The sequence below is a fragment of the Lonchura striata genome, chromosome Z (assembly GCF_046129695.1).
Source record: "Lonchura striata isolate bLonStr1 chromosome Z, bLonStr1.mat, whole genome shotgun sequence".
NCBI classification, from domain to species: domain Eukaryota; kingdom Metazoa; phylum Chordata; class Aves; order Passeriformes; family Estrildidae; genus Lonchura; species Lonchura striata.
This window is the reverse complement of record NC_134642.1, coordinates 70,925,640-71,463,172: the sequence shown is the minus strand read 5'-3', so window position 1 is coordinate 71,463,172 and position 537,533 is coordinate 70,925,640. Positions and strand designations below refer to the sequence as shown.

Below are 537,533 nucleotides of genomic sequence, written 5' to 3'. Positions count from 1 at the left end.
CATATTTATTTACTATGCTGCAGTAGCTGTACCAGGACCACACTGGGGCAAAGAATAGTTCTTCTGAGACTCGCCATAGCAGTCCTGTTTAATGTCTGAAAATTTCTTCAAAAGCTAGTGAAGACTTTACAAGTAATTGTTTTGATCCCAGTTGTGTCAAAATCTGTAAAATGGAAATGAAAAAACCTTGAAAAACAGCTATAATGTCCCAAGCGATAATGGGCTTATATTTAATTGCTGTAAGTGTAGCTTTGTGCTGGAGTGGAACTCAGCTTGTCCTGAGATGAGTGGAGACCCCTTTTATTGTCTTCCTGTTCAATACTGTCCTTACGTTTAATCTTGGATTTTATTCTTTAAATATTGTCCCATTAGTTTTCATTTTATCATTATCCTTACTAATTCCAAAAAGAGGGGCAAATTCAGATCTCATTTACACCAACAGAAATCCAGAATAACAGCTATTATAAAATGTCACTGTTATGCTGCCTTTATAAAGTAAATAAAGAGGTATTCTATGGTGTCGCACCAAAATAAACCTAATATAAACTTGACTTCACAATCATGAGGTTTCATAAGACAGCTGAAGCCAAGTACTAAAAACCTGGCATTTTGTCCACCTGGATGTGAGCAGAGCTTGCCAGTGTGCCTGCCCTCTCAGGAGACCCACCACTCCAAAGCAACAGCTGTGTAAGGGCAAAGCCTGGCGAGAGCACGCTTTCCTTGCAGTGTGACAGACACACTGAGGGCTGTTCTACCTCTCATGTTTTGAAAAAGAGAAAGCCTGCCTCTCATCCCACCTCAAAGAAAAGGCAAGCTGTCTGTGGTCCTCAGTCTGGGCCACCCGGGAATTCTCCTGAGGCCTCAGCCCGGATTCATGGCTCCTGGGCTCACTCTTGTAGCCTGCATCATGGAATCACAGAATTGTTAGGGTTGGAATTGTGATCAATTCCAACCCACACTGCCAAGGCAGAGTCGCCTACAGCAAGTGACACAGGAATGAGTCTAGGTGGGGTTTGAATGCCTCCAGAGAGGGAGACTCCACAACCTCCAGGGTAAGGCTGTCACAGTGCTCTGCCACCCTCCGTGTAAAGAGGTTCTTGTCGTGTTGAGGAAAGCTCTTGAGCTTTACTTTATGGCCACTGCTCCTCATCCTGTCTCAGGACACCACTGAAAAGAGTCTAGCAACCCTCTCTTGGCAACCGCCTTTGAGGCAGTTGTATGCATCAATGAGACTCTCTCCCGGTTTTCTCCGAACTAAACACGCCCAGCCACCGGTGATGCCGCAAACGTAGGCAGGGAGCGTGGCGGTGAGCGGAGCGCCCGAGCAGCGGCACGCGGCGCTCGGCACCCGCCGCGGCCCGGCAACAGCGCCCGGCCCGCCCGCCCCGCAGCCAATGGGCGCCGGCGCGGCGCGCCCCGGCCAATGAGGAGCGGCTTTAGGACGGCTCAGTTCCGCCTTCGGGCAGCCGGCCGAGCGCTCGGCGCGGGCTCGGCCCCGCGGGGAGCGAGGGTGGCCGGGGGGGAGCATGGCGACTGCGCGGGAAAAGGGCAAGGTTGTGAAGCGTGGCGGGTCCAAGCCCACCTTCGTACTGGGTTCCATCGTCAGGATCTTCATGAAGAACTTTCTGTGAGTGAGCGGGAGGCATTTCTCCCGCTTTCAGCGGCCGCGGCCTGCTCCTTCCGCTCCGCCGTAGAGGGGCGGAAGCAGCGGAGCGGGATGGCGGGTACCGAGGGCTGGAGGAGGGAGCGCAGGAAGCGGCGTTCCTTGGGAGATGGGGTCTTGCTGGAAGGCCTGCAGTCTGGGTTACGAGCCCCAGGGGCTGTCAGCGCAGTGTCGTTTACCTGGTGCCGGCCGGCCTTCCCCAGAGGTGGTGGCGGCTGTCGGCCGTGCAGCCTCCGCGTGCTCTTTGTCTCTGGGGTGCGTGGCTGCCAGGCAGCGGAGAAAGGCAGACTTCAGAAGGTGCTCGTGGAACAGTGGGGATAGGCCTTGAGACCCGTTAGGATGAAGTGTTTGTGGTCCTGGCACATGTTTTTTTTAGCTGCTCTATACTGCGAATACCATTATTTTTGGACGTATTTGGACCAGTAGAAGTTACCGGACCATTTTCTTACGGCTCCATTCGAGCCTTGAAAATCTACAGTATTGTAGTGAATGAGTCACGTGTTAGATGTTAATTGAATCCTCAGAGAGAGTTAAATCCTCATTAAGGGTTCATATACCTTCTCTTCCACAAGTACATGGTTTATAATATTGTGTTCCCATTAACTGCTTTGTACTCCTCCTTTGGTGGGAACGTTTCAGCTCTCTGTGTTTGGCACAGTGCAGGAATAAGAACATCAAATTATTCTTTATAAATTTAGGGTGTTAATTTTATACGAATTTGCATGGGTAGGTTTGGTCTCTTCCCATAGTTACTGTTGCCGTAGGCATTCTGGATGCACATGATGAAAGATGTCTAATGCAGTTAGAAAAAAACGAGCACTAGGGATGAGCTGATGCGGTAACTCTAGAAAGCTACTGCATGATCAGCTTTCTTTTTTTGATGCATGAAATAAAATGATACCCTAGTATCATACCATAGTAAGTTCATTTATAAAGTTATCATCATATTGCTGGATTTTATTCTTCATAGTCACTGATTTTAAAGAAAGTGAGTACTCTGGCTGATGGGAATGTATTTCATGGTGTTTCACTGAAATGTTAGTTTTCACTCTTGAGACTTTCTTACAAAAGGGTATTTCGCAATTGAGTCTAAATGAGGAATTGTATCTCCTTAATAAAATAATGAAATGTTTCTAAGCTAGTTCATTTTTCTTTTTCAAGGTAATGTAATGTTTTAAAATTCAAAAACTTGCTGTGCTTTTCAGAACATACAATCTCTGTGAAGTACATCCAGGGCCCAACCTGAACCTGATTGTAGGTGGTAATGGCACAGGCAAGTCAAGCATTGTTTGTGCTATCTGCCTGGGACTGGCTGGAAAACCTTCTTTCCTAGGGCGAGCTGATAAGGTAATTATGAGCTTTTCTGATTTTCATAGTTAATCTGAATTTCATTCAGAGTGCTGTCAAGCAGAGGATAGGGGGAAGGGCTCTCTTCCTTGATTTGCTTTACTTTTATAAAAAGTAAGGCATCTGACTTGAAGAGTAACCTGGTCCAGAGACAAAGGAGGGTTATTTTAATTAACTACTTGCTGTCTTGTCTAAATTTTGAAATGCTACCTAAATTGTAGTGCAGTCTGAGTCGACTAGAGGTTTTATTTGAAGATGGCTAAGCATCCACAGTGGAGTAGAAAAATGCCATAAAAAAAAGGCATAGTGGCACTGATCTTGGAAATAGAATTTGGATTTTCACTTTTTACTGCCAAGATATGCATTGACACTGTAGAAGGAAGTTTTATATCTTGAAATTTTCAAACTTTTGCACTTGCTTTCTTGGGTAGTCTTGTTGGATGCAATTTCTCTGAGTAGATTTGGAGCAATGAATCTGGGTGCCTAAATGGTTACACATACTCTCTTGTAGCTGCTCAGTCATAAGCAAATGTGAATATGGGAATTGATTGCATGGCAGTATTGTGTTTTGGCATTTCTCTTTGCTTCTCATGATGTATTTTCATACTATAAGAACGGCAGTTCTAGTATAGGTACTTGGCAGAGTCTTGTCCTTGTTCCCCGAATTCACAAGAGCTTCTTCCTATCTGTGGATCTGCTGATTATAATTTATTCAGTTTTGGAGGCTGAAGTTAATCAGAAATTGTTAACTTGTGGAGGATAGTGTCTTCCTTTATTTTTAGTTAGTGCTTTATTTTGCTTTTAATTGTAAGTTTTCAATAAAATACCTTGTTAAGTAGCTCCATTATACAAATGTGTATTCTTGTAAGACAGTAAATTTTATTTTGCAATAACAACTTGTAAATTAATTTTGTAGGTCAGTCTGTTTGTGAAGCAGGGGTGCCTGAAAGGCATAGTGGAAATTGAACTGTAAGTAGTAAAACTGTTTCCTCATGCGCTTTTAATTGGATCATTTCCCCCCACAGCCATTCACAAACTTGTGAGAAAAAAATTTGTTGTGCAGAGGTCGGTCTTTAAGCTTAGTTTGTCCTTTTTTAATTCCTGCAGTCTTCAGAATGTAAAGTTATATAATTATCACACAAGAAATAAGCAGTGATGGCTACTGTTGATCTTGCTTTCTGAAGAAAAGTGAAAATAAAGTTTCACCTTGTCTTGATGTACAAAAAAATGCATAGAAAAAGATAATTCTATATGGTGTGTTTAGCTTTTGATTACATTTAAGGTTCTGATGATTTAGTCACTACTGCCGTCACTACGTGGTGGCGGGAATTCTTTTCATTGAAGTAAAAATTACAGAAGTCTTTTAAGTTTTAAAATGGATCAATCTGCCTTCACTTACTTATACTGATACTGTTGGAAGGAGGAGCTTGCCTACATTCTCAAAACATCACATACGGATAGAAAAGAAGTAAAATAAAAGATCTGACTAATTTGACGTAATGCGGTCTTGTAGATAAGCTGTTGTAAAGCAGAGCACCTGGAAATCTTTTGGACTTAAAATTCCATTAGTAGCTTTTGCATAGGGCAATACTACATGCATCCTTTTGTGGATGCTATGGCCTTAGCCTGGTCTGTTGGCCTTAATGAAAGAGAAAATAGAGCTAGTCAGGTGATTCTTAGCCTGTGTTAATTTGTATAGCAATTGGCCACCCTGATCAGATTCTCTGAAAAGAAAATTTTATTGAGGGAAAAAAAATATTGCAGCAAGGCCTTGGAAAAATTTTTGTCAGTCTTCGTTATTGTAGGATTGATCAAGTAAGACCTTCTTTAGAGATTGTGCAGACAATATGTTCAGGGGATAGGATGTCTTTCAGGTAGTTGCTGTGGTTGTTTTAACATAAATGTATTGCAGTGTTACTTGAAATTCTGGAAAGAATCTTGCCATGTGTGAAGATTTAGCATTTCATAGATCATTAGACATAAAATGTTATGGTTGGAGTGTAGTTGAGTCTTTTGTCTGATTGGTAGAAAATATTTAAATACAACATCTAGGATGGAAGGCCAGTGATGCAGAAGATTGCTTTTTTGACAGGAACTAAAAATTGAAGTTCTGTAGGCATGTATTGCCTCTGTTGAATATAGCGCTTAAGTGTAGCTAAACCCAAGTTATGATAGTACAGTTATGTTATTTTAATGAAAGAAAGGAGCATGGCTTTGTAGTATTTGGAAGGAAGTCTCATAAATTAAAATGAGATGACACAGGAAGTAATAGTTCAGTCATCAAGAAATAGGATCATATCCCTATGGCGCTTAGTCCAAACAGCAGCAGCAGATGTGTACTCACTTCTGCATTGAACTCCATTCTTAAATATCCTGAGGTACATGGCCACTTTGCAAGTCTATATTCTCCATCATTAACAATGTGCTTAACAGGCATTAGACAATTTTAAAATCAAAATGGTAAAGTAAAATTCTAAGAGTTTGACTTAGTTGTTATTGCTGCATCTTAATCAGACTAAATTTTTGAAAATAGGTATGGAACTGGAAAACTAAATTAAAACTAACGTATCTTCTGTGGTTTTTAAAAGCACAAAATGAAAATAAATGAGTATTTTTTGTGTTGTATGCTATTTTTTTCTTGAATTGAATATATATACACAGCTTACTGATGTATTTCTGTATACTAATACTTAAAGATGTATTGTACCTCCTTCACACCAATTTTCAAACTTCCTAAATGTCACACAGATTATGCTTTTATAGAAACTGTTCGTATTTGTAACAACTTTTAAGTATTTCATATATTCAGCACGAGCATCTCATTTATATAAGTAACTTCTGAGTTAAGATTTTAAGATATTCTTATGTGAGTTTAGTTTATCACCGAAGAGCTGGATTTTTTCTGACTCATGAAAATGAGAATCTGATGCTACTGTTCAATTAATTTACATTAAATATTTAGCTATCTATAAATTCTAACAATACTTTGACACTGGATAACCTTTGAAAGTGTAACATTTTTCAGGTGTTCACTTCTTTCTATTAATCAGGTTTAAGTCACCAGACAATATTCTTATTACACGTGAGATTCATGTGGTTAACAACACATCAGTGTGGTTTATCAACGGAAAACCAGCAACCCTGAAAATGGTCGAAGAGCAGATTGCAGCCTTAAACATCCAGGTGGACAATTTGTGCCAGTTTCTTCCTCAGGTATGAATTAATTTTGAAAGACAGTGGGTGCAAATGGAGTGTTGTGCTTTGAGAAGATTTTGTTGCTGGTTAGCTTTAGCAGCACTTTACGTAATTCAGTGGGACAGCACAAAGAACAAGACGGGGAGGCAGCCATGCTGGTGTGATGCTGAAAGAAAAGAGCTGTATGACCTTTAAAGCTCACTAATATGACAGTTTGTACCTGTTGATTCTGAAAGGAAAGATGCTGATGTTCCATGTCTTCATGTTCAAGTAGCAGCACTTGCTAATAGAACCTTTCTGGTAATGTCAGCAGTTTCTTGAGCATAGGGCTGAAAGATGTATACGATTGAGTTACCTAAGAGTAAAATCATCCTAATGGAAAATAAGTTCTAAAGGAGAGAGATTAAAACATACTACTCGTAGTGTCTGTATTTGAATGCATGTTTGTGCAGGTCAGAATTTCTGTGTAGAGAGTAGAGTTGCCTCATACTGCAGGTTAAAGTTGTAACAGGTTGCTTCTCAGTTCATGTGGATCATCAGCAAATGATACTAAATGGAAACCTTTTCAGAGCCTAGCCATGGGGTTATTACTGAATTCAAGAAGACATGCAGAAGAGCATTAAAGTTTAGAAAACTAATACTGCAGAAATAAAAATATGCCAGGTGGTGTATGTTCATTTTTACTTAAATACAGTATTTGTTTGGAACTTCCAGCATACGCTGATAAAATTCTTGTGTTTAAAAGAGCTTTTTCTCATTTAGTACGTAAATGTAGTTCAGTTAATATTATAGTGTTGATAGTTCTGGTTTATTTGTTCTCTCCCAGTATATCAACAGCAAGCATGCTTCTTGCTTCAGTCTCAGTTTTGAGCTCTTTTGTCTTTAACAGAAATACTTCCAAATAGCCTCAGCTGCCGGCTTTAATAATAACTTCTACATGGCTTAACTTTTGAGTTAGTCATAGTATTTATACTGCAAACGATTTATACTGCAAGGCTTCTTCAGCAGCCTGAGAACAAATGCTCTGGAAGATTTGGTGGCTACTCCATGAGATGGTCATTAACTATGACAGAGCTATTTAGTCTAGAACTCTTAAGTCAGGTCATGTTCATGACAAATATGTTTCAGCGTATAAATCCAGTATTACTGCATCACACTGTTCTAGCTAATCCTATGTTTTTTATAACTTTCTAAAAATTTCCTAGGACAAAGTTGGAGAATTTACAAAACTGAGTAAGACTGAGTTGCTCGAAGCCACTGAAAAATCCATTGGTTCTCCAGAAATGTACCAGTTTCATTGTGAACTGAAAAATTTCAGAGAAAAGGAAAGAGAACTAGAGGTAAATATGTTCTTCAGACAGCAGTGAATGTAGGAAAAATGAAATAAATTTTACCCTGACATGTAACAGAATTAGATAGTGGTACTTATTTACAAAGTCTGTGGTAAGTTGATTTTAGCAAATAATGCTCATCTTCTCTCAGAACTCATTCACTCGCATGCTTGTAAGTACAAAGATGGGTGCGAATGGTCCAGACCCAACAGACAAGGGATGCCTGTTGTCAAGTACTCCTTTCTTCTCTGGGATTTTTGACTGGCAACAGCTTTCCTAGACAGGAAATTTTTGTCTTTTATGTCTTCTATAAGTCATGCGCTTTTGAACAAGCATGGTCCTTTGCTTTAGTGTTGCTCGCTTCCTCGAAAAATCAAGAGACAGACAAAAAGGGAGGACCAGTGTTCGAGGAACGATGTTTGTGCTTAGCCATACAGGCCATTCTTTTAATCCTTTGTTCTCCTGTTCCTGTCATTTTGGATGGTTCCCCTCTAGTTACTGCTGTACTAAAATGTCTCCTCTGATGTTAAGTTTCTGCTTTAATGTACAGGTGAGATGTAGACTATTTTCTGGGAACTGTTTAGATACTGTAAAACCTGAAAATATGTATTACAGAACTTGTGCAGAGAAAAAACCACCTCATTAGAGAAAATGAAACAGCGGGTTGAACGGTACAAGCAAGATGTTGAAAGATACCATGAATGCAAGCGCCATGTAGACTTAATAGAGATGCTTAAGAAGAAAAGGCCATGGGTGGTAAGTTTAATTTCAAATGTTTTTCTCACTTAACCTGTGTTCTGTAAGACTCTGAAATTAGAAGTAGACCAAAAGTTGTTTTAGAAGAAAAGTGACTGGAGTAATTTGAATATCATTACAATTGCTTAGTGCAAGCAGGCCAGTTCTTGAAGTTCTGTTCTTGGTCTAACGGTGGTGTTTGCTTACATACCTAGTTAGATAGGTTGCTTCAGAAGTAGTTCAGGTAGTTCCTGCACAGTTAGGAAAGCCAGCAGTGCAGGCCAAGAGCAGTACTCCTTTTATTCTGTGCAGAGGCAACTGGTTTAAGCACTAGTCAGTTCTGCTTTTGCTTCTTCAGCTGTAACATTTTTTTTTTTTTTTGTTAGATTTTTTTAGAGGTTACATTCCTCTTAATTTATTGGTTTAAGTTTAGTGAGTGTGTGTGGCAGACGTGTCAGTGAATTTAAGTTGCCAATCTCAAAAACATTAGCATTTGGACAGAAAAATATTAAAACACATTTGTAAGAACCTAGAGTAAAGAGCAGGTCATTTACACAAATCAAAGTCTTTCTGAGGAGCACATTAATACTACCTTAGTTGAGTGTTGAATGATCAGTCATATTAAATTATTCTAAACAGTTAAAACTGATGGAGATTTCAGTTTACTGAAATGATATATTGTTTGCCTTGTGGGTAAGCTTAGTGTTAATTATATTATATATAAATATAGAGTTAATGAAGTACAGATATAGAACTTCCAGAAAACTTGATTTACTACTCATGAAGCATGCAGAAAACTTACTTTTGCAATTTTGCATATAACAAAGCCTCACATGCCTATGTAAATAACGTCATGGCCTTTGCATCTTGAGCAACTGGAAATCCCATCACTTTCTTCAAATCTTTTTGCTAACAGCAGAGGGATTTAGGAGTAGCAATTTAAATAGATGGATGGTGGTAGATGTTAAGGAAGTAGGGTATACCTTCTGTGATGTCAGTACTTGCTGAATGGTGGGATTTTTTCTTACTGCACGTGTTAGCCTGGTGTTGCATAATAAATGTAGACTGATGTTGATGGTTCTCTGCTGTAAAATATTTGCTTATACAGAGCTCTAAAGGCTTGCTGGACACTGGCAGGGGAAGACTAAGCTAATGATTTTATCTGCTGTGAGTTAAGTTGCCTTCCATAAATTAGAGAACATTGCTGTTACATGATACTTAAACAAGTTTAGTCAGACTTTGTCACACCTTACTTCCATTGCTGTCTTCTAGACAGTTTATATTGCTCAGTATGTTAAAGGCTTTTAGTGATTGCGCTTAGTTAACTGTAACTTTTTGGCCACTGACTCCATAGAAACAACAGTGTGGTTTGTCACCTTGGTGGAGTTCTGATCGACCTTACAGAATCACTAGTGTATATTAGATTCAGGGAAACGAGAAGAGAGCTGGAGGTAAATATGCACTTTAGAGATACTGAGAGCAGTGACTATAGGGAAATTCTAAAAAATTTTAACAAGAGATCTCTAACAGGAGATCTTTCTTGTGCTTAATTTACATTTGAAATCGAAGGACATCAACATAATTGTTTTACTAGGTAGAGGATATCTGAATTATGTGCTATAGTAAAAATTCATATTCTGTTGCTGTTTTGTGATTTGTCAAACTGTGACAGAATTTTTGATATTATCTTACACTGCAAAATACCAAGCTCTTTCTAAAAGCAGAATTGTGTTGTTCTACAAGAGCATGAGTTTTTTTGTTGTTTCACGTAGCACTGTTTAATTCTCAGAATAAACGGGTGTTGTTGTGTTTCAAAATGGGGTTTACCAAAGTTGAGAATAGTAGGGGAGTTTATTCTTCCTTCTGTGGATATTTCATTTGCTCCATCCTCCCCAAAATGCAGATTTCAACTTGAAGACTAAGAGCAGCTACCTCTTGAACTTGCCTTTGTAACAAAGCAGAGTAGCTACACTGAGCTTTCTTTCAAGTCAGCTACAAGGCAGATGTATAAACACTGCGTGATGTTGTGAAATAGAGAAACAGACAACCTGGAAATACTATAACTCAAATATGACATTAGACTGTTTTTTAATCATAGAGGAAAAGAGGAAGTCTAGTGATGACCTTGTTCATGTTTTGATCACTGTTGAAGTGCATTTTAATTCTGAAGACTACTGCTTTTCACCTTGGGAGCATTTTTTTGTCAAGCAGTTTTTTTCTAGATAGTGACAACTCTTTCTATATGTGGAGAATTACACACTATTTTCACATATGTCTTTTGTCTAATCAGTTTTTGAAAATATACTTTAAGTTCTGTAGATCTCCATAGTTCCTGGACTCATGTAATTTGGTTTTGAAAATGTGTTTTGGTCAAGCTATGTCCATTCTTCTTTTCCTCTTCTCACATTGACAATTAAGAAAAACATTGTTTTAAGATGTAAATATCTCTTGAAAAAGCTGAAATGCTTTGGAAGTTATGCAGTTCTTTAGTGGAGTGCATAATTACAAGCATCAAGGTTACTTGAATACAGATACACAAGATCTCTGTAATTTGCTTTAGTCAGATTTTCTTAAAGTATTAAAAGAATTTGCTGTGAAAAAATCATGTCATGACAGTTCTGTGGAACTTGCCTGTACTTTGTATCTGTGGAATCTGAAATGTAATTGTATGTGCATGCATTTGCTTTAACCTTGAAATAAAATGCCCTATTTCGAGCAGAGCTAAATTTTAAGCTTAATCTTTCAGATAAGTGAAAATATAATGTCTTTACCTGTCTAACTTTGTAGCAGTGGCTACTGACTGTACTTCGCAGAATTACAGCAGCTTTCTTCAAATACTTTTTGATTTTATGAGAAAGATACTGTGAAGAAAGATCTTGGATTTTGTAGCCTAGGTTGATTTATCTGTGATTCATCAGATTAGCTAAGTAACTATGAAAAAATGGTAGGAGATAAAGCCAATTCACCTGTTAAAAGTAGCTTCCAGATGGTATTTATGTAGCGTTATTATTATTGCTGCTGTTGTTACTATTGTAATAATAACCTCCAGGGCTTGGAATAAACTAGGTATATGTTCTGAATTAGGGGCTTTCTTTAGTGACAAAGTCAACCAACCTTCCCTTCCTCTGTCCCCCTCCATACATGAATCTACTCCTCTCTCTGGACCTCTGAACATCTTATTTTTTTCTCATGAACCCTTCAAAGTCATCAAATGTATTGTTCTCTTATGTTTCTTAGTTTGGGGGGCTGGGGAGAGGTTCTCCTTCTTTTTGTTCCTTTCTTTTAATTTTTTTTTCTCTCCAGAGAGTATAACACACACCAAAAAAAAAATCACTAATAATTACTCCTTTAGCTTAAACTACTTTCTCTACAAATTTCCCATCTTCTTCAAGTAGAGGCTCTTGGTCACCGTACTGCTTACCATCTCTTTTCTCTCATAAATGTATCTTGAGTTAAACTTCCTAGATGACAATGGCTTTGGTGTTTGTGGTGTGTTGTGGAGTTTTTGTTTCCCAAAAGTATGTTCCACTCTGTCCCCTTGGTTTACTTCAGCAGTCGTTGTGTCTGGTACTTCCTCTGACGATCTGTCCAGCTCCTTTCCTTTTTCTCCCAAAATTGTCTGTGGTTATTTGCTCCTTAGCTTTAAGGCTCCTGCATAAGTAGTCTTAAACTATGAACAGAGAGAGGATAAGGAGTTATTTCCATAATCCCAGATCAACTTGGAGACAAGATAATTGCAGACAAATGCATTGTTTCTTCTGCTACTTGATTGTAAGAAGTATTAATAATGCATCCTTGTTCACTGGGGACTGACTGTATGATCTCTACAACTCTGTCATTGGAACTAGTAACAGTATTAGTTACATAGTTGCTCTAATACTAGTTTCTGAAAGGGATTTTTTTCTAAAACTCATATTAAATAAAATGTTTGGACAGTTTAAAACACTGCATTAGAATACAGCAGTTTTTTATTGTTTTACTTTCAACTCCTGCAAGGAATATGAAAATGTTCGTGAACAGCATGAAGAAGTGAAACAGTGCCGAAACCAAGTTAAGAAAGAACTGAAGTGTCTGAAAAAAATGCAGCAACCATGGACAAAAAAAATCCAAGAAGCTGAAGAAAATTTAAAGAATTTGGATATGAAAACCAAAGATAATGTAGGTATTAAAGGTCTTGTTTAACATAGATAATATTTCAGGTGTTCTGTGTTCAGCTTTGTAAAGTTGTAGTGTGTCATAATGATGTCTCAGCAGAAATTTTCCTGAAGCACCTGTGCCCTTGGTTCTCATTGCCTTCTCTGTGTCTGTTCAAGGAATATATTCCGTAGTAAACCTTTAGTAGCAATTCTTTGGTCTGCTCTTGGTTTTGTAAAAGCAAATCTTAACATTTCTCTTCAATGTACGTTAAAAATCTGCTGGGATATAATGTTAATATTTAATATTTATATACTTCCATTGAATTAGATAACTGTTTTCATCTGTTCTGTGGTTTAGGTTTGTGGGGTGCTCGCTCCTCTTATTTTCTTAAAATGTGGTTTATTTAAGGTAAATTACAACTTTACTGGATAAGGGAATTATGCATAAGGGAATTTAATGGGAAACCTGCCTATATGTTACAGTTTATGTAAGTGTTTTGAACAGCTGCTCTTCTTGGGTTTATGGAAAAATATTATTTCCATATGAAAAATAAGAGTACTGTAATTTCCTGCAGGATTTTAAGTAGTATTTACTATTCAGACTGCAGAAGTCATTGTGTGCATAAGCTGCACAAATTTGTAGTGGATAACCAAAGTTAAATGATCACATGAGAATGTTTGTTTGCTGCAGTGAGTTCTGTTTGAAGGTAAGTGACCTGCTTAGAGGAGTTGATGTGGAGGCATATGACTCCTGTAGAGGACAGCTGCTTTGAAACATGAGGGTCTGAAACTTTTTAGTCATGCGTTTCCTAAAAAAAAAAAAAAAAAAAAAAGCCAAAACACACCCCCTTGCCCCAAACAAAAAACAAACCCAAACCAGACCAGAAAAAACAGATAAAAAACTCCTGCAGACTGTTTTTCACACCGTTGTTTTTGTTGTGATAAACACTACACCAACATTAGGAAGTACTCAAATACCTCATAAGAAAATTCTTTGGTAAAAGTATTTAGGTTTTGGGTCCTACAGTATTGCAAGAGTTCATTATGCTGTGCAGCAAAATACCTAACTGCTCCAAAATGCAGCTCCTACTGCAGTTGCCTTCTTTTGGTTGGGCTTTTCGTTTTGAAAGTTTTTGTTGTTTAAAGTTAAGTATACTTTCTTAGAGAAAAGTTAATATCTGGAAACTTTAAGTCAATTTTCATAATGCAACAATGCCTTCATGCTTGTGAATTGCTTAACTTTGTTTTCACTGCTTAGTCTTGGTCTTACCCTGTTAGGTTTTACACATATGTATCAAGCTACTGTGGTTTTTTGAAAGTGGTAACACTTCTACTCAATCATTGGTGCCACTGTTCTTGGAAGTATTGGGCTTTATTTATATAAAAGTAATCCTTTTCTTAAAGGTTCTACTTTGTTTCTATGAGAAACCTAGGACAAACGGTGTTCACTTTAATTTTAACTTGCAGGAAACTTGCTCAGCATAGGCACTTCCTCCAAAACATTTGAACAGAGTGCAATTTTTAGCAATATTTAATAGTGTAAAGCCATCTTTTTTGGTTGTACAATGAAAATCATAAAGACAATTCTAGTTGTTTGTCTGTTCTGTAGGTAGGTCTATCTATAAACATAAAACTGAAAATACAATAATAAATGAAACAGAATTCCAGTTCCTTAGTAGTGTCCTAATTTTGAGAACCTTCAGAAATGTTTTGTGAGCATTTTACATCAGTTTCCTGGAGAGAGCTTACTCTTCAGACTGCCTTCCTGAAGTCTTTGGAAAGAGCATCACAGAATCAGTACTTCATAGCAGTCAACTGCAAGACTGAGATGTATTTCTTCTCTGTTGACTTTATGCAAGCTGTCTGTATGAGTCTTAAAATTTTGGGGGTCTTTTGAGGTTGTGGTAGGGAGAAAATTCTGCATAGTTTTATTTTCTCCATTTTTGATGCATCTTAGTGTTTTCAGTATGACTTTTTGTAGGAAGAGGCTTCTTCTGCTGAGAGTGCTGTGTTGGTTTCCTTGTCTGCACTGGAATTTATTTGCAGTCTTTCAATCTTTCTGCAGTATTCCAGTATTCTCTTCACCATGTTTCAGCCTTGAGGGATCAGAGCAGGAAGAATTCAGTTTTCAGAGAAAGGGTAGTGTACTTCCCCTGTGTTCAGAGCTCAGCTGTGTGAGTACCTGGGCAACTTGACCTAATAAAGCATGCACTGAGAAAGGATGGGACTGGGTGATGTCAAGGAATTCCTTCCAACCTGTATTTGTTCTTCCACTTCATAGAAGCTGAGGATAGAGAAGGAGCAGAGACATGGATGCCTACACATGAGCCGACTAGTTACCAAGCTCAGTTGTGTAGGATCTAGCTCTAGCACAGTGCATTTCAGAGGTAGGATGACTTGGACAAAATCTGGTTTGGCCATCCTGTGTCTAGGAGCTTAAGCCTTGCTTGCTCTTTAGTATCACCTTTCTTTGCAAAGTTGGTTTGGAGAAAGAGGCAAGAACATTTTATAATTGTGGGCATCTGAATATAACATCTGTATTGAAATCAAGAATGGAGGTGTTTTAATTTCAGATTAGGAACTTCCTCTATATGTCATGCCAAAATTTGCAGATTTATAGCTGAGTGGTTGTGAACAATACAGTACGTATGCTGTTATGTAAGTCTTCACATATTGCTGGAATTATACATGCTACAGATACAGTTAAGAATAAGAAATGGGTAAGTATGGCTTTGTCAGGAAGTAAACAGTTATGCATATACAAGATGTTATTTAAAATCTGTTTACTTTTTACAAATACAACTGAATTTATGACTGTAAATTTAAATACCTTGCTGTATGCAGACTGCTGAAACCAGAAATATTTCCAAGAAATGCAAAGATAAACAAGATGCATTGGAGAGGAAAGATAAACTGGTAAGAGTCTTGCTGTCTGACTTTTCTTAGTGTTTGTTTTTGGTTTTTTTGTCTGCTCTTCTCTTAGCAGAGTGTCATATTTCTATGAAGATGCTGCAAGTGCTTGCACTCTTCACTCCCTCCAGTACACAATATATCTTTAGAACTCTTATCAGTCAAACAGGAGTTACTAAGAGAGAGGTGTATATTGCATAAATTATGTTGCCTACTAAAATAGACAATGTGTGTGTATATTTTGATAGACAGAGACATATACACACATGCTGTTTGTGATAGGCTTTCCATGAAAAGCTACAGCCTCTGTACTGTGAGAGGCTGGGGTTATTGCTGTTAAGGATTTGTGTCTTGTAAAAGAAGCATCCTTGCAAGGATGTGAAACAGTTGCATCTAAGCACTTGGTCAAGAAATGTATAGTAAATGACATGCATAAGGATGCAAAGTCAAAACTTCCAGGTTCTGTTTGGGCTTTAGATTTTACTTAATCATAGATTAAGTTTCAGATGTATTAAACAACTGTTATGCAATTTATTAACCTTTAAGGTTCTGCTTTTGTGAAAATGCAGTAACTTCAAAAATTGATATGTAGGCTTGATTTTATTTTTGCTTATGTTCTTCAACTGCCATAGTGCTATTGGAAGTGTGTCATAGTGCTGTTGGAACTGTAACAGATTCCTGGGGTTTTGGGTGCATGGTTATGTCAGCATTTTATAGCAGTTGCACAGGTATCCTATGTATTAGTTGTAAGTTCTGTATACCAAACGCATTTCATGTTGGAAATACTTAACATTTTTAGATTGAAGAAATTAATCAAGCGTTCAGAATGAAAAAAGATGAAGAAGCAAACAGGCAGAAGAAACTATACCAAACCCAAAAAATAATAGAGGAGTGGCAGAATGAGCTGGATACAAACGCAGTCTGTGAGAATCTTCAGCCACAAATTGATGATGTTAATACTGAGCTGAAAAAATTACGAGAAGAGAGGGCAAATACTGATAATGATATCAGTGATCTAAGAGCAGAAAAAAACAACCTAGAGCGGGAAGCGAAAAGTAAGTTACTTAAGGTTTTTCTTTGTCAATTTATTTTACTGTTTTAATGAATCTGCTTGTACAGAATTTTGTTGTCCTGCTGTAGTGAAATAATTCAAAGTGTTTACTTCAGGCCTTGTAGTTGGTTTACATGTATAGCAGTCGTCTTTCATGTTAACAGCTTTATTAAAAGTAACAACCAATTTTAAAAATCACACAAGAAGATTCAAAAGTAACAATTGACCTTAAAACTAACCTTCAAAGAATTAGTATTTCTGATCTCATGATAAGGAGACTCCTTTGGCAGTTTGGATATTTGGGGGAATTTTTGGTTAAAAAGGAAGGTCTGTAGTAAGCAGTTTGCTTTGAAGAAGCAATATTTTAGCTACTTCATATATTATATGTAATATATTAACTGCTGATGCTGCAATTGTCCTTCTTCGATGAACTTCAAGTAACCTTAATTCCAGAGTTCCTTTACATTAGTCTGGGATTTGCAATTAGTCTTTCCTAAGAAATGAAATGAAATTAAAAAATTGAAGCCTGACAGGTAGTTGAGGGTGTTGTATACATATTCCTCAGTGAATGTTGCTCATTTGTACATACCTGTCTGGCGCTTAACTTGCCATAGAATCCAGGAAGAAACTGAGGCAGAGAGTCCAGGTGGCCTGGGGAAGGAGACACTATATTTTATCTTGAATAGCACAAAATTGTCAGGTTTTGATCTATGTCCCTTCTGAATAACAGATGCTTTCATATATAGTCTGTTATCCCACATCTTGGTTTTTGCCAGCACGACATGACACAGATATTTCACATTATTACTCCTGCTGTCTCTTTTTGCTGTGGATTTTTTTTGTTCTTAAGTACAAAGGTAGACAAGTTTTGGAAAAACATGTTCAGGGCAAAATTTCTGTATTTTTACTGTGCTTACCATATTTTGTTTTCATTGGATAAGTTAATTCTGTTTTAGATTTTAAGCTTTTATAGTTTTTAAGACATCTTCAGAAGTAGCAGCATCTCAATTCTGGAAAGAGAAACTTAGTTCTTACCATTTACTAACAACCTTAGTTTTGGACGAGTGTGGTCACTAGATACCAGAAAACCCTGGTTGTAATATGTTCTTGCTGTGGACTCTGTTTAAGAAATTACCTTAAATTACAGGAATAATTGATCGCCTTGGACAACTTAATAACATAATGCATATGAAGGAAGAGAACCTTAAAATGAGATTTCAAGACACACACTCTGCTCTTATGTGGCTAAGAAACAACAAAGACAAGTTTAAAAAAAGAATTTGTGAACCCATGATGCTTGAAGTAAGAAGATTTACTTGCATACCACTCTGTTAACAGTTGGATTATTTATGTCTTGCAAGGCTTTGAGAATGACTGGAGAACTTTTAAGACACATATTGGAATGTACTGCCTAGTACATGCAGGATATTTAGAATTAGAATTCCATAGGCAGTGTAGTAATTGAGTATGGTGAGATGGCTCCTTTCCTCCACAAGAAGATGCCTCTTTCAGGTTTCCTCTATGGTGCAACCAATTATCCAATTTTACTACTTAAGACTTAAGTAGTTCTTAGTTGCTACTTGAAAAAACAGTGGTAGTTGCCATTTGAGTACCTCCCCTTACAGCACAACTATGCTCAACTATGATTACTTCCCTCTGTGATCGCCAAGTGTTTTTTCTTGTTTGCTCTACCCAGCCATCTAGAGACACAGAAATCAATTGCTAGTTTTGTTTTGTGTTTTGGTTTGGTTTGATAGCTGCTGTATGATCTAGGAATAGTGGGGCTAAATTTTCAAAGAAGATACTACTTTATTAGTGCATTGCACCTCTTGCAATATATGCTCCATGTAATATGAAGAGGATGAAGATTTCCAGTTGCACTTCTTTCAGAATTGCAAACTTACTTAATAATATATTGCTACAATTTAAATTAGTATAATATTTATATACAAATTCTTGCACTTGGTACATGTACTAGAGCTCAGAATTACTTCTATTTAGAATTGAATCCCAGCTATTTCTTGTTTTTATGAGAACTCTGAATTCTGCCTGAAAGACCACATCAAGATAATTTTATAACTGCTTCAATAAGGATATCTTTACTTTTACTTAAGGCCTCATTAAGCTCTGTAACATCAGTTGATGTGTGGATTTGTTTTCACTGTATCAAGGTGTAACCCCAGCCATCGGTCAAGCCCCAGGCAGCTGGTCACTCACTGCCCCATCTGCAGAATTGGGTAGAAAATCAGAAGAGTAAAGGCGTAGACAGCTTGTGGCAAAGATAAAGACAATTTAATAGGAAAGCAAACGCCATGCATGTGAGGAAAGCAAAACAAGGAATTAAGTCACTGTTTCGGTGGATGGACAGGTGTTCAGCCATCTCCAGGAGAGCAGGGCTCCATCATGCACGACAGTGACTTGATGTCTTGGTTTTGGCCAAGGACAAGGTTAAACTTTGGTAATGCTTGAGAGGATATGTGGCTGAGAGGGTGTGGCCAGACCCTAATTTGTTCCATATAACCTCACCTCTTTGCAGGGTGAGTGAGGGAAAGGGACTCTTGCTTTTGGGAATGGCATCTCTTTCAGGTTGGGAGAAGTCACATTGGGCAGTCAGCATTTGTTAGGGGTCTTCAGTGTAACTTGTTAGTCTTACACCTTTCATTATTAAAATTACTGCAGTTACTGGTTACTTTCTTACCTTATTGCTGTTTCCAGTAAATTATTCTTTTGTCAACCCATTATTTTCACCTTTTTTGCCTCCAGTTTTCAACTCCATCCTTCTGGAGCAGGAGGTCGAGAGGGGACAAGGGGACCAAGCAGTGGCATGGTTTTAGTGGGCTTTCTAAATTGAAGAATACCATTCCTATACTGTGATATTTGTGAAGCCATCTCTCCAAGTGTACCCCCTTCCTTCTCCTTCTCCTCATGTTACATACTGAGGATGATGATCTGGAATATCCCTTTGGTCAGTTTGGGTCACCTGTTCTGACTGTTTCTTCCCAGTCCCCCACATACCCCTACCCTACCACTGCGGCTGCATGAAGAGTAGAAAGGGCCTTGGCTCTGTGTAACCTGTGCTCAGAAACAACAACCATCTCTGTATAATGAACCCTCTGTTCAGCACAAGCCCAAAATACAGTCCCATACTGGCCACTGTGAAGAAAATTAACCCTACCTTGGCCAAAACCAGTACACTTTGGTGTCATGTAAATTAGTCTCGTGTACTTAAGAATTCCAGCTTTCATATTGCTGTTAACTGTGCTCAGCCTTTCACTAACTAGAGAGTATTAAATTGTGTAGTACTGTGTAATTTTTTCTTTATGTTTCATGTATAGTAACAAAATGTTTAATTACTAGTGAAAGTTAACTGAAACCCACAAACATTAATGTATCATTTAGATTTGGAAAACTTTATCCGTTTTAAGTATGTGGGGCTTTTGTCTTAGGAATTCAAAGGTACTTCAGCTTAAGGAGTGTGGTGTTTTCTGTTGCTAATTGGAAAACCCTTATTAGTGCTGGAGCAGAGCCAATACACATAATTTGGGGGATGGTTGCAATTGTAAGGTCAAGATGGAGCAGAAGAGGGAGAGATGGTATGGTGAGAAGTGGTGATAACTTCAGAAGTGGTGAAAATTATGTGGATGGCTAAAAATTAAGCACAGTGATCTGTGACTTACCATAGGTTTGCTCCCAAGAGAATTGGTTGCAAAAAAGGCAAATCTATTTTTAAATACATAGTCCTTATTTTCATTAAATGTAAGTATGGATATCATCTTGACTATTTAAAGTGTTTTTGGGGGATAGTAAGTTGAATTGTATTAAATAACTTGCTCATTACCTTTCTTTATTAGATCAATGTGAAAGACAGTAGACATGCAAAATATATTGAAAATCACATTTCATCGAATGACATGAGGGCTTTTGTTTTTGAGTGTCAAGAAGATATGGAGACATTTCTGGCGGAGGCAAGTTGGCAGCAATTTTAAAACTTTATTAAGTACTGAAGTAGGAACCCGGAACTTGGAAGACTATAGAGTAAATCTGTATGACAATGATAGATATTTATAGCATAACAAGTAGATAATGTGAGGTGTTCAGAGATTTTCTTCAGAATTAAGATTTCCTTAAACCATAGATTAATTGGAGGGATGTAGAAATATTAAGAAAATGTGGTTTTTTAGATTGTCTTCCTTGGATAGGCAATAATCACTTATGTAGAAAATACAGTGTACAAGAATATGGCTAGAGTGGAAATCTACAAATTTCGTACCAAAATTTTCCACTGCCCTTTTACTAAAGAGGCAGGAAGTAGTTTTTATGACATGAAGTGGTCCAAGCAGCAAATCAAGCTTGCATTTTCATAATTTTACTGTCTCCTGACTCGGTGAGAAGATTGCTCCTTTTGAAAGTCAGGCAGATGATGCAGGAGGAAAAAAACAGAAGATAAGGTATTAAACTGGCACAGTGTTTCCTAATGGTGTATTTAGTGACAAAGTGTCCTGCAATTTTTGAAGACTCATCCACTCTTCATGGAAGCTAACTACTTTTTTATACCTGAACAGAACTGGTGATGTCTTAAGTTCTGAGGGCTTTTCTTGCTTGTGTGGCTCTGGAATTCAGTTCAAGGCTGCTTTAACCAGCTCAACTAATCTTCACTTATATAATTAGCTCTTTAGACTGAGCATTTGGCTCTGGGTTTCTTTGATTGCTTTTATTTTCTCTAGCATATAGTGTTTTCAGAAGTGTTAATAGATTTTGCTTTTAGAGAACTTGGTTATTTCTGAGCCAAAGTGAATTTGTAGGTTCCTCCAGAGGTCATCAGATGAAAATAATTCTAACTCTGTGAATCAATAATTAATAATTTATTTGCATATAGTGGATTTTTCTGGTCTTTACCAAATAATCTAATACAATTTTAATATAGGTGCGTGATCATCAGAAACTAAGAGTGAATGCTGTATGTGCACCTGATGAATCATGTGCTGAAAATTTGCCTTCAAGACCTATTGAAGAATTACAGTATGTATCCGATTTTATCAGGGAAATAGTTTTAAATGGAGTGGGTTTTTTTTGTTGCTATGTATTAGAATTTTTTATGCAAATCAAATTATCACCAGTTCAGTTTTGGGTTAGTGGGACTTCTCTCTGATCCTTCAGTAACTTCAGCTTGCTTACCCGCTGAATTTGATTTGTGATAGTTGCTTTATTTATATCTTCTTCAGCCAATATGGATTTTATTCATATTTACGAGAGTTATTTGATGCTCCTCCTCCTGTGATGAGTTACCTTTGTTACCAGTACCATGTTCATAATGTTCCTGTGGGAACACAGAAGACCAGAGACATGATTGAAAGGGTAAAGTATCTGAAGAGGCATAAATGTATCTGTGGTGTGGAGTTTTATTTTGAAAGTTGTTTGGCAAGTAAACATGGAGAGTGCAAAAAACTGCTTTAGCAATTTTATTTTTCCTTTTTATTTGCCTTGTAGAAGTGGGAACAGGTCATTATGGGCTAACATTTTGCAAGACATCTTAAATTCAATCAACCTAATTATTCAGTAAACCTAATTGACAGAAGATAGCTGATGCTGCTGCATATATAAACTGAACAACATTTTTAGTCAAATGTACCTTATCCTCTGGAGGCTTTTTGCTGTTTCTGATTTACTGGACGTTTTCTCTCTATGCATCTTGAGTTATGGCAAATCTTTAGTTATTTATAGTATCCTTTTTGATATGAATTCTTTAAAACTATCAGCTCTGGTATTTTTATGCCTTCTTTTTTCCTAGGAATGCATTTGCTTGACTAATACATTACAGCTCACTTTATGGTTTCATCTATTAATTCTTGAGTACTTTGTTTCTTTGTTATACTTGTGTAACATGTTGCATATCTAAAGCAAATACAATCCTTGTTCACTATGCAGTACCAATGCTAACAATTTTTAATTGGTGTCTGCAATATCTTAACAATCAGATTTCTTTAATTAGTTATGGTTATATACTCCAACAGTATCTCAGCAATTCTTTGCTTAACAGTCTGAATTACAAGGGTAATGGTGCATTAAATTTAGCATCTTTTTGCAAAGGTTATTAATAAGTAGATCCTTCATAAGCTGAAGTTTTTGTATTGTGTTTATCAACCACATTTATTCCTTGTTCTGAAAAGTATTGCCTTAAGTAATGCTTTTAGCAGATTAATATTTTTGTCAGATTAATATTTTTCTATATTTCTTAGGTCATACAGGAAGCCAATATCAGGCAAATGTATACAATGGAAGAAAAATATGTTATTAAAATATCTGCTTACACAAAACAAAAGATCTCTAGTAACATATGCTTGCAAGAGGCACAGTATCTCACTAGTTCAGTAGATACAGAAGAAAGAGGACAATTGGAAAGCCAGCAACAGGTAGAAATGTATTTCTGTAACTGTATATGTTGTGACCTACTAGCTATTTTATCATGCATTAAGTAGAGCCTGCATATGTTACTATGGTATGCAATAAGAGTGATAGTGGTGCATGTTCTTTTATTTCAGGACATCAGTAGTACTTTAAAGTCACTGGATGCACGTTTGACTGCATTGTTTGACAGACAGAAACTTCTGGATCACAAGGACAATAAGCTCAGGCAAGAAAAGAAGGAGCTTTTAGAGAGAGGAAACCGGAGGAGGCAGTTGGAATCAAAAATTGCTGTGAAATATGATAGGTAGGAAACAAGCTATGTTATCTGTGAAATAATCTATACTATCTATGTTATCAATTTTAAAAGCAGATATATTTTTGTCTTGTCTCACTGCAGTGTGCTTTTACCCTTACAAAGTAGCCAGTAGTTAAGCATCAGATACAGGTGATAACCAAGATAAGGAAAGTGTTTAGAAATCATGACAGTATCTGAGACAACATGTAGCAATGTTCCAGATGATTTTCTGTAGTAAAATCATAGGATTCCAGTTAAATATCACTGCATTTATTTACTCAAATATATTGTTCTGACTTCTAGACTATGTAGCACATAGGTAGATAATGCCATAATGTGCATAAATGGTACTAAGTAAGCATGTCAGGGATTGAGTAAGACCCCAGTTGTCCACAGTATTATTCATTGCATATTTTTTGTTTTTATGGGCCTTTGCAGTTAATTTTTCTGTTAACGTTTGTCATAAGGCAGAGTCAGGGCATGGTTCAACAAGGTTAAGCACACTTAAGCACACTCCTAGTAGGCAGTGTAAGCAGCATTACCACCCAGTCCGGGCCTTTCTTGTTTTAACCTAGGAATACTGTCTTATCAATTCTTTCACTGTGCACTTCATAAGATAACTTTGTTCCATCCTGTCAGTGGTTTCCATGGTGGAGTGAAACAGGGCTGTTGTTATTAGTCTCTTGTCTGTGGTGAGCAGAGTGCCCTCATCCTGCGCTGTAGAGCATATTCTGTAGCCCCTGACCATCTTGATTGCTCTCTGAGTTTGTACCAAGTTGTTCAGGTTTGGCAAAGTGTGCAGTGCTGAACAGAGAGGAAAAATCACTTATCCCACCTGTGTTTCTACTTGTACAGCCTGGTTTGCTGCTAGAGTCCACTGCTCGCTTATGTACAGCTCACTGTCCACCAGTACCTGAGGTTCTTCTTTGCAGAGCTTTGCTGCAGCCTGTCCTGAGCCTGTATTACTGCTAGATGCACTGTCTTCCCAGGACAGGACTCTGCAGTTGTCCTTGCTGAATCTCACGAACCTTCTGTCAGCCGCTTCCCCTGCTTCAGTAGACCTCTGTGAAATGCAGGCCTATGGCCCCCTGCCAGTTCAGTGTCTAAAAACCTGATAACAAGGCCCTCTCTCTGCTCTTCCATGTCACCTGCAGGAGACCTGAACAGAGCATAATCCTCGGTACTGACTTGTGGGCAAGATGAAACAAACCAAGAGTAACCATAGAACTGTATTTTTTGCATATTTAGTCTTCAGTTAATCCAGACTGTGGTGTCCAAATCTGAATGCATGAATGGTGTGGAACACAGCACTCAAAAAGTGAGAGAAATTACTCCAGACCCAGTAGACTGAGAGGAAGATGAAGCTGATGCAGGTTAATTCTCCCTCATGTATCCAGTAGTGAGGCTAAGCCTAACTTCCCACTAGACACACAGAGAACATATCTAAAGAGCATATGTGTATGTAGTTACACATTGCAGTGTGGTCATACAGAGCAACTGGACAGATGCAGCAGTGGTGGTTGCCTCATGTTTGTACTGTGTCTGAGCAGCATGGGATTACCCTGGTGCATTGTCTATGCATATCTGTGGGGAGTGTGGATCCCATTGGTAGCTGGTTCCAGACACTCTGAATCTACACAGTCACTACCTCTGGACCTCAGTCTCCTAAATTGCTTGTACCTGGAAATGCAAACCCTTGAGGCTGTCACCCTGGTTCTGTTGGCCTGTACAGACTACCTCCCTCACCCATGTGTGCCTGCATTCTGAACTGGCTGTGACTCCCTAGTTTTGCAGTAGGTCATTCTGTGGTCCTTGTCTCAGAGATACAGAAGTAATATATATGTACAGAGGTAGCCACAACTCTCCCAGTCTGCACCCCATAGCCAGTACTCCTGTCATTTTACCCTTAAGTACATACATGTGGCAGCAGTCTGTATCAGCCAGGCTGATCACTCCAGTAGTCATTTGTTTCTGTGGTGTCACCCTTAGTGACTCATATACTGTCTTAGCTCCTAGGCCACTTACTGTCTAGTGTGTCATGGTCTTTATTAGGGATCAGGCACTCTCTTGCACACTTGTACCATGGTGCTGGCAGCACAGACGATCACATCATCCCCATGGTACACTCACTCTGGTCTCTCCAGCCAGGTGCAGCCATCACAAACAAGCAGGCTCCCCCCTCTGACAACTGTTTGCACTTAGGCTTCCAAACACATGAGTGCTGAGTAGAAAGCAAGAAAAGAGGGAGGAATAGAGCTGAGTAAAAAGAATATGCTAATTTGGCATGGTTGAACAAGGGTAGCAGTGAGCCCACTATTTACATCTAAGTGTCCCTCTTATCCTTAGATTCCTCTGTCTTCCTATACATGTTATTCTCCAAGTTACCTAGTTTCTCCCTTTCCTTACATTTGTTTTCACCCTTGAATATGTAAGAGTCCTGTGCTTTTCTGCTGCATCCCATCATGTCTATTCTATAATACAATGTCCAGCACTATGCTGTTCTACAGGAAGTGCTGGGGGCTGAATGCCTTGGGAGAGTCTCAGTAACAGCAGCTAATAGTGACTTTTTAACTTCAGAAGTTAAAGGACTCTGTTCAGTCAGGGATGCTAATGTACCCCCCCTTACAGACTGAGGTTTCTTTTGACACTGAATTGATGACTAGTGAAGTTGGAGGACTTGGCCTTTAGGAACAAAGATTCAGGGCAGTCTCCACTGAGATAAGAACAAAATTTTCAGAAACAAGATTTCTTGTTATGTTATATAATTACTTTTTTATTCAGATATCTTCTATATCATATGTAGGAGTACTGTTATGTCTCCTTTCTGAAATTTTTACACTGTGGTGCTTCAAAAAATATCCTTATGTTCATGAGCTACAGTGAGCAATTGGTAGCCCTGGTGAATCTTCACAGGACTTGGCCAGCAGTGAGGCTGCTCAGCCTCACTGAGAAATTCAGATCACTCAAAAGTATTCCACAAATATATTGCAGCATATTTGGTGCATTCACAGTACTGCTAATGCAAACAGAAATGCCCACTAAAATGTGAAGAAGCCATGAAACCACCAGGGTTTCCAGGTGAGCTGCAGTCATTGGAGAATAACTGGTTTGTTAAAGAGGAAGGAAGGTGGAAAGGTGGTGTGACTCTCCCTTTGCCAGGAGAGCTGTCACTAGAGATGTGCTACTACTTAAATTAGAGTAGGGGACTGCTGTTCAGTCTTGCAGATGGAGTGACAGACAGGCGTGTGTTTACTCATCTCCTTGAAGCCCAGTGTGATACCTCTGTAGACTTACTTGACAGTAGTATTTTCAGGTATTCCTTTTGCATTTCAGAGCCTGAAATTATATAAGAGCTGTATCATTACCTGGAAGAGTGGCTTTTTGTTTTATTTCAGTTACTTTTTTGGTTTGTAACATGACATGTAGGTGTGGTTCTTAGGGACATAGTTTAGTGAAGAATCTGGCAGTTTTAGGTTAGTGGTTGGACTCAATGCTCTTAAGGTCTTTTACAACCCAACCAACTCTGTGATTCAATTGTAGTGCAAGAAGGCAACCCCCCTCAGTCCAAAGCATGCCTTGGTGTTGACTATGTTGTTGGGTTACACACCTGACCACTGGTACTGAGGCTGTTCTGGGACAGGGTGTCCCTTTCTCTGAGTTCTGAATTTGCGTTCCCATCTGCTCCCATGGCCCATGCTCCCATGGTGCTCCTCTGGGCTTGTGATGATGGGCATTTCATGTATTCATGGCTGATGTGGTGGGCCTGGGTGTAGCTAAGATGCAGGGTATTATTTGGACTTCTGCCAGCTGCTGTTGTCTCTTTTATATGTGTGGAGGTGAGCTTCTATCAGGTACCCTGACAGAAAGCTAAAATTGACATTTTAGTTGAGATCAAGCAACCACTTGCTCTCTGTCACCTCATTGTTTTACAGTTGGGTTCACGAGGTGTGGCATGCCCTTGGTAAATGCTTGTTGAGTCTCCATGATCACCTTCTCTATTATGCCCCTAGAAGTCCTTCCTGAAGGGACTTGTTTTACAATTTTCTCAGGGATCAAAGCGAGAATGACCAGTTTGTAGTTTCCTGCATCATACTCTTGGCCTGTTGAGGAGTTTTGGAGGATCTCCAAATGCTTTGCTGCTCAGTTAATGTCATGGTTCCCCTTCTGTGTTCTAAAAGTCTAAAACAAGTGAAAGCTTTTTCTGCGCTGAGATGAGGATACAATTTGTTTTTGGCTAGAACATGTAACAAGAATTAAGTAAACTTCCTGAACTCACCTGTGTTGTATTGTTGCAAAGAGCTATCAGAAGAAGAAAAGCTTATTCCTTACACTGATTTTTTTTTCTCTAATTTGAAATTTACAGAAGTAAAGGACTTCTGTAAGCAGCGAGTAATGCTTGCTCAGTGATGCTGTTAGTAGCCAAAAGTGGAGTTTCTTTAACTGATACTTTTTGTCTGTTGTATTTCTTTTGTTTAAAGTGCATAGACTGGGAATACCTCCAATGTCTTTGGAATGTTTAGGAGTACAAGTTCCTATTTTGCTAACTGTTGGTTTGTCATCAAGTTTAAGAATGTTTGTATTTTTAATAAAATTTATTTTTAATCACAATGAATCAAATATTGATTCCTCCCATAGTTTAAGACAGCTGGAACAAGATGCTATTGACCTGGAGAAGGAATTTCAGCTGGCAAATGTAAAGATCAAAGAAATAAATAAACAAAAAGCAGAACTTGTTACTGAACTGATGCATCTCATTGAGGTATGTATTTTTAACTAGGAGTGTGTTCCACTTTTATGAAAAGTCCAGTTCTTGTAATTTAAGTAGGAGGCATGTGACATTTGTTGCTGTCAGTGTTTTCAAGTTTTTAATTTTTGAATGATCTTAACTTTTTCCATTTTTCATCTCCTAATTTTTTTCTAGTCTGTGTTTCTGATAATTTTTTTTTAAATGCTTAAGAGAATTGGAAGCAAATAAACTTTTACCTGTGCCCAACTTCATACTGTAGAAGCTTTGTGTTAAAATGACACATAGAGAAGATCTCAGACTTTGGCTTACCACTGTGGTCAGATGCTAGCACCCTCAAAATTTTATCTTGTAGGTCGCCTAGGTCTGTAGTTGAAGCTGTATCCTCCCTTTCATTAAGGGAGAGAATTCTTTTGTATTTGTATGCTGATCATAAAGGCATGATAAACAGTTGCTTTCAATGGCCCATATTTGTAGCTACCCTTTAGACAGTAAACAATCTAGACAGTAAATAATCTGTTGATAGATTTGAAGTCTCTAGACTGTTCCTGAGGCTGACTTGTTTGGAAAAAAACCCAATAATTTTAATGTCAATGCCATCAAACCAGATTATAGTGATCATTAAAGTCTGATACGTAACTTCCCAATCATAGCTTTGTTTAGTTGTCATGGGCTGTTCCAGTTAAGACATCAGATATAAGAGTTCTGTACATCTTGTCAGTCAACTGTAATGTCATTAAAAGATGTGTATGTCTTTTGTGTTTATTTTTTTATATTTTTCCGTCTCTGTGTGACATACAATGTCCACCAATATTCACCTGTTGGATTCTTCTGAGTAACAGTTGAGATGGCCTTAGCTCTTCTTGTATTTCACATGATGGTATATAGTGAAGGGAAAGAGAATGGGGGAGGGAGGGTTGATGTAAAATTGTGGGTTGAAAGTAGGTGTGCGCATGTAACTACATATGCTTACTTATATGTATTTGGTTGAAATTATATATGTATTTGTAGATACTTTTGAGTACATGTGGACTTCTTGAAGAACTTGGGTCACCACTTTTCATTGAATTTGGCAGCAGTATTGATGACCTGAACACAATGTGAGACTGTGTGCTATGACTAAAAGGATGAGTAGTTTCTAAAGTAGTGATTTTATCAGTTTTGAGTCTGGTGAAAAAAAACCTGCTTTGTTTTCCTGTGTTTAGAGGATTGTACCATTGAACATCGAAAAAGTAAATTTGGCTTTTCAGATGACCAGAGTGACTGCTGAGAAGAACAGACTACAGTCAGAGTACAAAGCAGGAACTGAACAGCTAAGAGCTGCACAGGTAACAATATTTATGAATATGAGCTAGTAATTCAATTTGATCATAAAGATAGAAGTAAAAATTTGAGAGCAGCTTGAAAGGTGGTAGGAGATAGTTATTTTGTATGGATGGGTACTTCCAAAAAGAATGGTCTTAGCATGTAGTAGAAAACTAGTCGAGTTATAGTTACCATCACTTGCAGGAAAATTAGGTAGATGAGAACTTTTTAAGAGGAGCATAGAGTAACTTGAACACAGAGATGAAGTCCAGCATGTTATTCAGAAAATCACTGTTGCATAAGTTATTACACATGATGCATCTTTTACTCAGTTTATCAAAGTTCAGTGAAAATCATTTAGTTGCTGGGGCTAAGTAAGGAGTAAAAGTATTACAAAGCCATGAACCTCATGTCAGTAATGTGCATTGTCACTGGGAAATTCATTTAATGTTTTCTGTATGCATCTTTATAATTCAGGGAGAAGCTTGGGCTGGTACATAGTTAGATGTCTGGTCAGATCAGTAGACAAGATTTGTGATTTGTAACATTCTGATAATTCTTAAAAATTGCCTTCTTCCTAGTAAAAGGTGTGTATGAGTCAAGTGGAGTCCCGTTGAGGCCCCCTCAGGAAACCAGCAGGAATGTTAACATTGCCACATACTTTTATTATATAGAAGAAATAAGGATATGTAAGAACTTGTGTAATTGTATAAATTTTATTTTGCATGTGGGTCTTCACAGTAAACTGGCAAAGTTGAGTGAAAATTGAAACATGACTTGTTGAACTTTCAATGCATTTATTCTAGTACATGCTTCCTAGTAATATCAAGTATCTATTGCTTTCTAGTTTTTCTGTCACATACTGAAGTTTCTCCTGCCAAATATATATTTTCCTCTTCACTGAAGAATTTTACTTACCTTAGCTTGGATCGGGCATATTCAATATTGAATCTGTTTAAGATTTTAAGTGCCTACAGATCAATTTGAGCTCTTGTTACATGCAGCTCTGCAGAGCTCCCTTCCAGTGGGAGCTTTATATTAATTGAGAATTGAAATTCTCCACTTCAGATGATTCAGAATTGATTTGGGCTGTGGAAATGATCAAACACAAAATTTATGCTTCTTGTAGGAAAAAAGTATGAATGCTCTCATGGGATCTTCTGCTGTCATTATCATGTCAGAATATTTCAGATGAAGCCATTTGACTTGGAAGTTTGTGGGATCCAAAATACTATTGCAGGGCATATGTAGATAACCAGTGGAATGTAACTATTGTGCTGTATAGTAGTATTTACGCTAATTCAGTATAGCTTGAGTTCTTGGCTGTAAAGAAAAAGGGTGACATCCTCCTTTACTGTTTTACCTGTACAGCTCTAATGACAGTGCTTGCAACCCATGTGACATTTCCCTCCTCTGCAATAGACTTCATGAAGTAGAAGAGGTGGTCTAAAAAAGGCCTCTTCTAAAAATTTTCCAACCTTTCTGAAAACACCAACTCAGTATAGAAAAATATTTTTATGATTTGTTTGTGGAGATTGTGAAATGCTTATCTGTAATGCAAAGATCTATTTCGTACTGCTTAGTGGAGAGGGAGGGAAGAACAGGTTTTTTGAGTTGATAGCTGCTGAGAACAGGTAACTTTTTTGAGTATGAGATGATCACTAATGATCATACCCATTACTACTGCTTCTGTTGTATTTAGTAAATAAAGATCAGTTCCAGAAAGTAATGAGAGTGACTATCAATGTCTGTGTCCTGTTTATAAAACTGTGGAACAAGCATTTCCTTAACTGTATGATTTGAAATGAAACTGAATTTTTTTCACCACTGGAGGGCTCCTATATTTAGCTGAAGTACACAACAGTAAAACTTGGGAAGATAGCTCTTGAATCTTCATGCACACTTGTTGAGCTGAGAGAAAATAAATTTAGTTACTTCTGAAGAACTTGGTTTTGATCAGTTTACCTTGGCATCTGCTGACTTGATGAACAGACAGGCATAATGAGTTCTGTCAGTTGAAGCAGATTTTTTTGGTATTTTAATATTGGTTTAATCTACTTTTTCTGATTCAGATGTGGTTTGTTGCTAGTATACTAGTGTTACCTCTGAAAATTCACAATAATATTAAAAAAAAAAGGTGCTGATTTTTAAAAATATCTTTTAATATTTCTAACAGCAACGTTTTCATGAACTGGATAATAGGAAGCATCTTCTTTATGAGAAGTGCATGGAATTGATGAAACAAGGTCGACATGTCTGTAGATTGGGTCCAGATCAAGATTTTCCAAAAGAATTTCAAGTTGTATGTACAAAAAGAAATTTTCACGTATCTGTTGAACTTCTAACTTCTGCAAAGAGTGTTATATATTTTTTATTAGAGGCTCTCAGTAAAGGGTTACGTGTACTTTTGCTACTGTTATTATTAAACGACCTTTGAAATAGTGCTGAGATACTTTGACTACTTCTTTTTTGTGCACGGGGAGAGAAAATTAGACCTGTGATTTCAATTGAAATCCACAGTCCTGTGTTCACAGAAGTAAATAGAGGCCACATTTTTCTACCTTCTGCTCTAATGAGGCAACAGAAAAGAACTGAGGTGTGGACCCGGCCTCTTAGAAGTATTCATTTGCATTACTTATCTACCATAGTCCATGTCTTACACTGAATCTCTGAGCATCTGAGCAAAAGAGCAACTAATTATGTATCTTAATTATGTAACAGTACTTTCAACTTTCTTTTGCTGTCCAGAATAGTTAGGGGTGGGATCTTGCTATGTTAAATTTTTAGTATGTGACACCCTGATTAAAAGTAACAAAATAGTTTATGGTTTATCCAGTTTTTTTTTAAAGAAAGCTTGAGTCCTTCGTTAATGTTGCTTTGTAACATGTGCCATCCTTTGTCTTAAAGGCTTTTCAGACTCTTCCAAACACATTGGAGGAAATTGATGCTTTTCTGAATGAAGAGAAAACCAGGGCTTCCTGTTTCACAGGCCTCAGTGCTTCAGTATGTTCATTGCTTTCCCTCCCCCTCATAGTACTTGTTTCCCACTCTTGGTATAATAAGCTAGACAGTAGGAACAATGTGCTGTAAATGCCAGATTCTGCATCTACTCAGATTTAAAGTAGGTTCTTTAAAAAAAAAGATGTTGCAATAGTTTGAGAGAAACAAAGGTTTACAGTTTCCTTGCTTTAAAGTTAGAAATCCATTTTGTTTAGTGCGCAGTGCAGTAATCTGTGTAATTGTGTTTGAACAGTATCGATGCAGTGTGGTATTTTTACAGTCAGGGTTACAGTTAGCAAATGTTTTGCTGACTGCCTGTTTTTTATTTTGGCAGGTTGTTGAAGAATACAATAAGCAAACACAAGAAATACAGCAGTTGACAGAATATCTAGAGGAAAAGAAAAATGAGTTGAATAACTATAAGCAAAACATATCACAGGTAATAGCTGAAGTTACTTCTATATAATTATTATAATTCTATGTCACTGTAGGAATGTATGTACAGAAATAAACAGTAACATTTCAGATTGTTTTGAGTGTAAACTGAGATGCTAACTTCCCAAATTACAGTGTTTTTTCAGTGTGAATGCTATCTCCAGAGGAAAATTCAGTTCTTAAATTGATTTTATGTGTATATGTCTGCTTTTAGGTCAAAGAAAAGTGGCTAAACCTCTTGAAAGTGATGATTGAACAAATTAATGGAAAGTTCAGTAAGTTTTTTAGTTCTATGCAGTGTGTTGGTGAAGTTGATCTTCATATGGAAAATGAGGTATGATTAATTTTTCATATACTATTCATATTTTCTTTCATAATGTTTTGGTCATATAGTGCTAGAGAAAAATAACAAGTTGTCATGTGGTGATGTTTTTTTTAAAACCACTGAACTTTTACTCAACACTTTCAGTATACTAGAACTGACTTATCAGTCTGATTGAAGACAAGTGAGTCTTTATCCCTATGACTAGGGCTTCACCTCCTGACTTTTGGAATAGGCCTACAGCTTACAAACTTTGGTTAGAAACATTGTATTTACTTAGCTGTTACTCAGATTTATTAAGCTCATTATTTAATTCTGATTTTTCAGTTAATTTTTGTCCTCTATTATCATCTAAATCTTGTGTTATTAGGTATTGAATTGATTTGGTTCTACATGTAGTTTCTACTGGAGTCTGGGAGCATTTGATCAGTTCTGAAAGCAGCCATCATTTGGCCCATCTTGCTATCTTCTCAGTAACTTTTATAAGTAGGGCTTTCCTCTGGTGAAGTTTAAAGCATCAGGAGAACTTGGGGAGTGCAATGAACTGGAGAGGGAAAATTGGTGGCTTGTTTTAAATTGATCACTGAAATGATGATGTCAAGACTTGCATATATTAACACATAGACTACACAGTAGTGAAAGTTGACACAATTTTTTCTGGCTTTTGTTTTTTTGTTGTAAATTACTCAAGCAGCTGTTCTTAAAATAACAGTGGCAATTATTACTCAGGGCAGAAGAGTAACTGGTAAGGCTCTTTATATGAGCTGCATAAAATGTTTACCTGGAGACTAGTAATATAAAAAAGTAGAACAACAAAACAAACTTTTCAGGTCTTTTGATAATTACCTCAACAGATCTGTATTACACAAAAACTGTCTTTTAGATATAAATATGCTGAGTGAGAGAACACAGAGAGAACAGTAAGGACTTAAAAGCAAAAGGCATGTGGAGTGCCTTTCTGAATCTCTTCTTTGGAAGGTCTTGCTTTTCGATTGCAAAGATATCACAAATAGTTTTAAGAGATTAGCTAGCAGTACTGTGCCAGTGAGTAAAACTTCTTTCCTCAAGAGATCAATGGCTGCAATATAGAAGGGTGGATAATGTGTTCTCAAGTTTGTACTCCTTGGTGTTCTCTGCAGGAGAATCTTTTGTCTGACCTGTAGATAAGAAGAGAGAGACTCTTGAGGCAGACTTATATTTTATTAGAGATATTTCTGTGACACTGAAGTTCAGGCCTTTGTTAGTCTGCCTTATAGGAATCTTTAGATCTGTGAATGTCCTTGGTGATACTACCTGCTGTCACTATTGGATAATAGGAGGAATTGGACATTAGGAGGAACTTCTTTATAGAAGAGCTGATTAAATGTGGAATGGACTGAGGAGGGAGGTGATGGAGTCACCATCTCTGGAGATGCTTAAGGAATGACTGGACAGAGCACTCAATGGCATGGTCTATTTCCCAGATTGGTGTTCAGTCATAGGTTGGGCTTTGGTCTCAAAGGCTTTTTCCAGCCAAAGCAACTCTGTGATAGTATGTGAAACACTTTGCTGGGTTCTTCCTTAACTTGCTAGCAGAAGCCTCTGGGAACAGTCTGACTTTCCTTGGTAATACTTAGTAGCCAGATTTTGTACTGCTACTCATGATAACCCTCACATTCCTTGACTCACCACAAAGAATTTTGAGCATCATTTTTGTCAGGTTTTGTAACATCTGTCAGTTATACAAACTGGTAATCAAAATAGTGTGGTAGTACTCAAGATCTGGCTGATGCCATCGTGGCTGTGTTTCACAGCAGCTTTTTATTTGGCTTTGCTAGCCTGTATCTTCACTTTCTCAAACCTGCTTTTGCCAATGCATCTGAAATTAGAGTGGGTTTAGAGACCTTAGATTCTGGTGTTTATTTCTCCTTACATGAAATTGTAATCAGAACAAGTCACAGAATCACAGATAAGTTGGAAGGACTCAGAAGGATCATCAAGTCCAGCTCTTAAGTAAATGGCCCATAGAGGGATTGAACACACAACTTTGGTGTTGTTAGCATTGTGCTCTGACTAACCAATTGAACTCTATTGCCACTGAACACAACTTCAGGACTCATAGAAAGTCCTCTGGAGATTTCTTTTTCATCTTAAGCATGAATCCATTTCATTGTATGGTCCTTCTTTTGAGCCACATCTGTTATCTTGATACCTTGCATCATTGGCTGAGGCTGCTGACAAGTTTGACTTTCCTGTTACAGAAAGGCCAGCATTGGAATCCTTGTATGTGGTTTTTTCATTAAAGTATGAAAAGGAAATGGCTGTCCTGATGGATTTTGAGCTGCTTGGACTTGAAGATGTTCAGATTGGTACACAACTACACAAACACCATTACTCCACTGTTCAAATTGATAATATCCTAAGGCAATTTTTTTCTGATTAATGGGATTTATAGGGACATTGCTTTGCTTTCTTCTTATTCTAGCAAAGATTTTTATTTTCCTGTTGATGTTCTTACTGCATATAAAGCCTTTCTCAACAGGAATTAACAAATCATAGTAATGGAAAGGGAATGGTATTGGAAATTCTGTAGCAAAAGTAGACAAGAGTGAAGGAAAACAGATAAAACAGAATTAATATATATATATGAAGCATAGTTAATATATTGATTTTAAGTTGAACCTGAGTAGTTGGTAGATCCATGTACATTTGTATAAATGTCCTTTAGTTTCCATGTCATTGTAAAATAAGCTATAATAAAATAAAAAGAAAATGAGTTTAAAAGGTACTGGCTTTCACAGGAAGAGTATGAGAAGTATGGAATTCGCATTAGAGTCAAATTCCACAGTAGCACTGAACTTCATGAATTGACTCCATATCATCAGAGTGGAGGTGAGAAAACTGTTTCCACTATGTTATACCTGATGGCTCTGCAAGAACTCAACAGATGTCCTTTCAGGGTTGTTGATGAAATAAATCAGGTGAGAATCAATAGTGTGGTATTGCTCTTTCTGTATATAGATGATTATGGCATAGTGGAGAGAACAGACTTTTTTTTTTTCCTTTTCAGGGAATGGATCAAATGAATCAGAGAAGAGTTTTTGAAATGGTTGTGGAAACTGCTTGTAAAAATAGGACATCTCAGTACTTCCTCATTACACCAAAGGTGTGTGGCAGAAAACGAAATAGGATGTTTAAAGTGTAGGAGAACTGGATTTTATGTGATAATACACTGATAAACACTGTATAAATTTTCTCTGTTTTACCTGAGAAATTTTGATTAAAGAGAGTGTTTGCCCATTTTAAGGACAGTCAGGCAAAAATTCAGACGATTTAGACCAAGGCTCATAGGCTTATCTCCTCAGAAACCCGCTCTGGAGTTGTGGTCCCACTGGAACCACATGTGTTAGCCACCAGTGGGCAGGGTTATCATGGAAAAGGCTGTAAGAGGTAATGCCTCTAGCTAACACAGAATTCAGACTGTAACAGAGACCAAGTCAGATGATGATACTGTAGAAGGAGCAGGCTAGTGCTGATGACATCAGAACCAGAAGAGTCCTACATGATTACTTGAATATTTTTCCTGTATTAATCTGAGATTTAGAGGCTCAGAAAAGGTGAGATCTATGCTCTGAGAGTGAGCAGTTTAATTGTACTCTTCGGTCAAAATTTTAAAAAAGGCAATTGACTTACTAGTCATGCAGTGACGCAGTGCCAAGGTTTGAAAGGGATAAATAGGGTGGCTGTCCACCTGCACCATTAACAAAGACTAATACTGTGTTGAGGTTGATCCAAGACAAATTGAAACAAATTACCATGTACAAGTAAATACTACTTGTATACCAGGGAGACAAGCAGTGGTGTGCTGGTTTTCATTAAGATACCACTCCTTTATCCTGTTATACACTGTATTTTAGAAAATCTGGCTGGTATGTCCTGTTTTTCAGTAAATTGCAATTGAAGGGTCTGAATAAAGCCACCTCATAGCATTTACTTTACTGGAAGGAGATGGAAGGTAATGCTTGTTGTTCCTTCTGATCTTGCAGTATGCTTGCCTCCATGCAGGTTGGTCATTTCCTGACCCCATTACTTCTTTTTTGTTGTGTTATCTATTCCCTTTTGTCTTCTTTTGATACCTCTCCTTTTTGAATCAGGTTTTCTGTGTGCTCTCCTACTTAGAGAAAGAACAGAATGATTTGGATGTTGAAAGGTAGACAGCTCAATGAACTCTAATACTTCCCAAATTTAAGGAGTTGTAGAAAATTGCTGTCTGGGATTGAGTCTGTTATCAAATTACCAAGAATAGAGACAGGGGAAAATTGAGTATGCAGAGCTAACTGGAAAGATAAAATTAAAATGAAAAAGTAAAAGTAGAAAAATCTCCGAACTTTAAAAAGCAAAAAAACTCAGCATCGTGGTAAGAGGAAACTCAGGGACTAGGTTGCAGCATTATTAAGCAACAAGAGACAGGGTTATGAAGAGGTGGCTGAAGATATTCTTTGTGCCTCCTTCCCTCTTCCCCCCACAAGCAGGTGGCATAGTAAGTTACAACGGCCTGTCATGAGGAAAATTAGTGAGAGGGCAGGTTGTATAAAGGTTTAGCTGATTGTGGGTTGTTTGTGTGGGCTACATTAGATGATAATTAAAAAGGCTGCGCAGGGTGAGCAGAGAAGGTTAGGCTCTGCTTTCCATGGCTTACCTGCAGTTCCTGAGCCTCTGTTACATGTCACCACTTACTAGGAATCACCTACTAGAAAGTGTGACAATTTGTTCTTCTAAGCCAAGTTCCATGTGTGTACTCAGTGGATATAGGAAAACTGCGACAATTCTTTTCAGTGTGTTGACACCTCCCCTGGTTGTATTTTTAACAAGATGCAGAGGGAAGAGATATAATTAATGTGCAGTAAAGTTGATTAGGAATACTGTATTTTGAGTAGTTGTGATTTGTTGTCATAATGAGTAGATTAACTGAATATGTTCTTAGAAATGAGTTTGAAAATTAGTATTTTTAATACAAATCTGGTGAAACAGGTTACATTTATTCAACATACAGATAATCACCATTTTGGGACTTAATTCTTTTTTCACTATAAAGTGAAATTCTAAATAAGGTTAGGTAAATTTTATTGAAAACAGGATTTGTTTCAGTACAGACAAACATAAAATTTTGTATTTAAGTGGGAAAAATCAACAACAGGTATAATGCCTAAATGACTGGGGAGAGGGAAGTGGCCAGTTGAGCATCAGTTGCAGGTAAATTGTTCAGTGTCATCCTGAGCACTGCTTTTAATATACAGTTTGTGACATTTTTGTCTCCTGGGTTTCTGTCTGGTATGGTTTGGATTATCCTAAGTATCCACCTTTGGCTGTTACACTTCAGAAAAGTAGTCCAAGCACCGGAATTACTCCAGAAGGTAGTGGTGCAACTTCTAAGTAATTTTGATTGTTCTGAGTTTCCACTAATGGAAATTGCTTAGCTCAGAGATGCACAAGGCTAAAGAGAGACATAGATTTACTTGGGTGCAATTGTTGTGTCATGTCCTGCCCTGGAGAAGAAAGGAAAAAACATTTTCTGTGCCCAAAGAGGAGTGGAGTTTCTCTGGATACAGCAAAAAAAGCAACGAGATTGATGGCAGCATGAAGGTAGAGATTGAATTAAAAAAATTCTCTTCTAATAAGAATAGTGACACATGGAAATTGGCTGAAGAATAAGTCCCTTTGAGGTGGTTTCTAGGAACAAATACACTTCATTTATCAGGTCGTAATCCTGGTATAGTGATATTTTTGAGATCTACGGTTTTTCATAGATACTATATTCAGCTTTTTTAGATAATGGAGAATATCTAGCTATTTTGACTTTGGTTTCTGTTTTTCACCAGCTCCTACAGAATCTCACTTATAATGACAAGATGACTGTGCTGTTTGTCTACAATGGACCTTTTATGCTGGACACATACAGTTGGAACATAAAACGCTTCAAGAGACGGCAGCAGTACCTTTCAAGCATGATGGAATCTTAATTCTACAGAAGTATTTTATATATCTTTATTGAAACATCTGACTGTCAAGAATTCAGAAATTGTCAAAGAGGAAAACCCTCCAAAAATTGATAATTGAAAACTTTGGTTCTTAAAACCTACACAAATGTTTGTTAGATTTTAAATGCATGGTTTCTTTTTCAGGTCTTTCATAGTGGTCACTTTCTCCAAGTAACCTACTCTTCTCAATAGTAGGTTTAAATAAAATTTTGCTTTTTTTATTTTCCTATTCTATAGTAAATGCAGCATCAGAAGTGCAGGTAATTTTTCTAGGTTATGCTGGACTTATTCTGTGACTGTTGTTTTTATAGAGGTTGGAGTTTCTTTTTCCAAAAATTGGAATTTGCTTTTGGTAAATAATTTTACTTTACCACAGATGTGGATATTATTCCATTTCCCCTTTTGAAATGCAATTTCTAAAAATTATTTTAGGTGATCTGTAGAAAAAGAATGGTTTGTAATTGTTTGTTTTATAAAAATAAACCTGAAATTAATATAAATAATATGATTTTATGAATATATTATTGTTGAGTAAATACTTTCTCTCAAAATAAATAAATATAGTAGCATTTCATTTTGTAGTGCTTGAATTATAAGGTTTTTCTAGCAAGTCTCTTAGCAAGAAGATTAATAGAGTTCCTGGTCTTCCTGAAACAGTGAGCCTATTGAGCTTGCAGAAGTAAAACTAAGCAATATGTAACTTCCAGTGTGTTTATTTTTCTAAGTAAAACTTCATACGTTTTTGGTGATAGAGAAAATAGTGCTGCAGATTTGACACATAAGTTAAATTTTACAAGGGGTCAGCTGCATTGGAGTGATTATACAGTCAATTGCTTTTCAACAGAAAGCAGTAAAACTTTTTAGTAGAGTGCTGGCTATACCTGTTAAGCATTTGGAAATGCAGGTTACAAAAGAATGTTGAAGACCTAAAATAAAGTCCTGATTATTAAGTTTAACTATTAAATAAGTAAAATTCAACAATTTGATGTCTGCTTTCACTGGGTGTTTTTCTTAACAGCATCCTGGCAATGAACTTTGCTAATGAAACTGGTATTTCAGGCTTTGATATTCATGCATTGAAAATAAAACTCACTACAAAATATGAGCTGGAATGTGGAACATTTTAGGTATTAAAGGGGAAGTATTGTAGTTGCTCTTTTGAATAGATGGATGAGCCTTCAGTGCAGTAGAGAACCACATATTCTTGTTACTGCAGGCCAGTGTTAGTCAGTGGAATTGTCTGACTCTGAATTTCTGGAGTAGTTCCTATGATGTTAGTGTCCCAACACAGTACTGAACAGAAGATGCAAAAGTTTTGAAACTCAGGCTGTGATCCAGAGTTAATTTGGGCAGCAGAAGGTCTTTGACATAATTGAGGCTACAGGCCTATCTGTCTGACTGCTGTATTGAGAGATCTTGGTTTTAGAAGTGTTCTTCAAAATTGTCTGTTATTGGGGAGTTTGTTGCTGTTACTGTTCATTTTCATAATCATTGCTGTTTGCAATAAATAGTTCTTATCTCTCAGCCTGTCGTTTTTGCCTTTTGTGCCTCCACTTCTCCACTCCAGCACACTGCAAGGGGAGGGGAAAATGGAGCAAGAGAGTCTTGTCTGGTTTGGAGAATCTTGAGGAGGCAAAAACTGAGGAGTACCATTCCTAAACCAGGACAGATTGGAACAGTGTCTAATGGGAGGTGTCTGACAGAAGACCTAGAGCCTGGGAAGCAGGGGAGGGGGAGCCTTGGCACTCTAGCTTCTCTGTGAATAACTGAGCCAGAATTACTTTCTTCACTTGTGACTCATTAAAACACAGTGTCCAAAATTACTTTTCCTAGAACTTTTTGTTCTGGAAGCACTTTTCCCCCCATACCTTGCTAATTAAGGATAAAACTACGATTCAGTGCACTGTAATTTGTGAGAGAAAGAATATGTGGAATCCTCCTCTGCTCCAAGAAAAATTCTTCACCTGTTCCTGCCTAATCATCTGAAAATCATGACACTTTCTATGCCATTGCACCCAGAATAGGCTTGGCAAAAGCTGTGCTTCTAGGAGGCTCATTGATACAGTGTCCTTTGCATATTCCAATAGCTTGGGTGAAGGGCAATTTTTTTGTAGCAGGAGCTGATCCAGTAGTTGCTATAGCCTCATCTTACTTTGGTGCTAACTTAAGCCATTGACAAGACTGAACTAGTAGGGAGGGGGGAGCTAAGTGCAGAAAGACGGTATTTTTAGCCACTGAAAGCTTTTCAGGCTTGGCTGTAGCAGTCTGGAAAGCTATCAGGGAAAGCATGGAAAAATAAGGACCAGTAGCAGCAGTAGAGGCCGTAGAAGGAAGAGAGGTGATAAGCAGCACTAGAGCAGCCTATCAACCTCTCCTGTGGCTCAGCTCTTGCCAAGTGGTGTAATCCTCTGACACCAATTCCCATCTTTATGTTTTCCACAAAATTCCTCCAGCTTTTCTCCATTAATATGCTCCTCAGTTACTCTTGGAAGTAATTCCCCCATTGTCCAGTCTTTCTTCTGTTGATCTGTTTCCCCCACTAGGCCAGTGGGGGTTTTTGACAGTTGTAGCAGTTTTGGCAGGGATAATTTTCTTCATAGACACTTGTATGGGGTTATGTTTTGCATTTGCGACCAGAACACTGTTGGTTACATAGGGATCGTTTAGCTACTCCATGCACTGCATGGATGTCTTTCATGTTTCTCACATTGCCCTGCTAGTACAAGAAGTTTTTAAGCTGGAAGGAGACACAGGTGTGACAACTGAGCAAAAGGCTGTCATGGTGTATGACATTGCCCTCAGCAGTAAAAGCTAGGGGAAGAAGGAGGGGTGTTTGTAGTTACGTCTTCTGAAGTAATAGCCATGTGTGGTGGAGCCCTGCTTTTCTGGAGGAATAGCTGAACACCTACCTGTTGATGGGAAGTAGTGGATAACTTCCTTGTTTTGTCTTGCTTTTGCATACAGCTTTTGCTTTCCATATTAAACTGTTTTAATCTCAACCCAGAAGTTTTCTTATCATTCTGATTCTCTGACCCATCCCACAGGGGGGTGCTGGGTGTATGGCCCTGAGCTGCTGCCCAGGATTAACCCACAAGAATAGTGTGTTTAGTGTGTGTTGGTCTCAAAAAGTGATGTTACACCTGTCATTTTTGCACCTGGAGCTGAATGAGATTTTGGGCAATATCTTTCCTTGTTGTGTATTTGTAGAAGAGCAAGACCTCTTTGGAAAGCATGGTGATGAGAACATGATAAGTTAGCTGGAAAGGAGTGACAGACTTATGTGGGGATAAGGAGCCAAGCATAGTAGAGGACAAAGTTGTTTTTGCAGAAAATGAAACGAACGGAAGGGATGATAACTCAGAAGATGATGGCAGAAGACACGAAGGAGGCCTGGAAAAGAATAGCTGAAGAGTATACAGGTAACATGGAACATGGATGGTTCAAAAGAGTGTGGATCACATAATTTAAAGGGGAAAGATGTCCAATTCCCCCTTGCAGTGGTGTGTTTTTCTTTCATTTGATATTTGTTTAATATCTGTTTCCCCCCCCCATCTCCAAGTGGTCAATCCTCCCTTTCCCTGCCCCTTTCCCTAGAACCTTCCCTGTCATTCATTCTAGCCCCCTCCTCAGCTTCCAGATGTTAGTTCTGCCCTAAACTCCTCCCCTGCTATTCCCTCATTGGTTGCTGTTCCTACACCCCTCCTCCTGAGTTCTGTATAAAACCTTTGTCCCCCCGCCCGCCGGGGTCTTGGGGCTCACTGAATAAAACCATCTCGTTCACCCCCAAGTCCCGTGTCGCCTTTGTCTGTCCCCGCGCGCCACGAACTGAACTGTAGAGCTTGCAGGGGGAAACAGCCGCCCGTTCTCTTCCCTCACCGCCCAGCCTGGCACGGCTCGGGGTGCCGCGGCGAGAGGAGCGCATGCTGCGCCACAACATATGGTAGCAGAGGATGATTCCCTCCTTCGTCTTGTAAAAAAAACGGGCAAATTCATGGGGGCGCCCGCCTCACAGAAGAAGAAGGAGGGAAGAGGAAAATCTACGGCCGTAAAAGCTCTGCCGGATGCTAAGAGGAGCTGAGCGCTGAGCGAAAAAGATTGAGGCTCCGGGACCCTCTTTGTTCTCACCATCTTCCCGCCCGGGAGCAGCCGCGCTGCACAGGCAGCCGGGCTGCAGAGCTTTTTGGCGGGCAGACTTACCCGAGGACACAGAGAGAGCGGTTTTGGCAGCGGCTCGGGGGAGCCTGAAGAGGGACTGACCGAGAAGAGGTTCCTCGGTCAGCAGCTGCAGTGAGACCACCGGAGGCTGATAGTGGCCGAAACCAAGGCTTCGGGGACGAGTCTTGGTTTAACGGGAACACCCAGGCTTCCGGAAGGGCCAAACCGAAAGAGAAGGAACATCCCAAGTTTTTAGCGCGACTTTTCCATCGAGGCGAAGAGAAGATTCAAGCCATCTCCGTCCGAGCCTGCAAGGTAAGGTGGGCTATACGGGTGCGGGGTCGCCCCGACGGACGGCTGGGTTTGCCGCTTTTTTTTTTTCTCGCGTTTTAACCCCTGTCTGTGCCCAGACTGGGGCTGTAGCCTTGCATGTCCCTGGCAAGCGGGTGGGTTTTCTTTTTCTGGGGGAAGCTAGCACTGAGTGCTATCCTTTGCCTAGTCTTCTGTGGGGACCTAGATTAGATCGCTTTTTCTTCTCCTCGAAAAAGTTGTCTTCTCTATCGTCCCCTCCCCATTCTGGGCTGGACGGAGGGGGTAGAAAAGACACCAGTAGGGAACAGCGAAGAGGGCGACACGTTAGCTATAGGAGCGTTGTTAAAAGAGACCCTTTACACCCACGCATTGCGCCGACATCCAGCTGCGTCGGGCGGCCCCCCCCCCCCCCTATAAATTTCCCCTTTTTGCTTCTGTGAAGCTCCCTATATTCCCATCCCCTTGGACTTTCCTAAAAGCCTTTCCTATCCTCCCTTGGGGATTGCTGTGGCCAAGCCACCCCAAGTGCCCTGCCGGACACTGCTCAGGCCAAGTGCAGTGTATCTAGCACCCCCTCCCAAGATGGCGCTGGCCACGCCGCTCGGGACCCATTTCCCGCCTTGACCCTTCTTTTCCGCCCCTGGTTTCCCGCCAGTCCCATTTCTCTCCCAATAGCCCTGCACCGTCCCTGCACGAGGCTAGTCCCTATTGTGGGGAGGCGGGGTTGGATATTCCCCCATCCTTCTTCGGGCTCGTCCTCCGGGGGGAGGGTCGGGAGGGATCTTCTCCCGAGGAAATGGAGCCGAAACCCGGGACTGGGGATCCGTCATTTTGTCTTCCCCCTAAAATGGCGACACCCCGGTCCACCCCTTACCGATACCCCCTGTTAATCATGGCAATCACTAATTAAGTGATTGTCTGATTCCCCTATCCTATTCCTTAATGTACCCTACCCAATACTCCTTTTTATTTAACTACGAATTCCTCTTTTTGCTTTTGATTATTTTTGAATAATCTGTTTGTTGAGTTATATTTTATAGATAAAAAGATCATCCCAGTTAATTAATACTCAAGATATTATGCCCACCTCGCAAACAAACATTCAAATTGAACAAACCACATCGCTGTCCGCTGACTCTGCTTTAAGACAAGCGCCGTTATCCGCTAACTCTGCTTTAAGAATTTAAGAAGCTGAACATCGCAAGCGCCGCGACGAAGCAAATTCTAAATCAGATGAAGTCACAAATCCTGCTGTGCTTTGTACCCTTAATTTAGACTTTCATTTAGGACAATTTTATATATTCCAGATGAAGTTTTTATATGTTTCATATGTTGTAATCACAATTAGTTTATCATTTTTTAATGTCTTTCAATTTATGTTTTTTTAATAATATGTAATGTTACAATTTGATTTTATATTAAGTTGTTTTGTTGTAATTATAATTAATTCAGTCTTTTCTGATATTTTTTGACTTAAAGGCTGTGTTTAACCATTATTGCTACAGGAATCACTCAGCTACTATATCGCTTCAGGCTTGCTGCATTGCTGCGAAATTTAAAAATTTATTAGTTATATTTAGTTGATTTTTTATTATATTTAATTCCAATAATTCCATTTAATTATTTTATTTAAATTAAATAATTGTGATTTTAACCATTCTAATTCAATTTTTAAATTTAATTTCTGTTAACTATTTCATTTTATTTCAATCGCCTGACTTTATCTGATTTCAATTCTATTTCAATTATTTACATTATTTACATTATTTTACATTGTTACTCAGAGCAGCAAAACAGCAAGTTTTGTGCAGTCTTGTGTCTAATTTAGGATATTACTACTCTTCCTGCCCTATAAATGCAATAATGTGTCTTTCATGTCCTTTAAGTAATTTACAATGTTATCATATGATTTTATATTATTTACATGTTTTATTAATTTGCTTAAACCACAGAATTCTCCTTCTTTTTGTAAAGGAAAAGAGGGAGATGCGGTGGTGTGTTTTTCTTTCATTTGATATTTGTTTAATATCTGTTTCCCCCCTCCCATCTCCAAGTGGTCAATCCTCCTTTTCCCTGCCCCTTTCCCTAGAACCTTCCCTGTCATTCATTCTAGCCCCCTCCTCAGCTTCCAGATGTTAGTTCTGCCCTAAACTCCTCCCCTGCTATTCCCTCATTGGTTGCTGTTCCTACACCCCTCCTCCTGAGTTCTGTATAAAACCTTTGGCCCCCCGCCCGCCGGGGTCTTGGGGCTCACTGAATAAAACCATCCCGTTCACCCCCAAGTCCCGTGTCGCCTTTGTCTGTCCCCGCGCGCCACGAACTGAACTGCAGAGCTTGCAGGGGAAAGCGGCCGCCCGTTCTCTTCCCTCACTGCCCAGCCCAGCACGGCTCGGAGTGCCGCGGCGAGGAGCGCATACCGCGCCACAACACCCCCTTCCCAATTTGTAACCAAAACTGTAGACTGAACATTACACAGCTTGACCTTAACTGCAATCCATTAATGGTGGTATACCTCAGTTTGGGTCATGTAATAGATTTTCAAGGTAAATAAATGTTTTTTTGGATGGTTGGGTTTTGAGGATTTTTTGTTGACTGGTTGGTTGGTTTGGTGGTTTGGTTCTTTTTACAGGGTTTTTACTTGTTTTGTTGGTTTTGTTCATTTTTCTGAGGAATTACAAACACAATGTAAATCCAAAGCAGATGGTCAGTACAAGGAGTGCACACTTCTCAAATACCACCAAGAGTACCAGCCTCATTTTGTCCTCCTGCAGTAAAGCTTAAAGGATTGTTCATGTGAAAAGCCACTGATACTACAGTTTTCTGTGGGCCCCAGCAGCTGAAGAATCTGATTCTGCTTTGTATTTGCTTCTGAACTGAACTGTACCATCCATGAAGGACTTTCCTGGTCAGAATTTCTGTAGAATTTAAAATACACTTTGCTGTATAAAATATACTGTCCTAATATATTTAAAGTGGTACACAGTTGCCAGTGTACATGCAATTCCCTAAGCATCAGTATGTCAGAAATCACTATGTTAATGAAAAATCCTTGCAGTAGCTTATATTGGGGAAAATCCTTTATTTCAGTTTGAGTAAATTTCCAGTAAGGCTGTCCTCCTTTGTGTTTGTTTAAAAATTATACCCCTAAGAAATATGGCGTATTAGATGTAAGAGTTGAATGTAGTTTACCTTCTAGATAAGGCCTGGCTTATTTCATGCAATGCAGGAAGGCAGAGGCAGTGATTTGCCACCAGCATTGCACAGGCTAGTAATACAACTGTGGTTTTCCCTTTTCTGTATTTTTTGACAGAGCAGTTATGCATGGGTTTTCATAGGTCCTCAAAATATGCTTTCTGCTTAGAAACAATGTTCAAAGCCACCAAACCAGTCATTAACAGCAGAAGAGCCCACATCATGGCATGTGGTGCTTCTGGGAAGCTCTAATATACCGTTACATCTGTGTCCTCTGAAACTTCGCTGCTGTCTTCCTGGTCCCTGCCCATTAGCCAGAACAGAAAGGAAAAGCCGTTGACAAAGTCCAAGACTTTTCTCTGCACCTTTGGTTTATTTCTCCATGCAGTCTGAATTCCAAGATGGCATTGTTGGATCTTGTAATGGTGAACTGCCCTTATGTATTCAGTGATTTTTCTTGTGCTGTCGTTTATACATTTCATTTCCTTTGTACCGTGTGTTTCACTGTGCAGACACATAGGCATTATGTGGCCTAAGAGGCAGTAGACATTATGAAACAGAGACTGATGGGGTTTGATATGAAAAGTGATAGGATGTTTATCAATTATCAATTGAAGTTCACAAGCCAGTAAAAATACAGCAATAGTTGTAGCAATTTCAAAAATACAAGCTGAAAGCAATACGGACTCTAGCTTACCCAAAAGCCATGGATGAGCCAGAAAAATAGTGTCTGTAATCATACAGAAAAAAATGTTAAGGATTATAACTGATAGCAGTCAAAATCTTCTCTTTTTGAAATGGGAAGACTTCCACAATGCCCATGGAAGTGTTTGAGGAGGTGTTTTAGGGGTCAGAAAGTTTTTCAGCTGAGGACAGCATGGCAGTGAAAGCATGGTAGCTGAAAAATTCTTCCCATTTCAAAAAGGGGAAAGTTTCCTCTCTAAGGGAGTCCCATAAACAGTATTTGAATAAATACAGTGTTCTGACAATTGGGCATTTGCATTAAAGTTACTGCTGAAGAAATTTTTCCAGTGTGGTTGAGCAGTGTGAAGAGCTCAACCTGAAAGTTTTGTTTCCAAAGTAAAAAGTCATTGAGAAAGTTACAGAGCTCTGATGCATAAATAAAACCTCACAGACTCTTTAGCCCTGGGAGAGTGAGTGCTGAACAATGTTATTGTAGACTCCTATGGAGATCAAAATTATGCAGGTCACCCAGCAGGCAGATACAGAAAGCCAGCCTTCCTTGTATGCAGCTCTCTGAACCACTCTGCAGGCATTTAACTAGACTGTTAAGACATTTTGGGGCATATTTCCTTTCTTTTGTCCTTGACAGAGAGGAAAAATTAAAATACAGGATACCCTTCCAACCTTGTAGGAACAGTGTGCTCAGCATCAGTAGGTCTGTGTTCAGGGTCACACTTCCCCATGCCAACTGCCAATGCCTATCTGGTGCACCCAAGACTTTTCATGACACACCCATTCCTAGTCAAAATTTATATCACTCCTAGTGAGACCCCTCTGTACAATGTACTACATCTCAGTGGTTGGAAACATCCTTCTAAGGCCTCCTCTACACTAGGCAGATTTTGGTAGCTATTCAAATTACAGCAATAAACCAAATATTAAAAGGTTTAAGGTGAAGAATGTTAAATTTGTGGAAGGTCTTTTACTATGAAATCCCAAGGGAGTGAGGCCAGTGCCACAGCCCTCTGTCCCTTAGTCATAAAATCAATGACAAGCTTAAAAAAGAAAACATTATGCTGAGGTTTTTTTATCTGTCCTTTAGCCATCCAACACAAGAAGGGAAAACTCCAACTCAGCATTGAGTAAAATCTGGAAGCTACTTAGAAGTTTTGTTCCAGCTGCAGATGGCAATATTCCACCCATTCGTCCCTGCCTGCATTGCTAGGTTACATGTTCCCTTGGGTCCAGGGCTCATCTGGTAGTCATATCTGAACCCTGTGCCTATGTACCTGGTTAAGTTCCTGTAAGTGGTTGCTTTCAGTAACTGTGATGCCCATGCCCATGACCGTGCATGTCAGGGAGCTTTTTGGCACAGGGTACCTTGCCTTTCCCTTTCAGAGGCCAAGCAGATGCTTTATATCTCCATACAGCAGTGAACCCTCCAAAGCCATGGAAAGCTCAAGGCAGTAGTGTGGCTGCACAGCCCACAGTGTGGCTGAAGCATCACTTGCTCACTAAGCAGCTGCACAAGGTGAGGGAGAGCACCACTCTGAGCTCAAAAGCCATGGAGTAGTGGGAGATAGACTTCTTGGGAACTGGAGCATATAAGTGATGGGACACTTTTTCCTGCGTACAAGTTTTGTCTCTGTCTCCCTGCTACATTAGAAGGAATGCCTGAGAAAACACCCTAGAAAAGTAGAGAAAGACAACCCAATCTAAATGATGACTAGCAACACTAAGACCTTTGAAGCTGGTTCACACACTGCTCCAACTATGGATTTCATAATGTGCAGTATTTTTTTTTTTTGGTGGCCATTCAGGCTGGTGTACATGACCACTGCGTGACTCCAGTCATTCAAGACCATCTTTGGGTTTTTTATTCCATTTTTCTTTATTTGGACAATATATATATACATATGTACAAAACCACCTATGCCTACTTTTTTTTTCTTTTCCTTTTTTTACAATTTCATGTGATTTACAAAACAGGACAGCAAAATAACTTATAAAGAATACGAATACTGTACAAAAATAAAACTGATTAAACTATTGGGAGTTGGTATTTTACAGTGTTACAGATCACTGGTTTGTAGAACAGCATTTTGAAGCATATGTGTCCAGTCCTGGTGTATGCTGGCCTAAGTCCATCTGCAAGCTGAAAACAGATCTGTAATGTCGGTCATGAAAAAAGTTCAAGAATAAGTATGTTATATAGTTATACCTTTAAATCCATAATTTCTCTACACTAATGGACTTTCTAAATCAAGGAGAGGAGCTGTCCTAACTTCAACGCTATTAAGTACTTCCAAAATAATATAACAAGTACATAACAGTATTAGAGAACCTGATTTTCCTTTTCCAACACTTGCAACACTATTCAAAACTTAATTTCAAGATGCAGGGATCTAACCTGCAGTTTGTTTTAGGTGTTAAAGCTATTGTTTGCTTTTACTGAAAGAAAAAAAAAAATTAACAAAACAGTACAATGATATCCCCAAACCTGGTAATTCCCAATGCGTTCTCTTAGAGATTAATGAATCACATTAATCCTCTCTGTCCAGTGCTGAAATACAGCATACACTACCATTTAGGAAGGGTTTTTTTCAGAAACAGGATCTTGTCACTGGCAGTGGTGACACATGCTTTGCATGCCCCATTGTTCCATGGACTAAAGTACCTCCTGCCTATTTCAGACTTTGCAGGAACATTTCTTTAAGTGTGCATTCTACCCCAAATACACAACATGGATACTATAAAGCTGGCCATTTACTTCTATATATCAGTTAATCCTGGTAGTTAAGTGACCAAAATGTTTACATACTGTTTAGGAGCTGCTTATCAGCTGTGGCTTCTAGTTGTGGTTGATTAGATGTGAGCATCTCTTGTATTTCACAGAATCGGGCTTTCATTTTCCAAGCGCTGCATCTGTCCCACAAAATGGCAACAATCCAGACTGCAGGATGGAGACTTGAAATCTAGCTTGATTTTCAGAGAGAAGAACAAAGATGAACAAAGATGCACCTTTGAATCTTATCAGGCTGCTTATGGCCCTGGCCCTACTCCACAAGGCAGCATTAACAGTTACTGGTAAGCAGAATACTTTCTGTATTTCTTGATTAATAAAAACACCAACACTACCAGGTTTTATTACAAAGAACCTATGTCCCTATGACTCAATCTGAATACGAGAAATTAAAGTTTGGTTTCTAAAATAAATGTTTCAAAAAGCTGAAACGGAGGTAGAAAGTGTGCTTGGTTTCCTGATGTCTTCACTGAAGAAAACACATCCCTTTTTATTCCATAGACTGTTCAATATCCCCAATGCTTTAAAAGAAGTTCTCTTCACATAGACAAAATCTATTATGAACTACACAGGTAAAAACACAGTATGCAAACTGATTTCTAATGCTGAAAGCCATATACAATTGTAGAGAAAAACACTCTACTCTCCCGAGTTCATTTTTTTGTTTCTAGGAAGCAAGCTTTTTATCAGATAAAACAATAAGATACTGTAATTGTAAGTGTGCTAACAAGATCTTTTATGTACAGAATTTTACAAGATGACCTAAATTCATCTGCAGTGGAGACACTTTGGGTTTCAGTGTAAATACTTGCAAAATTAATTTAGCCCTAAGTCTGCAATAGGGCTGCACCTCCCCTTCCTCTTCTGAAGGAAGGGGTAAAAACCAAACAGAAGAACATTTCTGGAAAAAAAATAATGTGTAAACAGAATTCTCCCCCATTATGCAGCTGGGGAGGGGGAAAAAATATCACTGATAACCTCTTAAATTTCAAGCTTTTAACATAAAAAAATTGAAATCTTCACTAATGATCACATCTAAAAATTTTCATTCAGTGGTCTTTCTGCTCCTTTTAAAGATCAAAAAATAGCTTTAAAATAAAAGTTAACATTACTTTTATCAACATTTGACATGCCATGCATGACACAGGTACTAAGTACTAAGAGAAGCTTATGTCATAAAGGAGTATTGCAAGATACCTTCTGTATTTCAAATTAGCTTGTGGTATTCCCCCATACTCCAGAGCAAGAGCAAACAAGAGATTCAGGAGCCCTTCCAAAGTGCTTCTTACAGTAATTTTAGGTGTTTCCATTATCAGAGTGCTCTTAAGAAAAGGTCTACTCTCTCCATAAATACACACAATTCCCATAGGACTCCAAGGGAGTTAGACCATGGTATGAAGAGAATAAATCTTTAAGGCAAGTGTAGGAAGTGAAAAAGCCTTTAAAAAAGCAGCAGTTTGTAAAGATGGTAGCTGCTTTGTGCACCCATTCAAACAAACCACAGCAGAATAAAGCACTGTTAGTGGTATTTCTGTAGTACAGTACTATATTACTGACAAGTATGGGATCATATGAGAGACATATGCTTCAGCTCCCACATGCCCACCATATTATCTAGTCTGAGCTGTATTTTTCCAGGTAAGTGAGTAACAGAGCTAAATACACACAGAGTCATAAAATTACTGAGCTCTTTATGGGAATTTTTTTCCTTTAAGTATCTTCTTCAGTCATACATGTTTTTTCTGGAAAAGTCCAGCTGATATTCAAAAGTATAGTTAATACAAAGAAAAATTTAAAATACCTGTTTACTTTAATGGGCCTTATTGAGTATAAATTCAGCTTATCTCAGTATATCAATCAGATACTATTGGTGACACACATAATGTTTCTCTTAATAGTCTCTTTAAGTGCAGGATCGCAGAAGATACACAGAAGTAAACCTACTTCTACAATGTGCTATGGAGTTTTTATCTGAGTTATTTATGTGACTCGGAAAGTGTTTTTACTCGACAGACTCTAAATACAAGCAGCATTACACTGTTCAACAAAACATGTTCATGACACAGCAATCACAAAGACTCTGGGGTCATGCTACTGTAGTGGCACAGGCCAGACCGCCCAGTCATATGTATGTACACCAGTATCAACGCGTTACACTGGAAGAGGTGGTTGCCTCCTCCCTGGCTGCCCCTTCCCTCTTCTCACCCCACAGTCCACTTGTTCCAGACTGTTGTTTTCAGGGCAGAGCCAGGAAGATGGCAGGAAGAGGGAGGCAGATACTGAGTACCCTTTTATTTTAATGCCGGCTACATGTGCTTTTGGACAGCAAGGGTGACCGGCACTGCAGTCGATGCTCTTGTGCTCTGGCACCACTGCCTGCACCCTCGCCACAGCCTGCCTCTTCTCCTCCCCCAGGGCCAGCCCTGCCTTCACAAGGAGCTGCTGGAGCTGGACTTTTTGGATCTCTTGATCATGCTGGGGTGGAATTCGGTGTGGCGGCGGGCATGCTTGGTCAGGTGGTCGCTCCGCATGAAGCGCTTCTCGCAGAGGGGGCAGCGGAACTGCTTCTCACCAGTGTGGGTTCGGTAGTGCCGCGTCAGCTCGTCCGAGCGGGAGAACTTCTTAAGGCAGTCGGGCCACGTGCAGGGGAATGGTCGCTCACCTGTGGGGAAGAAAGGATTACGAGAGATTTAGGGGGGCAGGGGCAGCTTTGTTGAGGAGCCAGAGAACACACTGCTGAGGGAAAAAAGCTGTTTTTATTTCCTGCCATGGTGCCAACGCCTGTGGAGCTGCTGATAACTCACTTCATCAGGTTTTACTCTCACCCCCAGTAGAAGCCAAAAACCGCTCCAAACACATGAAACTCCCATTCTAGTGTAGAACCTTACATGACCTGAAGACTGTCAAAACAAGAGATGAGCTCTGCCCTTGTTTGTATGGTTTTCATAATGTTCTCACTACAGTAGCTTGGGAAAGGTGTGCCAGAATTATTCTTCTGACACTTCCATTCTACTGAACTATTTTCAGCAGTTAGAACATTATGCAAAAAAAAACATCCTTTAGCTAGGACAAGTCTTTCCAGCCCAGGAAGAACTGAGTGGGGAGGCAGTGGGGAGAACAGTAAAGCCTCAGGGCTGCAAACATGTGGGGCAAAACTGCTGCACCTGCAGAGTGAAGTCCCATGCACCCCTTTCAGCCCTTCCTCTGGAAATCCAAGGTGTTCCAGCAAGCATCAATCTTAGACAGCTGGTTTGAGGACAGGAAAAACACCTCATTATTCACACTCTATCAGAATAAATGTTTGCTATAATGATGAAAAACAAACCCAAACACCTTAACCTAAATGACACTGCAACTTTGCTTTTACAAAACAAGGGTGCATTATCTTCCTGGCACTCCACATCCCTACAGTTCCTGTCAGTTGCACAGGCTTTGCCTTCAGGCACAAACACAGTGCCGCCAAAGCAGCAAGGCTGACCCTATACACAGCACAGATGGAAACTGAAGGTGTTTAAGTTCACACAAAAGCTTTCCACTATGCACTGGTGCAGGTTTGATCCCTTAATTTTCTTTCTTCGGAGCCTCCTGAAGGCAATATAAATGGCAGCTCTGTGACAGCTACTTATAGTCAACCACAAAATACAAAAGCTGTTCCAGGGGTTTTCCAGCTTGGAAGAGTTCCAAAGAAACTCAGGAACTCCAGTATTTCTTAGTACTGTGAGGTTTGGCACAACAGGTGAGCTCACTTTACATTCAAAGATAACAAAAAAGGAGTGATTTACAAAGCTGGTCCTGGAGTTCTCCCCAGATACACCGGCAGAGACAAAGAACTACAGACTTGAATGAACAGCCCTGAATCCAGGAGGACAACAGTCAGTACAAAGTATGATAGAGCTGCAGGGCAGGACTCACTGATGGCATGCAAAAGGCCAAAGAGTATAAGGACAGACCAGATAAGGTGTAGCTACACCAAGGGCCCTGAAAGCCCTAGTAAGCTTCCCTGAATAATGCTTCACTATTTGGGCTCCTAATTATTTGTGCACCTTAACAGGCTGCTGCCCTATTTCAGACCAACCAGCATGCCATGGAGCTGAGCTGGATGAGTAGGACTGTAAGTCACAGAACAGCACTGTGGCTGCTGCCCCTGTGCCACCTCCTTCACCTCATGGCCATGCTGGCTCTTAGTCATGGGGGAAGGATGGAGCAGAGGAAGTCAAGCCAGCTGCCTGCCCAAGCCTGGTAGAGGCACAGCTGCCAGCCATCGTGAACCAGGCTATTTTGTTTGTTAGAAATGCATTTCTTGGCTCCCTGATGTATGCTTTTAGATACGATTGGAAGACCTCCTGAACAACCACCGCCTGTATAAAAGAAATAAATTAAAACTATGTAGGGTCATGTGTGCATGAACACCATGGCTGCAGCTACACTGTGGAGCAGCAGCAGGAGCTGTACAGAGACCCCACAACACCACCCTCGCCCAGTGCCAGCCCTTAGCATCTGAGGCAAGCGTTTCACTTGTGCTGCTCTTTTGCAATCTATCTCATGGTTTCTGTCACAGCTCCTGGAAGCAGGTGGCAGTGGGAGGTGCAGAACAGCTCTCTTGCCCCCCTGGGAGCATGGGAGGAGTGGTATACATCTTGCATATGTGGAGCCGTCTAGTATATGCCTCTGTGTCAGGCACTTACACCCCAGAGCAGTGGGAGCAACTGAGGCATCCTGCCTCATCCCTCAAAACTACATTTCCAACCATCTACGTTAGGACAGCACTTCAGTCTGCAGAAGTGCAGAAGTGCCACTGTAAACAGGGAGATTAGGTGCCTAGGCTGGATAACAAACAGCAGCCTCTGGGGAGCAGCACCTGTATTTTAGGCATGGTAGTATCTAACCTGAGTGTCTAAAAGTAGTGTTTAATATCCGGCCTCAAGCATCCCTTAGGAAACTGAATTCTCTCATGCCCTCCTGGAGTTTCACCTGGGAATATAAAATGAGGCCCTGCTTCTGGAATTCCCTCTAACACGACAGGAGAAGCATGACCTCCACCACTGCTACCCCACACATCCATTGGACAGGCCACCAGGGGACAACACTCTAAGGTTATGGAGCGTAACCACAAAGCTTTAGGGAAAGGCAGGGCTTGCTCAGGACCACATGAGGATTACCTCACCTGCTGTACCTTTTGTACTGTACTCTGCAGAGAATCAACCCTGGGCCCGACTGGGGGAGGACACAAAGGCTGCGGGAGCCGGGCATGGTGCAGAGACACCTTGCTACAAACAGGAAAGCTGCTGTGCATGAGGATGGGGACAAAGCAGGGATCGCAGCCAGAGATGGATGGCCACGCTCCCTTGGAGGTACCTGGATGCCACCAGCACAAGCCCCCCATCCACTGCAGACCGCCCAAGTACAGTAGTAAAGAATGACTTCACCACCTCAGCAATACAAATACAAACCTGCAGAAGCTGTCACAACCACTTTGGAAATGCTATAGGAAAGCAGGTACAATCCCTGACACCTAGATGCATTAAACTCCATGTTTCTCAGAGCAGAGACAAGGGGCAGGGAGGCTTTTCCAGGCTCTCAGGAGTCATCTCCAAGCCTGAGAATTCACTGCTCCCCTTGGTCACAAAGCTATAAACTTTGAGATGGTACCTGAGTGAGAGTATCAATGTGCAAGACAGTCGTGGAGTGTGTCTCCAGGAAGCACTTAAAGCAAGGTGGAGATGGCTGATGGCATGTGATAACTGTCCACTCTACAAAGATAGTGGCTGCATCTGCTATATTTGACATGCTTTCTTTTTGTAGCAGCAGCGATGCCTGTGGAAGAGCCCTCTGAGAAAACAAGTCTTGCAGCTCATATGCTTGCTGGGCAGGCAGTGGCCTAGAGAGCTGCAGTACAAGCTAGTGCTGCCTCCATCTGGAGATACAGATTTCTGTGTCAGCTCAGGTAAGGCAGGTATTTTCCTTATGATTTTTCTCCCTTAGTTTTGGGGTAGTAATGCTAAAGCTTGAAACAGCAGAATGAAACAACACACAGCGCTGTTATACACTGTTTCCCTTAGTGGCTGGCTATTTGTTACTGACTTTTTAAGTTATGCCTCCAATGGGATTTTCTATCAAGAGATGAAGGAAAGGTCAATGGTACATCATGATAATTTGAAACTATGTGTGATTGGATCCTAACATAACAGATGAAAGAGGCAAATAATTTTCTTTAAAAAATAAGATGAATATGTATATGTACATATATCCAGAGCAGCTTACAGAAGGAAAAATTGAATGAAAAATTGATTTCTAGGTAATAGGAACAGGTGCATCTGCAGACTCCCATTCTTTGTGCTGTGTGGCACCAGGAATAGAGTGAGAAACAGTTTATTCTCAGTATAAGTTAATAGTGGTTCTTCACTAGTCTTCTCTACAGTCTGAAGAACTCCTGCAAACCCTGGTTTATTTAAATACCATATGGATGTAAAGGTCTTTGCAGATCCTTTGAATCTTAAGCACTCTTGCTACACCTGCCATTTTTTACTTGTTCCTTTTCCCAACCCTCTACAACAAATGTTTCATTTGTTCTTTCTGAGCAAGTATAAACTCTATATCCAAGCTACTGTATGTGACCTGAGGGAGGTCCACTTTATTTTAGCTTGAATAGATTAAAAAAATATTTTTTTTCCCTAGCCTGGAATATTTCAGATTTTTCCACACTGCAGTCTTACACAGAAAGGGTTTCTGAGAAAAGAATACAGAGTAGGCATTAGTAGGGTCATTAACATAAGTACAGGTAGTAGTGGTATCCTGATTAGTCATCTGCCTCCTCAGCACAAAATGCTGCTTTATGTGTGGATGACTGAGGTTAGGAGCTGCAGTTCACAGTGGCTTTAGTACACAGAATATCTGCTATCTGTCTCGGGTATCTCTCACTTTTCCCCCCAGTTATTTGTCCCACACACTCTGAACAAGCAATTCCCTGTGGGACACTGGACTTTGACTGAGTGTCCACATACCAGATATTTTGGTGAAGATAGATCTTCAGGGCAGACAGACTGGAGGCCTTTCAAGCAGGCTTTTCCTCTTCTGAGATATTCCAACATCAGATCATTAAAACACATGGCAACCAGGTACAAACAGAGAGATCAGCAGTGGTGGATGTTCGGGACCACATGCCTAAACCAACGCTTTCTGGAACACCTGAACCATAGTAATTCAACCAGACAACAGACCAAAAAGATGGGATAGGTGACAGATGGATCGGTTCCTGGCAGGGGTTTATTCTGCCAGGACTTAAGATTAAACACAACAGGTTGGTTCAAGTATTAAAATGCGGCTTTCAGCAAGTATTTAGGGTGTTCTGACACTCTTAAAACTACCACTCAGCAGCTGCTTGGACATACAGGTGTTTTGAGTCTCTTTCGAAAGTCCAGATGCAAAACCACCTGCTACAACCTGCTACTGCTGAGTCTAAACTCCAGGAAAATTGTCTTGCTGTTATCCCACTGTGATACAGTATCAGGTGCAAAGGACGTCCTTTCAGCTTCTCTGCCAGAGCACAAACCTCCCTGATTGTGTTACAGAAGGCTTTCTTTGGGAGGCTGTGCCTCCATACACATAAATGTACACAGAGAGAGAGATCAGTCAGGTAAACTACCTGGGAGAGGAAAGATCTTTCCAAATCTCACCAGAGAGTTAAATACATGCTTCTGTAGCTAAGACAAGAGCCCTCAGTAGTATGTTCATGGTTATGTGAGACAAGTTCCTAGCTCTTCTCCTTTCCTGGCTTATCTTCATATGAATTTCCTCCATTTTGCAGTAATACTTGAATAATAACAACAATGGAAAGAGACCAACTCCTAGCCTGGTGCTTAGTGCACTTACCTGGGAACAAAGGACATTGGGTTTAAGCTCCTGTCCTGTATGAATAATCAAATTTCCTTACTAACATAAAACAGCTTTGACAGGGAAAGGAGGAATGCAATTTCACAAAAATTCAGAAAGATAATGTAGCTTTTGATATTTTACTCTGAGCTTATTAGCCAGTGTTTCAACCGACTTTTCTCTCAAGTTTAAGGTATTTATAGAGTGCTCTCAGGCTGTGTCCATTCATCATAACCTGAATACAGATGATGAACCGTACTACCACAAGTAAACAGTGTCTGAAGTATTCTTTCCCATCAGTTCCTCAGACCCTGTTTTTTAAATCTTAAATTGGCCCTTCCCTGCTCTTCCAGCTGCAGGCTTGGAAGCTGTTCAAGGCCAGAAACACAGGAGCAGCAGCCTGGTGCACAACAACACAGCAGCCAACAAAGAGGAATAAAGGAGTTCCTACAACAATCCTAACAGCTGGCGCTGCAAGAAACACAGGCTAACAAGAGCAGCGACACCCACCACATCGTCTTCAGTGTCACAGCACACTGTGCAGAACTCGATAAAGCTGCAATTTCAATACATCCATCTGGAAGAAGGAGTTGTGCTCTTATGGATAATGCCTGCTCACTGCTTCTGTCCTACATATGAACTTTGTCATGCTGACTCAACTGATAAACTTTTCTGGAGCACTTTCCCGCAAGTGACACATACACTTGCTTAAAATCTTAATTTTTTATCAGAAAACAAGACAACTGGGAATTGTACAACTTTGAACTGAATCTTGAGGAGTTATGCCTACCTTACTCAGTTGGCAAGGCTCCCAGTCAGGATCATCATGTTTCTCCAAGACCTGGAAATATGCTCATTAGAACTCCTGCAATTTGCACATTTTCATTAACCATGGTATTTCACATGGTAATCTGAATTTAACAAAAAATGTGTTGTTGGCTCCACTTTTTGCTCTTGGGTCCTATTTGCAAGGATCTGGGTAAGTGACGTGGCATGAACTGGATAGGGCGGGTCTTAAAACACTAAATTTCAGGTTATGCTCAAACAAAATTACTGAGAAAGATCTCAGAGAGCAGAGAACTGTCAACATACTAGCATCTGTTCAGTCTTTTGAGTGATATAACCTAAAACACAAATAATAAAGCAATACAAGGGCTGGTCCAACACCATCATATCTGGATAGCAGCAATAGGCAGCTGCAGTGCCTGTTCTTATTCTCTACTGGAAATGCTCCTCCACTTTCCTGTACAGACTGTCAACCTATGGGTTCATACCCCTGCTTCCAAGCACTGGTGAGAGCCAAATGCATCAGCTACCTGGTGGAACAAAACTCTTGGCATTGTTTGGATCCAGTTTACATGATGATACAGTTGGTTAAAAAGCCTATCTGAAGAGGGAGAACTTTTCCCACATCTGGGTTTTGAGCATCTAAACTCTTAATTAACGGCCTCTGATGTCTATGTGAAATTCCCACCAATCACCAGCCTCCCCAGGCAAGTAAACACCTATAAGTCCAGTAGGAGGAAGCATCTCACGAGCTCCTTTTATGGTACCTTTCTGGTCAGGAAGGAGGGACAGAGAAGATCTGGTCTCAGTGATCATACGCCCTTTAACTGGATTATATTCACAACATTATTATAAGCTTTTGAGGCTAATAATAACACTACACACCTACACCTGCAACCCTACACCCTCAAATCCTACCTATTCAGAGAATTTGTTTATTCTTCATTTTGAAGGCAACTCTCTGCTTACCTGCTGTTGCTTGTCTTTTTCTTGTTCAGATGGGTCCTTCACCTTTTCCCAACCTCTGTACCACTTCCAGGGCTTGAGTCTCACCTAGGCCTAGCAGCACAAGCAAGGGGACTGTTTGCACAAGCAGGAAGTGCAGTGGCATCTGCTGATCTTTTTCTGTAAGGATTAACTGAAAAGACATTTTCTGATGGACAGCTAATTTGGGCCTTCTGGAAATTGAACTAGCATTAATCATCAAAGGCCCAAACTTCAAGCAAACAGTTATACTGACATTTTTATTATTTGAAATACAGAACCTTTGAAACAATAAGTTTAAAGAATGGTTAGTAAGATACAGACCTCTAACCATCAAGTTTTTGCCTTCTACCCTTCTACCTTGATTTGGTATTTTATTTCTTGCTTTGCATGAAATGGTGAACTGGTGAGTTTTCAGATTCCCAGTCACTACACAGAAAGAGAAGTATCCAGAGTTTCCCAAATTGCTTGGTTAGGATTTATGAATAAAGAGAACTGTGAGTATGCACAAGTGCATGGGTGTGAACAGATCCTTTAAGCCATTCTCCGAGATAGAAATACTGGGATTAAATATAAAAAATTATTTCCACTAAAGGCTACACTGCAGCAAGAAACCTAGTTGGTGGCCTGGTGAAAAATGGCAGATAGATGAGAGAGACATTATTTGAAAGAAAGGAAATAAAATGGTACTAAGGAAGGTCCATTAATGCTCTGCAATATACAGTTATGAATAACTCCAGAGGTCCCATTGAATCCCACTGTTGCTAAGGAATTGTTGTAATCTATAAAAATAATTAACATTATCAGTATCATTTAGCATTTCAGTTAGCTACAATTAACTGCACATTAGGAAGTTCTGAAAGTTCATTACTCCTGGATGTCTGCAGTAATTTTAATCACACAGAACTACCATGACAGTACATCAATGTTTCTGAGTCAAATGCCTCATACTTGGAGCTAAGGCCACCCACTTGGGAGTAGCTCATACCACTTCACCAGTACTTATTATAACACTACTGCTTACAGCAGGCTGTGTGGGTTGTACAGTACATTAATTTACATGTCACCACACAGAATGCTATCTCAACCAACATCTATTCTGGTTCTCTTATCAGGGTGGATATTTGAGCGTGGGGTAGTAAATGGAAATGATACTAACGTTTTCTTTGTCATTTATGAGACAACATTTTGAAGAGCACCTGTTACACTCTGCCTCCTAAAGAGTATCTGAGCTGCAGTCTCTGAGCTGGTAACAACAACCCTTGGCACTAGTATGGTCACCACTGACCATCCTCTTTCCCAGCTCAGAGACAAAGTCTAACTGCAGAGCTCATCACTGAGCCATATCCAGTAATCCTACCCTGTTCTCTCCAGTCTCTCTAGGTAAGCACCCAGCAGATTTGCCAGCAGGGCACTGGCTGGCAACAATCACCTGAGCCTCTTCCTCTGCAATGCACGCACATCTAGGCACATCAGCAACCTGGAGCAATGGAAGCTGAGCTGCAGCTCAGCTGTGGCCCTATCCTACCCAAGCCATATTAAATTCTACATAAATGCCTGATGGTACATTCCTTGGATGATCAACTCATTTTGTATTACAACATTAACCATCACCATCAACACACAAACCCCAAAAGGTACCATCATTGACAGAACTGATGTAAAGCACATGAAATGTCTTGGCAGTGTTTGTCTCCTTTTATTCACTTCTTTCTGTTTCTGAACACAATCCTTTAATTCAGAACATTTTTAAAGCAGCCTTTTGTACTCCACTATGATCCCAAGAGCAATTCAGAGCCATAAACGTTTTTATTCAACACTTGCACCGAAGGTCTAAAACCAAACAAATAAACAAACAGAAACAATCCAGAACTAAAACCAACAAACTGAACAGAGAAGTCTGCAGCGGCTGTCCCCTTGGGGCTAGGCTGCTGCAGATACGTTTTATCTCCAGGTTTCCATGTTGCCACACCCTCCGAGGCGCCCGGGCGAGGGCCGGGAACGGGAGCACACAGCTTGATGAATGAAGCCCTTGTAGAACACGTCAAAGCTGGATCGCGGTAACCGATAGTGAGAGGCGCTGCCGCCGGGAAGAGCGGGGTCGGTCCTCCCTGCACGGCGCCTCAATCCCTTCGGCCGGAGGCGCAGCGCCGGGGCGGCTCGGGGAGCAGCCAGCGGTGCTCACCTGAGCGCCCGAGCCCCGGACACGGCTGTGGATGACGCGCCGGCCGAGCTCCCCACGCAGCCCTTCGGAGGGGGTGTGTCCGCACGGCCCAGCGGCGCACCTCGCCCCGCTTCAGGGAGACGCCGCCGCCGCCCCCTCCCGAGCCGAGCCGAGCCGAGCCGCCAGCCCCCGCTCCGGCGCCGTGGCCCCGCGCATCCCGTCCCCGCAGCCAAGCAGAGCTCTCCGCCAACTCTGCGTCCCAGGCCGTGGGTTCGACGGCAGGGGCCGCGAGAGCGGCACGGACGCGGGCTGCGCTGCCCTCGCCGAGTTCTAGCCCGGTGCAGCCGGGTCCGCCTACAGCGGCAGGAAACCCGAATCTCGCCGCCCTTGTGCTTCCCTCGCCGGCGCCCCGAGCGAGCTCGGTGACTCCTGCCGCCATCCTCCCTCCCAGCCGCGCCGGACACGCCAAGTTCCCTCCGCTCCCCGGCATCTACCCCGGCCCTCGCTGCCCGCCGGGCCGGGCCGGTTCCCGGCCGGCGCAGGTGGGCGGCGGGCAGGGCGCGGCGGGAGGCGCTGCCGCAGCCCCGCCTGGGGCGGCCGGCAGCTCCCGCCGGACAGGGGCCGCCGATGAGAGCCGGGGGAAAGAAATGGGGGCGTGAAGGAGGGAGAGCTGTGAGCCAGCCCCGAAGCCAGAGCGGCGCGGCAGGGAGGGGGGGCGCGCGGGGATGCTGGGCGCGCCGCCGGCCGGGTTCATCCGAGGACAAGCGCTCGCTCCCGCCCCCTTCCCTCCGCCACCGCTGACCTGTGTGCACCCTGTAGTGCGCCTTGAGGTGGGAAGACTTGCCGTAGACCTTGCCGCAGCCGCTGTAGGGGCACTTGTGCCGCTTCTCGGCCGCCAGCTTCCCCTTAGGGGCGGCCCCGGCGGCGCGCAGGCGGGGGGGCGGCCCCGGCGGGGGGCTGCGGGGAGGGCTGGAACCCTGCTCGGTGGCCGCGTCGCTGTCGGAGCCCGCGTCCTCGTCGGGGCTCTCCACGCTGTCACTGCAGACGGAGGGGGCGGGCAGCGGCCGGTACTTGTTCAGCTCCAGCAGGCTCTTGGCGATGGCCAGCAGGGCGCAGTAGTCCTTCCAGGCGTCGCGGGGGTCGCGCAGCTCCCGGGCCGCCTCCCCCTCGCCCTGCACCTTCAGCCGCGCCGCCTCGGGCACGGCGGAGCGGTTGGAGATGGAGACCAGGCACTGCGCCGCTACGAAGTCCACGTACGCGACGGCCGACATGGTGCGGCCGCGCCCCGACGACAAGGGGGGCTCACTGCTCGTCCGCCGGGCCGACCGCACCGCCGCCAGCCATGGCCCGCCCGCGGCGCGGGAAAGAGCGGGGCGGAGGAGGAAGGGGGCGTGGGGGGCGAATAAATAGCGGGGCGCCGGGCAGGTCCTTCACCGCCGCCTCCCGGAGGCGGCGCGCAGTGGGCGAGGGGGGAGCGCCGCCCGCGCGGCCGGCCCGAGTCCGGCGCAGGGGCCGGGGGAGAGGATGGCGCTCGCCCCGCGCCCCGCGTGCTCCTGCCCGGGGGCGGCCGCGCCGGGGCCCATCACGTCAGGCGCGGAGCCCCTCCCGCCCCGGCCGGTCCGCGGGCAGAGCTGGCTGGCTGTGTTTACTTTCTCCCCCCCGCCACTCACGGCGCCCCTTTTCTCGGGGGGGCGTGTCCGCCGGGCGGCCTCCCCGCCAATCGCCGCGCTCCCTCCCCAGGCCGCGTGCTACTCGGGGCGCCCCGCCGCGACCGCTTAAAGCAGCGATGCCGGGGCGCCGCCGAGGGCGCGACGGCGGGGGCGCCGCGGCTCCGCTCCCCGCCGCGGGGTTCGCGCCGCCGGTCCGGCCGCGGCCCGGAGGAGGCGGCGGCGGCCTCGGGCGGGGGCCCGTGGCGGCGGCGGCGCGGGGCGGCGGCGCCGAGCGGGTTAAATGGCTCCGTGGAAGTCCTACGGTCCCAGCAACGGGCCGGCCAATGGGAAGTGAGCCGGCTGATGTCACTGGCAGGACGCCGCCAATCAGCGCCCGGTCCCGAAAGGTGCGCAACGCTTGGAGGCGCGGGGAGCGGCGGGCGCGCGCTCCGGCCGCGGCCCCCCCCCGCCGGGGAAGGGCGGGAGGGCGCCGGGGATGCCCCGCCCGGTGCTTGTCCGTGACCCCGGCGCGACCCGAGCTGGCTGTCCCTTCCCTGCCCGCGGCACCGGCAGCCGCGAGACGGGGCTGCCCGTACTGCCTCGGGACGGGGTTCCCGGTCCACGCGGGCAGGAGACGGGAGGACGGGCGCTGTGGAGGAATCGGGACCCCGCGAAACCCCCCCGGAGAAACCCGGTGGCGGCGCTGCGCGCTCCATCGCTACGGCGTCATGGTTGAGACAGGCGGCTCCGTAAGGCGGGGCAGAGGGGAACCCTCCGTGCCCCCACGGTGAGCGGGGCAGGTACCTCGGCGGGAGTCACCGAGCGGCACCACCAGGGAAGAGTTTTAGAGCCACCTGTTAGTGTCCGCCCATGGCAAAAATAAAGGTCAGGTTGGCGCTTACCCCGTCGCCAACTAAGTGCCATCCAGCCTAATCGAATCCCAAAAATCTGTACGTCTACCCAAATAACACGCCCCCACCTCTGCCTCATCGACCGCGCAAAGCTCATAGAGTGTTGTGAAAGCTAACTGACCTGTGCTCAGCCAAAGGAGAGTGAAAGTTGTTTCTGGATCAAGCATTATTTAAAAAGAGGAAAAGAAGTTACCATTATCCCTAAGCCACCGGTACTGAGGTGTGAAGTGTGTCAGTGTGTTTTGCTGTCTTGCAAGCATCAGGAGAGAGGGTAACGAAAAGACTGCCTTTGAAGTAATGCCCGTGAGCCTCTCTACGGCATTACCCAGAGTAACACGGGTGCCTCTGAAATCACCGTCTAGATGGAGAAGCGCTCCTGTCGGGCAGAGGAGCTTTGGCTGGCTTTTGTGAACTGCATCCCAAGGAGACTGAGTCCTGGCAGGCCAGGGTTCCTAACTGAATCTTGCTGTCCTCAGCCACAGCCCACCCTTCCTGATGAAAACAGACAGGCCTTGAATAGTGAAGAGCTTTATGGATTGCTATTAGTCTCATCAACTGAATGTGGAAATGATGAGGAAGCGGCTACTGAAATGAGGCAGTGTTGTTCTTTTCCTGCAGGAGATAAAAATTAGTGATGTCAGCCATTTTGTATGCTAGCACACTAGATCACTGCATGTAACCTTGAGCAGTAATAATCCTTTGCTATGGATAATTGGCATCAGCCATGGATAATTTTATGTGCCATAACTCAGAAAAAAAAATCAAAATGCACAAACAAAACAAAAAAGCTAGAGGCTAGGTCTGGAAGTGGATGATGTAGGCTGATGAAGACCAAAGAGAGAACATGAATACAGCATGGTCTTCAGGTCTCAGTCAGCAGTCAGCAGGTCACTCTTAATCCTGTTCTCACAGAATTTTTCACAGCTAATCTAGCATCCCTGGCCTCTGGTGCTTAAGAGACACCAGGCATAATAAGAGGTGTGATATCCAGGTCTGATGGGAAGGAGAAACAGAAGGTATTGTTGTTTCTTTACCACTACAGCTGTTAATACATGTCTGGTTTCTGTATAGTACTGGTGCCTACAACCTTCTGTTTCCTTCAGAGGGGCAACAGCATTTTACACAGAAAACTGCATTCCTGGTTTGTTAATCTGAATATCTAGGATGTAACTTCCCAAGCTAGATGCTTTCTGTAATCTTTTTTCACTGCACTGTCAGAGCTTCTTTGGCTGACAGTGTCCAAAAATTCCTGCTAGGAGATGTCTTAATCCACATGTCAGTAACATGCAAATAGCTTTCCAGCAGGTGATTTGCTTATTTCATGTCAGATACTCACATTAGTAAATACCTCTGACATTAATTTGTACAGTTCAGAGAGGAAAGTGTTAATAGCAAATTAAAATAAAAGAGACAAACCTTATATGTTTGCAAGCTTGCTTTGTTTTAAAGTAACTTCTGGCTAATTTAAAGATTAGAGCATAATCTGTACCCAGTTCCATGATGAGGAAGCATACCAAGGTTTTAAAATAATTTCAGTATTCTTCCAAGAATATACTGCCTATTAAAGACAATATATTGCCTTTTCTTTAATGTATCTAGTAGTCCAAAACCCCAAGACTCCAGGTGAATTATGTCCAAACAATACTTAAAAAGCAATGCCAATTTTATTCTTGGAGAGATTATCAAAATGACCATGCCTACTTTCTGAACAGCAACAGACACATGCCTGGAAGTAGGATTGTGCTCACAAACCTATTTATCTCCAGACGATACAGGCCAGCACTCACATTAGACTATGCTGAGGGTAATACTTGGATATGTTTTCAGAGCATGCTTTTAATCCATAGCTTGGTTTATAATTCACACTAATTTTTTGCAATAATTAGGCTAAACAAGGATGATCCATTAGACTGTACAAACAAGGTGTGAAACTTGACAGAGGGGTAGGACCTAGGTAATCTTTAAGATCCTTCTCAAATGAAACCACTCTATGGCTCTGAACCCACAACAGCACTTGGATATAACTCTAACACACCCCTTGTCACCCGAGGGCACTCACTTGTGAAAGCCTGAAGTCCAAATTCAGCCCACTGTTATGGCTTCAAACCAGCTTCTGGTGGCAGATGTTTGCCCTCTGCGCAGTGCCTGGGTACAGGCATGTAGCACATCCAGGTGGAGTCAGGGTGGAAGTTGTCAGTGGCTGCTTTTAAGGCAGCTGCTGTTTCTCTGGTCCAGAGGGATAGTGAATGGACAGGAACTGTGATGGGGAGTTGTAAGCAATGAAAACTGTGACTTCCAGGTGACTGAGAAAGGCATGGGTAGGGGCTCAGGTAACAGCCATGTCAACCATCCTTCGCTCCATGCCCCCAGGTCTTGTGCACCCTGACCCCGTGCCTAAAACATTGCACCTTCCTTTTGGCAGATGACGATGACACACACCTGGCAGGCACTCTTGGAGAGACCCAGACTGTGGGAACCCTCAAGTTTTTGCTCCAAAAGCCAATTTATGTAATGACCTTTAGTGCCACTGTGGCCAAAATCTTCCCTTTTGAGGAGCAAATGGTTTCGTAAAGATAGTTTGAATCAGGTGTTCTGCTTCAAACCTTGTTCTATTGCTTTTTGTGGATTGTCCTATGGAGCACAGAGGTTTCCTCTCTGATGGTGTCTTTCTTCCAAGACAAAATGAAGAAATCTATCTTTTTTCTGTGTTACTATTTTCTAATATTTTGAAGGTCACAGGCTCCAAACATTATTCCAGATTCTCCTTTGACTTTTTTCATTCCCCAAGGCTCATGGCATAAGCTCCAAATGATTTGACAAGATGCTGAGTGATTAATTGTTAGTAATGGCTGAAATTATATATCAAGATAAATGGCCTGTTTGCTGACTTGTGTTCTTAAAGCCTGTGACCACGCTAAAAATTCATGACTGATATTCTAACAGCATGACAGAATCGTAATTCAGCTGTCATATAAATATGCACACGTTATATTTTACTTGTGTGTGGTATCTTTCATACCAGTGCATTGCCCAGATTGTCTGCACGTATTGTCAGGGAAGTACAGCAACCTCTTCCACCAGACAACTGCCACAACTCCCACTCCCATTGTGAAGACTAGTGTGGTAGGAAGTGCTTTAACCTTTTGAAGGAATGACTCTCAGCTGCTGAACACACAGAGCAGACAAAAAGCTGCTTTATGTGATGCAACATAAACCTTCAAATTCAATTTTTATAGATCAGAAGGATTCAGCAGAGTTGCTTGCTATGTAAAGTCTTGCAAAACACATTAAGTATCTGCTAATAAACTGTCCTTCCATTTTAAAAGCAGCTGTACAGCAGAAGGCTGCTGACAGAAGATGCTTCTGGTCTGAAAATCCAGGAGTATGAGGATTATCAGTCTCAAGTTCAACGTCCTTTAGAAGCAAGAACTGTGGATAGAGAGCTGTGTTCTTTTCCTATTTACTACTAAACATACTATTTACTACTTGGAGACTATGTTTCTCTGCTCTTACCTTTAACTTCTTCTGGTCTAATTCTGCCCTTATGCTGCATGACAGGATTGATTGTGGTCTTGGTCTTGAGGTCCTTCTAATACCTTTTGAACTGCAGCTTAACTATGAGCAATTCAGCTGATCTTGAACCTCCGTAATAAGGATGGCTCCTCCTTCCTGCATCTTATCTCTGCAGGTGGTAAGTATGCAGGAGATGTTGTGCCTCAATGACATTACAGCCCACTTGGGCACCAGGGATCTGCATTTCAACTTGGTTTAGGTGCCTGTAGTGGTGTAGCCATGGCAGCATTGAACTCAGCGTGGGCTAGCTGCTTGAGTATGCACTCAGGAACCCAGATGGGTTTTACAACCTGCATCAGACACCATCCTTCAGTGTGCATATGGGTGTGTGAATCTCAAGTTCTCAAGAAAGCTAGACTAGAGTTAATTTGGGAACATCTACCTTTGACTGTAGCGAAGACATCCAGTGAAAAATGAGCTGGCAGCAGAACAGTCATAACATATGTGAGGAATGCGGACTAGAGACCAGCCTCCGTTGGCAGCACTTGGTCAGAAGCTCACCAGGTCAGTTTGTTGAGTGCTGTTGAATGCAAGGCCTTCAAAACTTCCCCATTAACATTAGCACAAGAGTTGGTGGCAGCTCTGCTGTTTCACCCTGTAAGGCTGTCACAGTGATACAGATGATAAGCACCGTCGGGCAGCTCACTCCTTGGATGAGGTATTGCAAAAGAAGAGAAAAAAGGCAGGAAAAGGAGAGGGGTGGAAAAGCAGTGCGCTGAAGTGCTTTGAGGGTAGTGTGAGGTCCTCGAGGGTGGAGAGACGGTCAGTGCAGGCAGGGGCTCATGCCAGGTGCCGTCGCAGCCCCTCGGGCTCCGGGCAGCGCTGCCCGCAGCCCCGCTCCGCACTGCGGGCTGCAGGCGTACGTGCGGCGCCGGCGCGGTGGGGCCCGCCGCGGCCATCGCCGCTTTAAGGCGCCGCGTCGGTGCGAGGCCCGCGGCGGCGGGTTCAGCTGAGGACACGGCCCCAGTTCTCAGAAATCCCCGCGCTGCGGGAACATCGCGCTCCGGCACGGAACGCGCTGCCCTAGATCGGGGGCGCCGCGCCGCCCCCCGCCCGCCGCCCGCCCACGTGAGAGCCGCCCCACGCACACCCCACCCGCGGCCCCCGCCACACCGCGGCTCTGCGGCTGTTTTCCTCGCCGAGATCCGTCGCTGCTTTTAATGTTATTGTTTGTTCGTTGGGTTTTGTTGCATTTTCTTTTTCTGATTTTTTTCTCTTCTAATCAGTATTATTTTATTTTTAATTCACCGTGGGGACGCGCCTGCAAGAAAACGGCGTCATCTTTTTCAACCCTCTGTCTCCAAAAAACCCCCAACCCAAATAAAAAAACATTACGTTATTTTATACATAAGTATACTTTAGATTACATATAGAAAAATGTTTTAAAACATATAGAATAGAACATGTTATATATTATTTACATATATAAAATTGAGATCATAGTATATCTACAACATAATAATACCTACCGATATTTTTGTTTTATATTTAATATCTAATAAATGCATACTTATTGTATATATTATTACATATACGCATGCATACCTACATCATATTCATATATAATAAAAACAGTATGTGCGTATCTAAATAATAAACAAGCAAAATGTATGTTACATTTGAAGTTTTTATTGTTTTCGTTTGTTTGTTAGTCTGTCTCGGTGGGGAGGTGTCCGAGCGAACCATCAGTCAGTCGGCAGGCGGGCTGGGCAATCGAGGAGCCGGAGGCGGACCGGAGCGCCAGGGCCGGCAGTCCGCGGGAGCACACTTTTCCTGGGAGCTCGGGGGGCGGAATTACAGCCACCCGCGGTTTATTAATAGCGCCGCGCCCGCGCCAGTACGTGTGTGGCAGAGATACCCCTGTCCCAGCACCTACCCCCCCACTTTACAGCCACCGCTCATTCTCCTCCTTCTCCTTCCTGGGAAGAGGACGGGCGTCCCCGGCCCTGGCTCCGCCTCGCCTCACCTCGGATGCCCTCCGCCGCCTCTGCCTTCCTGCCTGCCGCTCCGCCTCCTCCGTGCGCGCCGCCCGCGCCCGCGCCCTGCCCCGGCGGGTCCCGCTGCCCGCCCGCCAGTGCCCCCCGCCATCCTCAGGGTCCCCTTTTATCCACTTCCAAAGTCTCCCGGACTTCTGTGGGCTTATGGCTTCCCTTGCTGCGTGCTGTTGATTTATTTTTGAGAAAGGTGGCATTTCTCTGCAGAGGCACCTGAATGGGTTAAATCCAGCCGAGTCGACCCACCACTGAAGGGCCTTCAAGCTGAGACGGTGTCACGTTAACTCCTCAACAGCCCATTGCCAAACTGAGATGTCACATTAACCCGGAAAAAAACAGAGACCGTGCCACATTAACCCACAGCCAAAACTTGAGATGCTGCCAAGAGATGAGGCGTCACCTTCCTGCTGCAGTAAAGCTGCAGCGCCCTTCTACCACAGCACCAACACCTCTCGTGTTACTGTGACCCTGACCTCTGTGTATGCACAGTTCCTGAAATTTTTCATTTTCTGCAAAACCATGATAGCAGGTTATTCTCCTTTAACTTAATCATCCAAGATTTTCTGCACAAAAGACAGAAAGGTTTTAGAGAGGGTGAGAAGCAGGGAAACAGAGAATGTTTGTCTAGTACATCCTGAAAAATCATACGTATTTTTAAAAATGTTTTACAATATAGTATTTAATTTATTTATATAATTTCCGTCCCCTTTACTGCTTTTTTTCATCGAAAACAAAAGCTTCAGGGAGAGGGTGCAAGGGGGCAGAAGAGGGGTAAGGAGGGTTGGTTGTCTGACTTTACATTAGACTTTCCTGAAGTGCTAGTTGGAGTTGAAAATGTCTGTATTTTTCTCCCTGGAGGATTCACCCGACGAAGTGAACATCTTTTGCAACCAATCTCTCACTACTGTGTTGTTGCTGGTACTGCAAATTCTCCAGCAGTGGGAATCCTGAAGCATTAGCACAAACTGGCTTTGGAGCTTTCTCAGCTATAGCACATGCGAGACCGGCTGGATTGCTGTAATTGTAAGAGTACTGGCAACTAAATTTACAGTAATGTGGCAATTGCCACTGCTGGTGGTGTTACACTCGTGAGAGTTTTCCGTAGGAGGTTTGGTTCTTCATCAGAAGAAATTCTTCCCGGACAAAGTGTCTGGAAGCAGCTTTGCAGTAAGAGGCCGGGTGTGCTAGCAGACACCAAGTGGAAGAGGCACCGGCAGTTTGCTTTTGTAAAAAAGAAGGTAAGTGGTGTCCTGAGCTGCATTAGCAGCAGTGCTACCGGCAGGCGGAGGGAGGGGGTTCTGCCCCTCCCCTCAGCATGGATGATGTCTCGCCTGGAGTGCTGGGTCCTGCTGCGGAGTCCCAGGTACAGAAGGGACATGGCCATACTGCAGCAAGTCCAGCAAAGGGCTGCAGAGATGTTTAGGGGACTTTTCCTGTGAGAAAATACAGGGAATTGTGACTTGAGCCTGGAGAAAAGAAGGCTTGGGAGGGGTGGAATCTTAAAAGTGTATTCAAATATCTGAAGGGAGGTCACACAGAACAACTGGTGGTGGGCACAAATTAAAAGCACAGGTGGCTCCCTCTGAACATCAAGAGACACTTTTTCACAAGTAAGGGTGACTGAGCAATGGCACTGGCTGCACAGGGAAGCTCTGAAGACTCCATTCATCAAAAGCAGCTGGAACACGGCCCTGGGCAACAGGCTGTAGGAGGGCCTGCCTGACCAGGGACTACACGACCTCCACTCCAGATGACCTTTCCAACTGCAACCAGCCTGGTTCTGTGACCTGATAGCTGGACAGGTTCAGTCAATGCAGGTTCAGAGTCAATATTTGGGAATATATGACAGAAAAAGCAAAGTGTTCAAACCTATCCCCTGGGTATCTCAAAAGGTCATTGTATTGTCTATCTCTCTCTGCCCAAATTTGCTACTGTCCCTTTCAGACCCTGCAGCCACAAAACGGAAGGGCGGGGCAAGGGCTGGGCGTGCTGTGGTCGCTTTAGAAGTCGAAGTGCTGAGGTGGAGGTTCTCTCCCGCTGTTTCCTTTGCCTCTTGGCTTTTTCCTGGTCTACTTGCAACATTACCAACTGTAGAAGCTGCATTTCTCAATCAAAAACTGATTCAAGTGGGAATTCTGCAACATCTGTCTGCAGCTGCAGCACCGTGCTGGGACAAACGGAGCAGCCCCACTCCATGTGGTCACTGCAGCCACCCGCTTTTGCTTGTTAATAAACTGTTGTTTTTTTCAGTTGTATTAACTCATATTTGCTTCTCCTTAATGGTGGAAAGGGATGGGTTAAAACTAAGAAGTGGTAACTCATTTGAAAGTGTCCCTCTCAAATGTGTGAAACCAAGACAATATATTAACTTCCTTTCATAATTTCAGGCACTGTGGAGCAAGTAATATGCTCATGTTAATTCTTCTGTGCTTATGGGTGCTGGTGAAGGGGTCTTGTGAATTCTACAGCTCATTCCCTCATGCTATTTCACCTTTTAGGGTTTGCTTACTACACAGCCTTTGCACATGTAGTACAACATGAATTGAATGGTTCTTGACTATGTGTGTGCTTGTATATTTGCACCATATTATCATAAATCATCTCTAGCGACAATAGTGAGACTAGAAAGATGTGTCCGGTCTTAACGCATTCTCCTAGTTGCATTATATTTTCTAAAATAAGATATCCCTGTTAAAGAAAGTTTTATCTTGGAGAGCTGTACTTAAGTTTTATGATAGTAGGTCCTATCTTGAGGTTTGTCTGTACCAGCACAAGCTTTGTTTAGGAATCAGTTAAGAATGGTAACTTGCTCTTTAACATTATCTTAACTGTTACATTCACCCTGGACATGAAAAATGTTGTTATAGCCCTAGACTGAAGAAAATTAGAAAATACTGTATTGTTTTCTTACAAAATGCTTTTCTGTATAAAAATCAACCATTGATTTTCACTGCCACTCCTTTTCTGTACTCCTGTTATAACGTTTTTATCCTGTACTGGGTTTAGGTAAAATCTCTTCTTGTCAGCCTTGCACTGAAATCAGCTTAAGCTAAAGTCTGTGGCAAAGGAGCTTTAGTTAACTTGATTTTGCCTGTTTTGTGAAAGAGAAAGAGGACGTTTTAGATAGATTGAACACCATATGGGCACAATAAATACTGCACAAATTCAAAATCATAAAGACCTGCTGTGGGAGGCAGCCCTGGGGAGGATTCTCCAGGAATGCCATGGGAAACCACAGTGGTATAAGGAAAAGTGTTGCCCCTGGATTCCTGCCTTCCCCATGCAGATGAATGTATGTCTGTCATACACTGTACATTCCCCAGTTCATGTCTGTCATGGGTTGTACTACCCTGTTCTAGCAAGTTCTCTGTTCTCGTTATTCTCAATGGTTCTTTATGTAAATCACTCCTTCCCTTTTTCCCTCATTGGTCCACTCCATCCCTGCTCCCGCCTTACACCCCTTCCATTGGACTGTTGGTACCCCAGCCCCCCTTGCCTTTCCCAGTTATAAACTCTGGCCCCTCCTGCCCCGCTCACTCCTGCAGCCTGCTCCCCCTGCGTGCAGGTGTGTCCCTGCTCCCACTCCCATTGCCTTCGTCCTCATTCTATCCTCAACAAACCCACGTGGATTGCAGCTGCTGGAGTCCTCCTGTCTTTGGTGGAAACTTTATTGTTACGCTATCCAGGCACCTGTGGTCTAGCCAGCAGTGGGCTGCCCTGCCGGACTCGGTCCGGGGTTCGCCTGTAACATGCTTCATACCTGATTCTTAATGCTAAAAGAGCATAAACTCTGTCTTTAATTTCTCTGAGCTCCTGCATGCTCCCTTGAACAGTTAGGTCTTCATATCAATAAACATTTGGTTTGCAAGTTTGCATAGATTTCAGCCCATGCTAAGAACAAAGCAGTAAATCTGTAGCAAATCTGCCAGGCCCATTTTGCCATCTGTAGTAGTAGCCTAGGGAAGAGTTTAAGAAACTCCTTTAAACAAGCTTCAAAGCAGCTCAGAGGTTTTGCGACATCTTTATGTTTGATTGGAGAACACTAAGGAGCCCTTAGAGTGAAGCCTAGGGTTCAGAACTTACCCTGTTCCACCTAATCATCCTAAGAAAGAGGTTAATTCTCTCATTCAGAGTTAATGGTTTTAAAAAGAAGGATGGATAGCATCTTCTTCAGAATAGCCCATCAGCCTGTGTCTCTGGTTTCAAGGGAAGGGCTGTGGGTGTCAGTGTCCTCAGGAAACAGAAAATTACAGTTTTCTCTAAGGACCTATGTTCTAGAAAGAACCACATCTTCAGAACACACCAAGGCTGTGGTACAGGTGGCAGACTGGGAGCTGGGCAAAGCCTTTCACTGACTTGACTAAGACTTCTAATTTCCAGAGAGGAGTGTGGCTAAAGGTAATTGTGTAATCCCTAGTATTTTCTTGAGTGCTTAAAATGTCATGCTGCTTAGTATGCTTGCTCTGAAAGCCGGTCCAAGGCTGCTGTTGTAGGGCAGACAGAAACAGGCTCTGCTCTGTCTTCCAAGATAGTCAATTAGAAGTGAGCTCCAGTGTGGGTAGTTAACATAGTGCTAAATTAAAAACAATCAGTACTGCTGGTGTGAAGAGGATATTAGGTTGTGCTTGCTGTGCAGATTTGCTTGCATAACCTTTAGTTTGGAGCACAAGCAGGACTGGACATGGTTGTGCAGCATAGGCTAATTTACCAAGTCCTTCTCTCCACTGAGTATGGAAGCTCAAGTGCACCTTAGAGCTCTGCCCTGCCACAGGTCTGTGAGAAGCACATAAATCTTGTTGCACATAGCATGAGATGCCTTGCTGTTGTCTCAGTAACTGGCAGAACAGGTTCCTGTCAATATGAAAGAATTGAGACACTTGTCACTGCAGTTGCATCACTGTTTGCATCAGAGTTCCCTTTCCTTTCCCCCTTTCCCTTTTTCCTTTCCAGTTTCCCTTTTTCCTTCCTTTTCCCCTTTTCCTGTCCCTTTCCTTTCTTAAAGCCACCAAATAATTTCAATCTATTCTTCCCAAATAGTAGTGCCTGTAACTGTGGAGGATCTCTGCCATCATAAATGCAATGCAGGCTTCAGGTCCAAATGATAGTTTTGTGTGCATGTGACTTCCCCATGGTGGATCATTGTGCACATAGGCATTGCAGACTTGCCTGGTTCTGTAAGCAGAGGAAAAGAAGTGTGCAGAGAATGACAAAAATGTTAACTGAGATGTCAGTCAAAAATGTGCAGAGAATGACAAAAATGTTAACCAAGATGTCAGTTAGCTGAATTTAATTATGTGTTCAAGGGCTTGGGCAACCAGATGGCATAAAAGACAATTGATTTCCACAGCATGACCTCTGAAAGGGCATGATTTCCTTATGGATGTGTGTTCTTTCTTTCTAATGGATCTATTACATATCTGTGCAAATAGGTTTATATATTTCACTTGTATGAAACTTAGGAAGAACAGTATTTGGTACTCATAGCATTTATTTTAGTGCTAACTATTCTTGTGTTACAAGTTCAACACTGAATCAGACAAATGGCACATCTTGCTCTGGGTTCAGAGCTCTGTGACAAGGTCAGAATGTTGGACTTGATGATTAGCAATGTGCTGTTCAGTATTTCAGGTAAGCCTTATTGTTCAGATCAGTAGCCAGGCCTTGGCTGGGTAGGTCTAGCTGACTGTGAGACAATTTGTTTACTTAAGCATATGCAGAGAACAAATCTTTTAAAGACAGAATCAGTGAAAACACTGAGTTACTGATGGCCTTATACTGTACAAATAACGGTGCTGATATTCGAAACCAAGTAATTTAACTCTGTGTAACAGCTGTAGAGGTTCAGTTTTTGAGTGAAGCCACGAGACAGCTACGAGGGAGCTTTGCAGGATAAGTCAAGCAGTCTTTCTAATACTATGTCTAGCTTTGTCTTCTACACCAACTTTGTTAAAAAGTTAGTTTTGTCTCCCTAATACTGTTCAAGGAGCAACTAATGCTGTTAGAAGCACAAAACTAGTATGAAATATTTATTCTTATTCTTTGAAGGGGTTGGGAAGAGAGAAAAAATAAGTTTATTATTTAGTCTTTCTTAATTTTGTCTACTGCCATGAAGCTCCCTTTTCTTAATGTGTCAGAACATGGAAAATTCTCCTTGTATGTTCCAGGTTTACTCTGGCTGAGAACCTCTCCTCACAAATGCATGTGTATCAGAAGTCCAGTTATGTGTAGCATGTTTCTGGTCAAGTTACACCAGCCAGAAGCAGAATTGAAAATATAAAATGTTTTCTAACGGCCTGTTATGCAAACATATATTTTGCCTGTCTGGTTTGGATTTAGCGTTGTAAAGTCCAAAGACATTTAAGTATCCTTCTACTGGTTGCAATAAAATTAGCAATTGCTTGCTGCCAGTATTGCACTTGAAGTCCCTTATAAATATTCATTTAAATTACCTAGCTTGCTAGTCAAGTAATTATCTGTATACAGCACGTAGTACTTCACATCTGCAGTGGTTGTTTAGCCCCACCTAGTATTTACACCTGCAAGGGGCTTATTGCCCATGATACTGAATCTGCCAAGAGCTGTTCAGATACATAATTTGTCCCACTTAAAAATCAGCAAAAGATCACATAATAAAAGTCTATTTTAGCAAACATCTGCCCAAAGAGAAAACATTAAATGACTGTGCTGTCCCCCTTAATATCCATAGTGCTTTATTTTGTGTGAGATTGTGAATGGAAATTCAATTTACCTGTTGATTTGTACTCCAGCAGATGTGTTGAGGATTTCAGTATTCATTGCATCAAGTAAGTAAATATTTGTTATTCTATTTTTCCTAAAGCAGCATTGGCTGATATTGAATGATAGCAAAATAAGTTTTACTATTTCTGCAGAAATTAATGCATATTTCCTCCCAGGAGGCCTCCCCTGACTATGAAAGGCAGGAACAATGTTTAAATGTGCACTTAGGTATATTTACATGTACATAAGACTTTGAGAAGCCTATTTCAACATCAGCACATTGGGTTGGACTCAATGATCTTGAAGGTCTCTTCCAATGTAGTCACTCTGTGAATTCTGTGAACACAAATAGTATTCTTTCCATTTTATACATAAGCATTTGCTGACTTTCAGTCTGCCATACCAGAGGAGGTCTACAGAGAACAATACTACTCAGCAGGTGCCAATGAGGACACAATCTGGGGGCTAATTTTACCTTCTTGGGCTTCTGAAGGTATGAGTAGGAATTACCCTAATTATCTTCTTCCCCTGTTAGCTTATAAAATAAATGCGCTGTATGGAATACATATTGATTCTGGAGTGAATACAGAGTTTGTTCTTTGCAACAGATGCAAAATTCATTTTATTTTGATCAGTTGTTACAGACCTTGCAAATGCTCACAGATGCCATTGGGAAGTTTGTGTATAGAAGATCATTTAGTATCTTTACATTCTTACTCTGTTGAGATACAAACATTGGGCTTTTTGGGATTGCAATCCACTGTTCCTATAAAGCTGGTCTAAAATCCTGACTTTTAGTTGTCATTGCAACCTTTGTACTCAAACAAACAGCTTCAAAGTGATTGCTGCCTATCTTAGATAACATTACTTCATTGTGGAGTAGCCTGCCTCCAAGAATGTAAAAGTTGTGGAAGCACTCTGATAAAGCATCATACCAGTTCAGAAGAATTCTTCTCTTCAAATTAGATTAATATACTGGAACACTACCTGCCTTATGTGGATTATGGTAGTGGAGCTCTAAATTACATGTACAGTGCTCTCCAGCTTTTCCTGGCATGCAGGGATGCACAGCCTTAGCAGTGGTTAATGTCCCCCCTTTGGGAACAACTCACTCAAGAATTCTCTTAAAAGCTGGCATATCACATCCCTAAGCAGCTTTTTTGTAGTCACAATGTCTGTTGATTACTTGATATCTTTCCATGAATTTTAGTTGTTATTTCTATTAAGTACTGTGTGTTGCTGATGTTGTCACTGATGTTTAGAGTGATTTGTACTTTTGCACAAACACAGTACTGTACTTAGAATAAACAGCATTTAAATTTTTTCAGTGTTGCACAAGAAGTATGGAATAGGATTTATTTTTAGGTGATACAAACAATAAATATTGCTCTTGAGTTTGGTGTTGTTGTTTTTCACAAACAGCATATAGTGAAAAATTCTTCCAGGACAAATGTAAACCAGGTTCTGATTCTCTAAATTAATCTCTTGAGCTACTCAGTTACTCACTAGGGCAAAATGACTGCTATCAGTAAGAAAGATATAACTTTACACTTTTTGAAAGAGACTGGATAGATACACAATGACCATAAATCACTGTATTTTTAAACAACATTTTGTTTCAGTGAATATTGCTTGATAACTGACTTATCAAAATAAGCAATTAATGTAACCTTAAAATTTATTAGGACATTTTATTATGAACTATCCTTTTTTTTTGCTTTTTGAAAAGATGCAGTATCTCAGAATGCCAGTAGTCAGTGAAGTTCTTTGGTTTTTAAAGCATTACTTGCTCTAGAAGTAAACTTACTCTTTGAAAGTGAAGTAAACCTCTAGATGGACTTTTACTTCCACAATATTGTTTCTGGTAAGTGGATTTTTAATGGAATTATTGACAGAGTTTGTCTTCTGCATGTTGCTTCATGCAGTCTTTTTTTTTTTTTTTTTTTTACAAAATGTAATAAAGGAAAGAACTATGAGAAATCATGAGGAATAGGGCATGAGTATACACTGCCAATTTATATTTTACAGATAATATAAAAAAATCCTGCAAATGTGTGTTGCATCCCTGACTCAAACATATTTGCAATTGGCATTTGGAAAATAAAGATCCTTACAGACCAGCACCCCTTGGATCTCTGACAGCCAGCTTTGGTGAATTGAGAGTTAGCAGAGATCATGATACTCATTCTGTATTGTGCCTTCCAGAGGAATCTCCAAAAGCTTGAAGAGAAGGCTTGGGAATTGTCATTTCATCCTGTGCTGAAAGGAACTACTTGTCCACAGGAATGAAGTCAATTCTCAAACAGCATAGAAGAGTAGAGGAAGAACTGAGGAATGCTTTTAATTCAGCTGCAGAAATATATCCAGAGTGTAAGTATTTATGTTGGAATTTGATCAGGAGGTTTCTGTAGCTATCATGCTGGCATGGTAGTGTGGAGGAAGGTTTTAGAAAGGCCTTGGGAATGGTAAACTGAGGAAAAGGATACATTCATGTATGCCCCATTGTTTTAGAAAGGCTTTGGGAATGAGAAACTGAGGGAAAACATACATTTATGTATGCTCCACGTCTTGGGAAAGTCCCACTTCAGCATTCCTCTGTAGACCCCCTTCTCCCCACCCCTGAGCAGTTCCCATTGGACCTGGCCCCTGGGGCGGTTCTGATGTGCCTTAGCTAAACACTGTCTCTATTGTTTAAGACCTTATCTCTTAATTTTGCTGTATAAAACTGTATCTGGGCAGTAGGCCGGGGCCTTTGGTCCCTGCAACCATTCAGGCAATACAACCTCTCTGGACAAGCATACCATTGGTCTCTCTTGGTCTCTTTATCTCGAATCCTAGCGGCGACTGAGGCAGCGCTGCCGCTCGGACCGTGCTAACCCAGCCCTGCCTGGTGAGCCCAGGGCAGCGGGACCGCGGAAAACCCCGGCCCCGAGAGGGGACAGCTAGCCGGAGGGTCCCGGGGGGCCGGGGAGGGACGGGGGACAGCAGCGAGAACCCCCAAAAGCAACAAGTAGCGGCCAAAGTGGCGCAACAGTTTCAACTTCCAATCTTTCATGCTGAGAACTACAATGGCAGCTTTCTAGCTACCTCATATGGACATGGGTTTCTCTGCACTGACAGCATGAAGAGCATTTCCCAACTCTGTGATTTCTAGCTCCTCGTAATTTCTAATTCTAATTTTAATTGTACTTTCATTCTGATCAATGTGGAACAATTCTACCTTTTGAATTATTGAAAGTTTTTTTTTTAAACTATCTCCTTTACTCTCTAGAATTTTTGGTCCAGCCATTGCCTAGAGCCATCATTACTCAGCTGATGAGATGTTGTCAAACAAGCGTTGCAAGACAGGGCTTTTCATTAAAAACACCTATGTGCTTTTGATGCTCAAGTAGGTAGAGCACTTCTCTTTTGTGATTTGTATGTAGAGGTGGTTCTGCAGCACTGCAGGGCTCTCTTTGGGTAGTTTTAACCCTCAAATTTCTTATGCTCCCCTCCACCACATTTTCTGTGCCTATTATGTGTACATCCATCCCTCTTCATTCTACCATCCACTCCATTCTAAGCTAGTAAGCTACTAATAAAGCTCTTGATGAGACAGTGAAACCAGTACCAACAGTGCATCTTCCTTCCCACTGGAGAAGGAAGGAGTGCTTATCAAACTGGGTGTTTGATAAGCACGAGGCTTTATGCAGGCAGCTACAACTATAAACTGCAATTGATAACTGTGGAACAAATAAGTGTTACAACTGTTTAAATGCTTTGCTCTTCTATAGCAAAAGATTTATATTTCAAAAAGAAAGTAAACCTTAGTAAGTACTTTGTTTCACCCACACTTATGTGTGGATGCTGGCTGATTAATAGATAGGCTTGATTATAATACAAATAAGTATTTTTTTATATTTATAATATAAATATAAAATGGTTGCAACCTAACCCACTAAGTGTTTGGGCTATTCTATATGAATACTGTGTCTGTAAAATACATAAACTTCTCACATAAATATATGTTTGTAGAGTTTGCTTTTAATATGTAACAGAGTCCTTTAAAATCACACATACTCTTAACCAGTTTTGCTTGTGGCTGTGCAGGGAGTGCTGTGCCTGACATACATGTTGTGGAAATATAAGAAAGAAAAAAAAAAACAAACAGAAAAGCCCCAAACCAAAACAACAACAACAACAAAAAAAAAACCCAAACCCCCCCAAAAAAACCAAAAACCACCCCAAAACTTACTTGTAAAATACTCCATAGCAAGGGTAGTTTGTAGCTGTTGTGGCAGCATTCATATGCTCATTTTTATTCCTGCGGCTACAAATAAATATTCATGCTGAGTGAATTTCCCTAAAACAGAAGAAAATAAATGGAAGCTTTTAGTATTTGGCTGAACAAACTCCTACAGCTTTTAATAATCAAGGCAATTGCTGAGCAAGAGTATTTACTAGGCCAGGGTACCTCACTCTGCACAAAAATACATAAACGTGGAGGAGAAGGGAAACAGAAATGTGTCTCTGAGCATTCATTATTATCTATGTAATGTTTCTTAGGGATAACCGTCTGTTTGTAATTTCTTATTGAGTTATAAGAAATGCAAATTGCAGTGAATATAATTTTATGTGGGTGGCTAAACTATGGTCTAAATATGAATTGACACTAAGATGGACCTTTTATTTCCCCATGCTTTCCTATTAGGAGTTTTAATTCTTGGTTCTGGGAGAATAAAGCCTACTAACCCCATTCTAATTTAGAACAAAAATATAGATCAGTTGAGACTGTTCAGCCCCTCACAGAAAAATCCAGACAAACTTTCCTTTGTAATTCAGTACCATCAAGAGCTTTGCTGAGAGGCAGTAGTCTCACCCTTGTGATAGGTTGTTGCCCTTGACAGTGTCAGAGTGGATTAGTATTTGGATATGCTTACAGACACTAGAGTGGGAGGCTTGTAAAATATTTGTTTCCTGTCTGTAGCTTGAACATTAAAGTAAAAAAAAATTACAGTTCTATTAACTTACATAAACTTCCTCAGTATTTGTATACCAAGAGGAAGGAGAGTGTCCTCAGAATGCGAAAACAAGAGGCAGATAAGTAGTTGACCTGACAGAGCATTAGTTAATAGCAGGGAAAAAACTGAATAGTGGATGGGAGGGCAGATTTACTGATAGTGCTACAGGATCACAGCCAACTGCTTGTTAAGACCTTACAGCTCAGCACAGATGTCATGAGATAAATAATCAGCCAAGCTATGGTTTTAAGGGGACTTCAAACCTAACTCTACCCCCCTTATTAGCACTGAGTAGTATAGTGCATGTTCTTGTACTACCAGACAGTACTTGTTCATCTTTTGACTCCTTCCCCCCATTTAGATCAACAGATATCCACCTTAAAAGGCTCTACCTGTGCACAACCTCCCACTTCAATGCTGTGGCTGCATCTAGTCCCATGAGAAAATGCAGATTGATAAAATATGTTCTTGTTTTGGAGTACCTGCTATAACCATGTACATATATCTCCACTGGGAAGAGCAACAGCTCTATCTTTCCTTTGTTCTGCTGTTGCCACCAGGTGTTCTCTAGTACTGTGACATGGTGAATTTATATATTTCTTACATTGTCTCTATAGTAACAGACTGCCAAAAGAAGTCTGGGAGCTCAGCCATAGGAAAAATGGAGAAGTATACCCCACCATCAGGAAAGCAAGCTCTTTATATAGTGTTATGAATGGAAGACTGAAAATGGCACTTAAGTTTAGATGATCTTAAAAGCTATTCTTCCCATTCTATTTTGTTGCTTGAAAGGCAATTTAAATGTTTGGCCTCGCCTCTTGGAGGAAAAGAATGGTCATTCCAGTTTCAATGTTTGCTTTTATTCTTAATGCTTTCCCACAACTTGTAGTGTTGCTTTGTGGGTGACCATCATATGTTTTTCCTTTTCTTCACCCTTCATCTCCATCCCCAATCTACTTGGTGCAATTACAGTTTTGAAGAATTCAGTTAATTCCTCAAATTTCTCAACCAGTCTGCTGATTTAAGCCACACATGTTCAAACACCCTTGCTTTACTTTCACCATTCTCTGTGATCAAACCTCTTACATTCACTTTCATTTACTATAAGGTGCTATCATCACCTCCCCACATATCATCAGATCCAGCTTAATCCAGCATCACCATGTTTACTAAACCCTATCCCCAACTGCTGCATCCACACATCTTCTAAATACCTCCAAGAATGGTCATCAACCACTTCCCTGGGAAGCCTGCTATAATGACTGACCACCCACTCAGTGAAAAAATATTTCCTAATATCCAGTCTAAACCTCTCCTTGCACAACATGAGGCTATTTCCTCCTGTCCTGTCACTTTTTTAACTGGGAGGAAAGACCAACCCAAGACCTTGCTACAGCCTATTCTCAGAATAGGCTACAGCCTGTTTCTCTGTAGAGCTGAACGTCTCCAGCATCATCAATTGCTTCTCACAGTATCTGTGCTCCAGATCCTTCACCAGCTCTGTTGCTATTCTAGTCTCTCTAGTCCTCAATGTCTTTCTTGTAATGAAGGGCCCAGAACTAAAGACAGGATTTGAGGTACGGCTTCACCAGTGCCCAGTACAGGGGAACTGTGCTTTGTATTAGCATTTTTTAGATACACAGATGTGTTACCATTGTGGTTTCTGGGCTTGCAAAGTGTTTCTGCCACATTTCAGAATGAGAGCCAAGTATGTTAGTGCTTTGTCTTGCCTTCAAAGTTCAGCATTAGGATTTAAGTAAATAACAAGAGTATGTAGCATATAAAATGTTTTGGTAGCTATTGAAACTAAAGCAAGAATTAGAAAATTAAAGTGATGAAATGCAAAGAATCCAAAGACTCACCAAATCCTCGCTGAGAGGTAAAAGCTGCTTCCACTTGAGTTTTAGATAGTTGTATGCTTGGCTGAAAAATGGATGTGAATAATGAGACCTTGTTTATCTTCTGTAGGCCATAGGGGTCTTTCCTGTTAGCAGCAGTGCAGAAGTTGTTCCAGCTACTGTGAAGGTTCATGGAAAGTGTGTGCACCCATACATGTTGATGTAGGTTTGCTGTAGTATGGTAGGTATTGGTCTTTGAATTTATATTATGTGAAGGCAACAATTGTCTTTTGTGTTCACTGCAATTTTTTGCCAGTATAAAAAATTTAGAAAACCCTTGCATTTCACCACTGTCTGTAGAATTGGGGCAGCATATTAGCTATGAAAAAATAAAAGACACAGAAAAAATCTTGTGAAATCAGTCCTTTGAAGCTGAAATAAAAACATTGTTATGCCCAAAGATTAATTATGAATAATCGGATTCTGACTTTAATCTGTTCAGTTAAGGGGGGAAGCATAGATGAGTTGAGGAGGAATATTTTTCCATCTTAAAATGATCAAAGTATTTTTGTATATTTGCAGTTATTGGTGGAGACATGACAGTCAGAGATAGGAGAAAATAATACCAGTTCAGAATAATTAATGGCATCAGATGAAACATGGAACAAATAGGGAAAGCAATAGAAGGAAATAACTGGAAGTTATGCAAACTCCTGTATGGTTTTGTAGAAAATGCTAAACTCTCAGTTCCCCATAGTGACTCAGCTAAGTCTGTAGGAAGCCAGTTGTTTTCAGTTTTCATCTCTGCAGATATACAAATATCAATGTAAAAATAATATATGTGCAAAAAAATTGTAACAATGGCCAAGGGCTGTTTGCTCAATGTGAAAGCAGTTAGACTTTGTATATTTTCTTTTGGTCGTAGATTTCATTATGAATTTCAAAGTTTCTCCCTATTCTTTTTGAAACTCATTCACCAATGAAGCAGAAGTTCAGTCTAGAGGAAAGAAATGAAGAAACAATGTGTTCAGGCCAGAGATATATTTTTGTTAGAGAAGGCAATACTGGGAATGAGTAATGTTTGTTGTTTTTTTAACATGCTGATGGATCCCGTAAATTTAAGGCAAAACTGCAGATAACTTTGTCTCCAGCATGCTTCATTTACTAGCCAACAAAGAAACTGCTTACATGCAGGCACTGTAAGATTGAAAAGAGAACATGTACCACAAACCTTTCAATACACACTTTGAAAAGTGTCCCTGTGTATAGAGCTGTCATCCTGCAGCCCAGAACCAGAGGCTAAGCCTCTTCCTTATAGTAATCCACATGGCACGTTGGCCTGACCTGCATCTCTCCACAGCCTTGTGATTCCTGCTGGCCTTCCCTATCAGGCACCTTTAGCCTGCAATTATTACTTACATTGTTATTCCTTCTTCATGGCTTTTTCTCCCTCTCAGCCTTCACTGTGGTGACCTCTGGTTTAATATTTTTGGTGTAACCTTGCACTAGGAACAAACTGCCAGAAAAGCATAGATGAGTTTTAGAGTCAGTTTGGGTTTTTTTTGTGTTTGTAAAAATTCATACTTTTTTCATACACAGGTTTCAATTAGAAGTTATCATGCAACAACAAGCCTCAGTGCTCTTATGTATATGGAATACTTGTGGCTTTTTCAGTTCTCTGCATTTCTTCAGATACAGGGGGAAAAAAGCCAGATTAAATTATGAGAGTGCAGTACAAATCTCACTTTCCTACACTTAAAATGTAACAAGACCCAGTGACTGCTGAAGCAATGAATCACCAAAATTTCCATATAGAGGTCAGCAGGGAATATTCTCTCACAGCTGAAAGCATTCCTGCAATCAACACTTTGCTACTCCCATGGCAGCCACATCTTGGCAAATCCAGCCCAATTCATATGCATTCCTATTAGTGGTCCCTTGACCAGCACACAGGCAGTGTGATGAGGAGGCCACACTTTCCATTGCTGGGAGGACACCTGACACCTGCAGGGACCCTTCCCTCTCGAGAGATGTACCAGGGCTTGGCTGACTGCAGCCCTGCAGAGGAAAGAGGTGCTGTCGGTTCTCTTGGAGGCCAGTCAGAAGTCAGCCGTGGACCCAGGGTGCGGTCCTGGAGTTCAGACGCTGGTGCCAAGCAAGGACAATTTCAGGTGCTGGCGACAAGCAAGGACACCGTATCTAGTCCTTGTAGGAGTGGTGTTTGCAGAAAGGGGGAGGTGTTCCCACCATCCATCCCCAGGTCACGAACCTTTCCGTGGACGGGCTTTCTCGCTCAACCTAAAATCGGTGGAGGGCGAGTTGGGAAGGAAAGGACCTTCTGCACCCTCCTGCGAGGGAGGAGAAGCTCCGCGCTCGCTCTGCAGCTGTGGGAAGAGGGCGGTAGAGGCGGCGGAGCTGGGCTGGCCGCGGGCGGGCGGGGAGCCGGGCGCCGCTGCCCAGGGTGTGCCGCAGCCCGAGCGCCGAGCGCCGTGCGGGAACACAGCGCTCCATCCGCCCCGAGCTGCGACCGACCTCCCCGGCCCGCTGCGCGCTGCGGAGACCCTCCGCGGGCGGGAGGGAGGCAGGCAGGAAGAAAAGCAAGAGGGGTGGAGGATAGGAAGTTCCAAAAGGGTTTATTTCATCCTAAGTACTTAAGGTGGGGTGTTGATTTGGTTTTCTTTTTGGTTTTGCTTTTGTTTGTTTTGGTGTGGTTTTTGTTGTTGTTTTTTATTTCTCTATATGTGTTTTATTTTTAAGTTAAAAAATAAAGCAAACAAAAAAATTCAAGGCAATCAGCATCCCTAAGCAAACATACCTTCAGAAAAGAGGTAGATGAGAAAAAGACATTGCTTTTACAGAAATAGATTTATGGCATTTTGGTTTCTTGCCTTCCTGCCATTGTTAAACAAGTACTTTTCCTTTACTCTTCTCCCTGACCCGAACATTATAATTATGTTTCCTTCCCGAAGGAAACCAAAAGTGCTGTGACCCCACACAAGAAAGAAAAGACCAAAGGTTTGACAAAGACCTCATCCCCACAAGTTGCTTTATTTTTATAAGGGTGAAGTTCTCACAGAGGTTTTGTGCCATTGTGGTGCCAGTCTTGGGCAAAGCTGTGTGCCTGTGAGAGGTGCAGAGGAGCAAATCAGTTTCAGCCTGCAGTAGGTCAGTGTGGCTCATCAGACTCAGTAGGTCATCAGGCTCAGAAGCATGGACATTTTCCTTGGGACTGCATTACTAGGGCTGTCTCTGAAAGCTTTGTTAGAAAGGATTAGCAGCACACTTGGGTGTTTTCCTTGTTTAGTGAAATCAGGTTTATGCCAATCTTGGATCAAAATGAATAATAAATCTTGAGAGATTTTGGTAGCTATTTTGTATAAGTGCCTATATTTCATGGAAGTATGACCACATTTGGAAGTCTCTTTGCGTTTCTCTGATTTTGTTTCATTATGGAGAACATAGAGCTAACCCATTTGTTACAGTTGTGCAGTATTTTTCACAGTAGCTAAAGTCACCATCTCATCCAGTTTAGTTCTACTCAGAGCTGTCTGGACACCATCTGCAGATTTTGGGTTTGTTGTTTTGGTGGCTTTTTGTAGTAAATTTGTATTCATATTATGATCTGTTATGTCCTTAGTGTGTTCCTGTCTGTTAACCACCTCATAAAATCCTTTACAAATATTGGTTTTAGCCTGTTCAATAGCTAAATGATGCAGCCTCTTGCAGTCCACAGCTCAACCTGACTTTGCAAGAGCCTTTTTTCTCTTGTTTTACTATTGAACTGAATATAAAATAAGCCTCTCACCTGTCAAATGCAAAAACCTGCAAAAAACCCTACTTTGGAGTTATTTGGAATTTTTTCTCTTGCTTTGGAATTCTTTCCCTGTGAGATGGGTTATGCCCTTTAAAGGCTGTGCATCCTGGAAGATGCCTTCAGCAAGTGCAAAGGCAACTTCTCAGGTTGCAATTCCTCCAAGCCTTGGTCCAGTAGGGGATGGACACATAGAAGAATCTTTTGGACCTAATCTGCACGCTTTGAGAGCTGATCCCAAACAGTGCACTGGAGCTGAAGTGACCAATGCAACCTCGTTGCAGGCTGTAAGGCCATGCATGGGTGTGGCCTGCGTGCTGGCCCTGCCTGATGAATTCTTTGCCTGCCAGAGAAGGAGACTCCCACTCTGGTTCCTTGTTGGAACACATCCGTCTTCCTCATTCTCTTTCAAAAACAGGAACTGCTTGCCTGTGTCCTTGTCCCACAGATATTCTTCTGCCTCTGCTTTTTATTCTTTATGTTCCAGCTCCAATGCTTTTTGGCTTTTCTCAGATATTAGTGCCTAGCACTACGCTGGAAGTCACTTATCAATTCATGTTTCGGTTTCATCAATCTTGTGATTTTATATTATCCACAGCCTTTGAAAACTGCTTTGGACCTCTTTCCTCACATTTGCAAGGCTGCTGTGCATAACTAGGCCAAAAGCACTATCAGGCTCCTTCCTTTATGAGAAGCAGCAATATTTTATGTGCTGTGGCCCAGGACATATGATCAGAAAAGATCAGGGTGGGGAAACAAATCTGCCCAACACAGCTGGAGTATTGCAGGGATTAGCAATAGACCTTTCAGGAAATAGACGGAAGGAGACATGGTGGGGCCACGCTCCGCGCTGAGCGCTCTGCCGCACCCGAGCCGCTCCGCGCTGCCCGCACGCTCCGGCTGTCCCCGCACATCCTCACACCGCTCTGCTGACACGGGTTTGCCATTTTTAGCAAAGGGAGTGGCCGCTGGATGTCACTGTTTGGTCTGCGAGAGACAGACACGCGGACATTTTTGTCTGTCCCGAAATACAGGAGCTGGCGCCCTTATGGACACAACCGGAGAAACAAGCCCAGTCGAGCCAGCAGAAAGCCCGAGCTCACCGGCGCACCCCGGGACAGCCGTCCGCGGCGTTCCCTCCTTCTCGGAGGCGCAGGGGATCCCGGAGCGCCGGGGACAAGCGGGGCGCCTGCTAAAGGAGAGGGGACGCTGCAAGGCTGGGATTGCCGGCTGAACCGCGGGGAACCTCCCTCGGCCGAGGTGCTCGATCGGTTTCACATCTGTGAACTCTGTACGCTTCGCACACTTCGAGAAGCAAAGAGGACTTTTTCACATATGCAGCGCTGGGAGATGGGAGGTCATTCTGGCACCGGCCGTGCAAGGTAGAAGCACGACACTGCTCCCTTCCAGTCCTTTCTCAATTATCTCCTCTAACAGAAGTCTGTGCAGCAGATACTCAGGTTTCCAATTTGCTGGTCATTCTGCTGCTTGAAAGCTGCAGTTGCAGAGCGCTCAAAGTCTGCAAGTGCTGGATTGAAGCAGGTCCTGCAACCTGGATTTGTTGCTCTGGCCTGTGAGGTGTAAACATTTCACACAACCCTACACGACTCAAGCCACAGCACCTTCCTTCCCTTGCAAAGGCCTGCCCTGGCTTTAAACCAGGCCTGGACACAGAAAGGCTGACTAGTGAAAGCTTGTCTCTATGAACACTTTTTTTCCCTCAAGGGACTTCCAGACATCTGTTGAGACAGGGAGCCACAGAAAAGGCTGTACTGACCATGTGCTGAGCACCTGGTATCTCTCCTGCACTGGGGACTGCTGAGGAACCCTGTCCCTGGGAGTCGTTATTCAGAAGAAAACATCCTTGAAAGACAGGGAGATACGATACCTGCGTCCTTCTCGCTTTCGGAACTTCTGACACCATTTTCTTGTGTGCCGTAAGGCTGAGCACTTGACATGGATGGAAGTCAATGGGAGTTGCCTTCTGAGCCACTCAGCAGGACTACAAAGATCTCATGAGCTCGTGCAAAGAGAACATTAGAAGAGACAAATCCCAACTAGAACTGGATGCGCGGGGAAAAGTGGGGACAAAGGATGAGGGAAAGGCTGAAGTATGTAATTCCTCCTTTGCCTCAGTCTTGAAACATGACCAAGTTGTTCTTTGGGTAGCAAGGACCCAGTGCTGGAAGACAGGGACAGGGAGCAGAACAAAGGTCCCAAACTCCAAGGTGAAATGATCAGAGCCACACCACTTAGACCCACACAAGCCTGTGGGGCCAGAGGACATTCACACAAAGGTGCTGTGGCAAATGGCAGAAGCGTTCACCAAGTCACCTGCTGTCATTCCCCAGCAGTCCTGGCTAACTGCAGAGATGCCAGGCGAGTGGACCTTGGCAAAAGCAATGCCCATGCCTAAGGCTGACCTGGGCACTGGGGAGGTCAGGGAGCAGATTCTTTTCAGGGCCATGGCATGGCACATGCAGAACAAGCAGGGGATCAGGGCCAGCCTGCACGGCTTCCTGAAGGGCAGGGTGCTGCTTGACCAGCCTGATCTTTTAGGAGCAGGTGACCTCATCCAGTGGATGAGGAGCAGACTGTGCGTGCTGACCACCCAGACTTTAGTAAAGTTTCTGACACTGTTTCTTACAGGATATTCTGGGAGAAAGTGGCTTGGAGGGGTGCACTGCTCACCGAGTTAAAAACTGGTTGGTTGGCCAGGAGCTCCATCCAGCTGGCAGCCAGTGTCCAGTGGTGTTCCCAGGGCTCAGGCCTGGGGCCAGTCCTGCCTAACAGCTGTGTCGATGGTCTGGACAAGGGGATGGAGTGGCCCTCGGTGAGTTTTCAGTGACACCAAGCTGGGCAGGAGTGCTGATCTGCTGGATGGCAGAAAGGATCTACAGAAATCCCTGGACAAGCTGGATATATGGGAGGAGGTCGGTGGTGTGAGGTTCAGCAAGGCCAGGTGCTGTGTCCTGCCCTTGGGTCACAACAGTCTGCTGCAGCATTCCATGGGCTGGGGCAGAGTGGCTGGAAAGCTGCCCGGTAGGAAAGGGCCTGGGGGTGCTGGCCCACAAGTGGCTGGATGTGAGCCAGTGTGTGTCCAGGAGGGCAAAAAGGCTACTGGCATCCTGCCTTGGATCAGCAGTGGTGTGGCCAGCAGGTCCACGACAGGGACTTGTCCTCCTGTACCCGGCACTGGTGAGGCAGTGCCAGGAATCCTGCCTTTAGCTTTTGGGGCCCTCAGCACAAGACATTGGGGGTGGGAGCAAGTCCAGAGAGGGGCCACAAAGCTGGGGAAGGGTCTGGAGCACAGGATTTATGAGGAATGGCTGAGGGAGCTGTGGGTATTTAGCCTGGAGCAAAGGAGGCTCAGAGGGGCCTTATCACTCTCTAGAGCTGCCTTAGGGGAGGTTGTAGTGAGGTGGGGGCTGGTCTCTTCCTCCAGGGAAGAGGTGACAGGACAAGAGCAAAAGGCCTCAGATTGTGCTGGGGGAGCTTCATTTTGTCTGTGAAGAAAGGGTTTCCACTGAGTGGTTTGTCAAGCCTTGGAACAGGCTGTGCATGGAACACCAGAGTCACCATGCCTGGAAGCCCAGTACACAAAAGCTGTTTGGATGTGGCATTTGGGGACATGTTTACTGATGCACTTGGGAGAGTTAGTTCATGGTTGGACTCCATGGTCTTTGTGGTTATTTCCAACCAAAACAATTCCATGATTCTAAAGCAGTGTTCAGAAGCACACTACTTCAGGAAACTACTTGGGCTTTTGTGCCTCTTGTCCCTTGAACCTGGCCAGCATCTTGGGCATCCTGAGTAAGCAAGAGCTTTGTTCTCCATCCTCTGAACCTGCAGCCAGTTCAGATCAAGCATCCGTGCAGCTGATTTGGACGAGGGAGTTGATCTTCCCAAAAATGGTGTTTTCTGGGCTGCTGTTCTACTGGATGGGGCAGTGATGTGACTGAGCTCAGAGACCACAGTGTGTGGGGTAGTGAGGAACAGGATGTAAGGTGAACAGAGGTCTGGTATTAATCAGTGGGCTGGATAAGGGTCTCTGATTAGGCACCTTGGTCTCCAGGATTTGGATTTGGGTTACTTGTGCCCGCTAATATTGAACTTAAGCCATGGTCAAAAAGTCAGGCTTTAAGGCATAGCTGTCTTTCTGGTATATAATATATGTATTTGGTATATATTTATGGATTTATATATTTTGTGTGCTTCTTGACAGTTTGTAAAAACAGGCTTATGTCCTCATGGAACTCTTGTTTTGTTATGTTTTGTTGTTATCCTGCTAATTGCAACAAGGGCATTTTCTGATGGTTGTTTGTTTTTTTATCAAATAGATTGTTTTTACATCTGCAGTAGGAGTTGGCACATTTAATTGCAACTCTGTTTTGCCTTCATGTCCTTCTCTGTACACATTATTGCCTGGGCTCAGTTTTCCAACACTTACTAATGTTTCACCCTTACATTCCCAATTTCCACAAATGCTGCAGAGATCTTGTATTCTTCAGATGGATAAGACTATTTGTCATAATAATTTTGCTTGTCCTGACTACTGGCTATGACACAAATTAATTTAATCCCTAATTACTCCACTTGATAGCTCTTTAAATTCAGAGGGCTTTGTCTTATTCATTAGGGTGTTGTGGCACCTGAATCTTATAAGGAAATTATTTCTTCTCCAAGGGAATTCTTTCAAAAGGGCAGCAAGTCTCAAATTTTGCATCCATGGAAATAGACATAAGTCTCCAACCGATCAGGGCTTGCTGTATGTAGCAGTGTGGAAGTTCTCCCTATTAATTATCTTCCTTCAGTTTCACCTTATTTGGAGTAATGGAAGGGTTGCAACCATTTATCACAATCTTGTCAAGTTTCCTCCCACTTGGGAGGTTGCAGGCAAAAAAATATATTTTCCCCATTTCCAGTTGTGTTTGCATTATTAATTTGGCACAAAACTAGAATGGTCCCACTATCTGACATGAAGTAAGACTGTTCAAGGTGGAGGGAGTTATTACCTCAGTCGATTGCTTACATCAAGCTTTTATTTTTCCCGATGTCAGGACCTCCAGCTGGGTGGGCCAACTACCTCCTCTGTGCTGTGTTGCTTTCTGCCTTGTTGGAGGTAGAGCTAGCAGGGTAGACAGCCACTTGGGGTTAGTAATCTCTATTGTGATGACAACTGATGAGCTCCACATTGATGAGAGAGAGAGGACAACAGTGCCTTCCATGTATTACAGCATCAGTAAAAACAAAACAGACAGAAGTGAGAAGTGCAGAAAGGGATAGATAATCAATGCTTGCTCATGCCCCTTGTTTCTCTTTGCAGGTCCACAGATGTAAAAGAATGTAAACATCATAATTCTTTTCTTTTTCTGAAGTGAGGCTATAGTCTGTGTCTGTGAAGGAAGGAGCTGTATGCTATCAGCATGAAGCATTGTGGTCAGGGTAAGCTCAGATGCGTAGAATCCTGGGGGAGTACACAGTGCAGTCTCTTTTGATGCCTCTTGAAAATGGGGGTGCTGTGTCCTTCCCCTAGCTCCACTCTGTTGTCTGGCTGCCGTCTTGTAAGGGTCCAGTTGTTCATCAGTAGTCGCATTCTCTACCCTTTTCGTAGGCTTTATGTTGAATCCTTATCTGCTGTAGGAGCAAGTGAACTGATAGCTATCTACAGCTCTTTTCCCTCCACCTTGTGTTTTGTTGTAAGGAACCAAATGAGCAATGAGACCTGACGTAAGATATTTGATTTTTGTAATAGGGATTGTTTGCATTGGAACACCAAAAATTTAATTTAGATGTTAAATATGTATGAATATGCATGTTAAATGTATATGTGCACACACATATATGTGTACATACATATTTCATATATGGCTGTAGCACAGCTTTGTCTTTCTCTCTAAATGCTTTTTGAGAGACAATAGTTGATAATTTTGTGAAAGTTTCTGATGTAATTAGCCCATCAGAATGGCTCACTAATCCACATTTCTATTCCTTATTCAGAACAGTTCCAGTTCTTGCATCCATTCCCTATAGAAATCTCTAGGCTTTAGCTTTAGCATGAAATCTTTAGCCTTAATGACAGCATGTAGGTCTGGCTGAACTCTTCTTCATCTTCCAGAAGACAGACAAACTTATTTTGTGATCAGTCATTGGAAAATCATGCAAACTTGCATCAGAAGGCTGAGTAGTGTTAAAGCAGGCCATATTTTTTTAGACTCCTAAATATGGATATAGGGATGCTTTTCATCTCTGCCAAGTTTTTTGAATATATAATGTACATTCCATGGAATCTATGTGAAACCAGACTTAACAGGTCTGGCAAGGCAGAATTTTCTTGCAAAGTGTTCCTTGTCCTGAGAAGAAGCTGCAAAAGAACCCATAGGAATTGCTTACAGTGTGCAGCAAGTGTTGAAAATCAGGGAACATACTCAAATGTTTGAATGTGAATATAGATGCCTAGGTCTGAAATCTTTAGCCATGGCAGAGTGATCTCAGGAACTTTTACAAGCAGCGCTCTACATCTGTATCATGTTGTGAGCTTTGAACTAAAGACATTTGGCTGTGGTGATTATAATCTTTGACTTGCTTAGCTAAACCATATATGTAAGAAGTCATGTTCCAATTATCTGGAACTACTTCCTCCCCCACCAAATAATTAATCTTTCAGCTAAAGATAAGACAGAAGAAGTTTTAATATTTTTAGAATTAGTTTGGCCAAGCAGAAGTTAAAGTTGTATTAGTTTACAAGTCTAGCTATGAGATTTGTATCACACTTTACAGTGAGAGTAGGTGGAAGGTGCCTTCCACTTAGAGTCATTGTAAAGAACTTTTTTGAGAACATTTTTATGGCAGCCATATGGAAGTTGTGGATAAAAGGCAGAAGAGTAACTCTGGCCATTTGCCTTCTTTCTCCTGCTATGTAGTACAGTCCAATAACTTTTAAATAATTTGCAGCTGCAGATAAAAGGCTGATTTTTTCTGAAAATTAAAGTAATTTTGTATTTTTTTCCAAGAACAAAAAGGAGTCATTAGGATCTCTATAACTGTCGCACTCTACAATAGACAAAGCTCTTTTATGGATCAGATACAGCCTGTATATAGAGCAGGTGTGCTCACAGAATGTGCTTGAAAGAGAACAGGATGCTTAATAGATTTATGCCTAGCTTTGTTACATTTGGATATTCTCTCTTTGTGTTGCCACCAAAGATGCTATTTCAGGCTCCCAGGTTTCTCTAGTACCACTTGAACTGAACACCTTGTGCTTAAACCCCTCTGAGAGCTGACAAACAGGAGAATAGGACCCCCTGTCTATTTCAAATGCTACGTGCAGACAAAAACAAGATACCAGGTCATTTACCCAAACCATGGGTTATACCACTGCCCCACTGCTGGGGCAGGATCCTCTCAGGGAGAGACACAGCTGTGTCCCAAGCTGCTGCTGCTCGAGTCACCTCTCTGGGTGAAGCAGAGCCACTGTTCTTGCTCTGTGCTTGTGTTTTCACAGAGGTGAGCAGCCCAGGCTGGGGAGGAGGATCTCTCTGTGCAGCATCTGTGTGTGTATTGGCTAAGAAAACAGACAAGGATGTAACAGGACAATGTGATAAGGGAGTGTAGGAAACAGACAAGTAGAAGGAAGTAATTTGACAGCACCACGCCACTCCATCAACAGCCTGGATAGATGAGTTTTCTGTAGGCATTGAGACTTGCATATAACCTTGAAAGACTACTGGTAGAGTAATGAGATCCCTCAGAAGTCCTTCCCAGACATGGAAAGCAGCCTATGAGGGAGGCTGGAATCATGACTGACTGGAGAAATAGAGAGCAGGCAGGAGCATGAAATGGGCAATAAATACAAGATCTAGAGGTGAGAATGGCAGTTATGTTTGTGCAGTCATAGCCACAACACATGTTTCTCTCCTGTGATTGTTGGTCACTATTGAGAGTCTGCAATGGCATTGAGACAAATGTGCTTCAGACCTGAAGGAAACTGTCTACTGCAGCAGTTTGGATGTTGGAATTTATAAGGTTATGGTTTCATTAACAAGTTTGGAGTTAAACTCTCTCCCTAGCTTCTCTGGAGTTTCCTATTTTAGTTTATAATTTTGTACAGCAGTAAACAGAGGAGAAGACAGCCCCCAGTTCTGTTGATGGATAAGATCAGATGCTTGCAGTATGGGCAATATTAAAAACAGGGTATAAATTCAAGAGCTCACAATCAATTTGAAAATGCTTTTTTCTTTCTGACATAATTTTAGATATTGCTGCTGATAAAAGACAAGATTATTTCAGTTGCAGCACCAGCTGTACTGTTTAGTTAACATTTCCATATTAGGTGTATCTCCTAGATTAAATTATCTTTTATTTTTTCCTCAGGATATTGTGTTGGCTTTTATATAGGTCTCTCATAACAGTGCAGGAGTTAAAGGCACTCAGAATCTTGTGAAATCCTTTAAAGCTAATTTCAGTTGTTGAAAAAGTAAATTTTGAGTTGTCTGTCTCCTTTTAGAGTTTGTATATCACACAAAGTCAAACTGACCTACATTTTTTTCTCTATTTATCTGAAGGTAAGCCAGGATTATCAGTGCTGAAGAGGAATATAATTGATGTGAACTTAAAAGAAAGGAGTCCTTTCATGCATATTCCCTCTCAGAATTTTAGCAACATAGAGAGTCTTCACTTTCTAGCAATTCAATTTCTTGCAATTGAAGTCATCTGCTTGAGGCTCAGAAACAGAACTATTGCTCATAGAACCATTTTTTCATCTCCTCAGCCTTCTTTGATGTTTGAGAGCAGGACGCAGGGACAAGGATGGACAGATGGATGGAGGAGACAGGTGGGGCTGGGAGCTGGGCAGGGGCAACTGTGGGGGAACTGGTGGTGGGGAGCTGTTAGGCTGAGTGTTAATTGTGAAAGGAGAAGGCCTGCCAACCCACCCTGACTGCTGACCTGAAGGTGACACCAGTTTCTAGCAGTTACTGCATCAGGTCAGGCATAAAGCTCCAATACTGCAAGCTCCATCTATGCTGTAATTCTATATCCTACATATGAATTGGCTACACTTTTAGGTGCCCATATAGCCTCAGTTACAACCCTGAGGTTTGTGTTCAGCAAATTTAATTTTATGATTATTTACCATTTTGTCCACAGGATTTGGCCTCAGACTGTGCACAAGATGGAATTGCTCTGGGGATGAATAAGAGGTGTACAGCAATAGAAGCGTTTGTCTGCCGGAGTCAGATTTCATTTATTTCTGGAGTCTGAAAAAGCTGATTGGTATCTAACAACACTTTATGTGGGGAAAAATGCAGTTGAGTTTTCATCTGGCTTTTAAAAATTTTCATCATGAATTGGTATTAGAATTATGGAGTTTGTTTTGCTTCCATGATGCCTGATGCATAAGCGAATTATGACAAGACCCTACCAATCCTGTGCTGTTAAGGGAAGCCTCCCTTCCCTGGCCTGGCTCACAAGGAGATGGAGAAGGTGTCCTGGGTTGTAAGATAAGCTTGTATTCTATTTGCCATCTGTTGAAGGCAAACCTGTTGGGCAGGTTTTGTTATCTTTTCCAAGAACCGGTTTTGCTCCTAAGAGGTAATGGTTTGTTAGTGGGCCATTGACTGATTCAATGCAGGGCTGGTAACATAACACCATCCTATTGTGAGATGTTCCACCCAGAGGGGGAAGCCAAGCACTCTTTTATTGGATATAAGGGGGTACCTTTTTGGGGACAGGGCAGCCCTTTACTTTGGGGGATTGCCAGAGAAGCAGCTCTCTTCGGCGGCACTCGCAGCGAAGCAGCCGGAGCGCGCTGAGGCGGCGGCAGTGGAGCTCGGAGGCAACCCCAGCGCAGAGGAAGACCGGCCCCAGATCTTCAGAGGAAAACTATACCCTTCTAAAGATCACCACTTCAGCTGCAACTCATCAACCACTGCAAGGGGAGCAATCGTCCCAGCAGGACTGCTACTGGCACCCCGAATCCTCAGGTTCTGGACTTTTTTCACTGGTTTTGTTTGTACCAATTGCATTTGCCTTTTTAAATTGTTATCTAGTTTTCTCCTAGTAAAGAATTGTTACTCCCATTCCCATATCTTTGCCTGAGAGCCTTTTAATTTAAAGATCCTGGTAATTCAGAGGGAGGGGGGGGGTTTGCCTTCTCCATTGCACAGGAGGCTTTGCCCTCTTTCACAGACTCCTGTCTTGTCGAACCAAGACAGAAGGCTAGAGGGGAGGCAGATGGTGGCATGCACAGACAGGAAGGAAAATGGTCTGATTTGGGGTCAGCTGTTGAAGAAGGACTGTTTATGCTTCTGCAGTTTTTCTACATCCTAAATAGTTTTCCTAAAGGGACATTTTCTGTCACAAAATACTTCCCCTGGAAAGCTTCCAGTCAGGGATTCTGATTGACACAGGAGATTCCAAGGCGAAAATGAAATCTGATGGAGAAGATGTAGGTCAGTCCATGTTTCTGTCACAAACCTGTGTTCTTTTTTGTTAAGTCGTTGTACATTAACTTTTCACAGTCATCAAATTGTTATAAATTGTGACACGGCAATTTGAAGTGTCTTAATCCAATAAAGCAATTTTATTGAAAACAGCAAGCGAGTAAGGCAGGCAAAGCACAGCGCTGGGCGGCCGGGGAGTCTCCTGCTCCACCAATGGCACGCAAAAATGTTCTGTCCCAACCTTCCTTTTATCCCCCCCCCTTCTCCTTGCAGGCGTGACTCTCCAGATGTAGTCTGAGTCTGGTCGTTGTGATAGCTTCTAAGTCTCTTCTTTTGAGATACAGCAAGCAGACCAGATATACACACCCAGGACTCTAATCTCAACCTCCTTATCACCTTGTAAGCAAATAAGCATTTCAAAGACACACTAGTACATTCTTATGCAAACCAAGGTAAGCGAGTATATCACAGTGAACAAATTATTTTCCACTTATCTTAATTCCCCCCTTTTTCTTGTTCATCTTTATTTTGTTCACTGAATCTTTGTAACTCTTGGTGACTTAGTATTAGGGTCTCATCTACATTGTGTATGGGTTCATATTTTGCCCTAATGAGCATTAAATGTGCTGCCTCTAATCGTCCCTTTACTATTTTTATTGCCTTATTGAAGATGCATGGCCCAAAGGTCAGTCCCAATATTATCAGTATCAGAGGTCCTGCAAGGGTGGATAACAAGGTAGTTAACCAAGGAGATTGATTGAACCATGATTCATACCAACTTTGCTGTGTCTCTCTTTCCCTCTTTCTCTGCTCTAATCTTCTCCTTAATTCTGCCATGGTGTCTGTAACAACTCCAGTATGATCAGCGTATGCACAGCATTCCTCCTTCAGGGCTACACACAATCCCCCTTGTTGTAATAATAGCAAGTCTAAACCCCTTCTGTTCTGCAACACTACCTCAGATAGGGACCTTAATGATTTTACCAATCCATCGATGGCCTGCTCAATTTTACTCAGATCTTCATCTACTGAAATTCTTAATGCTTTAAATTCCTTTTGTTGATTTACTAGGGATGCCACCCCAGTTCCAGCTCCTATTCCCCCGATGGTAAGGAGAGTTGCAATAGTTAAGGCAGTGAGGGGTTCCCTTTTCATTAGATGGTGTTCTGGCACAGTTTGTTGTTCATATATGTAGTCACTTGTATGGTAGGTAATTCTGGGCATAATCGTTACCTGGATGCAGTAGTCTTGGCTTGGATTAAACAGTTTCAGTGAGATGCACGGTGTGACACCCAGAGTGTTACATACCCACTTAGTGTTAGCTGCTGGCAATAGCCAGTCAGCCGGTTTCTTTCCACCTGTTTCTATTACTCCACAAAGGTATTCTCTTTGTGTTGGGATTTTTCCTATGCATCTCCCTTTCCCTGTTACCTGAGCCAAGGTAAGCCCCGGTGTTGTCTCTTTACCCTTTTTCCACAAACACTGATTTGGATTAGTTCCATTCACTCTTCTGGGCTTTGCAGTGACCCCTATGGCTTCATAAAATGGGGGTCTTAAATTATAGCACAGCCAACAGTCTTCCGTCAGTTTTGGGTTGGTTCTATTTAGGACACCATAACTCGCTTTCATAACCTTCCAGAGTATATTACCCTCCTGGGTTTTTTCCTGTTTGTCTCCTGAAGTGTTTTCATTCTGAATTTTATTCTGGGTCTGATCCCTTTCTTTTGTTTGGTTGGCTAAAACAACCTCCTTTTCTAATAACACTGGGTTTGGCCCTACAGGTTCAGGATCAGGGGGCACAATTTCCTTCTTTATAAATATTAAGCTACCAAAATTGCCAAAATCAGCCGAATATAAACGAACGCCCCAAGTTTTTCCAATTAACCATATACTATCCTCTGGCCTTAATGCAGTAATTTGTATATTCCTGCAAATATTTTCTGGGGGTATATGACCTGTCCAGTAGCCGGGAGGAATACAACTATCTGGCTTCCAGACCACCTTAATGTATGGATCAGGAGTGGGGGGGTCCCATGTACCAGCTATTGTTTCACAACCCCAATATGCACAGTAATATTGTCCAGGACTATTGCAATACCCTTTACCAGGATTCGAAGCAGGACACATATAAAACGATGAAACCCAATGGGAACCCCAACGAGTACCTAAGGATGCCACAGGTAACTGGAAAGTGGGAGCTCCAGCTGTAGTATTGCTCCTTATAACTCGTGAATCCTCCCATGTTCCTAAAGTCCACTTGAAAGGTTCATGAGTTGTTACTTACGCAGTATTACAAGATATACAAAGGAAAATCACAAGCAGTAAGCAAATGGCATGTGGGGTCTGGTTTCTCACACTGCAACAATTATACCCTTGTGACTTCTTTCCCTCTATTAGCTGGTTATCACCAAAATACCCTTGAGCCCAAAAACTATTTCTGCCTTTGTTACTCCCAGTCCCGGGGTAGTTCTGCAAATATTGCTTGCGTATTCCATCCTGAGGGCTCCTTCCTCCACAGCTGTTTATTCCTCTGCCTCACCCGTCGACTCGGGTGCTTCGAGCCACAGGGTGTACCATCTTCTCGGCAGCAAGAGTATTCTTCAGGAGGGGATTTATGCCCTCTGGTGCCTTGCCGCATGCAATAAGAACGCCAATTCTGATCTTTTACCTCTGGTGCGGTACAACTGACCCCTTTTAGGTCTTTCTTACAAAGGCCTTCTATGATCTCTGCCACAAATGGGCTCAGCTCGTTTGTATGGTAGCAGTAATAGTCTGGGTGAATGCCCTTTGAGAAAATTTCCCACCACTCTTTAGATTCCAATCGGATTTCCCCTCTAGTCACTTTACAGGTCAGTACCCAAGCTGTAATCTCTCTTTGTATGTTCCAACAGGAATTGCAAGTTCCTCGTGGAGGATACCCTCTGTTGCAATGTGACCACCACCGTTCCCCACACACCTTACAGATATAGCATACAAAAGGATAGCAATTACAATTTTGATTTTTACACTTTACTCTAACACTTGAATTACTAATTAGTCCACTATCTAAGTAATATAAGTCTGATGTGTATTCAATCTGATAAGAGTCCATTAGTTTCTCTGTAACTTCAATTTCAGGTTCCCGGGAGGACTGGTTACTTGCCACACAGTGTTGTTAACTGGTCCTTTTACTCGACTGGCATGTGTCCATCCTCTTTCTGCAGTCTGAATTGCAGTTTCTGTAGTGTGTAACACAAGATAAGGACCTTCCCATTGTGGGGTTAGTGTAGATTCTTTCCAGGATTTTATTAACACATAGTCTCCTGGGTATATTTTATGTATTTTTAAATCTAAAGGGGGTCTTTGCGTAATGATTCCTTTTTCCCAAAGTTCATTGCGGCGTTTCATTAAGGCAATAATATATGAGGTTATTTTATAGTCCTTCAACTGGGGGTGGTCTCGGGGTTCCTCCAAATCATATGGCATGTGGGGTCCCCTATCAGAATCTATTGTTTTTACTATCCCATATCTAGGGATTATTTCTTCTAATAATATTCTGACCACTGTCTGAGCAGTAGTCCGAGTAGTGGGGTAAGCTTCTACAAAATGGGTGAGATGATCTACTATTACTAACAAATATTTATATCTACCCACTTTAGGCAATTCAGTGAAGTCTATTTTTATTTTGGCAAAAGGCCTGTGAGCTAATTCCCTTCCTCCCATGGGCCTTTCCCTAAGATGTTTTCTGTTTACTTTTTGACAGATCAGACAATCTCCCACTACTCTTTTAACCAAATCATAGATTCCAATACTCATATATTTAGTGGCAAATTGATCTACTAATGCCTGAGTTCCCCAATGAGTCTGGTCATGCAATCTTTGCAAAATTTCTGAGGCCTTGCTTTTAGGTAAAACAGTTCTCCCATCTGGGAGCTTCCATTGCCCTTCAGACCCCTCCTCAATTCCCATCTTTTGTAATTTTTCCTTTTCTTGAGTGGTAAAACTATATATTTGCCATTTTTCTTTGGGGGAGTCCACAGATACAGTGTCGCTCTGCCCCATGTCTCCCCGAGTTCGTAGGGCTGCTTTCTTGGCTTCTTGGTCAGCTAAATTATTTCCCCTGTTTCTAAAGTCCAATCCTCTCTGGTGTCCCCTTAAGTGGACCACAGCAATTTGAGCCGGGCCCCTTAAGGCATTTAAAACTTGGACAATTAGCTCTTGATGAATTAGATCTTTTCCCTGTGAGTTTATAAGTCCCCTTTCTTCCCAAATTTTCCAAATGTGTGCACTATCCCATATGCATATTTAGAGTCTGTGTATATTGTTCCAATTTTTCCTTTTAATAACCTTAAAGCCCTGAGTACTGCATATAATTCACAAGCTTGTGCAGACCAGGAGTTACTTAGTGGTCCGGATTCAATTACCTTTAAATCTTTTTATGGATTTGCAACTACTGGAAACCGGGCCAAAGTCCTCTTATTTATTTCTCTTAAATCGTGCACCAATCTGTAGGACCCATCTGACTTCTTTACAGGCAGGATGGGAGTATTGAAGGGAGACATACAGGGCTCTAAAAGCCCTTTTTCCAATAACCTATCTATTTCAGGTTTTAGTCCTAATTTTCCCTCCCTAGGGATAGGGTATTGTTTTATTCTTACGGGTTTGCCAGAATCACTCATTTCCACTGAGAAAGGCTTAATCTGCAATTTCCCCACCGTTTCTGGGGTATACCACACCTCAGGATTAATTTTCTTTTCATCCTCCACCCTTAAAGGGCAGAGCTTTATCTGTAATTCTTTATTTACAACTTCTAAATTAATACCCAATTCTATTATCAGATCTCTCCCTAATAAATTGTAATCTGCTTCAGGTACCAGTAGTAAAGAACCTATACCACATTTGGAATCAGTTTCTACCATCACATCCTTGATAACAGATACCTCAAAGGGCTCTCCTTTTGCCCCAATTACATGTACAGTGTCAGATGACTTTTTACATCCAAGCGGCAAGGCTTGCACCGTGGATCTTTCAGCCCCGGTATCCACTAAAAATTCCATCTCTTGTTGTTGGGGTCCCACTTTAAGCTTTACCAAGGGCTCCTTATGATGTTTCTTCCCCAACAAATAGAGCCCTTGACACCCCTAATCTTCCTTAAAGGCCTTCTCATCCGCTATCCGTTGTCTGCATCCCCTCTTCATATGTCCCTTCTTTCCATAGTAGAAGCAGACAATTTCACAACCTCTTCCTTTTCCTTCCCTAGAAATATAACTCTGCTCCCGATTCTCCCTTTGTTCTACATTCCTTGCATGGGAATTAGGGTTAGGCCCTTCCCGCACACTTCCATACAATAATGTATCATTTTAACTTTGTCTTTCCCTTTTCTAGATGGGAAAGCATCCCAATTAATTATCATTAAACCCAAGGGGCTATCCCTGGGAATCTGGGGAAGCTTAGCATGGGTCCCCTCTCCCATGGGACCAGAGGGCTTGCTTTTCCTCTGTCCCATCTTCCGGAGTGCACTCAATTTCTCACACACGTGCTCCCCTGGTTCGTGGCCCAGCCCCTCGCGGGGAATGGAAAACACACTAATACAGAGTCCGCACTCACTTGGTCTCCACGAGACCTCTCACACACAGCACTCCGGGAAAACCACCCCAAACCGAGCGGGAAACCGGCCTATACTCATGCGTCCTGCGTCTTCGCTGGTTCTTCGTGCACAAAGATTACAGGGGTAACCGGTTCTCCTTTGCCCGTTACTCAATTTAGGTTCGTCGGTGGAGAGTGATCAGAAAGCCTGGGGCAGCCGGGCCGCCATAAGGGCGGGGCGCCTCCCGATCGTCCCGTAGCGACTGATCTACTTCTCCATCCGAGTCACGGCACCAAATTGTTATAAATTGTGACACGGCAATTTGAAGTGTCTTAATCCAATAAAGCAATTTTATTGAAAACAGCAAGCGAGTAAGGCAGGCAAAGCACAGTGCTGGGCGGCCGGGGAGTCTCCTGCTCCACCAACGGCGCGCAAAAATGTTCTGTCCCAACCTTCCTTTTATCCCCCCTCTTCTCCTTGCAGGCGTGACTCTCCAGATGTAGTCTGAGTCTGGTCGTTGTGATAGCTTCTAAGTCTCTTCTTTTGAGATGCAGCAAGCAGACCAGATATACACACCCAGGACTCTAATCTCAACCTCCTTATCACCTTGTAAGCAAATAAGCATTTCAAAGACACACTAGTACATTCTTATGCAAACCAAGGTAAGCGAGTATATCACAGTGAACAAATTATTTTCCACTTATCTTAATATCTTCCCTCTTTTCCAGACAGCTGCATTGAGGCCATTTGTAAAGGCAACATGTGTTTAAAGATGTAGAAAACACCACCTAAATTCAGTTTAAAACACACTAGAGATCTAGAAGTCTTGATGACAAGTTTTTCAAATTGGGTTTTTACAAAAACAAGCCCTTTGTTAATCTGAGATTATCAATATTTATTCATATGAAAGCTGTTGTGGAAATAAATTCATTAATAAACTTGATAATTTAAAATTACTATCACAGAAAAAGTCATAATGGCTAATAACAAGTAGAACTTTGAGAACAGACTGAGAAAGCTGTGCAGGCATTGATGAAAAAACAGCATAACTACTCATACTTTAAATCAGCGCTATGGGTAGATTGGGGCAAGGGAGGAAAAGTGTTTGTTCTATTGTGCAGAAAGGGAATGCATGGAGGACCTTTTCAGGGCTTTGCAACTTTAATAATGCTTTTTAATGTGGGACATAGGAAAATTATAGTTGGTAATTAGATCTCCCCTACTACAATAAAAGACAGTCTAGTGTTTATTTTAGATGTTACAATTTTGAAGGACCTGCAAACCTGTAGGACCACTCAACTGCTTGTATTAAAATATATATTGTATCTCTCTCATACTGTCTAATTAACCTACTATGGCTGAGTCTGTGACCCTTTTGAATACCCTTATCAATAACTCAGTTGTAAAAGGTCTATTTGGCTGAAGGAGAAAAAATCAGCTTTTTGGGTATTTGCATTTTGAACTACCCAGGAAGGATTAGGTACTAAACACTTTCAAATATACAATCCCAACTCATCATTTAATTACATTATGATAGAAGTTTTAGCTTCTGATTTCCTCAGCCTGGCTGGGGATTTTGTAAGGCATGGATTTTCCTTGAAGTCTTAACTGAAAAAGAAGTTTCAATTGCTAGTTGCATAATCTTTTAAAAAACACACCTCAGATTCATATGTACAAAAATTAATTTCCCAGAGAAGGATTTGGATATACTCCAGTTTGTCAAACAATTTAAAATGTGCTGTTCTCTTATTATCTGGTCAGAGAGAATGAGCTGCTTGCAACTAGTCAAAAGCTAAGAAAGCATTTTTCAGGTATTTCACAGATCATCCAAGCAGAGAATGATTCTTAAAAGATTCTCAATATCTGCCCCAAAAGTCCATGTACTGTATGCTAAGAGAGGTGAACTTAATGAACTACTGTATCAATAAAAAAATTGGTCAAAACATTACCTTAAAAATTGTAACAATTCAAAGCTTACCCTAGAACTTCTATTTAGTTGTATGATATTTCTTTCTGGCTTTTATCTATCTGTATATTTTCCAGTGCTTTTTTACAAAAATAAAGTTAATATTTTCAAGCAGTAGGACAAATGCTATAATTTTATCCTGCTATTTTTTGTGGTTTTTTTGGTGGCAGTTGCTGCATGTTGAACAAATGCAGGTAAGAAGCCCATAGAGATGCATGAGCATGTCTATGGTTTTAGAGGACGGGAAGAAGTCTGAATTAAGAACTCTGGAGAATGTTTTTCTAATATGTAAATTGCAAGATCTGATTGTGGTATGACCCTTTCAGCTGGTGTTTGTAATCCACCATCTCAACAGAAACAGGTTCAAAACTCAAGAAACATAAATGACCACGCCAGTATCAGATACCAGTGCAGGTGACAACTATTATAACATTCATAGTGTTCTGTAAAGTGCTCAACAAAATGGTGCTGCATCAAAATCCAAGCAGATCTGTGCCAATAATGGTTATCAACAGTCTTCTTACTAAGGTCCTGTGATGGTTCACTGTAGTGTCAGTGGAGCAAATGAATGCACTTGAGGCAACAGCATGTAAAGATCACTTGTGACCCAGAGACTGGCAATGAAAGACGTGTGACTCTAATCACAGTTTAACCCTCTAACCTCACTCTGTACCTACGAGCTACAAGCTCATAAAAGCACCCTCCTTAACTATGCTCAACATTTCTGTTGCAGCTGTCCATCTCTACCTCTGGCCCTTGGCAGCTCCTCTTTTTTCCTTGGAGACACTTCCTCACTGGAAGGGGTTGGTGGTTTATCTTACGCCTCCATTTAGGACAGAGGTGACCATGCAACTTACAGCAAGCAACCTGTGATCTCCCCAGAGCCTCAACTGTTGAATGAAGCCTCTTAGTTTGCTTAATTGCACATGTTATGAATGCAAGGCAGTGCAGATTCCTCAGGGGTGAGGCAGAGCACTCAGCAAGTGAAAACTCTGGCTTTATGGGAGCATAGCATTACCACCATGGAGCTCGGGGACACTGGTGCTAATCAGATGGGGACCTGGCAGCAGGGAGCCCTGCTTGGAGTGAGGCTCAAGGGAAGGCAGCAAAGGGGTGGGTGATGAGACTCATGCTGATGAATGAGCCTCACACATGCAGTGTTCTGCTCTGCTTGTTGGTGATTCTGCAGATGAAAATCGGTGCCATGGTCTGAACTCTGTGCCCTGCAGCTGGCCACCCCACAGGGTAATGTGAAGATGGAGTGGGAAATGGGAAGTGAGGTATCCCAGGTTGCTGTGATAAGAAGACAGGTGTGCCTGGGACTCTACATACTCAGGAGGCCAACAGTCCCAGGGGATTGTTGTGAAATCTTCTGGTCTCCATAGCACCTTACAGTCAATTTGTGCCATGCACTGCTCCAATTACTCTGGGATGATCTCATTTTTTCTTGAGGGGAGGTGAATGGCTGGGATATGTTATACAGTGCTTCGATACAGGTGCAATTTTTGCCTAAATGCTGCCTAATCAGACACTCTCTGCCCCCCATCTCCCATGTCAACTAATTTTGCCAGGAGGAAAGGTGGCAGCTGGCTAGCAGAACTCACCTTGTGCATCCATGTTGGCCTCATGAGTTTCTTTTGGGCTCAATGTACCATGTGTGTATGTGTGCCAACAGGTAAATGCTCTGTTTCTTTTCTTTCCAAGATTATGCTCAGGAAATTTCTCAAAAATGCTCAAAGTTTGCTTCTCTTAAAGGAGAATCAAAAGAGATTTTTACCCTTACCTTTTCATGCATTACAACCCTGGCTAATCATCTGCTATGAATTATAATATTTGTGGGCATAAGCAGGCTCTAGGAGTCTGATGTTAAATTTAGAAATGTGGCCATCAATAATAGCAGTAATAGAAGTACATGCCTGCAGTTTGCTACTATGCCTAAAGTAGAAGATAATTATCACTCCTCTTCTTTCAGCCCTGATTACTGCAACTCTTGTACTGGTAGCTGGAGCAATGATTTTCCTTGATATTCTTAACAATAGCTTTCACAGAGCAGATCAAGGATATTAAGCTAGGTTGCCTGTTGACAGGAGATGAAACTTTGCATACACCTAATATGTAAATTCTGATGAATCATTGTGGCCCACATTGTTTATTTTTCACTAGTTTCACTAGTTTATAGCAGAAGTAGGCTGTAGTGTTTATTTTTTTTTTTGTTTTGTTTTGTATTTTCCGGTAGAAAGCTGTAAGAAAAGTAAGATGGATACATCCTTTTAAGAGAAATCTGAGGTAGCTCTTAGTCATGTGAGTTTAGATGGTTGTCTCTTCAGAACAAATAGCCACATCACTGATCCCACTGCATTGCCATTTCATTTTTTGTACCAAGATTTACTATTAGTTATTTAAATGCCCAATTTAAGAAACTTTGTTACATCAGTTGAGCAATATGGGCTTGAACAAGGTGAGACTTTGGTCTTCAAATTACCTTTCTCCTTCTATTTGCATTTTTGATACACTGTTCAGAAACTGTAAATATTGTTGTTTCTTTCTCTAGGGGAAGACAGTTTTTAGTGTAGAGTTTGGTTTTGAAAGTTTTGTTTTATTTAGATAATAAAATATTGATTTTCATCTCTCTGTTCCTATCAGGTGTTCTCTTTCATCAAGATTTACTTGATCTTTGTATATCCACACTGCTATTTGGCTCCTAGCCTGGACATGTACCTTTGGATCCCATTTCAATTAATCTGTGCCTATTCTTGTAGTCATAGTGGAAACATAAACTGGTACACAGGAGCATAAGAGGTGTAGCTTACTTAATATTTCTGAATGTTAATTTAGTACTATTTTTGATATTTTGATAGCAAAAGGAGGAAGACATGAGGTGTGAAGAGTATTCAGTGATAGAGTTTTGTCACTTGGCTTCCTGCTTCAGCTAATTTATATTTGAGAACAGCTGGAAGTGCAAAGCAGAGAAACTTATAACTTTGAGACTACCCAACTTCCTATTGTAAAATTAGATGAAGTTTGCTTAGACCTGAGTATTGGGATTTCAGACTAACAACCAGGGATTCTCTGCATTCCTTTACAATCCTGGATAGTCTCCCTTTATATTATTATTTTCATTTATTATTTATATACAGAAGTGGATATATTACAGTTGGTCCTATGTGGCTCAGAGAGAGAAATAAATCTGTGAATCTTGTCATTACTCAACTGCTTGGGTGGATGCAGTAGTCAAGTTCCCTTGAAGTCAAGCTTTTGACCTGCATTAAACAGCTAGTAGTAATAACCCACCCAAATTCCAGACTGTTAGACTGACTGAAGAGATGCTGTTGACACCAGCTTTGACCATCATCAGTCCTTTTTCTTTTACAGTGGTTCATGTGGCAAACATGAAACTGAAGGAGAGTGTGATTTAGCGCTGGACCTCCATAAGAACTTATCATAATGGCTGTCTGAAACAACTATGTTACAAAAGTTAGGTTGGTAAATCTGCCTAGTAGTTGCCTAATGCATTAGTTCATAAGTGACTTTGTATTCCCAAAATTTTTTGGGCAAGACATACCCATTAACTTTTACACATTATTTTGTCAGGTAACCAGGAGCTTGGCTAATATATATAGAGTCCTTTAAGGAATCATTAAACAGCTTTTTTCCCCCTCTATTTTTTCTTTTGAATTCCAAGATGAGGAGGCTCAAAAAATATGCCATAAAACAGGGAGCAGGAAAAGCAGCTGGTATATCACTGGTGTTCCTTTTTTATGCATCATATAAAATACACTCTGAACTTAGAAAGATTTCCAACGTATTGCACTATCGTCTCTGCTTGAGACCCTTCAAACTACACTCTGAGAAAGCCTTAAGGTAACTTTCGACTCTGCCTCAAGGAATAGCTTCTAATAGTTTCCTGACTGAGAATGCTTAGCCCGAGAACACTCACAGATGGGAAACTGAAGAGATGAATTCTGGGGAGATGTGAGAGGGGGATGTTCTTAGACAAATCTAAGATGTAGAGGGGGGGATCACACTACACTTTTCTATGTCCTGGATAAATGTTGTGAAAAGATCCTTAGCTCTTGTATATGGGAGCAGGAGGACAAATGGAGTTTTAGCATTATGGCAGTGCATGCAAAGTCATAGTGTTGCTTCAGTTGTAAAAGATATTTAAAATCCTTACGCTGAAATATAAACCAATATCAACACTAAATCCTGTTCCTAAAAATCACAGCATCATGTCGCCTAAATACCTCCAGGGTTACTTATTTTAAGCCAGCCTACTTATGTGGGCAGCCGCTTCCAAGTTGAAATGACTGCAAAAGATAGTAAATAAAAGTTTTATTATTAAAAGTCTGTTCACCATACATCCTGTTCCTCACTACCCCACACCCTGTGTTCTCTGAGCTCAGTCACATCACTGCCCCATCCAGTAGAACAGCAGCCCAGAAAACACCATTTTTGGGAAGATCAACTCCCTTGTCCAAATCAGCTGCACGGATGCTTGATCTGAACTGGCTGCAGGTTCAGAGGATGGAGAACAAAGCTCTTGCTTACTCAGGATGCCCAAGATGCTGGCCAGGTTCAAGGGACAAGAGGCACAAAAGCCCAAGTAGTTTCCTGAAGTAGTGTGCTTCTGAACACTGCTTTAGAATCATGGAATTGTTTTGGTTGGAAATAACCACAAAGACCATGGAGTCCAACCATGAACTAACTCTCCCATGTGCATCAGTAAACATGTCCCCAAATGCCACATCCAAACAGCTTTTGTGTACTGGGCTTCCAGGCATGGTGACTCTGGTGTTCCATGCACAGCCTGTTCCAAGGCTTGACAAACCACTCAGTGAAAACCCTTTCTTCACAGACAAAATGAAGCTCCCCCAGCACAATCTGAGGCCTTTTGCTCTTGTCCTGTCACCTCTTCCCTGGAGGAAGAGACCAGCCCCCACCTCACTACAACCTCCCCTAAGGCAGCTCCAGAGAGTGATAAGGCCCCTCTGAGCCTCCTTTGCTCCAGGCTAAATACCCACAGCTCCCTCAGCCATTCCTCATAAATCCTGTGCTCCAGACCCTTCCCTAGCTTTGTGGCCCCTCTCTGGACTTGCTCCCACCCCCAATGTCTTGTGCTGAGGGCCCCAAAAGCTAAAGGCAGGATTCCTGGCACTGCCTCACCAGTGCCGGGTACAGGAGGACAAGTCCCTGTCGTGGACCTGCTGGCCACACCACTGCTGATCCAAGGCAGGATGCCAGTAGCCTTTTTGCCCTCCTGGACACACACTGGCTCACATCCAGCCACTTGTGGGCCAGCACCCCCAGGCCCTTTCCTACCGGGCAGCTTTCCAGCCACTCTGCCCCAGCCCATGGAATGCTGCAGCAGACTGTTGTGACCCAAGGGCAGGACACAGCACCTGGCCTTGCTGAACCTCACACCACCGACCTCCTCCCATATATCCAGCTTGTCCAGGGATTTCTGTAGATCCTTTCTGCCATCCAGCAGATCAGCACTCCTGCCCAGCTTGGTGTCACTGAAAACTCACCGAGGGCCACTCCATCCCCTTGTCCAGACCATCGACACAGCTGTTAGGCAGGACTGGCCCCAGGCCTGAGCCCTGGGAACACCACTGGACACTGGCTGCCAGCTGGATGGAGCTCCTGGCCAACCAACCAGTTTTTAACTCGGTGAGCAGTGCACCCCTCCAAGCCACTTTCTCCCAGAATATCCTGTAAGAAACAGTGTCAGAAACTTTACTAAAGTCTGGGTGGTCAGCACGCACAGTCTGCTCCTCATCCACTGGATGAGGTCACCTGCTCCTAAAAGATCAGGCTGGTCAAGCAGCACCCTGCCCTTCAGGAAGCCGTGCAGGCTGGCCCTGATCCCCTGCTTGTTCTGCATGTGCCATGCCATGGCCCTGAAAAGAATCTGCTCCCTGACCTCCCCAGTGCCCAGGTCAGCCTTAGGCATGGGCATTGCTTTTGCCAAGGTCCACTCGCCTGGCATCTCTGCAGTTAGCCAGGACTGCTGGGGAATGACAGCAGGTGACTTGGTGAACGCTTCTGCCATTTGCCACAGCACCTTTGTGTGAATGTCCTCTGGCCCCACAGGCTTGTGTGGGTCTAAGTGGTGTGGCTCTGATCATTTCACCTTGGAGTTTGGGACCTTTGTTCTGCTCCCTGTTCCTGTCTTCCAGCACTGGGTCCTTGCTACCCAAAGAACAACTTGGTCATGTTTCAAGACTGAGGCAAAGGAGGAATTACATACTTCAGCCTTTCCCTCATCCTTTGTCCCCACTTTTCCCCGCGCATCCAGTTCTAGTTGGGATTTGTCTCTTCTAATGTTCTCTTTGCACGAGCTCATGAGATCTTTGTAGTCCTGCTGAGTGGCTCAGAAGGCAACTCCCACTGACTTCCATCCATGTCGAGTGCTCAGCCTTACGGCACACAAGAAAATGGTGTCAGAAGTTCCGAAAGCGAGAAGGACGCAGGTATCGTATCTCCCTGTCTTTCAAGGATGTTTTCTTCTGAATAACGACTCCCAGGGACAGGGTTCCTCAGCAGTCCCCAGTGCAGGAGAGATACCAGGTGCTCAGCACATGGTCAGTACAGCCTTTTCTGTGGCTCCCTGTCTCAACAGATGTCTGGAAGTCCCTTGAGGGAAAAAAAGTGTTCATAGAGACAAGCTTTCACTAGTCAGCCTTTCTGTGTCCAGGCCTGGTTTAAAGCCAGGGCAGGCCTTTGCAAGGGAAGGAAGGTGCTGTGGCTTGAGTCGTGTAGGGTTGTGTGAAATGTTTACACCTCACAGGCCAGAGCAACAAATCCAGGTTGCAGGACCTGCTTCAATCCAGCACTTGCAGACTTTGAGCGCTCTGCAACTGCAGCTTTCAAGCAGCAGAATGACCAGCAAATTGGAAACCTGAGTATCTGCTGCACAGACTTCTGTTAGAGGAGATAATTGAGAAAGGACTGGAAGGGAGCAGTGTCGTGCTTCTACCTTGCACGGCCGGTGCCAGAATGACCTCCCATCTCCCAGCGCTGCATATGTGAAAAAGTCCTCTTTGCTTCTCGAAGTGTGCGAAGCGTACAGAGTTCACAGATGTGAAACCGATCGAGCACCTCGGCCGAGGGAGGTTCCCCGCGGTTCAGCCGGCAATCCCAGCCTTGCAGCGTCCCCTCTCCTTTAGCAGGCGCCCCGCTTGTCCCCGGCGCTCCGGGATCCCCTGCGCCTCCGAGAAGGAGGGAACGCCGCGGACGGCTGTCCCGGGGTGCGCCGGTGAGCTCGGGCTTTCTGCTGGCTCGACTGGGCTTGTTTCTCCGGTTGTGTCCATAAGGGCGCCAGCTCCTGTATTTCGGGACAGACAAAAATGTCCGCGTGTCTGTCTCTCGCAGACCAAACAGTGACATCCAGCGGCCACTCCCTTTGCTAAAAATGGCAAACCCGTGTCAGCAGAGCGGTGTGAGGATGTGCGGGGACAGCCGGAGCGTGCGGGCAGCGCGGAGCGGCTCGGGTGCGGCAGAGCGCTCAGCGCGGAGCGTGGCCCCTGCACTACTGCCGGAGGGGCTGAGCCTCTCACTTGCCTCTGAGGGAGGTCAGATAACTGTGGAAAAATGTTTGAAACCAAGTGTTTCTTTACCTATGTAGACACATTTTCCAGTATCAGTCCAACCAGCTTTCGACAGGCTCTGTCTTTCTTCTTAAATATCTTTGAGTTTGGCTACGGCTCACTGACACACCCCTGTCAAGTCTGTCTGGCAGGTACTGAAATTCAGAGATGGAAGTATTTAATGTGCCGCACTACAAAAATGGAACTGGGACCCTATGATCTAGTCAGTATGATAGAAACATTCTGGTTCCTGTGCACTATTCTTTCAGGTTTGGAGGCACAGCAATCAGCTCTGAATATTCCCTTTGGGGAGGGGAGCCCCAAAGACATAGAGGTGTGTGAACCAGAGTGTATATGGCACCACATTTGGCCAAACTTCCCTGGATCAAGTACGTTGCTTACTTCCTGTACTGAGCATCCAGGGCAAAAAATGAGTGGTTTCTCCCACATACCTTGGATCATAACTTCTATTAAAACATGTTATCATTTTACAACAATTTCTTGTATTAAAACATTTTAAAATATTAAAATATTTTACATCTGATCTGTTCAGAACAGAACAGAACAATTTTTAAATGCTTCTCTCTTAGTAGAGGCAAGATGAAATTCTTGACCCTTTCTTGTACATTTCAGAGCAGTTTTAAGAAATAATGCATACTGTGCATTATTTTGTATTTCATTGTAGTATACAATTTGGAAAATGCTGAATTGAATTCCAGTGTTAAACTTCCACAGAATAGCAACTTGTGTTAGGATTCATACTGTCTTGATTAACATATTTTAATATATATTTATTTTGTGCACCTTCTTCTGAGGCTAAAAAATTCTTGATCTGCTGTGACATTTTCTCCTGGCAACACCATGCTGAAGCTAATAGACCTGGTGGATCGACCCATACCCCAGGGGGATGGCTTGCACCCATCCCTGATGCTGGTGCAGGGAAACAGAAGCATACATGATACAGTTGCATAAGACAGCTTAATTTATGCTATGACTAGGACTGCACTCTGAGACTTTGAGTTGCTGTAAGATGAGTAGGATCAGCTACTGTTAAGGGAACTTGTTTTCCTATAAATATCTATGGTGCTGTATTGTCTGAAAATAGTCAGACCTTTTAGAAGAGATGAACTATGACTCACCTAACATAATCCTAAGGTAGGGCTAGTTTATTTTATAGACTTAAAAATCTAAATAAGTACACAAAATTTCAGATAAATATTTAAATTACTGCAGTAATGTAGTCCCTAGGTGTTACTGCACAGGGATGAGAGGGAATGTCCCTGCATTGCTGTGTACTTCCCCCTGTGGCTGCAGTTCCTCTCTGACTTAGCTGAACTGGGGTGGGAATGCAGGCAATCTGCTCTGGTTAGAAAGCTAAAATGTTTCAGGGAGAAAACAATCCATGGAGAGCTGAGGACCAGGCTATGTTTTCTGAAACTTTGGTCCTTGCTTGTAACAGGGCACCCCTCAGATAAGACTGGAGCAAAGACACAGAATGTTCTTTTAGACATTCACCAAAAACTACTCATCAGAACCTTTGAGATGTGGACTATTTATTCTACATGAAGCACAGATTAGCCTTTGCTGCTGCAAGTTGTTTGTCTAAATTATGATTCTCTGAGAGAATGCTACAGTCTTAGCAAAATAAATAGCACGGTTAAAATGGATTAATTGTAAACTTACACTATCCAAATTGACAAGTTTGCTACACAAATGTCCACTCAGGGAAAGAAAGGTGGGACTTGGACATATAGTATGAGAGTGATGTGAATTTTAAAGTTCATTTTCTGTATATTCCTTTGAGACGAACTTTTTTCCCTGTTCATCTTGTGCACACATTCCTCATCTGCTCCCCTCCTCCACAAATTACAGTGCAGTTACTGTGGTTCAGCACTTGTGGGTTATAATTCAGATTTGTGACTAATATTTCTAAAGAGCTTTTCAGAATATAATTCTTCAATCAGATTTAGTGTTTTTACTGTTACTTTCAGAAGATTTATTAATTGCTAAAGATGTGGTTTTAGTTTCAAGATTTTAAATAGTGAGTAGCAAAATGCTACATTGATAGTTGATTTTTTTGTTGTCTTTCAAATAAATAAAAAGATTGTGTGTTAACATTTTCTATAATGTCCTTAAAACTTTGATATGTTATTTTCCCAAGCTTCTTAAGAAAATTCTGATCTTGCATGCTATGAACAAAAAAAATCACTGGAGTGTTTTGTGAGGGCAACTATCACCCCCAGAGACTGATTCTGTGGCGTCCATGTGGCTGTTGAACCTTTGGCTATATGTTTGATTGGGGAAAGCTTTTAAGTTTTAGAAGGTAGTAGAAGCAGAGCAGTCTTGTCAGAGCTGTCAAACTTCTTGGTTTGGAATCCATACTAGCAAAGGTGAAGGCAGTTTCACCCACAGTTCTCTACAACAGCAGCTTGTATCATCTGAGTTGTGATGTCTCTAACTGTCCATGAACTGCTATTGTTATTTCACATAAACAACTCTCTCTGAGATAATGCTTGTCATTACTGCCTCTCAAAAGCATAATCCAAATATACTGTATTTATGACTGCAATCAGTTATTTGAAAATTTCAAAATGGAATCACATGAGCTTACTTTTTTTGTTGTTCCAGAAGTGTAACAGGGTAAATTTGAGCTCTCTATGCAAAACCAGTGAGGGCTAGTGTAAGTTTGTGCTGCACAATGGTGTAAGTTAATGTAGTTCTTTTCCATGGTGTATTAATGACATTAAGAGACTAGATCTCTGTCCTAAAGTCTATAAGATAACAGCTCATGGGAATGTTACTTTTTATTGTTGTTGTTGTTGTTTCTTACTAATTAGCTGACTTTAGGTGAAGTGTGTTAGTGTGAAAAATGCCAGGGAGACTAGAGATGTAGTATTACCTGGAGAGAAGCATAATGACAACTCTTTGGCATAGGTTTAGTTTTTGTTTTGGAAAACTTCAAAGCTCCCAGTCTTCATTGAAAGGCAGTCCCTGAGAAAGGATGAAATTAAATCTGATTAAAAAGTTTAGCATCTCTGTTGGGAAGGATGGACAAATATGATTATTCATAAATAATATATCCAGGATGAGAACAGTTCTCCCAGCTAGCCGGATGACACCCCTGCCTTTGGATGAGTCCTGAGGTGAAATGGACTGTTTCATCCCACCCCCCAAAAGATGTGTGGTTCACCCAGCACCTCTATCCCTCCCCTAAAACATCAGTGTCTGTAACCCCATTGGCCATGCCTTGTTCCAACCCACCTTGAAGCCCCTTTATAAGGAGGCTTCGAGGGGCCATGCGGTCTCTTGGAACTTCCTCCCCTCTTGGAACTTCCTCCCTCCTATTGCAGCTTCCTCTCTCTTAAGAGCATCCCTTTGTCTCTCCCCTGCCCCACCCTCTCATGCCCGGCCACGTGTGCGCCTGGGAGCACGAGGCAGAACCTTCTGCACCCCCAATAAACCTCTTTCCTCAAGAGCAAACTTCAGAGATCTCCGCCTCCATTCATCGTGCTGGAGCCTGCTATTTTCTACACATCTCCTTCTTAGATACCTGAAATAAAGAGCAGTTCTCCAAACCATTCCTCTCCTGAAGTGCAACTGATATATGCAGAACTGTTTTGAGTATCTGATATCTTTCTGATTCAATTGAATGATCTTTTTCCTGTGCTTCTTCTTCCTTTGGCTAAAACATGTTATTATCTCAGTGAAGGTTTATTTGTGAAGATTTTGTGCCAGTAGAGTTTTTCAGCAGTTTTGTGAGGATGTATCAGAGCTGGCTGTAGCTGCATGAAGAGGGAAACAGTGATTTCTTTTGTGAGCAAGGTGAGATGCCAGTTCAGAGTCATCCATAGGTGCTAATGGATTACTTGGTGTACTTTGTTTTTCATGGAGCTTCTCTGGCTACAAAAGCAATACCACCAAGTTGCCATACAAAGGAGCATGCTCCCACCAGGCTATGTGGATGCAATGTAGAGAGGCTCTGCAATTTGCTCCCCCTTTGCTGGAATGGTAGCGACAAAGCAAAGAAATTATTCCCTCCTTTTAAATAAACCCACTGAGAGATACTTCTTTCCTGGTTCTGATATTGGGCAGAATAAGGGACCCCGAATGAAATCTGATCTCAGAGGCAGAAATAAATTGCAACATTCAAAAGGTCTGTGTGCAACATAGTAAATGTTTTGGTTACCTTTAAATCTGTAAAGTTAGAACAGTGAGAGATCTCGGAGAAAGGCAGCTACAATTGCATCACTGCTTTACTTCCTTGAAAGTGAATGAACATGAATAAATGCTCCAGCAAAAACAGATGTTTTGATCTACATCTCTTTTTTTTTCTTTTTTTTTTTATTGCAAAACAATTGTTACAGAAATTTCAGAAAGTTCTACTGTATTAATTGCCAACTTCTGCTTTTTATTATGCATCTAAACACAGTCTAAAAGTGCATTGTGAATCCAGTAGACCTTTGGAAAGGACCATTTTCCCTAGTTATGTACATTTAGACAAATCATATTTGAAAAGCTTTGTATTAGTAGGAATTTGTTTAAAATAACATTTTAGTAATTTTTATCCCTTTATAAATGATTGTTATACACTTACAAATGATAGCCCAAATAATAAATGATTAAATAGCTATTAGTACAGAATATTGCAAACACTGTTCCAGACAGCAGTAGCAGCAAATAGACTCTCATCATGTACAACAACTGCAGTGGTGGAAAAAAGATATAACTTTAATACCATTTACTCTTGTGCAGGCATAGAACTATATTTCACCTCCAATTCCCTCTTCTGTCCCTTCCCCCTCCCTCCCAGATATTAAAATAAACAAGAGTTATCACTTCCCTGCAGCAGAAACAGCAGCTATTTAATAATCAAATGTTTTTCCCTAACAGTCTTTTGAAATAAATGTCGTGTGGCTCTGTGAATGATCTGAAAGCATACTGCAAAATTAAAAAGTCAGAGACTGTTTCACAACCAGACTGTCTCAATGGCTCCATCATTTGACCTCCAACTTGAAGATGATATAGTGTAATCCATGCCATGACTCAAACTAATATTGATTTAGAAATGTAGAATAAATTAATTTCCTGACAGAAATCAGAGTATGCCACTGAAATCAGTGGATTTTCTGCAGATTTGCACCAGCATCGGTAAGACTGTAATTGTAGTCAGTCATGGAGAAGAAAAGCCTGTGTGACCTGTAGTGTTCTGTGTGAGCTGTATGACTGGCTATAAAGCAGGGTGCAGAAACAAAGTCCCTTTGCATCCAGTACTACTGCTCATATGCCAGTGTGTGGCAAGGACAATGAATTCCATCTAGAGTAGTGAAGGGTTTCACTAGGTAAGCAGACACCCCCACTGTTTCACTTCTTATCCCAGTTTGGACTGTGATTTTATCTAAGATGGTTGAAGGGAAAATTCATGCTAGGAATCTTACCTATTTTTTTTTTTTAAGAAGATGATCTATACCTAGTGTCTCTCAACAGAACTGAAAATGTGGCCTTTATTGAACCAAATATGCATATTTGTGCAAAAAATGCAAATATATTCTCATTTTAAAGCAGGGGAAGACATCACAACTACTTCCAAGGGAAAGGGTTCCAAGGGAAGTCCAGGAAAAAACATCTCACACCTTCCCTTTGGGTGATTATCAGTGTTTAACCTGAGCAATATAATAAGACATTTATGCTTGTTTTAAAACCCGCACCACACATTTTCTGAGAATTTTGTTTCACTGGCTCGCTCTAATACCTTTGATGACTTCTGCTCTCAGGACAGACACTGGCTTGCACGCACTGCAGTCATTGGACTAAGGCCGTGTGCTGCTACCAGCACTTTTTTTTGAGCAGTTATTCATGTAGTTGCATTTTCCATGCATTGACAGTTCCTAAGAAACAAATCGTTTTCTTCTCATACAAAAAATATACCTAACTAAGATATTTATCCCCTGACAAAAGGCTATCCCTTCCACAAAAGGTACAAATCAGTTTGGTTGTTTTTTTGTTTTTTTTTTTTACCAAGAAATCTATAAATGGAAAATTAAAAAAAAAAAAAAAAAGTAATCTATGTCTGGAACCCAGAGGGATTTCCATGTGTAGATGAATGGATGTTTTGGTTTTACATTATATTTTCAAATTATCCCCTCACTGCCATTTGTTAACTGGCACTTGTGCTAAGAAAATAGTGTAGCACCTGATCTCTTCCAAAAAAAAGAGAGAGCCAAATGTCTGAGCACTGCTGTAGGTTCGCATTTTGTGTTGAGTATTCAAATTTCATAAAATACAATTGTCTTTTAAAAATAATAAAAAAATCACTTACTTTGCTAAAGATCAAAAATAATGGAAATAATGTAAACATCCAAAAGTTTGAATTAATTCCTAACTGGATTCATCTTTACAGACAGGCAATAGCAAAATGTTAGGTCTCCTAACAGTCCAAAGAAACTCATGGAACAATGCATGCATTTTCTTTGACACAAAAAAAGACTGGACTTTAAGGAAGAGAAACTACTTCAGTCATATCACACTGTTATTGTGAAAGAATAATGTGCTATAATACAATACCTAGGACAAGTGTATACCCCAACTGTAGAATAGAATCACTTAAACTGGAAACAACAGAATGGATTACTATAGGAAAATATTTATAAAATACTGCACACTGCTTCTTCCAGCATATGTAAACAAACAGCTAAGTTCAGTTGAGTTTTAAAATATTACTAAAGTTCATATGTCTTATAATCTTTTGCATAACATGCCAGTTTGTCTTTCACACCATCACAACTCATCTGTCACAGCCCACAGTGGCTCATTAGAGGTTTATACATCAGCTCATACAGACGTTTAAGTGGAGCTATACAAAGAATTGTGCGAAACATACCAAACTTACACACTGTGACCAGAAATGCATATTCCATACATAAGCTAATAATTGGATAGTGGAACTTAATGTTTGATGCAACATGTGCTATTTTATTGAATGTTACAGATTTACAAACAAGACCATGTAATGAGATATTAAACCTGCCCTGTAACGTTCACTAATATTATCACATGTCACAACTATATATGTGTCTATTTCATAAACTATTCTTTGATACAGAATACATCATATGGCACATGCTATAGCTACATGATGATGGATGATGAGACTTCTATCTCACTAAATGGTCATAATATCAAGAGTGGGAAGTCTCGTCCCATTGCAAGAAATGGGAATGTTTTATCATTCAAAAAGGAGCTGTTTGATGCAATGTGTAAAAACCAGGTGAAAATCAAATAATCTAACATCCATCATAATATTTTCTATAGACACCACATTGTAGAATAAATGGGAAACATTCAGGAAAAGTAGTGTTCTGACCTCCTGCAATCACACTTTTAACATCTGAATTTACATTTTATATATAATGGCAAATTTTAAGAGGTAAATAAAGTGTTCTGTTTCATTTTACCTGGAACCTGTGCTCCAGATCAGTAAGGTGCTGTATCCTAAATATTTATACAGCTTCTAGGCTTGGCAAACTTCTTTACACTAACAAACTAACCAATGGAATCTACCCCAGAGGAGAGCCCTGTGCCTAATTCACTAAGCACTGTTGAGGAATTTCTAATGAATCTGAAAGTCCTCTTGAGTAGACCAATAATGCAATGACGATGAAAGAGTCCACAACAGTTTTAGCAGACATTCATAAAAGTAACAAAGAAAACAAAGTAAGAATATCCCCCTCTACTCTCCATAGATAGATAGGTTTGGAGAAGCCTTAGGAAAAGGCTGCTAACAGAAGGTTGGCACATTTGAAGCATATTGTTAAACACAAGTTCCTTTGCCCCTCGGCATTTTGCTGTTGTTCAACAATCAGCCTGCCACAAGCATGCTTCATAATGCACAGAAAGGTTTCCGACCTTTCTTGGTATCGCCATGTGACTGTAATGCTGCACGTGGCCTGCAAGGCAATTGCATAAGCATGGTGTCTTGGTGGAGTTTAGTTCACTGAAAGCCTGATCAAACAGAAGAAAGCAAAGAACACGTTGGTGCAGGAAGTGTGAAACACATTGTTCTTAACATCCCCTTGCTGCATTTCCTTGTTTCCTGAACTTCCAACGCAGTGACTTGTTACCTAAATGTTTTTATCTTCTTGGCCCCCTTTCTTGAGGATGATGATTATTTTTCTGTCTGGATTAGTTGCCTTTAGGACTTAACTCTCAGATGGTGCTCAGAGTCTCCCAGGGTGAGGACTCAGTGAGAAAATATCAACTTGTATTCTCAAAGCTGCCTTTGAAAGATAATTCAATTTAAATAATGTGAAATATGTACCCCACTCACAAATGTTCATTTTTAATAACAAAAAAGAGCTGGTTCTACATAGGTATTGGTAACTGTTGAGATATTTTAACATCTGATAATACTAATGTCAACTTTTTAAAAGCTTAAAAGTTGTGCCATCATAAAGGAATGTGATTTGTTTTTCCAGTTGCAGCTTATGCTTCTCCACCCTTCTTTAGTCTTCTGTATACCCTTCCACCTGTGACCACTGGACATTGTCTCATGAGAAGTTTGAAACTCTGGTTGACAATGTGGCCCTTGGAATGTGGGTGGAGGCAATGGAGTTACACCCATCTTCAACCAAACCTGAAACAGCACTACCGTTCAGACACACTTTCTCCTACTAAAAGTTCTCACTGTGTGATATGCTGATGAACGGTGGATGCCTACTCAGAACTAAGGCTTTTGCTGTTTACAGACACTTGCAGTTTCACTTTGGTTCTTTTACTTACCTTAGAAGCATATAGAAATTCTAGTGTTTTTCAGTCCTCTGCCAAAAATGCTTTCCTTTAAGCAGCTTCAGTCTAATTACATGAATCTGGATTCACACTTCATGATAGATCCTGTATAATTTAAAAAGTCTAAATAGGGCTATGTTCACATTAAAAAAAAGAAAAAAAATGTGTATATTTTTAGGTGGGGGAATGATATGAAGAATAAGCAGCTGAAATGAAACCGCAAGAAGAACCTGGTAGCAGCATGGTGGATAAATCTCCCCAATTTATATATAATTAAACTGAGCAGTGAGAACTGGACACTATTACTATGCTCTGCTCTGCTCATCCTATTCTTACTGTTTCATCATATCCTTTGACTTAGTGAGACAACATACTGATGACAAATGTGGTAAAAAAATAAATATATACTATTCCACTTAATTACATTCATCCTGAGCTTGCTCACCTGTGCTAGAATCTAGAATGCCTGTTGTACACAGGAAATCACCTGACATTTTAACATAAATTCTTCTTCCATTTAAGTTGCAGTAAAAAAGGCATTTCATTTCCCTTTCTGCTCTTGAAAATATAAACTTTCTGTGGCACTAGAAGTTGATACAAAAGGAGACAAATGAACATTTATAGTTGTTGTTATGTTCATCTTTCTTCATTTCCATAAGTGTGGGATGCAAGGGACTTGGGAGACTTTAGGTGTTTTTGCTGCCAGTTCCTACAGAAGTAACAAATGCTTTTCACCAGTCATCATAATGGTGACATAGATGAAAAAGAAGTTGTAATGAAGTTTGTAACATATAATTTGTATATTTCTTTTTTGCCAGTTAATTCCTGCATCTTAAAAACTTGAATAATGATAAAAGGTCTTAGGATACCCTGTAATGAAATGCAGATATCTGGAGCTATTAATCTATGTCTTCTGACTTCATTAAGGGGGCTTAGTATTCCTCTTGTTTACAGAAGGTTTTGTAAAGCTTTCATTCCTCCCTTTTTTCTTCAATGCAAATGTAAAGTGGGTCAAGGTTGAGTATGTCAGTGGTGATGCTGAGGTTGAAAATGTGCTCCCTTGATCCATGGCTAATGCCAATTGTACTCAACATGGGGTGATGTGAGAGCTTTTTAAAAGTCTGCTAAGAAAAACAGACTGAAGAGCAGATGACCCTTAGACTGCTGGTGAGCTTTGTATAAGCCTAAGTGTGCTTGCTTTCAAAGCTGCAGAAGGCTCCAGTTCTTGACAGTCTCCTCATGGACAGGTTGTCTCCTCTGCTGTCTGGCCTCGAGGACTTACTCCTCTCTAAGGGGCTCCTCAGGCTTGCTGTGTTTCGCTGCCTGTCAAGTTTGTCACTGATGGAATAGCTCTTTCGTGTGTGCTGTGCATACAACACGTTGGACTCCTCAGCAGAGTAGCTGTTGGCTCGCTCTATTTTTGGAAGTGGGATGCTGTTGGGTAGAGTTGTTGTAGCACTGCTGTCTTGAGGAGATAAGGGGATTCCCTTCTTGTCTTTGACCTCAATATCCTCATGATCGGAGCTTGGGTGGGTTAGTTCAGCTTCTCTCTCTGGGTGGCAGCATCCCAAGTCTTCCACTTTGCCCCTGAGACTTCCAGGGAAACTGGCCCTCTCTGCAATGGCCTGGGGAGCACTCACACACCTTGTGTCTATGCAATCTGTAATACTTGTGTACTCTGCTGTTTTAACTGGGATGCCAAGGCTGCTGAAGTAGCTTCGAGAAGGAGAGAACATGAAGCTGTGAGATTTCACAATTGGTGTTTCCTCCAGAATAAATGGAGTAGTAGCCAGGTAACGACTGCTTTTAGATCGCTCTAAAGTATGATACAAGGGAGGGTCTGAATCCCATGGGATTTGGCATTCTGTGATTTGTGAATAGTCTGAAGAAAATGCTCTTGCTTCTATTCCAGAAGTTTCCTCATAATCAAGACTCCTGCCAGAGATCTTTTCACCAGCTGTACTGCTGATGTATGCACTATTAGTTAAAAGTGAAGAGGCTATGTGAACCGGGAGAGCTGCATCTTCAGGACCAAGAATATTTATGGAGCTCTCAAGAGGTTCTGTGTCAGAATGCATCTCATCCATGGCAGAAACATAGATGTCTATACAAGACGAAGGTCTTCTGGAGTCTGGGGCAATTGACAAAGTGCTGGTAGGGGGTAAAGGAGCCTTTCCTTCTTTTGCTATTGAGTGGGAACTGATTGCCCGATGCAGGCTTGGAGATCTTTCTTTAAAAATGCTTTCCAACTTTTCCAACCCACACTTGTCCTTAATATTTGTTGCATAGAAGGAGTGGCTTCGCAAGCGGGATGTGATCGTAGGTGACGTTGGGGACATGGACTCCTCTCCCGTGGGATCAATGCTCTCTTGAAGCTTGTAGGCATTTCCTTCCTGGCTGTTGAAGCTACTCTGCCGTACAATGTAGGCTGCATCAGTACAGTCAGATGAGGTCCTGGATCGGATCTTAGCTGTCTCGCCTCTCTCAATGCCAGCCATCTTTTCTAAGGCAGTCACCATTCGCCCCATCATGTCTTCCAGCTGAGCAAGCCTGATGTCAACTGTCTGCAGAGAGGCCTTCATGCAGTGCTCTCTCTCATTTACTTCTTCCAGTCGCATGGCCATGTTCTCCACCCTTTAGAAAGGGAAGAATTAAACAGGTAAATTTCTACAAAGCAGTAATGTTCAGCTAATAAGTCACCAAACCAGTTGGAAATAACCAGTCTCAAACCCCAAAGGCAATGTACACCACCTCATCTGCTTCAAAATCCTGCTAAAAGAGGTAGGTTTAAAAAAAAAAAAAAAATACTACACCCTCAGGGAACTGCTCCAGTGGATTAAACCAAGGACATCAGCTGTGTAGTGCAGAGGGGGTTTGAGTGTGCCTCATTCCAGGGACTGGAGACTTATTTCATAAATGTTAGTATGAATTACTGCCTCTTTGCTTTCAAAGCTTCTAATTAGGTTATTATGAATGAGTAACACTTAAAGTAGATGCCGCATTATGTTGTCCCCAGTTGTGCCACAGTCAGGACCATCACAGGTAGCTAAATGAAGTAAAGAAAAAAAGCAATGTACCACAGAAGAGAGGCACTGCTGTATTTTTAACTTATGTTTGCCCCAGATTTACACTGCCTAGCTCTATGTCGATCTAAGGAGATAGTTTCTTTGTTATCTGATTAATATTTAGCTCAGATTTGTAGAAAAAAGAAATATCAGCTATTTTGTTGAATATATATAATATTGAGTTAAATATTCAAGAATACTGCAAGGAGGAGAAACACTGATCAAGACAAATACAGCCTGTAACAGGATACATGCACTAAGATTGCTCCATTACTGTGATTGTGCCTTGGGTAGTCTGTATTCCTAGTTTAAGGATTGAAATGATGGATTTTAAATTTAGTTTTCAGCTGGTATCATAATATATAAATAAAAAGTTAGATTATAAAATGGGTAATAATTAAATGTAAGAGTCATTATTTTTAATTTAATTTAAACTTTAGTATGTCTTTACTAGACCATTGATCTGTCACATTTGAAAATATTTTCAATTTTTAGGGAATTGTGTACAGATTTATGGCAGTGGCTTCTAACCATTTCAATTTTCTGACTTCCAAAATGTGTCTTCTGAAGGATTTATTGAGTCTGAAAATTTTACATTATGAAATTGCCTGTAGCACATAAGAAACTTCTATAATTATTTTCTCTGTTTGTAATCCCTATGACAGGCTGGGACTTCCAATTTCTATTAAAGAAGTACTAAAAGCAATGAGTTTATGTAGTCCTCTGTGTCTGATAGATTCTGTTTTTCCCCACTGCTGTAGACATTGAAAAATTATCAGAGAGGCAAAAGATAACAAATGGCAATATTTCCACACTATTTTTCATCACAGGTCTCTTACTCTCTTCTAGTTAGTGGAATTCATGCTCAAATATTACTAGTCACACTGCCATAGTTAATAGGCACATAAGCCATTGCCAGGATTTCTGATGAGGTAAATATCATCTTCTACTACTGCTAGTTATTTTTTCAATAGGACAAGTGATTTGGAACTGACAACACCATAACTACTCTTATTTGCACAGAGGGGAAGATTGTAGCAAAGAATAGAATATGCATTAATGCCCTGTTGCCTAATGCTCAGAACTTTTTCTGGTAAAACACTCAAGTCTGACTACCTTGTGGTGATGAGCAACAGAACCTGCCCACCGAGGAGAGGAGAGGACAGGGAGTATGACTAAGCTCCCTACAGCAAGTCTAACATTCCTGGGAAATACATGCTTTTTCTGTGAAGTCTCTGAGTTTTGAAGGCACAAGCACAACAAATTAAACGTGCAGCAGCAGCTGTATTGCTATTATCAGTCTTCAGTAGACAAATGATCGAGTAATCACTGTTGAGGAATGAACTGGAGGAAGCTTGAAGGAACCTAATTCTACTCATTATCAGTTGGGAACCAGTCTGTTTTACAGTTCTACCACCTTCTCCAACAAAACAGATTAATGTTATTAAATATAGGATACAATTCCACAGTGAAGGCAGTTTACATGGGAAGCAGTTGAATTTTCAGTCATGTTATTACTTATATGAACTGCTATTTTATAAAAGCAATTATAATTTTGAAATATTTATTAGCCAATAATTGAGTCCTTCACCCCACATTCAGATCCTATAAGAAATGCTTCAAGATGATGAACAGATAAAACATTGTAATTGTAGGGCTGTCAGACATAAGGAAAAATTTTACTGGATTTTACTGGACAATTACAGCTCAGATTACATCCCACAAAAAAACCTTTCAACCCAGCAACAGTTGCCAAGAATTAGGGTGAATTTATAACATTATTTAAAGCTAACTGGATAATCTGGTTTTGCTGTTTTGTTGTTGTTGCCATTGTTTAGGTTTGATTTACTTTTTCTTTCCTGCTTTGAGAGTTGTACACAAGTGAAATACTTTTTAATACAAACATAGCCAGTTGGTCTATCAGTGCAACTGTCCATAGCGAGGTAAGTTTTGTGTCTTGCATTCATGTGTGGGCTGTGCGATGCTACTAAACACAAGTAATGAGCCCAAGAAGAACATGGAATAATACCTTGCTGGAAGGTGTTCATGTATTTGTTCTGCCTTCCCTGAATGTGCTCTAGCAGCTATGGTCAGTGGCACAGAACATCAGACAAGGCAAAGACAGACTTTTGAATTGCGTGGTCTGTTGGTTGCCATGGATCTGGTGACAAATGTGTTTGCATTGATAGTGTGGAAAATTTATAGAGAAATGTAACAAGATGAGAACAGAGCAGTGTGGGTTTGGAAACCATGGGTAACTAGAGATGTGCACAGGTAACTGAAAAATTAATAGATGTGTTTACACCTCATGAGCCCTGATTATAGAATTTTATTCATAAAAAGAAAGCTTGGAAGATGATGGTCACCTCCAACCCCCAAAGACATTAACTTAGTCATCCTTAGTTATACATGATATATAATATATATATATAATATATGTATATAATATTGTTATATATAATATATATATAAATATAAAAATGGCTACTCCAGAATGTTTAAAAAATAATTATTCTATTAGTGATATTCTCTTGTATTAATTTGATGTTCATTTCTGTAATCATTCATCCTACAAAACAGCAATATGTTCTGGGCATGAACCTATGAGAAACATGATAAAATCACATCACCCAAACACTGTGGACATAGGAAGATGTGGTCTGGAGAAATACATCCTAAATCTGGTCCTTAAAATGTTTTAATAAGTGAATTTTTCTATTTTCCTATATTCTTAGGAAAATATTCTTGCATTCAGTGAATAGACAGCCTGACCTGTATTTCCTTTAGGAATAGTTTTGAATTAAAACAGTTTCAAAATAAGAATGCCCAAGTTTTGCCTTTTTTTTTTGTTTTGTTTTGTTTTGTTTTGTTTGTTTGTTTGTTTGTTTGTTTTCTCCATGCCTATTCAGGAGCAAGTAAGAACCTTTTGGCAAATATCTCAATATCCATCCATGATGCCTCCTTCACACCTGTATTTTTCCTTGCAGCAAGATTCAATGTCTTAGAAAGTGTATTATTCAATGTATTAGAAAGTGCCAAGCCATACTACCAGAATGAGAAGAGAAACAGAGGATGCTACATGTAAAACATGCATCAAGGTGTGCTGCTGAAGTGCAAAATTTTCTAATAGTGAAACAAACATGTACTTTACCAGGACAATATTAAAAAATGAGGTGAGAACTCAGAACCTGACCAAGATTTTATATTACTTGCAGTAAGACTTTTTAATTATGGTTTGGGAGATGATGACTTTTGATGGCATTCATTTTGGTTTCTTTAGTTTTAAACTTTGCACATTAGTTCATCAATAATTTATTTAAAAATAATTCTTTAATGGGAGTAAGGCACTCTTTTCAGAGGTAGACCTCTTAATTCAATGCTAGAATTAGATTCACAAGTCTCTTTGTTGACCTAGGTCCATTTCTAAGACATCAGTCATATTTCAAAACCTTTTTTAAATGCCACAGAGACCTTTGACATGAAAGTCACTTACAGAGATACCACTGAGCTTGATATAGGTGATTGTAGAATGGTTGTATTTAAATAAAACATAGACAGCAGTTCTCAAGCCTGTAACAGGGTACTTTGCCTGACATCTTTTGGTAAAGCAGTGCTGATGTAAGCAGCCAGCCAGTTTTCTTGGGTGCAGTGGTTTTTTGTGACTAAGGAAGTTGGGTTGTCATGGCTGCATTCCCACTGGTGCCTAAGGCCACTTAACTATGACTGCAGAGAAATGCCACCAGAGTCACAGACCTTCCCTGCTGTCATTTTTCATGTCTGGGTGGGCCTGGTAGGGTCAGTCCTTTTTACCAACACAAAGCTATTTCTGTGCACTTTAGCCTGCCAGCTCTGAAATCAAGATAATAGCTATGTCATCAGTGCACAGATGCTGTATGTGTAATTGCACTGCAAATTATAAAGTGCTGTACTAATGGATATCACAAAGTACCAAAAATGATGTAATAATATCTGCTGTAACCAGCTTATCTGCTTTTTAAATACTGTTATAATGTGACCCTGCTCCTTTTGAAAGCAACATGAGGTTTTGCACAGGTATGAAAGAGTTGAGACCTGTTCACATGGAACAAATGCTTACTGAAGTGATTGTTTCAATGACTTATGCCAGATCAAGAAAAACACTGCAGTCTTTTTTGATAATATTACATATGTCTTTGTTCTGGTCAAGATGTGTTACAGTGATTAGAAAAGAAGATTCTCCACAAAAGGTCATGATTCTTCCACTGCAATGAGGTGAATTTGTCCAGCTAAGCTTTCCTCATAGGTCTTCAGGAGATTCACCATGCATGCTTTGATAAATGCATTCAAGGAAAACACCTTGCAGCCTTGTACTGCTTTATATTTTTCCACTTAGTCCATAACTTCATCTGATATGTATCAGTAACCTGATGCTACTCCCATGTGCTTGAGTAAAATCCCAGATAGTGGGCTTCTGTAGCAGAGCATCTTACCCTTCACATCTGTTGTTTTCTAGCCAATTAGATAACTCAAACAGGACAAGCTGTCTTGTCTTTCAGGGGGTGTAATCTTGAATAATCACTGAGTGATTCTGGTGCCATGATCACTGCTCTAGCATTTCCCAAATGTCAATAAAAATCTTAGTGTTGAAGTGAGATCTGGCAAGACAGACTGCATTTCTGGGTGACAACCACTCTACAACTATTAAAACTACACAAAACCTTCACAGAGCAGAAATCTTGTATACGTGTTCCTGGAAATGTGTGAAGTTTCTCCTGTTAATATTAACCTACTTTGTGGTTATTCCTCAGGGGTTAAGTAAAGGCATTTGTGTCCATTATGATCATTTCAGTGATAAATTGCATTTGACTCCTAATCAATATTCTTTCTTTTACTAGCTTTAATATAGGTACCTTGTCATAGTGCATTGTTTCATGCTGTAATCTACTAGTAGTTATTTTAGTTATATACTGTGGAGTAACTAATTCTGATTAAGGTTTTTAATCTGGTATCTTTAGTCTGTTTAATAAATAATTAATTTAAAAATAAATATATTTGATTTGCCGTCACTAGAGCTTGCCAGACAAAGTGATTCCTTAAATTTAAACTGTTTCCCAAAATCTGAGGCTAAGGAAGGACTGATCTTCATTTAGACCCCTATCTGAAAAGGAGTTTAAATACACAGTGGAATTCTTTCTTCCCATCAGAGTTAGAAGACAGAAGAAGCAGGGCTTCTTTAATAAATTTTCTCTGTAGTTCCCACTCTCCCAGAAACAGCTGCTCCTCTCAGTTGCTTAGTACTGAGGTCAAAGACAGACAAACATCATGTTGTTCTATGCTTTTAATTTCTGAATGTGAAGTGATCAGGTAAAGGGGGGATTCTTTCTGGTGACATCACATATGGAGACTTCTGTGGTGTCTGTTGTTACAAGAGAAGTAAGGAGATTCCTGAACTGAGGCAGGCCTACAGGATGCCAGGGTGGACTATTCCAAGGTAAGAGTATGAATGGAAGCTTGTTGCAGGTCAGGCAAGACACTGTGGTCCTGCCCCACCACAGCTCCTGACTGCATAGCTAAAATCATTAATTGACACCCAGGTCAATGCGTCAATACATTGATCTCTTTGTGTTTTGATTTCCTGAGCCCCTAACCTGTATGTGACCCATTAAGGCGTGAAGCAAGACTCTGTTCCCATCTTACAGTTTAATTCCAGTGCTAGCCTCCTACTCCCGCTTCCACGTACACTGGGCTTTGTATGCTGGGTGTGCAGCCATTCCTCTTCCTAGCAGGACCTGGAGCACTTGGATGAAGCAGCTGCAAGTAGGAGCTGCTCAAGCAAAGGGGGGCATTATCACATATGCACAGAGGGGAGGGAAGGCAGGTCCAGGTCCAGGTCCAGGTGCAGTTATGTCACACAGGGCCTGTCCCAGCCCTTCCCTTCTTAAGCCTAACAGCATGCTCAGCTTCTTGTAAATGAAAGGTCTTTGGGAAGAACTTCACTCACATTTCCAGGGTTATCTGGTTCAATGTTGCACCATATAAAGCTGACTTAATTGGACATATGACTAAACTGGTATCTCATGGCTCTAACATGGGTATTATACTTGGTCTACTACTACAGGCTAGTGACTGGGTGTTGGAAGAGTTTTGCATAGTTTTGTATCTTCTTTGCTTTCCTTGCTCTGCATCTTGTTACTTGTGCAATGATAACTCTATAAAGAAACTTTAAAGTGCAAATCTGAATGTTCCACAGGTTACAAAAAATAATTCTAGTGCTGCCATGGTTTAGGAATGGTATTCTCCAATTTAGAAACCATGCTGCCACTTCCCCTCCCCTGCTCCAATTGGAGGCACAAAAGGTGAAATTTGAGATAAGGACAACTTACTGGAAACAGCAATAAGGAAGAAAATAAACAGTAACAGCAATAGAATTACAAAAAAAAAAAAGGTGGAAGAAGGAGAAGGAGAAAGAGAAGGTGAAGAAGGAGAAATTATTTACAGTGAAAAGGCCCTGATAATAAATAATACCAGACTGTTCCATCCATCATGTTTTCTTGACTAGAAGGAATCCCTCCTCCTAAGAAGCCAGAGTCCCTTTCCCCTGCCCCTGGCAATGACATAAGGTGGTATCAAAAACCTCAGGGTCCTCCTACTCCCTCCTGGCTACTGCAAAAATTAACCCTGCCTGGTCTAGAACCAAAACAAGCATTTTAGATTTAAGAGGACCTGGTCATGACTGCAGGCAAAATAAAAGACCAAGGCATCCTGTTTCTAAACTGTGTTATGTATGATACTCAGATAGCCCTGATTCCTCAAGCATCTTTTAAATATTCCTCAGATCTATTATGAAATAAGAACTGCATTCATCTGGGATGTCATTGATTTGGCCTGGGAATGACCTCTGCATCCCAGAGGGTCACTGCCTGGATCTCTCTTACAGAGCTGGAGCACACACTAAACTGGGCCAAATTAAACTATTGGCTAAGGTAAATGGATTTTTAAAGAGCTATTTCCCTGTGACACTCAGGTGTTTGTCTTAATTTAGGATTCATATTAATGAACTTGATTCTGGAACAAGGTGCTTTAAGCTTTTCATTTAAATTAGCAATAAGGGCTCTTTTCCTATAAAATAGAGCCAGCACAGAATGAAAAGGCAGATTATTATGTTTTCATTGTCAAGAACTTATAGCATTCGCATGATGTAGAGAGGACCTAGCTAGATTACTTCTTATTTACAGGTCTTCACACATACCTCTTCCTTCCTTGGCTACTAAAAGAAAAGCTATACTCAGAGATTTGAGCCTCCTATCTATGATTTTTCATAGTAAGATTTACCTACTATCTTACTTTGAAGTTTATATAGTTATTCCTCCTGTATATTCTTCAGTCTTTAATATTTTTTTGAATATTAGGAACTTTCAGGTTCAACATGATCCCTATGTATTTAGAAGTCCTTACTGGATTTCTCCTTCATAAACTTGTCCAGTCTTGTTTGAATGCATGTAGCCTTTTAGCTGACATCATCAGCTTCCTTTAGACCTCACCATCTTTCAAAAATTTCTTCTGTTGCACTACTTACTGCAAGGAAAAAAAAAAAAAAAAAGACAACCTATTTTCTGTTTATCTTGAACCCAGAATCCTGCTAAATTATTCTGTTACCCCCCTGTATCTTGTTCTGAGTGTGACAGCAAGCAATTGATTTCTGCTCAGGTCAGAAATCACACTTTCCTTACACTCACACTTATATAGACCTTTATAATTTCATCCCTCATTTGTCTTTTCCAGGCTCAGGAATGCTGGATTACTTGGCCATCCTTTACAAGGTAGCCATTCCATGCCTTACCAACTTCCCTTTTAATATCCTTTTCTAAAATATATGTTTTAGGACTGCTTTCATTTTCAGTAATGCAGATGATTAAATTATATCTTCTACTCCTGCTCTAGGATATATTTATTTCAAAACTAAATTAACAGCATGTTTCCTTGCCTACAGAAAACATAGTTTAGGCATAGCTGAATTGGGGGCAGTGCTGGAAGATTATGTAGAAGGAGAAGAGTGCAACTGACAAAAATGACAACTCACCTGTTCTCTGTTATTCAAATTAAAATGGAGTTTTCCAGGAGTGGAGTGTTCACTGGTTTGTAAGCTTTATGAATATCTAACAGGATATTACCCTAAAATATATTGGCAAAAGTGCTATGACAAATGCAGGACAAAGTCTTGTCCTCTAAAGCTGAGCTCAGCAGTGTTCCATGAAAGCATAAGAGCACCACAGCAGATCAACAGACCTAGAAATTTTTAGGACTGGTGAATTTGAAGACTAGCAACTTCTACTAAATTATTGTATTGCTTTTTTCCTCTGTGCATTGCTGTAGTTGAAATGTCTTGTTGCATTTAAAATCCATGTTGTTATTGTTTCCAATGAGACTAGCTTAGTAGACAGACTGTCCTGAAACAAGGCTTATTTCTTATCTGAATCAATCATAGATAAACTCTAAAGTCATGTTTTTCATTGAGGAACTCTAATTTTCTCTCCCAGTTTTTTTTGTGACTACTTCTGCCCTGAAATTCTGCTTTAAGAACTGAAATGCAAGCATGATTGGTGCCTCTCACTGCATCAGTTCTACTTTAATACAACTGGATAAAAGATCCCTTATACAAATTTTTCATACAATCCTGTGGGTTGCAAGGGACCTTAAAGATCATTCAGTTACAACCCTCCTGCTATGGCAAGGACACCTACCCCTGGACCAGGTTCCTCAGAGCCACATCTAGCCTGGCCTTGAACGCATTTGCTTTAGCAAAAAAAAAAACCAAACCAAAAAACAAAACCAAACCAACCAACCAACCAAAAAAATCCCCAAAAAACAACAACAACAAAAAAAGAACAACAAAAAAAACCCCACAAAAAAACCCAAAAAAAACCCCAAAAAACCCCCCAAAAATCCAAAAAAACCCAAAAACAAACCAACCAACCAAACAAAAAAACAAAACAAAACAAAACAAAACAAAAAACAAACCAGAAAAAGAGAAAATAAACTCATCACATTTTATCACTTTATTTTTTAGTTAAGACTTAGCAAAATTACTTCATTTCCTTTTAAAAGAAAAAAAAAGAAAGAGTGAGACTGGTGACAGAAACACATTTTCAGACCAATTTATGAGAACAAAAAAGTGCACCTTTCTGAAGTGACACGGATTCTTTCATCATTGGAGGAGTTGAATCTGTCATCCTTTTCTCTGAAATACTCTTCTATGCACTGCTCTTCAAAATCATGAACCTTTTTCAATTCATCTTCAGTTATGAAAAGTTCTGTGGAAAAAAATTGAGAAATAAGAATTTGGCAAATATTAACATGTGAAACTAACCACATTCTTATTTGTGAAACTCTGAAACTCATTGACTAAACTTTCATAAGCCAGTATGTAGCATTTTGATATGAAAGCAGATGGATTAATTACTACCTATTACTAATTAATTGCTGTTAATTACTGAATTAGTAGCTTTAGTTATATATGATTCCGTAGACAGAAGCACTTAAGCAGGCAAATGCTGAGCAAATGTGAATGTGTTTTGATTGCATGAGATCTAAACACAGCTGCTGGTCAGGTCCTGGACAGATGGTGAAAGCCAAAGACCACCTGTAACCTAACAGATATATAATGAGATTATCAGACTACTAGGAAAGAGTCTGAGAATACAAGGGTCTGTCTGACGTGGCAAGAACTGACATCTGCAGGCAGCAGTGTGGTGGGAGTGGGAGGAGAGCCATCTGGTTGCATCTCCAGTGCCACATGTGACTCCTGCTCCCTCCTCACAGAGAAATGGGCTGTGGCATGGGCTAATGCTGGGAAGAGATACACACCCTTAGCTCCCTGCCTCTGGCATGTATACTGGGCAAGGTGGAGATATTCTGCCTTGAAGAATTAGATAGAGAAGAGGAAAGAATTATCAAAATAATCAAACGTTTTCCATCACGGTTATGACCATTTAAAGCCTGTTGAGGAACCACTCCTCCAGTCTGAGTCAGAGTCAAGGAGAGACTATGTAAACAAAATTACTTGTTACCATCTCTAAGCTTATCTAGGCAAAAAGTGCACTTAGGGGAAGTATGTATTGTTTGCTCTGTATTTTCAAAAATAAGCTGGAACTGTGATGAAGTGGGAAGAATTCCAGCAATAACAGACCTCTAACAGCAAAAGTATACAGCAAAAGAAACCTCTTTGCTTTGAAGGAACAAATAGGCAACAACCCCAGATAGTTACAGAAAAGCCTCCTCAACATTGCAAAGAAAATGAAGAGTTGGGCAAATCAGGTAAAACTAACTTATTCAGGTAAGGTTTTTGCAGGTGAGAGCTGTTACTATATTGGGAAGGCTATCAAGGTGCTGGGCTTTGACTTCATGCATATCAAACACTAGACATTACAAAAGGCATTTGAAAGTCCCCTTTGTCCATTATCTGAGTCTTACTTAGTCCATAGTCTCTCTCATCCGGGTCACTTTCATGCTTCCTCCATCTGCAGCAGAGGTGTTGAAATATCATTGTCATGTGGCTGAAAATGATCAGAGGTGGTGGGAGAACAGGCCTTTCATGGAATGTCATGATGAGCTGGTACCTTTGAAACTTCCAAACTTGGTTTGATATAGATTTGACTTCAAAAAAGGTGTTGCTAGAAGGCAAGGAGGGGAAAATTACATCAGACTGAAAATGGTTTTGGGGGATTTGCCAAAGATGATATGACAGCGTCATAACTAGATATATTGCAATAACACTGGCAAAGGTTTTCTTGTCACAAAAGCAGGAAGCAGGACGAAATAGAAAGTTTTTGCCTAGGCAAAGCATGGTGACAATCAGCCTTTTTGAAGTACCTTACAACTGTAAGGCACTTCAAATGTCTGCACTGTACAATCCCTGAGTCTTATAACATCCCATTGCGATGGGGAAGTATTTTTATTCTTGTTTTCCCTATTGGAAATGAACTGAACCTTATTTGGCTTCTTTGCCCTGGTTCCCACTAGGTGTCTGTCCTTGGAAATGAGCACAATGTGAAAAACTTGGCATTTCCCTTGTTTCCTGGAGACAAGCCTCTTTCCCTCTCCCCCTTACATGTTTGGAAAATGTCTCTCAGCCAAAGCCAAAATTCAGCAGTCTTTTTAGGCGGTGAACAATATACATTCTCCCAAGTCTATACTTTGCAATGAGTCACTCACTTGAAAACCGCAATGAGAAGATTCACCAAAAGGATGTTTGCTACCAAGAGGTAGCAGGCCATGATGGCAGGAACGATCCATGCTCCTGTCTTGCAGGGAGGTAGCTGGATTATTTTGCCATCTTCTCTGGTTTCATTCTGACCACAAGGTGCTGGTAACAAAATTTAGAAACAACAACAAAAAAAAATGCAAAATGGGAATGAATCTTAAGTTTTCTGTAGTTTTTGCAGAAATATTTACATATTTATCATGGTCTGCTTGCCACGGCAACATCTTCCAAATAACAATGGCATTGACATTCTCCCTCAGAAGTTTATGCTTGGTATCACAGATTTTAGAGTTTGCAGTTCTTATTGTGTTATGTGACATGGGTATCAAGATATTTCTCTCAGGACACATGCCTGGTGTGAGTAAGCTGCCTGTTTGCATATATAATGCAAAATAATATGGTAGTCTGGTGGTAATTAGTGGCTATGAAAATGAAATTATTGAATTGTTTAATCCTAAAAAAAAGCTTGCATATGATTTCTTTAACAGTGAAAACCTTGTCTTTTTTTATTGATTGAGAGAGATGTGATAAATGAGGAAAAGGAAGTCCATAAAAGTAAATGAAAATTTAAAATTAAAATTTATTGCTGTGCACTGCACTGTCGCAATCCCCACTAGGACATACTCATAATGACTTTCTGCTATTAAGGACTCTTGACTGCATGCCTAGAAACAGTGGGGAGATTATCAAGTCTTTACTGTACCAGGTACAGGGACATGTATGCAGCAGAGATGCCACCTGCTTCTTCTGCAAATACATTGGAATCAAAATATTCTCAGTATTAATGCTGTAGAACTGAAGCAAGGGGAGAGAAAACATGACTAAATAGTTTTCCCTGCTTGTGTTTTAATACGCCTTCATGTGCAGTGATGGTTAATCTACATTTGCAAGCATGGGTTCAGTTTATGTCTCTGTAGCTTCATTCCTGATGGTTCTATGTATGTCCAGAATCAGCTTTTCAAGAAAATAATGGACGCAGCAGCTTACATATTCAAGCCATCTTAGTAAATTTTGCACAACACTACAGCAAGCTTCCCCTCATCTCCACCAAAAAAAAAGTTTAAGTGAGGAATTTCCAAACTGCTCAGCACTGGCTCACTTCCTAGTCATATCAGTGGGGGTTTTGTACTCGTTTAATGAAAAATGTTAGATGATGCCATATGTAGAATTTCTTTGTATGGCAACAAATCCACATTCCCAGTACCAACCTTCTTTGCATCTTCCCAAAAACATTCTTCTGAACTTGGTGCACTGAGCTTGGCATTCACTTGTGGATGTCTGTACTGGCAATCATATTATGTTATGTGTGATTTTAGGTACTTTGTTTTGGGCACTACACATAGACACTAGCTATTACACACAGAACGATTGTAGCCATATGTGACACAAGAAAGACTACATGACCTCTCCAAAAATACTCAACTCACTGAAAAAGAAATCAGAGAGTCAAATACAAGCAACATTGCTTTTTACCAGCAGCTCCATTGTGTTTGTTATGTTACCAGTCCTTCCTGTTTGCAAAAACACATTTTATTACTGGAGCAAGCTGAGACTATGCAATTCTTCATTTCTCCGTAAACATCACTTTGCAGATCATTTGCAGGCCTATTTCCACACTGCTCCAAGCAGTGGTTTCATTTAGACATTCAAAATACTGTCTGTGAGGTGCTGGGAGTGTGGGCCTCTCTGCTCTTGGCCTTCACCCAGCAGAAAATGCACCATTCAATATCTCTTACTAGCAGCACTCAATGTGAAACTTACGTCTCTGTGTGGAAACATTACTTGCTCATATATTGAGTCAGATGTACAAAGTCCAATACAACAAAGTACCAAAACCCATCATGATTTCACCAGTGATGGAACACTCACAGTATTTGAAACCTGTTGTTCTTTTTTTGTACTGAAAACAGAACAAATAATATCTTTCCAAGTAATGAGAAAAATTCTGAAAAGCATTTTTCAAACTACAGATAACTAAGATCAAAAGCTCAACTCCAACTCTGGTTCTAAAGTTATTATCCCTTTTTTTCCCCTAGAAAACATAGAATTTAGTCTAGGAAAAAAAACCAAAACAGTTAAGAAGGCAAAAAAAATATTTCTCCAGCTCTACTTGCATACAAGTGGGAAATCTCTGTTGGTTTTTGACACTCAGTGATGCCAAATTAGATTTCCTATGCAGATGCTTTCCCACAGTCTATTCTCTTACCTGTTGTGGTTCAGCTTGTCCTGAAGCTTTGTAGAAGTTTTTCTCTTTTACATGTTTTGTTGTGGGTGCAGTTTTTAAATAACACAGGAATACTAATTCCTTGCCTTACTAATGGAGAGCTATGCCACCTCTTAATTGTCACATTTTCAGCTGCAGGAGAAAACGCATGACGTGTGTCCAAAAATGCAGAAATCTGTGTTCCATGGCAAGTCATTGAACATCTTCTTTCATATTTAAACTATGACATTTATTTTAAAAGATTTTCTTCCCGCCACTATTAACTAAAGATGTGCACTCAGCCTCACCCCTGAGGGATCTGTGCCACCCTTCATTTGTAACATCATTCAAAAATTTTAATTATTTTTGGAGAAATTAAGTAATTTTGGTAATATGTGCATTAATATATTGAAATATATTTCAAAGCACAATATTTACATGTATGCAAACTTGACTCATCTGTTTGACTTATAGCCTTGCTCTAACACAAACCACAGAATACCTAATTCTAGCTAAATGCTTTACTGAAGAAGCAAATTCTGGTAGCATAATGATATGCTAATCTTAGGTAACTGAAAAAGCCAACAGTTCAGATACCTACAGGCGATTGGATAAAGTTCAGACACTATGTCCTGAACTTAGGCTTTATGAAACAGTAAATGCTTGGAGTTTTAATTTCAATTCTATAAATTCACAAAGCTTTCAAACATTGCATCTTGACACCTGTAGATGTACATACTTTTCACATCCCTAGTTTCCTTTTTTACAATCTTTTTCCGTGCTTATTTTTCCTTCCTGACTTCCACTTACAGTTTCCTGCTAGGCCTTTCTTGCTACGTACCTAATCCTTCCTCTTTTCTGTTCAGAAAATAGTTGCAAAAAACCCAAAAGTAATTCAAGCTGTTGTGGATTTCAGACCTAATGTGGAGGCAGAGCTCAGGAAAAATTAGTTTCCCTGCTGTAATTACTGTCATGACAAGGGCACTGTTCACTTTTACTGTATGTTGGGTGGAGGGCTTGGCAAAGGATGCTTGTGAGTTTCTGCATCATGACTCTTCCCCCAGCTGCACCTTTCAAAAGCATGTGTGGGAAATAATGAAGAGACAAAAGTGTACAACTGAACAGCCCTGCCACTGAATAGCCATTTTCCTTTGATGAAAACTTCTTCTATAAAAATGGATACTGCTTTTACAATACAAACTGATTTGTTTGAAATCACAATAAACTCAGGGATGCTTTCCTATGTTCACAATTCTAAATAAAGCGGAAATAAATAAGTGCAACCAAATAACAAAAAACAATTAAAAAATCAAGTCTGATTATTTTTAATGCACTTTCATAATCCTATTTATGAGTATGTAGGCACCTTCAAATTTTGACCCACAATGAACCCAAAAGATGTGAAAGTGTTTTATAATTTCTGAATCAAATATCTAAGCAGCTTCACCAGTTTACCAGTCAGGTAAATATTGAAATCTGCTGCCCTCCCACCAACCCCAAAAATATTAAGTGGCCTTCCTAAAGTTGTTCTCCAGTGACGGATAAAATACTAAAATCTGCAAACTCCAAATTTCACAGAATTACTGTTTATCAGTAGAAATATCCTAAGTTTAAATAATTTTTAAAAAGTTTTTTGTAGTAATTATAGTTTCCTCTGAAGATTGTTGAATAGTTAAAATCTGTGTATAAGGATCTCTCATCTTCTGAAACGATTGCATTCTGGTTATTTAATAAAATTGAAAGAGAAAGAGGTCCCATCTTTTTCCCTTAAACTAGGTAGGTTTTTCAAAACAGATATAGACACAAGAAACAAACACAATTCAGACTGATCTTCAGATTCTAGATGGCTCGTGAAGTACTGTCATCTGTTAAGAAAGTCCAGATGGAAATCCAACCTGTGAGACACCAGGAAAATCTGAAAAACTTCCCAGAAACCATGTTGACTAACAGCAGGTTCAGCTTAGCCTTTGGAATACAGGAAGATGTGAGCTCTGATGTTTATTTTTAACAGATGACTGCCATTTCCCAAGCTGGCACTTATTTCCTCTATCTACAAACTCACATTTCCATCTTCAGTATTTCTTGTATCCTTCTGTAGCTATAGTATTCTGGAGGGGAGGATCATTTTGTAAGGTGAAAACAAAGTTCTTCACAAGTGAGAACTGTCTTATCAATGTTCCTGGCTAAAACTGCCAACACAAGTGTGGTGAACTGAGGGAGATATTTTACAGGTGTTTGTGGGAAATCCACTTCTGGACAGGCATTCACTGAAGTAACTACATGGGTGAAGTAACTACATGGATCCCATGGGGCAGCACAAGGCACAGATGGATTAGGAAAAACAGCCTCAAAGTGAGACAGTTGCACATGCCATCACCAGCTCTCAGATTGAGATTCTCCTTCCTCCCCCAGCTATCAGTGGATAATATCTTTACTCAACTACATAATTGAGATCAGTCTATTTTTTTTTCAACTTATCAAGCTCTTCTTATTATTCCTTTCCTGAAATATATTAATTTTTCATTTCCTGACATTTAAATAATTCACAGATTTGATTAGCTTACTGCCTGCTTTCAATTCTAAGGTCTAAGCCTTTATCTGAATCCCAATAGCTGGTAATTGAGGTTTTCTAGGCCCAAGTCAAAACTCAATAGATCAAGGTGGTTTCAGTCATTATTGATGTTTCACTTGAACTGGTTGGACTTTTCCATGAAATAGCTTTACTATTATAGTATACTATAGTAGCTTGACTATTCCTTGATCTTTACATGCTTCCAAAGACTGTTTCATGTAATTGCTAAAACTTCCTGAGTAGACAACATGGTATGCGTAACCTTCTGTCTGTGCCAGGTCAGCTACACAGAATGAGTTGAACATCTGGATATAGTTGTGGGAAAAGTATAGTCTAATTAATTGGAATTGAACCTCCATTTATAGATCATATTCTACTCATTTCCTGCTCGAAGACTTAGAGGAAGACCATTATGATTACACTGTGATAGTAAAGTCTGTCTTTTCTAGTTCCCCATTACCCATGCCCATATGGAGCTGGGCTGTGGACTTAATGGGTAGCTGGAACTGAAAGAGCACCAGGAACCCAGGATGCTCCCACTGCTAGCAGTGGCCACATTTCCACATGTGTTGCTGTCTGTTGTTCCTTCCTCAGCATGTTTTTGGCATATTCAGGTGTTCTCACTCCTCACACTCTCTTCATACAAGAATTACTGAAGCTGGCCATTCTAGTTCAACAGATATTTATATGGATCTGTTTAATATGACAAGGTTTTAGATTTTTTAGTGGTCATATTATGATGAACTGTCAATCCAAGAGGAATTACTTAGATAGTGATTTTGCTGGTTTTGTCGACTTAACCTGAAAATTTGAACACAGAGCTAAAAGATTTACTTTCCTTCTGCCTCGCATTACAACTGATTTTTAGTAATAAATTTGTAGCTTTTTAGCAGTTTTGGACATTGCTGATAATAAACACCACCACTGAATAATGTGTTCATAATCCCAGAAGTGAGGATATAATCTGTCCTCACTTTTGAGTTGAAGATGAGATCACATACCAAGAGGACACTGACACATACTCCAGCTTATATGTTTTTCCTTAAAAAATTATATGAATACAGAAACAATGGGTAAAAAATGTAAATGTGTACTGTTTTAGAGCAAGGAATTTAGCAGTGTGTTGAAATAAAAGTCAGAGTAGACCCACTGGATGAAAAGGCTGCCAGCTGATGAGGTGGATCCAAACATTGTATCTGGTCAGTCTTAATGGCATTCTTCACAAATCAAATAAAAATAATTAATTAAATAGATAAAATATTTTTTCTTAAAAAAAGCAAATTAGAAATGTTAGAGTAGCCTACTTTTTTGTACATTTCTCAGATACCAGGATGATTTCCAGGAGAGTGGCTTAAATGAAATGCTTTTCCATGATCAATACTTTTACTAAAACTCAAGTTTGCTAATAAAGTAGCAATATTAAATGACAAAATTTAAGCAAAATCACAAAGAAATCCTTTTTTTTTTTTTGTTAAAACAATACTGATTAAAAAAATAATGTGCTCTAAACCATGAAGTTAAATTGGAGTTTAGATGTAGCATAACAATTTTTGAACATGCTTATTTCAGAAAGTACAAACACTGTAGCACTTTAACATGAGTACAGTGGCTGATTTAGCTTAGAACAATGTGGAAAATATAAATAACAGCAAATGTTTAAATAGTGATGATTATACTAGTAAAACCTTATGTGTGTCCATTGGGCCATTTTGATTGTATAACATCATCACCAACTATTGCTCATGCTGCCAGTCTATTCCACAGATAACATTTTTGAGACAACTGAGCATCATACAGACATGACATACTGTACATAATTTGTGCTGGAAGAGTGTCAGATTCTAATTCCCTGCATCATCTGCCTCTCAGGGAGGAAATAGGTGCTGCTTTTCATTTTGACATCATCACTTTTGCTGCAACTCCAAGTTTCCTTGACACAGGCAGAAAAACAGTATGTCTACATCTAAAGCTGGAGTTTAGGCCACCAGAAATTTTGCTTTCCTTAAGCTTCAGAAATAATTACTCTGCATCTTTTTGCATTATTTAAATGTTGTGCATCTGAATAACACAAATCCTCATGCAAGGGTGTTCAGCCTGCCACCCTGTTTTCATACTTAAAACACCCTTTAGTTTCTTACATTTACATGTTCTAAACTGTAATCAGCCTTTTATTAAAAAAAAAAAAACAAACAACAAGAACATTTTATTCAGCCAATTGCCACATTTGTTGCACTATGGTAGCTACTTAGTACAATATCAATAAATGGCCACTTGTAGAGGGACAAACATTATTATGCTTGTAGAAGGAAGTATTATTTTAATGATACAAACCTTTATCACTCTAAAATATGCTTTCAGAGCAAGACAAAGTTTTATATCCCCAACTATTAAACCTTTGGAATGAATGAATTTTTAAAAGAAAAGAAAAGGGAAAAGGATAAAAATGAAGGAATTGGGTAAAAGGTGAAACATAGTGAGAAATTTAGTGATTATAGGTATATGCTTACTTCCTTGCATGCCATGCTGCCTCTGAAAACCAAGTAGGGAAGAAATTATAAAAAGGAGGTTTCATCTGTATCTAGAATAATGATTCTGTGCTAGCCAGGAAGAGGAAGTTAACATGAAACTGCTGAAATATCTGCCATGGGATACGAATACTGAAACTATATTCAACTGGGGGCATTATTTGTGTTATAGATACAATTACTAGTTTTAACCAGCTCAGGAGAAATAATTTCTTTTCATTCAAACTTAGTCAATACTGAACAAACAGCAAATAAATTTTGAAAATACTGTCATTTCCTAAGATGGTACATAGAATAAAATGAAATATCCTAAACAGAGCTTTAATGGAAGCCATCTGACACTGGAAAAGGTACTGATTTCCAAATGCTGCCAAGACTTACACATAGTTAAATAGGAATGATGAACATCAGTTACATGACAGTGGTTGCACAATATGACATTGTTTGTGATTCTTAGTTTGTTCATCTACTATATAATTTCTCATGACCAGCTCTCTCATTTGGTGGTAATGCAATGAGTGGGACCACAAGATTTAATCTAAACAGAAAATCAGCGTTTTCCTGATCACCTATCTGATGAATCTTGAGGAGATAATATATTTAATACTGGCTCTTTTCCTGTTTGCATTGGTGTGAACACAGTCTTGCCTTCTAAAAATAAATGCAGCAGTATTCTAAAAATGGATCTAATTATTAGACCCAAAGAATTGCATCACAGGGTTTAGATTAAATGTGGCACTGAAATGATAACAGAGAAAAGAAAACTCATTGTATTAGATCCCCATGAAATACAGGAGCAGAAATGTCTAACCCCTAATTATTAGACATGATAATCAATATGAAGTTAGATAAAATGTATTCATATCTAAAAATAAACCAAGGGATGAAAAAAAAATGACCTTTGGTGTCCCAAGTATACCACCAAATTCATCTTGGATATCTGGAAGGGAATTTTTGTCACCAAGCTGGTAAAAAGGACATATTTATGACCTTCTCTACATGTATGACAATTCAACATTACAGATTTCCAGTTAAATAATTGCAAACTGATGCCAGAAGCATATTCTGAAACTGACAGCCCAATACTAGATGAAAAAAACTTTTGTGACCATTCTCTGTGTTGAAGAAGTTCCTCTATCCAGAGCCATTTATTGAGCAAACACACATGGTCTAATAGGACATCATCTGATCAAAGCTGGATACCTGACTTTGGAGTATGAGAATCATAAACTTGCTTACGGTCTATCTGGTCTGCGAACACTTCCCCATAGATCATCCAGTAAGGCATGTAGAAAATGTTTTTCGCCAGCTTCCATGAAGGCTCCTCATTGGGGAAGAGAATTGCCTGTCTTGCCACACCAAAGCTCATCAGAACCACCAACATGATGATGACAAAATACATCATGTCTATCATCTGAATGTAATGACAGAGAAAAGGAGAAAAAAAAAGAAAAAGGACAAGAATTAGAGGAACTTATTTGTCCATATTCCTATTATTATGAGCTGCAAAAAAAGAAAAAGTCTGTGAATCTTAGAAGCAGAATTGTCAGAAAAAAATTTTGAAAAGTTGTTCTCATTTACACATTAAATTTTTTTTTGTTTTTCAAAGAAGTGAAGTGGTATTATTGTATCCTTGGTTTTACCTAGTATTACTTCCAAGAACAATTCAAATGTTATGAATAGGCTTGAAAATACAAAGTACCATCTGGTCACACCAGTTGCCTCAACAAGAATATGTGGGTCATTGGAATCAGCAGTTTGGTCTGGGTAAGGGTTGTGCGATGATGTTTATAGGCACCAAGTGGCAACTGCACCTAAGCAAAAGGACTAACATGGATAATTTCATTCATTGGTAGTCATTATTTTGGAGCAAAGGGAGCTGCAGTTAACATACGGAGGAACGGGTGGCAGAACAGCCTGTTACTGCAACATAAGGGATATCACGGTGGTAACCAGTGAGAAAGGAAAGCTGTGATACTGGCTGGGCTAAAAATCCACTTGGTGGGGGAGCCTGACAAATGCTGTATTAAAAAAACCTAATCAGATAACAGACAGTGAACTCCCTTCTTCTCCACTGTTGAGGACCTCATTCGCATATGCCCAAGATTAACTAGTGTTTGCAAACAGTGCCCACCCATTCGAAATAATGTTCCTGAAAAACATGGGACAGCAATCCTACAAGATGCTGAAAAGATCTGAAGATTAGAAAAAGCACTGTTCTAGAAAACGCCCTCAAGGGAGCAAAACAATGGGCATCAGGCAGGTACTAGAGACACTACCCAAAGTGATTGTGAAAAAAAATGGGAGTCCTGTAAAGTCCCTGGTAAGATTCCTTTAAAACTTACAGACTTGCCAGGTCCTTAGAATTGTTTCAACTGAGCTTTTTTTCACAGTTCTGGACGTAACTTTTGTCTCTAGCCAAAACTCAAGTTATGAATTCTCTAAACTTTATGAGTTTTATTCCCTCCAGTGTCTACATTTTCTGGCTCAGCTGAATTCAGCCCTTCTGGCAAGAGAGGCATGAAACCAACCTGCACCTCAGCTGGTGGCCTCATGGCTCCAGGGAGCACCTGCTGCAGCCCAAGGGCAGGGATGCTCACGACAGGAGCTGCTGGAAGAGGCACCTGCTTGCAGCAGATGGATCTGATACTGCTGCATGGGTTCCTCAATTTTAAAGCAACCTGAGGTCAAAGCAACACTGGGAAAGTATACTAGAGAAAAGAGGGTTACAGGGCAGCAAAGAGAAAAAGATATGCTCATGTTTAGAGAGAGACCCTCTAGGAGAAAGGCACCAGTGGAGCAGGGGTCAGATGAGAGAGAATCAGGAAGATGGAAAGAAGGAACCAAGGACCGTGAAAAAAAAAACAGGGAAAAACAAAAGTCTTTAAGTTCATAAAAAAAGAAGGAAAGAAAGAAAGAAAGAAACCTTGGGGACATGAGAGAGGAAAATAAATGCTTTAAATAATTAAACGCCAGAGAAGTAAACCATCAACATTCCTATTTAACTCAGGGCATTAATCTCTCTCTCAAAAAAAAAATTCCTTTAAGAAGAGAAATTCCAGATCATTGAATGTCAGAAAGCATCCTAAAATGGGAAAGCTGAATAATGATATTTAGTTCTCACTACTTTTAGGGAACAAACCTAGAGGTGAAACCTGATTCCTCCTTTCTTGTCTGATCAAACTTTGTTTCAGATGGCAATATATAATTTGATATGATGTAATGTAATAACTATTTAAAAATGTCATGAAACAAGTAAACAAAATCAGTATTTTGAGGCAATTTAAGACATTATCTTAAATGTTTAAAGTGATTTTGATCAGGAGTATGTGTGACATTATGTTGCAAGAAATAAATTTTTTAGTGCTGTTGTCTATTCAAGATGCACATTACTTTTCTCCTCCTTCAGTTGGGTACCTTCTAAACTCTCAGTAACTTGTCTGAAATACAATAAAATATATGGACAAATTTCCACTTTAGACTTTAAATAGCATTGTATCAGGTCCTTTGGCCTGTGGTGTCAAATTACAATTGCTGTTTTAGCAAGGCAATGGCTCTTTCAATCATTCTAAAGAACTCATCAGTTACCTGTTTAAAAAAGTGTTAAAACACATTTTTTTAGTGTACAATTTCATAAAGAAGTTGGCTGTATTTCAAATTCTGTATTTGCAGAAATGCTAGAAAAATGCAGATATTTCCACACATTAGAGGAACTGATATACCTCTGACTCTCTTGACATTCCACAGTCATTTAATTTCATTCCTGAAATTTCCTAAAGGAAATTAGATCTACCACTGTGCAGAAATCAGAAAAGCAGAAGCATATTCTGTTACTGAAATCAGTACATAGTAATAAGCTTGGCCATTCTTCATCTTTGCTTTAACCTATCGCTTTTAAACCACTCAAGCCCATTCCTGCTTCTTGCTCAATTTCCCTTGCATGTTTGTTCAGAGTGGCCAGAGGTAAAATTTATTACAGCTATTTCGTTGACTGCAGTGTAGAGGCAGGTGAAGAGAAAGCTCCTCAATACTGGAAAGGTAGAAAAAGCCATCCTTTTCCTCCTGAGTCTAAAACTTAGAATATAAGCTCAAGAAAAAGTCTCAGACACTAAATATGGTCTGTTGAGGACCTCAGTATTTGTGATGTGCTTACTCTGTAAAAATATATATAACCAACTTGATGTTCTTCATAGTGCTGAACTGAACTTTCAACACCGTTTGGAAGACAGAATGCAAGGAGGCAGAGAAACACACAATTTAAACAAAAATACACAAGAGAGCCCATGGAGCAGCTGAGAGTCAGTAGGAGCAGCTCCCAGGGAGTGTGTGAGTTGGACATGAGTTGCACAAGAGAGTAAACTGGTCAGAAAATAGATGTGAGAGGCTGATTCAAACTGGTTGTGTATTGTATGTGTGGGCAAAGGGGATGTGTCAGCATGGCTGAAGATGAAAGGAAAGTTGGACAAAAGACGAAAACCAAGCAACAGGAAGGCACAAAAAAGAAGAATTTACCTCCTTTAGCAGCTGCTCAGAGCTTACTAACAATTTGGCTGCTAAATTTAACACCCGCTAATGTAGATACTGAACACACAGAAGCTAGAGATTTTCCTGCATTTGTTTTCCACAGAAAGTGGAGTGAGGTTTGATTTGTGTACACATGTGAAAGTGACAAAAGAATGAAAATGCTATTAATTTCAATCACTTCCTTTCTGTGTGACCTAGAAGGAAAAAAAACACTCTTTATACTGCTGGTGGATTTGGGCTCCTATCAGCCACCTATAACACTGACTACTAGAAGTTTGTTACACATGGCCCCTCTATTATTGAACTGTTGCTCACACTGTCAGCATCACTGTTCTGAAACTTTAAGCTGTAAAACATAAAGCAGAGCAGAGGTGTAGCTGTTTTTTCAGAAGTTTTATACACTGTGTATTGTGTAAGCTCCAGTGACCACCAGATCCACTAGCAGAAAGATAGCCCAAATGTGGCAGGAAAGAAACTTGCTAAGGTAGTGTTTTCTCTTTGATCTGTATTCCTTTCTCTGGTCCTGCTGTCTTTTTACATAACCTCTAACAAGAACTGGTGAGTATTTTCACTCTGGAGCTCTGCAAAACCTCATGTCAACCTCCTATAGGCTTTCTTGAAGGAAGGACACTTCAAAATCCATTTTCCAAGACATAACAACTATCACTTTCATGTTTGCCCTCAATCTCCCTCCCTGGCTTTTTTCCCCACTAAGCTCTTCTTTCTTTGTCAAACCCAGCACTGGGGGCTTGCAGTAAAAAGCTGGTAAATTGAGGGGATAAGACAATGGTTCCCTGCTGGGCAGGGCATGGATGTGTATTTTGCATTTCAGTTTTATACCTGCTTACTGAGCCTGTTGTGACTAATGTAATATCAAGGAGATGTGTAGTCCATGCACTCATACATGTCCCCTTTTCTTATGATGGTGAGGACAGATGAAGCTTTTCTTTAAGGACCATTGTAAGATAAATACAACAGACAGCCTGGTTGGGCTTGCTGATTATTGTCACATACCAAACAGACAGCAGTATTTCATATAGAGGGGTTAATATTCAGTTTGCTCTTTTTACTTAAAGTGAGCTTTAATCTATTTAGAAAATCCCAAATCTTAAATCTCAAAATGCATGAAACAGACATAATTTACACAAGAAAAACTGGATACTGTATGTGAAACTTAAACGTGTATCAGCTATGTGTGCAGGTATCCAAATATCAGGGATATGTGCATGTGCATCTGTAAATCTAGCCATTTTCTTTAACTGAAACAAGCAAAATTCTGCTTAATTGCAAGACTTCAATTGAAACATGAAAATTAAAAATTGAAAAGTCAAAAGTCAAGCACGTGGAAGCAAATTCCTCTTGATTCCTTGTGCATACATTTACTATTACACAAGCTGTTAATATTCCTGCTATGGTGTGTACAATTGATGTGGCCAAGGCACAGAGGTTGCACTTATGCAAATGGATTTCTCATGTCACAAGAACACACCTGAACTTCAATGATGGAAGAGCATGTGGATATGGATCAAACTGTAGAGGGGTCAGTCTTAACTGTAACCATTATAGTTTTTGAACACGCCATGACTATTACAACACATTGAGAGTCTCAAGGTACTATACAACTGAACAATTTTTTCTTTACCTTAACAAAACACCTTCCTTTATAATCACCAAATCTCCTTTGCAATTTCTGCAAATGAGGCACAGAGAGGTGTGGGGTGGCATTGCTGTTGAAGAGTAATGTCAGAGAAAGAAAAATGATACATCATCTAACAGAACAGGAAATATCTAATCCTCGATTCTGGTGGTTTTGAGTAAATTTTTTTAGAAAATTTTAGAAAATTTGATTTCTAGTCTGCATGAAAACATTAATTTAAAAAACATGTAGGTAGGCCTGCAGCAATGCCATTGGCCAAGACACCGAGCCATGAACATGCTGCCAAACAGAAGAGGTTTGCCAACTGCTCTTACCATTTTCCCGATCATCATGACATAGGGCCCCAGGTACTTGTTCACGCCGAAGATGTCCAGCAGCCGGATGTACCAGTAGATGATGTTGACGCAGTAGATGACGCGTCCATCGCTCCGGAGAGGCAGGTCTTGCAGACGGAGAACCATCCCAACAGAGAACAGGAGGATGGCTATGAGGTCGGTAACATTCCAGTACTCCTGGAGCCAAACTTTGACTTTTTGCAGCAGTTTCCCAGGCTCTGACATTAGGATCTGAAGGACAGAGGAAATGCAGAGGAGAGGAGCTGAGCTGTTTTAACATAAAGATGAAGAAATCTGTAGTAAGCAGATAGATATATGCCACACAGCCCAAAAGCAAAGCTGATAGATGCTTACCATCCAAATATCTCTGTTATTTTTTCCCCCGAAATCTTCAACCATTCTTAACATGTATCTCTGTGCAAGATACTTTGAAGGACAAAGTGGACAAAGGACTCAGTCTAAAATCCTCACCAAAAAAGTAGAAATACGTGTTTGTATTTCTGTTTTTCAAATGTATTAACCGTGCTTAAGGTCTTGGAACAGAGGATAAAATACAGAAAGATTTTTCAATCAGAAAATTCACATTTAAAGAAGCTATAGATTTACAGGAAGTTATATTAAAGTACGTATCAATTGACCAAGAAATAATTAATAACCATAAAGCCCTGCATCAGAAATTGAATGCAGAGAGATACTAGATACTACTTGGGCCTGGTTTTGGAAATTAAGTTCTACAGCCAAGAATAAACATCACAAAATAAACAATATTACCTTATGAATTTATTGTCATTCTCCTTGCAAGATCATTTGTGTAACTTGATTGTTTTCCCAAACTACTCTTAAAACTATTATTCAATTGATCTCCATGAATGTCCTACCTTTTAGTGAGTTAACAAGCTGTTGGTGTTAATTTTCTATATTTAGCCCAAGAACATTTGCTCAAATTCATACAGTTCCTCAAAAAAGATGAAAGTCATTCTTATAATTTGTTTTTGGAATGAATTTTAGGCTCATCTGTGAACAATTCCAACATCTGCTTAGAAATCAATTGTGACAAATGTTCTTGGTAAACTTTTGTGGCAATGTTAGTTTGGGGTGAATGATTAGAGAAAAACCTGCTCATACAACTCCTGAGTGCAGCCTCCCACCTGCAGAGCCAGCAGTGCCTTGGCTCCATCAGTGTTGCAGAGTCCTTGTGTGGTTACTGCCACTGCTTTCCTTTCTCTTCTGCTTAATGACATGTACTCATGGGCCACTCAAGTAGTGTCTTTTCCGCTGTTCTTTTTATTTATAATGTAGCATTTACCATACAGTGTAAGAAGCCCATCTTTGAAACCCAAGTGTTGCAAGCCCATTTTTAGTCTAGTCCTCCAGAGCACTGGATTCAGAATGTACAAACATAACAGGTAACAGATTAGCCCAGGAGTACAAATGTGCTATTTCAGCTCAGGTCAATGGGACTTGCATTCACTCACATTAGGGCTAAATTGGGCCTCTGGTGTCACTGTGGAATAAATGGACCTTTGACTCAGTGAAAGTGGGGAGAGACCACAAGGGGCAGGGTTAACGGAGCCACTTCACTCACTATATATACTAAGTACTACTTTAAATGGTCTGTCTTCTTCTGCATCCTTAGGGAGACACACACTATTGCTTGACATATCAACAAAATTTTCAATAGTCATATTTTAAGGAATTTAGCTGACCTTTAAGACTTGTCACAAGATCACCCCATACTTGTAAATGTATTATTAAATGAGCATCACACTGAAATTTGAATGCAAAAATTTTGTGGGAGAAGAAGAATGAAAGAGAGAAAGATAGAGAGAAAGAGAAGGAGAGAAAGAGAGAAAAAGAAAAAGAAAGAAAGAAAGAAAGAAAGAAAGAAAGAAAGAAAGAAAGAAAGAAAGAAGGAAAGAAAGAAAGAAAGAAGGAAAGAAAGAAAGAAAGAAAGAAAGAAAGAAAGAAAGAAAGAAAGAAAGAAAGAAAGAGAGAAAGAAAGAAAGAAAGAAAGAAAGAAAGAAAGAAAGAAAGAAAGAAAGAGAAGAAGAAGAAAAATAAACTACTTTAATTTAAAAATTAAAGGAGATAGATTTTTTTCCTGCTTGTCTTTTAGCAATCCATCTGCCTTTCTGAAAAAAAGAGATAATTTTATGATAAGCTCATTTATAAAAACATACCCTGAGAAAAATAAGAAAAAAATATATTAAAATGAAAAAAAACCCTCAAAACCCATGCTTATTCCTTTTTTATTATTTCTTAATTGGGGAGACTTTACCTCTCTCATTTTCTCTATTCCTAGAGTGAAAATGTATGAGATGACAATCCACTCCTGAATAGATGGCCAGCGATCCATCTTCACCAACACAATGTAGTTGAACAACATCAAGTAGCCTATGTATGCCAGCTGTAAAGAAAAAAAATAGATCAATTTTTTTTAATCAATTGTCACTATCTATACAACTGACCTAGTCTCTTGGATATGGGTTAATATTCCTGATTCTCCTGTAACCAGGATTTCACAGACGAAAGAATAATAAGACTGTCCTGAGCTGTCTGAGAAAGCTCACATTAAGTCACATACTGTATGGAATATGCACATATGTCCCTCCTCAAAAAGACTTCCTTAATGCAGTTCCCTTGGATCATCCCACAGAGATGGCAAACCTAATACCACTACCCAATTAAGTGTCAACTACCCAATTAAGTGTCAACTACCCAATTAAGTAAACTATGTAAAGATTTTTCCCTCATCTGCTTCAAAGAGTCTTTAGTCCTCTAACAACCCTTCTTTGTGTTTTTCCTCCCTATCACATGATCTGGGCTGAGTCTGGCATTTTGAATCCAGATTTTAGGCATTATTAGAGGTCTTCTTACCCACTGTAGTACTGACCTAGCCTATAGAATGGGTTAGGTCAGTACTACAAAACACTGCTACTCCTACTCACACTGCTGCAGCAAGGAGCTGGGCATAGCCATTCATTCATTTGCCTTATTTTTTTGCAAATTTTTAAGTGTGAATGTTTTTCTTTTCCTTCCTAATACATTTACATTCTACATTAATTTTTGATCCAGAGGAAAGTTTTTAGTTTCTTTTTCTTTGTTTTTCAGCATGTTGAATGTAATTAAATGATCTGTCAAAACAAAAAAAGACATGTTTGGCAAACTGCTTCATCAAGCTCATAAAGTTCAGAGAAATCCAAGTGTCATTCTGGAGCATGGGCTGTGGCAAGGATTCCACGCTGGTTCATGGAGGCAAGAGTCCAACCACCTGTCTACTTTTCCTTTCAAACAACAGCCCTATAAAAAATGCATCTTAAGGCTAAATATAAGTTACAGAAAAGATGACTCAGTTCTGTGCATGAACATCAAATCATTGTGACAGAAAGCTGCAATACATACATGTATATTTGAATTCAGTTTTTATCTCTCAACTGTTTGTTACTCACTATTGCATACATGGACTCACATGCAAGATGAAACAGCCACAGAAAGTCTTGAGACTTTTGGGTAGGATTATTTCAATGTTCTGCATATCACAGAATATAATTTATAGCTCTATCGTACTTGTTAGAGAATGTGACTTCCACTCTTTGTAAAAGCTACAGGATTCTGGCTTTTGTTCCAGTTGCTGGCTGAGGACACTCAAGAGAATTCATTCTATTGGTCATAACTATCAGTATAAAGGAAGCAGACAGCTGAAGCACTACTTCTTGTCTGCATAAAACAGAGGGGGAAATTATCTCATTTGTCTTTCAGTTTGTGAGGGATCATGTATTGCAATGCTGATGTCTGGAGGGTAATGTTGATGCAGACATTACTGTGGGTTAAACTGGAGTCAGGAGAACCTCTATCTGGGCAGGCAGAACTGGATATACACCACCCTAGTGGAAATAGAGCCTTCTAATATGGGGCAAAAAGCCAGGTGATACTGTTACTTAACACTCCTCTTAGACCTTATTGATTACTAATTGTTAGGAAATCTGCTTTGATCTGCTTCAGTACCCTTTGGTGAGCACTTGCAGTCAGTATGACCAAAGAATGAGGACACTGAAGTTACAAAAGTGACAGAAACTGCAAGAATCTAACTGTAACTAGGAGGTTTTGCTTCTTTCTGGTTTTCTTTTGAAATGATGGGTTTTTTTGGTTTTGGTTTTGTCAGGTTTCTTTGTGTCAATTCAAACTTAGTCAAAATTGCAAAATGTTTTTACTTGACAAAAGAGGAAAAAATTTTGATTTGTGAGTAAACTTACACTGAAATGTCTTCATTTTGACCCAAGAAATTAGCCCTTTAGTGACAGGGTGAATGAGAGTCTCCTCTCTCCCTCCACTTCTAACTTGCTCTCACCTTCCAGGAGGTGACACTGATAACAGCACCGTGGTCAAACTCCAGTGTAGCTGTTTGTGCTAGTACTCAAGATTCTTTAAAAGTGCTACTACAGAAGTAGCTGAACCCTATTTTTTCTTGCTTTTGCCTAGCTTGACAAAGAGCTAGGAGCTGCCATTGTCACCATTGAGGGCTGAAGAAACCAGGAAAGAAGTGCCTACTAAGAAGTTTCAAGGGTGGATTTCACCCAGCCCTTTTGTGGATGCAGTCCCATTCCATAGAAAATACTGCAATACTTGTTGTGGTAGAGGACACACCTGGAAATTGTACCAACAGGTTAATGTTTCAAGAAGGAGATCATCCTCCTAATTTCTGATTGATCGCAATAATTAAATGTTTATAAATTGAAGTGGTCCCAAAATTCAAAACTTATGGCAAAACTCTTTTGATGTTTAGAAGGTGACTTTTACTTGGGGCTCAATTCCTCTGCAGCTTTCCTCTTCAGAAGAGGTAGAAACATGACCTCCTATTTCCTGCTAGTATCTCAGGTAATGCTAGTAGTAGTGATGTCTAAAGACTTTGCTTTTTATGTATTTTTCATACCTTTTTAGCTTTTTAGACTACTATGAAATAGTTACATAGTTCCTAGTTACATAGTTCCCTTTCTCTTAGAGTAGAGTAAGTTAACCTTATGACACATTCCTGAAATACTGTTTTAGTCTTATTCTTAAGAATAAGAAATCTGACAAGGAGCAGGCTTCTGTTTTCCAATCAGAATTTGAGGAGACACAATATGAAATGGGGCAAAGAAGGCCTAGACTGACTCCAGTGGGGCAGTACCCAGAGAAAATAACCTAACGACCTACTCTTCTAATTGGACAATATTTGTTCATTATGCTAATTTGTTAAACTAATAAAAATTGTAGAAATCCAATGCACATCACCACCAGGATACTTGGAAGCTTCCAATAAAGCTCTACTTTTTGTTTTAGTACTTTAACACTGCCGTAAGAGTTTTTTGATATTAGGACAATGGGAGTAGTCAGTAGGAGTAGGAGAAGATCATGCTCTTCTGCTCAAGCAATATGTGGATGAACATTTGCATCATGGTTTCCAATGCAACAGCCACAAAACAGAACAAAGTAGTTGAATTTAGAAATTGCTGTGTGTCTAGAGAGAAAGATGGGTGGGGAGCTGTTTGTTAATTTGTTTCTGTTTTTTGGGATTTTTTTTTGAGAAAAAGTTGTCTAGTGTTTGCTGAGCAGACACTAGTTAAATGAGATATTTATTTAAATATCTAATTTAACTCACTCTTGTGTATTTGAAGAATGAAGGTGAATACAGCTATATAGTAATAGAGATAGTTAATTGCAGAATATTCAAATTGTTTTAAGTGGTATACAATAGCCACAGGACCTTTTGCATGCATTTTGGACTGTGGAATGTAAAATTTGAACAATTTATATTGAAATCCATGAATAATATTTGTGCCTGTGTATTTACAAAACGTGAAAGGCTGTGCAATTTTAGTCCTTCTCTGGAACTTGTTTTGCTTTGAGTCTCCAGCAGTTCTCAATATACACAACAGGTCAAGCATGGCAGCCAGAATCCACCTTAACTTGCTCTCTTGGGTTCAGTGTACCCAAGATCCAGTTTTAATAAATGACCTTGAATGAGACCAGCCTCAGGACATAAAACTGCAGGAACAAGCCTAAATAGAAATCCAGTATTGATTTCTCTCTCCCATTTAAAAATTGAACTAACAGGAAAAGCCAAGATGCTTCTTTCCATTTGTAGTGTAAAGGCTTTTCTGTTTGTGCATAATACACACTGCTGTTGATAATGATACTCGGCTACAGATGAGTAGTTTCTGGACTTGTGGGCTTTATTAATGCTCAGTGACCTCTGAGTTGAACAATAAATTACTACAATATGTTAAACTCTGCTAGTCAACAGGGTCCACCACAGTTAAGACTTGATTGATGTGAGTTGTTCCCAACATCTGCAAGACAATTTTTCCTTAAAGAAATCACTTGCAGAGGGATCAATTCTTTGTGATTTGCTGTGCTTTCAGCAGAATATTGGAAAATATGACTGAGGAAAACCACCTGAAACCATCTAGACAATTCCATTGGTCTGTGGCAGGATTAATTCCAGGGTACCATAGTGAACATATGTCTTGATAAGATAGTTTAAAAATCACTAATAATGGAAAATCTAGCATGTTCTCACACAGTTCATGACAGTACTTCTTGGAGCAGTTAGAAACTATTTCCTAACTTACTTAGAACTATCTGGGTGTTATTTTTCATCCTATTCAGCAAGGATTTTGAAGTGCTTACACATATTTGGAAACTGTTACATTCCTTCTGCAGATCTTTTTTTTTTTTTAACAGAGAAAACATTCTCACTTCCTCAATCTCTCCCCTTAAGTTAAACTTTACAAACTTCTTGAAACATTCTTCTTTTTTAGGGTCTTTCAAACCAGTCCACACTTGTCATATGATGCAGAAGATGAACTGGGATGGAATATTTCAGCTAAGAAGACTGAAAGGATTCCCTTCTGTGATCTTTTTAGTCTTATCTTTCTACATTCTAGTGTAATTTGCAAAATAACTAATAATAACTAAATAATAGCTAAAATAATAACCAATCTCTACTCCATCATCAAAGTTTTGAACAAAAATATCACATAGCACCTGATAGAGAAGAGAACTTGAATCCCTGCTTCCAGCTTGAATAATTAATATGAATAATGAATAATTAATATCTACTCTTGAGGACTAATTGTCAAAAAGCTTTTTATCCACATAGTAACATTAATATAACTTTATTAATTTAGCTGTGAGAAAACCCTGTGAAGTTTTTGGTATTGTTTTTCTGTAATTGATATACAAAACATCAATTTTCTACTCCTTCTGGAAGCTTCATTTCTTTCTAACACAGGGAATATACTGACTTAAACTAATTTGTCCCTGAAAAATGTACATTGGCTGTCAATAACGTCTTTGACATTTTTTCTGAGAGGTACTTCACAGGCTGGTCAAAACCGAAAAAAACTGTTCCAAGGAAAGATGTGCTCTACCTCTTTTTTTCATCAATTATTAGATAATTCATGTTCTGACTCAGACCAACCACCCACTGGGCTTACTATTGGAAGGAATCCTATTTTGAATTTTCCCATAGGGAATTCCTTAGGAACACTGCAGCAAACTGCCCCTTGCCATTTCTTTAAAGAAAAACATATACAACCATTCAAATTTTAGCCATTAACGTCCTGAACAAAATGGTAATCTTTAAAAGTCATGGAAAGGTTTGCAATGCTAGTGGGTATTGCTATTGGACACAAAATGAGTACACAGAAGTTTGCTATATTCAAAAGAGAAAAAGACTTAGTTTTTTTCAAACATCTGGTATTTATAGAATTCTAAAGGTGACCATAGATTGGAGGATGGAATTACTACTTCTCCAACCACACTGGTCTAAAGATTAATTAATAGTTTTTCTTTACCTACAGAAAAATATATAAACTATTTTATTTATACATGAAATTGTGTGGGAACTCTGACTCTCAAACATGTAAACATTATTAGAAGGCTAAAGAAGTTTTATGAGAACTTTAAAACTTTCAAAAGATCTATAAAAGAAAACTTAACACTTTTAAAAATCAGGGCAACAAGCGGGCTTCCACCAAATATTTTTATTAAACTATTTATGTGTAAACCCTCCAATACATATAAATGTAGACATCAATGAAACACAAAAGATGACCTTAGTCCAATTTCAGTATTTGTACAAACATTATTAATATAACAGGAAAGATTTCTTACGGTATAAAACCAAAACTTCACGATAGGAGCATTGTAGAACTCATAAATCTTTCTTCCAATGGGGATCATTCTGTGCCTGCTCTGAACTTCCTCATCCTCTTTCTTTCTTGAGGACTCTCCATTCCCCCGTCCAAGCATTGCCTACAAGAAATGACATATTTATGTTTCTTTCTTGTGAAAGAAAAATTACACAATGTTTTGAACTATCAATAGGAAGGTGTTCTTGATCTCTAGATAAAACCAGTTGACTACAGCTAGGCTTAAAATGCTTTGTTTTCAAATTATCTTTTTGCAGGGAGGCTTCTGTTTAATATTTGAAAATGGAAAGCTATAGGTTTAGCCCTTAGCTTGAGAGGGTAATTCCTGACAAAAAACAAATGTGGACGATATTTTTCCTTTCGTGTATGGACAGAAAGATTTTTACCTGACAACAGCTTTATGTAGTATACTTCTATACAATAAAGAGATGCAGACAGAAAACAGATAAATTTTGATTTTAAATAAAGAGAAGTTCATAAAGCTGAGGCTGAGGGAGAACAAGGGAAAAGATGAGTTGATAGTCACTGAACTAGAAGCAAAGAAGACAGTGGCACTTTATAATTTAATCACTGGACCTGTTCCAGGCCATGATCCCACAGTGAAGCTTACATGGATGCAAGAGGACTTACTAGTAGCTCACTGCAGCAGAAAGGCCTTGAATTTAAATATTCATGTACATGATTGTAGCTTCTTCCACAGTGAAGTTCCAGACTGCTCATGCTTGGCTTGATCTCATAGTTATTGCAATTCAGACCCACAGAGAATCTACACTGAGCTCAGTCCTCAGCTGTGAGTGCAAACCTAACAGTCAAAAGAAGGTAATATTTTGTTTGCTTACCCTTAATTTTCATTATCAGCTGCAGATAAATGGAAGGACTAAACTACAACCACTGCAGTTAGTGATTAAAAGAAGTTCCTTTGTATTTGAAGCATAATGTAACCAATTGACTGTTCATTCTGAAGCAATTATTTAGTGAACAGTAGACTAAGACTGGATTTTAGCTCATTGTGTCCTTTGCATGTTCTTACTATTTAGTTTGTGGATGCACCTCTGGAATGCAGCACCTTGCACAGGAAATATTTTCAAGAATTGAGACAAATCTAAGTATGCAGGGACTGCATAATGATGCATTTGTTTCAATGCTTCTATAAGGCTTTTCTACAAGTAGATGAAGGTATCCTTGTGCTTTTGTGTTAACGGAAGCAAACTTTCACCATCCGTGAAGATAGCATTATCCTCATCAGCAACTTAAATGGTGGAAAACTAAGGGAACAATTAGATGCCAGACATAGGGTCTTTCTATAAAAAGGTCCTTCTTGTCTCCGTATCTGTGCTCTCGGATTCAACCAGATGCATAGCACATACTTTACTATTTGGCGTCAGGTGAGCTATCTGATCAGTTTCTAGAGGCCTACAGGAACTGGTGATACACTTCTCATATATTTAAAACTAAGAATCACAATCTAACCTTTTTCTTCCTTTTTCCAGCCTCATGTGGAGCTATTCATGTAGGTCTTTTCCCTGTGAAATAGTAATTTGTAATGGTAACTTTTTTCCATCAGTGTAGATATTTGTAACATTATTAGGACTGTGCTTGGTCCCATATGGCTCCTTCTCTTTAATTTCATCTATGCAATTAGTTTTTCCTCTAGTATTATTACTTTCCTTGTGGACTCTTATATTCTTGAATCTGACAACATACAGATTTTGCCATGCACATTTTCATTAAAATATAACAAAGATTCAGAACAGAAATATACTGCACTGAAAATAACCTGCTGGGACTGTCTCAAAAACTAAAGCCTGCTTTGACCAAGTTAACCTATTTCCTTTAGCTTTAATGGCTGAAGACTGTTAATTTAATTTCCATAAATACAGATAAAACATTACCTATTAAAATATTAAATGTACCTCCTGTTGTCTCTCACAGAGCCCATAAAACACCTTGAAAGTCCATCAAGTCTTTTGTAAAAAGGGAAAAAGATAAAGTGGCAATTAAGCAGAGGAGAAGGGCTTTTACGGTTATGAGACTTACTGAATATAACCACAGTAGCAGAAATTACACACAACCTCCACAGAAGATATCATTACCTGAACTCCACAAAATCAAACTGATCCTTTGATCTGTATCATTGTTTGGGTTTGTTTTGTGAGAAAAAAAAATTAATATTATCTGAATTCTTTGCAAACACTATAGCCCAAGAAGGTAGTAATTTATTTGCTTCTCTCTACTTACTGACACTGTTCAGGGAAAACTATCATCTGGAGTTACAGTTTTCTCTAGGTTTTCCCAAGGCTTTGTCTCTGCTGTCCCCTGGTGCTCAGGAATTTTGCAGCAGAATGAAAATTAATGCTGCCTACTTTAACAAATGAGCAATGACATGCTTTAATGAAAAGGATTATTTTACAGAGTTCAAATCCTTCACAATTTTACAAAATTACAAATTCTGAGACAATGAAATCAGTGAGTTTGGATGTTTATATAATAATGCTCTTCCAGTATCTGGATTTATGCTTTAGCTTAAGAATATGATTTCCTGTTTGCTACTGTTTTGTTCTTCATAGATGCTGTATTTTTCTCTTATAATTATTTTTAATTAATTCTATCATATAATACTACCTTCTCCCATCCCCCACACTACAGATGGGGAATTTCTCTGAGATGACTAGGGATTAGGTTTGACCTCATGTTCCTGACTGTCAATTATACCTCAGTATTAACAAATTGAAAATCCTCCCCATTGGAAACATTCAGAAATAACCTATGTAACTGTGTTAACAGAATAATTGCAGTGCCAAATGTGAACGAATGTTTTCCTTGGAATGGGGATGCAGTAGGGTGGGAAAAATTCAACACACGGCTCTGTGTGGGCGGCATCTCTTTCTCTAATACATGCTTTTGTCCATGATTCACCATGAGTCATGCAAGGTAAGCTCAACAGCAGCTCAACCTCATTGTGAAGTACAGTACAACTGCATCATCTTAGCCTGAAGGGATTGATGTTTTCATAGTTTTTACATGGAGATTTTATTAATCTGTTTTTTTTTTGTTATTCTTAGGCCAGATTTTGTTTTATGTGATGAGAACTGTTTGCTGATAATGAACTATCAGGGGAGAGTTTTGGGTTGTACATTTTTGCATTAATATATGTTAACAATCCTATACTCTGTTTATATGTTTCATAATTAAGTAACAGGAATTTCAGTTTTTCAGTAATGAATACAGGCTCTTACAATTTCATCCTGAGTGAAATATACATGCTGTATAGAGACTCACAGCAGTTCATAGAGAACTGGTGTGGAAATGATACATAGCTGTGCAGAAACACCTCCCTCAGCACACCCCACTGTATCCTACACTGTGTGAAAATGCTGCCCCCATGATAGTTGTTCTAGGATTACTGTTCTCTTCCCTGAAACACTGGTAGAAAAATGTTTTAAAGTCTTTTATTTACAGACATGTAAAATTAGATTTTACACATGCTTGCTGTTTACAGTGAGCACAGAAGAACAGGACTAAAGTGCCAAGAGCTCAGAATCCCTGCTGAGCAGGGCAAAGAACACAGACCATGCCAGAGCACATGTGTGGTAGTGGTGGTGGTGGTGGTATGGAGGGTTTCCAAACTCCTTGGAGGAAGAGAGAACCTCTTCTTATGGAGAAATGAATTAATGTGATCCCAGAGGCCAACAGAACTAGCTTTGCTGCTGCTGGAAAGTTGTCAGACTAACTCAGTAATGCTCATGGAAGTCCAAACTTCCTATTAATGGAAAATCAGAGCAAAATGAAAAAAACAACAACAGAAATACCTTCTAAAGGACTTAGATGAGTTATTCTGTGTTCTGAAATAAAACCATTTACTTGGGAGCTGTAATACACAAACAATAATGTACTGAATAGGGTTAAGGATGCTTCTGGTTATGGCTTCCAGAATTAGGGTTATTCTGGGAGGAGGGGAGACTTCTGAGGTTTCTGACTGATCTGAATTTCAGCAATTAAGGCCTTGATTAGGATCCTGTATAAATAGAAAATATCCCTGGCCTTTAGAATTTAATGCCCTTCTACTGCTCTCTGTTTAATATTCAGGATTAATGACTGTCAGCTCCATACAGAAATTGTGGTAAATTTCTTGCTGCTAAGGAGCACTGATTCAAATGTGTATTCAAATGTGTTTTTGTGAGTAGTTGCTATAAGCCTGTTTCTTAGCATCTAGGTGTTAAAGAAATGTGGGCCTATCACTATCATGTATCTATTATAAAGTTAAAAGCAGGTGTGAATAACAAGTAGTTTAAAGTAAATAAATGTATCTTCATAGTATATATCCATATGTTCAGTTACCCACCAGGCACTTTAAGAGGAGCATAAAGCAGATACATACTTGCATGCAGATGCACCCATGTGTAGACTTAACTTCACTGTTGCTGTAGTCTGATGATCACATTATTCTGTGCAAATGAGGTGTAAAATAGGGAAAAGATCACTGTGGCCCTGTAGCTCATGCACTCTGCAGAAGTGCAGTACAAAAGAAGAAACTAAGTCCTTGGCCTGTCTTTAGTCATTTGGGCTTAGTGCAAGATGCACAGGAAATCAAATAACAGATCTTGCCTAGATGAGACCTCTTTACCTTCGTTTTAGCAGAGACAATATGGGTGTAATATGATGAATACAGAGACTTGAGAAGTATTCATAGGGAATGGTTAAAAGGAGAATCAGGACGATTATTTCTATTATATATTATTTGCTAGAAAAGAAACATTGAGAGAAAAATGATTTTTTTTAACATCACTTTTTTTTGTTAATCTTTATGCTGAACAAAGCTCAGGTTAGGTGAGTGACTGATCTATTGATTCAAAGTTCAGCAGTGAATTAAACATTTATGATATCCCAGCACAATAAATTATTAATCTTATTGAAGTATTTATAAGGTATCCTTAATATACTAAAGGATACCATGGTTAAGGGGAAGCTTCACAAAAGGACTTCCAAAAACATCTTTCAGGCATCCTCTGATCAGTGGAAAAGAAACCTGACCATTATGCCAGATTATTTGACTAGAGCTGGAACAATACGAAACTTCAGTCTAAAGTATTTTCTTATATTTAAAATATGTCAGATGACTTAATGTAATTGCCTGTGGCATCTAACCATAGACATGCAAAGATCACTCTACTACCAATTTGTCTCTCCTCACCACTGAGGGGCACCTGAGGGAAACAGCTGTGTTAGAAATTCTACAGTATGGTATAGATTATATGCAGAAATACTAAGTGAGCAGCGCTGACCAAAGATATTGTTTCTAAACTTGCTGGACTCCACAGGAAGAAATATTATTTTATAGAAAAGGTTTCAAGTGCCTTAAACTTCACTAGAGTGATACACTGAGTTTGAAGGGATTAAGGGAAGAGTCAATGACAGAACAGAGCAATAGGACTGTCAGCACATGGAAGGGAGAAGAGGGGGAACATCTAAGGTTCATCTGGAATAGCAGATTCACTGCACATATCATTTATTTGCAGGAGGATTGAGAAGGGAAAATAAAAACAGTATTGTAGACAAGAAAGCAGGAGCTAGGATAACTACCTTGGGACAGAAAACACATCTTCCCCAAATTTCTCCCCATTGCCAGGTAAAAGGCAGCTTGCACAGTGCTTATTTGATTTGAATAGGCACTTCATAAAGGGATCAGAAGCCAAGGGTTAGTAAATTGTAATCAATAGCTAATGAGCAGAGAATGCCCCATTGCTGCTATTCTGGCTTCTGGCCCTTCCCAACAGCCAGGTTCTTGCCTGCAAACGGGTCCTGTAGGTGGGTCTTGTGGGCTGGTCCTTCGGCTTGCCTGCATATTGGGTCCTGTAGGCAGGTCCTTCTGCCTGCCTGCAGTCGGGGTCCTGTGGGCAGCTCCTGCTGTTTGCCTGTGGGAAACAGTCTGGGTTTTTTTGTTTTTTGTTTTTTTAACTTAATCAGGCAAATCCCTTTTATGTCTATGCCTCTATCCTGACCACCTTGGGCTGAGTTTTAAGCCTTTTAAAGACACCACAATCAAACCCAAACAAATCCAAATCAAGACTAAGGCAGATGTAATAGCCTGGATGATAACTGCTCTAATGAAAAACTGTCAGAACAAGAGACAGAAAGTAGATGACTTTTGTAGTTTTTAGAACATTAGTTATCTGATTCTTCATGATGTAAATTATTCCTCAAAGGCTATGGTACTAATACTGACAAGTCCCTCCTTACAGAATTCTGTTGAGTTTTAGAAGTGGAGCTGTCTTGCTGCTCGCTAGTGTTTTCAGTGGACTAAAGACTGGATGTGTGTTTGTGTGAAAGGCAATGACCACAAATACAAAAATAATTTTAGAATAATTTTTCATATTTTTTCTGGCCTGTTTGCACACTTGCTTACTTTCTAGTGAAGTCAACTAAAAGAAAAAAAAATTCTCTGGCTTCCATGAATCTTTGGGCATTTCCAACTAGAAGTAAGCCCTTTTCACACCAGAGAGGTCATGTATCATGACTGAGTTCTTCTAAAATCTAATTATCTTAGTTCAGACAATGTGGCATCAAACTGAGTCAAAATATGAGGATATTACAACACAGCATCTCCATACACTGCTGCAGCACGGGGACCAAATAATGAAAAATTGTGCAGCTTGAGTCCCATTGAGGACTGTGCCAAGAGTGGTATCCTATTATGTGCTATATTTAGCCATCAGATGTTCTGCAATGCCTACAGAGATAGAAACTACAAATTGACAGCACTGAGTCTGATCATTTATTGTGAGCACTTACAGTGAGTTCCATGTCTTCCTCATCTTTTTCTTTCACTGGCTTCTCTGGTTCCTCTGGATCCTTTTCTTGAAGATGGATCTCGTTGGCCTGGGTCATGTAGGGCATATCATCTTTGTTCTTGAACTCCAAGCTGAGGATTGAAGGAGGAAGTAGAATTCCTAGAATTACCTAAAGCAATAATAATGATAACAATAATCATCACAGAAAACAGATTATGGTAATAATGATTACTTTGCATCAAACGGAACAACTGCCTCAGGAGATTTACGAAAAGAAAGATACCATATGCATGTGAGTTTCTATGAAAATAAAGTATTTGTCATTGGGAGTAATATTACCAGAACACTGAATCAAAGCATATAACTTCTACTAGTGCTGCTGTGAATGCTCTTGAATGTTCTATCTACTTGCTCATCACCAGATGCATAGTGCTACATACTAGAATATATTTACAAACTATTATATAAGGTCAAGAGTAGGTGGGACCATGTGGGTGTACAGACCTGCAAATATCTGCATTTTACATAAGACAAAATAACAGTATAAATGACACACAGAGAGTATTTATTTCTACAGAGAGGGTTAATAGCTCTTTGTGTCCATGCTTAATGTACACTGGCAGTCAAAGATGTGCAACTGTGTTGATCTGAGGAGATAAGGTAAAGCAAACAAAAGCAAATTCTGATGTGCATAGATATGCAGTCTCCCTAGATTTTGTATCAGTAACCAGGCAGCTGTGTAATGTCATGTTAATGCCAGTTCTTTCTTTTCTGCTTTCCCTCTCTTAGATGCTGGAGTGTAGAAACCACTAAAATTTCCTTGTTGGGATTTATAAGTAATGAACAATGCTTGAGTTAAAACATTTGTACAACTGAATAGACATTACAGTAATAAAAAGGAAAGTCTGTATTCACTAGCACAATAACTTTTCCTGGTTATTTGATGGAGGATGATTTTCTGATAAATGTCACTTTGAATGAGAGTGAAACCAGATAGTTAACTTCTTGGCAGGTTAGGGAGGCTGCTTGTGCTCATCATATCAGCAGACAATTTGTGTGCTGTTGAAACCATTCAAAGTACACAATGAGGACCAGGTAGTGTATGCAAATGCTGTACCCAGCCTTGGAAAATCTTCCTTCACTGGTGCTGTGGTTAAAAAATGATGGGTCCAGGGAGATTGGGTTACAGGCAGACCTGGCTTCACAGAAAGGCTATTTTTAAGAGCAGGTAGGAGTAACAGCTGTCCCTAGTCGTTCCATTGGTGCCATACATCCCCAGCAAGAATCTAAAGAATTATATTCAATCTTCCTACTGTTTGTCAGTTTCAAAGGGAAAAAACTATTCTTGGGAAATAAACCATGACTCATGCTTGCAAATTTATTTCTTTGTCATGCTGCCTCATGTAGCTTGTAGCCTGCTCTAGCTTTAAACAAGTTCTGCTAATGAGCTTCAATGAAATAAAATACAGACTAGAAACTGAGTAAAATAGGATCTTTGTGAAGCCCTGGTGTTAGAAGGAAACAGAGCCTGTTACCTTCAGTTATGCATTATGAAAGAAACATCTATTTTAGGGCTTAAGAAATGTGCTGAAAGGTGGAATGCATGTAGTAGGAAATTAGTTGCTGCACTGTCCTGCATATTCCTAGACTGAATTACTACAGAGCTAAGCAGTGAACAAAGCAGCTGTCCCTCTGAAGGATAACAGGCCTGTGAATTCAGGAAATAGGTAGTAGGAATGTCTCCAAAAGTGAGTAAGATTTTTGTTGTAGCATGTATGCACAGGTATGCACAGGTCCTGCATAGAAATGCTATCAGCCACTTGTTTTCATTCATCACTATCACTGGATTAAGAGCCATTTTGGAAGCAATGCATGTACTCTTAAGCATTTTTGCCATTACTGAACATCTTTTCACATGGCAACACAGATGAGTAATTACCAATTTTCACACAGGCAATTAATGCAGAAGATAGAATCCCTTCACCAAAAATATTTGTCAGTGATCTGGGAGGAAGGAGCAATTCCTGGGTATGTTCTGACTGGGGACTACTTTGGTGAAAAATGCCAGAGACTCAAATTCATCTCAGAATTCACTTTGCACTGTTAGCAGTTTTGTCAACTGTAGAAGTAAAGCTGTAACAGCTTTGAAAATGGAATTATCCTTTAAACCCTCTAAAGGAGTCCCTTCAGGTGCCACCAGGAAGATTTGCAAAGGCTTGCAAGGAAATTTGTGCTGTTTATTTTGCCTATTCTGGGAAAGGTTGTCAGATCAGCACCTTTCACTAATGGTTAATTCACTTACACTTCCTTTTCCTTTCTTTATCTTTAAAACTCTTGACTAACTCCTCAAGTATACAGGCAGGGTGACACAATAACCTCCTAGCTCTGTTCTTATTCTGATAAAATATGCCAAAGGGGACTTTAAGAAAGGGAAAGAAAAAATTTAACTGTGTGCTTTGAACTTAGGCTTATGATAAGCCTCATCTGAAAAACTGAACACAGGAAGAATATACCTGCTTAATGCCATTGCAATAAATATCTGAAATACAGTTACTTTAGACAGTTATTACTGATTTTTTGTGAACTGTGTCACCATCTATTATAATCCTCTGAATGTTACTTTTATTTTAAAACAGGAATGACCTTTAAGCCAGAATTTTTTCGCATCCGGAGACGACCCATCCACATGTCAGTGAGCAGCATCTGGCTGCAAGTGTGAGCAATGAAGTCCCTGTGCTTGGCTGCCACTGCAAGCTGCAGGCACGTGGCATTGCTCCAGTTCTTCAGCTCGTAAGTCAGCAGTTTCATTGCCAGCTGCTCGTCCTGTTTGTATGACTGGTCCAACAGCTCGACCGCCAGCTGGCCGAAGTCCCTGCAACAGAGGGACATCCGTTCACTCCTGTGATCATGCACAGCCTTGTACTCAGAATCTATGCAGCTGCCAGCCTCTGCAAGGGGCACATCACCTTCCAGCATGCAAATTGTGATGTTGACTCTACACATGGAAACTCACATTTTCAAATGTGAGTGGCTAAAGTTAGGCATATAAATAAGTGCCCTAACTTAGCAGTGATGACCACCCACACCTACCAGCTGTCTGCTCCCACCTCCCTGCCCACCTCCCTGACATTTTCTAACTGAAATCCTCTGGTTATATGTAGCTTAAGGGATTGCTTCTCTGCTGTTTGCCCATGGCTTCATGGTCAAGCCTCCTGGAAGAAGGAGTATCCAATATGCTTTCTAAAATGCTACATTTCTGAAATTTTAACATTTTATGGAATCTAGTATCTTGCCTTGCTCATCTAAGCATGACTGAGTTCATTAACACTTCTGCCTGAATACTGTGCTCATAAGGATTTCAGTAAGTGTTCTGCTGGGTATGTACAGAGTATCCTGAAAAAGCACAGAGAAATGTTGCACTCTGACTCTCGAGGCCTCAGGGAGAGCACATAAACAATATAGATATTTCACTGTCTTCTTGACATGTTCTCATTTCAGAAGTTATATTGCTAACAACTTTGCTACTCTGGCAGACATTATTTAAAGGCCATTTGGATTTTCTCTAAAGGGATTGCATTTCCCCTACAAGTTAGAAGTGAAAGCAAGGTGAAAGTAAGAAAATTTAGGCAGGTTCAGAAATATTTTTTTATTTTTTCAGTCCTTTCTTTCCTTTTCTCTTTTTTTCCTTTTCCCCCTCAGGAAAGTGAACATGAAAGGAAATTCACCTGGAATTGTGGTTCAGCTCTTGGGATATGTCATCCACCATATCATTTTCTGATGCTTCATGGGCCATGGCTTTGCAGAGTTTGCAGGCCACCAGTGCTTTAGCCATAGCCTCTTCCCCATGTTGCCAAAAGAAAAGGGCCATCTTCTGACGTTTCATCAGCACAGCCCACACCATCAACTCATGGAATGGGAAGGGAAAATGATTGATCTCAGGGTCATCCATATCAATGTCAACTTCTTCTTCTTTTTTCTTTGTTGGTTTTCTCCCTCGACGCAAAGGGACATCATCCTGTGGGAATTGTAGAGAAATTTTTTCATCAGTGAAGGAACTAAATAAATTAATACAATTAATTTAAATCAGTGCCTAACATGTATTCTGCAAGCCAGCCCATTCATCATTTTTGGACAAAATATTTAACATAGGTAAACAGTAAAAAAGGTATTGGTGCATACACTATAATTAAGAAGACAGGGGAATAGAGGGAACAGAGCCTTGGAATATCACTCTGAATTAATAACACTATCACTCTGAAAATAATAACAGAGAGTACAAGCACACAATATCCAGAACCATTTTGGGAAAGTCACCACTAAAATAAAGCTAAGAGCTCACTGTAAATGTAACATCTGCTGTAATGCATCTGTCTCTTTCCACCTCCATAAAGTACATAGCCAGGGGATTTTCTAATCTGCTGAAGATTCCTTCTGTGCTTATTTTTGTGTTTTCTCCCTTTATCTCTTTATAAAAGTAGTGACCTTCCTTCTTTATTCCTATTCTGTGTGTTTATTCCTTCTTTCTCCATCCATCCTTTGTTTCAGTTGCCTTTAGTTACTTTCCCATTTTAGCCTTTTGCTTTTATCAGGTGAACTGACCTATTCTGTCCTGTGTGTCTACGGGTGGAAAAATGAAAGTGGTTGTATAAAATAAAAAACCATGAAAATAGTACTATCCCCTTGAAGCATCTGGGTAGCCAAAAGCGTCAATAAAAATGAGATAATTTTGAATATCTTTGTACAAAGATTTCTGCATCATTCTCTGCTGCAAGTGTTTCATTTCTCTGATCATGTTTTGATGATAGATGTTGCTATCTGACAGAAATTCTGCTTGCCTGGCCAGACTGAAACATTTTGTTTAATTCATATTAACAAAAAAGCCAAGAAAATCCATAGTTGGGGCAGAGCCCTCTTTTTCCTTATCTATCTCCTGGAATTTTACTAGGAAGCTTTCTTAATGTGCCCCCATATAAACAAGCTATCTGGATGAAAAATACCATTCATGCTTTCATTACAGTGAATTTGAACATTATCTGGATATAGTTTATATTTATCAAATAAGGAAAAGACATTAAGATTTGTCACAGGTTGCCTACCTCCATTCCCAACAGCTTCAGGGCTTTTGGCTGTATGAAATGAAAGTTAGAAAAATGTTATTTCTCACAGAATAGTGATGAAAAACTACAGCTATTTGTGTATATACGCATATATGCATCTGTACATGTGCATGTAGAATGATGTAGAATATACAATAGAAAATTAATATAATAAATGTAATGTAATGTAATGTAATGTAATGTAATGTAATGTAATGTAATGTAATATAATGTAATATAATGTAATATAATATAATATAATATAATATAATATAATATAATATAATATAATATAATATAATATAATATAATATAATATAATGTGGTGCAATAGCATATATATACACATACACACCAATCAAATTTTTACATATATGTAGTTATTTAAAACTTGAGTTTGACATTATGTCACCAAAACTACATCAGAAGACATATATTTGGATTCAGGTACAAATTACAGCTGTTTAGGGCTGTTCTAGCAAGAAAGTGATAGGGACCACTGATAAGGCATTAATGGATTTCTCTGGAGTACATCAGCATTTTGGCCACTGCCCTAGAAAACATTATTGACTGTTGTTGAGCTGCTCTGTGTGTTGGTTCAGTATGCAACTGAAATCACTGCTTAAATGCTTTTCTCAATGGAGTGATTTTGGGTAGGAATTCTCTCCCACCAGCTACAATCACTGTCTTTCCTTTCAAATGTGAAGAATCATAAGGAAAAGCATATGAAAAAAAATAAACCCATTTTAGGTAGTTGTCTCCAAGCGTTTCACAGAGCTGTGGCTATTGATAACCACTTATTAATACTTTCAGTGCTATGTATTGCTAAAATCTGAAATGTGAGGCAAAAATGGACAAAGAAGGAACTGCAGCTTGTACTGGGAGTGGCTGAACAGACTCCTGTTCATGTTGGATTGGGTCAATGGCAATACAGATGACAATAAAAAACTTTTGTGTTTTAGAAATATTTTACTTTTTATTCACAGTGGCATAACTTATCAAACATGGAACCCAAAAAAATACTTAACAGTGGTGCTGCCATGAATCCAATGACTGCTGGAGCCACATCCAAAAAATAAAACAACTTTTGAGTTATGGGTTTTTTCGCCCTGAAACCTTCAGATCACATTCAGAAGATGAATCATGAGATAGGAAATGCATCTAACAATGCAGAAGTTTTCAAATTTAACTCAGGAGTTAGAATTACAGTATTATTGGTGCAGGTCAAAAGACTTTTCTTTTAAAAGCTGTGAATACTCATAATTACAGGTTTTAGAGTCAGAGGAGACTGTTTTATGTGCTGGTTTCAGGAGGGCAGCAGAATGCAATAATTTTTTCATTAATTTAATAAAAACCATAGCTTGTATCTGTGTCTGGCTTGTCATGCATTATGGTGAGATAACTGCAATGCACATAATGGAAATGAATCTGGACCCCACCAATCTGGAACCATGTAAGAAGATATGGTAATAATCCCTGCCAGCTGGTGCAGTCATGAGGATGGCAAACAACTTGTTTCTTACCCTCTTGGGCCCGAACAAATTGTGGTACAGTGTTCTGAACCGCTTTCGGGTGTAATTGCAGCGATACGCTCCTCCCATCAGGTACTCTATCACCAATCCAATATCAATCAGACTTATTCGATAATCAGGAGGTAAGTTTCCCTGCAGTGACAAAAAGGATGGTGGGAGAAGAAATGCTTATTACTGACATTGTTAAATGTACTTTAAAATTATGTTAGAATAAAACAAATTAAATAGGTAAAAGCAAGAATGTATTAATATGCTGGTTAATTAATTCACCTTAAAATAGATCCAACCGAAACCTGGATATTCTCGCTTGGAAAGAAGACATAAGTTAAATAAGAAGGTGAAGAACTTGTTGGAAGTAACAGAAGATAATGTCAATAAACAGTACTCATATTCTTCAGCTGGGAAACAAGGAACATGACTGCAGAAACAAAAGCATGAGGATCGATACACTTGAAAAGTCAGGCACAGTTTCTGGACTCTTGTTCTGCAAGATGGCACTTTTTCTGCACCAGCTCTCACCCACAACTCGTCCTGGCATCTCACATCTCTGCTGGCATCTCTCTGGACTGCCTCATCTGAACTGTCAAGGTGTGGTAGGGGACTTAAGAGAAGTTCCCCTGGACACGCCATGGGAGGGGGCTGTGGTATAGATGCCCACCTCCCAGGATGTCCATCAAACCTACCACTCACCCCAAATTATGTAATTATCAATTATTCCCACCTTTTGGTTATGTCAATCACCCCTTTGTATTTACCCCATGTTCTGGAAGGTTCTTAAGTTCTCTGACTGTAATTGGTTCTTCCCCAGTTACCACCCCCTTCCCTCATCCTCATTTGTTGTATCCCTATCACCCCATCCTAACTCCTCCCCCTAATCCTGTTCCTATTGGATCTCTTGTATCCTGCCCCTCCTACTCTGCACCTGGTTATAAACCCTACCCCGCCCCTTGCTGGGGGCTCTCTTCAAGCCTGCTCCCTTGCTGTGTGGTCGGGTCGCAGATCCCAGCTGACACCCAGCCCTCAGCGAAATAAAGCAGCTTGAAGGAGTCATCCCGCCTGGTACGAGCCTCATTTATCCACCATCGCAGAAGAGCTGCTACCCGAATTCTCTGCTACTAAGAGATCTCGCGAGGCAGAATTCTACATCAAGGCATGGTGAAGCAAAATCACACAAAATCTTTTGCTTGCATGGGGTCATCTCCTTCCCATCCTGCAGTGTTTCCTTCCCATGTTTCAGGAAAGGATGAGCAGGAGGTAAGATTGGTGTTTCAATTCTAGAGGACTTACATAGTATATGAGTTATCATTATTACTAGTTGTCAGGGGCAAGAAGAGTCTAGCAGCATTCAGTCTTGGAGTTATGTTCAAGGAATACACACCCTTACTTAAGTTTCATTCCAAGAATGAGGAAAGCATTTGCATGTATAAGAGCTGTAATAAACAAAGTATTTTTGACTAATTATTTTGGGTTTTTTTTTTTTGAAGAAAACTACAGGCCTAGCAATTTTTTACCTATTTCCTACCTGCATTCTTTACATATTTTACTAGAAGACCCTTTAAACACATTATCTAGTTATGTAATTTCCAGCAGAGCCATGAAGATTGTCTCACAAGAAATGAACTGAGTTTGTTGCAAGGGTCATTAGCAGGATCCTGGAAAAGATGCCTACATGCTTCTCCTTCCATTTCTTTTCCTTTCTTACCCTCTGTTAGATATTTCTATATATCTGTATTTAAACAGATACAATACATATACATATATGTATGGATATGTATATGCCTATGTATATGCCTATTTGTATATGCATATGTATATGATGTCTTCAGTATGTACCTTTTAACTGGAAAGGAAACAGAATGAAAAATACGTCCACATCCTACTGTCCTTTTTATGGGAATTCCCTTGCACATGTCTTCCTTCCCTTCACTTTCAAATCCAAAAATGGCATCACTAAGGTTATGAGTTTTCCAATAGTTCTGGGTTGCAAAACTATGAAGAAAGATTTCAGTAACAGATTGTCTCTCACTGCATATGAATTTGCTTCAAGTTAATGGGGCATTTTGCTTCTCCAGCTGCAGTAAACCCAATGGGACATCTTGTGTGCTGAACAATTTTAGGCTGAGCTGCGTTCACAGATGTGCCAGTCAAGTCTCTTGGGGGTGTCTGGCAATGAAGGAACAAAACCCCAGTGTGGGCACACCTGCTCTTCTATTCCCTCCAGAAAAACTACACAAGGTAAACTCTGATCCCTTTACAGGAGGAAAGGACTAATGGGAAGGGAATGAACCCAAATGAAAGTTTGCTTCCTTCTCTAACTCTTTGCTTCTGAGTTGACTGGATGACAGTTCACGTTTCAGTAAGCATTCCCTACCAGAAAAGAAGACATGATTCTGCAAAGATCACCTAGCTCTAGAGACCTCATGACATGGAAAAAGAATTTTCTCGGAAGGCAGAGGTCAATTTGGATATTGACCAATTGAAGGTGGACACGCCTCTGAGAACACAGAGGGGTTAAAATCAGAATTCCCAGGAGAACTGGCTCTCTTTGGTTCTGGTCAGCGTGCAGTGCAGGACTCTCCCCTGCCCGGCTGTGGCTGGGTGGGGAGGGGGAGGCCCATGGCCTGACTGAGGTGGGCCCAGGGGTGGAGGGACTGGTACTGGGCTGGCCCCTGCAGGTAGAAGGGTGGAGAAATCTGGGATGTCTCTGTTTTCCCCCCAGAGTTTCTCTCCTGAGAGGGAGAGAGAGAGAGAGAGAGAAAAAAAGAGACAGCAGCAACAGTTTCATCAGCAGTTCAATGCGGGGAGGGAGGAGTGGGGGGAGTTGCAAGGTGCCCAGTCGCGTGGAGCCGCCAGAGTCTGGGCATCGAGCTATCCTGGGAGGCTGGACTTTTAACCCTTCCTTGAGAAATGAAAGCTTTGTGAATTTTTCTTTCCCCTCCTCGGTTTGAAAGAGAGGAAGAGGGACACCTTGGACCCTGGGATGTTAGAAGGAGGAATTCTAGATGGGAGGGGGACAAAGAGTGGCTTTTGGCTGGACTTTTCCATGTTAGCCACAAACTGAACCAATCTTCTCCTTCAAGAGAGACTGTATTTTAGGAGGATGCCAGAGCAAAGTCAAGAGACCTGCTTCAGCTGGGAAAAGACAGAAGTGGAGTGAACAGAGAAAAAGTTAGGGGGTTTGTGGTGGTGCCCCCTGTCCTCAAAAAAAGGAGAAGAGAAGAAGATCTCTGTTCTTGGACCCTCGGCCCCAGGGGAAATGGGAAAATAGGGGGGACTGTGGTCCCAAAAAATGAAAAACTGAACTGTTGCTTTCTCCCCTCTTGGCAGGACATCCTTGAAAAGAAAAATTCTAAAAGCAGTCGGTTCATCCAGGCATTGGTGGTGAGAGCACTGTGCATGGAAAGAAGGGTCACTATGGCAAACTTTTTTCTCCGGGCGGTTCCATGTGTGACATGGAAACGCAGGATGTGGAGCTGTGTTTTCTTGGGGGGTCTGTGGCACAGGAGAGACTCTGTTCCCTCGATGGGCTGAGTATCGATTGTCTGGAGGGTGGAAATCTGATTGGGGTCCAGATTGTGTCTCACTCTGGTTTGTTGGAGTTAGGTGGTGGGAGGAGGAATGCTTTGCAAGGTTTTCATTTTGATCTTTGTGTGCTTTTTTTTTCCTTTTTCCTTTGTTTCTTTCTTTTGTAGTAGTAGCTTAATAAAGTTTTTTTCTGTTATTAAGCTTGGGCCTGCTTTGCTCTGTTCTCGATTCCATTTCACAGCATTCAATTGAGAGATTACATTTTCATGGGGGCACTGGCATTGTGCCAGTGTCAAACCATGACACCTCACTAAGAAACTCTTCAGATTTAGAGAATCTTCTCTGTTCTATGTGTCACTGCACAAAAGAAAAGACTACAAAATAAAGGTGGAGAGACAAAATATCCTTCTGTGTACTGTGAAGAGTATCCTTGAAAAAAAGGAATATTACTCGAATAAAAAATTGTCTCATATAGTCAATATTGCAGAAGGACCAGAAAATGTAACTCTTAGCTTCAAAATTTTTCAGTGCACTATAATAATTTAATGTACTGTAATGATATACAAGTACAGATTACAGTGAGCCTGTAGCTTTTTTTTAATGTGTTCATTAGAAGAAGGTTAGTAATTCACATGGAGCAAAGACTATCATGTCTTGCTTGAAAAATCTACATGTCTGGAGATATCTGCCTGGCTTCTCTGGAGATGTCCTTAATAGATCAGAGCAGAGAATCACTAACGGAGAGCAGATGGCAACTGGTTCTGCAGAAGAGAAAAAATGGATGCAAAGATCCTCCTTCCTTTTATACTTCAGCTATGAAGAACAAGGCTTATTTCCTGCCTTGCTACCATGGTACAAACAGCATGCTGAAAAGGCTGAGGAAGGAGAGAGGGAGGTTGTACTTTCTTAGAATACCATGTCCAGTAATTGGCTGGCATTCAAAGGGACAAAAAATCAACCGAATTTAGTGGAAGAAAATTGAGCTGCCAACAATTTTTAAGTAATGTCCTCTAGCATATCCTTTTGCAAGCTTCCTAATCTTGTCTAATTTGATGGGTGGGGGAATTACTATGGTTTGCAGGAATGTGTATTAGTTTAGATAATTTGGACATAGTAACATTTATGCTGAACAGTTTAAAGAAAAATAATGCCTAAAAATTTAATTAAAAATAAACCTAAAAAATTAAATTTAAAAAGTAAATTCTGCTAGGTTTGTTTGGTTTTTCCCCTAAGATGTTCTTATCTCTCCAGAATGTGTAAAATGATAATTCTACCAGAACAAGGATGAAAGCACTAGCAGAAATGGGAGTTGCAGCGCCAAGGTAGGACTCCTTCTAACTTAAGGTCTTCACTCAAACAGAATGCTTTAATATTATTAAGTAGCAAAAACATTCGAGCAGTTAAGAAAGAAAAACAGGCATCAGGGTGCTACACGTGTTAAAAAGCGTGAGTTTTTTAATATAGTTCTGATTTCTAAAGTTTAATAAAAGATTTAGATAAAAATATCCAGTAAAATAACTTTGAAAAAAGACACATCTAAACCACCCAGATAATACTGAAACACTTCACTAAAGAAAACTCCCAAATCCACAGGAAAAATACACATTTCATAAACATTACTTTTTCAAAGTGAGAAGCCCTAGTAAAGAAAACTGGACCATCCTTGTGAAAGGAGTTATGTACCAAATACATACATATATACATGCAGACATACTAAAGCATTTGCTCTGTCAGCAGACAGCTTGAACAACCCTGGTAGTGCTAAGAATGCTTGTACAGGAAGCACAGTGGTGCAAGCAGGACAGAACGGCCCCAAGAACAAGAAAAATTTGGATGAACTAATTCTAGTGCAGTCTAGGTTGTCAAGAATGACTAAGGAGAAAGTTTGATTTTTAGGTAGGATAGTTGTCCTGGTCAATAATCAACAAATCTTTTAACGCTAGGACAAACTATTCAGTGTTAATGCACTATTCTCCTGAAGAAATTTCAGGCTTAAAATGTAGCTAGCCAGTTATAGCACTTTTTTCACCTGGAGTGCATTTTTGTGTCACTATGTATCAAACCTCTGAGTTTGCATGCTGGGGAAATAATAATACTGCCAAAATTTGATATATTGCTAGTTTGTTGTTTGGAAATGCAGATATACTGTAGCACTCCAAAAAACCGTCAACTTTGGAAATGAAAATAATCCTGAAGTGGAATTGAGATCTGTTAATTATACACAATATTTTGGATAAATGAAAAAAAAAATCCATCTGTTAATTTCTATTGATCTTCATCATCTAGTTGAGGCAGGGAAATAATTTTTTTTTTAATTTGTAGAGGGCAACCTCCACTTGCAGACAGGGTGTCCAGCACAGCCACTGTCTGATTCTTTCTGCTTAGCTTGAGTACACTGATACATGGTCTATGGAAGGAAGCCAAACTTGAATGTGAAATCCTGGACCCTTGACAGGAGATGTCAAAATGGCCATGAGGCCAAAAATGCAGGCAAGGCAGGTTGGCCCTGCTATGTAGCTATGGAATTGAGAGGACTGAAAGGTGATCTGAGGCACAGTCATTATGACATAATTTGTCTTGTTAATACATGCAAAATTTATGCACATTTAGATTATTGTAAATTCCTTAAGATTGTGTCTCCAGGCCTTTACAGTATGCTGCCTAGGCTATTAGTCTTCACAGCAGTATTTGGAAATCCAAAGGGAAAATATATTGTTGTATTATATGTTTGTGTGCCTGTGTGTGTATGCACACATGTGTGTCTATAGGCTGCCACAAACAGAATCGAATAATGTGACTTCTGTTGTTCTCATTATTTGCTTTATAAGAAGGCAAGATTGTCTTTAAAATAAAACAAAACAAAACAAAGCAAAACAAAACAAAAAACACTCTCCTACTGATTTATACAGCTATATGGTACAACAGTAGTAAATTACTGCTTCTATCATTTTTAAATACCCATTTTCTATCTGAGAATCCACAATGATCAAGATGCAATTTTTTTAGCATGCACCCTTTTAAAGAATGCAATAGTGCAGGTTTTAAAATTGAGGGGTACATGTAAATGCTCAGTGTATTTCATATCAATTAGGTATTGTCTCAAGGTGGTGTGTTACATACTTTGGTATTTATATTCTGTGATGCTGTAATTAAATCTGACAGGCTAGGTGTATGGCATCAAAATATACTTGAACTCAAAAAACTAACATCAGCAGTGTGGTCTGTCTTGCATGCATGATGGGTCATTGAACTGTCAAATGGTGATTTGTCTATTAAGAAGTTTTTTCCAAGGAGGTGTTTTCATTTAAACTGTTGTCAGATCTGCAGACTGATTTATGGTTTGGTTGACTGCTAAGAGATCTGCTCAGTTGTTTGGGCTACAGTGAGCTGTCACTTCTCCTTATGAAGCCTGACTTTTCTCATCCTGGACAAAATGAGAAATACAGCCCCAGAGGTCCAGTTTTCCTCAGGAAGGTGCTAAAGAGCTGCTTCAGGCAGTCTGTTTTCAAAGCCCTCACCTATTCTCATAAGACTGATTCAAAGTAGTTGGAATTACTGAAGATTTTAGATACTAACAGAGGAAAGAAAGATAAATTTGTGGAAAGATAACTATCACCTATAGTTAGAAGTCACTGTGAAACAAATAATGTAATCAAATATAGTGTAAGTTTATTTAGTGTGTATCCACATACATCCATGAGTACAGATCATCTTTGACTACACTGATGCCTTTGCTTTCAAGAGTTGCTTTAAAAATACATATTTAATAGGACCTTAATAAAAAGAGATACATACTATTTAGTTACTCAACATACAATTTACTATGCCTTTGAAGAAGGACTTGGAAAGGTCATTCTGGGGGAGAGAAGGGGTTTGGAAAAAAGTAGAAGAGATTCTTTGAAATTCTTAAAGGCCATAAATAACTGCATATTGAATAATAAAATATTCTGGGAACTTCAGCTTCAAGAGCAGTATCCATTCTAAATAAATTCTAGCTTCACTCTGCTCAGTCCAAGGGGATTTGTGCATAGTTTCTTTTTGTAATAATTTCACACTTTTTAACAGTCACTTAATACACTATACATAATTGGACAATGATGATGCCATTTAACATGCTAACCAAAGAATACCACCAGAACCTTTCTAACATGCTACTGATTATTCTGTAGAATTACTTAATAAAAAGGTGCTCTATGACACAACACTACTCTCCTTAGTGACTTCGATTGTGTCACTGTCAGAAGAAACCACTAAAACCTGTGCTCATAGAAAAAATATCCTCTCCTTTTAATTTTTTCTATCTAGTCCCATGTACAGAAATATCCTTTCTCAAGTATGCTACCCTAGAGGTTTGACTTACATAACATACAAGGTTGTAATCCTTACATACTTTGGGAGAATACTCAAGCTGATGAGGTCATTTGTAGACTCAATCTCCTTACTTGATCCATATATCTAAAGGATAAGGGATTTTCATTCCTTGCAGTCGCTGTAACTCATTTAATCCTGAGTACATTGGTAAAGGTATTTGGAATCTCCTTCCTGCCACTCTACCTCTCAGTATTTCTGTCCAGCTCTTCTAATAGATTTTTATAATTCAAGATTCTTGAAATGCACATGATAAGGGTCAGGGGAAAGTTGCACTACTCATTTTTATTTTTCTGCTGAGGAAGATGTCTATAATGTACTACACAATGCAGAATGAGGAACTGTTTCAAAAAGCCAAGATCTAGCACAAGGGTTACAGCTATTTTATAGGCTTGGAAGTAAACTAGCAACACAGAAAGTAACTTAGACAACAGTTGCAGGTATGGAAAAATACAAGTAATAGCATAAATCCACAGAGTATGTAAGAGCCTACAATTATGGCAGCAGACACACTATTATTACTCAAGCGTCTCGAAACCACAGAGAAAGCAAGCCAAATAACTTGCTAATTGTGCTTTGTATGCAAAAAGTTCATATTTGGAGCACACAAACAGGACATTTTGTACTGGCAGGAAGGAGAAAGCTCTGACTGGAAGCTCATGCAAAACAGAGATTGTATCTAGCTACAAAAAAAATAACATTATTTTCAACCTACCGTCTATTGGACTCTTACCTTTTTCACATCCCTCACTAGATGATGCAGAGTGTTGGATGGTCCATGTCTCTGCAAAGGACAAATTAAGAAGAAGAACAAAATAGTTTGCACAAAATATAAATGTTGAGATAACTTCCTTACCTTGGTAGTTTAGAAATCAGGCAGCTGAGGACACTTGTACAACTGTTACAACCAATTAAAAATCCCTAATCAATCACAAGAGCATTATTTCACCTGTTTTCCTCTTTTGTATAAACCCCTTCCATAGGAAAACCCTATGAACTGCTACATTGGATGAAAATGGAAATCTTGTGTATCAGTTTAGCCTCCTGGCTCAGAAAAGCCAGAAGCACAGCACAGCCTCTGGGAAAGAGTGGAAGCAAAACCAGCTGCTTTAATTTTAGCCTTCCTGCACTCAGGAATTCCAATTCCACTGCTGGTGAGTCAGAGACACTCTGAGCCTGGCATTGCTTTGAGGTTGTCTCTGAAAGTCACTGTCTGTGAATGCATATGCATGTGAATGCAGAATGCAGAGTCTGTGAATTTTTCCAATCTTTTGACTCCAGCTGTCATTTCAAAAATATGCTGCAGAGAAGTTCTGCAATTTTGATTATACTACTACTACTACTACTATTATTATTATTATTATTATTATTATTATATCTTACTTTATTTTCTGCTTAGTTTTTGACTGTTGCTGATATTTTAAGAGACTTTTATGAGAGGTCTCCTTAGTTGTAGCTGTTGATGGATGAGACCACTACACGTGTGTAGAGTCAATGTTTCCTTGTATGCATTGCTCTGCACTTCCCAACACTTAATTTTACGTAACCCCATCTCTGAGCATGATGAGACTTACCTGTGATTCTTCATATGCTGCTTCAGATTTTCTAAAACACCTGCAATTATTATTGTCTCTTCTGTAGGTACCACATTTTTCACATCTTACATAAACAAGCTGAACAGCTGTGGTCCTTGCACAAGGTCTTCCATGACCCTGGTCCTTTTGTGGTAAATATGGACCATGTATTCCTTCTCCTTGTTTTTTAACATTCAAGTAGGTTTTAAACCAAAATTGTCCCTGATATTCTAAGCCATTCTAAGCTACATTTCTTTAATAACCTTTGAAATTTTAAAATACTTTTGATGTTCCACAAAAAAAAAAAAAAAAAAAAAAAAAAAAAAAAAAAAAAAAAAAAAGTGGGGGGACCAAGTTCAACATCCTTATTCTCCTGCATGCTGATTGCAGAAATAGAAATAGATTTCTAAGGCTTAACATTTTCCTACAGAAGCTTGGTAAAGTTGTTGTTGACATAAAATTGATTCCCTTGTCTATAGTTCTATACTTTCTTATATTTTTACAAATTTGCCATAGCAGAGGCAGGATTCACTGGTTTGTATCTTCACAGGTAATTTTTAAGTCTTATGCTGAAATATGGTAATTTTTTTGGTGCTAAGGATACTATGGATGCATTTAGTCATATAGTATAATTGGTAATTCAGGCATTTCAGAGCCTGGGTCTTTTGGAACTTGTGCATGAAAAAATGTACACTGATTTCTATAGCAATAAATTTGTTCAAAAAGCCCTTCTTTTAGCTGTTGAACTGAAGACTTCTGTCAAACTTATTCCCTATAAAAAGTGGCTTTGGTACAAGAACTACCATGCTTATCCCTGCTATGAGGGAGCTCACCGGAATTCTTAATATACAGATGCCAGTCAATAGGCAAAATGTAAACTGACCAAAGATCAGATGGGATTTTGTCTCTAGGGTGGCATATATGTACCCAATATATACATACATACATATATATATACACATACATATATATATATATACATGCATATACACGTACACACACACACACACACACACACACACACACATATATATATATATACACCTGTTCCTCCATATTTTGATGAAGTTTAATGAATCCTATTCATATTTGATATTTTGCAAGACTGACTACTGGTCAGCATCAGTGTGAAATACCTCCAGATAACAGCTCAGTGTGACAGCAAAGGCTTTGAAAAGTACTGGCAGAAAAAATAACTTATTGAAAGTTTTTTATGCCCATATCACAGCCCTTCTGCAATACACAACACTGGGAATTCTAAGAACTAGACAGTGTTTTAAGATTTTATTTTCATTACACATAAGAAGTTTGAACTTTCTGAACTACTACCTAAGTAGGCAATAATATTGTGAATGCTGGAATGTATTTTGCATTTGAGAATTCAGAAGCAGACTTATTTGTCCAGTTTTATATTCACTTTAATGGTGAGGATTAAAAACTTGCAAACAGTTTTTTAAAAGTCAAAGGTCTAATTTTTGGAACTCAGTGGGGGCATGGGGAAGCCCTTCATTGTAACAGAGGCTGATTAAGAGTTAGAAGATTTTTCTGAAGCCATATTATCAGGAGTCATACAACACCACTATATGGGTCCTAACTTGCCAGTTACTGTCTTCCAGACAGAGGCACCTGCCTAAATCTTAGGTTTGTCATATTGGAATTACAGTGACAAGAAAATGTCTGCCATTGTGTGAGGCTTATTTTGTGTCTTTACAAAATCCATACAACAGATTACGTGGGCAAGGCACAGCATGTTACATTATATGAGACACAAGCAAGAGAGACAATATGGGCTAATGAAAAATTTCTGCAGCAGGTGTTGACTGCCTGGTGCATCATCATCATGCCATTACTATACAAGTGGGAGCTAGAACAGTGAATATAGAGACAGAAAATTTGCCTTAGGCTGGCCCTACCGTATTGTACAATTCCTCTAGCCGGGAGATGGTGAGAAAACGATGCATGCTTACTCCATTTTCTATGAGTAATTTCACAAAATCCACTCTGTCCAACACCAGTGCATCCAGCATTGCTTGCTCAAGGGAGCCCACCTGCAAAGTAAGTGATTAATTGAATCTGTTCCTTGGCGTGGCAGGCTACATCCAGCTGGTTCAGTCATTCCAGCACAAGCAGAGGGACTGACAAAATCCTAAGCATTGCTCTTCTAAGCTTAAAATGGGATAATCATGATTTTAATCTGTAACAATTTTTCTAATTCAGGGTTGCATTTCAAAAAGGAACATTGGAGTGCTAGTTAAAATGATCTAGAAAAAACAGTTTAGGACAAAGAACTGCAATCCAGTAAACTGGAGACCACATCTCTACCTTATTCAGGATTTATTATTATCATTATTTTTTTCCTGTCAATAATTTTATTTATATTGGATATATTTGTTTTGTGCACATCAAATAACTTTAATTCTGACTTTTCTGAAGTTTTCTTCTGTTTGTGGTGTGGAACCTCAGGGAAATTTGAACACTGAGGAAACAGAAACTGCTTCATAATTTGCATTCCTTTGAAGGCCCAAATGCAAGAGGTCTTCTTACACAAAACCTCTTCTTCTTAACTCTTGGAGGTCAGGCAGAATTAGAAGGATGAGAAATTATCTCATCCTTCCAGCTTTTAGCTTCCAAAATTATTGCAGATTGCAGAATTTATCAAATTTTTGCTGTGATGTGTGACGAAGAGATAACAATGAAGACAGTTCAATGCCATTAAAATACCTATGTTTTAACACATACTTATGCCCAATATCAAAGACAAAATAATTGAAAAGGCAAGGATTTTTGTACTAGCTTTTAGAGGTAGCAAGCTGTAGAAAGCTACATTTAAATCGAGGATACTTAAACAAAACCTTTTCCCATTGTTATAGTTTTTCCATGGGGAATTGTAAATGCTCATGTAATAACAGCATGAGAAATTTTAATGACAGTGATGAAACAAGTGTCACAGTAGTGACTAATACTGTCCAGTTCAAACTCCTGAGTGAATAAGTTGAGCTTTAAGGAGATACAGGTAGACCAGGTAGACATGGAGACCTTACTTTTTTTTTTTTTTTCTGTCTTTGTGACTTCTGCACCTGGAGCATGAGATGGTGCAGATGTAGAGCAGGCAGATTGATGCACAGCAGCAATGGGAACAGAATTAACATCACCTGAGATCTGGAGCCATAGCCCATTTGTGGTGACACTGCTGATCAACTTCTGCAGTCTACATGATCTCCAGCATTTGTATGGTGTATTTTTCATGTAAAATCATCACCTCAAATTCAGGATTTGCATATAAAAGCATGCTGCTTTAAGAGAAAAAAGAAATGTTGAATTTCCTTGAATTTATAGCGGGTATACACTTGTTTTCGTCAGCTTGCAGAATCATGCTTAGTAGGATAAATCTGGTACTTCCCGTTTTTTCAGAGGTGTAGTTTCCTACTCTTAAGGCATCGCTAGATGTCACCATTTCCTTGGACAATAGAACACATTAGCCTGTCTGCAATTGTGCCTGCCTTCAGCAAGTGTGATTGGGAACCATGTGTTTGGCAGGACCCAGTGTATTTTAAACCACACTAAAACCACCATTGCAAACAGAATGTATTTATACTCTGTAGGGTTCAAGGTGTTTCTGATAGAAGATGTTGTGTATATATACATTATATATATACTGTACCGGCCACTGCTGCCCATAAATAAAGATCTGACTGCGGGCGATGTCTACTCTGTTCCAGGCTAGTGCTAGGCTCAGCTGGTCGGGAGCAGATGCATTAGCTCCTGTGTATACAGACAGGGGTGCAGGGAGGACAGCAGGAAAAGAAGAAACAAGACATTAGGCTCAGTATATCCTGGTAACTCCTCTTTGTGAAGTCTCACTGACATCTATGTCATTTCTGCAACTGATCTCATATCAAAACAAAACCAAACCTTCCACTGCAACTGTCAAAAAAAAAATCCATTCTCAAATCTGCATCTCTAGTTCTCAGATTGTATTACAAGCATTAATTATTTCCTCATATTTCCCTTCAAATTACAGCAGATACAGGTGATATCAGAAGGCATTTTTTGGTGGACTTAAGTGGTTTCTCTCCTACTGGATGGGAAGCAAGAGAACAAGCCAGGATACAGATGGAGCTGCAAGAATATACACACACCCACACGTATCCCATGAGCACACACACACACACACACACACACACACACACACACACACACAGAGAGAGAGAGAGAGAGAGACATGTGCCTCTAGCAATTACAAGTAGATTCAACTCACAGACACCACTGATTTCCGTAGTTCTGCAATTTTTGGCATCTTACACATTCCAGCTTGATAAGAAGCATAGGAATTTCTCCCCTCTTTGTACTGAGGTGACTTGGTGGGACAGATTTCCCTTCACATATGAAATAACTATGTAAGAAAGCATTCTATAAAGCTTGTGTCAAGGTATAATATATCTAAATTAAATGAGAAACTATGCAGATGATAAGATGGATTTGGAGCTGTTTGTTTTTGGAAGGGAGGGTATGATTTTCCCTGCAGTTTTAATGGACACTGTGGGACATTCCTGTCCTGCTGTGCTTTTTTAATATTTCATGGTTCTCAGCTGATTTGTAATAATAAAGCAGCACTTGTGCTTCAGTGTCAAAGGGAGAACTGGCCTGAATGAACTGATGAACCAAATAAATAAAGAGCCCTTTGACTTTTAACTACATATCTGCTTGCAGTGGTTAGGTGATTGTATAAGGGCTTATTTTTTAAGACCTCATACCTCTACTCTTATTTTGTCTTTATTAATTCTCATACTGATATCATGGAGTGAGGATAAATAAAAGCTTTTCATTACTTCAAAGCATTTGTGTCCCCATTTAAGTATTATTCAAACACACACACTGCTCCAGTTGAAAGTGGACTCTGAAATTTGAGGCAAGGAAAACATAAAACTGGCTGTTGAAATTCTCTGTGAAGACCTTAATAAAAAACTTCGTGGAGCTTAGCCTATAGTTTAATTTCATAACTCTCAATGTGAAGTCAGTTTACTGCTGATATTGCCAAATAATTGTCAATATCTGCAGGACTTGTTTGGGAGATGGTGAATTGTGTATCATCCAAATCACATTCATACATGAGCTCTGATAAAAAGGTAGACAATGCAGGAACAGAACAGAATTGAAACAAATGAAGAAGAAGAAAAAAAAAAGTGAAAATACTTTTGTGACTTCTGTGGCTAAGAAGTATCAGGAATGCCCCTTTGCATAAGACACAACTTCTCACTGCAACACAAGAGATCTCAGGGGGGATGACAACAACATCTGAAACTTTTGGAGTTTCTTACACAAGCAATATACAGCATCCAAGAACATAAAATATTTACCTTTTGGAAAGGCAAAAATGTCTCTACATTTAAATATCCCAAGATTTATTTATAAAAACAGGAAAAAAATACCTGCGGTGAGTATGATAGTGTAAGTTAAACACAGAGTGCAAATAATGTTCTCCCCCATTTTGAAGCAAACAAGAGATGCTCTCATCAGATCTCCTCCTTCCCAATCATGTGCCTGAAGGAGAAGTGAGAGCTTTAGCAGTGCTTAGTCAAGGTTTCTGGTGAGGCATGGAGGAGGCATATAGGTGAACTCTAAAACCTGGGGGCAGTGATGGTGATCCCACAGCTTGACAACAATTCACACGTGTGATGAGGGAGATCCAATTCTTGATTTTCCTACTACAGCCAGGGTAGCCAGGGGTGCCATCTAGTTAGAACTTGGGGAGGGAAGTGGTCTGTTTACACAGCCCCCACTTCAGGAAGAAGTTAAGCTAAATCACTAAGGCTCCCGATAAATAATTTTTGAGCCCTAGCAGGGAGTGTTCTCCAGTTTGTATCAACTGACCCTAGCAGTCCTGGGCCTTTACATGCTTTAGAAAAGACTCAGCTTGCAGATGAATAGAGGATCTTCTGGTACATTTGATCACAGGAAGGAACTGCTGGCATGGGGCATGAGGTGGTGCCTGTTCATCCATTCACCAAAATTGTTTTCTTTGAGCATGCTCATTGCTCCAAATACTGAGCAAAAGAGAAAGCAAGTCATGGCCCAGCCATATCCTTCCCATCTCCCTTCATTATGCTTAAGGCTGCAAGCAGTGGCCAAGTTTTCCAGCTGATACATGTGTAGTCCCAGAGTTGATGCTCTTCTCAGTGCTTGTGGTCATAATGTTTGATTTCACAGAGCACTGCAGGTATCTGGCAGTCGAAGGAAATGTGTGGCTTCTCAAGGGGATATTGTACTCCAGGTCTGAAGCAGTCTATCAGCTAGGGTGTAGATTATGGATGTGTATCCTGGGGCTCTGCTGCATTTGGTTGGATGGGTGCTTCCACAGTACAGTTTCTTGATGGAAAGCCCTTGCTTCCTTCTCCTCCTTGCTGTCATCCCTGAGGGGTTTTCAGATGAACGTGAATGGCAATGATGTTACTTAAGAGGAGAAGGAAAATCAAAGCTATAAATGTTTGTACGGAGTAGCATATGAGCTGTGGATGTCTTTTAATTGATTTTATTCTAGGATAGAACTGATGACCTTTGTCTCAAATGAAAAAGGAAGTATTCAGGCTATTTTAGGTGGAATTCTACCTAAGATCAAGAAACATGACTGATTCCACTCATATAAGAAAAGCTCCCCAGAAAAAACATGAGATGGCCTTCTTAAGATACAGTCTCCTTTCAGTCATTTCCTTGACTGCATTCAGTGCCACAGGGCATGGAATGAGTCAGTAGGAAGAATTCAAAAAGTGATCTTTCTGGGGATGCCTGTCACTCATGAGTGTCACTGGTGCTCAAATCAAAGCCAAAGGATATTTGGAAAATAAATAAGGTAGAGTTAATAACCTCTTGTATTGTATTATTTTATTTACCATATCATACTTATTGCATTAAATAATGTTTTGGGTAATATGACTAATTTCTCTGTAATATTTACTCAGTATTCTGGTGTCTGACTGATTGTAAGATATGCTCCTCAAAAGAATGTTTTGAGACTACGACAGCCTCTGCAGCGTGACCCTTCCTTTCATCTTCTTCTAGAAGAAAATTTGCAGTTGGGATGCAATACATTGTTTTGGCAGTATTTTATCTTGATATACATACCACTGGATATAGACAGACTGCTGGGACAACTGTTAGTTCCTGCAGATGTTAATTTTATGTTCTTAGGCTGCCATCCAGCAGTGCTTGCATAGACTCTTTTGGTAAAAAGTCACGTTGTCTACTCAATATTTTGGACTGGAAATGTAATACTCCTTGATGATACAGCCTGGGACTATAAACTCAATGCTGTCTCCTCAGGGAGCCAGGGTACACATCAAACAATGAGTGTTGTACACTTGCAGGATTACTGAAGGGCTTTTATATACTTATTACTACAGGCTTTTATGAACTGGCTAAAGCTTACTGTGACCAACATAAACCCCTAAAGGATTCTCCTGGAATAGCTATGATCTTGGTGCTCAGGTCTCTGGAAAGATGAAATTATATGAAACATCTACCTAGACAGAAATTGTTGTGGGATATCCATTTCCACAGTGCACCTAAGCATGTCAGTGTCCACTTTGAATCAACATCTAAAGAAAACAACTAGATTAGGGAAAAAAAAAAACCAAATTAACTTTTTGCGGGTCCAATGCTGTCTCCTGTTTCAGAAGCTCTTTAGTGCAAAGGCTGCATTTCCACAGCATTTACTACAGAATCATCCTGGCAATTAGGAAACCAATTGACAATATAAAAGCAGACAGCAAAACCAGCTACAAGTGCAGTAACTCTGAAACCTTTTTGTTTCTGTGATTTCATGGCTGGCAGACTATCCTTGACCATCTGATACTACATGATGGCTATTCAGCGAGCATGAATCATGACTTACTCACAGGCTGGAAAGTATGCAGAACTTCAGTTCTGCTTCAGCCTAACATGGTTTACCCCAGCAGGTACATGGCAGCAATATCACCATATGCACGTACCACAGAGCACCTCTTTCCCAGTGCTGACAATTGCACTGGGAAGGCTTCTGGAGTACCATCTGAAACATGGCTGGCACTAGTCTGCTCCAGACATTGCAACAGCTTGGTGAACTAGGATCTCTGAAGCCACTTCAAAACAAGCATTTTTTTAGACCATTTCCATATGCTGTCTTTAACTTCCCTGTCACATGCCTTCTGCTTTGCTAGCATCTGCAAAAGGACAAAATCCATTATGGTGTGAGTTCCAAGTATTCAAGTTAAGAGAGCACAAACAGTTAAACTGTATTGATAAACCTGACTTCTATAAACTCATGCCTTTGGAAACTTACTTCCCACATTCGTGTTGCTCAACATTAAAAAAAAAAAAAAGAATTTGTGAACCATATGCTGTTATGACATCCATGTAATGTAAATTGATAACCAGTTTGGATGCCACTCTGTAGTTTATTGAAGATCACTTCCAAGAAAGATAGATCTTGCTGACAAGATTAAACAAGCAGTTTGTGAAAACAAACAAAGAATTTGTGATGCTGGGTTTGGGGCTTGTGGATTATGCTGTCCAGGACAGCTCCTGAATTAGCAGCATGTCTGGTGTGGGTTCAAAAGGGAGATTTTACATAGCAAATTGGAAATGATACTTTGTGTTTCCAAACCCTTTTCCCACTCCCCCATGACAAAATCACTCACACAAAGGTGGGATGGGTCATTAGCTGATATGCTAATATGCACTACCAAAAGCTGCAAATTCCTCATTAAGAAGACTGAAAAAAGTTACTGTAATCACTCATCAGTTTCAGACATTACTCTTCATTTTTTACACAGTACTGGAAAGTAGGAAGAGATGAATTTTTAAATTTAAATTTATGAATGTCAAGATAACTCAGACCCAGTCTTCAAATATCTTATTTTACTTATTACAATTATTATTTTTCTTTAATTTTAGAAACAATGAGAAGTAAGTTTCCAATGCCATGAAAACTCCAACAGCATGAAAAAACAATTTACCAATTAATTTTACCTATTGCAAATAAATTACTTAAAAATCAATAGACAAGTGGTTCAGCATTGCTGCCTTAAGACTTTGATGAAAAACCCAAGTGTCCATCAAGATAGTCAGGTATATTTACAGAAAGTCAGTATTTCTTTTCAGGTGGGCCAGAAAACTTGTACAAAGATATGATGTAAATAAGGACAACTGACTTGGCTGAGACAAGAGATCTCATTTTTGCATATATTGATTAAATACCTTGTGATCAGGAGGCTAATATGAACCAGAGGCACCTGATGAATCTGATCTTCATTGAATATCTGCATAATCACAAAGTCCTGAGGAGCAGGGAAGATGAGGAGCAGGGAAGATGAGGTGACCCAGTTCCTCTGGGTCTTTAGAGCAAGAAACAAATGTTGCTGCCATCAGCAGATTTTCAAATCAAGACTCTCAGACAAGCATGAAAGGAGATGTTGAAAGTACTTACACAGATCCAAGCACCTCCTGAGCTAATAAAAGTTTCTTATGATGACTTGTACCCTTAACATGAAGAGGAAAGGAAATTTTATTTCACCAAGGGACCAACAGCACCAATTAAGTACTTGTAAAATAGATATTCCAGAGCAGGGAGGAATTCTCATATACTGAGACTGCAACCTCTAAAACAGTTTCTTCTGTAAATACTGAAAAAGAACATTTCAAATAGAAAACAATTCCTCACAGGCATGTGACTTATTTTCTTCAGCTTCCAAGAGTCAGTTTTCACAAGACTCCAGGGATCTATGTTGGGATACGGACCTTGAAAACACATTTACAAAAAGTGGAATCATGACTCTTAAGACATTCTTTGCCTTATTAATAGAAAACAAGAGCAGTACTTTCAGGGACTGTCTTAAGAACAAATGTGAAGAGAATACCTTCATACTGAAGATAATGAAGGATTCGGTTACATTTAAGACAAAAATGAAACCTGCAATTATATTATTTCCAAGGGAAAAAAAGGAGAAATATGGCAATGGATGAAATTCTTGATTCTCGTTTTGAATTAATTTATTAATTAATATAGATGAGGGTCTGTTGTGAACTGTAGCAACAGCAAATTTATTGCAAGTCAATGTTTTAAGAGCAGAAGTGTAACATGTAATGGCTCAGAAAGATGTAACACCCAGCCAAGTTTAAGATTAAAAGCCCAACCATCCCAATAGCTACGTTCTTATCTGTACAAATGGAGGCTGAAGGGAACCTCGCACTCCTTCCAGACTTTCCTAGGGATGACTACACATAACATCTAACTTTGAAAATGGAGCCAGCTTTATCTAAATGGATGTTCTAGCTACCAAGGCAATCTATGTTGGAAGAGTTCTTTGGCTGTCTTCTCTTGATTACTAAGCTTCTCAAGTAACTGGCATGGGGGTCACCATGATATTTCTTGTGACACATCAGTGATTGTGGCGAACAAAAATTCAGAAAGGAAAAACAGTAGCTATTTAAACATTAAAAAAAGATCTGTATTTGTAGAAAGCAGTTAGAGCAAGAAGCATACTTCAGTTTCACAGTATAGATTTATCATCTTGATAGATATGTCAATAAATGCGGGTTTCAGCACATAAGAGACACTAAATGGATTGATATAGACTCACTCAGCTCTTTACCTTTTAGTAGTGCTGTCAGGATAGCTAAATCAATATCCTGGTGTCCTTCTGATCCCATTCGAAAAACTGTGATCTGCAATATTAATAGACAATACCATTATTAAAAGGAGGGTAATTAAAAAATACCAAACAACTTAAATCAGGGCAGTGTGACTTGAATCTTAAAATTTACTGATGTCTATGAGATAATCCTCCATAATTTGCTTTATGAGAAGCTTATTAAATAGGATTAACATAAAGTATATTTTGTCACATAAAATTTGGTAATATAGAAATTGTATTAATCTTCATATGGAAAATAGGTGTTCAGTGACACAGGGTGAAACTAGAGATGAAGACACATTCCTGTATTGGAGTGACATTAGACTTAATGTTCTCAACCGATTACGAGAAAGATTTAGGTGTATTATGAGTGTGGACCTAATTGATGCCATATAGCATAGAATAAATATTTTTAAGTGATAGTAGAAATCTATTCAACCTTGAGATTCTATATAGGAGTGACTTTGATAAATAATCTAAGAATTATGGTTCTAACAGGTCCAGGAACATCTTCAACCATGTATGGTCAATGATCTATCACTCTAGGTTATAGGTCTGAGGCAGTGAGGTGAGATACACAATTCATAAATTATAAGAATTAATATGCAGCTGCTCTTTCTAGCCAGAGTCACTCTTGGTTAAGACTGCACTGATACATACAGAAGTGTAAATCCCCTTGCTCCTTTTGTTGCCATAGCAATAGCTTTATTTGAACCTCTGCTTCTTATCAAGCAACATAGATTGCAGATTTTTACTTGTGCCTTTCCTTTACTCATGAAAATTATGCCATCATTTTGATCTGAGCACTTGTTGTCCGTTTTTTCTTTTGTCAGTATGGACTGCCTCAATTCCTTTGTTTTTAGAATAAGTGACATCTTAATTAGAAATTACATAAGCATTTTTTGTATTCATATTGAGCAACATCTGTTGTTTCCATGTTCCTAGATTCCTACTCATACAGCACTGAACTGCAGCAGCATCTGATATTGAACAAACATCAGGGCACCAAAAACTGTCTACCATCACCGAAGAAGGAGACATACAAGGTCTGAAGGACAAGGCAAAACTTCAGGGATACGCTTCAATCTGAGAGCTGAAAAGTGCTGTAGAGAGTATCCCAGAAAATCCAGTGCAGCCCTCCTTTATCTCCTATTCTACCTTCATTTGATCATAGAGCTCCAGGAGTTTTAGGCTTTGGTATCAATGACAGTAGAACAGCGTCTTAGAGGCTAAAAAGCAAACTTGGTAAAGTAATACTGGCTTAGCTCAATTAGTCAGTTGAGTTAGGTGATGTAAGACATTACTTATGTTAGGCAACCTCCCCAGCTAAAGTACACTATTTCCAAGTTACACTTGATTTGATCCTTTACAGTGTTCTTGATACAAAGCATAAATGATACTTTATTGAAGTGTTCTCTCTCTCTCCCTGGAATATACAGATGTTTCCAGTAAACTACTTCATGTCTATCTCCATACCACAACTTCAGAACAGAATAGAACAGGATAGAATTAGAATAGGAACAGAATAGTAACAGAATAGATTATTTCAGTTGGAAGGGAGGACCCTCAACAATGATCTAGTCCAACTGCCTGATGAAGGCTGGCCAAAAGTTAAAGCACCATACTAAAGGCATTGTCCAAATGCCTCTTAAACACTGACAAGCATGGAACATCAACCATCTCTCTAGAAGCCTGTTCCAGGATTTGATCACATTCTCAAAAAGAAATGTTTCATTATAATTTTCCATTTTTTTTCTATTTTCTTGATGACTGGCAATGAAGGTTTCCTTGCAATGCAGGCAGTCTGCCCACAGATAATGTGAATAAAAACACACATTTCTATGTATGTTTCTGTGGGAACTCAAAATGTCTCTCAGACATTTTTGGAGGTTCCAGGCCGTGGTCAGATGCAGTCTGGACCCCAGCAGGCAGCTGGATTTAGCTGTGATTTAGAGTTTGAACCATGGAATGAATTTCCAACTTTGAAGGTGGAACAAGCAGTCACAAAGTGCTAGATAGTATAGTAAATGTAGTCACAAAGTAGAGGGAAATATTTTTTGGTAGTGTACAGGGGGGTTTTAGTGCATGTACAGGGGGGTTTTTACTTTGTACATGGGGGTCAGAAGTTCTAAGATGGAGGAAAGTGGGCTGAACCCATCCTTCTTCCTTCTTCTTCCTTACCTCCATGTTCTTGGTGATGTTGGCACTCACAGATTGGTTTAGAATAGAAAAACACTTGGTAATATTGGTAGTAGGTATTGGGGAATAATTGTAAACATGTTATACGTAATATATCTTATAAAAGATAGCAGCAGCCCTGGGTGGGGGAGAGAGAAGAAGAAGACACTGGACAGTGAGGGTGTCAGGAGTGTGTGTGTCTCTGCCTGGGCCACTGACCAAAGGGCTGCAGCCCGAGAACCTAATCTGTTAGATAACTAGCAATAAATTGTCTTGAGACCGAACAAGAAGAGGCTGCGGAGTTTTTCTTTGGGAACACGGGTTGGAGGAGAAGCTTTACCACCACACGAGAACCCAGACCAAACCCGGGGTTCTCACATGTTTCATCTCAAAACACAATCAGTATGTGAGCTAATGAGATCAGACCCTCTGCTGTACATGGTCATGATGTGCTCCCCATGCCAAAGATGACACACTTAGAGGTAGCACAAAATGGCAAGATGTCCTTCTCTGTCTTTAGGTGTCAGGAGAGGCAGTCTGCACATTGGGGACTGAGTATGATGGACAACAGAGTTTGGAGGAGGAATAAACAGCCTGGTCCAGTGCTTGACAAGTCTTTCAGTGAAGAATTGTTTCCTAATATCCAATCCAACCCTTCATCTGGTGCAATCTCAGGCTGTTTCCTCCTGTCCTGTCACCCCTTACCTGGGAGAAGAAAGCGACCCCTGGTCACCACAACCACCTTTCAGGCAGTTCTTCAGAGTGATAAGGCTCCTTTGCACCAGGCTAAACACCTCCAGCTCCGCCAGATGATCCTGATCAGATTTGTGCTCTAGATCTTTCCCCAGCTCTGCTGCCTTTTTCTGGACATGACTCAGCACCTCACATTATCACAGAATCACAGAATATCCTGAGTTTGAAGGGACCCACAAAGATCATCGTGTACAACTCCTGGCACTGCACAGCATATCCCAAGAGTTACAGCATGTACCTGAGGGTATTGTCCAAACATTGCTTGAACTCCTTCAGGTTTAGTGCTGGGACCACTTCCCTGGGGAGCCTGTTCCAATGCCCAAACACCCACTCAGTGAAGAACCTTCTTCTCATACTCAGTCTGAACCTCCCCTAACACAACTTCTGATCTAAAACCAAACACAGTACTCAAGGTGAGGCCTCAGGGAGTGACTCTCACCTCAGGCTGAGCACAGGGGGACAGTCACTGCCCTGGTCCTGCTGGCCACACTGTTGCTATAAGCCAGGATGTCATTGGCCTTATTGGCCACCTGGACAAACTGCTGGCTCATGTTCCGCTGGCTCTCAACCAAATACTAACTTAATTTCAAAATTCTCTGAGTTTAGGACCTCAAAGACTCAGCTGGCACTGTGGACTTCTATATTTTCTGCATTCACAGAGGCAGTAAACAAATATGTCCACCCTCTTCTTATGATTTAGATTTACTGCTACTATCCATAGCTGCTTGCTTGCTGTGGCAGAGGCACTCCTCCTGCTTAAGGCAACTGAACTTTTGGCCAGGCAGATATTCAGTAAGTAGGGAGTAACTGAGAGTAATCCTATTGTGTGAGGATATCAGTGAAAACACAGAACCAACCCCAAATAAACATTCTGGCTGGAGCCTGGGCAGAATAGCAGAACACAGCAGAAAATCTGAGAACATATCAACCACTTTACACTATAGATATCTGCAGACACAGGGGCTGTTTGAGCTATCCATCCATCCATAGCAGCTGGCTGGGTGGCATCCACCTCTCCATCAGCCTAGATGCCTTTCACTGTTATTCCTTGACACTGAGAGATTTTTTACCTGGTACCAAATATTGATGGATTGATAAAAGACATTTTTCTGCAAACATGGAGGGTTTAAAATACATATAGCAATCTTTAATTTCTGTAGTCAGAGGCAAGAGGAAATGCAGACATGTCCTAAAGTACTTATGCAGAATTTACACTTAGAAATGTCCAATACCTTTAGGTCTTAAAAAACCTGCTTCACTGGAGACCTCTTGTTCTGGTGTTTTCTTTCCCCTGAGTTAACAGGAAAGAATTTTCTGTTTCCAGTGTAGTCACCTAACTCCAAGAGTCATTACTGTATCTCACAACCTGCCAGTGCAACTTACAAGTACATTGGTGGGTGAATCTCTGCAAAGAACTGATAAGGAACACACTGAGGACATTGACTGGACCCTGTTAAAATGGGATACAGATGCTACTGCACTAAAAACATGCTAAAGAAAAATATCTGGGTCAGTAAACTCTATTCCCAGCTACCTCTTTCTGGATGAGTGACTTCCATCTTGGTAGATGCAAAAATAACAGAAAATTAAGGACTTAGAAACTCATTTAATAACTCATTGCTAAGCAAAAGAAAAATACTTTCTTCTTTCAGTGAAGAGAAAGTGCCTAAGAGCTTTTCAGCTGCCTACTGCAGACCCTTTAAGCCTGTTGTTGAGTTGTACCCTCTGGACAACTTTAGAAGAAAAAAATACAGAAGAAAGAACATAGCAAGGTGTGCATATGGAATCCAGGATAATTTCATTACAAAGTAATAAATCCGAAGAAGCCTGTATTTAAAAGTAATACATGCTAAGGACTTGCTTATGTACCAAAAGGAAATAAGCAGGTAAGAGTTGCAGTTTTAATCAAGCTATCACTAGACATTCTTCTGTATTGCTGTGAAAAAGAGAAGATTAGTTTAAAAAGAAATTTTTTCTGTTCTGCTCTGTTTCACATTGTATCTATGAAAATATCTCCTATTTTTCATAGGAGCATAATGAACGTGTGTGTTAGAGAGTAGAACTACCATTTACCCTACCCTGCTATTTCTTTTGAGCCAAAAAACAATTTATATCCAAAGGAAAAAAGAAACATCAAAATCAAGTACTCTTATTTTTTTCCATAGGGATTTGGGCCCACAATATTACCTCTGTGTAGCTGATATTTTCAATTGTTGGTGTTAAACTCACTTATTTTAAAATAACAGGGTTTTTTTTCTGTTTCTCTGCCACTGTATTGGTATTGGGTATTTTGGGATGGTCTTTTTCCTGTTTCCTCCTTTATTTCCTCAGTGTTCACTATTTATATATTTGAAACAGCTTTTTCAGGTAATTTTCTGAGTCACCTCAGTGAGCAACCATGATTTACAACAGAAAACACTTTAAAAAAAGCATTTTTCTTTTCTTCTTTGCAAATACAATAGAAACTGGGGTTACCATTCATGACAAACACAAAATTGTATTGCACTGCTCTGAAGAGACAGATCTTCAGAAAGGCATACCTGAAACAGGCAAATGACTCATCAGTGGAGGTTTCCCAAAAGGCTGCAAAGCAATTTATAGGCAACAGGATTCTTGCTAAATGTCTTGAATTTTGGTGTGTCCATAGTGATCTTCTTGCAAAATACAGTAGCAGGTACTTTCAAAACTGGGGCAGCTGGACTCCATCCAGGTGGAGGTGCTTGGAACCTGACAGTCAAACTTTTGCTATAACAAACTACCTCTCATTTCCCTCCACACAACCTGCCTAATTAAAATGCATGAGGTTTGCCCTTAAAAGAAGGAAGAGACAATGCTCTCCTGCCCCCCACTAAGTCTCCCACCACAAAACACAAATCAACAAACAAACAAACCACAAAAAAAAAACCCAAAAAAAACCCAAAAAACAAAAAAACAAAAAAAAAAAAAAAAAAAAAAAAAAAACAAAAAAAACCCAAAAAAAACCACCAAAAAACCCCAAAAACTAACCCAGCAACAAAATATTGGGAAGGTTCCACCTCACTGCAGATTTTACTGAAGTATCTTAATGTGAATAGGATTAATTTCCAGGAAAATAAACTAACTGCATCCTCATTCTGCCTAGGAAAATGTGGTAGGAAATCACTGAGCTGAAACAGAGCCTTTGTAAGCAGGATTATAGCACACTGTGATAGTTGCCAGCAATCACTATAATCCAGCAGGGCAGAACCCAAATTTTCAGGCAGGGCAGGTAGAAAGCAAGTAAAAACCAAGAAGATGGAGTAAAGAAGAGCAGCAGGATAGAAAGCAAGGTGGGAGGAGGCTGGAGAGGTGCTGGGGGAAAGCAAAAGGAAAGTATTATCTGACCTTGGACTCTAACAAAAGTGCCTATTTTAAAACTGCTTTGGTCTCTGTTTATAATCTGTTCCATCCTTGTTTGACAGATTATTTTTTCTTTCCTTTTCTTGTACACAGTTTCTCGCTCAGCAGGGTCAGTTTAGCCTTTTGTGTTTCATTAATTCTTTTATTTTTTTCTGGCTTCATGCTGCTATTGTATTGAGCTCCTAAAGGCAAAGTCAGGTGACAGTATTTTACTTGAGAGCAGTGAATATCAAACAGATTTTCCAGACTGTGTCTGGAAAACCGGTGTCCAGATTAGCAAGATGCTTTAAAGAATGCTCCCTTAGCCATCATAACTGTATCACAGCTTGCCATATTCAAGCCTAGGTGGATATATAAATGATTAACTTTCATCAGTATGAGCTGCTATGCATTGGACAGTATGTACAAGTTTGTATTCCACATGGGCAAAGTTGATTTTACCCCTAGAATGAGAAGCAAGAGCAACAGATAATAATTAACAACTGTAAATTTCCCAGGCCATAGGATGGTGATGAATCTAAAAACTGTTCTGAAATAGTCTAAAGCTAACGTTTGGTAAAATGAATGACAGATAATAAGTATTCTTTTGAACTACCAGCATATTCAGTTCCTCTTTTCATGACTTTACTGGCCAAAAAGTGAGTCTTTCTGACCTAGCACAGCACTTTTTTCCCCCTGAGGATTTATTCTGAAAACTCCACAGAGATGGAATTAAATTTGAATAGCTATGTAGCACAAGGCTGTACTTGTATTTATTCTGTAATATGTGAAAATTTATTTTTTTATATTATGGTAAACTTTGACCACTTCAGAGTACAAACAGATAGAGCTGAAATATGGGCAGATTTTTAGCATGTATTTGTTTGGCGAGGGAGACTGACATGTACGATTGTACTGAAAGATGTTTTGCCCTGTGTCATGAAAGAGACAAGAGAGGGAGAAAAATAATTCTTTAAATCACAAATTTCAAATTCACTGTAACTGCTGACTAGACAATGGATAGCTGAAGATAAAGGAAAAAACAGGACAGCAGTGATGAGAGCAAAGAAAGCACTGTTATGCATAGTAGACATAATTCATGCCATTTCTAGTATGATATATGTGATATTGAATATTTGTTAGAGTATACACGTTTGTATTAGGAGTCCCCCCCACCCTCACAGGTGAAACCTAGTTTATGTTGAAACCAGATTTACAAGTAAAAGGATGTAGATATCTAGAGATGGGCCATATCTGAAGCTATACAGGAAGCCCAGGCGTTGATCATCGTGTGAACGACCTGAGATGGATATCATGGAAATCCTCTGAAGATACATGTGAATGCAGCGTTCCAGTAAACTTCATCAAGAGATTCACCAACTCCAGACATCAAATTGTTCTATCTCTCACCAAGAAAAGAAATCTCATCAAACTATGGGACTCTGAGTAGAAGAAAGGACTGACTGCTGAAATCCCGGGCCTTAGGCAGAATTTTCTTGTACCAGAATGGTGGGGTGGGCATAGAGGAAAACCTCCCCTGAGGCTGTCTTCTCTGTTGCACACCCAGCACCTACCCCAGGCTCGGTGCTGTCTTCCTTGTGGTTGGCTAGATAGAATCTGATTGCAAAATAAAATTCTTTTATTTTTATTTTTAATTTGGCTGGGTCAATTTTCATTTATAACAGCACCAAGTGTGCTCACTTTACGAATTTAGCATTCTAAGAATGCTGCAAATTATTCATGCTTTTAGAGATGTAATTTTTTCTCATCATCATTTCATTATGACATCAGGAGAAATTATTAGGTGATTAAAATATATTTTAAGAGATTTCTTTTTAGTTACCTCCAGAAAATCTTTTAGTGCCTTTAAATTTCACCTCTGAAATAATAATGTCACCTTTGACATATACACTTTTCTTATGCATCTCAGTTACACAAGTAAGAATAAAATCTCTCCCTTTTCTAAAAAAAACCCACAGATGCAATTGTGAGTGCAACCTTAAAATCTCCTGTTTAAGAACACAGTTTGGTTTGGCTAAATAGGCAATTGCTTCCAGAGTACATTCATAATTTAGCTAGGCCTACTTAAATATTTCAGTGGAAAATTACTCTGAAAATAAAAATGATAGTTTGATAAAGCAAAACATTAAGGGAGCTTAGTTATGCAAATTGTCAAAATGGTTCAGATAAGAGAGGAAAGCATTTCCCTTTTTCTTGGAAGGAATAATACTATTTAGCACAGAGGAAAAACTGATTGAAATGGAGACGTAACAAAGATCAAAGTGAGTGCGTGAGTCAGTGGGTCATACTGCAGAAGAAGAGGGATGGCTAAGAGAAAATTCAGGAAAGATTAGAAGGAATTGTGTTTAGGGAAAACATAAATTAAGTAGTTTGCTATTTTGAGGAGTACAAAAGAGAATTCCAAATGAGGAAATATGAGGGCAGAAATTTAAATGTTGGTTGCAAAATTTCAAAAATTTTACCTCTCCTTCATTGTGCCAGCACTTCAATAGTTCATGTTTTAATTTGATTTTTCATAGACTCAATGTCTAGTAAAAAGCAGGAAACAAGCAAAACAATCAGTGCTTATAAGAAAGGCAGAAATTCTGCAATTGAACCATCAATTGATGTAAGTACTGTAAATGTTTGGCTTTCCCTGTACTTGGTACCTTTCCTTCCAGACTGGACATCTGAGATAGCCTTAATGACTGAGACAACAGGTTATGTTAATCTCACTACTCTGTTTCCTTTAAAAAAGAAAAAGAAAATGTGCATGTACTGTTTAAATCTTACAGTACTATGAAGATTTTGGAATATAATATGTATATTTTCCAGTGGAATGAATAACCAAAATTTTTTTGGTAGTAAACCCATTTCTATTCCCCTACACAACAGGTTTCATACTGGCACATTAGGACATTTCACTGCCTGAATTAACAGTCCCTGTGGTTAAAGTTGTAGATTGATGAGTATATATAAATCATAGGTTTGCAAAGCATATAAGCAGGGTAATACAAGGCAGATACTATCCTTTAAAACTCTGGGCTGTGCACATCACAGACTGTGAACTTAAGCAGGGATGTGATTTCATGTAGACTTAGCAGAAACATGTTAAGATCAGCCAAAAGAGAGTAATTTGAGATAGACATTTTCATTCACACATTGGTATAATCCAAGGTCTTTCATCAGGGATCCAGACCAGAAATGTAGAGGAAGTCTAATGTAATTTAGTTTCTGCAACTCTTCTACTACAGAGAGAGTTCTTGGAGGTATTGGCAAGGCACTGACATAATAGATATTCTTCTGAAACATAAAAGTCACAAGTTATGGAGATAGATAGTTCATCACTGAGATGGATTTTGTGTTACTCTAAGAAAACAAGAATTCAGTTTGGTCATTCCCATTGCTGTATATCATGAAGAATTGTGTCATGCAAGTCATGGCCATAAAAATATTGTCTGCAAGTCTTAACATGCACACATATTCTGAACTGAAAATTATGACCTTAGAAGGAAGTTTTGTGAGTTGATTGGGTGGCAACAGTATTGATGCTGGGGACTGTTGCTCCATGTTAAACTTAAATTTCTAGTTTTCCTTTGCAACAGTTTTCAAACAGTCTGGTGAGGCAGGGATGCCCAGATTGCTTTGCTATAGATGATGCAGACAATATGGTTGCTCTGTATTGAGGCTGACAGTGTCATGACAACATGCAGAGACCAAGCAACAAAAATAGCCACAAGCCATTAGTTTCTTAGCTGGTTTGCTGATGAGACTAAATAGGCAATACTTGGAAAAGGCAGTTTACATAGTGTGAGATATTCCTGTAGGACGGTAATATTGCAGTTCCTGCTTTATCTACAAGAAACCCTGCATCTCATACAGTGATCTCATCTCTGGCTGAGATATTACAGCACTAATGAATGGGTCTCTGTGCCCCATGTGAAGCCACAGAAAGGATAATTTTATTTTCTAAGAAAGATAAAAGAAACTATGATTTCCCAGACACAACAGAGCCTGACAGTAATAAAGGTTTCTGAACATTATCATGGAGTATATAAACTGCATTGACCCTTCCAATTCCCTGATTGCAAAAATTATATTATCTAATGTGGAATTTTGCTTTGCCACTAAGTGCTGTTTTGCCTTCAATTTCCTTATCTAGAAAATTTACAGAGCTGTATAACAATTCAGTGTGTATTTCCCAATATGGCAATTAATAGTGTAAATGGGGTAATGGATATTTTCACAAACTAACATTTTTAGAGGGAAAAGAAACATTCTAAATTTTATTTCTGTAGCTGCAATTGTAACCACAAAATATGTAGGAAGATAGGAAGTAAAAAGATTGGTAGTAAGTTGCTTTGGTATCTATCAGATGACTTCACTGTATGCACCGGATAAAACAGAAAATGTTTGTTTACTGAATATAAGCTATAAAAGGAATATTGTCTTTGCAGATATATTCCAGATGTGAGGATGGCACAGCAGAAGTTCAGGATGGACCCAATAACTAAATTGTACACTTCTGCTTCTGTGGTATGTCTGACATTTTTTTACTTTCTATTAGCAGATGCCTTCCCTCATCTGACAGTAGCTGAAAAGCAGATGGTATGATCAAAAGCTTATCCAGGGTTCAGTTGAGTAATATAACAGCTGTCTTTGTGGTGGGGTTTTTTTTTGTCTGTTTGGTTGATGGGGTTTTTTGTTTGTTTGTTTGTTTGTTTTATTTTTCTTGTGAAAGTTGTTCTCTGAATTACTGAAATGAAAAAAACTACTTGCATTAGATTTTTGTTCTCTGTGGAGTCACTGACTAACTTCAGGTAACTTTATCTGGCTTCTTGGCAGATGAAAACACAAAATATGGTCTTAGTTCTTTACCAGAAAAGAAATTGGGTGGGGTTTGCAGAATTAAAACCCACTACTCATTATCTTAACACTTACAGAGGTAGAACCTAAGTACTAGGTTAATCCTATTGATTTGTATGGGCTGGATAGGAGGTTTAACCTTTTCCAAAATTACTAGAGTTTCATAGTCATTCCTGAAGTGGATTGGCACATCAGTTTGGACACAAGAGGACAAATTGTATTCCACTTTATGTTGTAAATCTCACAGAGCGTTTCCGTGGGAGAAATCAAAGCTTTTTAGCAACCAGCAGGCCAGCAGTTACATTATGCTTTCCAGCTCCAAATGCCTGTTGCTAAATTATATGTTCACAGCAGCTATGCTACAAGAGCTACAGTTGACTCTTTTACTGTTTGAGAAGACACCAAGCCCTCTTCAGGTTCCTCTCTAAGAGAAAAAATGGCATCAGCACTAAAAAACATTAGCTGAGATGATTTTATTGTTTCTGAAGAAAAATTTCTTGAAGAAACCATACCTAAATGAACTTCTAACGTCTGGGAAGGGCCAGAGAAATCAAGTGACAATATACTGGTAAATTCTTAAAAGTCCATCTGATTTAGCTAATATTTAATTCAGGTCAAAGTGTATGCTAACAAACAGTTGCAGCCAATATTTAATTAACATATGGATTCACTGAGCCTGCATATCCAGCTGAAAAGCACAACATTTTTTGCACTAGTATATATATAGTCAAGCTCTTGTAAAAACTCTTCCAGAAACATGGACAGGTTTGCTACAGTAGCCTTTTCTGTAACACAGATAGGATCCCATCAAGGATCAGTCAGTCCATCAAGGACTACTATATGTAGTCCATATAGACAAGAAACTGCTAAATCACTGTGAGATGCTGGAATGCTGATGACTCAAACAACTGGCCATTTGCAAAACCTGAGGATTTTTATCTAATGATGCTCCAAGTAACTGCAAAGCGGGTACACACCCATCTCTGTCCACTACAGAGACATCTCTGGACACTACAGCTGGGTGGTGAACAAGATAAGGGAAGAAGCTGAAAGGAGGCAAATCCTGCAAGGTGGGATAGTGCTTTTTATCATGCCAATGTCCTTACATGAGTGGCTCAGCTTCCCACATAGCCTGAGGGTACTCATCCTTTCTGATAATTGACTCATAAGAGGCAGCTGTAACGTTGTGCCCCATGACCCACGGTATTACATTTTCTGTATAAAACTCCCTGCTCCAGCAGAGGTAACTATGCATTCCCACTGAGCCTGAGTGTAGTATTAACTCACTGCACTTTGTGCTGCATGGGTTTTCCCCAGCCCCAATGGATCAAGACTGCAATCATCACTTCAACCAACAGATAGAGAAATTGCAATAATTAGGTCTCATCTCTGGATTCACAGGCAGTGAATATGCACTTTTCTAATCTTATCCTCTCTTTCTTTCTTTTCCTTTATACATTTTTAAGTGTTCAAAGCCCTAGATAAGTGTGGCAATATTGGCATTTGAATACTAGCCTTGCAAGGCAGCCTTCTCACGCACTGTATATTTTGGGGAAAAGGGGATCCACCTCTGACATAAAAGCAGGATAAATAGCAAGCACCTGCATGACACAGGTTGTCTTGCTCTCAGTGCAATGCACTCAGTTACTATAGCATGACACCTCCTTTGTTTCAATCTGACAGCACCAGAACTGCAAGTCATTTGTTAAGTCATCTGGAACTCCCTACTGCCATACCCATCCGCAGCACAAAGCTGAAGTGAGGTTTGCACTGTCTCTGAGCAGCCATCATGACTGCCACAGTAACCATACACTGTGGTACAGGAGCAACAGGGAACAGTAGAGGCAAGAGGAAAATATATATTACTTGCTTCCACGAGCTAGAGATTTTCTGTCTTTTAGTGGGAAACAAATCAAATTGTATCTCTTGCCTCATTGTGGAAATATGTTCCATGAATTAATGGATGCACACAAACCTATGCCCACTGACCACACTCTCCTCGTTGTGCAATTCCTTCTTGTAATGCAGTAGCAGGCAGTGACGCTATCAGTTTGCTTAATGTAGTCACTGAAACATCAACTATCCAAGGAAGCAAATTAAGTGGAAAATGGCCATGGTAGTTATAAGAAAACAAACTTGACCAGCAGGTGGCATGCAGTTTACTGCTGAAGTTAATGTGCCATTTCTAAGGTGCTTACTAGGGTGATTAGACTGGACCTATCCTGATTCACAATTTCCATTTTCTATTCAATGAATAAAAGATTAGGTGTATTCACTCTTAAAACTCTATTTTGGCATTAAAAAAAATAGTTTTATGACAAACATCTCTCACTGCCATAGGTGAGAGGACACAGACCTTTCTGACTTGCCAAAGTGGCCTTTCCCAGTGGTTGTACAATGAAGCTCCGCAGACAGACCCATGCAGCTTGCTGAAAAACACATTCTGGCTTCTGAGCAATTCACATCATGATTTGTGAAAAAATCAATCCAGCAACATGCCAGTCCAAGCTTCAAAATGAAGTGCTCCCAAAAGAGTAGAGCAGCCTGTATTTGCCAGAAAACTCAGATACCAGATTTACTGTCTTTAAGGGAAAATACTAAGACTAATTTGTTTATTGAGACAGAAGTAAATACTCCTTTAAAAGCTGAAAACAGACTTCTGAGCTATTACCCAACATAATGTGCTCTTCAGGGATGGTCTGAAGTGAAGTCTCCTAGCCTGCTTCCTGACTGCTTAGCTCTGGTGAGCCCTCATGCTCCTATTTTAGCATAAAATAGGTCTTGGCATAAACTTTTTAAAAGAAGTCTATGTAAATGTGTCAGTAGAGAATCTCCATAAATAAGCTATAAAATACTATCCTGCCCTTGTAATCTACAGCTTGTTATGTGTGATATGGATAATTCGTGCCTATAAAGATATATATATAGATATAATATGTCATACTGCCACGAAATATTTGCATAAAGTTTTAAGCAAGCGAATCAAAGCCAGGGGATTGTCTCACACATGTCGAAACCACCGCTGACAAGAGGGAGGAGGACTTCATTGGCAAACAAATAAACGTGGCTCATTGGGTCATTCCCCAAGGTGATCCAAGGAACTCCCAAGTGATGATTGTCTTGATAACTATCTAAAATTGAGATAGCTGGAGCTACTGGAAAGATACATTTCAATGCCAAGTTCCAATAACTCAATCGTGAACATATACATTGCTCTCTGGACATGGTTTTGTTCAACTCAACGTAGAGAAAAGAATCTCCATGAATATGTGGGTCGATGAAAGGAAAGAAAAGCCTAATTGCCGGGAACTCTGCCTCAGGTGGAATAAACTGTATAAAAACTGCTTGAATAGGACCCTGGGCTTGGCACTGTCCTTTTTATTGTGGCTGTCTTAGACTGAATTTTGATACCTGAATAAAAACTATTTTTAATAATTATCAATTTGGCTCAATCACTTTTACCTATAACAAGCTATATGTACACTGACATGTGTAGTCTACTTCATTTTAAATAGATTTTTATACCCTAGCCCGCATTAAGCTCCTTGGTCCAAATACATTTCTGAACAAAACTCTGATGCTTGCAATGTCAACTCAGATAAGTATGTAATTTCATAAAAATTATCCATTGAATTGAGAAGCAAAAATTCCTCTGTCTTGCACAACTAAGGCCCTTCTAGGCCCTCACCTTATCATTCATTATGTGTAATTCAGCTTTTATTCAACAAAAAATTGAAACTTAATCAAGTAATGGAACATCACACATATTAATATCAATATTAATATTAATAATAAAAATAATTTATATGTATGTTGGTTATAATTTGCACCAATGTAATATTGTTATATTTGGTTAAAGGAAATATGATTTGACATGTATAATATTTTGTTATTGCAAAGCACACTTACCAGCATTGTGAGCTGCCCCCTCCACATATTGGTTGCACCAAAACTGGTTTTCTTTGACAAAGCCTCATTTGCAATTTAATACATGTGGCTTGCCGGGAGATGGGCTATTCCAAAAGGTGATGATATTGGAATGCCTGGGAGCTAATCATCCTGTTAATGATGATTTGGGTTTGCTGGAGTCCTCCGGGCTGATACATCTGAATGCCACAGTTCCTGGTTCCCATAACTCCGTCAGGGAGGATTGTCCATGCCTGGACTTGGATTTTTCAACCTCAGCTCCAAGGAAAGAACTTTACGAATTTGTGGGATTTTGAATGGAAAGAAAATGTGAATGGCTGAAATCCTGTCCTCGGACAGAAAATTTCCTATAAGAACGGCAGGGTCCAGGAGGGTGGTGTGGGTGTCCAGGGGAACCTCTGCCGAGAGGCGTCCTTCCCATCCACACACAATGCCGATTCTGGGCTCAGCACTGTCCTTTTCCCTTGTGGCTGGCTAGATAGAATTAGATACTAAATAAAATTTTTATTTTTCATTTTTATTTAGCTGGACTAATTTTTATCTATGATGATGATGATGATGATGATGATGATGATGATGATGATACTTCCTGGGCATACAATTAATTATTTAAGAGTGAAGTCCAAAATGTCAGAACTTGAAAAATCTCATGATCTGGGAAAAGGGGTAATTTTTTGCTATGATTATGCTTTTTCACTGGCTACAACACTTACATCAGATGTATATAATTGATGCCAGACTTTTCACACATTTTAAGCAGGTAGAGAAGGAACAATTATTTCCAAGAAAGCTTTTTGTTCCTTGCATTTGTTGCTTGCATTTTATTTTTTTTCTCCTCATCTGTGATTCAGCTATATTGATGTACTTTATGAGCATCTTCCTGGCTGTACCCAGTTTGCACTCAATTATTTAGTGGCACACAGAAATAAGACAAGCCTCTCCTGCACTGTCTACTTTGTTGTCTATCAATCCAGCAGCTGCAAAATTAGATAGGCAGGCACACTGACCACAAACACAGAGAAAATAGCCATGATTAATTTAGCTGCTGCTGAGCTCTCTGAGACAATCTGTTGCATCTTCCTTCTGTTTTTTGAGGGGTTGATCAGACTAATGATGGTCAGTTAATCAAGCAATGTTTTTCCTTAAGTCAGTAACCAAATCAGAGGGTCGAGCTCGAGGAAGGATAAAAGCTGGGACAGATGTGGCAATGCGAAGCATCTGGCTTTGTAGGAACAGTGAAGTCACCACTCACCCCTGGGAGTACTTCACAACCCCAAGGTCATCCATTTCCTCTGGTTATGCTGCCTTCAGCACCACGTGCACCACCTTTCTTTTACATACATATAAGAGGCTGTGAGTTTTACAGGACACCATTAGCCTAGCAACCATACCTCAGACATAAAATCTTTCTAGCATAACAATGCTACAATTAGCCCAGTATAACTTAGGTACTAGACAGAAACAACAGTTCTAAGGTATTATCTTTATATATAGTTAAGCTAGTGTTACAAATTCAAATTCAGAATACTTAATTTTGGGCACACCATCTCCTAATAGCTCTTCACAGGATTAGTAAGTGGAGAATGTCAGTGGTTACATATGCTGCATATCTGCAAAGAAACCTGTAACAAATACGCAACCTTGAGTGGACTAAAAGTCTTAATGTGAATACTGCAGACAGAATCTTCACAGTTATTTCTCAGTAGCAGGGTTTGTTCAAAGCCTGACAACCTGTTCTGGATTTTGATGTCAGGAATAATCAAGAATTATATTTTTCTAGTCTAGATAATTCAACATCTGCCTCTGTTTTCTATCTGTCATTTCCTTTTTTGTTCCTGCCCTTGTGCTCCTCTCTTTCTTCCTCCCTCTCTTCCTTATTCTTTTCTTTTATCTTCTATCTGTAAGTATGCTTTTTATGTCTATAAGCAGAAAACTGGTATACAAGGAAGTGCTATTATTATCATAATTATTATTATTGCTACAACTACTACTACTACTACTACTACTACTACTACTACTACTACTACTACTACTATTACTACTACTACTATTATTACTACCACTGAAATGGCCACCAAAAAATTAATGCTGTAAGCCAAAAAAATTCACTCTGCTAGTCACTGATCAGAACTGTTATAGCAATTCACTTTAGGGCACTATCATCTACCTGGAGTTCCTAGAAAAGGTGATGTGAACCAACTCCAATCGTTTATAAGAAAGATTAAGTTATAAAATTGAAGCATGTCTGCCCAGTCAATTTGTGACAAAATCCTCCAGAAATTAATCACAGTTTTTTTCAATTTGCTTTTGGAACAGAGATTTTTGGAATTCACTTAAATTAGCAAAATGAATTAAGCATTTATTTTCTAGCTTGTAGAGTTATGTGTTGAATTTTAACCTTTTACTTAAGAAACCTCTGCCAAAGTACAAAAGGGCATAAGAAAATGCAAATTACTAAAGCTTCTTGCATAAAGAACAATACCAAAAAAGGATGGAAAATACAAAGAACCCAGATAAAGAAGCTCCTCTGTCTCCAGGCCTACCAAGACTGACAGACGGTACTCAGATAAGCGCCAAAGGACCAAAAGCACACACACAGAGAGGAAGAGTTCAAAAGTTCAACCATGAGGAAGACCATGATCTTCAACCTAAGAGACCACCAGAGACCCCTGCAGGACCACCACAGAAAACCACGCGTGCCTAGAAGGGCGTGGACCTCTTTAGCATGAGAGGACAAGACAGACAGGGCCAGGGGTTGAATATGCATGGAGAAGTTGTGCAATGTACTGCACATGGAACACCTTTGGGAATAAAAGTTTGGGTTAGACTAAGGCTCAGGGCACAAGTCTTGGAGAGCAATCTCACTTGTGTCGGGTGCTGGCAATACATACTCACTTCATAACTACCTCAAACTGTGGAGTCTATTTATTCTGCATATCGCTTCACTTTTTCTTCAAAAATGCTTCTGCAAAAGCAGCCTCATTGATCTCCAAGAAACTGTTGTGCTCTTCAAGAGAATACAAACATATGTTCAAGGGATAGCCTTGCTACTGCAGAACATGAGCCTCAGAGACAAGCTGCTTTCCTTTCATGTCATGTATCTCCACAGTAAGACAATAGCCCTCATGATACTTTTGCAACTCTACAGCGTCTTTAAAACACAATCCCAGGGATAGTTGCATAATTATGCCTTCTTCTCCTTTCTGTAGTTGCATGAAGAAGAATTGCTGTCATGATATGCCTAATGATGATTGAAAAATAGTAATATCCATATCCTACTAGCTGGATTCTATGCTGTCAGAGGAAATGTAGAGGAATTTACAAATGGGAACAACATTAATCACTTAAATTAATTAACACTTTCATTAATCACTTTAAATGCAAAAATATTGAGTAAAGCAAAAAAAAAGTCAGAATGATATCACTTTTGAGTCTGGATAACAGAGATCAGATTTATTACACCTTTCAACAGGCACATAAAAGACTTGATCAAAACAGTGTATTGAACTCAACATACCAGCTCCTTCTTTTTCATGCACTCCATGAGGATAATGAAGAGGTGCTGTGCCTGGGTTCGGGTGTATGTGAAAGTCTTCTGGATGGTAACTAGCAACTGGTCCCTCAAAGACTCGTTGATCAGTCTGAAATCCAAAATGAAAAGATTATGTAAAAAAATAGACATGAGTGAACACTTTAACTTCATTTCAAATGTTTTTGGTGACAAAGATAAAAAAATAAGAGTCAACAGATCACTGAAGGTTGTTTTGGGCAGGTTTCAAGATCAAGAATTGCTGAAACCATAACCACTAAATTGTAAAATACTGTTCTAGGAGAAAATGTTGATTGTGCTGAGGTTCCTCATCCATAAAGTTTTCATATCAGTTCCCACATATTGCATGACAGAAGGTCATTCAAACTATCAGCTCAGTGGGATTTCCTAACAAGAACCACACTAACAGTCTGAATTTGAGGGAGACCAACACTTTTAAGTGAACTGAAGACTTCTTCCTATCAGTGAATTAGAAAACTTTAACTCATAGTTACTTTTATGAAACTGGGAACGTTTATGTTGTCAGTGAATTTGGTTTTAGTTTGAATATGTCAACTCACCCTACTGATGCTATACAGGACTTCACAAGCAAACAAACAAATTTCTCTGTTCCTCACTCCACTCAAAGAAAACATTTTGATTTTGGCTATGTTGATCTTCCTGAAGCTCAAGAGAACCCATTTAATATTCCTTCTCAGTGCTAAGGTCAGCACTTGCAAAAAGTGGCCCAACAGCAGAAACAAATAGTAATAGTATATGAAATACAACTGCTACCTACATCTTCATAACAAAACCCCTATTTCTCAGGACTTTTCTGGGGGAAACATTTCAGTTCTCAATGTCAAAATTACAAAATAGTGGGCTTTAAATTAGAACATGTATCCTTTGATGCTTCTATACTAGACTAGTTTTCTCACCTAAAAATTATATCTCAGTGTTTCAAATTAGCTAAGTTGGAATATTTTATGGGATAAGTCATCCAGTGGAGTGAAAATCAGAGAATCTTCATGTCTCATACTTTAGGCCAGAAGATTAAAAAAAAATTTAGCCCTGTAGCAACTGCAGAGAAATATCAGGAGCAGCAGGTATCTAAAAGCTATTGTTAGCTTAAGGGCAGCTGCTCTGGGAGAAACACTTGACTGAATCCTTCATTTTTGCATACTATTGGCTAAAGGCGCCTGCACTACTCCACAGTGAAGAGGCACAAATGAGACTGCAGGATACTTGCTACACCACTGAATTTCAAATCTGATTTCATTATTTAGTCTTTATACCTGCAGCAAATATGTTAGAAGAGACAACAAATAGGAATGGGAAAGAGGTGCATGGAAGTATGTAGAAGATCTGGTATACGGAATGCATGTCTTCTCTTCCACGTTAATTTGATTTTGGCAGTAAATATTCCTGTTGAATAGAACTTTGACTTCAAAAAGAAGCCTGGAAGACATATGTCAATGTGTTCTGATTAAAATGAGTTTACATGGGATTTTCAACCATGCTGTGTGGATGGATTGCTGCTCTTTATATTCCTGGCTTCTTCTGTTGTCTTCTACTTTATCACAAACTCCCTCTAAGTGGTAAGTCTACCTCTGCACTTCTGGTTTTTATCTAGGAGAAGTTTGGCCCCTGGATGTGCTATTTCCTGGGATACTGGAGAGGCAGCAACCCTGCATCTACTAGTCATACATTAGGTAGCATGTAAGCATACTCCTTCCCTGCAGCATGACCCACCTCCTTCACAAAAAGGCAATACATGATGGGCTAAAACTTCCAGCCCTCTTGGACAACACTGGAGCTGGCAGCAGAGGACTCGCTGTATGGGAATTATAAGAGAGATAATCTGACCTCCTGTAGAGGAGCAAAGATGTTGCAAGCACATGGGGACGTGAAACAAGATGTCAAGGATACAGGTAGAAATGTAGGACTAAAGAGAAACAGCTTGAAAAGACTGATACCCGGACAAGCACTAATATACTTTGAGTTGCAGGCTAGTAGGTAATATAAATATAAATTCTGATTATTCTGATTTTAGGCTCTTGGAAAAAGGTGTTGGAAATTTGCTTTAATCAAATTTAAACAAAATGGACCTATCAATTTATTTATAAGTGGATCAGAACTATGCAATTTTCCATCCTTTAAATGAAGAAAGAAAAAAGATGTTATTCACAATGAACAAGTTTCCTAAAAACATAACCTGGAGAAGCTAAAGAGATTAATATAAATATCTAATTTCTTTGGAAACTATAATGAAAGTGAAATATAGGAAAGAGCAGGAAAATTATATGAAAAAATACATGGACTAGGAAGATTCTCAAATTTAAAATCTCAGAAAACATTTCCAAAGTTTCTGGGATATAAACCATCCCATTTTCTTGTAATAATTTAATTTTCCTTAAAAAAATATGTAGAATCCAAATCTGAAATTTCATTTCAAAAATTACCTTTCTTTCAGGCCAACACACACAGAAAGTAAGAGAAAGTTGCATTGAGTGAAAGCAGAATTGTGTCCTGAGCAATCATTACTTTTCTTTCTTGAATTAAAGTTCTCAAAGACTCTGTAATAGCATTAGTTCAAGCAGCAGGAAAAGCAAATTTCAGGTGAAAGATACAGAATTTTAAAAACCCAAAAAATCAAGAAGTGCTTCCTCAACTACTGGGTAAAACATCTTTTGAAGTACTGCTGCTCAGAAACTTCCTGTAGTCATAATTTGATTTTTGCAGTTTTCTACCCTCACTAGATGTTTTTCTTTAACATCTCCTTGGTCTGCAAATCTACATCAAGCCTATTCAATGTCTTTGTGAGATCAAAAACTTGAAGAGATTATAATCAGCAACATAAACAAAACAGCAATCTTTCCAGTAAAGTAATCATAGATTTGTGTGCACTGAAATCAGTTCTATCAAGAATGTGTCACTTTTATTCCTTAGGAGTCTAAAAATGTTAGATCTGAAATCAAATTTCCCAATTTTGTAGCCCAGCTGGGACAAACAGAAACTGTTCCGTGCTATTAAAGGCTAAATCTACAAGGCAGACACCAAATCTAAATTGTGTTAAACAAGTAATTTCACAGAGTAGTGTGAGCAAAACAACTGAGACTTGCAAGTGGGGGGATGACTTATCTCCTTTACAAACAGCACTATATTTCTTACACACATGCCTTAAATCCATGCTTTTAAAAATCATGGATGCTTAGTTTTAGATTCAGGAAAAGAGATGGGCCCACTTTACAAGACTGAAACACTACACTTACAACTTCCATCAAAGTCAGCACAGACTGAATATTGTCAGAAGAAGACAGTATTTTTGTCATCTTTCTAGTAGGTTTCAATCCTAAAAATATTTTGCAACATGGTAAAAAAATCCTTTTTGGGGCATTTTGATAGCATAATTCTCTCAATTCCACTTCCTTGACATGGAAAGAATACTGCTCCTTCCTAAACAAAGTGTACCACAGAACAATTGTGTAACCTGTTTTTTTTTCTTCCTCATATAGTTTGAAACTGTTCTTTCATTCTCTAAATATTTAAGACATGCTTATAATTCACCAGTCCAGGTCTATTCAGTTTTTTTTCTTTCCCAGAGATTCTGGTTTGCTGATGGAATTTAGGTAGCTAATGTCAAAAATCTGTCATCTAAAGTAGAGTTATTTACATTTATTTTCAGAAAAAAATTTACTCATAATTGTTGCCTAAGAGTGTTTGCGTATATTTTATTTGTTTGCTTGTTTGTTTTCAACTTTAGTTTTGACGTATCAGATTATCAGAACTGAACTGTATGACTTTCCAGAAAAGTCAAGATCTTAAATTTTAAGAAAAAACCTTTGAATAGGCTCAAGGAGTTAGTCAATAGGACCACTTAGGAAGTGGCTCTCTGGGCAGCAGAGCTGCCCTGGAAAATTGCCCTCAAAGAGTGGAACAGAGCTGCAGATCTCTAAGGACACTTTCTGTACAGCACAAATGAGGTGAAAGAAAGGCAAGGAAGTCCTTTCAGCCGCAGGTGAAAGAAACAGGGCAAGGACGGCAAAAGACCACCACACAGGAGTGGATGCCTGCTGGTTAAACAAAACAAAACAAAACAAAACAAAACAAAACAAAGCGCCAGAAAATGTATCATCAATGCAAAAGGTTAACCTGGGCAGAGTTTAGGAACACAGCCCAATTATGCAGGATGTGGCGAGGAAAGCCAAGACAAAGGAAGCTGAACTTGGCAAGGGATACATGGAATAACAGGATGGGTTTCTACAGGTATGCCAGTGAGAAAAGGAAGGTTGAAGAAATAATTTGCCCCATCTGGTAAGCAAGGCTTGGAAACTCACAATTGTGGTGGTGTGTCTTTAATTTGATATTTGTTCAATATCTGTTTCCCCCCCCCCCCCCCCATCCCTAATCTCCTCCTCTCCCCAGTGTCAGTCTTCCCTAGCTCTCCCCTAACCCCCTCATCTCCAAGTTGTCAATCCTCCCTTTCCCTGCCCCTTTCCCTGGAACCTTCCCTGTCATTCCTCCTAGCCCCCTCCTCTGCTTCCAGAGCATTCCCTGTCTATTTCGTGAGACTCAAAACCCTATTGCTTATTTTGTGTTATTTCACTTCCCTGATTCCCCGATAGGTTTGTGATGTGTTAATTCTGCCCTAAACTCCTCCCCTGCTGTTCCCTCATTGGTTGCTGTTCCTACACCCATCTCCCTGAATTCTTGTATAAATCCTCTGCTCCCCCTCCCGAGGGGGTCTTGGGGCTCACTGAATAAAACCATCCTGTTCACCCCCAAGTCCCGTGTCGCCTCCGTCTGTTCCCGCGCCACCGACTGGGACAGAAGAGCTTCGCAGGGGGAGCGGCCGCCCGTTCTCTTCCCTCTCGCCGCCCAGCACGCCACCGCTCGGGGTATCGCGGCGAGGGGAGCGCATGCCGCACTACTACACACAGTGATGTACAAAGAAAAGGCTGAGGTATTCGACAACTCACCAAGGACAAGTGCAAAGGCCTGCACTTGGTCTGGAGCAACCCCCAAGAGCAGACAGGCTGGAGGATGAACAGATCAGAAACAGCCCTCTGGAGAAGGACTTGGGGGTCTGCTGTGCGAAGGGCTGGACAAGAGCCAGCAGTGTGCACTCACAGCCCAGAAAACCAACTGTGTCCTGAGCTGCATCCAAAGTCCCATGGGCAGCAGGGCAGGGAAGAGGATTCTGTCCCTCTGCTCTGGTGAGACCCCACGGCAATGCTGCATTCAGCTCTGGGGTCCCCAGCAGAGGAAGGACACGGACCTGCTCGAGCAGGTCCAGAGGAGGCCTTGTTGTTGATCAGAGGACTGGAGGACCTCTCCTGTGAGGAAAGGCTGAAAGAGTTGGGGATGTTCAGTGTGGAGAAAAGAAGCATCTAAGGAAACCTACAAGCCTTTGAGCGCTTGTAGGGTGCCTGTAAGAAAGATGGGGACAGACATAGGAGCAGGGCCTGTTGTAAGAGAACAAGAACAATGTTTTTAAAACTAAAAGAGTGTTGATTTAGATGAGGTATAAATATAAAGATGTTTACAATGTGGATGATAAAATGGTGAAAAAGGTGTCCCAGAGAGCTGGTAGGTGCCCCATCACTGGCAACATTTGGGGTCAGATCAGAGAGGGCTCTGAACAACCTAATCTATTTGAAAATTAATATGCCCAGGGCAGGGGAATCAGATTTGATGACCTCTAAAGATGACTACCAGTCAAAACTTCTCTATGTTACTATGGTTCACTGTTTAGGATCAATCAGGAGAGGCCACTTCAAAAACCTGAACTGACAAAGAAAAAAGGCAATCCCAGTTTCTGTCCAAGATATACTGGACGATTAAAGAGTAAAGCAAAACTTTCTTCATTGCTTTGGCTGATGCAGAAGATAGATGGCAACATTTTGGCCTACTCTCTCCTCAGAAAGAATTTTTTAAAGCTATGCTTAATATTTGAGGAGATAAGAGACATTTCACTTAATCTTTCAAACTCATGGCATATAAATTTGTAGTGATCATTGGAGAAAGACCTGGCATATAACCCACCACCTAATTTGTTTAACTTTCTTTTTCTTCAAAGATTTTTACTACAGAAATCATACAATGTACTAGAAAGTTAAAAAGATCATGCACTAGCCCACTTTCAAAATGCAGTTCCATCATAGAGTTCTAAAAATGTATTGTTCTAAAAATGCTTTGAAATGTTTTTGAAAAATATACTTCACTAAATGAATTGCACATAATCTAACTTTTCATTTTTGAAGTATTTTTTCCAAGGTAAGCTGAATATATCCATAAAATATCAGTGGGATATGAAAACTATTCCCTGCCCTTCTTTATAGGAAGCTTAGGGGATTTTTTGTTCTAATTATGATTTGCACTCTAGACTCTCACACCTTATGTAAGAAACATGACCAAAGGCTCTGCTTATATTTTTTATCACTGGATTACAAATAAGATACAGTTGTGTAACTTTGCAAGACTGGCTGAATGTCTTACACATTTTCAAATCCACACATTTTGTATTTCATTGTTTTGTGAAAAGACACAAAAGAAATAATTTGTAATATATAAATAATAATTATTATTATTTGTAATAAAATAAATTATATGTAACTATGCCTTCATGTTATTCAAACAGGGATGATTTCTGTGTGCTTTTATGAGGAATCAGCTTCACTGGTACTTTTTGTACATAATTCTTCCCTGACCACAGTTTATTGAATGGTTGTTTCTTCACCAAAAGAGAGATGAATATATTGACCCTCCCAAAGTCAACAAATTAACCTTCTTGTGTCCTGGTTTTGATCTGCAAAGTACTTTGTTACAAGAGAAAAGTAATGTTATAAAAATATGAAATGTGAAAATAATTTTATAAATTAATTCAGACTTGATTTGGACCCATGATTCCCTGTGATGTGGTACAGACCATGGGGGATACTGAAGAATCATATCATACTATGTTCCCTTTTGCTCCAATTGAAAAATTCCTGTATTTTCCCTATTAGGAAAAAGGGATTTAAATAATATTCTTCAGGTTTGAAGCCTAAAACCTATGACACAGTGGATCCAGAGAAGGATCAGTCCAAAGACAATCTTTAATGATTGTCATATGAGGATGCTCATTTAAAGTGCAGAGAAGTAAAGTGAACATTCGGCAAGAAGTACATTTTTATGGCATTAAATTGAACTCTTAAGAGTCTCATGCTTGCAGGAGTTGAAATGATAGAGTACCTATAAATTCAGCTTGGAGATTGCATACAAATACTGCAAGTGATTTCTCATTCAGTAAGGAAGTATTTTTCTAAGAAGTGACATAATTGTAACCTAGTATTTAGTTTCTCTGATTTTAAAGTCAGTATCTAATAAAGAAAAAATATCTCTGAGAATTAAAAGCTTCAAAACATTCCTATACAGTTGCACTTTGCATTTGTTTTACTTTCAGCTTTTGCTTTTATGCAAATAAATAAAATGAAAAGGCATCCATCCTAGACTATACAATCCAAAATACTCCAGGTGTTCATGAAGGAAATTTATTACCAACAAAGATATTCAATTAGGACTTAGTAGAGACTAAATTTACATTTTTATGACTGATCTTATGTTCTCACCCCTCAATGTTTTTCATCATATTTTCAAGTAAAAGGAAAAATAAGTGCTTCAGGGCCTGAAAAACCTGACCTTTAAATCAAGGCCAATAGTGAAAAGCAGCCAAATAATTCTTCCAATTTACCACATAGGGAATGTTGCATTTAAGATGCCTTCTTATTTAAGTTGTCTTGTAGACATAGATTATTTGTCATTAAAATGTAAAAGGTACCAGGAATTTACTCAGCTCTACTAAATTACTTCTGAGAATTTTATTTACTTCTACTGAAATGTAGCCACCTTCTGAATTCTTAAAACTCTGTTACAGACTTTTTCCAGACCAAGGAACCAAAATTTAGTTTCTGACATTAAAGTGCTAATAAAGTTAAATCCTCCCCCTGTGTTAGTTCTATATATCTGACACTCGTAATGCTAAAACCTCAGCTCAGTGGTCTACTGCACATGTGTCTTACCTCCCCCTGAAACTTCAATGAGAGAGATGAGACAATGAGACTGCCAAAATGATTTTTCCCCAGAGACACCTTTCCTTCAGGGTGTGCTACACCGTTCCTTCTGCCGTGGTCAGGGTGCCCTGCAGAGCGGCAGGCGACACCTCCTGCAAGGCAGTGTGGCGCAGTTCTGGGTCGTGCTGGCAGCCTCCTGCACTGAGTCTGCACTCACAGTGAAAATTCCTACTCCAAGACTCTTCTGTGGGAGTGAAATGTCTGCCTTATCATGAGAAAAGCCTACAATTAGGCCTTAAAAAAACAGATTGAAACTTGTCTCAATCTTTGTACTTTCAAAGATGCACGAACATTGGCATTATACTGCACCTTCATTAATATAAGAAATCATTATATTTTTTGCTATGTGGAATGTTCTAGGAAGAATAAATAACAAGAAGACAAGGCTGGCACAACACAATTCTTTGAAACCCAGTGCAAAAGGACCTGTTGGGCACATAGGTAATTGCTTTACACACTAAAGGATTTATTTAAATGGATGGATTGTCACAATACTAATCAAAACTCAAGCAGAGAGATGTATTTGTTCTCTGTCATTTCCAGACATAATTATTCTCCTCACAGAAACAAACTTTCAAACTAGCTTAAAAGCTCACAGAATTCACAGCAGTGCTTAGAAGACACACGCACACATTTTTATGTGTAGAAAATTAATCCCTGTTGGGCTGCTGTAATTTAGAATTTAAGATTGTGCAAAATCAGCATAATATATAAACCTGCAAGTGAGTTTGTTTCTGCCATTAAAAATCTAAGTATTGAATTATTTAAATCAGGTACCCAGTCCTTAGTGGCTGAAAGATATGCTGTGTCTCAGAGAACACCTTGCTTCTGACAGGCAGCCAGAATTAAAATAGGTTTTTGACTTGATCATCTGATTGCATGGTGACTGCAGAATTAAACATTGCATGCAACTTAGATGCATTACCTTGATTTAGAGTTTAATAAATACAGTTTTTTATAACCTACCTAGATTATTTCCAAAAGAAAAAGCTACTATCTGAATTCAGTTAACATGGCAATTATTTGGTATTTGTCTCATAGTACTAAGCACTAGTCAAACATAGCTTAGAGAGAGGAAAAAAGAATCCAATTTGTAGCTGAAGTCTAATGTATTTAGACAAAATATTTTTATAAATATAATGATATTGGTGTTTTACTTCTGGTATTAAAAATATCATGGAATGCCAGACTGATGTTTTCTGAACTAGTATGAACACACAGAAATTTCCACTAGCTAGTTTAGCAAATTTCATAGTTCGTGCATTCTCTTTAGTGAAAAGTGAAGAGAATAAAAGAGTAATTTTGTTGGTTGGTAAGGTTGCAGGAAACAATATGGAATGGGACCCTCACATTAAGATAGACTAATACCTTTCACAAAGCCAGATATGAGAGTCTCAGGTAAGAAATGACTTGGTCTGCTTCTATTGATACTATAACTTGCTTTTTCTACAGGCAGGAGTTTGTGATGATGAAATAGCACAGCATCATAAATTCACAGAATCATAGAATAGTCTGGGTTGGAGGGGATCCTTAAGGATCATCCAATTTCAACGTCCCTGCCATGGACAGGGACACATTTCACTGAAACAAGTCCCTCAGTGCTCCATCCAACACAGCCAGGAACAATTCCAGGGATGGGGCATCTACAGCTTCTCTGGGCAGCCTGCGCCAGTAAGTCAACGCACATAAAGAATATCTTACTTACACCCAGTCTTAAGTCTTTCAGTTTAAAATCATTGCCCTTTGTCCTGTCACTACAGGTCCTTGTAAAAAGCCTTTCATACAAGCCCTATTTATATATTCAAATAAATTAATTAAGTCTCCTCCTTTTTTTTTTTTTTTTTATGGTGACATCAGAACACAGACAAGGTAGATGTACACAGCAAATACAAGGATAAAGCATATTTGAGTAAGGTTATGTGAAGCGCTATCAGCAAGTTCACTGAAAACAAAGAAACAACTTCTCAAACAAATACCAAACCTGGCACATTCATATATATCACAGATGCAATTCTGTACTAAGCATGAACCTGAATATAAAATGGATTTAAGTATTTGCAGGAAACTATCTGTTTTTCAGTAGGAGTTTTAGGTTGAGTGAGTTCATGATCACATTTACTTCTAAAACATATAATACTGCTTGGTCTAGAGCTCAGTGTTACAGATTTATATTTTTAAGTTGTTAAATCTTCTCTTTATTTGTTATTTTCTACTCTGGGCATCAGACTGAGTTCTGCTTTGGGAACTTCTGAGAGGACGAAGTCCATGATCGTTGCTGAACACCTGGAAAACCTCTGAGAGTGCTTGTGGCAATCAGGTAAGGAACAAGGCTGTGGACCAAGAAAACGTCAGCATTTTCTAATGGATATGCTGTAAGTCTTGATCTGGGATGCCTGTAGCCTTACTTGCATCTGATCTCTTACAAGGCAGGGCCAGGTCCTTTTTAACTGGTGCCTGAGAAAGACCTATGCAAGAAACAGACCAAAAGTACAGCCGAACTTCCGCAAGAGGATGCAAAGAAGAGATCTTCAGATTAATTTTTTCCATCATAAACAATCTCACATATGGTGGTGACACACTACAGAGTAATTTTCTCCAGGGCAAGAGTAGCTGCCCCTATCAGAGCAGGGCAACTAAGATGATGAAGGGACTGGATCACCTCATTTGTGAGGAAAGATTGAGGGAGCTGGGACTCTCCAGCCTGTAGCAGAGCAGGTTCAGAGATGGCACTTGTTTTAAGGCTTGTTTTGTTATGTTCTGAACACCTTCAATATTTCATCCATATCAAAGATGGAAATGGCTATGTGAGGTAGGTGTTGCTTCTGTACAATATTGTTAATAATTTCCTGTGCTCTGCTTTACCACTGAATTGAACCTGTGGATAGAGAAAGAACATATGCTATGAAATGACTTACCCTCCTTCTTCAGAATATTTGTGACCAAAGGCTAGGATGTCAGATGCTCGGCCACTGCCATCGCATATCACAACAGGAACAGGAGGAGTGTCTCGCAGGTACTCCAGGACAATGGAGATGACATTGGGACCTCCTTCCACAATAAGGGCCACAACTGGAACCCCTTGGCCAATTCCTGGAATAAAAAAAAGAAAGAAACAAACCAAACAAAACAAAAACAACACAAAAAAGCCAATCAACCAATTAAAAAAACCACAAAACCAAACCAAATAAATAAATAAATAAATGCCACAAAAAAGAAACAAAATAAAAGCAAAGTCAGCAAGGCAAACAAGACATAACAGAAGACAGAAGAAAAAAGAAATCAGACTGAAATAACTGCATTATGACTGCACAGTATTATGTGAGAAAACGCATTTAGTAAATGAGGTGTTTTAAGGACAGATGGAACCAGTGTAGCCATCTCCTCAGTTCCACTGCAAAAACTGGTATATTCTGGCATTTTCTTCTATTTCAAATACAATATTTAGGTTTAAATAAATGACAATTTCTCTTCAAAAATATCAAAATTGTTTTGAAATCATAAAGAAACCTACTACATGTTTTCCTCACGTATTCATAATCAAGACTGGAATCTTGCTTGTAGTCTAGCTTTTGCATGATGTAATCTTCCCATCATTGATCTTCCAATAATTTTGCTTGGTGTTTCAAAATTACCTCCATGATATTTTTCCTGGTGTGAGGGATCCACTTTGAGGTTGCAACTGGGCAGCCCTTTAACCTTCTCTTCAACAAACTAAAGATATTCTCTTGCAAGTCAGTTCTATACTTGTTTTTCAACTCTAGTCAGTCTCATAGTTTTTCTCTGAATTCTGTCCAATTTTGCAGCATATTCCTTTATTTGTAGACCCCACACCAGGTACATTGCTCCAAAGAGAGCTGAACTAGTGCTTAACCAAAGGAGTGGCATCTTTATTTTATGCACCTTTGGTGTAATTACACGGGAGTCCTCTGCAAAAGTTGCAACACAGACTGCCAGGAAAGTTGTGTGACTTAGAGAAAGGCAATTTGATGCCAGGCTGGTGTTAACATAGCTGAAAAAGCTTTTATGGTAGTCACTTCTTGACCAGCTTAGATTGGGACATTCAAAAGGACTCAGGCAACAGAAGAAGTTGAACATTTTCTATTTGTAATTTTTTCCTGACAGAAGTTTATTTTCTTTTTCAAGTAGCTTTTCCTAAGAAAACCTATATGCATTCTGCACAAAATTCTGACATTTCACTGGAAGAAAAAAAAAAACCAAAAAAGAATGTCCTGCACTATTAATATATGTGTTTGAAAATGTTGCACAAAACCATGTGACAACTGTTAATATGTCTGATGAAGTTTTCATTTAGAGAGAGTACAATTCTCCAAAGCCTGTGAGGGTGGAGCATTAAATCTGATTAGACCATCTAGAAATACTCACAGGTCAAATGATTTTCAATAATTTTAAGGACTTGAATTACTGTCAAAAATTAGATAAAAGAATGGAAAAAACCTAATTTGTATATATAACAGGAAAATATTCTCAGTATTTCTTGAACCATTTTGAGGGAAATGGTATGTTTCCTGAAGTGATTCTCAGCATGCCTTGTTATGTTCATCTCTACTGTTTGTCTGTGTCTTTTTTATCATATAACTTAAGTAAAGTGTGTGGTGCTTTTTTATGTTGAGAAAACTACATGCTGAATTATAAAATGTAGGCTAATAAATGAGCATACAAAGGATGGAGTATAACAAGGTGATTAACAGAATGATTTGCACAGAGATCAAGGGTTAATTTCTTCTAATAATATTAAGGACTTCCCTGAACTGATGTTCTACCCAATCTAGAAACCTGCTAATAAGGTAATATTAAGAAATATTCTTAGTAATGTGACATATTGGGTCTGGATGACATTGAGGATTAATAGAAATTGAGAAAGTTCACAATTTAAGATGCAAAGCCATTTATGTGGTGTTTAAAAAATTCTTCTGTAAACTGGGAACTCATTAGGAGGAAATACTAGAAAAGCTAATGAAAAGAGAACTGTCTTTGGTATAGCAAGACTACTAGGAAAAGTAATGATCCTGGAATACACACAGCAAAACATTTTCAGGAGGAAATGGGCAATTCAGTGCCATTGTGCAAGCCACTCTGGAAATTCCATCCACAAACTATCTGTACCTGTGCTCAGGCTTGTTCAGAAAGAACAAACTGGAATGAATAGAGGAAAAAGCCAAAAGGAGTGTGTGGGGAATAAAGATATAATCTTATAAGACAAGATTCAATGAGTTTGACTCATCTTCTTTAGCAAATTAGAGGTGGAAAGACTGAATGCTGCCATAACGTACAGCACATTAGAAATGAGCAGTTTTAGATGGAGATCAGAAGATTTCTGGTTATTAGACGAATGAAGTCTTTACAGTCTTTTTGTAAGACTAAAAGGGAAAACTTTTTGTATTGAAATGATGGTCTGCTGCTCACCAATCATCATCATTGCAATTGTGTTGTGTATCTCAAACTGTTCCTGAGGCAGATTCTGTTCTTCTGCTGGAAGTCTGTTCATTCCCAGTGCTTTCTAACAGATAAATAATTCCCATAATATAAATAATTATGGTTAATCTAAGTAGCTGAACTATTTTTGCCTTTTGCCTTATTATTATCTTGAGCCATTTGAAAACATGTTTAAAATTTCTCCTGCAACCTTTGATTTTCCTTTTAAATATTTTTTAACATATATATATATATATATATATATATATATATATATATATATATATATATGTATGTGTATATATATATATATATATAAAATTTAAGCCTTCATAGTCACAAGAGTTGCCTGGCATATAAAAGCTGTCTGCTGTTGTTCCAGTTGTGTTTCATTGTAGTTAATCAGATGGCAGTTTTTCTGCACTCTAGTTCTTTAGAAATACATTTAGCATGAAAACTAGCCTCAAGTTTTAGTCTAGTAAAATAAAACAACTTTTCTCCAATTTAGACTTCAATGAAACTTTGGAGCTTGAAGTTTAAAAACTACCCAAAGTCATGGTTTATCATATACAATTAAGTTTCAGTTTGAACTGTAACTCTTTTATCATTCTGGTACATTTCTTTGTGAGACAAAAAAAAAAAGTAAACACAAACTTGATTTCTATATCTCATTTTCATTTGGGAAATTCTCTCTAATTTCATCAGAAATTCTTCTCTAAAATCATCAGAAAGATGATTTTTTATTTCAAATTTCATTGTTCTCCATAAATAATTTTGGTTTGGAAAAATCTACTCCTTCTTTATTTTGGTGGGTAAATTATTCTAGTTAATTTTTGGAATTAGAAATAATATTTTTAATCAGTTAATAATACTATGTTGATATTTCTTCAAAGTATAACAACTTCTGGCTTTCAGGAAAGTTCTTTTGACTAGCAGTGTCTGAAGCCTAAGGTTATGAACCTCCATGGATTTCTGATAATTAATTTCTGAGCAGTAATGGTATCCACGGCATGAAAGAAAGTCAATAGACATGGTGAAATAACAAAAGATCATGCCTGCTTGAGTACCTCAGAATTTCAAAAAATGAGTAAATGCGAATTACCACATCCTCAGCTTTCCATGATGCTCCCAATCATATTTAAATTAGTAATGACATTATAGTCATTTCAGAATAAAAACATAGCCACTTATACCAAGATGTCTGCAGCTCAATAACTTTCAGCCCAAATGCAGAGTATATTTGAATTAAAATTTCAGATATCCTGACACTAAAAATTTCTCGATGCTTCCCTGCTGCTAAATATTAGGAATTTGGAAACGAATGCAAAGGGTCCACAGAAAAATGTCAGTGCATCTGAAGATGCTGACTGACTATACTAACACTGCATTTATAAGTATGATGATATGAAATTGGGACCTGACTGTGCTTGCCTTAATGTAGCACTTGGGGAATTTGGAGAATGTTGGCATGTGATACCAGCAAGAACCTCTGACTTTGTGAAACGGGTAGCTGATAGACCTCTCTTTAACTGCTAAATCAAATTCTGCTTCCTTCTAAATCACCTCAGAAATAAAATAATTAGAAATTCTTTGTAATAGCTCTACTTCAGGTTGTGCATGCACAGTATACAATAGTCTGCAAAGGGGCTGGCAGTGCCTCACAGATCCGCAGGGAGCCTTTGGTTTCAGACACTTCATTTGGAAAGACAATGGCAGGCTGTGAGGTGCAATGCTAAATGCAGAGGTTATACATTCCTTACAATGTCAAGGACACCTTTACAAGAAGAGTTTCTTGCATGAGTTGAGATTCTCAGAAAGGAGGCAGTGCCAAAATGAAACCTTGCTAACATAAAACTGGACTACACTACTGGAGCTGCTGCCTCCTAGCGCACATCCAGAAGGTGGGAACTTTATGCCAAGCACTATAATGGACAGTCCAATGAATCAACAAGGAAGTTTTCCCTTCATGTGTTTTTGTGGAATTTACCAAAAAATTGCCCAGGTGAGTGTAGCATTAATGAAATATACACTGAAATATCACACAATCTGAAACTGCAGAGAACCTTTATTGGTACAGGGGAATGCATTATTATCAGGAAAGACTTGGTGTTGTCATCCAAACACAGAAGAAAGTACAATTCATTTTTACATATCTGAGTACTTTTTTCTGTTTTCTAGAAGGCACTAAATTATATGTTAATCAGGTTTTTATTTAAAGAGAAACCTTTTAGGTTTGGGTGAATTATTTTTAAATATCTGAAAAATTTTGGTCATCTGATAATTACCTGGAGGATTTACTTTTAAATTTAATTAGTTCACTTTTTAAAGCATTTCTAGGATGAGCTTTGGTTTCAAAAAGTCTTTTTTCCTTCTCCTTTCAGAAGGAGGAAACTTCTTGTCTAGCAGAAGTGGACTTGAAATTGGCTGTGAATGCTGACTAATGTGTTATCACAGTGATGCTTATGACTTAGTTAAATAATAGTTCAAAATGAAAAATATCTGGTTGCAAAATCAAAAGTTTTCCAACTTAAGAATGGTCTCTGCATTTTTATTCTGTGTTATTAAAAGTTGTTTGTTAGACAGACAGTAGATTTTTTTTCTCTCAAATTTTCAAAAGAAATACTAAGTTTGTATGCAATAGCAGGTATGTGGGAAACATCTTGTACTAACTGGCATATTACTGTTTAATAAGCTCTTCAATTCACACATTAAAACCTTAATATTTTTTGCTATAAATCCAAAAGTACAGGTAGCCTCTCATGACTTCATTAATAGAATACAGAAAAAGAAGTCATTATTTTCATGCAAAAAGAAGAAAGTATCAAAGACCTGAGGCTCATCATTATACTGATTTCTAAAACAATAACTCTCACTTTGAGAATTTCAGTAAGTATGGATTTTTGCAGGGTAGACTAAACTGCTTAGTGTTTCACAGTGTCAGGTATGGTGGATACTGCTGGTGAAATTAGACCTGCAATATTTTGCAAAAAATTTATGTAGTCAACTTAAAGGTTTGTTACTGTGCTATTGACTTTGTGGTCAGCAGCAGAGCCAGTGAGATTTTCTGACAATTGGGATTCCAGGAAAGTATATACACATCAGAACATTTTTTCCCAATGTGAACCAAATAGGTCTTCCTGTTAATATACAAAAACCCTCATAATTTTCCCCTTGACACAGGTGTAATGCTGTAATATGTAAATTAAAATAATAAACTATAAAAAATGAATGTATTTGGAAATAGAAGGAAGGAAAAGCTGCATAAATGTCTTTGTTGTGTGAAAAGGGACTAAAAAATATCTACTATGCTTTGCAGAAGCCCTATTTTGTTTTCCCAGTTCTTGGAAAAACATGAATATTTTATATTGTGAGTATATTTATAAATAATGTATAACTGTCTTATAAATTATTAGTACTTCTTTTAGTGAAGAGCTAAGCATGAGTTACCCACATTTTTATAGACCAACAAGTGAATAAAATGCTTCATTTACTACAAAATGCATTTACTACTCATATTTTAAAGCATGGTTTTAAGAGTAACTGGGATATATCACTATGTTGTATATTATCCCTAAGTTCAGCCCTGAGTCCAGTCAAATAAAAAAAAAAGATTCTCTAATAGACTATCCTGGTGGAAATGTGTCTAATTGCAGTATCATAACACTGTGTGGTGGAAGACACATCTGAGTTGATTTCCTACTGGCCACCTTTGCGCCTTCATCAGGTCAGACAATTTGGTGTAAGTTGTCCTAAGCTAATTTCCTTTTCCTGCCTGGAAATTTTGACTGCAGAGCTTGGCAGTTATTTGGATTTGTTTGGGAAGTTGGGGCCTGTGTCTGTCCTGCTGGAGAAGTTACTGCACACCAGCCAGCATAGCAGTGATGAACAGCTGGAAATGTGTGTCACACCTTATGCACAATGTGCAGCTGGAGAGCAAGATCTCCAGAGGCTGGATGCCATGGAAGAACATCAGGTTTAAGGTTACACATAAAACTGTGGACATACTGAGAGAGCCCATACTGTCCCAGAGGAGGGGCAGAGTAAACCTGTACAAACCTTCACACAGTGCTTGAGCAGTCAACCTGACAGCAAAACGTCTTTTCCTAACAAGGCACACACTGCTCATCAGTGCAGTGTAGAAACAGGACTCAGCCTTCCAAGAAAACCTGAGCCTACTCTAGACATGCACAGGGTTGTGGGAGGCATCACTGAACTGGAAGAGTTTGACAGGTCTTCAGGACAGCAGGCATATTTGTATGATCAAGGAGCCTCTACAGTTTTGCACAGGCCTACCCTCCAGGTCCACAGATTGCTAAATCTCCTGGACCCAGACGTACTGCAGATGGTGGGGTACATAAATTAGCAGGTTTCTCCACTGGCCATCACACTCCAGTTTGGCTTGTGCCTATCTCAGATAATGAGACAATAGACTCTTAGCAGCAGACGATTCCTATGACAGGCTTTAGAACTGATTTGCACCACTACCTTGTGTACATCCTGCAAAGGATCTGCTGCCTGTGGGCAAGAGTTACCGTTCTAACTGCAAAATTCTCCTAGGATAATGGCTTCTGTGAGTGGTAAACTCAATGCTGTCTTACTGACTGACAAACAAATTTAAAAATACAAATCAACAGGTTTAGCCATGTTAGAGTTCCTACAAGTGTTTGTCAGTGCACCGTGCATAGAAAGGCACACAGGCCATTTTGCACAAATGTTCCATATAGTGTAAAAAAAGCTTTAATTGCATCAAACAGGTGACATGTTGCCAGATACAGGCTATTAATTTAACAGATGAGGTTATATACTCCAGGGCCTTTTAATCTAAGGATTGTTTACTTGAGGTTATTTAGTAGAAAATCTCATTTAATTGTCAGTGGATGATTGATAAAACAATTGTGAAGTTCAATAACAATACTGATGCACTCACAAGAACTTTGACAGTTTTAAACTATATTTTGATAAAATCTGACCTTAGTTTTAACCTAAATATATATGATGAACTATGATTTTTAAGGGTAAGTTGACAAATCAGCCTTATTTGTTTGTATTTGAAACTGCAAAATAGCATTTTCTTACAATTTTTTTGAGAGTCTTAACAGGTCTGGCAAATCATATTAGAGTTTAGAGGTTCTAGTAAGTTAAAGAAAAATAAAGTAAGTCCTTATCTCAGTAATCTGACTTAGAAGTTCACTTTCTAGGCTATTGCTATGCTTCATGGGACAAGCAGAGTATGCAGCAGTGTGATGTATTAACAACAGCTGAAAGAAACTCTACATAAAACCTATAGCTTCCAGAAACATTTTAGTCCAAGTGTTTACATATAACTTGGATATCCTAGTGCAAGCTACCTATACAGAATGGGTAAACAATTAAACATGACCTGGAATCTTAATAAGCAGAAGACCTGGTGCAACCTTAAAAGATTGAGGAAAATAATTTTTAATTTCTTAACCAATATTTGCCTTACAGTAATGCAGAGTCAACTAAAATTGCTCTTTGGCTGTTAATACAGCATGTGTAACTGCAGGGTAAGTGATGTTTAAATATATTTAAAATTATATTGAATTCACAACAGTCGTCAAAAGTTTGACCACACAAATGTGTCTGCTTCACCTCTGTGGTGACATCTATCTAGTACTCCCTATGGTCCCAACTACCTCAGATAGGCTAAGTGATAACAGAACATCCTAAAATAATCCAGAACCTTCATATTAGGTTACACTGAAATAACATTGTAACTTGGGTCTTTTTCTAAGTATTTGTCTTCAGGAAACTTTTTGGAAACACCTTCTGGTGTGTATGACACCTTTTTGGCTAAAATATCAATAACAAAAGGCAAAGATATAAGATCACCGGCACATACAATGTATTTGCAAGCTCCAGCTCTCTAAATCACAGCTGCAAAATGTTTGCCACTAGAACAATTACATTACTAAGTGATCATAACTGGAAGAAAAGGAATGGATCTTGCTTTAGCAGGATGATGGAAAAGAATGCTGGGTTTTATTGCCCAGAAGTACAGGAACACTCCCCAAATGTCACATCTAGTTCAAACCTAATTTCACATAGCTGCACTTTTTACAGTCAGCTTTTCCTTTTCCACATCCCTTGTCTCAAGCATCTTCACTAGAGCAGAACTGCTTATCCCAGGTATGGCAAAGATAAGATGAGTATTTCTTTTAATCCTTCAAGAACTATTCCATAACAAAAGGAGAGAAGCCTAGAGATTAAAAAAAAAAACCCCAAAAAACCAACAAAACAAAAAAGAAAGAGAGAATAAAGAGATCAAACTCATTCTACTCTTTTCTGAGCATCTTTAATAGTTTTCTATATTCAGAAATTAAGGGGAATGTCCATTTGTTTGGAGACTCATGGTGATCCATGCCTAAGGAAATCAAACTAATCTGGTAAGCCAATACAAAAAAAAAACCAATTAATAATACTTGCTGTGTTCCTGAAATTCACCGAACTAGAAGATTATGTGTGATTGAATGATACACAACCACTAATAAAAGGAATACCAGTAATAAAGGGAAGCTCACAACAATTTGACTAGTTTTTTCTTTTCAGCTTATTTTTTGACATTTCTAGTGTAGGCTTGTTGAATATAATTTCCTACAATTTCCATTTTCTTTTCCTGTTTCCCAAACAGAATTTAAAATCACTACTATGAATTTTATTTTGTTAATCTTTGCTTTTTGCCTTTGTAGTTTTCATTCATTCTGCTTATTCTCCTTTTTAAGCTAACATACATTCTGCATTCTTATCTTTATTATTTCCCTTTTGGTAGCCCAATCATATTTTCACTTAATTTCTGTCTCCTTCTGCTTAATCCATAATCCTCTTTTATCTCATCTTTTCTAGGAGTATGATTGTATTATATTTGTCCCAGTCTGTCTTTCTCTTCTGCTCTACCTTGATACTTTAATTCTAATTTCTATTTTTTTTCAGTGCTCCTTCCTCACCTCTCTAAATCTATCTACTGATGTATCTGCCATCCTGGCCGACATGACATTGACAGACAAATCTCTGGACTTGACACCTGGAACCATATCTTCATTTATTTATTTACTGATCCTAAAAACTTCTCAGAAGGAAATCCAGCATAGTAGAAAAGATTTGTGGTATCTTCTTTTGATTTTTTTTACTCATATTTGCTGAAGCATAAAGTTTAGAGAGTCCTCAGAAGAAACGTGACATGGGAAGGGCCTGTGTAAGACTAAATCCTGGGATTTGTGAGCCTCACAAGCTTCCAAGCAACCACTTGGTTGCCTTCTATAAAATGGCAATACATAGTTCAAAGGTGGCACTTCAAGATCAAAGACACACAAACACACACAAGAGCCTTTGTGGATTTCAGTCAAAACTTACCCTATCTGTCCTTGCAGTCAACTGCTCATTAGGGCAGCACCAGAGGACCTAACTGGTTTCACTCTTCTTGGAGCTCATCACCCATAGGCAATGGCCTAAGACACACAGGAGCAACTACAGTTTCAGAAATTCTCACATTCTATTTATTTTCCCTGGTGCCTTCCCTGGCTCCCTTTGGATGTAAGCACTACCACAATATTGTATGCAGCACTTTAGAAAGTTATTGCATTGTAATGTAACAAAATTCTACACTACTTCATATTACATATTGAGGTGTTTTTCCTTGTCATATTTTACTTAGTTTTCAACATATTTGAATCTATGTAATCTCAGAAAATTATCACGTATTCTTACCTGTTTTAGAAAACTACAACAAGTGAGATACAGAACAGCAGAAATTTGGCTGAAGTGGATTCATCCTAAAATAATATTTATTAGTTTTGCAGCTTTATATATTCAATAAATCTAAACCATTCAAAAATTAGGGAGCTGAAATCCACTGTACTCTTTTTCTTTTATATGAATCATATGAAAACATGTGCTTAAAACAAACTCATCTGCTTAAAATCAAGTTCATTAAAACAATTTATAAATCCACTTTCATGGGTCTATTGTGTGCTTCAAGAATGATTTTTAACCTGGTGCTTTCTCAGATCTTTCTGAGGTATGTTTGCCTTCAGTTTGTTGATTCAGCCTGATCAACATCATGATGCTTTTCATGAAAAAAACCTCAAGTTTCTGATCTCTAGCAAAATCTGAAATGAGTCAAAACTTCAAGCAGTTCTGGGTTTTACTGAAATTTCACAGGAGTCAAGTTTTCAATCTTGCAGCAGACTTCCTCTCCTAGAAAGTAGTCTGTACCTAGATCTTCCTAGCTATGTAGTTATGAAAATACATCTAGGACTGCACAGAACATGAAGGAAAAATCTGAATCAAATGAGAATTCCAATGCATTTGATGATGATGTAATGGTCAGAGAAGGTGCCAGTGATGACAGTTGAACGTCCCTTTGCCTCCCCAGCCCCCTTCATATATTCTCAGGCATAGGATGACAAAGGGAAGTCCACGGGTCACATGAACAGATACTGTTGACATATGATACTGTCTAAACTGCTTTCTCTACCTAATCAAATCACTCAGCTTTATCTATCAATTCCTTACTCAGAGGTAATTTTTCTCAAAGGCCTACCAAAACTCAACTATATAAACCAACTCTATAAAGAAGAAAGATTAAATACAAGGTTGCAGGTTCCAATGCCTATGTGTGTCTGTTTTTCCAACAGCATATAGTGGAGGTAGAGCAAATCTTGGCATGTTTAAAATTAATGACACCAAATGTCATGTTTAAAATTAGAATAACTGCAGCATGATAATGAACAGTAAAATTCTGCATTTAGTCCTCTGTGGTCTGGGTGATAATTCCTCCAAAAATGCACTGTTCAAAAGAAGAGTGTTAGTTTCACAAGGTATATCTACACACCCTAAGGATTTGGTGTGGTCATCTTCTTCAGAAGCATCAATATGCTTCAATGTGTAGGAATGGACATAGCAGTATAAAGTGACTCTTGTAAGCTTCAAAATAGCTATAGAGTATATAGGTTAAAAGATTTATAAAAAGTCAAAAAGTTTATGAAAGATACAAAATAAAGCAAACTTCAAACTACTTCAAACTACTTCAAACAACCTGATTTTTTTTTGAAGGGGTCTATTTCCAATTAAACATACTCTGCCATTACACCCTCTGGCTCAACATTCTTGTTTAAAATATATTTTTTGTACCATATCTATATTTTTACATTATTTCTGGCTCTCCTGGAAATGAAATTGTTAAAAATCTAAGAAAAGAGCCTTTTTTTCTTTGACTTTTTTTTTTTTTTTTCAGATAACTCTTTCTGAAGAAGAAGGTGGTAGTTAATTTTATGAAGAGAAAAGAGTTTTCAATGGCAGAAAAAAGTCTTCCCTCCTCATCAGCACAGGCTGGACTTCTGCTGGCTAGATGACATTACTTATGCTTGTTATACTCAGTCCTCATTTTAGTGAAGTCCTTTTGCCTCATTTTGTTCTTTTCACCTGCCTCTTTCCTTCTCTGAGGCTGTGTCTAACACTATAAAATGTCAGAAATCTAATAACTATGAGATAATGTTTTAAATCATTAGAGGAAACATGAGATCTTTTTTACAGTTTAATCTATGATGGTAGCTGTTAACTCCAATTTGAACATCACTGCTTCACTGACTGGACTCCATCTGTTTCCAAACCAAATTTTAAGAATGTAAAACCTCTGTGAGACAGTTACAGAGAACAGAAAATTCTAGCAGTCTTCTGATGAAGATTTTAATATTTTGATGTATGAAGACTTCAATATAAGTAAAATATCTGAATCTAAAAACCAAATGCCATTAGCATGTGGTGACTATATTTTCAAGACCACTTGTCAGGTATACAAATATCACACAGAGCTTATTTACTCTGCTCTTTGACCCACTACATTACCATTTCCTGACACATTCCTTCCTAACACACTAAACACAAATTTTATTACTTACATATACGTGGTATAAGACATGAAATGTACATGAAGGACAGAAAATTATTGTATGTTTTGCCAAATGGTTATGTATACACAAGAACATGCTATGAGTACATGCTATGCTGTGCTGTGCTATCCTGTGTTATGTCAAATTCTGATTCTGGTGACAAAATTATACATACAACGTACAACAATCTTATTAATTCGCAACACCTTTCATTCAAATTAAAAGAGTGCAACGTGCAATGTGCAATGATCATTATATATATAAATAATCTACGTCCTTGTTTTGCTCCTCTCCCCCAGTAAGAGCACTCATGTGAAGGAAAGTAAGCTTTTGTGATGCAACTGCTTGGCAACCATGTTCTTTAGGGGCTTGAGAATATTTCAGTCAATAAAAAATCAGTTAATAGCAACAATCTCATGTGAAAGGAAGGCCTTAGTCCAAACAGAAGGAATGAACTGCATATCATAAAAATGTAAACATGAGTGCGGAGCCAAAAGGGAGAAGCTTCAGGTAGGATTTTTTTCTGGAAGTGCTGGTAAAGGCCCTTTATATGTAACATGTAGTAGTTCTAGACCATACTTGTTAATGAGAAGGCATTGTTCTGTGTAATCACAAAATGAGTGAGACCCATTGCATGTCAACTTATTGGAGTGACTTTGTCTGAAAATTATTAACAGTCCTCAAATCAAACGTATTAGCCAAGTTGCTAAAATTTAATCTAACCATGTGGAGTAGCATGAATTAATATTTTATGATTTGTAACTCCCAACACACATTTTGTCGACAGATTTCTTCTATATTTCTGGTTCAAACCATGACCAATTGCATTACTCAGCAACGTTCTGCAGAAATGGTAATGAAGTTCATCTTAGCAAATGACCAGGCCATTCTACAGCACTTTGGAAAAATAGTTTGCTAGTGTCCAGAAATGTTATAATTGCAGAATTTGCAATAGGTAATCTCTAGTAATTAGATGCTTCATTTACTTCCTTTCTCTGTTTATAGATTACATCATCTGTTCAGTGACACATCAAGTTCTTGTTCTGTATTGACCACTAGTATTCCTACAAGAAGGGGAAAAAATAGAGTAGCTACACTTTCACATCTTGAGTGATCACAAAATATCCATTGATTTTGAAACCAGTGGCAATACTGGTGAAAATTTTTCCGCCTTTTTTTTTTTTTTTTTTTTTTTCCAAAACAGCTTCTTTGGAAACATTTCTTTGCACCATTTTGACCCATTGGAAAGAAGGTCTAAGTATACAACATTTTGGAAAAAGCAGTTGTAAAGGGCACAAAAAATTTATAATATACTGAAGACTTCCCAGGCATCAGGGAAAGGAGAAAAAGAAAAAAAGAAATTCTATTCCTTCCAAATAAAATTTAGTATTGAAACATAGCATTTTAGAATGACTCAAAGCAAAGAATATTCTATATGAGATGAGACTGAGGGACGCACACAAACTTTAGAAAAAGAATAATTAAATCTTAGGCCTACAATATCACAGCAGACTATGTTCTGAGGACGGATGCCTAATGACTGCTAGTTATTGTTATAATTAATTAGACTATATTGCTTTAAATGGATTTTAGGTCTCAAAGACAGTAAGGACTTGTATGATATTTACAAAAATTAAGTCTAAACTTGAAAAATGCCGTATAAATTGCAATTTTTCTGTGTTCATTCTTAAAAAATAATTTCAATGTAAATTTTGGCTGTTCAGAATAAACCAGATTTTTTTGTTCTAATCAGATAACCATATCCTTAGTCATGGACTCAGGGTTACAGTGGTTGCCCACATGAGTGTGAGGCACCAGCATGCTCTTGGTGCACATGAAGCATGCCAGGTACTTGGGCTATATTACACCAGTGTGTCAAGTGTGGGGTTTTGTCCCATGCTCACTCTGTTCATCACTAGCAGGGCTGTAGCTGAAGCACTGGATGCAGGTTTGGGTTGTCCGTGAAAGATAAGGAGAAACTGGCAAACATCCAGAGGAAAGATGCCTAGAGCATATGCCTAAGGAAGAGAATTTGAGACACCAGGGATTGTTTAAGCTGATGGTTTAAGCTTTTGAAAAGGAGTTTAAGGCATTATCCTATACCTGTTGTACAACCTGCAGTGATAGTAAAAAGGTGTCAGAGGCATATTTTTCTTGATAGGGTGAAGTTTTCTGAAGGGAAAATGTCTAAACATAGCAGTTTGTGGGCTTCAGATAACACACTGTGATGGGGGTGGAGAAAGTTTGTAAACCTTTTGCTGGAGTCCTTATAGATGGTTGAATAGTCCTTATAGATGGTTGAATATTAATTATTGGGGGTTATTGGCTAGATGAAGCTATAGATAAACTTATTCAGCATTGCAAATACTCCTCTTTGAGAGGAGATTCACAATGGGGACCTTCAGAGGTTCCAGTCTATGGGTAATGTTATTCTACAGGCAGCTGTGAACTGTCTTGTGTCCAAGGCAATGACACAGAGTTTAATCCCTTGAGCAGTTCCAGAAGGAGTGAATCAGAAATCAGTAAACTGAGAGTGGTGGATTACATCAGCCTGACATGCCATAGGTTCCTTCCTGCCATGGAACAATGTAAGGAAAGCATCAGAGATGGAAACATGATTGCCCTCCAATTTTTCAATCTCCCTTTCAAGCTGGGGCATTTTATTACATTAAAAATATCTATACCCTTATCCTGAGAATCTTCTGCTCATTAATGCAATATTTTTGAATAGTATGGACTCCATATTTCAATGTAAAAACTTTTACATGAACCATTGAGTTAACCATGTAATGCTATACAAATAAACTCTATGGCAGAGATAGTTACAAAGATATCTTTCCTTCCTTCCAGTGTGTGTCTTCAAGTGATCTCTGTGCCTTGAAAATTCTGCAAAAGATCCAGGACCCAAATATTTGTTTGAATAGGAAACCAGAAACATTTATGATCAAATTACTTTGAATATTTCCTTTTGATCTTGAAACACTTTCAGAAAAGTTTTTACTTTCAACATGTCATGCTACAAAATGATGCACTTTGAAACTCCAGGACTTTGAGACAACTTGAGGCTCACTTCAAGAGATGGTTGTTGGGCTGTGTTAAAATTGTCTTCCTTTGTGAAAATAAGAGAAACCTGTGCTGAGCACAGTATCAAATTAACCTCTAGGTAATTGCACAACAGAGTGACTCTGTGCTGAACCTGCAAGTTCAGGGCCTCAAATGTCACCCTCTGCTTTTCTGAAAAGCATTTCTTAGTTCCGGAGTATTTGCTGAGAACAAAATAAGAGCAATACAAGTGGTAAAACCTAAAAAGGTAATGGAAAACAGAATAATTGATAAAATATTTTCCCTAGTGTTCTTAAGGGACATAATTGGAGATTCTTCTTCTTTTTGTTCTTCCTATTATTATTCCTGTTTTTATTCTTATTTTATAGTACACCGATTCAAGAAATTGGTTACTGCTGAATGACTGATAATGATGCCATATTAGGAATAAAAAAAGCTGAGACTTTCAGAATTATCTGACATATTTAAGGACCCAACTAAGTCTTAAATTTTATAAAAGAGACTGCCACTGTTCTAGCCTATTTGAAGGGGATACGATTTTCTGTGTCTTTAATATGTGAGAACAAGTTTAAAGCTTCCCTTTATGAACTGTATGTGACCCTAAATATCCAGTAGAGCTATCACTGCACTGGATAAAAACAAAATTAAAGCAAAGGAAATTAGATAAGAAGAACTGACAAGGCTAGCATGTAAAACTCAGGAAGGCTTAAAAATAAGAATAAAATCTACTTTCAGCACTATTGTTGAGGGGCAGTCTATGAAAGAAAAAGTTATCAATTGTTTACAAGTTCCTAAATCTTTCTGTTTGCTAGAGCAGACTCTTTTTTTTTAGTGATTAATAAAAAATTGCACCTTTTCCTGGTTCTCTTACAAAGAAAATGGTGATGCTGTCAGTGTTTTCCCCCACTCCATATGCTTGCAAGCAGTATGGTAAATAAAGACATACATGCAAGGCTGCACAGACTCCCATTTGGATAAAAATCCCTTGGCAGCAGTGCCCTGTCATGCACAGGATGAAGGATCTACATTGCTCTGCTATAAATAAGGGTAAAGAAAAGCATCAGAAATTGGCCATCTGTTTGGCTGACCCAACAAAGCAGGTGGTCTTTCTCATCCATATGGTCAACTTCCTAATAACTAGAGTGTGGGCAAGACTCAGTCACCCTCTTTTAAAGCAAAGAAAAACAAAATATTGGAGAAACATTCTGGATGCCACCGAACCAAGATGTACAAATCTTATTGGCAGACTTCTTTTTGAACAATTTTTTCACATTTCTATTTTGAGGAAATGTTGTGATATCCAAGTATCTTTGTGTTTATAAGAGAGAGAGGGAGCAAGTGGTTAAATGGTGAAGAGTCTTTGTCATAGAGGAAAGTGAAAAGGGGGATACTTATTTTTGTGTGTGGGGTGTACTGCAGAAAGAAACCAGAGAAGAAATATTCTTCATTTTTTTATATGTTTGAAGAAGTCAGGTAAGTATTTGACTTGAACCACCTAAGTCTGTAATTTCATCCATCAGTCACTTTTTAAAAGATAAGCCTCTTGACCAAATCTGAATTTAGTTAAATCTCTCTCAAGAGATTTCTTTTTTAAGATAAGATTTTCCCACCAAAATGTTGTGCTGTAAGCTGTAAAAGCTCCCACTTTTCTTTTAAAGGCCTTCAAAATTATTGTTTATGCCACAATTTTATGTATTTTCACATGCCATTTTCAAATGTGCCTTTTTGCTGCTGGTCAAACTAGGATTAGATTACACTATCTACATCTGCTAAGGAAGGTCCCAGGCATACAGCCACTGCTTATGATGCACACATTTAGTGCATGTCTACATAATGCTCTCTGAGACAAAACAATGTAACTGTGATGTCCTTAAAGCAATAAACCTGTAGTGACTGGAGTTCACGCGGTGCTGTTGAAGGCTGCAAGTGACACAACATTTTAATTTAAGCACAGATTATATTCATCATACAGAAAACTATATCAAGCATGAGGAACGTGCTAGTGTATGTTGATCCAACTAGGCCTGCCTGTAATTCCTTGTTATCTGATGTCTGAGAGCTAAATGCTTTTCCTAGTCTCATTCCAGTTTCACATGCCTATGTCATCAAAATTTTCACCTTTCCTCAAAATTGCATGTTTAAAGAGAGTTATTAGCAGAAAGGCTGCGTATGATCACTTTTGAAAAACTAAATCTGTTTTCATTCCTAAAGAAATCTTATGGAGGTACAGCATTGACGTTTGTTTGTGAGACCAAAAATAGAACTGAAATTGAGTCCCCATCTCAAAGCATCTGTACACTACATCAAGCATCAAGGGGGGTATATTACAAAAATATTAATACTAGTATTGAGATATCATATTTTATTTTATTCATGCAGAAATGCTTACTTAGGCAACTATTTTTTTCTTTTAGGTAAGAAAGTGGTACATGAAAAGAAAAATATAACTTTGAGGGAAAAACTGGAGTTTCAGTCTGGTGATGTGATATCATCAGGGTTGCAAAAGATGAAGTGGAAGGAGCACCTAAGTTCATATCTCAGCTTCTGGCTTTGGCTAATTACAGCTGCTTAGGAGAAACTAATAAACACAGTATAAAGGTATAGCAGCATTTTTATTGAACCCTCTCACTGCCTATAAATATCAGTGTCTCTTCAACCTGCAAAACCTTTTTAATAAAAAACTCTTCCTTATGTAGTGTCACCCTTTTCTTTAACTGTACTAATTTCACCTTATTCTTTACTAAATGATGGAGAACCTAATTGTACAAAGTTCAAAGGAAGACAGGCTACCAAAGACCTGAGTGGAATCTGAAACTTAGCAAATACTGCATGAAACTTAGCAGAAAGAAATCCAGTTATTTGTGTTGTGCACTCTAAAACCCATTGCACTCTAAAATAAAATTTTGTCTTTTTTCGTTATTTGCTTTCCTTAGACCATGGTCACCATAGACAGTATAAACAATCCGCTAAATGTGCAGAATTATTGCTTCTTTATACTAAGTGGTTTTGCAATTATAAAGCAGTACAAGCAACGTTACTCACTTGTATTTATCTTCTGAAGTGAAATGTGCTTTTCCAGGTGTCTACGAAGCTTTACCTCTGCTCCATATTTGCCAGTAGTACCATTGTCAGCCAAAATAAAATGAGAATGCATGCTGTTGAGCACAGTCAGCTTGCTCATGGGATTAGACATTGTCTGGTATGGTCGAACCACCTGCATTTTAGACACAGAGGAAAAAGAAGGCACACTTAACAGAAAAAGCCTCTGAACTAAATCAATTACAAGATTATGAGCTGACAAGATGAAACAAAATAAAAAAATCAAAATTAAATACTGCACTTGAGTATTATTGTCTATTATGTTTAAAGTAGAAAATTACCTTAATACTGCCTTTTCAGATGCAGACATGGCTTGAAGGGTTTTCCATGTTAATCTGTTTCAATAGTATCAATGTTCACTGGCTCAACAGTGACAGTTCACTGCTTCTTTTAAAATCTGGCTAATGGTCAGTGCTCCAAAGATCTGGGTGACCACACACACACACAACTGTATACCCTGCCTGGAGCTGACTATCTAGATGGTTGGTATAAAATCTCAACTTCATCTGACCAAACTCTTTGGTTTGATTTAATTTGATGCTGGGTGGGCTCTTTTCAGACCCACCCAGCATCATGCCTCCAGTGTTGGCTCACGCAGAAACACCAGCACTGGAGATACACAAGTACAGGTGAGTTCCACTCTTGGAGAGGTGTACACATGATATTACACCACATTTTCAATTTTCTTGGAAAAACAATTGGCCCACTCCTCGGATCAGTAAAAGGGCAGCTATGTTCACAACTTTAGAAATTTTTTGTACAATGGGGAGTTTTCTTCACTTCCTTTGATTTTATTTCATCAGGAGAAATTGTGCAGCAGACTGTAAAATGCCACAGAATTACCCCACTCACAACAACCAGACAGACCAAATAATAGCATGAGGCCATGCTGTCAGCTGCTTTGGTGGGTGTCTACTGACATAAGTAAGACTGTACTAACACAGCAAAAGAATTGTTGTTGTGTCAAGGCATCCTGACTGATACTTCAAAGGTTTTCTAGCAATACTATTCCTTGCTTTTCTTACATACGTCTTGTCTTTTTGGAGACAAAAACCAGAAAATCTGTAAAATTAAGTCCTAGCTGAAGAAATGCTGCAATGACTTGTTTGAAAACTCAGCTGGGCTATCCTTCATTTGCAAAGAATTTTCTTCGGTGTTTTGACATCATTAATTTTTCAGGTCTTGTACTTTTGATGCACAAATATGTATACTCAAAATTTGACATAGATGCTTGCAGACAGAAATATAATAATTTATTGATTTATTCCTAAGCTTTTCTCCCTCTGTAATTCTAAAGAGGTCTCTAATTGAGACATAATTCTTTAGAGATAATATGTGTTATCAATTTTTTAGCCAGAGATGTCTCTATATACATTATTTTCACTTGTGCGTGTCTGCCTAACTTTGGTCAATTCTTAGCCAGCAAAGAGAAATACACAAACTTCTTTTGCTGTTGTAAACTGCCATGCAAAGGGTACTCTGTAAGCTCTTTATCCTGTAAAAGAAGGGAATAGGTCTGAGAAGACCTAGAGGGCAGCTGGCCAACAGCAAGGGAAGTGCACTACACTCTGTGAGAACAGGTGATAGCTCTGGCTTAGATTTTTTCAATGCTGTTTCTTTTAGTGCCTCATTCATAGCAATTTATTCTACAGCTGCATATGACTTAACAAATATCAGTACACTGCTGGAATGTATTTAATAGCTATCTTCTACAGATACAGAAACCATGTAGCCCATGGCACCGGCAAGGCCTTACAGAAGAGGAATTCCTTGAGTTACCCGTTGATTGTGTGAGTACAGGCCACTGTGCAGACAATTCTACTGACAGATTGTGGTTTGTTCCTGAGAGCCACAGCTCAAAACCTTCTAACTGCGACAGCTTGATCTGCAGCTCTAATGAGTTGCAGTACTGAAGCCTTCATATTTTGACTCAGTAATGCTGCTGCAGGACAGATTAAAAAACTATGCTTCTGTTCTGTGTTTAGCTACAGAATTACAGTATTAAGAAATTTAATGGATGTGAAAATGAGACTACAATTATTTTCAATTGAAATGTTCACAGCATGCACAATTCAATGTCTGAATTCTTTTTTTTGACAATAAAATTTCTCAAACCACACTGTGAAGACTCTTCCTGAGAAAAGGATAACCAAAATCTTCAGGAAGGTAAGAACATACTAGGCTTTGAGGCTACTTCCTTGAGGTTACCTGCTCTTTGACAACACTCAGCAGATTTGTCCTTTCTGACTCTTGTAGTTTCCATTCCTCTGTTCTTTTCAACACCTTGCATTTTACAAGCAAGTTAAATGGTTGGAAAAATACAATGACTTTAAACTGTCTTCTCATCCTCCTTTTACAGATATACAATCACATGACAGTTTGGGCTGGAAGTGACCTTAAAGATTACTCAGATGACCTTAAAGACTGCTCACCATGGACAGGGACACTTTCCCTAGACTAGATTGCTTAAAGTCCCATCCAACCTTGCAATGAGAACAGGGAGAATAGAGAGACTAGGGAATAATGTCCCTTGACATCTTCCTCTGCAGAGCTGAAAGGAATAATCTGTGCTCAAGACAGTCCCTCCAAATACAGTTTAATGAATGCAACAGCAACTATGCTGTGAAGCAGTACTCATGCTGCATGAGCTGAAGGAATTCTGTCAATAGGTGAGTGGCTGGGCTGACCCCAGCCCTTGCCTTTGCACCCTGAGGTGGCAGTGAGCTTGAATGAGAAGCATTGTTGCTCTCCTTAGATTTGCTGTAGGCACATGACACTCAACATAGAGACCTGAAAAATCTCTCAGGATAACTCACCATGACAACAAGCCTGCAAGTGCCATGTGAACCAGTGCGTGAATCTGAGCAGTCTATGCGGAGGCAAAGAGTTTGTGATAAACAGTGAGCTCAAAGTAGTGATGGAAAAAGAAAGAGATGCATGCTTTGCTTCTCAAGGAGTAGCAGCTGTTGTTCAAGCCATTTCTGCAGCCTTGTTTCTCTGGAGCATACCAGGGAACAGAGTAGATCCTGATTTAATTCAGAGGCTCCTGGACCTTTTGGTTCATGGTCCAAATTATCCACATATGCTACAAATATGTCAGTCCATATCTTTGCCCCAGTCTCCTATTGAGGTGACTTGGAATTAAACCAAAATGAGGACTGAACAGACCCTGAAAGTAAAGACATGCATGCTACAATGACTTACAAAGTGTGCTCTTTTAGAAGAGAGAATGGTTCTGTCTGTAGGAAGAAACTTGTTTATAATCACAGTTTTCTACAAGACTGAGCAAGCCACTTTACTTTCTCAGTTCTATCAGAAAATATGGGGAAATAAGGCAACTAACTCCCTTGTGTCCTTTATTTCTAAATTAGAATCTGAGAGTGTTAGGAATTGCACTATTTTCTGCTATATTGCTTTTACAGAACTGGAGTAAGTCTTTAGGGATCTTTAATCGTCACAATATAACAAATAGCAAAGAGTAGTAATATTTCCTTTAACTTGGTCAGTTTTCTTTATGGCTCTGATGAAGTCCCACAGGATTCCCAAAGGCTGACTGAATTGGAAGGTCTGGTAAATAAAAAAGCCCTTAGCTATGGCTTCTGGATCCATAAGGCTGAGGCATTAGCAGAAAAACACCTCTGCTGAGCATGCCTCCCTTGCCATGAGGCACAGGGAGGCCACATGCACTGGGGCACATGCAATGACCACAGCTCCCTCTCTACACCCCCTGCCCCTCCGACACCCATGACTACAACAGTCTTCTGCCTCTCTCTGATGCTGAAAGGGTATGTTTTTATAACTTTTCAGTTCTGATAATAATTTAACTAGACATAGTGCATATAGGCATAAACCCACATAGATGCTAGAGTTTACCAAATCTTTTACTACTGGTTGACTTTTTCCTCCCCTTGTATAATTCTTTGTGGCCTTTGTTTCTTGCTTAATGATGATTCCTTTTACATGCTTATGGTACTATTTACATTTCCCCTTCTCGGTTCATTTCACAGCATTCACCTCTAATAAGTCAGTCAATATAGAACACTTTGATTTTTAAAAAGCTTCCAAAACAGCTTCCTCACCAAATGCTTCTAAAGAAACTGCATGCATTGAATAAGAGAGAAAGTCCTTTGAGGCATGAGTAACTGAGGAAAGCTGGGGGGAAGTGTGGGAAAATAGTGAGAAGGAAAAAGTAATTTTGTGAAGGCTCTTACTAAGAAGATTTAATGACATAAGTGGCCTACCTCAAGCTGTGTTACACTCCGTTCAACATAGGTGTAAAGGATTTGTGATTAATTAGAGGGTAAAAATCTTCCAAATATTTTAGTGGACTAAAGTTTCATAAAACAGCCTGATGAGGTAGTTAAATGGAAGATGAAATTTGATATAAGTAAGCATAAAGCAGTATCATTAGATGTACATCAGAGATGGATAAAACCAGAAGTGCTTCAGCATTACATCATGCCATTGATCAATAATTTTATAAAATTATTTGGGGCCAGGAGGTTGAGAGGATAAATTTTATGTTGACTATCAAAGGTGTATTTTTAAATATTTTTGTCCTTAGTGATGACTCTGTAATTGTAACCCTACTGACATAATTGTGTCTGCCTTAATAAAAGACCCTACCCAAGTTAGTTGCAACTTTATATTAAATGTTTTTCATTTTGTATCTGATGATCAGAGTAAGTATTAAGTCTTTTATGATTTAATCAGAAAGGTGTTTTTTTCCTAATAGTTTATTTTAAAATAAAATTATTGTAAACTTCTTGGTTTCCTGTTAAATTGTAAGGATATTTAGAGGAAAGTATTGCTAAAAGAAATCAGAAGTCAGGGGAGAAACTCCACTTGGTTGGAACACCTGGGAAATCAAGAAATTTTTTAGCTTTTTCTTAAAAAGAAGGCTTCAGATCCCCTTAAACAGGCAGTGACTCAGAACTGAGGTAGCTTTGCAACAGGAGGAAAAAAGTAATAAAGGAATAGGAATGTTTCAAAATTCATGGCTAATTTTATGGTTTTCTTAACTTTGTTCCTTCTATGTTTCCAGAACCCCATGACTAATCACTACAGACTATATATTTAAAAATGATGTGTACATTACACTTTAAGAACATGCAACACATCCTTGTGCTTAGCTTTTTCTGCTAATTACCTTCTTCACAGCACCTCAGAAGACTTCATTGGTGTCTCAGAATTACTGTGGCTAAGTCTGATCATGCTTGTTTGTGTGGTATGAGTACAAGACTCCATGTTAATACAGTTCCCCCTAACAGCTGTACTTTCATAGTGAATTGCAATAAACTCCAGTCAGATAATTTTCTTTATAATCATTGTAACTTCTCTGACATAAGAAATACTTGAATCCTTTTCCCCTTCACAAATTGATTATGGATACAGAACATACAGAGAAGAATGGGTTAGGCTAATGATGATAAGGAAGGAAGAAGTTCTTTATGCAGATTGAAAACTGTATTCTTCCACTCATAATTAGTCACTGCTTCTCAGACAGATTTCTTAGGAATGAACCAGAAGTGAGGAAAAAAGGGTTCAAAAAACCTTAAGGTAAAAAATAACCAGTGCAGACAAACTATTCATGTGTTTAAAATTAAGGAATTAATCTTACTGTATTAGAGTTGTAAAAGAGAGGTATGGTGTGAAAGAATATGAGAAACACCAGCCCTATCCTTCAGAAGGTGACTGAAGGTGAATTACTTGAGCTCACTCTTATCTACAGTACCCAATAAGACCTTTCAAAATGGCATCAATAAAAATTTATGGGAGGGAATATATTCTAAGGAAGATAGCCTGAAATTTAGAATTTAACCAAGGCATTATAGTCTCGCTTGAAAATAAATCAGATTTCAAGTTTTGCAATCAGTATTTTATTAAGCACCTTTCTGGGTTCATAGAGTTCTAAGGATGAAGCTTTGATATATTTTCAAGAATAGCTTTTAATGAATTGCCATTATAATTTATTTTGAAATAATATACAGTGCAGGAATTTTTATTACTGATGTGTCAAAACCTGCTATCAACCCTAATGGAAAACCTGTGTATATATTGAGTTTAGCTGCAGACAATTCTAAGAGGAATTGCTAAGTGGATGGAGACAACAGGAAAAATAACTGGAATATTTATAGACACTGAAGGTAATCTATGTCTATATAGGTCTTACATCTTTGCCAATCAGGTCCTCTTGATTTTCCACAATCCCCCAGGGCGCTATACCAATGGTGCAGATCTTCCCTCGAGATTTTGAGGCATGATCTTTCAGGGCATCTCCAACATGCTGAATGACCCCTAGCAAAGAAAGAGCATAAAACAGAAATTCATAATTGTGTCTTTTTTGTTCATTATCATATGGATTTAGTATAGACTTGTCTTTTTAGAGAATACCTGTTCCTATTCTTACAATTAATAAAGCTATGAATACGTTCTTATTTCCTATTATTAATTTCTGTGAATCCATTTTATTGAATCCAAAAATTACTAAATGAAGTAATAAGGAAAAAATACACAGCTTTAGAAAGAATGGAAATGCTGACAGCTGACTGTCGCTTATTTATCTGCACTTGTGCTCACATGTGCATGCAAGAATTTGTGTATTTCCAAGCACAGAAAGAAGCATAGGAATTAATTTTGCTCCCCGCCCCCCACCTCCCAGCTTGCTCAGAAATGCAGCTCGTACACAAATGCTCCCAATCAAGGATGGAAATGTGAAAACATCATTATGCTACTCTTTGATGAAGCTATTTTGCCACTCTTTCCAAGCAAACTCAGTCACCTGAGATAGCTTCTTGCAGAGTATTAGTACCTGCTCTGGGAATCAGTGAGAGAACAGAAACTAGTACAGAAAAGATGGCTGCTTCCCAGCATTCTTCCAATGGCTGCTTGCTTGCCCTAGACCAGCTTAGGCAGTGTTTCAGTGGTAACTCTGTGCAAAGGAAAAGTGTAATTTCTCCTTCTTTTAATAAAATAATCTTTTAAAATCTGTCTATTAATAACTACTTTTAAGATGTGGCTGCACTGGAACAGACTGGTTTTCTGCAGATGTTATCTGATTCTAAATTTCCATATTGTTCAAATTTCACGATTTCAAGATGACTGGATAGAAATCACAGTCATGCAATTGTTAGGATTTTGATTTTAGCTTTCTGAACTGTAAATGACGCAGGGTAAGAAAACTCCCCGCAAGCTAACAGATCCTCTATGTCCTTGAGTCTAGTATTCTTCCTGTGGTGGAAGGTAAAAAACCCCAACCCTGTACCTACCACCAGCTATGAAATAAACTGTTGGGCCTAGTTTTAGGCTGTTGGAACAGCCTAAAGGATTTAAAGCAGAAAATCTGTCCAGACTGCAAAAAAATTTCTTGTTTAGAATAATCAGCTTTCAGCATGAAAGAATATTCAGAAAAACAGTCATGTTAATAGTCAGGTATGCTCTGTCTCTCCCACATCACTGATTCTCAGTCCAACAGCAATATTTCAGGACATTTCAGTTATAATTTTCCTTAAGAAAAACCCAATTTTAAAATTTATTTTCAACAAAAGAGACTGTACTAAGAAATTCTCAACTTTTATGATACACGAATAATTTTCAACTATGAAGTTTGAGAACCTAGTCCTTGAGCAATCAACTGCTTTTCTCCAGAAATTAAAGATTGAAATGAGAGATTACTGATATTGCAAAATTGCTTTTCAAATTGTTTGTATTTAAAAGAGCAGAAAGCCACTTGAACTACACTGCACTGTCTAGGAAAAACAGTCCATTTCAATAGCATTTATGATGACTTTCTGGGTTTGTTTGTATTGTTTTGGCATTTGCAAAAATGAGGATTTGAAAAATGGTAGGAAACAGTTGTGCATTTGCCAAGTACAAGTGTTATCTTCTGTCCTTTTTTAAAAAAAATGTGTATTTTGATTTCTATAGTTGCTCTGGTAATCCACTGCATTAAGTGTACAATATGTTCATTGTTCTGATCTAATTTTAACTTAAAACTTATATCTGTCTTTGCCATCATCATGACAAGAGTATCTGACAACTAATATTATTACCACCATAGTGCACAGATCAACATTAACCTGATTTTATTCCTTATTTTGAAGAGATGTGAGTCATATTACATTTGTGTCTATTATCTAACACTCCAAAAGCTATGCCTCTTTGCTTTCTTCAGGCACCAATGCTGCCAGAGTTCAAAAAGTCTTTGGACAACCCTCACAGACACGTATTGTGATTCCTGGGGCTATCCTGTGCAGGGCCAGGAGCTGGACTCCTTGATCCCTTTGAGTTGCTTCCAACTCAACATATCCTATGATTCTGTGCTACTTGTATCACTGTTGTGATAAAACTGAGTACTGTTTTAAATTTGATGTGCTTTGAAAACGAAGTCCAAGACTCCTATTAAGCATTTCTATTCAAACATGTAGGAGTTGATCCACCATGCACTAAAATTAACACATGATAGAATGATTACATTGTTTTCCAGAGACAGTAAGGTAAAAAATTATAGCTTTGTTACTTCAGCAAATGAGAATGACATAAGAATTTACAAGTTCATGGCCTAGATCAAAACTTTTGCAATTCTCTGTAGAAGAACTTTTTTGATTTTCCCCTGAATCTCTCCCCCTTTCTGCCTCCTTCAGAGATGGTAACTGAGATGTCAATGTCAAAATTTTCTATCTAGGGACCTACATTTTGCAGCTTATTCCTGAAGTGTATATGCTGTCTGCTAGCAGAGCTGGGCCAGATGCTGTCTTGGGTCCCTAGGACACCTTTTGGTGTATCACAGATGCCCTTTGACTAGAAATGGCAGAAGTTGCTCTAGATGAAAATGTAATAGCAAAAAATTAGGTTGAGCTGTCTATAAGCAAGGAAGAAGTTTGCCACCACATCCAAAACTGAGAACTTTTTCCCTTTAATACTTTGCGTGACTTAATTAAATAAATGTCCTTGCTGGATGAAAGGGTTTTCAGTTTTGTGTAATAAAAGTTGGACTTCTTTGACTAGTAGACCATCCCTGCAGCTTACAGCTGATCTTGTAAAGTTTTCCTTAGTGATATAGTAATACAATTGCCTTGCAGGAGGTTTTATTTTCAGCTCCAAAGTGTGCTTTTCATACTTCAGCAAACCTTTTATTCCATTTTATACCAGCGGCCAGGTTGGTGTGAACTTCACATTTTCTTGCTTTCACATAGTACAGAAATGACTAATAAAACAAAACATGGAATAGCTTTCTAATCTCATAATTCCTACTTTTTCCCCCTTTTTTTGTGATGAAGTCTCCTAGATGCTACTGGATTTTATTTCAATGTTGCTCTTACCTGTGTTTACTCCTCCAGTGAATATCCATGCTCCAGTTGTCATTGCAGCCTTAATAAGTCCTTTTCCAAAGACTTGTTTGAGTTTTGGCTGAAGTTCAAAATTCTGGAGGCCCCCGTGCACAGAGATGAGAAGTTTGGGGAGCTCAAGTTGCCACTCTTTGGTCATCAGATGCAGAAGAAGGTCAGGCTTTGTGTCAAAAGACACACGTACATACTGCAGAAACAAGGGCAATAGGAGAGAGTAGAGAAAAAAACATTGTTTATGCCTACTGGTTTCTAATGTATATTATCTGTGCCCAATAGATCACTTTTTTAATGACAAAACCAGTAACTATTTGCTAACCAGATGATTAGTTTCCTAGTTGAGAAACTAGGAATAATGGAACTCTTGCACTTCACAGGCTGGACAGTTTTCTTTATTTAGGAAATTAAGAAATGAATTGTTTCAAAATCATAAGCAATGCTTAAGAGATTAATGTCTACAATTTATAAATGCAAAAACTGGACCAAAAATGTAAGAGGTCTGCCAAAGTTGACCTAGGTAGTCAGGGTCACAACTGTGTATTTACTTGTACCTCATTTTCAAATTATCTAAGTCAAACTCTCAAAATGTAAGAAATAGCAGATAAAAACTCAGTTCTTCAAGCATACATAGGTTTAAACTGAGCAAAACAACTAAACAGATACTTTCCAGATGAAAGAGTACTAAAGAATTTGTACAGGTTGATGATCTCGCCTTAGAAAACTCTAGATTCTAAAAGGGCTGTGAAACAAATTCATGCATTTCCAGTTGCTGGCCATTCTGTGCTACACATGCAGCAATTTGTGCCAGGGGAGATCATAGACATCTGTGTGTGCTCAAAGATAATCACTGTATTCAAAATTTTTACAGCATTACCATGTCACAAGAATACCTCTCTCTCTCCGTTACAAGTCTTTCTCCTGCTCTTTCTGTTGCTGTTTGAAAAAACCTGTGACAGTGCATGTAATAATTTTTATATTTCATGGCAGAAACAGGAAAAAATTATTTTTATTGCTGCTAAGATCTGGAAGGATCCTCTTAATAAAATAAAATAGGTTGCAGAAAGCACTTGTCCGTCAAACTTCTGATTGAATCAGTATCTGTAGAGCTGCTCCAGCAGCCTTTCTCTTGATGGGTTGTCAGCACAGACATCAGGTGTATACCTTTGCCTTCAACCTGAGGAATAACTAGTCCTAATGTGTTTACTGTAACATGCCAAGTAGTATAATATCCATACATATTATGTAATCCTTTTGCCACTTTTTGACATGCCTAACCAGTATTTCTTGCCAAAAGTTTGCTATTTTTTACCAATACCATATGATAATAAAGTGGATTAATTTCTAGTTGAATAAAAAATAAGGACATGACATTTTCCAGAGGAAACTGCTAATAAACAGAATTTTTTGTGCAAGAATGGGTTGTTGCAGTAAACATCTACTGTTAACATTTCTGGAAGCAGAAGACTGTTTGCACAATCAGTTGAGTGGGGCACAACCAAACCAAAAGCTGAGCAAGAACTTGGGAATGCATGTTCACCCCAGTGCATCAGTAATTCTCTCTGAAGCAACCAGGCAAATTCACAACAGCTACTGGACATAAATAACACAGTTTTCATGCCTGTCAAGCTTATTAATATAGATGAATTGTCTCCTCAGTAGCTACTCAGTCAATTTTCAGTGTGAGTTAAAGTCTTGTATAGCACCTGATCCCACTGACTAGATTGAGACATTAAAAGTTTTTAAATTGGGATTTGAGGGTTGTCAAATTTTTAGGACATCAGAGGGATATAAAAAGAATGATAATTTTTCCCTTTCTCATGTCTTAAGGGAGATCTGAGGCTGCAAAGAGCACCTGGAGGCATTCACAGACAACATTCTTCATAGGGCCTACATGAAAACTCTGCTGTGAAACTATGGAGTCTTTGGTTTGGAATCACTGGTACCTTACTTTGCTTTTTGGTGAAGACAGACTGCAAGTCTTCAGAAGATAATTAAGATGAATTCATACTGAATTCATACTGATAATTAAGGTGAATTCATACTGAAATAATTATTTCATAATTAAGGTGAATTCATACTGACAATGATGTGGTAGATAGGGACAGGTGAACAGAAGATTTCAGGATGTGACAGAAAGCAAGACCCTTCCCCCTCATCCTGTGATATGTGATCCATTACCCCCAAGACATGTAACCCCTCCTAACCCAGTAGTTTTCCACTCCTTACTAACCTAGAAACCCTACCTTCTTCCTTTGATGTAGCAAAGTCCCCCTTGACTATTTAACCTCACGAGATAAGGTAATAAATGCCATTTGACCATCCACCACGTTGATGTCCGTGTACGTCTGTGGTCCGAGTGGCCCGGACGAGGCCAGGCTGCCGTGCTGTCCCTTGAAACCAGGTTGCCTTGCCTTCTCATCTGAAGGCAACATAATGACCATACAAATATGTTGAAAACATGCCATTGCATCATCTGGGATGATCCTAAGATGAAGGCACAAATGGCATCAGATGTGTATTACCTAATCTGGACAGTGACTTCTTTTTTCTTTATTTTCTATTCTTTAGATTTTTAAAAAAATATCTCAGAATGTGTGATTCCACTGTCCCTACCTTCTTAAGTCTATGTATTTCTCTTCTTATACACATGGACCTCTGAATTCCAATAAATATAAAACTATTAAGTGATTAAGAGAGAAGTATTCTCTTGCGTTTATTTAAAATATAGACAATTTTATTGGAAATAATTGCTTCTTTTTTATACTGCAGGAAAACCACCTTTATACTTAGTATAATTCTATTTTACAAAATGGAAATTTAAGGAAAAATAAATATCAAAGTTTCTTTCATGTAAATTAAAATTTAAATCAAGTAAGATAAGATTAAGTGGTTTAGAAATTTTTGGCAAGGATGCCAAACATGAATTTTCTTTTGTGCATACCATTCAATTTTTATGATTATTTCCATAATTTTTGCTCTTACAGAAGCAATTTTTAGTTTGCCATACTTGAATTTACTCTTTTGCCATTACTTAATATGTTAGCTAATAACTAAAAGAGAATTATTTTGTCCCATTTTAAAAAGTATACATTAAGTTATAAATAACACCTTTAAGGCTACTTTAGCCTGTAACAAAAATTTATGTCTTCCAATCTTGTAATAGTATATTTAGCCCTATCAGTTTTTGCTTAAAATGTTAATGAGTATTTCTTTTGCTTCTGAATTCTCTCGCTATAGCCTCTGGAGGCAGATAGAAAATTTGAATCAAAGCCAACCCACTCTGTTGCTGTTCTATGAAATTCCATGCCTGGTGTATCTGTCAGCTGTAGAAATTATCAGTTCTAATGGGAAATTATTTAGCCCTTCTTGTATGAGAGAAGTATATGGATAGGATGCAAGAATTCAGCTTTTATGTATCATCAAAGCAGGGCAAGTTAGGAAGCAAAAGTACAGTTCTGAATCACAAAACTTACAGACTGACCTGACTGGCACCAACACAGAAAGGACAAAGCATCAAGCGCAAGCTGCAATGCCCATTTCATCCCTAGACCAGCACAGTGGTACACAGCAAAAGTGCATTTGTTACCAACAGTTGTTTTACTTTTTTCGTCAAATGTTCTCTAAAACAATCCTATTCCCACCATCAGTCAAACAGCCAGATACTTCCAAGTCTGACTACAGTACCCTAGGGCAAAAGTCAAAATTGCTGAGAAATATAATTACTACTCTGTTACTTAAGCACAGCTGCCTCATTAAAGAACTTGGTGAAAGATTGCAGATGAGAGTGTCAGTGCATAAATTAAAGAGACTCAGAAATTTGTTGTATTTCTGAAAATAAATCTATTCAGACAATGTTTTGTGATCTGCATTCTAACATTGCTCCTCTGTTTCTTTTTGGTAACTTATTTAAGTATCTATCACTACAGGACTGGTTGCCCCTAAGTGTGATCCTCAATTAAAACAAAATTAAATTACATTTAATTATCACAGAATTAAAAAAAAAAAACAACAACAAAAAACCAAAAAAACCCCCCACAAAAAAACTGCTACTTAGACTAAAACCAGATTGGTTCTGTATAAGTTATTTCTTCTTAGCCCCTTAAGACCTAACTCAAGTTCCACTGAACAATCAGTGAAAGGACCCTCATTGATTTAAATGGGCTTTGGATAAAGGTTTTTCTATGTTATTTCCACGTTTCCTCCATGTAGAACACCATCTTTTAACTTCTGTAAATATTTTTTAATAATTAATTTACTATAACAGAAAAATATTTGCTGCCTTTTCATGGTTTATGCAAGTTATCTGGTTATCTTTTTTTTCCTCTCAAAAGCCTTGATGGCTTTTGGTATCTTTTTTACACAATTTTGTTAAAACTCAATATATTTTAATCCAATAAAAATACTTTTTTCTGACTGACTTCCAAATAATAAAGTTGTAAGGACCTGAATATTAGCAACTTTGTCTAAGTAACGGTTAATGTTCATTGGAATTCTACTGATGTTCTTTCATGTTTCCATGCACCAAGAAAATTTAAGCAGATAACACTGAAGTAAACTTCCTTTCTCTTGCAGCTGCAAACTTATTTTAGAATTTTACTCTGCATATGAAATGTATCATTGAAATGCATTCAGCGAGGAGGAATCTATTTAACTCACCAAAGGCTTTTCAAACAGCCATCTTCCATTTAACCCTGAAAAACCATGATGAAAGAAATTTTAGTTCTGCAAAGAGCAATTATTTTAAAAAGTTTATAGGCAATCCTGGCCCACCAGATAATGAGAAAATATTAAGTGTGTATGTGTGTGTAGTTGGGTGGGTGTGTGGGTGTCTAAAGGTAGAAAGTGTATTAAAAAATACAGGCTTAGATTGCTCAAAAATACAGTGCACAATGTATCTCAGCGAGATAGTCTTAACTGGTACACTGATGAACAAAATACATTTACAAATTTTTCAGAATATTTCTCTTAATTGGAATGGAATCGCTCACATGATAATTACATTGTGATTTAATAAAATGCTAGTTTAAAGTTAGATAAATGTGTTACTTAAACTGCAAAAAGTCAACTAGTGTAAGTAGATCGCGTTTTATTAGTTTTCCGGTAATTTTATCAATTTTATTTGCAAAACGTATTAATAAATTTGATGTACATCCACAGACCTCTCACATCTTTTTACAGTTGTTAAATTTGAAAATCTGCTATAAAACCAAAATAAATGCAGACAAGCAAAATAGTTAATTGCATTTCTTACATATTAATGGGATGATTCACTTGTAAAGAAAATATTAGATTGACAGAGATCTAAATACAGTCTTGTTGCAGGATCATCTGTAGTTGCATGAAATTGATGAAAGGGCCTTTTTAGTAACTGGTCTTGTAAACCAGTGTTACCTAATCTCAGCTATGTGTTTCTATGTAATTTCCTACACAAATAATTGAACTATTTGCATGATTGTTTTAAGGAGGATAGTGCAATTGCATTGAAGATACTTTAACAATTCTATGGCATTAGCAAAAGTCATGCCATTTGGGAATTTTTCTTCCATGTGGCTGTGGAAATGAAATTAATGGCCCAGTCAATTCTATTTACAATATGTAAACCTATGTCTTTGCTGTTTTGTTCCAAATCCATGTGTTCTGTTAGAATTTCAGCATAATTTTCATTTCCATGGCTAAAGATCTATTTGTTGTTGTCTGGTGGCAATTGATATAATACTGTATCATGGAAAGTGTAATTACACTTACTATATATTTTTTTACTAAAATCTAATTCTGTTAATTCAAATTGAGAAAATAATTATCTGTTAGTGTTACATGAATTAGTCTGTTCCATTAACTGACTCCTGGTTTCCCAATTATAAACCTAAGGTTATGGTTCCTATTAACAAACCCCACCTAATTCTTTGAAGTCCAATTCAGAAAAATTTAACAGTTTTGCTGTTAACAGAGATCAAGAAAATACTGCTCAGTTCAGTGTTTCCCTTGCTTAATAATTTTCATGTGTGGGCATCCATTTCAGGAAATAAAATAGGGGCTAGGTGGAAAATTTAATGCCAATATTTTTCCCTGAGTTTTCCTTGATTTGGTCAGCTTGCCAAATCTTGCTGCTTTGTAAGGTTATTTTACAATAGGTACAATATAAGCCTACCATGGCTGCCAGCAAAAACCAGCTTGCATGCTATAGCATTATCTGGTAGCCAGTACTGCAAAAATTACTAACACATTTTTAGAAAGGAATATATTTATCACATTTTCTCCCTTTTATCCTTCTTCCCTTTTCCACACTGATCAGATTATCTGCATCTCTGAAAATGTACAGTTCCAGAACAAAAAAATTTCCAAGAGCTGCTGTGTACTTGCTCCTTTTTTTTTCAAGACTTATTTTATCAATAAATTTCCTTTTTCCTTCCTCTGCTGAACTTTTTGCGTTCCTTTGATTGAGCAAATTCGTGGCTTGCACAGAAACCTTTGGAGTTGTTAAATTTTGTTTATTATGGGAAAATCCCAGTACCCAGTAAATGCAAAGATAGGAGTTAATTTTCTATTAATAAAACTGCAAGAACTATTTAGACAACTTTTTGACCATAGTCTACCCTAAAAAATGTTTGGGTATGGAAATATGAACACAATGACATCTTCATGCTGTTTCTGTGGCAAACACCTAAAAAAAATATTTTATCTGTTTCCATTCAAATTGTTATGCAAGCCTCCTTATTTGTGTTTTGGTCTTATGAAAGGTATTTTTCTCACTGGTGGTAAACAACCACAAAACCCATTTGAGAGATATTTACTGGATTTTTTAATTTGAAGCACTTTTCCCACCAGTGAAATAATCCAATTTCTGGAGATTTTATAGTTTGTTTTTTTTTTAGTGAATGATTTGTTTTATTCTCGTTTTGGGTGGGGTTTAATGGTTACAAATAGATGGCACGTGCAACTTCTTGATTCTTGATTCTGAGTCTGACAGAACAAATCTGGAGAGTTTCCAGCAATAAATGCATTGTCTTTATTTATCCCTAAGCTTTAACTTGTTATTTAGTTTTCTGAGAGTTTAAGTCGCTTTTCCCATTCTCTTTTTTAGTTTTTTCTAAATTGTTCATGGTTTCACTCCTACTGCACTTTGTGAAAATATTTTTCTTTCCTTTATACTGACTTTCACTTTTATGTCTACAGTTGCACTTCAGTTGTACTTCTTTGAGCACACAGCATGAATCTTAGAGTGTGTCCTGTCTCTTCCAGCACTATGCAGAACATCAGAATTTCAGCAAAGATGAGAAATCCTCTAAGAGAATTGGTGTCAACTGCTTCCCTAAAACCTTAATAATTTCTTGGCTCCCCAAGACTACTTTTGTCTGGGCAGGGCTGTTTATTGCTTTATAGCTATCTTTAAGGACATAACTGAAAAAGCTCTTATCCCTTCTCATAAAACTGATCCCTCTTATCCCTTCTCATAAAATTGATCCAATGCAAAGAATCCATATATGGTTAATAACATTCATTACTGTATCTTTGGACCTCTGGCCTTGCAGATTTTTAGGTGATCGGTTATCAACTGAGCATATGATGTCTGTGATACTCTCAGAGAAACTTCCTAATCTTCTGTTTCTTGGTGCAGCAGTGCTTTCTAGTTTCTATAAAAAGAAGCCATCTATCTGCACAAGGAGAACCATCCACTTGAGTAGTCACTTCAACTCCAGTTTCACTGTCTCTAATCTGTTTTTTATGACAGATCTGAGTCACCTGTTGGGAAGAATTCATACACATAAAACATTACTGGATTGCTGGGCAGGTTATTCTGCAGAGTGCCCAGCAGTTCAGCTTCTGCTCTCACTGCCAAGGCAGTGTATTGGACATGAAGTACTAGGCACATACTGCTCTGCCATTCCCAAAGATCCACGTTCTGCACTTTAGATAGAGTCAGAGAGATTGTTCCTTTCATGTAATATTACCCAGAAGAAATGCAGGCATGGGTTAACATTTCTCCAAGTTAGTGGAGCAAACCTTCAGATCAATGCACTTTGGTAGCACTCCACAGGGAAGGAGTAACTCGTTGATGAAGGGATTTTGTAGTTTCTAGATTAGACACTTCCTGGGGCCTCTTATTTCATTGAAATATGAACCATAAGTCTAACTGGTCTACATTCCTATAAATGTCTGGATGAATATTAATGGGAATTTGGTCTGTGTAAAATCTGTCAGCTTTGCAGACGCATCCAGCAATGGGAAATCATAGTTAAATTCTAAAATTAATCAGAAAAAGACCAATGAGTAGCCATTGGAATAAAATTAAGACAGCAGCACATTAATGTGCCTTCAGCCTTCATAAAGGTAGCTCCTCTTACACTGTGCTCCAGCTTTTACAATTACTTTGTTCAGACATTCTTTGGCATGTGATACATAAAAACATACATCCTGGTTGTATACTCAATAATACTTTAACATGAAGTTAAGAAAGAACATTGTCCATTCTTTGTGAACGCTTACTTTTAGCTAGCAGCATTATTTAAGATAAAAACATGGTTACCATGGCTTTATTGGAATGGCCTCCTCCTTGGAACTCAATGGTTCCAAAAGCGTCCGTCGGGCTGAGCTGTGTGTGCTTGCTGATGGACCACTTCTCTGACTGGATGTCATTGCGAGCAAGCCTGGTTTCATTTTTCTCATTCTGAGTAATGGAGGTGCTTGGAGGCTGTCCAATGTGTTGACCTGTCAGACGCCCACAGCAACACCTATGACATTAAACAAACACAAAACCTGAGTCACGTGCATGTATAAGCTGGACAAGGAAACAAGCTACAAAAAGAACCCAACCCATTTTCAACTCTGCTGATTCCTTTCCTGAAGCCTTTATGTATGGAAACAACAAAGTATATATATTACCTTTTTTCCTTGTGTCTTGTTTACTTTCATTTCTCCTGTATTTCAAAAAATCATGCTTCTAAATATGTACAAAATGAAGTCAAAGAACATCTCTTTTCTTCAAGTAACATCAAGACAAGTATTTAGCTTTTGCATGGATTAGCACAAATTTTAAATTGCTAGTTTAATGCATCTATTTGCTTTTGACAGTGTTGTGTGTCATGCATCCAATTTAGGTAAATATTCAGTGTGCTGAACATTGAGCTAAGAAGATAAGGAAATTAAACATGGATGGTGACCCATCTTTTTTCTTCTGAAATAAGTTTTGAAATGTAAACAAATAGTTCCAATAGGAATCCATCACTCCAGATGTAATTCAACCACCTTCCAAACAAATAAGTTTACAAAATATTTATATTTGGATCCATTCTAAGTATACATATATTGAGACTTCTTTTTTAGCCAACCTTCATTTTTCATATACATAACATGCAATTACCTATGAGGGTCTTTGGTGCTGGGTATGATATGAACACATTCTCTCTTGTAAAATGCTCTTTCTATCCATGATTTCTGTGCCTGAAAAAGAGAAAGGAAATGCCTTGAGTTCTGTTTTCTTATTATATACAACTTATAATACAACTGTAGAGAAGCTTTAAACAGAAGAGGGAATTTCACTTACTCATCAGATACGCAGTGCATATTTTACAGAGGGCAAATATTCCATTAGAACTATGGTTCTGTTCTAGAGTTAAGCACCCAATACAAGATTTTAATATTTTTTTCTTATTCACTAGCCAGATGACCTTGATGCTGTTACCATATTCTCACAACAGAGGTAGAACTCTGGAGAATTATTAACTCAAACTCCAAACCTTTCTGCATGGTAGAAAAGCCCCTACACTTATTCACTAAAAACACCTCTGTTTCCACATCAGTGCTACAAATAAGCCAGCTCTAACTAAAAAAAACCTATAACCAAACAACAAAATTACTGAAACATTTTTACACAAACACTGAGAGTCGTGTTTAACACAGAGGCAGAAACTACAGTTTCTATGTGGTCACATTGATTAAAGAGAAAAAAAGAAAGGAAATAAATAAAAAAAAGGAAGATCTGTTTCTGAAACAAGACACAAAAAAATTTAATACATTGAGTCAGATGATTGGCAAGTAGCCTCTAAAATAGTAGCTATGGTTGTTCCTAACACTCAAGATCATCTATCACATATTCACATAAAAGCAGGAAATTTCCTGCAACATAGTCTTAATTGTCAGATACACAAAAAGTCTTTTCAAACATAGGGATGAGTAGGAAAGAAAACGTGAAAATAGAAGAACAAACACAAAACAGGAAAGGAGAGAATTTCAGAGTTATTAAGTATTTTAAATTATTTATTAATTTATAATTAACTAGGGAATAAAATTTAAATAAAATGTAATAATTTTTAATTATCTAGGGAATCCTCACTCCATATAATATGAGTTCTGGCAAGCTCTCTAAAGCTTGAGCTCTATTATTTCACTTAATAAGGAGAGGAGTTGAAGATTTCCTTTGAACATTCATTTAAAACAGATCAACTTAAGACGTTTAAATAATAAAATTACCAACTTAACTGCACAGCATAAACAGAACTATAAACTATGAACTATGACAAAATTGTCTGAGAATTAAGTAAGCATTAAGTAAACGAACAATTTAAAGGAAATATGAGTATTTTGCGTCTGTGAAAGGAGAGCTTTTGAAATTGCCTTTGTAGCTAACTGATGTTACTTTTTACTATGCAAAGATATAAAAGTAATACCTACGTATTACTTTCACTAACTAACGTTACATCACTAATGTTACCTTCTTGTCAACTCTATCTGTATCCTGTTTTCTATGTTTAAAACCAGAGTCCTCTGCTTCTGAAATATGTGAAAATTACTGCGAACTAAAGAAATTTCTTGGAGTCTGTAAATGTCACTAGCACAAACTATAAAACAACATCACAAGAATTTCTAGCTACATCTACAATTTACCAGTACCAGTATATAGAATTCAGTCCTTTGCTTTTTATAGAGAACATAATTCCTTGCTGGATCTAGTAGCTACTGGTGCTATTTAGCAGTATTTTATCTTAGGTGTCCTTGCATTTTTATTTGAAAAATCTGCTACAATTCATATTTTGTAGGAATAGCAGATACCTAGCATCATTTTTGCACTTTTACATTAAAAAAAAACCAAAAAAACAACAAAACAAAACAACCAAAACAAAAACAGAAAACCCTATTTAAACTATTAAATAAAACTGTATTTGACTGCTTTTTCTCATGGTAGCAAACAGAAGGTTAATGTATCATAGAAGGATGGGCAAGATATGTTTTGTTTAAACAAAGTATAGTTAAACAGAAATTCTGAATGCTAAAATATTTATATTTCACCTAAGAAAGATTTCCTTGAGATTTAATTTATATAACTTCGAAATATCCTTTATTAAATATATTGCTATTTCCATCCTTTTCTGCAAACAATTAAGTTAAATTTATCTTAAGTTCCAGTACAAAAAGGTGCCATAACAGGTACTTCGCTGAAATTTTTTCACTAGATATAAAAACAAGCTTTAAAACCCACAAAACTGGCATTTAAAATTTGTTTTCCTACTCTTTCCCATATCGTTTTTGCAAGTGGAAAAGTAAAAGAGCTATATTAAAGAAAAATTAATAACAAAAATCATAGTTTATATTTTAATTTTCATCACACTTCTTCAAAGGTAATATTGTATAAATAGTAGTCAGGTTTAAAATCTATATTCATATTAGGAGAAGATACTTTCCAGCTTTTAGACTGCAAACAATGTACTCTCCTACCCGGCAGAGTTGTGATGGCAAAATATGTGATTTACTAATGTCGTAATTCCTTGTCCTTCCAAATTTAAAAGAAAGCATCTGGTTGCACTGCCCCATGCCAATTATCTTTCTGCATCAGATACAATTTGCAATGAACGAAAAAGCTAGAATATCATAAGATATTATATTAATATACAATAAATAAATATATAATAAATTATGCTACTTCCTGTAGAGTTTTCATAACAGAATACCTTCAGGAAATCAACAAATTCATAACTAAGCTGTCTGCATTAAAGTCTAACTTATAAGGCAAATTAGTGAAGTAATAAAAAGTTTAGAAGACTATCAAAGTATTTTTAAGACTAGTAGAGCAGGAAGCTTATCTTCTCTTTCGTTTAAAATACTCCTTCAGTAATGGCTAATCAGACAATTTAAGTCAACAGTGAATTCATAAAGTACGTGTCATACTTGAATTCAGTTTATTGATAGTTTAACAATCTGGGTAAGCCTCTCTCTTTATGAACCTCACTGCAAAATCCCACCAAGAAAGTTTTCTTTCTCTCTTTCCCTTACCTGAGCATGGGATTTGGCGTTTAAGGCTGTCCCGGAGCCAGCCCTGCTGCCCGCGTTTCGCTGCGGCTCGCCTTTGCTAGCGGCACGTTCGTGCCCGGGCCCTGCGCAAGGCGCTCTCGCCGCCCGAGGCGCTCAGACGTGGGAGACAGCAGAGCCCTTGCACCCATTAGCTGCTTGGAATGTGCTGCTGTGGGATTAGCCTTGTTAAGGGTTCAGTGGGCACTCACCCATGGCCCCACAGCACCGCTTGGTTTGAACATCTAATCTGACGCCAAAAGAAAAACAAATCCCTTGAGAGCTTGGATTTAACTGGCACAAGCCTTGATGGGCTTTTTGTCTCCTCTCTTTTTTGCCCCTGAGAAAGTGAGCTCGTTAAAGTGTGATAAGATGCTCTGAGTTCTTAAGTTTGACTCAGGAAAACCAATCCATCAAAAGAAACACTGTAATAAGCTGGAAAGAGCTTGAGAACACAGCAGAAACTGTTAAGCTCCAAAGAATGAACGCAGTGTGTTTATTGGGCAACTGTGAGAAACCTATACACAGCTGAAATATATTGCAAATAATCAACAATAGCATTTTTCCAAAGTAACTGGGGTTTTGTCACTGTTTCCCACCAAAATTGCTGTACTGTAGTGCATATAACTTTTCATAAATGAAAACCTTTGTGCTTCAGAAACAAGCAGCTGCATTGTTTTCATCATAATTAAAAGTTGGTAATTTTGAACAAAAGCAGAATATTTACAAATTTGGGGACTACTTCTATACTCGGCCTTCTCGATAATAACATAGATGAAGAATGTTTTCATATGAACAACACCTCAATTTTTATTTTAGTACCTAGGAATAAAATAGCTTTAGTTACTTACTTCAAAAGTTTTCAACACATAAATTATTTTGACTCAGTCCCCACCACCATGTTTGCATTAGCCCCTATCTACTCCTACATAGGCCTATATCCCTTCCTTTCCTTAAGAGTGTACCTATTGCATAAACAATATTCTGTCCACCCTTGGTACTGATGAATATACAAGCACTAAACTGTTTTGTATGTGCATTAGCTCTGATGGGCCAGACTGGGCAAGACTGAAAATTGCAACTTTTAAACCGTCACACAAGTGGAGAAGCTTCTGCTAGGCTGGCTAATCCATGAGATTGCTTTTGTCTCTTGGTTCCCTAAGTTTTTGTGTAAAATACATACATGTATTTTGTGAATATTAATGTATATATTAAGAATGTACATACACATACTCTCTGTGTGTACACACACACACAAACACACACACACACACACACAAACAAACACACATTCTTTTCCAGCAAACTGGAAAAGATCTGTGAGGTTTCTGAACCAGAGATTGTATGCTTATCTTGTCAGATCTCTTAAACACAGGATCAGACCAAAGATGGTCTGTGGGGAATGACAAAGGCGAAGCTGGAGCCAGGAAAGCAGCTAGTAAACATTTCAGTGAGGTAAAGAATATGGTGGGGAGTCAGCAAGTAAAGACAGCTTGCTTTTTATCACTAGGGAATTTGGTTTGGTTGAGAGGGTGGATAAAAAGTGAGGCACAGAAAGGAAAGACCTCATGACTGAGATAACTGGTTAAAAACCTCAAGTGACTTTGAAGTGGAAAAAGCTGTATCTTCTGTCTTAAGACATCAATAAAAGAAACAATGGTTATATTAATTCCCATATGGCACCTAGTGGCACTAGGACATTTTATAGATGGGGACTTCAGAGTTGGCATATATAACTCATGCTAAGGTAATTACAACTGTTTTTGCTCATTTAAAGTTGTCTTAACTTAGGACTGTGTGGCAATGAAACTACCAGCGCCATACATATTTATATTTTTTGAGGAGTAATAAAGAAAGAGCCAGTATATAGAGACAGGTATGTGTTTCAATATGGTACAATTGCAAAATAGAGCTTTTGGAGGTGGACGCTGTCCATTTAATGACAAAACCATACATATTCTTTAAATCTTCCACCCACCTCACTGTTTATGAAACAAAGTATTAAAAGTTAGCAATGAACTTAGTACTGATTGCTCATGGGGCATTAGGAGAAATAGTTAAAGACAGATTTCATTGGGGAAAGAGAGGTGTTTGAAGCCTTTCTCTACCTTGCAGGGGGACAGAGAAGCTAGACAAGAAACAGAGTATTACTGAAGCAAATTACAAAGAGGATTAGAGGATGGTGATGGTGCGGCATCAATGCTATTGCAAACTGATGTGATTAGCATTCCTTAACCAAATGGGAAAAATCCACTGTCTTTGAATAACAACCCTGTACCTGTAAATTTCTATGGCTATACTAGTGCAAAGGAGGGCAATGTTTCAGTTTAACCTTATTACAAGGTGTGCTCGGGACAAATTTCTAAGCCTCATTTCACTGTGTGATTATAAGCACTATAAGCACTTTTATGTTATTCTTGAATCATTAGGAATTTACCTGTCTGAACATTAACTCAGGAATCATTGTCTTGTCCCAAACTATTTCATTTTCTCACTGAAATGTATTCCTAGTATCCTCTTAGAGGCTGGCAATCTAAACTTTACCCACTAGAGCTGTTCTTATGTATGCTTTGTTCTTTTTCTAACAGGCTTCTCAAGTACTTTATCATCAGATTTATTACAAAAACAATGCTGAATTGTCTTGAAAATCAAGTTGAATGCAGAAAAGAATAGAAATGCACAGAATACAGTCATATATTGTTACACTATATTGCAGAAATTATCTCCTAGCATTGTTTACCACATGTAATTTTTATACTTACTTAGAAGAAATAGAGTAATTTTAAAATAATTAGGTGTTTTTCATTCAATGGTGAATTATTTTAGTAATTATATCTCATATTTTTATTACTACAAGACACAGAAATGAAAATGTTACATTTCTGCTAATGCTACAGTGGAAATGTGCATTTATGCTATATATAGACATTATATGGACGAGCATATGTCATTATTATCCATGCTACTGATGAATTGACTGAAAGCTTAACAGATATTAAAAAAAAACTCAAAAAAACAAACAACTAGGGAGAACTATTAGATCCAAAATTGGTATAGAGTTTCAGGTTCCTAGAGGCTTTCTTAAGATCCGTAGATGTATAAGGGGAAAATTTTAAAGAAAATGTCATTAAAATGAAGGATATAGTCTAAAGAACACTTTCAAAAGGTCTTTTCCTCATGAGTTTTAGCATATGAAAGGAAGAATGAAGCCTATCTACTTCATTCATGAGGTTTCTTCAGATGTGTATTTATAATTTCACCAAAATTGTTGTGATTTTGAAGTTATTTAAATAAGTAAATAAACCCTTTCTAATATGAAAGCCTTACTTGATCAGATGATAGGTTTATCTGGACCTCTGTTTGATCTTTACCAGTGTCATAAATAGGGACTATAAAAAAGGGAAAACATATGAAATGTGTATAATGCTTTCCTCTAGGCATTTCTCAGCTAATAATTATTTTCTGCTCATGGACTTCCTGCATAGTCGTGATTTCTACACACTCTGTAACCCTTCATGGGATTTCTCCTACCAACCTGCCTGCTGATTTCTTACCAGCTTTCAGCATCTTCACAGTCTTTCTCCTTGCTGCAGAGGGAAACCATTCTGTTTGTTTTGAATGTGACTCCTCATACTTTCCCATTGCTGGGAGAGGTAGTGAACACTCAGTTCCCATCCATCCTCTTCATAACAATTATATAACATCATGATTTTCAAGATACCTTCTGAAGTATTTTTTCCCCAGACTAATTATTTTTCAAGTATCTCCTCACACAGAAACAATTTATTACCTATTATCATCTTGCTGCCCCTCTCCAAACCTTTATCAACTTGATTCTTCTTCTGGCAGGAATCAGAAGTATGCACCAATGTTGGACTGACTACAGATCGGTATTGTGACAAGTGGATATTTAGTAGTTTGGTATCTATCTCTTGCCTAGTAACTCCCATAAAAATGCATCACAACTGAGCACTGTGGTATACTTTCACAGAAGTATCCATCTAAACTCCAATACTTCCCTTAAGTGTAGTATTTATAATATTAATGGTGAAGAACAGATATAAAAATCAAGCTGTTTTAAACAAATATTTATTACAGAGCAGTAATAAAACTATATGAAGTTTTAATTTATGTCAAATGCATCTTAAAAATCAGAATAAAAAATTATATCATACAAGTCTGTAGCTGCAAATACATGGCTAGAAAGCAAAATACATAGGAAATATTGTTCTGCCACTCAGTGCTGGTAGAGTATTTATGTTTTAATTACTAATCTTGTTTCTGGCTTCTAAAAGAGTACATTATTCCTAACTCTTCAAACTAAGGAAAGAATACCTTTTACATTAAGCAAAGTCTCATGCTGTCTAATAAAAATCACGAGGTTAAAATGCACATGTAGGAGTTATGCACTGAATCTAATTCTGTACTGAACTAGGCATTCTACCTCATAAATGTATGACAGCTATAACAGTGTCTGCTTCTTCATTAGATTGAGGTGGTTTTGTTAGCCGCTGTGTGGGTGGTGAGCTGATGAGGGAATTAGAACTAAATTATACGTAGCTGCATGAAAGGGCCTGAACAAATGAGGATTCCAGATGTTCCCCAAGCCTAAACATTCAGCTGGAACAATTTTATGTCCCCGTTCAGATTTCATTTTAACTAACATGCCTGTGTTTACTCCCAAGTCCCTCTTGAGCCTCCTGAATAATGCAGTCTCACAGGCATCCTCTGTGATAAAGCTTTGGTTAAGACATGGTTTCACCATCTCCAGCCTTCCTAGGCACATCATGTTAGGTGTCCCCTGACTGTGGTAAAATTTCAACCATATATGTAAGCTATTCCTGTAAGAGATGGTGGACATATTCTGAATTAAGTTACAACATTTCTCCCTCATTTGCAATTCAAATTAGATTTTAAATTACAGCTTCAAAATTTGCTTCAGATGTCATTTTTGTTATATGATCCATTGTGGCCTTTGATTTCAGGGACATTTGAACTGAAATTAAATGCACTACTTTATCTAACTCTTAAATATTATAGGGCAAAAGATGCCAGTAATTTATCACTTGAAACAAAACTAAGTAAAACCTTAGCAAATCTTGATACCATCATCAGATCTAAGGAAAACATTTCTAGCACATTAACAAAATGGATATTTTGACTGACTCAAACAACTGTCTTTCACCAAAGAGGATGTTGAATGGAAGGAGTATAGACAAGTTTTTAGGTTTGAGATTTTATATTCCAGTCACATCTGACATTAGTACAAAGCATGAATAGAAAAGCATTCAGAAATATGATATTTAACAAGAAGTAAATGGTTTACTTTCAGTTTGTTGTCTGTACCTGTTCACATATATGGTCAGAACAAAAAGAGCAGATGCACCTCAGGAAGAAGGCAAAAGCATCACTGAACAGGGAATGAGGGAACAGCCCTCCAGCATCTGCAATAGCTCCTGCAGCCAGGCACACAACAGCTTTTTCCCCCAAACCTCCTTCTGGAAGGTATGGATCCATCTACACAGCTGCTTGAACAGCTGTTCCTCTCCTTCCACTGCAGACCTGCCTTCTCTGCTTTGTCTGACACAATGTGGAGGAAAATATCAGAGAATTTCTGGAGCTGCTAGATAGAACTGCTGCCATGCAACCCTTAGTGACCTTTGATTTTGGGCAGGGATAAGGCAGAAACCAAAAGAAAATACGTATTCATTAAAAATACCTTGTTGCCAGTTGCATTAGCAAACACATAGCAAATATATCATAAATCTGTTTTTGAGAAAGGACCCTTTTTCTCTGCAGTATGTTAATTTTATTTTAGAAAAACTCCCATGAAGTTTGGCATTATTGTATTTTATTTCCTAGTGATTTTGGCATTGTAATATTTCAGAATTATTATAATCTAGGCTTAGCTGTATAGTTAGCATTTTTTCTCCTGTTAAATCCCAGACACTGTTAATATTTGATTTTACTGAAAAATATCATACAAGTTTCAATGGTTTGCCTAATGCAATGTTTTAGTTCAGGAGTAAACAAGTAAATAAGAAAAACACAGCTAAATTATTATCCAATGATTAAATTCCTGAATTAATCAGGAGTATAGTAATAACATATAGATACCTCTTTCTTACAAAAAGATGGTTGCATTGTATTGTCTACTGCAAATTTACATAGCTGTGAATATGAAGTTCAAAATACCTAGAGAATACAAGCATTTCTGAAGCAACGGGACTGAACAATCAGTTTGAAACACTATCAGATAAAGCCCGGTTCAGCTGTTGTGAACAGTATGATAAATTGTTTTTATGCATTTTGTTTCTGCTTTAAACCTACAATGCTGTTGTGAGGGAAGAGTGTGCAATTGTGTGATAATGCAAGCAGCATATTTAAAATGTCATAATTCAGCATATCTGAAACACTTAGGCAGACCATTTTAGAACTAGAAAGATTCTATACTTCTGACCAAATGTTTATAGCATTAAGTCAGTAGTTTTTTCAAAAAAGGTCTTAGTTTAGATATTATTTTGTAACCTATGTCCATGTAAAAATGAATCATGCAAAAACTAGTGACATATTTATTGTTTGTTGATTATATTCAGCCCATAAGAATTCTATATCATGCACACACCTCTCAGGGTCAAGAGACAAAGAATTTTTTTTTCATGTCAAGAAATTTTCCCGGTCTTTCTAGTATTTCTCAGTTAGAATTACTACATGAGATAACTCACAGGCCTTTGTCTACTACAGTACAATATTTTTCATCCAGGTTAGGTTGATGCTCTAGTGCTGATCATTGCTCCTTCACTCCCCTTGGCAATGCAACTTTGTTTTCTCTTTCTCTTCATCATCAGTCTGATTCAACTTCAAATTAAAACAAAGACTGCTGTGACTACCACTGACAACTCTTCTCCTTCTCAGATGAAAGCCTGACTACCTGATCCAAGAGCCCTATAATATTCTGTAAACAGAAATATTGCTGAGAGATAAAATTAAAAAGTACCTAAATCTATCACATTTTGAGCCCAATTTTACATAAGCACAAGAGGCAAGGTATATTTTTGCCATATACATCCATGTGTACAATAATAATTTGTGGTTTTCCCTGTGGACTGTGCAATTTCAAAGTGTTTCCTCAGCATGCACTTCCTTAATTGGAAAAAGAAATAAAATCATATAAGTTGCATTCAATGCACATTATTCCAATGTTCTATGACTCAAGTATGACTGTAAAAGCACACCCATTTTTCTAAGATGCATAAGTCTTACCATATTTTTTCTTTCTGCACACATAAATCCATTATTCCTGTTTTCTTCTGATGTTTATTCCTAGCCATGTAGCTTAAGCAAAAGTAAACATATAGTATTTTTTAATAATAAACTGGCAACCACCAAATAAGAATTTATAAGGTTTCATGACTTTTCTCCAGGGTCAAATTATAAGAAAAATAATAGCCTTGAGACATAAATTCTTATTAAATCACAGACCAAGAAAAGAGGAAAGTCATTGGAAATATAAATTATATAGGTACATTTCATGTTTCTTGTTTGATCTGAACAGAGGGTCTTACCTTAAAAGGAATGTTGCAAAAAGGATCAGCTAATATTTCTGTTTCAGTAAGTTTGAAACTTGGTTAAATCTGCAGAATTTTATATAGAAAAGACATGATATAAAATCTCAAGCAGGATTTGAATTTTAAATTCTTGTGTAAGAAATTACTTTGAAGGTCATCGATATCAAAATTTAATCATATTAACCATGCTGTGTATCAGCACATAATTATGACCTATGTTATAGATAACAGAAAATATTTCAGTAGATTTTACATTCTGTTTTAATTTATAGAATGAGCCTTGTTTGATGTTTGAAAGGTTTACTGAAAGTCCTTCTTTCAGCCTGTTCTCACTTAGATTTAAAAAGACTATTAAGACAGTCCTATTGTCTTAAAAATTTCATTTTTAATCCTTGAATTAATATTAGGATTAGAATTTTATAGTGAACATGGGTGGGCATCATTAAATCTCAAATTCTGCAAATTCTTCCTTTTGGGCAACCCACACTTTCATGACTTTGGAAAATTTGAAGGACTGGAGTCTAACAATGAGGAAAACAAGCCCCAAGCTGTCACATTGCTACAAGAATTTCCTGCGCTTTTAGCCACAACAGGTAATATTTTGTCCTAGTTTTGTTAACTAGATGCCAGAAATGATATCAACAACAACAACAACAAAAAAATTATTCTTTGGCATTTAATATTCCGACATGCAATAACTCTTGCAATTGTATCTACATATGCATAAGCACAAAACACAATTGGATTGGAGGATCCCCACTACACCAATATAGAAGTAAAGAGCAAGCATGAATAATCATGCTGAAGGCTTGGAAAAGGACTCAGATTCAAAGGCAGAAAAGTTGTGAACATTCATCCTCTAATATCCCCATTCTTTGAGACTGAGCATCATTTTATATTTTGACATAAAATTTTGAAATTAATAGTCATGATAAAGGCTATTGATTGATGATACAAACTACAGAGAATTAAGATTACTTTTGTACCATCACAGAAGACATCTTGGAAAACCACTGTGAAAGCATTTGAGCATGAAGACAGGAAGAAGACAACTGTCTCTACTTTTTGGTAGATCGTTGTTTTTTCCTCCAAAATGCAGTAAAATATTTTTATGTGAACAGACACATTTTGTGGAACAACTTTTTATGAAGTATTGAAATATTTTCTGCAGGCTAGTCAGTCCATCTTCCATCTCTCTCAGAAAAGCCAAATTACTTCCTTAAACCATTTTTGACCTCACTGCAAGCTATAGCCCTAAGTAAACATGCATTGGTGTGGCTTCTAATTAAGCTGTTCAGTCTAGGTTGTCAGAGTTGACCTTTCCTACATGGAAAGGTATACAAGAGAAAAAGAGCTTAGATGATCTAGGATGGTTTAGATGATGTAGTGTTAAATGTTACCACTGGCATGGCAGTGCAACTTCCACCCTGTCACCCCATTAAAGTTGGTAGGGGCTGCTGAAGGGTTAGACAAGATTGCCAAAATTGCCATTATGCTCATCCACTGGTAACAGAATTAGAACTGAAATTCCTAGACACAAAGTGACTGATATGAAATCTTATAATAGGTGATTTATTTGGGTATTATTTAGGAGTTATTTCACTGGGTTTTTTTTTGTTTGTTTGTTTGTTTGTTTTTTGGGGGATTGGTTCGGTTTTAGTTTGTGGGGTTTTTTTTTGTTTTTTTTTTTTTTTACTTTTCCATTCTGTGAGACTTACTCTGAGATTTGCAGGGACAGAAATCAGAACACAAGCATGTCTGAAGAATCATATTCCTTGAGATCATATTCCACTTAGGAAAGGAAGGTGGTATGGGCCTTTCTTTAAATTAATACCAATCAAATATTTTCTGTTAAAGACAGTGCAGTGCTTATAGTAATTGACTTGAACTCTACAAGGTTATTCAATGCTATACACTCAAATTCAGGTAACTGAGGGGACAAAAAATCCCCGTTGCTCTCCAATGCCCTATGTTGCATGCAGCTTGCAGTGTTCTAGAGAATTCTGGAAGGAACAAAACATGAAATTTGTGATTAATTAGAGTTTCTGATTTTAATGAATTCTCATAGTACAGATAAGGAGAAAAAACAGTTAAGAAGCAGGTCTTATTATTTGCAAAGTTTTATGATGGGTGGTCATTCACAAGGAGGGCATATAAGTAGTTTTTAATTAGTTTCTTGTTTTGACTTGACTGAAATAAAGACTTTAATGAAATACTTTTTGTTTTTACTATGCTGAATATTAAAATCTAGCAACTAGGAAGAAAATAATGCAACACCTTTTTACTTTAAAAAGGCTTAAGAAATTTCTCCTTTTTTGTTGAATTTTGTTTTTTAAATCTTCTAGCATTTGATTACACAGCACATTCCAGTTACCTGCCCCAGCAGGCCCCAGTATCAGGACTTTCTTATTACTGCATATGCATTGTTTCAAAGTGAACCCTTGAAGGATTTAATTTAATAGAGATTAGTACTTTTATTAAACAGTGGTTAATTGAAGCCTCCTAGTTCTGCTAAATGTTGTTCAGTGAAGTGGATTAGCTGCTTTAATTTTTGTTCTCTCACACAAGAAAATAACATTAAGTTAAATAAATACCTTTTCCATGGGCCTACTAAGGGTGACATTATTCTAGTGCTTTTATCTTATGTATTTTAAGCTGGAAGTTTTCTAATTTACAGAGGTAACCTCAGGTTCAGTAAACTTACAAACTATATTGATCCTAAAAACCCTATCTTGGATTGCTTTAATTTTTAGAAAAAATAAATTAAGACCATCATCAAGAGTACCGTACTAAATATATGACCAAAATCCATCACTGTTTCCTCTTTCTGATACAAAAAGGAAAAAAAAAACAGGGAAAAAAAAGTTATGGAACATTTGGAACTTTTATTTCAAGTTCAATTGTTTCTTTAGGTTTTCTTGTGAGGAGCTTTTTAATGTGACAATATTATTTTCAGTTGAGCAGAAATATTAAGAGGAATTGTAAAAACTTATAGACTGTCAGTAGCTCATTAAAGAATATTGGTGGCTCACTCAAGACCAATTTATTTAAAGATTAGAAAATTCTAGATTCTAAATGAAGATATCTGATTCATTAATTTTACCTGTTGACTTCTCAATTAATGATAACTTAAAATTTAATTAAATGTAATAGATCATATTAATTTTACTGCACTGTCTGTACACTGGAAATTCTTTGCTTAAAGAAAAAAAACCTAATTTTTATTAAGATTTGGAAAAGAGGACAAAATAAAAGAAAATAACTCACCAAAAGCAACTGTATCAAAACACCTGGAAAAACATCTGCTTCTATGAGAGGAGAGATAATAAATCAGCTCCTATTTTTCTGCCAAGCAGAATAATTCCTGCTGAGCTCCAAGGCTCAGTTCAGAGTTACGCAGGGATTCCTCTGATTGCTGTTTAGCACAGAGCCATGGCCAGGAGTGCAGGGAGGTAAGAGGCTGCTGTGGTGTCTCTGTTCCACAGGTAGAGTTTGCAACACGACCCTGGCTGCAGCACCCCGAGGAGCTGCTAAGTGTGAAAGATGCTCAGTACCAGCTTCAAAGAAAAAAAAATTAAATGTGCTTAACTAGCTATTATCGCTGTTGTCAACCTCTGCTATGCTTACCATCTTCAAAATAATTACAAAAAATAAGGTTGTTATGGCAAGATAGGTTTCCAAGTTTAGAAGTTCATATTCTAAGAACAGTTTATAATTTAATAAACAAGATGCTCCACACAAAAAGTAACCCTGGAAGTGGTAACAAAAGGGTTGCAGCAATATTTAGTGATCGTTTACACCATTTTTAGACAGATATGGGAAAAAATAATGTAGTAGAGATGACTTAAGTGGATTTCACAAGGAGATGCAGGAGGACCCAAATTTTAGTTTCATCTTTTGAAAAGAATTACATGAGGATTGCATTTGGCCAAACTTTACTATTGCTTCTGATAAGTAAAGCCATGGTAATCAGTGGTATAGCCTCACTGAAATGCAGAGTTTGGCCCTGAACTTCTCTGCTTTTATGTCAATGCTGGAAATAAATTATATATCAGACTTCATTTATTGCATTTAATGCTTTCTAGTGTCACTCCCTTGGACCTTGCCAGGAAACATTTGTTGATTAAATTGGAATTGATAGCATTAATCTGTCTCTACTTCATCTCCAAAAGAGGGTCTGCAACAGGAGATATGACCACTAAAAATGAGTTCATCCTATTCAGCCTGCAGCATTTACAGATTCATAGCAGGAATGAGGCCCAAATCAGTCACATCTTGAAAAGTCTGCAGCCAGATGTGACAGGTCAAGTCAGAGAGGCTACTGATGTGTAGGGAAGACTGAATTTTTAGCAATCCAAAGAACTACACTGTAACACTACCAGGAATATTATTCTCTTTTTCTCTTTTATATTTCTGCAGCAATTTTACACCTTTTCAAAAGAAAAAAAAATACAAATCCTTCATTTCTGAGGATTTAAAGTGCACTTGTATAATGCACTTGCATAATTATTCAAAGAGAAAACACAAGAACTCATTGATGGTTCGGGAACGTTGCAGCTCCAAGGGCATAGATCTCTGCATTAGAACAGGTAAATCAGGTCAGCAACCCCAAATCAACAGTGACTGTGAAGGAAAGAGATCTGAGGAAAGAGCATAACTGGTCTGGGTTTTCTCTGCTCCTCTTGGAGACATTCAAAGCTGGTTGTGGGGATGATGCTTGTGAAGGTGGCCAATTTCCGTTTCCATGAATTGGAAATTTCTCATTACAACTACAAATCTGACAGAGATCTGATATAGATCTCCTATTCTCTGTGTTAACTAGATGTTACTAGAATATTACTAGAGGGAAAATCACTCATCTGCAGTAAGCATCTGCACTATGCAACATCTTGCAAGCCTCCCATTCTTTAATTACTGATCTGCATGTTGTAATTTTCAAAGATTTCATAGCAAAGGAAATGTGCAAGATTAAACTCAGTAATTTACTATCAGTGAACCAGTAATTCATCATTATGGCTCTAGGTGTAGCATGTTTTGAAGCAGACATTTAAAGTCACCCTCTGAAAGTTGGATCCTTCATCAGAAGGAAGAAATCTAAATGGTTCCCCATGAAAGTTTCCCATGGATTCTCCCAGGTGTCAGTATTTTGTGGTTGTCCATACTTGCAAAATGCTCAAGTAAAGGAAGGAAAATCACACTGCAAGCCTCAGAAGCACAAGGTCTGCTTGTGAAAAGTGCTCATCTTTGTGTTATTTTCTCATGAAATTGCTTAGTCAACACAGGAATTTGATGTGTCTGTTTGCACTAAAATGCAGGTTTTTAAGAGTCTGAATGCTGCTGGACAATTTGCTTGTCCAAATAAACTATATTTAAAATTCCAGATATGATACTAAAAAGTACTTCACAGTATTCTTTGGCTTAGGCTTTCTTTTCAGCACAGATAGCTGCATTCTACAACAGAAGTTGTACTTCTTTTGTCTCTATCAAACAAAATAAAAAGTTAAGATACCTCTAAAAACTTCATGGCCAAAGGAAATGTCTAAAACCTGGAAGCTAAAACCTCAGAGCTGAGCTTCCCTTTGCTTTAAATGTCTCTTTTTCACAACTTAATGAAGAATAAGACTATTGCCTTATTCTATAAGGCAATGCTAATGGGATCTAGATCACCTGGCTTGCTATATTACATTCATTTTAGACAGCTAGCTAGCTAAAACATGTGATTTTTTTTTTTTCAATGGGGAAAAAACTCACAAGAGGTAACAATACAGAATAAAAAATGAAAGGATGTCACAGGAGTTGAAAACTAACACAATATATCTCAAGTTTTTGAATATTTTATTCAGACTGTTATTACTTCATTTCCCCTAGAGCTTCCTCATAAATGTATTAGGCCTCAAATATTGCGGGAAAATATAGAGAACAAAGACAAGAGGATATTTTACAAAGATATATGCCCAACAGACTTGCTATTTTATAATGTACATTGGCAATGAAAACAATTTGTTCTCAATTTAGATTTTTGATGGTATCTTGACATTTTTTCCACAAAGCACATATTGTAATATTAACACTTTAGATAACAGAGCTGAAGACACCAAACCAAGCATTTTTGGAGACCACCATCAAGCAGACTTTCCCTCTAACAACAGAGGGATCTTCCAGGGTAAATATTTTTTGGCTCAAAAGCACCAAAGCAGACCATTGCCTGGAATACTTTTATGCAATGATTAAATGATTAAATGAATGATTAAATGGAGCCCATTGATGGAAAGCAAAGCAAAATAATTCTATACTTTCTTTCAAAATAACCAAAATACTGGGTTACCATTTCCCATGCAGTCCATAGCTGCTTTTTCAGAGGTCTAATTCTATTCCGCAGAACACAGTGAACACAGTGATAAAACCTACTTCTACCCTTCCCTTTAACAACTGCATTTAGAAGTGATTCTCTTTCCTAAATACTTCCTGAAGTCTCTTCTCAGCTGCAACCAAAAGGCTGCCTAATACTGGCAGTGTCTTGCCAATGTTATGAGCTTTCCAAACTGAGTCAGAGTAGATTTTTGAGTGGCAATTTGGAAATTTCACTTATGTTTTTTCTTCAATATTTTTCCTCTGTCAGTATCATAGAAAAATAAGATTGTCTATAAGTCTTTTAAAAGCAAACTCTGTCCCATGGTATACTTTCAAGCAAGTTTATGCAGAGTTCTCTCTTACTACTACCCATGAATTAAACTTCTTTTTTATAGCAACAATGGAGAAAGAACAATTCCCCGAACAGTGTGATGGATTTTTGTTTAATTTTTAATTGGAACTTTTTCATAGACAAGAAATGATTAAATGTACTTATCCTCCCTCCATAATTATAAGTCTACTCTGCTATCATTAATTTAACATTTACCACTTCTATCTGTAGTTACACTTAAATCCAGTAACTTGCAGATTTTTAAATGGTTTATGTAACTTAACCCTTCTCTGTACAGATATGAACATCTACCAATGCCTGAGTCTTAAAATTAAGCACAGACCACTTATTATCCTTAGATAAATGAATGCAAAAAGCAAACCATGAAAAAAAGCAAATATGACAGATTTTAAAAAGAATGTCCCTACTTATACATATTTAGCTTTGTTATAACTTAGTATGATTTTATCAGTGTTTGGACACCTATAGGTTTATTCTGTTAGGAAAAAAGCCCTGTTAAATGCTATTAAAAAGTAAAGAGAGAACACCCCTCCACTCCCTATCATTCCCTCACTAAACGCTGTCCAAAATGAAGAACCTTGAATCTGATGTAAGTTGAAAAATGTTGATTAGCAGGACTTGACAATACAAAGTACATTGTTTCATCCTGAAATATTTTGTCAGTATTCCGAAGGCCCATTTTCCATTCCTGTGTAAGGGCTGCTGCTGTTTCGTGTAATTGTTTGTGTTACCAGGAAGACCATCTTGTTATGGACATCACCAGGCTCAGAATCTGTGATTAAATTTTATATGGGGTGTTCATGGAACAAAGAGGAGGAAGACCAAGGCTGTGATTACTATCTGTGGATGCTACACACAATCCTATGCTACACAGTTGAGTTGCTGTCAGAAATTAAAGGTAGCTATCAATTCCATATCTATCTCAGGCATTTGCAGGCAATCATGTAGATTTTTATAATTTCATTTGAAGGAGCTCAACTACTGTTAGCAATTAGTCAACGTAAAAAAAATTTTTAGAGGGCTTTTTTTAAGACTTAAACTGACATGACCTTCACAGAAGTCTCCAGTGACTATAACCCAGCTTGAAAATTACTATTTCAAGTAAGTATCTATGGTTGTGACATTCTGAAGGACTGTAAAATGCAACAGTACAGGTACAAGTGCCATGGAAAGCAGTGAGGTGACTATCTTTAGTATAAATTCTTCAAGGCATGTAGCATCTCCAAACATAGAAAAATCTATCACTGACTCATCCCCACACACAAATGTTTACTTAAAAGACTGAGAAGGAATTTCCTAGTAGCAAATAATTGCCAGAGTACTACCAAATGGCAACACATAGAGTGTAAATGAACATAATAGAATTTGAGGGTTTTTACATACTTATGTATGCATTGATATTTAACCATAGATGATCCAACTGTGTATTCCAAAAACATTAGGTGTCATAGATTTCAATGCACAAGGCAGCCAAGATTATACTACTTCTTGATGTCTGACATATTTCAGTTTTTTTAAAACATTAACTTCATACTTAACCATTAATCAGGATAGCTTCAGACTATAGGTTTCAGCCATATTCTATAGCTATTTGTTCTGCAATGCTAGTTATCCATTTCACTGCATGTTAAAATGTTCCATAGAATGATTTGAATCTAAGCACAACATGAAAAGTTTAAAAACCTTAGATAATTCACTAAGAATTAGAAAACACGTAGAAACTGGTACTACTCTAGTTTTCAATGCAAACACATCTTTGTAATTAATATTAAATCAAAAGACTGAAAAGTTATCCTAAGTGTTCAATCACAGGTTTTCTTTTGTGATTAAATATCTAAATGATTGGCACGTGGATCTAAACATAGTAAATCAAAATCAGTTTCAATCTCTCTTGACTGAAGTGAGATTTGTGTGCTTACATGAAAAGTGAATTTGATCCATAATATACAAAACACAACTATTTATCTAGACAAGCTTAATATCTTGAAAAATTAATTTTTCTGCAACCAAATATACAATGTTCTTCCTGCTGTATTAAATCTTCCAGGCCTGAGCTACAAAATGAATGATTTACACAGCCTTTGTGCAGGGCCTTTCAGGTAATCTGCTTGGGAAAAAAAAAAAAAGAAAGAAAAAAGAGGCTGTATGCATTTATTCTAACTGCAGCCAGAAATAAACTTTTATATTTGTGTCAAGGGGAAAAACTGAAGGTTATTTTTACACCTTCAGTGCTTATTTAATGATGGGATAAATGTCTTTTTCCCCATGGACTCTACATGTGTCAGGGCTGTCCCTGTATTCCATGATTTCTGGGCTCTCACTTCCAGGATGAGCAGTAAACACATCATCACACTTTCAACATACTGCCAGAAACATCCAAAGGGAAAAGTGACGAACCTTGCAAGAGGACAACTTGAACTCCATGTGTCTGTAACTATTTTTGGAACAGAAATCAACTCTTTTAGCTTAGAATTATGAAAAATAAACACAAATCCTTTATCAAACCTGCTTCAATATTTAAAGCAGCAACACATTTGGGATGCTTTAGTTTAGAAGTTTTAGTTCAGCTTATTATTAACACCTATGTTACTAATAAAATCAAAATGTTCCAAATTAGCTATCAAGAAGTTTTCCAGAAATCATAGAAACATTCTTAAAATTAGGTTTCGCTCCCTTAACATTTTAAAAGCAACATATAATAAGCAGACAACACCAAGAGAAGCAAACATACAAACAAACAAGTCCAAAGCTATCTTTCTAAGGTGGCCCTTTAGAAAGCTACAGAATTAACACGGAATATTTGTGGAAATACAGTATACTGCAGTAGGTATTTTAGAGCTGTTACAGCTAACTCACAACATTGCCAGTGAAGAAAAATTTTTTCCAGTTGTATGGGATGGTTTCTACTCAATTTCATGTTGTGTACAGCTGCATGACAGACCCTTGTGCTCTTGCAGCTGCCGGTCAGAGAAGCCAAGCTGAAGGAGGCTGCCTCACATGCTGAAAAGGAACGTATCTGATGCTTTTGTGGAAATGAAGTAATCTAATCAGACCTCATACAGTCTATCTCTACCCAGCAAATTTGGTGAAATCACAATGCTTAGCCCCTGTCTGATATTCTACCCAGCTATGCATATTTAAATAAACGGGTTCTATTGTCTTACACTGTGCATTAATGTTAACTCAACAGCACGTGAGACTTTAATGGATACCAAGTCCTTCCCATTTCCCTTTATTTTCCTCCACCAGCATCCTCCAACCTACAGCAGTATAACAAGCTAAAGGACACATCAATTTGTTTTGCTGCAAATGAACTCTACTTCAAATAACTTTCTGAAAAACTGACACTAATGCAGTAACAGGTACGTGATCAGCTGCTTTAAGATCTGAAATCATAAAAAAGGCATTTCTTTCATAACAAAGGCATCATATTTTAGTGGTGCCTTTAAAGAGTTATGTATAGAAAAATTTCAGCAATTTATTGCAATTTACCAATCTCTAGTTTATCATAAGTGCCTCATGACCTTACTGCTGCTCATATACACAGTCCTATTTTTTTAACAATCTCACACATTGAAAAAAAGTCATGTCCTTCTCTTCAGACTACTCTGCTGACAGCTCAGATTTTCACCATAAAATGTAGTCTATTATAGGTGGGAGTGCTGGCCTCAAGTGAAGAAGCTAAGAAATAATATTAGCAATTTTGCTTCCAATGCAGAGTCAGCAGGATATGTATCTGAACCATCCAGTACCAGCTTCAGGCTTGTAAAATAAATTGTCACAAGCAAAAACTCATGTTTGCTGCTTTTCTGGCTTTGATGGAGATCTGAGCTACAGTTTACCACTGACAAAATAACTAATGTGAATGTCCAGACTGTGAACAGGAGCCTCCACCCTGAGTTACATAAGTTAGTAAAAAGAAGTGATGATGTGCTGTAAGCACTTTTATCTTTCACATTCACTTTTCTCTCTATGTGTCACAAGACTATTTAAAATAAACTCCATTATAAAGGAAGTATGTTATTGTGAGAGATGGACATTATGTTAGAATTGAAGAAAAATTAAGACTAAATGGAAGAAAAATAGTCCAGCAACTGAATAAAACCTAGATGAAAATATTAGATTTTTAAAACCCAACTGGGCTTTTAAAAGCTTTAAAATACAATAATTAATGGAGACTATTGAGTGTACTTCTAGAAAACCTAATTCCATGATCAAAGATTGGTAATGGTCAAACAGATTTATAACTAGCCTTGCATAATGCACACATAGAAATAGGGTGCCTGTGTCCTTTTTTAAAAAAATTTGAACAGTGACAGCTAAAAAGGAACATGCAAAATCTGAGCATGGGTCTATTGCAAATGCTTAAGCATCTTAGTGAATCAGCAAACTCTTCCCTTTTTTTTTGTTTGTTTAATTAAAAAAATACCTTCAAAACTACAGCTAATCAAAGGATCAGGTCTTAAGCAGCAAAATATAAATTAACAATCATTGAAGAAGACCAGTTTTAGACTTGAAAATAAAAACCATTAAGTCAAATTCAAATCAAGACCACTGGAAGTCAGTGATTTTATTTTTACTGCTGATTTCTTTTTCAGCATCTTAAATTTTCTCTTCAATTTGGTTACATAAAGCAGTTCATGAAAATTGCTTCTTTTTCTATGTCTTAAGTCCATAGCTTATCCTTCTCATTCATATCTTCACAGGCACTTTCCATATGAAACAGAGATATTAAATGCCTCCACATAATATCATATGGCTTTTTGCAAAGCAACTGTAAGTGAAGGAGTGATGCCAATAATTATGCAATCAGGGGTTGCAAAACATGAATATCTCAATTGGACTACTGGACCAGAAAGATGAACCCACTTTTAGTAGTGTCACTTCTAATAAATTATGTCAGTAAAGAAAAACTGAGAGGCTTATTTTCCAGATACTTCCAAGGCCTTAGAATCTTATCTTTGAACCATTCTTTAATTATCTCTGGCACAGACTTCAGAAAGCTCTATGTAGTCAAAAGTGAGAGTTTTAAATGAATTTTGCTCTGGTTCAATAACAGTAATTATGATTCTTATACAACGTAAGAGTCAACTTTGTGCATTATGTACTGTTGATGTGAGCACTAAATAATACTGGATATTAGTTGGAAGGTCACTGCTTTTGTTATCCTAGAGTTTCTGGTCCGGAAAATCCTGAATGATCTCAATACCCATTGAAATGTATGGGTGGTAGCCACTCCATGCCCTATGGAACTGGTATTTCAGCTCTGACTTCTCCCACTGTAACACATCATGCAAACATTGGGTTGGAATCTCCTCACTGAGACAAGTTCCCACCTCCAGTGAAAATTCCAAGGACATGTGGAAGGGTGCTATTCTACACATCAGACACACAGTTTAATCTCTCATCACATCATTGGCACAACACATGGGCTTGCAGCTTTTCCTTAAGAGCAAAAGAAATAAAATTCTGTTGAGTCAAAAACAACTCTCCAAGAGAGTTTGTTGGGTTTTTGATTTGACAGTGCTTGATGCATACTCAAATTCAATAGTGCTGTCTTCTAAAATCTTGGCCTCAAAATAGCATTAATTTTCTCTAAATACTTTTCCTAATAGACGTGCTTTCCTGAAGTCCTCAGTCTGCTAGAGTGATTAAGCAATATCATAAATACAATCTTGGATTTCACAATTTCTTTCAATTTTTAAAACATACCAATAAATATTAGCAGGTGACAAATGCATCATTTGAAAGGAGGGAAACAAGTACTTTCCCTAAGCAGCATGCATTTATTGCCATGGATTATTATTTGTTATTTAATTATCCATTAAATTGTAATGAAACATATAAGGCACACATGGAAACAATAAGAGCTCTTACTTGGAGTATTCAAGCTTTTTCAGAACAAACCTGTCAAAGAATTGCTACAAGTCTTAATCTGCACCAAAACCAGCTTGCCTCACAAATTTGAAAAAACTTGTTTGAATATAAATAGCTTTAATTTGATGATTTATTTTCCATTGACTATGTTTCTGCAGCTTAAATTAAGTTTAATTGGATACTACTTCATACACTCTATAGCAAAGCAACTGTATCAAGTTAGACTTCTTTTTAATGCACTTTTTGTTAGCATTTCCCCCTCATCCTGGTTTTCATTCATTCCTTTCCCTGTAACAGATTATGCCTCATCTTTCCCTAGAACATTTTCAGCATCTCCTGCTTTCCCCTTACTGGTTTTACTAGTTAAGCCATCTACCTCCTTTTCTCAGTTATCTCGCACTGTATTTGTTCTGTTCTTTTCTAGCTTATTCTATCAGCCTCTGAGCTGGCAACATGGGCAGCCCACAGCTGGCTAAACACTGCCTCTACTCAGCAGTCCCTCTTCACACCTTGCATCATTTCCTGATGGCTTAGCAGCCTCCACTGAATACCTAATAGTCCACAAAGCAAAGCTTTTGCTAATGAGTGCCACCGAGGATGGCAGACTACAATGTGAGCAGAATGCCAGCACTGTATTCTCCCTAACACGCATGGAGGTTGTTCTGTCTCTGAGCTTCTTTTCAGGATTGTCAACTTTCATTTTAAGCTCTTTCATTTTAAGCTATTTCATGTTGAAGCCATTAAGCCAGAGGCATGTAAATTTGCTGTGATTCTATCATGTGTGAAAGGCTATAAGGAATAAATGTTTTCTGCCAGAGATGCTGCCTCAGCTATCAGCAGCTTCCAACATACTCCATGGAAAACAAGCACACACACAGGTGCAGCTGTGCAGGCCTGGGTTGGTAGCTCACACAACAGCAAACCAAAGTTGGTAATATGAAATGACAGGACAGCCAAACCAAAGAGAACAGTGTTTGTGCATGACAGTGAAAGCTGGGTGTTTACCTGTGTATATCTGTGTAGAGGACAACGTAGCTTGCCTGAGGCAGATTGGTGGTTATGGTGTGATGTTAATAACTTCTAGTTTTGAACAGTAGTTATATCCTATGGTAATAAATCTAGATCTTGGTAACTGTAACCTTCAGTCATGACAGAGGCAAGACTATCACTGTGAGTCTGTGCAGTTAAATATGAACCAGGGATTGGTGACTGGGCAGCAAATAGAATCAACTACTTAAAGCATATTGCAGGAATCACAATGTTACTTCTACAAAACATCAAAGAAAAATTTTAAGTATGCTGCATTATCAATGCTTCTTCAGAGAATGGGCTCCTAAATGCCTTTCCTGGCCTCCCTAGGTCATATTACATGTTTTAACTTTTCATACTGAAAAGAAAGAGCAAACCAATGGTCTGTTTTATTCTGCAAAAAGTTAACGGACTGAATGCAACTTGTGGTTTGGTTGTTTTTCTTTTACATTCTGTTGGTAAGAGAGTTGTATGTCAAATAAATTTAAAATCCATGGCTTGAGTAGCTTGGCACATAAGAGCTTTTGCTTAGCATATCAGTCAGAAGCCAAGATTTATAAACAATCTTTTGATACTCTTATTAGGTCAATATAATTCTCCTGCATCAAAGAAAAGTCTCTCTAGGTGAGGGCATTTCTAAATCAGGCAAATAATTTTCTCATGCTCTTCATGACTAAAATATTAGTTACTTTTAAAACTATTTTGTAGCTTATCTTTAAGCAGAGAAAGGACATATTTAAAAGCATTCTTAAAGAAAATTTATGTTTAATGGTATTTAGCTGATTTTTTTCCTCAAGTTTTACATAAAATTTGCCCTGTCTTTTTTCCTCTTTCTGTTCCATAAAACTTAAATAATTTAAGGTGCTGTCTGTTCCATTAAGATTTATAACATAAATGTTCGTTTGTAATTAGAAATGTCCACTGGATATTTACATTCAACCTTTTCTATTTCTGATAATTTGTCTGCTTTATAATAAAACAAAATGCTCTGATTATATTTACTGAATCACTATTTCAGTCTCCGTGTTTATTTGGTAACAGGAGGAGCTTCCATTTTGTTAGTTTTATTTGATGAAATAATGTAATATTCCTTATGTATCCCATTTTTTCTTTAATTTCTAACTTGCTTACAGTCACTCAAACCATAGGCTTGCCCTGCTTTTGCTGGCAAGGTAATCTTTTCAGTCTGCTGTATTTGACTGTTCCACTGTGCAGATAGAAATTGAACAGTGTATTTTCATGGGAAAATTACAGTGATGCAGATTTTTCACCAGCTTTCACCAGCTTAGGTAGAGTTGGAGGAGCTCAGCTAAATTAATCCCCTTTAGAAAAACAGTTTAGTCTTCAACCCAATTAACTGATTAGAATGCAAAATAAAAAAAATCTCCAAACAAATCTGGGATTTTAAGTGTTGTTATGGTTAGGTTCACAGACAAAGATGAGGTGAGCACACGGGAGGGATTAAGTAAAAATTAAATAACTTTTATATGAACAACAATCACAATGGATTGTCATAGCTGTGCTGCTCTGCTTTGTGGATTGTGATATATTCTACCACTAAGTGAACACAGCAGGCACAGTTATGGCAATACACAGTTGATGTTCACTTAGATGCAAAAATAATGCTTTTTGCTGTGCAGAGGATAGTGGATAATCCACTTCTGATGACTTTTTTCTCCAGCCTTTCTGTGATGGTGCAGATACACCTTCTTGTCTGCCAAATAACAGCTGGGCAGGCAGACTCTCATTTAGGCCCAGGGCAGAGCAATATGAGTGAGAGTTTCCATAACACTAAAGGAGAGGAGTACTGTGTTAACAAAGATTACCAGCTGCAAAGAAAAGTCTTCAAATTCCAGAGGCAGCTGTCACTTGTGTTTTAAGCAGGATTTCCATGGACAAGTAGTCCTTGGTCTCTGAAGAGCTGTGTACAAAGGGAGCTCTTCTTTTTGATGCAATGCAGCAGACACACGCCAACATTAAGTACATATATACAGAGTAAAAAGGAGAGACACTTGTAAGCCATTTTACTTTTGAGAGTATCTTGTAGAACACATTACCTGAAGAAATAAGATTACAATAAGAGAGTGTAACTTTAAAGTTCTCTGTAATTTATATTTCATTCTTTTAATTTTTAACTAGAAGACACCTTAGTTAACAAAAACTGTGGCATCACCATCTTTATATTGCTTTGTTGAATCACTAGCATACTCTATTAGACTGCATCTATCACTCAAAATTAAGAATAGGCTCTGATATAATTAGGTTGCTATCCTGCTGTGCTTGTGGCAAGTTAGTTCCATTTGGCAAATACAGGTGATTAAAACAACCCTCAGGTAGATCTTGTCCCACTGCTACTGTATCCTAGCTGGGAAACTAAGTTATCTTGGCTCAGCAGCAGCTTCCCATCCTAACTTGGATGGTCTCTACAGATCTTTACTTTCTTCTTCCAGGTTAGGAACATCTTGTCTTTAGCTCTGACCTGGTCAATATTGGTCTGCCAGAACTGCATCCAGAAGTTTCACCGGTAGTTTCATCTACAGTCAGGAATCTCAGTAGTAAAGCCTTTGGCCACTCTTTACACTGACTAAAGGATGTTTCTTATTACATTCTTCTTTGCTGTGAGTTTCTGATCCAAAGCATATAAAAGATTTTTCATGCTCCTTTAACTGCAAAATTAGTTTCTTACTTACTTGGAACCACTTAAGACACTTTTGCTCATCCTTAGCAAGGACAAAAATCTTTGCAATTCTAGCAGTCTGAGTGACTGAAATGGCCAGAGGTTTGAGTCTTCTAGGAGTTAAACAGCTACTGCCATATGCTTTAAAATTTCTCACTTGAAACACAGGATTTAATGGCTACAACAACAGAAACACATTCTGAATGGGGTGGGTCTTTTTCAAGTCCCACTTCACACACACTTCTGTGGTTAACTGAGGTTTCGAATTCTTCTGTTTACCATGACCTACTTTTCATCCTTAGATAAATATATGCAATAATATAGATGTCACCTTTTACAAATAATAATTATCAATTAAAGCAAACTCTTTCTCTAACCTCAGTTAATTCCCAGAAGCTATCAAAATATAACTGGTTTGGAGGACTGCTTTCAGACACAAGCATTGCCTCAGGATTTCTTTTGGCAAAGAGATATAGGACCTAGAATTTATGATACTGAAGCAATACTTAAGCTTTCTTTAAAAAAAATTCCAGTAACTTCCTCCAATAATTTTCAGGTAACAATTTCTGCATCTGCTTCCAGATTTTTCCATTCACAGGAAGCTCTCCAAGAGCAGAGTATCACTGAGACTTTTTACGAACACTGGCAGGTCTGCAAATGTTTTCACCCTCACCTGTAACCTCCCTTATTTTCACCATCTGAGTGCCCTCCTGCCCTCTTCTATCTGCCAGAAGTATGCAAGAATAGAGAAGGAAGTGGAAACCACAGAAGGATTTCCCCTACCTAGTCTTTCTGTTTTCTGTACCATTCTGGTACAGAAAAGGAGACCAGAACCCCAGACAAAACAAATCATTTTCTGAAAAAATGCCACATAAGAGTAATTATATAAAATGTAGACAGAGTAATCAAGTTTTAAGCTGAAGTTGCCTTTATGAGATTTTCACTATCTGAAGTCAGGGTGTGTAATACAAACACATTGCACATGTTTTTCTATATCTACTTTGTGGTATTAAGTCCTTTATCATCTTTCTCTGGAAAAATAATTAAATTGTTCACTTTAACTATTTATTCTTTCTAATCAAAAAAGTTTATCATTAGTTGCTATTGAATCAATGGAATTCCTATGCCAAGCAAATACAAAACTTTTTGGTTTATTAGCTGAAAATTGCGAGAAATTAAATCTCACTAATTAACAGCATTCTGAAGACTATGGCCAAAGCACTGGAGAAAAGTAGCATCCTGTCCTTCTCATTGCCTATAAAATAGTACTACTTTTGTTGCCTAATCAATATAATACTTTATCAAAAAACCCAAAAAAGCACTGAAAATATCAAAAAACCCAAAAAAGCACTGAAAATTGTATATTAAAATCTGAATACTTTATTCTTATGCCTTCTCCCCTGTCAATGTGCTTGTTGAGCTGAGAATGATTTGCCTTTCTTTCTTTGCATTTTCCATTTGCAGGTTTAATTTATATACCCATCAACTGATGACAGGAAAACATGCATGCATTATAGAAAATAATTTAGGAAACCATCAAGCAAACCCTAGTAGCTTGAAATTATTCAGGGTCTTATTTAATTGTTCTCTCCAATGATAAGCACCAAATAGATATAAGAGTTTACAAATAGAATTTGGAATTTGGGGTGATAAAAATAATAACAATTACAGCCTATACCATCTACAGTACTTTCCCTTTTCTCCTGAAAGTGATATCCAAATACGAGTGTTTCTGAAAGAAAGAAACCCATGAAAGCTGTTTTATTTTCCTGAACCTTATAATATCAATTTTCTCAGGTGATTTAAAAATCCTACAAGCATTTCCTTATCCAAAAATATGTAAAAATACATAATTCTCTAGTCATTGTGATCATCTGCAACATGGTAGTAAAAGCGGAAGATGGTTGGCAATATTTAGTCCAACACGTACTATTTCCATTACTTGAAGAATGGAATAAGGTAGAAACTTACTAGATCTTTTTAGACTGTATCAAAACTAAAGCAGTCTTGTCTAGGAAGGAACATACAAGAAGCAGTATCATCTGAAAAGCACATCTGTGCCTCTTGCCACTCAAAAAACAATGCTGGGAGCCAGTTTCTCTGGTTGATTTCTTATGCTACACTTAGCAAACCAGCTTGTACCACATTTGCTCCTCAGTGAGCTGGTGATACTATTTCTTGAAAGCCTTATAGACAGGAAGCATTGTGTCTAAAGTATATTAATTTAGTTATGCAATATTAATTAGATTATTAATAATTTAGATTGCACTAACTCAGAGGACCACTGTCTGAAAACAGAATCTAGTTGTTGCAGGTACTTTACCCATAAGTACAGGGACTCAGAGCTCAGCCTAGTCTAGGCAGTAAATAGAAAGACAAGCAGATGTAGAGAGTAGGAACAGAAGACTGCACTGACATCACCAAAACAAAGGTCTGAACTTGATTTTCATCTCTTTCCACTGATGAAATATCATAAAATGTTGTCTTGAAATCTGATATCTTTGTTAACAGCCACAGCCAGTTTTGAGCCACAAATCTGTCTCCCAAAAGCTCTCTTGGATATATCTGTTTCACTCAATTACTTTTGGTTACACCTTGCTTTCTTCTTGCTGGTCCCTGTATATACAACAGTTGTTTGTTGTTACAGGCATGCCTTGCCTTAACAAACACACAGTCACATCCATCCACATAGTTTATTGCTAATTGGGCCACATTTATCCTGTTCTCTGACCTTGAATTTCTATTAGCTCAGCTCTTTCATGCTATAGAAGTATTCCTATTATCTCAGCACTCTTATGCTGTAGAAGATCGTAAGTTAGACAAAGGCCTGGAGTTACAGCCAGTTTTCAGGGACTTCTAGTTTGATACTTGTGTATTTTTAATGTTTATGCCATGGGCATGCATAAAAAATTATAATAATATCTTTTTTATTTTAACAAGTCACAAGTCACAAAGTAAGAGCTTGGCCAACAATAGGAATCCCATAGGAAGAAGCAAATGTTTCACAGGGATACATCTATGACACTGCCAGGTTCTACATCATGGAAGACACGTCATGAAACATACTTACATCAAACATCATAAATATGCACAATATGGATTTTGAAAAAAGTTTCTTCAATACTAGGCAACTTGGTCATGTAGAAATCTGTTCATCTGCCACTCTAGGAGTGGATATGTCATAAGAAAGAGGCAAATATAATATATTATGTATTATGCATATGTATATAGTGTACATGTACTCCAAGAAAGAGATATTAAAACTCATAGAAATCTAGACACATCATTGGTTCCATTTGAATAAAGAGATTAAAATATGTAGTCTTTTGAATTGCTCCAGATGAAAGTAACCTAATGACCTACCCACGTTCTGAGTTTATTTGTCATATTATCCTGAAAAGAACATGGAATCCAGATCATGACTGGATCTCATATACCTTGCACTCATTAGCCAAGGGCAGTTTCTGTGACAAAAGATATCTTCCTATACAAGCATTATATGGATCCCATATGCCATTGTAGCAACAAATAAAACCTAGCATGAGTCCAAGAAAGAGGACTGTACATAGCTTACTGACTATTTTAAGCATCTAGTTATTTTTCTGTGCTTCTAGCTAAAAGAAACTCCCCTTTTCACCTATTACATGTATGTCCTGATAAGTAGAATTGTGATTGAATGGTGTAGTCTGAAAAAGTTGTTTTCTGGATACTTCAATCAAATGTTTTCTTCAGCCTTCCTTCTTTCAAGGACAAATGCAGAGTATTTTTTCTCAATGGCCAAAAATTCATCTACATTCATATACCATTATAATGTAATACTGAAACAAGACACTCAATTCAATCAGAATATGTTTACAAACATCATATAGCACAGAGCCATCAGGTACTCTGTACTGTTTATTTTAAGTTAACATGGATGTATTATATTGCCCTCAGACACCTTCTTTCCCCATTTGGCAAAAAGAGTCTTTGCTTAAGGAAGCTGAATTGTATCTCACATTTGCAATGCAAAGTAAAATTCATCACTCTTCAACAATGAAGGGGCAGTGTTGCCAGCAGCGGGAGGGAGGTAATCCTGTCTCTGTCCTCTGCACTTCTGATGCCACACTTGGAGTGCAAAGTTCAGTTCTGGTCTGTCCAGTTTGAGAAAGACATGGACATATTGGAGAGAGTATATTCAAAGGCAAAAATAAAAAAAAATGAAAGGACTGAAGCATCCCTCCTACAAGAAAAGTGTAAGAGAGCTGTGACTATTTGCTTCTAGAAGAGAAGACCCAGAGTGTCCTGTCAATGTATATAAATATTCAAAGGGAGGGTGACAAGAAGATGGAGCCAGGCTCTTTTCAGTGGTGCTTATAGACAGAGACAGAGGCAATGAGCCCTCACTGACATATATATGCTACTTAAACATAGCAAAAAATATTGGAGCATTTGAACAATGGAACAGCTTGTTCAGAAAGGCTGTATCACATCCATCCTTGGAGATACTCAGCTCCTGATTAGAACCAGAGCTAAGAAACCTGCTTTCTCACCATGCTTGAGCAGGAGAAATCAACTGGATGATCTCCAAACATCCTTTTGAATATGTCCTGTAATTCAATAAAAAAGATAGTATCTTCCCTTGACTTCTGTTCATTGATTTTTACTTTGCAAAGTATCAACATTTCAGCATCCTGGCTCAGTTGCACAGGATGTGTGGAGGCTTTGGAGTGACTGTCACTGATCTGCAGAGATGTAAATCATGATGTGATAAGAGTGTGATATAATTTGCAGGGTGATAGCAGCTCATCTGCGCTATCACAGGAAGTGGTTTGTCTAGTAAACAGAACTTCTCATCTGTTGATATGAAGAAAACTGTGTAGCACAGTGAGAACAGCTATAATTTAAAGACTTCAGGCCAAGTAACTGCTTTGGTTTTTTTTTTTTTTTTCTTTGATTTCACAAATACTTTTGGGGATGTGCTGAGTATGCACAACATGCCTCACTGTATCCTTTTCCAGAAGTTACTGGGTGTATGCTATCACCTCTTTGGATAAATCAAGAAAGCATCCTGATATAACAGAGAAAGCTTTGCAAAATTAAGTGTCTCAGAATAAAGAGTAGCCTGAGACTGTGGCATTAATTGTATAGTAAATTTATCCATGGAGGATCTTCACAAGGAAGAAATGTTTGCTGGAGGATTGTGGTGGAAGAAGCAATACAGGGCCAAGTCTGACTGACACACAGGCAGTGGCTGTCAGGAGTGTAATGTTACTCCACCATGAATCCGTTCAGGTGTATGTTGTTAGTACAGCCAAAAGTCTGACAGCAGGCAGAAGTACAAGGCATCATTTAAGTCTGTGAACTCAGGTATTGACAGTCATGTAATCACTGAAATCAAAGTATGGGTTGTAATACTGATCTTGACCAAACACTCAAGCAGTGAGCCATGCCAATCTTTGGGCTGGTTTAACCTTAGCACTCATATTAGCTAGCAGAATGTTTGCTTGAATGCATCAGCATGAGTTGAATCAACCTTTTTATTAGAGTATACATGCATGTAGTGTCAAGATATCTGAATCACAGGTCAGTAATTTATTCATAATCTTTCTCTTCTAATGCTTACCAGGAATAAAGGCCAGCTGTAAGTCTGGGGTTTGGAAACATGTAAATACATATCATTACATAAGAAACTTCAAAACTGCCTATTTGAACTGCCTAAAAGAAGTTTTTAATACCTTCTCTCAGTTTTCCCTATGGAAAAAAAAAAAAGAAAAAAGAAGCAATATGTAAGCATCAAGCTATATGCAAAAAGCTCCATGTTATGACTTTGATGCATTCTCTATATTGAAACTCCTGACATTTCAAGTCCTTCTGTTAGCACTGGAGCTCTTGTTTCTTGGTCACTGACCCTGGATGATGTGGAGGACTTGCATATAGTCTGCAGTGTAGCAGAGCTCTGCACATGAAACAATTATCAGATAATTGTCAGATAATTTAATAATATCTGAAAATTATCAGATAATTTAATAATGAATGGGATCCTACTCCTCACTAGATTTTTAAAAACCTCAGCAGATTATTATGTTGGAGGATGACTGACAAGTTTGGTTGTGGGAATTACAGTTGCTATATGTAGGCGACAAATTAAGACCACTCATAAGAAAGGAAAAAAGAGAGGCTGGAGAAGGATAGCCTAGATCCTAAATGAGAACTTGGTTCTGATGACTACTCTACTCACTGATAGTCTCTGTAGGATCTCATTTTACTCTTGGTTATTGAAAATCATGGTTCCTGAATTTTCACAATATATTGGGGCTTGAACCAAATTATTTGTACTCACTTTTCAAAAGTAAAATTAGAATTTAGAGACTGCATCAGGCAAAAAAGAACCCCATCAAATGTTCTGCAAAAATCATGAAGGTGTTAATCTGTAGCCTTTATTTTGCTAATAGGTATAACTTTTATCTCACTGCCAAAAAGATGTACTAGAAATTTGTAAAATTCAGTTTTGAAGAAATGTAGGTCATTAATAATTATATGCATTTAAGCAAAAAGGGAAAAACTGTGATAAAGCTTAATTTAGATTCTGAATTTCTTCCTATTATTTCTCAGCACCTTACACACTACTGAATGGTTGCATTACTATTTTTATAAAAAAATATTTGTGACTGGGCAGTGGAGATGCACTGTGCTAAGTACCACACATTTTTGCATAAGTTTACATTGATGCATTTAAGCATGGATCAATTCCAAGTCATACCAACCCTGTTGTTCCTTTGTCCACCTACTAAAAAAGCCATATCTCCCAGGGCAGACAAGAGAAGTGCAATTTTTCCTTCACAATAGCTCTCTTCTACTTCCTTTTTGAGATTGCAAAACAGTGTCCTTCTGGAGATGAAAAGCAAACTACAAACATTAAATAACATGCTTTCAGTACATTGCTGATGGATGAATAACAATATTGTATTTTTGAGTACTTAAGCAAGAAAATAACTTTACTGCCATGCTGTTAGCAATTTCAACAGAAACAGCCTTTGGGGCCTCATGATACCAATTGAACAGTACCCTCTTCAATTCATTTGAAATCCTACCAATGTCATATTTTATTTTAGCTTTCTCTGAGAAACAGCAAGCTTCCATGCCCTTTTAGTGTGGACAATAGCTTTAATACCTGTCTGATTGTTAAACTTTAAAACACACTGTTGATTTTTTCTAGAAATTTGCATTATTCAAGGTTAGCTTCACAAACAAAACCCTCAGAAAACACTGTTTTCTCAAAAGGCACTAACTAAAAGATAGAAAATGTTTCTCTATTTTGCCACTATTATGTAACAACATTAGCACTTAGACCTGCAGTGAGTTTCTGAAGTGAATGCCCATATTAATTCCCTTACTAATCTGGGATATAAACCAGTTTCAGTGGGTATGAATTATATTCCTTTTGAAAACCAGTGGAAATGGAAAGGCCTGTTTTTTGTGGTTTCCAAATATGTGCAAGCCCCCAGTGGGACACAAGGCTGGTGAGTGGAGTGTATGAGTGCGAAGTTCTCTGGGACACAAAGCACATTATGTGTGCTAGCACACATCTTCAAAACTTCCACTGCCACAATAAACACATGACTGTGCTTAGCATATGCAAAACAAGCCAAACTGCACTGGTAATTTCATGTTCTTATACACTCATCTATAGCATCCCATGTCCCTCATAAGGCCCAAATCTCATTAATACACAAATATGGCAATTCTCCTGCTTTGTGTACACACTCTGCTTTCTCTTGCCATCTCAATTGAAAACCCATTGTTTTTCTTCTTTCTTTTTTCTGATAGTTTTCTAATGGCAAAGTCAATCAAACTGGACTCCTAAAAGATACAGATTGATGCAGTCTGTGGCCCCAGGCAAACAGAAAAGTTCATAAACTGTTGTGAAGGGGAGGTCAAAGTCTTCTCTGATACTAGGTAATTTGATACTTGGCAATGTATGAAAAAAAGGTTGATAAATTAACAATTAACCTGAACAAGAAAAGATCTAACAAAATTCAATAAGACATCTAACAAACATTGAGAAAAGATTTAAAAAATGTCAAGAACATAAAAGCACAGAACATGTGATCTGTGCCAATAGACACACTCTTTAGATGTGCCCCTGCAGTGGCTGTGTTGGACAGACCTCTTGGCAAAACCTCACCACAGATCCTGCTGATGACAGGTACCTGCCTGTGTACCCAGAACTGCAGATTCAGGCTTATTGCACTGGAGAGTCTAGAGGAGATCTCATCTTGAAAAGAAACTAGAAGCCAAAATTAAAATACATCCGTGAAATTGAAGTTAACACTTGTTTCCCTTTATTTTGAAGTTGTCCTCACTCATAGCAGGACCCTTCCTGACCACATAGGACAGTTTGGGTTTTAAAGTCAGAAGTATATTGTGTCTGAGAAGTAAGGATGACAACTGAAAAAATACAGAAAGAGTAACTCTGTAGATGGCTTGCTTCTAAAAAGAGATCATATAATTTACCAGTTATGAGCAAGAACTTTTCTCATTAAGAAAATCTGATAATAGAAAACTCTCCAGTAGCTGAAGGATCAGAAAATAGACTCAGTAAGTTTACTCAGCAAAGTATACATATATGCACATAAAGTAAACAAGAATGAAAAATAAGTAGCATATCTAGTTAGGTTTCTTAATATATTTTACCAAAACTGATCAAGTGACATTTTTATACAAATAATCATTTTGACCCATCAAGTACCACAACACTCACCAAAGCCTTTTTCCACTGCTATTAAAATGACAGCTTTTGAAAACTGGAGGACATTTTGTAAACTTAGTTGGCCACTCTAGTATTAAGACCTGAAGTTAAAATAGACAGTCTTCTCAGTGAAACATTTTTTCCTCTTATTAATTGGATAGTAAATTAATTAGAATAAGTTGTTTACTTTATTGACTCCAGCTGTATGGGATATAGAGCATATCAAGTTTGGATTGTTCTTTTTCTTACTTGTTTATGAAGATACTTCTGATAAAGTTTCTAAGCTAGGCTTAGCACTAGCCTGAGAAGGCTGAGTTAGAAAAACTTTGGGAGTTTAGATAAGAAGTCAATTGATGTGACACTCATTTTTCCAAGTGATCCATTTTTATGGATCTTTGAGCAGCCAAACGAAGTAGTATTTAAATGCAAACAACTGAACAAACAATTTTAACCAGCACCACAAAAATACAAGGCTCTGAAAACAAAATGACAGTGACCATCTGCTGACACAGCCATTAAAACTAACCATCTCCTTCCAGCAAAATATTTATGATAATGCCATAATAGTTCATGGATATATTTTGCTAACTTTTGCTGGCAAAGAGTGAGACGAAATCTATGGTTTTACGGGTAATGGTACAAAAAGGTGACATGGAATCTGGCTGACCTAATGTTAAAGCATGAAGGGAAGGATTAGGAAGTGAAACAGCTTCCTTTGCCTTCATTACCTCATGTTTCTCAAATGAGAGGGCGAAGGAGGTGAACCTGTATTGCTTACCACAGAAAACAGGACCTTTGTGAGTAGGGTTGATGCAAGCACATGCTTATTATCTTTATGGAAAGAAAATATATTTCTTTCCATAAGGAAAAGATTAAAATCAACATCTGAAACTTGTAAACTACTATGAAATCAGAACATGAGTCTCTGGTCACGTTAAGCCATAAAGACATCTTTAACAAAGAGGCTGAGTTTATTTCATGTGAAATATGCCCTTCCAAAGGTATCAGCATGATCAGAAGCTACCCAAGGGATCAATTTCCACTATGGTTATCGATCTACCTCTATAAATATTTTCTGCTGTTTGTGACTTTCTACACCCCTATGTCTCTAGTTATCATTCAGACCCTTAAAAGACACTGGTATATTTTAACAATGTAGTGCTCTTTGCCTATATATTGAAAGAAAATTTTACATCAGTATTATTATTACAACAAAACACATAGAACATTTTTTCCTTGTCTTAGGATATGTGTATTTGGCTACAAGACTGCTAATGTTGCCTGTCCTTTTGAATGCCTTTTATATTATATTACTTTCTATGCCATTGTTGTCATTACAATTTATCCTCTGATTTGGAAATATTACACTTAAACAAAAATGTTTATGGATGCATAAGTCTTGAAAATGACTGATTTCTGCTACCAAACTGGCACAAATATATTTTTTCGAATAAATTGAGCCTTACAGTCTTGTGTTTCTATTTGACAGAGACTTGAAAAGTATTCCTTGCATATTTCCATTTGAAATTATACAGGCAGAAATAAATCATTATTACTAACTGGGGATTAATATTGTCAGATCATGAATAGCAAAAGCACTGTCCTTCATATTTTTAAGACCACCAATTTCCCTTATAAACATTTAAATATATCACCCAGCAATTTGTTATAAGCCCATACTTCTCTCCACTCTGTTTCCTTGTAGCATCTAAAAAGTCTATTCATCAATCTAAAGCCCTCTGTCAGCTCTTTTCTAGCTACTGATTAAGAGGAGGTTATCTTCTTGATAATTAAAAATATTTTGACAGGTGTCATGGTAGGTGAGAGCAATGCCGGGGAATCCCTTTGCTATAACATCTTTTGAAAGTCTGAGTAAAAGAGACCCTGAGCTGCTCTCACAGGACTGACATTGTCATTGTCCTTAGGTTTAGAGAGTCATCACTAAAAATCATGCCTTAGAGACACCTTTAGAACTGTGCCACACACCATGCACTGGTAGTGGTTGTCGTCTCATTCCTGACAGAGGCTGTTATATAGGGAGGGTTCAGCCCCTGCTGTGTCAGGAGGCCAGTGCCCACACCCAGACTTACTCCCCCACCCCTGGCATTGCACTGTGGGGTTCCATGCTGGACTGTAGCTATGCTTTTTGGGGGCAAGGTACCTGTGGCCCGCTGAAAAATAAAAAAGTGGCAAGAACTGAGTGCAAAGATTATAACAAAATTATAGTGCTTACATGGAGCACAGAACAAACCACCCCTCAAAATATAAGCATACCATCTCAGACAAAAAATCCACAGTGGTGGTAACTACAAAAACTACAAAACCAAGTTTTCTGTTGAAAACAGAAACCACTCTTAATTTACATTGCCTGTTTTCTTCTAAATCTGTGTTTGGTATCTCAGAGCACAATGAAGTAACAAAAGAAGCTTTTCTGACAGATTAACATGAAACATTTTCAGCCTGTGTCCTGTCTTTCCTGAGTTTGCCGCTTAAACACCATTGAACACCACAGCAGAAATGGTTTGATGATTGAGATCCCTGATGAGATTCAGTATATGAAGAAAAGAAAGATGATAAGTCAGTAAGAGAGGGGTAACTGTTGACAAGCAGAGAAGCATAAGTGAGAATTTGAAAAAAAGAAAAGGCTATTTGGAAACTTCTGCTTAGGTACCAGTGGGTCCACACTACTTTTCAGCAGATGGCACTACAGTGCTAGTGTTGGACTTTATATGTGCAAGTCACTCGGACTCCCAGAACAGGACTGCCTCCCCGTTTACACATGTGGCTTCAAAAAGGGACTTCACAGTTTGTAATTGTTTGAGAAACATTGGCCAAGCAGAGCTAATTCCCCCTATGAATGCAAATTGTTCTTAAATTGTAAAAGTCAGCAAATATTTACAGCCATAAACAAATTACCAATTATTTTGCAAATGTAATCTATGTTCTATTTTAGAAACACATTGTGAAAATATCAGTGTCAGATAACATTAGTTATTTACTAGAATATTATTTGTGAGCTGTCAAACAATGTAAAAGCTCTGGAGAAAATAAAATCTTTTTTGGTGTGTACACCTATTAAGACCAAAAAGCAAATGCAAATTGCATAGATTCTATTAGGGTCTTACAAGGGAAAGACACTTTAAAAAGAAAATAACATAGTCTACTGAGCAAAGAGCAAATGCAAAGAAGCATTTTTCCTGCGGAGAACAATAGGCATTACAATGGAAGAAAAAAATCACCCTTATTTAGAGCAAGAACATGATACATCTTTCAATGATTATGACAGGAAATTTCAAGCAATTCCTTTTGATTACATGAGGCAGGCTCTCCATGCATATTATAAACACATTTTCATTTTTTTTAAAAACCTTGCTTCTTGAGATAGATGCTACTATTCAAAGAAAATTAGTTCAGCTGAATAAAAACCCAATTTCAAAAACTTCAAACCTCTAGGGGGTTCAGCAATGATTAAAATAATAGTCTAGAATGCCACATAACCAAGACCATTTGATACTACACAGAAAATGTGCACAGTGGTTCATTTTAGATCATTCTTCTCACTCCCAGTTTAGTTCTTCAGCTGCTTGGGATTGCACTGGATGCCTAAACTCCAATACATACTCTAGGTGCATCGACATTCCTTTCTAGAAAACACAAAATCCTTATTTGAATCGCCTACAAGGAAGTAAGAATGTGACAGTCAAAAAAACCTACAATTGGTTCAGTTTATTTTTATTTCACATGAATCTAAACGAAACTTTTTTCACCTTCTTTTTCTCCTGAGACTTTCATGGTTTTCTTGTTTCTATAGAGACCAGACTCTCTAAAATGTTGAAGCAGTAAAGATTTCAGAAAATGAAAATTCCAAATTTTTCCCCAGCTCCAGCCATGATGTCAAGCAGAAAAAGTTACACTAGATGAGAGAAGGAAAATCTCTAGCAAAAAAGTTTTCTTTAAAAAAGGGAAAAAAATGGTACACTGGGGCAGTTTCCAAAATACCATAGATGATCAAAGAAAATATATAAAAATGTGTATGTCAGAATCAGTTGAAAGTCCTAATAATAGCAGCATAGAATATGCCCTACATTTACACTCTGATAAAAGATGCCTTAGTATTTTAACATGACTGAAGCACAGCAAATGCATTTCATAAAAGTCTGCTAATCAAGTTAAACCAGAGATGCTTCTGTTTACACAGAAAGCAGGACAGGTAAATTTTTCTCCAGCATTCATTTAAATTTTAATCTGGTTTTCAGATTTTACCAAGCAGTTTGTATGAGGCCATGGCTGAACCACATGAAATGCTTAGCACCAGATCATGTTAAGATACCTCCTTATATTCCAAAGCTGTTTACTGCATTTCATGGTCCAGCACCCTCTGATGTGTTATTTGTTACTAAAACTCTCTTCTCAGCAGGATTTCTTTGATTAGCTTTCTACAGGGAGACTACTCAGAATCCAGGCTAAGTGCTGTTGATTTTCTGTATATACCAGATCATAATCTGCAGAGAGTACTCAACAAACTACAGGGCTGGACAATCAACAACTATATGAAATTTCACAAGGGAAAGTTCTGGATTTTGCACCTGGGCTGGGTCAATCCTGGATGCATGGACACACTGGGGAATGAGAGGCTGAAGAGCAGTGCCATGGAAAGGACCTTGGGATCGTGGCTGATGGTGAGTTGAGCATGAGCCAGCAGTGCCCTGGCAGCCAGAAGAGCCAAGCATATCCTGGGGGCATCGGGCACAGCATTGCTATAGGAAAAGAGAGGGGATTGTCCTGATCTGCTCTGCACTGGGGCAGCCTCGCCTCCAGTGCTGGGGGCAGTTTTGGGTGCCACAATGCAAGAAGGATATAAACTATTAGAGAGTGTCTGTCCAAATGAGGGCCATGAGGATAAGCCTTACAAGCAGTAGTTGAGGGCACTTGGTTTGTTCAGCCTGGAGAAGACCTCACTGCAGTTACAACTTTCTCATGAGGGTAAGAGAACGAGCAGAAACTCTTCTCTGTTATCGCTTCTCTGTTGTTATTGGACACAAAATGAGTACACAGAAGCTTGGTAAGTTCAAAAGAGAAAAAGACCTAGTTTTATTAAAATATCTGGTATTTATAGAATTCTAAAGGTGACTGTGGATTGGAGGATGGAATTACTACCTCTCTAACTACACTGGTCTAAAGCTCAATCAATCATTTCTTTCTGCTCACAGAGATATATGTAAACTATTCTATTTATACATAAAATGGTGTGGGAACTCTGGCTCACAAATATGTAAGCATTATTAGAAGGCTAAAGAAGTTTTATGAGAACTTTAAAACTTTTAGAAGAACTATAAAAGATAAGATAGCCCTTTAAAAATCAGGGAGGGCAACAGTGACCAGTAACAGGGCCCATGGGAATGGAATGAAGTTTTGTTAGGGGAGGGTTAGAGTGGTTATTAGAAAAAGACTCTCTACCCAAAGGGTGCTTGGGCATTGGTGCAAGCTCCCCAGGGAAGCAGTCACAGCACCAAGCCTGTCTGGGTTCAAGAAACATTTGGACAATACTCTCAGGCACATGGTGTGACTGTTGGGAATGGTGCTGTGTAGGGCCAGGAACTTGACTTGATGATCCTTGTGACTCCCTTCCAACTTAGCTTATTTGTGATTCTGTGTTCTGAACAATAAAAGCAGGAACTAAAGCAATGCAAGACAATGTGATTATTTTTTGGATTTCAACAGACTTCAACTAAAGAATGAGAAGTGAAAGCATTTAATTTCCTTTGCTCAGATGAATTCCTCAGAGCACATCAAATTTGAATAGTAGTGGGTATTTCTTAAGATTCAACTTGGGCATTGTTTTTCCTTACTAAGGAAGCACGGCAGAAGATAAAGCTCAATAGGAAAAATTCTCTTCTCTGTCATGAAGAGCTGCCTTACCTTGGATTAGCTTAAGGCTGTATTTTAGTTCCAGGTAATCAAACTTTTTTTCCACATTCTATCACCCAGCTAGATAAATACAAATTTTCTTAGCTCAAAACTAGCTAAAAATAAAGCTGAGACCATTTGATACTATGATTTGCCTAGTGAGCTCTCATTCTGAAATATGCAATTCATATTACCTAATATATTTCCTTCATATCCATTCTCATACTGCAAAATACTTACAATTTTTTATCTTTAGTGCTTTTTGCCTATTGCCCTGGAAATAACAACATTTATTGATTCATGTCTGTTTATATGACAGCTCAGGCAATATTTTATTACATGTTGCCTGAGAAAACTTTGTTGGCTTTTTACTAACTGATTCACTACCTATATTAGAGGGCAAGCAATAGAAGGATCTGGTAAGGCGTTTACTGCATTGAGCTCTCACTTCAGTCACATATGTGGAGCTGACCCAGTACCAAGCCTAGAAGATGTAACTTTTTGGCATTCTGCCACACATTCAAAAATGTCCCAGTACATATTGATGACATTTAGTAGATTTTCTGTGGGCACATTTTGATAAACATATTCCAGTTTAGGCTGTATTTGACCTGAAAGGAAATTCACCTTTTACAGAGAACAGCTATTCCAAAAAACACACTCCCAAAAACTACATTAAGGGCCTAAAAATAGGAAATGGTCTTGCCATGAAATAGTGTAAAAAGGAAAATAGTGGTTTACATGTTGATATATATTAAATTATTTTATGACTTTTTGCTAACAGAGTTGGCTTTGAGTTACATAAGCTTGGCTGTGTCTGTGTTCAGAGGTACCTGAAGAATTATGTAAGTTTTTTATGAGCTGAATATATTCAGCATCTGCCCTGCTCCCAGTACATTCTCCTAAATAATCAAAAGAATGTTTACAGTTATGGCAGCACAGATTTCAGCACAAATATTAATCCTCCAAAAACATGAATACTTTGTTGAAGGGTGAGTGATCACTGATTAAGGTATTAATATTCTAGTACTTACTGCTAAAATATCTGTAGGTCAGGTGGTCCATGTATTCATGGTTATAATATTCCTTAAAAAACTTGCTTATTTTTTAAGTTAGAAATATTTTTATGCAAATGATTAGAGAGATAATTTATAAATCAACTATTTGGTACAAGACATAGAAAGCCATTGAAACTGCATGACACATACAAGAGCTCCTTTATATATTTATATGGTATGTATACTTGTATTTAAATATTTATACCTTTATGGTTGTTATCTGGTAATTAAAGCAGTTAGTATGCCCAAAACCTCTGAGTGAAATAAAACAATTATAGGCTCATAGGCTCATAGGATCATCAAGTTTGGAAGAGATGTTTAAGATCATCCAGACCAATCACCAACCCATCACTGCCCTAAACTCCTAAATGACATCACCCAATGACAGACCCAGTTGCCTCTTGAACACCTCCAGGGACGGTGACTCCACTACTTCCCTGGGCAGCCAATTCCAAAGTATGACCACCCTAACAGTGACAATTCTTTTATACTATCCACGATCACTGCCCTCGTCCTGCTGGCCATGCTGTTCTACACACAGGCCACCTGGGCACGTTACGTGTATACTGAACCAGGAAAACAAAACACAACAAAACAAAATGAAAATAAAAAGAAAACCAAGAAATAAAGCAATACACTTGACAAGTAGAAATTAGTTTGTGCCACACCCTTACTTCTGGACAAAACCCTGGACTTTGGCCAAGCTAAACAGGGCTATGGTAAAACTACTTACACTAATTTAAAGATAGTCTGTAACCAGTAAATATTTCTGCATACTCAGAACAGAAAGACTTTAATTTTTTTACCTAATCACAGTCTGCTCTTTTCAAAGCTTTTGAGAAGAGGCAACCATCATTTTGCAAGTCCTACACTTCAAAAATAATATTCACCTTGTCACATATGAGAGATAAGTAAGAGCAATTGCCCAGGTCTTATTTCTTTGTGATCTCTCCTTTGATGCTTCATTTCAGACAACAAACTGAATTTTTCTCAGAAAGCATCAAAACTGTTACACTCTGCAAGTATGACAGTAGGATGGACAAAATTTTATAGCATTGTGGGATATTGCATGGACCTGCTTATGATAGCTGCAGTAGAGACTTGCTTCCTGAACTTGTAGGAATAGAATAAGTTTGTTTCTAGGACAATTCTATGGTACAAGTTAGTGTATGATACATCTGATACATCTCTCTCGGGCTATGTCCACTGTTGTCTCAGATTTAACATCTTGTGTAGTTGGTCTGTTACTGTGGCAGACTCAGCACTTGAGAAGTGTTGGAGGAAAAGAAAAAGATTCTGTTATCTACTCATACAAACCAATACAACTCTTCCTTTCATTCAGTGTTCTCTCCCTAACAGAAAGGCTGAGACCATCAGTGACAATGACGTGATAATATATTTAAGGAGGAAAAAAATGGCTGCACTACAGCAGCCATAAAAGTGAGAATATGTGACAGAAAGAACTCTGCAGACACCAAGGTCAGTGGAAAAAGAGAGCCAGGAAGTGATCCATGCTGCAGTAGAGAATCCTGTGAAGCCCATGGTGAGGCAGTTGTGTCCCTGCAGCCCCAACAGGACCTGAGATCCACCTGCAGACTGTGCAGGACTCCATACCAGACTGGGAGGATGCTCAAAGCAGACTGTGATCCCATGGGAAGCCTGCACTAGAGCAGGGTCCTGGAAGGACCTGTGGAGAATGGAGCGGACGCAGGAGTAGGCTGGTGGGACTTATGACCCCACAAGTTCCCCACACTGGGGCAGCCTATTCCTGAGGGACTGACCCCATGGGAGGGACCCACAATGGTGTAGCTTGTGTAGAACTGCACTCAGTGGGAAAGACCTGAGTTGTTGCAGTTTGTGGAGGACTGTTTCCCTTGGGAAGGCCGCACACTGCGGTAGGCAAAGAGGGTGAGGAGTCTTCCTTGGGTAGGAAGGAGTGGCAGAGATAAGGTGTTATGAGTTGACTTCAGATCCTGTTCCCCATTTACCTGCGCTGCCCAGGGGAAGGAGACAGAGAATTTAGAAATTACATTGAGTCCAGGAATAAGGGAGGGGTTAATGGAATCTAATCTCTTTGACTGGCAAGAAATTAAATAATGTCCATAAGCTGAGCCTCTTTTGCCTGTAAGTAATTACTGAGTGATGTCTCCTTGTCCTTATCTCAACTGTAATGAGCCATTGGTTAATTTTTTCTCCTCCACTCAGCTGAGGAGGGGAGCAATAGAACAGCTTGCAAGGGCACCTTACATCCAGCCAGGGTCAAGCCAGCACAAATGCACAAGCAAATATGTGTGTGTGTGTGTGTGTGTACATGTGTGTACACACACACACACACACACACACACACACACACATATATATACATAGTACATATTTATTTTTATTTATATATATTTAATAGGAAAAGGTATTTCAGAATTTACTTAGATTCTTATGGAATTATAATGATATATGAAAATACTATTATAGCAACAAATATCTTTGTCCAAAAAGAGGAAAAAAGATTTCCTCTATCAGAGAAAAAACTCTTCTTTACCAGAATGCACTCACAGTGGCTGAGAGATAAAGGCCCACAGTACTTCATTCAACCAGCCCATCAAGAATCAAAGATGATCCTCCACACTGCTGTCCAAATGTAAGGTTTTAAATTTTAAGAAGCTCAAGCCTAGTTTAAGAAAGGGAACCACCAGTTTTGCCAGAAGTATCACAAAATATGCCAAGATGGATGAGACCAACAAGGATCAAGTCCATCTTCCGGCCCCGTACAGGATCATCCCCAAGAATCACACCAATTGGAAGATGACTCCATTAAAATAGTAACTATAGCAGTTGCTCCTTTGCACACTCCATGTCACTGCTTCCACTGAACATGGTAAAGAATTACACAGAAAAAGTAAAATGCATATGAAATTCCTTAGAGAAATGAACATGTATGTGAAAGCTGTACCATGGAACCTTTCCCACCTGAAGGAATAGTGCAGAAGAAATAAGAAGAGCTGTATTTCTGGAAAAAAGCATAGACTGTTGTAATAATGATTTGTCAAAAGTGTGTGGAGTCTGTGAAAACCTTAAATAAATTGAGAGGAAATGTTTGTGGCTTTTTTTTTCCTAGACAAAAAAGATTACAGAAATAAAATTATCTAAAGGATTCACATTATTAACGATATTTTTCAGATAATTTTAGAACAAGACTAACTTCAATAAAACTTCTACAAGACAAAGTGGAAATTCTCCTGACAAGACAGAATAATCCTATAAAGACATATTTTGTGACAAAAAGAATTGCTAGTGAGTTAACATTACCAACTGCTCTTGCACTTTGTAGATATATGCAACTTATATCATTGTGATTGTGGCTGGAAAGAAGAAATACAGACTTTGGAATCTAAAACCCTGCTAAGCTGCTAACGAGCCTTAGGCAAGATTGCAAAACCAATTGCAGTAGACAGGTTTCTATATTTCTTTATATTATAGTACCAAGAGTTTCTATTTAAAAAGAAATACAAATAGAATACTTCTATTAAAATATTTAAAATACAGGATCTGAAGAATGATAAATTTCAGGTTTGAGTTTTCCTTCTTTGAATTTTTACTAAAGTGAAGTCTCATCAAGCAGTATATTTTGGTGTAAGACATTTAAATCACCTTACTCTTTTGGTGTGAGGGGGAACCTCACATAGCATTACATTGTATGGATCTCTAGTAATCTGTGATTTTCAGTGTAAATTAATAATTTATTAACAATTTAACTATTTGCCTGCCTAAATTAGTGCTACAATAATTTTGAATTAACCTATTATAAACTAGTTCAGTAATTAAGAAAATTTTCAATTCACTGTATATATGTCCCTGTGGTGATTTTTGTATATTTCAAGAAAATATATACTAACATAGACTTAAAACCCTGATACAATACAAATGATGCTTAAAATAATTAATGATTGTCACATTCTTAACGGAACAAAGGGATGAAATGCTTAAAAAAAGCCTTCCCAAAACCAAAAAAAACATAAAGTGTTGATAGAAATAGAAAAAAAAGAGATATTGAGGAATTACTAACAGTCTTCTACAGTAAAAGTGTTTTTTTCCCAAACTTTTGAGACTGAGTGGAAATATAGTTTGGTGGTGTGTGTAGTGAATTTCATTTTTCATATGCTGTTGTCCAAAGATCACTTTTATCAGCAGTCTAGTAGTCTTCTCTTATCCTCAGTATCTTTTCTTTGCCAGCTATTGATGTAAGGTGGGCCTAAAAATCTGGGAAAAAAGTTCCCTCACCTCTAGCCCTTGAATCAACTATGTTGAGGAGCATGTATTTCTCCAGTAAAAAAAGTGATTTGATGAAACTGATAATAGCAACAACAACAACCACACCATCATTATCATAATCGTCATCAGAATTGATTTACTGAGACTTTGGACAGTTTGCAAGGGGGATGATAATGGAACATTTTCTATTGTCAGCAACAGCAAGTCTAACAGAATAAAAAGGAAGCAATTTTAAAAAATTCTGCTCCGAAAGACATCTAAAAAATATATATTTTCCAAAATATTTTTAATTAAATTGACTATGTTTCATTTCATGCTAATTAAATCTCACCAATGTCATGCAATATACTATGCACAATGCAGTATGCTTTTAAATGTCAGCTTTTTTAATACTTGCTTATTCTGTGAAAGATCTTACACTAGGAAGTGTTTGTTATGAAAAAAAATTAAACATTTAATTACTGAAGAACTGTTAGACAAGCACTTCTAAATTTCAGAGAAAACAGTAATTTTGCAAAGAAATCACTGAAAGAGGGTCTATAAGTATCTGCAGAAAGGCTTCCAAGTAGGCTCTTCTTGGTCGTGTAATAAGACAAGAGGCAATGAACAGCAACTGATGCACAGTATGTTCCACCTAGATATAAGGAAGAACTTCAAGCTGCAGGTGACTGTGCACTGGAACAGATTGCCCAGAGAGGCTGTGGAGTGTCCCTCACTGGAGATACTCAAGAACCATCTGGACAAAATCGTGTACAACATGCTCTGGGATCATGCTGCTTGAGCAGAGGAGTCAGACTAGATGATTCACTGTGGCCCCACCTTGACCCATTCTCTGATCCTGTGAAACTCCTATTTCTGCTAAAGATCTTCATTGAACTGATCTTTTTCCTTTGCTTCTATTTATCACTACATTTTTTTATGTTCGTACATTTCCTATTTTGCTTTTATAGAAAGTAATCTATTTTAATGAAATATGCCACTTCCCCCAGTTTTTCTAAGAAGTATGTTTATCATCAGGAAATGTAAATCTTAAATGCTCCTTTTTATGTATATTGTACATACCATATTCTTTCCACAGTGTTTGGGGATGCGAAAAATTGTTTTTAATTTCTACGCACAAAAGACTTCATTTAAAATTTCATATTAAATTTTCTTCATTACCAGCTGTCACAAATAATCTAAATAAAAGATCTTTGGATTAAGATTAGAGCCCTGCTGTAAAAGCAGTAAAAACTTCTTATATTCAGTGTGGTATGGTCTATTCCATTTGTTTCTGAGTACGTTCCACTTACAGACATACTAATTCAATAAATGACTGTAAAAGCAGCTCTCTTTAAACTCTGATGCATTGATTTTTCCTGGATATGAGTTACATAGGTATTGTTAAATATGTTCATGAATAATAAAGACATTCTAAATGACTGTAAGTACTTGTTCATATTGGCTTATTTGGCAGTTGTCTGGAGGTTTGATAATCTTTAAAAATTTATAGTTCACACACCCTTAAAAAATAATAATTTGAACTATTTTGTATACCACAGATTACAGTTTTCTGAAGTGTTGTTTTGCTAAAACTGCCCTGGAAAATTAATCAAAAAATCCATACTTAGATTCATATCCATCCCTTTAGAGTATTTGTGGTAGTTATTTCCCATGAAAAAAATCAAAATTTCCTTACTTTTGATATCAGCATTAGTTAAGAATACACTTCAATTTTTTCTGGTGATGTGTCATACCTGTAACAGCTGAAAATAATAAAAAATATTGTAGATATGCTCTTTGAGAGAAAATGTAACTCGAAAGACAAATGGGTCTATAATATGCTAACCTGAGCGGGTTGAGGGGAAGGACACAAACTTATACCCACCCCAAGCACAAGAACATTCTGGGTAAGAAATGGACTGAGAGCAGCCCTGTGGAAAAGGACTTGGATGTGCTGGTGCACCAGAAGGCAGACATGACCTAGAACTGGCAGCTCAGAAAGCCAACCATGCCCTGGGCTGCTCCAAAACCAGTGTGGCCAGCAGGGCAAGGGAAGAGGTTCTGCTCATCTCCTTTGCTCTGCTGAGCCCCCATCTGCAGTGCTGCACCCAGCTCTGGGACACCCAACATAAGAAGCACGTGGAGCGGGTGGAACTAGTGCACAGGAGGGCAACAGTGATGATCAGATTGTTGAAACACCAGTCCTAGTCATCCTAAGGGACTTGGGGTTCTACTGAGCCTGGAAAAGAGAAGGCTTCAGGGAGGTCAAGGAGCACCTTCTTCTCTCTAAAGGGGCCCCAAAAGTGAGGTGAAGAGGGACTTTTTTTGATTAATACGAGAAGGGGGAGCAGATTTAAACTGAAAGAAAGCATGTTTAGATTAGATATTAGGAAGAAATTCTTTACTCTGAGAGTGGTGAGACACTGAAACAGGTTACCCAGAGAAGCTGTGGATACCCCATCCCTGGAAATGTTTTAAGCCCATCTGGATATGGCTGTGAGCACCCTGGTCTTGTGGAACATGTCCCTGAAAATGGCAGGGGGGCTGGAACTAGGAGATCTCTAAGGCCCCTCACAATCCAAACTGTTCTAGAGTTCTGTGATCTCTTACTAGACCATGAAAAGGAGATACCTACTTACTCAAAGTAATGGTGATCTCAATACACCATGAGAAATTCAAACTCTGATAAAGAACAGAACACTTTCCTGTTTGCTTCTTTTCTCAAATAACTGTTGGGTTTGGCTCTGTGAGCTTCTTCTATTTCCCTCTCTGAAACGTCTTTAGCTTTATGATTTCACTTCTATGTACCCAAGCATCTCAGAGACATTAAGTTGGATTAATACCATTGATTAACTCCAAACAGGGATTTCTATTCTTTCACATTCGTTTAAAATTTGTCAGTGTGCCTGCCCTCTTATTTTCTACCTCATGCTCCCTCTCAGTTAACACAGTAAGGAAAAGCCACAACACCTTTGTTTGTTTATGCTGGGTTGGACACATTAATTAGAGCCCAAAGACTCAAACTTACAGCTAAATTTGACATCTCATCAAAATGTCATGGAAAATTCATTATCCTGATGCATATTAGAGCTGCCACATTTATCTGGAATTCAAAATTAATAAAGAATACAAGAGAAATGCAAAAGACCAATTTTCAACATAATACATAACACAAATAGAGAAATGTTACCAAGTACTCAAGAATAGACACCAAGAGATACATCATGACTATGCTATGTTAATCAAAAATCCTGGAAGAAAAAAACCCAAAACTACAAGCAGGATTCTCTAAGTAAATGGTGTACAAAGTCTGTAAAATATTCACCACCATTTTATTCTTTGCATTTAAAAGCTTTATACTGCTTAAGGCTGACAAGAAAAACAGCATTTGTAAAATATAGAAATTTGATGATTCTTGACAGAAATACTTCTGGGAGTAGTTCACAGCTGTATGCTTTGTCTTGCACATAATCATTCCTCATCTTAAACAAGAAGTGCTGGCCTGATTTTTAGGATGAGCATTCAATGCAGCTGCCAGGACAGAAGCAGGGGACCACTCTGCACCCTCTGACACACAGATGCTCTCTAGAACCTCTACATTCAGCTCTTACACGATCCAGAGATGTTCTGGCAACATGTACTTTCCCCTGTTAACAACAGGACCAGCCAGAAGAAAGCAGAAGCTGCTGCAGCAGTTGCTACCCAGATAAGGATGTGCTCACAGGGCCGGTGGCCTCATGGCAGCTGCCTGCAGGCACAGCAGCTCCCAGGCTTACAGTCGGGGTGCCACTGCTGGGCAACATCTGCTATCTCCTGCAGGCCTCCTGTGGGGTCATGCCCCCTCAAACTTCGCTGCCTCCTCAAAAGCCTCATGCAAAATGCACATACAGGTCTCCAGCTATGTGTCTGCTTCCAGCAAGCTGGTGCATAGTAAGGGCTCCTGCTTCAGCAAGGCCAAAGTGCCATTCAAACATTGTAAGCTTCCTGAGATCACTGCATCTCACCCTGGCATTAAGCTACAAGAAATATGCAGTGGCTGGGATGGGAAAGACAGGTCTGCTAGCAGATACCAGATAGATTTTAAAAAAGTGAAAGGAATTTTCCTTCTTTCCTAATATTTGCCAACTCTATACATTGCTATTTTTTTCATAAACTAACAGAACAGAACAGAACAGACATCCTGACACAAGAATGTCTGGTTAAAAATGTAATAGCTTGAACAAGAAACAATTTGTCACAAATCCCTTAAGGCCTTGGTCAAAGTATCCAATGCGATGAACTCTTCAAATTACATTTAATTGCAATGCTATTAGCTCAGTAATAGCACAATTGAAAAAGAAACTGCATAAACTCTTAATTTCTTGCCTATCAGATTTTCAATTATATCTAAATAATAATCAATATTGCCCTAGAAATACAGTGTAGAAACAGAGGGTGAAACAAATTCTTATTGGGTACAGCCTTTTATGAAAATGAATTCAAACAAAATTAAGATTTTGGATTCTAGCTTCAACACAGTGGAAATCTGGCCTTCAAAATAATCTAAAATGCAAACTTTTCTCCTACCTCTGATACAAGAATTATTAGGAGGCAATGGATAATTTCATTAAATAAGACCAGAAAGTAGCTAATTGTCCAATATTTAAATAAGTCCTCCCTACAGAGGAATGTCTTATAGTGCATGTAAATAATTTAGTTGCTTTTAATGGCTCAGAGGTAAAACAAGGACAACCTGTGAGACCTACAGCTAAAGTAAAGATTTTTGAATATTGGACCTCAAACTGAGGCTGCAAAAAATGAAATGCAAAGGCAAGTATGCATTAGAAAGGGGATCACCTGAAGCCACTTCTCAGGGAATACATGAAAGTGCCTAATATGGAATTTTATAAGGATAGATAGATAGATTGATAGATGGATTCCAAGTGAAAATGTTATGTTCATGTTAGGAGGAATAAGTGTGTATTACACAAGGTCAACCAAAGATTAATATTTTACAAAGGTATCTAATTTGTCTACTGGATGCTTGCATATAAATTATTTAGATAAAAGACTTGGAAAAATGTGTGAGGAAGTTTGACAGAATTTTCACTGCCTACTTTAAATTTTTTGCTTAAGGACAGCAGAGTTATGGGAATGGAGAGATCTGAATGTGACTAGAAGGTTATTCATAGATGCAAGCTCAGATTAAGTCAAGTAAGTTGTCACCTTTTGGGCTGGTCTTCAAAAGACGACATTTTGCTTAAGGAAAGAAATAAAAGAATCACATATTATGGAGTAAGAGAGAGGAACAAGATTATCTGTAGATCATAACTAGCAGGACAAAAAAATTAAAATATTCCATAAATAGACAAAACTTACGTTGTTTAACCACAGCTGACAAAAAAGTGCCATGGAGTCACTCACTAACTACCCTTGCTCTTCCCTGTCTGCAGTGAGATGGGGAGGAGAGGAAGAAAAAGATAAAACACTTGAGTTAAGGGAAGAATAGTTTAATAATTGAAATAAATAATAATGTAAAAAAATAAAATACAATGACCAAAGTAATATTAACAGTAATAAAAGAGAGAGAGGGGAAGAAACCCCCAAACCCCACAGGCGATGCACACTACACCCCATCACCATTTGGTGATTGATGTCTGGCCCAGCCCCCAGCAGTGACCTGCAGCTCCCAGCCTAATCCTCCAGTTTATAAACTGGGCATGACTTTCTATGGCATAGAACACCTCTTTGGTCTGCACAGGTCAGTTGTGCTGGACCTACTTTCTCCCCATTTTTTGTTCACGTACTCACTGTCAGAGCACGGAAAACTGAAACTCCTTGATTGAGGGTAGGCACTGCTTAGCAGCAACCAGAACATCAGTGTGTTGTCAACAGTATTCTCACAGTAAATCCAAAACACAGAACTAAACCAGCTACTAGGAAGAAAATTAACTCTATCTGAGCCAAAATCAGAACAGTGAGATAGGACACATCCTTTAAAACGTCCTGGCTAGACTGCATTAGATACAAGCACAGGTTACTGCCACTCTGTTTTGATCAATTTAGATTAAATTTTAGGATCCATATAGCTGATAATTTCTTTGAATTTATTCAAAGAATGACCTTTAGTGTATAGTTATGAATTTCTGTAAATGAGCCTTTTTAAGATGTACATTTATTCATGCAAAGCCCTAGAATATTCCTTTAGGGATTATATCCTTTAGGGATAATAGGATAATGTTATCTTTGTTAAATAGGTAAAGTGGAATAAAAGCAGAATTTACTGTCAGAAAAAGAAGTTTAATTGGTTCTTCCTGAAATTATTTTTCATATTTACTCCAGCAAATTTTTATTATAGCTAGATGTTGAACTATGTAAAGTTTACATAGCATCAGCGAAACACAAGAAGCCTTATGAATAAGGAAGATGTATTCTCACTGCACTCTGAGAATACAAATAGCACATGCACACATATAAGAATTAGGAGAGGACAGGAATGAAAAGTAACAACAGAATAGGATTGTATAATATACTAGTAATGTCACAGATTATTTAGATCCGTGACTAGTCTGATGACATTTGCTACATGAAGAATGGTATGTCAGGGAAAGCCTCAAAAATGGCAAGAAAAGCCTCAGGAAATGTGCACCTTCAAGAAAAAGATGTTAAAAAAAACCATACATGAGTACTCTTTGCTGGTTTATGAAAGACTTGAAGTATCTCTTATTACAGTATAATTGGAAAGCCTGGATCACAAAGAATCAATGAAAGGGGTAGTTCTTCTAGATCATTTTCCCAACCATTTTTCCAGAGTGTGCTTTGTCAGATGGGGTGGTTTTTATGTCCAGGTTCTTAAAAAAAAAAAAAAAAGAGAGAGAGAGAAGACACATGACTGCAATACAAAATTTTTACAGATACATATGGAAAACTTACCGGACTTACTGTTTTCAGTCCAAATTTATGCAGTTTGCAATGACAAATACTTACTCCTTAAGGGGGTGGGGGGGTTGAAAAAGAATGTAATTAACCATAACTGAGAACATTAAAATTCGTAGCCAGCAGCTGGAATCAAGCCAAGACCCAAAACCTTCAAGCCAAGAAAAGTTAGTACTTATAGTACTTATCAGGCTTCTATTAGTCCTTTCATCAGACCCTGCAGTGGGAGATAGTCTGTTGGTAGTATAAGTACAACCCTCATGGCTGAAGATATCTTGGTTTTAAGAATGAAACTTGATTAAACAATCCACCTTAGTTTGTACAGCTAAAATGGTGACCTTCCATGAAAACACACAAATGAACTGAAGAAAATGAACTATGAAATAAATGGATTTTGCAAGAGAAAACAGATTTGCAAAAGCAACTCCAAGCAGAAGCTCTTGGAAAAAAAACCCAAACCAACATAAATAAGGAGAGGCAAATATGTGGTGAGATGGAAAAGAATTAATGTCAAATGAACCTAAAAGCATGTAATTGAGTAATAAGGACTCTTGACTACAGCATGAAAGAAGCTGTAGACATTTGGTGTCGACTTCAATTAAAATAAACAAATTGTTCCCAAGGGATTGAAGAACACCAATCTAAAGTCATTCAGAAAAAACTATTTAGAAATTCTGAATTCCTGCTATTTCTGTATAAACTCATTGATCACAAAGTAGGAACAAATAAAATCTGTCTTGTCCCTAACTCCCATAAAAAGATCTAACAACAGCTACTCCAAAACTAACCTTTTGTGACTACCTTGGGAAATAGTGATTTAGAAAACTGATGGCTGACTTCACAGACCATCTGGTGGTTGAAGAAGTCAGAGTGTAGTTAGCAGATTCCTTTCAAATCTGCACATCTGGTTAGCTCTGATTTTCTCTAGGATTAATGCTGACATGAGAGGGAACAGGGCTTGGTAAGGGCAGCCATCAGGTTGTTCCCAGGCCCTGTGTACCTATCACAGACATTGCATCCCATAACCCCCTGACTGAATAATGGGATGCCTCCTTAGAGAAGCATAGCCTTCTCATCTACAGCTCTCATTGTAAGGCCATTTCATGATATTACTGTTGATAAAGAAACAGTGCTTTTTCCATGCTCCTAACATACATAATATTCTGCATTTAATAATGCTCTGCTTTTTTACCATCTGTTTCTTCATCAGTTGCCATAAATATATTTTAAAAACATCCTTTAACTGTCACAGATCATCAAACTTCCTTCTCCTAAATGCCTTCCAACTTTGGCAACTCAACCTACTATACTGATTTGTAAAATAAAACAAACCAACAAAAACTAAACCAGGCTCCCCCATTAAAAAAGCCTCAAAAACAAAGCAAACAATCCACCATCAACTATTCTAACTGTCATTTTTCTAAAAGTTACACTCAGTAAGCACAGGCTGGAGTTTTGCCCCTACCACCATACCCATTTCTCCCTTATAGTATTGCATTCTTTATAAAGAAAAATTAAGTGTAGATTGATTAAAAGAATTTTCAGATGTTTAAGAAAGAAAAACAGAAGTTTACCTGGAAACATTCATTAAAAATTGCTCATACTTACCTCAGGGATTTTGCATTCTGGGATATTCTGATCTCTCACTAAATTGCTTCTGACTCATACAAAAGAAAAAAAAAAAAGACACAACAGAACCCATGAACTTCTTTTAGATATTAGTCACTTTGTCCCAACTTTTTTTGTTGATTAAGAAGGATCTTATAAAGATTTGCAATTCAGTAGCTTTACGTCCACATTTACGCCCATGTGAGACATAGGTTGGGGGAGTTGGAAAGTAAGGGCCACTGGGAACTTAAAATAGAAAACAGCAAAACAAGCAGAGAAGTATTGTAGAAGCTGTGGCATACACTCTAGAGCTAGTTCTACTATCTCATCCAATGCTGGAAAAACAAGATAATCCACCATTAGGAGTAAATTCACCATGTAGATTTTTCTTTTCTTGACTAGTGCTTCCTGGGACTTGAAATATGTAATATGCAAATAAGACAAACAGCACAGTGCCAATGAGTGTAGCAGGTCACATACATGCTGAGCATGGCAGAAAAGGAAGATTTTTTTCATATACTTCCTCTAAAATCACTCCTATAATTTGGTATAGTTACAGATAACTACACAAGCAGGACAGAAAAAAGAGTCATTGCTCTGTGTACCCAAAGGCTAATGATTTTTCAACAACTTGTAAGGAAATAAAGCAAGCAGACCTCAAATCTAGTTGTTGTTTAAGATCAAGCATTCAGTGCATCACAAAGCTAGGATGGAAAGTTCAAAATGGTCTGAGACTGATAATCTCAATTGCAACAGTGAGAAGAGAGCTATCTCCAGTAACCTGAGTGAAAATTATAAAAGATAAAGTATGTCCCCAATCTTTCTGAGGAGGCAAATTACCATAGATGAGATTTCAGGAAGTTAATTTGGTCCTTTTGATCTAGAAATTGGTAGTAGGGTAATGGTGGAGTCTCTCTCATCTTCCCCAAAAGAGCAGGGGGAGATACCACCACAGGTGAAACAGTACCTCAGTGAGAGTTATGTTTGCTACAGGGCAACTAAAGAAGCAGGAAGCAGCATGCTCCAGCACTGAAAAAAGATGCAAACATACAGACATCTGAGAGCTTGGAATTACCCATTTACTGCCAGCTTGATAATTTGTAAAAAGTCAATAATCGGCTTATTGTTTATAAATAGTTTTTTCTGGTCAGACCTGCAGACAAAAGCACATATGGACACACTTAATTTCAGAGCATCATAGTTCTTCAGCAGCAGGTAGAGCTGTCCACATATGTCCTTGATACATTTCCCTGATAGAGCCTGAAATCTGCAGTCTGAACTACTGACAAAGACAAGATATTTTTAATTTTTGATGTATGCTTCTCCTTTTCCAGATACCAGACTGCCACAAATGAATATTTAATATCAGCATTTCTTGTTCACACCCAACAATATACATATTCACATTACTGCTGCCTCCATGAAGATGACACTGACTTACCTCAGGTAAGACAGTGGCATAGGGCAGGTAACTGCAGGCTGAGCACTAGAATTCAGAGCAACAGGAAAACTTCAATCTTATTGTACCACACCTATCTTTAAATTTTTGATTCTTTATTGAAAACTGAATTAGAAAATTATAAATAAAGTATAATATTAATGAAGGCAACCAGGACAAGAGACAATAGGTTCAGTGGTGGAACATGAACCAGCAAGCAGCTGAACCTAAGGTCTTATTTAAGGTCTGGCTACAAGATCAGAAAAGTCCTAGTTATCCTCTTAGAAATTGATGAAAAACACTCCCACTCCCAAGCCTCTCAAAATACACATCTCTAATAACATTTTCTTTCTGCAGCTTCCATCCTAGTGAAGGCCAGCCAATAAAGAGTCTTGAAGAAAAATGCCTGTTGCAGGCCACAAGTTTTTCTTAATAAGTGAGCCAGAAAGAGCTGCACATGGGGAGAGTCATTAGAGAGGCTGCCTGAAATTTTTGAGTAAATGGAGATCACATTTCAGGATGAGGAAATCAGACCTCATCTAAACACAATCAGTCCTCTGCTATGACTACACCTGGACATAACAGGAACTCCTGTAAAGCTGTAAATGACTCTCCAGAACTGTGTAAAGACAGTGTGTGATATACATGCATTTAAGTTTTAGTGGAACCTGATTGTTAATAGCCTAGAATTGCTTCTGGCTTTCTGTAAAAAATTTCCCATGTAACTATGACCAGATGCCTGAACTGATGCACATGGTCCAAGCACATATTTTTTTAAATTAAAGGTACCTTCTGCTTCTAGACCTGTTCGGATATTAAATTGAGCACAACTACTGTGATAGTTATGACCTTCCTTATAAAAATTGCTTTATAAAAACTGTGCAATACCTTTCACCTGTGTGAAAGTTCAAATAAGCTCAAATACCTACCAAAATCACAGTTTGCTTCCTTGGAAATCTATACAAAATGTCCAAAATAAGGAAATTAAAAGGAACCAGTTAACCACTTTTTAAATATGTTTTACATATTCTTGCAGAATACATTATTCTGCAAGAATATGTAAATATATTGAATTGTAACAGAAAATTTACAACACAAAGAAGGGAATCTTCCACTCACTACTGAATCAGCATTCATGGCACAGAGAGACTGTGCCTTTGTCATGTTTGCTCTTGAATAGGCATTTGAAGTATATGGAGAGAGTCCATGAGGAAAGCAGAAACATTATTTGAGCATCTGGAGATGAGGTTAGAAAAGGCAAAGCCCAGATGTAACTGAATACAGCATGGGATGTCAGAGGCAATAAGTAAAGCTTCTCTATGCAAATCAGTGAGTAGGAAAGCTAGAGAGGCTGGTGCCACTGCTGAGCTTAGAAAATACTTTTCAGAGGAAATCACAATTTACTATTTCTTTACAAAGTGATTTATAAACTTTAAAAAAGTTTTTAGGGTGTTGTGTTATCTCAAATAGATGTCACTTGGGTTTTGATTTATTTGATTGGTTTTGGTTTTTTTTTTTTTTGTTGATTTAGTTTGGTTTGGGTTTTTTTGTTTTGTTTTGTTTTTGCTTAGATTTTTTTTGTTCAAATTTGGATAGCTAAGAGTTCAAGACACTAGTGGCTTTTGTATGCTCCACAACAAGCAAATTAATATGGATAGGAAAAATTAAAAATTACACATAGTGAGCTTATGTCATATCAGTAATTACCAAAATTTACTGTACCTTTCTTATAAAGAGTAATTTGATATTTTCCAATTTTAACAAAATTTTTAAAATTTTTACAGCATTATAGATTTAAAAAAAAAATCACTGGGCTTACACTGCAGCATTTATGAAAAGCAGAAGTCTTGAATTCAACATTTTATCATTTCCTTTGTATGTGTATATGTAACATAAGTCTGGCAAATCTTCCTTCTGCCATCTAATTAAGTAGATAAATCTCTTATAGCAAAATTGAAATCAAATCTCCAAAGGGAAACATAGAAAGTCAATTTTCAGAATGAATAATAAACACCTGATGTCCTTTTAGTTGATCAGCTACAGAAAACTTTAGAGTCTGCATCCATCCTCCCTGGTTTTCTGTTTTTCCAAGATATACTTTCTGAAGAGCATTATAAAGATAAGCATGTAGACAGATCTTGCTCTCATTCCTACCCACAGCATCCTTAAATAAAGAGAACCTCTTGTCCTGCTGGCAAGGCAGGGCAGTTCTGGGAAAATGTGGCACAGAAATGTGACAGCACATCACACTGTGTTCCCTTCTCTGTAAGAAACTGCAGTTTTTCTTACTAGCTTTTAAAAAATACACTGCTAGTAATACAGTTGCTTCCCACACAGGAAGAGGAGCAAAGGACTTTTTTCAGTGTTAAGGAACAAATGCCACAATGTTCCTGCCACTTGCCAAACTTGGAAAAGTCATCCCACTGATATTTTTTTCCCCTCTAGCCCACTGCAAAAGGCTTCATCAAAATAAAAGGAATACTCCAAAGATAAGAATGGTGAATTACTTCTTTTCCAGATTCTGCATTTAAGTAGAACATGGGCATGCCTTTAGGAAGGGATCCTTGTCCAAAACAAACAATTCCCTCTTCTCCTCATTCTCCTGGCCAGACCAACAATATGTTCTTTCAAAAACTAAGAGAGAATTCTTCAGTTGTCTCACTTTTAATGTAGTTACTTTGCAAGTGGAAGCTAGCTAAACATGCTAGTGATCTGATTTAGTTAAGTTTTTGTTGCCACTTTTGTACCCAAAAGAAGAGACCCAGGTACAAGACAATAGCAAATAAAATTCCATTACTATTGCCTCACAGCACTGTTACAAAAGACACAAACAGAAAAGTGAGGGATACTATCCAAACCACACATTTCTCCTGATGACCCTCCTACACAGATTCTTCATCATAATGATTCCTTCCTATCACAAATATTTAGCTAAATAGTATGCACTTATTTTATATTTGTAGTTAATGTTTGTGAAGTTTTATAGATTTATCTTTAGGATACCTAAAACATCAGTAGTAATCCCTGCTTATGTTTTAAAACTCAAGATTTACTCCCTGTAAATCTGTATTCCCCAAATACTTTGAACTTACTTCTTATGAATAATCATTATTCAATTGGAGTCTTCTTTTAATCATGTCTGTGAAATTCAGTGTATTTCAATCAAGTCATTATTAATTTAAACTCTTGTCAGGGAAAGGAAACTGAGACTTATGAACACAACCATAGCTATGAATTTAATATAACATTTACTTAAAACATTTTTTTCTGTTGAAATGCTTTTTGCCTAGAACTAAATTAATTACTTTCTTGTAGTGAAATTGTTCAATCCATTTTATTTTTATTGTTCATTTTCTAAAATTAAAAGTATAAGCACAGAACACCAACTTTTCAAAGCAGGAGTGTGCATAAGTGTCTCTCTTAGATGTTTCAACTAAATTGCAAATATTTGTAAAACTTCCAGTACAGGACACAAGGGTCTTGTATGGCAACGTGAAGATCTGTTGATATTTTACTGAGTTTTGAACACTGATCCTTTATCTTAGACACATCATGGATTATCCTAGTTCTGTTTCATAGAGAAAATCCTTAGTAGTAGAACTGATCTGGCCCATCTACCACCCAAGCACATTTTTCATAAAAGAATTAAAAGCCTCTGAAAAAAAAATAATCCTGCCACAGCCATGCCTTTATAACACCACACTTGATGCACTGGAAGGAAAAAAAATCTGCTATTGCCTCAAGTACCCACCTAGAGATAAATTCTTTAGAAATCAATTTTAAATGGGTTCAGAGAAGATGATTTAGAAGAGCTTTTGTGATTGTAATATCATCTGTGGGGCTTGAAACTCTGTAATTAACAGCTCCACTACAGGCAGAACAGATTTGGTTTCAATTTAACCAGCAGTATCTCACACCATCAATTTTATCATAAGCATTACTTCAAGAAATTAACACCAAATATTACAGAAGGAATTCCAGGAAATTATAGTCATTTAACAACTGTATCATGTGAACCAAGTACAATGTAGCCCTTCACAAGGTGTTGTACCATGAAATACTTCACTAGATTATGTTCACCAAATTAATAGTAAAAGACTGCAGTCTTTTACTGGGGGGAAGTAAGAATTTTTCTCTTAGAGTACAGATAGACTAAAATGTTGTACATTTAAGGACTGTAAGTAAAATGTTAATCTAATCAAGCAACAATTAAAGCCTCTTTTCGTATCTGTGTAAGCAGAACTGACAGATTTAATTTAATTCCTTCTGCAAGATATTACGGGGCTGAAAACGTCTGAAGATTGCTCCCAGTGCAATTTCTAGAGCAGTACATACAGTTTCCATCCTCATTAAACTTGATTCAGCACAATGAACATCCAGCTGCTGCTCCACATGCAATAGCTCTTAGGAGCATCCATGGAGCTAGCTAGGAAATGTCTAAATTTTACTGTCTTACTCTGTTTTATCAAAGTCTACACTGAGTCTTTTATTCAAATAGTAGAGGAGGAGGTGATAGATGTAAAAGTAAGCAGTTGAATCATCTGGTGATAATGAATCATAGGATAAAATGATTTTTTTAATATCTTCTAAAAAGTATAAAGAAAAATCTGGAACCACAGTGTCTTAAAAATTAAAACTAACCAAATAAACAAAAAGCTATCTGAAAAAAATTGCTTTTACCTTTTGTGTTTTTCTTTAATTTTTTTCATGATCACTTGTACATGACCACACAATCCTTTCCTTGAGTTATTCCAACTTGAGAGAAGTAGTGAATAGGCTAGAGAGTCATTATGATGACCACTGCTTTGTCACATCATTGTTTCTCTTTTCACTTATATGTCACTCAACTTCTCAATTAGAAAAAGAAAAAAAAATTGAGAAATTTTTCTGCAGGTTTTCTTTTTTATGTCTCTTATTAATACCTCTCTGTAGAATCTCCTGTCATAACATTGGTTTTCCCATCTAGCTTTTCATTTTACTACTTCCTTTGCTCAGTTGTCTCATTTCTTTCCTGTTCCAAGTTTATGCTTTAAATTTGCCTTTCGAGACATAGGATATTTGTAGATGTCAATATGAAGTAGCCAAATTTTACAAGCCTTTGACTATATCTGCACAAATTTTCACAATCTGTCTGTGGAATTCAGCAGAAACTTTCTTCAATGCTTTGATTATGGTACAAAATATCTGGAAAGAGGAAGATGCTCAACCTTTGAGATCAACCACATTAAGAGATTTTTATTTGCAAATCAAAAATACATATGGGCTTTCAAGGAAGCTAGTCTGTTAATCTAGGTATTGGGAAGACTGAAATATATCAATCATTAACAGCCAGTCTTAAAAAAGAGTAATAAATTTAGCTATTAAAGCAAACAAACAAAACCCTGCATTAAAGAAACAACAGAACAACCCCCTCTTCCCCACCCCCACTCCCCCACCCTAAGTTGTTCAAAAGAGTGTAAAGGTGATTTTGGGCCAGACTTTGTCAAATTCAATCAGATGAAAAAATATTCATAAAGAGTTATGGCAATACAGCCACTTCTCTAAATGAATAATTCAACTTCAATACCCACCTCAGCCTTAGGGAATTTGAATCTAAATTTATTGGTTCCAGGAAGCTATGGAATCAGGTACTCTAGGTTCTTTTTAACTTTGTACTCTCAGACACAGGTGTTCACTGCAGTCTGACACTTATCTCCTAGGTGTCTGCACTGCAAGCACTGAGGTTGTTCACTTATACTCACTTTTGGGTCAAATACATACAAGAACAAGTACAAACAGGATAATTGCTGGCCCAGTTGATGAAGGAAGAAAAGAGAACCCCTGAATGCATTACTGTCACCTGAACAAACATTTTAGACCCAAGATTGTAGGAAACACCATTCACATGCGTTGCCAAACACAAATATAATTCAGCGTCTGCCATTCTTCCACTCTGCAAACTCCAATATCTCTGTTTCAGGAGGCTCACAAGTAACTCAGTCAAGTACTTTATTTTAAGTTATTATTTCAGTTGCTAGGGTGTTGTCTGGACTTCAACTATTCACCCCAAATATCAGTACTACTGATTTCCCTATTCCAGGAGCTTATAAACTCCCTTAATTATCAATTTTCTTTTTCTATTCCCTAAAGACAATAAAGCTGTGTAAGTATTTGTTTGAGACAACAATTTCAGTTGGTTGTGTGACTGTCTGTTGACTTGATCTAACTCAATTTCACAGGAACTCTTCGTCCAAGAATCTGTCATCAGAGTGACTTTCCCTTATACTTATCTATTTATTGTCAAATCCTCAGATCCTGTTGACTCTGAAACCAGTTTCTAAGCTCAGCATGAGGTATAGGATTCACTATCATAAGATAAGTAAAATTCAGGCTCACAAAATGTGAAGTCAATAAATGTGAATTTTACAATGGTCTCCAGTGTGGATATGGACCTAAATTAATTTTGTCTAAACCAATTCACATGTAAGATGTTTTGCATTCCTTCTGGGAAATTTACTATTTCTCTGTTTCCTTCTTGTCTCCAAGACCACAAATACAAAAAAAAATTATAAAGTTCTTAACGAAAATGTAGGACAAAGTGTCTGAATAGATCTGGAGCTGGTATATGACATTGCTAGATATTCTAGAAAACTCTTGAACTGTCTTATTATAAAATTTCCATTTATTTCAGAACCAGGCCTTCCAGAGACTGGAAAGTAAAACAAGTCAGGTGAGCATTCTTCCTAGTTTTAGCTTGGTTCCTTAGACTTATGTAGTCAGGTTTTCTGTTCCCTATATCCAAGACTTCTGAGCCAAGTGGCTGAATTTACCTACACTGGTCAACTTTAAAGAAGCCACAGAGAACTGAGGTCCCAAAATAGCCTGAAGAGGAGGAGGAAGTGACCCCCTAGGTTTTGGCAATGGTAGGAAGAATGCAGAACCGGCATATGCTCTACTTGACATGAAGAAGAAGAAGAAGAAGAAAAAAGGACAGGGAAACACCCTCAAATGAGAAAAAGTTTGAATTAAAATTTTCTTTATCTTTAAGACTAAAGTCAGCAACCACTGAAAGGTAAATCTGGGAAACTCACTTAAAGGTTTACAGAAACACTTTTTGAAATTACGCTGTTAGAAAAACAGAACAAATGTCCGTAACAAGGGAAAAAATATAGAAACAAAATAGTTGCCACAAAATTCAGATATCCCTATTTCAAAGCAATTCAGAGTTATCTAACATCGACAAAGCATATAAAAACCACTCCTTATAGGCTAAAGAAAAAAGTATAGAATATTTTGAAGTGCTATAATTTTGTGCCAAAACACTTTGTATCTTCATTACATATACAATGTTAGATCCCCTCTATCAAAATGACAGCTCTTTTAACAGTAGTCCATTTCCCACCCTCAAGAAATACACTGTGGTGGGAAGTGTTACAGAGGGGATCCCAGTAATCTTCAAAGTATTAAAGATTTGAAAATCAATGACTGAGTGGCAAAATGATCCATGTACTGTTTATCAAAAGGAGTTATTCTCCCATTGCTGTTTTCTTTTCAGTCAGATATCTCAAAGGACAAAGTTAAACAGGTAATTCTAAAAATAGACTGACACCATGTATTGCAACAAAGAGAGGAAAAAGGAAGACAGACCTTGAGTAAGTTTTTGTTTTCCCTGGAAGGAAAGAGAATGACAACTTTTAAGAGTGATCTCTAACCCCAGCTGCCAGGAGTGAAATACATGCAACAGAAGCATAAGCATCTCTACTGCACTGCTGGAGACTGGAGGGTGATTTATTGAAGCTCTTGTCAAGACAGCTCTTGATTTCTTCCAGAATAGGAGTAATATAAGATGACTGGGCAGGATTGTTGCTGTTGGATATACACTTTAAACTTTTACCCTTTTCATGGAGAGTAATTACAGAGCATGCCATATTTCATCATAAAATAAATAAGGACATTAAATTCTGTAATCATTAGAATATCAAAAAGTTACTAGTCTTATGTTTGCTGGGTCAGAATCTTCAGGTTTTAATTGTAGATGGGCACAATGAATTGTTGTGACAGAGCTGAAAATGTCCCATTCTTCTTTGTAATCTCAATGCGTCCAGAAATCTACATTGCTCTTCTGCATAGTCTGAAAGCTGATAATCTCTATCCTGGAAGAACCTACAGAGACCTATGAATGAGCAAAATCAGAAGGAAGAATAGGATGGAATCAACTTTTCTTTAAACAGCATTTGTAAACAATGTTTATTTTTAGTCTAAGTTTTTATTATTTCCAGTGACACCACATTTCTATAAGAAAAGGCACCAAAAGCAGGATGGGCAGCAGGGTGAGGGAAGGGATTCTGTCTCTCTGCTCTGTTCTCATGAGAACTTACCTGGCAGTACCGTGTCCAGCTCTGGGTCACCAGTAGAAGAAGGTGTAAGGACTTAAGGAGCACAGATACCTGTTTCAAACACTGTTAAGGCCACAGAATGACTTTGCCATAAGCACAGAACAGAATGACAAGATGGCACTAACTCCAGGCCTGATGGAGGCAAGATTTGATTAGTGGCTAATGCAGCCAGACAAAAATTCCCCTCCTGACAAACAGTAAAAAAAGCAGCTGCTTACATGAATATTACTGGTCAAACAAAGAGCACCTGAAGTTATGGGACAGAACCCCAAATGTGCCCACCCCCAAGTATGCCTCCAAAGATACCTGAAACGTGGACTGCAAGTTAAGCTGGCATTACAGGAACTTGAGACACAATAAAGGTGGTACTGTTGTTTGGGTGTTATCTTAGACCCAGGGAACGACTAACACAGTTGGGCGAGAAGAATATGTCACTGGTAACAGACACAAAAAATGCAGAATCTATGGGTCAGAAGGAAAGCAAACTCACTAACTGTTGAACCAGCCCCAACTGAGTAACAGATTGTGTATTACATTAGATATAAGGAAGAATGATTTTTCAAGGAAGCTGATAAAACACTGGAACAGGTTGTGTAGAGTGGTGGTAGGTCCATCCCTGGAAACATTCAAGGTCAAGTTGGATGGGGCTCTAAGCACCTGATATAGTTTAAGATGTTCCTGCTCATTGCAGGAGGCTTGCAGTAGGAGGCTTTTCAAGGACCTTTCCAACAGAAACTATTCTAATATTCTATGCTTCTATGATCAGCAGCTTCCTTCAAGAGATTCAAGTCTATTTCTGGGGAGGCATAATTAGGGGTCACAAAGGAAATCAGAATTTTTTTTTCTTTCTCTTTGTTTTCCTGAGAAATATGAAAGGGGGAAAAAAATAGTTAACTAAAGATATATCAAGTTTTTAGGAATGCTTTCCAGATGTCACTCTAAGAAAGAAGCAATGACAAACATATTGCTTTCAGAGTATTTTTGCATTTGTAGCTTGATATTATTTATTTTCTGAACATAAAAAAATTAAATTCCCCTCTTTTGTTTACTCAAAGTGGCAGTCATTTTGTTTCCAAGTTTATCCAAGTAAAACATACTCAATTCTGTCTCAGAAGCAAACATGGAAAATAAAATACAATCTAAAATTTTTCATTGTTATCAAAACACATATGTTTTTTTCTTATCAAAAGTCAAACCATTCCTATTTTCATAGTAAAAAAGTATTTTGGCATGACCACTACCTGAAAACATCAAACAAGTGATAGTCTGACAGCTTGGAGGGAATCAGAGTACATGCAAACAATGCCAACATGGCAGAGAAAGCTCAAAGCAAAGGGCTTTCTTCCACACCAGTCAAAATAAGGTCAAACTTAGCAACAAAAAACAAGATTTTTAGAGAACACCCTAAAAACTGCACAGGGAAGCATACAAGAGTGCTCAGTGCAGACATTTAGCTCCACACTTGGATAAACACTGCCCTGGGAATGATCCTCCATGGAGGGGAGTTTAGTTCGAGCGGCTGGAAAAGAAATCTGTGGATCTAGCTTTTTAAAGTATCACAGAATCTATATGAATTTTAATTCTATACATAATAAGGAATATTTTATAGGGCAATCTCTCTTCATAATAGTCTTATATTTATATTTTTTTATATTTTTTAAAATTTGGAATAACCAGAATTTACAGATATAATTACAGATACCTTAGTATGGGCAGAGAAAAAGAGTTATTCCTCATATTTTTGATCTATTTGTCCATAGCAAGGGAGTTAGACTGGGTGATCTTTAAAGGTTCTTTCCAATCCAAGCCATTCAGTGCTTCTCTGGACACTACACAAGTAACATATATCCTCTTTGCAACTTCTATTAGCTCAATATGAACACCTTGCAGGCAGTCTTTCTGAGAACAGTAACTTCTAGAAGACAACACTTCAGTTTGCAAGACAACCAATCTACCTAAAAATTTGATCTGCAAAGGTCCTTTAGTCATGACTGGTGGTAGGCAGGAAAGTTATAAATAATGTAAAGAAGCCTGACTTCTCAATTTCTCAGTCCTACTCTGTTCAGATAGATCACCACCAAAATCTGTCTCCTGAACTACAGGTCTTACAAGGCCAGCAAGCTCTACCTACAATGTGTGAAATTTGTTTGGAGGTGTATATTCAGTTGTCAGACATGACAGTTTTACAGGGGAAATAAGAGAGACTGATGCTGGAATTCACTCCAAGTGAAGAAAAAAATAAAACTTGCAAGTGAAGAGAAAGGGCAGACCCTTAGCTAAAAGAATATGAGCATGTCCAAGGCAGAATTAAAGAGCTACTGTGCTCTTCCAGGCCAACTCTTAACTATATAAAATTTAGATACAAAGATTGAAATTCTACTCTACTCTCTATCCTTAAAAATAAATGTGACAGGTAGATTACAACTGGAAGAGTAAATAACCAGAATTTCTGGCCATATAAGTATCCACAATAGCTATTGACCCCCTGAGCCTGTCTGAATGTGACATATAATCCGTCATCTCAGTATCTGTCTCTAACTGACAGAGCCTTTTATTTTTTGATTGATACTTGACGTTTACCATACTCTTTGGACAGATTCTAGTGACAATTTGGAAAGGTATTTGCTGGGCTTTCAGTATTTCATATGCACACAGCAGACCTCATTAACACAGAATCAGAAAAGAAATCCCTTGAATGCAAAAGAGAAACAAAATGAGTGCCTTTCAATTAACTCTGTCAATTTTTCAGAAGATTTTTAACTCAATTCATGGGATATGGAAATCTAAGGCAATGGTTTATATGCTATTTATCAATGCTGACTTCAGGAGAAACTTGAACAAATCACATTATGTTATTCAGGGGCAGAAATGTACTTCCAAGAGCTCTGATCTTGATTTTCAATTTCATTTGGACAGCAGGGAAATCACATAAGTAAATTACAGTTAGCATAGGACAAATACTGTGTAGATGGCATACTGTAAGAAAAGTCAGCAAATTTAGTAAGATTGGAAGGTAGGATAGAGAATAAGATCTAAAAAACAATATTCCAGGCTTTCTTCCACAATGTATTTTGGATTAAAAATACTTTGTTCACATGACTTTATATAATATCTGAACACTGCTTGTATCATCCAGAAAATTTAAACTTCTAGTATACCTTAAAACAGAACTCCAGATCTGAATTAATTGTAAAGGTAATGCCTGTCTAACTTCATATCAGAATTATTTCAGTTCTAGGTAAAAAGAAGAGAGAAACTTTAGTATATTTAGTGGATTCAAACAGAGACATGGAGAAACTAAGAAAATATCATGTTTTACAAAAATTTAAATATTACCTATTTTAAGAAGGTAAGTTATTTTCTGGAAGCTGTCAATTTTCATTACTGAGGGAAAGATCTGTTGTGATTAGTATGGAAGTCTTCTTGGTGAATGCAGGAGAGATGACATTTTTACTTAGAAAGTGGTTAGAAGTGCTAGTTTAAAGCTTCCATCATATCAATACTCTTTGTTTCCAATTTAGAAATATGTGTACATAAGTACTGTTATTTATGCAATTAAGTCTCATTTAGTTCAGTGAATATGCATTCACTTGAATGATTATATGATTAAATAATCATATTTACCTTTGTTTGACAAATAGGTTGTCACAATACTTGTTCACACCACCAGATTTTAGGAATCTTCTGGCATAGGTCAATGTTGCAGTATTAAATGTTGATCTATATAGCTTTTAGTCCTCAGAAAATGTAAGGAAAAGAGGTTCTGGTTTACCCAGAAAGTATCTCACTCATGATGTGCACTGTGTTTAAATGTCTACAGAATACTCATCCTACATTTACATTTGTGCAAATTCTTTAAAGAAACCCAATTGAGTTCTCCACTCTTTCTCCCCAGGGAAGTAATCCAAGTGCTTTAAAGGCATGCAAGAACTAATAAAGAAAAATAGCATTTACTGTCTTACAGCTACACAAGGAAAACCTAATAGGGTTTGGGCTGAAATTCCTGGTTGTCTTTAAATATTCTATGGCTTTTAAACTTAGTAATTTTCAGAACTCTTCAATGTTTTATTTCCTGATATCTTCTGGTTTTACCTATACATACCAAATGAACTTCAAAAAAAAGTAATTCTAGAGTATTCTTTTCTGTCAAGGTCATTGAAGACAGTAAAACAAAAAAAAGTCAGATGAAATTTTTGGAAACTGGCAATAGACAGTTTGTAAAGTTTTAAGTATTGTAAACTAGGACAGTGAGTCCGCATACTATATCAAAGGTCAAAATACAATTAATTTATTTACAGCTCAAAGTATAGTATTTGGCAGCAGTGTCATGTAAGCAGCCAGCCTACTTGCCATAGTATGGATATCTGGGAATATATTCCTATTTTCTTTGGGTTTACCACCTTTCAAATTCATTGGTTGATAGCAGTTTCACTGTCTCTGACAGTAAAATGCATCTTTTCTGTTCATTTGTCTTCAGACTTTTCATCAGCAAGATCAGTTCATTATCAGTATTTCTGTAAACGAACATATTAAAAATAAAAGAGGACTAATAATGATGAGGAAATGCTCATATGTGAATTGTATTTAGTGAATGTCTGTCACAGCTGGAGATTAAACAATAAAACCTCACGAACTTTTATGATAAAGCAAATGTGTTGTCTCTGTCAACAGAGAAAAATGTAAAATAACACTTATATAAGGTGTTAATATATGCTGAACAGTAAAGACAAAAATAATGAAATATGGCTATGTTAGTTTCTGTACCAAACATGAATTTCAAAATCTTCATCCTAGGTCTGGAGAAAATTTGAACAAAATAATAATTGCAAAAATAATTTAGGCAGAGACAAGTAAAAAATAAAAGGTTTAGCAGATGAGACAGGTTCCAAAAAACTAACGTTTGGCACAGCTCTGCACTTCAATAAGCTCTATTAAAAACAGAGATGTATGAGGTGTGTTGTTCCAATTGTAGTTGTTTTTTGTTTCTTTCTCTTTTTTTTTTTTTTTTTTGTAACAACACAGATTATACCCCTGATTATTTCAGTCCTTATTCACATAAGGTGAATAAGAGTGCATAAAACCATTAGAACTCTAGAATTTATTTGGGCAGAAATCTGAAATTCACATGTTTTCTCTAAAAGAGTTCATGCATTGTTCATGTAAGTGAGAGAAAAGTCAATGATTTCAGAAATGAAAAGCAGTACAAATGGATGCCATATAAGTTTACAAAAGGTTGCCAGTTCACATGTATTGCAATTTCTGGTACCAATCTAAATTTGTTTTTCAGGAAATGTTGTTAGAACTCAGATTTATTTACTGCTCTCTATTGGTTTTGTGACATAAGTGAGTATTGAAAGGGCACAACCGTTCTTATTACATCCTCAGTCCTTCAAAGAAGTGAGTGAATGATCTAAATAACTAAACCTGCACTGAGTACCTCTTCAAATACTATCAAACACTCAAACCTTGCAATTAACTAAAAATAATGGAATACTCTCTACATTAATTTTGTTCAACAGTCTGGATTAGAAATCAATCTTAGATGAAATATGGAAACACAAACACCTTGTGTAACTACAAGCTGTGCTTCTATTAAATACCAATCTCTTAAAATGTAAGGGAAAAGTCCAGAAAACTATAATTGTTCAACCACATGTCTTTTGCTGGGAAGCATTCTGTGAACTGTAGGATTGAATGTGTGAATTTTGCAGTGTGGATGTTAACATGTCATTGTGAAACGCCTAAATGAATTTCCTAGGTGTATACAATGAGTTATTTGCACACTTCAAGGGAAAGTCTTGTGTCTCAATAGGCTGGAAGATCTGGGGACTCTTCAGCAGAGCTTAAGGTCTACAGTTTGATCAGAGGAAAAAGAATAAACAGGAATTACTCCACTGCTCTAAAGGCCTACCCTCCACACCTCAAGAGGAAGACTTAAATGAATGAGCTGTATTTGCATGTGGGGTCAGGGTCAAGGAGGCAGATTACTTTGTTTGCAAAGGAAAGAGAGAGAGAAAGGTGAATTTATACACTCAGTGAACAGAGATATAGTGAGCAAAATGTATCAGGATGAAGATGCCATGGCGTTACGGGTGGGGTAGGGAAGGGAAAAAAAAGGGAAATAGAACACAAAATTCAAGGCACTACACCTATATGTGTGTGAGTGTATTTGTGTGTGTGTTTTGCAATTCTGAGGTGTTAAAGTGTTTTTTTCGGGCTTTAATACTGAATTAGCATGTTATTTTCTGAAGACCAAAGTTTAAAACTTAAAAATTAGTTTTTGAAAAATGTACTTTCAAAGAGTTAGTCAGTATGTGTTACAAACATGTATTGACTCAGAAAATCAGATATGGTACTCCATAATTTTAAAGAAATCCTGAACATTTACTGATATTGTTTTGCTGTGTCCCCCCAGTTACTCTCCCCCAAAAGAGCACAAAAAAAGCTCAAGAAACCACCACCAGTAGAAAACAAACCAAACAAAAAAGCAAACAAACAAAAAAAACCCACCCAACCAAAAACATGAAAAAAAAAACCAAAACAAAACAAAAAGATCCTATAAACACCAAAAACGGCAGCTTTCTAGATGTAAGCTCCATCTCCCAGTTCTGTCTTATCTAACACAGTTTAGACCCTTCATGCCCAAATTGACCAGCCTTCGAGCCAGAGCACAAAATCCACCTTCCCTATCTGTGAACTGTAGATGATGTGGCCTGAGTGATCTGAGTTAGCCTTGTAAGGGCTTGAGCTAAGAAGAGGATAAAATGATACCAATTAATCATCAGACTCAACTGAACCACCTCAAATTACTCTTGCACCAGTAAGGGAGAAAGGATAATTTTTGCTCAACTGCTTCCACCATTTTTGTATCTGAAATCCCCTTGAAGTTCAGAGATCTCAGAGGCACTGATCTTCTATTCTTTTCTCTAAAATAAAAGTGGAATTGTCAGTCTCTATACTGACTGAAAATGCACTCGTGTCCCATGCAGAGAGACCTTTGTTTTATGACTCAGGGTTTGAAAACAGTTAGGTGTTTCTACATTATCTATTATTAAAGCATTTAGAAGCCAGCACAGAAGAAACACCACCATATTCCAGTGACTGCATAAGCTGTAACAGTGCTACACATATTTAATTTTGTATTTATGGATAAAAACGATTTGTGTAAAGTATACTACAGTAGGTGATTCTTGAGAGGAAGAGTGCAAAGAAACAAAGGAGTACTGTATCTTAAATGGGCAGAGATGTAAGGACAAGATTGCTTAAAGATCATTACAAAAATGTAAAACAAGATATTACAAAATAAATTTGAAATTAGAAAGTTTAGCAAGTGTGCCTTAAAATAAAGGTAACTAGATAAATAATTGGCTTCTATATTTATAGTTATTGTGGATCTTTGTAAAATTCTATTTTGTATGTAGAAATTTATGCTAATTCTGCAAGATGTCATAACAGGAGTTATATACAAAGATCAGGACAACCACTGAACAGTCCTCTCCTATGACATGTAAATTCCTCCTCTGCAAGTCCTCTTCCCATTTAAAGAAAAAGATTCTCCAGAATTAACTGTCAAACTTCATGGAAACAATTCAAATTCCCCTGTTAACCAACCAAATTAAGCGGGCCACAGTGTAATTTATAAATATTGACCTCAGCAGGTTGAAAGTTCATAGTTTTTTCTGAGAAAAACCTGAGTCCTAATACTAAGAAGATTATAATCTTTTGGCAAGAATTCTTGAGAGTCTTGTGACCACAACCATAAGGAATAAAACTTTCAAGTTTTACCTAGAATCAGAGATGCTACCTTGCAATTTCAGAACCTGGCTTTACTCCTGATAAAATTAGCTGTAGCAGATGCAGTCACTCAATTTGTACTATTAGCTATGAGTATGTGCCAAATACACAAATGTAGAAAAAAAATCCATTAAAATAAAATATTAATCAGAGTTTTGAAGAAATGTACTTGACAACTTTCCTAAATGTAATTAAAATCTGCAGTATCTACAGCTGAAAAAATGATTGTGTGTTTACAGTGAGCATTTGACATGCCATAGGTGTTATCAAACACCTAGAGTTGCAAAGTTATTTAAGAAAGATTAATTGAATCTCTGCAAGGCCTTTGAACTTTGTTATGGCAATATTTAAATACAGTCTCACGTAACATGAATACTGCTGCTTCTTTCATTAACAAGTTGCATACCAGCCTTCTGGAAATACTCTTATCTTTATCTCCTGTCTGTTTATAAATCAAAGTTTTTGATGCACAACACTGCTGATACCAAATAAACAGAGAAATTATAATTTTCGTTTATTATTCTCACTTTTTTTAATATCAAACATCCATTTTGAGAGGGAGGTGTAGATTGTGAGTTGTTGGCTACTATGGCATTTGATATAACAATATCATGAAACAACACTGAAACTAAGACAGACAAAGGAAATAAATCACCAAGTACTACTCTAGTAAAAAAACCACCTTGCATATATCATATCTGATTGTATTTGTACATATTATGAACTGGTACCCTCAGCCTCTCTGACAGAGTGATCAGAGAAGAAAATCCTGGCCCAGTGCTAACAGAAGATTACGAAATCATGCCTGGCAATTACATGAAAAGTCAAGACTGGTGCATTTGTGATCTATACCAAGGCAACTTGTGTGAAGTATAATGATGAAATAGACAAAGTAAAAGGATGAAGACACTCTGTTGAGAATAATCAATACAGCTCTGCAGATAAAAATAACTAAAAAATATAGTAGAGTTCTGTGACAGATTCAATGAGCATGTGGGTAAGCAGATAGTGTCTAGGAATATAGTGGGAAGTCTGCTGTGAAGCCATCACCTAGCAGTAGGGAGTCTCCACATCCTGTGCTGAGGTATTAAGCAGACTCCACAATGTGGGAAAGGTTACAGGTGCTGTGAAACCTACTGTGAAATGACCTGGAAATGGGATACTACAAAACACAGAATTTCTTTGAACACACAGAGTTCCTAAAAGGCATTTTGGGAATACAGACTTCCTGCAACGCTGAATAAATCCGTAGTAAGATGGAAAGAACAAGTATGGCCTCTGACTCAGTCTTTCCAGAAAACAAGTATCATCAACAAGTCAAATGGAATTTTACATGTCACTGGGAAAGAATCTGAGTGCAAAACATAAAAAGTTATATAGCGATAGTTAGTAAATTTCTAGAAATATATAGTATAATAATAAAAGTAAAGATTACAACAATAAATGACAACAAAGATGACTACAGGTATGAAATATTTTCATAGTACTACCTAGTAGAAGAGACAAGACAGTTCCCCCAAATGAAGGGGGAGAGGGAAGAAAATATAAACCCTCAAACATTATTGTGAACATTGCTGAGAAGGCCCTGAGATGGTAATTCCCTATTTCTCATAAAAGAAATTAAGAATTAATAATTTCATTGCAAGTGTAAAAACAAAAAACCTCCTCCAGAAAATATTATTTAAACTGTAAACCACTTTGATACTGTTCCTTAAAGGAAATAATTAAAGATGGATGAGTTAAAAGATTAATAAAATTATAATTTAATGAATGAGACCATGAATGTCTCTAAGCAAAATAATCTAAATCACACTGCTCCAGAAGATGCTCATGACTGACCCATTAAACTGTTGTCTATCACAAGCTTGAGGGACCCATAAGGAAAAATAATTTTATAGTTGTCCTACTTTAAATATAATTTCCTTTTGTAACTGCTGCTGCTTATCATTCTCACACAGAATATTCTTCTTGTAGACATTCAAAGGTTTTATACCTCAACCAATTAGCACAGTGCTGTAGAAATCAAGAAATCTTGATGCTGGTTCTGACTCTGCCCAAGGGGTCTCTATACAAAGATCTCATTTTCTTCTTCAATTTACTGTGATTGCTGATCTGTGATTTTTTTAGCTCTAATGTAGTTTTTTCATATAAGCTTATTGCTTGGAGTTTTTCCCTATTTCATCTGAGCAGTTGTCACAACATCTTGTAAACTCTGGGACTGACCACAGTGATTGGACCTTTAACAGGAATGCATTCATAGCAAAATACTTAATGGAAATGTAAGAGAGGCTTGGACTTGTATTACTCCTAAAAGACTTATCATCTAACAATAATTAATTCTGAGCTCTAAAATAGGGAGGGAGGGAGGGAGGGAGGGAGGGAGGGAGGGAGGGAGGGAGGGAGGGAGGAAGAAAGGAGAAAAAAGAGGGAGGGGGAGAGAGAGAAAGATGGAAAGAAAGGAAGGAAAGAAGAAGGGAGGGAGGGTGGAAGGAACGAAGGGAGAGAGGGAGGAAGGGAGGGAAGAAAATATGAAGAAAATAGGATGAAGGAAATATGAAATAATTCCCTTATTAAAACCTGATCACTATCTGCAAGCTTGAGTGAATTTTTTTTTTAATAATAGATACAAAATCCCAACTTACTTTTCTCAAATTTGCTCTACAAATATCTTAATAACTATTTAAAAAGAAAGACAAAATCTGTCTTTGATATGCAATGTGTATTTCTCCATGATCAAAATAATCTATTTAATTTCACTGTGTATTCTCTACTTTTGTTTTCAGTATTTTGTTTTTGCTCTGGCTCCAACAGACATCTCATTACTCATTTGCATTTAGCTTCAGTAGTTGCACATTTGTGCACTGATGGACAACAAATATGGTAAGAGATACATTAAAGATGTCTTGTGTTTTCATAAAGAAATGAGGTGAGCCTGACCACAAAGGTGTAAAGCAGCAGCCAGCAGTGGTGTAATCACTACAGGGTGTGTTCTCACTTTTACAGTGTCGTATCACAGAGTTCACCAGGTTACCGGGAGCTCCCAAGGCTGCCTACGCATGGTCATAAAGAAGGGTAAAACTGATTCTGAAAATTCTAAAGCAGGATCAGATCTACTTCCAAGAACTCACACCTGTATCAACTGTTGAGATATCTATGTCCAGAGAAAGCATTTTCTATGCTAATGCCCATTACTTCCTCCAGAGCCAAAATAAAACTGGTAAATAATAATAATTGTGATGAAATCAGTGTAATAACACCAAAAAAAATAACATGCTGTTATTTCAGAGGGATCTAAAATTATTAAACCAAAAGGACAAGGGGTAATTTTTTATCTGTATATGCATTGCAATACTTCAAACATATGCAATATCACCAGAGAAATCTTCTTTCAGTACAAATAATTTCTCTAAATTTTCATTTTTACTCAGCACTGCTTAGCCTCTTGATGTTACTCAGAGATTTTCAGCAAAAATACTATTGATGAGAAGAAAAAATTTTACAGCAAAAGTGCTGGAAGTATTTTGACAATTATGGTAAGACTCCCCTTGAAATTTGGTAAGTTTTTAAAATGTGGCTGCACACTCCCCACATTGAATAACTCATTTTAGCTGTAAGATGCTATTGTAGTGATTTCTTTTTTAATTTGTAGTAACTGATAACATTAAATCAATGAGTGGAACAAAAGCTATGCCCTGTCTCTCATCCATTCTCTAGGTCACAAGAATTACAGTCTTTGATCATGCCTCTTTGCCTTCATTGTTACTCTGACATAAGATTACTAGAATAAAATGTAAGGTTTCTTGTCACTAGCATAAGAATATTTGAGAGATGGGGTAATTAAGAGGACTCTAGACCACACTTCTGATTTTTTGAAAGCTAATATTAACCCTGATTAACTATTTCAGAATTGAACTATCTCTGTGTATTTAACTATCTCTGTTAATTTAACTATTAATATTTAATTATTCTTTATTTGTATGAAGGAAATAGTTAGCAAATGCAGTGATTTGCTTTCTTTTCTTCAGCTGTCTAATATAAGCTCAGACATAAACGACTCCTCCTTGGGAGAAGAGTAGGCATCTAACCAGGGCCTTCAGCAATATTATACAAAGAATGTGTCAGAAACAGATGCTCTGTTTTCTTTTTTTTTTTTGCTAATATGATGGTTTGGCCCTGGCTGGAAGCCAAGTGTCCACCAAAGCCACTCTATCACTCCCCTCCTCAGCTGGACAGGAAAGGAAACACGTAACAAAAAACTCATGGGGCAAGACAAGGACCAGGAGAGATCAGTCACCAATTACTGCTGGTGACTCAGCATGGGGAAATTAATCTATATTTTCTCAAACCAGAGTAGGATAATTAGAATTAAAAATAAAACTTCAAAAACCTTCCCTTCACCCTTCCTTTTGTCCCAGGCTAAATGTCACTCCCAGTTTTTTTCCACCTCCTGCCCCCAATGCCACAAATAGACACCAAAAGGACTGTGGTCACCTCATCACATTGTGTCTGCTGCTCCTTCCTCCTCAGGGGGAGGACTCCTCACACAGCTCCCCCTCCTCCCCTGCTCCAGCATGGGACTTCTCCCACAGGAGACAGTCCTCCATGAACTGCTCAAATGGTGTCCTTCCCACAGGCTGCAGTTTTTCCCAAGCTGCCCCAGTATGGGTCAACTCCCATGGGGTCAGTCCTTCAGGCGCAGCCTGCTCCAGCATGGGCCCCCCATGGGGACACAAGTCCTACCAGGGAACCTGCTCCAGCATGGGCTCCTCTGTAGGACCACAGGTCCTGACAGTAGCCTGCTCCAGCATGGGCCTCCCACAGGATCACAGCCTTCTTGAGGCACCCTGCTGCTCCAGTGTGAGATCTTCCATGGCTGCAGTTGGATATGGACTTCAACATGGACCTCCATGGCTGCAGAGGCACAGCTGCCTCGCCATGGTCTGCAGGGGAATCTCTGCCTGTCCTTCTCCACTGACCTGGGTGTCTGCAGAGTTCTTTCCCTCCCATATCCTCAATCCTCGCCTCTGGCTGCTGTTGCACTGCCATGTTTTTCTTCTTAAATGCATTACCCCAGAGGTGTTGCTGCTGTCACTGATGGGCTCTGCCTTGGTGTCCTAGGTTGTAAGATAAGCTTGTATTCTATTTGCCATCTGTCAAAAGGTTGGGCAGGTTTTGTTATCTCTCCGAAAGACAATGTTTTGCCCCGTAGAGGCAATGGTTTGTTTATACACTATTGACTGACTCACTGCCGGGCTGGTAAATGTAACACCTCCCATTGTGAGGGGTTCCACCCAGAGGGGGAAGCCAAGCACTCTATTATGGTTTAAAGGGGTAGCTTTTGGGGAAAGAGGCAGCTGGCTCTCTCTCTCTTCGCGGGATTCCCAGGGAAGCAGCTCTCTTCGGCGGCTCTCGCAGCGAAGCAGCCGGCGCGCGCTGAGGCGGCAGCGGCGGAGCTCAGAGGCAACCCCGGCGCAGAGGAAGACCGGCCCCACTGCCACCAGATCTTCAGAGGAAAACTATACCCTTCTAAAGATCACCACTGCAGCTGCAATTCATCAACCACTGCAAGGGGATCAATCGTCCCAGCAGGACTGCTACTGGCACCCCGAATCCTCAGGTTGTGGACTTTTTCACTGGTTTTGTTTGTACCAATTGCATTTGCCTTTTTAAATTGTTGTCTAGTTTTCTCCTAGTAAAGAATTGTTACTCCCATTCCCATATCTTTGCCTGAGAGCCTTTTAATTTAAAGATCCTGGTAATTCAGAGGGAGGGGGGTTTGCCGTTCTCCATTGCACAGGAGGCTTTGCCCTCTTCCACAGACTCCTGTCTTGTCGAACCAAGACACTTGGCCAGCGATGGGTCTGTCTTGGAGCCAGATGGCACTCACTCTAGAGCACATGGGGAAAGCTTCTAGCCTCCTCTCACAGCAGCCACCCTACTGGCTGCCCTGCTACCAAAAATCTTGCCATGCAAACCTAATATAGGTAGATGATAACACTATTTCATTATGGTCCTAATAATTGAGTGAATACTTTATCTCTCCATCTTAAATCCCTACTGCACCATTCAATGCATGCAAATATGAATGTATAGAACAGACTCCCAGTTACCATAGAGTCCACTGAAGGATCCCACCCTGACAGTTCCTATATATTAGCAGGAGACTACTGGCTGTACAATTAAAGCTTACCCAAGACACAATTGTCCCTTTACTAGTCCTCAAATTTTATATAAGCTCATGACTTAAACGATTTGAGCCTTAAGAAACCAGCAGCTCCATACTCTACACTCACAAAAACACAACCCAAACCACTTCAGACGAATAATGAAGAACAGGAAACAGTATCACAGCTATCTCTGTGAAGCCACTGGAGTGTGGCTATGGAAGCTGAAGCGAGATTAGAAAATCACTGGAGAAGTACTACCAACTATAAAGTTAACTGTACTAGAAATGTACTGGAGGAGACTGTTACATGAGGACTTCAGGCAAGCAAAGACTGACCTAAAGAGGGAGAGAATAAGCTAAAATGGAGGGGGCTGTTTTATGCTTTTGAGGTTTAAAGGAAAAACAGGCATGTTGAACCTGAAAAATTTCAGCTCAAAGAAGGGAAACATTGCATGTCCATGCAGTTACACTTTGCCTTCTCCACTTGACTTTGCACATACCAAGTGAAGTAAGGGATTCAAGCTTTGCCTGAATTGCTATTTTTGGCATTGGAAACAACGCCAAAACAGCTTGCTCACCAAGGAGTGCAATTATTTACCTGTGTTTCAGTTGGAAATTTTAAGCCTCTTTAATTGATGGTGAAGGACATCCTTTTATAAAGGAAGGCTTTGAATATACCTCAGTGATTTTCAGTGCATAACATTCAGCCCAAAAAATCCTGAGTTCACATTGTGCATAACTAATATCTTCACTTACATTAGTAATACAATTATGAATCTCACCATTAAATCCTATGTCTACTCATGCTAAGCATTAAAAATGTTCAATTATATTTTTATTTATTCACATTTTATTTAATTAGCACTCCTAAATCAAACATCACTTCCTCGGCTATGCAACATGCCATACAAGGTAATTTTGTGTCATCACCCTCAGTGGTAAGACCCTGCGTGTTTTGCACAACTGTAGTGAGTTGACTTTTGATTTGTGCTAGTAATGACAGATGATGGGTATTTTCCCCTTCCAGTGATAAATATAGCCTTAGTACAAACTTAGTTCAAAAAACGCACTGACATTTTTCAGGATAAAAGATTCTCTGTGAACTCAGAGTATCGCATGCAGCACTACATTTATGTCATGGCAATTATTAGGCTTACATTATTACTGCCTTAAATGAAACATGACTATTTTGCCACAAAATGCAATGAGAAAAAATTTTAGTCTGGAAGATTAGATTTGGCTTGCAGTCAGAAATAATAATCAGTGCTTACCATGTGATGTGTTTCAATTTTTTGTATAACAAAAACAGCAGACTAAAATTGTTCTTTATACTTTCCTGAGGGCATTATTTTTCTAGGCATACATGTAATAGGAAATAATTGGTAAAGCATGCCCAGAAGTATGGATCTATTATTTTAGTGCACCATACACAAGACAATAATTTTTGTTATAACCATTGTAGACCATTTTACCAGTCCAAAACATAACAAAACAACAGACACACAAATTTAATATTAAAAATTAATTTGCAATAGTCACTTATTGCCCTGCCAAAAAGGCAGCTTACCCAAAACAGGAAAAGAAAATTGACCCTCCAACTGTTCTGAAGATAATCAAAAATAAGTTCCTTTAAACTGAGGTGGAAAAAAAAGGCGTGACAATCTCCATAGAACTATAAGAAACAAAACCAAAATAAACAAATACCTTAACTGCATACTCTGAATAGGAATGTAGTTACATTAGTAACATGGGTGTCCAAGATTAGAATTCTGTTTATATGAACTTTGATTTCACCACTACAGTAAAAATTACATTTATTATATTTATCTGCTAGTCTTGCCTAGAAGAATGCTTTTCTATATACCTACTTAAACCAGTACTTTTTTAGGAAAGTAATATCTCAAACAGATATATCCCTTGTTTTTCAATTAATTTGTCACATCTCTAAAATGTAATTTCATTTCAGAGCAGTTGCTAAAATCAAATAGCTTATTTAAATAATTTGGCTCAGTTATCTTTTAGTCGAGACCTACTTAATTGAATGACCCCATATTAATTGACTAGACATAAAATGAGTTATAAAATTGACAATTTTTTTTTTAACAGGAATATATATCAGGTGAGTTTGTAGCATCAGCCTGGTGCCAGACAGTAATTTATATATTAATTAGCAGCTGTGAGAAAAAGAATACAAAGGCATGAAATGTAACTGTCATATTGCGAATACACAGGTTGATGATGTTTCTTTGAGAGAGATAGCATCAGCTTTTCTCTTGTTTTAAATACACCAGAGTTCCTACTTTTTATTTCTATAACAGTTTCCTCTCTTACCATGTACATTTTCATTCATCAGTTTACTCCTAAGAGATACAAGATTATTATCCATGTATAACACAGCATTTATTATAATCTTGTCTCCCCTGTATTCCCCTGTTGTCACCACTTTGCCCGACTTTAACATTAACTGATAAGCAGGTTTTGCTATGTATGTGATCTGTGAAGACTAGCTTCTTTTGATACAGGTAAAACCACTGTGATATTAGGAGATACACATGGCAATGACTAGATCTGATTAGAAGAAAGTAGTATTTAATGACATTTAAAGGAATAAATGGCCTGTTTGACAGAACTGTGTTTCTACTCTATGGATTACCATTCCATGAGACACTCCTCACAGAATTTAGACATTATACTCACAGCAGAGTGGATTTTTTGTGGACAGATGTGGTCACATGTTTCAGTATCCCTTAGGGGAATTTCTCTCCTAAGGTGTGTAATAAAATGGAAAGAACAAAGCATCAAAGACCACTACTAGAATATGCACATAAAGATGTGCACAGACACAGTTACAGATCTCATTCTGCAAGCTTTCAGGAGGTCTGAATCAGCCAGTAAAGGAATCTTAGTCCTCTGAGGCTTTGGTCATCAATCCAAAATACAATCTGTAAATTATAATCAGCAGAGACATAAAGCAAGAATTGGAACCAAGGAATTTCAAAGCAATCCTGATGCCAAAATGGTTTCATAGACACTGAACAGTTTTTGAGCAACTGGCATTTTTCAAGACCTGTTTTTCCACAGAAGATGCTGAGGGGAAAAAAAAAAGGGTTAAATTAATCTAGTCCACATTTGGATTACTGCTTCTTGCCCAGAGGATTGAAAAGTCAGAAATAAAATGGGTCTGACCACTGGATGTCACTCTGGACTTAATTCTTGTTACATTAACTCTGTTTCTGGCAAAAGAAAATTCTCGATTTTTATGTCATTGTGTCTAAATTGCATTGTGTCTAATTGCGTGGCTGAACCCTCAGAGGATGACTAAAGGTTGAAACTGCTGCTCTGCCAACAAATTCCTGAGTAATCTTACCTAGATCTTCCTGCATTTTGCCTCAGTTTTACAATCTTCAAATCATTAGTAAAATTAAACCACATTTTTTTTATCTCTAAGAGATAAAGGATTAAGATTAAGAACTAATAAAACATAAGAACTGTCTCTGAGAAGCACTGTGAAAATACTGTCACCAATACATACATAATCTAGGAAGTGTAATTTTTACAATGCTATGGTAGCATATTGTTTTATAGTATAGAATTACAGAAGACTTTGGGTTGTAAGGAACCTTGGAGATCCTCTAGTTCTACCTCCCTGTCAAGTGCAGACATACCTTCCTCTAAGATCAGGCTTCTCAAAGCCCCATCCAACCTGGCTTTTAACACTTCTTCAGGGATGGGCATCCACAACTTCCATGAGAAACCTGTGCCAATGCCTCCACATCCACACAATAATGCCCTGCTTATATCTAACCTAAAACTACACTATTCTATTACTGCAGAAATACTTTACAGAACTCTTTATGTACTCTTGTTGGTATTATGACTACTACAATACTTTCCTATAAGTAACACACATTTTTGGGCAGCATAGAGTCCCACTTTCAGTCAGGGTAAATATATAAAACTAGAAATATAATGTTTTACAAAAAAATGCTAATAGAGTTTTTTTTTTTTAAGATCTGATGGTTATCAAACAAAATATTAATTTGACAATTGAAAATCAATATCTCTGTCATGTTCAATTCAGTCATTTCACAAAATTGCACTGAAAACATAATGGTCCCAATGCCAGTGTAGAATTTTTGTGAGATTTGCCAATACTTACTGGACCTGGCGAACTACTCTGAAAAAGTTTCTCAGAATGATTTCCCATTAGACTGGGGCCCTCTTGGAGGGCCCTCAAGGAGAGTCTTGGATGGCAAATCAGCTGCAGGTTGTCCCTAAGCAGGAGTCAGACCTTACAGTATCAAAAAGTACATCCCATTCTGCCTCAAGTCCTAGTTCTCACATATTTTTAGAGCTTCTCCCATGCTAGTAGTCAATTATTTACCTGGGTTTTCAATGAAATGGATTTTTTCTAAAGAATCCAGGCTTTGTTTCTGTAAGTGTTCTCCACAAACAAAGAAGACAAAGGAAAATCAAGTGGGGATCCATGGTGACCCCTCCTGACTGGGCTCCTCAAGTGAGAGCAGCAGAACAGCCTGCCCTACCAACAGTCCTGAGATCCATTTTCACTGCACCCTCACAGTGGGAGGCTGTGGGGCTGTGGTCAACAGAGCCATGGGACTTCATGTTGGGAATAATGTTTTGGGCTTGTAGAAGATTTATTATGGGATGTTCAGCAGAAGAACCTGGAGACACCTGGTTGGATGAGGGGAAATAAGCATGGAGGAGAGCCAAAAGAGCATGCTGTACCATCGAAAAAAAGCTGGCAGTGAAAGGGACCATTCAAGTGCCAACAGGCATGGTCAGGACACTTATCTGATGTGGACTGTGCCTTATCATTGTGGTGTGCTTTGTCTTTTCATTTCTAACTCTTCCCTTGGTCACAGGACCCTATTCTGCATGTGTCTGGGCATGGCAAATCTACATAACAAGCAGCTGACATGGAAACTACTGATCAGGGGGCCTGATGTGTCTTTGGAAAATGTACATGAAGACAACACTTTCCTCTTGCTTTCCCCCAGTATTTTAAAATGGAAGAGGCTTTTGAGAGTACTGCAGCCATTTACAGGAAAACTGACTTCAACAGTGTTAGTCTGTTAGAATTACATACTGCTTCCTGCATGCAAGAACAAACTTATCATCAATGAGCAAAACAAAGGCATTTGAACCCACAACTCCATAGTATTTTTGTATTCAAAAGCTCATAGTTAATTTAGGACTATTAGGAGAGGTACCACATATAAAGGCAAAACTCTAATGATGGTCCCAAATAGCCAGCTTTGTCCTTCAGCTGGTGTCTTCTCCTACTTCCTGCTTACAGCAAAAACACTGAACAGCATGTTTGCCTTAAGCAGTTAACCGTGGCTTAAAATATGATCAAGCCTTTCCTAGCAAGCAGGTATTATTCAGTGGTAGTGATGACAACAGGGTTAAACACCCCAGTTACTGAGAAATATTGTGCAGGGTAATTGACCAAACTCATTGGAACTAGAACCAAGAAAAATGGGCAGGAAGCCAGAGGTTAAGAAAAACAGGTAGAACTGGCTATTCTTTTTGTTATGGAACTAACATACTGAAATAACAAACACATAAGCCTGTTTCTCATTTCCACAAAAAATTCTATTTAAATGTCTTTCTAAAATACTACCAATGCTATTTTTTCTGACAGCAACTTCTCAAAGTCGGCTCTGAAATGAAAGTATTAATATATCCTATTCACACTAGTCTTCTGTGAATGAAAGACTCCATAGTTTAAACTTCTCCATTTCCTGTTCATTCACTTTCTCTTCTTTCAAAGTACAGAAATCCTGTTATGCATCTAAAATTATAATTTCCTATGCAGCATTAATAAGCAGTCTTGTGGCTGATATTATCTGCCCTGGTACAGCCATTGCACTTCATACATACAAATAATTACCTTACCTATACAACCATATATACACAAAATTCCAACTTGGTTGAATGATCTGTTTATTGCTATCTGTTTGACCAGCTTGTTTTTCCCAAAACCAGCCAAAGCATTGCTTTTCTTTCTCATGGAACAGCAGAGATTTCCTATAATGGCAAGTTTCCATGGAAAACATATGTAAATTTTGTGAGTTTGAATTTTCAAGCTCCTGGGCAAAGAGATTTGCTTGCTAAATCAACACCAGAAGCAACAACAACAACAACAACAACAACAACAACAAACAACAACAACACCCCAAACCAAAACCAAAACAGACAAAAAAAAGAAACCTCAAAAAAAAAAAAAAAAAAACAAAAAAAAACCAAAACAAAACAAAAATGACCAACCAAAAAAAAAAGTTAACCAAAGAAAAAGTAGGATAAATCCCATATCATCTATAAAGAAGAAACAGTAGAAGCTGAATAGTACTGCTATATATAGTGTGGTTACTGCCTTCTTCTCTGTTTCCTAGCTTCTACACGATTCCAACAAGTGGACAACATGAAAAGCCACTACCACCAGTCAAATCAAGCATTCCAAGGCATGCACACCATTTCTGTGTCCTTACAGATCTATGCAAGAGATATCTTGACACAAATGTACCTACAGAAAAGATTAGAATTATTTCAATCTGGCTGTAAAACTGTTTGTTTATGTATGTGTTGTGGTGTCAAGCAATCTGCTCACACAAGGGTGGTGTACTGAAGTATCAGCCCCAAACTTTATGTTCACTGTGTGCTGGTTTACACCTTTTATGTTAAACTTATGTGTCAGCTTGAAGACATCTCATCTTCTTCACGTAAAAACACTACTTCATTGAAATAAAGGGAATCTCAGTGCTAAATACCCCTTGTGTGACTCTAAATGAAATCTAATTTTCCGTTTGATAACTGTCTATCATAAAAAAAATTACCTGCATATGTGCTATCTGCTATTTGCTAACAGTCTTATGCCCCATCTCCTGGCTGAACACAAGATTGTGTTTCACTTTGAGCACTTAAAGTTCATGGCTGGTACCATGAAGTTTAATTTAATAAAAATATTATACATCTACCAACTGAGGAAAGGAGAAAGTCTTAAGCAGATCATCAGAAAGCTCCTCAGTGTGCTAAAAATCTAAGCAAGAAACTGAGATATGACATGAACTAAACTGCTACATTGAATTCAGAAATGAATGCATAGGCTATGGAAGGAGATATAAATATATTTTCTGTTTCTAAACATGAATGCCCTTGTATTTAGTAAGTAATATTTCACTGCCAGCCTCTAAATAGGCTATATTGATTTGGAGCTTCTTTATTTGATACTAGAAGGAGGCATGAAAACAGAACTGGAAAAGAAGCAGGATCAGAGCGTGAATAAAGATTTTGATTCACAAACACTAGCTTAACATTGTGCTTAAATAAAGTTTAATTAAATTACTGTTGCTTATAGCTGGTTTTAATCCTACCAAGAATGTAATAAAGAATGGCTTTACATAAAGCAAAGTACTTTTAACTCCTTTTGAGCTGACTACATAATGTTTAAGCTCAATATATTTCCCATTCAAGAAGTAAGTTTAAGAAGATTTTTTTTTTTTATTTCTGAAGGCTAGTATCTTATATTTTCAGGAAGGAAAAAAAAAAATCATGTATTGTTTTCTATAACTACTTCTCTTGATTAAAAATACCAAATAATCAGCCCCAAAAAGTGGAATTTTCTCAAAGGAAAAACTGATAAGCAACATCACCTTCATCATATGATGATGAAGGTGCCACAAAAAGAAAAAAATAACAAAATAAGAAAAGCAGAAAAGGAGTATACATCATTAGCATATTCAGTGTTTTACCCTTTCCCACACTGAGAAGGCAAGTATTCTGCCATGGCCTAAGGAAACTATATTTCCACTACTTAAACTAAAGAATTTATTTGTCCTGTAGGGAATTCCTGTATTATATTAAAAATCCACTGGCGAATACCAGATCTATCAAGTCTCGTGCATTAAGAACAAGCCTTATGCATGTGTTTGTCATCCCCTTCAATGCTAGTCACTCCTGATGTGCTGCCACAGTGCTGCTGCTTTCATGCTGAATGAATTAAACCTTTCCCACTATCGCAGCAGTTTCACTGTGGCATGAATCCTGACTAGGAGAGCAAGGTGAGAATACAGAAGATCACTCACATATATATGAAAAAATATTTTCTTAGTCTTGTTGGGGTGGATACAACTCAATCCAACTTCCTGGTACTACTGGGCTTTTTTTGTTGATTTTGTTTTGTTGTTTTGTTTTGTTTTTTTCTTGTTTGTTTGGTGGGGTTTTTTTTTGGGGGGGGGTGGTTTATTTTGGTGTTTTTAAAAATAATTTAATTTTTTAAAAGCATGGAAGCATGGGGAAGCTGCACTGACAGTATCTCCCTAATGCATGAAGAGAGTCTGCCCCATCTCTGCCATCAACCACTTGCTGTTAGTTTTCAGTATCCATTTGAAGCTAGTTCTCCTACTCCTAATCCTTGAAGTTCTAAAATTTTTCAAGAGAAAAATCAGAAGACAGTTCTACACCTGCAGCCAAGGATAGTTTTTCATACATGAATAGGAAAATACAATGGAAAACTTTTCATCATGAAATTGTAATGAAACTTTAAAAATAACTATTGGCAAATTCCAGTTACATGAAAATTCAGCCCTTTTGCACACAGCTATTTCTCAGTTATATGTACAAGAACTGTTTATGGAAAGAAGTAGATACCCATTTTCTTCTCCCTTGCATAAGAATATAAATGAGAAATAGTCTATGCTAATGATGTTTTGCAACTATCTTTGCTGGTGTCTGAGAGCTTCACAGATAATCAATTTTCACAAGACTTGTGAAATCAGCAGTTGCATGATCTGTCTTCCAGAGACAGATTCATGCCAACATACATTTTATTTTGGGCATCCAAAAGAGCAAACACTATCGGGTTTGTTTTTTATTTTGTTTTTAGAGCACTTGACGTCACAGAGAGTGCTTTGCTATTTAAAATGCATCTTTCCCTTGACAGCAGTTGCAAGGGTTTTACATCTCTGTCTAACAAATCCTATACTTTCAAGGCAGTTAGATGGATTCTGTTTTGGATTAGTATCCCAAACATCTGTACCTACAGGAAGCCAACAGATAGTCTTCTTGACTTCAAATAGTATTCTTAGTCCTATACAGTGCAGATATGAAAGAAAAAATCATAGCAAGAAGGGACTGTTGAAATTTATAATACATAATAACATTCCCTCTTCATGTACAATAAATTATCTAGTATCTTCAGTAATGTAATTTCAAAGTAGTTCAGTCACTCATTAATCTGATGATGCCAGATGAAACCCTACTAAACACTCCTCATATTAAGTATATTTTCATACAGCGTAGTAAATGGACTCTTGTCTCAGTGAGTATTCAGTCAAGACCTTTTCAACTCAGCTCAGAAACAGAAAATAAATTATATTAATTAGAAATTTCATTAAAAATACCAATTATCTACTGCTGGGGACTCTGGTATGTTTTGCCTACTCAACATCTGTGTTGTTAGATTAAAATGTTCTTTGAGGCACAGACTGCTTTTATGCCTTATGAAACATTCTTCATGCTTAACAAATAAACAATATATGTTTTGCAGGTCCACTATTGTAAAAAAGCTATCATCTATTAAAAGAATATTTTTTTCACTCTGGTTTTAAATGGCATAATAGAAGGAAGCCGTATTTAGCTGTAATGTTTATTAGAAGAAAAACTTTCATTTCTTTATTGCGATATTTTCAGTTCATATTTAAGCTCTTGCTTAGAACATTTTCAGCTGCATTCAGTCTGCTGAGCTAGACCAACTTAAAAGCTCAAAACTCATCAACTTAGGCACAGCTCAACCCTTTCTGCTCCACCATTTCTTTGTCATAAAACCACTGTCTCTAAGAATGAAAAAAAATCAGATTAATTCCAACTGGCCAGCCAATGTGAAAAAAATCTTCCTTTCTTTTTCTTGTATGTTTTACAAACACAAGAAGGAATAGGATCACTATTAGGTACAGACATGGAATTTAATTTCTGTTGTCATGAATTTTGTATAAGCACTTAAATCACCCTTGAGAATTTAATCTAGTGGGAGAAATCATCAAACTCCAAAAGCTTGGGATTTTCCTTTATGGGTATAATAATAAATTCAACAGTTCTTGCTGGGACTCTGATTATGACCAAAGTGATCTGTGTACGCACAAACGTGAGAGAGCTACTGAATTTGGCTTGGGGGTGAAAGCATTTTATTCAATGCTGGTTAAGGACAAATTAGACAAACAGCCAAACCATGATGTCTTGTGATGGTACACACTGTCATAAGTGATTTCTCTAGTTCTGTTGGTAATGGGAGGTAAGGAATGATAAGGAAAACAATAAACTTGTGTTTAGTACTTTGCTATGTTCTACTCTGGCAACTAATGCAAGTCAGCTTGTTACAATTTTATATATATATATATTTAATACATACATAGACAGAAATATCATATTTTCTATATCATACAACTTACATACACCCACACCACATTTAAATACTATTAACTTGTTTTTAAACTAATCTAGAAATACTATAAAAGAGGAAACCAAATAGGAAGTAGCTGACAAGAACCTGTATATTGATGATAGTTCTGTAATTTGAGACAAATTACTGATTTTGAGACTAATTACTACTGTTGGCATTTCTGTTTTTGTTCTTCTCACTGCTAAAAATTACAATCTAACAATAAAATGTTTTATTGGTGGCTACCTTATAAGAGTGCCTGTGACCTAGGAAAATGATGAAATCCACAGAGGAAAGATGATTTTTCCTACCATATATTTTACAAACTGATGCAAATTTAAAACTCAGGATGGTACTTTTGGCCTGATTTCCTCTGTACAAATTCAATTTTAATTCAATAAAATTGCATATAAGGTCTTGTAGAATTCTGCATGGTACACTTAGGATCTGCTCTAATTACACTTCCCTGAGAGACTGCATGTGTAATTCCAAGGTTATTGTTTTAGGCAGATTGGCCACTGCTCATTATGAAAACCACACGGAATGTTGTGACCTAATGGCAGTTGTACAAATAAAGTGATACAGAATACTCTGCCAACACCCAAACTTCTGTGCTCAAAAGAAGTAGCCTTAGGGGATGCTGGTCCTCAAAATCTACTCAAGTCCTTTGCCTAGTTCAGCCACTCAGCCTGTCTCTGGGGGGAATTTAGGTGACACAGGTATCATAGGCAGAACAAGACTGAATGGTATGGTCATAGACTTGACGAAGCTGGGTGGTCAGACATGGCAATTACCTCTATGTATAATAAAGAGGAAACAAGTTGAAAATCATAAGGAAAATTAAGAAAACAGAAGGGCCAGTTTGTTTTCATTTTAGAACCTGAATTGTAATTACTAAATATTACATAAATGTTATTTCTTTGTGACAATTTGGTTTTGTTAGCTATATCAGTAGTAAAAAGGGATCCAGATTTGCAATAGTCACATTAATCTGCTCTGTGGAAGTTAACTTCAGTATTAGGAAGAACATGAAAAGCTTAGTACAAGAGCATATGACATATGAGGAGCAGATAAGGGGATTGGTTTATGCAGACTAAAGAAGGTTAAAGGTGGGAGGTAATTGATGTGCTCCAAAAAAACCCCCAAAAACCCAAAAACCACAAAACCAAAAACAAACAAACAAACAAACAAACAAAACAACCAAAAAACCTCCCAAACAAAACTGTCAGAGTTTGCTCAGAAGCACAGTGAAAGGACAAGAAACAGTGGTTGCAAGTAGCAATAAGCACAATTCCTAATGTACAAAGGTAAAATATCCTGTTGGGGTCGTCAACATGAGGAAAGACTGCCTAAGATGTACCTCCTTGAAGGTTCTCACAGCTCAGTGGAGCAATCTGACCTCATTTTGAAATTTGTTTTGCTTACCAAGGGGCTGGACCAGATGAGCCCCAGATGTCTACAACAGTGAAGAACTTCTTTCTCTTAGTGTCTTAGTCAAGACACTAAGTTCTTCATACACATGCATCCAGACAGAGGAAAAGAAAAATGTCTGTGGCCCTGGAAGAAGGCAGCAATTGAAATATCAGTTCACTTCTCCAAATACCACTGGTAACTGATAAGGGAAAAGACATTCTACATGTCTGACATTCAGGATTTTTTATCACTAGATAGTTTGAAATCCACGCATGGCACAAGCCAGCATGGACACAGTAACACCAGTAGGGCTGGGGTAGTGCATAGTTAATCTTCTATGAGTCTGGCTCAGCCTACCAGATGGTTTCAGACTAACACTAGCCATAAGAAATATGAGTTTTTACTTCCTGGGGGTAAAACCGAAATCGTGAAAGGCAAAAATCTGTAGAGATAACTAATACAATTGGCTAGATCAGCACATGAAAGCAATAAATGTGGAGACTGTTGTGCAAAAAATACATTAGACTCTGAGGGTTCAGTAGTTTCCTTTGTCTTTAAGGGGAAAGACTTGATTCACATTTTAGAATAAGCATAACCTGTAACTGCAAAATCAGTTCGTTTCCTTGTGTAAGGTATGTCGCCAATATGAGTTTGGTTTGAATTGTTAACTGTATTTCCTAATTGTACTTAATTGCATTTTTAGAGTTGTAGCTGTATTTATCTGAGTATATGTTTTCTTTTACATATTTCTAAGGACTAACAAATACATTCCTTGTCTTGATAACAACACTAAGTGTTGTAAAGAATCAGGAAGCAGCCAAGAACACTATATTGTAGCCTGTCTAGAGGGAGAACATCATGCTTTGAAGTAATCACAAGGGAAGTGCAAGATGAATCCAACATAATTTCCAGGTTTGCCATGACAGAAATAGCCCCCTATATATAAACATAAGGAAATATATTGTAGTAAAAAAAACCCAAAAAACCTAACCAAACAAAGAAACCAAACACAAAGATAAGCACAGAAACCAAATCAAACAAGAAAGCAAAAACAAAAAACCCCAAACCCAGAAGTGTATGTGGACAGAGAAAGAGTGATTTTTTTCCTCCTCTTTGTCCATAGTCTGTGGTAGGATTAAAGAGTAATATTCAAAGAACATCCACTTTTCCAGTCCCTAGTGTACTATTTAACAGAGCAATATTTCAGATAGATTACACGAACTACTGCTTAGTTAGTAAAGACAGAGAATCTGAATAATCTCTTAGGGGAATCATCAGCTTTGATTTTCTTTCTACTTCTAGAGATCATTGCTTCCTACCTCCTGCAATGCAGCACAGCAGTTTTGTAAGGGGCCATTACAGCAAATTATAAAAGAAATCCGGATCCTCCAAATTCATTATCTCCATTTCTCCTGTCACAAAAATGAGTAATCCAAGGAGGCACCAGATCTGCTCTCTGCCCTGGTACAGATGTGAAACAAGATATTAAATATGTGCTCTATCTTGACATAAAAATAGATTACCAGACATAGCAAACAAAACATATATCTAAGTTAGGGGTAAGACACTATTCCTTTATTCATATAGGAAATATAATTTAACTAATCCCAAGTATTCAAATATAATTGAGAACCACTTAAGTTTTGTAAGCTTTTCCATTGCATATGACACTTCTTTCAGACATAAGACCTCTTTAATTTACTTCTGGTGAAAGAAGAAAATTAGTTCTTGCTTTTCCCCTAATGCTATCTGTTACTAATTGCAATCATTCCTTCCAGTGCAATAACATTAAAAAGATGCAGGAGGCCCAATTCCTAAAGCATTTTTAATGCAACTTCCATTCTAGGCAGTATAATGACATTAAAACTCTCTGATGTACTGTGCAAATGGGTAGAGATGTACTATGCCTACTCTGGCTTTTCAGGGAGAGTGAAAGCAATACAATATTGATGAGGTGGGATTTCGCAATGAGGAAAATTCCCTTTTTCTGAAGCAGCCAACAGTTACAAACTAATTCACAGAGCTAGCTCTATTCTGACAAGTCCCTTCAGTGCAGCTTCCACTGACACAGAAAGTGACAGGCTTAGGAGTTGTGTCTCCAGCACCGTCTCTGCTAATGTCCTCATGGGCTACCCTGGCAGAAGATAAACAAAACAGAAACACTGACGTTATCTGAACATCAAGCCCAAACAACAACATCTGCAGTGTTGCACATGCACAGTTGGATTTTTTTGGGTTTCTTTAAAGCAGGGGAGAGAGAAGGTTATGAAAAAGTTGGGTCCTGATTAATAGTGTAGGCAATACATTCACTGGGGAGTCCCAGAATAAGGGGGTCTCCTGGGAGCAGAGAGCAGCTGTGCTGGCAGCTTCTAGCTGCCTGTTGCTCTGGCAGCCAGCAGTGGGGCTCCCAGGGCCGCAGAGACATGGGCACATCTCTTCTGAGCAGCCTCCACTGCCAGGGCTACACTCCCTGAGGAGCAGGGACTGTTGACTGCAATATGAAATTAGACTATGAGCTGCTGGTAGGGAGCTCAGGGAAATCATGCAGATGCTGCTGCCCTGGTAGGAAGAGGAAACAGGAAAACACTTGCTTCCAAGACAGAAAATCCCTCACCACTACTTCTGATGATGACTCAAGCTAGGGGAAAGAAAAGACGAGCTCCCATTTTACAATTAAATATGAAGAAATAATTTATATGTAACAAATTTCAATCATGTAAGTCTATGTGCAAGAAGAAGCAATGATATATCCTATTTTTTTTCCACTGCTTTTCCTAACACTGTTGCAAAAACTTTGCGATCTGACTCAAAAACCTCCCATGCAGAAGTGATAATGTATAGAGAAAACTTTTATATACAACATATATTCAAACTTAACCTGTTCACCTTAGCAAGGAATGACTTGAGTCCTACCTTCAGTTAGACAGTAAAATAATTTAACTATGTTTGAAACAAATTTGCATTATAACCAAAACATAGCTGCAACTAAAGAAAAAAGCTCCCCCCTTTCAAAAAAAAAAAAAAAAAAAAAACAGTGAAAACACAGCTAACTACTTTTATAAGAAATCCTAATTACTCAGACAAACATGCATGAGAAGAATAGTCAAATCTATAAAGAAAATAAGTTATGTTGGATGGATAGTGAAGGCCTAGTTTAAGGAGGCAGATTAAACATAGGTGGCTCACTCAGTTTCATTTAAAGTTTTTACTGTATGCCAAAACCCCTAGTTGTGATACAGCCAAAGGAAGTATGGAAAAGACATATTGTGTATGAGAGTGAACACCTGAACTACTTGGTTTGAAGAAGAGATTAAGTTAGTACATCACAAATCATAAGTGAAAACTGAAAAAAACCACTGATATTAAATGAAACTTAAATCCAGCAAAAAGTAACTGTAATTAACCAAGAGGATTTTTTTACTTATAATATGGAAAGAATTAGGATTAGATACAATTCACAATAATTTTAACATTCACTCTTCTGTTAGACATGATGGCTATATTTGCATATGATTATGCCTTTGCAATATGCCAGATATTTACCATGCAGGGTAAAGCTGAAACTTTTCCATTTATATCTTCTGAAAGATATTTTCAAGAGTTGTACAAAGGTAGAAGCATTAATCAGAGACAGGATGTTATTTGGAACATGTCTTTGCTTTCTGACACTTACATACCTTAACACATAATAATTAGCACCTCACTTTCTGTATTCAGACTTACATTTCAATATTTAGGAAAAAATTCATAAACAAAAGCTGTACTCACAAGCAGACAAGCTATACATTAGCTTTACCAAACATGTAGGATTAACATCATCAGGTTAAGAGGTCTCAAGCCTCTTTATGCTCAAGTCTGTTTACGACATCTATACTACATATTCACTGTCTGCTCCAAACCTGTAGCATGACTCACTTCACAAAGAGCTGTGCCACAATGTTTAGATAATTAAAGAAAGGAAAATGTAGGACTTTTATGAACAACCCTTTACACACTGAACAGTCATTCCTAGAAATGTGTGGAAGTGCTGTTGATGAGCAGCTACCTGCAGCTTTAGCAATCCTCTGGATACTCTACACCCGGAGATGTTGTAATCCACCTGAGCCTAGCTCTTGTGGATGCACAAAAGGAGTTTATATGCACAGTACTTTCACTCTCCTCAAATCCTGTGCAAGGGATATTCAGCCTGTACTCCTGTGTGAATAAACACTGTGCTATAACCTACACCGGTGTTTCACTGGATAAAGTACCAAAAAAATGTCTTCAAAAATTAAAAAGTTTCTTCAAATATGAAAAAAGAGAGTTTAAAACTAGGATGATGTTCTTTACCTGCCCAAACAACTTAAGAAGGAGATGCATGTGCATTTGGTGAGAGGGAAAGAATACTACTTCTAAGTCCTCTAAGGACACCGGTCAGCAATAAGGTATCAAGCCATCTCACATACATTTACATCCAAAATCTGCAGCCTTCCAGATATGGTCTGGCCCATAGGTTAATCAGTGTTTAGGACTCCATTTATTAAATGAAAACTGGTATTTCAAACAATATTTCAAATGCCTAAGCACTTATGAGAATGTCTTTCAAGACGTTGTGAAAGGCTCTATAAGAAAGACCTTTACAGAGAGAGAAAAGGAAAAATTTTATAAGATGCCCAGTATCTTTCTTTATGTTATTAAAAATGCTATGAAAGAATGAGAGTGAAACATGTAAATATATATGTAGCACAACTTTTCTTGCCAAAAAATCCCAAAAACCTCAAAACTGAACAAAACACAGAAAGCCCCAAGATATGATTAAGATCAGCAGAAACCAGGTGGGCTGACTGAGGGATGTATTCCAGTATTGCTGGCTAGTATATTCTTTACATGCTATGAGAGGCCATAAAAAATGCATACACTTTTCTCTCACATGAAGATCACTTTAGCAGCTCACTTCTAATTCCATCTGGTTTTGCATTTAATTTTCACCCATGAAATAAACAGTTAAAGTAGTTTTCCTGTTTCTATGTGTCTTTAAAATATCTGTTTGGGTTCTTTTTCATTAGGAACAAAATCATTAAGAATTCTGTGATTTTTTTTTTTTTAAGTGACATAATCTTCTCTAAAACAGTTTATGGATTTAGATGTAAGAATTTCTGTGGAAAATTAAATCATTACTGGGTTTTGGGTAAAAGAAAAGGGACAGTGGAGGAAGCAAGAATTCCAGAATAAAGGACAAATGAATCTCAGCAAAAAGGCTTGAAAAGCATCTAATAGCCTTTTTTTCCTTGGAACTTCTTTTAGAGATGAAAGAGAGCTAATGCTCAATAGACTCTACTCACACTAATGATTTGCACATCTAATTTTTCTTCTTGGTACTCATGATAGAGACAAAAAGGCTCCTTAGAGCTTTCATTTGGCTTCCAAAATTTTGTCTGTCCCAAACCTTCCCTCAATTCCTTTTTGAAATTATTTTGCCCTTTTTTTTCCTTGTCAATGGCATGTTGCCTTATTTTTATGAACCCAGATTTCATAGCTAATTCATTTTTCTATACACCTAAGAATCTTTCAGAAGAACAAAGATACTTCCCACTTAAGTCACAAAGAGAGGTCAGGTATAACATTTTAAAATCCTGACTGAAACACTTTTCCTGCTACTCTAATATAGCACAGCAAATGAATAACTGTACAAATTGGAACAGTTCCAGTAAGGAATTTGATTATTTATGGTCTTAACAGCTGTAGTCTTTCTGGTTCCACTAAATCTCAAGATCTCCTGGATTCAATACAGCTGCTCATAGTACTGCACACTGTTTCTGGCTTGCTTGCAAAATCCTATCCTCCTTCCCACTTTCATGGAAGATGTGAACACACATTGAGCAGAGCAGAAATGGAAAGACTAGATATTTTGAAAATGAAGTTTTTAGCCTGAATAACATTGAGAGAATGTTTTACAATTTTTTAGTGTTGCAAAAATATCATTATTCTGTCTGGTTGACATTAGTTGGGGTAACACTAGTTATAAGTTTGTATAAATTAACTAAATGGTGAGGATTATTAATAGGTATTACTGTAATAATGTCCACTGTAATTCTGCCTGAGTTCAATGAACAGAGAGGTGTTTAATACAGGATACAAGTGAATAAAATACAGTTTCTTCAGACAGATGGAAACAGAAAGATTTGTGCATATAGAAGGAATCATTCGTGGCATATAATGAATGGATGTTTTCCTTTTATCCTATTCAAACAACTTCAGCAATCAGCATTCTTCCCTACTATAGTGTCAGTGGTTTATACATGGGTAAGAAAATATATGGTGGTTTATACATGAGTTAGAGAAAATAAGACCCAGTAGGGAAGCAGGAATTTACAGTTGATGCAAAATTGTCATTGCCACAGTATGAGATTGTACATGGCTTTTATGAAAACCGTCTGCCTTTCTCTCTGCTATCAGCTCTGCTTCTGACATATCCACAGATGGCTATGGCAGTAATTCACATTTACAAGTAGGAGGTCTAAGTCCTGGTTCAATAATGACTTATTCTATGCAATGTGGAACCTTTGAATAATCTGTTCAACCATTTGCTTTGAACCAAAACACCTTCCTCTTCCTGTTAGCTTAATACCATGTAAAGTTTTTGTTCAGCTATGTAATATAGTATAAATTACTTCTTTTTATTCTTTCTCCCTTCTGATACACTAATTTAAAAAATAATCTGAAGGCTTGTGATTTATCTTAAAAATGTATTCTTCTTGCAGTAGAAAATGAAAAACAATCCCTTGTATCCCGAAGTCTAGTTGTGTGCTTTAAATTATTTTTTAATTATTTTTTCATTTCCACAAAAATAAATAATCTGGTAGACAGTCAGTATTGAAGTTCATACACTTAAATTGAAATTTATCTTTTAAACTAACTAAAGTAGCTCAAAACATAGCTATTCACATCTGTTACCTGAAAACAAATAATCAGCTTCATCATTTGTTGAAATTAAGAAATAAAGCAATGTGGATAATAGAACCTGTATTCTCAGGAAGCCCTTTTGCTCTCAGGAAGACATTTTGCTTTGTCTTCAAGCCAAAGTATTACCAAACAGACTGTTTGAAAATTTGAATGAAACCCAAATTTAATATTGCTGAAAACTCAGCACTGCTCAAAATGAGAGGGCATATATTAAAAGGGCTCTTCTTCATGGACCTGCGTGTATATGAACAGTAAAATATTTAGCTGACTTCTAGAATAAAAATCATACAATCATAGACTCGCCTCTTGTATTTGCAGAAAATTTGCCTCAAATTCTTGACATTGCATTATTGTTGTCAGAGATTTAATAAACTTTCATAGGTGAGCTGTAGGTGTCAAAAATATGTAATAATATGCTAGTTTTTAACAAAAGCAGTGTATTTCTATCCATTTCATCACTTTCTAAATTTAATGTAGTTCTGAGAAACCTTCATTTTGTACCATGAAACTAGAAAGCAAGGACATCCTTCACGATGATATCTCCCTAGAGGAAGTCACAGTTCACTTCTAAGAAGGCCTATGTTAAAAAGGAGGCTGCTTCACAAAACCTGTAAACAGAGCTCCAGGTATGTGCAGCAGTGATAAAACCTCCCCACATACAGGTATGATGTGAAGGGCAGTAAACAGTTGTAGTAGCAGAAATGTGTCTCAATGACCCAGACTTTTCCACTCTGAGAATAGAGTTTTTTATTGTTTTATTATTTAACTAGAGCAATGACAAAAGAGAAAAAAACCATCAGAAGGATGAAAGTGCTTTCAGTTTGTTTTATCTTGCTTCATGTATCTGGTGAAGTCAGCAGCCTTCCAGTGTAGGCAAGCAAAAATTAGGGTTCTAACAAATCGGAAGAACCTCTACAGTCTGCAGCAGAGATTCCCAGTGATTTTAACTCACAATGTCTTTTGGGGACAATGCAGATATTCTGAGGGCTTTGGCACTTGGTGTATTTGAAGCCATGCTTGAAGCATAATTACTTGCTGTGTTTGAATTTGATATGGGCACATTATGATATTTTTATGCTCCTTTGTTTCTGCATAGTGCACACACGTGAAGGATAACTATTTCCTGTCTTGTTTATTATAAATGTAAATGAGATCTAAGCAACTCAATCGATGTAAAGAAGTACTGGCAAATTTTGTGGGGAGCAACAGATGATTTTTGGTTAAGGACTACTGTAAATTCAGAAAGACACTGATGAATTTTTAAGGAGATATTGGTTCTACAAGTATAGATGTTTTGCAGAGTTTTCCTTATCTGAGAGATAGGAAAACTGTTCTAGCCTATATTTGATCTCAAATGGAGCCATTAACTACCTACTGAGTGAAAAAAATCAATCATAATTTCAGTACACTTTAAGTATCCCTCAATTATTTTATTGTATTTTAAATCCTGTTCTACACATTCTGCACACATAAAACAAGTAATCTTGAAATCTTAATTTCTAGTTATCTGATGATATTCAAATATTTTATATATATATATATATATATATATATATGTATGTATGTATGTATGTATATATGTGTGTGTGTGTGTGTGTGTATGAATGTTCTCATGAAGTAACACAATGAAACTCAGGAATTACACCTCTCCACTCTATCACCGTAGTTATTTTTCAAAGTCATTGCTACAAATTCATAAAGACTTGAAGATATTGCAAAATAAATCTTTTTTTCCTCCTCAGAAAAGACACATAATAATATCCTATCTTTCAGCAGGTGAAAACCACCACTATTTTACTTCCAGATGATATCTCTCTGAGACATGAGTCTTTCTTCTGGCAACCAGCATTTCTGTAACTTCTTCATTCACTTACAAGAGTAGCTACTTTTGAAAGATGACAATAGAAAAGACCTTACACTTTCATTTAAGAAAGAATATTCACATGATGCCTAACTCCCATAAGCACTAATATGAATGGAAGTTTGACAGGATTCAAAGAAGCTTTCACCAGGCAAGACTGGAGGGGCAGAGACCAAACAAGTTAAAACAGCAGACTGTTCTGAAAACATTTGTCTTTTTTTTCTACAATCCTTATATACACCATAGTTACAACAAAGCTTGTAAAATCTATTTAAAAATCTATATTCTGAAAAGAAGTCAGTCAAATCATGTGGCAAAGATCCTTAAATTGTTATTATGAGGATGAGGACAAATTCACTTCCACACCACCATGATTAAGAGCTTCTTTGTAAGTTCATACTTGGAGGATTTGAAATACAGAAGGATAGCATCACTGGACAGATGAGATAATAAACAATATGTTTTAATTAATATTTTAATAAATATTTAAAGAAAATGTAGCAGCATAATAACAGCAACAACTGTTAAAGTTGGACCAGTAAAATACAGTGAGCATGAAATATAGTTTAAGTATTGTATTATATTAAAATGAATGCGCAATGTCATTATTTTGAGATCAACCCCTGCAATGGTACTTTCAAGTGAATAATTTCTGTAGAGAGTACCAAGTTTCACAGTAACTACGCACAGTTTAAAGCTCCCCTGGAGAACCAGAAATCACCAGCTCTTTAAATAAGTAAGGAAAGCAGCCGGGTTTCAGCTATGATGCTCTGTGTGTTACAGCTTGGAGTATGGGTTATACAAACACCCAATTTCTGCATCTCTTTCTTTCTTGGCACTCTCACTGCAATAATTTTGGACTCATTCATATATTATGTTTATACAATGCCCATCATAACATCCTGCTGAGTTTAGTTTTCATGCATTTTTACAATGTCAATGTTTGTAAAAATCACCTAGCATGCCAAAATGCATTTGGATGCCTGCCTACAAACCTCAGCCTTCAAAACTTACAGAATTCCCAAAGTATTCAGGTTTCTGGAACCCCTGGGTATGCGCTTCAAGAGTGCCCTTAGTCACTCCTTCTCTTCCCAGCACTTCCTGGGTTTTTAGACGGATGCCTCCCCTCACTCTTCAAGGACAGAAATGAAGGAAGGAAGGCTCCAAATGCTCCTTTCTAGGGATGGTGGGGGGAGACTGGGGGCAAATAAAAGAAAGATGCAGCATTTACCAGTGGCCAGTATATTCCCTACCAGGTAATCAAGATTTCCAGAAATCTTCCTAGGCAGAAAACTGTGCCTGCATTCTCATACTTCCTTACCAGTTATGTAGTTCACTCATGGACATAGGAGAGGAACTGATCTCCTTGTCCATATTTCCTAGCACTGAGCTATGGTGTAATTTCTCCACCCTGTGAGGATAAAAACAACACTTTGATCATCTTCCTGTTTCTTTAGGAGGTCTAAGGCCTTTAGGCTACATTTTTTCAAAAGGGGCACAGGAAGATAAAAAGCCATGTATTACACCAACACAGTGAAGAAACATTGATCTGTATACGTAAATGGCTCGTGCAAATTCACATGGATTTAATGAACAGTCTTTTCAGGTTTTTTTAAACAAAAATATTTACCGAGAATAGAAGAGAAAGAAGGGAACAGTTTCAAAAGCAAAAACTCCTATCCAAAAGAAAACAATCATCACTGCAAGCCGTATGGAAATAAAGGAATTGTTGTAGATATACCCGTCATTCTACTCCTCTCCCTTTGAAACAATTATTTGTGTCCATGAGGTTTTAAGACATTGATGTCTTAACATCTTAATTTCTGCCATATGCTGGCTTGTCTATATGAGCACTGCTGTTTAGCCTTCTGCTGGCCACAATTTAGGATGATTTAAAGAGAGAGAGAAGCATCTGGACTTGATTGCTTATCCAGTCTTTGTAATGACACTATCACTACTGATAAACATGTAGAAGATGAACTGCATTTAAATATTGAACTTACATATAGGTAAAATGCACAATTGATTTGTATACAGAGGTGTGTGTCCACCTTTTGTATGCAAAATTAATAAAAACAGATGAAGGAAGAAAAGTTCCCTGGTTTTAAGTTGATTACACATATTTATTATGAAGCTGCACTGTATACAAACAGCAACATCAAGTGGTTTTGACTTGCTAGCTGTGTAAAACTGATGTGGGACATTGAACAGCATGGCCTTTCCAGGGTTTGTGTTTTCAGATCAAAACTTAAGCAAAGACTGATGAGTTGTACTGACACAATGAAATAATAAATGTAATAATAGAAATGTGTTTACTGACTCCATCAAAATAATTTTTGACTACTTCTGCACAGGGAGAAAGCTAAGGAGTGCAAAAGCCCCAGATCAAAATACATCATTAAAACACAGACATTTTCAGGCAAGGATCACAAAATATTTTCTTAGTCAATTATGTACACAGACATTGGAATATACTTCATTTACATAACCAGACATGTAAAGAATGTATCTGGCTGAATATTATTGCTGCTGCTGGTAATCTAATGGGTATTGTGTACAACCAGAAGAATTTAAAGGCTCAAGAAATGCAGTAATTCCTAGAGTATTTCAGTGCTGAGTATTGGATTTGGAGGGAGGTCCAAAGCCCAGCTCAAAGCATTGGGCTTTGAACTAAATCCTGCCACTTTCCAAAATCTACTCCTGTTATTTCCCCTTTTATTCTTGCAGAAAACATCCTGTTGAACTGTTCCAGAGACATGCAAATAAAATTATTTTTCCTTTGAAGAGGCTGAAACTGCTGGCTTAGTACTATTAAAGAAAGTGTCACACACTCCTTTCTCAGACACCAGTTTCAAAACAGAAGAGCAGGTAGGACTAGCTGTAAAGCACTCCTTTAAATAACTTAAAAGAAAAAAATAACATTAAACAATCTCTAATTTAAAAGATGCTTCTCAGTGGATGCAGAGAAATACAGTTCTCTGGTCTGAATGAATAGACTAAAGCCATTTTAGGGACTATTAACTCTCTGGTTCCTTTGCTCTTTATTGAACAGGAAAAAGTGATGAGTCTCAAGATGAGACTGAGCAGAGAATTTGAGTGGCAGAAAAAGAAGCAGGCTACATCATGTACAAGGTTTGTGTGATACAACCACAAACTCCTGTGACCTGCTCTGTCTAAGCTGAACTGGTCCTAAAGTACTGATTTACCATCATTCACCAGTTCTTAATTCCCATTTAATAAACTAAAATTTAATTTAGTTTTTTGGAAATGTTAAAGATACACTACAAGGGAAGTAGTTCTTGAAATATTCATCTCAAATGGAAAAAAAAACCCCAAAAACTACATTCAGAATATTTAATAATTTATGGTGAGATTTTTTCCCTGATTGAGGATTCAATTACTCAGTGATACATAAAAGAATCATTTTTTAATGAAAAAGAAAATGTATCCTATAAACTCATTATATTTTAATTGTTTTAAAAAGTAATCAAATGTCAAGAAAATATACTAAGATCTCACCTGAATAACCTGCAGGAATTTACCATCATGTACGTATTGGAACACATAAGGAAAGTTGATATAATAATTTAAAATTGACTAGAGGAGCCTTTGAACTGAGGTTTCTTAGGTGCCATCATGTGAAGAGATGAACGCAGGTGTGTTCTGAAGTAGAAACATCAGGATAAGGAAAAGACTTTCTGTTCAGGCCTACTAGGACTCTAACAACAAAAAAAAATTAAATATTATTTTTTAGAAAAATATTAACACAAAAGAAAAGCCATAAAATATAAACAGAACATAAACTGTATGTGTAGAAGAAGAAAACAAATATTTTCTATTTAAATATGGAGGCTCATCATACAATGTATGTCCATAAAACAGCCTAATGTTGGCTTCATAATCAAATGTGAATATATGAAAATCAAAGTAAAAAACAGTAAGTTTCAGAGAAAAAAAAATATGATCCGAAGCAATAACTTTCTACATTTATATTGTAAATAAAGCATGATGTCATGGCAAAGACAAAAATCAGCTTTATAAATCTCATGTTGCAAAGTAGACAAGCAGGAATGCTTAATTTACAGGGCTTACAGGAAAAAAATGCAAACTAGGAATGTGCAACAAAGTGCATGTAAGCTGAAGAGACAAACCACTCAGCTGGAAAAGATGCTCTATAAGAGTAAACCATTCCACACAAAAGCAAATGTTCTATATAAAGGAAATTTATGTATTTGCAGAGACTTGCATTCTAATAATGAAGGCAGAAGTCAACTGTCAATGGATGTTATAAATCCTCATATTGTAGGGTTTTAGGTAAGATAATCAAACAAAAATGCGTTTTTTCAGAAAATGTCTCATGATACTCCATAAGGTGGTAACAAAGAAGTCAACTGTATCTTCATTAGTTGTATGCAACCCAATGAACTGGAATAATTGTCAGCCTCCAGAACAGCAATCAGCCAGCTGATCTGAGCAGAAGCACGGATCCCCACAATAAAGTGCAAGAGTAACCAAAGGCCTATAAACCATGCCAGTTGAGGTCAGTAATAGATGTTTTCAAATATTCTCCAGGTTGGTGTTTCCCAGGGCTCAGGATCAGGGCTAGCTTTATTTAACATCCTTGTTGACAAGGTTCCTGGGGAAGGGCACCAAGTGCACCCTTGTGAGGCAAGCTTGCAGATGACAGAAAATTGAGTCCTCGTGTTCATCTGCTAGAGGGCTGAAAGGCTCTACAGAGGTATCTGGGCAGGCTGGATCAATGGGCTGAGGCCAATTGTATGAGTTTCAATAAGGTGAAGTGCTGAGTCCTGTCCTCGGGACACAACAACCCCATGCAGTGCTACAGAACTGGGGCAGAGTGGCTGGAAATGTGCCCAGTGGGAAAGGACCTGGGGGTGCTGGTCAACAGCAGCTGAACATGAGCCAGCTGTGTCCAGGTGACCAGAAAGGCAGTGGCTTTATCCTGGCCTATATCAGCAATAGTGTGACCAACAGGACCAGGACAGTGATCAGCCCCCTGTGCCCAGCACTGGTGAGGCCACACCTCGAGTCCAGTGCTCAGTTTTGGGTCCCTCACAGCAAGAAAGACACCGAGGTGCAGGACCAAGTCCAGACAAGGGCAACAGAGCTGGTGAAGGGTCTGGAGCACAAGTCCTGTGAGAAGTGGCTGAGGGAAATTGGGGTATTTAGCCTGGAGAAAAGAGGAGGGATGGAAGGAAGGGACTTGTCACTCTCTACAACTACCTGAAAGGACTTTGCTGTGAGTTTAGGTCTCTTCTCCCAGGCTCAAGTGACAGGACAAGAAGAAATTGCCTCAACTTCTCAAACCAGGTGAGGTTTATGTTATATATTTGGGGGTGAAAAAAAAAAAATCACCCAAAGGAATATAAAACATTAGAATGGGCTGCCAGGGAAGTGATGGAGTCATCATCCTGGAAGTGTTCAAAAACTTTGGGGATATGGCACTTGAGGACATGATCTAGTGTTGAACATTGTGATGGTGCTGGGTTGGTAGTCAGACTTGATGATCTTAAAGGTCTTTTCCAACCTTAACAATTCTATGATTCTATGAAAAGGGATGTGAAAAGATTGCATTACTCTCAAAACCAGAGTCTCTTGTCATAAAAAAAAAAATGGAAGCTGCCTTATCTTCACTAGTTTCACCCAAGTAACAATCACAACTGAAGTGAACTCGTTGTTAAATATACTTTAAAGCAACAAAAGGATAAGAATGTTTGTAAGTCCACTACAATATCACATTTCTATCACAGTTTCCTGTAAAATAACACATAGCAGACTTGTGAGAGAAAATATTTTCATTAGCGTCTCAAACTATTTTTTTTTGTTGGTCATAAATTATTTGCAGATAAGTACACAAAAAATAGATCAAATAAATTCTACAAAATAAGACTACAGCTAATTATCCCTGTCTAATCCAGACATAGAGACTGAAATACTAGCACTATTTGAGTGTGATCTCAGTGTAGTCTATATAAGAACCTTCTCTGATCATGTCTGTAGGATTTGGAGTAGAATTCCACAGAATCTGAAATATTTCCAGATCCATCCACATCTAAAGATACCACACAAATGCATCAGACTAGAAATACCATTCTGAAAAAAGACAGTTTTATCTCCACAACAATATATTAAGAACAAATTAAAGGAAAAAAACACATTTGCATTACTTTACCTTACAAAAATCCAGACAACTGAGTATTTTACAACTTCTGTTATGTGCAAGGCCCAAAGAAAAGCAATCAATATATCAAGTTATGGAGTACATAATCTATTAAAGAAAAAAAAAAAAAAAAAAAAAAAAGCCCTACAAGCCAAAAACCCTAACTTTTTATGGTGTTAGCCCTGAAACTGCCCAGGGGCTTTATTTTTAAATAACCATTCATTTTTCTACAACCTAATTCATTTTATGTGTTCATATCCAAGCACAACAGCAAAAGTTTTTGCCATAGGTAGAGGTAATCAAAATTCTATGAAAGGATAGAGGCAGAATTATGGGCCTAATTTCTCCTAATTTCTTTTTTGCCATTATATGGTTCCAGTCAGGAAAACGCTAAAGACTGTAAATTACAATAACATGACATTGTACCAGAAGCATCAAAATCAGCCAAGACTGCAACTGCAAACAATGCTTGTTTTCAAATGAACTAGGCCTCTCTGCTGGCTGTACATATACCTCAGTGAGATCAGGACTCAGGACTCAGGAGCTGGAGGACGGTTGAAGGGGCAAATTTTCAATAGCAGGTTATTATCACATTTCTTGGTAAGATACAACCATTTCCTAATAAAAAGTCATTCTGGAGAGGGTGACAATGTTTTTTCTTAATTGTTTTTCCTTTATTAGGCATCTGATTGCAACAACTACATGATTAAAACAAAATTAGTGTTTATCTTAAACTCACTTTATGTTTACTTCTGCACAGATACTGAGTGTGATAAACATGGCATGTTTTTTTATTAATCTCAGATATATGTATTCTTATGTGATTGCTGCAAGGATTAAGAAGAGGCAGATTATTATTTGTGGTCATATAGCTCTTGCATTCTGGTAAAAATTTTAGTTTAATCAAGAAGTCATAATTATGTAGGTAATTTTCATTAAAAAAAATCTAAAGTAGCTGTATCCAAAAATTATTTTTTTTAGCTAGAGACTAATATTATTAGTATTAATATACTAATACTTAGATATACTTATGTAATGTTTTATTTATATCTTCAGTCTGCATGGCCTTGGAAAGAATAACTTATATTTATCACCCTTCCGTATTAACATTCAAAAAAATTAATAACAATCTGAAAAAAGAAAAATTATTTGTATTTGTGTGAACCATGTATTTTGTCACAACAAAGCATTAGGTCTGGGCTAGAGGACTCTGAAATATGCAGATGATTAGGTAAACTTTCTTATCAATGAAAAACAGATACTTCAAAGCCGAGAAATATTTACTCACTCCAAATTAGATAGGTAATATGCCTAAGTGTATTTGCCTGAGACACAACTGTGGGATCTTAGTGATTACATGAATCAGCTGAACCTTATATTTTTATGTTCCATCAGGAAAACCTACACAGTCCATCTAACTCTATATTGAAGACATGGGAGTACTTCTGTATTGAAGTACTGGTTCAGCTCACTGGCTCACAACTTTTAGAATTACATTTGAATCCTTAATGCTACCTACCTTCCTCCCCTGAATTCTGTCTCAGTCAATTGATCAGTCTCAAATTTGGTGGCTCTCAGCATCACAAACTGAGAAGACACTCCCCTAGGTTCCCACCAGTTTTCCTGAGTACAAATCTAAACATGAGTTTATAAAATATTGAGATGAGTATGGTATTTCGTAAGCAACAATTGGAAATTGGAATACTGACAGAGTACATAATATTTATCCATGATGAATGATCCAAACATTAAATTAATTAATAATCCAAGACCCTTTTTTAGTTTGAATTCTATCAGAACTGCTATATTTTATCAATGACAGACCATATATTTACTAAGAAAGACAATATTTGTTTCTCTTTTCATCCAAATACAGAGTAAAACTAATTCAATGCAATGAGTTTTTGTTTTCAGCTCCTGTTGAGAAAATATTTTAAAAAGAAAAATGAGATCTCTTTCTATTATATTTAAATATAAAAATACTATAATAGTAGTAAAATATAATACTATATAATAATTCAAAGCCATTCCAAAATCACATGATCTGACCTTCAGTAGATTGTAGATATCCATGTTTTGCTCAATTACTTTTGATTAAAACATTTCCAATCTTGTTGTTGCTTGACATTGGCTAAAAGCCAGGCACCGACAATAAACCTTTCACTCATTCTCCTCTGCTACAGTGAAGCAGAAGAAGGGAAAAGAAAATCCAAATTGTTCATGAGTTGAGACATTTGAAAATCCAAATGGCTCATGAGGATTGGGAAGAAACACTCTAAGGGCAACTTGAGTTGATACTTTGCTTTCACTTAGGCACTAGTACATCTTTCAAGGAGAGAAGAAGAAAGAGAAAGCAGTCTTTGACCAGTTGGTGGGAAAATGGAAGGAAGATAATACTTCCAGAGTATTTAACACCACCTCGGGTGAGGAGTTCTGAGTTTCAGTATCTCAGTACAGAGCTATTAGCAAGTTGGAGATTTATGAAGACTTTTTGTTCCCTGCACTGAACAAAGAGACCTTTGGTGGACACAGATTGTACTTCACATATTCTTATAGGACAGGATTGATAACTACACTTGTGATCTCCTACACTGTATGCCTTCTTTCAGATTGTACCCATAATCATGCCATGAGGCACAATCTACAAGGAGATGTATAATGGGCATACATTCAACTCAGTTGGAGCTGAGTGAATCTTCCACAGCACTGGTTTACTAATTCATAGTAAGCTTAAAATAAAGATGATGAATGTGTAACACTGGGAAATAAAAAATAAAGCCTGCACTACAAACAGCAATTAATGGGTATGATTCTCAGTGCCAATGATGAAGAAATAATTCCTGAGCTTTTCAGAGAGGTATCATTCATGTTTTCCTTTGAAAAAGCAATAGTGAGGTTGAAAGTGAAGAATAATACTGAATTCCTAATTTCACACCTAATTTCACTAGAAACACTTTTGCTTCTATTTTCCATATTAATACGTTGATTAATGCTTCAAACACTGTGCAGATTTTTAAGAAGGAAAGAGTCTATTGACTGCTTAGTAGTTTACCCTGAAAATTTGGTCATACAGTGCACTCTGCAAGGGGGACTATTTAGCCATAAAAATATTTCTCCTATTTATTTTTCTTCATTAAAGATTAAGGAAAATAGAGCTCAGGTTTTAAAATTGTTTTATTCCCCAAAGTATACTTTAACTGAGTGTAAATGTACAATATGTACAAACATGTAGAAATAAACGTGATTAATTTGTCTATCTAAAGAAATGGAAAAGATTGCAGGGAACTAACGTATCATTTACATTCCTCAACTGCTTACAGTTCTTTTACCACCCAGAATGATTTAAGTGAGACTAGAAGGTCTTCCACAGCTCCATTTGGTGCTCTGTTCCTCCCTCCTCCAAATAAAGAATAAATATATCAGATCACTTTTGCATTGTCATGCAAGGATTTATCCAAGCCTTTAAGCTCTGATTGCCCCAATCAGATCATGAAGTTGACTGTGTAAACAGTGGGGTAGCAAGCCCACCACAGCTTAGAGCTGGAATGAGACCATTTATATTGAGATGACTGGGGACAATCTGGCTCAGAGCCTTAGGCCTCTGCCAGGGCTGCCTCTCAGCTTTGCAGCCTTTCAGTTTCCACCCAGTTGTGTTCCACATCAACCAACATCAACCACTGCCTCTGCACCAGGCAGAAGAAACATTCAAAGGAGATCTGAAACACATGAAGTCCCAGAGCCTTTGATCTTTGTCATCCGCATACCATTTTCCTAGCACCCTTGCAGCCACAATTGCAGCAGCAAAAGCTTGTGGTTAACTGACAATAAGGATCCTCGTGTTTCTCTCTGGGAAGGAGATAGATGGAGCCTGAAGACAAAACCATGCCTCAGGATCCTCAGGGATGCTTCTTCTACCATAGCTGTGTCTAGTACTCACTCATAAAGAATCTAAAGAAGTCCTGCCAAAGAAATGATGGATAGCCTCACTGTGCATTGCTGTGCAAAATTAGTAAATATTCAAATTTAAATTAAGTAGGTCACAGAAAACAAACAGCTTGACAGCATGAAGCTGATAAAGATTGCTAGCTCAACTGCTAGCATGTGTAAGATTCACAGACACAGCAGCTGTCTGAACTTTGTGAAAGCTGCTGGTTGCTGCAAATCAGTTTCTTCAATGGTGATACAATCAGCCATCCAAAAAATCTGTGAAATTCAGTTGCAAAGCCATTTCTGTAAAAACAATTCTAGAACATAACTGCAATGTAATGTGTACCTAGAAACTACTCTGCTTCACATCTACAGAATACATACAAAGTTTGTCACCTTTACCCCTTGATGTATCTGCTGCCACCAAGCACTGAGGGTAACTTCAGAAGATTCTTCTGGCACCTCCTGAATTCAAGAAGCTTCTATGATAACAGCCTCAGAGTTGCAGTACTGTTCTGCACTACTTAAGTATTTAAAAATATATCTTTGTGCACATTTTAAGACTGAACAGACACCAGGACATTTTCTTTGAAGATTAACAGCCTTTGCTCCATTTTGAAAGCTCAAAAAAAGTTTGAGTGAAAAATCAAATCAGGAAGGCAAAAATCAGAAGATTTCTCCAGTTAGATCAGACTGCTCAGTTCCAGAAAACCTGTTTTAGTGCTTACCCATGCTTTTGATAGCAACTCGTTTCTGTTACTCTTGTCCTGACCCTCAGCATCCCAGTAGAAAATTTGGCTTCATGTCCTCTGGTCCCTTATTCTAGTTATATGAAGGCAGAAATATAATTTCCCCTCTACCTTCCTTTCATATAGCTGAACAAACCAAATGCTTTTTTGCATGTCTTGTATGAAACTCCCTGACAAGTTTAGTGGTCTTCATCAGACTCAACTTCGCAAAGTCCATATCCTCGTGTTCTGGGGCCCCCAGAATTGGACACAGCACTTCAGCTACGTTGTCACAAACAGAGAGATGGGATTGCTTTATATATCCTAGAGTAATAGAATCTTTTATATTCCATCACTTCCCTTGATCCTGCTGCCCACAGCCCTAACAGAGTGCAGGATACAACTGGTCCTCTTTGCTGAAACAGGCTGCTGTTGCCTGCTCTTCAATTTTGCTGTTCACCATGAACTCCTTTTCACCACTATTTCAAATATTGAAAGTCAAATAGCAAATGGGAAGTCAAGTAATGTTTTAATGTTTGTATAAAGGATCTAGATGCAGCAGCCGAATGTAAATTCAGTCATTTTGCCTACCATACTAAAGTAGGAGGAACTACAAACTCCTTTGTGTTGCTGTTGAGTCAGGAACAGGAACAAAGACTCCAGTCTTCAGAAGATGAACAGAAGGCACTTAATAGAAATTAGTGCATCTTTTATAACCCAACTTGCTAAGCTGAGACTTGATTGGTCCTAAAGCAAAAACCTCTCACACTATTGATGAACTAAGAATAGGACACTCTGGAAAATCATATCTATAAACAACCTGTGCAAAAAGAGAGGTAATAATTGTTTAAATTCTTTCTCTGAGCTTCCTCTCAGCTTCTCACAGCTTCTGGACAGACCAGAGAGCTGGGCAATTGTTAAATTGAACAAGAGCAAGTGCTGGATTCTGCATCTGAGAAATGATTATCCAAGTTGTATGAACAAATTGGGGATGAGAAGGTGGAGAGCACCCCCACAGCAAGAGATCTGCCAAGATCCCTCAAAACAAGGCTGAGATAGAATAGTTAAGGTTACTTGTTTTGTTCAGTTTGAAGAAAAGGGGCTGAGGAGTGACCCCGTTACAGCCTACAGATACCTCAAAGAGGGCAACAGAGGAAGATGGTTGATCTCTTCTCTCTGGTAAACAGTGACAGGACACAAGGAAAGGGACTGAAGCTTCCACAGAGGAAGTACAGATTGGACATCAGGAAAAGGTTCTTCAGCCAGAGGGTGGCTGCTCACTGGATCATGCTCCACAGGGAAGTGATCAGGCCACCAAGCCTGTCAAAGTTCAATTGATTAAGTCGTACCATTTAAAGTTCTGTGAGGACCAAGAGTTTTGGAGTTGGTCCTATGATCTATATACATCCCTTCCAATCCCAGATATTCTGTAATTTTATGATTTATGGATGAGCTAACTAATTTTAGCTCAAATCAGGAAGTATTAATCTGCTCTCCCCAGAATGAGATCAGGAAGCAGGCAGCAAACAGCAACTAGTGAAAGGATTAACTTGATTAGATAAACTTTCTGCAACAAACTGATATTAGTAATACAGCATTCTAAAATGTATTTGGATTTTATTTTTTACATGAAATCCAAAGAAATTTCTTTAATTTTAACTTTTCTATTTTCATCTGCTTTATTTTATTTATAAAGTCTTGTCAATATTTCTTGTCAACCTACTTAATTTTTATTTTTAAATAACCCACTTCTATGAATGGAATTCAAAAAACCTAGGTAGTATTAACAGAGATCTCTTAATATGTATGTTATCCAAAGAGGTGGGATATATTAATTATCCCTGCTTTAAGCATAATGTGTTTTAGCATTTATGTATTTACAGAGTATTCAGATCACATATCAGCTACACAAATGAGTTCTCCATAACTCATCCCTTCTTGAAAAACTTACTTGGGTTTTCTTGTTTGGTTTTTTTTCTAATTAACACTGAAACAAGTGTGTTATATTTTGTTGCCTGTGGTCTCCCAGTGAAAAGCTGAAAGTCGTCACAGCAGGAAACAAGTGTTTTAATGACAGTTCGTTTGAGTTTCTGAGAAATATATCAAAGGAAAAATTCAGATGCACAGCCTATTGCATCGTGGAAGCACACAACAGGAAACCCAGAAAGAGCTGAAAATTTAGTGGAACAGTTTTGATACAGACCCTTTGTAAATTCCTCATTTTATCAATTTCAATTTCTTCAGCTTAGGAAACAAAGTAACAGGGTGTCATTGCACATTGGAACTGTTACTTCCAGAGTAGGTTGACTGAGCAGTTTTTGTAAAAATCAGTCTACATTCAAGGGATATTAATTCCAAGCACACAAAAATAAGGCACTATAAGGCACACAAAAATAAGGCAACTTTGAGAATATTAATAGTAGCCTTACTCATGATGATACAAAATACATACTTCCAAACTGGGATTTTTTCATTGGCATCTTTTCTAGACTATTCATACACATTCATTGTGTTCAACAACATGATGGTAGAAATGCTAGAGAAGAAGAGACACATACCATCTGAGTTCAGATTGTGTTGCAGTATTAACCCTGTTTCATCCAAGGCCAAGGAAGAAAGTATCTAGGGCCACCACATCAGCCAAGTGTAAACCACCACTGGAGAGAAATCCTTCCTGACATGAAATGATCTCTGAGTTTCAAAAGAGCATTTAATGTCATGTGCTAAGAGAATTAGGCTTGGGATGATTGTCACAAGAATCTACTTATCAATGCTTGAAGCAACATCACATAAAATGATCCCACTGATAAATTGCATTCCACAAAACAAGCTAAAGGAGTATGCTCCCCTATGCATTTCCAGAGCACCAGGAGCCAACATTCCACCATTAATGTGGTTTTAATATGATAAAATCTCATTTTCTGATTGCACCAATGCAACCAAGGGCTGGAATTGTCATGGATTGTGAACATCTACTTTTTGCTCAAAGAAAATTTAAAAGCAATTTTTTTCTATGTTTTGCTTCTAATCAATTTAGTTATTAATTCCCACACACTTCTTTGCAGATACTCATACTTAGTTAATAATATTAAGTAGTTTGGTTCAGCTGTTTGCCCTCCTTATTTATTCTTAGAGAAGTGTGTGTGAGATTTGATATGGAAAAAAATTGCAGCATTGGTTGTCCACACAAGGATTTGCAGCAGAGAAAACCTGCCACAAACTCAGTCATGAACCAAAATAACAAAATGTGCTTCATACATATCCTGGACTATTGAACTGTTTCCCCTTTTAGCTTCAAGCTCTGCTATCTAGCAAGTTCAGGTCACACCACCAAAAAATGGGTGTGTCTCCATTGATACAACTGGATTTCAGATGAGTTGGAAATAAATTAATGGAAATTAACTGTGTTAACATATCTCATAGTGCCAAGACACTAAATTTTTCAGGTAATTTAGTTGAACTATTTTCTTATTTCAGTACTTGCTTAAAGACTTCCTATTGCATTCACATCTGTGGCAGACTAAAATATTGAGTGAAAAATAGTTCTTGCCACTTGCTCTAGCTCCACAGACATCAATTTTATCATGGTATGTCTTAGTAAAGAATTTTTGAATGTTAAATAAGACAGAAAATTTGCACTACTTGGGAAATAAAAGTTACAAAAAGAAAAAACCTCATCATCAGATTATGTTAGTAATAGCAGTTATCAGATTCTAAAAGGAAAAAGCCCCTTTGAGCAATTTACTATTCCCATCCTGAATAAGCTAAAGCTCCCGCAGTTACCATTAATAAGGGCTTGCACAGGGTATTTTTGTCTTGATAGATCAGATTTTTATCTTTAAATTATTTTTAAGTGACAGCACATATCAAGATTAAAAAAGCTGATCACATTTAATTTCCCAGTAGGATAGCTCTGTAAACATTTTTTTTATTCTGCTCCCACTCCCCTCCAATTATGTTAGAAGGCTCAAAATCACCTTTTTATTCCAGAGAAATGCACACAAAAGTTAAATTTCCTCATTTGTATATAATAAAGATTGCACACATGCTTGAAATTCAGTGTCTTAATAAGTATTGTGCTGCTGATTGTCCTCCACATTGAGTTTTAAAATTTCTTTGCTAATGTGGGCATTAGGAAGCATTGGTTTTATTGCTACACAAAGTATCAGGAGTATTTCTGCCATGCAAATAGAAAGGGACTGAGCTTTCGCAAAAATCTCCCTGAAGTCATAGATACTAGTCAACTCACATTCTTGTAAAGTCAATTAAATTAGAAAAATGTTGAAGACAATTCAACACAAGTATTATTCAGTCTCCTCAGGACACTGAAATGAAGGAGTTTTGTGATACCTTATGTTTCCTTATTAACCCTTCCCTAGTTTATAGAACTAGGATTACAATGGAAGGCTGAGCAGGAGTCTCACATACCCATGCTGGTCTTTTCAGTAAGATACTTGACATCTAGAGGAAGAGAGAAAAAGATGAGCAGCAAGGGACTCTCAGTCTAACTTCTGTGGAGGATGTAGTGGAATAAATAATCTAATAATCTCTATTGGAAGATAACAAAAAACCATATATCATGGATCTATTAAACTAGCCAACTTCCAAACACTGCAGAAGAATTTTTCAGCAGGAAAAGCTGCCACATCTGTCCCTTCTGCTCATAGTGGACAAACTAAGAAATCATAGATTTTAAGTGCAGCAAGAAAGATCCAGGCAGATGCCTCAGAAACATAGATATGGTCACTGAAAAGATTGCCTGTGGGGGTAATGGCTTTAGGAATTTAGAAAATCACCTGTAAGAAATCATTGTTGTGTGTTGAAGTAGTTCTAGTGGCAGAGTAGAATAATCATGTCTCTTTTCACGGCATATCTCAATTTATCCTGGTCTCACAGAAGAAATTAAGTGTAGAATCTCTAAAAAATTGGCACCATATTCTTATTTAAGACAAGTTTGTATTTGAACTGAGTAATTTTATAAAGTACATGGCTTCCAAGAAGTATCACTTTTCAGGCAACAGTATCAAGAACAGTACAAAATTAAAGCTGTCACATCCAAACACAAAGGGATATCTTTAACTACTGCTCTGTTTGTCTAACAAGCATTTTGGACAATATTGATATCTGATTTATCCATCCTTCAGCCAGAGAGAGCTGACCTCTTCCTTGGCTGGCTCAGTCAAGCTGTATTGCATGTAGCAATTTTGTTGTCATAATTATTGGCATCATAACCTGGCACCACTACTGCTTCTGTGAGCACAGGCTAAGAAGATAAATATCTGAAAACTTCTTTGAGTAATGCAGTTCAGGAAAAGGGCCAGCAGAGAGGTGGGCAGAAATGTAGGGAGAAAAAACTGAGAAAAGATGTAGTATTATGTCTGGGTTGTGCAGATAGTGACAGTTTTATAGTAAGAATGCACAATTTTCAACCAGAAAAAACACTGTTCATCAAACCTGTTAATCTCCTGAATAAGACACTACCTAATAATTTGAAGTACTAAGCACAAAAGTTGAATAGGGAGGTAGGGAAGGTATTTGGAAAATCCCTTCTGCTATTCAGAACACTAAGAAAACACTACATACAATCATGGGAAAGTCAGTTTGAATGGTCCTCAATTTATCCTGCAATACATTTATTCAGTTGTTTGGGTCTCTTTTTTAGCTATATGCAACGATGAACATCCAGCCATTGCACTACAAAATAGCTGTGATATTTCATTACAACAGACCCAGTGGCAACATGCCACACCAATTCAATACACCAGGAAGTTAAAAATAGGGCATCCTTCGGAAACAAAATAATGGATCCTCTCTAAATTCTTAATTATGATGGCTCAGTAATTTGCTGTCTCTCCTGTCTGTGTTTACAAGCAACAGGTGAAGAAAAAGTTAAATGAAAAAAAGTGTTTCACTCAGTCACCTTCTCACTAATGAAAAGTCAGCCTGGTGATTATTCTAATTACATAATAGAGTCTTGATATTTTCTTAGTAACTTCCTTGACACTATTAAAAGCACTTTGTCAAACTGTTTTATGTCATTATATTATTTGGGAGATCAAAGATATTTTTGATGAAGTGATTTTATTTCATACTTGTTACCAGCTTTGACATAAATTTTCAGTGAGACCCAAGGGCATTTCTTTTTACACTGTAGCATAGTCTTGTTAGCAGCTCAGGTGGAATAAAACCACTCAGCTCCACTTTATGGTCTTGTGCCCTGAATTTTTCACATGGCAACCTCCCAAATATAAGGGGCAGTATAGCAGAACAACATTAAAGTCTTATGATCTTAGAACAAGATTTTTCCAACACATTGTACCTCTAATCCCTCAACTGCATGATTTCTACACTTAGAATCATTTTCAAATTATTTAAAAACAATAGTCTGCTCAGAAACAAGGTCTCTTTTTTCTTCTATTCTATTAATATACATAAAAAAATACTTATTTTATTTTTTTTAATTTCTCTGGAAATTATTTTAAATAATCTCTTACACAGTCAAAAATTAGGAATCTTGCATCTACATTCTGATAAGCAAGTTAAATGTAATGTTTCACATATTATCAATTAAAGGCCAGTGGGAAGCAGTGCCATTTGCCACCTCTTGTAAGTACCCAAATCTGAAAAGTCTGAACCTCATGAGAAGCAGAGATCAAACCAAAACCTTCTGTACGCAGGGGAAAAAAAGGTAATATCCTAGAGTACCTCTCTGATATCCTATCTTTGTCACTGTAACCCATTGGCCATGTGCACAGAGGAAGGCAAAACCTCACTGTGGTATTTAAGATGAAGGTAGAGACATTCATGAAATTGAGGTGCAAGAGAATAAAAACCTGTAACAGTTCAGATTCCTTATTTTAAATAGCTAAGTATTTTTCTACCACAGCTGCTTTATCAAGACTGAAAATTTAACATTGTCTTTTCTATCACTTCTTTAAAAAAAAAAAAAAAATAAGCACTCACATGGTAGTGACATACCTAGAAATAAAAATATTTTTGTTTTAGCTCCTAAATTTTTTTTGTTTGAAACAAGAAACTTTGCATTTTCAGAGCTCTTTCCAACTTGAAAATCAAAGCTATTTTTTCCCTTTACAGGACATTAGTAGACCACAGTCTCTGCTATCAAAATGGTACTGATGAGTCTACCTCTTACATGTAGGTTTTTCCATGGAAACATAACTTCCACCACTACACTCTTTGTTTTTATCCCTCACTCTATTTTTTCTTAATTTGGAATATATCCCTTGTTGTGGAAAGTAATTTAATGCTACATCTCTTCCAAGTCAGTGGCCATCAACCCAAGTCACGCTCAAGGAAAAGATTCAGTCAACAAGGCAAACAGTGAACAAGCTCTGATTCGCCCCACGTCATATAGAAAATGTACTCTGCACCAAAGAATTAACCACAGAGTACTTGGTATAAAATGGAAAAAAATTTATCAACTTTCACATTTTATTTCCTTTCAAAAGAAATGAACTGGCATAATCTGTCAGAAAATCCTTACACATGAACATGCCCAGTTACCACACTAAAGGAATCAGCTCAACTTACTGCTGATGAGAAGCACAACTTCAAGAAATAAGCAGTTTTTGAGAATGTGCAACTTCCAAAGGCGTATTATCTTCAACATCAGCTGTGAAATGTCAACCAGCATTCTGCCATTACTTGGTTATAGAATGAGAAGTAGTAGAGGCACAGCTGACAGCTGAGCAGAGTAATGCACGCACACCTGTGCAAAGGCCTTGTGAAGCTACATTGCAACAACCATTGCTCCCCTGATTTGGGGTGTAAAATTAATCTTTTACATTAAAGAGTGAGACTGCACAGATCAGCAATGCCCTCGGTCTTTTTCCTGCCATCCTTAAATGGTGGAACTGATGGCATAGGGAGCAGAACACAGAACAAAATGCTGAAGCTTTCTCTTTGCTGGAAACATGGCTTTTGTGATTCTAAAGACAAATAATACACCCCAGAAAACCTGTGAATCAGAATCAGAAACATGCAACATGTATTACAAAGGTGATAAATACAACTATTTTCTTTCTGACAGTCAAACAGAAATTTATAAAATAATTTATTTCTGAATAAAACCTACATACATGCATGAAACTCATCTGTATTTCACACCATAATACACAGATTTGCTATTAGTGAATTTATCCTGGTAATTACAGGCCAGTTAGCCTGACCTCAGTACCAGGTAAGATAATGGAACAATTCATACTGAGTGCTATCACACAGGACTTACAGGATGCCAGCAGGGGTTTACGAAGGGTAGGTCATGTCTGACCAAGCTGGTCTCCTTCTATGACCAGGTGGCCCATCTGGAGGATGCAGGAAAGGCTGTGGATGTTGTCTATTTAGACTTCAGCAAGGCCTTTGATACTGTCTCCCACAGCACACTCCTGGAGAAGCTGCAGCCCACGGCTTGGAAGGAGCACTCTGTGCTGGGCTAGGAACTGGCTGGGCCCAGAGAGTGATGGTGAACACTGCTGCATCCAGCTGGGACCAGTCACCAGTGGTGTCCCTCAGGGGTCTGTGCTGGGACCAGTTCTATTTAATATTTTTATAGAAGACAAGGATGAGTGCATCGAGTCCTTCAATAGTAAATTTGCAGACCACACTAAGCTGGGAGCTTGTGCTGATCTATTGGAAGGAAGGAGGGCTCTGCAGAGAGACTTAGATTGGTTGGATGGATGGGCAGAGTCCAACAGCATGAAGTTTAATAAATCTAAGTGCCAAGTTCTGCATTTTGGACACAAAAATCCCCTACAGCATTACAGGCTGGGGACAGTATGGCTGGACAGTGTTCAGGTGGAAAGGGACCTGGGGGTGCTGGTTGACAGCCAGTTGGATATGAGCCAGCAGTGTGCCCTGGTGGCCAAGAAGGCCAATGGCTCCTGGCCTGCATCAGGAATTGTGTGACCAGCAGGAGCAGGGAGCTCATTCTTTCCCTGTACTCAGCACTGGTGAGACCACATCTCGAGTGCTGTGTCCCGTTCTGGCCCCTCAGTTCAGGAAGGACATTGAGATGCTTGAGCACACCCAGAGGAGGGCAACAAGGCTGGTGAGGGGCTTGGAACACAAACCCTGTGAGGAATGTTTCAGGGAGTTGGGGTTGTTTAGCCTGGAGAAGAGGAGGCTTAGAGGTGACATTATTGCTCTCTACAGCTTCCTGAAGGGAGGTTGCAGACAGGTGGGGGTCGGTCTCTTCCACTGGGCAGCAACTGACAGAACAAGAGGACACAGTCTCAAGCTACATCAGGGAAGGTACAGGTTGGATATTAGGAAAATATTTTCACCAAAAGAATAATAAAGTATTGGAATTTCCTTCCCAGAGAGGTGGTAGAGTCACCATCTCTGGATGTATTTAAAAAAGACTGGATGTGGCACTTGGTGCTAGAGTCTACTTGAAGTGTTAGGGCACAGGCTGGACTTGATGATCTTAAAGGTCTCTTTCAACCTCATTATTCTGTGATTCTGTAATTCTGTGATAAAAAGATTGTCACACTGACTGATACTTTCTCCACGCCTGTGTGTCAGTCTGATTTTATGGGCTTCCCCAAATGCATCAAATCCTCCTGAGGCATCGATGCATAGTGTTGGCTCATTCATTATTACAATTTAACTCAGTAAGCTGAGTGCAGACACAGGTAAACTACTACCCTAATTTTACTGGTGGTATTGCACATACTACTTTCAAAATCGTTTGGTATACTACCTCTGTTTCAATAATTTCAGTTTTTCAATAAAGACTTAGTAAACCTGTCCTATCTTTTTTTTTTTTTTTTTTTTTTTGCATTTTGAAGGGTGGATATTGTAAATTAAATAAAATAATAATCAGAATTCTTATTTATTAAGCATGAGGTAGAAGACGTCACTGCAAACTGGACATCAAAAGAGTAGCAAAGAGCAAAAACATTTTAGCATTTTGAATGCCTTTGTGTTTAAATGTTTGCCTATTTTCTCACTGATAGTCAGTAAAGTAACATAAAAAACGTATGATTCTGCTTTTGAAGACCACACAATCTAACATTACCCTCTCATGATTATGGCACAAAAATCCACCTTTCAAGAATTTTTAAAAATCTTTATCAAAGTTTCCTCTCTTGTAATACAGGACTGTTCTATCAGTCCAATAACTTTTCTTTAATTTCCTCAATCCATTTTGGAAATAAAATTACCTCCATAAGGTGCAACTTTAAGAACAAACTTCATTCTTCCACCATTCTGGAAAAGCAATATTCTTCACCCAATTTGCCAAATCTGTTTTTTTTTAAATTATCCTGAAATAAAATTATTTTTGGTAATCAAATATCAGTGTAATCTTAGTTGATGGAAGCCATTGAACAGTGGTATTTCACCATGTACCTTCATAAAGTCTGCCTCGTATTTCCCAGTCTTTATTCTTGTAGACACTTTCTTTATGGACATAACCAAACTAGCAGTAGCAGAAGAAATATTGTCCATCCTTTTTATTCACATCTGTCTGTTCAGTCAAGAATTCATAATTTCATATGTACTCTCACAATCAAAAGACACTATGTCTCATTCCAATGAGCTATTTTTCATCGTTTTAATTTTCTCTTGGGTTAACTTGTGCATTCTTGGTAGGGCAATTAAATAAAACAATTAACAAAAAGAAGACCTAGTTTTTCATTTGGTAAGAAATTTAGTGTCTGATCTCTTTAATCTTCCACCAGTTCAGGAGCTAGGATAGACTACTGCCCAGGTCAGGTAAATCATCTTATTTATTTGTAGGCTAAGGTGCCATTTTTGCCAACCTGTATGTTGGAGAAGAATAACCAAAACATTTCCCCCAGTGTTTCTTCTGATTGACTCTGTTTCCTTTCTTCTGGTCCTTCCGAAGTTCCTGCCTTACAAGCCTAGTTATTGACATGCAAGCCAGATACATTATGAAAAATGTACTGTTCTTATTAAGAAAAAAAAGGTGGGTAATCTGTTGTTTTAAAATATTTCATACAGTATTTCTACTCTTGCACATCTAAAAATCTATGCTGTTAAAGCTTATTGCACATTGCTGATGTTTTTTCATTCAGACCTCTTCTACTCTCAGCTTATTTATTTATTTATTTTTCTTGAGCATATTGCCCATTTCTTAATCTCATGGCAGGCATATCTGTTTCAAGCAGAAGTACATCTGCAGCCTCTCCTAGGGCATAGTGCCCTCTGAGTGAAGTCTTTAGCATTATGCTATTAATTAATTATTTAATTCATTAATTCATTTTTAAGAACCCAAAACATTATTCTAAAATGTCCAGATTTTAAAAAACTAATCTGATCATCTAAAGAGAATGACAGTTTCACACAAGGCCACCCTCTCTGCTATGTGCTCAAAGCACTTCTTAGTCCCTACTTCAGACAGGAAAGCATTAGGCAGTGTGTTAGCATGTTTTAAGCATATCGAAACAACTACAAAAAAATACCAGCATGGAATGTGCTACAGGAAGTAACTCATTAGAGGAAAAAAAATGGGAGCAGTGAAGAACGAGCTGATAACACAAGCAGTAAAAAACTCAATAAATTGTTTCAATCCCACCAATTGGAAACAATAAATTGTTTCAATCCCAAGATCCTCGTGCTGTATTGCAAGTACACATCCTAGAACTCTATATGCCTGCCAGAAAACCTGAGAAAACAGAATTACACAACTACACCTAAAAATGAGGGTATTAGTGAAGTGGGTTATAACAGAATACATGCCTGGAAGAAAAGCAAAGGGAGCTAAACTGGATGCATCTACAAATCTAGTTTATCTAAATTAAATGAGACCACTGTGGCCAGAGTTCTATGCAATATCAGTTGATGCAACTAAGCACTGCTCATCTATTTCAACAGGGTGGAACAGGAGCTTAACCTACCTGCTGAATAACTCCTTTCAGTACCTATTTAAAAAAAAACAGCAATTGCAAAACAACACAAAAAACCTTGCCTCCATGAAGTTCTAGATTTCAGCGTTTATTTAAATCCACCACTATGAAAGCAGTGATGCTACATTTAAAATTGTATCCACAGGATAAGAACTTTAAACTGTTCATTGAAAAAACATGGAAATAATTGAAAAGTTCATTCTCTTTATTAAGAAAGTCCAGGTAATGTCACAGTGAATTTTTGTGTGTGCAAGAGGAAATCTCTGCTATCTCTCATTCTTACAAGTTTAGGAAAAGCTTATCTTGGAATTTAATGGTCATTTAGTTTTGTTCTGGTAGACTAAAATAAATATAGAAATTAAAAAGACAAAATAGTATTTTACATTTTCTTTTACTCTAACCAAATTTGCAGTATTCATTGAAGTAGTTTGACAATGATGGACAAGGCAATAATAAAATAATAATAAAATAATAAAAATGTGTCATAACATATGAGGCTTTGCAAAATTTATTTTGTTATTGAGAATATTGTCTGCAGAGAAAAGCTGTATAGGAAAGGGTCTACTGAATGTCTACTTAGTAAAAATATTGCATTAGCCCTTAACACCATTTAATCCAATTGGAAACTGAGCAATTAAAAAAATGAGCTTAGATTATTGCACTTGCCTTTCCGATGTTTTTGGATTTAGAGGAGCACCTTTCATTTAGAAAAAGGTGTCTTCTTTAAAGTTTCTTCTTTATTTTGGGAAGAAAAACATGCAATAGGAAAGAATATTTTGTATGCAGAAAAATATTTATACTACTCCTCTGGTAATTTAATGCTGCTGTTATTACACTCTTTCCTTGATGACAGAAGAATTTCCTCAGATTGGCTGTTGGAATTCAGACAATGAGCCCCTGATATGTCAGTCATTTTCTTTAAACACATTAAATAATAAAAGACAAAGCGAAGGAGCAAAAATTAAAGCTTTTTTGGGGGGAGCCTTGAAGATGCTGATGCATGCATTTCCCTCTCCAGTCAACAAGCACTGCTTATGAGCTGAGAGAGGAGCCGGAGTTCCACCGTCTTTGCTGTGGTCTATCCCACACCTTGCACACCCTCTGTGCAGAGCTTGCTTATCTCTGGTTATTTTCCCTGCTCTTTTTAACTCTGCAGAGTCCAGTCACTATCTTTCCCTAAAGGGTTATAGCTGTAGCTTCAGAAAATCCTTTTTAGTCAGCTCTTTTAATAATGAATCACAATGTTCATCTTTAATAAGCAATGAAGAGAAACAATTCACATGGGGCAACATTCATCTACTGAAGAAGAAATACTGCAGACTACGCCCCATCAGCCCCTGATCCACTGGTATTAAGAATGACAGTAAAACTCCTCACATCTGAGTCCTCACACCTCACAAAAATTATGTTGTTCTAAAAGCATGGGACTTGTGGAGTTTGCATAATCTCACGAGTGCTTCTGGGGCTGGGGGGGAAGCCTTTACAAAACAATCAACACCACTTTCTGATTTGTTCAATTTTATTTTTTTTTTTTGTTTTTTTTAGAAATCTAACTTCTATCTTTCTTTTGTTCTTTGGAGATGCTCACAATTTATTCCCCCAGCAGCCATACATCTGGTTTGGAAATATAAATATTTTTCAACCGTAGCCCCTTCCTGTGAGCATGTGAAAAACAACTGCTAGGATACACAGCATGGTCACTTGAATCATATATACAAGAATTATACATACAACATATGTCTGCTAAGTGCAATGTCATACACTACACTACTGCTCAAGCATGTTGCAGTAGTAAGAACTGACCTAATTTCCAAGCTACTCACACAAAATCAAATGGTTATATCAAGCCATTACCATCTAATGCACTGCCATACTAGCCATGCTTTACCTGGCTACATGTTAATTTCAAAGCCAAACTATCAAACACTATGATGAAATGAGATAAATATTATAATGAATAAAACATTTTATAAAACGAAGTCTACAGGGAAAATAGTATATTGTTTAAAATTTCATTGTACAATCGAGTTAAGATGTTCCAAGAACAAAGAAGACTTTTCAGGTTAATGTAACCTGTTTTTTTTAATTTAATGTAACCTATTTTTCACCAAAAAGTTTATTCAAGGGATTTTGTTTTCCATCTACAAATACCTCTAAAACAGCTCCAGTGGGGCATATGACAGTAATGGTACTTCGCCTGCTGAGAATAAAAGCCCTCCACATTATATAATCCCAAATAATTTTTTCAAACAGAAAATAATTATTTCTTAGGAAAGCACATTTTAAAACACTTTTAAAAGCACCTTCAAAACCGTGAGACTTAGTTTGAACAAATTATTTTTAAAAATCTGAAAGTTCCACTGATGCTGTCTGCACTGCCAGTCTTTTAACTGATCCTATTGCCCTGTACAGCTTTTAGCAAAGCAAGATAATTTTTGTCCACCCACATATTGTTCCAGTTGCAAGTTGGTCAGAGTAGTATTGGATCTTCAGGTACTGCCTAGGGCTAGGTAACCCAAAGAACAGATAGCAGAGGGCTGCTCACAAAGGAACACGCCTTAGAAACAGACACCTTCTTCATCCCTGGAAGTTCAAAGCTTGGTAGACAAAGCAAATTGAAGCACAGATAATATCCACCTTCTCTTCCTTTTTTACCTCTTTCACAGACCTTTATGGGCAAACACACACCCTGAATAGAATACAGATGCACAATATTGGTACCCTCAGGTACTCACAGGGATTTTAAAGGCAGCATGCAAGGTAATTAATAGTAAAGTTGGGACTATTTCTAAATCAACTTTCCAACAACAGCGACCGCAGCCCTCCAGGCAGGTGCTCAGCGGCAGGCACCGGTTCTCGAACGCAAAGCGGGCTCTCAGCGTACCTTAAGGAGTCTGACAGAGGGGAGGAAGGCGGCATGGCACAGCTTCCGGATGGTCCAGTTGAGTGGCCGGGGTGCCTCGGTCTGGTTCATGACTGTCCACAAATCCCAGCGGGAGATCAGCCGCAGACCTGACAGCGCCTACCGCGGAAGCCGCCCTCCGGGGCGCGGGCATCCCCCGCTCGGTGCCGCAGGGCAGAGGCTGGGCTGGGCTGGGCTGGGCTGGGCTGGGCTGGGCTGCAGCCTCCCGCGCGGGGCCGGCAGTGCCCGCGCAGCCCAACGCGGCCCGAGCGAGGGAGGCGATCCGCCCGCGCGGGGCAGGCGGCTCCGGGCGGAGGGGCGCGCTCGGCAGGAGTACCGGGATGCAGCGCGAGCGGCCGCTCCCGCCCGCCGCCGGGAGCAGCAGGGCTGGCCGCGCTCGCCGCTGAGCCACCTGCCTCACTCGTGCGCCGCCCTGGGCCAGAAGCAGGGCAGAAGGAAGCGAATTTAAATAAAGCAAGGGAGGGGTACCTGCACTTTCTTTCCCAGAGCATTGCGAGGAGAGGGAAACCGACATGAGGGGAGGTGGGGCCAAGGCTCAGACAAGAGAGCGACTCAGACGGGGGTGAAATAAATTCGCTCTTCATTTACTGATACAATGGCCCTGGGAAGCGTTTAATTGATCTGGCACAGTATCGGTGTGCTAGTGGCAAGTGGCAGTGGTTAGAAGCAGTACTATAAAGTCACGAGTGCTAACATACGCATCCAGACAAAGCCAAACCAGTTCAGCCCTTTGAATATTAAATATGCGCACTAAATAATTCTATCAAAGACATGAAAACACATACATGAAGTAATATTGCTCGGTTAATTCAAATACGGCAAAATATGTTATGATGGAGATGTTCTTAACGGCAGGCAGCTCTCCAACCAACGTAGGAATACCTTTTCCCTTCCCCCCCGCCTCCCCCCCCCCCCCATTTCTTCTTTCCTCTCTCTCTCTCTCTCTCTCTTTTTTTTTTTTTTATTTTTTTTTGGAAGGCCATGAAGATTACATGAAGGAAGAGTTAGGAACTGTAAAAGAAACAATCTATAAAGCAATGGTAATTTTTCATGTTGCCAGTAATAACCAGTTTTTACTCAGATTATGGATGAAAACACCTTCTTAAAGTTTACTTCTTCTCAGTAAAGTTCAAATTTCTCATAACTGAGTTTAGGAAATGCACATTCAATTTACTTAGCTAGGATTCATCAATCTGCCATTTTCACACATCTTTTTAATCCCCATAAAGCACATATATTTCACCTGTATTTATAATTTATTCTTAATATTGCATCTACATTCATCAGTAAAGCTGAATAATTGTCCAATGAGGTGCAAAGAGATGAAGACTACTGTTTCTTTTGAACATTGGCATACCAATCAGCTCCTCTTCGCTGTAGCCTCTCAGGAATTGTATAAAGGATCTTATTCAATGTTGGATTCAAAATTATTCTGTCCAGAATATAGTCCAAGAACAAAGTGCAAGACCAACTATGCACCAGAAGAGGTCACACTTGTTCCACCCCTCTTACATGGCAAAGTTCTAGACCCTCAAATGTACAGGGACTAGACCATGAGTTGTCTGTAGAATGGAGTGCGTAGGACACCAGGAGACATGACTTAGTGACAAAACTTGTGCAGATGTATTTCTAGTTGTGACTGAGCAGCTAGTTAAAATTATGTCTATTTAAATGCCTCTTGCTTGAGTTCTGAATGCATTTCTTTTAGGAAAGAAGGAAAAAAAACCCTTTCACTGTTAGTGAAATTAAACTTGAGTAAGTAAATATGAGTATCTGCAACTTCTTTTCCAAGGCTATATAAAGGAGATAAAATTAAACCGGTAGAAAAAAATTAATCCTGACTTAAAATAACATGCACCATGGAAGATGTATAGCATGGTAACTTTGTTCAGCTATAAAGGTAATCATATCCAATGATTAAGCTTTAGGGTTTCATAGTTCAAAGAAAGAAAAGAACTCAAATCAGAAACAAGAACTCAAGACCATGGCTTCCCCCTATCCCATACCCCCTCAAGTAATGCTGAGAATTTTTTCTACCTTTGAAGTCCAGGAAACAGTTTCCTGGGAAGGTACCATACTCATCATTAGCTTTTCCCTTTCACATCCACTTTGCATTAGGCATCTGTGATTAAAGAAAATGTTCAACCTGTGTGCTTGGCATAAAGAAGACAAAGGAGTCATAGCATACTGCTCTTCTTTTCAATGAGTAGAGTAATAACTCTCTGAAGATGCTAGAGAACTAAGCACAATGAAGAAACATAACAGATTGCTTTAATAAACTAATAATAGTGATCCCAATGTATCTTCTAGCTTCCAAAGAGCTTCCTGTCTTTGAGATGAATTCTATCATTGCCTTCTTCTGCAAACAGTACTTTAGGGATGATAGCTGTTATATGCTGCAGTGTTTAATATACACCAACCCTTATTCACTGTCTGGCTTTGTACCTTGCCTAATCATTTGTACTTGCACAGAGTGCAGGAATATGAACTTCTGTCAGTGGCAGTGAGGAAGCTCTGATGTACAGGATATTATCATGAGATAGGAGCTTGCCTTCCATCACAAAATCCTTGGTTGTCTTTGGGCAGACCATTTAAACTGCTTGTCCTTAAGGCCAAGCATTAATTAGTTTTATTTTTAATGTATGTCTCTTGCCTATAAGCAATACTGGAATGATTTTGAGGCTATTAAGTGTAAATACAAGGAAACGGAAGCAAGGAGATTTCTTTGCATTCCTAACATGCCCCACTTCTCTACCCCCATTTTTGGTAAGTATAGACGGTGAAGATTTGTAAAGTACAGAATGAAATTTTTAAAAGGTTCACTTTCTCCCCCCAGATTCTTACAACAATTATTAAAAATAGTAGTGAAACATTAGGAATATGATTGGTGGGGAGGCTATGTAGTTTGGGGACATTTTATCACTACAGTAAAAAAGTCAGAGTTTGAATCTCATATTTTGTTTGATAAAGCAAGTTCTCAGATCAGATCAGCTCCTACAATCTGAGGTCTATTAGAAGATGCAAAGATGTAGCAATCCCACTAGCATTTAAGACCTGTTAGATATAAGAGACAGAGCTGCCATTGTCATATTAAAACATTTTTTCCTTGAAGCATGTTCCCTACACCATCAGTATTCACATCTAGTTCTTTGTCTCTTGTGAAGGAGCACCTTTGGTACCACAGGAGACACAAGCAAATAGAAGACAGATTCCATTGCTTCCTGCAACACAAAAAGACTTCTTCTTAAACCTATTGTTCATGGAAAGCATTTTATGACCTGCTCTTTTTGGATTCTTGCAATCTAACAAGACAACAATTCTACACGTAGATACTGTAAAATTTAATATCTCTGGAAATGCTACAAAATGAAGTTTCTGAGAAACACATCAGCATCCAGACCACTCTTAGAACATCAGCAATGTCCAGCACTTTCAACCTGAGAGCAAAATTAAACAAAAAGGTATTAAACAAAAGCAAACCCCAACACTAATCTCCTATCCAGCCCAAGTAACAATTCCTTTATGAAATAAGAGATGCTGTGCAAATGAAAGGGCAGGACCAGTAAATGAGAGAGATGTATTGGTCAGCATGGTAGAAAATCTCTTCTATGTGGCCACTGCCTACCTGTGGAGAAACATCAGGCAGAAGAGTTTTCCCATGATATCACACCTGATTTCCCATGTAAGTCATGGAGCAGAATCATAAAATCATAGAATAGTTTGGTTTGAAAGGGACTTTTAAAAGTCATCTAGTGTAACATCCCTGCAATAAGAGGGACAACTTAAAGTATATTTGGTCAGAGTCCTGATCAACCTGACTTTGAGTGTTTCCTAAGCTTAGAATTAAACCATCTCTCTGGCAACCTCTGCCAGTATTTTACATCCCCTCATTCTAAAAAACTTCTTCCTTATATCTTGTATAGATCAATCTCCTTCAGCTTAAAAACCACTGCCCCTTTTCCCATCACAAGAGGTCATGACAAAATGTCTGTCCCCATCTTTCCTATAGGCACTGTCAGCTATGGGAGACTGTTGAGGGTCTCTCCAGAGCTTTCTCTTTTTCAGGCTGAATAACAGCAACTCTTCCCACCTTTTTTCACAGGAGAGGTGCTCCAGCCTAGTGATCATCTTTGTGGCCCTCCTCTGTCCTGGTGACCCCCAGAGCTGGACGTAAGACTTCAGGTGTGGTCTCAAGAGAGCAGAGCAGATGGGCAGAATCCCCTCCCCAGCTCTCCTGGCCATGCTGCTTAGGATGCAGCCCAGGACACCACTGTTTTTCTGGGCTGTGACTGCCCAGGGCAGCCTCTCATCCACCAGCACTACCAAGTCCTTTTTTTGCAGGGCTGCTCTTGATTTGCTCATCACCCAGCCTGCTTTGATTCTGAGGCTTTCTCTGACCCCTGTGTAAGGCCTTGTGCTTAGCCTTGCTAAACCTCCTGAGATTCCCATGGCCCTACTTCTCAAACTTGGCCAGGTCCCTCTGGATGGAACCCTGTCCTTCAAGTGTGTCCACTGCACCATTCAGCTCGGTGTCATTTGCAAACTCACTGAGAGTGCACTTGATCCTGCTGTCCATGTCATTGATGAAGACATAAAACAATCCTGCTGCCACCACAGACCCCTGGAGAACAATTCTTGTACAGATGTTGGTCAAAAAATTGACTATGACCCTCTAAATGTGACCATCCAGCCAACTCCCCAACCACTGAACAGTTCACCTATCAAATCCATATCTCTCAAATTTAGAGAGAAGGATTATGTGGGGATTTTGTCAAAGCCCTTAATACAATTTATGTAAGAAGAAAAACATCTTCAGAGTGTAGCTAGAGAGCCACTTTGCCAAGGCTTCCTTGCTCTTGGACCAAAGGGCTTGCACTTCCCAGTGGGATAGCAAATACCAGAAAAAAATAGAGCTATAATTGCATTTAGAAATAGAGCTACCTTTGCTTGCAGTGGCCACCATGGGTCCACTGCACAAACATGCTGATGTGGAGGTGCTAGTTCTTCATTTTGGCTACCTCCTAGGTTTGTGGAGGTAATGGTAGAATGGCAATAGAAATAGAAATAATTCAGAAGCTCTTGTTCCAAAGTTAATGTTATCAAATCCTTCCATTGGTATAATAAAGAATCAAAATTCACCTTGGTATTCAGGCGCTTTGCAGGGCTGTAAGTTAAAAAATTGTAAAGTACATCAATTAACATAAAGCATTCTATTCAACAATAAGGTATTTTTCACCATAGTCATATTCCAATTTATCTGTGTCTATTTCATGTGATTTCTCACAAAAATCAGAGGGTAGAAAGGTAAGTTTATGTTATAAGGTTTGGGTAAAATATACTTAATTTTGTGTCTGCCATAACTTCTTAGGGGACATGAATTTTATTGATTCATAACTTGACTGATAATTAAATTATAAAATTAATCCACTGCTCCCACATCTTTTGTCATTGCATGCCTGAGATATTTTTTCTGCTTTTGTCTCTGCCAAGATATTTCACAGGTCTTTTGCCACATGCTCATAATTCCCTCTTCCCCACATGGAAATACACATACCAATGTGTTGTCTGTCTACTTATTAAATATTAATTAAATAACTTGCTGTAGATGAAGACAATTCCATAGATAGTTTCAAGCATATATATGAACATTATTGTATGTAGCTATAAATCTTGTCTTCTGGCAACTCACTGAAAAGCCAAATTAAAGGGTATTATTTTCTTTCTTTTATCCCAAGTTTTATAGGGATGTGATGAATATTGAATATGATTATTTTATATGCCTACCACCTTGAGATTTTCTCTAACTGATCTGCATCTGGCTTTTGCCTGGAAAAACACCTAGCTGGGCTACAACAAGAGATCTCAGAGGTATCACAGCACACAGTACTGCAGAGAACCAGGGGAAGCAGACTTGTGAGAGTGCAGATGAACTGGGCAGCGCAGCACACCCACTGTGCCCCTGTCAGAAGTATTTTTCTAGACACCCTGTTTGATTGTTCCTAGTTCCAAAATACACAAGTGGAGGAGCCTCCAAGTCACACTATGGACTGAAAATGTAATTATGTACAGATAGGTCACAAGGAGCCTTCACCATTTTTTGTGGTTTGTGGTTTCTACAGCTACTGATAATTTGCACCAGTTTATCTTCAGCTGCTCTCTAAGTATCTGTAAATCTACCTACCGTTAAATATTAATGCCGTACCTTTGAATGGTGTATTAAACCAGAAATTCTGCTTTAGCTACAGGCTGAAGCCTTTTAGAGTTCATCTTTGAAGGAGAGTAATACACATAGGCATGTAACACTTATATTTTGGGACTAGAAATGTCAATGGTCGATTGTTATTTAGGTACAAATGCCACATTTTAAAATGCAAAATTGCAATCTATCTTAGTTCAAATAGAATTTAAATGTAGAAAAGTTTTTCTTTAACCTCTGCAGCATATGACAGAAATAAGGATGCTCAAACACTTAGATTTAGCTTATGCTAAAAGCTTCTTTCCATCTTAACCATCATGTTCTTATTTGCGTTGTTTAACTTTGTGTAAATACTTTCTCAATTTTGATCTATAACATAATCTTTATAATTTCCCCTTCAGATATCAAATTTACTAAGTTATTTTTGGTGTTGTGTTTTTTTCTCTTGATTATTTTGGTACAGAAAATGCAGAAAAAATATGATACTTCATGAGAGCAATTCACCCTGTTATGCCTTTCAATGAAGACCCTACAGAACAACTCATTTGTACTTCTGTACTTCTCTTCATTTGTCTCAGACAGATGCAGTATGCAGCAAGGGCAATTTCCTCACTTCAGCACAGGGTACGGCTGAACTGGCAAACAGTTTACTACCCTTTGAAAGAGGCAATTAATTACAAAAAAATCTCTAATGCCTTCTGCTATGGGGTTATAAAAAACCCCAAGATAACCAAATTATATTTTCCACAGGTACTGCATTTCTGCCTACCTCAACCCCACAACTTCTGTCTTCCTCCCAAAGGTGAAGAATCCTAGTGCAGACACCACATCCAATGATCAAACCTCCTGCAGCTACCTGGTTTAGATGCTTTGAGCACATTTAGTATTTCATAACTGACCCATCTTCTTTCCTGAACATTCCCTTTCACTATATTTTTATGATTTTCAACATGCATCAGTGCAGACAGCTAATCCTACATTGCCTTCAGTACTTTCCCCATCTATTCATTTAGCTGTGTACCACTACTCATACTGGTTTGAGAAACTGGCCACCAAGCCCTTATGGTGAAGGGTCTCTCTCTGTAAGCTGTTCAGTCACCAAAACTGAAAATACCACAGAGGGGCACCCTCACACTTGTGAGGAAGCACACCAGTGGCTGGTAGCCCAGAAAAGACACAGCAAGCAGCACCACAGAAGCAGCTTCAAGGAGGATTGCCAAAGCAGTGTAACACAAACATGTATAGCCCTACAACAGCAAAAGGACTTGCTAAAGAGCTAAAATTCTGCTTATTACACAGGTACTATGAATTAACTGACTGTATACTTGAACTTTCACTAGGAAATCCTTCACAGAAACTTAAGCCTCAATGGAAAAATAAAACTTGACTAGAGTTTTAAATAATTTTTCCATACACATTTTGAGCAGCAATGTCTTCTACTAGGCAATGGGAGGACAATTTATAGAGCTAGTGATCCTTTGCATCTCCTGAGAAATTTGTGATTTTCTTGCACAGAATAACACAAGGAATTGTGTAACACTGAGCTCCTAATGAAATTAAACAAATGAGGAATGACAAAATCTGGACAAAAATACTACAACAAGCACTATTATTCAAAACCACACTTATCTTCTCAAATAGATACAAATTACTCCAGTGGTCTACTTTAAAATACACTTTCAAGCTGATAACTTTAATTTGGTCTATTGTCAGCACTTTGTAGATTTTGTTTTGATTTATTTCTAAAGTGACATACCAAGTCTACATATATTCTTTCTATATCTTGGACTCACGAACACCTGCAATTTGACACTTACATTTCCCCTGGAACAATTATAGGCACATCTGGACAGCAACAGACTTTGGATGGTGTTTTCCATGTAGTCTGTTGCAATTATTATATATTTGTATACAGTGTCAATGTTGGGAAGAAACCAAAGCTTGGGGGCTTTTGGACTGGTCACTGATCAAAGCTGTAGGAAGAGTAGTCAATGCCTCTAGAGACAGTAATCTAGTTAACTAGTCAGAAGCAATAGATGGGTGACACAAAGAGTGCCAGATGAGAGCAACAGTAAAAAACACATCAGTTGTATCAAATAAGCTGTAGTCTCAGCTTGCATTCGTCTAACAATTTCCTGAGGCTGATTTTAGTTTTAAATCCCTTTTGTTGTTATAGGATTTGGACCCTTTTCCTGCTTAGATGTAATGTATAGGTAGTTCCATCCTCAAAAGAAACAACAGACACTTAAAACACCAGAAACTAGATCTTCATTGCTACCTTTACACTGAATAACACTTGTTTCACAGTTTATAGCAAAATTAAATTAGTCTATATGAAAAGCCATCACTCATAGACCAAAAATCTGCCCAAAATTTGTTAATTTTAATGTCAATTTTTAGGTTGGTTGTGAAACCCCATACTAACCGAATAGCAACAACAATCCTTTTTTCATGCACTTCTAAACTCTTAAACCACACAGCAGCATCAAAGTGGAACATAAAACTGCTCTGCAGAAGAATCTTTTTTTTGGGGTTGGGGTTTTTTTGGGGTTTTTTTTGGTACAGCACAACTATAGTACTACTCATGACAGACTACCTATCAGTTTATGTAAGGAGACAAGTTGCCCATACTTCTTCACTTCTCCAAAGAAAATATATGTAACTATTAGGACAGACAAGCAGATTCCATGGAAACAGGAAAAAAAGCAAAAGAAAATGGAAGATGATTATTTTTTATAAGTGTCACTCAGTTATGCAACTGGTCTTTGCAATAGCCTTTAAATGAGCATTGTCTAACACTGCATTGTGTTCATGGCTCCCCTATCACTACTATAACATTCTAGACACTTACACCAATACTTAATGGACAGATTCCACTGGCGATATAAAGCTGCTGAAGGCTTTTCTGGAGGAGTTTTTTGGCTTACCTAGCAAGACTTTGTCAAGTCAATGTCCCCCTTGTAGACTGTTATGTAATATTCAATAGGCACAACGTGTTTATTATTTTTAAAGCGCCCTGTTGCTTGAGTCCCATAATTTGTACTTCACTAATTCTACTGATACTTACACATCCTTATTAATAACATTTTCAAATCACATGCCAAGATAACACATGCATATTGTATTTTAGGCTCTTCAGTACTAGAAGCTAAAAAATATATGTTGAGAAACAGCAATTTCCTAATGTAGTAATGCCATAGTCTGTTTTATCAAACAATGGTTATCCTGACAACCTTAACTCATAACAGATTCTCTTCAGTACTGTGGGATTTCACCTGCTCTTTCATGTTTTTAGCACTTTCTTAATATACTAGGTAAGAAATTTCAGCTGTGTGATTTATGGTTTAGTCCCAGAAGGCAAACAGATTCTTCCTGTGCTGTTGGCACTAAGCTTGATGCCTCTACTATGTTACATATAAAGTATCTGTTATACTGAGGACATAAGTAATTTTTCAGAATTATAACAAAGACTTTCTGATTCATCTGTGGCTATGATTTAAATATCATTTCAATACAGTAGTTAAGGTGGTTTAGAAGAGAAGAATCTGAACACTGTTGAAACTGGACAGACATACACAAGTTCTTAGGAGAAAAACTACCTGGAAAATAATAATAAACACATGTTTTTAATGTCTTTGATAACCATTTTTCAAAATTACTTGATGTCTAGTATAATCTTCCAAGAAGTCAGCACTTGGGATTATATTTTCATATGTGGAATTTTTAGGAAATTTTTAGTTAAGGGTATTTCTGTGAAAAGTACTGCACAAATGCTAAATACAATCTGGTTTTCTACCAAAATTCATGCAACAAGCCAGAGATATGAACATTTATGCACTCTTGGAAAAAAATGTGATACTTTAGATAATTCATAAGATTTTCTGTTTATTCTATGGAAATCCTCAATTTATCCCCTTTAATGGCTTGTGGTCTTTTTGGGATTGGTGGTTTTTTAGTATTGTTTTGTTTTGGTTTTTTTGGCTTTTTATTTCAGTGGGAGTGTTTTACTTTATATTAATACACATAAAGTTTCAGACCTCTGAACTAGCATTACCTCTATTTTCTATTTATCAAACTCTAGACAAAATGTGTTAAAATAATAATTTGTTTAGTACACTTTTATGACTATGAATTGCTATGCTATGAATATCAATCTATTTTTCCTTATAAATTATTGTTTTCTTTTCTCATTTTTTTTTATCACAGGCTTATACATTTGTCTTTTAAAATTACCAGTAACAGAAAATTATTTATGAGTGCATTGCCCCTTGCACTAGTGATGCAGCAGAGAAGAGGAAGCAAAATGGAAAATGTAATACCAGAAGGTATCTCCTGACTTGAAAGTTCCATTCATTATTTAGGTTATCCAGCCATATGTCATAATTATTGTATGTATTTTAACTAATACGAGAGAAAAATGGCAGCTGAATGTTGTTCAGTCTTGAAAGTGCTACTTAACGTTGTGCTAGATTAAAAACTCAAATTTTCTAACTGCTGGTAAGCAATATATGAATTCCATTTCAGGCATACTAGGTACAGAGCAGGGGTAACACAGGTGAGAAAAAGCCCTTTATCAGCCATTTTGACATCCACAAAAACCTTCTTATTAAAAGGTATTTTGAGATAATGAAGAGGAAGAAACAGAAATGTATTCAAGAGCAATCAGAATAACCAATAATGGCCCTGGTTATATACTATGTCTTTTTTTCTTTTTTGAAAATTATACTAAAAATAAATTGTCAGACTTGTAACATATTTATAAAGAAAGTCTTCTTATGAGTGTATCCATGACAACCTAGATTTATATTTTGAGCTCTAGAAAGTTGTTACAGCACAGCTCACATAAATTACTTTGAAGAATGCAGCAAGATAAGATGGTTTGCTACCTGAGGTGTTTTATATGGCATAATATATAATATTTTGACTATACTGAAGCATAAAGGAAAACAAAATTATTACGTAGTGGTTTAAAGCCAGTCTTGCCATAAAGTAAACCTATTTTTAATACAAGGAAAAGGTATAAGCACTTTATGAAAAAAAACACTGAAAACAGAAAAAAAGTCACTGAAAACTTAGTAATTTAATATTAGGGTGTCATAATTAGCAAAGTAAAGAAAGATAACAGAATTGTGAAGCGTACATTGCCTGAAATAAACAAAACTTGTATTTACACTAGTATGCCTCCTACTGTGGTTCCATCTGGCTGCTTTGGGCATACAAAGCCTTTTTTCTCTCTCTCTTTTACCTTGGGAAAGGAGCCTGCTTTCACTAGACTAAGCACTACTAAAATTGCATTTCTGCTACACATTTTTTTTTGCATTTGACTTGAGAGTCATAGTATATTATTTATATAATAGATTACCACAGTAGAAAATTCCAAAGTACAGAATGGAAACAATAGGAATATATTTCATGAATTTTTTCCAAAACATCAGTGACTTACCTAGCATTTTGCTGTCAAATAAATGCATTACCTACTTTGGAAAGAGACTTTGAGGAAGAGAGATACAGTCACTTCAACAACTGCTCAGTACATTGCAAAGAATTCAAGTGGTGTTAACAACTACAGCCTCTATAACCTTTTTTTCTGTGCAGAGCCTACTGCTTTAGATGTCAAGCCAAAAAAAAGCAGTCAAGTTTGTAATAGAGCCCTTCCATGATCTATCTGCTAAGGAAAGAATTTATTGACCTCAGAGACGTAATCGTTGGGTGACACACCACCAGGCAGCATGGCACTGTGTGAATTCCTTATTTCTATACCCAAACCAGCACCTTGGGAGCTCTGGTTATGGGGGAACTCCAGTAGGGAGGTATCTAGCTGAGGGCTACCCAACAAGATTAAAGTGAAATTCAACACCTCCATAAAATGCAGCAGCTCAAGTTTCTTCTGAAAGCCCATGACTGCAATCCAGCCATTATTTGCATCTTGTGAATTTTTATGGTGATACACCCTGAGATTAGCTCTGTTGGTTAAAGCGTGATGCTAAAACTACCAAGGTTAATCCCTCTACAGGCCATTCATAAGAGGTAGACTTGAGGAACCTTGTGGGTGCCTTCCAACTCGGAATATTCTGCAATTCTGTGACAGAAAAATAACAGAAATTAAGTTGATATGGACATGGCACGAGTTTTGCAGCAGATGTTCCTGAAGGAGAGCCAGCAAGTGAGAAGGATGTTTACAGTGCATTTATCCCAGCTGGTCAGTTGTGGTCTTCTCTGGCCTGTTGTCTCCCCCTAATTTCCTGAAAGATGGGAATGATTATGACTCCATTTTCTTGCCTGGAACAATGGCCTGTATGTGCAACATAATAGTCCTGACGGTCAGAACTTTTGCTCTTTTTTCTTAACTGTTTTAGGGCAACTTTAGGGCTAATTTTCTGCATAAGCCAAATCTAGTTTTAGTCATTTGTATAAATATTTTTGGCCAGAGTTCATGCAATTTAGAAATACCACGAGAGACTTAGGTAGTCAAAGATAATAATTTTATGGGAAGGATTTCATAACAAAACATCATAGTAAACATATAAACATTTCATTCAAATTCCTTTTCTTTCATATTACAAAACATTGTTCTCTAGAGTGTAGTATTATGTTTTATGTACTGAAATACTTATACCAAAAACCTTCCAACCAAAACCTTTCAACCTAACTAATACAGTAATAATTTGAGTCTGCCTTCAGTTTGTTTTAGTTCTCCATGAAAAGCAGAAAATGTGCAGTAAAATGAATGCCTTAATCAAGAACCACCAACATGAATAATATCTTTGGAAATTTTTTTACAATAATGTGCCAATAAGTAAGATCCCATGATACATAACAGAAGGTACTTGAGTGATTGATTTACCAGAAAGTGACATTGTATTTTGACTAGAAATCTTGGGAATGCAGCTACATTATATATGTACAAGATGACCTCAAGTCTGATGTCCAGTTCTGCCCCACCACGACTGAAGCAGACACCTGTGCTTATAAAGAAGTTCATCCTTTCTAAAAAGACTGTAAAAAAATATATTCAGAGGCATCACAAAGGCCATATTTGAACATGAATGTATTTGAATTTGTTATTAGTCAGCTACAGTCAAGTAGTAAATAAATTTACAGTGGTAAAAAGGTTACATATTGCTGTATGTATGGCAGTTTTAGAACACTGTAATTCAACTTCCTTTCTTCCTATTCTTAATGGTAGGTTTATCATAACTGATTAAACAATCTATTTCTCTGATAGCCAGTAGTTTTCCATGGAAATTAATTTGTGGCCCATTAAATGTATTAACACATGCACATCAACTAGCACAATCGATGTATAAGGTTTTTATGCAAACAGCAATGACTCAAGGGCCATCATGTAAAAATACTTATGAGAGTTAAAAGCAAGAACAGATGCCATGTATACAAGTGTGATGCTACATAAAATTCTGTGCAATTTAAATGCATTAACTGAAATTCTCAAGCTAGATCATTTAATGTGCTTCCTCTGGTGTTGATTAAAAGAGTGTCAAGCAATTATACATTAAGAACTGGAAAATCAGTATTTTGTACCAATATCAAAATACTAAGAAGTTACAGCTATATCTTTTTTCTATAGTTGTCCTTTACACTTTGCACTGTTTCAATGATAACAAAAAATTACTTTGATAGTTACAGTTTTTCAAAGACCACTTTGAAATATTATCCCTGTCTAATGGTTTTTATAAAGCAGCCTTGAACAATGCCACATGATAAGAGTTGGTCACAATGAAATGTAAAATAGAAGTGCTATTAGTACAAATTTCAGAGCCCAATTTTCTGCTTTGGTGCTGCTTTTCCCAGTTCATCTCAGTCAGAAAGACAACTTAGTAAAGTTACATCTGGCTGTACTTGAAATAATTACCACTAATCAACTCCAATTAAAGAAGGAAGAATACCTTATTCAAACAACACTGTGGGAAAATGATTGGGGATTTGGAAGTTATGGGAGAAAATACAGTTGCTACTCCCAGGTGGAATGCAATCAGCATACCTGACCTTTCAGACACACCACAATCTCTGGGTCTAAATGCAAGGTGGAGTGCCATGTTGGGCTCTGTCAACTTGAGAAGTGGGAAGTCAGTGTCCTGCCCAGCTGATAACCCTCCCAGCAGCTTAAAACCAGGAGAGAGAAGGGGAGCTGTCCTGCCCCCGTGTCAGCAGCTGTGGGGAAAGTCACTGACACAGGTGCCCAGCCCCAGGTTATCTCAGGGGCTGCCCTGGCCGCCCGCCTCAGGGTACAGCCGCCCTCACTCAGCTTCTGCCAGCCAGCAGCGGGTGAGGATGCGCGGCTGCAGGAGCAGGAGCGACCCTGAGCCACGTCCTGAGCCCCCGAATGCCCAGGGCAGGGTCCCTGCAGCAGGATGCTGACAGACTGGCCAGGCACCAGGGCTGAGGCTTTCCTGGGGCCCTGACAGCTGATCACATCCTGAGGGCTTGGGCAAATCTCTCCTTTACATGTGACAGTAGCACTGCATATATTAACTTTTACTTTTTAGCATCAAGGATGACTTTCAAGAAATAACATAGAATATTGCTAAAACATAGAACTAATTTTGAAGGATCAATAAGCATGTATTTCAATATATGGGGAATAATATAAAACTAATACATATAGACAGGCTTGACAAACATAAAACCTTAAATGCGATAGCTTAAATTCTTAAAGAAAAATTCATATGTCTGATCAACAGGTCAAGTTTTTTGACAATTTTCCCAGTCAATAATAATAAAGAAGGACTTCAATTTTTTTTGCCTTTTTATAGAGGGCATGTTGTGATAGGATAAGGGCAAATGGTTTTAAACTAAATGAAGGTAGATTTAGATAAGACTAAATACTTGAAGATATTCTGGCTCACAGAAATAGTATCTGTGTCCTGGAGTAATTTGCCTCCTACCTCCTGCCTCTTGCCATTGCAGCACCATAAGCTCTGAGATAGAGTCAGGTGCATTCACACAAATGAAGGCCTGGTTGTTCTTTGGCAAACTAAACCCAAGTTTTGCAACTGGTAGACATTACAAAAAGTCAATTTCAACTCTTGAAGTGTTTTGCATAGGAAAATTTTTGGGTTTGGCTTGATTTTGTTTGGATTTCAGCAACTCTAGGCATTTAAAGAGTGTTTTTAGAAAAAGAAGAATGGTCAATTTTTTAACAGTGGCACTTTACTGACTGTAAACTTATATTCATACAAGCTTTTCATCCTGAAAATTAACAAAGTTAAGAAATTTCAAATTTAAAATTTTTAAATGCCCTAATGACCTAATGTCCTCCCTCTTTAAACTATGGACTTGTACTTAGGATATGAATGACTGCCTCACATATCTGTGCATGCCACAGATAGGAAAAGGAAATTAATCCACTAAATAAATTCTTTTCCATAATCCTTATACTTGGAAGGTAAACAGCATGCAAAGATTCACTCAAGACAGGAATGGTGACAGTAGAAACACAAGAGATTGCTGTGAAATGTACAAGTAACCATAGGGCAGAACTTCTACTTAGGCCTCACACCTGAGGTCCATAAACCTTCTTCTGGAATACCTTGATTAAAAAAAGATCATTGCAGCCATGCTAAGAGCTTCCATAGGTTTCAATATCAGAGACTGCTGTTGTTTATTAAATAGCAATCATATAATAAAGGCCAGGAGGATTATATGGGCTTTGACTTTTTTGAGGAGAGGAATCAGGAAAATAAATCTAAGTGGAAGCCTGTAAGATTACCAATAAAATTAAGCACTAGTTTAATAAATATGTGGTGAAAAATAATATTGACAATTTTATTCTCATCAGGGCACTAGCTAAGTTTTTATAATTGTAGAACTTCTTCAGTTTGTAATTGTCAAGTAGTCACTAAGGGTGCTTTCAAAAAAGTGGTGGTTTGCCTTATATATTATATATATATATATATATATATCTGTATTTAATGTTTTCAAAGAAGTAAAAGTTATTCATACTGAAAGAGCTACCTAAGAACTAACCAGTTATGGAATTATCATTGGGCTCTGCAGCTTCTTGGGAGTTACAGACTGGTTCTGGTGTATAAACTGTGCCTCTAATCTGTAAATGTCATTCCCACACCATTGCCTGTGCCAGTACAGCCTGTCTGGCACAGCTGCCAGACCATGTACTTTCAAGGAACAAAGTGAGCACTCTGCCTGCTCACAAGATGCTTCACCCACTATAATCTTGCAGGCTTGATTCAAAACTCCATTTTAGGTCTGGATTTTATTTTACAAGTAAGGACTTAATCGCTGAAACTCATAGGTGTGAGGAAGAGTATGAGGCTTACATTAATGAGAAGTGATCACCAGTAGCAGCACACAGGTTGGAAAATCAGTGTCCATGGATGAGCTAGCTTTGCTTCATTGCAGTGCACAAGGATGGGAACACATGGAGCAAAGTCAGATTCCAGTGTCAGCCTGCTGTTCAGAAAAAAATCACAGAACCAACAGAAACATGTATTTCATGTTTTTTGAATAAGGAAATTAGGCATGTGCTAAAAGCAGAATTCTGAGTTAACTTAAATTTCCCCAAATACTACCTATTTGGCTTAGTGGGTTGATGGTATCTAGATAGATGAAATTGTCTCCTGAAATATATTTTTTTAAAATTTAGAATTTAAATTATTAGGAGTGAGAAAAAATATAGTTGTAACATTAATTCCTTCTCTAAAGTTAAGCAAAGTAACAATTTTTTAAAAAAATCTACAATCTTATTGTTAACTTACCAAGATAGGAAAAGTGATTGTGACTTTTTTTTGGGCAATCACTGTGTTTAGGAGGTCAAGAAATGTGATAACAGAAGATGAGTGGGTCTACCTCCAATTAGATCCAGTCCTTATGAAAACAAAGTCTATGACTGAAGCAGAATGATACAGGAAACTTAAGAGACAAAGAGCTATCCTCAGTAGAACACAAGACATTATTTAAAACAGTTGATACTGTAAAGCTTTCAAAGGGCAGCAAAGTGTACTTTGATTTCCTTGATGAGGAAAAAAAAAGCAAAAAACTTCATTAGAGTAAAGCTGAGAGAAGGCTGTATGGCACCGAGGGATGAAAGTGGATATAAGAAATAAGACGGTATAAAAAGCCAAAAAAAAAGAAGGCTTTGAAAAGCCAAACTCATGTTTGAGGAAGGCTAATAGGTAAGATTATAAACTCTGACAGATTAAAAACATGAGGCAGCAAAAAGAGAATCTGAGAAGCACTTGCAGAGAGTATAAATAAAATAAATAAACAAACAAACTTATTTAAACACTTTAAAAAGAAATGTTTTTTAAAATTTTTTCTCCCAGTTTTTCTGAAATAAAATATTTTTCCAATAACTCCAATCACCTGCCATATATCTAAGACAAACTGTCCAATTAATTAATGTTGCACTATATTCATTGACACAAGCTATTTAAATGATCAAAATAATATGTTTCTGCTGAATAATCAGCTTGACTCTGCACTCTTTTCCAGCTCTGTATCTTAAACAGACATCTTTGAGTAATACCAGTGTGAACACTTACTCTACAAGCTCTACAACACTGAGATTACTGTGACAGAGAACACATCAAATTTAAAGGACAACAACTGACAATGGGAATTTTCTATGAAATCACAGATGGGCGTTACAGACTGCGTGGGCGCCACTTTGATGTGCACACAGATATGAGTAGCATAAGAACAGAAAGACAGTCAGACCAAAGTATCCTACATGTGCTAAAGGAAGTTCCTATTGAAGAGTGTAATAGGGCAAATACACTTACAATGGTGAAGGGTGATGGTGTCCCAGAACCCTTACATTTACAGCTTCTTGGATTTGAGATAGCGCCTAAGTTCTTAGCAACCCTGAAGCTGGCTTCTGTTCTGTGAACATTATCCAGTCTACAACTAAACTCATTTAGCCTTTCTGTATCAGCAGCACCCTTCAGAACAGATTCCTGAAAATACATATACAATCCCAAAGGGCCAGGGATCAGTTATGTGAAGGTATTTAAAAACCCTTTTTGTGATGCTTAATAAGTTTCAATGAATAACTTAGAATTTTGTGAAAAATGGGAAAACTGGCAAAGAAGGGGAAATGATAATTTTTTTTTTTTTATACTTATAGACAGATAGACCTCTACATTAAATACTGTACAGCATATATATATTAACTTCCAGTAGCACTAACATTTTTAAAGTTTATTTTAAACTAAACCTGGAATAAAACACTTCAAAATACTAAGTATGAAATTCTAGGGAAAAGGAAATTCTTCAAAAGAAACTTCATTCTTTCTTTAAATACAAATAAGAAGAGTTTACAGCAGCTTACCCTTCATCCTGCTGCTGATTACATGATTTCAGAACAACAACAAAAAGATGATAACCAAAGGCCAACACTAAAGCTTATTGGAACTGGATGATTACTCCCTTCAATTTCAATAGGCATTAGAAAATACTTAGGAGGAGCAACACAGCTCAGAGCATCTGTAATTACATATCCCTCTATAGTTGCAGTTTGGATGTAAACCAAATTTTCAGTTTGGCCAGGTCCCCTTCAGCAACTTATTTTGATGAGTGAACAGGATAATAATTAGCTTTCTAATGTTTGTGCCCCATTTATTTTGGGAGTTACGATTTACAGATATCATATCCAACAACATAACACCATTTCTATGTGTAAGGCTTTACTCTCCTAGGTCAAACACTTAGAAAATTATCATAGCACTGACTTGTTCAAAATATACTAAAAAATCTCTCATTATTAACAGATCATAAATGAGAATTTGTATGGAAGTGTCTGAAAGAAGCCTGCTAACATGTGAATATTCATATCCAATCTTAATAGTAAAATAATGGCTTTTAAAGCCTCTTAAGATCAGGGGGTGGAATTCAGATTGCATCATGAAGAAATTTTTAAAAGTGCAGAAAACGGGAATACTTCTCATACAGGAAAAGGATGCAGAAGTGTTCTGGTGCTGTCTGGGTGGATTTTAAGAGGGTGATGCATAAAACAGAATTGCTGTATACATCATTACTTAGGAGACTGCTTCCTCCTCCATGACATTCAGTTTGCAGGACCTTTTGTATTTCTCTTTGTATTTTTCTCCCACTTCATGAAGAGAGCTGCTGGCATTGTACAATACAAAGCACTCTTTGCCTAGAAAACAGGAACATACTTCACCAAAACAGACTGGAACTTTTGGCTCACTGAGTCTCTTCCTGAGCTATAAGAGGCTCATTTAGTTTATGGAGTATTTCGCCTTCCTGAGTATCTCTGTCATTGGCCATCCAAATGTTCTGAAGTTGCATTAATGCTCAGATGAATAAAGCACTTGAAGATGCCTTGTAAACCTGAATTAAAGGACTTGAAACATTAAGTCTCCAGGTTATTCATTACCTGACCTGTGGTAACGTAACAAGCAAACTACTTCAGGAAGAAAATTTTTTTGGTAAAAACTTCATGGTGCCGAGACCGATGTTGATGGTATTTACTTGTATGCTTGTGTGCACGTGTGTGTGTGTGTATGTGTGTGCACAGATTGACTAAGCTACATGACAATAAATACATTATACAGCACTGAGTGAAAGGGATACCATAGGACAACCCCAAACTGTTGCACTAGTCTACAGTTTCTCTTCATCTCCTTTCTCCTAGCTCAGCATGGATGGGGTGAAAAGAAAGGGCAGTCACCTTTGGTCTATAACAAACATGAGTGAACCCAGAAAAATATTCTCCTGCATAATTCTTTACCTCACACTGGTGTTTCTACAGAATTACAGAGCCACAGAATATCTCAAGTTGGAAAGGACTTGTAAGATTCATTAAGTAAAACTCTCCATTACTTATAGGACTACTTAAATCTAAACCGTATGAGTAACATAATGCAGGAGATTCCTAATTCACTGTTTCTATTAGATTGGTATTTATTACAGAAAAAATGGATTTGCACTAGCACAAAACTAGCTTTATTCACATAAGTATAACCCTCCACGATGGAAGAAACTTCTTGTGTATATGTCATACAAGTTTTACAAGAGCAAAAACTAGAAAGATTGAGAGCGAGTTTATTGACTCTGTATGTATTTTGAGATAAATGGTACTATATGTATATATGTATATATGCATTATATCCATTAAAACAAAACAAATGACATTAGGAAATTTGATTTTTTGAAACATGCATGTGTGCCAATCATGTTTCACTGATTCATGCTAATCAGTGTTATGGACAAGTACAAGAACTGCAGAAATACTTGTCAGTTTTAAACATTTCACTGTTCAAGAGTAGTATTTTCAACATTCTGTACACTCACATAAAAGACTGTATTTTTTCTGTAGCAATTGTTTCAAGGAGGCATGCAAATAAAATTAATGGAAGATATTTTAAAGTGCACTAACACTTTTGAAAAGAGAGCATAGTCTTAATTTTCTAGGCTGGCTTTTAAAATAGAAAAAAGAAAAAATAGTGCACAGATTTTATGGCAGTTAACACCTCCATAAGAAGACCATAGAAACTGATCCCTTTGATCCTTGAAGGAGCAGTTGGACACTGTGTCTGCAACCTTGCTAATAGGATTACCCCCATTACAATACTCTGCTCCCAAACACGGAAGCAGGAGAGTTGAGCAGCAGTGAGTGGCAGAATTTTCTAACCCACTGGAGAGACTAGCATACACCAGATATGACTTATAAAGTATTAATTAGCATTTTCATATGCAAAAATGATAAAAGCTTCATTGTATTCTTCTATTTACATGCATTATTTTTATAGAAAAATATTCTTGTTTACCAAAAATGCACAGGAAAGTTATGAATATAAATACAGTACAGGTAAGAGGGAAACTAAGCAGATTATACTAGACTAACGTCTGAAAGGTTTCAGACAATGAAAATGTATACAAGAGAAATTGTATTCGAGAAAATCATATTACTGAGAATCTACCACTTTGGATCTACATTATCTTGAATCCATACTGTATCATATTTCTGCTCTAAATCTGTAATTAGCAAGCCACTTTTGCTCTCTTCTGTGCATTTATAGCCTTGCTCACAAGAAGACTTATCAAAGTAAGTGGATCACAAGAATATTTTTAAAAAAGGAAAGCAGTAAGTTGCATGTAAGCCTCACCACTCCATCATTTCCTTTATGCTGGTCATCTGAAACCAATAACAAAAATTTTTTCTTATTCTTTGTTAAAAACCTATCCTACTTCAGGCATATTACACAAAAATGAAGCATAAAAAGCATAAACAAATGCTTGTAGATTCATCCCTTTTTAATTTTAATTTCTGATTATTAACGAAAATATATTTGCATTTTAATGCAATAAAATTCTTTTGGAGTTTGTTTTTTGTTGTTTTTGTTGTTGTTTTTGTTGTTGTTGTTGTTGTTGTTGTTCAGTGGCTTTTTTTTTTTCCTCTCCACAGCAGCTAACATATGTATCTGTGTTTGAGATTTGTGCTGGAGACAGTATTGATAAGAGAAGGATGTTTTAGTTACAGCTGAACAGTGCTTGCACAGAGCCAAGGCCTTTTATGCCCTTCACTTCCACACTTGTGGTGGACTGGCTGTGCACAGGAAGTTTGTAGGGGACACTTCTGGGACAGCTGACCTGCACTGACCACAGGGATCTTCCAGAACATATGGCATCATGCACAGTGTATAAAAGTGAGGGAAGAAGGAGGAGATGTTTACAAAGTTGGCATTTGTCTTCCCAGGCCACTGCTATGCATGATGGAACTGCCTTCCTAGGGATGGCTGAACACGTGTTTGCCCATGGAAGGTGGTTAATGAATTCCTTATTTTGCTTTGCTTGCATGCGCAGCTTCATCTTTGCCTATTAAACTGCCTTTTATCTCAAGACATGAGTTTTCCCACTTTCACAATTCTGACTGTCTTCCACGTCCCACTGGGGAAGACTGAGTGAGGGGCTGGCCTGTGTTGAACCATGACAGGTGCCTAAATTGAAGGGAACAAAATAACTTAGGAACACCAAAGTTGAACTGAAATTTCAGAGTACTCGTCTTGGCTTTCTCTCTTAATCACTGGACCTTAGATGGCAAACAGTATATATAATAACACAGACAAGGAAATGTACAGAAAACTCAGAATTAGAAGGAAAAACCACTTGATTTTTATTATCTCAATTTTTATAATAAACAAGTCTGAGAGAATTTCTGAAGATAATATAAAATACCATTTTATTCTAAAATATTGGTTTACTTAATTTGTCTAACAGATGTCTTTGACAGACATCTATTGTAGACTTTGTCCCTGTGGATTATCTGCAGCTATACAGAAACACAATTTGTTCCAGAGAGGTGTGAAGAAAGCAACTCTGAACTTCCTCCCTGTAAGGAAAATATTCTTTCTATCTCTAATCTGTTTCTAGTTCAGCTAGCATTTTGTTTGGAGGCCATTTCTTCTTTTGTCAGGTCTAGATGGTCTATATTTCCTTTAAATTTTTAAAGAAGAAGCTAGCTGAAAGCAGTTAGTAATTAATATGTTTAACTTCCTTTCCTTTGGAGATGGATTTCCACACTGCCACTCTTATGGCTCTTGAAACACCCAAACTACTGTGAAAAATAAAAGATATGTAAAAACTTATTGCAAATACCCATACACAAGAGCATTCAGTTCTCAGGGTATAGCCAGGTATTTACTTAGGGTCTTTCAGTTGCTGAGTCCTATGGAACAATATCTGTGCCCTAATTACAAAAACTGTTCATGAGCTTCTAGAATATATGGATGACTAAAATGATTGATAGAAGACTTTTTTTTGGCACAAAGTCTGTTATAAAAAGGGTTATTTTATTTTCTGAAGAAAAAAATCCTCAAGATACACATTAATCACCTTTTAATTCCTTAATGAAAAGGAGAATCTGACAAAAAAGCAAGAGTCCCACTGTAATAACTTCTGGCTTTTGCCCCCACAGCAAGGTAGGACCTCATTAGTTTTATTGTTTAAAATAAAATCAGTACAAAGTAGCTTATTGCTGCCTTTGTTCCCAGATAATATGTGGGAAGGCATATTCCTAAAAGGAGTAAGAACTTTCATTAGACATAAGCAGGTTACATAAGAGAAATAAGCCTGAACCAGAAATCATGATTTTTCTCTACAGTCTTTGAGAAGTTTAACTTTTTACTTTAATTAGTGACACATCACCGATGCTGGCTCAAACTAGAACCCAAATATTAACTTGAGAAGTTAGGGAGCACTGCACTGCCCACACATTCTGTGGATGAAGTCTACATAAAAGAAAAAGAGATTTCCTTATGCAACAAAAGATTTACCAGTTGACATCAGTGAACAAAAAGGCGGTCACTGAAGGATTTTTTCAGCCATCCTGGAAAGACACTCGGTGTTTTGTCAAGACTGTGCTTACCTCTAAGTACAAGTAACTGTTTCAGCTTTTAATGGTACAGTGGGCAGAAATCAGGGTTACCATATTATGTATGTGCATGTGTCCCACATAAGCACAACAAAAATACCCCACTGCAATTTTCATGCATTGGACACTGTCTGCATCAGAGTGGTGGGGTAGAAATATGACCAGAGTCTGTGTACAAGTGCTTTCCCTCAGGGCACTGTGCAGCATTTTGCCAGCTCTCTACCGACCTCAGCAAGGCAGCTCCAATGCATCTCAAGCATTGCATGTATTCCCTGAAGGTTAGGGAAGAGTGCTGTAGTGGAGCCTGGAATAATAGTAAGTGTTCTAGAGAAATCCATGCCTCTGTTTATAAGGACAAGTGCATTTAGCTGTTTTGTGGTTTTCCTTTATGCGTTGTGAATATAACTTTTACAATAAGCTGCTTACACTTAAACATTATACATAGATTGCCTTGTAATAATATGAGAAGATTGTAATTTCTACAATTAGATTTTTAAAGATGTCTTCTTCTCTGTCTTCTCTTATAAATTACATCTGAATTTGCAAGAGGAAAAAATGAACGATAGGCCAATAACCCAAAATGAGTTTACTTCTGCAACTGTGAGCATTTCTGTTTCATTCCAGCTAGAAATAACATTTTCCTCTCTGTTCGGAAAATCATTATAATGTGGTTTTCAAACTCTTTTCAGTGAAAGATGTAGGTACTACTTATTACTATGTACTACTTACAAAATAGTAAGTAAAAGGCATACAAAGCTCTCTGACCATCTCCAGAGTTCTTTGCAGTTATACTTTCTATTCCTTCTGTACACTTACTCTGCTTTATATGCGTTTTATGAAGTTATAAGACTTAATGTTCAAATTATTGTGGAATATCTGATATGAAGTTGGCTGCAAAGAAGGCTCTACTCTCTACTTTCCCCACCAAAAACAGAACTCAAAGCCCAGCATTTCATCACCACTACTAGACAAGCAAAAAGTATTGGACAGCCCATTGTACAAAAGTAAGAAAAAGAGTAAATGAGGAAGTAACGTAAGTAAGCTTCACTGAATTATAGTACAATTCCAAAATGAAAAGCTGTAGTGTACAGCAACTCAAGATACAGAATTTTCTTCCACCAAAAGCAGCCATGTAACTTATACTGGTGGTTGACAGCAAATGGCAGTGAGGAATACAATTTACTCCTTTAGGCTAAAGTTGGAGCTTGAGCTTTATTTTCCTTTTTTTTTTTCTTTTTTGGTGGATAGATTTTTTTAAGCTTCATGGAAAATTGCAGTATTTCAGTTATATGTGGAGGATAAATTATTTGACTGGTTCATATTCTATAGCTGACATTCTTCTTCTCAAAAAAACCTACTTCTATCAATATTTACAAAAAAAATTCCACTCATGTTGTAACAATTGGTTTACATTTTGAACCGATCTGGATGCAGGATGAGAATACATTTTATACAACTTTTAGAAGGTCTCTCTCCATTCCTTTAAGAAGGGGAATTAATTTCTCCCCTCTGGTCTTTTTATGAAATCATAGAGTTTCTGTGAGTTACTATGTCCCACATTTTCTTGAAACATATGTCTATATACACTATATATCAGCATACACTGAAGAAATTCTACTAGAAATAACATAAAAAAAATTGCTAATGCTCTGCTATAAACAAAATGTGATGCATTCATTTTTAAAGCATGAAGAGTAATAATGCAGTAGTTTTTTCTGCAGGGGAAAATAGTCTTTAAAGCTACATAACATACTGTGTTAGAAAAAAAAAATTACTTCAAGCAGTTCAGGATCAACCTATCTGCAGTAATTTCATCTGCTGGAGCTAGAAGTAAATGCACGTCCACGTTTTTTATTTAGAGGAAAAACTATTAACTCTGATGTCACTGAAATCTTTCCACAGCTGAATTTATTTAGCACATTCATCCATCCATAATGAATCCTTACCCATACCATCTGATTTTCTTGCCTCCTCTAAGCCTCTTTCTGCTTCCCTGTGTTAGTTCCTAACTTATAGGCCTGAGGTTGTCCTACTCTTCTTTCTGTGGAGATACATTGGAATCGACATCAGGAAATATTCAGTGGTATTTTCATGGTTTGCAACATGCACGACACATTGCAGATTATGCTGGATTTACAAAGGATAAACACAGGTTTCTGTTATAATTTCCTAATGAAGATCATCAGTGATATTTTGAAGTGTTAATAAAACATTTTGATATTGTTTGTATTCCTGTAATAATGCCCTAATCTCTGGGAAGTTTTCTTACTTTGCTCCTCCACACAGATATCTACAAAAAGCCCCTCCTGATTTGAAAGGAGAAAGCTGGAATCTCTGCAGAAGGAAACACTGAAAATTCTGAGTCAGTAAATAAGCAGCTTTGCATACAATTTTTAAGAATATAAACCATTTGCTATCATTTCCTGATAGTGTTAGAATTCAGTATTTATTGAAATTATTATTCTGACATCTTTTATTTATGAACAGAAGATGATATTGGATGTGGGGATTTAAACATTATCTTCTACCCTTTTTTTTGGAGATTACAGTATGGTTCTGATGCTAAATATAATTTGTCAGATGCCCTCAGTTTTCCATGCATAATTAGACGTGAATCTATTGTTATCCCTATTTACTAACAGCTCTGATGTAGCGGTATTTTCTCTCTGAACACTGAAATTAAGGAGTATTATTGTCAATGCTTCAACAGTTTTATATAACCTCACTGAATTCCCATGACTAACAGTATGAGACAGTCTGACTGCCTAGTTAAGAAATGGCCACTGAGCAGTGAAACTTAATATTCATCAGGGACACCGTTCTTCATTGAATGACAAGCATCAAATGTATCTCAAATACTAAGTCACTACCTTTTGCTTTGCAAATGCTTCTGAACAGTTATGGCTACACCTATTAAACAGTATTTCATTACTAAACTAAAATTAAAAATGTGATATTCCTAAGCCATCTCCTCAGTAATATATTGAAATCGCCCTTTAGGCAGAGACTTTTAGTCAGAATTATCATAAATCAAACAAAAAAATGCTTTGGACTGTACATCATGTGACCAGTCCTCTGTTCAGTTTTTTGTTAAAATCAGATGTGTAACTATCTAGGTTTTCATACTTATTTTTAGAGTAGACACTCAACATGAGGTATTATTACACTGACTGACAATCAATGCAGATTGACAATCTGCATTACCCCCCTAAAACCTGCCCCCAGAATATTGTCATTTTGCCTTTTGCTAAAAACCAGTTATTGATCTTTAAATGAATGAATTCTGAATTTTCTAAATAATTAACTCTAAATTAACTCTGTGTGGTAGCTATAGATCAAAATAGATTGGCAAATGAGAAGAACACAAACAAAAGAAAAACTGAGGAAGGATATAGAAAAGATGCTATCTTCACTCAAGTGTACACTGCTTGAGAAAAGTGAGATAAAAAAATCTTCATATGTAGAATCCTTTCATTTCATCAGAGAACTCTATTCCTTCAGAGAAAAAAACACCCTAGTGATCTAATGAAATCCATTGGGGTTATTTTTGTACAGAGCTTAATTTCTTAGACCATTTAGACTACAGCATCTCTAGCACATGGAAAATTGAACCAAAATAATTTTCTTAGCATTTTTAATAGCATGTAATTGCAAACACATCATATTGCTCTTTCTTTATAAATATGTTTCAGTTTAACCAAAAATACATGTAAGATGAAGGGCTTTGAATCACATGTGGTTTGAATTCTACCCAGAATTTTATTCTGGCCAGGAACTGAAGAAAGTAATGGACAGATACCTATTCCCATCTGCCACTGTGTTAGTCTATTAGAGGCGCTGTTAAACTGGATTACACACAAAGCTGAATTTAGTGTTGTACATGACAAAGCAAATAGCTACAAGTGCAAATAGCTGCTTCAGAAGATTTATTTCAAGAAAGTGCTAGCAAAAATGAATACCTCACTGATGTTAAATGTTTCAAGAAGGCAAGACCACCCAACAACCAAACATGTCAGAGTTTTATTATAGAAATGCTCACCCAAGATATTAAAAGAACAAATTCTAAAATTAAATTTTATATCTAAAGCAGATTGAAGAAGGATGCAGAAAAAATACAGTGACATTTGAAAACAGATATTTTTGTCATCCCATGACTTCATTAGGTAATTTTAGCTGCTATTTGTCTTAATATAATTTGCATTAATGACACAATACAAACAAACACCAAGGAACTTCTGCAAATTATTTTTTTTCCTAATAAAATCTCTTTAGTATTCTAAGGGTAAATCTTCACAGGGAGCTTCCATAGGAGACCTTTTCTGCTACTGCCATTCTCTGGGCTTGAAAGAAATCCCTTCTCTCTGGTCCTGCCTCTCAAGTTCCTAGTAAACAGCATCTTGTGACCAACCATGACCAAAAGAGATTTACCCAATATTCACAATAGCTTTACTCATGTGCCAGCATTTCTCTATCTTTCTTTCTTTCTTCCCCACCATCAGTTCTTTCAGAGTCATGCCTTTACATGTAAGATGAGGTAGGAAAGGAAGAAAACATATCATGCAAATGCTAAAAATCTTTATCTATGGTTTTTGTTTTTTGCATTTTATTAGCAGGTTTAGAAAATGGCAGAAGCTGGAGCAGTAGACAGGAGGCATAAGAGGGCAGAGGAAAGCAACAAATTTTATGGGGATATTGAAATACTGGCTTAATGTAGCAAGGGACAGACTCAGGGAGGTCATATCTGAACTTCCACTCCTGTTAGCCACGTCAACAATGTCTGTTCTGCAAGCCTCATCACTCTCACGTTCTGAAATTTCTCATTACAGAGACTGCATCCCCTCTAGCTCCCCTCAAAATCCTGCGTTTCTTTCTGTTCTTCATTAACGAAGGGAAAATAGAAGTAAATGTGCTCCCGTTAACTTCTAACCACTGTGCTTTAATAGTTACCCACTCTTGCAAGGCACTTCAGAGCACACTTGCAGCACTCAAAAGCAGAATGTCCTGCCTATTGCTTCTGGCATCAGCTGCATTACACTCAACGTATCTGTCATCACTGTGGTTCTTTGATCCTTCCCAGGATCAACCTTCCCAGTGTGATGTCCTTCTATACAAAAACCTTAGTTAATCAAAACTTATATTATGAGAGCTCATGCTGCACAAACACCAATATTATTTCATAGTGAAGCAGATGTTTTAAGACTGCACTTAGCAGCTTTAGGGAGGGCTGCTCTATAGCTTTACTTCATCTAAAAAATACACCAAGAAATCCTAAAATATAAATAGCAAAAAAAATGTACTACTAAGCATACTAAAGCTTATGCTATATTAGTAACATAAACTGCTTCACAACAAACAAAAAATGGCAGAAAGGGAAACCTAGACACCAATTTAATAACTGCCTCTTTGGGGAAGCATGACACTTTTATACAAACTGCAGACCCTTTATACTTTGAAAACCTTTCTCTTTTTTGGTAGTATGCATTATAAACCCATCACAGAATTTAAATTCAAAAATCAACCTTTGTCTCCCCTTAACATATTTTTTCCTGTGTTGCATTATTTAATGCACAATCTCCTGAAAAAAAAAAATTAAAAGTGGAAATATTTTTACTTTCACTGGTGTACTGTCAAACTAAAATAAAATAATCAAAAATTAGAACAACTAAAATATGAATATAAAAACAATTATTAAATTGGAAATTAAATCAATAATGAATCAATAATAATGATTTCTGAAAGAATATAGGTTTTGTTATTTCTTTTTCAAGGAAAATAAAAGAAAACATATCTTTTTTCCAATTCTGAAGAATAAATTACTATTTCAGTCCTATGGTTTGGGAATTCAGTTTCTGCTACAATCAAGCCATACTGTCATCCCATGCAGAACCTCATTCCCTGAGAAGGATTTAGGTCTAATAAGAGGTCTTACTGATCTATTTCATGAATATCTTATTTGGCAGTTTCTTGAACACTGTAGAAGGATTACATTAGCTTTGAATGTCCTAGGGAAAGGATATGCAGAAATGCCCATGAATATTGAACTTCAGGGTATTGTTGAATTTTTTACATTTCAAAGATCACTTTTTGACAAACTGGTGAATGATATGGAAACGGACAGTGAAGACAGCATGAGAGGACCTTAAAAACAGAATTATGATAATACTTAAAACAATAAAAAACATTTTGTGATCGCTTATTGTTAAAACAAACAAAAAATAAACGAATCAACCCTCAACATTTCCTCCCTGAGGGACAGTGACTTGGCTACAGCATTCATGTCTCAACAAGAGAAATAACTTTATCTTCATAGATTTCTCTTCAGTACTTAAGGTGAATGTTAATTAAATTAATTAAATTTAAATTATAATGATCTGAATGCTGAAGTATGTTGAGGTGCAGATAAAAACTCCCTCTCCACTGTTGTACACAAGCTGTGCAAGAAGGGTAGTAATCCCACTGGATTGTTCGGTGGGAAGCTCAGTAGTGTCCAGTCACTGAACCCTGTGTCAGTATGGTTTGAATAGCAAAAGCCTGAGTCCCTGACCATGCTCAACTGGCTTTCCAGATAGAGCAATTCACAGAGCTGTGAAACAGATTAACAATTAACACTGCACAGTATCATGACATAAGGTGTTAATACAAATGGGTTTTTCTCCCATTTCATGAAATATTTTAGCATGCTGTTGAAATACTCTTGCAAGAATTACCTAACAATATGTCCAGCTGTTCTGCCAACCCTGTATCTGTGTTCATTATTACTTAAAAAAAAAATAAACAAAACTAACCCACTGAGGTAGCAGAATTCAAGTCTGAAGTATTTGTCTATAAATTATGCAAATTTAAGCAACAGTAGATCCCCCAAGCCTTTTTAATTAGAACTCTTCTTGCTCTATATAATACACCCACATTTTTTCCATACACAACTCTAGAATAAACAGTGATTTTGTTTATATTCCCTCTAACTTTACAGGCAGCTGAACTCCTATGATATTCTGAAATTCTCCATCATCTAAGGTAACCCTTTTAAATGCAGTACCAGAACGACCAAGACTACAGTTACAGCTTTATATCATGAACTAGCACTTCAACTTCCTGAGCTTAGAAGTCCATTTATCCAATTTCTTGCAAGTGTTCTTTCAAAAAGTTTTGACAGGCAGCTAAAGTAACAGCCAAACATGAAAACACTAATGGCCCTGTTCCTTCTGGTGCAGCAACAGAAGCTTCACCAGGAGCACATACCAGAGGACATGTTTATGGCTGGGTGGAGTGTGTAATACAATTTGATATACCAACCCTGAGAACAGAGACTAGCAATGTTGCCACTCTAGCAGAACTGTCTGTACTAAGCTCTGCAATTGTTTTGTGCTCCAGAAGAGGATAACTGACAGTACAGTAAGTGTACTGGTACACATGGCCCTCTGATCAGAGGATTTCCATCTATCTTAAAGCAATTTCCTTTAGAAGATTTCTTAGACCAGTTGCATGTCAAAAAGGATACAGGTGACCATGGTATACAAAAATGTACCCAAAGGACTTGTCATTTTTTCACGTCGATGTTGCCATACTCATTAGAGGTTGTTACTTCTCACAAAAGCTTTTGTTTTGAAAACTGCACAGAGATAGGCTTCTGGGGTGAGGTATTTTTTCCCGAATTAACATTTCACCAGAACATGTACCCACAGGGCTGTTCTTTAAATCTGCCATTCAGTGTTTGTGTTCTGTTTCCTGGAATGTCTAGAGTGTTTTTCAGAAAATAATGAGATCTAAGCTGACAATTTTAGAGGAGAGGAAAAGGCCAATCCTATAGCCAAGGTGAGATGCAGCTTAGTTCATGACTTAAATGAACTTATAAAAGGAGAGCGACCTTCTTATGCAGAAGACAGTGATGGGATAAGGGGAATATTTTAAATTAGAAGAAGAGAAATTTATATCAAATTTTGGAAAGAAATTATTTTCTGTGTGGGTAGTAAGGCACTGGTACAGATTGCCCAGAGAAGCTCCATCCCTGGAAGTGTTTAAGGACAGGTTGGATGGGGCTCTGGTCCAGTGTGTTGCATTCCTGTTCATGATGTGGGGATTTGAAAGAACTAATCTTTGAGGTCCCTTCCAATTTAAACCCTTCTATGTTTCTATGATTTGCATCAAAATTATTCAGACTGTGTACCTAGGTAGCAAAAACAAGGAAATTATTTTTTAAAAATATCAGAAAAGGGCATAAACACCTCAATGTTTCCGAGACACTGAAAACTAATATTTGCTGTCACAGTTAAAACCAAATATACTTACCACAAAATCAAAATAAATATTTGGGAAAGCTACCAAGCTCCCTTTCTCATAAACAAATTACAATCAATATGGCTCATTTAGGAGTGGAAAATTTATGTCTGGTTAGGAAATGTGATATGGAATGGGTAGGAGGTTCAGCTGGGATCATTAAAAGCAGTGAATCAGCACTGGCTCTCTACAACTTACATGCTTTTCTCTCCTGCTTGACTCAGCCTAGTCTAGTTAGCCATTGGAAAATCTGTAGGATAAGATTTTTACAAAAACAGTAATATCAGCTACAAGTTGTAGTTGGTTAAAGCTGGTTATTCGAAAATCTTAGTTCCTCTGATTATATGCAGACAGAAATTGTAGATGTTTGTGAGTTTTTGGTTCTTTACTGATTAATTACACTTGCTATACTTAAAAATGTTTTGCTGTCAGTTTTTCTTTATTGCTGTAAAAATCAGCCCAGTAAGAAGTAAATTAATACAGAAGACAATGAATTTGATAATGTCCTGCCAAGTACAAAAATCAAACCAAACAAACAAAAAAACCCAACAAGTTAAAACTGAGGTATATCTTCTAAAGATCTTAAGAGAGATGCAGAAAGATCCTTAATACTGGTTACATACATTGACAGAGATAAATAATATCTCAGAACATCGCAAAGTCAAATGTGAAACTTTACAATCATAACAATGTTATTGTTGAATAAATACGTATTTCCCTAACCCAGATAGAGAAATAATCTGAAAAGTTTTGAAAATATTTGAGAAAATGAAGGCCATGTAGTTAAAAAACCTCCTTGCAACTATTTTGCTAGGAAGTTTTGCTAAAACATATAAACGTTGCATATAACAGTCATGGTGGCACTGGCTAAACACTCCAAGGGACTATAGCAAAGTGCTTACACCAAAAGCAATCTAAATTACAACTATAAATTGAAGGAAAAATAATGATGTCAGAAAATATACCACTAACAAAGATTCATTTTCTCATCAAGGTTGCTCCGCATAAATAATTAATGACTGCCAAATATATTTAAGTGTTTGAAAATTCATCTATGGTAGCTATTTAAAAACTAGATGAGTACAGAATTCCCAGTTCAAAAAAAAAAAAAAAACCAAACAAAAGCTGGAAAATGCCAAATGTTAAAAATTATACAGAAAGCAAATTCAGTAGGCAAGGTCATTTTTTGGTGATGGTCTATAGCAGTTCTTGTATTGTTTCATGTGAATATTTCTGTTAACAGCACAACTAGCAGCAATGGGAGCAGCAACAGAACAAAAGTACACTTTATTTATCCCTAATGCTGCCCTCTGGAACATGTTCTTTAAAGGGATAGATAGCAAAGCAACAAAGCAGCAGCTTATGTTAAATTAAGAAAGGAAGAGTGGTACATTAGCAATATCATGAGCCACATCCCAGCAGATCACCTTGGCTCTCTGCAGTCAGTAAGAAAAGAGGTGTGTTTTCTAGCACAAAGGAAAAATAAGATTTTGGAGGATTACCCCACATGTGCATTAGATACTTTCCAATTATTCAACAGTAGTCTAGTTGTGTAAACTCTTAGTCTATACAGTATTGATAATGTGTCTGCAATTTTTGAAAATCTGCAACACTATGTATCTACCTGTCATATTGTAATAAAATGCTTTCAGAAGTCAGCTCTTCTGGGTATAAAGATCATTAGAAACAAAAAAGACCTGAGACTCAAGTTTTTCAGAGATTGTGGTAAAATGTGTCGTATCTTTTTTTAATGATGCATCCTGGACTATTGAGGCTATTGGCTGATGTTAAGACATCCCTCAAAATATAACAGCAATTGCTAACAACATTCTGATTTTCAGCTTGCTGTATATAAATGCCTTATGGTCATTTTATTCTAAATACTAAGCCTGTATTTAAATATTAAAAAAAAAAAAAAAAACGCCCACAAAACCTTATTATCTGAGATAGTATTTTAACAACAACAACAAAAAAATTAATCCCTTTTGACATAGTTTGCCTAATGATTTTTTTTTCCAATTCTCAAACCCCATCCATCAGGATCACCCACCACTGTAATTTTTTTATGAGCAGCAGCCTGAGATGATGGTTGATTTCAGCACAAGTCTCCTTGCATATATCATCATTCTCTTCCTATACCAGAAAGATGGAAGAGATGATGATGATGATGATGATGATGATGATGATGATGATGATGATGGTAGTGGTGTCTTTAACCATACTGTGCTCCTTTTACACTATGCAGAGGTAAACAGCCTGTGCTTTGAAGCCTGTCAAAGGACCTGCTTGGTGAAATGCTGTGGTTTTTATTTTTTCCCCAAAAGGCTCCTCTCACTGCATGTTTTATCCCAGCATTTGAACCAGAATTATACTTTCATGGGACATTCATCTTTGTCTTGATAAATCTTTAACTTCCCTCTTAGACATAAGTACTTTGATACACTCTGTCTCCATTTTTTAACCTCAGTTAAATTCAAAAGCTTATTGCTTATATTTTTATACCAATATGCTTTTTAGGGAAAATCCCTCAAGTATTCATAATGTTGTTTAACTTTTTCTTCTTAGTTTGAACTGAACACCCATGTAGTACCAATAGCATTGGAACTATTACTGCTAATTTATTTTCTTGCAGACTAAAGGACTGCAACTTCCAGTGCCATGGCATTCCAGGGACATTTCAAATTAGATTAAATTCTTAAATTGCACTCATCTTTCACTGAACATTTTTCCATTTCATTTTGGTCTTTGCAGCTTATATTATTCAGACCTTTGAAAACCAGACAGATGGATTTCTAAATCTAACAGGTAGACCAGTAAAAAGGATGAACATGGAACTATGCTAAACAGGTGCTGAAGTAGCCTCAGTGCCTCAGTGAATAAAGAATCAAGCATATTTCCATTCCACAATCCAGAGATGTGTGGCTCTCACACAGAAATCTTCTCTGTACTTCCCTACTCTATGCCTGCACTTGTTACCCGTACTTTCTCTGGAAGAGTAGAGGAAAGGATACTTCCTAAATTCACCTTGAAAATACAATAATCACAAATTAGAACCTGAAAACAGGAATTAAGGTTATAAAGTAGCCTTCACACCACCAGTTCTGCTTCTCATATAACTTAGAGTGTTTTCTATATTTTAAAAATGATTACGCATACTGTTTCTATGACAACTAACCCAGATTCCTAATTAGCTTCCCTTGGTACTACTACTACTACTACTCCTACTACTCTATGGAAGAATAGTAATTTCCTGTGGGTAGTTTTCCCATGTGTGTGCTCTAATTCAAAGCCTGACCAGTCTGTCCTGGATTATATACAATATGCAAAGAGCCTCCAGCTTTTGAGAGTTTTTTTCTGCCCCCTCTCTGGTTTGGAAAGAGATTGGCAGCTGAGAGATGCTTCAGCAGCATGGAAAGCAGCTAGATGACAGCCATAAGCTAATGTTATTTGGGTTCGACAGGAAAATTAATTCTAATCATATGATCAAACATGTGTGGATCCTAAGAGAAAATCAGTATTTCCACTAGACAAAGTTTCTGTGTGTCTGCATAATTACTGCCTTCAAGGTGTTGTGTATTCCAGGACAGCTATCACTGTTTTATTTTGGTCTTGTATTTCACATAACATTCAGCAACTCTAAGAGGTTGAGCTCCAATGTGGTTAACACAAGTCCACACACTGTTCTGTATAAAGTCCTTCAATCTCTTCTGGTAAACTTTTTAAATATCTCCTTATTCAATGATAACATTAACATTTCAGTATGTATGTGTAGCTAGAAAAGACTATTTTGTTCTTGGATTATGGTGTTGTTTATGTTGGGGTATTTTTTTGAAAATGGCATAAAACATAAGCAAGACTTTCCACTTAGAAATAAAATCAAATTATGAGAAATGTGATAAGGTTTTAAAATATGAAAACTCAGTAATCATCAAGTGAACACTACCAGACTGTGAATTACCAAAGTATGAGTGGTCTCATTAGAAAGTTTATAGAAACATGGTTAGCCTGGATGACCTCGTGCTGTATCTTTTCTTCTGCTTCTAAAGCCTGCAATGATAGGCTGAACTCTTTTCCTTTGAGAGACCTAGGAAACATCATCCATTTCTTGTATTCTTTTTTAAGTGCTTGATACAACACCACCACTGAAATGGTGATGCAAAAAATGAATTCTGAGCAGCTCTCAAAAAACTCCAGATATTTCCCTCATGATTTCTTGTTGATCCCAAATGATTGTTTTTGCATGTGATACATCTATGAACACATCTTTTTCCTTTAGGGATTTCACAGCAAATGGAGGTGAATTTTGAAATCTTCAGTTAGCAAGTTCCACTTTCCTAATTCAATCATCAACTTTGCATCAATTTATATTCATTCCTAAATCCTGAATTGTTTCAGAGATTATAAGATGTTAATTATGACTGGCATAAAAATCAAGATACTCATTGAAAATTTAGAAACAGAATCCTTTAAATTAATTCACTTTTCTATACTTTAAAATGGTCATAAGCATTGCTGCTGCTTAAAACCAATCTATGCTGTTCACAAGGCTTAGACTATACTTTCCCCAGGCTCCTCTAGAAACACTTTGACATATTGTTTATGTTTCACTTCATAGTGCAGCTTGGATTTTCTGTATTTCAGGGTGCTTCATAACGTGTGCCGTTCTCCCATCACCGCTACTGCCATAGTGTCATGGTTTTGGCCAAGGACAGGGTCATTTTCTTGCAAAAGCCATGAGTGGGCAGAGCCTGAAGCAAGCGTGGGGGATGAAGCAGTCAGGGTGGGTTGCTGCTGGCTGCAAGCTGAGCCAGGCTGGGCTCAGTGACATTTTCCATGTCAATTGCCCTCTTTTTTGAACACTTTAGTTACTAATATCAATGGTGTTATTGTTCACTTCCTTATCTCATTGGTGTTACCAGTGAATTGTTCCTATCTCAATTCTGTGATCGTCCCCTTTTGTGCCTCCAGCTACCCATGGGAGGTGGGCAAAGAGAAGGGGAAGGGGAAGCAGGCAGTGTGGTTTGGAATCTCATGATCACAATTTTTTCTAACCCTCATCCACCTTACAAATTGGTTGAGATCTTCCTTCCACCATCACAAAACTCTAGTGAGAACTCAGAAAGGGAATCCTCTGAAAAATGGTGGTTTTGGCAATCTTTAGGAAAACAGGACTAATCACATGACCTACCAATGTCACAGAAAACTAGAATTTTTCAGTTACCTGCAGAGCACTGTGTACCTGTAATTTCTTGATAAATCATAAACCTGGATTACTATTCAAATTTCATTGTAATTTACCATGAAATTAAATCATTTATTTAATACTAGCAAGGATAATTTGGAGAGTTTTCTGCTGCTTCATTTTATGCACTGAAAATTTGAAATTATTCTCTCTACCATATAAATCAAAAAGGAATTTCCTTCTAAATGTTGGCAGTGCTTTCCACTTTCAAAAGACCATCCAGTGCAAGATTGCTCTGTTGTAATTTATCTATCAATGAATTTGTCTGGCTTGGGTCATACTGTATTATTTGATCAATTCTATCACTACTCTAAATTAAGCAAGTCTCATAATTCTCATCAACTTTGGTGACATTTGCATGCACAATTTCAAAAGCATGACACCAACTTCATTGCATTCAAGAAATGCACATAGACACCCATTAGTGCCCTCAGTTGTTCAATGACTTTTATGCAAGTGTAAATTAATAAATTAAACTAGCATCATCCTAAAGAAACCTTAACCTTAAAAGCTAACTTCTTTTGCAACAGCACTCTGAATAATAAATTATTGTTAGGTGAGGGAGAAGTTATTTATCCTATATAGTGTAAACCAATTCCAAATAGGTTTACATATGGGATGCTCCATGTAATTAGGATTTGGTTTGTCATACTAAAAAATATTAGTGTATCTTAATTGGAAATAATTAGTTATTTTTGTAAAACCATCTTTACATCTTAGCTGGGATCTTATAAAATGAAACATAATTCCTTCTGATGGTGGTTTTATCCAAGCATTTTGAAAACACTTTGAATCTAACTTATGTCAATATAGCATCAGATCAGATGTGTTTTTTGGAAAATAGGTAATTTATATTTATTTAACATGTCCACTTAACCTGCATGCATCAGTGACATCTCCAAGGTTTGCTATGAGCTCAAAATGATACAGTTTGTAATTACTGAAAGCTTCCATCTGACTTCACATCTACTAGAAGTGCATTATTTTCCACAGTGCCCTGGTTCACCAATAAATGAGTGATGTGCTTAGTCTGAGCTGTTAAAACCAAACATCTTTCACACATTCCTAGCACTTGGGGGTTTGGTTTTGACACTTGAGAAAGTAATTTGCTGCCTTTGCACAGTAGTCTTTTCAAATTCATCTTGAGAAAAATATTACCTTCTGTCTATGTAAAAGCATCAAAAAATAAGTACTTGAACAGGAGGCTTCAAGAAATAGTGTTAATTAAAGCAGTATGTTAAAAAAATTAGTGGCACAATATCAACGCCTACTAAAAGAGAAAACAAGAGTTTGTGAACACCATTTCCCCTTTTTTTTCTGGAGCTCATTTACAGCCTGATTATCAGCTGCGACCTCATGTGCAGCTCACAAGCGTTGAGAGCTGCAGCTCTGCATTCAGCATACTTGAAAGTAAGGCTGCCAGCACCTTCCTGGTGCTCTGTTTATTTACTCTCAAATCTGGGCCTGCTGCTCTTTTTACTTATTTGAATGAGTGCATTTTAAAGACAAATCTCTAGAAATCCATTAAAAATGTATTTCTTGGATGAGTTTAATAATTGAGCTTAAGAGCAATTTTGACATTAAATTCCTGGAAAGGTCCCTCAGAATTCCTAACCAGTGCATGTTTAACTGCTGTTTTCCTGTTTGAGGGTCTTGTTTTAGGCTGAAATACCTCATAGGTTTTGTTTTTGTTTTTTTGGTTGGTTTTTTTTTTTTATTTTTATTTTTTGTGAGTTATATTATTCAAAATATTACATAGTTAAAAAATGGTTTGAGGCAAAACAACAACTATTATTACATTTTTGCTATATTATCTGATTATCTGTTTTTTGTCAAGACCAAAAATCACCAGCTAAACTTTTCATATGCAGAAAATATTTTCTAGTATTTACCTCCTCTAGGGGTGAGAGGTTGTGGGCTGTCACTAATAGGTGCAGGCGCAAACATAATTAAAATCTCATGTCAGAGAAGTAACAAGAGGAGAGGGGAGAGATGTACTTTAAAAAGTAAAACCAAAACATGCTCAATTCTGAAACATCTGTTGACTAGTAGTTTCTCAGTAGTGAAAACTACTTACAAATATCAATGCATTTTATTTTAGTATCATTTGAAAAAAATCAGGTTATTGAAGTGCAACATGTTAAACAAAATGGTTTTGCATATTAAGACATTAATTATTTCCACCTTTTTTTAATCCATACCTTTGACATAGAAAGATATTAAGGAACTTATGTATGGCATGTCAAAATATTAATTCCAAATCCTGCATTTATAATTTAGCTACTTACTACTCATTATCACTCTACTTCTAATTCAACATAAGAGTCACAAGACAAGGCATTTACTATTCAAAATGTTATAGCTCTCTAAGAGGGCCACTACAATCTAATAAACTTGTATAACAGCACTGAGATTTATTTTAAGAAGCTGAAAGTAGCAGTAACAATCATCACCATAAAAGCATAATTCATTCAGCATGGACACTGTGGAATATCTTAGGTCTGTACCCCACTAATTATACCCATTAACATTGTATTTCAATGTTTACCAAAACTAAAACTTGTACTAGAGGTTACCAGGAGCAAGATTAAAAAAAGAAATTCCACCAACACTGCAACTCAAAATCTGTATCAAGAAAGGCTCAACATTTTCCTGAACCTCCTGACAGGAAAACAAATATCAAACTTGGTTTAAATTTACTGAAAATATCAGTCTAACTAAAAGATATTTCATCAAAAAATTCTTAACCTACTTTATTGCTGCACAGGCATCTAAAGAAATAATAATGATAGGGAGTAAATAGTTCTACGGTTTTAATTCTTGTTGAAATTAGTATCTGATTAGATGAGAAGGATTATCATGTCTTAGACTTTAAACTGCAATTTGGATTTGTAAACACAGCTGTCTCATACGTCTGCCATGAGGTAAAATGAAAACAAGAATACTCAAATATTACCTTATATTTTTCAAACCTTAAAATTAGGAAACTTCATAAACTATCCCAGGAAGACTGTAAATGCGGGATAACTTTGTTGTAATGCAGTGACTATTACTACTCAAGAATCAGAAAGAAGTGAGCTATAATGGCCAGAAATACAGGAGAAGATTAAAACATAGAGCTTTCATTAGAAAAAAAAATCTTTTAGTGTACAAAATACTTGTCAAGACAGTAAAAATACCTATTGCTTACTGCACTATCAATAACACACTAATATGGAGAACTGCCAAATTTGAATCTCTATCAAACAGGTATTTTACAAAGTGCCTCCCCTATAACAGAATCACTGGTAATCAGATAATCCTCCATTAAGTCAATTTTCCCCTTCTGTTTCTTGGAGAAGTTGAGCATGTATGAGAAAATGAAACATACAAATAAGAAAAAGCTACCTAAGGAATTTCACATTTTACAGTAGTGAAGGGCTGGCACCCTTGATAATTACTGTCAGAAGGGTCTTGCCTGAAGGACTTCCTTGAATTAAAAAAAAAAAAAAATTGCAGAACACTACCACAAACAAGAATAATAAAGTGAACAGTCAAATTCATATTTTCAACACCTTTATTCCCTGTTACTCTCTTCTTCTTTTTAACCAATTTTAATTTTTTACCATTTTCATTTGGAATGTCTAACCAATTTGTAGGTTTTTCTGGCAAATTTGTAGAGTCCTAATAGAACAGCAATAGGCAAACAATTTCAAGATGTGTCAGTATTTTTTCCTGGCTTCCTTACTGTTTCCAGTGCAGTGAGCACTTAAGTCCCTATCACTTTCTCCCCGTCCTTTGCACCAAAAGACTCAAGTACCTTCAGACACTGCACTGCAATCCAGGTAGCAGATTTTAAAGTAGGAAACATGGAATGCAACAAGTCTTAGCATGGAGCAAAAGAAACATGGAAGCCTTCACAGCATCATGGGGAAGCTTTAAATAACAGACAGCAATAATCAGAAGTGTAGCATTGCATATGATCTTTAAAAAAGGATAAAGAATTTGGGACTGGGATGTCTTTTGCATATAAGACAAACTTATAGAGCAAAGAGGGTGAGAGTTTCAGACTTCTACCTCCCTCAACTTTTACACCCCTCCCTAAACAGAGCAACGCTGACCTGCACTACTTAACCCAACATCCTTTCTTGCCAGGAGATATGAAGACCTTAGGAAGTGTTGGCATTTACAGGTTTCCCCTAAAGATCTTTCAATCCTCTATCTACTGTAAAGTTCAACAGTGTTCTGAGCTGGAGATAACTTAAAATGTTCTCTTCAAATGTTCAATTCCACTCTGCTCTTAGGGAAAGACATCACCACACCCACTGTCCATCATTCCTGAAACCTATGAGCTTGCAGTTTGGTTTTCACTATTTCATGCGATCCATTTGCTTCCAGCTCAAGACAAACTGACTTTCTCACACTAATAAACCTTTCAGATCCTGGCAGTCTCCCATCACAGCATAACATTGCTGTGCTCATGATTGGACCAACTTTTTCATATTTAGGGTGGTCAAACACTTTCATCCATGCTCCAAGCCTTAAGGCTCAAAAGTCCGAATCTGCTCATTTCATTCAGAATGATTTTTTAAGAAAATAGTCTGCAATATTTAACTTATTATCTTTATTTTTTTCTTACTTTTCCTTTTTTAAAAAACCACTTATTTGGTCTGTTTAAAGTAGTAAATTTTTCTCCATTTCTATACTCAAAATATCACTTCTCAGCTCTTCAGAAACTGAAATTTTATACAATAATGAGTGGAGCAGAAGAAATCAATACTATTCATTTACTTGTTAGCAGTGCCAGGCCTGAAAACTTAGAATATGAATGGAGCACTCTATACTCAGTAGTTTAAAGATATTTTACTTGACATAAAAATATAGACTACATAATACACATTATTGTCAGTATCCACAGCAAAACTTATTTAGTAAAAATGGGATTCAATGTTATGATTAACCTCTTCAGACAAACACTCAGTCTTGAAAAACAACAAAGTGCCTGGATTTCTGCATCTTGTAAGAAACTGAAGAGGAGGTACTCGTACTTTGTATGCCTAGGGAGAAGCTAGTAGATTATCTCTACCACATTAAACACTTGTGCTTCTGGTGTGCTGGTCCATTCACAGGCATTCACTGCCTACTGCATAAACTTAACAGACTTTGGTCTCTTGATCTGCCTCGCAGTGATAGACTTCTCTCTCCACAGAATAACTCTTCAGACAATTTTCCATTTTTTGTGGCTTTGCAAACATAGATGTACCTTCTCCCTAAAAAAATCAAACCTGCTCCCTACTCTAAAGCTTCTTTATTGGATTATTTAAATAAGTCCTTCCATGTCTCCTGAGCCTAACCTAACTGCATTTATTCCATTAATATTCTAGGAGTCCCTTTTTAATTTTTTAAATAATAAATTTAGTTATTTTCATTTTACTATTTCACTCATTCACTCATTATAGTTTTAATAACTTTCACTTCAGTTTTGTGGGGTTTGGGCTGGGTATGGGGATAAAACAATGTGCTGGCATTTATTTGAATAGCTAATACCAAGATCTGTGAATGGAGATTTTAAGCAACAACTCAATAAAAAATGCAACCAAGTAAGAGCTGGAAAATGGGAAGGACAGTATTGATACAAATCAGCAAAAAAAGAAATAGGACAAAAATCAAAGAAACTGGGGAAGAAATTCAGCATATGCTAGAAAGAAACAAGACATAATATCAAAGCTCCTTCTCCCATATATTGTTAACTTTCCTCTGAAGAAATTAACAGAGAAACAAACTGTATTTTTCTTTCAGCATAAAAGCCAATGAGATTTAATATTGCTTCCTTTAAGACAAAAGGATGAACAAAAGCAGCTCTAATGGCACAACTGCAGCTTACAGATCTCTATTTTCTTATTTACTCTCAAGTACATGGATGGAAAGGATAACAAAGTACATCCTAAGTTTACAATGAGGACATTTATCCACTAAATAACTCCTCCTCCTCATCTTTAATGAGCTGAAGAAGGAATCTGGCCACATCATGACTTTTTTTATTTCTGCCTATTATTGATAGTATCTTTAACATATTTACTAGCTCCAAGTATTATTTTACTTCAGGAAAAAAATGGATGAAGAGTCGAATTGTACAGTCCAAATCACAGGGAGACAAGAACATTATTCTAATTCTTGCCTAGGAAGTTCTCAGCTCCTCTGCACTAACATAGACTTACTCTATTAAACTTGTAGTATTTATTTCAACTTTTATTTACATTTCAAACAGCATGTAAAAGTGAAATTTTCTTGTTATCTTGATAATAGATATACCTGTGCAATAGATACAGACACATCATATGCATGCCATGCTCCAGCTTTCCCTGAAACAATGCATCACTTTTTTGGAGACTACCATGTTTCGTAACTTGGTGGTTCATCATTCAAAATTTATCTGTAGAGTGCAGCAGGCATTCTGCTGGCATAAAATCTATTTTATCAAGTTCATGCTTGGCTATGAAAACAAAATTTGTTTCCAGTAATTCACTTAAAAGGAGAAACAAATTATTTCATAGGTTGGTTGCAAAATAGGGTACTTATGTCATTCAGCTGAAAATATGCTAAAGGATGTACCCACACACTGAGATCCAAACAGTGTTTCTTGATTCACAAGAGAAATTCTGTAGAGCAAAGTTCAGAGTCTAGGTTTCTGCAACAGCTGCGGAAGGGATCCATCTCTGCACTGTATCACTTACCCCCTTCCACTGAGAAAGATGTACATTTCATGTAACATCATTTTAATCTGCAAAGTACCATTAAATCAGAACCTTAATAGCTGCAAATATGTTCTGTGGACAGGGACACGGAACACACTAGACCTATACTGTTTTGGGAATTGAGAAAGAAACATGATTAAGCATCAGAAATCATGCTGGGGAAATTAGGCTTTATTGTCATATGCCACCTAAAGACTGGGATGAAATTATTTCAATTATACAAGAGCTTACTATAGTAAGTATGTTGCGTACTATAGTTTCTCAATTTCTCTTAGACATATAACAGTGCCCTGGTGCTGTAGCCATAGAATAAAAGTGATTTTATAATGACCAGCAGAAATATACAAAAAGATTAATTTAATTTATGTGATATAAAGAGAATGCTTTGGGTTTTTCTTTTCCATTTTTAATTTCACAGAATTTTTATCACTTACTCTATTTCACTAGTTCAGTGTAAAACTGTCCAGTAAAAGCAAAAAACAAAATGCCATGAGAGGGATGTGGAGTACTGAAAAAGCATGACTATTACATTTTTAACAGTAATTTTTAAACCATTAATATCCTGCTCAGTGTCATCCCACAATAAATGCAAGCATCAAATATGCTAATGCAATAAGAAGGAGAAAAAAAAAGGACAAATTTTATCATGCACAGTCACTGTTAATGAAGAGCTCAAACTACTTTCCTTACCTGGCCCCAACAACATACATAGTAACAAATGCCCATTTTTTTCATATGTAAGCCACATGTTAATAAAATTTTTCTGTTTCTTTAACAAAGTGTTTTATAGCAGTTGATGCTGGTAAGAAGTATATCAATAACAAAGACATGAAATTCTGTATTTCATAGAACATAATGAATGTTCCAATCTGTTTCTGCTTTCCTGATCCTCACCAACAGATGAATCCTGGTATCATATTGTACTTGAAGTAGCCTTGGCAATAATTTGCTACTAGAAACACTCTAAACCCCAGGTCATTAAAAATTGTCAAACTGAGAACAATAAGTACTTATTAAACATACATCCTACACAGAAACAGCATTCACTCAGCATTTCAGCTACCAGTTGTTTGCATCAGTAAGTTTAAGATCTCACACTGTGTCAGTTTATTACAGTTGACTCATCCTTGTATTCCAAAAATAAAATCTTAGTGGCAACTGAAATGCAATTAAAACATTTCAGTATCTAGGGAAACATGGCTGACATGTAGATGCCTAGATAAATCCACCTCATTGCAAGGGGTTTGAGGTATACATTGAGTTCAGCTTTTCAGAAAATTTAGGTAAATCCTCCTTAGCTCAGGACAACACATTATCCATGAGAAGACAAATTTAAAAATGCAGACTACTTGGGAACAGATGGAATATGTTTTGTTTAGTTTGGTTTTTTTTTGTTCTTTCTTTTTCCTTTTAAAATAAATAGTTTCTCATATCTTCAGAGTAAAAATTGCAGTAAACATTCTTTAAAAAATGAAAAGTGAAAGCCATAAGCCAAAACAGATAATGAGTTCATTAAACTAGCCACAACCCTTAAGTATTTATGAAACTTCAGGAAAAGACTCAGTTTGTTTTTCAAAAAAAACTTTTCCTGTAGCTTGTAATTGCTAATGGGATGATTCTGCCATCCTTGTGCATAAATAAATAATGCAAATATATTACTTTAGCCCCTGAAAAGGGCCAGGAAAATACAATTATCTCAACAAATGTCATAGTATATTTAACAAATAGTTACATGCAACTTGGGAACATCCACTATAATTTTAGATTTCCCATAAGTTATCTATTGTAGCTTTATTCAGCCTTGATATTATTTAAGGTTCAGAAAATAGAATTTTAAATAAATTCAGAACCTTCCTGAAAATAAAATCAGGACCAAAAGTGTCATTAATCAAATATTAAAATGTACACTTAAAATCTTTCAGAAATTGAGCCGTCTCCCAAAATTTGACACCTGCAAATTTGAACAGTTTTGGATCTACACTGCAACAAAAAGTTGTTCACAAATATTTACAAACAATGTGACAGCGGTGCACAATATATTCATTATTAAAATAAATGTCCTGTGCAGTCCTAATGCTATAGATACTAACAAAAAGGGAATTTCTGAGCAGTTGAAAGTATCTTGCATTAAGTTACATCCACTCCAACTGAAATTCTTACACTAACCATATAGTTTCTTTTAAACAAATGGTGCTGACTTTTCTAAGGATTATCCTTTTCTTTAGTTTAGCATTTCCCTCCATCTCATGTTTTAAAAATGCATTTAAGCTGCCTTTCAAAAAAAACTGAGTATTTTTACTGCCTCATAAAATCACATTTTCTATCCATGAAAGCAAAATGTCTGTTGAATAACAAAATAATAATAGCTCTGTAGAAGGTAATTGTTCCATCTAAAAGTGTAAACATACTTTTAGATTGCATATTTTAGTTTACATTTGCTTCACTTTTGCTCTACAAACTGTTCCACCACTCCTCTGCCCTGTGGATTGATGCAAGGACAGATACAACTTGGACACCTGACTACAATTTATCATCTCAGCACTGACTGTGAATGTGCTACTCCTAGCAGAGGAAGGAAAAGTGGGTCATGACAGTAATTTTATGTGCAATTATTGAAATCAACCAGAATTGCACCAGTGCTTTGCTTTTCAGATAGATTCATGCTGCACTTAGAAATGTCCGAAAAGGATATTGAGTTCAATTTCCTCTATGTATATGAATGGCAGCCCTTTCTTGAATGAATCACTGCTTCTTGGAAATGCATATATGACACTATCTATTTCTGATTTTAAAATCATCAGCAGAGTAGCTTCTGGAAACTCATATTTTGCAATGGGCAGTGCTCTGATCTCTGATTGTTCCAAAGATGTGTTTTTATTAGTTGTATATAGCATTGGAGTCCCTGAGTGGACAAGGATAGGTTGGATTTAAACCTACACAGGGACTTCAGCTCACACATCCCATCCTGGGCTGCAGACGTCTCACTGGTCAGGAGCTGGGCTGTGCGAGGGCAGACCAATGAGCTGTCTAGAGCCAGGAGTTTTGAATTCCCTAGGTAAGAAGGCTCTCAACAATAAAACATGCTGTTTGTCACATGGACCTTTGAGCTGTGTGTGTTGTCCCTGTCTCTGACCACCGACCCCACAGAAGATGTGGTCTCTAAACGCAATAGATGCAAACTGGCCGTCTTTCAACCACAACTCCTGGTGTACTTGCCTGTTAGAACATAACATCTTACCAAGCCTTTCCTGATGCTTGTCAAATCATCTCCTAACTTTTCTCTTTGAGGAGCTGATGGATTGAGCTTTGTGAAATGCCTGCATAACATAGTGTATTCACAGTCTTTAATGTCACTCTACATTCTGGAAAAATCCTCTACAAGAAAAAATAGCTATTTTTGACAAGGTATTTTAGATCTTGGTTGGGTTGGTACAGTGTTTGCTTGTGTATATCACTCTTACAACATTAGATTTTGCTCCTCTATTTTTAACTGCACCATAAGTGCATAAAACCTGCACTGCAGTTAAATTATGGAACCAGAAAGCTAAGTCTCAATCAAAACAGACACTTCCCAAACCTCATGAGAGCAGCTACTCAAAACAGTCTGTACAAAGTAAATTTTGTCACTGGTTTTGAAAGCATTTACCCACAAATCCTGACAGCTGCCAATACTGAAGCTAAGCTTCACCACACATACTTGAATCATCACACAAACACTGCCATTTCAGAATTGCAACAAAATGCATTTATATGGGAAAAAAGTCTATAATGTCAGGAATGCATTGAATATATGAAATTCCTAAAAAGTAAGCAGGCAATACTTGCAAAATAACCACATAGAAAACCAAGCAGCCCTAGGCACCTTAAGATTTACTACAGAAATGTAAAGTGCATTAAAGTCAAGCCTCACATATGAAAAGAAAAGATCTTTGGGACAGGGTTTATCCTCTTCTTACTCTAAGCACAGTCACACAAAGCCCTTCAATAAGTCCCAGTTACTTTATAGTAACAATGCTATCTCAGGCTGCCCCAAAAGCATTCAGACAATGTATATGTATACAGTGTCATAAGAAAGAAGGCTTTCTTGCATACATAAGAAAGCCTTTTAATTTCAGAAAGGAAACAGCCTTCTGCAAATAGACAATTTTGGTGGCCAGCAAATTTAAGTCTCCTACAGTGTTACTTATGCAGATTTTGTAAAAAGGTGTGTTCAGTCACTTTAAAATGGAGTAAGACACTGAACAAAGAAAAAATTACAAATGTAGCTTACTAATCTGCTACTAATGTAACAGATAGCAACCTAGTAAGATATTCATCTGAGGATAGTGTTTCAATGTCCTCTGTAATAACACCTTCTGATATTTGGAATAGAGCCTACTTGAATAAATAAACTGCAATCCATTTCTGACTGTGTCTTGGTTTGGTTCTTTATTATCATATTATCACTTACTATATAAGTCATATGAAACATGAAAGACTAATGCAAAAGACACATTTTCTTCTCTGCATATTTTAAAGAAATTTTTAATTCCCTTGTTTCTCAATTATTAGCTAGCAGATAAGGATCATGGGTTTCTTCCTTGAAAAGGCACCAGAAAACAGTAAGTAATAATTCTCACACAAATTACATTACAGCAATTGTTGGATCTCTTTAAATCACAAATTGTGTCAAAAAATACGATAAAACTGGTTTTGTGTTTTATTTGTGTGTTTGTTTAGCAAAAGCATTTTTTATTCTGTTTTTAAATGATGGCACTTGCAGTTACAACACCCAAAAGGGACTTTACAAGGAACATGAAGAAATGTTTCAAGGTTATAACAGCAAGCATGTTTGCACATGACAAAATCAAATTTGATGGAATATATTCAGGGCATCTTGCTATGAATTAATGTATGAAAACATGGCAGAATAGTAAAAGCTGCCTGAAAGCTCCTTAGTTCTGCTGCTTTCCAGAGTATAATTCAGTATGGCAACACACTGGGGTCATGCAGACACTGAAGTGCTGCAGTCCTGTATGGGGTACATCAAACAGCATGATAATAAATGAAACCATTGACTAAGCATAAGGCAGTTGCTAGAGTAAAGATATTTTTCTGACTTTTAAACATCATGCCTTACACAATGGGTTGATCCAGATTTCTATGTCCCTTTTTCACAGGGAGTTCTCAACTGATTCCTCTTAAAGAAAACTGAGATGTTTATTTTTATTTATAAACTCTCTATGATTCATACTTTTGCATTGAAAGATTGCATTTTAAATACTTATTATGCTTTTTAGCTGTGCACAGTGGATGGGAATTCAGTATACATAAAAGTTTCTTAAGACATTAGAATATGGTTTAAATCCTTGAGCTTTCCTTAAAAAATCTTATGAAGTAGGAGAGTTCAGAAAGGCTAAGACCGTCTTATAAAAATCTCAGATTTTTAAATAAAGCTCTTTTACTCTCAAATATTACTTTTGTGTTTCTCTTTATGGCAAAACAGTAAAGCAGTTGCAGAACAACTGCAAGAATACAAAAAGCTGCAAAAAAGCATGGAATAGACATAGAGTAGACTATAGACTTTCACAGAGAATTGAGTTATTAAGTTCAATTCACTGACTGATATCTCTGCTTCAACAGAAATGTTATTTTTCTATTGTATTAACTGCTTATTACCTAGTAAAAATAAAGCAAAACAAATGAAATTCTGGTCTTTTCTGAATTTACTTGGAAAGTCAGCATTTATCCTTGTAATCTTTATTCAATTTCCAGAAAAAGAAAACTACCATATAAAAGTGGCAGTGAAAAAAAAATACATAGAATTTTATTTGGCACAAAAAAATTTTAGAAATATGGGGGGGGTGGGGGAAAGACTAATAGCAGATTTCATTTACCTGTGCTGAAGAGCCAGCAGCAGTACAAAAAGTTTGTCACAGAGAGCTCACACCACTCCCAAGACACCTCAGGAATGTCACAGGAAGACTCTGGCCTTCAGTCCAAAAAGCTGCCACAAAGGAAATGGTGCCCTTGAGTGCTGCAGCAATCCAGCCAGAAGGAGCAGAAGGAGGACTGAAAGCTCCAGCAGTGTAATTCCTGGAGACTGCCCAGTGCAACACCAGTTCTGCCTGCTACTGCGTGGAGCCATAGCTGGGGCTGGGGTGGCAGGTAGTGGGCATGGAAAAGCTGAACACAGAAAAAGAAGTTAAGGAGTCTTTCTTGTCACAAAGGAAATTGCCAGGTTATGGCACAAAGTGTTCCACAATGGAGAAAGTAACCAGCCTAAAATAAAGTAAATCACTTAAGATTTAACAAAAGACTGGATTAACCAAATCTTGCTCAATTGTTTGAAAACTACAGATACTACACTACAATCCATATATTAATGGATTAAATTACTCCAATCTTATGAATAAAATGATCAGTGACTGAACTGCTGGTTCAGTCTGCTTGTTTAACTTTTCATTAATTAATGCACTCAATTTATTAAAACTTTTTGCTTGAAAGTATTCCACTGAGGCTTCATGTTCCCCTGATTTCTTCAGGTATTCTCAATTATGTTGTCTGTTCAGACACAAAGAGATGCACTTGACAGGTTTATGCCTCTCCCATTAAGCAGGCTGATGTACTCTTGTTAATAATTAAGGTTAACTGCATTCCTCTGCTTCTAGGTGTAACACACAAATCATTGCAGAATAGACCATACTTTAACTCTTAGGGAAAGGAAGTCATAGACCTGAATATTCTATTAAGAAAAAAAAAATCTAATTTCCAGAAAGAGGGGTGTGCTTGTAGGTTAAAGCTTTATTTAGTGGCTGAAAGGAGTTCCTCTGCTCTGTTTTTTAAAGGCAGGCAATCAGACTAGACTTACAAATTACATTAACCTTACAGACCACGAAAGCATAGAGGGTTTTTTTTACCAATTATTTTTGTATTCTAAACCCCTGGCTAGCTAAATATACTTTACATACAGGTGGACCTGGAGACACTTGACACAACAGTGTGAGCTAGAAAACATCAAGTGTTTTGGCTTTGTTCAAATGTAACGAAGTCAACAGACTACAGACCTATGCCAATTTACAGCAAGCTGTAAGTCTTAATTCTGCTTCAATTATTATTATTTTTTTTTTGTGAAAGGAGAAGTCCCCAAAAGCAAATTGCATATGATATTTTTAACACATTCATTTACTTAGAATACCTATCCTGAGTAGTTATCAACATGATATTTTTAAGATTAATTTCACACTGGAAATTTTAGAGACATTTTAGAAGTACACATAAAGCAATACATATGTGAAGGCAAGTGATAAGTGGAATTTTATCTTTGGAGGAAGGTGGTTTTACATTCCCTGCAGGTAAATGAAGGAAATACTGATGTGTAACTAATAGATTCTATGACTTTTAATTTTAAAAAGCCAAGCTGAATTTATCACTGTAGTCCATGGGCCTTGTTAAAATCTGTGTGAAGACCTAAGCATCATCTTCCCTTATCTCAATGTGCTTTAAAGTTGCTCTGATATAATATTATACAATGAATAAAATTATTATTTTACATTAGAGTATTACAGAAATAACTCCATAAGCAGAGCTGGACTTGGAGATAAAAGCAGTGCACACCCCTCTTGTGCACCTTTGCCTGTCAGTGTAAATAGCTTGTGCTCACAGGTGTGCAAGAAGAGCCACAGTGTCCTCCGGCCTCCAGTTTTAGGGAAGCAGAGGTACTTGCAAAGCTGCTGCTGTAGAGCAATATGCCCAAGAAAGATACTGTGTGCAATGTGGCAAAACTTCACTCAGTTATCCATAGGGTTAACCTACAGTCAAACATAGTAAGTGAGCAGTATAGATTAACAGGGAAGCCAAGGCAAGGGAAGAGAATTCCTTGCTACCTCTCAAGAGAGGAAGGAGACAACATAACCTCTCTCTAATATCAGTACAGATGGGCTTTGGGCACCAATCATCTCTCAAGTGTAGGTGACTGTCATTAGCTCACCTGCCCACACAGCTAGAGCAAGGTGTTCCACCCAGAGCTGCAGGCAGGAGATCTCATCACTTTGTGCTGCAGCAGGGAGGTTTTGGGGTCTTACTGCACTGGTCTGCTTGTTAGTACCACATGAGCTTGCAGGAAATCAGGAAAGTGAGGACAGTGAGAAGTGAAGGAAATAAATGTGAAGGGATGCTTGAAAAACCCTTGAAAAGGGACCTTTGAAAAATGTTAGATCCTTCAACAAAACCATACCTAAATGCTTTTTCAAATATTTCTGTTGCTGGAAGGCTACACCTGTAAAAGAGCCTTTGCCTTCTTATCTGTCCTAGTACTAAAATAGTCTGTTCAAGGTAGATGACAAATAAGCAAGTACACAGGTGCTTTTCACACCACAGTAAGCATAGTACACTGCATGCTCTTTACATAAGCATGAAATTTCTCAGCTAGGCCCTGAGAATTCTTCAGACACAATGTCCCTGACCCTCGCAGAAACTGCAATAAAAGAAACAGAAGAAACCTCATCTCAAGCAAGACTACTCTATAGATACTGAAATGTACATCTTCTCTGCTCTTTTCTGAACATTAACTTTCCTGACCTCATTAAAAATCTCAAATTCAAACATTCTTATTTGTTTTTGCTGTCTGCAAACAGAACACAGGCTTTTAAAGACACTGTGGCCTTAAATGGAGTATTAAAATAATCGGCTTTGTGTGAATCTGCTCTTTAAAATCCTTTCACCTGAGATCAATGGTAAGATGCCATCCAGTGGCTGAAGGCAACACAGAACTAGCACAAAACCGGCGGGAGCGTTCAACTACAAGGACATCTAGTGGTAAGATATCAAACTGGTTGAATAAGTTTCAAAAACGGAAGTCAAAAAAATGATGTTTCAATAATACTTACTTTTAAATTCAAGTAGAGGTCATTCTACTGTATGACTGAAGATGATACACTCTTCTAATTCTGTTGTATCTTGTTTTTTTTTCATTAAAAAACATGGCATAGCAGGTCATCCAGAATTATTAGCAATTCTGACTATTACTTAAAAATAAAGCAATAATTATATAAAAAATATACCCATATTAGAATTAGAATTGCTTGTAAAGCTATGTATCATGTAAGCCAGTTAAAGCTAAATTACTTTGCTCATGAATGCCCTGGAGTCTCACCCAGAAGCTTCCTTTGTAGAACGCAAGTTATAGGAGGCTTTAGAATCCCTTTAAAAATACTCTGAAGGATTGGTATATTCATAAATTACGTTCCTACAGGTTCATATTTCTTGAATTTTTATATTGTTTCTTTGATATTATTTCTTCCATTGTGTAACTTTTATTCTGGTTTCTAATAAAAGCCTTAGAAGAGAAGACGCTGAGTTTATGCCATGCAAGTATTCCAGATTCTGAGAATATCATGCTCAATTAAAGTTCATAATTTGTGCAAGAGGGAAAGAATGAAAAAAAAACCTTTACAAAGCTTCATTATGACACAAGGCTTAGATCCTACTTCCTTCAAGTATGAAATATCAATACTGATTATATTTTACAGCAGCACAAAAGAAACCTGATAGATACTGATCCTAGAGGAACAAAATGAATAAGGGCTTGTATTTTGAAAAACCTATTAGACAAGTTGCAAAGCACACTGAAAATCATTTTTAGAGATAAATATTAACTGAAGAAGACAGTGCTAGGCTTTCTCTTTGCTTATAGACTTTACATTTTGTACAAATTACATCTACATTTTATTAAGCACTATGTGTCTCTGAACTGAAGATCTGGTTTGTTATCAATAAAAATTCCAGTTCAACACATTACACAGCTGAAATCCTGTGTAAAGAAAGAAACTGTGATGATGAAGTCTATACTTTCTTGCCAGAGATCTGGCATCACTGTCCCCAAAGACAGACCAATTCCAGAGGTGCAGTGGAATGCAGATTTTCACTTTGTATTACAGAAGATGGAAGTAACAGCAAACAATTTATGAACCAAGTCCTGTAGGAGTCCTACAGTTTCAGCCTTAAGTGTCAAGTTTGTAAAAGCATAGGAGTAAGAACTTAACCTTGTTAAAAAAAAAAGAAGTAAGCCATCTGAAGAATAATAGATAGCCAGTCACTTGATGTCCACTCTGAAAGAATAATATTCATATACATGCATAGGTTTTTCCCCCTTTGGATTCAGTTTAGAACAAACTATATATATAATAAATGCAGGAAAATACCCAACAAACCATCAAAAACACACAAAAAAAATGGGGGAAAAGATCAACATAAGAACAATGGAGTACCATGGGTGTCAAACAACAGTTCCATTATAGTAAACAGGAGTTTGTTTAGCTAAGCTTTTTCTAGCTTGTTTACCTAAGCTTTTTCTAGCTCACACACACAGAGCTCTACACAGCTAATATTTTAGGAACTTTGAAGCTGTCTTATTCAAATGAATGAATCACCATTGTAGAAAAACAATCCATAAAAATGTGGTCCTTTTGTAAGGGGCTTACTTTTAATACAAATGCCTAATTATAGAACTTGAGACTCTGTACATCTAACTGAAGTGCTCTCCACAGCATGATTTAACAGGTAAAGAAAGCTTAGCTGTAATAAAGAGGTTAAAAGGATAAAAGGCTGCCAAAGGAACTTGATGCTAGACTCTTTCCATCATCTAAAAGCATTTCTATGGACCAGTCTTTGATTGTTGCAGATGTTCCCACCTGTCAGAGAAACATTTCTTAATGAAAGGTCAAAGTATATAATAAGATGGCTACCTGAACATTAGCTGTGTCAACTTTCTTGAAAGAAAAGACAGCAGAGGGTCTTTATAATAAACTATTAATCTTACTTATTTAAATAAATGTTTGAGACTAATTAGTATTCATTTAAAGAAACAAAGAGAAGATAATACAAGAGCAATTGCTGGCCTTGTGCAAAGCATTCGACACTGTCCTGCATGATACCCTTACCCCAAAACTGGAGAGGCATGGGTTTATGGATGGACCACCCAGTGAATAAGGACTGGGTTGGATAGTTGTGCTTAGAGAGTTGTAGTAATTGCTCAGTATCTGGATGGAGGGTCGCCATGAGCAGTGTTCCTCAGGGGGTGGAACTGCTGTTTAATATCTTTTTTGGCAGCATGGACAGAACACACTCTGCAGTGTGATCCACACAATAGGGAAGGAGAGAAGGGATGCCATTCAGAGGGACCTGGACAGGCTTGAGAGGCAGGTCTGTGTGAACCTCACGATGCTTAACAAGACCAAGCACAAGGTCCTGCACCTAGGTCAAGGCAATTCCAAGAGCAAGAATAGGTGAGGTAGAGAATGGATGTAAAGTAGTCCTAAGGAGAAGAATTTTGATAGTTTTATGGCCAAAAGGCCTGACAAGTCTCAGCAATGCACACTTACAGCTCATAATGCCAACTGTACCTGGGGCTGCAGTATGAGCAGGGCGTCCAGCAGGGTAAGGGAGGATGACTCTGCCTCCCTAGTCTGCCCTTGTGAGACCCTGCTGGAGTTCATGTCCAGTTTGGGGGACCCCAACATCAGAAGGATGTGGACCTGCTTGAGTGAGTCCAGAGTAGGGTAAGAAAGATGCTAACAGGGCTGCAGCACCTCTCCTACCAAGTCAGGCTGACAGCTGGAGTTCTTCAACCTGGAGAAGGCTCTGAGAGACCTTAGAGCACCTGCCAGTACCTAACGGGGCTACAACAGAGCTGGAGGGGGACTTTTTAAAGGGCAGATAGAGCTAGGACAAGGGGAGAATGGCTTTAAACTGAAGCAGGGTAGATTGGTATTAAATACTAGGAAGAAACTTTACTGTGAGGGTGGACACACACAGCTCTTTACTGATGGGGCACTGGCACATCCACAGAGAAGCTGTATACACAGCTTCTGTACATGGGGTGTGTATATGGGGTCATCCCTGGGAGTGTTCAAGGCCAGTCTGCAGGTTTGGGCAGGTCCCTGCTCATTGCAACTAGCAACCTACTTCCAAATTTATTCACACTAACTCATGAACTGGAGTTCAGGAATGGAGCCAAAGAACATTACACATCTTTCCCTGACAGAAAAGCTTAATTTCATTCCTGTAGTTGTGAATTTGGAAATTAAAATACTGAGAAAATTTATATAGTAAGAATAATTTAGCACTACTAATAGTTCTAGATATATTTCAGTATATTAAATTGTCATAGCTGTATAATTTTCCATAATCAAATATTAGGTGTGTCCTAAAATCTTTCCCTACAAAATGTTATCAAGTGATCTACAATTCATTACCATACAAAGATATTTTTGCCACAAAGTGCAACACACAGACAATATGAGGGGGCAAATATCATAAAAATCTTTGGAAAAGTATAGCAGAGAGTGGGTGTATTATTTTCTGACAGAAGCTTAGAATAGGAAGATAAAATCTGGTTGTGAAGCATTTTGTCAAAAACCAAAAATCTATTTGCATGACAATGGAAAAATTTGTTCCTTCTGCCTAATATTTTAACACCTACCCAAGTCTCTCATAGGGAAATTGATTTCATATTTTACTTCAGTATTTATTCAGAAAAAGCTGACTTTGAATTTTCTTTATGTAGAAGCTGGAAACAGCTATGTCCCAATTTCACTGGTTTTTTTTTTTCATTCAGTATGACTGATTTTTTTCTGCAAAATACTAGTCACACCAATTACTTACTTTAAGGTTTCTTTGGGAAAAAAGCCTTGAGTGTTCAAAAGAGTTGGTAGTTGGTAATTATGTTGCCAAAATGTCCTAAAAGTAACAATAGAACTAAAAACCTCTAGGACAAAAGCCCAAAAAAAATCCTATGAGTGAGTAACATGGGAAAGGAGCTTCATAGACATCTTCTGAGAAGAACTTCAGCTTTTTAAACTAGCAGAACCAGATGCTGCTGAATTTTGCTTAAATTTTTATATGGGGGCCAAAACAAAAAAAAAAAAAAAGTAATTAACTTGCACCAGATATTTGTATATTCATAACAATGAATGCTATTTTATCAGTGTATTAGGAGAAAGTGTTTAAAAAGTTTAGGCATCAAAACAAACACATTTGCAGTACACAGAAGAAAAGGATTTTGAAAGATCACATTTAGATACATTTTTCAGAATCCACTGAAGCATGACTTCTATCATATGAACATAAGATCTCATACAGAGATGCAAATTCATTGAAGATCTAAATGTTTAATTTTATAAGTAGGAGCAACTGTTTAACAAAACTGATTTCCATGGAATACAGTAATGTGCCTGTGTTGCATTCAATACAGTAATCCATGAAACTGTGACCAGTGAATTCCAGTTTTAAAGGAAGAATCAGTATTTTTAATAGCCTTAGTCGCATTTTCTTCTACATTTCTCAAGATAGAGTGCATTGTTGTTAAATAGCTACTTCTCTGGTAATACTGTTTTAAATGCTGCTGAAGGGATCCTTGTACAGTTTTTGTTTTATAAAAAATTCAATTGCTAATGTCAGTATTCTGAAATTATCAAATAAAAATTTGAATATTTCAAATTTGAATCTGTAGCAAAGTTAATAGATGTCAACAGAACTAGCACTTAAAAGATTTTCCAGTGAGAAAAATGCTAAACCCATATATTTAATGCAAAATTGGTTTCTGAACCAAGACCATGCTGTGTTGAGTCAGTCACGATTTCTTCGATGACTTGGGTATTCCTGTTTTCCTTTTCTGTACTTTCAGCACTCCTTTGTCCTATTTATTCAGAAATTTTTTAAAATTTTCTATATTCAGTTATCTCATCTCAATAGGTCTATTTCCTTGATCATGGCCTCTGCCAATTGTAAAAATGAGCTAGTGATCCCTAAGCAGTCTGAAGCATCTGCCAACCTCAGTCCAAGAACAACAGAGTCACATGCGACAGAAGCATGGAAAAAAGATCAACATTAGAAACACCACCTTAAAAGATGGTGGTGCATTAAAAAATTGTATTGTACACAGAGAAATATTATTTTTGGAATAGTCATACTATTCGGAGTCCAGGGTTTCAGAGCTTGCCAAATTTTGAGGAAACCAATATCTGTTTTCCAGTACTAATTCTTCCAGATAAGCAAAAATTCAACCTCACTGTAAATATTTAGGACAACAGAAATTAAATATGTCATCTCCTCCCTTCCACAGAACGAGATACAAAAAGGAAAAAGGTAAGGAAATAAAATAGAATAGCAGACAAATAATGCACTTTGCCAACAATATACAGCTTTTTTACCAGCCAAAATAAAATGGAAAATCATCAGGGACCATAGCTTGAATTGGGTGGAGAAACAGGAGGAAAAGAGGGATTGAGAAGCAAAACCTCACACAATCTCTCCCTAATTTCCACTTCTCCAAAAGCCCACTACCAATCAGACAGAAATTCAGTATGACCAGCAGCAAGTGTTTTTTGGTTGTTTGGATTTATCATATGTTTTCCACAATAACTTTGCTGGTTTCTTACCATAAGATTTGCAAAATCTACAGAGGAAATTGCACAAATGAAAATATCTTTGTGGAAGATTGTGAGAAGTACTAGAAAGGAGGAAAAAAGAATATAGCAAATTATTGAATTAGTTGGACTAAATTAGGGATGAAAAAAATCAATGTTTAAAGCAGAAGTGTCCATTTTCAAAAATTTCTGTGATTCTCAGATATGTAGAAATATCCCAAGAAATACAGTTACTGGATTTAACAGAGAATGAAAGGACTTAATCTAATTCTAAAAATAAAATTCTTCATCTGTAACAGCATATGGTTTTGTGATTCAGTTATTACTGTTTGGATGGATAGTACTAAAACTAATAAACAGTGCAGATGACAAAAAGAAAATAGTAACTTTTTCTCTTCAGAATAAAGTATTGCTGGTTCTTGCATTTCCACCCCTGGAAAATTCTTCAAAAAATTCTTCCTGCTATAAAGAAAGAAATCTGTACAGAAGCAGTTGAGAAACTTTTCCTTCTTTTAATTTCAATCCAGTGGTTATTCTGTTTTCAGTGTTTTTTGTGTAACATAAAAAGAATAAGACAGAGGGGAAACAATCCAAGCATTGTGTGAGAAGACTGATTCAACAATGTCTTTTTTAAAATTTTGAGTATAGTAGCACTATCATTTCAGAAAATGTTCAACACCTAAAACTGTAACAGCAAGCAAATGAGATCTTTGGTACAGCCATTTAGTAACATACACTTCATTCTTAGGCCCTAATTATATTTCTTGCTATTCACAAGTGAGAATTTTTAATAATGTTCAGAATACCTATTAAAAGTAAAGTTCTGATTTATGCCTCTGAAACATTTACTAAACCTAATGAGAGTCTTCTGGAAAATAAGGGGAGGAAGAAAAGCTTTGAAGCCTTTGCTTGTTCTTAGAACACACCTTAAAATGAGTTTGCCTCACATGGTTTGAGCAGGTAGTTGGACTAGAAGACCTCCTGAAGTCACTGCCAATGTTAATTACCCTATGATCTTACCCTACAATCACATAGATTTGTTGCATGATTATCAGTGAAGACTCTGTGTATGTCCTTTCATATATCTCTTCAAATAACTTCTGATAGAAATAATAATAAAAACCAAAAACTTAAAATAACAGGTCTGAGATCATAAAACCTCATAATAAAGATGTTTAGGCCTCCTTGATAAGATAGATGTGCAACTCATTTTTAGCAATAGGTAAGGTAATATTTTCAATTTCTGCTTCTCTTGGCATAAAGGCTTTTTATTCAGTGATTAAAAAGTAGTGCTGGCCAGAAATAAAGATTATGCTCTGTAGCTAGTCTTCCCAGACATAAAATATATTTTCCCTAGGTATTTGGGTGACTACTTCTATCACTGATATTTTAAATGAGTGAAAACAGTTGCTGCTGTTTTCATCCTATGACTTAGCAAAGTAGGTGTGTGGAAAGATATTGACATTCTCAGTAGAAACATATGACCTTATATTTTTATGAATGGTACTCTGCATTAGATCTACATATTTTGTGTGATTTGTCTGATACTGTTTGTCTGCTATTAACTGCTCTGCACAGTGCAAAAAATTAAATGGCTCTGTTCATTATTTCAGTGGCATTATGTAGAGTTCATAATGGTAAATTATCTTACACTTTCAAAAAGTCAAATATCATTAATTACTTGATTGAAAAAATAATTTTAAAATTAAATAACTTAAAATTATGTTGCAAAAATGTCAAGAATTGCACCCTAAAAATTCCACTTTAATTACTGGTGATCTATATTCGAACATGGTTAAATTTTTAACATTCTTGGAAGTTTTTGTTGTATTACTGTTGTGTTTTTATATCAAAAGTTTTGGTTTCATCTTTACAGCAAAGCTAGATATATTCGCTACAACATTCAGTTCACTTCATAGATTTTGAGTGTGTTGATACCTGAATTGTCCAATACCTTGTTGGTTATTGTTAGTTCCACATTTTAAGTAATCATATGCACCCTTAAAATTAATTTAGGTTCACTTTGCAGAAGCTAATGAAACTAAAATATGTTGGTATGAAACATTAGATTTTGTTTATTTGTTGAAACAACATGTTACATGTTCCTTTGTAGATTTGTATATCTAATATTTGTGGTTAAAAGCAGTTATTAATTTTACATCTTTTTATTCTGACAATTTATTCCATTCAGAAACACTTTAAAAACATTTCAGTGCTTTGTTTTATTTCAAATGGCTCCTCCTCTCACCTGCTTTACACTCTGTTAGAAATGTAACAGGAAATAAATGCAGCATTTGAAAGTTTTTAACTTTTCATTTAACATTTGATGCTAACAGATGTTCCCAAGGATAGTCTATCAATCTTACACTAGATTGTTTTTTGTTATAAGCACAATTCTCAATTTAAAATGTATTCCTTCTGGAGAAAATCAGAAAATTACTGGATTTAAAATGAACACAGGCCATCAAATACATGTGCATTGAGAAACAGAAATAGCAATGCTGTGATGGGGACTTTAGTTCTTTGATGTCAGGTTGCAGGGTTGCCTCATCCATGGATGGGCACATTTGTGATGGATTCAACTGCACTGCCTGTTCAACATCTCTATAAACTCAGTGACAAATACCTAAAGCCTCTAGGAAATAGATCACTTCCATCACTCTTTTGTTGGCAGTCACATGGGAAAAGCTCCTTCTCTTTTTTTTTAAGCAGCCTATCTGTATAAACTACTTTTTCAACAAGTTCTTCCTGAAGGTAGTTGTTGATTTGGGCATTATGTGGAATTTTACATATTACTAATATATAGTAACTGTGATGAGTATACTGACCTATGACCAGTGGGAATGATGCAGAGAAAGGAGAAAAGATCAGGGTTAGTTACTGTAAGAATAAGAATTGGGAACCAGCATCTTCAGTGTACCAATGAGAGGGGTTTTACTTTGTCTTTCTTAGCCACAGCTCTGAAAATGTTTTAGAACAGGCTGAACATATCACTGTCATAAGGTTTTCTTTTGTATCCTTACTTGCAACAGCACTGCAAGTGGGGAGAATGGATATCATCTAAATGGGATAAGGAGGGGAGAGAGTAGCAGGAGAGGCCAGCAGGACAACCCTGATATTCTCTGCTGATGCAAACGTCATTAAGTGTTTTGACAATTAGTTCATCGAAGTATCCTCAGAGCCACCACTGCAAACACACCAGGAAGAAACCTCAGCCAAAAGACTTAGTGGCTGACAAGAAATTCTCCACGAGATTTTTCACTTCCAAGGAATCTTCTAGGGATTTAGGGTTTTACTCTGCTGCTGAGACAGGTCCTAAGTCAATAAAATGAAAATGACACAGGCACTGATGCCAGAACATTCAGTGAAGTGTGACTATGTTAAGACTGTTTCTGAAATACTGTTTCCAAGTCAACCAGACACACACATACTGCGAGTGGGTTTCTATTAGAAAAGAGATTTTTCAATATCAGCTTATCAAAACTAATGTTTCCAAAAATGCTTCACTCAAGAAATCGGCACAAAACACAGGTGAGAAGATTTCTGAATATTTATCTCCTTTATCAATAAAAATGGAAGAAAAAATAGAAAGCAAAATTTTTAAAAATCCAGCTTGCATGTCATTAAACTAGCCATAGTACAGATTTTAAAAAGTATATCTGCTTGTAAAAGTTAGTGTTGACTGAAAGCTATATATGTAAGATCTACTTTAAATATGTTCTGAAGAAAATGAAAAATTATAGCCATGTCTTTTAGCACAAGAAACTTCTAAGAATACCATTCTCTTCCCTAAACATGGACATCTAATTTCTGGAAATAGGTTGTATGATATTACATGAGGAAGTTACAGAAAAGTTTATCTGCCATTTGAAAAGGACAATGCACTGCAATTTCTAATACTGCAGGTTTTTAAGGAGAGATAACTAAAGGTGTTGTAGTATGTCACAGAAATACTGAAATAGTATGGTAAATTAAAAGTTTCATTTTAAAATCCAGAAACATTTTAAGCCATTTCTGGGGAGGAAAAATATAATTTCTGGAGGAGCCTTTCTAGGAACTATTCCAGGAGTCTCCTACTATATCACATCTCCTGACTACAGGGAGGGAAAGCATCATTTACACAGCTTCAAAAGGAGTTCTCCTGCTGACAGACAGATCCTCTCTCAAGAGCACCTGAATTTAACTTTGAATATAGCTTCCTGCATATTTACGAGAAAAAATACAAATACTGGGCTCATGCACATTGTAAGATGAAAAGTTCAATTTATTGACTAATTGTGGGCTCCCTAACTCAGCAGTGAAGAGATGAGTATGTTGCAAGCATCTCCTCTAGAAAGTGCTCCTAGTTTTCTTTTTTTCCACCTTTTAATTTATACATCTTTTAAAAATGTCTCAACCTTTCTCTTACGGCCCAGATTTAGCAAGGTTGTTAGAGACCTGAAAATCATATCTCTCTGTCTTGTCCTTTAGTCAATCATCCTGCCTGATATTCTAAGAGGAAAGCTTAGGCACAGGTAGGAGCATGGCAGAACACCAAGAAATAAAATCATGCACTGTGAGTTTTTTGGCTTGAAACTAATTTGCAAGTATACACAGTTTTCAAAAGACTTAACAGGCAGATGGTAAGTATTCTTCAAGAAAAATTATATTTACTAATACCTGCACTTAGAATGTAACCAGGCAGCAATGTGAAGATCACAAATATACTTTAAAATACTAAGAACAAATTATGTGCCCAGGTGGCAGCATCCCAAACCCAACTAGAATTCATGGTTTTCACATATGTCTATATCCAGGTAGATAGATGGATCTCATAGAGCAGCTTGGCATTTGGGTAGCATCTCTGGTACAAAATGCTCTTAGTTTGATGTTAACAAGAAGGTATAGTAGTCCAGGCATTATTACCTTTTTAAAGAATGAAAATGACTCTGTATAGAGACAGATAGATATTTTTTCAAAACAAATTTTCCAAAAACAGCTGTACAGACAAGTAGTATACATATCACCATAGCCTATGAAAGTACTCAATTTACTTCAATAATTTTTAATGGAAAAATGTGAAGAAATAAATTCTTTCAGTACATAATATAATGCCAATGCAGGACAGAATTCATTCTTTGCAACACAAACAGCTTTCTCTGACAAGTTAAGATTTTTAAATTGTAATTTATTTTTTCTTTAGCATAACATTACAGCTTTTGTCTACATAACTTCAAATCTGAACTAACAAAGAGAAACAAAAATTAGTTTTCCAGCTAGAAATCTAGGTGTATGAATGCTTGCACACAACACTTAAAAGTCTAAAGCCGTTAGGCCAATGCATTTCTCAGCTATTCTAGTCATAGTTGCATACAGCTTCATATGCAAACTTGTGCCAACATCTGAAACATATACACATTTCTGTAGTTACAAATAAGTTTATTCTCTTCAAATGAGATTACTTACTTTTCAAAACTTAATACAACTGCAACATTTCCAAAGCATTATGTTGGAGACAACACTGGGAAAAGAAAAGAAATTAAACCAAAACAAAAAACAACATCCAAAAAATCCCTCAACAAAACAAAACACATGAAAACAAACACAAAAACCAAACAAAAGAAAAAAAATAAAGAAAAAAGAAAAGGGAAAAATCAGAAAAATAATTTAATCTCTATTTTTTGAAAATGTTCTTCTTTATCAATACGTAAGGGCAAGGAGTGATACAAAGTCTAAAGATATAATCTAAGTGAAAAATACTTTTATTAACATTTCATACTTTGGAGTTCCTTACTTGAGCGTAATAAAAAGAAAACTGTTGTCCTCTGCACAGTTCTGGTTTATTGTGTAGTCAAGTCAGAAATGATCTGTTAATAATGAAAATTTCCATAGGTTTTACACATCTGTGTAAGAAGGCCTAACAAGTAACATTGGACAATTTACCAAAGCTTCAGCAAGAGAAGAAAACAGATTTACTTCATGGCTGGCTTGTTGGCTTCTTAATGTTTGAAATACAGGGTTTTTTTTCTTTTGTTTGTTTGTGATTTTTTTAACCATTAGCTTTCACCCTATGACTACTCTCTCTGTTCCCATTTGCTACAGGCTTATGTCCATTTTCAGTCATTCACCACAAATTCCTTCACAACTGTGTTCTTTGTACTGTAATCTCTCATGATTCCCATCAATATTTTCTCATAAAGTATCAAAGAAGGACCCTTGTACCCAACCAGTGATGTTCTCACAGGATTCTGAGACCTTCTGCACATTTTTCTGTACACCTAGTTGTTGAGTTTGCTCTACATATAGAGAGTAAATTCTACAGTGAAGAGTCACACTCTGGCAATAACAATCTAACAAAATACAAAAATGAAACTAAAAGAAAAAATGGATTAGCAAAAAAAAAAAAAAGAAAAAAGCGCTAGTTCTGAACTTACACAAATACATAAATACAAACACTTTAAGTGTCTAAGCAATCTTCAAGTTCAGTGGTGCAACCTCTGTTTTGGCAAGGTGAACAGTTGTAATTTTAATTCAGTGAAGAATTTTTTAAATGCATGTATTTGTGCATATGGTTTGGAGACTGTGGCAGGGTCAGTCTGGGCCGGGGGGGCCGGGCATAGACAGCAGATGGGTCTCTACTGGATTGCTGATGGGTGCTACTTCCCCCAGCACAGAGAATACATGTGGGAAGTCCTACCTGCCAACACAGGTACCATAACGCCTACAGTGAACCACCCTGGTCTACTAAATAAGTTTTATGCAAACTACAAGATGTGGAGAATTGAACTATATTTAGCTGAATTAGTCATTTATGAAAGAGAACAAACTGAAACATATTTGGAATTTTGGACTCTAGTCTGAACTCTTATCATCATATCAGGTGGAAAAATCACATTGTGGGAAACCTGTTCAGTGAATCGAAAACAGTCTGCTTTACCAGTCTCTGAAGAAGAGAAAGCTTTGACAGATTGTTTTTAAAGTGTTCCTGGAATATTTAATCCTCCACTGATGTTTTAGGCAAGCTGTCTCTATTTCTGCTAAGTTAGTCAGTAAGATGTAAAGTAGCAGCAAAAATAATTTATAAACATAAAGCAACTTTCACCTTGCCTGTATAGATCAGTGTCTTTCCCCCAAACAAGTTGTGCCAAAGAAACAAAAACAAAAAAAAAAAACAACACAAAAGTGCTTCCATATTTATCTACATATGTAGAAAACTTCAAAGCAGAATTACAAACAGAAATTAGAAGCTATTGGCAGGATTGGCAGGAGACATCTGTTGTACCATCTGGACAAAAATTGAAGCTATAAATCCACCTTTCTGAGGCAGAGCATTTATCTTTCCTTTTAGGCCTTGTAAATCACTTAAATCTTAGTCAGTGATAATTACAGCTCAACATAAAATAATATAATTTTAATCCTATTGTTAAAAGAACATTTTAATGGGCGAAGAAGCAGTTGGAATAGACTGTAGTAGCATTGATGTGAGAACACTTTCTGACTATAGATTCTACTAAAGTTAACCACAATATAATAGCTAGAAGCAGAAACAAAATAAGAAATAAAAAAGTAGATTGCAGCAGTTTCCTAAAACATGATTTTTCTTTCTGTATTGTCATCTGCAGCCTCCCTGTGGAAATCCTTGGAGTATCAGGAAGGAACTAAAGTTCTCAGAAAACAACAACCAGAAAGGTGAGCAAAATCAAAATAGCAAAAGCTGGAATTAAAATTAATGTTTGTTGTGCTGAAACAAATCAGATATTTTACAAAAAATACTGAAAACAAGAAGAATCTATAAAATCAATGGCTTGAGGAAAGGCTGTATCATCAGCTATGGACAAGCTAAATGAAGGAAATACATTGAGTTCATCAATAGCTTGTCCACTCAAGCTAATTCCACTCAAGCAGCTATTCATTACAGTTGCAAGACAAAAACTGTTTCACTCTTCTAGGCACAGGGAAGCTTTCCAAGGAAAGGAGGAAACAGAATAACCCAAGAGAATTCATTAAAGAGTCAACTAAAACTCATCATTAAATGCTAGTAAACATCTTTTAAGTTTGTATGGCATTGGTGCAACTGATGTGCAAGGAAACAGATAAAGCTTTGGTTACCAAAGTGAACATCAGACAAAATCCTATTTATAAGTTCCTGGCAGCTCCCACATCCAGTTTATAATTGGATAGAACAAAACTGTTCAGCTAGAAAACACAGCAGACAACAACAGATCATTTAGAGTGTGCAGACCACTGTGTTGCCATAGACACCACCAAACTGCAGATAAACCCACACCTTTTTTGGTCTCATAAAAACCTAAACCAAACAAAAAAGCTCCAACCATACCCAACCAAACCAACAAAGTTTTATGTATTGTTGCCCATCAAAAATCATACCAAATCAGATAAAGAAATGTGCCTGCCGATGCAGAGCTACCAAGCAGGTTTTTTTTAATTCCTGGTGGCTTCTCTGTGTTGTTATAAAAGCAAAGGTATTAGATCCAGCTTCAGCACCTGGTCTTGTCAGCAGTCTTCATGACAGACCTGCTTTTGAGCTGGCAAGCAATGATCTATGAGTCACCAGTTCCTAAAAAAAAAATTACAAAAGACTGTTGATAGTGATGAAGTTGATGAAGTTTCAAGAATCTTCAGTAATACAATAAGATTGTTAATGAAGGACCGTTACTGAACAGAACTGATTAAGGTTATGATCAAGAAATTAATGCAAGCATAAAATTGCTATTCATCTCTGAAATATTTCCTTTAGTGGAAGGAAGTCTTACATTTCCTGTTAGTGGAAAGTTGTGATGTAACAAGCATGTGAGTTGCAAAAGAGAAATTGTATCTCTTACATTTCATTTTGCTTGCACAAGTAGTAGATACAGGTAAAGAAGCTGACAGTACCTCTGAATTCACAAAGGGGGCCCTAATTTTGCTGGGTTTGTTTGTTAGGGCTTTTTTTCCAAAATAGACTGGTAAGGAATTTAAGAGTATTTTAGTATTTAAGTATAATTTTAGTATTAATATTTAGTATTATTTATCTATGAAGGGTAAGTTTAGTATTATTTTGGACCAAAAAGTGGGAAGAGAAAAATAAGAAGGGCAGTATTTAACTGACCATTTTTCATCCTAGCAAAACAAAGAAGTATACTCTGTTTCTCTGCATCAACACCAGAGAGTTATCTCAGCTCTCCTCAGGAAGCCAAATATTTTGTACTGGTGTAAAACTGAAACAATTTCCAGATGACAGTTAAAGTTAACCACACTCACAAAATTAGATGCCAGCACCTGAAGGCTGTCATTCATATTTTACTGCAATATTTGAATAAAGATCTATCATCAACCTCACAAATTAGCCTTTAATGTGATAAGATTCTTAGGAATGAAGCAGTACTGTGCCAAAGGTATGCAAAAAATCAGAACTAATCTATGAACAAATTTACAATTCTAGTTACTTTGAAAGGTGAGTCAAAAAATTTGTAACTTTTCAATATTTTCAAAATAAATAAGCAATTGGACTAAATCCATTCATTCAAAACAAAAGTGAAAAGTTCTAATTATATATCAGTGTTAATTTTGTTATTATGACATTTTGCATATGCTCCTTGTAGTGCTACTTTGATAATAGCTAATGTGAGTTTCAGCATGCTATAATTATCCATTCGCTGAGTGTTTTTTTTTTTTTTTCTTTTTAACCACTAGATGTCTCTAGCTGTATTCATGATTAAGGCAAATTATCATGTAAATCTGCTTGAAAACACTCGAGCTGTCAAAGCAGAATCCCACAAGTTTCTTGCTCTGACTCCACTAGAAAGTCAATGTTCTCTGTGAAAGGTACTATCCTGTTGTTTCAAAATAAGAAAAGGAAATTTAAAATACTCTGACTGCAGAATAATTCTTAGCCACTAGTAAAAAGTTAGAACAAGTATGTCCTGCAAACTGAGCAAAAACTCTGGGCCCATGAGTAATTCCATTCAGCTTTCAAATCTAGTCATGATATGAATGGGAGTCTAGATCACATCATTTCCAAACCAAATTATTGTGTGCTTCCAAAATATATGAAACATGAACATTGCCATTTAGGTTTTCATCAGCTACCATAGTCACCCTCCTATCTAAAACGTGAAGCATTAAACATTGGAGGAGCTCAGAATTATATTTAAGTTACAAATAGCGTGATAGTTCCCCTATATAGAATATTTATTCCAAACAGGACATTCAACTTAATTGTTAGATATACACACAAAACTCCATGTCATTAATCTGATAAACCTGAAAGGAGGACTTTCTCAAGAGAAAAAAGAAATTTGGAGGCAACAGATAAAAATCTTACTTAACTGTTAGTACAAGACAATCAAAAATAAAATATAAGCTGAGTAAAGGGATCATGTAGTAGTAGACAAAAAGTATTACAAAACCTTCATTAAAAAATAAAAATTTAAGCCAAAGCCCCCCTAAAAAATCCCAAACTTAAAACCAAACTAAAAAATCCCAAATTAAAAAAAATAAACCAAAGTTTGACTCTCAAAATTGTCTTGTCCTTCCCTTTATTCAGTCGGCAGTTGAGGTAGGAACTTTCAGTGCATTTGCATACAACTCTCTCTATAATTTTAATACTTCGGAGAAGAATTAAGACAACACCAAAGTGAACAGACTAGATACTCAGAAAATTCCCCTTAACCACCTCAAAATATTTCATTCTCTATCCTTGGTTTGGAACAGAACTTGTCTCACTTAATGGTGCTACTTTATAACACAGCATGAGGATGGAGAAAAGCATATTATTAATCCTGGATCCAATAGCTGCAGGTTTGTCATATCATTAAGTGTGTTTTGGTTTTGAACTTTTTCAGTTCCAAAATAAATTATTTCCCTTCTGCAGTGACATTTTGATCTACAAGTGTGTGCAAAGGTAATTAAAACAAAAATTTTTTGTACATTTTGCACATTTTTGTAATAATTATGAAGAAACAATAATCAATTATACACAGTACTGAAGTTATGCTATAAAGAGAAAAACAACACAAAATTTATAAAGACTTTGGGAAACATCTTCATGCTTCCTACAGTTCAACCCAGGTTTGCACTTTCTAGAAACAATGGTGTTCTACCAATGGACTGAATTTTACTATAACATATTCAGACGTCATTTTAAAGACCAGAGAATAAAATTAGCTCATGCATCTCTAGTAGGTAATATTATGCAGAAGAAAATGGATAATTTCTTTTGGAATTAAAAGTTTTGCTTTAACAATAAATAGAACAATATTTCTCAAATTAATCACTTAATGCTAATGCCTCATCAGCTAAATGAAGGGAATTATTCTAGTGCACTAGTGAATAATTCATACTATTAGCTTGCTAAAAATTTATCTTACCATCATCAGTACTACCTTATCATCAGTACTTAATCAAAGTACTTAATCTCTGTTTTTAATTTGTCCATCACTAATGTTTACTTACTTTTAGTACCAAAATACTAAATATTAATTTGGATAACTATACAAAAAAAAAAAAAAAAAAAAAACAAACTAATTCAAGGAAAAACAAAAGAAATCAAATTCAGTTCATGATTATCTTTATGTAAGATTGCACAAACCCCCAAACCACCCAAAAACCTTCACAACAGGAAAAGTCTTTCCAATCTTAAACCTTTTATTTAATTACGGTGCTACTGAATGATCATGTCAGAGAGCAATGTACAATAAAATGCAGTGCATCGCAAATAACATTTTAAAGCACATCAGTGTTGTTAACATAATAACACCCCATCCCACAAGACTTCTGCAAATATTTTCTTATATAAAATTAGTTGCTGAGCATTCAGCTTGAGGATGATTCACTTCTGGCAGGCATGACACTGCAGAACAAATAAGATGTCCTCAAAGGCAGTAAATTCCCTCTGTGTGTTACATATCATGGCCATTTAAAAGCAGCATTAAAATGTAAAAGTACGGACTGCTCACAGATCACAGTGGGGTGAAGACCACTATTGCAGAAGCAAGTTTCACAGATCCAATGTATATTTACATGCTTGTAGAAAAGATGAAGAACCAGAAAAAATATCTAAAGCATTTAACAATGTCATCTGCTAATGAAAGGAAAGTCTGTCCTGAAGGCATATCTGAGAATTCCTTCAACACAGAGCATGAGTATTCTCTTGCTGTGTTTTGAAACATAGCTATCACTCTGAAACTGTCAGAAAACGTCTTGCCCAGCAATTTTTAAGAGTAACAGCATGCAAAGCTACCCCTACTTGATGGATGTCTTCACAGACATCTATGACAAGTCACAGCAGTCGGACAAAGTCCCAAATATTTGGAGAAATGGGAAAGTTGTGTGCATTTTTAAAAGAGTAAAAAGAGGACCCTAGGGACTACTGGCAACCTCAGAGACCAATTAAATCATGGAACAGATCTTCCTGGAAGATATTTGAAACATAGGGAAGACAGGAAGGTGACTAAAGAAAGCCTACGTGGCTTCACCACTGGCGAATGACATCTGACTAAGTGACTGCACTCAACACTGGTTTGACTGCATCAATGGACAATGAAAGGGAATCTATCATCTACCTGGACTTCTGAAAGTCCTTCTGGCATGGCCCCACACAACTTTCTTGCTGATAAATTAGAAAGTTATGGACTTGATGGGTGAATTATTAGACGCATAAGGAACTGGCTGAATGGCCACATCCAACGAGTTGCAGTAAATGGTTCATTGTCCAAATGGAAACTGGTAACAAGTGGTGCTCCTCAAGGGTCCATACTGACACCAATGCTTTTTAAAATCTTCTTTATTGACATGGACAGCGGGACTGAGCTGCAGCCTCAGCAAGGATGCAGATGACACAAAGCTTGAATTTGAGGTTTTGAGTTTCAGTTTTATCACAGTTAATAAGTTTGAGCAGAGGGACAACATTAGATGGATCTTGGCAGGCCTGAAAAGAGAAATCATGTGACCCTTGAGAAGTTAATCAAGGCCAAGTGCAATGCCTGGTACCTGGGTCAGAGTAATCACCAGTTTTAATAAAAACTAGGGAATGAACAGATTGACAGCAGCCTGGCAGAGAAGAACTCAGAAATACTGGCAGATGAAAAGTTAGATACAAGCAAGCAGTGTGCTCTTGCAGCCTGGAAAACAAATCTTATCCTGGGCTGCATGAAAAGGGAAATGTGGCTAACAGGTTGAGAAAGGTGAATCTGCTCCTCTACTGTGCAGTCATGATACCTCATGTGGAGTACTGAATCCACCTCTGGACTTCTCAATACAAAAAAAACCCATCTGTTAGTTAGGATCTGACTCTTGGAATAAAAGATTTCTGCCATTCCCCCACAAAGAAAGAGTAGGGGTAATTCAGCCTGGGAAGAGAAGGCTCCAGGGAGACCTTAATGTGGCCTTTAAGCATGTAAGATGGAGCATAAAAGAAGGACAGAGAAAGACATTTACCAAGTCCTGCAGTGACAGGATAATGGGGAATGGCTTCAAACTGAAAAAGGACAGGTTTGGATTAGATATGAGGAAGACCTTTTTTTACAAGGGTGGTGAGGCACTGGCACAGGTTGCCCAGAACAGCTGCAGAATGCCCCATCCTTGCAAATGTTCAAGACCAGATTGGAAGAGGCTCTGAACATCCTGGTCTAGTAGAAAGCTCCCCTGCCTGTCATGGGGGTGAGACTCCATGGTCTTCAAGGCTCCCTTCCAATTCAAAGCATTTAATGGTTCTAATTACAACACAGAGCTTACATGAATCATCAGCAGCCCTTTAACTCCACATGCAGGAGAATAAATCAAATAAATGTCAGTGACTATGCAATATTCTACTGTCTATCTAGAAATCAGTATTACCTTTAGATCTGAAATACAGAAAACTCTTATGTCCCTACTCTAACAGAAAGTTCTAGTTAGATAGAAGCAACAGTTACAGTGACAGAAAATTTGTTGATAGATACCTAATACTTGGAGAATACTCTTGAGAAAAGTATACTGCAATTAAACATTCATAATGCAAATGAGCCTGAAGAGCTTGAAAAATCAAGTACTCTATGTTATTTCTCTTCTAGTCATGTAAGAGCTCAGATCACTGACTAGATTTAACCTGAAATTTTAATATCTTTTCTTATACTCTAGATATTTACTTCAAAACACATAATTGTGTTTTCATCAGGAAAGAAACAGAAGCACAGGAAATGCCTGCACATAAGCTATAATAACAGATAACAAATTCAGTTGATTATATAAATATTATATAAATATAGATGACTGACAAGCTTCTAGTCAGTGAGTACCTCTTACATATCTTTGAACAAATCTCACAGCACATAAAAACTCTATTGTGTCATTAAAAACAAAATCTCCCATGTGATGGCTGTATATTAAATAGACTTTGCACCACATATATATTTTAATCTAAAGATTTAAATAAAATTTCTCTTCATTTCAGCTAAGATTTTAAGTGAGATTGGGTGTCATGCTCTAGCTTTAACTCTAACTAATTTACTTCAGCAACCAAAGGAACAAGAGTTCTTTGACAATAATAGAATTGTTGTACACTGTAAATTGAACTAGCAAATGACAAGTGAGGAATAAAAAAGCTAAAAACAGTGTAAGGAAAGTTTCAGTTCTAAATATCCAGTGAGATTAAGTAAGAAGGGGCAACAGGGTTCCACACTGTGGTGAGATAATTAATTCCTTGGGATTTGAAGTCCAGCTAACTGTTTCTGTTTATCTTGAGATATCCCCAGAACAAAGTTTTTCCTTATTTCCATTACAACAAGACTTCATGAAATGGCTGAAGATAAATTCTTTGCACTAATATCCACAATTAAATTCTAAGGCTTATTTGGTCTGTGCTATAAACACAGACCAAGCCACTCAACCCACATTTAAAGTCAATCATGTTGACTTCAATCAACTTCAATCATGCTTCTCTGCTCTAACATATTAACACACACAGACCCCAGTCTCTTCAAAGGTGCCACTTTCAAAACTGCTGTCTTAGACTGTATTTCCAATTAATTGCTTATGGATAAGGACAAAGGGTAAGGCTAATGTTGGACACATTCACGATGCTTTGGTTATCCCTTACTAGCTACAAGGGCTTTAGTAGAGGAATGCAACTTAAACCAATTGCATAATACTTTTTGCCCTTACCTTCCTTTCAGTACACATCGATTCCTGCAGTGTCTTGGTTTTATTTCTGCTTTGTTTTTACATCTGCTTTTCAGAGTAGATGCTCTTGGACAAGTGAAAAGTAAGAAATGTGGCTGTTATACTATGCTGTTCTGTGAAATGCGTGAAGAAATAAAATGAAAAAAAATAAGAAAATAAATGTCTTTCAGTCACAGTGACAGTAAATACTTATGCAAGTTTTCAAAGTAATACTTAAGCAAAGAAATTAAAGGCAAATACATTCATATACTTCTAGGCATCTGGCCTAGTCCACACATTATGGTACATTTTCTCCCTCACTGTAATATACATCACTACAGTTTTTCCCACTTGGAGGAAACAATCCCATTAAAAATAGTGCTACTTCATTGAGACCTTCCCAAACAATTAACATCCTTTATGACAAAATCAGTACACCTACAACATGATGAATTTAATTTTACCAAGTCATGCATGTCTAAAGCACATCTGCATATGGAGTCAAAAAACAACAGATTTCGGACTTGCTCTGCTTTAATACTTGAAGATGTAAAATTTGAATTACATAGGCTGCCAAATTTCCAAATCCAGGCAACAAGACAAATTGTCAACACCCCCAGTACCAACAGGTAGAATAACATTCAAATCATTGTGCATTCACCACTCTCTAGGCCACCTAGAGGGTCACCTGTATGACCCACATAGCTGTGCAAGTACAGAGCTGACTTTTCCCATTTTTTAATTACATTTTCCCGTAAAAAGCAGCAGAGCCAGAAGTCTGAGTACCTGTGAGACTTGCTGGAGCACAGTGAAAGATTCGCACATCCCACCAAATTTTCAGTCCTAAATTACATGCCCAGGTTCCTTATGCTTGAATATGAAATAGAACCACCACACTAAGCCACTGTTCTTAGCCTTCAAGATGGGCTGTATTAGCTGTATTAAGTCTGTGTGCAAAGCTCTGGCAGCAGAACTAGTAACTCCAAGGCAGACTCACCACTGGCCATGGCTAAGACGACCAGTGATGAATGCAGCACCTATGTGGTAATATATTTAAGAAGTGGGTAATGCTGCTATGTACAAACAGTGAGAAAATGAGAGAATAACTCTGCAGGTTGGTGCAGAGGTAGGGGAAGGAGGTGCTTGAGATGCCAGAGCTGAAATTCCCCCACAGTCCATAATGAAGACCATGGTGGTGCTTCTGCAGCCCATGGAGGACCACAGGACAACAGATGTGGACTGGACTGAGTCCTGCAGGAGAAAGTGGATGCCCAAAGGAAGCTGTGACCCCATGGGAAGCACATGCTGGAGCAGGATTCTGGTGACCTCATGGGAACGAACAAGAGCTCACCCTGGACTAGCTTTGTTGGCAGGACATGTGACCTTGCAGGGGACCCACACTAGAGTAGCCCATTCCAGAGAGATTGTCTCATGGGAGGGCCCCACACTGGAGCAGTTTTTGAAGAACTGCAGTTTGTGGGAAGGACTAATACTGGAGAAATTAATTATGGACTGTCTGCTGTGGGAGGGCTCCTGCTCTGGAGTAGGGGAAAGTGTGAGGAGTCCCCCCCACCCCAAGGAGGAATGAACTGGCCACAACCCCCATTCCATGTCCCCCAGTAGATAGGAGATAGAGGAGATCAGGAGTAAAGTTCAGCCCAAGAAGGAACAGGTGAGGGAAAGGTATTTTTAAGATTTTTTTTTTTTATTTCTCATTATCCTACTCTGATTTGATTGGTAATAAATTAAAGTAATTTCTCCAATTCTAATCTGTTTTGCCCATGACAGTAACTGGTGACAGATCTCTCCTGGTTCTTGTCTTTCCCCTTGAACCTTTCATTATATTTTGCTTCCCCTGCCCAGCTGAGAAGCAAGAGCAATAGAGCAGCTTTGGTGGGCACCTGGGATCCAGATATTCCAGAAATAAAGTCTTTTCAGTCGAAGTGAAATATTCTTTTGCTGTTTTCTACTACTGTAGTTACTGAGGGCATTGATAGCCTATTAGGATTTAAGGCAAATCAGCATCTTTCAGAGAAGCAAGTTGAATCTGTTGCATAGCAATTAAATAAAACTGCAAGATGTTTATAGTTTTTGACTACATGTATTTTGGATTAAATTTGCTACAGACACTTTTTTTGAGATAAAATTCAGCTTTAAAATGCAAGCTTCTCCAGATATTTTAATCGGAGAGTTTTTATTTTCCTAATTTAGTTTATCAGCAGCTTTTACAACAATCTAGAATGGAAGGGAAAGGTACAATGTAGACAAAATAAGAATCATATTCATTAACTTGTCTGTTGAAGACAGAACTGTTACTAAAAGATTTGGATCAATTCCTAACCAAGACAGCAACCTAATCTCCATTAAATCATAGAATCTTTGAGTCATAAAATACTCTGAGTTGGAAGCGACCCTTTCCACCAATGTCTGACTCCTGGCCCTGCACAGGACTACCCCCAAGTCACACCATGTGCCTGACAGTGTTGTCCAAACACTTGAGCTCTCTCAGGCTTGATGCTGTGACCACTTCCCCGGGGAGACTGTTTGATTGAAGAACCTTTTTCTAATGTCCAACCTAACCCCACAGACACAGCTTCAGCCATTCCCACTACTCCTATCACTGATCACCACAGAGAAGAGATCAGTGTCTATCTTTCCTCTTCCCCTCTTGATGCAGCTATAGACTGTGATGGGACCTCTCCTCAGCCTCCTCTTCTCCAAGTTGAGCAAGTGACCTCAGCTACTCCTCATAAGGATTCCCCTCTACACTTTTTACTTGCGTTAAAAAGTCTCGGATTGCTCTTCCATGAATTGCTCACATTTACTGAGGCACATTTCTCTCTTAGGTAAGACCTATCAGTTCCCCATACAGTTTCTCTGAATCTGTCATACTCCAGTTTTGAAAGAACCAGACAACTGCAGAAGTCCAGGGCTCTAAACTTAAACCCATCTCAGTGAAATTTATGTTATTCTGGGGTGTTCATCTGATATTGGTAGCAGGAAATGCAAATGATTTGGTTGTATAACCAGTTAAACTAATTTGTCTAACAACCAATAGGCTCTAATTTGACTACTTTTGTCAATCCTTTTTCTTCTCTGTGCAAATTCAGCCAGGCCACTCAATCCCACAGTTGCTCTGTAGATGTTTAAACTCACCTTTGCATAGTTTCAATGTATGGTTTTCAGTGGAAACTGTTAATGTAATTTAACTCTCGTTTTCATATCTGGTTAGAACTATGATAGACAGTACTAACACCAGGCTAGGACTATGTTGTTTGAAATCCAGAAAGGAAGGAAACACATTTGGGTCACAGGAATACAAAGTAACACCATTTACAAGTCAGAAATAACAGGGAATAAATACTTTTAAGGTATACAAGTATCCAGGTCTCAGAGAGCTTGAGACAGGTATTAGGCATATTTAGACTGCTGTGCCTTCTGGTTGCTTAAAGACAGTCATTGCACTGAAACACGAAAAATCTTACTTTCCTGTGAAATTTCCTGCAGCCCAGGGAGTGCCAGATGCCTCACCAAATCAGAGATGGTGCATGTGACTGTGTAAATGACTTAGGTTAATGCAAATAGCTGTGAGTCACACTTAAGGCTAGCACATTGCCAAGACAATGTAAACATAGTAAAAAACATAGTAAAGCAGCACCTTCAACTTATTTGTTTGATGTTTGGTAATTTTAACAAAAAAAAAAGCTCTTTGAGATACAGCAACATCTCTGTTTTCTCTTCAAATAGTAACTTTTTTTTGTAAAATTTCTTTCTTTTTTATTACCTCTTTTAATGCTACCTCAAAAAACCCCCCAAAAAAAACCCCAAAAAAACACCCCCCCCAAAAAAAACCAAAAAACCCCAACTAAATCCCCCCCAAACCAAAAAGAAAAGCATGAAAAATGCCACAAAAGTACACAAAACCAAAACCAACACAAAACTAGAACTAACATTATGATCTAGACTGGAATGTTGAAAATTCTTTTAAAAAATTAAAGTGTTTGTGGAATGCTATTCCTGGAGGAGGAGAAGCTCTGTTTTTATATAATTTTTCACCTGTGCACATTTTCCTGTTAATTAGTTCTCATAATTTTAATTAATATATAGAACACTGCAGATGTAGCTCTCAAGATCCAATTTTAATTAAATATACTAGATGCAGCCATATTATGAAAGCTGCTGAATTGTGGTTAGTTCAAATGTATTAGCTTAAACAAATTAATTTGCTAAATGATTACCTAAATTTATCTAAATCTGCCAAAAATCTTTGAAGTGGATTACATTGTCCACACTGCAGAATTTGTCATAAGGAAAGCAAAAATACAGAGAAAATAAGAATGATAACGGAATTAACTTCAAGAAATATGAACAGGTAAGTTGTTTTGATCCGCAGACTCTTACTTTTGCTTATATACAAAGAATGGCTTTATTTGAAGACAGCAAGCATGAGCACAGTTCTCTAAACTCCTGATTGGGCAGCAGGGTACTGGTATTTCTACCAAAATATATTTGCATGAACTTGACTATTTTGTCCAAAAAATTCTTAACTCTTTTATGTAATGGTGGAAAGCTGCATCTGCTTAAATGGTGATCACATAATAATTACTCAAAGACTTGCTATTTAATATTTAACAAGCTTAATTTGTGCACTAAAATGTTCTCTCTAGCTGTAAAAGAAACTTTTCCTTAAATAGTGATATCCGTGTCTCAAAAGCTAAATGAAATAATTTCTCTGTTATCTCTCATTCTCTGAGCTATTCTGTTAGGCTCTCTGTAAGCTCAGAAATATATTTTGTCTATTTATATTTATAACATGGTTTTAATACTATAAATACTGTAAAGTTTTTGATGTTTGTTTCTACATAGCCTTTTCCTCCCTATTAATTATTAGCCCATATGAAACTAATGAATTCTCTGCCTCAAATAGGGCTTCATTATTTATATGCTTTGAAGGTCCCAAATGAAAACATCCCTACATTGAGGATAACTCTTGCTATACTAATATATCACAAGAATCTACCATATATTTACAGAAATCTACATTAAATACATAAAATTATTCTGATTTTACAAACTATTTCCAGGCTTTATTTCCTTCAGCTATTCAATATGAGACAGAAATCAGCTCAAACTCTTTTTTCATGTTTCATAAAGGGTTTCTACAGACTTCATAACGTATGGAGAAAGAAAAAATTACACCCCAGCATACACTCCACAATGTTTATTTCTATTACATTTTGGTAAGAGTGTTTGGATTTGCTTTTCATTTAGTACTTGTGCACTTTCAATATCCCCATAATTCCTCTGCTCCACCAGCTTAAGATTTTATGGATGATACATAAAACAACAGAACCCATCCAGGAAGCTGAACAAACTTTTTGAAACAAGATGCTTTTCTGCTCCTTCAATGTCTCTCCTGCATTTTTATAACCTGCCTTCCCTAATTCCTCTTCAGTTAATAATACCCAGCTGTCATCAAAATGGAACTTCATCTGACAACTCAAGAACCAAAACACACCATTCCATCCTCACCAAAAAGCCTTAAATTTGCTAGCTGAAGAGGCAAGAAGGAAGAGTGTTACACTCCTTAAAGCCATAGCTGGATGTTTCCAGAGCAACAACAGCAATTACTGGCCGAGGCATAGATACAGATGAGCCTCAGTCCTAGGAGAACCCACAGAAGCATGAAATTAATGAAAAATAATTGCACTATATCAGCAAAGAAATATCCTTCCTTAGACTGGAAGTGCAATATAAGAGGATTCTTTTCTTTTAATCATGGTAAAAAAAAAAAACAACAATAAAAACAAAACCCAAACAAAAAACTTATATTTCCTTAGTAAAATCTATTTAGGGAACAAATATATTTTACATTACAAAAAAAGCATTTGTTTTTTAGAATCTAAATCCCCTGTTCTGGTCTGAAAATCTTTATAAGTTCTCAAAGATGCTGAGCGATTCTAGACAGAATTTATTTAAATCCTTCATTTTCATGCCAATATGTATGTGAGCTATTAAATGTTTATTGCACAGGATAAAGAGAGAGCAAATCTACATCATTAGGATATGGTTTTGCTCTTAAATACCTAACTTCAACACAACATAGTTATTTCATGGGTTATTGCACTCTCTGTGCAACTGGCGGCAGGGGAACTATTGTGTGGCTAATTCTGATTGACTCAGCAGGGATGAGGTACCCAAAGAAAGAGGCAGGATTTCAACTCACTGCAAAATTTAACAACTGTGTGCCATACAAATCCAGCTCCCTCAGTTAAAACACTTAGCAGGCAGCTAAAATCCTGTTGGGAGCCTAAGAGCATGATCTACAAACCTACCCTGAGTGTCAAAATCATAAAGAAAAGTAATAATGAAAATTGATACTGAAGGACACTTCTTTTTGATGGTCACGAAGCAGCACACACAAAAAAATATACCCTCAACACCAGCCTGGTGCTGGCTATGGCTTGAGTCCACTTATGAAGGGGCAGACTGCCTGCCAGGAAAGGCTGTTCTGATGGTAGGAGGGTTGGGGTGTTTTTTCACTGTCGTGGTTTGACGCTGGCCCAATGCCAGGCACCAAAGAAAGCTGCTCACTCACCCTTCTCCTACCACAGCTGGGCAGAGGAGAGGAAAAAAAAAAAATCCAAAAAACAAATAAAGGTTCATGAGTTGAGATAAGGACTGGGAGAAAAGATTCCAGGGGCAAAACTAGCTCATCTTAGAAGTACAAAGTGAATTGCTAACAAAGTCAGATGAGGATTATGATAAGAAAATTAAGGCCTAAAACCACCCTTTTTCCCCCAACCCCTCTCTCTTTTTCCTACCAACACTGCAGAGGGACAAGGGAGAGGGAGTTTGGTCAGTATCACCTGAGGTTTTCTTCTGCTGCTCCGGGAGAGCAGTCCTTCCCCGTGAGGCCGTGTGGTCCCTCCCATGGGATACAGCTCTCCATGAACTGCTCCAGCATGGATCTGCTCTCATGAGCAGCAGTCCTACCAAAACAGCTGTGACCTGGTTACTCTTCCACAGGGTGCAGTCCTCCAAGGACAGGCTGCTCCAGCATAGAACAAGGGGCCCCTCCCTCCACCAGGTCTCCCACTGGATCACAGCCTCCTCCAGGCATCCACTTGTTCTGGCTTGGGCACCATCCCACAAGCTGCAGGTGAATCTCTGGATCCCCCGTGGATCACCACGAGCTGTGGGTGGATCTCTGGATCCCCCATGGATCCCCAGGAGCTGCAGGGGCACAGCTGCTTCACCATGGTCTCACCACAGCCTGCAGAGGAATCTCAGCTCTGGAGCATCTGCTGCCCCTCCTTCTACACTGACCTTGGTGTCTCCATGTTGTTTCCCTCACATGTTCTCACTCCTCCTCTTCTCTGACTAGGAGGAAAACTGTGCACAATTTGTTTTGATTTTCTTCTTAAATATTTTATCACAGAGGAGTTACCAACCTCTCTCATTGGCCCAGTTTTGGCCAGCAGCATTGTCAGAGGCGTCCGGGATTGACACTGCTCTGTGGATATTCTCAGTTCAGCCAGAGAGAAAAGGAGAGATTTCTACCAGGCTAAGCCTGGGAAAGAGTCCAAAATTAATGTAAACAATCTATTATCTCTGTTGTTGTTCAAATTGTTTATAGATATGTTCTACCACCATGTGCTATTCATAGTGCACCAATGGTTGAGATGTTTTTACTTTAAGACCAGTGAAATTGGTCCTTACAATGTGCTCTATAAAAGAGTGATGTATTTGAAATAAATCATTCTCTTCTTGCCCTCTGAACTGGAGTTTTTTCATTCCCATCCTGCCTCAAAAATGACACTGCTGGACATGGTGAAAGCTTCCAGCAGCTTCTCACAGAAGCCACTTCTGTGGACCCCCTGTGCTACTAAAAACCAGGCCATGCAAAACCAACACATTCACCCATGCCATGTGTCACTTATTTATGGATTATAGGAGTCTACAACTCTACAGGCAGGCAGACATCCATGGAATATATGTATGAAGTCAAAGTGTTCTATGAGAGGCTAAGTAAGGAATATATCACCAAAAAGATTAAGAGGGAGAATGTTTTATCTAAAAGATGCTTTATAGCAAAACTATTTGATCTAAAGGAACTCCTGCTGAAAGTTTTCAGATAAGTCAATTTAAAAATGTTCCTGTAAAAAGTACTATCACATCAGCACTTTCTGATTCAAAGCCTAATTATTTGGTATGTCACTCCACAAGAATGGCAGTGAAAGTAATGAAGGCACATCTCAGTTGTATTTGTAGAAATTAAAATTCTGCAAATCAAAATTTTATAGCTATTTACCAAAAAGACACACACATTTGCACATTTCACAATGTAATACTAAGTTTGGAATCTGTATCAATGAATTATTCAAATATGAGAAATTCATATTTAGAGGAAGAATTTTTCTTTTTTTCTGGAATTATATGAATTGTGCAATTTGGAGTCAAGGGTGACCTTAAAAATATAAAATACTACGAGAATCACTTTCTTCCTCTGAAAATACTGAATTCCCTAAAAAAACTATGAGAAAAAAGCCATCAGAGTAAACACTAAGAAAGAAAAACTTTGAAGCCAATTCAAAACAGAGTGAAAAGACTTGGTACCTGAATCAATGTTATATTAAATCAGAAATTTTATCAAATTAATGGAGTTCTACAATTAAAATTTTCTAAGTTCTAGAAAAATAATTTGAAACACATACTCCAAAATTTTGCTTTCATACAATCCATGTATAGAATTAATATTGAAGCTGTTGCTCTTTTGTCTAACTTGATGACATGAATCTGATCATGATATCATGTCTTTGCTGCAGTGCAAGGAAAACACAAAACCAAAAGCTGAAAAGGGAAAAAAAACTGGACTATTATTCCAGGTAGAACAGAAGAACTGTATTTAACACTATATGAAATACAGGAAAAATATGTAAATATTTATTTTAAACTTTAGAAGCTACCTCATCAGAAAACACTATTCTCAGTTTAGGACTAACTCACCAGTTACAATTAAATAAAGGTAAAACAGGCTGGTGCCCTGGTTTTGGCTGGGATAGAGCTAGTTTTTTCTCAATAGCTGGTACAGTGCTGTGCTTTGGATTCAGTATGAGAATAATATTGAAAACATGATGTTTTGGTTGTTGCTAAGATGTGTTTATTCTAAAACAAGAAGTTTTTCAAGTTTCATATTCTACTAATGAGGAGCTTCACAAAAGTTGGAAGGGAGCATTGCCAGGGAAGGTGATCTAAAGTGGCCAAAGAGTTACCCCACACCAAACAATATCATACCCAGTATATGTACTGGAGGAGTTAACCAGAAGGGCTATAATTATAGTTGGGACTGACCTGTCATCACTCAGAGAGTAGCAGCTATGCATCACTTCTTTGCATTATTATTTTCATCAGAGAGTTTCTCTCTCTTTTCCTCTCTCTCTGTCCCTATTTTTATTATCATTTTCAGCAGCATTACTAATAAAATCACACTCCAGCATAGTAATTTACTTTATTTAAATTATTAAACTGTTCTTATGTCAATCCACAAGTTCTGCAATTTTTTTTTTAATTCCCTTCCCCATCCCTTTGGCATGAGGGGAAAGTGAATGAGTGGCTGTGTGATACTGAGTTGCTGTAGTTAATCCACAACAGTGGGGTCAGTCATCTTTCCAGTCTATGACCCTGGTCAATAATACATTGGATGAGGATAATTTAATTTTCAGACCCTGGTTTATCCTTAGCATTGCAACAAGTGCAGCAAGGGTCACATTTTTTGCAGCTCTAAGATGGAGCATGCAGTGTGTCATGGCACCATGGCCTCATGACTCTTACTTCACTTTACCAGCCTTGCAGAACATAGCAATGTAGTGGCATCTGCTTGAGACTTGACATAAATTAAAGCTAGAAAGAGCACTTAACAGTTTTGTTGCACACTCACCACAAAACAGAAGTTCTCTAAAGTTCTTAAGACCCTAATCATACTGGCATGTGTACACCAGGCAACAAACACACCATCTGTGATACAACACCAAGCGTTTAAGTATGAGATTAAAAACATAATTTTCCAGCTGCTCTTCCCTTCCAGGTATTTGCATATAAAATTTTCATAGATGATAAAGAAATTAGGTTTCTTGAGAAAGATCAATTTGCTTATTTACAAAGATTGGAGACTCAAATTACAGGAAATTCTTATCCTGGAGTTAATGTTCCTTCATAATTGTGACATGAATAATAAAAATTCACTGTAAAATATACTGTTGTTGATTTTAACTCATATAGTAGATTAGATATTTTGCACTAAAAAAAACCCCAAACCAGACCTGAAATACACAGAGGGAAGAGGAGGTTGTTTTAGAATACTTACTGTCATAACACTGAATATCCTCAAGGCTCACCCATGTGTTATGAGTTTATATTATGTGAGCCGATTAACTGTTACACCACTTTGACCCACTTTTGAACTATTAGTCTTCAGTATTCAGTATTCTGTGGCACTTCAGAAGCGTCAAAAGCAGCCATTTTTAGCATTTTATGTCCTAAAACATATTACTGAAATACTAATTGATTTGGCAGTGTCCTGATGTGTCTTTCACATAGTTCTAATTAGTCCTATGTCTCAAAAAACAGATTCTGGAGAAAGAATTCAGAACACTAATCTAGCTATGCATGTATCTATCTCTTCACCAAATTATTTTCTACCATACAACAATACTTATTGACTTTATTGTTATTCTTATTGACTTTAAATAAAGACAAATTCAATATTTTTCTCAGAATTAACTTGCATGTCATGGGACTAGATATTTTCTTAAAATAATGAAAAGAAGGAAAGGAACTCAGCAAGAAGTGAATAAAGTAATGGATAGCTGCCTTAGAAAAAAGTATGAGACAAAATATAGTGAAGCTAATACATTTACCATGTCTGTCATAGACCACTAAGTTGCATGACAGCTGAGTGGTGAAGTACTTCCAGAAATTTCTTATTTAACAGAGAATTTGGGGGATTATGTGGGGTTTTTTTAAGCTATATAGAAACAAACAAAAAATGTAATGAAGCTGTCATGACTGTTTCTAGAATTTAAGATTATGAAATTATTAATTTAATTTGAACCAGACTTCGTGGGAGATGGGAGACGTCAATATATATCCCAGATGTTAATGACACAACAGATGTTCAGAGAATATATACATCTATAATTAAAACATCACCTCAAAATTCATCCATTCAAAGCATGTTGATTTACATAAAATTCTGACTGATATTAAATAAAAAGAAAACAAAAAACCAAACAAGCAATCTCTGTGTAAACAGATTTTTTCTTTTGTTTTTGTTCTATATTGGAAACAAGCTATACTCCTGTAGGTTTTTATTTTCCTCAAATTCAGTCTAAAGGGATGTTCCCAGGACAAAAAGAGTTCAGGGTAGGCACATATGCATAAACAAAAATTTCTGACGAGGGGATCACAGGGGGTGAGGGGCTTATTAATACATATGTGTCAGAACCTTCATTAGAAAAAGTCGCCCAAAATATTTACAATATCACTACCAGCTTCTACAGAAATAGGTGTCAGTCACAAAACAAAACATTTAGGACTTAAAAGAAATCATTGCACTACACAACCAAAAAAAAAAAAAAAAAAAGACAAAGGAAAAAAGTAATAACTTCAGTGTGCCAGATATACAAAAGAAACTTTGGCCTCACTGTCCCTTTGCAGACAAGGAATACCTTTGCTGTAGTAAAACATAATAATTTGGCTTGTCTTCCTCCCAGAGATGTCACCATCTGCAGTGAACTACAAAGGGCCTTCCAGAAACTCTAGTCAGAGTGGGAAAGTGTTCCAGGTGCATGTCTTCATTTTCAAACAATTCTTATGGAATTGTTATTCTAAAACATAACTTCAAATTTTCAAGAGAATTTGTTTATACATGTTAAAAACTATGTTTTCTAATTCAGTGAGGAAAATTGAGTAGACCATAGACAATATATTCAAATACTGAAGGGTCAGGGTTTGGTATACATGCATGTACATTCCACATTTCAAATGTAATCACTTGTTTTGAAAACAGCATAAATTGATACAGAATTTCCAAAATCCCAAGATATTTCAGTATATATCTATGGAAGATTTGATTGTGAAACATTTTGGGAATTAAGTTATTTATCCACCCAGACAGACTGTGAAACTGATGAGTAAGAGCTATACTTATTATTCTATTTAGACTTGTTTAAAGGGAATAACAAGCACATCTAAACATAATATTAAGTATATACACAACATGTTGAGACACATACCTAGCTGTCTATGAAGGAGGGAGGGAAGAGGAGGAAAATAACATAAGGAACAAAAAGTCAAGATGGCTAAATGTTTGCACTTACACACTTGTGGAGGTAGCTTCTCAGACAACAGGAGGGAAGTGGGTGGATACAAATGTCAGTCACGGCCCAGGATAAAGTATAAAACAGCATAATCAAAAGAGATTAAAAGTATTAGGAGGCCTTTGAATTTTATGAAGAAAAGGCAGAGAAAGAAAAGGTGATTCTTGAATAAGGCATGTTAAAACTGGATGGGGCAACAGATCTGGGGGTGAGCCACAACCAAGAGCAGCGAGCTACTTGTATGCCTACCCAACAGCTGAAAAGCCTGAAAGACTGGCAGAATGGGCAGGACAGAGTCACCACAAAGAGTGACAAAGAGAACAGGCAGTAGTAAGGGGCAGTGCCTTAAATGTTAATTCTCTGAAAGATTCTGACTACAGGAGCAGTTGCTTGTGCATTGAAGAGAGTGGTAAGAAGATCAGGAGGAGGTACAGGACCAGCAGGTAAAGAAAAAGACAGGAAAATGAAAATGTGACCTGAGACAAGCAAGATGCTTTTTGGTACAGAACAAAAGAACTCTTTCTATCAGCTTCATTGAGATGTGGCAGCTCATGATAAATAGGAATGAAAATCACTATCAATCTTCAAGATACTTAATAGGTATTTTTGCTTTCACTGTTTTCCAGTTGTGAATATTTGCTGTGTCAGTATTTTCAATTGAAAATACATAATCCACCAGAATGAAAACTTCCTATGGAATTCAAACACACTATTTCTGCTAAGAATAAAAGAACATTAAAAGAAAACAATAAATCTGAAATTACATATTTTATTCTTTGAGAAATAATTAATTTTTGAATAGTCCAGAGTGTGGTCTTTGAAAAATGCAATTTCCTTCTCTGTAAATAAAGCCTACTTGATCTTAGCTTTTCTGATTTTGGCCCAATGTCAGCTGGAGTTAAATACATAACTTCATGAATCTTGGCCAATCCAAGGCAGCATCTGCCTTTTCTCTTGGTCTTGAGACCTGCCAACCAGCATGCTACTTTGATTGATGCAAGAATGTGAATGGTATCCTCTGACAGAGCAGGGATTTCCTCTCCTACAAAGGAGTTCCTGATTTTTTAGTTTCCATAGGTGCTGGAAATCAACTTAAAATGCCATCCTCTGCACTGTCTATTTTTCCCACGCCTAAATATCTTCCTGAAGTAGAACTAATATAGCATTTCTATTAAAATACCTATTCCTACATGCCCAAAGTTTGAAAATGAACTCACGAAAGCTAAAACAAAAATTAATCTAATTAATCTTTTTTGATTCAAAAGGGATCTCTGATAGACAGAACCATGGACCACTCCCATGGTTTTAATGGATTTATTCCAGATTTTCAATCAGAACTGTATGATGAGAAACTCTTTTGGCCTGTAAAAATATGCATTTAAACATATAACATGTATACTCCAACACTTCTTTGAGGGCAGCATTGCAACCTTATTGATGTCAGAATTACATCATACAACTTAAATATTGCTTCACTATTTAACTGTCTCTTGTCCCTGAATGCTTTGGAACAAAATAGAAAATGGATTTAGCTAAACTGTAGGTGCTTGGCACCAGATTTCTCTCTTATGCGCAGGCACTGCAAAGCACATATTTATTTTTGAAACCCCAGAATACCAGATACTAGAGGGCTAATTTGCTCTTCCCCACAGAACATATGCTCAGAGGGAAATCCAACAAATAGTAGGAAACAAAGAGTTAGATTATTTAAATAAATAAGTGTAGGCATTGATCTGTCTATCTGTCTGCAAAGATCCAGATGGAGAACCACGTGTAGTTAACCACACTTGAATCTGAATGTCTGAGGACTATTCTACTAAACTAGGAAGAATGTATAAGATACTGTGCTCATAGAGGCAGGGCAACATCTGTAGGAGAAACTGCTTGTTAAATCCTAACTCATGATGTGAAGAGGCAAGAATGATAAAAAGTAAGCAGGTGAAATAGAAAGTTAGAAAAATTTGTGCATAAACTTGAAGGTGGTTCATTTAAGCACAAAGAAGTGACAAATAATATCAACCCTCCCATTTAAGCAGCTGGACTACATTTGAACTGAAAAGCAGGAATTATGTGAAATCTGAGTGATTCAGAAGGTGCCAGGATAACGAAACATAGAATAGAAAGTTCTGAAATCAACCAATATGCCAAAACTTTGGCAATACTTCTGGGAAGAGTGGGATTACTTGTGCAATAAGGTAAATCTTTTGTATTAGAGTCCTGAGAAACAACATGATGACATTATTCACAAAGGTTCCCCAGTATGTCAAATTGTCAAAATAAAGAATCAACTTTTTCTTTTAACCTAAGCAGACTGCACTGGGGCAAACAAATAGAATGAACAGTTTTCACTGATAAGTAAGATGAGTCAAATTCCCAGTTAGTTAAATATTCCCAGTTATTCTTAAATAAAATGCCAAACACTACTGAAAAGGAAACACTGTAACTACTAGATTTATAATTGAACTGATATATATTTTCAGAAGAATGTGACATTTTTCCCTGAAGATGCAAATAAAAAAAAACCTAGCAAAGCATTTTAAATATGCAGGAAAGTGTATTTTTTAATAAATATGTAGAGTGTGTGTTCATGTTTTAATATAATTGCCCTGTATAACACAAGCAATTTTTGCCAGACAAATACTATATTATATTCTACCTAAAAAATTAACAAAGTTTTTTAATGGAAAATTAGAAAAAATTCCTGATGTAGCTGTCACAGAGGTGACACTCCTCTATATATATATATGCTTATTCAATTGGAATGAAGTAATTCAACTTGTCATCTGACCTGAAAGTACCATTTGTAGCAGCTGTCAAAACAATCATTAAGCAGAGTAGTTTTTCATATTTTCCACATACACTGTTTTCAGCGATTTTCATTTAGATAATGTTAATTGAATAATATGTGATTATATTTCTGATTATACTATAATCTCATACAAATTAATTAGCAAAATCATCACTACATGAGCACACATCAACATTATAGTTAACAAGCACTTTGGAGTTCCATTCCTCCCTTAAAATACAAAGGAAAAATTGCTCAAATTTCTAAAAGGACATGCTGTTTTCAATCATCTCAATATTCACCTGTAGCATTAAACATTACAGTGCAATCCAGTTTTACAAAATCCACCCACAAGAGGGGTTGAACACACCCAGCACTTCTCAAGAGGATATTTCTTCCACATTCCTCAGCCTATGTTAATGTCACTTATTAATTTTCATAAGGGCTTTACACTGCAAAAGTGACATATATGTTGAAATGTATACATATACACAGTGTCATCCCCTGCTGAAACTGATACTAAGCAAACATCAGGAAATACCATTCCTTTCCTTTCCAAGACTGAGTCATGTTTCAGTGGTAAGGATATGTTTCCTCTGCAAAGTGAAAGAATTCTATTTTAAAAGTTATATTAACCATCCTGCTGTTCTCTTGAGGATATTACATTATAACTGAAGGTTGGTTGGAATAATTTTACTTACTAGTTTCATTGAATTTTGCTCAACTATAGATGACATCTGAGCTTTTTCTCTGTATTCAACATATCAGCAATAATTTTTATTTTCTACTTCTCCATGTTTCAAATTAGAACATTTTTTCCCCATGTATTTAAATTGGAAGTGGTTTTACCCAATGCCTTACTCAATGTCCACATCACTGCATAATACAATCTTCCAAGAATAACAAGGACAACTGAAGGAAGAAAAATACCTTTTGAGAAACGAACAGGTAAATAAGAACCCATTTTTAATTAAATAATATTGCATTTAACTTTCATTTGGCATCTTACCACAAAACCAGCCTGCAGGACAGGAGTGCATCTATACACAGATGGGCTGTGTTACTGGGACTTTCCTGCTTTTATCAAAGAGGAGCATGGAGGTTTGGAGCTCTATGCAGAGATTAAGGACAGGGTATAAACAATATTCTAGGGGGAGAGGGAGAATACATCAGTCTGCTTAGAAAGGTGATTAGCAACAACTATCTTCTCATTACCAGTCAGATACTTGTATAGTACAAAAATAAAAAGCAATTGTGGGCTCCCTACTGTGACTTACATAAGATACTCCTTCCCTGTTTCAGCAGCTTTCCAGTAACCAACCAAGCACAGCAGTATCCTATCACAGCAATACTGAAGGGAAGACAGCAAGAAGACAACTCATTTTCTTTGCTACATACGCATTTGAAATAGAAATTTTAAAAACCCATCCTACACAAGTGTCTAGAGAACTATGTTCTTTAGAAAAGAAAAAAAAGCATCCAGTATTTTACTTCAATATTAACTGTTGGGTGCATCTTTTGCTAGCATTTGCACATAAACCAAAGCAAATATTTTCTGGCAGTTCTGAACTTCAGTTGGCTTCAGTCACCCTGTGCCTGCTATAAAAGCCAAATACAGCAGCTTCCTCATCAAGATGCTACTGCGTGTCTCTTAAAAACACAGTGAGAAGTAAAGATAGAATCAATATATTCTATGAAAGCAGTAACTATAAAAAAAATAGGCTCAATTGAAGTGAAGCCTGAAATAAGATTAGAAAATGACTAATCTTCCACTCTGATTGTAAAAATACCCAAGACACAGAGCTACATCCTTCACAGTCTTCCTCTGGTGTTTTGTACTGTTTGTTTTGTTTTAAAAGCCCTTTTATATCAAGTAGCAGGCCTGAATTACAGAAACTATATAACCCTGTTACAGGAGGCTCACAGCTGTGCTATGAAGACAAGCCCCCCCATCAACCGTCAGTGAAATGAAAGAATGGAAGAAAGAAGAATAAACTGCTGCATTTAAACACAGACAGAACATGATTTTCTTAATAGATATTGTATCACCTAAGTAGAGGAGCATAAGGAGAGACAAAATGTACAAAAGTGATATTGGATATCATATCATATTTTGGTCCTACTTGGCTTGACATATATCCACATGTACACACCCACAGCTCCAGGCTTAGGCTGCTCCTGGGAAAGCTACCCTACAACTCTGACACCAAAGTACTCAAAAGCCCCCAAAACAAACACAAAACCAAAACCAGACCAAAGAACAAACAAATAAACCACAAAACAAAACAACCCCAGTCATTTAGTGTTAAATGTTAGATAACTTACACAAGATCATTTTCTGTGAGATAGAGACGAATGCTTTTAGCTGTCTCAATTCAGGGCTTTCAAAAACAGGGAAATCAGCATTGGAAAACCTAGGTGGTCTGAATCATCACTGTCATCTCCAGAAGATGGCACTAGCCACCTTTATTATATTTCAAAAGAATATATTTTCACTTACTATTGTCTTCATTAATGCACACAAAACTTGTCATTTTCAGTCTTATTTGCTTTTGAAGAAACAAAGTAGGCTGCAAATGGTTTTCCCAACTTACATCTGCTTTGTAATGATTTACTTCTTTTGCAGCATTGGACTTATATTACTAAAATGTATAATATCTCAATTGACATTGAGTCAGTTGAATTAAATTGAGATAATTTTTTCTTTCAAAAATGTCATTATGAAAACAGAATAAACCAGGTATCTCCTAGAAGCCTGTCTATTTTTTTTGAAATTATAAAAACTAATTATCTTAAACATCATAATACAACCATAACACTATTAGAAAAACATTTGTTTTGTCTTTATGGAAAATATGCTGTATAAAACATCAATGAATTTAAAAGATATTATTTTCTCCACACATTGCAGTAAATTTCTCATAATTCTGATTGTTGCTTCTAAACCAGGGATGGAATGTCATTACTTTAGTAATGACAATAATATTCCTTTGTGGGATTATTACTGAAATATCTTCATCTTTTTGCTTGATAGAAAGAGCACTGCATTATTTTGGGGTCACATTTGCAATTCTAACTTATTTCAAGTTCAGATCATACATGACCTTTGAGTCCATGCACATTTTGGAACATCCCACTGAAAAAAACTTTTGCAAAAGTAAACACAAAAATGTAGGAAAAAAAAATAAATCTACAAATGTAATTTTTATATTTGGGAAACATTCTTTCATTCACTAATTTTTATCTGAATTTAATACAGCCACAATTTTATTTTCCCCTAATTTCTCCTCTCTACTTGTAGCACAGGGACACAGCTGGGCTACAAGTCCCTGCCTGTTACAGTATCAAATCTTTTTCCTGCTGGCACTGACATTTCCACCTTCTCCTTTTTTCCAATATTACCACTGGAAGTTTCAACATTTTTAACCAGCATATAAAAGACCTGTTAACAAAGTCAAACAACAATACTTAAATACATTGTGAATGAAGTTACCAATACCTGCTGATACACAGAAAGCTTCAAGAAATACTTGCACTTTAATATATTTTGTTTGGGTTCATTAAGACATTTTATCCTTTCTTTGCTCACTAGTCTATAGATTAACATGGGACATACTATTTTCGCTCCACTTTTTTACAATTCAAACTGACTTTCTGGGTATTTTTTTTTTTTTTCTGTTTCTGCATTAGCTGTCAACATACCACTCTCATCACAGCCATCAGAAGCCCCTGACTGAATAGGTTTCTTTTTCCCCATGATTCTCCTGCAGTTCTCCAGTCAGCAGGTTCCAGTACTTTATCTGAATAAAGCCTGTGAAGTTACATTTTTTTGTGTATGCAAAGGCCCTTGAAGAAGCTGAAAGATGTGTTGGTTAAATATCACGCCCAGGGCACAGCTCTCAGTCTGCAAATGTAGGTAGGCTCCAGACTCCTCAGGAGTTGCACGGAGCAGCTCCCTACACACTCAAGATGTTTCCTCAGAGCTGCCTAAAGCAAGGGGTGGGGCTGCAGGACTCCCCTGGGGGTTGGAGTGGTGGGCCATGGTGTAATCCATGAGACCTACACCCATCTGGAGCTGGACCAGGAGTGGAATTTCAGTGGCGACCCCCACTGCAGGCTGGCTGCTGCGGCCAATGGACACAAACTGCTCTGCTTTTCAGGAAAGCCAACACCAGTTCTGCAAGACTGGCTGTAAAATCTTACTTCATGGTATACTGAATTTTCAGTGTGTCTTTTTTGTAAGCAAAATGCCATGCAGTGCACAGGCAAACACTGAGTATAAAAGTAGCCAGAGATTTTCAGGCAATTTCATTTAGCTTCAAAATAATCCCACAATCAAAGATCAGTACAAGAAGAAGATAATTTAAATGACAGGATTTATTTAAAACTGCCTAGTCTAATTTCAGATACTTGTGCAAATCAATGCTATTCAATGCAGTAAAGTATTTTCTTTACCAGTGGTAAGAATCACTTTTATTTTAAAGAGTGATAATTCATAATACAGTATCTCCCATCTTGAGAAGAAAGGAAGGATGTAACCTAAAGACTTCCCTGGAGCATATCCCAAGAATTTGCAATGAATCTTTCACTGCAATTTATTTGAATTTTATTTGAATTGGTTTAGAAGTGCTTATTTGAAATTAAGAGGAGTAGATTTACTTCTAAGCAGAAAGAAAAACAAAGGCTGCCAAGAAAAGTTTCTATTAAATACCTCTCAAACTGAATTACAACATACTTTTCAGCATAAATTACTGCTAGATATATTTTCATTTCCCTCTGCATAAGCAATACAAAAAACCCTGAATATCCCTCATCAAAACACACATATTTGATTATATTTAAGGATATACCACAAAAAAGTTGTTCCACTGTTGATTAAAAAAAAAAAAATTAAATGACACTTCAAATCACATTGACATGTAGTTTTCATACCATATATTTATGAATGGTGGCCTGTTTAGAGGAAAATAAAGAAGAAAAAGCCTAGCTGTTTTATATAGCCTGATGTAGTTTAAAAAGCAATCAAATTTCAAAAAGAATGCACTTCTGGCATGCTACTGACCAGAGAGGACCAAACCTGCTTTCTAGGCTGTAACCAATTTCTGAGAGCTCAGAAATTGGGCAGATCTGAAAACAAGGACATCTGATCAGATGATCAATCTCCTGGAACCTCTGAACACCATGAAGAATTTCAGTGCTTGACCATTTCAATTACATATTCAAAGACTTGTGAGCTGACAGTGGATGTAGGATTTGTCCTCAGCATGGAAGACAGAGCTGAAGATATTGACAAAATTAATTCACAGAAACACATTAGGAACATCCCAGAATGAATAGAATGAAACATTTAAACAATTTTGAAACATTTTGAGAAAGGAAACAAAGTCATTTTCATGTAGCAATTTACATCATGGCAACTAGATTTTTCTGCTCATACCTATTTGTCATTAGACCCACAGATGCCACAAATGTGGGATGAGGAGCTGCAAGCAGATGGTTGTGCTTCAAACATGAGGGACCCTACCAAGCTGGAGAAACAGGCTGACAGTAGCCTCAATTGGTAGCCCTCAACAAAAGAAAGTACGAAGTCCTGTCACAGAAGAGGAACAACTTCAGGCTCCAGCATAGGCTGACTGGAATGTGTCTTTTCAGAAAATGCTGTGGAGTTTCTGGCAGACAACAAAGCAAAGACCAAGGTCACCCTGAGTGCATTAGGAAGACCACTGTGAGCAAGTGAAGGGACATGGTCTTTTGCCTCTACTCAGCACTGGTGAGGCTGCATCTGGAGTGCTGCATTCATCCCTGGACTCCCCACTAAAGAGATACATGGAACCACCATGGAGACAGACCATGTCCTAGATTGCAAGGCAAGATGTATTCTATTTGCTATCTGTTGGAGGTATGGCAGCTATCTTTTGTTAATTGGGCAGTTTTCTTTAGCTCCTCCACAAACTGATCCTCCCCCAACAGGGAGACATCTGCTGATAATGGGCTATTGAATGTCACTGCATGACTGACAAAAGCCACAGCATCCCATTGTGAGATGCTCTGCCCAGAGGATATTCTTAATTGGATATAATCTGAGGTTTTGGCACACCAGACTCAGCCTTTCCACTGGATTCCCAGAGAAATAGCTGGGTCTTTCAACTAGACCTTCAGAAGGAGACTACACCCTTTTACAGGATCAGTGTTCCAACAGAACCACATCGGCCACTCCAGGAATGCTGCAGCCATTCCAATTCCAAACCCTGACCCAAAAGGGTGTCAGGTTGTAATCTGACTCTGTCAGTGTTTTTTCTTCTGAATTATTGCATGTATTTTTTTTTTGTTGTTTTATTTTCCTAATAAATTGTATTTCTGACTTGGAGTCTCTTACTTGTTTTGCTTTCAAACCAGAACAGACCAGCAAAGGGTCATGAAGATGGTGAAAGGCTTGAAGCAACTGTTGTCATATGAGGAGGTGCTAAGAGGGATGGACTGGAAAAGAGAAAGCTCAGTGATTTTATCCACATATATCCAGATACCTGATGAGGAAAGAAAAAAGCATGGGTCAAGGCTTTCCTCAGTGGTTCACAGTGACAGGACAAGAGGCAATGGGCACACACTGAGATACAGGAAATCCCACCTGAAAAGAAGGAGGAGCCTTTTCAATGGTGATTAATGGTTATGGATGGGCACAGCTTGTCCAAAGAATCCCTGCAGTGTGTCTGTCCTTGGAAATTTTCAGAAACAAGTGGACACATTTCTAGGCAACCTACTGCAGCTGACCCTCTTCTGACCTGAGGGTTAGAAGAACAGCTAGCTCAATACCACTGTGGGATTTCTCATGATGAATTTTGTGCCATTTTTTGATGAATAGGAGCAAAAATTGTTTCTAGGTGAGTCTTTTGAGGGTCCTTTCAAAAACTCTTAATTAGAAAACATATTGAAAAAAGTGTAATGAAAAGTTAGGCCAAGGTAAAGTTGACTGGGACCACAACAACAGCCCAATTTATTCAAGGATTTTATCTTGATTCCACAAAATCAAAAACTCTGTCTCAATAATGACATTATTTTTTATACCATATTTAGGAAATGTGTTCAAAATTCAAATTACATTATGTAATAGCTATAAAAAAAGTCCTCTTTTTCAGGAGAGGAAACAGCTCTAATCTGATTATGTCAGCCTGAAACACCTATCTTCCTCTGACCTTACTGTGAGTCTTGTGGTTTAAATCAAGACACAGCAGAAAATATTAGGAAGAGAATCTCACTATGCTCTAAGTAGAATGAGTTTATTTTAAAAAGCACAAAGGGACCTATTATCTCCCTTAATAAGATCCTTCAACCCAGAGACCCTTGGGTGGTCAGCAGAGGAAGCCCATGCTTGAGCACACATCACTGCAGCACAGTTCAAAGTAACACTTCCATGAGTCTTTCATGGGGAAAACAGCAACAGCACATAAATTTACAACAGGGAGTTTGGGTTTTGGCATGCCAGCTTGCAGAATGAAATGCAGAAACTTTTTCAGGGGCCCAATCTGTTCAGATATTGTATGAATGACAGACAGGACTGTCTAAACACATCTGTGATTGTGAGAGATTGTGCTGAAAATCATGCTATCACACCCCTCTTGCCATGTGCTAAGTGGAGTTCTAATGATCCCAAGGACTCTGGCAGATCCCATTCCAGATGAGGAAATCATCAGGAAGAATGCAGAATATGCATAAACTAAGCCTCTTCCCCTTAGTTTTGATATGGTTCAGTAATCTTTATAATATATACAGACTACAAATTTGTTGCTGATTTTTTTATAAACAGATATGTTTGAATTATTGATATCCCTTTATAGATATGATGATTAAGCCCTGGAAAAGAATAAACCTACAAATTACACAAGGCACCTGCTCCATGTTTAGATTTTAGTATCTTCCTTGAAGGGTTCCAGTATTATAAATCTTCTTCTAAATTTTTGTCCTCTCTGTAACATAAATAATGCATGTTCTCATACTCCAGAAAGCAAAAGTTGGTATTTAATCATTTGTAGCGAGACAAAAAACAAAAAACAAAAAAACAAACCCACAAACAAACAAAAAACAACAAAAAACCCCAAAACAAAACAGAAAAATATAAAAATATCTTAAAAGTCCACCTCATCCCTGATATTCTTGAAAATAAATACAATATTACTATATTATTGTAATACTGTTTTAACCACAGCACTCTTTGCTTGGTGAAACCACCTATGCAATCTGACTTAGTCTATCTTGTTTCTATATTATAGCTTTAATGTTCAGGCATTGTTTTCTTCATTGCTTTTCGTTTCTTTTTTCTAGAAAGATACGTGCAACAAATTCATAATTTATTTTCAAAGGATTGTGTAGTTGGCATAACTTGATGATTTAAAGACAAAATCTATGTTTTTATAATATTTTACATTTTTATATTTTTGTAAAAAAATGTTCATTTTTTTACAGTATTTGAACATCAACTTTGTTCTGTGACTGGGCTGAAAGAACTTTGGACTCCATTCATAGAATCACAGAATGGTTTGGGTTTGGGACCTATTAAAGGTCATCTCCTTCCAAGCCCCCTGCTGTGGGCAGGACACCTCACACTAGATCAGAGTGCTCAGAACCCCATGCAGCCTGGCCTCTAACCTTCCTTGTATACTGGAATGTTTTGTCTTTTTACTATGTGATTTCTTTAAAAGTTGCATCTTGGCAGCTGAGCTTCTTTAAGTTGACTCTAAAATCATAGGTAGATATTTCTTGTAATCCAAAGGCAATTCAAAGGGTTAAGTTAAACTACATAATGCAGTGATGAGTTTTTTCTTTGCAATTATCCCTCTAGTAGGGATCCTCTACACTGGAGAAGTGTTATTAGATTAATATTTGTAAGCAGTTCAGCAACAGTGCTCCTAAACACTCTTACATAAAACACTATGCAATGTATTTAAGCAAAAATATTAAAGCCAAGTATATAAAAAACACTTGTTAACATAGGAATTTTTAACTGATTTACATTTTATGATCACAAGTAGATCAAGAGAAGAAAGTTGGGAAAATTAGGATGCCCTCCCATTTGAAATTTTTATTGCAAATTATACAGTAGCTTTATGAATATAACAAAACAGAACATACACATCAAAAATAAAATAGTAATAGAAATTCTAAAGGCTCCTGTACAGCTTTTGAAGCAAGAATCTTAAATTTTTCTTGCTCAATTAGATTATAGTTTCATGCACTAATTTATACTGTTTCTGTCCTTTGCCCATTCCATTAATTCAATTAATGCAATGCTATCTGACATTTCTTTAAACATTGAAAATTCCCTTTGGAGCACAAGACTAAGAAAAATATTTAAGAGGGAGAAATGTTGCAAGAGAAATAGTTTTGGTTTGATATTTTCACAGAATGTTCAGTATTGGAAGAGACCACTGGGAGATCATGTAATTTAACCTTCAGCACAGCCCTCCAGGATTTCTGAGAGGATTCTCCTCACCAATATTTCACAAATCATACAGTGATACCCATGCAGCAATAAAGGCACCCAGGGATGCTCTTCACCTCTGACAACAGCCGGTTTTGCTATTAAAGCCTGCTTAGCTTAAAAATCCTCATGTAGAAGCATTTCTACACAGTGGTTAAAATTATTGCTGAACCATTGGTTAACCTGAACCCTGATGAGGAAATCTATGGCAGTAAGTCGCATGACAGCAAACATTTGCCATGAACAAATGGGGAAATAATGGAATCTAGGAGCATTATTGATACGACTGAGGTAACCAGAGCAAACCAAAGATGTAAAAATTGTATTTCATTTAGAACACAACAGGGAGTAGAACCTGGAATAAAGTTTAACTTCATCATGCTGTGGAGGCAACTTTCTGAAACGCTAGGTTCTGCCACTAGCCACAAGGGACACATGTTGCTTTCTTCCCTCTGGCTATAAAAATAAGGTAGTTCCTATGAGGGTAAAACCTGTAAGTCATACTGACTGATGTGTATTTGTAGTATAAAAAGACTGAGTTCTCTGCCATTTGTACATGCCTTGCCCCTTCATGGAGACAGTGAAACACTGCATAAAAATAGAATATAAGACACATTCCAATGGTTATCTAACAAGGAAGAGGCACTATGGCTAAACAGATTATATCTGGCTACACAGTGCTGGTAACTGTGGTTCCTGCTTAGCACTAAAACTTAAAAAAAACAATTACTGTTAGGCATGAGTGGCTGGTCTGTGAAAATGGCTTTAGGAATTTGCAGTGGCTCCTCCCAGGTATCACAGCATATCCCCTGTAGCACCTAAAGTACAGCATACAATTGATTTCAAGGTGGATTCATGTTGCTCAAGGTGGATCAAGGCTTTGCCCACATACTTATGTTTGGTATAATCACATGTTGTCATAATGCTACTCTGCTTGTGTTGTGCACACAAGCCTCCTTTGCCACTTGAACTGTTCATATCTTCTAATTTCAGGTCCTTTATATGCTTCACTTACAAAATTCTTCTGTCTCCCTGACTAGAATGACTCTGGTCTCTTCCCAGGAGCCATCACATACACAAAAAGGAAAATAGAAGGCAAATCTCACAAGAAGAAAGGATGGGAGCCATCCTCTGCTAGCAGAAATGTTGTCAAATGCATTCAGTACTTAAAACCTTTGTTTCAGTAGGAAGATTCAACTAAGTTGTCAAGCTTGGATGACAAACGACAGTGCCTGCATTTACAAAGTCTAGAAATTTATGTAACAGCAATGTCAAGCCAAATATATGTCAGGTTTCAGGACTACTTTTTAATTACAAGTTATTCCACTGTAAGCAGAATACTCAAGAGAAAAGATACACATTATGTGGGTGTTTCTGACATTTTAATGCAAATGACAATCAAAAGGCTGCTTGAGGAGTACAAATACCACACCATATCCTTGTTGTGGTCTCTCTGGTTCTTCAATAAAATTAAACTTCTTATACAGTTAAGGACAGGACTAAACTTTATCAGTAGTGCTTTATCAGTAGTGCCTTGGGAGTCTCAGGACTACCTGAGTAGTCCTGAGACTCCCAAATCATCCTCCCCAAAACTAAACTAAAAAAAAAAAAACCAAAAAAAACCCCCGACTTTTTCATACAGTTGTGCATAAAAAAGGAGGTAGCTGTTTCCATAATGTTTAGGACAATAATTTGAGGAAATCCAGCACAAATATCTTTTTACTCTTCTGACTGTAATAAAACATTTGATATGACACGTAGCAAGACCTTCGATAAACTACAGGAGATTAAATTGCTAAAAAAAGTCAAAACTACGTGGAAGGATAGTTATGAATAAAAACGTATTACACAAGAGAGAGATTACAAGCAGGTTTCCTCATGTAACATTTCTAAAGCACAGTCTTATTCCTCAGCTTTGTAAGTTGCCTTCATGTAAAAAAACTGTCTCAGCAGTGCCAGTCACATCTTATAAAGTCAAAATTTTGGAATGTACCAGTCACACAGAAGCACCTGGATGACTACCCATATTAGCCAGCAGAAGAAAGATCATTTGGTAGTACAAACAACTTTGGTTTTCTCCACAACTGTTAAGTGACACAATGGAGATTATATAATAAGACTATATGCCACCAAGTCCTAGGAGGCATTAAGAAATATATGCAAGGGAGAGAGAAATTTTGAAATTCTGTATCAGTAAACTGTACTATCTAATCATTTATGAAAAGAAAATGGGGTGAAGGGAGGAGAGGGGATTTGCTTCTTTTAGAGCAAGCACAAAGAAGGGCTCTTGAGTTGGAATGATGCCTGAAGAATGAAGAAATAGACAAAGCAATGCAGAGACACCTTCCACAATCTCAATGAATTTTGGCCCCTTTTGATTTCAGAGCAAGAAACTGGAAATAGCTAAGTTTTGTCCACATTGAACAAGCTCTAGGCAGGTGATGTCCTCCAGCAGGTCTCTAAAGGACATCTCTAATCACAACAGTCATTTCCTAAAAAGTCCTCCAAAGAGGTGAAAACAAGCTTGTGCAAGTAAGCTCCTGAGCCTAGATGTTAAAATTACTAACAGCCAAAACTTTGCTAAAGCGTGATTGCACAGTTATCTGTCATCTGGAAACTGATAAGGAAATTTCTAAGTTTCCTCCAGATTGTTACTGGATGCATCAAAGAACAAATGAGAGTTTGAGACTGCATTTCTCTCATGCATCAACCCTTTTTCTCTTTGTATATCTAGGACAGCTTCATGTAGTCAAGGATACACATGCTTAACACAATGCCAGGATAAGTATTTTTGACAAAGGTAAATTTTACACAATGTAGACTGTAGAGTCACAGAGTATAACTATAAAAACACAAAGTATGGACAAATTCAGAAATGGCAAATAATTTCTGGATTTCTCTCTTCTGAGTGTTTAGATCCTACTACTATTTACTTGATGAACCAGTCTTATGCTTCACTTTCAGGTACTATCCTGGCTAAGCAAGAACTGCCTAATAGGCTCATAGTAACACACTGAGAATGTAGCTAAAGAGGAATCAAAATTCTCCAAGTATCATGGAGGAGATTTTGTGGAGATGGTAGCACACATTACTCAGGGTAAATCAGGAGTTGCTGTAGTCATACGCAGAACTTCATGAAATAGATAATTTCCATTTGAGAAAATAATCTCCATCACAAAAGAAAACACAATGAAGCTCTGAGAAGTCCAGCACCTGTAGTGATATAGAGTGCTTTTAATAGCAGAAGACTCGGAAGAAATGATAGGCAAGAGACTTTGAAATCACATTCTGCACATAGGTTCCTTGAAACCCAGAAGACTAATTTTTATTCTCCCACGCTGCTTAGACTATTTCTGCTCTCTTTCTGAGGACTCCGTTCAAGACTTATTTGCAAGCCAGGAGCTGTTTTCCAACAAGGCTGAAACAAAATTATTTATTACTATGGCCTGCAATCTAATCTTGTATATCTACATGTGTGAATCAGTTCTCATGTGATGTTGTCAAGTGGAATTACATTTCAATGGAAAATTTTATGCTATATACAAAAATTAGATATACACTTTATACTGCACACACTCATGTAAGCTTCATTCCAACAGAAAGAACTCTGATTCAGAATTGAATAGCCTAAACATTTGACTTGACATTGAGCTCTTTTTTAATTATAAAAATTTTTGTTTCTAAGTCCATTTGCTGCAATAGGTAGCCTGTACAATTTATGCCTGTCTTAACTGTGTGTTTTTTCTACAACTGTAACGAAAGATCTCAAATTTTTTTTGCCAATGTTCTCCAGACACATCCCACAATGTCTGGCGAATTGATGACTGTGTTCAACAAAAATTCCAGTTCTTTGTGGAGAGAAAACAGCCACGAGACATGCCCTTCAAATATATATTTTTTTTTGTTTCCCTTCTCTCTTTCCCTTCTCTCCCAAAAGCTTTTTGAAAGGGCAGACCTAGCTATATGTTGAGAACAGATTAATTGGAATTTATTTTTCTTCTCTTGTTGACATCTGCTGACAGGTTCCAAATTCAGTTGAGCGTTCAGTCATAAATATTTCTAAGGTTACAAATGAAAAACTAATAAGAGTAACTTTCTCTTCAAGCACTTATTTTAAAATAAGTTATAAGTTGCATATATTTCTATAACATTTACACACTTTAAATTTAGTGACTTTGAAATCCACAAAAATAATCTTTGAATTATGTCTTAAAATACTTTCTTTCCTAATTTCATTTTACCACTGTGGGGGAAACAATTCAGCAGTTCACTTGTGACCTCTCTTGCAATGAAATAAGGAAATTATTAGGCCAGAATTTCTGGCCTCTCACATTCCTTTTACCATGCTGAAGTATACAAGGAAATATGGTCATCTGCACAAAAACATTCCTAAAAGCAATGTGAAAATAATGGTGCTTGCCTTGAACTTTAAACTAACTGAAATTAAGACTATTATATCTCAGAGCCATCTTTAAGAAATCAAAAGAGCAGATTGCCCACATTACTGTAACTTAGCATCAAAGAAATTTGTAAGAGACTTTTCAAATATCCTATTTCTTCCATATTATATCACCTCTCCAGGAGTTTTAGAATAACCAACAGGATGCATTCCTAATATACCAACTCACTGCTTAGAATTTAGGAATGAACAAAAGATTCTTTTGTCAGTGAGAACTATAATTGCCCTGACCTGTGACTTTTTCAAGAATAAAACAGTTTACATGCTGTTGACATTTGTGAAACACTCTGTTTCACATATATGAAAGCCGAGAGCAGTCTAAGTGCATTAGATGTACCACTTATACACAAGCCACTTTGAAAACATTTGTTTTCTAGCAGATTTATCATGTATGTGCTAGATTCCTTATCTGCATGTGTACCCCAGATACACTGGATCTCTGAATGGAAAAATAACTGTGGGATATCTAGAAAGTACCATAAAAAAATTCCACTGAACAAGGAGAGGTGGAGGCAAGTAGAATACTTCCCAGGTAACACCTGTTAGCTACTTCTCATATCCACTTCATTATGCACTGGATGAGCTGTTTGTCTATTACCAGCCCTTAATATGAATTTTAAGTGTTATGTGAATAAATACACAGCTATTACACTAACAGTATGTCTCCAGCAGAGTCAACATTTTAACAGCTGATTTACCTTATAAAATTTGAGATTTATTATCTCCTCCCTATCTGGCAGCAGAGCATTGATTTCTCTTTAAGGGGAACATCAAGATTTAGAGGCCTGGCAATTACAGCACCTGCAGTTCAGCCATTAATAAAACAAATTAAGAAAACACTTAAGGATTTTAACAGAATGAACCTGATACCATACTCTCAGTGGTTAGATCTGATTATGATGGTATGGGCAACTCATCTACTCAGATTACTGGAACAATGAAAGATACTCAGTTTCCTCAATTTAACTTGTGTTCCTTTAACATCCACTCTACTGAGATAAGCAGCTGTTAGTAGAACACCCATCCCAATAAACAACTTAGAAATAAACCATCATCTCCCTCTCTGCCTGTAGCACCAGCATCATATGCAGCAGGGTCATTAGCAGAGGAGGCACGATCAGCTATAGCATTTTAATGCTACATTATTAAGTAAGCAAAACACACTTGTGAGATGGTAGGATTCAAATTTTTTTTTATTTGCTGCCAATAGGAAATTAAAACTATTTTAACTTTTATGCAAATGGAATACACCTTTTATTTACTTATCTTATTACTGAATAATATCTTATTATTATATTACAATATATAATATATATATTATATATATTATAATTATAATTATATATAATATATAATATCTTAGTATTATATTACTGAATAATATCTTATTACTGAAGATTACCCACAAAATCATGACTAAATGATATTAACTATGAGACTAGTTCTATCATAGACCATCTCACTTTCTGCCCAGAAATGAGAATCACTTACTATCCTGTTACAATGCCAAATGAACAGCTGGAAATGTCCTTATACAAATTTGTAATTACAGTCTTTAAACATTTTTCTGAAGTTAAAAAATAAATAACCAAAAGAGGAAATATCCAGGCAGAACACATATTTGGACAGTCACCTTTTTAAAGCCTTGCCTCCAGTTTCAACTTTAAATGGCTTATTTTATGTCATAAGACCCCCAACTAGGCATAGAAGTACCAGATATTTCACTAGCCCTTTCTGTTCTGGCAGGTGGAATCTGAAACAATTCTAAGTTCCAGCCCACGCCTCAACTTGCCTGACTCAGAAAGAGCCAGGTACCAGTTTGAGCATCATATTAAATATACTGCTATTTCTAAGAAAATGAAACAAAGGAGGAAAGGCTGTGAGGAAAAAAAAAATTAGTGGGTAGGAGATATTGTGGAAAAAAGACATTGCTTCAGGCATCCTGTACTTACCTACAGATAAGAAACCAAATTAAGAAGTGGGATGAGCCCATCATTGCTTTTCAGTTCAATAGCACTTCTGCTTATTCCTCAAAAATAGCCCAATATAAATACATCCATATGATTCATCTTTCAAAAATACTTTGTATGAGTATCTATATACACACATTCATACATATATATATATATATATATATATATATATGAAAATTGGAGTGGGAAGAGAAAAATATGCACAGAGATGGTAGTCTCAGTGCTGCAGAATGCCTGAAGGAAAGAATAGGACAGCTAAGTCATGCAAAGAGAACAGTCCAGGAAAGGCACACAGAGATAAACCACTGACTTCCAAGAAAAACCTGGCATTTTTAAAATACAATTAATTCTTTAAAAGGGAGACTGAACTGTGGGAGTTTCAAACAGTCCTGCAAGTGATAAAATTTAAAATGTGGGAAAACAAGTGATTATGGTGAGAAAAGAGAAGAACAAGAATATTTTGGTGAGTGCAAAAAGCAATCTACAGAAGCTGGATGAGCTGCATTTTTCCTTAAGCCAAATTAAGTCATCATGCATAGGAATCTGATTTCCTCTTTGAATTAGAAATCCCTCCAAAACTATGCAGCAGTGAGGGTGCTGGGTTTTATCCTCACCCTCTTTCCAAAAAAACAGATTAAACTGTTAAGGCAAACTTCTGCTTTAACAGACATTTTTGTAAAAAGCTGCTACTTTGCTACCACTCTCGCATTGAGGAGCGGGCAATGCTGCACTCAGTGGGTTACAGAGATGCAAGCAGTAACTTGTGCTTATATCTCATAGTCATTGTTTGTTTGGCATACAGTAATTACCGTGTGTCTGTAAGGAAAAAAAACATCCAAACCAGCATCTCTGTAGCCTAGAAGCATCTTGTTCATAACAATGAAAAAATACCTTGATAAGCCAAACCCTGATAAACCAAAATCACACATGTTTCTTCACTGAATTAAGATTCAATACTTATTTGATAATCTACTAATGGAAGGATATTCTTTGGTTAGGTTTTGAATAATATCCTTCTATGACCTTTTTGCAATGTTGCTAGTTGCACCCTCTGTAAAGCACTGCAGAAAACTCACATTTTTAACAGCACTGTGTCTCAGTTAATGAAACACTTTCTTCTGCACCATTAAGACTGTTGTGTATTGCAATCCACCTCTTGTATTCTGCATTTTCCTAATTACTCAACTTAGATCTTCAGCAACTGTAGGCAGTGTAACTGTTTGTAGTCTTCGTAATGTCACTCTAGCTGGAATGTGAAATGGCTCCTATACTGTCACACTCTAACACTGACAGAAGAATAAATCATTATCACATATATGCATTATGTATATGCATCAAGATGTGTCTGATACAACAAAGTGCAACAAGACATCTCAAATGTCTTCCCAGTATTCCAGAGAAATAACTACCTTAACTTTTAGTAAGGTTGTCAAATCTACTTACAGAGATAACTAAGGAGCCTGACTTCTTAATGGCCTATGTGAACTAATTTTATGAACCCATAAAAGGTTTATGGTATCCTTAGACTTTCACATTCTTATATTTAAAGGTTTTATATGCTCAGCATGAGAGCATATCCCACCAACTTCAAACATTTTGTCAAAAATGAATTTGAGAATTTTTAGCTCTTGTCCACATAGGCTGAAATAATGAATTCTGGTTGTGTTTTCTTACAACTCAGCATCTGTGTTCTTCCACTGTCCATGTAAGAGATTGACAGATAAATTTTAATAATAACTTTCAAAATATCTCTAATACACAAACATTAGGAAAATACTTACGTGAAACAAAAAAGCATATCTAAAACCAAAGATTGCCATCTTCAGAACAGTTCTATTGAATCAAATGCTGCCCTGTCACAATTTTGATAACTGAATGGGAGAACAAGTAAGCTCATGCTGTGAGGTGAATCTCACTGCATCCATCCTCACTGCTGAGCTCATTAAAGTCTCACTTGCCTGCCTTGTTGCCTCAATAGCTTTTTACTTGTCTCCAAACTTCATTCACAACTTCTGATACTCTAGTCTTACTCACTTCCTATGACAACTTCTTGAGGCAAAGAGCTTCCTACCAGGCCCTTTGAAATTCTAAGTCATCCAGTCACATGCATTTCCTTTTCTTGTATTCTATTCTCTTGAGAGACCACTAGCAAATTTATACAGAAGCACATATGACTGTTAAGAACTTCTGGTGTCTGGGAAAGCTTTAAAAGCAAAAGTTGGCTTACACTACAGAAGCAGAGAAATCTGAGTAAGTAAAGTTACTAAAGATTTGGACTCTCCATGATAACTATCTTAAAAATAAAAAGAGCAAATAGTGAAATTTATTCTAACCAATCAGCTTTTCCAATGAGAAAGCAATTTCAGTATTCCAGGTTAGAGTCACCTTAGTTCTACTTTTAAACTATTTGGCTGTATTGCTACAAATGTATGGGGCCTGATGAGATTCATCTGACAATACTCAAAGAGCTGGCTGATGCCATCACAAAACCTTCCTTGATGATTGTGGAGTGGTCTTGGGAACCCAGAGGGCTCTCAGCTGACTGGAAGCTGAAAACTTTGTTCTGATTTCCAAAAAGATCAAGAAGGAGGCCTCTGGAAACTACAGGCTGTCAGTCTCATTTCAGTGCCTCGTAAAACCATGGAAAATATTATTCTGGGAGGTATTGAAAAAACACAGGGAGGACAACACAGTCATCAGTCACAGCCAGCACATCTTCATGAGAGGGAGCTCCCACTTATCAAAACTGACTTCCTTCTACAACTAAGGGTAACCTGCTTAGTTGATCTAGGAAAACCCATAGAGGCAATTTTTCTGGACTTCAGCAAAGCCTTGGAAACTGTCTCTCCTTCTAGACAAAATGTCTAGCAGACAGCTGAACATTATCTGATGGGTGAGCCATTGGCTCAAGTGTTGGGCACAAAGGGTTGTGGTGAACGAGGTGACATCAGACTGGAGTCGGCTCATTAGTGGGGTTCCACAGGGCTCCATCCTCTGCCCACTTCTCTTTAACATCTTGGACTTGGGATTCAGAGGCATACTAAGTTTGTCAATGACAATAAGCTGGAAGGTGGTATTGATTCCCTTAAGGATAGAGAGGCTCTGCAGAGAGACCTCAAGAAATTAGTGAGCTGAGCAATCATCAGCCAAATGAAGTTTAACAAATGCTGGATTCTGCACCTGGGAAAGGCAATGCTGGCTGTACACAGAGACTGGGGAGTGAGAGGCTGGAGACCAGTGCTGCAGAAAGGGACCTGGAGTCCTGGTCACTGACATGAACCAGCAGTGCCCTGGCAGCCAGGAGGGCCAAGCGTGTCCTGGGGGCATCAGGCACAGCATGTCCAGCCTGGGGTGGCCTCACCTCAAGTGCTGAGGGCAGTTTTGGGCACCACAGCATAAAACAGACATTGAGCAGCTGGAGAGTATCCAAAGGAGGGCAGTGAGAATGGTGAAGGGTCTGGAAGGGAAACTGTGTAAGGAGTGGCTGAGGTGCCTCAGTCTCTTGTCTGGGGCAGAGGAGACTGAAGGGAGACCTCATAGTGGTCTTCAGCATCCTCACGAGGGGAAGCAGAAGCGCAGGCACTGATTTCTGCACTCTTGTGACCAGTGAGAGGACTCAAAACAGCATGGAACTGGGTCAGGGGAAGTTTAGGCTGGATATCAGGAAATGGCTTTTCATCCAGAGGGCTGCTGAGCACCGGAACAGGCTCCCCCAGGTAAGTGGTCACGGCACCAAGACTGAGCTCTGGAAGATTTTGGACAATACTCTCAAGCACATGCTGTGATTCTTGGCGTGTCCTGCACAGGGCCAGGAATTGAACTCAATGATCCTGATGGGTCCCTTTCAACTTAATATGCTCTATTAATCACTCAGGGGAAATATTTAGAAATTAAGAGAGAATAAATAGCTGTAATTAATTAGCATATTATCATCATATGCTTTTTCTTATTATAGTATTTCTAGAGAGCAAGTACTTATAATCTGGCAATAATAAGCATAAACTTTTCATTTGCTTGTTTATTTAGCTAAAACATTCTATTTTTTTTTGTCCTTTCACCTCTGCAGTCACTGTGATTCACAGGGTTTCATGACATGTCAGTTTCTCTGCAATTCACAGTAAACTTAAAAAAAATTGCAGCAGGAGATTACCTATTTTGAATACTCTCCACAAAACACTTCCATTATGTCATTAAAGCAATTATGTTATCTAAAAGCAAAAAGAACATAACAATACTAGGAAAAAAATACATGTACCAGGAAATAATAAGACTCTTCTTTCCACATTCATTTTGAAATGTCAAAGGATTGTTGAAATGCTGCTTCATCAGAAGAAATAAATTATGTCTGGAAAGAGTTGCTTTCAGCTACACAGAAAAGAAGTTATAGCAGGCCACATCTATCACTGCCCAGCCAGTGTTAGACTAAGTTGTGCAAGTTAAAATGTGCTCCTGTTTTCATAACCAATATTACCATCTCTAATAGGTTAAGAAGTACATCTCTGTATTATATTGTGATGAATAAAACATCTCATAAGCCTCAGATAAATTCCAAAACCCTACATACATGCCCTACGATAGCTGCATCCTATGGCAAAAACAAAACCATAGAGAAAAAAAAAATGTTGTGAAAAGTAAAATTGTCCCCTGATCTAGGCAGAAGTTTTCATGCTCCTTGTCACATGTCTAGCGCTTTCTCATCCCTTTATACTGTTTTTTTTTTTCCTTTTTTTTTCCTTGCTCCTAAGTGTTGTTTGTAATTAAGATATTTCTCTTTTAATTAATGTCATCATTTTCAAGCACCTAAGCCAGTGAACAGAAAGATAACAGATAAAGCATCCTACAGGAAAGTAAGCTTTCAGAAACCTTTTTTGTTTTTTGTGGATTAGTCACAGACAACAGCACATCTACACCAGCACCTCTCAGACTCACAAGTTTATCCACATCCAGCATACCACTGCAACTTCTCAAGATTTAAAAGATGTCTTTTGACTCTGGATATTCTGGAAATAAATCTCTTAATAAAAAGGAGGTCAGTCACCACTTAAAAATCATCAGGCCCCAAATAAGTAAATGAGATAAAGCCAGAAAATTATAATTTTTAAATTCTGCCCATGGAGTTTTACTCTATCATTCTAAATATTAAACAACCACCTTCTTTTGAAATACATGTACTTTCATTTCAGGTACAGAATAGCCTATACGTTAATAATTAATTATCTCCATAAGAAAGGAAGAAAAAGAGCAAAATAATTTCAGCCTTTGGGATTTTCTTACATGCTATGCCTTCAACATAATAATCCCGTATGTCTTTTCAGGGAAGAGAAGATGATGAGAATTGTGGAAATTGAACTGCTGTTTGGTTTTATTATTTTAATGAGAATTCATTTCCCCTCTTCATTTGGTTTTTGATTTTTTTTTTCCTGTTTTTCTTATCTTTAGAGCTAAAAATCACATTATAGCTCTGCAATGACATCCATTGCTTATGAATGCAGTCAGCAATATTACACTCTTCTCTATCAGGTACAGAATGCTACTCTTGAAAGGTAAAGTCATAGAAAAAATTAGCATGGATGGGACTTCTGAGGACTGTCTTATATAAGCATTTTTCAGAATTTAAATCCAAAATCTGAAATTTTTCCTTCAGAACAAAATTTAGCTATTTCAAAGTCACTTCATACTAATAATAGAAGTTTATGAATGTTTGTCCAGCATCAGAAAGTAGTAGGTCCATGTTTTAGAGAACACCTTCACAAAAATAGTAATAGGAAAGCAAAAACATTTTTCTTTCTGATAAAAAACTGATCCCTAAAATTATAATGAATTGCCAACCTTTAAAAATCACATTACTTAACAGACTAGATCACACATGCAACAAAGAAGTAATGCATAGAATATAACTTTTTTCCTACCATCACTAAATGAACAAACACAAGATCAATTATTCAGACAAGTATTTAGGACTGGTCTATTGTAGGAAGTTTCTTGACAGGTTTTCTCACTGGAGGCCAGCTGCAGGGAGACACTAAGCAATATATTCAGGAGAGATTCTAAAAAATGGCAACCTCATCTACAGGTTCAGGAAATCTTATTTAAATTGAAACTTAAATAGTCATCATTTCTAGCTTTATTAGTAAAGCATCCAAATAAGCAGTCAGGAAAATTGTTGCCCATCCATGCTCATTATACACAAATTTTAAAAAACACTTTAACAGTGAAATTAATGCAGAAATTAAGAAGAAAGGAGCATCTGCCTAAAATAAAAGATAGACAAGCACAGGATTAGTTAGGCTCCCTTCTACTACCAAGAACTTAAAAAAATTAACAACAGAAAGAAATATTTCCTTCAGAGACAGTGCGTTATCTTCCATCTTACAACATTAAGAAATTCTACCAGTCCTTGCCCTGGGTAAGAACTACCATTTTTATTTTTCCTAAGAAGTGTTTACCAGGATACCAGGTAAACACTGTACCCTGATTACCAGGGTAGTCATGCTTCTAAGATTTTCAAGCAGACTAAGTGTAGACACCAGTTACTAGATGTGTTAGTGTGCATCTTGTAAATTAATTCTCAAAGGACTTTCTGATGTAGATGTACACGATCCCAAGGTAACCCAGGCTAGCAGGGATTTGGGGACATTTTTAGTCCCAGCTGCTGCTGAGAGGGACAGAACAGGTAGCTCAGGGCTTCACCCAGCTGGGATTTGAAAACCCAAGTCTTGAAAAAGCCCACTTTCCCCAGGCCCTGCCCCCACTACTGCTCCTCTCCCACCAGCACATCATCTCTCCCAGATTATAATGTCACAGCCCAGCTACAGAAGCCTGGCTAGAGCAAAGGCAGTTGGCATCCACTGCTCTCCTCTCATTCCAACTACATCACAGAAGGCATGAAGGCTGGATCCAGCATGACTGACCCTTGGTAAATCCTTACTCACTGTTTCCTGTCACTGGCATCTCCTTCATGTGCCCAGATGTGGGTTCCAGGAGGGCTCCTTCCTTGGTTTTACCTCAGGCTGATGACCAAATCACTGAATGCAGAGGCCTAGCAGACATGGGTGGTGAGGACCTGCCTTATCCATGCCTGGTGTCACTGCATCACCTTCACCTACAGGGATCCTGATAGGAAGACCATTGCACATAAAGGAGTCAGTGATCCACACATCAGGTAATCTGAGTACACCTTGGTCTGTGCTGTGCTGGACTGCACACATGTCTTTGCCTTCAAGCTGCACTGTGCCACACAAATTCTTTGGCTGCAGAACAAACTCATTGTAGGACAGGGACCCTCATCACCAGCAATTACAGCACCTGCACCACCATGCCCTTATCAAGAACTGCAGCAATAAATCCTTGTAAGAACATTGTTTCTGCTTGCCAGCAGAAAATAAAAATATATTTGAGCTACTGTTTGGGAAAAAAATCATACAATAGCTAAAATGGGAAAACAAGTCAGCCTTGTATGGACAGGATCACAGTGTGCTGTTCTAGCACCACTCTGTAACAAGATGCATTCCTTAGGCTCCAGCAATCTCCTGGATGGCTGATGCTCTGACATAATAACATTTCCCAAAGAAAGATGGAGAAAGCTCCATCTGCTTCCTTACCCTGGTCAATGATCTCTAACACATCCCAGAACACTCAACAAACCCTCCTCTGACTCTGACCCACAAAGTCTATGCAGACCTGAGCCCTACACCTCTGAGCTGCTCCTCCATATGAAGGGCAGCCCTACACCTCCTGTTCCCTGCCTGCCTCTCCTAAGGGCTCCATCAACCACAGCACTACCACATCATGGGTGGTAGTGCAGCCATGCTGCAGCTCTGGCCACAGGCTGAGCTCTTGTCTCTGCTGCTCAAATCCCAAGCAGTGTGCAGCCACCCTGCACCCTGAATGCCCAAGCTTTGCCTTGTTCCCCCCACACCCTGTACTTTTGCTTTCTGTCCTTGCTCCATCATTTTATCCTACAACTCAGGGCTGTAATGTGTCTCCCACATCACTGCTAGTTTAACAGTCTCCGCACCAGACTGACCAGCCTCACAGCAAAGGTGCTTTTGCTACAATTGAGAAAGGGAAAATGACATCTGAGTCCTCAAATTCACAAATATGAAACTCAGAGGTCAAGATAAATTTTGTTCAATCTGCTCCATAACAAATATGAATTTCAGCTCTTCACTCAGTGGATTACACCTGTATATATAATGTTCCTCACCCACATAAACATAGTTCTGTTGTGATGTAAAGGGGGCTGATTACATCTCATCAGTCATTTGTACTCAGCCTATCTGATTTTCAGCATCCAAGACAGGACCAATGACCTGGCTCACACCAATAATTTCACCGGTGCCACAGCAAAGTAAAGTTTTAGGTCATGTGTTCTTTTGTTTCTTACTTGTCATTTTGTATCTTAGCTACTATAAATATCCTGGGGGAAATTTCAATTCAAAAGCAATTTAATCTTTGAACAAATGGGAAAAAAATTCTGCTGTGATCAGAAGCTGTAGAGCAGAGCAGTCAGTTATCTCAATTTTTATTGAACCAAAACACTGTGCAACATCTGCTTAAAATGGGTTGGAAAACTAACATAATCCAGAGATTGTAAGTACAAATGACTCTCAAGATCTTGGCAGAAATTGTCCAAACAATTCCCTTTATGGGCAGAAATTCATTCTCCAAAATGTGATCTGTTGGTTTGCATGGCAAATTTTTTATCAGTTTGAGTAGGGGGCTCCATGCTCTTTTCCCTTTCCAAAGTTACACACAGAGGTGATGGGGAGAGGAAAGATGCAGAAAAGGCTTAATTTCTAAAGGTATAACCATACTTCACTCCTTCAATATGTAATGCCTTCACTCAAAATGAAACCAGGGTTATTCTAAACAAAGATCACAGGTAGATATTGTTTGGAGTCAGCCACGTGTGGCTGCGTTGGCTCTTGCAAACTTTTTCTATCTCAAATATTCTTCACTCTTCAGCTCCTGTCAATGTAGCAATTTCTTCTCTATCCCCCAAACACTAATGTCGAAACAAGGTAAATATAATTCAACACCCCTCCATTCCACCACCACCCCCGCCCAAACCCCTTCCTGATCATTTTGGTAAAGAAATAAGTTTACCAATTCCTCCTCAGGAATTAACGAAGTAATAAAAAGGCAGCCAACTGTAAAAATTTAACAAGGAATGAATAAAAGTGAGACATCAGTATCAGCAATTTCTACAAGTCTGTAAAAAAAAGGAAGGCCGGAAAATATAGATTTTGGGGAAATAAAAAAACAACCAAAAGTACAGATGCATAGCATCGCTTGTACTAAACTCCTGCTTCAGCACTGCACCTCAAAAATTCTTCTCAGAAAAGTGACAACCTTTAAAAAGTAAACAGAAGCTGACACAGGAAAAAAAATTCAAGGGCAAGGCTGAGGGGATGACATCGAAACACTGATATTAAAAGGACTTAAATACTATATTTCCCTTCCCCACTCCTGCCCTGGGATAGTGTGGGTGCATGTGGGAAGGGGGGAATAAAAAAGGTCCTGGTGGAAAACGTCTTAAGAATTACTATGTTCTGCCACTGCTTTGGAAAATGGTTCCAAGTGATTTATTCTTAGTGTTGAAATGTGATTTCAGAAACCCTCTTCCCTCATAAAAAAAAAAAAAAAAAAGGCATAAATGAAGAAGACAAGCTAATAGTTACCCATTCTCAATAAAAAAACCCCACGTTTTTCAAAAAGCCTGACAAAATTTTTTAAAAAACCCTAACAAATTACCAAACTAAAAAATTCAGAATCTGTCATTCCCATCTGTCCTGCACTTTATGAAGTTTAGTGGGCTTAATGCAATGAAAATTCATTAACATAAAAAACCACCAATATAGTACTACTTTAGAGAAGAAAAAAGGAAAAAGTTGCTCATCCTTTCACAAAGATTCTAGAAAAGCAACGATTAAGCAAAGATTAATACAACCTTTCAATTCTGGCAAAACACTTGCAACTTGAATCTCATTCAGGGCTCTGGCTGGAGTAAGAATGCATCTCAGCTGTAAGCCACAAGAACAACAACTTTGTTTAGAACAAGAGAAACTCAACAAGCCCTCAAAAAAAAAAAACCACACAAACAAACAAAAACCAAAAACCCACAACTCAACCAACTAACACCAGCCCTCAACTGCAGTGTGCATTTTTCTGATGAGTTCCAGCCATATAATCCTTACCTGAGTTTAAGCCATCTATTAAAAATTTGTGTATTATTTAAAAAAAAACCACTCAAAACCCCCACCCTAAATTACAGTATTTTAATCTACAGCATGGTACAGATCAGTGCAATGCTACTCCTGTTCCCCGTCCACAAGATAATATTGTTACTTTGTATGATGCTTTCTTGTTGCCATGACATCCTTTATATTGTAGGTCTCTACCCTTACATTTTTTTTCCCTACTGAAATTAAATCCGTGGTCATTTCACCCCTCAGGTCAAAAGCTTATAAATATGTGTTTATTTTCCAAATTATACATTTGATCTATTGGATAAGGTGTATCACTTCAGACTTCAGACAGTCTGCTTTAAGGAGGAATACACAATGCTGTTTCTAAGCATACGAGAACTGAGATTGTCCTTGGACAGCTAGAAGTTCTTCCAAAATCTGTGTTTATGTGTGTTTGTTCAGCACTTACCTACAGGATTCTGATCCCAAGGAGACAGGACATCAAGCACTCTAATAAATGTCACTCCTGTTTGAATGGTCAGTTTGTTCTCTCAATTTCCCTTTACGGTCAATATGTTCGTTTTCCTAACTTGCAGTCTATGCTACATGTAGCATGCATCTCCATTAAAATGTTTGTCTACCCACCCCAGAGATTCCCGGCACATCCCATCGATCTGGCTGAAGGCAGATACACCAACAGGGGGACACCTACCTGGAGGTAGGAAGAGGAAAACCCAACAACCTGCTTTTTGCCTACATGCCTTCGCTTATGCTTGTTCCCCGCTTTGTTCCCACTGTTGCCCTCAGCTGCACAACGAGAGCACGAGTGGCAGGCAGGTACTTTCCACCCCGCCAGCTGCGCTCCAGGCCGAGCGGAGCGAGTCGAACTGCCGCTCCGCCGGGAGCACCAGGAGAGAGCCGAACCGGAGGCCCGCACCTGTTAACAACTCCAGAGTCGGGCTCAGCGCACCGGAAAGGCGATTCCTCTTCCCGAAGAGCAACAGGTTGCTCCTGACCACCCCCGCCCGGCCCCGGAGCGCGCAGGACGCGGCGGCGCGGCCGCGCTCACTCACCGCCAGCGCGGGCGAGGCGGGTCCGGCGCGCCGGGAGCCGCGCCGGGAGCTCAGCCGCCGCCAGGACTCGGCCAGGCGCCCCCGGCCGCCGGGAGCCGCGCCCTCGGCGGCGCTGCCCCCCTCGGCCCTGCCGGGGCTCAGCCGCCGCTGCTCCATGCCCGCGGCACGGCTGAGCCCCGCGCCCGCCCCGCGCCCGCCCCGGGCGCTTTATCGGCGCTGCCCGGCGCGGCGGAGGAGCGGGGCGGGGCGCGGCGGGGCGGCACCGCCCGGGCTCCGCACCGCCCCGAGGGGCCGGGGGGCTCCCGCAGCAAAACCAAGTTTTAGTCCGCAGCGTGATTTAGGAAACAGGCACGGAAAGAGAAAGGGACAGGTAGGTGTGCTGACAAGTTATGACACCTGTTCATCTCCTGTCTAGATCGTGCCAAAATCGTGCTAGGAGGCTTTTTCTAAGTACACTACGTTAAAAGTTCCAGGGAAATAAATTAGTTGTTTCCCCATAATAAAATATGTTCATTCTTAATGTCTAGCAACAGTCACATGTGCGCAGCCTCCACTCTAAGCCAAGCAGCGTTTTCCCCTACTGTTTACACTTCAGAGGATGAAAACACTAAGTCAAGGAAAGATGGCAAAGTACCTCTTGTACTGTGATACACCTTTGGGGCCCGTGTGGCCTGATTTCTTTCTTAAGATCACGAAGGTCCACCTCTGAAATTTAGTCTCTTCATTAATACCAAAAGGGTTTCCTGCAGTGTTGGTCAGGCTTCTTGGTTCATTCTGCCCTTTCAGGTACTTAAGAACAAGCAAAGGGGTTAATCATCTGTGTGTGCTGAGCACAGGACACTGCTGCAGTGCCATGGAGGAAATCTGCCTCATCTCTGCTCTCCGAGCTCACTGCTGATTTTTCTTACCAAAGGGAGAGGATGCTCAAGTCCCCACAGCTGAAATAACAAGGCAGCTAATCTCTGTTTTCCAAGCAAGATTAAAAACACAGTGACTGTTTTGCAGGTATTAAACCAATGATTTGCATTTATGATTTAACCCTTCTTTCAAAGATTTATTGAAAGACCACTTTACTGACAAAGTCAGACATATCCCTACTCCTTTCTTAAGTAGCTTAACTTTCTATTCTAAAAAGATTTTATGACATTATAATGAATTATATTATTCTAGTTATAGCTTAAGTGATTTATGAAAGCATATATTTTCCTCACAGTGTATTTAATGTCATAATATTAAACAAGAAAGGTGGATCAGAGTTACCAAAGAACATGTTAAACTCTTCATTAAATACATGTTGGAAGAAAACTATTAAGGATTTTGTTGTGACTTCAGGTAGTCTAATATTCTGCAAACTCCTAGTCGTACTCCAGACTTCCATTCAGTGGAGACAGGCATTATTGGGAAGATCTGGTTTTCCAATACCTGTGACTATAATAGCAAGTTACTTCATTTGGGTGAATTATTGTCATGAATGCTTTTATCTTCATTTATTCCTCTCTGAGGTACATCAGCATTTGGTCAGCTTTGCTGATTGTGTTAATTAGCTGTATCATTTTAATGGTGATTTTAAATAACAGATTAATGGATTAATCTATAGATTAATTTCTCTGATGTCTCCTCTATCTCTTAGTAGTAACAATTAAATTTCCCAAATCCCATGTTTTCCTTATACTATTCTTCAGAGAAATCTAGTGACATTCAAACCCCATGAAAATCTGTAAGCAAGTTAAAAAGTCAAATTACATAAAACTCAGAATTCATGCTCTTATGGATTTTTGTTGGGAGAATGGGGAACAAGAATCTCAAGAAATCAAAAGAATCAAAGGACAGGATCAAAACATATTTGTGTTACTGATTTGTCACTAGTCTTGTTTAACACTTCGTCAGCTGGAATATGAAATATGAAATATGCTGCCTTCATCTCTTTAGACACAGACAACACTATACTACTTATTCAGTTCACAATACCATCTAAGATGTAAGAAAACCAAAAATGTTCCTATTTAAAACAAATATAGCAAGCTTAGTAAAAATAGCAAGACTATTTTAAATAAGATACAAACTTCAAACTAAAATAGAATAAAATCATAGCCAAAAGCAATTAAACTTCAGTAAGTCTAATATACAACACAAGTCATTTGAATAACATCAGAAACACAAATTTTGTGAAAAACAATTCACACATCAATAGACAATAATTTTGTTTCTTTGATGTTAGGATTAAAATTTAGCACAGATACCAGCTTCTTTCTTTTTACTTCTGTCCATGGCTAGACTGAATCTGACAATCTAAGTGCCAGGTTGCTTTTGTATAAACTGTCAAAAGTTTCAACTTGTTACATGATCTGACAATTTTTAGTGCAATGTGTTTGCTTAATGACCACTTCATAGGATTGTTTTCCAACACCTGCACACATATTTATACACACATAGGTATTATACACACCACAAGGCTGTTCAACACGTGCTTCTAAATGCTGCTGTTGTGGTCTTTATCAATATACAGTATGCCTGGCAAGAAAGAATTTTCATTCCTGGCAGAGGAGGACACAACTGCGTGTTATGAGTATAGTTGCCTGACATTGTCATTTCAGCCCTTCTCATTCCACCTACAAAGTTATTCTTCACAGTCATTCATTAGTATGTTCAAATATTTATCAAGAACTACATGAAGGCATGTCAATAGGTGGTGACAGGGTGGTCACATTTGCCTGATTTAGATCTTCTAACTGAGCAGAGTCCAAGAACCACCGAAGTGTTTGGAACTACTGAAAGGCTTGGGAGAAGTCATTCAAGGCTGAATGAAAAGCTTTCTTTTCACTTTCCATTAACAAGACAGAAATTATAGGATAATTTATGCTGGAAGGGACCACTGAAGGTCACCTAGTCCAAGCCTCTCCCTAAAGCAGGTCTGTGTACATCAGTTTGCTCAGGACTTTGTCCAGTCAGGTTTTGAAAAAACCCAACTGAAGATTTCATTGCTCCTCTAGACAATGTTTCAGTGCTTAAGCATTGTATCAGTCAAAAAGCTTTCCATTACACCCAACAATGATTTCTCATGTTCCCACATTTGTGTATTTCCATTTGATCCTTCCCCACACAATTTCGTGGACAGTCTGGCTTTGTCTTCTCTACACCTTCCCATTCCGCAGTCAGGGGCAGCAATTCAGTTTCCCTGTAGTCTCTGTCCTTAGGACTGGACAACTTTATGCTCCCAGTCTCATCAGCCATAAGGATGAGATTCTCTACAAAGGGCTGGAAGTAACCTCATGTTTTTCAGTCCTGGTGCTCATGGGGGAGGTTCAGCCTCACCAATGTCTGCTGGAGGCACACTACATCCAGGAATGAGCAGACAGTGGCCTCCTTGTGAATCTGCTTGAGAGAGTTCCACAGGACAAGCACCTGAAGTTAAAGGGGCGCAAGAGAGTTGGTTGTTACTCAAGGAAGCAAGGAAAAGATTGCCTCCCTCAGGGTCCAGAGCAATCCATCCTGATGAGCAAGGAATTCAGATGAAAACACCAGGAGGCCTGCATGGAGACTGGGGCAAGAAGACTGGGGCAAAACACAGATGTAAAGAAAAGTGTACAGAAGGTAAAGGTAGTGACAGGATACCTGGGAGGAATATAGAGATCCAAGCATCTCCTAGCACAAAGGAGTGACATGAGGAAAGCTGATGCCCAACTGCTGCTGGGTCTGGCAAGGATGTCTCTCTGAGGAAAGACCTGTGAACAAAAGCCCTGTGGATATTTCATAATTATGGTATAAGAAACAGAAAAGCAATCATAAGCACCATGTAAATATGCACTATTCCTTGCCATATTTCTGAGAACAGTTTTTGATAGCCTCTTCCTGTTAGTGAAGAATTTATTTGTGTGCATATCTGCTTTACATGTACTCAGATTGCTATCACAGCAGCATGGTGCTGCCAGAGTTGTTACTGAGACTCTTCTGTGGGACTGTCATCTTTGTAAATTTGCCATTGCTGTGATGTTGTAAGGCACAGACAACTGATTTTTGGGCTTGAAGGTACTTCTGCCCTAGCCTCAAAGTCATGAGATTTCTTTTCAAAGTGTGGGTCATAATATAAAATATAGGTTTTTCAAAAGCCAAGTACTCTACCAAACTTTTTTTTCTTTTTAATAAACAAATTCTTCTCAAAATTTTCTAGTAGTACAGGAAAAACCCCAAAAGCTGATGTAAATTATTAATTTCCCTTAAAATTGGAAAAATGTTGTAGTTTCTTTCATGTATCTACTGTTAGGAGTAGGTCATACATGTCTGCTTTTTATAACCTGCACTGTGGAAGATCTGTTTTCTATTCTCCAGTTTACAGAATTTTAAATAAGGAAGTTAAATACACTGAAATCAAAAGCTGACAAGAATTGTACTTAGAAGTTCTGTACTAGAGTTGCTACATACTGTTCTTATTTTCTAACTAGCACAAGTGCTTTTCTTCTTTTTTTATACCTTGCAATTTTGTAGACAGAGTAATCCTATACTAATAGAATTTGGTGGATACTAATAAAACTAGTTTTGTTCAACCAAAGCATGTTGTGAGAGTGGCAAGACTCCAACAAAATACAATTTTGATTTTGAAAGGAGTAACCAGTCATAACCTGTTTGCACAAAGAGTGAAGGTGATCATACACTTTTCTGAAAGTCAGACAATAAAGTCATCATTGAAACTCACCTATGTGCCATGAAAATATCCCAAATTCCAGATTTTAGGTCATAAAGCTATTTCTATTGAAATTCTTTGAAATTGCCACAGTACAATTTATTTTCTAAAGAACAAATCAGCAGCAGTCTCTGGGTATTGAAGGTTATAAGTGAAACTCTTTAAATTAAGTATTGTTTGTATAATTCACAGAAAACAAAATTATAACAAAATAGGAAAAGGTTTCTTGTAAACAGACCAAACATTGGATGAAAATAGTTGGTTTTTTTGAGTTGGTTTTTTTCCACTCAATGTGGAAGATGTGGAGGTAGAGCTTTATGCTACCAGATCACTAGAAAATGAACCTTGTATTTTTATGTTTATCTGAGTTATCATCATAGGATAATAGAAAAGCTCTGTCACCAACTTATGCCCGGAAAATAATGTTGAAGTGACCTCTGGTGTGTCACAGTAATTTTAAAACTGAATCAGGTATTAATAACGTCTATTTTTTAAATTGCATCTAATGCCTTAGCCACTTGATCATTCTTGCCTTGCAGTGTTTAGGCACCCTTGACACTAGAAGCAGATAGATTGTTTTCTGGGTCACCACTGGAAGAAGCAGTATAGAACATTGGTGATTAATAACCTCTTTTTCTAAATTATGCCTGTTCACCTAATTGAAGCATGAAAGGACAAACAATGGGAAAATTTTTATGGTTTCTTAGAAGCCTTTAGTATGGTGTTTATTCAAGCTGAACTCTCTCTACACAGGGAAGTCATTTTGAGTAGATACTGCAAGATCAAACTTTCGACATTTAAGTTTTAATTACACTCAGTTTTTCTTTCTCCCATCTGTTCACATCAAAAGTTCACAGCCTCCACTACAACATTGTCAGAAACATTTGCAATACCTTAGAAAGTGAGCAGACATCATGAATAAATACTCCACAGTATTTTTTTTGTTCATTATGCAAAAAAACAGGCAACAAATTCAGAACAAAACAAAGAATTGCTCAGCTTGGATTTTAGCCTATTTTTACATAATCATTACATTTAATTTTCATTTCAAGACAGATTTGGCACTTGGTAATACAGCATTTGATGACACAACATATTTATGCTTAGACCATGAAACTTGCTTGCAACCCAAGAAGTGAAAAATTTTTTTGCCATTACAGATGCTCATTCTGCCTTCAGGTGAAGGGCCTTTAGAGTTCAGGTATGTTTGGAAGCAGTGTTACTCTTAGGCCTCATGCCTAAGACAAATTATCAAGGTACAGCCTGGCATCTTCACAATATTTGTGGTTTTGTTTAAAATATGCAACTGTCAATTAATGGAGACAAGTAAAGAAGTCAATATAGCAAGTCATTGAATCACAGAATGATTTGAGTTGGAAGGCACCTTAAAGATCACACTGGTCTGCATCATAGGTTGGGCCAAATTATTAGATACAAATGTCAGTAGCTTTTCTTCACCAATATAAAATGTCAAGAGAATAAGGAGAGTTATAGTTTTAAAAATGACACTTGGTTTAAGAACTACAATTTATCTTTATACTGTCATTATCATAAATCATGCTTTCATCAGCCAGCTGAATGATGATCCTAGCCTTAAACAAGTTTGTGTGAATACGAGCCCATGATATTTAATCTTTCAGTCACCAAGTAAGGCACAATGCTGAAATTAATCTTAGTACAATTCCTTGGCTTTGAAAACTCAGGTCAGTATTTGAAAACTGAGTAGGTTTCCTCAGCATATAAATTAGTCACCCCATATTGTAGCCTAAAAACCCCAGGTATATTAGTTTTCCCTATGACCAACATGCGAAAAAACATCTGCAACTGTGAGGAGTAGTTTTCATTCTTACACTCTATCTTTGAATTAATTCCTCTCAATTAAGAAAAGAAATATAGCAAACTAAGGTGTACCTGTGCAAATTTATCTCTTTTGCTTTTGCACTCCACTCTTGTAATTCTATTTTTGTTAATATGTGTAAAGCTTTTGGACACACTAGCCTTAAACGAGTGGTAATGCTGGACTCCACTATGTGATAATTTTGGATTGCTGAATTATTGTGACTGAAATTGTGAGTAAGAGATCTTTGATGTCTATGTAGTTGGCTGCCAGGTATAAAACACTAAATGCCAAGGGGAAGAGAAGGGGTGCTAGGTTAGACTGTTCAATGCTGGGTCCTTTCTCTGATTTTGCATTTCCTTTTCCCTTTTAGACTATTAATGCCCCAAATCATAAGTAGTTCACTGCTCTGTTCCCTCTGTAGAAATCTGTCATACAAACACTTGAATAGCAGAGCACTATGCAATTCATACAAATATCTGCAAGTAAGGAAGTAAAGCTTCTAGGTAAAGAGAGAGGGACAGAATATTTTGATTATTTTTTCAGATTTTCCTGCACAGAGTACAGAAGTTCTCTGTCCCCTGTAAAGCTCTTTAAAATTTTTAAGGAAGAAGTAGAAATGTTCAGTTCAAAAATTCTGGAAATCTTGAAGGTAAACCTAAACAATTTTTTTCCTCACTTTTCTTTGTGTCTAAAAGAGAATTTCTAGTGAGGACCACCCCAATGCCCTTGTCCACAGAAAACCTTCCAATATTGAGAGTCCCCAAGATTGAATTAGGTGTTTTTTTCTGATAGATAGAACTGGTTTATCCCGCCCAGGAAAGTTATTAATTCCCCTTTGTAGTTAACTACATCATAATCTTTATCCATCACTGGAGGTTTGCCTTCATTCTCCTAGACATTCTGCCAGACTTACTGCCAAGCTGGAATGGCAGTGTCCTCAGAACTGATTCATCTGGATACCAAGCACCATTCTTTGCAGAACAGAAACCCTGAATGGAATCAATATTGAAATGATACAGCCACCATTATCTATTAAATCTATAGAAGAGGAATTTCACAATCTTTTAATGTAATTTTTAGTTCTGACACCTGGCAGATGGGAATTTAGCAGTTCAATTATTATTCACATACATAAAGATTTTAACTTTTATTGAGTTGTTCGTCGTAACATTTTCTTTCAAATAAAATTAAGATCTTAGCCCAAAAAAGCATTGGGACTTATACTGAACTACAAAGTCAGTAGAGCTGCTTGTGATTTTTATTGAAGCTTCATGAAGTACTGCTGAATGTGTAAGTACTGCTACATGGAATACTAATGTGCCAGCTATTAAAGGTTAGATTTTCTTATCACTAGTGTTTTAGATGAGATGTCTGATCCTATACATTGCATTCAGTAAAAGTGTTATTAGTGTTATTACCCTGAATACAATAATTACTTGCTCTGCATGAGCTCTGCATGAGTAAGTTTACCTCTGTAGCTTTATACATATTTAAGCAGATTAGCACTTGAACCTTTGCAAACTTTTGCAAAATGAACCTACTAACTTTATTCATTCATTGTATTCATTCCTTTGATTATAAGACTTTGGGGAAATTTAAATAATGAGTAGAAGAAAACATTGTTTTATAGACTCTTCAAAGCCAAAAAGAACCTATTTGGGCTGTTTCTAGTTAATGATCTATCTATAAGCCTTAAACTAGTAAATGTTACACTACAAGAAAAATTTTTTGGTCTTTCAATGCAGTTAAAAATGGAAAGGCTTTTTTAGTCTTAAGCATAAGACTGATTTTTTTCATGACTGGATTAAAAACTTTTAAAAATTATTTATTGGACTTTATTTCATTAGCCTATGCAAGGTATCTTCCATAATTAGTGACATTTCTTTTTAACTCCAATTATAATTTGTGAATCCTGGAAATAATAATTACTCATGTTCTTTTAGCAGCTTAATTCTCCCCCATATTTGGGACTTCTCTGTCTTTTAATATGATCACATACTCAAAAACTCTGATGAATTTCATTATGAGGTGAATTTTTTGCTATCACCTGGCCTTCTTTTTTACTGAAGTGACAGCCAGTGTGATTTTAGAACAGGTGAATCACCTTTTTATCTCTCCTTATGACATAGTATGTACAGTTTTCCCCCAAATATCTTGCTATTTGACACTGTAAATTTTTAACAGAAATGTTACAGTTGGTATATGAATGTAGTAAATATGAATAGAAACACCTGCATGTCCCCTTGGACCAGACACATCTTGGCGCTTTCAAGTACATGCATGTGTCTGTGTGTGTGTGTGCATGTAAAACAGTGAGTGCATGAAGACCATGAGACAACAAGTGTGAAGACATTAAACCAGCTTGACTAAAGATTTCATAAACAAGTATCACATTTCTGTCCAAAATATTTCATGCTGTGTTATCTTGTACTACTTTTCCTGCAACGTGTATGCATAGATACTGGAGATTGATTGAAAGCGAGAAGAAAGAGCTTTGGAGTCTAAAATTCCCTGTACCCACTTGGTGACCTGGACTGGAAGAAAAAAGATAGAGAAGACAGAATCTGTGCCACAGTCCTCCCCTTTAAGTCTACGAATATGGTAATCCTTATTTTTTGCTAAAACTTACCACACTCAGCTGAGGAATTTTAGTGTTTAAAATGAGCAGTTTGTATGAGTGTAAGGATCTGCTACAATGTACATAAAATGGAGCTGGAACAAGAGTTTCTGGTAGAGACAGCAATTCATTGTTTTACACTTATGGAGCTTTAAATGTATCGTGTGAGAGTTTTCTTCCAGAGACTGCCAGAATACAAAAAGCAGAATACTAAATTCATTAGTTAGGTTATTCTTTAAAAAGAAAATATCCCAGCACCACTAGCATCTTAGAAGAAGTTATTTTAAACATTCAGATGTTATAAACAGTACTGATCATTTAAAGGGACTGCACTGAGGCTGACTTCTTTTAGGTCTAATCTTGTATTATATCTACTAAATTAATAAGGAAGGAAGGTGGTAGAGAGTGTGTGACACAATTTGGAGAGACAATACTATTTTTGCTTAGCTTATTAAGAAAATAGTGAACTTGGGGCCAGGAGGGAGAAGATGGGGGGATGAAAGAAAGGAAGATAAACTACATGAAAAGAGAAGACAAGCCAAAAAAATTTTACATGAGGCAAGAAGAAGAATGGTATGCCAGGGAGGACCTGTCATAAATACATGATGCAGGGGAGTGAGGAAAGAGATGTTTTTCAGGTTTCAACGGGTCTTGCACACCCCAGAATTTCCATCCTATAAAAAAATGGAAGTGAAATGGGTATTTGTTCTTTAAGGGTCCTTTGTTGTTTCTGAAATTATTCATGACCAAAATGATTGTATACAGACTCCTAAACAGATAAAAGTGAAAATCAGAGGAACTGATGATTAACTCTGCATTGCTGGTAGTGTAATTGTCCTCAATGTCCAGAGCATGGCACTGGGGGGAAATACTGGGATTGATTCTTGCAATCTCCTGCCAAAGTACAGAGGAGAGCTTTTGGTTAAACCATGATTAAGCCATGCCAGATTGCACTGATGCTGGAATCCGTATAGCAGAAGTTATTTCGGAAAATCCATTAATCAGAGGTGATAAAGCTGCATTTAGTTTTACTGAATGATTCTGCCCAATACGATTAAAAATTTACAGATACAATTATGCTTTTATTTGAAACTAGGCAAAAAAATTAACACTGATTTGCATAACTCCCTAACACCTTCTACAATATTTTTTTAATTAGCCACCTGCTCTTGTTATGAATAACATCTATTTATGACTCTGTAACTGAGCAGTTTTGGGAAGTTATGCTAGAATGCAAAGCAAATAATTTAGTCAGACCTTTTCTGATCCCCATCAGTCTGCATATAAAAAATTAGTATGTTGATCTGAGAACCCGCTGAAGCCCTCAGAAGGTAAAAAAGCCACCGAAACTACAAAAATGTAAGCTACGTATTGTGAACACATTTTTTCTATATACTAAAGAAAAATGAAGTCATTCAAATATATTGATTTTCTGCCTACTAGTTCTGTTGTTGCAACAGTTTTCAGAAATGTTAAGCTGTTTAAAGAATAAGCACAAAACAGGTTTCATATGCGACTTCCAGAAATAATAATTTTAAAATCTAATTTAGACATTATAGTAATACATCAACAACTTTTGACATTTTTCTAGACTAAAGTTCAGGAAAATTTATTTGAAAACTTGCTTACTGTAAAAACTACAGTTTGGCAGTATTTTCTTAACTTAATGTCTCCCACTACATCTTGTAAGTAAAAGAAAAAAATCTGAACTGTTTACAACAAAATTCTCATTTACGATCATGTTTTGAAGAAGGAAAGAGTTTTTAAGAGGTTTTCTTAGAAACCTGAGGAGAGGAGAGGAGAGGAGAGGAGAGGAGAGGAGAGGAGAGGAGAGGAGAGGAGAGGAGAGGAGAGGAGAGGCAATACTTCTGCCATACTCTATAATGCTGAAAGAGTAATGCAAAATCTCTGTACTCAGCATTTTTTCTGGTAGTAGTTGAGGGTGACTTAGTAATACAGAACATTTTCAAAAAAATCTGGTTAGAATTGAAAGACATGCAAAAAATATTAGAAATTTAAGCCTTGTATAATTAGATGTTATGGGAGGTTTCTCTGTTACTGATAGTACTGGAGAACTTGATACATACCAGAACACATCTGAGTCCATGCTTGATGTGAAGGCAATGATATTTCAAAACTGACAAATGTCCAGATGTCTCATACAGATGTTCAGTGTGCAGGAGGTATGTGGGTGTGAAGCACCAGCCACTCACAGGAGTTTAAAGATTGGATTCAAGAGCTTTTTTAATAATTTCAAGATGGTTGCATTCTTCCTTCTTCTACAACAAGTATACCCTTTTTATTGGTATTTATTCATTTAGAAGAAAATTAACTTTGGCAATAAAGCGTGAGGAAGACAGTTTACTGGCTTCAATCCAAAAAGGAAAAAAGAAATAGACACACAAAAATAAAATAGGAGATGAGATTGGTCTGTATAGAAAAATCAATCATGCAGAGACTCACAGAATTAATACATTATGGTTTTCCTTTATGTTTACAGATCAATTCCTGTTAGAGTCCCACCTGCTTATTTTTAATGTTTCTAACTGAGATTATCCTTCCTACAACTGTTGAAGGAGAAAGGAATGACTCATTAAAAGAACTTAATGCAAAAAAAATTGCATAGATATTGGCATTTTTAGGCTCACGGCTGAAAATCAAGTGGTGAAAATAATCTGGCTCTGATGACTAGTGATGACTGTGTTTCTTCTGCTGAGCCTATTAACTGGTACAAAATGAAGTAGTGTAACTGCTGGTAAATGTGAAAACAGCTAGCCCTGGTAAATGTGAAAATTTCCCACAGCTTTCCCAAATTCTTCAGAGGTGAAATGCCTCAGTAGAGGGGACCATATTGTGGCTTTTAGTTGGAGTAACTTACAGATACTGTTTTCAGTAAGTTCAGCAAGTTTACTAAAAGGGATGGTTCCTGCAATCTCCTGCTGAAGCAAAGAGAAGGACATCCCCTCTCACTCTAATTCGTATCCCTGGAAAGTAAGTCATTACAGAGATATATTCATTGCTTTAAAGCTCTGGGTCTTACTGTGAAATGGCATATAACACACTGTCCACAAGAACAACTCGTGGCACTTCTTTGCCTCAGCTCTCCTCTTGTTTCTCTGCTGCAAGAGGTCAGGGCCAGGACGTGGGTGAAGTTAAAACCTCTAATGACAGAGTCTGACTGACATCAGCAAGGGGCATTCACTAGGATGGTGAGAATGGGCCTCAAATGGAGAACTGTTTAGGCCAGGCTTAAGTGCAAATTGCCCCAGTCCACTTTTAAAGAAAAATATCCACTCTGTCTGCTTTGATACCTCCTGTTTGAGAGAAAATTTTCTCACAGAGGTTCCAGATTGTTGCCTGCATTCTTTGGGTCACATCCTATAGGGGACGTTTACACCTGGATCAGCATTCATATGAATGAATCTCTTTCAGGCTGGTCCCTTTCCAAACCAGTTGCTTTTAAAGTTTATCTTTCCATGTTAAAGACATCAAGTATTTAATGGCCTTTTGGTAAACTTTTTTCCTCATGTTTGTGCATAAGACTCACCAGCAAGTAGGTTTCATAAAAAAAAATAAAAGGCTGAAAAATATGTATCTGGGCCAGCAGAGCAGCAGCTGTTCTGAATTTACAAAGATAATTCTCCCTCATAGGCATTAAAAAAAAGGGATATTGCAAAATATATGTTATGTTGTCTCATGATATTAAATTGATTAGAATACAAAGAACTAAGATAATTGAAGTATCTGAGCAAATCCAAACCTGAAGAGTCCGTTCATCCAAACATACGAGTTGGTATGATCTCTCCTCCCCACCCTCCCCAGTACCTTTTCATTAGTAAGGTCTTTATTATAGTAACTACATACAATCATATTTTCTTGACCTACAGCACAGATTAATCTCAGGCACCCAGTAAGTCAGGCCTATCTTAAAACTCTTGAAAGACTAAAAAGAAAATTTTACAGCTGGTCACTTAACCCTACATGTAAGTCAAATGTGATTACTTTAACGATTAGTGTAGGAGCAAAAGAATGTAACAAAGAGTTTAAAAGGTTTTTCTTGTAACAGGGTAAAAATTGCAGTTGTAGGTGAATCATATGCAACAGCTAACTTAAAAGAGCATTAGAAAGGCATGAGATTTAAATGGCAGTGGAAATAAGAGTCTAGTACATTATGACATACACCCACTCCAGAGCTGTCATTTCCTTTCACTCAGAACACAGAGAACAAGAGGAGGATACAGTTAACTGGGCATTAACAGTACATAAAGAAGGGGAGTCATGGCTAGTGACTTTGGGCAAAAAAGGCAAGATTATTATTTTATGTACTAGCTACTTCAGTGAACAAGCAAAGCATTACTTATATGGCCGTTCAGATAGGAGATCAGAAGGATGCAATATGCCGATATCTTTACATGGGAGAAGTCCACTGCTTACTGCTTTTTTTTTTTTTTTTTTTTTTTTTTTTTTCCCCACAGGACTTTAGTGATTCCATATCCTTTAAAGTGACTGCAGCAGCAGCAACCAGAATTCACTCTGGAAGGAAACCAAGAAAACAGGTCCCAGTTTGCATCCATTCTTAGGCTGAATTTCAGCATGTGGTCTCCTATCCATGGCTCATGAAGCTGGCTTGTCCTGAGTGCCTGTATTTTCAGCTACAGGGCATGGTAAGTGTACATCAATTTGATTGATCTTTACCTTCTTAATGTAGACTATGCCAGCAAAGGACATATCCTACTGCCTGTAAGCACAGACTTGCTGGTAATTAACGCAGCTCAGACACCTGACAGCAGACAAATGACAGGATCAGCTCTCTGACTTGAAACACTGGAAGGCCATGATGTATGGTGTATGTAGACAGGTATTTTGAGCTTCAGTGCTGAGTTATAGTGTCAGCAGGACAGGTTATCCTAGAGGGCCACACCAACATATGTGGGCTCAGATAAGCTATTTATGTTATAGCCCTGATTTTCTTTCTCTCTGTGATTCCTAAAGAATTATAGTAATGGAAACCTCTGTCAACCTGAGATCTGCTTCACAGACATAAGTTCTTCCCTTTATCCATGCCAGGGGACATTCTTTCACTCTTTCCTCATCTCTTTTGGAAAAAGTAGACGGAACTCTAGTAATTCACTATTTTGATGAGAAGGTTAAACTCTGCGTGGGAAGTTACAAGAAATATTGGATCTAAGAAATGCTACAGCATATGTTTCTTCCTAAGACCACAATGTTTATTCCTATGTAAGGAAGACCTAAAAAGCTTTTTCCTAAACAAAGGTGCATGGAAAATAAACAATGAGTCATATCATTAAAAAGCAAAAAAGAACTGTTGCTAGCAAATAGAATAATAATGCATGAAATATGTATCAGTGGAAATGTAAATTTGTCTCCCTGTTACTTCCAATCAGTGGCAAATGGTCAGTATTCAGAAGAAAGAAATAGAAGCATAAAAGGAGTTACATTAGTGATATGTCATCCTAAGAACTCCAGGAGAAGGGAGCCTCTACAACCTATGTATGACAGAAGTAAACAACACGACATATTTGACAGAAGGATCATTAGCTACTGGACACTTTTTAGAACTTGGCCTACATGATCCTGTGATTATAATGAACTCATTTAATACATTTTTTTTAGCAAGAGGTTCCTGAGAATACCCAGAATTTACAGAAAAGCATGTGGCAACTATTTCATCAGCAGTTTGCTGTTCCCCACTTCTATGAAGTTTGGCCTCTAAAGAGCAAAGAAGGGAGGGGAGAAGAAGACAGGCAGAGCCCCCACAGCCTTTTGCCTTCTCATTTCCAATTCTGAGTGTATGAAATTGCAGCAAGGCAGAACCAAGCTTCCCTTACTTGTAGGTACCTCAAAGGTTTGTCTCCCCCAGGGAGAAAATTATACAACCAGGTCTATTATCTGAAAGTGTGAAGCTGTCTGTTATGACTTTCCGGCCCAGCCCTGCTGTCTCCACCAAGGTGAAGGGTGACCAGGTAATGCTCTGCTACTCCAGCACTCTTAGCTAGTGGGCCACAGAATCATAGAATAGTTGGGTTGGAAGGGGTCTTCAAAAGCCCTCTAGTCCGAGGCCCCTCCAATTAGTAGGAACATTTTTAAGTAGATCAGGTTGTTCAGAGCCTTGTTTAACATGATCTTGAGAGTTTCCAGGGATATGGCACTTGCCACCTCTCTAGGCAACATATGCCAGTGTTTCACCACCTTCACTGTAGAAAACTTCCTCCTTATAATGGTCCAAATTAACTCTCTTTTTAGCTAAAAAACATTTCCCCTTGTCCCAGTCCAATGGGCCCTGCTGAAACATTTGTTCCCATCCTTCTTAAAGGCCCCCTAAAAAATACTGGAAGGCCACAATAAGGTCTCCCTTGCACTTTCTTTTCTGCCAGCTGAACAATCCCAAGTCCCTCAGCTTCTCACAGGAGAGATGCTACATTCTTTTATTCATCTTTGTGACCCTCCTCTGGACCTGCTGCAACAGGATGAGGTGGCTCTCACTGAGGGTGGGGAATGAGCACTTCCAGACTGAAAACTTCTCCCAGTAACGGCATGCAGCTCAGTTAGGAAAGTGGACTTTGACTTAATTTCTACCTCGGCCTCAATGCTAACAATTAGTATTACTAACCTCCAACAGGTACCACCTAGAAAATAATATTTTTGTAGTACATTTAATAATCTTAAAGATGACATATAATGATATAAGAGTTTTTTGTGATTTCAAAACAGACCACAGCCATGTAATATTAAACCAGTACTGATTATCATAGTAACTAATGAAAGAGATGCCTCTGCATAAACCCTTATCTGCAGTAAGTTCTATAGCTGTATATACCTGTAGATTAATCCACTGCTGCTCTGACCTCCCTCCCATCTCTATCAGTTTGCTGTTTCCATCATACTCACATCCCCTCTCCTCCTAGGAATCAATCAGCAAGCCTTGCCCATGCACTAACCCTGATTCAACAACCCATGTAAAATACCACATGCTTTGGGTTGGGGGCTGAAGACCTCCTTGTATTCAGGTGTGAGAAGGGAGAAAGATGGGAGACAAGACCTTTCCCCTTAACATTGCGTCTACCATTTCAAGTGTCAAAATTGGGACAAACATTTCCACTTTTTTCCTCCATTTCTGATGTGAAAGAATCACCTGCTTCTTCCTTCTACTACTAAGATGTCATAAATAGGAAAATTTTATTACTGTTGCAACATTGTTGGTCCCACCTGGGCTCTCAAAAAGCTGCAGTAACATTGGTCTACATGATTAACCATCACTGACAAACTTACTGCTGTCTGTTGGAAGACAAAAAGGAGAAAAGGGGAAGAAAAAACCCCACCCAAATGCAAAAGTTGCAGGCAAGCTTAACAGATAGAATGAAAGATGTGTAAATACTTTTGAAGGGCACATTTGTTCTAAAGCTAAAAGAAAGTTCAACTACATTCTCTTTGTTATTCATCAGCAGGAGGGCAGAAAGCCTGAAATTACATGCCCTGTGTCAATTTATAAGAAAACTTCATCCCCAGATGCTCAGTTTTTAAAATGTCTAAATTTCTGGGTTGGAAAAAAACCAACCCAAAACCCAGCCATGCTAGAAAATTGGCCAAGTACATTTTGTTGCATCAGCCAAGAAAAATTGAGCTTATATGCACCTTCTTTTAGCCAGACTTTATTCAGTAACACAACTTGGAAAACCCTCTATCTGCAAGCAGGGAGACTGCACACTTTTGACTAAAATTTTAAAAATATTATCCAAATTCCACAGAAAATTACATGAAGATCTGAAGTCTCTCTCTCTTATATTTCAAAGACAGAGTTAAATAAGCCCTCTTGCCATTATTTACAATTGCAATCACAGTAGAAGCTCTAAGACAAAATCCTAGTCCATTGAAATAAAAAGTTTCTTATTAGCAGCATTTTACTGCATTTTATTGTGTCTTACTTACTTACAAGTAATTATTATTTCCACATTTATTATTATTATGATGTAGAGTTATGACACCACAGCTGAAAAGTCCCACTCTGAATAGTTAGCTCTAATTAAAGCATAGAGTAGTGGATCATGTGTTGCCTCTCCATATGCTTATTTTTCATCTTCTGTTTTGATTACTAGATTTTAGCTCATTCCAAGGAGATTCAAGTGTTATTCCAGCATCTGCTTACTTTGTAGGCAAACAGCTATGCTCACATCATTATGCATTAATATCACATCACAATTTGACGTACTTACAGAATCTTTAACATTAATAAAGACAATTACATTTTCCCAAAATTTACAAACTTAAAAAATTATTAGTTTTAGATTTTTATTGTATCGGAAGAGGAAATAGTTTAGCTTTTTAAAAGTTGTTCTATTGCATCTGGGATTTTTCTAACAAAAGGCTTAATGCTTCAAAATCAGTTTTAGCATCTAAATCAGAATATATGCCAGACCCTCTGCCAGACAAGGATTTTATGAAGCTAAGAGCAATATTGTGTCTAATAGGTTTTTAGTTTAAAACAAATAAGAGGAAGATACCTCATGGCACATGTATTTGAAAGAGCCAGCTTTGCTTCACTGAACCTGCTCTGCTTTAGAGGCAAATTCCATTCCCTAATTCTAAAACAGTTTTGTGGCATTCACATAGCTCTGAACAGAGAGAGACCTAGCTTTCTCAAGATTTCTCCCGAGAGAAGCTGTGAGAGAAGCAGAGAAAAGAGGATCAAAGCAATTCTTATTTCCTTCTGTGCTGTGTTTGTGCCCATGTGGAATATAGTATGGAGATTGTTCACCCAAGGTGATTGTTTGATTGGATTCTGGTGATAGTTGTTTAGATTCATTGACCAATTGGATCTACGTATGTGTCAGGACTGTCAGGAGCCAGTCATGGCTTTGCTAGTTAGTTAGTGATAGTTCTTGTTAGTGTAATACAGTTATAGTATAATAGAATTTAATAAAGTAATTAATTAGCCTCCTGAAATCGTTAGAGTCCTGCACATCATTCTTCCCACCAGTCAGACACCGCATTGTACGGTAAGTTTGTACCAGAGTATTAAAGAAAGCATGAAAAAAACAATGTGCACCTCTATAACGAGTCAGAGAACAATGGAATTGTGGATAAAGCATCATCCAGGAGAGCACAGGGATCTTTACAAAAAAACACTCAAGTAGGAAGTAAGCCACTTGTGGACATCCTACATCCTATAAAGCCAACTGTAGACACTCTGAAAGAAGGTGAAGGACTTGTCCCCTGATCATCAAGCTGAGCTCCCCCAGGGGTTACAGGAGGTATTCAAAACTTGTTAGCCTGAGCAGAGTAAATACTCCAAACATGACTGGTGGTATTGAGCAGATCAACCCCTTCTCTAGTTCCTTAAGGAATTTTGATCAACAATTGTGTATTTTGGGAAGGATCTAACCATGTAAGTCTGTGTGAGAACAACTGTGAAGAATAACTAAATGAGACCTGACAGATACCTGGGCGTCTGTAACACAACTCTTAATCTGCTTTGGCACGAAAGTGAACTTGGAGAGATTCAGATCTGAACGGACCAGGAAGTATTTTGGCAATGTAGCCAAAACAGTCAGGCAAGCAGCTTCACAAACCTCTAGATTTATTTATCCATTCCTTGGTGAAATATTCCTCAGTTATAATTTTGTCCTTACTCCAAAGTGACAAAAAAAAAAAAAAATGTAGTCTTTTCTACTCCTCTTTGGTTTCAAATAGAAAGTGTTGGTTTTAAGAGCATAATAATGACATGAAAAGTTAAATTTTAAAAAAATTTAAAAATTCAAAAATAGGAATAGTTTACCGTATTTAAGTTAGTTAGTGGTGCTGAGTTTTGTCAGCTTTTTCTGTATAGGAAAAAAAGAAGACACTTTATCCCAGTCTTATATAGGATTGAAGCTGTCTCCAACTGGAATACAGCTAAACTATTGCTATCAATTGGTTATGACAGGCCTAAGGCTTTTTCAGGTTGCTTACATGACTATTTTGAATTACTAAAATTTCAAATCACCAAAAGTATCCTGAAGACAAGGGTTCATTGATAATCCTTCAAAGATGAGATTTTCTAATACCCTTTATAAGAGGAAGGGTATAAACTGGAAGGCTGCACAAAATAAGAACCATATGAGGACAAAAAGATTTACACCTATTAGGACATTTAAGAAACTGACAACAGTTTAAATCAGATTCTCTGAGAAGGAAGATTTCCCTTACATGCTATATAAATGCCAACCATAATCTACTTATAATTGTTTGTAAGTAGATTAAACAGCTGAGCTATAAGATTCTTCTCAAGTCTTCTGTTTTTCAACAGCAGGGAACTGTGAGAATTCTTTGTTTAGATATTTTGGTAAAATATGCAGGATGATGTCTTAAACTATGATGTGGAAATGATCACTAAGCTTAAGTGATCCTACTAGGGAATTTACTGTTCCTACACTATTTTATACAGTAACCTGCAGAACTGAAAGAACGAGGCTAAAGAAAATGGCAAGGGGTTTTACAGATAGAGGGGTATAGGTATTTGCAGTGGAAAGAATTAGCTTGGCTTTCCAAACCAAATCCCAATTGCCAAAGTGTTTGTCTGGGTCTTGCAGGTCTCAGTATTTGTCTTGATTTTCTCTCCTCACCGTCCTGCCCACATCTGCTCAAGTGTTGGTCATAAACCATTTTCCTCATCCACAATTCTCTATTACCAAGATATAGGACAGTCTCTTCAGGGTGTGTCCTCACAATCAGGAAAAGGACTGAGCTTCAATAAGACAATACTTATGATATTTCTCAAGTGCTTCATGTCAAAGGGTTGGTCAGAGCAGCGAGGAACTGTGTGTCAGAAAAACTCCTTCTTGTCAGGCTTACCTTGATGAAGGAGCACTGAACCTTTCTGCCTCTGACTTCCTTAGCATCATCTTTGGCATCCACAGCACTGATGTCTGCGAGACCTTTCCTTCTTTTAGTGTACTTTTACATCCATCACACACACCTGTGTTTTTTTTCTAGCTCTTTTCAGGGTCTTTAGAGGATTTATCTCTCTCGAGCTCAGAGAATCTTTCAAGCGGGTACCACCAGAGGGCAAAGCCGGATCAGGAACACCAGAGTCACTCCTGTCCCACAGCCCGGAGTGTGATGGGGCTTCAGGACTAGCCACTCACAGTTCACACACTAATTGCAACTAATTGCAATCACCAGCTAAAAATCCCTGTCTTCAGGACGGTCTCAGCATCTTCAGGATATTAAATTAAAGGCCTGACAGCATAATTAAACATCAGCTTCATTACCTTGTGATAACCATTTTTGGTATTTGTGGGGATCCCCAAAATTTTGCTATAAGAAAATAAAGAGAACAATATGAGAAGAACTAAAGGAATAATTCATGTTAGATACTTCAACCCTTAGTTTTGAACTAATTAAAAGATACTCTGATCTAGAAATTTATATATAGAGAAAAAGCATTGCAACTCATCTCTGGAAGCATTGGCTCTGTATTGGAGTGACCCTCAAGCCAGGATGCAGTCTCCATTTCAACAAGATACTGTCATTCTATTCATAGGGCACATTTAAAATCATGAGAGGGTAGCCAGCTATCACAAGAAAACCCATCCTATTTAAAATGATGATTAGAGGATGCCTTTTACTTGATGCTGGTGAGAAAACCTAGCAAATATGTATTTATTCCATAGAAAGTATTCAGTCCCCAAAATGTATTTCAAACCATTTATGCAACTGGTCTTTTAAGAACAGGTCTCACTTAAAGAAAACACAAATTCTCCTGCATCTCACTGTACTTCAGACAAAACACCTATCCAGGTGCTTCACATAAAATCTGCTTCCCTTCTCTCTTTCAGATCAGCATCTTCCAAAGATTTTACATTTTCCCCTAAGACTCTGTGTTATTCATACTGAAGAAGATTGGTGATCCATAAAAAACAATTAATGATCAGCACAGTCAATGTACCTCTAGGTGTAATTTTGTGAGTACAGTGTTTCTCAGGCAGCAATATCTCCAGTAACTAGCCATAGCAAAGCGAGGAGAGGGTGCTGCATGCCATGAAAACTTCACATCTGCTTCTCAAAAGAACTAGCAACTCCACACCATACTCACATACCCATCACTACACCTGGTTTTCAGTCATAACAAACTTCTACTGACCCAGACACTGGCACATCACCTCTCCAGCTGAGAGAGTGAGTCAGCTTGTTGGTAGAGTACTTATTTTCCAGTGAGATATGATCTCATATGGACTGAAGATCCATGAAACATACCTCAGCAGCAATGAACACTCCAAAGGCAGAAAGGCAATCCTTCATCCAGCAGAGCAGAGTGTCAGACAGTGGAGCAGATCGATACCCAGATGTGTGGAAAGTGCCAGCATTAACAATCACTGCAAGAAAATTGGCTGCTATGCCCACCGTCCAGAAAATAATCCACCTGGTACTGCTGAGGGATGCACCCATCCTTTTAAAATCTGTGGATGGAAAATGTTGTGATGTCTAGTTCATACATGCTTTTGGGCCTGACTTCACTGAAAATGTGTTCCTTTAAGTACCCTGATAGGGGATTTTCTGAAGGACCTCCTGTGAGCTGGTGAGTCCTGGTCAGGGCTGAAGCTGGAGGACACCAACAGAAACAGACTCCAAAAAACCAAAGCAACAGAAATCTACTTTAGAGATACATGACAGTGAAAAGCCTGTCATTTTCTTTTTTGTGCTAGTCACAGGAAAGCTTTACTAGAGCCATCCTAGTCAATTTGATCTTCCCTGGCCAACATTGGCACTTCAACTTCTTGGAGAAGAGATGTCATTCAACAACAGGAGTTTTACAATCATATGCTCAGCCATCAGGAGGGCTTTTTTTTCGAGGGCTTCCTTTAAACAACAATAACAATTTTCAATATGTTTTAGGGTGTATGTGAAGATAGGGTCACTACATGACTATTTTCATAGTTCACACAAATAACATAAAGTACCACTAAAAGTCAAAAATACAGGAGGTACAGGCAGGAACTGCACTTCTTCTTTTTGTAATAAAAACATTTAAGCTGGGAAGAATGCCGTTGCACAGCTGAACTATCATTTTCAATGTCTATAAACAAAACCTGCAAATCCTTTAATCTCTCTATAAATTATATCTTCCAAATTACATTCCTAGACATTATAAAATATATTGTTGTCTTTCTGAAAGTAGTCTAATCATTCAGAAGAACTCCTGCTATTTGACAATCTTGGGTTCTACTTTTCTTCTTTTTTAATATTATTTTGTTCTCAAGAGAACTTATGTTTATTTTTTTAGCAATACTGTACTCCATGTATGTATTCCCTTCACCATTTGTGACAAAACAGTCACAGGATTGCTGCAGAGTACAATGAGATCAGTAGGTATTAAGATGCCTTAAGTATGTGCAATTTTTCACATTAAAAGAGGAAATATAAAAATATACAGAAAGCATATCAGAGCTTCACAAGACAACTTCATGAAAAGCTAGTGAATTTCAAAGGGTATTTTTACATTTATAATTGCATGAAGCACATGGAATTAGAAAAATATTTTTCCATCACTGGCTTAAAAAATAAGATCTCTAAAATAATTTTATATATAAATTTAACATACCATGATTGGTATCCAGTAACCACAAATCAAAATGTCAGTCCTAATCTCTCTCTCCAAGCTCTCTTCCTCATACAAGTTTAGTTAGCATATCTAACAACATAAAGAGCATGTATTTTTAAGAATTCTTCAGAAACACTGAAATCCTTTGATCAGGCTATCCACTTGCTGGGGAAATACTCCTGGATGTCTTCATCTCCTTTGCTATGCTTTAAAATATGACAGCCTCTGCATCTCTGCCTCTGAGGCTGCACACAAGCAAGACAGACCTGCATATTTTGCAACTCAAAATATTTCTGCTCTTAAAGCAGAAATAGTAGTGGAAAAGACCCAGAGAATCCAGTTTACATTTCATCTGTCCCTTCTCCAAGTAATGCTATCATTTCCAGCCATTGATAGACAGGTCTTAATGCTGTCAATAAATCAACTTGTATGTTTACGAAGAGCCACAAAACTAAAATGCTGATCCCCACTGTTCTATGTCAGAGGGCTGTGATGGCTGTTCCATATGTTTTTTTTTAAACCTGCTCAAATCCTACTCTGTCCAAAGAAGTTCTTTCTGCCCCCATCCATAACACTGCTGTCAGACATCATCTCTCAGCACCTACCTCACTTACAATGTCTCTAATCCAAAGTCATAATATGGAAATTAGAGGAAGCAAGCCCTTTCACTTCACTATTAATCTTTCAGGAAGCAGTAAGATCACTTACCATAGTCAGAGCACCTTTCCAAATTTGCCTTCTTTGGGAAAATTTCTTTTATTTGTACAGTTTTAGTCAAAGAAAGACATGTTCTGTGTAAAATTCATTTTACAAAGCAAGAAAATTCTACGTTCTTATCACCCAAATAATATAAAAAGGTTTACTGAACCTAAAAACACTTGTCCGTTTAGTCTAATAAACTGTGAGGTCCAAAGCAATAACAATCAAAACCCCAGATGAAAACATCTCACTCATCCAAAACCAATTCCGGTTGGTCAAAATTCTCAACAGATTTAAGTATCATCCCTTGAAATGCATTTGCATACTGGTACCAGAACAGGTTGCAGAAACCAACTGTCATTTAATCAACTTCCTACCCTATATAAAAAATGCTGCTGAAAAAGTAGACAAATTCTATAGGTAACAAAGACCAAAACAATGGCACTCTGTGTATACACTCTGTGTACAAGAATTAGGCACTGAATAATCAGAACAGAAAAGTCAGGACTTTCATATCTGAAAAAAGTAACTTTTGTTTATTTTGTCCCTATAATTTAAAAACATCATGAATTAATTAATGCAGTTGTAATACATTAAACTGGGTGGTAGTTTTGAATCTCATCTTTTCCCTTCCATGACAGTGCTAATTTATTTAAGACATTTGAAACCTTTCTATATTCATCACTTTGTTTGCCCATTCTGGAGCAACAAATCTATAAACAGCTAATTGTTGTATGATACGAGGTCTCTAGTACGCTGATGCTGCTTCAATCAAGAAGACTGATATTTTCAGGCATTTGTAGCTTTGCAGTCATTCTACTCCAGCCTGCAACTGATCTCAGAGGATCAGAGAGCTATTAAAGTAAATTTTCAGAGTTTCCTAGCCATGCCACTCTGGAGACTTAGGAAAGAGCAATCACAACATCTGAAATTAACTTTTTAAAAATCCTTTTACTTCTTTTCAACACACTTAAATAGAACAAGAAACTCACCAAATTCACCTGTTTATTCTTCATTTGGGCAGCCAATGCTCTGCAGATGAGGTGCTATGAATCCAGCTGCCTTTCCCTCATTCTAGGAGGTGTAGGAGATGTGAAAGGTTCAAGTCTATCAGCAGAGTGCAATGCTGGTGCATTTCTACAGCAGAGAGACAGAAAAAGCAGAGGTGGAAGGAGAAAAATCAGCCCTCACAGCAGTTTAAGAGTTCTGGCATGTTGTTATTGCCACAGATTGCTATGACTGGCTTTAGCTGATCTCCCCTCCTCTGACATTGCTGCCTGTAGAGCTGGGGAGTGCAAAGGAAGGCTAATCACTGTGCACGTCAGGCTGTCTCCTGCAGTAAGCCCTGGGGATTTATCAATACCTGGGAGAAAAGAAATTTTGCCACCTGGCACCTGGAATAAAATTATCAATTTCCTAATTCTAGTACTAATGTTGGATTCAAAGCTAAGTGGTATTTATCCCAGCTGGTTCTTAAAACAGCTTCTGAGTGACACTGATCATGATTATTAAAACTGGTGTGAAAGGCATTGTGGCATATGAGTTCATTTGGTTTATTTATAGATTAATTTTCCTCTCTTTATGTTCATGTTGAATACAGGGAGGGATAGAAGTTTTCCCCTGTGAGAAGAGATTCCTCTTTTCCTAGTTGATATCATTACTTGCTAGATGCATAAATTGGCAAACCTTTACTACTAATTGCAAACTACAATAAAACAGTTGCTGTTTGCTTAACAATTTGCTTTATTTATTTATGGCTGTATAAATAAAGGCTTGAATCAGCTTTGCCAGTGTCACAGAGAGAAGGAGAAGATGCAGTTTCCTAAGAGGTTGAGGGGCACAAGCTACCAGACAAAGCACCCCTGCAGCCTGAGCTCTGCTTTCAGGCATTGCTCATTGACCTCAAAATCAACAAACTCATGAAATCATTTCACCTTTTTCTAAGCAGGTGAAGGAGCAGTGAGAAATTCTAAGTAACTTTTAAGGAAGAACAAAAGCATTTGCTCAATCTGAAATTTGTCTGACAGTGCCTTTGGACAGGTATCAGAATAGTGAAGCATGTACTTGTAAAAAGTACAAGTACAAAAAAATAATACCCTGAGCAAAAAATAATAAGTAATAAGAATGCAACCCCCCCCATGCATTTTATGTGACTTTATTGAATTTTACTTTATCAAATATGAAAAAGTTCAGTGACTCAATAAACCCAGACTTGTGATTTTTTCTCTGTCACTCTCTAAAACTTGACAAAGTTCCTTAAATGCTTCAAGTTTTATTTTAACTTTCTAGATACCTTTAGAACCTTCTAGATATTAGGAAGCTCTAAGAACCTTGGGTACAGGTTTTGTACCATTGGTCTGACTGTGACATTCAGCCAGAAGCACTCCAATCTCTGCTTCCATAAAAATGCCCTCTGTTAGACAACCAACTCTTCAGACTGTGTATAAATACCTTTTACCAAGAACTTCTGTTCAGAGCACACTGTTAAACTGCCCTCATTTAAAATATTCACTGAGAACTTTCAAGGAGGAAAACATTTCCATCAGTAAGCTGGACCACCTGTTATATAACAAAACCAAATTCCTTCCTTCTCTCTGCTTCTACATATGTAAAACTTCTCTCCCATCACACAGCTTTTACCCTAACCACTTCACTGCAGTGCATGAGCCAAGACTGATGCAGATCTGAGAGAAACCAAGGACAGTGCTTCAGTGCAGCAGTGAGCTCAGGTGTCGTGGAGCATGCACAGATTCTCACTCCCATGTGGAGTCTTATTACATATGCCATAACATCCAGTGGCTACCTTAATCACCAGAAATGTTAGGCATCCTGGAAAAAGGGAGTAGAATTTTCAGCTCACATAACACTTGTTCTTGTAAACTATCCCCCTGTCCCAGCAGAGCTTGAATGTTTTCTCAGCCTGTTCCCACTGGGATGTCCCTGGGTTGTCACAGGTACCTACCACTGATTTGCACCCCACAGCAGGCAACATACATTCATACACATTTGGATATCTATGTGTGCATCTCCACAGCACAGAAAGATGATGAACCAGCGCTCCTTATTTTTAAGGCAATTCTAGATACTACTAGACACAGTTAGACCCAAACACTACTTTCTACATCTGTAAGTTAGTCTGCCAGTTTTGCCTTGAAAAATCAGAATACCAGGACCAGGTCCATCCAAGAACTTATTCTGGAGCACATATATACACCTCTGTGAAGTTTTAAATGTAGCATTTGAAAGGTCTAATGAAAGTCCCTGTTCATATCGGCATTTTCTTCCTGACTAACTTAGGGCAGTGCTGTTTTGGGCTGGTGTGCTGTTCTGGGTCAGTTTGCTGTCCAAGGTTAGTTTGTTCTTCTTGGTTAGTTTGCTCTTCTGGGCTAGTTCACTGTTCTATGTGAACTGAATTTAAACTCTGTCTAAGATGTACCATACAGATAGAATTTTCATGCAAAATTTGATTTCAGGTAAGAAAAAAAATCTTTCAGATACAGAAGATCCAGACCCTTTCTGCATTACATCTCCTCTCCTCTCCTCTCCTCTCCTCTCCTCTCCTCTCCTCTCCTCTCCTCTCCTCTCCTCTCCTCTCCTCTCCTCTCCTCTCCTCTCCTCTCCTCTCCTCTCCTCTCCTCTCCTCTCCTCTCCTCTCCTCTCCTCTCCTCTCCTCTCCTCTCCTCTCCTCTCCTCTCCTCTCCTCTCCTCTCCTCTCCTCTCCTCTCCTCTCCTCTCCTCTCCTCTCCTCTCCTCTCCTCTCCTCTCCTCTCCTCTCCTCTCCTCTCCTCTCCTCTCCTCTCCTCTCCTCTCCTCTCCTCTCCTCTCCTCTCCTCTCCTCTCCTCTCCTCTCCTCTCCTCTCCTCTCCTCTCCTCTCCTCTCCTCTCCTCTCCTCTCCTCTCCTCTCCTCTCCTCTCCTCCTTCCCTTTTTTCATCAAAGACTGATGAAAGTCAAAGCCTTAATTTTTTGTCTGTGTGTAAAAACTTGTATTTTTTTACAGCAAAAAGTAAAATTTCTAAAACACATTACTGAAGAAAATGGAAAGCAGGGAAAGACATTATCTTGATGACATACAAGGTTCTTTATCCTTTTCATCTCACTCATACTATTTTATTCCAATAAAGGTTTTGACAGCTAAGATAACATGTGGATAAAACAGCAGGTGTGAGTCAGACCTTACTCCAAATTTCATCCTGGAGAGAATAACAAGTACAATCTAGTTTATCTTAAAACAAAAGATAGGAGTATTGGTAAGAAAAATTACATAATGAAGCTTTATATATTGTTTTATTAATATGTAAGGCTACAGTACAAATGACAATATTTTACATTATAAAAATATACTTTACTTCTCCCGCCTCAAATATGTCTGAATTCAATCAATGCTAAGAATTCGTCCAGACAAAATGTGTGCTCTTTACAACTTAGTTTCTAACTTGTAGCAATGGAAGAAAATAATTGTATGATTTATGATGTTCTCTTTCAGTTATGCAGCAATGTATGAGTTACAAACATATTACTATTTGATAAATAGTTTTGAATTTTATATATACTTATATATTTATAGTGCAGAGTGAAAAAAATTAAAGCATTTTAGGGTGTTTAAAAACTTGTTTTCAAACTTCAATTTTTTTGTGGATTGACTTCTAAGTTGTTTGGAATATAGACTACAAGATAATAATGAGAATGCTTATAGTATATATAGTGTAGCCACTGGAATTATAATACAAAAGAAAATGACATGGTAAACTTGGAAGCAAAGCACAGACTGCCACTAGCTGTTCTCTGGATTTAAATTACAATAGTATAATGCTATGAATAATTACTCTTGTGTAGAAGTCAAATTTATATTTGCTTTTAAATTAGGGTGCATCTTTTCCCTGCAAGCACCAAGGTAATCCCACCACAACTTTCACAAACCTTGCTAAAATCTCACTGCTATTGTGAGTGACATGCAGAGGCAGCATAACACAGCAGAAGTAACACATGACAAGGAGACAACATGTAATATAACTCACTCCATTACATTTTTGGTCACATAAAAAGCAATTCTGTTTTCAAGCAGACATTGGCATGCACTTTATTTATTTCTGGACTTTGCTACTGTTCCCAGATTTGTTGAAATGATCACTGGCAGCTTGGGCATATAGGAGTAAGTTACAATCTTCTTTATACTACCATTTTATAAACCTCTCCTTTTCTTGTGTTGTTCAATGTTGTTTTTTAATTTATGCTTGGTCTGTAAATGTGCACACACATGTTAAGTCTGATGCAAATTTTTTTTAGTCCTTCACCTGCTAAAAAAGCTTTTGATGCACCAGTGTAATTAGTACAAAACTTGAAATAATCTTATTAGATACTCAACTACAGTTAAAAGTATTTGCTTTACAATAATGACACTAAGAAAGCTTTTTCCTGTCAAAGTATATATTATATTTGAAACTGAAAATACATGTCTTTTTCATCCTTATGTACTCAAAGAAATATTCATTGCAATCATGTAACTAAATACCATGAGATAGACTAAGTAGTTGACTTAGAATGAAAAACACCCTCACGAATTCATAAAGCCCAGTCTACCTTGTCATAGCTTGTACAATTACTGCCAGTGAAAAGCAGCCTTGAAAAATATTGTTATAATATGACTTACTGAACACTGAAAAGTGAAGTAGAATGCTTCACCTGAAGTAAAACTTTAAAAGCAAAATATACTAATTCTTATTTGATTGCTTATTCATATATATTGTCTTACTATTTGTTATCAGGCACTTTGCAATTTTATTAATTCTCTAATTTCAAACTTTTTCTTCTCAGGAGCAAAACCAGCAATGAGGTCAAATGGATTAATATGTTGAGCTGAATATCTTTTACACAGTTTTGAGTGCTTTTGCTGGGAGACACCTGAGATCAGTTGCTATAGTAATATTTTTCAAGAGAATCCTGTGTTGATGTTGTTTATATGGGGTAGAAATGCAGAGAGGAAATGAACCACTTTGTTTTTCCATGCACAGAGGAAGGCCAGCTTGCACAGCTGTTAACAAATGAGCAAAAATGTCACAGATTGGTAGCCATTTGGAGGTGGGTGGAGTGGGAGATGAGTGGAGAAGAAACAGGTCAGATCCATACCACAAAGTTGGGGGAAGGTGTAAGTAATGACTATATATACATGTATTCTAATTAACTCATTAGCTGTTAGGGAAGATACCAAGAGGAGCATTAGAGATGCATGTTTCAGCTCTCCAGCCTCTTGCTTGAACCAGCTCTGGTAGCACCTGACAACCTGGTTCAAAGCCTTCGCAGCCAAACTTCACATCAGAGAATTTTTTCTTGAGACAAGGAGATGACAAGCAGGGCAAGTTTCCTTGATTGTCTCCCTTTTCCCCATTTTCCCCCACAAACACTTCCTGTATTTGTTGCCCTTACTGGCCAGCAAGTGGGGCCACTGGCAACTTTCTGATTGTGAAAGAAAGAGAATAAAGTGTGCACTAGCATTGAGGACTTCTGGACTGCTATACAATTCTTTTTGATGCAGTTGGTCCTTAAGTTTGATTCTGTCAGAACACAAACTTTTTATCTTTAACTTCTCCCACACAATGGCATTCATGCAAGCTGTGACAGTGCAGACTCACACTTTTCTTGAAAATCTCCCACTGAGGTGAAGCTTTTGTAAACAGGACAGGTGGAGTTTCAAGAAAAAGTGATGTCCAAAATAACGTTTGAGGTCTTTTTAAGTTAGACAAAGCTCAAGATATGACTACTAGTCTTACAAGCCAGGAGGTGATAATGCAGTGAGAAATAAAGGTGTTTTCCTGGTACAGAGCTCTTGTTTAATAGTGTGACTGGCTGTCAAAGGAAAAATATTGGAAAATGAGAGGGCAAGAAGAGAAACTGAGACTACACATTGGCAAGGAAACTCCTTGTAGGCTTGGGGGTCCTGGTCTCCTTAAGGAACCCAAGGCCAAGAGTTGTGGAGAACATAAGATAAGCAAAATATTTATGGAGACATACATAGTTTTGCCAAATATTTTAATTTGTTATCAGTCAACTAAGCTGTGTTTCAGCCAAGTCACAGTTGATTCACCTTCATGTGTCTAAAGGATCTAATTATAAACCAAGAGCATTTGCAAGCTTTGGGCTTACAAAAGGAGCACTAGATACAGGGAGTTCCTATAAAATCAGAACTGGTACTGTGGACCTAACTTTTTGGAAATTCATTCCTTATTGGCTGTTCATGCTATGATAGATTAAGGCAGAGGTAGTGAAATGAGTGCTGGTCTGCCTTTAACTTCAGAGGTTTGAGAACAGTTTTGCAACCAGTTAAGATTTTCTCAGGTACAGGCTGGAGGTTTACTAACCTTGTCAGCCTTTCCAATGAACCTTTCCTGCTCATGTCTGAGCCAAGAGACACTGAAATCCATATTTTCTTGGCTGCGAGGACAACTTAGAGCATGTGGAACAGGGAAAAAAGTTGATTGTAGTCATGACAGGCACAGGGAGAGGATGTGGTGCCAAAAGACTGAATGCTGACAGCTAGGGCAATAGCAGCAGGGGCTCCTAGTACTGGAGAGACAAGGATCTGATTTTAGATTAAGCCATCTTAGTCTTGGATGTGTACCCCTAGACTCTGAAGAAGGCAAGAAGTTGATTGTCCTGTTGTGTTTTCCAGAGGTGGGTGGCAGAACATTGCTCTGTTATTCTTGATCAGCTCTGAGTACCCAGTGGCTGGTACTCCTGTACCATACCTAGTAGCTATGTGTGTCTGCCTAAGTTATCTCAGTCTAGACTCCTCTGTCATGGGGCCCACTTTCAAGCTCCTCCCCTAGAAAAGAGAAGACCAAGCATCCACAGCTCAGAGGCACCAGTGAGTACTGTCATAAGATGCAACTCTAAAGTAAGCTGCAGCATTCATAAAATAAAAGCAGAGGAGAAAAAAAGAAGTAAGACAGTTTTATGGATTATATTTTATAAATGTTTTAAATCAATTGCTTCTTTTTGTCCCTAGTTTGATTCACTTCTTCCAGTTCCATCACAATTTAACTAATGCATATTAAATGAAACTTCAAGCTTCACAACTAGGCAAATCATTGAGAAGATGGAGATTGATCATGCAAATCAGTGCTCAAGGCTAAAACTGAGATATATAAATGACATTAATTGCTTGCAGTGTTATTTGAGCAATACAGATAATTGTAAATGAGAATTTCTTTAAGTCAGCTTTACTGTCTGTTACTTCATTCAGTACTACTAAGCTCAGTCTGTTTTCACCAGATAATGTAAGTTATAAGTTAAAGAACACAAAAAACATGAAGAATTATGTGCCAGCACTTTCCAGACTTAGTTTCATTAGAGTTACCAAGTGATATTGAAATGTAGGTAAACACAGTTTTTACGCGAAGTTATGGACTGCCACTTCTTTGGCAAAGAAATATTGATGAAAGGATCAGAAACACAATGCACTTATTCAGGCTACAGAAGAGCAGATCCAGAGCTAAATCCTGGCTATCCTTAGTGAATATGTTTGTTAAATAATTCTAGCTCTGTCTTGTATATCACAGACACCAAGCTGAGTATAAAAAATATTGTTATTTCTGCACACTCAAGTGTGGGAACTCAAAATGTCTCTCAGACATTTTTAGAGGTTCCAGGCCTTGGTCAGAAGCATTCTAGACCCTGGCAGACAGCTGAAAAACAGCTGTGATTTTGAGTTTGAGCCATGGAATGAATTACCAACTTTGGAGGTGGAACAAGCAGTCACAAAAGGTTAGATAGTATAGTATAAATAATTCCAAAGTAGAGGGGAAAGTTTTTTAGTATTGTACAGGCGGGTTTTAACACATGTACAGGAGGGTTTTCACTTTGTACATGGGGGTCAGAAGTTCTAAGATGGAGGAAAGTGGGCTGATCCTATTCTTCCTCCTTCTTTTTCCTTACCTCCATGTTCTTGGTGATGTTGGCACTCACAGATTGGTTTAGAGTAGAAAAACACTTGGCAATGTAGGTAGTAGGTATTGGGGAATAATTGTAAACATGTTATACGTAATATATCTTATAAAAGATAGCAGCAGCCCTGGGCGGGGGGAGAGACGAAGAAGACAGCAGATAGAGAGGATGTCAGGGTGTGTGTGTGCCTCTACCCAGGCCGCTGATCAAATAGCCACAGTCCAAGAACATAATCTGTTAGATAACTAGCAATAAACTGCCTTGAGACCAAACAGCTAAAGCCTGCGGAGTTTTTCTTTGGAAGCACAGGTTGGAGGAGAAATTTCACCACCATATGAGACCCCAGAGCAAGGCTGGGGTTCTCACACTCAAGTAATTTTGCAATTACATGAAGAAAAAGAACATTCTAGAGGAAGCTGTGGGGTTGATACATACAAAATAAACAAAATATGAGTGGATTTATCTAAACAAAATCTTCTGGCTGTTTAATACTCCTCTGGCTTCACAGGATCACGGAATCACAGAACAGTCCAGATTGGTAAGGACCTCAAAGGAACATCTGGTCCAATATTTGTGGGAAAAGGAAGCTATATGAGTGCCCTGTCTAAAGGCATCATGAAAACCTCCAGCAACAGGGACTCCACCACATATTTGGGGAAGTTGTTCCAGTGATGGGTTGTCCTCATGGTGAACAATTTCTTTGTTATGTCGATCTGAAATCTCTCCCAGTGAAAATACCATTGCCTCATATGGTTTCCCTGTGTCTACTTACAAAGAAAATTTCCATTTTCTTTGTATCCATCCTTTAAGTATTGAAATACTGTGATGTGGTATCCATGAGCAGTCTCTTCTCCAGGAAGAAGAGACAAAACTCCTTCAGCTTTCCTCAGGAAAGAGTCCTCAGCCCTTTGATCACCTTCGTAGCTTTCTTTGACTTTTTCCAGTCTTTCTGCATCTTTCTTGATCTGTGGGGCCCAGAAATGCATGCAATAGTCCAGGTACAGCCAGATAAGCACTGAGAAGATTGGGATGATCCTGTCTCTGTCTCCAGCAATGTCCCAGGGAGTGCAGCCCAGGATTTGATTTACCGTGGTTGCTGCAGTAGTGCACAGTCAGCCAACACCGAGGCAATAAATAGGGCAAGGTTTGATGTCAGTACTGACTGTGGAATGGCTCTTGGACACAAAAGTATACAAGCACACTTCCACTTATATACTGTATGCACATTAGCCATCTGTTACAGTACAGTAGAAGTTTAAGCATTCCAAATCCCACCAGTAAACAGTTAATCCAATTCCAAATTTTTACTTTCATGGGAAAAGAGCCATCAGAAAAGAAGAACCAATTAAATTTATGAGTCCTTGCAAAAAAAGGTCTTTCTAGCAGAAGGATTTTTTTTATAATTACATTTATCCTCCAGTGAATTAAAATATATGGTACATAGGTAGAAAATTATCTTCCTGTCTGTTGTGAACCTTCAAACCTTTTAATGGAGTCTCTCCCAATTTCAGATGAGAGTTTGGTTTCTTTTTGTTAATGGAATGACTAAACAATTGCCCTGATTGCTTGGTCTAGATTTCAGCATGTTTTATGTAATTAGGCTGATATTTTCAAGATGAAAAATTCTCTCAGATCTTACCAGTGGATTCTGCTGGTTTCAGAACTTTTTTTAAGGATTCTTTCAATGCCAAATTATTCAGAATATTTTATCTTTGACCACCGATATTTTCCCCACTGTTGATAAACTTTCATGCATCTCCAAATCACAGCCAGAAGAACACAAACTGTGAATTTTATTTGTAAGCATTCCAAGGATATAAGTGTATGAAATAAGCATAATAATCAGACCATGAAAACATTTAAATATTTCACAGCATTATTGATTCCCTAGGACAACGTAGGCAGTCTGGATTGTTGGCACATTTTTAAGAGGTATTAGTATTTCTAACTAATCTGATTTTTCTATCAGTAGGTAAGGAAATAGTGCAAAGAGATCTGTAATAACAATTAAATTATTTTATTGACAGCTTTTCTGTGACACTTTGCCCTTTTTTTTTTTTTTTATTTGCTGGTTGTTAAGTTTAGCTAAAAAAAAACCTCCCTTCAGGCTTCTATGCTTCCCTGAAACAACATGATATTTTAACCAGTTCTCTGATCCTCATTCTTCTTTATTTATACAAAACAAAACCAGAAGCAGATTTATTAAATTTGAAAGACACATGGACCTTGTGATTCTCATCTTCAGCTGTTTGTCAGGTTTCTTTTTAACTTAAGTCTTTCAGTATGAACTAGAAGCCTTCTAATGGTACAAAACTTAATTTTGTATCATATGTCTTGTTTGTAAATTACTTTGCAGTCTGTCTGTCTCATTTCATGCACCCCCACAAACACAGAGCATCAGCCATCTCCAGTGGGAGGGTGACAGCCACACAAGCCCACTGGTAGCCAACCAATGCACTGCATGGCAATTGCAAATGGGAATATTGGCCAGGGATGCCACATCAAACCCCCCTTATAAGGGTATCCCACAAGGTTTTCAATATCTGTGAGGAGCAGGTGTCTTAATTTGTGATCATTAAAGAAGAAGACTATGCCAAGAACATGACTTAGTGGAAGGAGAGGCAAGACCAACTTGTCAATAGTCTGGGCTAGCAGTCTTCCAGAAGTGAGGGAAGGTAAATGATTGGAGCCTTCACTTTGTCCTTGATTAACAATCTAAGAGAACCAAACATCTGAGGAAGCCACCACCATAAGGTACAGCAGGAAATAGTCAGATTTTCAGCCTACACTAAGGTGCTTCAAAAGCTCCAGAATTCAAAAACTGCCTCAAAAATCTAATTTTGCACCACCACAGAAAGAACAGCTATATGCAACCAATGCTAATGTTCCTCAGGACTGGATTTCATGCTCCTGCATGACTGACATTAAGCAGCTGGCCTCCAGTGTACACTAACATGCTGTGAGTGTTCCCAGCAGAGGGTCCAGTCCTCCATGGTAACGCACTTCAGGGAGCTCTGGAAATGCTTTAATTATTAAAATGAATAATTCCTACCAACACATTTAATTGGAAAATATTACATGTTTAAATGGGCTCTAATGGAAGGGCTTGAAAAATCTGACTATATAATAGAGTATGCTGTTTGAAGTGAATTTCAGCAATATTTTTTCAGTGAATAACACCATGCATTATTTATCCTCTCTCTTTTTAATCCTGTCTGAGAGTTTATATGAAGAAGGAATCACTGGAACCTCAGAAATAAAATGCAAATCTGTGAGTTGCCCCCTACGAGCTTAACCTGCCAACACTAGCCCATCCTCCTTCCTTGCTTCCTGTCCCCTAGCTTCCAAGGAAATAGTTCCATGAATTTGTTGCTGCAGGACAGACTAACCTCCTTCTTTTTGCCTCAGTGCTGGTAGGACTGTGCAGGACTGACCAGTTACAGGAACATTTGCAGTTACCACAGCCTGACAGATGGGACATAATCAAAGGCAAGAGGCCAGTGTGAGTGAGGACTTGTGGGAGTCACAAGGGAAGAGGGCAGAAAAGCAGGTTTCAGGACATAGATATCAGCTTCACAGAGGAAGTAAGTTTAGGTGTGAACAGGGATAACCAAAAGAGTCAGCAAATATCTGCAAAGAGGTTGCTACCTGAAGCTCTCAAGGCAGCAGTTCGGATCTTTAAGGTGCTTTCTAGCCCTGATCATTCTGTGATTCTGTGATTATGAAATATACAGCTTCACAGCTGGAGCTATCTAAATTGTTGAACTTGCATTCTCACATGAGAGAGTGGGACTCAAAGAAGGATTTATGCCTCCAGATTAAGTTCTGCCAAGCCCAGAGCCTCCAGTGAACCTTTTCAAAGGGAAGGACCTACTGGATACAAGGACCCACATTGCCCTTGTAAAGCAAGTGTACTATCAGACTTTTCCTGATTTGATTAAAATAAAAATCAGTCTTCATATTTGTTGGCATTTTTTGTCTTTATTGGAATGCAAATATATTACCTTCTAGATGGCAGAAAAATCTGGGAGCCACTTTTATGTGAAAATTACCTTCTTTCCCTCAAACTCTAGTAGGAACATAAAGAGATGAGGAAAGGGACGTTCAAGAGAGGTATTTTTATTACAAAAAAAAAAGAATTGTCAAGAGAAGAGGGGAAGTCAGAAAACATTTTCTACTAAATAGAACTTCAATTTGAAAATGGCACCTATTATTTTAACTGACTCTGAGCAGCACCTGTAGACACAAGTGGAAACTTGTTTCATTCTGCCTAGTTTCTGAAACAAGCAATCTTAAAAATTTTGAGCTCTTTCTTCTCATCTCAAACCAGAGCAATAGTTCACACATATTTTTCTGTTTATCATGATACTAAAACAAAATTGTGCAGGCTTTCTTATTTGTTGCAAATACAGCATTTGACAGGCCTGTTTTTTTTATGTATTTTTTGTTTGTTTGTTTGTTTGTTTGTTTGTTTGTTTGTTTGTTCTCTGTGTGCATATTCATTAGCTGGAGGAAAGTGCTGAAAGTAATGAGATTTCCTGTGTAGCTGTTAAAGAGATCACACTTCTGGATTCCAAAAAGAGAGATTCTGTAGGTATCTTCTCTTCCCAAAAGATTCAACAGAGCACAGCACAGCAACTGTGGGAGGGGAGCCAGCTACACTCTGCTGTACTTTGCAACCCTAACCCACTGGGCCTGTTTGGGATTGCAATATTCAAATTCAAATACAAATTCATTGGTATCACACTATTGGCAATAGTTACCAAACAGCCATGCTGCAGCTTACAGATGAAATTCAAGCATTCCCAGAGCTCTGAGATTATCACAACCCCACCAGCTCCCTCAGATTTTATTCTGCTGTAGCACTGTATCTTGTATACAATTTGGCTATTTTTATCAATAGCTCCCCTTGAATCTGTATTTTTTTGCCTAACTTCTTTGTTTAATATTTAACGCACTGTGGTTCCTTGAGTAAACAGCTTGCACATTGGAATCTCTTGTGGCTGCTTCTGCTGAGTATCAGAATCCAGCTTCTGGTAAGAAAGCTTCTGGAAGCTGTGACACATGGAAAAAGCTGTGTTTAATCCAACCTTGGGTGTGATTTGAAGCTCTGATTAATTCAATTATAACCAATTTCATCAACTTTCAACACATTTGAAAAGAAAAAGGAACAAGGGAAAAACTTAAGACCAGGATTTTTTCCATATGAGAAAAATAAATGAGGATGCAATAATGGTTTCAATGGATGCAATAATACAAAAAGACCAAAGTTTCTGCAGATGCTTGAGTGTTTGCAAGCTCCTGGACCATGGTAAAGCGGGAGCTGAACCCACTGCTATATATGCCACAAGGAGAATTTCTGTAGAATCTTTGAGCTTGCTGGAAGATAAATGTGAGTAAAGGGAAACAAATAAAAACTGTTGTAACCTGTTTGTTCATACTGCATTTCCCTGCCCACATGGTGACTTGTCTTGCCAATTCTAAAGACAGTTTTTCCTTCAGGCCTCAAGAGATACTAAAGACACGGGCTTTTGGCTTTGCCTGTTGCTCTTGTAAAGATTCAACATATACATTTCATTTTCTCCACCATACAACCGGGTTCTAAAATGTATCAGATGTAGCATCTTGCAAAATACTATATATTGAAATCTTGTCAAGAA

At 37.9% G+C, this 537,533-nt stretch overlaps 3 protein-coding genes across 10 annotated transcripts; 1 reads left to right on the top strand and 2 right to left on the bottom strand.

Annotated features, from left to right (window-relative positions):
- Nucleotides 1-1,440: 1,440 nt before the first annotated feature.
- SMC5 (structural maintenance of chromosomes 5) lies at nucleotides 1,441-40,415 on the top strand. Its single transcript, XM_021548806.3, has 24 exons — nucleotides 1,441-1,627; nucleotides 2,869-3,010; nucleotides 3,927-3,979; nucleotides 6,061-6,223; nucleotides 7,411-7,545; nucleotides 8,152-8,292; nucleotides 12,268-12,429; nucleotides 15,252-15,323; nucleotides 16,117-16,372; nucleotides 17,516-17,670; nucleotides 20,220-20,333; nucleotides 21,293-21,387; nucleotides 21,591-21,723; nucleotides 22,605-22,778; nucleotides 22,908-23,077; nucleotides 27,704-27,827; nucleotides 29,018-29,140; nucleotides 31,294-31,419; nucleotides 32,025-32,120; nucleotides 32,452-32,556; nucleotides 32,767-32,886; nucleotides 35,655-35,834; nucleotides 35,924-36,019; nucleotides 38,733-40,415. The coding sequence occupies exons 1-24, from the start codon at nucleotides 1,527-1,529 to the stop codon at nucleotides 38,871-38,873; spliced, it is 3,177 nt and encodes a 1,058-aa protein (XP_021404481.1). The 5' UTR covers nucleotides 1,441-1,526; the 3' UTR covers nucleotides 38,874-40,415.
- An 8,685-nt stretch (nucleotides 40,416-49,100) lies between these two features.
- Nucleotides 49,101-63,231, bottom strand: KLF9 (KLF transcription factor 9). Its single transcript, XM_021548805.2, has 2 exons — nucleotides 62,643-63,231; nucleotides 49,101-52,699 (listed from the first exon to the last, which is right to left on the bottom strand). Exons 1-2 carry the CDS (start codon nucleotides 63,109-63,111, stop codon nucleotides 52,467-52,469), a joined length of 702 nt encoding a protein of 233 aa, XP_021404480.2. The 5' UTR covers nucleotides 63,112-63,231; the 3' UTR covers nucleotides 49,101-52,466.
- Nucleotides 63,232-117,294: 54,063 nt separating this feature from the next.
- Nucleotides 117,295-524,200, bottom strand: TRPM3 (transient receptor potential cation channel subfamily M member 3). Of its 8 annotated transcripts, none has more exons than XM_077790276.1 (26): nucleotides 523,927-524,200; nucleotides 258,490-258,569; nucleotides 257,656-257,860; nucleotides 249,108-249,321; nucleotides 245,960-246,084; nucleotides 239,731-239,902; nucleotides 221,200-221,374; nucleotides 210,162-210,285; nucleotides 191,522-191,594; nucleotides 184,558-184,658; nucleotides 182,810-182,944; nucleotides 180,056-180,106; nucleotides 171,421-171,561; nucleotides 169,898-169,927; nucleotides 168,527-168,816; nucleotides 167,445-167,673; nucleotides 164,803-164,970; nucleotides 163,800-163,925; nucleotides 157,976-158,116; nucleotides 152,097-152,225; nucleotides 149,798-150,049; nucleotides 144,506-144,716; nucleotides 135,954-136,104; nucleotides 135,213-135,412; nucleotides 133,921-134,053; nucleotides 117,295-124,332 (listed from the first exon to the last, which is right to left on the bottom strand). In XM_077790276.1, the coding sequence occupies exons 1-26, from the start codon at nucleotides 523,948-523,950 to the stop codon at nucleotides 122,883-122,885; spliced, it is 5,130 nt and encodes a 1,709-aa protein (XP_077646402.1). In that variant the 5' UTR covers nucleotides 523,951-524,200; the 3' UTR covers nucleotides 117,295-122,882. The 8 variants fall into 8 exon arrangements, with proteins under 8 accessions (XP_077646402.1, XP_077646403.1, XP_021397170.2 ...); XM_077790277.1 differs by lacking the exon at nucleotides 523,927-524,200 and adding an exon at nucleotides 457,172-457,258; XM_021541495.3 differs by lacking the exon at nucleotides 523,927-524,200 and adding an exon at nucleotides 383,791-384,041.
- Between the last annotated feature and the right edge of the window lie 13,333 nt (nucleotides 524,201-537,533).

Coding starts and splice junctions, on each gene's coding strand:
- SMC5 (XM_021548806.3), top strand. CDS start 1,527: ATGGCGACTGCGCGGGAAAAGGGCAAGGTTGTGAAGCGTGGCGGGTCC. Junction 8,293..12,267: donor AGAAGAAAAGGCCATGGGTG/GTAAGTTTAATT, acceptor AACTCCTGCAAG/GAATATGAAAATGTTCGTGA. Junction 31,420..32,024: donor TTCCAAAAGAATTTCAAGTT/GTATGTACAAAA, acceptor TTTGTCTTAAAG/GCTTTTCAGACTCTTCCAAA.
- KLF9 (XM_021548805.2), bottom strand. CDS start 63,111: ATGTCGGCCGTCGCGTACGTGGACTTCGTAGCGGCGCAGTGCCTGGTC. Junction 52,700..62,642: donor GCACTACAGGGTGCACACAG/GTCAGCGGTGGC, acceptor TCTTCCCCACAG/GTGAGCGACCATTCCCCTGC.
- TRPM3 (XM_021541495.3), bottom strand. CDS start 383,880: ATGAACCAGACCGAGGCACCCCGGCCACTCAACTGGACCATCCGGAAG. Junction 221,375..239,730: donor ACTTCAGAAGATAAATACAA/GTGAGTAACGTT, acceptor TTTTTATTCCAG/GAATTGGCCAAGGGGTTCCA. Junction 152,226..157,975: donor TGAAGTTTTGGTTTTATACC/GTAAGAAATCTT, acceptor TTTTCTTTACAG/CTGGCATACATAGGCTACTT.